Source organism: Lepidochelys kempii, chromosome 5 (assembly GCF_965140265.1).
Source record: "Lepidochelys kempii isolate rLepKem1 chromosome 5, rLepKem1.hap2, whole genome shotgun sequence".
NCBI lineage: Eukaryota > Metazoa > Chordata > Testudines > Cheloniidae > Lepidochelys > Lepidochelys kempii.
This window is the reverse complement of record NC_133260.1, coordinates 92593946-93170661: the sequence shown is the minus strand read 5'-3', so window position 1 is coordinate 93170661 and position 576716 is coordinate 92593946. Positions and strand designations below refer to the sequence as shown.

The 576716-nt window shown below is 41.1% G+C and overlaps 5 protein-coding genes and 1 long non-coding RNA gene across 10 annotated transcripts; 2 read left to right on the top strand and 4 right to left on the bottom strand.

Moving 5' to 3' along the window:
- Window positions 1-148835: 148835 nt before the first annotated feature.
- On the bottom strand, window positions 148836-200566 carry RASEF (RAS and EF-hand domain containing). The gene is made up of 17 exons (XM_073345073.1): window positions 200055-200566; window positions 184374-184520; window positions 181633-181723; window positions 177658-177753; window positions 176308-176385; window positions 175511-175626; window positions 173649-173717; window positions 170870-170954; window positions 168577-168668; window positions 165562-165793; window positions 164423-164560; window positions 164171-164318; window positions 162277-162358; window positions 161012-161126; window positions 159198-159317; window positions 157786-157862; window positions 148836-155061 (listed from the first exon to the last, which is right to left on the bottom strand). The coding sequence occupies exons 1-17, from the start codon at window positions 200384-200386 to the stop codon at window positions 154956-154958; spliced, it is 2124 nt and encodes a 707-aa protein (XP_073201174.1). The 5' UTR covers window positions 200387-200566; the 3' UTR covers window positions 148836-154955.
- Window positions 200567-205100: 4534 nt separating this feature from the next.
- LOC140911634 (uncharacterized) lies at window positions 205101-322990 on the bottom strand. 2 transcript variants are annotated; one of them, XM_073345074.1, is made up of 15 exons: window positions 322599-322990; window positions 311039-313409; window positions 310273-310387; window positions 303877-303956; window positions 296783-296908; window positions 293953-294014; window positions 292493-292643; window positions 272825-272994; window positions 248120-248274; window positions 247440-247517; window positions 237883-238072; window positions 235231-235358; window positions 232600-232716; window positions 222000-222110; window positions 205101-205545 (listed from the first exon to the last, which is right to left on the bottom strand). In XM_073345074.1, exons 2-15 carry the CDS (start codon window positions 313407-313409, stop codon window positions 205428-205430), a joined length of 3972 nt encoding a protein of 1323 aa, XP_073201175.1. In that variant the 5' UTR covers window positions 322599-322990; the 3' UTR covers window positions 205101-205427. The 2 variants fall into 2 exon arrangements, with proteins under 2 accessions (XP_073201175.1, XP_073201176.1); XM_073345075.1 differs by lacking the exons at window positions 292493-292643; window positions 293953-294014.
- On the top strand, window positions 211593-213409 carry LOC140912088 (myb/SANT-like DNA-binding domain-containing protein 2). The gene is made up of 2 exons (XM_073346239.1): window positions 211593-212164; window positions 212746-213409. The coding sequence occupies exons 1-2, from the start codon at window positions 211609-211611 to the stop codon at window positions 212895-212897; spliced, it is 708 nt and encodes a 235-aa protein (XP_073202340.1). The 5' UTR covers window positions 211593-211608; the 3' UTR covers window positions 212898-213409.
- LOC140911637 (uncharacterized) lies at window positions 322247-351644 on the top strand. The gene is made up of 4 exons (XR_012159061.1): window positions 322247-322460; window positions 332138-332336; window positions 350237-350322; window positions 351334-351644. It is a non-coding gene; the product is annotated as an uncharacterized lncRNA (long non-coding RNA).
- FRMD3 (FERM domain containing 3) lies at window positions 336363-558631 on the bottom strand. 4 transcript variants are annotated; one of them, XM_073345076.1, is made up of 14 exons: window positions 558152-558631; window positions 468720-468824; window positions 452296-452338; window positions 434841-434919; window positions 414859-414956; window positions 411772-411895; window positions 386369-386456; window positions 384171-384259; window positions 380730-380793; window positions 377741-377829; window positions 370368-370442; window positions 369486-369554; window positions 362899-363020; window positions 336363-339901 (listed from the first exon to the last, which is right to left on the bottom strand). In XM_073345076.1, exons 1-14 carry the CDS (start codon window positions 558299-558301, stop codon window positions 339303-339305), a joined length of 1794 nt encoding a protein of 597 aa, XP_073201177.1. In that variant the 5' UTR covers window positions 558302-558631; the 3' UTR covers window positions 336363-339302. The 4 variants fall into 4 exon arrangements, with proteins under 4 accessions (XP_073201177.1, XP_073201178.1, XP_073201180.1 ...); XM_073345077.1 differs by lacking the exon at window positions 468720-468824; XM_073345079.1 differs by lacking the exons at window positions 411772-411895; window positions 414859-414956.
- LOC140911726 (uncharacterized) lies at window positions 542959-545020 on the bottom strand. Its single transcript, XM_073345342.1, has 2 exons — window positions 544110-545020; window positions 542959-543521 (listed from the first exon to the last, which is right to left on the bottom strand). Exons 1-2 carry the CDS (start codon window positions 544684-544686, stop codon window positions 542959-542961), a joined length of 1140 nt encoding a protein of 379 aa, XP_073201443.1. The 5' UTR covers window positions 544687-545020.
- Window positions 558632-576716: the final 18085 nt, after the last annotated feature.

The following is a 576716-nucleotide window of genomic DNA, read 5'->3' as shown; positions in this document are numbered from 1 at the left end:
CAAAGCACAGGCCCCTACTATGAAGGTATCATGTCCATTATTTATAAATGTTAGCAGTATGACATTTATGGCATGGAGTAGAGGAGTTCTGATTCCAGCTGACAAAGGGTATTAGTATACCCAACAAAATCAGTAGATTGCCTCTCTTCTGTTTATGCAGTTATTTTGCTCACTCTTGCCTTTGGACTGCTGCAGTATGATTCTGTAACTTTTGCCCCACAGCTGCCGAAGTAAATATAGAATCACTGCGATCTTAGGCACATGTTCATTTTGCTTACATATTCTTACATTTTTATCTTTAAATTAATGAATTTGCTAAGGAAACTTAAAACCTGGTTTTACTGAGGAAACGGCTGCCCGGAATAGATAGGATAGATAGTTTGGCAAGCCAGGTTTCTGTCCAAGCCAAAGCAATAGCAAAGTGCTCTGAGTGGTATGTTCCATAGCAATTAAATGATTACCCAGGATCAACAACCCTTAGCTGGTGTGTGACATTCTAATCCAATATCCAGTCCAGGTGAGGTTGAAATTGTACACAGAACACATGGAAGATGGCATGCGATATGAAGATAATGCTGAATTGCTTAACGTTGCTTCAAGGGGATCAGTTTTATTTTTCAGCTAGATTGATGCTTGTTTCTCTGTCTTATTCTCATCTCCACACAAGAAAAAGAAATATATCCTTTAGAAGACAGACTATTTGTCCAACAGCCAATGATCTTTAAAAACTCTGAAGTCTATTCTTATCTCAAGGCATTAGAGATTTACACATGTAACTCCCATTAGTCTGAATGGGAGCGACACACATCTCCTACATCCAGCCACATGAGAACAGACCTCTGTATCTTTAGAATCACTGATTTATTTCACAACTGACACACAAGTCTCTTTACTGACACTGTAGATTTATTGCAATCCCACACAGTACAAATTAACATTGCTCCGAATGTATATCATGTTGATAGAGTCTTTTCATCCATTTTCAGCATAATAATATACTGAAGCTCTGGATGCACAGGAAGTGAGGGAAAATGATAGAGAAAATAATGAGGATGGTTATGTTCTGAGTTTTAAAAGAAACTAGCCAACTCACATATTGACTGTGTTTGGTTCCATTCCTGAGAAATACTGTTTTCTCATTATGCCTGATATTTGTTATAAAGGCTTAGCCTTGATCAGTCATACATTCTTCTCAAAATCAGGTCAAAACCCACCAACTTCAGTTCACCTGGATTTCAGTCATTTTTCATCAAGATGCACATTTATGAGGAGTCTAGAAATCAGAGCAAAATTTGAACTGAAATCAGTGCGTATGGGCAAGTTTCATCTGTTTCATACTGATCCCCTCCTCCTCATCCCTCGACCTTATCCAGCTTTGTTTATGATTTAATAGCGGATAAACTACGCTTCTCCTGACATCTTCATGAGACAGCTGGGTGCCTTCAGGGAAGCTGGCTGACTGTGACTTGAATCTTTTGTCTTCAAAGGGTCCAATAGAGGTAGGTCCGTTTCCCCGACAAAGTCTCCCGAGTCCTATTGCTTCCTATACACTGCTCTGCAGCCTGAAACACCTCAAAAGTACATTTCACATAGGGGCTAAAGTAAGCAGTAAGTAAAGTGAGTAAGTACAGCCCCACCTCCATTCAGTGGCTTCGGAGTGCAGCACTACTCCACATCTCCCATCCACTCCTTGGTCAATGAGGTGGGAGCTCCGCCTACTGCTCCCCTTCAATCTAGTTGATCACAAGGCAACTAGGAAAAAATCTTTAGTTTAGTCCATTATGGGCATCTCAGGTCCCAGAAATGCAGTCAGCGGCTGTGTGTAGGCACCAACAAGGCCTGATGGAGGCTTCTGCATGGACCTTTGTCACCTAACAACGCCTCTGCCCCAAAGAAAGCAGATGGGGATAGCAGGTCAGGTAACTACCCTTTGAAGATTCCAGAAGGGGATCAGGCAGCTGCATGCTCCTCAAAGTCATAAAGAAAGAGGTTACTTGCCACAGTCCTTCACACAAGGATTGGGTGTGGGAGTCAGGTCTTTTGGTGGGTGGCATGTCCCAAATGCTGTAAAATATTAATTTTTTTAAGCTTTAATCTTGAAAAGATTGGCTGACATGAAACCAGGCAACACTTGCATAGTGCCAGAGTCACTGTTATTCACATTTCACGTTTAGATGTGGAAGTTTTGTATATTACTGTTCTTCTTCCCTGCTTCAGCCCACAGTTACATCAGCGGAAGACACAGGGGGGCCTGAGTTCACTAAAGAGCAGAAGCAGTACCTATAAGCTCTCCCACTTAGCTGCAGATAACGTCTATATTTTTGGCATCTGGCTAAAAGCTGGTGAAAGGCATGGCCTGGGCAAATAAGATCCATTGATTCAGCCCATCCCTGCAGCAGCCTCCAAATATGTGGTTTCTGTGAAGCCCACAACAAAATTTAAAGCTACCCGAATAGGGGGCAATCTCAGAGAAATACTGCCTGTCCTCCAGTGGGGATCAGTCCCCTAGCACACAAAAAAGGTATTTCACAAAATAGCGAGGGTAAAATTTGCACCATCCGCTTGAGCAGGGGCAAAGTTGGTGCCATGTATTTGTATGATTTAAGAGAGAGTTTGTGAAGCTCCTTGTAGTGCTGTTAAAATGAGTGGACGTACATGCTTGGGGTGAGCAAGAAGGGCTCAGATAGGGAAGTTACTTACTTTGTTGCAAGTGAAGTTCTTCAAGATGTGTGGTCTATATGTGTATTTCACTGTGGGCATGCATGCACCCTATGCTTCTGAGACCAGAGAATTCTTGCAAGCAGTTCCTGTTAGTCCTTACCTGAGGCCTTGCTCTCCTCGCATTTTACACCAAGGATATAAAGAGTAGAGTGGACCAACCACCTCTCCAGGTCTTTCTCTGCCACGAATCTAGTCATGATTCGAAGCAGAGGGGAAGAAGGGTGGGTAGTCGACTCAACATTTTTAGTCACAAATTAAAATTCCAAATGCTTACACTGGCATCAATAATACTATTGCTGAAAAGAACACCTGGTTCACAGCTATCTATATGAAAGATGTATACTTTCATGTGGACATTCACCCAACCTGCAAAAGATTCCTCAGGTTTATGGGGACTCCAACCACTATCAATGCTGCCATTCAATCTAGCAACCATAACCAGGGTCTTCACCAAAGTGTTTCTAGTTGTAACAGCACAGTTCAGACAGGTGGCTTCACCATCTTCCCATATTAAATGACTGGTTTCTTGTTGGCAGGATGCACCTAGAAACCCTCGCATCAACCTTGTCACTGCTTCAGTTGGTCCACCCTGACCTGCTCTGCATACCCATGGTGTGGGACACAAGGAGAGTAGGCACACCGGTGTGGACCAATGGATATTGTTTACATAGAGAGTAGAAGTACTCACAGTGACCTACTCAAATACCCACACTCAAATAACACCTTCTCTTTGGAATCAGTTAAAATAATTTAAGATCTGAACACTGTGAAAATCTCCCAGCATTTATGAGGGACTTGCCAGGTCTGTGTATAAGGGTTCTTGTCCTCTATCACATTTTTCAAAGCCAATGAAATTTCAGTGCATCTTTTAAAATATGTATGTTATTTCAGTGCATATTTAGCTTTTCTATTTGTGTTTAATTTGTTGCATATAACTTTCTAATAAATATCATGTTACTCTTTAGTTAATATTTTCACAACAATGGAAGTAATTCCAAATAGGTGCAACGTCAGAAGGAAAAGAGGGGTGTTCTTCACTTGGGTTAGCTAACGTGATAAAATCCTAATGAAAACAAGGCGGTTTGTCGTTTCACACAAATTATTAAATCAAAGTAAACTCTAGCCTCCCCCTTGACCCTTACCTTGACCTGCTAACTTGTGAGGCAACTACAAACTGACTTATCTTCACTAGGGTTTTGCCTCATGCATTAGCTAATACGAGTTAAGAACACACTTTTTTCCCTAGTGAAGATAAGACCAAACTTGAATCCTTGAGAGTCAGGAAACCATTTGGACTATCATGGCTGATTGATAGCAGGGTTGGATGAACCAGACTGGATAACAAAACTATTAATCCATCCCTTCAGCCAAACCTGAATTGAACCTTTCTGGATAACATTTGTGCCCTCTCCCCCGCCCACACACACTATTTTTTGATGTGGTCCAAGCCTCTACCTTCTCTTGTTCTGATTAGAAATGGAAACAGAAGTGACAACATATAATGAGAAAACCTGTTCACATGAAACTTCCTGCCCCATTTTGCAAATCTGATGAGTCAGATACTTCAGATAAGCATCCAGGCTTTTCAGGGTTGAACAGAAGTTTCAAACTTTTTTGAGGTTTGCAATCACTGTTATATATCCAATACAATAAATTCCTAAATTCACCAGTATGCATTTGAAGAGACACTGGGCTAAAATTAATAGCTGCAGTCGTCTTTCACAGCTCTGAGTCCATATATAGTGCTGATATGGCATTTAAATGATTTAGCTGATAAGATCTAAGGAAAGGGATATTGCATCTTATATAAGAGATAGCTACCTATTTTATCTGCTCTCCTTGTGTCACTGCTATGACTGGTCTCAATATTAAATGAAGTTGGGAACTCTCAGATCACAGCTAATAAGCCATCACCAAGAGCTACAAATTAGAGCTGGTCAGTGACAGTTCAACAGACCACGTTCCTCTGGAATATAGCGCTCCATCAAAAATGAAACACTTTATGAAATAAACCTGATTTCACCAAAGTTTGGTTTCAGAAGAAGACAGGGAAAAGAGTTGAGACAATACCAAAACATCCCATGATGACATTATTTGAATTAATTGTTTTGATTGTTCATTTCAAAGTGACATTTCAAGTGTCTTTCATTTTGTGTTATAATACAATCAGTTGTTTCAAAAAGTGGATGCAGATTCTGAATGTTTTGATTTTGTCAAAACAAGAAAACATTCCACCTGACCCAGTCTGAGCTTTTCTTTTTTAATTTTGATTTTGTTCGCTCTCCTAGTGAGGCCAAATTTCAAAATTCCTTGTGAAACAGAACTTCTGACCTCCACAAACCTCTATTACAAGTATTACTTCAGTGCTGGCAATTAACTGTTCACTATCTACCCGACGTATTCATTATAAAAGAAGGCTACCTTGTAGCTGGATTATTGTCTAAAACGGCTAAGTAAAGAACAAAATATAGAAGCCACAAATTGAAGGTGCTGATTTTTCCCCTCTAGTTCAGAAAAGAGATTCTGGAATCCCTCATGGTTACAGAAAATCCTAGTGTGAAACGGTTAATAGCATTTTTAAGTAATCATTACTCACTATAATCCCAAATGATTTTTGTGGGCATCTGGTAGTCATTAACAGGATTAAATTTATCAGACAAGTCATTTTGCTTAATTAGGTGGCTAACTGGCAAGACCATCCTCCTGAATAGCATTAAAACCATCAGCAATTGCATCAAAAGGACCTTGTGTGGACAGGCAGCGCTATTTTGTCTCTGTCTTACTGAGCATTACTAAACATCACCCCGCATGTAGTCGGTTCAGTTTGAGGTACCAGACCCAGTCTAAAATAGCTTAGAGACCTTTTATCAAGTGAAGGCCGCTGCATATTTCTTCTTTGCCTTGAACTGAAAGTAACAAGGCCAATCCGTGTTTGTAATATTATATTCATGCAGGCTCTTTGTTTTAACTTCACCTCCAGTGGATTAAGTCTTCCAAGGGGTAAGGCTGCACTAGGAGCTAGGCCGTGACCCCCCCAGCTCACAGACACACATTCGTGCTAGTGCTCATTTGAGCTAGCATACGTATAAATTGTAGCGTAGCTGCAGTAGCCCAGGCAGAAGCAGCAGAGACATGGCTTAGCCATGCCAAGCGTGTCCCCACAGGGCTCAGGCCGGTTTGCACTCAACGTGGCTAAGCCGCACTTCTGCCGCTGCTACCTGTGCTAGAATGGCTCCACTACTCGTTATACTCACACCAGCTCTTCCTGAGCTAGCATGAGCACGCGTACGTGAGCTGAGAATCACGCCCCTCGCTCACACCACAGATCTAGCCAAACGCAGACCTTAAAAATCTTAACTCGGATTCATATAATTTATGGGCCAGGCTCTATCATGGATGCGCACCATAAGCAAACTGCTGCTTTTAAAACCAAGGCGCTTTCTGAACAGATTTTGATTTAAAGATTCCAAAATTTCAAACCAGCTAGGTTATAAGGGCCCCTTTAAAAAGATCCGTTGGCCACATGGGACTGTATTTGGTATTTGAATTCGTCACCCAGGGCCCTGTTCTGAGATTTTTCTCAGGGACATCTCACCCAGTGACGGGTTTGTTTCTCCTAATGTAAATGGAGAAGTGGCAGAATGCAGCTCTCTTATTTAATTAACATGGAATCAATACAATAAGAGGAAAGGCTGGAGCCAGCGGAAACAAGCAGGATAAACCAAAGAAAGAAAAGCAAATGTAAATGTATGTTTGCTTGGGGTTTTTTTAAGTGTCAGGGATACCAAGTAAACCCTCCCTGATGTTGCTGCAACTTGTCAGAAAAGGCATCTATAAAAGGCAGCAGATAGCCCAAGGTCTCACAATATCCTTTGACTGTTCTCATTCTATCCAGAGCAATGAACAATATCACTAAAATATAGGGAGTAAGGAATGTTTTCTTCAACATCAGCCCTGAGCAAATACTTGATACCTCTCTTCTTAAACAAAAATGCAATTCATTCTGTAAATCAGATGTATCATTCCAATTGATCCAGTAATCCTATACTCACTGAGGGCTTATGATATTATCTCAGTGTAGACCTATACCCATCAACTTTTTTGTTTCTTGTTTCATTGGGAGGCTTGTTGAGTTTCTCACTCTAGTACATCCCTTTGGGATGTCCAGTAGGCATGAGCTCATTTGGGGGGTGAGGGAAGAGATGGTTTAATTCATACCTAGGGCTCTATTTAGGTCTGTGCTGGTGCTGAGACCAGCAAAGGAACCAAAAGGAGAGGTAGTGCTCCTCCACAATACCAGGGCTGCTTGTGGATCAGATCAGCCCCCAGTGTAGGTTAGAGCAGCCTGAGGGCTGTTCGAAGTTGTCTTCCACAAACTCCATTATGGCAACTGAAAATATCCAGGGCCCCTTTCTTAAGAAAAGTACATCTCCTGCCTGAGGGGTTGTTGGAGAAGTGATATAGGGTGAGCTAAGCTGATTCTATGCCTGCAGAACAGGCTGCCATTTCAAAAGTATTCTGGGGGTTGGTCTTTACATAGCTTTACCACTGGATTATGCTGGTATTTCCAGTACGCTGAACCTCAGACATTGTGTGTGTCAGGTTATTGAAAGGAATTTAAATCCAGTCACTAAGACTCAATATGGAGGTACATAACTCTGAGCTTCTGCATTGCATGAGTAGCCACAAAGTACAGTCCCAACATGGACACATTCTAGAGTGTTGCCTGTGAGGGACTGTCTGGGAACAGTACCGTTAGCTGTTTAGTCAGGGACCTAGAGGAGATGTCATCAGGACATTACTCCATGCAAAGTGCTACCGATCTGGTAGTATTTAGTGATCACAATAGTACTAGTTGCATTTCTTGGGGACTCAGACTTATTGCCCTCATTATTTCATTTGAAAAGAGTGAAGCTGAATGCAGGTCAAGTTGAACAAGTGCAATTTTATTAAACTCTAGGGATTGCTTTGTCCATGTGTCTGGTTGCTTCCAGCATAACTCTACCAGTTCTATTTCCCTGGTGTCCCTTCAATAACTGTCCCTCCATGGAAAAAGTAAGAAGTTCCTCCATGTGCATATTTTATATAGATATATATATATAGGGCCTGGAAAGACCACTAGATATTGGCTCATGGGCATGTATTTTTATGTTTGAATGTTCCTTTTTAAAAATTCAAAAGTCTGACCTAGGACTGCAGATTAGGAACTCCTGAATTTAGTCACTTAATTTCTCTGGACTAAATACAGCTTGAGAGTCAATGGGCAGCACTCTCACTGAAGGCAGAAGGAGTTGCACATGCTTACTTCAATGGCTGAAGTTGGCTTTGAGTCACAGGGCCAAATTCAGCCATTGTCAATTTTCCCTCTCAACTAAATGGAGATATTTTCCTCACTTCACACAGGGGATTGTAGAAATTAATGAATGTTTCTATATCATTTTGAAGATGTAAAGTACTACAAAGCCCCAAAATACATTATTGGTAGTATACTGTACAGCCAAACCACTCTTCACACACAGCAGACAATCTATCGCTGGAAAAGAACATATGGATTTTCTGAGTTTGAATGGAATAAGGTCCCTACAATTTGGAAAGAACCAACATACACCATACAAATGCTGCTGTTCTTTGCTTTACATTTTACTAACGAACAAGAAAGCCCCATGTTAAGAGTTTGTAACTTGACGTCATGGGGTATGCGAGTGGCACCTCCTCCTGGCTGCTCTGGGGAATAGCTGAATACTGTCAGTGGCTAGTAGGGGAACCCAGAACTGCCCACTCCTCTGGGTTCCAGCCCAGGAACCCTACAATGTGCAGACAAGATCTATTCAGTCATCAACCTTGCTACTTTCCCCCTGAGCTGCTTCTTACTTCTCCTCCACCCTTCTCTCTTTTGAATATGCTCTTCCCTCAAGGCCAGGCTCCCACTCTTTCCCTGGGTTCCGTCTTTCCCTCTCTAATGCACAGAGGATGGCTGCAGACTGCCTCACTGCAGTCATTTCCGGTGCCAGTTTCCTACTCAGTTGAGTTTCATATTCCAAACATCAGCTACTTCTGCAGCCTAAATCCTTCATGTGTGGCCTGTCTCACTAATTGACCCCTTTCTCAGCTTCCTTTATCATTTTGGGGTTGATGTGGGGTGAACACCCCACCACAATTGGCATCATTAAAACACAATGCAAAAAGCACTGCTTCGTAACTTAAACAGCACCAACTTACGCGCTATTAATGCATCGTTCATTCCCAGGTTATTTCTTAAGAACTAAGGACAAATCCAGTGATTTCAATGCCAAAAGGCAAAAGTCTTATTTTGCATTAATCAGTTTAAATTGGCTTTTACTGGAAAGGAGAGAAGAAGCATGTCTAGAAGTAAGCATATAATATTTCAAGTGGGAATACCATGCCCTCTTTTTTATTTAAAGTGTTGCATTTAAAAAATGCTGCCTGCAAGACATAGAGCTATAGTGACAGAAGCACACAGTATAAAATTTATTACAGAACAGCTGCTTTTTTGTAAACTCCATACTTTTTTGGTGGTTTATATCCAGAAAACTCATTTGTATTCAGTTATGTGCAAGCCCAAAGTATGTAAATTACACAGAGTGTGTTATGAAACAAGTAATCTAAAATTAAACTTCTACATTTTTTCAATTTATTTTTCTTTTCATGGAACAATGCAATTTTAATTCATCACCAAGACATAGGTCTACATTACGAGCTGGGGGGTGTGATTCCCAGCTATAGTGTGAGTGGCCATGTTAGCATGGGCAGTGGCAGTACAGTTTAGCAGTGCAGAGTATAAACCCACCTGAAATAGGTGAGTACTGGTGAAGACTCCCTGTGAGATGCAATGAATCAGCTCATCCCTATCTGGTTTGGCCATGTCCCTCTCCTACTTCCAAGGCGGTGGTTCCAGGCCCAGACAAAAGGAAGGTTGCAGGCATCTAGTTCCACTTCAATCACCTTCTGAGTGGAATTCCCAGCCCTAGGAGTTTTCCACCAAGAGATCGGATGCTGGCAAAACTCTACAGTGAATCAATCCCAATATTTATAAATTGGTTTGAACTCCTTGGATGTATGTTACTATAAATGCAAAGCACATTACAGTATAATCATCATCAAGTCATCATTAATTTATCATCATAAACAGTCTAATCTATGTAATCGTGAACAGTCTGACTTCAACAGTCAAAACAGCAGAGACTTTGTCCTTTACTTTGTTCTTTTACCCAGGTTTTGCAAAACCATCTCCAATTGGTGGGTGATCTTGCATGTCTTATGTACTCACAGTATTTTCACAAATAATAAAATAGAGGTATAGTAAGGAGGAAGTTTCATAGAACCTTTCATCTCTAGGTTCCTGGTCCACGTCTGGCCCACACCAATAATAAACAAAGCAGCTGTTTGGCAGCCCATGTGAAATGAGTTGGTGTTCTCAGTTCAGTTCCCAGAAGGCAGTTATCCACATCATAACTGGCACTCTTATTGTACATGTCCACAGAAGGGACGAGGTATGAATGATCATAGGGATAGTTGTCTTCATTAGTAGAAGTGGTCTAGGGCAGGAAAACAAATAAGAACGGTCATACTGGGTCAGACCAAAGGTCATCTAGCCCAGTATCCTATCTTCCAACAGTGGCCAATGCCAGGTGCTTCAGAGGGAATGAACAGAACAGTGATCCATCCCTTGTCACCATTCCCATGGGACACATGGGTGTGGTGTACGGCACTTCTGCTACCTGTGCTGTAACTATTGTGTCAATGATAAGAGGTCTTCAGTCTCCATTAGTATCTTACACCTTCCACAAGAACTAAATTTTTTAAAATTGGAGTTTAAAGCCTAGTTTAATACTCTTGATCCATGTCAGCCTGACACTCCAGAGATTGAACAACAGGTTCAAATAGGCCGCAGCAAATATATTTCCTAATTCTGCTTCAGAAATAGGCCTATACTTAACCAGGGTAAGAGGGCAATTTAGTTTTCCAGGCCTATTCAGCTATTGGTTTCCCAGATAAGACTGTCAACAAAGTGTCAATTAATGTCAATTGTGGTAGTACTGGCTGATTTTGTGGAGTCCTGTCCACCAAACTGAACTGAATTTACCAAACTCAATTTACATAGGCCAAGGAACATCAGATGGTTCAAAAATAAAACACATTTGAAAGGATGTGATTATAATCCTTTCCATGAATATATAGGGTGTTAGTGACATTTTGGACTACATACATACCACAAGTGTGTTGTAATTTCTATTTTGTAACTGTATATTGTTAGGGTATTTTATATTTTGCTTTAGCTTTTTTCTCATTTTCTTCATATTGATACTCTGTAAAATCCAATTAAGTACTTCAAAAAGTTTTAAAATAAAACATTTACTTAATACATAGACCAACAAGTCCTAAAACATCCAATCCGATTTTTCAGCTTTGAAACATAAGTAGATCAAAGTGCCCTCTAGGGAACTGTTAGTGTACAGGCCATACTTGGTAGGCCAATGAGAGGTAGATTTATATGCCAAGAACTAAGGATTTGTGTAGATAGTAAGCTCTTTAGAATAGTTTTCATCTCTTAGCCACAAGTTTGTTTAATGGGCCCCGCCTTCTAGGCATAACCATTATAAAATAATAATAATGATAATTTTAATGCAGCCATTCTTTTTAGTCAATTATCTTGATCATTCTTATTTCTAAATGCCCTGAAATTTAAAATTTCACACTACTATTGATCTCTTGCAAAGTCAGATTCTGCTGATGAATTCTTGATCCTGTAATTGGCCCCACTCAAAACTTCTACTGCACTGTTTTAATTTATGTTTTTTAAATACTTACTTCCAGGCCGCAGAACAGTGTTACATCTGAGCTGAGGATTCATTTTTTAACAGACAGATTAGAAACCAGTGCAGAGAGAGACTGACAGTAGAAATGCTAACAAATGCTTAAATACAGTATAGTGATGCTACCAGGCACTGCTGAGATAAACAAGTGACATTTTCATTTGCAAGTATTCATATTTCATTCTAGATCATGTTTGCCCTATTTGCTTCTTTGGCATTAATGCATCAAATCTCCTGCAATGTAATCCTTCTCTCAGCAATTACCAATGAACTATGAAATGGTATTAAATAGAATTAATTAGAAGTTTTAATGAATCATGTCTGTCCTCATTTATTATACAATGTAATTTTCAAGGAGTGATTAATTATGATCTACAGATGAGTGAATGGTTAATGTAGTTTGTTAACCTTACTAAGGAGTTACAGTATGCAGTGTGAGTTAGTTCTCCTCTATTATTGGCACATGCTTATATGCCCACCATCAGTTTAAGTGAATGGAAAGGTTTTAGTGACTTTGACATTAAGATGCAGAGTCAGCTAGTTATGCATTTTTCCCTATATTATACTGATGTAACAAAAGAAAATGGCATATTTTCAAAGCAGCACATTGGAAATCATATGCCAAAATCTTGTTACTTCGCAATATTTGTATGTATAATTTCTCAGGCATCACTTACCTTTAGGTAAAACACAGATTATCTGAAATTACTGGTGTTTGCTTAGTTTTTAGCATGTAATATTGCTGTCATTATAGCTTTATGATCATATGCTTTTTCCAAATGTTAAATATGACCTGGTCTTTGCTAATCATTTGTGAAACATATATTCCTAATTTTTCAAAGCATTCCATGGGATTTAGCCATGCAAGTTTCATTGGAAGCTGTGTGACTGAATCTTGGGAGTTGTGTATAGGGATGAGTGCATTGGTTCAGGTAAAGTAAGAATTTTCTCAAAACTAAATCCAAGCCTTTCAAAAAGCATTGAAAAAGTTTGAATAAGTCCCCCTCGGTCCCTTCCTTCTCTCCCCTACACACTCGCCAAACATTATTTTCACTTTGCTTTCTTGGTCTAGCTGGGACAGGAAACTAACAGTGCCAATAAATAACCTGTAAGGCTTGTTGTAGTGACCAGGCAAGGTACTAACAAACTTCAACAGGACTTTATTTTCTAAAGTGGAAACCTCTTTTCCAAGCTGCTGCTGCACCCTCAGTAGCTCTCCCTCAGCCTCTTCAACTCCTCCCTTGTCCTTCCTGTTTCCTGTCCTTTCAGACTCCCAACAGCCAGTGCTCCCAATTCTAATAATTACAAGCAACATCTAAACACCAAAAGGGTGCAGCTAATGTCACAGCACTTCTGAACTAAGGAGTAGAGTAGGAAGTACAGGAAATACAAGGCTCATAGGACTGGTACTCCCGTTTTACAGATCCAAGGGGTTCAGATAAGCCTGTTCAGATGCAGCTGTTTGAGTTTATGCAACACAGTGCTTGCAGTTCACACAAGACATTTAATTGAGGTCCCTTTTTACCCTCTGGCCTCTGAGGTCTGTCCTCATGGAAGTTAAACATCCAATCGCATTTTTAAAAAAGAATTGAGGATAATACTAACACCCTGCCCAGCACTATCCATCTCAATAAATAGGTTCCTGTTCTGTGTGAGGTATTGATCAGCACATGATTTTGGCTCCATTTGTCTACAGAAGTTACTGAATTACTATTCTTAGACTCATAGAGCTTCAGAGCTCTTGTGAATTAGAATTTATTTTTATCTCTCTCTCTATTATACTTTAACATTAGACCTATATTGCCACCAAAAGCCAGACTTCCCACAAAGACCTTAAGTTGTGGTAGATACTGGTATTCTGCTCTATGGTACCATACTATGATTTTGTAATGAACCTGCTGACTTAGTGGGTACATCTTCTCTCTCCCCGCTGCCCCCTAATGAAACGGAGGGAGAATAAACAGAAGATCAGGCCACAGGACATTCTGGGAAGAGCAGAGATCCAGTTCAACATCTAGCCTGTAGAAGGCTCCATGGTGCCTGGTGAACAGGACAAGGAAATTGTATCTGGCATCAGAGGATCAGGTACAGTGAGAATGAGGGGGGCTTTGTGTGAAGGCAAGCAGCAAGGCTGCCTAGCGACATGCATCTCACAGGATACTCATTTGACAACCTTATCATGCATACCTAAGGCCCACTTGATGTAATGCATCCAGAGTTCACTGCAATACCTATTCTGTAGGTAGCAGCCAGGTGGTGCCTGTGGCTTCCCTTCACTGGATCACAAAGGAGCAGCAGACAGTGGCAGCAGCAACTATTAGGGAGAAAAGATGAGGGGCCCAGTGCTGATTTTAGATTGCCCCATCTTAAACCAAACCAGCCATCGAAAAGGTCTTTCAAGAATGTGGCAGACAACTGACATATCTGTCACATGTAACCCCAAGTGTTAAAAAATCACCACAGGTCAGGAGTCAAAAGTCATGAAGTTATTACAAACACAGACAAACCATGATTTAAGCCAGTAATTATAGGGTAGTTTTATTTGCTTTTTGATGTCTCAGCCTTTACATTACACTCGGTTGACATTTTCAAGCTTTTCTCCACAACCATGTGAGCTAGAAATTTACTTTAACAAAACCAAAACAAAACAAAAAAACCACCCACCATCACCCCCCTGAGATTATCATGCAGGAAACCAACAAATATCATGATATCCATGATAAAAATCATGAGTTAGCAACACTGTACATAACTGTTCTTTACTAGATGGATGGATTAAAAGAGGTAAACAACATTACCTTTGTCCCACTCCATTGAATTGCCCCTATGATGCAAGGTATTGTGTAACAGACCAACCAGATTGTGTATTGTGTAACAGATCCAAGGTAACAGACCAACCAGTTAAATAATCAAATTAAATTAATTTCCAGGAATAAAACCAGACCAGACATTTCTTTTTTTTTTCCTGACTAGTCATACATAAAACAACAAACTATAAAACACAAAAGGGAAAATTACAATGAAAAAGGGCTTTGGGGAGGGAGCCGCAGTTTATATTTCTTCACTAGCCTTTCTTCTGCTCTTACTCACTCTGATACTCAGGAAATAAAGCACTTATTCATGCTCAGTCCACATTTCCCCTCTCTCCTCTGATTTCCTCCTCTGCCCAAGGGGGAAAAAAAATCCCTTAAGTGTTCTTTCTATGCTCACTCCATTCTCTCCAAATCTCTTCGACACTCAGAGACCAACAAAAATGAGTGAGATGTCCACATATATCCTATTCAGAACAAGATTATGATGCATTGATTGAATTCAAAACATTACATTGTAGTTTCAGCTCATGGTAGTTGCTCCAGCGCTTGTAGCAGTCAGATGTTATGGCTCACTAAGCAGCTTGACTTTCAATAGAACCTCTCTACTATGCATATCTTAGATTATGTATCCACTATTCACCTGTTTTTACTATTGAGAAATGGAAGTCTCTCAATGTGTATTAAATTCCTTCTCCTTTTGTCAGCTGTTGAAGGAATCAAGCAATGAAACGATGTATGGTTTGGATTTAACATGCACATGATTAGTGAGTATTATTTATGTGTTTTTAAAGGGCAAGATTGTCACTTTCCCAATGCATTCTTGAGGATGGGCACTATTCCCTTTACTGTGGAGTGGGTAGAGTCTTGGCATTAATATAGGCCAGTAGCACATTCTTGATTCCTGGGGAGGGAGTTGGGGATGACGGGAAGGGAAGTATTTTCTCAAGGTCACAGGAGGTCTGGAGCACAGCCAAGGACAGAACCCTGATCTCCTGACACCAAGTACTGTGCCTCCAATATACAGTACATCCCACATGCGGATGCACATATTGTGAAACTGGCATTTATATACCTAAATGCCTATCTGAAACACTAGATTTCAGGGATTGGGCATGATCTACAGGTGCCCATGTTTGAAAATTGGGGTCTGACTCTTTCATTCATTACTTGACTTTAACTTGTTTTTTTTCCCCCTAAAGGAAAGATGGATGGATACAGGTACAGTATATATTTCTTCAAGAAAGAGATAATTCTGGCACTGATATCAAAACATCAGCAAATCAGCCATGGTTTATTATTGTGCAGAAATGTCGCTCCCAAAAGTACTGCTTTTGAGGGGTTGATAATTCTTAAAGTGATATAATTCAGCATTGGGGCACCTGGCCATTCATAGAAAGGATGAGTATTTTTAATTCCCAACCTACTCTCGAGCCTCCTCAATTCCCAGTGTTTGGAAAATCAGTAGGAAGCACGGAGGCTCCTTGCAAGGCCTATATGGGTAGCTTACGTATAACACATACATTTGCCTGATTTTAATACTGCAAGGCAACCATATGCTAAAGAAATTTCTAAATAAAAATCTTCAATAAAAGTAAATTGTAGTCTTTGAGTACTAAGTCTCAGATTTTATCTGTTTAAGACAACTTTAAATGCGGTCACTTACTATAGGTGATCATTTCCCAGTGTAAATCAAAACTATCATCAGAATGATCCTCTGGAGAGTAGGCATTTCTTAATCACCATAAACAGCGAAGCATCACCAGAATGAGCACTCAGGCAGCAGAGTTTAAGATGGCAGGAGTGCATTTGTATGCCAGAAACATAGTAGAGGGTATAGGGGAAGGCCATCCTCAATAACTTCCTGAAACAATTCCATTGTGGGTGAAGTATCTTTTATTGGTCCAACTCCAGTTGGTGAGAGACAAGCTTTCGAGCCACACAGAGCTTTCTTCAGGTCTGGAAAAAGTTACTCCCAGCATCACAGCAAAATGCAAGGTGGAACAGATTGTTTAACATAAGTAGTTAGCACATATTGTAAAAAGAAAAGGAGGACTTGTGGCACCTTAGAGACCAATTGGTTAGTCTCTAAGGTGCCACAAGTCCTCCTTTTCTTTTTGCGAATACAGACTAACACGGCTGTTCCTCTGAAACCTGTCACATATTGTAAGTGACCATTCAAGATAGTGGCCCATTAACACCTCTGAAGTCATAGGACAAAAGGAGGAAGTTAGTGAGTATACAGATTGTTGTAATAAGCCATAAATCAAATGTCTGTTCAATTCCTGATTTTTAGTGTCTAGCAGACTTGTCTTTTTAAAGTGTTGTGCAGGTTTCCTTTGAAGTAGAGGACTGATAGGTCAGATGCAGAGTGATTGCTCTGTAAAAAAGTGTTCACTCACATGTGGTAGGGTGTATTTGTCTTATTTTCCTGTGTGAGTTCATTTGAGAGCATAGTAATTGTCTGATTTCACCCACATAGTTGTTATTGAAGCATTTAGTGCACTGGATGAGGTACACCACATATTGTGATAGGTAAGTGTAGGATCCATGAATCTTGAAAGGTGTGTTATGGGGGGTGTTGATCATTGTAGAAGTTGAGATACGTCTGCAAGTTTTCCATCTGTTGTTCTGTCAGGGTCTGGTGCTACTTTGAGTTGTGTGTCCTGGTCTGTGGGGAGCTTGCTTCTGATGAACTTGGAGAGGTTGGGGGGGTTGTTTGAAGGCCAGAACAGATTCAGGACAGATTTTTCAGGATGGGGTCCCTGTCAAGTATGGGTTGTAGTTGTTTGATAATACTCCATGTGGGTTCCAGTGTGTGGTGATAGGTGACAACTAGGTGTGTGGTTGGAGGGGTTTTATTTCTGTATTGAAGCATGTTCTCTCAGGGTATTTGGGTGGTCTGTTCCATGATGCAATCTACTTCTCTGGTGGAGTTTCCTTTTTTGGTGAGGGTTGTTTTAAGTGTGCTAAGGCATATATCCCGGACTTTCTCCTTGAAGCATATCCTGTAGTACGGTCTGGCTGTAGATAACCAATTTCTTGGTGTGTTTGGGATGGTTACTGGATCTGTGAGGGTAGGTGTGGTGATCCGTGGGTTTCTTGTATGTGGTTGTCTGCAAGGTTCCATTGTTGAATCTGATTGTGGTGTCCTTGAATGATTGCTTACAATATGTGCTAATTACTTATGCTAAACAATCTGTTCGGCCTTGCATTTTGCTGTGATTCTGGGAGAAGCTTTCCCAGACCTGCAGAGCAGCTCTGAGTGACTAGAAGGCCTGAAAAGTCTCTCTCACCAACAGAAGTTGATTCAAATAAAAGATATGACCTCATCCACCTTGTCTCTCTGATATCCTGGCACCAACACAGCTACACTACGTAAAACAGCTCCAATCATTTCCAGCATTCAGTTGGTTTGTCTTCTGTTCTCAGCATTCCAAAGGACTGGTTCAGTATTTATTACAGAGAGGATTACAGTGTTGGATCACCACCACTACAAATAGGAGAACTAGGTTAGGTAAAATAAGAACACACCAGAACCTTTACCCAAAAATGGAAGGAAACAGTTTTTTAAAACTACCCATTACCTCATTTTTTATTTTTAAAATGTCTCTTACTTCCTGGCTCCAGGTAGTACCAGCAGTGGAATTGCCCAAGTAAAAGAAACGGTGGTATTTGGGACACTGCTGTTTCAGGTACATTTGTATGTTAACTGTTGACAGCTCACACACACAAGATGTTATTTGTGGTTATTAACCCCCTTATAAAAATAAAATGTGTACAATAATACCTTAAAACACTGCAGTGCTGAAACTACAAAATAGTGTTTGAAACTGCCATGGCTTGAACGATCACAGTACATTGTTCCAGTATACTTAAAAATAACCTTTTAAAATAAACACAAATAGATTTAGAAGTGGAGATTCTGTTGGCCTCCATAGATCAGATATGATGAGAATTCAAAGGACTGCTATGGTCTATATGGCTTGAAGAGGACTGTTCTCACAGTAACTATTTGCATTGGGCCTTATTCTGAGCACACTTATGTACATGCATTTTTAGAACAAAATGCATTAGAAACTGCATTATCATTTCACTGTGTCATAAATATAAAGGGAAGGGTAAACCCCTTTGAAATCCCTCCTGGCCAGAGAAAAAAATCCTCTCACCTGTAAAGGGTTAAGAAGCAAAAGGTAACCTCGCTGGCACCTGACCAAAATGACCAATGAGGAGACAAGATACTTTCAAAAGCTGGGAGGAGGGAGAGAAACAAAGGGTCTGTGTGTCTGTCTATATGCTGGTTTCTGCCGGGGATAGACCAGGAATGGAGTCTTAGAACTTTTAGTAAGTAATCTAGCTAGGTATGTGTTAGATTATGATTTCTTTAAATGGCTGAGAAAAGAATTGTGCTGAATAGAATAACTATTTCTGTCTGTGTATCTTTTTTGTAACTTAAGGTTTTGCCTAGAGGGGTTCTCTATGTTTTGAATATAATTACCCTGTAAGGTATCTACCATCCTGATTGTACAGGGGGGATTTCTTTATTTCTATTTACTTCTATTTCTATTAAAAGTCTTCTTGTAAGAAAACTGAATGCTTTTTCATTGTTCTCAGATCCAAGGGTTTGGGTCTGTGGTCACCTATGCAAATTGGTGAGGCTTTTTATCCAACATTTCCCTGGAAAGGGAGGGTGCAAGTGTTGGGAGGATTGTTCATTGTTCTTAAGATCCAAGGATCTCCTCTCGTATGCATTACAGCAGATCCTTGCACAGCAGCTCTCTCCATGCCACAATGCTGTAGAGCGGTGAGGAGAAGTGGAAGGCTGGAGGTGTAGCCATTGAGTTCCAGCACAGCATGAAAACACAAGGGTTCCTAATCAATGTATGGATAGAAGGGAACAGCAGATCTTGTTTACTACTATTCCCACTCAATACCCAGCAACAGCTGGCCTTAGTCCAGCCACACATGACTCTGCAGCTCCTGCTGGGATTTGGGATTCCTTCATTCAGTCACACAATGCTTCAGCACATGTATGCTGGAACAAAAAGACCCTTTATTTGGGCTTTACTCAGTTTTGCAGGAGTAGGCCAAGCGATTAGACAAAGTTTAAATAAAGCCAGCAGTAGAGTCAGAATTTAAACCCTTTTTAAACTGATGACAGGAAGTGATTTTTGATACTTTTATAGTTGACTACAAATAGTTATACCATGGCTCACATCAATACCCAGCACTTTAAGCTTTATCAGGATAAACATGCACCTGACTAAAATACTTTCTTTTGCTTAGAATGGCTAAAAGTACAGCAAGTTTTGATTCAATATTTATAATTCTGTACTCAGAACAGTAGACAGGAAAAGTTATTTTTCCTTAAACTGCATGGATAATTTTTTTTATAATAGCTTATATATTCAAAGATGTCATAGGCAGATGGGGTTAGCCAAGCATTGAAGTATCTTTGCCCAAGTTGAATGATTTGAGCAGGACTTGAATTAGATGGGAATCCTCAACAGCTGATTAGGTGATTTCCACTGAACTCAAAACATACGTACACACACACATACAGTTAAAAGGAAAAGGGGTTCTATCAGAAAATATATCCCAGATACTTGCCACATTGCCTTCTTATCCTATTAATATCAAGGCAGCATAGCAAGCAACAGTCCTTTCACAGATTCATAATTGACGTCTCTGCTAAAGGGGTATCTGATCAAATGAGCTATACATATTTCACTCTGTGTTTGCTAACACTGTCAGTTTACAGAGTCACCAAAATAAAACTGTAATTCATTTCTTCTCAGCATTGGGGAGTTAAGAAAACACTGCTGCTTGAAAAATGAGGTTCTGAAAATGCCCCCAGTGGCCATGAAAGATCAATTTGAACTGAACTGTGTGGCTGTATGTCACCATTTATTGCCCAGTCATGTTAATGTTTAGTGTGCTCCAGCCATACAGTAGTATATCTCAGGTGTTAGCATGGCAGCAGTCTGTAAACATACTTCTAAGCTTCAGGAGAGGCCATTTGAAAATATATTTCAATAATTAAGAAACAACCCCAGAATAATGTCTATGGCACAAACAGACTATATCAATCAGAAAAACCTTAAGACAGAAGCATTACATTAAAGCGAGGGAAATAATATCTGCAGCAAGAATCAATTTGTGAAGAGCTGGAGTCACAGGACTCCTGTTAAAGGAAAGCTGCTGCTGAGACACATCAAAAGATCATCCTTATTGCTGAAGAATTGCATGACCTAGTTTCCTGGTCAGCAACAAGCTTTTGTAGAAACTTCAGGAGCTGATAAAAAGCTCTGAAAAGTTAGCATGCATACTTTTATCTGTGACTCTAGTAAGGACGGGGGGATTTGAAAAGTTTCATGGCACTTTTACCTTAGATTTAGTTGTACAAGTCATGTAAACTTAGGGCTAATAAGGTAAGAGTATTTGCTAATGGATGTCAAACTAATTGGACCCTGTGTCAATATTGTTTTGCCTACCACAGACTTATAGTGCAATAAAATGTAGTGGAAAACCTATTTGACCAAATAATAAAGATTTACTCCATACATCTATGGAGCTATTCCACTCCTCAGTTCTATGTCTCCTTCAGCTGCAGATCTTAGTATATAGGCACCTAAATAGTGCACAGTTCAGAATTCTGATGTGCATCATAAAACGAGTGTAAAAATCAACAAAGTAGGTTTAAATGATATTGAAAGGGAGAAAGACAATTCTCTGAAATGGATCTATGAAATGCGATCTGGTGACAAAATGAAAGCAGGCAGACAAAACTGACAGCCAGATAGATGTATGCTCAGAGCCAATATACAGGAGAGGAGAAAGCTTATGCTGGATCTAGCTCAAAGCAGATCTTTATTTTCATTGTCCACATAGCTTATTAGAAGGCAGAAATCTTTCCTATGGAGACCAAAAATCAAAGTTGTACTTAAGTCGTAAAAAAATGTTTTCTACTGTTCACCAACCCAGCATTTGGTTGTTTTGCTACTTCTTGGGCCAGTCTCAATTTTGACAGGACTAACCCACACCTTACAACTTAGGCTTCCAAGACAAGAAAATTGTTCTGCCTAGAGGTGGCTGAAATAGTCTTCCATTGATGCCTGCTATAGGGTTCCCTTAATTAGGAGGAAATATCACCAAAATTGAAAATATTGTCAATTTTTTTTACTATACTTGTAGGAGGACATTACTACTCATTTTTCTAATCCAAGACTGGATAAGCTGGTTCTGATTGTGCATTGCATTTGGTCTGGTTCCCTTCACGAGTGATCGACTCTATGTGCTAAAATAGAGTTAGGCAATTTTTTCAGCAACACTAAATTTGCCCCACAATACATTTTTCAAGGCATTGAAACTATTTGTGAATTCAGGTCAAATATGGTGAAGAATTTCAGCCAAAACATTATTTTCTCCCAAAAAGTTGGAACAGTTCATTTAAACCAGGTCAAAACAAAATATTTCAACTATTCATTTTGCAACATTTTGTTTTGAAATTGAGCTTTATTTGTTTTTAAAAAAGTAAGACAAAACCAAAAAAGGGTGAACACACCCTGAAACAAAATGAAACTAACAACATTAAAAAAATGTTTTGGGGTCAAATGAAACGTTTAGTTCAAACAGAAATTTGTATCTTTTTCATTGCAGGGAGGGGGGAAAAATGAAAAATTGCAGTTTGAATCAGTTCAGACCGCCACCCAAAATATCAGTGGTTCACTCAGCTCTGTGCAGGCAGAGCAATAGTATTGAGGTGGGATCACTTCTCATACCCCAAAGGTCCATCAAGGTATTGCCTGGCAGCTCCATAGAAACAGACATGGAAAGGGAGAGCAGACAATATAGACATGCAGGGATGGATTAAGGTTATGAGGGGCCTAAGGCTAATGGGAGAGAAGGGCCAAAGTATGAATTACAGATTGCAAAAAAAATTATGAAGTCATCAAACATTTATCTACATACATATTTATTTATGTAAAATTAAAAAGTTTATTCTATTCTCGCAACACTCAATTCTTCAAAAAAACTTTTTTTCCCTAGGTTAGCTGTGGCAAAGTCATTAATGATGTCATTGTAATTCAAAAACCTGACAATTTCATTCTCAAGAGGGACAAAGCACTGAGATGCTCTTGAGTCATGGTGGATCGGAGGACATTTTTGACCCTTGTTGGAAGACAGATGGAACGTTCTCCATTACAGTTAGTGATTATTAGTGACAAATACAGCTGTAATGCAGTTTCAACATTTGGGAAACATTCTATCACATTGGCTTGAATGATAACTCGGTACATCCAAATAGATTTGGTTTTGTCATCTTTTCTCTACATATCTGAGAGCGATGTGAGTTCAACTAATTGAATAAATTCTTTATTAAAATCTACCGGGAGATTGTCTGGGTACTTCTGACACAAACATTTGATACCTTCACTGACTTTGGAACTTGAAATGTTAGGCGAAAAATTTGTCAGTACACTAAAAGTTGTCAACATTTTTGTAAGCCTTGATCCGATGTTCTAATGAACTCTTCAGTTTGTCGATGATTGTTATGAAGATATTAACTCTGAAGGCCTCCTTGTCACTAAATGAGTGGGCAGTTGCATTGTCTCATGTCTTCTGTCTTTTGGGATATTTGGCTGACTTATACTCATGGTTAGCAGTCCTTGCAGTCCCCTGAACTTCATACTCATCAAAACTACCCCACATTTGTTGAAGAACAGTTCCAAGACTCCTCATTAGGTTTACGGCAGTGGAAAGGTCAATTTGAGCAATCTGCAAGCTTAGACTGCACCTGCTGAATGGCTGAAGTATATCATTCCAGAGCTTACACAAAATACCAGTTTCCGAAGTGTGCATTACATCACTCAGGATCTTCACATCTTTGCTTGTAGTTGATTTTTGAGATTCATCATCCTTGAGGCTCTCTGGCACTTCAAAGATGTTGGTGGTATCCCAGAACAACTGCATTCACAGCTTGAGCGTTGGCACTCCACCATGTCCCTAACAGTGATTTGGGTACTGGACATCCCTTTGGTAGTGAAACTCTAAGAATTATCCAATGACTGGTTAATGTGGAGAAAAAAATTGTACAATTCTTGGACAAATCCAAAAAAAGAAACTGCTTCAACACAACAATCCATGGCAGACTGGCCAACAAGGTTGAGTGAGTGCAGCACAGGGTATGTAATCAACCAAAGCATTGCGCTTTTTTATTTTTGCTTGCATCCCTGAATATTTGCCACTCATAATACTTGACCAAGTGTGATGTCAATCCCACTTTTGGGGAGGAAATTGAGTAGGTACAAGGCAAGTTTCTCCCATGTGGCTGGGGATGTTTATGAAGGTCATGAAATGCTCAACTGGTCTGCTGGGTAGCACTTAACGCAAGATGACAGTCAGATGATCTACATGTAACACCTCCGGTGTTGTCAATGGACACTGAAAAATATCCCACAAGTTTGATGTCATCTACAATGGCTAATAGTGTCTTCTTTGCCAGCAGTGCAATGAAATCATCACAAATAGTCTTTGGATATGATGTATGGCCTTTTCCACAATTAACATGTTAATTGATGTGCTGAGCTAGGAAAGGGTCGAATTTAACAATAAGCTCTAGAACGCCAAAGTAATTGCCATTGTGTTTCGACCCAACAGTCTCATCTGGGCCATGGAATAGCAGACCACGTTCAGCAAGAAAAACTATTGTTTCAGCTACATGTCTGAGAATGTTCTTCCAATAAGCACGAGCTTCCAAAAACTGGTTTTCTATTTGGTTATCAATTCTGCCACTGACTTTCTTTCGGGCATGGTAGCTGCTAATTGGCAATGCATGCTGCTCACTCATTGCATGATTGGTAATGTATGCAGTATTCTTCCAATAATTGAAGCCTTCGCAGAATATTCCCCACTCTTTGGTATCAGAAAACAGATGGCAATAAAAACAGTACACTTTCTTAGAAGGCGAATAGATGAACCATTCTCACTTGCCAATCTGTTTGTTAGGCTTCACATATTCAAACACTGATTTGGTCAGAATGATTCTGATTGATGTACTTTCACTTAGTCAATGAAAAGTCAGCATCTAGATTCTGGCATTTCTGTGGGCCCTTCTCAGTCCAGTATGCAATGAGATCTTGAGAAGTCATGTCCTGCTCGCCTGGATTGTTGGAGGAGATATTTTTGTATTACTAATCACTGGGAAAGTCTTCATAGGAGTGGGGTGAGGCTGCAGCTAGAGAAGTCACAGGAGGCTGCTCCTTTTCATCAGGTGCAGGAGCAGCAGGTTCACTTGGGCTGATATTCACCTGGACTTCCTCACCACCAGAGTTAGTAGGAGGAAAAAACTTTAGGAGAGAGGGAGTACCTTTCAGCACAACACCTTTTCTTTGCCTTGTTCCTTTGGCCTCCTTCAATATCTGCCATCCTCTTTTCTTCTACATGGTTTCTATTGTCCAGTGTACTTCTGTGTACAAAGTTCAATATTACTTGGGCCCACAAACACTTACTTAGCCCATAAAAGCAAAATCACAACCACCATAAATTGACTTCACAATCTTGATGGATTAATTTGTACAAAGTAAGATCTGAGACACAAAATTTCTGATGGCTCCACTCCATCACTCAGCTGTTACTTCAGTATGGAATGGAGGTCCTACAGTAGGGCCTAAAAATAGGAGGGCCTAAGGCTATAGCCTTATTAGCCTATGGGTTAATTCGTCCCTCTAGACATGCCAACTGTGGACCAGCAGTCCTCTCCAATGAAAGGAGAGCAGCAGGTAAGAGTTAAAAGGTAAGGTGTTGGGTTTTCTGTTCCTCCTTCCCCATCCTATTCACTTCTCACCATAGCCAACAGTCAGCTTCTCTCCATTGCTGCTGCCTCACAGCAGTTCTGCTCACAGCAGAAGAGGTGGAAACACCCACTTAGTTCCTTGCGGGTGAGGGACTGAAGAAGAGAGGATGAAGGTCCCCAGTTAGATAGATAGGGGCCTCCACCCTCATTGGTCTATCTGTCCTGCATAGTTATAGGGTGCCAATCACCATAATTTCTACTTTTAGCTATCTGGGGTGGGACGGGTGGGAGAAGCAAAAGAAGAGAGCTGAAGTGGAGGCCCATTGACAAGGGGGAGATGAGAACTAGTGTGGAAAGAGGAGAGAGTGTGTTATTTCCCCACCCCCTCTCCTAACCCCTTGAGGGAGAGGTATAGTGGAAAAACTAGACTAGACCCCAGGGGAAGAAGAGAGGGAGGGTGGATGCCTACATCCCAAAATTTAAGCAGGGTGAGAAGATAGAGGCATCAGGAAAGAAAGGAGGAGAAAACTAGGAAAGGCATCTTAACACAGCAGGGGAAAGGTGACCAAACAAGAAAAATAAGAAGAGAGATGTAAAAATCATCCTGCGAGAAAGACCCTCCCTTGTCCATGAAACAGAAGGTGCTGACTTAAAAAGCATTGACTCAGGCCATAGGTGCTGTAACTAGGGGTCCTGGGAATGCTGCTGCACCCCCTGGCTTGAAGTGGTTTCCATCATACACAGGGTTTATAGTTTGGTTCAATGGCTCTCAGCACCCCTACAATACACATTGTTCCAGCAATCTGACTCAGGCATCACCAGACCTAATGAAAACAAACATAAAATGATCCCTCAGCTCCCATTGATCTTAATAAGTAGGCCTAGAATTCCAGCTAACCACTGCCTCTACCTACCAATCAGCCATTATTACCTCCCCAGCCTGTGTTGGCATACAGCACCCCACATCTGCCAGCCTGTGCAGCAGATTATCACCTGTGCTGGCCAGCCCACTTCTCCAGTTCACCACAGTTCAACTTCAGATGCACTTCACTTACTTCCTACAACCTTCCTCTACAGCTGCTGTATTTCTCCCCTACTCCCCACCCTTGATATTTCTACCCAATGTGACTGAAAATATTTGTAATTTCTAGGAGGCAGTTTCCCAGAACTGTTGTTATCTACCCCACCTTCCTACCATTCACTTGCTGACTGGACTTTTCCTCACTCAGAAAGATATGGTAGATGTTGCCCCTCCCTGCTACCCCTTGAAGTTTTGGAACCTCAGTTAGGCCCTGTGCACTAGCCAGAAGACAGAAGGATATGGGACAGATTTCAAAGCCACTTTTCTGTGTGAAATGTTTGTAGTTGTTTTCACTCACACATGACTTGAAATGTTTTGGGGGGTGAGGGAGGGAGAGAGAGCGAGCACACACACATACAAATATAAAAATGTCTGTGATCATGTGCCAATCTCTATTCACCACAAGCCAAAATTCACATAAACACAGTTACTTCCAAATCAATAGGTTTTGAATTTCCAGTCCAATCGGTGAAAAGATTTAGACTCTCAACATTTCACAAACAACAATATTTTTGAGGGCTAGAAAACCACAGAAAAACAAAAAGATGCAAACTTTTTACAACCACATTCAGCCATTTCACCCATACCAGCACCAGGATATTTTAGGGTGACCTATGCCATGTTGTGATGCCCTGAAGTAGAGAATTTTCACTATTTACGCTATGAAATGCAAGGATGAGTTAATACAGTACACTGCCAGAGTATCCAGTCACACTTTGAAGCTTTATGTACTGCGTGACTATTTCTTTGAGAAGAGAAAAACTGGTTCCTAAAGCTTCAAGTAACTCACATTTCATCATTTTGATTGTTCACTCAGAAATAAAGACTCTTTCAAGAGTCATATTAGCTTCCTTAACCATAAAAAAAGTTTGTTTGTTTTTTTGTTTTGTTTTGTTTTCTTACTTACTGTTTGTTTCTCTCTGTCCTCACACAGCTCTGTCTAGCCATCCAAAGAACTGTCAAGGAGTCAATATCAATCCAGATGGTCTACCATTTAAATCAGCATATCCCCAGGCTCTGCTGCTTACTTAAGTTTCAGTGCTGCCATGCTTCACTGCACACGTGCTTTCCCTCCCCTTGTGAACATAGTTTTATGAGGCATGTCTTTCATACTGGAAGTACTACAGAGTAGAGGATGCCTGAACTCCAGAAATAGGCAGAAAACTAGAACACTCACTACCCAGGGTAAAGGCACCTGGCTTAAGGCACCTGTCTTCAGGTGGGCTAGAGATTCTGCCAGGACAATTGCCCAGTTCACAGTCATGCATGAGGAGTAAGGCACAGGAGAAATGTTGGGCAGCAATTCTTTGGCCTGTACTGAAGATGGATAGCTGGGGCTGAGTGAGTGGGAGTTTTGAAGGATCAAGTCAGGGAACTTTTGTTTATGGATATGAAAGGACCAAGCTCTCTCTGGAGATTTGCTAACTTTTTCCGTGTTCATCCAGCAGGCGCTGGTTGAGAATTCTTTGAGCAGCAGTGGGACTTGTGCTCCCTAGGGAGATGAGCACAACATCTCTGTAGAACTCCTTCAGTCTCTCACACTGGGGTAGAACTATTGATTTCAGAATCCAGGCTCATCTGCCTATAAGCACTACTCATTTGTTTGATGCTTCTTAAAGGAGGCTGGAATGAAGTGAAATGGATGACAGAGTTAGTTGAAAAGCCAAGTTGATGCAACCCTTAAATAGCGGAGTGGGAGAAAGTCATAGTAAGATATGGAAAAGCTTTTTAAAATTAGAACTTTTTTCTAAAATATTTTTGTCAGATCCCTTAGTTTTACATGCACCATTCTCTCTCCTTTGTGTTAACTGGGCTTTTCAAGTGTGTGCTTCATCATCTCCACAATTCTCTTCTATTGGAGCAGTTCAAAGGCTTTTTGCTGCTCCAACTGGACTTTTTTCCCTGGTACTCAAGGCACAACCTACATCACAGTAGTACTTCCAGACACTTATCTAGGGAAAACTATTGGATCTTCAGATAAATTCTTATTATTAGCTATAGAGTTAGCAAGAGTGCTACCTTTGGACATAGATCAAATAAGCATTGTGCTTATTTCTTATGGGAGTTTAAAGAAAACACTTGACAAGAGATAGCTATAGTCTGTGAAAGGTCACAGGAGGGAAAGAGGCTGCTGTTTGCATGTTTTGTATTTTATAGTGAAATCCTGATTCTCATTTCCCTTCTCTAGATATTTATTATTAAGAGGCGTGTTCAATAACAAAACCAGACCAATACACTAATTTGCAATAGATATTGAGTTTTAATGCGCGTTTAGGCCAAATTATACCCCAGGTTTGAACATTCAGCCCTTACTCCCATGAGTTAACCCACTGTAGTCATTGTTGGCACAATCACAGCTACAGCAGCAAAGGTGGCACAATGCCACTTTTACACTTCCCCTGCTCCTAGGCTAGCTGGAGAGGCACACTGGCTCCCAGCACAAGTTTAGAGTAATCTGAGGACTACTCTAATTTACTAGACCAGCTAAAATGGACCCTAAAGAGTTCTGGGTATCAGAGGAGCACTTTGCACTCTGGCTCACACCCTTTGGCCCTCTTTTCCCCGCTGCACAATACCAGCTATGCTGGAAGGGGCTTGGAGCCTAGCATAAGGCCCACTGATTTCAGTAGTGTTACTCATATGAGCAAGTGTTGTAGAATCAACCTATCTGTGGCTCACTGCTGCCTTAATGCGTTTGCAGGGGTGGCTAAACCCAGATGGTGGGCAGCAGTGAACACCTCTCTCTTCACAATCACAACCTTCTAAGATCAGGGACGACCAGGATTAGCATTGAAAGGGTCAATAGATAATCTCCCATGTTTGTTCTGGGAGGGGGTAATACTTTTCAGTACTAAGCAGTTAACTTGTAACAGCTCTTATTAACGTTTTACATTTGCATTACAAATGTAACGAAAAAACATGTTTTCTTCTGTTAGGAACACATCATCAAATATTTGCATTTGGGAAAGGGTAAAATCAGCTATTTCCATCATTAGTTTGATACCACGGTATCAAGGATATAGCAATGTTTACTATCGTTAAATTTCATATAAAAAAACCTAAGGATTAGAATACATTCACTATTCCCTTTGTACAACTTTACCAATTAAACCAAGACATGTATGTTTTTAACAGTAGCCTTCTGTTAATCAATATGGCATAAATATGTCAACAAAATACATAAAATAAAAAGCATTCTTTTCATAATAGAGATTGTGGAGGGGAACTACTGGATATTTCAGGGTGGTGTATCAAGTGGAGGTTTAGAACAGATGACTTTAATAGAACTGGAAACCAAGGACAGGTAACCGACAACACATTGTTTAATGTTAGCAACAAAACACTGATTTTTTAAAAATCGGTAACTTGGTCTTATGTCAGATAGTTTAGAGTGAGGATGCTCCTCATTCTGTGGCCAAAGCATAGATATTGAAAGAAAATCACCTACTTCCCTAAATGGTTTGCTATCCAGAGTAGAGGTCTCCCACACAGAGATTGCTCTTGACAGCAGCCTCCTCCAGTTTAAATTCCAGCTCAAGCACTTCTGCTGGTTTCAACAGTAGCAGTATGTAGGGTGACCAGACAGCAAACGTGAAAAATCGGGATGGGGTGGGGGGTAATAGGAGTCTATATAAGAAAAAGACCCACAAATCAGGACTGTCCCTATAAAATCGGGACATCTGGTCACCCTGGCAGTATGCCATGGAAAAAGAGGAGATTCTTCAGGTGAGACCCCAAATCATTTAGGGCTTTATAGCTAAAACCGATACTTTGAATTTCAGAAACACACTGGAAGCCAGTGGAGATCCCAAAGCATTTGTACCATATGATCTGGACATGGAAACCTACTTAAGTGAGGATCTGCATTGTGGACTAGCATCAGTTTCTGACAGGTGTCAGCCCCATGAAGAGCTCACTACAGTAATCCAGTCTCAAAAGACATTGATCACCATGGCAAGGTCTGCATCAGATACAAGTGTTTATATTGGGGTCAGCTCTGGTTCCTTTCCTAGAAGATGCAGAGGGGTGTGTCTGCAGAATAGTTGTGGCTCTCCTTCTGCTGGGGTGTGAACAGCAATTGTTTATCCTGTTCTGAGGATAGCTTTTTGGGAGCTTGTGATGGAGGAATCGATCCGCCCTTGTGAAGCACAGCAAAATCAGCCACATGGGCTACCAGAGCCATGGTATGGTATGAAGATGACAGGGAGGAGAATCATTTCCCTGTATCCCTGCAGATCTCACAAGAGTGCAGTCCTGTTGTGACAGCTTTAAGATAGGCCTGCTCCTAACTCAAATATGCTAGTGTTCTCTTAAAACTGAATCATTCTAAGGATTAACTGCAAACTTACTTAGCCAGTTTAAAGGAAATCCATTTACTTTTACACGCAGAAGAGTTCACTTCATTCCTTGCCCACCTCTGACCATGGCAAATGGTCTTACTATCTCCCCAGTTCAAGTTTCCCAAAGCAGCAGTGTGATCCTGAGGTGTGCCACCCCCAGCTGCTTAAAACAACCTGTTGTCCATAAAGTGGCAGGCTATACATTGTACCCAGCCTCCAGAGAGACTGGACACCAAGAGGGTTCTCAGCCTCATGTTTAAATCTGCCATAAAGTAGGACTCAACAGCAAAACAGCAAGACAGATGGATATGGCCAAGAATGCAGCCAAAAAGTGAGACATCTAACACAACAAGAGGGTTGGAATACACAGGGTGGAAGGGGGATTAAAAACAGTTGCAAAAGCTCAACAAAATCAGTTTTAGCTGGCATTTTGGCTGTAGATAATGTGTTTCTGAACCCAAGCCACCCCCTATACAATATTTCAGTTACAGTTTATTATATACAATAGTATATTGGATTAATCAGATTATAACAGCATGATGGCAAATTAGTGACCAAATCAAGTTATGATGTCCAAATATTCTATGCCATTATCCGGGTTTACAAGTAGATATGAAGAATCACTGAGAAAAGTAAACACCACAGTATAAATTGCACAAGTTCATTTCTTCCGAATCATGGTACAGAGAAAACACCTTGTTTTTTGATTAAATGTAGAACTTATTTATTTCTCGCTATCCATTTGCATCAAATGACAATAGCCAGTTATCACCAACCGTTGATTGATACAAATACAAAACAATGCTGTTAATCTGCATTATAAACCCAGCAATACTGAGATATTACTGCATCACCCCAGGGAATTCTGTGGTTGAGATTTATAAAATGAAATATCTGCAGTATGTATGTATCATGAATCCTGACAAGCAGGGACTGAAGCGTGTTGTGGATCAAGCAAAAACCATGCTGCTAGTCCTGCTGGAACTGTACCTTTACAAAACCTTGTTCATTCCCTGCACTTGCACACAAACTAAAGCCACTAGCATGCAGCATCGGTGCCCACTTTATAAAGGTAGCGGGGCTGATTCAACAACTGGACACCAAAACAATATGAAATTAGAGAGGGGGAATTAAATCAATAGTAGGTCCAGGAGCAGACAGTATGTTCTATCCTTTGAGCTGTTAGCAGGTGTGCTGGGTGCATACAGATAAGCCGATAAAAGCTGATTCAATAGACTGGTAGCAAACACATGCTTTGCTAGAGATGACTTTTTAAGTCACCATACATCAAACAGACAGTGTCAGCCTTTGAGGATAAACCTGTGATGGCTTGTTGTGCTCTTTGAACTGCCTCTGAGGTCTAGAAACTAAAAAAGTACCTGAATGTTCCTCTGAATCCACTGGGAGGATTGAAAGCTTCAAAGAGGAACACTATCACATCCAAGCGGAAATGCATTGATTGAGGGAACCAGTGTGAAATAGTCTTTAATAATTACCAGAAAGCTGGAATCGACTGGTGTTTTGCTCAGCTATATTTTATCTTTATTGGATTAACTGTGACACAGTAGGTTATGTCAAAGGAAATCTGCATGAATATTAAAAGTAAATGTGGTGTGAATAATAGATAACTTACATTAGATGCACCAGCATGCAGTAATTTTTATTCACCTACATAATTAGATTAAAACAAATCTCCTGAATAAAATACATTGTTTTATAATACAGATTCAAAAACACACCCACAAAATTAGGACTATATGGATGATTGCTGGTATTTAAAGTGTAAGAGTGTGTGTGTACACACAAACATGACACCTAAGAAATAATTTTCAAAGGATTTCTGGAAATAAGAAACAGCAATAAAAGTGAATATTTACCTAGTTTAGACCAAAGTCAATAAAAAGTACTCTTAAGATCTACTGAGGACTTTGATAAAGTACGTGATGGCTATTTTACTGTGGCTATTTTACTGTGATATTAAGATCAATGTCAAATTTGAAAGGGAGTGGGGAAGACAGAAGGTAGATAAGTTTATTACTTATTTAATTCCTGAAATGCATCTAGACGCACTTCTGTAGATGTCCAGAGCTGGGGCATTCCAATTACTCAGATTCTAGTTTGTATGTTCCTGTAAATAGTGGGTTTGCCCTTACGGGAATGGCACTCAAGAAACACAGTTGTGCTGAATACAGTTGTGGTGTATGGTTGTGTTTTGTTTTTTAATGTAAAGAGGCCATATTTTTCAATCCTCAGCACCTGAAGTTATGCTCCTAAAATCAAAGGCACTTGAATGAAAGTGGCCTGATTTTCAAGCATGTTGAACCATGAAAGCTTTTATTGACGTCAGAGGTATTTCTGGGCTTCTGATACTTCTGAGAATCAGGCCAGTTACACACTGTCAGAGTGTAGTTTGAGGAGTATCTTTACTGGCCTTGCTCCTCAAGACCCAATGTTCATCAAACATTTTAGGTTTTAAGCAGAGTTGGACAAACAGCAAATTTTATTCCAGCCATCTATTACTCACAAGGACAATAAAAGAAATAGGAATTATTCCCTATTCTCTCCAAATTCAGTAAGTCTGAACAGAGAACAAAGGACAGGGACTTATATCACTCTCCATGGTCCTTGCCCTTGTTATAGTAATGTTCTATTTTAATAAGTTTGACTGGAATTTATTCAATTGACATATTCAGTTCTACATTGAACAAACAGAATACTTGAGGCAGAGAGAGAGAAAAAGAGGCAGTCAGTGGAGCTGTATCTAGCAATTCAGAAAGAATACATAAGATAACCTTTCCTGATCACGTCTCTTGGAAGAGTTTCCAAACAAGCTGTCAAGTTTCCTTTCCCACTCTGAACTCTAGGGTACAGATGTGGGGACCTGCATGAAAGACCCCCTAAGCTTATTCTTACCTGCTTAGGTTAAAAACTTCCCCAAGGTACAAACTTTGCCTTGTCCTTGAACTGTACGCTGCCACCACCAAGCGTTTTAAACAAAAGAACAGGGAAAGAGACCACTTGGAGACGTCTTCCCCCAAAATATCCCCCAAGCCCTAAACCCCCTTTCCTGGGGAAGGCTTCATAAGAATCCTCACCAATTGGTACAGGTGAACACAGACCCAAACCCTTGGATCTTAAGAACAATGAAAAATCCACCAGGTTCTTAAAAGAAGAATTTTAATTAAAGTAAAAGAATCACCTCTGTAAAATCAGGATGGCAAATACCTTACAGGGTAATCAGATTAAAAACATAAAGAATCCCTCTAGGCAAAACCTTAAGTTACAAAAAGACACAAAAACAGGAATACACATTCCCTCCAGCACAGCTTATTTTACAAGCCATTAAACAAAAGAAAATCTAATGCATTTTCTAGCTAGATTACTAACTAACTTTACAGGAGTTGTAAGGCTTGCATTCCTGATCTGTTCCCAGAAAAAGCATCACACAGACAGCCCAAACCCTTTGCCCCTCCCCCCCTCCAGATTTGAAAGAATCTGGTCCCCTCATTGGCCATTTTGGGTCAGGTGCCAGCGGGGTTACCTTAGCTTCTTAACCCTTTACTGGTGAAAGGATTTTGCCTCTGGCCACGAGGGATTTTATAGCAGTGTATATAGAAAGGAGGTTATCCTTTCCTTTATATTTGTGACACAAGCCATCCTCGGAACTTCACAAAACAGTAAATAAAAGTCTTTGCTTCCCCAAAGGATTTTAGTGTTCAAGTGAATTTCAAAGGAAGCTAGAGTTTTCTGTTTAGCCATAGCATGGCTATAGTGGTCAACATTAGTACTTTAATAGATACCAAAAGTTTTCTTCCCTACATATAGGCGGTGAAATAGCTGTGGTTACCAGGTGCTATTTGTTGGCAAATACTGAAGCTAAGATTTTCCAAAGTGACCATTGTGGGCCTCAAGTTTTGGGGTAATCAGAAAAGCCCTGAGCAACGCACCTTGGAAAAATCAGGCCCCTTTTAGATTTCTCAGGTTGGTCTCTCCATAATTGAGGTCCATAGTATCACTAGCCACTTTGGAAAAATCTTGGCCTGACTTTTCAAATGGTGATCATGGTGTAGCACCCACGGGCTTCAGTCCCCACATGGAGGAATTAGCAAGTGAGAGAGTAGTTCACTTCCTAGTCTATCTTTGTTAGAACCCCATAACCATGCTATCGGAGCGCCTTTAATGTAGTCATCTTCACAACATTCCCGAGAGGTAGGGAAGGTCCATTATCTCCATTTTATAGACAGGGAACTCAGGCATAGACACGAGTTCCTTGCCCATGCTCACATAGGAAGACTGTGGCCAAGCAGGGAACTGAAGATGGATGTTGCAGCCTGGCACCCTAACCACTGGACCTCCGTGCCTCACTGAGAGCACAAACAGGATGCCTATGTAGTTTGAGAGATGTGAAGTCCTGATCACTAAATACTGAACAAGGCCATCAAATGATTTCAAATAGGACAGTGAACATCTGTCAAGATAACTTTTGATCACTGCCAACATGGACTAAACTTGAACCAATAATTTTTGAGTGAAAAGCATTATCTGCTTTTACTACTCTCTGGAGACATCTCATTTTTCATTTGTTAGAAGATTCTTGTCTTATTATAAGTTTTCGGTTTCAGCTCCAATTTTTAAGTGTAATATGCACAACATACTTTTAACCTTATTTTACAAATTTCAGGCCTCTGTACTGAGACCAATTTTCATTTACATCAAAGGTCCAATTACACCACTCTGGCAGTGTAAATGGGCCTTAAAACTGAATGTAAATGTAATTTATGCACATGTTAATTCCCCTTTAAACTGCCAGAACAGCATACAGGGGCCTTAATATAAGTGAGAATCAGGCATAATTAGCTTTATCTTTTTATTCTAATGATGCAAATGTACAGATATTAAACAAATAGAAGAATGACCCAATAATCAGTGATTAAAACAATGTGTAAGAGCTGAAGGATATTTTATGGTTAATGTTTGAAATAGTGAATTAAAGCAAACATTTTCCTATCAGACCTATATTCTAATTTCTCTACAAGGGAGAAAAATAACCTTGACATGGAATTTTGCTACACATATTAGAAGAAAAGACTATCAAACTCAAGATTCCTTGGTCTCCTAAAGACATTGTTCCCAAGAAGGACATAAGTTGACAAGTTCAAAAGCTGATTTTACTGATTGGGAGCACTCTTGTAGATCTGGTTTTTAAAGTTCCTGTTATTCCTGAAAGCTGACATTTATTGAGATAAAAGCAGAGAGGAGCTTAGTAAAGATGTTGGCATTGTAGTAGCTGATCAGAATTTCCTGTCAAGAGTTGCAAGAGAAATTATTTGAACATGAAGAAGGAAAACATTTTTTAACTCATGCCACTTACGAAAAGGTGTGAAGGTTCAACATAAGGAAGGAGAGTCAGCCATGAGTAACCGGATGGTGTTAGTTGCTATCACCCCAACAACCTTAGAGAGCCACGTCATACTCAGAGAAACATTCTAGCATGAAGCTCATTGTGATGCCACTTACTTTTATCTTTATTATTGTAATCCTTGCTGATTATGGAGAATATTTATGTATAAAAGTGCTTGCTTTCTAATGGTCTTTCTCCCTTCTGCCTCATTCATTCAATGGTGGCAATAATCCAGTGACATGTACTGAAATTGTGACATCAGAATCACTTCCATAGTTATTAACTACTTTGAGTTACATGAGCACTCAAACCATGTACAGTCAGCAGTATGAGCCATATTAGCAAAAGGGTTCAGCATCAAACCAGCTGGGCTCTTTGGAAAATCTGGCCACTTATTTAGGAGCTGAGCTCTCTTGAAAAAAATATCTATATGCAAGGTGCTCTCCTCTCCCACCAACTATAGTAGGAACTGAGGGTACTTGGTATCTCACAGGAAGTGCTCAGCATCTTGTGGGATATTTGCATGTGTGTGATTGTAAACTGATTGGACCAGATCTTCAGCTAGAGCAAATCAGCATAACTCCAGTGATGTTAAATGGAGCTACAGCAGTACTCAACACCCCGCACTGCCCAACACACACACAAAAATATTCTCATGGGTTAGGACTTTCTATACAAATTGTCAGCTCAGGGCACATTTTTACATCTAAGTTAGAAACTCTTGAAAGTACTGGGTTTATAATGGAAATGCTGACACAACTTTAACTTTAGCGTTGTGAATGGCGATTCTATAATTAAGCTTCGATCTTTTGGAAAAAAAAGAGGGAGGTTATTGCTCAATGAACTGCTCTGTCATTTGGTGCAGCGATTCTTAATTGTGTCTCATTACAGCAAGATGATCATTACTCTACTTGTCTATCTGATTTAGAGACCACTAAAAGTGTCTTGTAACGAGCAGTCGTCTCCTATGCAACCGTCCTTTGGCTCTCACCCTCATTACTCAGAATCTGTTCAATTATTTGTCATTAAAGTAATAAAAAGGACCGCAGTAGAAAATGTAGGAGGTAATTGTTGGAGGCCTGCCGAGGAAAAAATGAAAACTGTTTTCAAGGCACTAGGAAGGTGACATCGTTAATTAAGTGTTAGAGAATATGCAAATCAGTCAGAATCTCAAGAGACTGTAATAAAATAGAGAAAACATTATTACCACTTGAGGTAAAGGAAGGCAGAGTTACCCAGTCACTGTAAGGTTTCATCACTTTCTAATGACTGGCAAAACATGTATGCTAAAAGAAAAATGAGCTGACAGATGCATTTTGGGCACTTAAGCCCTCTAATGTTTTGTAGCTTATGATAAGAGTATAGATGTTAAATGCTTCCAAATTTTTAATGAGAGATGTTTGTCTAATCACTGGATTTGCACATTCAGTTTCCTTCAGAAAATGACTGCACAAGCAGATAACTGAACAAGCAAATTTTCATGTTTATTTTTAAGGGTTTGGTTTTTGTTCCCCTGCCTCCCCCACCCCCCAAGAAATTGTAGTTCGCATCTCATCTTCATGGGCCCATAGCCTCAGGCAAAAAAACTAAGCATGAAGGACTGTGAAGAATAGAAGTGAAACTGGGTGAGTATTTTAAAAGTTAAAGTTATGATTTAAAATAAACACTATACACTGCTATGGGGGCCACCTATTACAAATCTCATGCCCCTGCAGGAGCAGAGATCTCTGGGAGATGATAGTACGAGGTGATTTCTAGTTCTTACTATGTAGGGTGAGGAAGAAGCATGATCCTCAGACACAGAGTGTAGGATTTCTACACCCCTACTTGCAATATAACACCTCCCTGTGGGATCTCTACACCCCAGCATGCAAAAGGAACATGGATGTGAAGTGAGGCCATTGAAGCTACGTGAAGAGGCATTGCACCACATACAAATAACATGGTTCCCAGCCTTGACGGAGGATTCCTCCTCCTACACATAGCCTCTGAAGAGAAGTCCTTCATTAATACTGTGTACTTGGCACATGGTACATAACTAAACGGTTAAACAGTTACAAGCAATTATTACAACTATTGCCATCATTATTAAGATACTATTCTATATGGTAAAGTGATCATGTACCCTGTTTTATTGGGACAGTACGGTTTTTCATATGAAGTCTTTGTGTCTCAGGCACTTCTTTTAGCACACCTGAAATGTTTCCATTTTTCATCTTTTTCTTTCTAAAACAACAAACCCTGTGTCCAAAATGGCTACACTGAGAAAAATTGGCTCTGTACTTACCAGGAGCACACGGTTCAGGGGAACAAGTGTTCAATCTGACAAACAGCATTTCAAGCAAAGAGAGCACACAAATAAGTGACCCGCTGAGCTGTTCTTTTGGCCAGACTAAACGTTTAACCCCTGTTCTGTGTTTCACGATAAATTCATTCAGAGCATGAAGTCACTGGGGACAAACTCAGCCAGGAACTGCATGTGGCACGGTGGAGTCAGAAGCTGACAGTGGCAGCTGCAACAGATTGGTTTTTAAAATGGTGTATTTTTGTCTTTTTTAGGAGACGTCTGTGACTACAAGAAGTGCCTCCACAAAAGTAAGCCAGTTTTGAAAAATATGGTCACCCAATATATTGGCAAGGTTCGAGCAGTTAACAAGCAGAATCCCCCATTCTCTTTGTCCATCTGCCCGTGCTAATTGCACTTACAGATATGCCAAACTTGACAGTTTATGGTCCCAAAGCAGGTCTTCTAAGCAACAATTCTTGTGTGTTTTGATTCACATCCCTAAAACTTTGCTTTGAGTTGGGGATGCAATCCCCCAAACACCAATTCCATAGAAAGCAACAAGTTTAAACTTTCAATGACTAGAAACACTAAATCAGTTTTTGAGATCAACAGTCCCCTTAGGCCATAAAGCTCTATATGCTAAACAAAAGCAAATGGCAACTTAAACTTTTAATATGGTCATTATTGCTTCAGGGAAATGAAGCAAAACAATCAAAATAAAATCTCCTTGATATAAAAGTGTCCTGGATATATCTATAATAATGGCAGATGGCCATCTGTGAGACAGTAACACATTAAGGTATAATCCATTACTACAACCCAATCAAACCCATAGAATGAATACTTTTGGTACTAGCCTTTAGGCAGGAGGACAAGTCAGGGAAAGCCCAAACTTGGATGACCAATACCTAAATAAAAGGGAAAAAAGATAGTTTCTTATTTCTCTATTAATCTGACCTCACTGCAACACAGAAGTTTCTGTATGTCAGTTTAGTTTACTAAAACTGAAGTATCAGATTAGGGAATGGACTTCCGGATGAAGGACTGAATGTTGTAAAGAGAATGAGGTTGTAAGCAGGGCTTGGTTTTATTTAACTAATGAGCAACCATAGTCAGCCGTGGTGAACAGACCAATCTAATTATTTTCAAGTAATCAGAATTCACATAGGAGTATTGAATTATAAATAATTGAAATAGGTAATCTGATTTCTTAATGTGACATACAAAGTCATGCCTTCCAGCATTTGAGTGTGTCCAATCAATCACATGTGATGTCTGGGCCATTAAACAACAAAACCACTGTTTACATGAGGAGAATGGTTCTTCTCAGAAAACAAGAAATTTGATTGACTGAGCAGCTGATCATCCACCAGCCTTTCATGTTCTGGTCACTTCTCTTTGAAGCCAGCTTTGAGCTGATTAAACAACTATAATGCTCTTCAGAGAAATAATGCTGGTGATCTCAGTGAAGCTTATATAGAGATTATAAATGAGAAATAAATTTTATGTCTTTGCTCAGAAGACAACTAGAATGCTTCTAGAGTAATTTAAGGAAATCTGGCCATTTTTCCATACAGGTAATGCACATTCATAAATGGATTATATCCAACCATTGATCTGAATCCAAAGCTTCCATTGACTTAATAAGCAAATATACTTATAAAATTTAGGGATCACAGATCTGGATGACTTATTTTAAAATAATGGAATATGAATTTGTGCAGACTGTATTGTCCATGTGAGGCAGAATTGTAAATAGATCAAAAATTATAAGTCAATCTACACATATACCACATTCCCACTAATGGTCACCATGTTGTATTAGGGTCCTACAGAGGGCCTACGGAAGGCATTATGGATGTACAAGCACATCTAACACATACATATATCCAAACATGATATTCCCAGGAGTCACTAGTTTAGTCTCTCTCATAGCTAGGTCAACAATTCAAGGGTGACACAGACCAGTAATGGCCAAAAGTTGAACTATCTGATGGCTTTTCAGTGACATAATATGAAATGAGTGGATAGTGTCAGTGAAAATGAATGAGCGTTTACAACCCAAAAGAGACTTTCGGGTGGCTCCTTTTTTGGCATCCTCAGAAGAGTACTAAATACTGAGGCCAAAGATGCAAACCTGCCATGTCCCATCCATTCATGACACTTATTCTACTCCCTCCCCTACAAAGCTGCATTCCTAGGCTTAGGAGATATTGATGCTGCTCTTTTTATCAGATTGCATGAAAATAGACAAACACTATAACAAAAGCAAAAGCCTATAACAAGGTTTGTTACAAAATTATTTATTTTTAAGGTACCAATGTGTTATATTAAAACCTCATGAAATTTAACTATTTATTTACTCCATCTCCCAATTTCTGGAGTGAGAGTTTATGAACCCAGATAAAAGATTCACTCACCGTAACTACATCTCACTTTACTGCAATATTCACTTCTTTCATCCACCATTTCTCTTCCTCTCCCATCTGTTCTCACCAATCCCTCTTATTTTCACCGGTGTATTAGAATGAGCCACTTTAAAAAAAAATACCCCCTTCCAACCATTAGAGTTTTGAAAGATCTTTTCCAGAGTTAAAATGGATAGCAGCCCAGGGTTAGCTCTAATTCACATTTGCAGATTGATTTTTTTTCCTGGTGCCTAGAAACCTCAGAGAGCTGGCAGTTTTATCAAGCCTATGGATTCTAGCAGGCCTGGAAATAAGACTCTCCTCATCCTCTGTTCTAAGCTTTTCATTAGCACCGAATCCCTGGCTTCCTCCTGAAAATTAAATGAAGACTGGAAACACTGATATCCAATTGCACCTTGCAAAATAAAAGTGCAAATTTTGTGTGCTCAGAGTCTTATAATTTAACTTGGCCAAGAAGTTGGGGGAGAGAATTCATTCAACCCTTGTCATAATATTTGATACATTGAACAAAAAATTGAAACTATGGAAGCAAATTTGTTTTAAGGTAACACACTGCAAACATTTTTTACTATTTGTTGCCCTTTCCTTTTTTCAAATTAAGTATATAATTAGTTTGACTATATTCTTTCCTTAAAGACAGACAGGGAAATCTATGACTTCTGAAGTTAGAAAACAGAGAAATCAATAGGTGCCTGCCTCAGTGCAGACTTGAAGGGAGTTGTAAGTGTGTCAGCTGGAGTTGCCTGGAGTAGTATCTCAGGCGTTTTCACATTCTCTCAAATTAAGTAAGGAAGAATTTGGCACACTATCTGTTGATTCTGTAGAAATAATTATTACAAAATGGAATAGGACAAAGTCTACATCTACCTTCAGCAAAAGGAGGGGGACATTAGAAATAAAAAGCAATCATTTCTACTCAATAAATGGACTGGAATTCAGAGATATTTAAAAAATAATCCCATGTATATTAGTTAACGTTTGTACAGCAGTCTGAAAGTGCTAAATATTATTCAAGTGCTACATACATGCTAAATATTATTGAAAGTTTGGGAATTGATATACAAAAATGATAGGGAAGGGTACAATGAACTCTATAGTTTCTTTAACGCTTTATGCACACGACTAACTGCCCTATAAATACTCTATTAAGTGTTGGAGGGTATATGCTATGATGCGCTCTTGAATGCATATTTCCTTAATTTTCTTGCTTTCTCTTATAGTTTGGGGTAGGAAAATATTAGTTATTTGACATGCAGGGTATCATTTGCTGTACACAGAGATCCTCAAGATGAAAATACCGCCTTTCTGTAGGTATAAATTTTCTCAATGAAACAATACTTTCCTATAAACCAGTAGCCTGGAGCCAGCAGAGGAAATAAACAAAATCATTTATTTCAGTTTCTTTGATTTACTGTACTAAAGAACCAACATTGTTTTGTTTCAAATAAAAGCTCGGTTATTTGCTTCTATAGGAAAATACTATGAATGAATGACAGGCTAGCACTATTTGCCTACTTTCAAACGCAATTTTATACATTTCATACCAGTTTATACTGGACTGGGGTTTGGCCCCATCTGTAAGTTCTGAAAGCCTCAGAAGTACATGAATCCAGTTCTGAATTCCATCTGGGCCTTCATGCTATTCCTGTTACTTACTTTCCAAGCATTGTGACTTGGGACTACCTATAATTAATGTAGTAGAAATTTAACCTAGAATAGTCATCTGGGTTCTTGTTCAGCTGCAAGATGAAGGTGTTGGTTTTTTGTTTTTTTTTGTGCGGGTGGCGGGAGGGTTATCACTATATAGCCAAGTGGCATGACCTTAAGTGTAGCACAGGGCACTTTTCAATTCATTTTAGCTACGAATGCATTTTATAATCATTCCACTTTGGGGTGTGAGCTTGTAAAAGTACTTGGACTGAAGACCTCCACAGACAAGCCAAGTGAATCATAACATTTTAAGGGGAAAAGAAAGACAAGCTGTGGGACAGTAACATTTGGCAGCTTGTCTATTTTCATAAGAGGATTCCTGCTGTATCTGGACCCTGCAGAGAAGGAGACAGACACACACAGAGGGAGCTAATAGAAACACAGCTCTTTGCTGTGGTGGTAGCTTTATTGTTCATGCTGCAAAACTGAAACCAACATGAAAGTAAGGCTTTGCGAGGAAGAGGAAGTGCTCAAATCTTTAAAGGGACAGGACATCACAATTCCCGCAGCAGAGTCTGGGGGAAATAGTTTGTGTATTGGAGGCAGGCTGAGCAAACATTGCCCTTTAATTAACAGATTCAGAGATTATAAAACCAGAAGGAACCACCATTATTATAAATCTGACCTCCTGCATAACATAGGCCATGGAACTTCCCTAAATTAATTTGTTTGAACTAGGGCATGTCATTTAGAAAAGCATCTAATCTTGATTTAAAGACTTCCAGCTCTGGAGAATCCATCACAGAACTTGATAAATTCTTCCAGTTGTCAACTACCTTTGCTCTTCAAAATGTGTGTCTTATTTCTAGTCTAAATTTGTCTAGCTTCAATGTCCAGCCATTGGATCTTGTTATATTTTTGTCTGCCAGGTTGAAGAGAAATCATCAAATTTCTGTTTCTCATGTAAGCACTTCTAGATTTATTAAATCACTCCTTAATCTTCACTTTGATAAGATGAATTGATTGAGCTCCTTGAGTCTTTTGCCTAAAAGGCCAGTTTTCCAATTTTTTAATCATTCTTTATTTCTCAACAACATCCTTCTCGAATTGTTTACATCAGAACTGGATTCAGTATTCCAATAGCAGTTCCACTGATGCCAAATACAAAAGATAATGCAACCTCTACTCCTACTCGAGATTCCTGTTTCTACATCCAAGGATCATGTTAGCCCTGTTTGCCACAAGGTCACCATGGTGATGCACCAAGGTGATGCACAAGGTCACCATGTTCAGCTGATTATCCTCCATGACCCTCAAAGGCTTCTTCAGAGTCACTATTTTATAAATATTTCATAAACCAGTCGGAGAACACTTCAATCTCTCTGGTCACGCAATCACAGACATGAAGGTCGCTATCTTAAAACAAAAAAACTTCAAATCCAGACTCCAGCGAGAAACTGCTGAATTGGAATTCATTTGCAAATTGGATACTATTAATTTAGGCTTAAATAGAGACTGGGAGTGGCTAAGTCATTATGCAAGGTAGCCTGTTTCCTCTTGTTTTTTCCTACCCCCCCACCCAAGATGTTCTGGTTTAACTTGCATTTAAACCTGGAGAATGGTCAGTTTAGATGAGCTATTACCAGCAGGAGAGTGAGTTTGTGTGTGTATGGGGGTGGGGGGGATGTGAGAAAACCTTGATCTATGCAGGAAATAGCCCGACTTGATTATGTAAAGAGTTGTCACTTTGGATGGGCTAGCACCAGCAGGAGAGTGAATTTGTGTGGGGGGGTGGAGGGTGAGAAAACCTGGATTTGTGCTGGAAATGGCCCACCTGTTGATCACTTTAGATAAGCTATTACCAGCAGGACAGTGGGGTGGGAGGAGGTATTGTTTCATGATTTCTGTGTGTATATAAAGTCTGCTGCAGTTTCCACGGTAAACATCTGATGAAGTGAGCTGTAGCTCACGAAAGCTCATGCTCAAATAAATTGGTTAGTCTCTAAGGTGCCACAAGTACTCCTTTTCTTTTTGCGAATACAGACTAACACGGCTGTTCCTCTGAAACCTATTTTCCACAAGAAAGAGTTCCCCAGCTTGTAAGCATAGCTAGAATTCTTGGTTCTTAGATGTAAAACACTGCATTTGGCCATATGGAAACACATATTGCCTGCCTGAGCCCACTGGATTGCTGGGTATCAATGATCCCTATCCTCTCCACTACCTACCACTCCAAGCTTTATATCATCCACAGATTTGATGAGTAATGATTTCATATTTTCTTCCAGGTCAGTGATAAAAATATTAAATAGCATAAAGCCAAGAACCAATCCCTGTGGGACACTACTAAAAACACACCTGCTTGATGATGATTCTCCATTTACAATTATATTTTGAGACTTGTCAGCCAGGTTTTATTCCTTTTAAATGTGTCCCATCCTGAGTTTATATCATTTTAGTTTTGTGATACCATGTGATATGTGGTACCAAGTCAGGTGCCTTTTAGAAGTCTAAATATATTACCTCAGCACTTTCACCTTTATCAACCAAATTTGTAATCACATCAAAAAAAGGTATCAAGTTAGTCTATTTTCTGGAACCCCATGTTGATTTACAGTAATTATATTACCCTCCTTTAATTCTTTCTTCATCAATTGAGTTCTATATTAGCTGCTTCATTATTTTGTTTGGGATCGATATCAGGCTGACAGGCTTATAATTACCCAGGTCATCCCATTTACCCCTTTAAAATATTGGCACAATAATAGTTTTATTTTTATTCTTCATTAAAAATGAAAAGCTGTCACAAGCAGGGTATTGTTCAGGGTACTTGACAATCCACAGATACATTGGAATTAGAGAGTGTTCCCAAAAAAGGCACATTTATAGCTCTACTCTCATTGAGCATGGAGGTGCCTGCTCGAAGGACCTTTTTATCCAATTACTTTTTATATCAATGGGACTATAGAAAAAGTGTCAGCAACAGAGAATGGAAGCTAGAATGAAGGAACAGATTGAGCAGGGAAAAGGCTAGCTGGACTATAAGGGAAGTCAGAGAGACTGAATGAAATAGGTCCATGGAGAATATTAAAAACCAAGAAGGCCATGACAACTTGGCTTGTGGAAGGGACATGAAACCAGTAGAGGTGACAGGGATTATCTTGCATTCTGGAATAGTTGTGCTGAAATTGTCCTCTTACTATAATTTCCCACAGCTCACACAATTGGGGAAAAGGGGAAGTTGGCTATCATAAATGACTTTTACATAAAAACTAGATAAATTAATAGAGAATTGGTCCATCAATGGCTATTAGCCAGGATGGGCAGGCATGGTGTCCCTAGCCTCTGTTTGCCAGAAGCTGGAAATGAGCAACAGGGGATTGATCACCTGATGATTACCTATTCTGTTCATTCCCTCTGAGGCACCTGGCACTGGCCACTGTTGGAAGACAGGATACTGGGCTAGACAGACCTTTGGTCAGACTCAGTAGGGCCATTCTTTGTTCTTATGTACATGACTATATTGGCACACGGACAGTTTTTAAGCGTGCTCTCTGGATGGCAATTTTATGCTAGCTGTTGTCCTTGTGTTCTGTCTCAAAACTATCTAAAACCCTAATTCACTACAAATGTTCTTCCCAGACACTATAGGATCTGTGAGGGAGAAGTTGTGTTGATACCACCAACCTATTTTCTTCCTTTTAAACCAGTGGTAGAGCACAAAGCCTTCAAAATGTGGTACCAATGAATGCATGTGCACTGGAGCTATCCATTACCACACTAAAATCTCACCAAGGTATAGAGACATGTAATAGTAATAAGAGTACCCACAAACCACATCTATGCCCAGCTTCTACATACAGATGTCCCTGCTATTGCTCAAGCTCCATATCCCCATCATTTGATTTTTTTCTTATAATTCAACTTTTTGGTAACCTTTAAAAAAAGTTAGCAATAAGCCTTCAGCTAGAGAGCCTGTATTGTAGCCTGCTACTGTAATGTCAGTAGACGGTACCAGCTGTGACAGGCTGAATCCTCAGGGTGTGCCAACAGGTTTCAGTGGATGAACATCCAAGAAGAGTAGTTGGACTCTTGAAGGAGGAAATGCCATTGAAAGGCAGAAGAGTTAAACTATGATTTAACCAATAGCTGACCCAAACCAGAGGGAAAGCAGCAGGAAACCACCCTCTCTATTTTCTCCCATGAGAACTATGATGACAGAACAAAGGCAACGTGATCTACATGTGGCACGAGATGATTAGATTCCCAGTCGAGAAGGCACAATACATTGTACTGGGGAGAGAGTTCCAGCCATTAAGAGTACTGTGCATCATTAAGGTTATGATGTTAGTGTACCAAATCCTTCAGTAAGCATAGTGCCTGATGTTTACACCAAGGAAAAAAATGACCTGAACCTTCATAAATGAGACATCACAGTAGCAATGTGTAAAGTCAGGAGTATTACTAAGGGAAGCTACCCATTGTGACCATAGAATTGGAAAGATGCGATGGAATGGTAGGGGACATTTCATGATGATGCATGGGTATGAGGCATACTACCCAGGGTCTGGAAAAGTGACAGAAAATTGGGTTGCATTTATCTGATCCAAGGAGACAAAGTGTGTGCTTCAGTATAATCCAATCAATCCAAGGTGTTTCAGTTAGCAAAAAATCAACACAGAGTGAAAGAGCGACTTGGAGGTTGAAGAACATAGAAAAGAATACAAGGAACTGAGCAGGCAGATTCAAAGGCAGATGAGACACGACAAGAGAAAATACATCAATACAAAATGTGAGGAACTTGAGAATTATAAAGAGAATAATAATACAAAAGGCATGTTCACAGTGGTCAAACTTCTTACTAAAAAGTTTTCCCATGGACCCAGCGTAATAAAAGATCATGATAGTAAAGTCTTAACTGAAGGTGATGATATCAAACACAGGTAGAGAGACTACAGTGCCAGTCTGAATGCCTCATCAGAGCCACTTACAACTCAGGAAGACAAAAAGGGGAGCGTGGAGCCAGAGCACTCAGTCCTATAAGAGGAAGTGGTGCGTACTATTATGAAGGCTAGGAAAGCATCTGGGTAGATAATACACCAGTAGAATTGCTTAAAGCAATTGGTGACCACAGAATTAATCTTGTGGAAAATTGGCAGTGATGAATGGACAACTAGCAATTGACCGAACGATTGGATGATAGGACTCTTTCTGCCCTTACCAAAGAAAGGGAATATAACAGGATGGAGTAACTATCAGACCATCTCCCAGATATTGAAGACTTTGAGATGTGCTGCTGGCAAAGATTCTTGCATATATCCTATATGGAAAAGACTATGAACACTTTTGTTAGTACTATTATTGGAGAGAATCAAACTCTTGTTGGAAATTAACAGACAAGCTTAGTGCTTTCGTCACATCAGGCGGAGAGATGGAAATAACATCAAGAAAATTTTCATGGAAGGCATGGTGGCAGGTCATCATAGTAGGGAATGTTCAGTGAGGAGATCGATAGATAGTGGGAGGTCAGCTGCTGAGTGCTTGAAGCTGGCAATGAATCAAGAACAAAGCAGAATTTTTAGAAGTGATGTCACCGGAATTCAGACATGAATCAATGGACTTTACTTACATATAAAGACTGAGGTATGTAACTCATTTGAAACTATATAGAAGGAGAAATTTGATAAAATGCCTTCTCTGTCTTCCCCCATCCTCCCTCCCAATCAAAATTCAAAATGAATAGAGCTGGTGAGAAAAAACTAGCTGGAACCATTTTCCATTGAATTACGCAGTTCTATCAAAAATGTTTCATGAAATTATGTTGATTTTGATATTTCATTTAGGAGAAAAATCTAGGGATAAGGTTCTCACAGTATTGAAATGTCCCATTTTGACATTTTTAGACTGAAACACTTCACTCTATTTTTAAAAAATCTTTTATGAATAATTTCAAAATGAATGCGTTTATGTCCTATTTGAACCAATACAAGATTTCCAAATCTCAAAATTTTTCATGACACCAAATTTATGTCCTCTGAACAACTCTAAAAATTAAATCTGCTAGTAAATGCCAGGCTTTTTAACAAAGTGAGCTGCCTTTGGAGATTTAGGTTAATTTTATTTGTATCACAACTTTGGATGATTCATTAAGCATTGTAAGATTTAGTAATTCCCATGGCTAAAAATAGGTGTAAGTTTTCCCTGTGAGCAACAGCATCTCTAAAATATTTAAAATAGAAATGCCTCCAAGCTGCAAAGCACCTATATAAACTTACCATAGGTTCATGGGGGGCAGAAGCAAGGGAGTAGAAGGATTTTTATCTGGTTAGGCTCAGCCCATTACTAGGGAAAATTAATCAGGAAGTTATAGGATCATAGAAGTTTGTAACCAGGTGAGAACTTTGGTAAAATGTCCAAGTTGTTTTTTTTAAATTCAAAACTCTTGCTCAGAACCTCATTACCTTACTCACAAAATCCATTCATGTGAGTAAGATTAGCTGGAATTGTCCTATTGTGGGGGTTTTTTTGTTTTTGTTTTGGTGGTGGTGCTGCCCTTCACATTCAAGACCATTTCAATTTAAAAAAAAACACTCAAAAACAATAACAACCAACCTTCATAAAAATCTTTATATTAAAATGGAAAATAAATAACCACCTCTCCAACTGAAAATTCAAAATGTAAGGTCGTCTATCCATGTGTTTATACCTCCCATTGTTTCTATAAGTATGAAGTTAAATAGCTCAACCTGGTGACTCTAACAGCTTGTTAGAACAACTCTGATGCCCTCATGTGGGAAAACAATATTTTAGCACCTGCCAAATAGGTTGCATGGTTTGTTTTTGAAATCAATGAACAAAATCTAGGTCATATTGAAATAAATGGGAGGTTTGTCTCCAAGTCAATTGGAGGAGGAGTAGGCCTCCAGTACACACAGAAAACCTACTAACAATATTTTATACATACAAACACACATACACACCCACAAAATAACTTTAAGAAAGCATAATGATTTTCAGGTTGCATAAACAGTAAAATATGCTAGACTAAGGAAAGAGCTTATCTGCTTTCTATGATTTCTTTACTAGATATTGGTTAAAAAGGTCTTAAACAAGAGCTGAACTTTAACTTAGAAGATGGAGAAACTACCTCCAATGGTGAAAGAGTGGTAAACCCAATACGGTTTACCTGAGCCATTAGCTATTATAAATATGGTCCCTTTTTGGCAGTAAGGATTATATTCTAAGGGACTCATTACACTTTTTGTTTTGTTAAATTAAGAGAGACAAACACATTTTTTATCATAGTACATTACTAATTTCACCACATAGACAAGTTTTTGACTTAAATGTGTGACTATCTTTTGTGGATGAAAAAACTTTTTTTTTTAAGTTTGTAAACGTACTGCCACTTCCCCTTGTGGATTGCTCTTACTAGAACCCACAAAAGAACTGAATGGAAAGTGTGTAAACCATACAAATGTAACCAAATCAAGTCATGTTAAATTCTATGAACAGACCTATTGAAACCATTCAGAACAAAATCACTGTTCCTGCAGTGTCTGGATTTGGGGAGCATACTATTATTTATATGGCACAACCCCATTGTGCTAGGTGCTGTGCAAACCCAGAACAAAAAGATAGTCTCTGCCCAAAATTTACTACTTAAGTGAACTCTGTCTGATACCTTCAGATATAAGGAAGGAGAGATGTAGAGATTTTATTTTGTCTAGGTAAATCTGATTATATTAATATGTAAAAGTAAATGTATGGTTTCTATTTCTTTAAGGGTTTGGCTCTAAATTTAAATGAAGGAAAAATAATATGAATAAATAAACCAACCAAATTCATACACATAATATAATCAGCATGCTCCTACCAAAAAATGCTAGAGAGCTTCATACGCTTACTTTTTACTGGAGCTGGGCAAAACATTTGTAGTGAACAGTTTACTTGCAGAATTTAGTCCTTTTCTGTTAACTTATCTGTGAACAGGCTACTGTATGAGTTTATTCATTGTTTCATCATGAGTACCTTATGTCAGGCTTGGGGCTGATTGCAAACTATTCACTTTAATTACTGTATTTTTCTTATTTACTATTCATTATTTGCATGATCAATCACATAAGTCATGTTATTGTTTCTGCTGCACAATTAGATGACTAAAAAAAAATCTTTGTAAAATAGGTGGCAAAGTCTTCCATTGTGAATAGCGTAAACTTGTGCAAATACCCCTGTTTGCATGTTTATATGGCTGCACTGGGGGAAAGCAACTCTGCAGGACAATATCCCACAGCACAATTCCTGTGAGAGTTAATGCAGACCCTATCATAATTTAACTCCTACAGAGCTGTGCTCCATGGACCTCTGCTACGCTTGACAGGTAAGAACGGTGCGGAGGACAGAGGCAAAAAAACCATGACTCCTGAACAGTGCTGCTATTTTGAACATGGACTATGAAAATAGCATTGAAGGGTACCAGAAACTCTGAATAGCCCACAACTTTAAATTCACAGGTTTTCCCCTCCACATGGGCATGATTTTGCCCCCCAAACATCAAACCATCTCAAAATATTATGATGCTAGATTTTTCTCTCCCAGATCTACCAGTGGCAGGATCTTTCTCTCACACACACACCTACCATCCCCGAGGAAGGGGAGTTCAGTCACCTCCATGTCTCCATCCACCCTTTGCCTGGACAGTCCTTGCCATTCAAAGGTAGGTGCTGGCTAGGAGAGGCGTGTAGGTGTGATAGTAGGGGAAGAGAAAACATAGCTCTCCAGCTCTACACAATTCACCTGGAAAACATAAAACAACTTTTTCGAGTGCCTCACTTCCCACCCCTGCTCTCCCCAGCTGGGATCCTGGTGACCACCATAGCCAGTGGAATCCTTGTTAGCATGGGCGCCAAAGAAACTACACTGCCAGTGAGCCAAAATGAGGAGGGAAGCCGAGTGCACTGAGGGGGCTGGGCAGGCGGTTTTCAAAGGCACAAAGGTGAGTTAGACACCCAGTTCCCCTTACCTTGGGAATGGGGTTTAGGCACATCACTCTCCTTGGTGCTTTTGAAAATCTCCCCTGGCAGAGACACAAGTCCCACTGAAGTCAATAAGGCCAGGACTTCACCCAGGATCTGTGTGTGTGAATTTACCTTCCTTACATCCCTCTGGTTCCGCCAGGCATTGGGGTGAGCCTGTTCCCCTAGCAAGATGACTGGCCAGGGACCACAAAGACAATCCCGAGAGATTTCTTCCCACGGTTTTTAATGTGAAAGGAGACAATTAGGTCCTTCATGACAGAGAAAGTAGAATCCGTGATTAGCACAAGACCACCACCGCCAAACACAGCAAACTAGAAAGGAAACCAATGAAGTATGTGGGCAGCTGTGAAAGTAATCCGTATTTCTGGAGCCCTGTCCACTCTGCCTGCTACAGCACTGCTTCTGCATTGTGTTCAGCCTGTTTCCACTCTACACCCAGAAAGAAGATTTGGTATTTGATACAGCTCCACAAGGACATTCTCATAAGGAAACAACAAAATTATATTAATAGAGCCAACCAGATAGTAAGCACTTTTGGGGCAGGGACTTGCCTTTTCATATGTCTAAAGTTCTGTTCACTTTTGGCTGCCATATAAATAATTAACTACAAAAACCAAATAAGGTTATATTAGAAGGTAGTGTTGAGGGGAGTTACACTGGATTCACAACTCAATATTTTCATTAATAATGGGGTAGGTTGTGTGAGCAGCTACTAATCGCATCTGTGGATGATATAGTCTGAAGCTGGGAGGGACAGCAAATACTTTCGAGGCGAGTATTAAATTAAAGTGTAATACAATGGAGAATGTAGTAAGATCAATAAAATAAGATTTGATACAGACAAATGTAAAATGATCCATGTAGGTAGGAATAATCGAATGCACAGACATAAAATGGAAATGCAGGCTAGGCAATAGTCTCTCAGAGAAGGTGTTATAATGGACTAAATATTAAATGAGTGCAAACAATGCAATGTTTTTGCAAAAATGGTAAATGGGATAAAGCTCTAGGAAGATCATGTGTAAAACAAATGAGCAAATTATTGAACTCTGTGCTGGTTAGACCTCAGATGGAGCACTGCATTCAACGTTGGGCAGTTCATCCTTTTAAACAAAAATGCAGAGAGAAAAATTGGAGACTTCAGAGGAAAGCAACAAATACAATAAGAGATTTAGAAAATAAGATCTATGAGGAATGAGCTCCTTACATCCACAGAAGAAAACGTATGGAAGATGTGATATCTACAACTACAGAAAGGGATGTTCTAAAAAGGAGCAGGATCATTTATTCTCATTAGTCAATGCCGACAGAACACCAGGTTAAATACTGTATAAAAAGTGCAACACTATCACTACATGGAAATAATTAGGTACTGGAACCAGCTCCTAAGAGAGGCTGTGAAATTGTCACCAATGGAAATAGACAGGGATGGTGTATAAATAATTAAATCAAGCTTGATCAAATGCAAGATGATGTTAGACTAGAAGCCCTGAACTAGATGTTGATTCCAATCCAAATAGTTCTGACACTCCCAGAATATTAATCCATGCTCAATAAAGATTATTATAACAGTCTTCAATAAACTAGGATTGACTCAGTCAGGGAGGAACAGTATCAGAGCAATAGATTTAGATACGTGGTGGCTATTCTCTAATATACATTGCTTCATTAGGAACACAAGCTTCCTCGTTTAAAATTAAATGCTGACAAATATTCTTGCCACTTGGGAGAGATGAAGAAAGATCAACGAGCTAGTGTATTTTACCCTTAGAATGCATAGTAACCCAGCACTGAAATGGCTTCTCAATTTCCTAAGGAATTAGTGACAGAAGAATACATTTCAATATGGTGCATGAGAATTAGGCACACAGCCCCTTTTATTATTAATAGAAGGTAGTAGCTACATGCCTAATTCCCTGTGCTGAAAATTTACTCCATTGCTTACACAGAATTCAGCATCCAGTAGAACAAAAAATGAATCAGTTTTGGTTTGAATACCACCAAAACAGAAGTGTTGTGTGTGATGGGTTCAGTCACAGAGACACCCCTTGGGACTGTCACCTGACGTGCTGAAACTACCTCTGAGCCCATTTTCCCTGTCAGCTTGGAAATCCAGAACCCTGTCTTATTGAGCCAGACATGCAAGCCTGCTGCAACACAGACCCAGGGTCTGAACCATGTCCTCAAAGCTGCAGGCTTTAACTGAAAATCATTCAGCAGGCTACCAATCTCCAGCAGCTGGACACCCAGCTCCCAATGGGATCCAAACCCCAAATAAATCCATTACACTCAGTATAAAGCTTATACAGGATAAACTCAAATTGTCTGCCCTCTATAACACTGATAGAGAGATATGCACAGCTGTTTGCTCCCTCAAGTATTACTCACTTACTCTGGGTTAATTAATAAACAAAAGTGATTTTATTAAGTATAAAAATAGAATGTAAATGGTTTTAAGTAATAACAGACAGAACAAAATAAGTAACCAAGCAAAATAAAGCAAAAACACACAAGTCAAAGCCTAATACATTAAGGAACTGATTACAGGTAAAATCTCACCCTCAGAGATGTTCCAATAAGCTTCTTTCACAGACTAGACTACTCCTTAGTCTGGGCCCAATCCTTTCCCCAGTACAGTCCTTGTTCCAGCTCAGGTGGTAACTAGGGGATTTCTTATGACTGCAGCCCCCTTTGTTCTGTTCCTCCCCACTTTATAGCTTTGGCATAAGGTGGGAATCCTTTGTCTCTCTCTCTGGGTTCCCAACCTTCCTTCTAAATGGGAAAGCGCCAGGTTTAAGATGGATTCCAATACCAGATGACATGATCACATGTCACTGTAAGACTTCATTCTCCATTCTTTTAGGGTTGGCCTGCACATATCTAGGAAGGTTTGCAAGTAAACAGAGCCATTTACAACCAATTGTTCTGGTTAATGGAAGCCATCAAGATTCCAAGCCATTATTAATGGCCCACACTTTGCATAATTACAATAGGACCTCAAAGTTAACTTCATATTTCTAGTTTCAGATACAAGAATGATACACACATACAAACAGGATGAACACACTCAGTAAATCATAAGCTTTGTAATGATACCTTACAAGAGACCTTTTGCATAAAGCATATTCTAGTTACATTATATTTACACTCATAAGCATATTTCCATAAACATATGGAGTGCAATGTCACATGGTGATCTGAAATAACCCTTTATAGGACCCCCTAGCAGAGCTGTGAGCTCATTCTGCCAACAAGCTGCCTTTTTCCAAAACATGGGATTATTTTTGCATTTCACTTTTTAAAAATAAAGCAGTTTCCTAAAACTCCCATGAATAGTCTTATAACCGCACACCTGCAAGAAATTGTAGTTCATTGTTAGCTCATGAAGGAGGAAACAAATATTACATTGGGTTTGCTTCAACCTCTGTTTTATTATCCTCTCAGAGTAAAATCATACAAAGATCCACATACCATGAAAGCTTAATAAACTTTCCCAGCTGTCAATTAAAAGGCAATAAGATTGGGGTTGGTTTTTTGTGGGTGGTTGTTGTTTGGTTGTCTCCCCCTCCCCACACCCCAAAAAGACCACCACAGAAATGCAGTTTCAGAATAATGCCAACAGTTATATTAAAATGCAAGATCTGAAGACCTGGTGTGTTGACTGATACACTCTAATATCCTTCTGGTAAGGTCAAGACTCAGAATCCAAAAAAAAGTTTGTATGATAGAGTCTCGGGAAATTCCTGCTCTCACATATCAAACAAAGAAAACGGACGATAATTCTAACAAGTCCCATTTGAAACATTTAATTTAGTACGTCACTGATAGGTATTTGAGATCTTGGTATGCCTTCAGCTAACAACTTTGTACCTATGAAGAATGCTTTGATTGATCAACACTCTGAGCTGAGACATGTAAGCTATAAGTACCGTCTCTCATTTTAACATATTTAGGCTATGTCTTCACAGTGCAGACTATGGGAGGTGAATTACAGAATGTACTAAAACACTGCTTTCTAACTGCACTGGCATGAACCAAAAGGTACCTAGTTTACATTAACACAATCCTGTTTGAAAGAGAACTATGCTAACACAAACTGGTAACTTTTAGGTCATGCCAGCAGCATCCACAGAGGGTGTTAGAGCACAACACTTTGGTGCGCTCTGCAATCCACATATCCATAGTCTGCACTGTGGCACAGTGTGGACAAGTCCTTAGACTGAGACTAAGCCCTCGATGTGCATTGTGTGTGTCTCACAGCTGTAGCCCCCACTCCCCAGTCACTTGCCACTGTCAATACCATGAGGCTTTATGGTCCCTTCCCCTGCCACAACCTGTCAGTCTGGGGAAGCAGTTAGAACTACCCATGGCCTTTCCATGGAAACTGAAGCAAAAGAGTAAATGTGCCCCACTCAGCAGTTTTTACCCTCCCTCATACTCTGTCTCTGGTGAGAGTATTAATTATTTTATTATGTATGCAGGGCTGTTAGCACTTCGTTTTATAAGGCTCTGTTTTCTGTTGCTTATAACTTTGCCAAACTTTGACCATTGGGCTGTCTGCCTGATCATATAAGTAAATTTCAGCCAAGTCAGTTCAGCCATTTCTGAGAACGAGGCTAGAGAAAAATACAGTGTATGTCCCTTGTTAAAGGACAATGGCAAACTTTTCTTTGAACTGCTCTAGTGTCCCCAAGCTTTGGAGCAGCATCTTAAAATTTGGCAGAGTAGCCTTTGTGCTGGGGGTGTGCCTTTTGCGATCCCTGTGAAAACCCATGCACATTTGGCCAGGTTATAAGACTCTGAAAACCTGAAGTTCACACATGCTCAGTAGAGACTTCTTAGATTTTAGCATCTAAATTCCCTAAATATTCCATCTGCACTGAGCATGATGCAGCCCGGGGCTGTGCAGGTCTGGGCTTCTGTGGGTCATACTCAGTGTTGAGCTGAAGCCGGTTCGCACCGGTTCGCGCAAACCGGTTGTTAAATTTTGAAGCAGTTTTAGAACCACTTGTTAACCCGCTTCCCTGCAGGGAGTGCTGAGGCTTTGATGGGCTCCGGCCAGGAAGTGATGCAATTCCTCCTCCGGCCGCCGGGGGCGCTGCGCTGCGGGAGCCATGTGGGCTGCCGCCTGGCTCTGGGCACAAGCCCTGTTACTGCTGCTGCTCCCCCGACCCCTGGCCCTGGGGCTCCCGCTGCTGCCTGGTGGGTCCCCGTCTGCTCTGCTGGGCCTGGGCTGCGTCCTGCTGCTCTCCCCGTGAGTACCCACCACCCTGCCCGCAGCCAGCCCCCGTCTCCAGCCACCCGCGCACCCCCTGCCTGCAGCCAGCCCCCATCTCCAGCCACCCCCTGCCCTGCCTCCAGCCACCCCCGCATCCCCTGCCTGCAGCCAGCCCCTGCCGCACCCCCTGCCCTACCCAGAGCCAGCCCCTGTCTCCAGCCACCCCCGCACCCCCTGCCCTGCTTGCACCAGCCCCTGCCGCACTCCCTGCCCTGCCTGCAGCCAGCCCCTACCTCCAGTCAGCCCCTGCCCTGTCTCCAGCCAGCCTCATACCCCCTTGCCTTCAGCCAACCCCACACCCTCCTGTCTCCAGCCAGCTCCGCACCCCCTTCCCTGCCCGCAGCCAGCCCTGCACCCCTTGCCTCCAGCTAGCCCTGCCCCATACCCCGTCTGCAGCTGGCTCCATGTCCACTGGTGCCCTTCAGTTCCCAGGGCAGTAACCCTGCACACCTGCTTCAATGAGGGGGGCAGGGAGCAGCTGAGACCCACACATGTGCACACCCTAGGGTGACCAGACAGCAAGTGTGAAAAATCAGGACAGGGAGTGGGGGGTAATAGGAGCCTATATAAGAAAAAGACCCCAAAATCGGGACCGTCCCTATAAAATCGGGACATCTGGTCACCCTAGCACACCCCCAGGGAGTGGCGGGGACCCACGCATGTGAAATGAAGCTCATTTCTAGTTCAGGCCCATCTTTTTAAAAAAGAACTTTAGGCAGGGTTAACATACATCTGATTTTCCCGGACAGGTCAGGCTTTTTGGTTCTTAAATCGCCGTCTGGGAGGAATTTTTAAAATGTATGGACGTATGGTAAAATATGGAAAATATTTATGGAAAATATGGACATATGGTAACCCTGTTGGTACAAAAAATACATACTGGGGCACATCCCTTAAATCAGAACTTTTTATAGGGACCCAGTTGTTAATATTTTAGCAGCTCATCACTTGTCATACTGTGTTCACGTCAAAGCACCTGCCCTGAGAGCATGTCTCTCCCGTACTCTGTGTCCTCCCCCCGTTGGGCCCAGGAAGTGGAGAGCAACTCACCTTAATAACTGACAGTGCTACCAACCCCAATTATAATTCATATAAAAGGTGATGAAGTGAAAACATTTGTGGCTCATTCTATTTTTAGTAAATCCTAACATGAACACCAAGACAACCACTGTGACCCTGTAAATAGAGCTACAGACTGGGACTCAGGAAACCTGGGTTTTGCTCCTGCTTTGGCCACTGGCTGAGGGCAAATCACTTCTCTATGTGCATCAGTTTCCCCATTTGTAAAATGAGTCCAATGAGGCCTACCTCCTTTGTAAAGCACTATGTTCGAGGTAAGTATTACTTCCATAATGTAAAACTTTTCAAAAAGTTCTGCAACACAAAATAATGACAGGTTTCAGAGTAACAGCCGTGTTAGTCTGTATTCGCAAAAAGAAAAGGAGTACTTGTGGCACCTTAGAGACTAACACATTTATTTGAGCATAAGCTTTCGTGAGCTACAACTCACTTCATCAGATGCTGTAGCTCACGAAAGCTTATGCTCAAATAAATTTGTAAGTAAGTAAGTGAGCTATAGCTCACGAAAGCTTATGCTCAAATAAATTTGTTAGTCTCTAAGGTGCCACAAGTACTCCTTTTCTTAACACAAAATAAGTTACTGGAATATTAATAGAAGCTACTTGGCACTAAGTTCTAGATCTTCTATTATTACAACACTTACCTGATAAAGCAATTGCTAATATCCTTACATAAACTGAATACATTTATAATGTTATGAATCATAAAGCAAATTTTAAAATACCTGTAATAGTGACTCCAAGATGCTGAACTTGTGGGATGGTGACTGCCTCACAAGATACAATAGTGATAAGCTAAGAAGTTGCACTGATACAATATGTTAGACATCATAACGTATCAGAGAGCAACACTCAAATCTCTGTCAGGAGAAAGTACTACTGGTATGAACACCAGAAATTAGATTACAAATAAAATTAAAAAAAACCTATGAGTTAAAGTCAGGGGGAAGGTCCTCAAATACCCAATAAACCATCAATTTTGGATACCAGACTTTGTAAACTTAGGGTTTGATTTTTAGTGATACTGGATTCTCCCAACTCCAGTGGAAGTCAATGGATGAAACACCAAGCCTCAAGGTGAGCACCCAAAACTAGTGACCACTATTCAACATTTGAGCCAATGATAGTAAAAAAACCTGGAATCAGATGTGATAGGCACTTAAAGTTAACTACAGGGTTTACCCACACTTCATACAACACCACCACACATACTGGAACATATATTTGTAAAACGCCCTCAACCATTCGTTTTAAAGTGAACAAACTTTAAAGTTTTACATTCACCCACTGTAGCTCAATTTTTTGAATAGCGCTCTCCTTTAAAGGATTGTTCCTACTTCAAAACACTGTCCCTGCAAATATTCATCTAGAAATAACTGATGAAATCAAAAGGAGTACTTGTGGCACCTTAGAGACTAACCAATTTATTTGAGCATAAGCTTTCGTGAGCTACAGCTCACTTCATCGGATGCATACTGTGGAAAACACAGATGTTTTTATACACACAGACCATGAAAAAATGGGTGTTTATCACTACAAAAGGTTTTCTCTCCCCCCACCCCAGTCTCCTGCTGGTAATAGCTTATCTAAAGTGATCACTCTCCTTACAATGTGTATGATAATCAAGGTGGGCCATTTCCAGCACAAATCCAGGTTGGGGAGGGGGGTGAGGAGAAAACCTGGATGTATTAACCCCTGATAGAAAAGGAGTACTTGTGGCACCTTAGAGACTAACCAATTTATTTGAGCATAAGCTTTCGTGAGCTACAGCGGATGCATTCTGTGGAAAGTGTAGAAGATCTTTTTATACACACAAAGCATGAAAAAATACCTCCCTCCACCCCACTCTCCTGCTGGTAATAGCTTATCTAAAGTGATCAGTCTCCTTACAATGTGTATGATAATCAAGGTGGGCCATTTCCAGCACAAATCCAGGGTTTAACAAGAACGTCTGGGGGTGGGGAGTAGGAAAAAACAAGGGGAAATAGGTTACCTTGCATAATGACTTCCGATGAAGTAAGCTGTAGCTCACGAAAGCTTATGCTCAAATAAACTGGTGAGTCTCTAAGGTGCCACAAGTACTCCTTTTCTTTTTGCGAATACAGACTAACACAGCTGTTACTCTGAAACCTGATGAAATCAGCAGCTCTTATTTTTATACATTTAACAGTTTGGGAACAACTCTGGTAAATGTATAAAGTACCCAAATATGCCACATTTCAAACTGATGAACAAGAACAATCATAGAGCCAGGCACTGCACTTATCCACATAAGTAACTTAACCCATGAGAGGAGCCCCACTGAAATCAATGGAGCAGCAGTGCCATCCATCAGTAGAATTAGTCAGGTGCATAAGCATTTGTAGTTTCAGGCCCACAATTGTTGAAGCTTCATACTATGGAATAGCCAATTTATTTTTTTTACTAAACTTTAAATAAAATCCTGAGAAGTATGTTTATTACTTTTCTAAACAGAGGATGGAGTTTCCATTAATATTCTGTTCATTTCTGTCCTGAACGCAAAAATATCAATACAACCCCAGCCACACAGTATGCAAAATGAAAAAAAATAGGATCAGTAATATATAAATATTCTTCAGATTGAATAATCATTCAGTTGTAATAAAATACTTCTTCAAAGTCACTTCAACAACCCTGTAAATGGTGTGACTGGCACTCAAACACAAGTAACAATTTGAGGATACTAGGAAACTAGAAATCAGAACATCTAGAAGTTGATAAAATCAATTACTGATCACATTTCAATATTTTGTACAAGCTCCAGCCAGTAACACAGATTCACATCTTCTTGGTGATTATTTCAGAGAAAGCTTTTAGGGACTTTATAAGGTTCGTTGCTCATAACTCACAAAATAAAGTAGGAAAGGAGGTTTGTGTGTTTTTTTTAAACTATTTTAATTTCATCTCAAGGCTTTTGGATTATTCATCCCTGTGAGTTATCCAGCCTCATTAGATACAGTCACTTTCTCTGAATGCTTGGCTAGAATCCAAAACAGTTATTGTTCAACTCAATAATCTAACTTCATTGCCTTAAATAAATCATACCTGACAACTCATGTTTGAGAAAGATCTCTGAAAGCTGGGTTAAAATGATCCTGTGCTACTGGTTTAACCAAACTGCAGATATCTTTCCCCTTAAACACATTTCTAAATTAGCACTACACTTGTGCAAACTACAGTTTGAAATTTGATGCTACTGCTAACAGTGCATTCCCATGTTCCTATTTAAATAAAATTCCCATGTGGGGGGGGGGGAAGCTGCTCAGAAATATGGTATAAAATTATTTAGATGCATTAGTCTTTTCAGGATCTGATTTTTCCTTATCTAGTCATGACCTTGTTCTGCTGCACAAAAAACAAATCAAGTGCATAAACTCGTTTCTTTCATTGATGTGTGCAAGTAACAGCCATTAACACTGTGCAAGTATAAACTGCGATCATTTAACAGAGAACAAAACTTTGTGTTTATGTTGCAACTTTTGGTAAAAAAGTAGAGCAGACTGTCCTAGGTATTAAAAAAACCACAACTTTATTCTAATTAGAAATAGATGTTATAGACTTCTTAGTGAAATGATGAAATACAAAAATGGCAACAAAATAAGTGATTTGATCTGCGCAACATTTTACTAACTCAAATATACTGTGTTAAAAAGGCTAACTTTGAACTGTAAAAGTATTTTAGTAGCGTATGAAAAAAATACAGATTCCACTCACAGGATAAAATTGAGGTTAAAAATCTAATATGGGTATTTTAGCCAGTAACGAAATTGGCCTAACTTTACTTGTATTATTCATTGTTCAATATCCAAGTTAAGAATCTTCTCAGACCACATTATACACTTTTACCCAACAAGTACTTTAATAATCAATTTGTAGTGTTAAACACACCCTATGACTCTCTTTTTCAAGAATAAAAAAAAAATCAAGTAAAGAACACCCCACATAATTTTGGACAGATTTTCATTTATTCTATATATGAGATTACAGGATTGTGTGTATTAGTTGAACAATGCACCCAAATGTCACTCATGACAAAGGGTCACAGGATTTCTATTCCAGTTCTTATACCGTACCTATCACTAAGGTACTGAGCACCTTCCAGAAGTTCATTAAGAGACTTAAAGTATCAGGAGCCAATGGTCAATATCCATTGGAAAAAAGCAGGCCTTTGCTATTCAGTGCAATTAATGGCACTGTTTGCTTGGGAGAGTAACAAGTCACCACTGTACTATTTGTGTCTCTATATCATCATGTATGACTAGAACCATTTCGGAGGCTTAGAAATATTTTACATGTCTTTACATACGATACACAACCAAAAACCTGCTTAAAGATACATCACCTTATAGGTTAGATAGCAAACATTTGCATTCAGAGAGCAATTAGTATTCCCAAAACTTTGTCATGCTGGAGTACAAAAGCAACTGAGATCTCTTCATTTTTTATTAGGCCTAGTTCTAGGAACTCTTTTGCCCATCAGTCCCCATCAAGCCTCTTTAGTTTTGTTACATACAAAATCTAAAATCCCATTAAACTGTTCAAATCTTCCTCCTGTTTTTTTGTTTTGTTTTGTTTTTTTTAGCACTGTTTGACAATCCTTGCTATATTCTCTACTGGATTTGGATGAATGTCATCATTATTTGATAGTCATTAGGTATGGCCTCTATAGGGGAATATTCAACACAGGGAAAGGACACTATTGGGAGAATTCCTAAACAGACCAATCCGGAGGTCTGGTGACCACTGATAGTGCGCCTCAATTTACTCAGCAGGATTGGTTCAAAAATACAATCAAATGTCCAAACAAATCCCTATTTACAGCATTCGTGTGTCATCATCTGGTTGTATTTCTACACAGGTCAGTAGCAAGTTGAAAACAACAATCTTCAGGTTACATAGGAAATCCCTGATCTAATAAACATGGAACAAGTCACCACGCTCAGGTTGAAACAGCCAATTGATATTGTTACCTTTACAACAGCAATAATAAATAGGTCATTTTATTTCCACACGAAGTGGAACATTCCAAAAATTCCTACTGTAACCTTTCATCTTTTCCTTTTGGACTCCTTTTAGTTGATTTTTTTTTTTTGCTTCCAAATCTTTCTATTCATAACCTATAATCTTTTACTAATAGCTCAAACTGTTTTTGTTTGAATTAAACAATCATACTGCTGCTCAGTTAATTGCTCTGAGATCTGAAAAGCTTTTGGGTCTACTAGATATTCCCAGGAAGCAAGGATGCAGTTCCTAATCTTAAAATACATTCATACACCATTGTTGAGTTCATGCAATCTATCCACAGACTCAAAGATCCGGATTAGCTTGGTGTCTATGGGATTACCCCTCTAGACATTAAACATTTTAGCGCATTAAAAAGCATTAATATTTACTTCCTTGGCTGGATGCCGACAGAGCTCAGACTTTTCTCTGCTCTCGTACACTAGAGTGGATTTTTAATTTGCAGTAGTGGATCTGAGCTGTGTCTGATTTAGGCTCTTCATCCATGCCTCTTACTAAATTTGACCCTCCCCTATTGCTATCTTCACATAGAATACCAGTGAAGTGTAACCTTGGAAAGGCTTGTGGAAAGAGACAGATAGCTAAGGGTTCCCCCCCTCACCCCTTGTTCAAACTAAAAATAAAAAGCTCAAAGGCACACACGCAAGACAAGGTGACTGTGTGTTACCCACATATTCCACGACCATGGAGTCTGAAGCAGAATTTTATTCCAGGATCTCAGCTTTTATTAAAAACAGAATTAAGTTTCTAGCCCAAGCAAATATGAACTGAGTGTAAACCTGTGTACATCTGAGTCTGTAAGAGCCTGCAAACTGCCTCCATCATCTCACTCAGGACTACAACATTGTGTGTCAGTGGAATCTGATATAGTTCCAAGATTTTCAGAGTGTAGCATTTTTGCTACAGAATTCCATATTTTGCTGCAACCAGGCATCTGGCATTTTGCTTTTCATCTTCCTGCTCACTGGGGCCTGCCTCTGGCTCTGCATTTTTGCCCACAAGTGAATTAAATGGCATGATCCTTTCACTGTTCTAGAGAACTAGGCAGGAGGGGAGTTAGGGAGCTAGAGTCCAGGTCACAGCCACAGAGCGGAGGGAGGGAGAAGTGCATGTTGTGCAGCTAGGGTGCCTAGAGGACAGAATAGCAGCCTAGGCCTGTGGAACTGAGATGATGAACCTCTGAGCTGACCACAAGTTTCCTCCTTTCGTGGCATGAATGTGACAGGGAAACTCTATTCTAACTAGGGTTGCCAATTTTGATTGGACATATTCCTGGAGGTTTCATCACATGACAATCTTGAAGTAAAAAGACTAATCTTTAATTCCTGGAGACTCCAGGACAATCCTGGAGGCTTGGCAACTCTAATTCTAACACCTCTTCAGACACCATTGTAACTACTGAGGCCCATGGAGCTGCGCTATCTGGAGAATGCAAGTGGTGTGGGCAGCAGGGGAGAAATCAAAAATAATCATTACTGAAAATAGTAATGGATTAATTATATAGCAGTGAGTATTTTCAACTATGAGCCAAAGTCATGTGTATGTTTAGGGATGGGAATGAAGGGTACATTGTAGAGATACACTACATTAATATTTCTGCAGAGTTTAGTGGGGTTTGCTGCAGAATTTGTTGCCCCTATTCTACAGTCCCACTGTGGGGTATGAAAGATTGTGCTTGACCCATTGACCAACAAAAACAACAATTGCCCATTTCAGATGATTTCTTGATTTTCTCTCTGGCTGCACTTATTTAAACGTAGAAAGTAGCTACTTCATACATATGATTAAGTCTTTATATGCCTGATTCTGACCCTACCTCTAAAAATCTTTAAAAGGCATGAAGATATGAAACTCAGACAATAGGTGAGTTTCTTCTAATGCTTTTTCTCAGTGTCTCCCCTACGAAACGGGTTGTCTTAGACATTCTGAATGAGGTGTTGTGATGCTGTATGATTGAAGACCATTTTTATTGTTGTTACCTCTAATAAAATTGCAACAAATCTTATACAAAATATAGCATGTAAGGTGTCAATGGAAAAGTTGCAATTTGTCAAGTATGATTATCCTGGTTAAATCCATGAATATTACTGTACCTGAAGTTATGAATATCGGCTATGTATTTGTATCTCAAATGTGTTTGTTCTTGGGGTGACCCCCACAAGGTAGTTTAGTCTCAATAGTCCATTGTGAATGGACTATTCAAGCTGGATGGCCCATTTAGAAGAATCAACTCTCTGGACAGCTCTTCCTAAGGTCGCCTCAGACAACAAGGAGCCAATGGCCGCCCCTGTGATTCAGCAAAACGTGTAAGGGCATGTGATATGGACATGTGCCCTCAGATGCCATCTTTGTTATACCTTCCCCTATACAGGGGCTGTGGGCTTTGTTTAGGACAGTAAATTTCCATGCACATGGCAGATGATATAAAAGACACCTGAGACATCTCCAATTCTCTGGACTGTGGATTTACAACTAAGAGGAATATTTTGAACTATGGACTGAGGACCTTCCAATCTTTTGGAAGTTACCAGAGAGACTTCTGCAAGCCAGCAGTCTATTCCATCACTGCTATGATCCTGATCTATGAACACTGAAAATCAGGTGTATGTATTATTCCTTAAATATTCCATAACTCTTCTTTTCTTTAATGAAGAAAATCTTCAGTTAGTTTACTAAGGATTGGCTGACAGTGTGATATTTGGATAAGATATGAAATATGTATATTGACCTGGGGCATACGTGTCTGATCCTTTGGGAGTGGTAGAACCTTAAGTATGATGAATTGGGTTTCCAGTAACCTCTCGCTATATTAGACCTGTTTGTCTGGAAGGGAACCAAAGGCTGGAATGCCTAAAGAGGACTGCTTCTGGTTAACCAATGTGGTGCTACAGAAGTTTCTTTATTACTGTTTTGGCAAATCTAATTACAGAATAAATCACCAATTTTGGGAATTGCTCGTCCTGACTGTGGCATTCTCAGTGTGGTCCATTCAAGGCACCCGGTCACAGGTGTATTAAAAGGTTTGGCAAGATATAGTGCTCAGGACCAATTTCGAGAGAAGGAAGTACATTTGGGAAGTTATTCACTAGTGAGTTAGAAGTGTCAGAATGGTCCTTGGGGACTCTCCACAGTTTGTGTCAACTCTCACATGCTTCATCCTAGGTTTAGTTAGCACTGTTCCAGAGGAACAGAGTGGTTCTGGAGGGTCTTGGATAAGGATGTGGTCACTGATGTACCTAAGTCCTGGCACTGATGGCTTTAAGAAACAAGAATAAGGACCTGAAGTTGCAACAAAAGTGGACTGAGAGCCATAGGAAGGTTCTGAGCATGGAATGATAGCCTCACAGCAACTGTCCATCCTGAAGAAAAGGCAGATACAAGAATGGCCACACTGAGTCAGAGGCACTGGTCCATCTGACCCAGAATCCTGTCTGACAGTGGACAGTTCCAGATGCTTCAGAATAAGCTTCTGTCTCAGCATTGCTTCAGCACAGAGTTGGTAAGAAAACTCGATTTTTTTTGTGCAAAATTTCAACAGAAACCCCCACCCAACTGTCATTGAAACTTGCAGTGGAAAATTATGACTTTTCATCAAAAAAAGTCAAAGTTCCCAAACTGATTCTTTTATTAAAAAAATGCATAGTGTTCAGGTTTTTGGTTCAGATACTAAAAAATCAGAACCTTTCAAGGAAAGCAAATTATTTCTGGGGACGAAAATGCCAACATAAAAGTTGAACAGAAAATTATTGACCAGCCCTACTCCCATCTTAATCCCCCAACACTGAGTTACAGTCTAGACTGGATCACTAGGGCCACTTCTCTTTCTCAGATGGTGAAGTCTCCCAGCTTGCTGAAGGTGTTCAGGCATTCTTGCCATTGTCCCTAGTGGTTATATATAGTTATTGAGAAGTCCAGCAGAACCTTGTGGCTTCACAGCACTTTGGCGTGTGGTTGGTATAAGGAGGGCAGATGCTTTTGATGGGAAGGGAGATCAGTGTTACAGCTAGTTCAAGTTGTTCCCTCTCCTGACTATCACTTTAATCTTACCCAGCTTTAGCTTGACATTTACACTACAAGTTAGAGGTGTGATTCCCCTGCTCATGTTCACATACATGGGCTAGCTCTCATCAAGCTAATGCAAATATAAATAGGAGTGTAGTCACAGTAGCATGTGTAGCAGAAGCAGAGGTACAGCTAACCCATGATGAGTATATACGCACTGGTTCAGGTGGTAGATATGTACTGAATGAGAACTAGTGTATGTATGTGTACATGAGCAGGGGAATCACACCCCTAGCTCATCATGTAGACATAGCCTTAGTTTATTAACTTCACATTATGTTGGAAACAAAAATGTGTGTTAAACATATTTGGAGGTCTGATTAATTAAGAAAGCTTTATCAGATCAATAACGTTGCAGTGATCAAATGACCTCCAAGCATATCTTGTGTAGGTGGTCAGAACCATTAAATTTGGGAATCAGCAAGTTTTCTACCAGATTGCACAGCATAGCACACAGATACTACAGGGATAGGGACCAATAGAAATACATCAACCTGTAGGGACAGGACCCATGTCTGGACATGAGATAATTCAGCAGGTTCCAAGACCAATGAGAGAAGTTGAAGCATTTTAAAGTGGACAACTATCTTATTTTTAATGTTTAACCTTACTCCAGAAGGAGTGCTATGTGTTCAAAGTTACCAAGCCAAGTTTTAAAAATCTCCCCACTCTGAAGATCTATAAATATCAAAGGGTTGTTTTAAGTTTTGTTTTTTGTTTTTTTAATTAAAGAAACCTCTCCTATGCTGCCATTTTGCACCTACAAATAATTGTGTGCAGTATTTCCACACAACTGAATGCAGGTGCTAATTGTGTCATTTAATGTCTGACTTATGAGTGGAATTAAGATCAGGCCTGGAATTTTAGTTCACAATCAATTGTGCTTACAAAATTTGCACCCTCAGTTATTTGCAAGTGCAAAATGGGAGACCACTTTTTAAAAATCTTTATCAATATGGAAAGTAAGTATGTTGCAAATACTACAATGCTAAATCTGTTGGCAGTCAAGAGGTCTTCCCTTAAAAGTCAGCTACAACAAACATTTTATTCCCAGAAAATTCCAGACCCTCCTTCAGAGATTTTCAAGAGGCACCAAAAACCAAATCAAAGCTAAATATAAAGTTGTCCTGAGCTGCTAATCATCATCATTTTTCCCTATAATCAAAGAAAAATGAACCCTTTGTTCAGTCTGTAGAAATGTTCAACAGCTTTTTATAGTCTCACTCAAAGGCTAAAATGATTACTGTTCTGTTTCAATTCAGCAGTATGTCTGATATACACATTGATCCAATTTTTGTCTATTTTTATAGACAAGAATATTTTTAAAAGATATGAGTAAAGAATACCAACATTTTCTAGGTGTTAGATAGAAAATTGTTATTTGCAATTAATTACTTTATTGCCTGGTCTCTTTATGTGAAAGAGACAAAGACTACCAGTTCTTTAGAGAGTGCACAGTTTTATGCCTGCATACACATGGTTATCAATGAAATGCGACCTGCAGTAACTTGGTGCAACGCAATGGGTATGTTTTAAAGAAATATTTCTAAGCAAAGAACAGTCAAGAAACAGCACTTAGGCTGCTCACAGATCAGTAAGTATCCATTATTCACTACAGCTCTAATGAACCTTTTTATACAGCAGTTCCTGATAAGTTACTGTAACACATACAGGAATATTCATGACAACAGTGAAAGATCCAGACTGACTGGCACCCAGGGGTTGGATATAGCAAACCTTTACATTTTATTGTACAAATTAGAGATGAACTATTATCTATTTTGAAAAATAAGGCTCCCTGTTCCCATCCAAGGAACTTTTATTGATATGTTCATGCAAAGTGAACATAATTTTGACTGTGAAAGTTTTTTTATATTAACATGAAAAGAGTGTGACAAATAAGAGCCCTTTGAGATATCAAGCTACCAAAATGATGGAGTTGCCCAAATATTTTTCAAACTTTTTCTCCTATATTCTTAGTCTCCCTTTCCACCTTTCTTTAAATAGTCTTCTAGTGGGGTTGTGTGTACCTAACATCTCCAAGGGGATTTCTGGCCTCATCCCCAGTGGAATGGAGAACCCCGATCTTCTCCACTTCTTGTTCTCTTACAGGACTTGATAGGAGATACGTTCCCCAAAACCCTATATCCTCACCTTCTGGGGGGAGGCTTGTTACCTGCCCCCTCCCCCCAATCCTGTAGCAGTCTGGGCCAGAATGGGCTCCATCCCTTCCTGCTCTTTCTACAACTTGTTAAATACACTCTGGAACCAAGACAATTTTGAATTCACCCCTGATAGTGCTGAAGGGCTGGCATCTGCAGCAACAGAAAGGACTGCAATAACCTTTCCAGCGTTTCATGTGCTAGAAGACAAGCCAGCAGATCAGTATTCCCCCTGCAATTGAGGGCATCCTAAATTGAGAAACAAAGAATCTACCAAACACCCCTTATAAGGTGGAGAGGTGGTCAACTAGCCACATCATGAAGATGCAGCAGGGAAGCAGAAGGCCATCAGACTTCTCCGTACTCCATAAGACAAGGCAAAGTAATGTGAGGGAAAGTCTATTTGTAGAGAGGCATAAGAAAGAGAAGATTGTTTAGGTGGGAGGAACAAAAGCCAGTTCTGGGGAAGGGGACCATACTTGTGATGCTAGACTGCAAACTTCAGATAATTCAGAGAAATTTACATAATTATTCAGACTTTTGGATTCTTAATTAGCCAGACTAAACCTGAACTGTTTGGTCTTCATCTTGATATCGCAAATACCCTCTTAATTCAAGACAGCTTAGCTGTAGCTATTTCAATTTACCAGTTGATGGGTCACTGGTAAAATTTGTTAGATGGCCCCAAAGGTAAAACAATTGTCTTTCCAGGGGTCCTTCTTAGGCCTCAGCAGGATGGTGAATATTTGACCATCATATATAAGTATAGTCGAAGACAGGAAGCAGTTATAAAGTGTCATTGCATGTTTGTTACATGCTTATTATAGGACTGTGCTTTCAAGAATTCCCTGTATAAGGCCAAACCACAGTAGCCTGGACATAGTTCCATGAAAAAACATCACTCATCTTTTGTTAAGCATTGATTCAGGATTACAGCTGGGAAAATATTTTCAGCTCAAACTCACCACCAGCACCACCACCAAAAAAAAAATGCAGATTCATATTGAACAAAATGTTTCATGAATTTGTTGATTTTGCCTAATTATTTCACTCAGGGGGAGGAGGGAGAAGGGAGAAAAAAAAAACCAATGGAAATGTCTAAATAAACCATTTTACCCATTTTCAAAATGAAACATTTCAATTTTTCAAGCTAGATTCACAAGGGGAGTTAAGAATCATTCACAAAACAGAAAGAGGAACTACTGTGCCCCCATATTTGGTAGTCCAGTGGTTACAGCAGTGGTTCTCAACCAGGGGTATGTGTACCCCTGGGGGGTACTCAGAGGTCTTCCGGGGGGTACATCAACTCATCTAGATATTTGCCTAGTTTTAAAACAGGCTACATAAAAAGCACTAGCCAAGTCAATACAAACTAAAATTTCAGACAATTAGTTTATGCTGCTCTGTACAATATACACTGAAATACAAGTACAATATTTATATTCCGTTGATATTATATAGTAAAAATGAGAAAGTAAACAATTTTTACTTTTACTTACTTTGATAGTGTGCTGTGACACTTGTATTATGTCTGATTTTGTAAGTTTTAAAGTGAGGTGAAACTTGGGTGTACACAAGACAAATCAGACTCTTGAAAGGGGTACACTAGTCTGGAAAGGTTGAGAGCCCCTGTGTTAGAGCAATCACATTACACTGTGGAAGACCTGGGCTCAAGTCCTACTCCAGAGCAGGGATTCCAACCTGGGTGTCCCACATCCCAGAGGAGCGTCCTAACCATCAGGCTATTGAACATAAGGGGACAGGAGCACCACCACGTTTTTAATCACCGATGCCGAAATTGCCTTAAGAATCAAGCCCTGAGTTTCCAAATTTCCTTTACTTTTAAAATAAAAGGTTAAAGATGTCTGATTTTTTTTAAAGTGTTTCATTTTGGATCAAATGAAGCTGGAGGTCTCCCAACTTCTCAATTTGCTGAAAATTCCAAAATGTTTAGGTTTCATGGTGACTGAAAATTATTTCCCCCACCCCCAAACACTCCAGGTTTTATTTGGGAACTGTCTACTAACCAATAGCTTTGCTTAGGGTGCCTATTATACTGAGATCCAGAGTGGAATTTTATACCCTTGATCATGGAAGCCTGATTAAGCTTTCAGTCACTCATATTGCCTTTATTGCTGTGCCTATAGATATGTTTGAATTTTAGTGGCAGGAAATGCATCGTTCTCTTGCTCCAGGAGCCTCTGTCCACCGCAACTTCGTAATTCTTAACCCATGTAATTTAGGGTCTCTATATTATTTCTTGGACAGGGGATACTTTGGCATCCTATAGAGAGGATATGCAGCAGCATTATATAACTCTCAGTACAGCAGCACTTCAGCACACTCAGTGCTGCAAGCCTACCTGATTCAGTAAGTACTTGGAATGAGAGAGAGACCATTTAGTTAGTTTCCTCACAGTCTCCCAGGAGAGCTACATCTAATTGCTTCTAAAATGACCCCTGTGTCCTTGCATCAGCAACTTTGACCTGTAGGCCATCCCAAACATTCATCATTCTCTGAGTGAATAAGCGCTTTCTTAGAACAGATGTGATTAATTTTTCTTCCCTGCTTAACTTCCATTTTTTTGCCTCTTGGTCCTCCCCCATCTAGGTTTTGTTGAAAGTACATTTATTGATTTTATCTACAGCTTTAATATTTTTATGCTTCAACTAAATCCACTCTTGTGTATGTTTATATCTATGGTATTATTAGGATTCTCTCTCTCAATAGCAGCACCAACTTCTTGATCTTGAGGTCAGCAGTGTTACCGTTTTTCCTACTTTATATAACATCACCTGTTTGGTTCAGCATTTAGTTGGTTTTTGGTTCAGAAAATTTAATTTCTCACAATATTATCTGTAATTCTGGCACTTCCATATTAAAAAAGGATATTTTAACATGTAATGGCCTTAATTTCAAAAAGGTACTGAGCAACTGCAGCTCTCCAAATCAAGCCATACTTCTTGTATCCTATTATTTTAGCTATATATCCTATTTTCTCTTTATAGTCTAGAAATCTTAAAGGAAATTTAAATAATCCCCACTCCTTATTTTTGCTCATTTTGTTCTTACTTATGCCACGTGCTTTGTTTTTGGCGGGAAAAACCTATTCACTTCTTTAAAAAAAAATCCTCTTGCCTATGAAACCACTGATCAGAATCCTCTTTGCAGATACTCTCTGTTTTTTACAGTATGATCTAAAGCTGCTTTGTCTTTTTCTGCCATTGAAGGTGTATTGGAGCAACATATGGTAAGAACCGTTTGTACTTATTTCCAGAAACAATGACAAAAATGGTATTTGAACATCACCAAGTACTTTCAGATTGTTTCTCTCTGCTCCTGCACACAGTGAAGCTGGTCAGTAAGGACACCTTGCACTACCCCATGTAATTTTGCTACAAGTGAACAATGAAGAGGGCCAGTCCATTTTTACTTTAAGATCAGTAAGGGGGGCTGTCATAAATATAAAGGGAAGGGTAAACCCCTTTGAAATCCCTCCTGGCCAGAGGAAAGCTCCTCTCACCTGTAAAGGGTTAAGAAGCTAAAGGTAACCTCGCTGGCACCTGACCAAAATGACCAATGAGGAGACAAGATGCTTTCAAAAGCTGGGAGGAGGGAGAGAAACAAAGGGTCTCAGTCTGTCTATGTGCTGTTTCTGCCGGGGATAGACCAGGAATGGAGTATTAGAACTTTTAGTAAGTAATCTAGCTAGGTACGTGTTAGATTATGATTTCTTTAAATGGCTGAGAAAAGAATTCTGCTGAATAGAATAACTATTTCTGTCTGTGTATCTTTTTTGTAACTTAAGGTTTTGCCTAGAGGGATTCTCTATATTTTGAATCTAATTACCCTGTAAGGTATCTACCATCCTGATTTTACAGAGGTGATTTCTTTACTTCTATTTCTATTAAAAGTCTTCTTGTAAGAAAACTGAATGCTTTTTCATTGTTCTCAGATCCAAGGGTTTGGGTCTGTGGTCACCTATGCAAATTGGTGAGGCTTTTTATCCAACATTTCCCAGGAAAGGGGGGGGGTGCAAGTGTTGGGAGGATTGTTCATTGTTCTTAGGATCCAAGGGTCTGGATCTGTAGTCACATAGGCAAATTGGTGAGGCTTTTTACTAAACCTTGTCCAGGAAGTGGAGTTCAAGGTTTTGGGAAGTATTCTGGGGGGAAAGAGGTTTCCAAACAGCTCTTCCCCAGTAACCAGTATTTGTTTGGTGGTGGTAGCGGCCAATCCAAGGACAAAGGGTGGAATATTTTGTACCTTGGGGAAGTTTTGACTTAAGCTGGTAAAGATAAGCTTAGGAGGTTTTTCATGCAGGTCCCCACATCTGTACCCTAGCCTTCAGAGTGGGGAAGGAACCTTGACAGAGGCTTATCTAATAAGCCCCAAGTAAATGTACAAAAATTAAACTAAAACCAATTCTCAGTATCTGAACTGAAATGGACACACGTCCAAAAATAGCTTAAGGCCATGGTTACCCCCCCCCACATGCAGTAGTCTTCCGGGAAAACTCATTCCGATGTGGATTGGCCCACACAATAGTCACTTAAACCTATAAGTGGGCTACCTCAAGTAAATCATATGTATGTTGACTCATAGGACATGGCAGGGGGAAGGACCACAGGGTACATGTCCCATGGCACTGAGCCTCTGTATATGTGGAGTACAGGGTAGCTGTACTGTTGCCCTGTGCCCTAACACTAAGTTGGAAGCTGGATTCCACCTCCCCAACCCTGCCACACTGCCCATACATAAAGTCAGACTACTCCTGCTTTATGCAACTGAAAGTAATTTTACCCTAAATGACTAGATTGGCCTTACTCCGCACCCAACAATACGTTCTGAGTCTACAACAACAAGAACTTTATTATTCAACAATCATAGGTACTTTGTTTTTCAAAACTATTGAAGTCCCTACAACTTGAATTTTACAGTATGTTTTAACATGTTGCATTAATAATAAATGAACAATAGCCTACTACAGAGATTTAAGATTAATTTTAAGTACAATACTCTCCTATAAATTTATGGAAATTTTATCAACACCAGCAGTATCACAAAGGAAAAACCTAAAGTTCATTTTCTACAAGTATCCTCTTTAATACTAATTACAATTCACTGAGATTAGTAGTGGTAGCAGGCAAACTAGCCAATCAGCCCATTTGTTCTTTTCAGACACAACTCTGTATGCAAACTCTGTACAAAAAAGTCAATTTCCAATTGGTAGACCATTTTTAAAAGGCATTGTATGGGAGGTACTCTATGTGCAGATTGAGTGGGTATCCTATATGTCCCACAATGTCTGAAAGAGCAGGTAAGAAGGCTCAGGAAGCCCCACAAGGTTCACCTTGCAACATTTCCAGTAAATTCTCTCATAAAGGGAAAGGATTATGTGGCATCATGGCAGTGGCAAAACTCTAAGGACTCTAAAAACTGCACAGCATAAAAAAAACAAAGAAAAAGAAGCTCAGAACCCACAGGTCCCAGACTAGCCACAGACTGAGGGCCTGACCCTCTATGTTGCTGTCTAGACTTAACCGTCTCATATGGCATGATGGCCTGAGACTACTGCTTATTGTATGAGACAAGGTAGGTGAGGTAATATTTTTATGGGACCAAAAGATATTACTTCACCCACCTTGTCTCTACAATATCCTAGGACCAACACAGCTACAACAACACTGCTCATTATGTGCTCATTTTAACGTTATTATGACACCCTGTTAACACCTTGCCATGAACCTAGAACTATATTTATTACTCGTCATGTAATTTCTAGGGGGCTGTCATCCTTGAAGCCCATGGCACTACTGTAATCCAAACAACAATAAAGAGAAATTCATGATGAAATTTTGTTTGCTCTCAATCCTTTCTGTAGGAAACATACAGAGCAGAATGAAAACTAATGCTGATCCTAAAAGTAGAATACATGGAAAATTTAAAAAAAAAAAAAAACAAAAACCCACAAACGCATGCTTCTCCAGTGGAGATGCTACCAAGACTGAATAGTCTCTAGCCTTGCACTTCACTCACCAAAGAGCCCCATCTGCATGGCACATATTAAGGCAAAGAGCTTCTATGAACGTTGTGGAGTTACTACTCCCCCTTCTTATCTTGTGTGGGCTTTTCTACCTCCTCCTAATCCATGTTACTCCCCACAATACCAGAGTAAAGGGAAACATACAGCCCTGTATTATTCAATAGTAACATTTGTGTATGCAGTACCAACATAGCACTGCTATTAAAATTCAGCAATGTAGTTTTCCCATTTTGAACTTTGCTTTTAAAACAAGACAGAGACAAATATGTGAAATACCATCTCTCTGGGGTCAACACTGTGGTTGCATTCACTACAGATAGTAAAACATTTTCTAAAGTGGAAGTTGGGCGTCAGAGGTAGGGCTCTCCAAATATTCCTATACTTTCTTCAGTTTACTTTTATGTACTTAATGGACTGCACTGCTTACTGTATGTCATTTCTACAGATCAACAAACCTCTGAAGCAGAAAAGAGCACCTGATAGAAACTTCCCATTTTCAATTTTATGTGAACTCACAGAGATCGGTAGGACTTGTAGGGTGCTCAGGAGTTTTGAAAGGATCAGGCAGGTACCTAAACACATGTCTAGCAGCTTTTAAGAAAATTATTTATAGTGTATGTGACAGGGTGCACCACTCACCGCTAGTTTGGTGCCTCCTCCAGGCCACTCTAGGGATTAGCTAATCAGGACAACACCCATTCCCACAGTTGCACACTATCACTCTATCATGCTCTCTGGTTTGCAGCCCCTTTCTCACTCAGGGACTGCAACATTCTCTACATGACTCAGTCCTCTGGCCAGGTCACTCAGCATTCTTCCCTACTGGAGTACATCAAAGTTTTTCCTTCAACAGTCCTATGCAGTCTTTCCATTCACCACCTCAGGTACCACCCCTTCAGTGACTGGTAGGGGAGTGCAAGCACACCAGCAAACCCTCTATTCTGGATTCTGGTCTAGGGACCCTCAACCTAGCAGTTCTGGGCTTTACTCTCCCAGCCCTCTCTACTACTTCCCTGGACTGCTTCCTGGTTCCCCTCCTTGCTCTGGATGTACCAGATCTAAACCCTCCTTCCAGCAACTGCCTAAAGCCTACACATCTCTGTAGCCTCTAAGCACTACTCTCTCTTTCCAGGGAGTGACTGCCCTTTTCCAGCTTTCTGATTTTATAGGCCCCCATCAGTTCCTGCACAGCTGCACCTGCTTGCAGTCAATTCCCTGCACCCTGGTTCTTCCTCCAGGTGAAGCCTGTGGAGTTAATAGGCCTATCTTGCCACCTTAGCCCCTTCCAATCCTGTGTGGGGCTGATACCTCATCACAGATATAAGACCAGAAGGGACCATTGTGATCTAGTCTGACCTCCCACATAACACAGGCCAGAGGACTTCCATTAATTAATTCCAGTTTGATCTACAACATATCTTTTAGAAGAATATCCAACCTTGATTTTAAAATTGCCTGCGATGTAGAATCCATCACAATTCTTGGTAAATTGTTCCAATAGTTAATTACCCTCTCTGTTACAAATCTGCATCTTGAGTCTGCATTTGCCTAGCTTCAGCTTCCATCCATTGGATCTTGTTATACCTTTGTCTGCTAGATTGAAAAGCCCTCTGATCAAATTTCTGTTCCACTTAAAGGCATATAAAGACTCACACTTTAATCTTTTTGATAAACTAAATAGATTGAGCTCCTTGAGTCTATCACTATGATTTCCAATCCTTTAATCACTCTCTGGGCTCTTCTCTGAGCTCTCTCCAATTTTTCAGCACCAGAACTGGACAGAGTTTTCCAATAGCAGTACTGGCCACATGAGACCTCCAGCATATGTCACTCAGCTTGAAGTCCCCCATGATAATGCAGCTTTTATTTTCTTTACACGTTATGGACAGTTGCTTAAGGAACCGGTAATCCTATTAGCTAGTGTGATTTAGTGGTCTGTAGTAGACCGCAATTGATCCCCCATTAATGTGCTTTCCATTAATTACAATGGACAGAAACTCCTAGTTATAACTAATATTTTCAGCGATTCGTAGTATTTTAAAAAGGGAAATGAAAGAGCATGAATGCCTAAGGACACTTGGTGGCATCGCATTGAAGTGATAGAAGTGTACACAGCTTGTACCTTTACAATTATTCAGAAAATGCATGTCCAGGAATACATAAATTCATGGTGCAAGACAGAGTATCCTTCAGTTTGCTCTAATTTGGGCCAGCTACCCTTGGGACCGATAAGGCAGCAAAGTATTACAAGCATGAAGGGATACCTCAGCCATGCCCCCTCTCTAGCCACACAGTCTGCACCATGGGCCAATAAAGAGGCTGCCAGAGAAGCCAATACCACAGCTTCACACCACCCAAAGATTTGTCCGCGGTAGGAGGCCAGGTCCACCAGTTTTATAGCAGTTGCTGGGTGGCCCAATTATTTTATATATTCCAGGGGACATCTCATGGAGTAACAATCACCACTTGTGTTCTTGCTACTCAGTAGTCATGGCCATAAACAAGCAGATTTGTGTTTTAGTGAAACTCACTCAGCCATTCCTGTACTGATATAACTCCTTGGGAATAGTTTCATGCGACTTGGAAACAAAATGCATCTGAATAATCATTGGTTTCAGAGTAGCAGCTGTGATGAATTGAGCTGTAGCTCACGAAAGCTTATGCTCAAATAAATTTGTTAGTCTCTAAGGTGCCACAAGTACTCCTTTTCTTTTTTTGAATAATCATTGTAAGAGAAAATGGGATTACCAAGCAATTCTGTGGATTTCACTTGTGTGCCCACCATCAGATGTGTACATTCCGGCAGAGGGCACATTTTTCTCTAATATTATCGATGTTCTTTCTGAATGTTATCTTTTGTGCATTTTATTCTGCTTGGTGTGCACTGACAGTTCTGCTTGAATGCAGTAAAAGGATATTAAGCTGTTTTTTTTTTCTGAACAATATAGTAGTAGAATCCTAGTCAGAGTTGGTTCACAGCAAGATATTCCTGAGTTTCTTCCACTGATAAATTTTGAGATTCAGGATCCACATCTTCACTCACCTAGAATAGAATTCAAGGGTTATAGTGGTATGTGTCATGGAGTACACTATTGTGGCAAAGTGTTATGCTACCGGGCAAATGGAAGAGTCCCACTTCTATCAATTTCCATTTGTATGCAGATGCTTAGATGAGTGTGATTTCAAAGAGCAGTCAGATCTATGCAAAAAAGTAGCATGAATATAACAAGAAATCAAGCACTCAAAAAGCCTGACTCAAAGTCCAGAGAAGTCAATGGATATATCCCCTTTGGTTTCAATAGGCTTTCGAACAAGCCTTAAGTCAGAAAATTCCAGAAGCAAATCACTCAAACAGAAGTTTCACAAGGACAACGTTGCTTTCCTGCCCTGGCATGAGCGGAGGACAATTAAGTTGGGGTGACAGAAATTTCAGAGTCACTGCTAAGCAACCCCATGGTAGGGATCCAACAAAGCCCAGAAAGGGCTGCAAAGTTTTTATTCTCTATCCCACCTGAGCCATTGCAGATTCTGATCCCTCCTTCTCCCCCTTACCAGGAGCAAGGAAGCTAATTCTACCCCAAGGCATGGTTTGGGAAGCTGTTGGCATCCTCATTGTCTCCCCACTTGTCACTGAACCAAGGAAAGAGGGCAGTGCCACCCCAACATGTGACTCCACTGTTATTAAAGTTGGCTAAGTCAAGCACTCAAATTAAGCACTCAAAGTCAAAAAGCAATGGGCTAGAACATACCTAGATCTAAGAGCACAACTCGCATTGCTTATGTGGGCAAAAAAACGTAAGAATTAAGTGCTTACATTTTTAGAGATCTTGTGTTTGTGTCTTTCCATCTCTCCCTTCGCTGCAACCCTGCATCTACCAGCTTCTAATATCATAATACCCACTTCTGTGTTAATTCTTGCCATTTATACTCTTCAGTCACTTTGAAGTGTTCATTACTATATTAGTCATGGGGTCATATGTTGTGTTGACACAGGAATGATAGTATATGTTCAAGTGCAGTAGTTTGGACTCTAATGGGTGGCTAAATGCTAGTAGCTATGTACGATATTTCATGATAACCCTTTCCCCTTCTAGAACTACAATCTTCAGTTTTCCAATTTCCTTTCATGTACCTCATAGTACTTCCATAGCTATCTACCTGCCTAGCTACTTACATGGCCCTCACCATCTGAGGTAACAGAATGCCTCACAATCATATGAGTACTGTCAGGATAAAGTATTATGCCCATTTTACAGATCAGGAACTGAGACACAGAGAGATTAAGTGAGTGCTCAAGATAATATAGGAAGTCTGTGGCTGAACCCCAATGTCCTCATGCTGCACCCACTAGTTCTTTGGTATCTGGCTTTCTTAATATAATCCACAATCTGAACAAGGTTGCATATCTATAAGCTCTTCTTCCTATAGAGGTATTAGCTGTGTTTGTCTTCCATCTTCATTTAAGTCTTAATTTTCAGTAATACCATATTTCTCAATACCACTGCTCTGTATCAAATGTTTTCCACAATATCAGAAGCACTATCAAAGCAATCTAGTATTTGTGTGAACAGCAAGAGGATAAATTTGTAATGGTGTTCAAGACAATTATTAACTCCATGTAGTCTCACACCTATAGAAAGCTGTATTTATAAGGTTGCATATTTTATATATATTACATGCACAGAGTGAAGTCTTCTTTGCAGTGAATTCTGATATGGTGAAATGCCACTTATACTACTGACTGAATGAAAGACCAGTTATTTTAAATGCATCAGAACACGTAAAATGCAATTTTAATAATAATGAACCCCTAATTAGAGAAGAAGTGCTGTGGGATGGGATGGAGGGGAAGGACTGTTCAAGATGACCATGTATTATGCCCACACACTATTGTAGTTGATTGCAATCTTCAGGAATATTACTTTGAAAATGGTCCCTCATTTTCACAAATTAGAGAGCCCTCAAAAAATACTAGCTGTTAAATAACAACCATTTTAATGCACAGGTAGCATATTAGTTCCGGGGTATTGCACATCAAAAGAGAAATGAATATTTGATTCAAACAAAGTTTCTCATAACCCTGTATCTTGTTCATCTTTTATTCAGAATAATTGGTCTTTACAAAGCTATCACTTTGCTTGTTAGACTTTGCAAATCTGTTTTCCTATTTATACTCTTCCAGGGCATAGAGAGTATTTTTCTTCCCAGAAGAGATGTCATTTTACCTTTTAGTAGTTCCAATTTACACCTATAAGGACTTAATAAAAGCCTATGCATACTGGAATAGTTCAACTAGAAGAAACAGAACCTGACTGAATTTGGCTTAAACTGTCTTTCCAACATCCTGGGGAGACTCTAAGAGACTTGAAATACTTTTATTGACCTGGAAAGAGTATGGACATACTTTTACTAATCTAGGAAGACTCAGTGGGACTTAGACTAGATACTCACTGACCTGGAAAGATTGCTACTTCAGCCTTGGTAGAATGATTGTAAAAGTCTTTTAGCAGCTTTGATTTGCTAACATTTATTCTGTTTTACTGAGCGATTTAGATATTACCCACAAGGCTTTGCTTTCCAATGGGATATAAGGGGAATTAGAAAAGTACTCTCCTAGAAAGAGTCAGGGGTCCTGTTCCAGCAACACAATCCCATTATGGATCTTTTGTCAGTGCTAATGCTGAGCTGGCATCCATATGGGTGAACGGGTCTGGGCTAGCAAATTGCATTGTGAGATCAGGGCCTTGAACAATACTGTAATTCCAAACCAGGAAAAAATTTGCCACAGTTTTTCCTGATTTAATATTACAGTACTGCTCAAGGCCCTTATCCCACAATGCAATCGGCTACGCAGATCCCTTCACCCATACAGACCCCAGCTCACCATTAGCAGGGGCAAAGGCTCCACAGTAGTGGACTGCATTGCAAGAACAAGACCCATGACTGGTTTTATATCCAAAATTCCTTTCTTGCATTTTCATTAGCTTGGTGAATTTAAAGTGATTTAGAGAGAATTAGAGATGAGCCCAAGCTGCAAACTTCAGACACAAACTTCCCCAGTTCTCAAGGGTATTAGGATCCAGGTTTTAGTTTGACCAGCTAAAGAAATAAGGGGCAGCCACTGAGTCCAGTTCTGGTTGAGAATGCTTGACAGTAATATTTGAGAATGCTTGATCAGGTGCTCAGTAAGCTCTGGGGACTCCTTCAGCACCAAAGAATTTTGTTCCCCTAGAACAATCCAGGGCTGAAATGACTTTTAATATGAGCTCCTCAGCCCACTTTCCTGGATGTTTTACTGCTCACTAGACAACCACAAACAAGAATATGCAGAGGTAACCTTGAAGAAGATAAAGGTTACTTAACATAGTAACTGTGGTTCTTTGAGAACGTTGCCTCCATGTATGCATGCTCTCCACCTGCCTTCCCTTATTTTTTAAGGATCCACTCTCATATAACTCTTAGGTTTAAGAAACAGGATTGAAGTGGTTGGGCCCACAATGCCTTTCTCTAACCTTAGCTTCGAATGCTTAGTGCCTGAAGATGTTGTCAAGTGGTTCCGACAGGTAGTGCATTCCAGAAAGTTCCCAGCACTTGGGGGAGGGGGGGGGGGGTAATACCTCACATGTGTGAATATGCAGAGACAAGAGTCCTGAGGAGCCACATTTACCATGGTAAGTATTTTTTTTTAAATGCTAGGACTATCCATTTTTAACCTGCATGGCCACTAACTTCATTTTAATTTTCTTTTAAATTAAAAATGGAGTCCCTTATCAAAAATAAATGTAAGAGGAAGAAAACAGAACTGGAATTATCTATTAATCACCGGCCCTTTTATTTTCTCCACAAGAGCTGGTTTTGATTACTTTCTTCACTGAAAGGGAAAAAGTCTTTCTATTAAAAAGGAAAAAAATATGGGTATAATATATAGCATATAGTTAAAATAATTGACAGTGCTATACAAGGTAATTGCTTGGTATCCAGCATGATCACGATCAAACTATTTATAAAGAAAAATAGTACTCCCTAGGGAGAATTCTATTCTTGAACAGTTTTATGGGAACCTCATTGTATTTGTTGGTAAAAACTAAAGCAGCTTATCTGAAGAAGTTAATGGGCTCTCCTGATTTGAACTAACCTAGCTACAGTGGGCCAGAGCTTTAGCTGGTGTATAACCATGCAAACTCCATTCAAGTGGAGCTACACCGATATACTCCCAGCTGAATGACATGCATTTGAACCATATCTCTCTCTCTCAAGAGAAACAAGCAATAGAACCATCTACATTATTGATAGGCCCTGAGAACAGTTGGCTTTCTTATTGGACTAGTAGGCGTTGGGTCAGTTTCGTAAGTCCAGGGGTTTATTATTTCTATTTTACTAGTATGGAAAATAAGGCATAGAGATTAAGTTGCTTGCCTACAGGCACCAGTCAGATACAAGAAATGAACCTAGGAATTCTGACTCCATTCCTGTGTCCACCCATTGCACAATCTTCTCTTCACTTATTCCCCAAACACTTAGTGTCATACATTTGGGCAACTTGTATGTGGAAATTAAAATTCATTGACAGTATTATACTCACCAGACATATGAAATCCCAAAGAAAATTAGAGGCAAATGTGTAATTTATAATGAATAAACTGATTAATTTTGCTTTTGTCCCCTGGTTTGAATTGTCTTTAAACAGACCATTATTTTTTTACAGTTCAAAAGTGAATATTCACTATTCAAAATTTATTAATTTCTTCAAATATTTATTACCCTGCAGATCATTCATAAATTACAATTATTTGCAATTTGAAATCTCTCTGTGTTAGTTAGTTCTGTAAGTCATGTCATCATGTTTCTGTTCCCTGTATGGAATATTTATGTAACTAACCAACATAACATGTACTGCACATTTTCAAATCTGAAGTTTCTTTTGGTGACTATTCAGACATTTCAGCTAAAATTTTCTCTTATCGGAGAGAATCTCAAGTTGTTATGGAAGATAACAATGGAAGGACAGAAAGTGTTGTTAAAAGAAAGTTTACTTTTGAACTCAAATGAATATGCATGGAAATGGCTCCAAACTTGGCTCCAAAGAGAATCATTTACTGAAATGACAAGCTCATCATTGCTTGAAACTGTGAAAGACTGGTGCTGGACAAAAAGCACCTTTTAGTAAAGGATCATAGAAAAATGACCAGAAAATGATAACTGGATTTATCATCAAAAATATGGCAGGTCTCAAAAGCCCATATGGGAAACAAAGTATCCTCTGATGAGTAATCCCCTTTCACTTGAACATCCGTTGCCAGAACATTATGAGTATGATAGAGTCAGCAGCCATGGAGACTGTTGGTCAGGCATGTGAAACTATTTTTCTTCTAACCAGCATCTCTTCTGCCCCTTCCTGCTGATCTCAGTCATAAAATAGTCAGGGAAGAGACAATGCTGGGAAAAGACTGGTACAAATAAAAGCAGTGACTTCTGCTTTTGCCAAGAGCTAAAAAGTGGTCTTTTTTAATTTCCCCGGGAATCCACATGTGTGCTTGTCTAAGTCCATCCGTCCATTTGAAGTCAACCATCAAATATTTGACATTACAAGAAATCTGAGAAGTTTGGGAAACCCAGACAAGAAGATTGGAACTAGATTCTAACTCTGAATAAATTCTATTTTCAATCTGGTAAACAGCCCAGTGTTCTGTTTAATTTTTCACTTGCTCCAAGTTTTTAAATTAGGGATAGATTATTTCCCACTGATTTTTTTCACATCCTGGAAAAAAGAAAAGAAATCTCAGCCACCCATTTCCAAAAAAGAGAGTCATTTTTCTCTTGATTCTGAAGTCCCTACTGAACAAATACAGAAAATCAGACTCCCCAACAAATTCAAAAGATGTGCAGAAGTTTACAAAAAACAAACAAACAAAAAACATCCCCAGCTAACAGTGGATCATCATGGTTTTTTTTAGCACCACTAAAGATAGGAGTTTGTGGTGTTTAGAAGTTGCATTTGAACAAATATCCCCGAAATCAGATACTTATCTGAAGCTCATCCAAGTTTCCAAACATTTCATGGAGCATTGTTTGATCAACCACATTTCCTGCTCCTATATTTGTGAACAATCTTTTCCCACCCACCACCTGAACACAGGACTCATTGAAAGGATCTTTGATTCAGCAGGTATATGTCGCTGAAAGCCTCTATTCTAGCTTTAATGTACAGCTGGAGAAAGAAGGGCAGTAAAAGTCATTTCTGCAGGTACTTCAAGTTGCCTCTCTTCTTTACTTATTCAGGACCTCTTCCATCTCTGCTGTGATTCTTGAGAACTGGAACTCTGCTCGATCACTGGCCATACTAGCAAGGCTATTTCCAACACATAAGGTTCTCTCACGTGTCTAGCTGTTGTTGTTAGGAGTGTGTTGGGTATCGATTGGCCCTCTTTTGGTTTAACTCCAGTACTAACAATACTCTGCTAGTCACAGAGCAATAATATGGTACATTGCCCAGTTAAAACAATAAGAGAAAACACTACCATTTTCTGTAATTGTACTCTATCTAAATAATCTTCATGTCATTCTTTTCTTCCCCTTATTGATGCACATTATAAAAACACTACCCCGGTTTAGTCAGAATTTTTTTCTGCTTCATTACATTAGCTTTTTCCCTCCCCATCAGTTCTGCAATGAACACACACACACACACACCCTCTCAGTCTCTCTGCTTTTAGCAATAATTTGCACATAATGGAACAGCCAGAGGGGGGTTTGATCAATGACCTCTGTCTCAGAGATGCTGTTCCAAGGGAAACACATCTGCCAACATAAAGTATTGAAGCAATCATAGCTCAGTGAGCGCCGTAATAAGCAACTGTTACACTAGAGCCATCAGTCATGTTCAGTTACAGACCTGAAAGGATACGGCACCTCGGGGAGCAATGTCCTTCCATAAATTTGGGCAGCAATGAAGAATGATTTGCAATCAAATAATAAAAGGCCTAAAAAAGGTCCACCATGCATACTAACATCCAGTACAGCTGACAAAGGAAATAAAAAACCTTGGCATTGTTTGCTCGTTATGTAAACTACACAGCTGTCCAAGCAATTAAGATATGATTTTGGGAATTCTCTCGTAAAAATTTGCTAACAGTTCTTCCACTTGTGAAAGTGACATTCTTCTTTATCAGTAAAGTGCATTTCATTAAGGTAATGCAATTTCATCTAGCTTAATAGTAGGAATTGCTTAACCTTATGGCAAGAGTACGTAAACAACATAAAATTAATGTCACTCTGTGCATTGTGGGAATAGATTTGCATTAGTGACAGCATTGATCAAGTAATAGAGAATCTAACATGTCCTTTCAATTTTCGGTGCTCCAGAGATTCCTGTTCACTATCACCAATGTCATCTTTTGGTCTGCTGGCTGTGAAACAGTTAAAATCCACAATGAATGTTGCAATTTTTCAGCAGCAAAGCTAAAGAAATAAGCCTGATAAAATGGACCTGGGTCTGATGTGATGCAATTTCAGCATCAGACTAAGGAGGCAAGAACCTCCAGGGGAAGGAGCCAAAAGTGGCCTCAGGATAGATTTGGGAAGCGGTAGCTCACATAGACTCTTCACAATCAATATTGCCCAAGAGGAGAGGAAAGGTCCCCTCAGATAAGGGGACTGGAAGTGTTGCTGCTACCACTTCATGCTGCGATTATCCGATGGCCCAGATGCTTCAGTGCTTGGCCTACCTCATGTGCTGCCCTCCTGCCATTAACACAGCATTATGGGGGTTTTCCTAAGGAATAAACCCAGTAATATGTTAAAAGCAAAAGGCAGAGGGTAGCCCCTATTCTCCTGGGATCCTCACCTCCTGGACCCCTTCTTCTCCAGTCGTGAGGCCTCCCGCATGGACCTCTATATAAATTATATTGGGTGCTGTGGCCCCCTGCTTGCCAGCACCTGATTCCAGAGATCAAAAGGATCTGCCACTGCTTGTAGAGAATTCATGGGAAGTTTCTCTGTAGGCCAGTATAAGCCTGTACAGCCTTAGGATGTTTTATGAAATTTACAATCAATCATTATCTTGAGCATATGCATTCAATAGTGCATGAGTTGCAGAGAGAGTAAGGGACATTCAACAGATGGAAAGTGATCTAAGGGACATATGACACTTTTGGGTATTCTCTGAAAACTGGAGGAATGAAGGTGAGCCATCAAAACAGGGTTAACTTAGACAGCTAAATTAGAAATGGCACGTGGGATGTAACAAAGCAAGGACTTGGCAGTACGAAGAGTGTTTTTGTTTTGTTTTTTTAAGGTAAAGATTTCCAAACAAGCCAGCGCAGAATAGTTGACAGTTAATCAATCAAATACCTGCCCACTTCCTTCTTGGATTTTGATGAGGATCATTGCAGAGTGGAAAATACTTTTGCTATCAGAGCCAAAGAGGTGTCTATCAACAGCACTCAACATTTTTGCTTCCTTATTAATGGTCACTGATACACTGCAAGCCAAAAGTGACTACATCTACCATTGATTCCCAAATTAATACAATGCATTCTAACATTGTTTAAAATTACTACTATTTATATACACAATACTATACTTGCACTTTCAGCACCGAGTGATTTCCTCCAAAAGAATCATTAAATAAAACTCTTCTGCAACAATCTCACTTTACAGGAAGTTCTTCTAACCAACACCTCTATGTCAGAACATTTGTATATTGTTGCCATTTGCATTTCTCTGCCTCCTCATTTTTTATTCCAGAACTGTTATACTCAGTTGATAGTAACTGTGACAAAAATGAATCCCATCTATTTCCACCAAAAGGAGGATGTAAAAAAGAAGGATTCAGCAGAAAACCCCATTTGCTGATATAACTTCATGCTGGATGTGGTTTTGCTAAGGCAGATTACACACAGTGAACAAGATGAGAAAAAGCAATATATTTGTCTGTATTCGCTTTAAGCTGTATCAATATGAGGTGTTACCTGGAACAATAATGGGTAAGAGACTTTCAGACAGAAGTCTGGCTTGACTTTAAGTTGAAAGTGCCCCTTTCATGTCAAAGTCATTCCCAACAGGAAACAGACTCAAAGTTGGCAGAACAAGACCCTGTGAGATGCTTCTAAGTAGAAGATTTCAAATGCTTGATTGCACAGCGCTGCAGCCAAAAAAAAAAAAAAAAATCAGTAAGTGAAGACACTGTGAAACTCAGATGAAGGGCAAATGTGCCAAAAGGTCAGTCCAGATGGCAGGACAGCTCAACTGCTCGATTAATGATAACAGGGTAGAGTGAGTATCAGGTCCAGATTAACCACTGTGCACGTGGTACACTTTCCCTGGGCACCCATCTCAACCACCAGGAGGAAAACAAAACTGAGTGGTGCTGCAACCCTGCATGCCAGGTCACAGCACCATTCATTCAAATTTGGCCTGGTCGTCCCCCTCACACATATCACATGTGTCATGATGAAGGGGCAGCCAGGCCAAATCCAGGTGAGTGACTCTGCGACTTGATTCTTAACTCCCCACTTCTAGCATAACCACTGAACCACCAGGAGATTTGCCACCCCTCCTCCCAAAAAAATGGGATCCCCCAATTTGCATAGTGCACAGGGTTCCAAAATTCTTTAATCCAGCCCTGTGGGTATTACAAATTTCAGGAATTAACAGAGTTCAGCCTAAACCACCAAAGTTCACTCACCTGGGGTACTCAGATCTCCTAGGACAAGTTCTAAGAACAGAACAAGATAATAGCAAGTCCCTAAGTGAGTCACCCCAAAGCCAACCAAGAAGGAGATTAAAAGGATGCAACATGTAGATCCTAAGAAGCCCTTCAGCCCTAACTGACTTGCTGTATCTAAAACCAAGACTACAGGATGCTAGAAGAGATTCACAGAGTTTACTTACCATCATAGAAGGCTGATTCTGAAAGATTCTGTACTCTCTAAGCTCCCAGTGACTTAAACTGGAGTTCAGGTGACTCAGCCCCACACAGGATCCAGCCCTCACAGGCTAATAGAGTCAAACTTACGAAGTATGCCTTTGCGCAATCCCCCAAAGAGATGTTCTCTTCCCCACTGTCAGCCAGACTCTAGTGACTGTAGGAAGGCTAAAGCTTTGAGTTTAAAATGGTTACAATTCCCATAATCAGTCCTATAATGCATTCCAGCCGGGAAAATTACACTTCAGCTTTAATCTAGGACAAGCGACTATCTGCCCCCTTCACAAACAAATCCAGACAAATATCCCATGGCTTTAGAGGGTTGAAAGAAGTCAGAGCAGATTTTAGAGGCAGTGCCAATCACACTCTCAGAGGGAAGAGATACTCAGTATGTGCTGTCATGTAGTCCACTAAAGGATACTGCCCTTTTATAAATATAAAACCCTGTTTCTCGGTACTTTTTCAAGAATAGCTTCACAGGCTTACAAATAGGATCAATTTACAAAATCACATTATCTGCCAAAAAGTGGATCTAAACAAAAGCACTGCTCACCATTTCCATGCCTCGAGACTATAAGAAATTCTTAAGGTTTTCTTGAGACTATTACTACACCAGTGAGGTTCACCATAGTATAGGTCCTCTAATGTTGGAGATCCCACTTCCTGATCTCATGGACCCCTCACTTCTCTCAGTGGTACTCTTTGGGCCCACCTGACTCTCCTTTTAACTTGGAGTCCCCTGGCCTCCATGGGACCCACCTGTTTTCTGTTCTTCCCTGGATGGTAGAGAGTCTTTTTTGGGGCAGGGGAGAGGTGAAGTTTTGTCCACACTTACCTCATTAATAGCCAGATACAAATGGCTACTGCAACTAAACAAGACATGCTTTATTTAAGAAAGAGAGAAAAACAGTGGTTTAACTGCTTTGCTTTTCTATCTCTTCTAAAAGATAAAATTGTATAGCACTACTGTAGTTCTCCCCCCAAGGCACAGCTCAAGCCTCTTCCCTCTTGCATGCAAATCAAAGTGCTACTCCCCTCTCCTTGTATGGGTTGGCTTTGGTTCTCTGTTGTGATGCCTGCTGCCTCCATCCAAGTTGACACTTCCTTGTGCCTGGGACACAGTGGGTGCTGACCCTTGGTAAAGGACTAATACTACTACTCTTAACAAGGAGTACAACGTAGTATCCAAACAACAAAATACAGTAATACAACCCCCAACAAATGAAATGCCACACCCAAAAATAATGACTTTATTGGAGATGGAAAAAAGTGGCTCTAGGAAAGGAAAGCGTTAGAACTAACTAAATACTAAATCACCACCACTATAAAAAGTTATCCACCTCCCAACAATCACAACTGCAACACAAACCCCAGCTCCCTCCCTAGCATCTTCCTATGCTGGTGGAATGCCTAGGACAAGTCCGGAAATGGGAACAGCAGCACTGCAATTGATTGCCCTTTTAAAGAGAACAAAGGGGGCCTTCTTGCCATGGTTTTCACCCCTGGGTGAGGAAGGGTCTTCTCCTTTCCCTCATATATGTCATCATGTGTTCATTCTGTATTATAAAGTACTCCTTTTGGTTTTGTTAGTAAAGGAAGTTGCACTTATATCTTTCCCACCTCTCATTTTTTCTTTACTGTATTTTCTATCCCACTTCCACAAATATTTGTGTCATTATTGAACATTTATATTAAAGTACGCCCCTGAAACATGAATCAGGATCAGAGACCCATCATCTCAGGTACTATAGAAACACATAAGACGACACTGTCCTTGTCCAAAAAAGCTTACAGTCTAGGAATACAAGTGACATATAAAGGGTGGATGAAGAGGAATAAAACCAAGTGTATCTACTTGCAATACTCTACACACTGGGGGAAGTAAATGCGAACGTTCCCTTCTTACCTCAAGACCAAAGAAAAACTCAAAGGAGATTTGAAGGAGAGGTCATTCTATGCAGAAGCAGCACCAGAGACATTCTTGTGAGAAGCCGACAAGTGAAAGCCAATAAAGGAGATCCACAGACACCAATTCTTCACACATTGTACATCTCAGCACTTCTCGGTAGGAGTCAATTTTACTTCTGACCTTTGCTGAATAGCCTTTTAGGAGCAGGAACTGATGCCTTGACAGCCAGGAGAGGCTCCTCTGAAGTCCAGCAGCACTATGGAACATAGGCGAGCACGTGGATTATAAACCACCCTGGATTATACTGAAACTGAGATCCTTCCTTTCAATATATTCATCCAGGACCTCAGAACAGAGTTCCAATGAACCAGAACTTCTGGTCACCTTGGACAGGTAGAACACATCTAGACCTTAGCAAAGCATTGGAGATAGTGGCTGAGGAATCATCACTAGAAAAATTAATTTAAATGGATTTAGAAAAGAGCAGGAATCTGAAGCTGGCTGAAGGGCCTGCAACTATGGAATCGTCTCAGAAGAGAAGTGTGGAAGCACACATGCTTGTGCAGAAGCCCAGCGCAAGTCCCACTTAAGTCAGTACAGCCCTCGCCATAAATAAGTTACAATGGTGGAAAAAATAAAGGCTGAGATTTTTAAACAGGACAAGGGATTTATCCAAACATCTTCCATTAAAATTAAACAAAGGCATTTATATCTAGTTTGAAGCCTCCTACATTATATAGAAAACTTGCATCTGGATGTGATTCACATTCAGGACGAAATACAAATAAACTCCATATCAACTTTATACATTTATTCAACAAACTAAATAAAAGGGGTAGGAGCTACTATATTCACTAAGTACAAACAATTGCTTACCATCCCCACAGTCCAGCCTTAAAGAAACAGTACATTGAACCTCACCTTACATAGTTCAAATAATAGCTCATACCGGACTCCTATAAAAGAAAGATTTCCCTCCCTCCATTTTCTTTCCCTCTCCCCCTCCCTAAATCTAACATTTTCTGAAAGCTTAATTCATGACGCAAAATGTATATCACAGCTCAAGGATACGTAAAAAGCACACACAAGAAACTATCACTATATATAGTCCAATATAAGTCACATTAAACTAAACTTTTCTTATAAAACTAAGGGGACCTGACATGTCATGGAAGGTGTGAAGGGAAGGGGGAAAAGATCAACAACATCTTTTTAGCTGTACTTGCTCACTCACTGTGTAGAACGATACTGTGAAAGTATCTTTTTAAAAAAAAAGAATTAAGGTTAATTGATGTCAATAGGAGTTTTCCCATCAACTTCAGTGGGGCAGGATTTTATCCCAAGAATTTAAATTAATCTTAACCTCTTGGGGCTGACCTCAAGAACCCACAACCTCTGCTGATATGAAGAGCCAGTTCTCCCGATTTTATTTTTGGTCTACTTATTCAAATGTTAGTTAAAGGAACGAATATACTAGGGGTCTAGCCTATACAACTGGGATCCTTTGACTTAGTTACAACACTGTTACAGTGTTCCCAACCCCCAATCCCAACCACAAACCCCCACAAACCCCATGTCTGTTTTCTTTAAAATATATTATTAGACTGCTTTTAAATGAGAGGAGATAAAACTAGTAATTTTATTACATAGTGAGACTTGTTCATTTCAAGCTGCTGTACAACTAGATATGCAATCGACAAATCCAGTCATATCAGCTCTTTACTAAGCACACACACTATAATTAGGATCACACTGTAATTAAAATCTTGATATTTTTTCCTTTAACAACTGCAGTTGCTGTATAAAAATACCAGATTCATAAGAACTTAAAAGTTTCAGTGAAAAGAACAAAGTGTTACATTTTGGGCTTACTTTTTGGCTTTCAAATAGCAAGGTTGAAAGAAAAAAAAACAATTAATACATCAGAAATCTCTGCCAGGCTTTTATAGCATTACAGGATTTTCCAGCTATGAAGAAACATATTGAATCTTTAGAGCACAACCCATTCTTCACTGCTTCAGTTGTCTCCTTTTGTTTACAAGTCCCTGCCATCCTTCTTTGTGAATTGAATGCTAAACTATCTCTGGAGAGACGTTATATTGCTTACAGAATGCCTCAGCAGATGGTGCTTCCTGTTGCAACAGAAGGCTGTGATTACACCTGAACTCTTCAAGAACTCTAACTTAAACAGAAGAACAAGATAAATGAAAGTTCTCTCCCTTCTATCCTCAGTTTCCACAGCAGGGGGAGGGTCCTAGGTTTTAGAAATTACTAACAGATCCTTGTCAGCAGACCTTGTTCAGGTATTATTGACAGGACCGGCATTTCTGATGATTGGTCACTGTGCATTCTGCCATAGGACGATCCATTATAAATAGTAAGGAAATGGAATAGACCTTCATCAGGAAACGTGTATAAATGCCACCTGATTTCAGAAATTCTGTGTTATACAGAATATATGTGATGGAACTTTTTTCAAAACATTTATGAAGTCTTAGCAGCATTCACACTGTTCCACTGAGCATTAAATCTCAGTGAAACTTAAGAAAGCTTTTACTTAGACATAACATTGGGGCAAACCTGGAACATGAGTTACATGGCCTTAAAGGATGCACAAGACACCAAAACCTACATAGTTTGCTGAGCACTTGCTGCCCTCAGGTCAGTCTACAGGAATTCAACACGTGTAGAAGCGTGCAGACCCACAACTACTACACACTTGGAACACTGATATAGTTGGAATGAACAACTCACATAAATGACAGGTTTCAGAGGAGCAGCCATGTTAGTCTGTTTGTTAGTCTCTAAGGTGCCACAAGTCCTCCTTTTCTTTTCTCATAAATGATTTCCATGCCTCTTTCACCTCCCGAACAGCTATACACTGATCCAAACACTCTGCCCTCTTGAGACTGCTGAGTTCACTGCAGCCCTACAGCTGTAATAACCCTTATGCAGCTCCTGCAGGGTGCAGAGAGAGGGTCAATACTATGTCCTGACCTGCAGGTATTTTCTACAACAAAAGAGTGTACATTGCCAGGTAGAAGGTGGATGGACGGCTGCTTCCTTCAACCCCCTGTCCCCACCCAATTTTCAATTCTTTATAGGGTAAGGTGGTTGTTTAGTTGGGGGGAAGTTATTTAGCCTGATGGATCCATCAGCTAGATAGGGGCTTAAAACTGAGCTTGTCTGCTCTGCAGAGATCAAGGAGGCTCTAGAACTTTTGAGGTCTCTGTTGCCACGGCAGCAGACAGGGACAGGTCTAGGCCTTTTATCTTAATTTGTTTTTCACAATTTTCTCCTATCTAAATGGCTATTACATATTTTCTAACATATTTCTTCTTTTCCATGACTATTCAAACAAAGAGAACGTAACTACCTTGTTTTATTAAAGCTGAAGGAAGACTGCATGGCTTAGGTGCCACCTGGCTGGTTTTCATACGGCCTTGCTGGCTAAAAGGTTCAATGTGCTGGGTTGTCTGGTTTTTTGTATTCATTTGGCACATGTTAGAGTGCTCTGAAATTCACACTCCCCAATAATCCAGACTGCATCGTCATGTTAGGATAGGTAAGAAAAATAATAAAACAAAAAGTGCACATACTGTGGGGGGTTTGTGTGTATAAAATGATTGTCTAAAACATAACCCTAATAATTGCTACAGTCTTCACTAGGACACTTTTTATTGGTTGGGAGGGTGGCCAGTTGCTGAGTTTTCTGCATCTCGTAGGTGGCAACTGTCAAGGTTCCTTCCCCACTCTGAACTCTAGGGTACAGATGTGGGGACCTGCATGAAAGACCCCCTAAGCTTATTCTTACCTGCTTGGGTTAAAAACTTCCCCAAGGTACAAACTTTGCCTTGTCCTTGAATTGTATGCTGCCACCACCAAGCGTTTTAAACAAAGAACAGGGAAAGAGACCACTTGAAGACATCTTCCCCCAAAATATCCCCCCAAGCCCTACACCTCCTTTCCTGAGGAAGGCTTCAAAAGAATCCTCACCAATTGGTACAGGTGAACACAGACCCAAACTCCTGGATCTTAAGAACAATGAAAAATCCATCAGGTTCTTAAAAGAAGAATTTTAATTAAAGAAAAAGTAAAAGAATCACCTCTGTAAAATCAGGATGGTAAATACCTTACAGGGTAATCAGATTCAAAACATAGAGAATCCCTCTAGGCAAAACCTCAAGTTACAAAAGACACAAAAACAGGAATACACATTCCATTCAGCATATCTTATTTTACCAGCCATTAAACAAAAGGAAATCTAATGCATTTTTAGCTAGATTACTTACTAACTTAACAGGAATTGTAAGGCTGCATTCCTAATCAGTTCCCGGCAAAAGCATCACACAGACAGACAAACCCTTTGTTCTCCCCTCCCCCTCCAGATATGAAAGTATCTTGTCCCCTCATTAGTCATTTTGGGTCAGGTGCCAGCGAGGTTATCTTAGCTTCTTAACCCTTTACAGGTGAAAAGGTTTTGCCTCTAGCCAGGAGGAATATTATAGTACTGTATACAGAAAGTTGGTTATCCTTCCCTTTATATTTATGACAGCAACTCTATAGGATTATGTGTCACTGTTTCAAATTAAGTCCAAATCACTACCTCATAGCTATTCGATGATTCACATGAAGTGATTTGGTTGCCTTGGTTCAATTCCTTTATTCACAGCACAAAAGAGCGACCACAAATGGCACTGTCTCTCTGCAGAGACACCTGGATTGAATGGGAATTGTAAATTAAATTACTGTCCATGGGCCACCTTTGAGTTATGCTGTAAGGAAAGTGATAGCAAGTTTGTACCTCCACTGCACCTTTGTGTGGATAGGTAAAGGGATTGGTCTTCAAGGCTCTCATCGTTATACAATATCATTGTTATACAATATCACAGAACTAAATTACTTTAACATTTTTAAACAGGAAAAATCTCTGCATGTGTCATTAAAATACAATTGTGTCATGTCTAAGAATATTATAGGATGAATAGGTATGAGGAAGAATTAGAATTTGAGGGGAAAGTCCTGCTAACCCTGTGCAGTATTTCTATTTTGAGACAGAGACTATTTAAGAATACCCAAAAGGTGAACAAGTTCCTATTTATTGTCCCAATTTTTGCTCTCTCTGTGACAGTTTGCTGCACACTATGAGAGACTGGAACATTTATTCTTACAGAACTGCACTAAGAGGCATATTTAGATATTCAAGCTTTATCTGGCTAAGTTGTACAAACCATCCTCATCTTTCAGACTGTATTTGTAACACACTAAAAGGCTCCTATCCAATACTGAAAATTCTTCCTCCTCTCCACAACATTTAAAATCATGCTACAGAAAAGTTCTATAGGATTTCATACATAGAAATAACCTCCCAAACCTACAGAATTCTATAGCAGAAATATAATTCCCTATCAAATTCTATAGGTTTTAGAGAATTTCTACAGAACCCCATTGGTTTCAATTGGTTCAACAGGTTTTCCCATGCAGATAATCTTTATGTGTCTTCTACTTTTGTTCCCTTCCTCGCCTCTCTCTATATGCTATCTTTGAGTGACCAAGTCTGCTCGGTGGGCTTAATAGCTGAACTCTCAAATCTGGATCTATCTTCTCTAGTTCACCCTTGCATATATCACTGTACCACAAATATTTGATCTTGGTTGGCTCATTGTCTCATATAGGTCACCAAACTCACTATGCTCATTGTTAACTACATTATTGTGGTGCCTGCCCACAATATGCTGCTCACTTACCAAACATCTAAAACACCACAAAGAGCTCACAATCTAAGGAGGGTTAAAACATAGAATCAAAGGGACTTGTTTGTTTCATAGGTTGTTTTCAACCAACAAAATAAATATCTATTAGTCGCAACCAGTTTTCAACCAAAACATATTCAGTAAGATAGTTTGTTGAAGGTGTCACTGTAGAAGTAGTAGTAGTAGATATGAAGAAAGAGCATAATGGCCTTATAGGCTAATTCAGTGAAGGTGCAACAGGAGAGAGTGCAAATACAGGTGTGGGATGATGCTAGCATCATTGGCGGAGCAGGGAGGACAAGAAGTTAACTCATTACTAATGGCTAGGTCAAGGGCCACTTAAACAATAGTAGTTATTTAATTTTTTTTAAAATCATACCATCTTAAGTACAATTGACAATACCATCATACTTGCAATCACCCAGGCCCATAATCTGATGGCTTCCTTGGACGACTCTGTTGTCTTCCAAACCTTGTCACATTTCTTCTATGACATTTTTCAAATCCATTCTCCCTTTTTGTTCCAAAAGCCAAATGGCTCAGCTATTCCCTAAACCTCTCTTTTTCTCTCCCTGAGTACTGAAACCTCTCAGGTCTTTTTTAATATTCACCTGGACTCCTCCAGTCGATCCAAGTGTTCTCAGAAGTCATGTGTCTTCCCTGTTACTTTGACAATATCCTCCTGGATCCCTACTGTGCTACACATCAAATTAAAATGTCTTGTCCTTATCTTTAAGGCCCCACATAATGCTGCCCTTACCTACTTTTCTGAGCTGATGTTCTTTTTGTATTTCCCCTCTTCCCCCTCTGCCAGTTTATAGATCCCTTCATCGTTTCCTCCTAAAGGAGTCTCTGTGCTCTTTTCCATGCTCCCCTAGTGCTCAGACCACTCTCCTCACCCCAGTTCATTCCAGTCATCTCACTCGCTATATTCAAATCCTCCCTAAAGACATCCTTCTGTCATCTCATCTATGAGGCGAGAGCAGGAAGGAACAGAACAAAGGTGATTGCCAAATCATATCATTGTCTCCCTTGTCTTTCCCTTCCTTGTTTGTTTATGACTATGGCAGGCCCACCAGCTATCCCTAGGGTTTGGAGTTACAGCCCCTTTAAGCCAGACTCTTAAAAAGGAAAACAAAAAAAACTTCCTCCTTCTGAACCAGGAGGAAATAATATCATCACAGAGTGGCTTCCTTTGACCACAACTACAGAGCAAACACAGAGCAGCTTCTTTTGCCTAGTCTCAGTTCTCCCAAACCACACAGGGCTGCTCTTCCTTCAGACAAGGATCCACCCAAGGAGAAAAACAAACGAAACAGTTCCTACTATGGTGACAGTCTCTGGTTAGTCATGTACTCTCCCTGATTATTAGGCAAGCCGTTAATTCCCCATTTCCTTCTTTTCCCTGGCCTGCATGTAGATGAGCAGTCACCTGGATTAGGAAGAGACCAGAAAGCAGCTCCTCACACTTCTCTCTCTGTAGCCCTGTGGAAGCCACTGCTTCTGTTCATGGCTTCCTCCACTTAGGAGGCACAGCTATCAGCTCCTTCTCCCAGCAACCTGACAAGCTGCTGCTGTTGACTCTTCTCTCCAGGTCTGACAGTTCAGGAAGTCGTTTTTAAGAGATAGTTTCCTGCTTTCTCCCCAGTGAATGAGTTTTATTCTTCCTGGTTCACACAGCACAAGACTATGACTCCCTATTTGTTTGTCTCCAGGCTAAGCACCATGTGAGGCACTTAATCATTTTTTGAAGAGCCAGAAATATGCTAAAAGCCAGTCAAAATTTTCCAAAGTTCAGTTTTTCAATGAAAAACATGGAATGAGTTTTTGGGGATTTTTTTAAGTATTTTTTTAAATATCAGATATAAGTAGTAATAATGAAACAGAACCTAACTGAGTGCATGCTGACGGTGTACTGTGCTTGTCTGCTGAGGTTTTTTTTAGGAGAAGACAAGGACTGTAGCACATGGTAGTTATCTTGGCACCTGGAAAGTTATCTTGCTGAATACATTGTAAGATAAGTTTAGTGGAAATAATTCTTCCTAGGGACACAGATTAAAGAGCATCCTTTCATCTTAAATCTAGGTTAAACGGGGTCTGGCACCAGCATATTTCAAATGCATGTCATTCCATTTTTCATTGTATCTTTTAATTCAGCTTTTAGGAACCTAACATTAAGGTGTGACTTTCTATGTGCCCTGGAGTCTTTGATGTATTTATCCTCACCACACCCCTGGGCGGTAAGGAAGTATTATTATTCCCAGCTATGAAATGGGAAATTGAGGCATAGCGAAGTTAAGTGACTTACCCAAGGTCACACAGGAAGTCTGAGGAGGAACAGGGAATTGAACTTGGGTCTCACAAGGCCAAGGCTAGTGGCCTAATCACTAGATCAGCCTTCCCTTTTCCAGGGGGAGAGCTACCACTCATTCTCTGACTTCATTAACACACTGTACATAGTCATCAGGAAGGAGATGGGAGGGGAAAGTCCCAAGCTTGTACAGTTTAAAGGAGTTATATCTTCCTAGGCTGCAAAATTCATTGCAAGGTTCTCTCTGAGACACACTGCTGAACCACTCTGGTAAGCGCTCAGCAGAATGAAGAAACCTGTATCTAAGGTTGCTGCTTTTGTTCTGGAAAAGCTGATGTAGAAAATTTCTAGAGTCAATACTTGGTATGACTTAAAACGGAACCAGTTTCAGTGGGTTACAGTGTGGTGATTTGTATGAACCCCACATATAGTCTATCTCCAAGAGGTAGGAGCCAGCTTGAACCACTTTTCAAGATGCTCCCTGAATTTCATAGCAACTTTCAAGGCTCAGATTACAAATGATTATACTAATGGGCCAAATAGCCATCTCATACCAAACCAGCATCCAAAAGTTTGTGTGTACGTTTTGTGTAAGTACAGCCCATTTATATATATCTACACATGCATTAGATAGATATAGACAGACATATAGATCACACACACAAGATCAAGTTGGTAGGTAACTATTCAAGTCCTGTGTACAAATGTGGAGTTTGTGTTCATGAACAATTTGTGTGGAGTTTGTGTTCATGAGCAAAACTGAAGGTGAAATTTTAGAGGCCGGCTTTGGAAATTTGCCTAAATAGATTTTGTGGGTAAATATCTGCATGAAAAAATTAAACAAATGAAAGAGGTTACGGTTAGATCTAGGTCTAAATTTACCACATACATAATCCGGCTTGCTAACTTTGATATGGGTTACAACGATATTTAAATTTAATCAGGTTTTAAAGAGCCTCATCACAGGAACCTGCAACCTCAGCAGAAGAGCTTGTGACTTACACTGACCTGTTGCAAAAGCTCTGTGCATCTGAATAAGCTTTGAGAACCTAACCTTTTATCCCGTCAAATGAATGTCTTCTATTATTTGTTTAAGAGTATTACTTTGTTTGAACAGCCTGCTATGCAAAGTGTAAACAATGGATCCAGAGAAAAATGGAGCTCTTAGGACTGTTCTCTAAGCACAGATGAACCAACAAGATCTGTAAGGTCATGTCTGGATATTCAGGGACTTTGGGGATTGGGGCTGTAGGAGCTATGGAATAATCTATATTGTTTATTTGAAAATATTTGGCTGATTTTTTATCTGTCTTGGTGACCCACTCTTGCTTAGTTTCTCATACACTAACTATTGTATCAACAAGTTATTTTGAGTAGGAATTTCTTCTGTATATTCTGGCTGATCTGAGTCCCTGTATAAGATATACAGTACATTTGCAATTGTTCCAGAAACAGCAAGACACTTATTGTGTGTAGGCCTTCATTAGGAACTGGAAACCATGCACATTAATACCACCATATTATACTTTATACGCTTTATTGTTATATATTATTAGATAGTATGGTTAAAGTTAAATAATAACTTTAACAACAGTACACATTGTGTTATGTACATAAATAAGACAGGGAATTTAGGACAAGGTATTAAAAACAAAATAATTGTTATTAAAAAGTCCTACTAATATGAATTAGGAGGCCAAGGTTTTCCAAAGTTGGTGATTAATAGATTTAGGTTTCTAAATTCTTATTTAAGCACCTGACAAGCTGGGAGCAATGTAGACAATCTGGCTGACAGAGTCACTCTACTTTGGCTTGAGCTAGCAAACTAAAAACAGCAGTGGATGTGGCAGCTTAAGTGGCACCTCAACCACTTTGGTCTGAGTTTCGGGGGCTAGCCTGAGCCTTCACTAATGCTGCGACATCCACACTTCTATTCCTAGCATGTTAGCTCAAGCCGAGCTAGTGCAAATATGTCTACCAGGGCTAGGAAGCACGCTCACAGCTGTAGTGTAGACATATCGTAAGCAGCTAACATGGTTTTGTTGCAAACAAACCAAAATCTAGCTGAACTTTTCCTACTGTTCCAATTTAATATCAAAGAATATGAAACCAGACTGGGAAAGAAGACATGAAAAAGACCACAATAAGCACTTGGGGGGGGGTATTTTGTATTTTATTTTATATCCAAGGAGATTGGAGTAATAGGTAGGTATGAGAATGTTTTAACATTTCTTAAACTTCTCAGTATCTAGTTCCATAAATTAAAAAGTGAAATGTTCAAGACAGCACTAATATCATGGCAAGCCCCATTAGTCACTGTGGAAAGAGCACAGAGCTCTGCTTTGTCTCAAACTATCAAAAAAGACAAACCATGAGGAACTAGTTGAAGGAAGAATTAAGATTACTTCCCTCAGTAATGATATTACATGTTTTGTCTCTGGACCAGCCTTCCCCCTTCAACCAACCCATGCCCTAACCCAATCTCACAGCGAAGAATTATGGACCAATCACATTGATCAGCTGGTTCTTTTCTTCCATTCCAAACTAAGTGACTAGGTCAGCAGCACTATGCACACAATGCATGTTAGTTACAGGTTTAGATGCTGAAGTGCTTTAAAAAGGATCTATATCAACTTGGTTGCTTATTCCACTTACAGGACTGCAACAGCTTCAGATTTAGTCCCTGGTTTGCTAAATAGGACCTCAGTGGCAGAACAGGCAGATGAAGCAGGATCACCTCTCAATGGCTGCCCCAGTTGCCTTGGACCTCCTTGCCACTGGACACAGCTGCCTCTTCTGCCAAGATTTGCATGGCTGCTGGTGTGCAACAGCTCTAGCACATTAAACTACTCATGTGCAGGCTCCTTTCACAGGAAGAACTTTTTCCCCACCCTTACCCATAAAAACCCTGTGGCAATGGGCGAATGGCGATGGGGATATGTGAAGTGATCACCAGGAGTCCCTAATCACAGACGCACATGCAGGTGGTGACTGCAAGATGGTCGTCACATGCCCCTGGACTGGGATGGGGGCATTTTTGGCAACTGCGTCATGACTGAGCAGGCCTTTTTAGGAACCCCTCTGCTCACCCCATATGGGGAAGGGGCTAGAAAAGGTGCCCCAAACATAGGCTATCCCACCCAGTGGTGCAAGTAGAAATTAGGTCTTGCCGGTACTTCACTCATGGGAGGGACACAAGGGGGGGGGGCATGTGACCCTCCATGTGACTCCTCCCCGCCCCACCCCCCAGCTCGGTGCTGCCACACTCTCCTCATCACCTCAGACACCCTCCTTACCTGTCTAAAATTTTACAACAGATGCAGATGTTTAACAGATGGAGTTGTAAAATGATGCTTTGGGCCCCTGGTGCCACCTGTATTTCCAGGTGTCACTGAGGATCCAGCAGCACCCCAAATTGAAAACTTCTTAAATGAAAGAAGGATAGGAAGGACAATCACTCCACTTTCCCTTAATACACTATCAGTGCCTCCCTTATGTCCAAACTAAGCTTCTGCCAGCTTGCCTGTATCTAAGTATTGCTTTCCGCCAGGCACTAGGAAAGCAAAGATGCTGCGCCATATGGGTTTGATGGGAAAGAGGCATAGAACTGTGTGTGCCATGTACGTCTTGATAGAACTACAGCCCAAACTGTTTTGTTGTTTCCCCTCAGCATGATATACAGGAGGGGCAATCAAAATCAGCCTGGCAGAACATGCATGAGAACTGTCTCTGGACAGATAAGCAATTGATCAAAATCACATTCTCTGATCTCTTGGGGCCAAATCTTGTTCCCATGGAGATCAAAAGGAGTTTTGCTATTGAGTTCAATGGGAACAGACTTTCACATTTGGAGAGGAAAGAACAAAACCACTCAAGCAAGGGCTCTTCCTGTCTCTACAATGTACCTACTTGTGAATGCCACACCACAGCCTTAAATGGACCCTGGATTAAGCAGATTGTCTAATTTTTCCTCTTCTACACTCTCGCCTTTCACCAAGGACAACTCCAGTCCCTTCCCCATCACTCAGACTCAGGCTTAGCTTTGACTCCTCCCTTTCTTTCTCCCGATCCAGGATCTTGCCAAATTCTGCCTGATATCACTTCTAAAACCTGCCCCTTCCTCTCCAGTCCCTCTGTAAGAACCATGGTTCTCTTTAACCTGCACCAACAGAACTGCCTTCTTTCTAAACCCCCAGCTTTCCACCTCTCCCCCTTCAAATCGACTGAATGTTCAGCAGCAAACTTGATCTGCTTTCCAGCCTATCTAAGTCCCTTCACTGGCTCCCTTTCTCTTCCCACAGAGTGGAAGCTGTTCATGCTCATTTCTAAGGCTTTGCTCATAACTACATCCCATCTTCCCAAGGGAAGCCAAGACTCAAATGCCTTAGCCATGTTCTGCTCCTTTCCCCACTGCAGCAGCAGGGAAAGGAACAGATTGCAGCCCCACTCCCCCAGCCTTGTCCTCCGGCAGGGCTATGCAGTTCTGTGGGGGCGGAGCAGCCAGTGTGGGGCCGTCCAGTGGCCCCACGTCTTTCCAGAACCCCGTACTGGCTAGAAATGTATTGCAGGTACTGGGTACCGGTGGATACTGCCATACTTGCACTCCTGATTCCACCATGCCTGACTGGATAACCATGTCCAGAGGGATCACTCCCAATGCGGTCCAAAAACAAAAATGTTTCTTGCAACTTGGAATGTCTGTACCCTACTGGACGAATCAAAAGAGAAAGACCCAAACACAGAGCAGCAATTGTTGCCTGAAAACTCTTGAGGTACAACATTGACATCACTGCTCTCAGCAAAACAAGACATGCAGCTGAAGGCCACTTGAGGGAAGAGGGCAGTGCTTACACTTTCTTCTGGAAAGGAAAACCAGCAAGCAACAGGTGAATACACAGTGTTGGCTTTGCAATCAAAAACCTTCTAGTCAACTGCCTGACTTAGCTCCCCATCGGCATCAATGAGCGCTTTATGACCCTCCACATCCAATTGGTCAATAAGTCATTTGGCACTATCATCAATGCATATGCACCAATCTTGACACTGAAGAACAGAAAGAATCCTCCTACACTGACCTTGATAAAATGTTGTCATCCATTCCAAAAACAGATAAGATAATCCTTTTAAGGGGCTTAAACACAAGAGTTGGAAGGGAGGAGTGGGCAAGATCAATTCCAATGGCATCCTTCTACTCAGCAAATGTGTAGAGCATGACCTAGTGATCAAAAACACATTCTTCAGTCAAAGCAACAAGTATAGAACAACTTGGCAACACTCCCGCTCAAAACAGTGGGACCTCCTAAACTATATCATTATAAGAACACAGGATCTAAGAGCTGTGCAAGTCACTTGTGTCGTTAGAGGAGCCTATGATTGCTGGATTGACCACCTCCTGGAGTAAGCTTGGCCTGGTTCTGCCCACTCAGGCTGAGGGCGTGGCTCCTCACCCTCTAGTTTAGAGGGAAACCACACTGGCTCCCTACACAGACCAAGGTCATGTGGCATCACATCTCTGAGATCTGAAGATGGTAGTACCCTTCTTAAAGATAATGAATCCATCAAAGAGCACTGGAAGGAATACTACCAAAAGCTTCTAAATTGAGAATCGACTGACTGATGACACCATCAATTCCATTCTCAGCACCCAATCTGGGAAACTCTTGCCAACCCACCAACACCTGAGGAGGTCTGCAAAGCAATTAAACAAATGAAGAAAAATAAAGTACCAGATCCTGATGGCATACCAGCTGAAGTACTGAAAGTAGGGGGCAAAACACTGACTAACAAGCTTCACTTGCTGCTGCTCAAAATCTGATGCACCGAAGAAATCCCTGCTAACATCGTCACCATTTTCAAAATGGAACACAGAGCCGACTGTGGCAACTATCGAGGCATTGCCCTCCTCTTCATCGCTGGGAAGATCCTTGCTAGAATTTTTCTGAATCACCTGCTCCCTGTTGCAGAGGAAGTACTTCCAGAGTCCCAATGTAGCTTCAGACCATCACAAGGCACAACCAACATGATTTTTGCAGCCAGGCAGATCCAGGAAAAATGTCAAGAACACCAGGAGCTGTATATGGCCTTTCAACATCTGACCAAAGCCTTCAACTCTGTCAACCATGAGGCTCTGTGGAAAATCATGTCAAAGTTTGGCTGCCCAAGCAAATTTATCACCATTGTAAGACTCCTCCACGATCAGATGACTGCCTCCATCCTGTGCAGTGGCTCCACCTCTGAGCCCTTTGTCATACGAACTGGCGTACAACAAGGTGGTGTACTGACACGCACCCTTTTCTCCATTTTCTTAGCAGCTATTAAAACATTAACCCAAGACCGTTTACCATAGGGCATAGGCATCCAACATCGGATTGACAGCAACCTCTTCAACCTTCCTCGTCTCCATGCCAGAACTATAGTAATATCGGCAACAATAACTGAACTCCAGTGTGCAGATGATTGTGCTGTAGTTGCACACTCAAAGGAGGATCTACAAACAGCCCTTAATTGCTTCTCTGAAACTTACAAAAGCCTATGACTAACTCTGAACATCAGCAAAACAAAAGTTCTCCACCAGCCAGTTCCCAATCAATCACCAGACCCAGCAAGGAAGATCTACATCCACAAAGAAGAACTGGAAAATATAGAATACTTTGCCTATCTTGGCAGCCATCTCTGACAGAGAGCAGACATAGACGTTGAGATTCAGCACAGAATTCACTGTGCCAGCCTTGACTTTGGCAGACTGTTTCACCGGGTGTTCAACAATCACAACATCAGAACACATACTAGACTGTTAGTTTATAAAGCAGTGGTAATCCCAATTCTCCTCTATGGCTGTGAGACTTGGGTGACCTACAGAAAACACCTGAAAAACCTGGAACGCCAGCACCAGCACTTTCTTCAGAAGATCCTCAACATAAAGTGGGAGGATCATCGCACTAATGTCAGTGTCCTCACAGAGGCCAACGTATTCAGTGTTGAAGCCCTGATTATCCAGCACCAGCTGAGGTGGAGCAGGCACTGTGTGCACATGCCTGATGTACGCTTACTCAAACAACTGCTGTACGCCCAACTCACCAAAGGAGAAAGAAAACGAGGAGGCCAGAAGAAACACTTTAAAGACACCCTCAAGATAAACATCAAGAGATATGGCATCGACACCACACACTGGGAGGCAGCAGCCCAGGATAGGGATAACTGGCAAAGACTTGTCTGAGTCTTTTGAGGAAAATCACCTTGCCCTGGTCTCAGAAAAATGCCAGAAAAGAAAGAAAAGACAACTGTCACACAGCAGGTGTGGCCCAACCCTGTCTTCAACCACCACCTGAGGATTGGGCTCCTCAGTCACCAAAGGACCCATGAAAAATAAAATCTGTGAAAGAGATCATCCTCGACCTTGAGGAATCGCCAACAACTGCAACAGCTTCACATTTAGTCCCTGTTTTGCTAACAATTTTAAAGTAGATTCAAGGTCCAAATTTTCAGTCAGGTGCTTGAATCATATCAACAGCACTCGCAGATGCAAATCCTGGCTTTTGCATATGCAGTTACCTGAAATGAGCACACAAACAAGATTATTGTAGGTGCAATGGCTGCATGAAGATTTTTGCAGGCTTCCCTGTTGTGCCCAAGTTTTAATATTTGACTTCACCCTGATGGATAAAATCCTATTGAATTTAACAGGAACAAAACAAATGAAGACTCCATTCAAATTACAACAGGCTAGAGAATGTAATAGAGTATGGCAGCCTCTCTGTAGTCTCTTTTTCACCATCATATAGAATTCAGTCATGTATAAATTTTTCCAGTGAATAATTCACATTTTAGTAGTAGTCTGATTTACAACCACACCCACAGAGCACAGCAAAGTGAAGAATGTTCATAAATACACATCAGTCAGAAGACGGGCGTAATCATTACTATGCCTGATAAAAAGTGCCTTTTTTATTGAAAAGCAGAGATGAGCTAGGTTCAAATCCTCTGACCTAATTTCCTCCAAATTTAGGGCAATTACAAATCTGAATCCAGAGACAAATTTTGTGGTATGACATCACCATCCGTGCTGGAAAACTAATGACTGAACCTGAAACAACTGATTTTTAATTATTACGTAGCCATGCAAAAATCAAGGACTGTCCAGAACATTATTTAGCACACCTAATAATCAATTGAAGCACCATCATGTAAGCAGCCAAGGTGCATGTTAGCTGAGGTACATCACATTTTTTGTCCTCCAAGATTATTTATGTAGACAAGGGGTAATATTTTCAATAGCATCTAATTGATGTTGGGGCTTAAGTCCCATTTTATAAAGCAGCTAAGTTACTTTTGAAAATGTGACTTACGAACTTTGGAAGATTTACTCCAAGGCCTAATTCATATTGGCTGGCACTTAAACATTGTCATTTGGGAAGATTTTCTTTTCACAGCAATTCTAACAAATCAGAGAAAGCATTTGGGAAAGGCGTCAGTATATCTGCAGGCATGTTATTCATTTTGCATTTAACATATGTATATATTCAAAAACAGTGCGGTTTGCTGACACTCAAGAAATACCGGGATGCTGTGAAGTACAAAAACATAGAAGATTTGAAAGGTGTCTCTTTTCTCCTTCCCGCATTACACTATGGAGCATAATACCAGCTCATACAGTGACACCTAGTGCAAGTGATGGGGGTATAACACTATTGCAAGTCAAGACACGCTTCCTTGTTAATATTACTTTGATTTCCAATAAAATGAGCTAATTCAATCGTGCTGAAAGGCTCCCATTTCTTTTAGACCCCAATTTGCATGCATATTCTAATTCTCATTTGAATCTATTAAAAAAGTAGCAAGCTTATGGACCATGATCTCTGCTCAGTTCATCACTTAACAGTCAGGATTGTTGGGTCATTAATATCAATAATGAGCTAGAACTGCAATTAGGGTCTAAATGAAATATGCCATGAATTATTGATTTATTATTATGTTTGTCAGTACAAATATACCATGGCACAGCAGACATGACTCCAGAACTGGTATTATTGCAGAGGTATTTCAGATTTGCCCATCTTTCTAAAAGGCATCCAGGAAAAATATTCAAGGAGGCTAATATTTTATTAGAAGATCAGTTGTGTGGAAGACATGAAACAGAATAAAATAGTAGAACCTGGCTAATTTGTATCAGTGCTGGAAGATCTATTGCAAATTACTGAATATTGTCAATTAGCAAGTAATTATTTTGCTTTCCTGTTCATCTGTGACTCTCCTCTTTAAACCCTTTTCACTGGCTCCCCCTTACACAATTCGTCCAGTTTAAACTCCTTGTTTTTAAGGCTCTATGTTATCCCATCCCAGAGTGTTTTTCTTACCATATTTCCCCAGGCAAACATTCCATCAGTAAGACCAGCCTCACTACCCCCATTTGTTGTCTTCTCCTACTCCTGCTCCTGCTCCGTGCCTTTTCCACGAGGAAGCCCTAGCACAAGAAGCCTGTAGGAGAGCCAGGCACCAAACCTACATCTCCTGGGCCAGATTCTCCATTGCCCTGCACTTTATGTCGTCATTTACACCTGTGCAAAGTGTGTGTAAAACATTACTTAATGATGTATAAGTAAACTTATGAAACATTACTTCACGGTACAGAAGTACCTTGATAGATGCTGTCCCTTGTGATCCCAATTTACCAATGCTTCACCCTTCTCATTCAAAGCCTCACAAAAATTCAATTCCATAATACCCAAAAGAACTAAGTTAATCAGACAATTTAAAAAAAAACAACAACACTACAGATTACTTCAAACTGGGTTTCTCAGTGAATTCTTTCTTCCATGGATTTCTCTCAGATTGTATTCTCTTTCGGACAGACTGTATATTTGGGTCTTGTACAGTCCCAAACAGAGTTCACTCTTAACAAATAATTATTATGTATGATATATATGAAGTCAAAACACTATAAACCATGGGTAATGAATCAAAAAAAGTACTTAACTCAGTTAGCTTCAACTTACTGTAATATTTCAAAGTATATTTATAAATAAACAGATATGAAGTTTTAGCAATAGTAGATATCACACACCATTCTGCTATTAAATCTTTCAGAAGCAGAGAGACTTTCATATTTGCTTGTGAACTGATGAAATGTGAATTATCTCAAGTTCTGTAACTTTCTTTTATGATTAATTACAAACTATCTCAATTTGAATCTAAAGTATATGTACAAAGCCTTTAAAAAATGGGACTCCAGGAAATTTAACTTACAGAAGAGAACTAGTTTACCGCAAATTATCTTCCACTCAGTTTGATTCTTTCTAGGCTTGTCTACAAGAGCTGCAAGTCACACTACAGGTTTGTGATTTGTAAAGCACACCATTCATGTGGACCCTGCTGGCATGAACTAAGAATTCCCTGGTGCATTTTAACATAGTCAGCACTATCTTAAAGTGCACAAGCGAACTTTTAACTTGTGCCAGCAGGGTCTATACAGACCAGTTAGTGAGGAACACATTAGTGTGCTTTAGAAATCACACCCCCATAGAGCACATTGCTGCTTTGTGTAGACAAGCCCTCTGGTGTTGCCTTTGCAGATTTCCAAGCAGTACAGTACTTTGAAGAAATATATGTAGCATTTTATGTATTCTATCAGGCAGAGAAGAAAGCACAGTTTGCCTGTTCTAATAAATTTGACACTCATTAAACATGAGCAATGAAAGAAAAGCTAATTTTGTGTGCGCACACATACCGTTCAATCTAGCGAAAAGTTTATTTGTGTTTAGATTTAAACACGGCATGCAATACACCCATGCAAATTTTAAACACACGAAGTATCAGTTTTATATATTTGAAAAGCAACCTATGTCTCTCAAAAGAAAATCACGCACTCCAGATCCAAAGCATAACCTTCCACGGCAGAATGAGCTTAAGAAAATTGATTAGGCTTGCAGCATGTCTCAAAGGGTACATCTACCCTGCCCCAAAAAAAAAAAAAAACACCCACCTGCAACAGCAAGTCTTAGCTCTCAGATAAACAGATCTGGGCTCACCCCATGGCACAAAAAAGAGCTGCATAGACTTTCCCACTCGGGCTGGAGCTCAGGCTCTGAAACCTGGTGAGGGGGATGGGTCTCAGAGGCCAAGCAGGAACATCTACACTGCTATTTTTAGCACTGAAGCACAAGCCTAAGGGGCCCATACTGTTCAGAGGGGTAGAAAGGGATTAGGAGACAGTTTACGAGTGTGTCTTGCATCTTAGAAGCAGAGACAAGGGTTTAGTTATTTCCCTACTACCAACGTGGAGATCCTATCTGCCTGGTGTCCCTGTCTTCTCAGTATACAGGAGTTCCTTCAGGAGACTATCTCCCTGCAAGACTCCCTTCACACTGACCCCATCTGTTGAGCTGGAAAGGTGGGAAGTAGACATGGTTCATGGACTAGTGCAGCAAAGTGCTTGTCTGATACAGTGGCATTTCTGAGGGAGCTGCTAACAGCAAGAATAAGGATCTGAAGGGAGTTCACATTGCGTGGAGATGTGTCCCTGTCCCACCATTTCCTGTGGACTATGTAGGGGGTGATTTGAAGCAAGCATTTAAGAAAGGGCTCTGATGATGGCTCGTGATTGTGAGTTACACTTAAACTTACATTTACAAGGGGTGGTGTTGGTGATGTTTTGTTTTTTGGGGGGAGGGTTTAAATAATCTTGAATAATTGATGTTTTTAAGGGAAAAAGTCACATGACAGACTTATAACTTCATAAGCATAATAACTGGTTTACATTTTGAAGACTCTCTTTATGATAAGAAGGTCTACCAAGGAGGAGTGGGTTAAGCTTGTTTACTTTAATTTTACAATAATTTTTTGTTTGTTTTTTAAAAGAAGTGCATAATCAGAGATTACAACAACATTTGCCAAGCCTCTTGTGGAAGTTACAAATCATGCAGACATAAAACAAAATCTCTGCACTCATGTGTGGTTAAAATTTATATCCTAATGCACTTGTTCTCATTGAGAATTAGCGAATAAAAGCAGATTGAAGTTTTTACAGTGAGTTGAGAGTGAACAAGAATTGTTTTAAAAAATGAACACACATAGCGCTCTTTCAAAATGACACAGCTCAAAGATGACTTTTGTAATTAACCTCTTTAACTTTAAAAAACATCTGCTCTGGGCAGGGACCACAAATTAGGAGCAAAGTTTGTGTTCAATGTGAGGTTATCAGCATTAGTCTTGTAATGGAAAATGTTTTCTTACAGTTACTATGGAGCTGCCCCTAAGCATACTTCTGGCCCTAGGTCCTCCTCCTAACCTTTACAGTACAATTATTGGGCTTAAAGTGCATTCTAGTCTTTAGCAATTCCACTTTCAATTCTCCTGTGCTGAGAGATTGGGATCCAAGAAACCACTGCATCCCAGATCATGCAAAAATTCAAAAGGATAGAACACAGATTCAATCTGGCCCTCTATCTAATCTGTAGAAGTAAAGGTTATGGAGAGGAAGAGATGACAGTCTGGATATACAGCAGTAGCTTCCCCGAAGATTCTGCTGCCAGTCAAGGTAAGAAGGCATCGGTCAGGGATCTGGGACAAAGAGTGCATCCTTTCATGAAGGTATAACTTCAAGGTTCAGGACTTTAACTCTACCAACATGGCCACTACCATGGCAGCCTATGTTCCAAACTAGGTTCCTGAGGTATAATCCAGAAGGAAGACAAATAGCAATCCTATGTGGATAGAGGGAAATCTTGGACTGGAACGAGAATGCCTATTCTTACCTAAAGGAAGGTAATGTGAAGAAAGATTACTAAGTTATTTTTACATGAATGACATGCCTGCCCTTTGCCATACTGCCATTTACCTCTAGACATCTTCTAGTCAGAAAGGTCAAAACTTCTATAGTTCCACTTAATTGCCATGGGATGATTCATGCTCAGGGGCTTCCTTTTATCTGGTTTCTTATCTTCAGCATTTATCATCATATACCACCCTTCATCACTGTCAATGTCATAGGAGCTACATCAGCATTAGCAATGGGCAAGTCACAAAAGGTTTGGCAGTACAATTCAAATAAGCATCCAAAAGTTCAGCTGTTTAACAAAGTCATTTTTATTTAGAAATCAGGCTCTGAATCATGTAAGAATAGACTCTTCCATTGTATTTTAAGTATCTTCACTTCTGGCTGAATTTGGCCAAGACAGGTAGAGAACCATGAAAAGGAGAAATAAATTAACCAAATTATTTTCAATAGCCCAAGAAGATGCAGAGCAATTTTTTTTTTTCTGGCAAAGATGGGGCAAGCTGTTATTTTGTCCATTTCCACTCAGTGTCCCTGGTAGTCATAGCAGCATCTTCGACCGGTTTACTTTTTAGAGAACAGCAGGAGAAAGGTCAGGACAAAACTAAAAGCTTGGATCGAAACACCACTGAATTTTGATCATCTTCAGCTCAAATCTTGCAAAAAAATGACTCTGCAAAATCATCCCCATGGAGTTCCCTTTGAATTTTTCTATTGCAGGAAAAGATCCATTGGACACTGGATTAGAATCATAGAATATCAGGGATGGAAGGGGCCTCAGGAGGTCATCTAGTCCAACCCCCTGCTCAAAGCAGGACCAATCCCCAACTAAATCCCAACCCCCTACTCAAACCAGGACCAATCCCCAACTAAATCCCTAGATTGTTGTGGCTGCTTCTCCTCCCACTACCTCAATCACCAGACAGCCATCTCCTCGCTCCACCTACTCTGGGGAGGTTATGGAGCGGTCAGAATACAGATTAGTTCTGGCAAAAATATGGGGAGGCTGACAAAAATAGGAGGGGGGGGAGGAAACTTTAAGGAATATTTTTTTAAGTTAGTCGGATGCAGGCTAAGTGCTAGCAGAGCATTTTACATGCATTCTGCTGAACATTTTCTCTCTCACCCTCTTATGAAGAAATTAATCTAAAACTCACCAGAATTTACACACAACCCTGCATCTTATTAAAAGAATTGTCCCTGGCAACATTTTTTACTCGTTGGCAACTATGTAGTGGAAAATTTATTTTTTTCCACCCTCTCATAACTCCAAATGTCTGAAGGGATTTGGCTCAAACATCTCCCCCCAAAAAACGTACCTTCAGGGAAATTCTCAGTGCAATTCTCTCTGCGTGGAAAATTTCAGTGTAATTGAGGAATGTTTCGGATTGTGGTTGTAAACAGAAACTATTTGGCAACCTTTCCAGTGTTTAAAGGGCATGGGGTGAGAGGGTAGTCACTAAGATTATACTACCTGTTACAGGTTTGATTTAAAAAGTGTGTAGAACAAGACTTGGGTAGGTAACAGACTCATTATAATGAAATTTTACACACAGGCGTGAGAGAGAAAATTAGGGGTACATAAGCACATAGCCAGACTTTGCTCTTGGATGATGGGGACTATGGATCTTTGAAGAGAGACATGTTTGGGTTTTTTTGCACAAGAATCTTGAAGTCTTTTTTTTTTTTGAGCAAGTCAGCAGCAGCATCGTGTTCACAACGTAAATCTTACTACATTAGCCAACTAGTGAGCGTCAATCTGCTGCTAAATGGGAAAACTCTCCGGTTGTGGAACTTCATTCTGACTCAGAGCTAGCAAAACAGTGGCCTCTTCCCCCTCCCCACTTTCTCAGAGAAGCTGCCAAGCATGTCAGATTATTCATGTTAAATTATGCTTGATAGCTTTGAGATGTGCACTACTGTCATCTAAAGGCTGAGCTGCAGCTGTCAAGTCCTTTTTACTCAGAATCTTGTGTAAGAATCCAATCATGGTCCAAGCAGGTGAACAGGCCTTTATCAGCCTATTTACCCACTAAAACTGAATAGCTAAATCCTGACACATTGAACAAAACACATAACAATCAGAGGTTTGAAAAGGAAAATTAATCCCATCCTCCAATTATCAACTGTTTAATACCTTCTGTTGACCGGTAGATGAACTATTCCATTAAAATCCGAGGGTCAGGTTCAGTGCTGGCATAAGCAGCCACAATCTTGATGATTTAGCCAGCAATGAATATCTCCCTAGATTTTAAACCCTGCTGCCAGCAGACAAGAAAGGGGAAACAAGCTAGAATGTCAAATAAAGGTGGTGTGCACATATTTATACCTCAAACTTTGCTGTGGCATTCTTAACATTTCTTCTAATGTCACAGTTTGAATCTCTAGAACAATTAGACCTTTCCCTTTTACAATGTTACCGCCCTTAGTAAAGACTATATTTATCTTGTAAGCTCAGTTTTCCTTTAGTCTTGCCACAGTTCAATCCATGCTAGAACACCACCAATCTCTCCCAGGTTTTCATTTTCTCACTTCCCATACACCCATCCTTTGACCTGCAGGCAAATGAAGCCATTCAAATATTTGCTTATCTTGTCATCTGTTGCCATCAGACCTTGCAATTCCTGTCATGCCCCACATGTCAGTTTAAAGCATAACGTCATTAATACCTCCAGTTCACTAATGGATGCTTCACACATGAATGCATTAATGAAATGTGTTATTGTTTTCCCCTCACAGGACATTAACAATCTCGCTCACGCTGAGCCCCTGAAGCCCTGCAGTGCTGCTGAAAACCACTAGCTATCAAATGAACCCTCAGTTACGCCTCAGTAACTTTAAGTTCAAGTTTATCACTGAAGCGTCACTCATGTGAAGAGAAGATACAAGCCTCTAAGGTCTTTTGGGCCCAGCTTCAATTACCATAAAGAGTAACAGGAGGCAATAGCTGCAAAGGAAAAAGCACCATCGTATAAATGAAACCCTGTCAAGATAAAATAGGAAAGATCTGGGTGTTGCTGTAGTGATTTGTTTCTTGTTTTTCCCCTTTGTCTATGGGCTGATGGTTTGAATAATGAAGACAGGATTGGTTTTTTCCCTAGAATATACAAACATGTGTGGTCTAGTTTCCAGATAGTGCCACTGACATATTAAGAGGGATTGAAGATTCTGTACACAAGCTAGATTTAAATTAGATTTTTTAAACCTAAAAGAAATAGTTCCAGAAGATTTGTAAGATGAGTCACAGCAAGTTATGCAGCCATCATGTGCAGGTTACCTAAATAAGGCCAATTTTCTTCTATTTAGGTTGCTGTTTCAAAAGGATATGCTACAGGAAGGGGACGGTAATGCCAGAATCTTTTTCTGTAATTAAAAGGAGGATCCTAGCTAAAACAAGCTTTTTAAGGGGAATCATATTTGCCTGTCCCTGTATAATTTAGTACACAGTAGACATTTTTAACCCTTATTGTACACAGGCAACGGGATAAAGGAGTCCTGACCTCAGCATGGGGATGCATTCCAGTTCATCTCCCTTAGCTGTCATGTTACTGTTCTGAATTCCTTATATCCTTCTTTCCACTAAGTGCCAGCGTCATTTGCATTAATCCCTATAGTTCTGGAAAGTTTTTACGCATAAGGAAAAACAACAATCAGTAAGTGTCATTGCAGCTAGTGCCCACTCTCACAGTGCTATCGTTCTTTGGTTGATCTCTTATTCGGTTTTAAGAGGACTTCTCCCTGAAGGCCTGTGCTCTATGTAAAGGCCCCACAGCATATGGCATACACTAGGTCTAATACGTCTCATAGAACAAGTCGTGTGCTCTGAGCATAAGCTTGCAATCATAATTAGCCAACTTGTCCAGGAAATCAGGAGCTTCCTGTGACATTAACACTGTTGTTATCTGTCAGATAGAAACCAGATTTAACTCTTTCCATGCTATCTCAGAACAGTCACTACTTTTCATTCCCAGCAATGTAAAGGAAAGAGGACTATATTTCTCAGCTTTGCCATACAGAATCATTTCTCAAACTCATCTGCTCCCATGGTCCCAGGCAGCAGCCTCGTTCAGTGGCACTTGCTTTTTTCTGGTATTCATTACCAGGTGGGGCGAGAGGGGGGTGGGAGCAGTGTGTGAGGGAAAGGGGGTAAAACAAGTGCCAGCAGAGGAGAGCTTTTTGCTTCCCTATAGATTTATCAGTCAGCCCTGTATCCTCCTCAGGATCTTGAAAATTAGTGATTGATTGCAAATTCTTTGGCTCAGTATCAGTCTTTGTCGACAACATCCTAATCTTTTCCTTTTATTGCTATTAGCTAATCAATACACCCCATAAACCTATGGCTGCCTACTGCTGTTACACGTGTTACTGGACTTCATTTCTTAACATTTCCAACCAAGCATTTTTCATTACCTATCCATTTCTTTCCCTTATTTGCTAATGGGATGGCCTATGCAGAGTGGAGTGTTCTTAACCTATTCACTGCCAAGTGACAGAGAGGAACAAAAACACCACACTTAGCAAGTGCCTCCTGGTGTATCCTTAACGGATTCTAAAAATATAAATTCGCATGACAGTGGTGTCCGTCCTGCTGGAGTTGAATTCTACTTGCTGTACAGACATTGATTATTTTATATCCAGTATCTTCATTTCTTAAAAACAAATAGTTCCTGTCTTAAGTATGCTGAATATAAAATGCTTGCTTATGTTTTTGCAAGGTAATTAAGTAATCCTAAAGGTGTGTTTTTGGAAAAATAACCCCTGCATGTGTCATCAGTGGTTGCTTAATGGAGAAGAAGGATGCTCCAGTGGTTAGGGCACTAGCCTAGGACTTGAAAGACCCATGTTCAGATCTGCCACAGACTCTCTGTGTGAAATAGGGCAAGTTACTTAATCTGGTTATGGTGCAACTCTTGTTCCCCTGAACACTGCTTATTTATGGAAGATCCTCACTGACATCTGTGAGACTCCTTACATGAGCAAGAAGTACTCATCATACGAATAGAAACTATTAGTTTGGGCCCTTAATCTATAATAAAGGCTTTCTATTCAACCAGGTGTTCAGTCATGTCGTCCTAGTCTCTTCAACAAGTACATTTTCCACCTCAAGCTAGGATGGAAACAGCTATTTTTGTGCACAATATTCTTGGGGTGTACAAACCCCACACTGGCCCCAAAGGGTTAAAGGACAATATTGGGCTCAGGTAGCCCCACCCCTCCAGACCTGCAAAGCATGCTCCTACTGGAGAGAAAGCTTGAAAGAGAGCAACCCAGCTCAGTCAGAGGGAGGCTGTGGAGGAAGACAGACCCACCCTAAGGGCTCTTGAACAAGGGTACCAAAGAAGCCTCCCTGCGGGGAGTAGGGCTGCACACTGAGCCCAGTTGTGGCTGAAGGTTTAGTTGTCTTTTCTTTTTCTTTTGTTACCTTATACTGGACTTGTAGCCATAGGGGAGGGACAGATGGTAGGAAGTGACCCAGGGAGGGTACCTCTGAGGGAATTCCAAGGTGCCGGACTTCGTTGAATCTCACAGGGCCATCGGTTGGAGCCCAGTGGAGTGGGAGAACTCTGGCTCCCCTACACACTGTCCCTGCTAGCCATAAGCCACATTCCAATGTTACTTCCCCCACCTCTGATAAGAAGAGGGCAAGGACATTGCAATCCGGGAGAAGCAAAACCTATCCTCAGGTGAGAAACTGGATGGAAAAGCCTTCCTGCTGAGAGGCAATACTGAGTGCATTATCCATTTGACCACCTGCCCCCACAAGGACTCTTTTACAATTCTTTTAACACACACACACAAATATCCAGCACAACCCCAATATTAGAATTTGCTCTCCAGAAACTATCTAGAATTACTGTTTCATTAGTGAGTACTTGCATCAAAATTGTTTACCTCTACTTTTGTTTAACATTTTCCTTTTAAAAAATCCATGACCAATTGTTGTTTACGCTCTTTACTATTCAAACATGCAGTACAGCAACTCGGGCAGGGAAGGGGTTCTCTTTAGCTGGCATTGCCTGCTGAAGCTATTTAATTCTCAATATTTTGAGCCAGGGCAGCATCTAGCCAACATTTTCATTGGAACAATGCCCAGATGTGCTACATTAATTCAGGAAACTACCTTTTGTTGAAGAGTATTAGAGATTATTACCCACAAACCCTGCAGCGTAATACATATTTCTAGAAATATATCCAACTTTCTGCTGAATGTTACTAAGGCCAGATTTGTACAGGTATTCAGACTTGTAAAGATACAATGAGAGTTAGGTGCTTATGTACCTTGTGGGATTTTCAAAAGGCATCTATCTGCATCTTTCGGAGCCCAAATATCTTTAAAAATCTGACCCATCTCCTCAGATCCAAATACTAGGAGTGAAGTCCTGGCACACTGAACTCAATAGCAGTTTTGCCATTGATTTTAATGAGGTCAGAATTTCACCCTAGGTCTTTATATTACCGGTGGCAAAAAAAAATTAAGGTGAGCAAATACTAAAATATTTCCACATATATTAGCTTCAGTAATAAAATTCAGCAGCTGCATTCGGGGTGGGGGGGAGACGATAGTGTTATGATGTGGTTCTCCCTGGGAAAGACAAGGCTAAGAAAAGGAAGGACGTATGGCTATAGTGAGGCTGCAGCTATGCGGCCAAACACCTGGGTGGGATAGGTGATCCAAAAAACCTCTTAATGCCAATTGACAAGGAAGTGCAGAGGGGTTACAGAAATCTCCTGAGTCTGGTGTGTATGTTCTAGTTCACCAAAAAAATATCATGCGAGGTCTCAAATGAAAGCTTGTGTCACACTGGTCGTCTATATCATTGTGAAATGTATGTACCGGTGTTGTGTAAGAGACTGGTCACAAGCAAAGGTGAAAAATGGGTTTGCTGTCCAACAAGAAATATTTATCTAGCTGCCTATTTATACGTATCTTAAGAACTGCATGTTTCACACGGAGTCTCCTTCTACCAGTCTGAACCGAATGCAAATGAAGGATTGTGAAAAAACGTAGAGAGACAAAAGAAGAAAGAAAAAAAAAGAACCGGGGGGCGGGGAGGGGGAGAAGGATGCCAAGGTTTTTTTCTACAATATATGGGGGACAAAGACGATGCCCTGTCATCCCTCACCTAGGAGTTAAGTGGACAGTGAATTTACTTCACAAACGTGGGATCTCAACCAGGCTTGAAACTCTGGCAAGAACTTTAGGTAAGATAAGCTTCTTTAAACAAGAGGATAACTTGTTAGTTAAGTATAGTCTCAAAAAAGCATATTATGATTTTGTTTCCAATATTCTTAGTCACTGTCACTTGAATATCTGTTTTTCAATAATAAACTTATTCCTGTTTTCACTATAGACATATCTAAGTGCTGTGGTGTTAAGCAAAGTGCTGGTCCTGAATTGAATCTTACAATCTGGTGTATACTGTTCCTTTGGGAGCAGCAAACCTGGTAAGTCTGGTAGTTCAGTGGATAAGGTGCGGAACACGGAAGGGAATGCTCCAAGAACTTGGGGGTTGGTGTGGGCATATCACTATCTGTACAGAGACAGTAAGATCTGCTGAGGTCTGGAAGGTAGTACTGCCAGAGGAGGGTGATTTCAGGGAGATAATCCACAGCAGGCACAGACAAGACTAGTTCATGTTAAGGGCAGGTAGCGGTAAGGTGCCTCACAGCTCTCCCTCTCCCCAGTCTTCATTCAGGTTCCATAAACAAACTTCATTTACTCAGGCTTTCTACAAAAGTCCAAAATTCCTTCCCACACCATGTCAAAACGCAGGGAACTTCCATAGAAACTGGGATCGTGAACGGAATTTCACTCCCAGAGGGCCTACATAGCCAGTGGATCTCCGTTGTTAGACTGATTGCTTTTCAATAGGGAAAAAAGTTTTGTAATAAAAACAGTATTTTTTTAAAAAGTGCCTGTTTTCCACAGAGCATTTCAACTTTTCACCCAAAAACTGAAAAGTTTCAATTTGAATATACCACCATGGTGCCTCATGCTTCCATTCCCAGCTGGACTACATTTCCCATGATGCCTCAGTGAGAGGGAGCCATAGTTTAGTCAGGGAGCCCAGTCCATAGAGGAGAATGAGGTCATGAAGCATCTCAACTACAACTCCCATGAGACACCTAACCAGCATTTCCCAATTGATATGTTTGGTTATTTAGCTAAATCATCTCATGGTAAGCAAGTACTATTTATAACATCTAAATATATAGCTTTCCCTATTCTCAGGACACACATAAAAAAGTCCATTTAAGAACATGGGTTACCCACAACCAGTTTTCCATTTCTAGCCCTAACTAGAATTTTTTGTTGCTTGTAAGAGCTCTTCTAGCCCATCCCTACTTGCCAATATAGACAAATTATTTGTCTCTCTGTGTATTAAAAATAAAGATAGCTGAGACTAGTGAAGTCACAGAGTAAAGCTGTCTTGATCAAAGGTTGACATATTATTTTTTAAATCTGTTTGGAGTTATACGCACATGCAGACTCTAGAGATACCAAATGCTGTATCCAAACAGAATCTAGTTGGAGCCTTTTAGTATTTTTTTCTGGCAAGGTGGTGTAAGATTTATAGAGCATCCTGACCATTGGCTGTTGGTGCAACAATCCAGGGGTAATCATCTATTATAATATATATTCAGAATTCTTGACAATTTCTCAACTCTTGATAGGCATTTTGCTGCAAATCCCCTTATGAAATGTAGCATCAGTCATTCAACAAGTTGTCAAAATTATATTAAAAGCTATGCAAATAGATATTTCACTGATCAGTTATGCATGTATAAATTAAATAGTGGTTCTTTAACAGAACTAGAAACTGTTGTTTAGTGTACAAATTGCACTGTCTAATCCATCTTCAAAAGAAGAGGAGTTTGGGGAGTTAAATGAATCTAGAGTAAGAGCACAGAAAAAATATTAAACATCTGTCCCAACAGAAGACACAGATTTGCTTCAATTGCATTCATAACCCTGTTTGTACTAGGGGCTTTTTGTTCAAGAATACATAAAGAAAAGGGGTTCAATAGGCACGTGACTATATATTGGTAAAAGTATTCAAATCAGAATAATTCACACAGCCATCTTGAGATCTCTTTGTAGGTTTGGGAATCAACAAATGAGGGAACGGACATCATAACATGGGACTCAGTTCAGCAAACACACAGGGCAAATTACAAATATTGAATACTCAAGTAAATAGCTGTGGTGAATAGGTCTCAAGAAATTCTTAGGCTCATATATATTTGAATAAACTGTTCATTAAATTTCAAGTTAACAAATTCATAAAAATCAAAGTCTGTTCTCAGAGATGTATGTGGGGGTAGACAGCACACTCAAGCAACCTTAACCAGTTAAAAGTAATGTTTTTGTCTGTATAGGGGGATTGAACTATATTTCTTCATGCTAGTGAAATAAGGAGTGAATATAGGCACAGCAAACTACAACAATTATAATGATGAGTTTAATAAAATGCCTCATGATTTTTCACAAATTATTCGTCATTCCAGATCATGCTAATGGACGCTGAATCAGAGGTCAACTGACCATATTACTAATACCCTTGTCATATTAACATTTAATCACATCCGAGAAAGACACTAAATTAATCAGAGAAAAAAGAGACTAGACCACTGAATATATTACTGATAATTCTTTTGATAAATATTCTCGGGTAAGGACAAGCTATTTTATTTGTCTGGAAACTATTCATTGAAAAAAATATTTAGTGGTCTTCAAAAAGGAACAATGGGAGGAAAAGCAGTTTAGGACAATATTATCCTTATTACATGCACTTAACTTACAAGATCCCTTTCACTGTGATATCTATATGAACAACATGAAAATGAGGTTAAAATCTATAATAACAATGCAGAATATGAGTAAGAAAAGCTATTATTTCTATCAGTTTCCTTAATAATACACTAGATATTAAAATCATAGACTATGAAGGTAGTATAACACCAAGAGGCTGCTGTACTCATGTTTCTTCCATTGATATACAGCCGATTGGCCCCAAACCAGTTCAACCCTAGACTCTTATAGTAAAACAAAATAAGTGATGTTAATTAACAGTTCCTTAGTGATAAGGCACAAATGAACACTCCTTCATTGCATTTAATTTAAATCAGAAATATTGCTAATCACTAAGTATATCCAAGCAGCACAATTACCTGCTGTATCACTTTATATATTTTGTATTATATTTGCATCCACCAGTTCCTTTCAGTACAGACATTTTCCCCAGTCCAACTGTACTTTATACAAAGCACACTCTTATTTGTATTTTACACCAGGGAAAATGACTCCTCTATAATCCTCAATTCCAGTGTCTAAAATAGTTCAATCTTTTCCTATATCAGCGGTTCCCAAACCATGGGTCATGACCCCATATGGGATCATACTATCAACAGATGGGGTCATGGTGATCCCTAGTGTGCGGAAGATGCCATTTTGATCTGCACAGTGTGACCTCGCATGTACAGTGCGTGCAAGGTCACAATGCATGGATGACGCCATTTTGCTCTACAAAATGGCATCCTCTGCACAGCGTGACCCCATGCACACCATACATACATACTGGGAGGAAGATGCTATTTTGTGGAGCAAAATGTCATGCCACATGGAGGATGCTCTCATACGTATAGTGCGTTCAAGATCACCCTGTGTGGGGTGCACCATTTTTCTCTTCAAAATGTCAAATACCATGCTGTCTAGGTCCTGGCAGGAAATACTTCATTAAAACAGGGTCATGTCGGCAAAATGTTTGGAAATCCCTGTCCTATGTCATGATTCATCTCTAGGATCAGTGTTATTTAGTCCAAGTCTTCTATCATCTTAGAGGAACAGCAAATATTACTAAAAGCTGGATCTTAATTATAAACAGCTAGGGGAAATCAATCACAAGGAAATGAGAGAATCTTCTTCAGGTGGAAAAATCAATAATCAATTATGACAAACATAGAAGGTGTGGGTGTATACTACTAAGCTTTCCTTTTTATTACAAAGATAATAAGGAATGACACTGCTTAATTATTCACAAAGGTTCTTCATAAATTGTAAAAGACCACACTGATTGGAGTATGCCAAGAGCTCTCCAACAACAGTGTCCACACTGTCTAGAACAGGATTGTATGACTGCTGGACTATGAATATTTCTGTGACCCACAAACACTCATCAATATACAACTGTACTTTGATGATAAGGAGATTCAGAAATGGAATGATGAACACTTATGTTTATTAAAAAGGCAAGATGAGAGGCAGCCTACATATAGGAGAAATAGTAGCAGGTAGTTGGGACAATAGCCATATAATAAAACAGTGCAACTTCTCTTAAACATTTGTTCTTGTGATATATTAAATTGCCTGTTTAGCTCAATACTTGACAAAGTTCAGAGAGTTGGGGTAGCAGTACAGCTGATTTTTATATTACAAATAATTCTTAAAACTGACAGCTTTGTAACAGGGATGTTGAATTTATATTAAAAAGGGATACGTCTGGCTTTTCACCCCTTAAGACCAGAGTGAATGTTCTTTCTTAGATCATTGGGGGGGAAAATCAGTTTGGTGGTCTCAGACTAGTCCTTAATCTAGCATAATGCCGTTATACCATGATGAGGTGCAACCCAGACCAGCGAGGAGCTGTGTCACCACCTGGCCTGCAACCCAGGCTACCTCACAATGTTTTGCTGCTATGGCTCCCAGCCTAGGCTTCTCACAAAACAGCATGCATGTCATACTCCGAGCATCTGGTCCAGCAGCTCAGACTCCAGCAGCCTGGTAGCAAACATCAGCCACACACTGGCTTCCAGCAGCCTTGGTTACTACTTGCAGGGTGAACCTAACACACTCCCAGTCCTGAATTTCCCCCCCAAAAATGTGTTCTGCACTGTCCAGCCCTCTCCTGGACTGTCCAGCTATAATAAATAGGTCCATTGCCCATGTAAGGGAACAATATACAACAACTTGCTCCTTTTAAATAGCGTTACCACACAGCCCAGTTTAACCACAACAGTGGATTCATTTTGATTAAAGAATGAAATAAGTTTATTTAACAAAAGAAGATAGGATTTTGAGCACACGCATAGGCATTCGAGTCAGAAATGGTTACAAGAGAAATAAAGATAAAAAGCTGCCTGATACTAAAACTTCACAAACTAGGTTTGTTTCAAAGTAAAATTCTTACCACATGCATCCCAACTGACAAATCTTCAGGTCAGGATCCCTCTCAAAGTCAAAGAGCTAGATTCTTTTGTTTGTCTTCTTAGGTTCAAGAGAGATGGATTGGGAGAGAGAAACTGGGTTATTTTGCCCTTCACTTTTATAGTCCATTCCCCCTTGGAGATGCATTTTCCAAAAGGTTATCCCTCAAAGCAAAGTTTATTGAAACTGTAAAGAAGGTGACATGATGTTGGATGGTGAAAGAAGTTACATTCTGTTTATTTTTACCTCTGTTTGCTGAAATGCAGATTTTCCTGGTCTCCTGCCTTCCCCCTCAGTGACTCAGGACTCTGTTTACAATTAAACACACATTCCTTTGTTTAAGGCCTACTTGCCCAGTTTTGCCTAATCGAGGCTACGTGGGTTTGAACATGTGCCACCAGCATCATATGATATTGCTACATACATTCCACCATGATATTATTGACCAGAGAGTTATTTGTTTTCAAAATGATACTGTACAAGGCATATTTTGTACAGAGGGAGAGGGAAGTTGATTGGCTCTTTGTTCCCCACTATCATAAATAATTGTCCTATGTTGCTCAAGCCTCTTGCCCCATTTTATCTGAAAACACCCTCAGTTCCTATACTAACTACTGGGACAGTGCTTTTAGGATTCGGTGGGTGTAACCTATTTTAGGGTCAGGAAGGAATGTTTCCCTTTAGGGCCAAATTGGCTGAGGCCTGGTAGGTTTTTTCACCTTCTCAAAAACACGGTTAGGTTAACTAGGAATAGGATTTAGAAATTTAATACCAGGAATGTGTATGAATGTTTAGTTTATCTCAACTTGTGTCCAGTGCAGATAAAAGGTCAGAAGGGCCAGTGCCCAGAAATAAGAGATTCCTGGGCTTTTGTTAGTGGACCTCAGGATATGGGAAAAGTGGAGAACTGAAATCTTCATGGATCAAGGTCCCGCTTTGGTACCTTCTGTCCTCTTCACTGGAGAAGGGTGAGAGGATTCAGCAGAGTGGGCAGAGGAGAGCAGGCAGAGGAGGGCTATTGGCTATATGATAGGAACCTTGTAAATCCTGCACTGAACCCACTTAAATGCCTGGTAAAGGGAGATGGAGCAGATAACACTAGGAAGGGGGGGCTAAGTTTAATAAAATTGTGGCCTGCTGCTTAAATCCATCCCTGTGTCTGTCTTCATTCACCTGCATGTCCTGATCAATGAACAGTCCCTGCTGACAAGAGGTTCAAGTCAGGAATAACTGTCGTGTCACAGGCCAAGTCTATAGTGCACTGGCAGAGGAGTAAGGCCAGAAGGCCAATTTCAACAGTACGGTGTTTCATGAAAACTGTTTTTGCTACAGGGGAAAGCTCAACAGCCCTGTATTTGTTACAAAGAAAAAATGTTTGGATACTTATTCCAATAAACTACTGTACCAGAAGTTTGTTAAAAAGAGTCAAAGGCTACAGAATAAATTAAAGAAAACCAGAAAAATTAACTCGGTATATACTGTATTTGCAAAGCCGGTCAGTTATTTCTCATCACTAACACAAATGTTGGAGACCCCAGGGCATGGCCACTAGTTAAGTCGAGGGGATGGAAGGCCATAAGGGTCGAGGAGGTCTCCCTGCTGAAGGCCTAAGGGCTTCTTCTTAACCCCCCTTAATAGAATTCAGGCCTGGCTGGTTTGAGTAAACTCTTTTGCTCTTAAAATAATGTTGCAGCCGCAGATGCCTTATAGTGTAAGGTTTGCTGTCGCCAAGTTAAAGATAATAGGAGATAGTTACAAGGCCAGACAGAATGTGCTGGTTGTTTAAGTTGCTAGGAATGCTTGTTAGAGGTTGCAGGAAATAAACATTGTTGTAACCCATATAAGGAAGGCAGAGTATTTGCGCAAAGTTTTAATTGGCTGATGTGTAGTGCAGTAGCATTAAGGAATATAAAAGTCTGTGTAATGACCTGCTCTGGTGTGCAGGATTTGAGATTCTATTCTCCCTGTACCTTGTTTGCAGCTGCAAATAAACTTTCCTGTTTCTCCACCCCGTTGTGATTATTGAGTGAAACACACCGGGTAACGAACCCCTGCGGTTGTTTTGCCTCTCGGCATTGGGTGCCGGCAACACAAACAATATTCAGACACTAACACTTAATAAGGTAAAGGAAAGATAATAGAGCTATCTTAATCTAGATTTATGTAAATACAGCTCATCTGGAATAACAAAATATTTGACCTTAAAGATCAGTTAAGTAATTGTCTCTAATCACTGAGAAATCAATGCTAAATTCAACTTTAGCATAAGCAGATAGAACTCCCTTAAAGTTAATGAAGTTGGACTTGCCCACACCTTTGCTGACTTTGTCCTTCATTGTCCAAATGTAATGTTCTGCAAATTCTCAGGATAAATTCAGGAATCATTCTCAGTAATGTTTATTGTTTTTGACACAGAATTTCAGTCAATCATTTAGTCAAGGCTTGTTAATTTGAGTACTTTGGCCAGATTTTATTATAGCTGGCACACATATCAACATTCATAGTAAGGTTCTCTGAGCATTTCCATTTTGAAGGGCATTTTCTATTGCTTATAACTTTGTCAAAATTTGACATTTCAGGCTGAATTTTTCCAGATTCAGTCTCTGCCTGAGAGTGACTTTTTTTCTTTTCTTTTTAAGTTTGAGCAAAACCAATGTAGCCATTTTTGATGATCAAGACACTAGGGAAGGTAGTACACTTTTTCCATTAGATTTTTAAAAAACCAAACAAATGAAGCACCTTGTTTCCTGAACAGTTCCAGTGCCTCAGTGGGAAACTGTCGAAATTTTAGATTTGGCACAAATTTGAAATTTGGCACAGAGCTAGTGCCTAGGTCAAAAGTGTCTTTGGGTGGCCTGGTGAATGTTCATTTTGATTTGGCAGCCTTATGGTTTTCAAAAGCATACTTTGGACATGTACACTTTTTAAAAATATGATTTTCCATCTTTCTGTTGGCACTGCCCATACAAAAGTAAAGCGAGTGAGATTTTCAGTCTCAAAAGGTAATGTTTGGAATGAAGCATTGTGCTCTCACTATCCATTACGACCAGGGCACAGATTAAAAAGGGATGTGGGTTTTCAACAGTACAGCCTACCACCATTTCTCCCAAGCGGCTATCTTATGTTTCAGAATTTATCAGTTCATTTTAAAAAGAAAGCCTCTTGCCTTCTGTGCACATATAACGAAATGCATTTGAAAAATTCTTTGTATTTAAGAGTTTATAAGAGAACAGTACAATTTATGGGGCAATTTGTACTCCCCTTTACACAAGTGTAAATCCACAATCACACCAGGCTTCCAAAAAAGTAACGGAAAACAGGATCTGGCCCTTCAACAAAGAATCCTCTTGTGTGTCCAAAAAAACAGAGAAATTGTTAAACAAACAACCAAGACACCGACAAGGTCAATTACCCAGTAGAGGGGCATCTTTAACTAGAGGTCAAACAAAACTGTACTGGAAATCTTAGGCACATAGTTGCTAAAGACACGGGATGAAATCCTGGCCCCTCTAAAGTCAATGGCGAAATTACCAATGATTCAAATCAGGCTAGAATGTCATCCATCCATATAGTTTATGTTGAAGAGCCTTGCATAGAACCCAGGATCATATAACCAAAGAAACAAAAACAAAACAAAAGAAAGAAAGCCTTTACATTTATAATGAAAAAAGGGGAAGAGCTTATAAAAGAGAAATATCTACCAAATTTTATTGGTATATTATTTGAGATGGAATAATCCTTTAGGAAAAGACTATCATTTAAATATCTCAGGGATTGATCATAGTATCAGTGTTTTAAAATTTTCTAATACCCTGAAGAATAAAACCTCACATACTAACATTGGCACTGTGGCATCAGCAGAACATGTGCTCATATAGCTAACGTAAGCTAAAACCAGGAAATACTTCCATATGAAACTCCACAGAATTAATAGTTTATTTTAGGAAGAGGCCCATTTTAAATACATAATAAAGACAGAATCCCATGACTACTTTATTTTAAAAGTGTAAGTTTTGTACACATGAAAGAGAATACTTACAAATCCAGATGTAAGCTTAAAGTTAAACTTTTACAGTATCTTTAGATTCTCTAGTATTTCAAAAAACTCAAATAAAATTGCCACTTTATAAAACAAATATTTAGGACGTACCAGTAAATCTAGCCTTCTTCCAGCAAATCTGTTTTAAAAGAGCCATTCTAATAATTATAAATATGTAGTCTTCAAAACAGTTCCAGAGAATTTTTAATTGAAACCAAAATATTTTCTGCAAAGGTTTCAGAATTGCTACACCAAATTAGGTAATTCTTCACACTCAGGAGGAGACTAGGTGAAACTAATTGAGAACATTTCAAAATATCTGTCGAAACTAAAACGCCTATATTTGGATGACTACCAAATAGAAACCCTAAACAGAGAAAGAATACAGAAAAATTTAAAGTTCTCTATGAACTTTAAATGGAGGAAAATCCCCAGAATCTACTCTCGGTCTTACAACAGATTATTCTAAAATGTTCAAAAGACTTAAATATTCACACATGGGGAACCCTTAAAATGAGTCTAAGTGATGGAGCGCAGCTCTGAATGCCGCATTGCGGTTACACCAATTAAGAGCTGCATGTATGGGAGGTACACATAAGAAGCCATTTACAGTGCACAGGGAAAAGTTTATTTTTTCTTCATTCTCTAGCAGCACTCAGAACACCGCAGGGTATTCTTAAGAGCCATCTTTTGGCACCTTTTCTGTTTATTTACATGCAAACATGTTTTTGTAGCACCCGGGAAACAATACCTAAACCTGGTGTGACCCTGAAAAGACTTTTGGGAAACTGGAAGTTTATTACATCACTGTCACAAACTATGACTCACCTATGCATATATTTTACCTGCTTTAACCTCTCAATAACTCTTATTTCCTTTTCTTAGCTAATAAACCATTAGTTAGTTTAATATAGAATTGGCTGCCAGTATTGTCTTTGGTGTAAGCTCTAGAGTACCAATTGATCTGGGGTAAGTGACTGGTTTTTTGGGACTGGAAACAACCTAAATGTGATGTGATTTTTGGTTTAAGTGACCTTTTATCGCAAAGTCCAGTCTGTCTGGGTGGCAAGATAGGCTGAAGAGTCTAAGGGGACTGTCTGTGACTCCATGGAAAGACTGGTATAGTGATCCCGGAATCCATAGTTGTTACTGGCTTGATGAAATCTAATTATAGAACACACCACCTGCTTGGGGTGTCTGCCAGTCTGTTTCTGCCAGTCTGCCCTGAGGTAGGCACTCACAGTTGTGAGCCACTCCAGACAGCATGACACCTTGAAAAGGGCGTCTATTACACACTTCCTATAGACTCATTTCACTGTTTAATACAGGTGTCAAGATAATTGCAAAGACTATGGCAAACAGATTTGGTCAGAATATTTCCACACATGGAAGTACACCAAATCCATAGCAAGTCAAGCCACTGGAAAAATTAAGACCATTCTTAGTCAGTTATTCAGAATATCAACACCAACCAACAATACTGATGGGTGCTTAAAAGCATTCAATCAATTACAAATGATCATGACAGCCCTAAGATTAGCCAGCCAAATGAATAAGAATCAGAAAGGTATATAAAATTGTGCTGTATACAGATGACTTTCTTATTTTCATCACATCAACAGAAAAAATAAAAAACCTGAAGCTGATATGGAGTCCAATAACTTTGGTACCTAATCAGGCAAACCCTTGCAAAGAAATGGAATCTTTGCAAGGATCATTTGATAGAGATCTCTGTTCGGACATGGAATATGATCTGCGCAGAAAAAGACATGGATCCTGCCTCCAAACCTAGAGGTCTACAGGGCTATCCTGTACCTCAGGTCTATTTGAGCTATGCTGCCAGGGACTCCCCTGGACACAGCTACCACAAAGTCCCTGTGGACATCTTCACATAAGATAACACAACCCCATGACCCACTATTTGGGCCTCTGATGTTCATATGAAACTCATGTTTTATTGCATCTTAAACTGAGTTAATTCTACTCCTCTGTAATGTCCCAAATAATTAAAAGTTACATTTACAGTGCAAATGGTAAACTTGACAATGGCTTATTAATACTTGACTTCACACTGACTAGTTGTAAATTTCTGAGGTTCTTTTAATTTTTTTTTTAACAGGGCTGAAGTTAGTATTATCTATTTATGTACTTTGTTTATTTAATAAGAATATTTATGTCTGGTAAACTCTCAGTAGATCAGTAGTGCTAACCCCAGTACCCATATAAAATGTTTCATATAAATTTATGGTCAATTTGCTTGAATCCGATGCATAGTCAAATGCAGTAAATTACATGTTATAAAGGTTTATGACTCACTCTGTGATAAGTGTGTGTTTAAAACGGTTATATTTTGGGGGGGAGAGAGGGTCACATGCTGATCATAAATAATCACTAAATGAAGCTTATGGAATGAGCAGTGAGGATAGATTGTCAGTGGAAAATTAGAGGATGGTAGGAGCTGATGATAATGGGTGGAAAGGTGGATGCAGATAATGAGACTGGGGGAGGAAAGCAGGTGTCTTGAGGATTAATTAGTTAACGATTGTAAAGTGCTTTGAAACATGAAAAGTGCTTTATAAGTGCTAACTACTATTATTAATCAATTTCAAGTTGGTAATCTATTTTTCTTATAACTCACTGCAATAAGCAGTTTCCCCCACACCCATATGAGCAGCCATGCCTTTAAGACCATTCAAAGTTGAACATGTCATCAGCTTCTTGATTGCTATGCAAGACGAAGTCAAAATGTAGACAATCACTAGAGAACCGAAGGTACTGCAAAGATTCTTTGAAGATAAAAGAACTCAGACAATAATGCTAGCAACTGAGCAATTAAGAAAGGTAGGACAGTCCGCAGAGAGCTAGAGGTTATTTCAAAATCTTTGCAAAGTAACCTTCTGGGTAGAGATGTCCCTATGCAGATAGGTACAACAGCAATTTGCAAGAAACAAAGAAGCCAGATCAGTCAGAAAAGACAGCTGTTATTCACATCTGTGCTGTTGCGTTACACAACTCTAGTTACTACAGAGTCAAACATTTTTGTCATAGAGTAATTGCCCAGGTTTTAATTGCGTAAGTGGTTTTCATATACATCTTTTAAGATTTGGGGGTTATTGGTTCTCAGTGTTGTAGTTTTACACATGAGAACAACAACCAGCATTTCCTAAATTGTGGGCTATTGACCAATTAGCAGAGCATTTGCTGGAAGGCTGCAAGTAGCTGGCAAGTTACCTATTGCTCATTCCTGCTCCTTGTTGTCAGCTGCTTTCACAAGTGTCTAAATTCCTCGTGACAAAAAAAAGGAGTCTAGAGTCTCAGAGAAGCAGCTGGAATAAGAAGGAACCAGATAATCAGTGCATAACTAATTGCTGCAGCTGGAAGGGGGATTTTGCGCAATTGGAAATGGAATCTTGTTTGAGTGGTGAGTTGATCCACAGGACCATAACTCTGTTAATACATACATTTGTGCAATGGTGGCTAAATACTGTTCTTGTTTTTGTCTTGTTGAGATCTGGGTATCATTTTTAATGATAAAGATATAGGATATGGCTGCAGTTAATCTATACTTGATATGCAATATGGCAATCTGCCAAAAACAGTCAAACTAGCAACTTGGGGGCATCTTTTCTTTTTATTCTCCTCTCTTTCAGGTTTGAAGTAGGTTCTCCATGAGCGTGGAGTTTCTGCTCCAATGAGCTGCCTCAGCATGGATTCTGTTGATGATGTTTGTAAAACCATTGAATGTTGCTAGAGCATGAAGAGAATGAAATAAATCCTTTTCTTCAGCAAATCTAAATGCTTTTTTCTTTAATTTTTGCTTTTTGTCATTTAAGACAGACCCAGAACTGCCGAATGTTGAAAATGACGTTCCTATAAGTTAAAGGTTTGATACTTCTGATCAAAGTTATCATATCTTAATGTTCAGAAAGAATAATGCTTAAGTTGGAGCCAGACTGCTAAATGCTCTGAGCTCAGCCACCAGATCTGAGATAAACAGTAGAAATGAAGGATTATCTCAGCTGCAATACATCATTGTTCTTCCAGCTGCCCCAACAGAGATGTGCCAAGGCAAACAGCTCTCCAAAAGGGATGTGGCAACCTAAAGACACCTTCAGTTTCCTCCTTTCCTAATATTGGCTGAAATAAGAGCCAGCTCAGACACAAAAGTCTTCCACCCCATGGTGGAAAAAACAAACAAACAGATGCACATTAGGCTTTGCAATTTGAGAGATCGGTCAGTCAGAAAACAAGTGAGATGGTCTACACATTTCACAAAAAAACTGCACTGTGTTTTTGAACACTGGTATCTTGATGACCAAACAAGATTTGATGGTGGGTCCACCAAAGGAGTTACATATTTACCTAAATGTATATATTTTTAAGTATTGTGTAAGGTGATGCTATGAAAGAGCCATTCAGATTAACTCATGTAACCATACTTTTTCAGCAAAAGACAAATATTTTGTTTCATGGTCTGATCATTCTAGCCTAAAGGATCTTCTGTATATACTTGGTTGTGGATGTGGGGGTGGGAAAGAATGCAAACCTTTTATGTAAGTAGCAACTGAAATACTGCACCTTGTTAGCCCTGTTCGCTCTTTTATTCCATCTCCTCCTCATTACATAGTTATACCTGCTGTATATTTACTAGTGCTCTATCTAGCCTAGCTCTGACTGTGTGAAAGGACTGGACTGGCCTTCCACATTTTTATTGGGAGATTATTCCATGATCAAATAGATCCCACTGACAGGAATTTTTTCCTAAAATCAATTTTGAATTTCCTTTTATATTCCATCCCAACATTCTTAGTTATGCCCCTTTACAACCTAAATAATTCCTCCTTTTACTGATGTTCTTACGCTATTTTATGAATATTTGAAGGGTATCTCCACCCATAACTATACTTTTCATCAATGTCCAAGCAAGCTATATATATCAGTAGTTTGAATCTTTCCTCACATAAGTCAGTACAGGGGAGTACAGAGAGGGACCATTACCTTCTAGCTCCATGCTCTGATGATACATCTGGGTAGTCAGTCCAAACTTGTTAGCTGTTGCTTAATTTGCCCTCCACTATTTACTCTAGGTCTCTTTCAGTATTAGTGCTTACTATTATGTACATCCCTCCCATTGAATACCCATATTTTTCCTCTACCTTGGACTTTTTGTGTGTCACATTTTGGACTTTGAATCTTTTTTTTTTCCTATCCATACTTCTCACTTCCCCAGATCTGTATAGTATTTCTCAATTGTCCCAGATATTCACAACTCTCCCTATTTTAGTAGGGATGATGTATTCCAACCAGGTCATTAATGATACACTGAGACTTTACACCAGTCCCTGTTGCATTGACTAAACCTCTCCCCCAATTCAATACATTGCTGAGCATCATAACCTCCCTTTAACTAATCAATCAGTCCCATTAATAGTCCCTGCATCCAAGATAAATTTGAATTAATTGAGTACTGTATAAAATTTCATGCAACGCTATCAAATGCTTCCCTCAGATTTATATTTTATAGAGTTTCTATTGAATATTGACATACAGTAGGATTGTAAACATATATGATTACATAACTAATTTTTTAAATGTGTACAAGGTATGGATTTTTTAAATAAAAATATATTTTAGTTCATGTGTATTATACGCACGCACAGGCACAAACCCAACAACATACCCACACAGAACCTTATTTAAGGTTGCCTCAGTATGTGCTTCACTGATAATTAAGATTATCTAACTACTTCCCATTATAATCCTGCTTTCTGATGCTTATAACTTTGGCAAATTTTAACAGTTAAGACTGAAAGTTTCATGCTTGATCTCTGCCTATTCAATTTTAAATGTTTCAGCACAAACAGTTCAGCCTGCTCCCAGAGAGGTCAGGAGAATATATATATATTTTAAAATTAGAATACTTTTAACGAGTTCTACCACCTACATGATCTGGGAATTTGGCTGCCAAATAGTCTAGAGGTCAGTCAGGTAGGTTTTGGCTCAGCTTCTGAAAATCATCATTTCCACAAATTCAAGACTGGTCCCTTAATTCTCTGAATAATCCAGCCTTAGAATGTTCCCAAACCTCACTGAGCGGTCTCAACTAGCCAGCCACCTCGCTTGCCAAAATACCCTTCGGCCTAGTGGAAGATACACTGGGTTGGAGACTGGAGACTTGTCTTCCTCCGTTGACTAGTGAGAATTCTATACACTTCACAATGTCAGCGCTGGTACAGCAGGAATGGAACACAGGTCTCTAATATGGTAGACCCAAATCTTATACACTTAACCATGTTGCCTTTCAGAAAAAATGTGCCAACTCTATGTGCTTAGCTATTCTTTCTGTAACCACAAGACCACACTGCTCTCCCAAAGTCACGACTAGAAGCCAGGATTTGTGATGTCAGCAACGGCCCATGAGGAATACATTGGTTTAGTCCCTTTTTAATCTTCCTGGCCTCTCAGGGTGAGAGTAATAAAGAAGAGAAAGCATACATCAGATAGTCTGACAATTAGCTAAGCCATTCTACTAGGAACAATACCAAGGTCATTATCCTCGTCATCCAAATGGCTTAATGTTTATGCTACAATTTTTTGAGGCATTCAACCAGGTGGCAGAATACAGAGATGACTGTGGAGACAACTTTCTCTGGGATACCTCTCAGCCTTGAAATTTGCTCCCTCCTTGGTCCAAAATGGCCCTAATTTATTGGTCTGATTTGCTGTAAGCAAATGGGAAGTAAAAGTAAGGCAGTCACTAACGTAATTTGAATTCATTCAGTGTTGCGTAAGTATTGGGTTAACTGAGAAACACAGTCTTAAATTATATTCAGCTAGTGGATTAACTTTTACCTAATGGTATCTTAGTCACTTGCCAGAAGAGCCTTTTCTATAAGCCAATTCAGCTGAGCCTGAATAATTTTGGTGGGGGCAATTAGAGGATTCTATGGTCCTGATCCTCCAGCATCATCCAGTTGTAACCTCCAGCATCCTCTAATCCTTGCCCCCATGGTCCCCACATGAGGAAGCTCTGTTGCAGTAATCCAGAGATCTGCCTGCCTGGCTTGGCTTGGCTTGCAGGATCAGGTCCTGGAACTGTCCTACTTAGGATGTTTTTAGGCACACTAGGAGATAAAAATCTCTGCATTTGTACCAATTTTGCCAATAATTCACATTTCAAATACAGGGCAATAAATTACAGCATTTACATGTATTATAAACAAGTTGTTCACAGTCATATAATTTAATATGTTAAAGCCTAATTAACCTTTTAAGTCAAACGGATTGTTTTTTAAAAATGTTTGCTTTCCTTGTTTGCTATAAATATTAATTTAAATACATAAAATATACTAAGCAGCATTTCATCTGAATCTTATCACACAAAGTTATTGAAGCATGAGCACTATATAAGCAGTGAAGCAGAAGACCATGCTATTACATGGATAAATGCTCTAGAGTTACTGAAGCAACACAAAAACAATCACAGGAACATGGCTTTCTGAAGCCTCCTAAGCAACTCATTTTGGTGAAAAAATATAAATAGGAAGAAGCCATTTGCCAGAAAACAGCTCTTAATATATACCAGGCTATGCAGTGCATACTAATGCCCTGAAATATTAAAAGCAATGATTAATTGCTTTGGATAAAATGCAGGTGTTGGAAATTCCAGTTTATTGGCTATTAAAACCAGTTCTGCTATTCTGATATCTGACACAATCACAAGCAACCCAAGAGTTAAAGATAGTTAACTATTGTGTAGGTGCACCTGAATGCTTGTAGAAAACAATTATTTTTATATGGTCAAACAAAAGGGAAATAATAGTTCCTGACTCATTCTACCAACAAAACAACTGTTACCTGAAGGTGAGTTAAATATCCAATAGCCTACAAAGCAATCTGGGAAATGAATAATTACTGGACATTATATAACCAAGTATTTTCTGTTCAGCTTCGCTAGCCAATAAACTGGACTTTCCAGCACCTGCATTTTATCCAAAGCAATTAACAGTTGCTTTTTTAATTTCAGGGTATTAGTATGTACCGCATAGCCTGGTACCGTATGTCACTGGTATATATATTTTACATGAAAAGAAAAGGAGGACTTGTGGCACCTTAGAGACTAACCAATTTATTTGAGCATAAGCTTTCGTGAGCTACAGCTCACTTCATCGGATGCATACTGTGGAAAACATCGGATGCATACTGTGGAAACAGTTTCCACAGTATGCATCCGATGAAGTGAGCTGTAGCTCACGAAAGCTTATGCTCAAATAAATTGGTTAGTCTCTAAGGTGCCACAAGTCCTCCTTTTCTTTTTGCGAATACAGACTAACACGGCTGTTACTCTGAAACCTGTCAATATTTTACATGGACTATCAATCTGTCAGACAGTTACAGGATGTTGGTCTGCCTAAACTGGAGTTTTTGACTGACTCAAGTTACAACACAGTTGATTGCGAATTAACTCAAATTAGCTAATATGCCAGTAACTGTTGGTCTAACCACTTCACAAACCTTTGGTAGCCCTGGCTTCACATCTCCTTGGCAGCCAGGCTTCCCAGAGTACATCTACACTACAGCTATGAGTGAACCATAGGCACCTTCCGCTGCAACCCACAAAGCCAACACACTAGATGGGGAACTACCAACCAGAAGGCATGTTGTAAACCGTGTCCCTCTCATGGAAACAGGCACATAAGTCCAGGCTGCAGGGAGGTGCCTTACTCTGCTTACAATCCACAAACTGGGGGGAAGATAGAAAGGTGGTTAAACACCTAAGTAGCATGTAGGGCCTGAAACTAAAGGGCCGGGGAGGGGGGACACTGAGGAGAAGGACTTCCCTTATAACCTTTGACTTAGTGGGCAAACCGTAGTTCAAGTTACCCCTCCTCCTGAAGGTGAGAAGGGATTTGAACAGGAAATGGCCACCTCTCAGGTGAACCACCCAACCATAAGTTACTTTAGAAAATGGGACTTTGTCATCCAAGTCACCTGGACCTTGCAGTGCTGAGCACAGAAATACCCACAAAACTTTAAAAGCTGGGCATGTCCGTGCCCGTGCTCAGGCCCACAGTGGTGTTACACTCACCTGTCCATGTCACTAGGACTTCTGGGATCATATCCCATGAGTCATAGCACTGCACTAAAGCTGAGCTGCTGTATGATTCTTTCCCAATCAATTGTGGTAAAACTTGTCCCTCCTGGGCACAATGGGGGAATTGTGGGAAGGCACTGGAGGACTATCAGCACTCAGGTGGCTTAACCTATATCCACAATGCATGGGGGGCGGGGGGATGGTGTTACCAGCCCAAGTGAAAGTCTTACTCAGGCTTTAGCCTATAGGGGCAACACCTGAGTAAGAGCCAAGTTAACAAGCCCCATGCTATATCTATCTTAGACATTTTTTACCTAAAGTTAATGGATTGGCAGTTAACTAGAGACACTTAACCTGTTTGTAAAAGCTATTGTGGAACACCCAGCTACAAGTGGTTTTTGTTTTTTTCCATTATGCTAGGCTGATCACTGGGATAAAGAACAAACATTTGCAGCATTGATCAAATGGGCAAAAGTACCAACAAACATCTGGGGAGTGATCAGATTGGCATTTACAATCGTGTTAATTCACTTAAATTAACTGTCAGTCAAGTCATAACACAACCAAAAACTAATTTAGACAAGACCCAGTATTGTTTAAGGACATTTTGTTTCTTCCAGACTTTTTGTATTCACTCAACCTTAACAAATTCAGCCTATCAGTATCTGCATGAAAAAGGACTCTTTAACAGAGTAATCTCTCCGACCCATAAGACACTCCAAAATACAAAAATGTGGTGTCCAATCCCAATACTATACAATATATTTGGATAGTGTAATTCAGACAAAGAAGAGTTAGAGTCCATTTTTCTAACCTTTCCTCCAAATACCGCATTGAACTTTCTTCTCATTAGGGGCAACTGACCTGTAGTAATTCATTTTCACAATCATAAAAACCCCAACCCAAACATTTTTTGCATTTTAGGACAACAGCTAAGTCTCTGCAACCACAAAAAATATCTACTACTTCCCACACTGTAACTTAAAAGGAGCCAAGCCAACTGAAATAAAATACGGCAAAAAGAAATCTGCTCCAGGGTTGAGACTTGGTATGTCAGGCTTTGCCTAGAGCAAATTTTCACAGCTGAGTGATAAACCCTTCGAAAAAGGGGGCTTACAGGGGAAATGCTGACAGACTTAACTAGCGCAGCCTGAACGTGCCGCTATAATAACCTACTTTTTTTGATTGCATATATTTTTAATGATGATTTTTTTCTGCATGCCAATCTAACCTGAGGTACTAAAATAGTTAGAAAACATTTGTTATCTAGGACGTTGCTGTCCTCTAGTGGCTACAAATAACTAGTAATTATGTACTATATTTGCTCTTAAAGGTTTTTCACCCAGGTTGCAGTGACCAATTGTGTACTGCAAAAATTGCTAAGCCTAATATCTGAATGAAGTTTCTTAAATGAGGGGTTTGAATAAACAAAGGAGGAATGCTTCAGTATGCAAACTTAACAGAAATTATCACTACTTTCTGTTGTATGATTATGGAATCATAGATTATCAGGGTTGGAAGGGACCTCAGGAGGTCATCTAGTCCAAACCATGCTCAAAGCAGGACCAATCCCCAATTTTTGCCCCCAGATCCCTAAATGTCCCCCTCAAGGATTGAACTCACAACCCTAGGTTTAGCAGGCCAATGCTCAAACCACTATTTCAGCAAACCTGTAATATAGTCTATAGATTAAAAAAAACAACAACAACAACAACAAAATACCAGCAGCTCCTCAGAGATAGCTAACTATCATTCTCTCTGCAGAGTTATTTCCATTACAAAGGCTGCAAGGTTAGATTTGATTTTCAGCCTGAATTTCAGAGATAGAAAATCATTTGGAATTGATTGCTACAAAAGGCTGAACAACTCCATATGGTCTGAGGTTTCATTTTATTGTAAAAATGAAAAAAAAAATTCACAACTGCTGTAGTACTGGTTAGATATGTACAGATTTGTGAAACTCACGTGAGAAAAAAAAATCAAATCTCATGAAAATGTGTAATTTCTAGAATTTTACAAAGGGCAAAAAATGACAGGATAAATTGGTAACTACTGTATTTGTATTAATGGAAATGATAGTACTATTAATGGCCATAATTTACCAAGAAGAGGAAATAATGATTAAACTCTGATCATGCAAATCCAGTTATGTGTGTGTGTTTGCAGCATGGGAGGCATTGGTAAGGCCCTCAGTATCAGATATGTTAATAAAAGGTTTATATATATTTGTTAAATGAAAGACTATTGCCTTAACTCTGAAGATTCTCCATGTGCAGCATTCCAACTGGTTTCAATGGGAGTCCAATTGGGCCTGATATTTTGTATGATAAAAGATAAATAAGTGATGAACATGTAGTGACATTTGATACCTAATGATGTATCTGATACCGAGACTAGAAGATTTTTTTAAAAAAATATGCAGAATTTTTAATGAAAAACCATGATCCAGCCGTAGGGTTTCTTTAAATATATACATATACACACATATTAAAAAAATTTCCAGAGTCTATATTTTGCAATAGAAAAGCTGTTTGAGTGATCTTACCTCTGCATTTCCATACTTTCCTCTGTTTCTGAGGGAAAAGGGTAGGTGGGGGGGGTATTTTTAGGTTTCATTTATTTACTTAAATTTAACCTTTTACTTAGGATCTGTCAATAGTGGGCAAGGTTTACAAATTTACTACATTAATGTACTTACTTTGATGAAAAACCCTAATTCAGACACATTGCTGCTCAAATCTCATTAAGATTGTAATTTACGCTGGTTAATCACCATAGGAAACCACACCAGTGTGAGCCCTGCTTTACACCAGTATGGGGCATCTATATTAGGAATTTGCAAGACCATGACTACAGTAGTACAAGCATTGCTAATGTAGACAGATACTAGCTTTCTAGTTTTCTTAAGGTGTTTAACAAATATTCTTTTAAGGGTTAGAAGGTTTTCCCCTTTAAATTACTGCTAATTCTTCAATCTTTATTTCACTGAACTGGAGATGTCTCCAAATAATTATTATTTAAGCAAAGTACCAAGTTTCCATAGTGTTCTCTGATGGGATAAGCTTTTCAGGTACAACCACTCTCTCTCAAAAAAAACCAAACACTGTACACCTTTTATACACGAGCTCAGTGCCGAGACCTGTCCAAAGGAAAAACAATCTTCTTCCCATAAGCAACCTTTCATATCTTGTGTCTCCAGCAATAGGTAGACCCAGGTGCAGCAGTATGGTGCAGCCAGGGGCGTAGCTAAAATCAAAGAGCCAGGGATGTGCAAGAACACTTTGTGTCAATGTTTTTACAAGTGAAGGTAAAGAGCTTCTTTCTTCCTCAGCCTTTAGTGACTTTTCATGTCTGTGCTGCATTTGGCATAATGGAGCCTTGATCAGGGACACTAGGCTCTACTGGAATCACTCAAATACTATCAACATGCTTCAGCCCTGAAGCGCGCACACACACACACACACACACCCCTATCACTTCCTGTATTTCTCTTTTTCTGCTCACTCCTATCTAAAGGGAAAGAGTAGTAATAATGGCTACCACCTCCCACTATTTTCAATTAGACTGAAGCCAAACTGCCAACTCACGCAGGCAAAATGGCCACCTCCTAGATGCTATGTTTAATGGGCTGGACAAAAACCATGAGGAGACAGAAGTATGTGGGAAGTGGTTTCCCCTTGAAGAAGAGAAGGAGATATGGCTGAGGGAGGTGCAGGGAGGACACTGAAGAGGAATGAGAGAAAATTGAGAGGTGCAAGGGAATAGGTGACAGCAAAGGGAACATTACTGTGAAGGGGAAAACAGGAACAATGTGAAGGCAGGTGGGCTGGGGACAGGAGACTATGGGAAAATGCGAGTGAAAGAGGAGAGAGGTTGTACTGGGAGAGAGATGGGCAGTAGAGGAGACAGGCTAACAACAATCACTGCAGGCTGTGTCAGAAATAAATCAATGGGAACACAGCATGTCCAGCTGATGAAAGAGTGATTTAAGGAAGTATGCTCTTATCTAAAACTACTATTAATTACATTTAAGCACACACGAACATAAGGAATAGGTTTAGAACATCCCAAATAATTACCTAAAATCTGAGATAGTATTGAGTAATTAGCAGCAGGTCAGCGATGGCCGGTTGCTTCGCTGCTGGGGATCAGGAAAAAAATCTCTCAGGATAGCTTCAGAGAACCGCTCCAAAAGTACACTCTATTAGCTAGTCTTTTTATAACTCATTTTTACAAAACACATAGCTCATGGTGACCCCTACTAGGTCATCACTTCCAACTTCAATCAACTACTTATCAACAAAACAATCCTAACAATCTTGGCCATAATAGGCTTCTATCTCAAAGGTGCCCAAACTCAAGGTCTCCGTCCACTTATTTTCAAGCAGTCTCAAAATTTGTTGACACTTTTCTCCCCTCCTCTCATTCAGATTAGCAGAAACTGCAAGCCTGCAGCAAGTATTTGACTTTGCTTCCAAAAGCCCTGCTTGTCCAACCCGTAACTACGTGGTGTTCTATTTTATTAATTCATGGTGGCTGACTGCACACAATATGGCTGCAATTAGCTTGATCAAATTCTGGGGTAGCATACCCCTCAATTACATGGTAACAGGGGAAGGGGAGGTTAAGATTAGGTAAGGGAAGTTCCCCTTTACGCAGCCAGCAGTGAGGCCTGCGTTTTTGCATGTGAATTTTAGATTGAATTTTGATCCTGAAATTCTCACTGTTTGCAGACAGGCAGTTTCCCCTTACAGGCTAAAAAAAAAAAAAAAAAAAAAAAAAAAAAGCAAACAGAAGGCAAATTTAAAATAATATATATGTATTAATTTTTAAGACAATCCTGGACCTCACTTTTGGGGTTTTATTGTTTTTTTTAATACTGAGAAAGAGCAGTTTCTTATTTAATAAAATTGTTATACCTTAGCAGAATAATTACTGAAGTTGTCCTTTAAGAAAAGGCCCCAGGATAGCAAAGTGCTTAAACCCATGTATAACTGTGTATATGAATAGTTCCACTGAATTCAGTGGAAATACAGTCTTAGAATTACACACATGCTTAACAGCTTTGCTGGATTGGGATCTTAGAGCATCCCCACCTTAAGATCTATGGTTTGGAAAAATAAAAGAATTGAACCACATTACTTTCAGCAAAATACTCTCCAAAGCGAATCTCCAAAAATATTTTACACTCAACACCATCTATACACTGAAAATGTAATACTCCATACAGAACAATTTCAAAGCTTTATTTGCCATCATGCTCTCTGGGGAGCCTGTATAGACATGCCGCAGAAACCCCAACAGTCCACCCCAATAGTCACTTGTAAATACACTAAAGAAAGACTTGTATCATTTTTAAGAGGCAGAAAAATGTCACACTCACAGTTACACACACACACCAAATGATCCACGTGCATTCCCCTTTCAATGGGAACAGATTTCATGCCCATCAAAGCACTTCACTGTTCAAATTATTCATGTACCTCTTTAAGGAGCACATTTATTCTGAAAGAACTGTAGTGCTCAAATGATCCATGAAATCTTTAGGAAGACACTATTTATTCCTTAGGACCACCTTGCAGCTTAAATCAGCCATGCCAACCTCAGAAGAGGATCATCTCGAGGCGTTTCTGTACTCAAATGGTGACTCACATTCCCAAGTAATTATGGAATAGAATGTGAATTTTTTATAGCGGCTTTTATATTCAAGGTAGCCCAAAGAATTTTACAGTAAAATACTACTAATGCTCTGTGGGCAAATGTGGTAGCCATTATGTGTTCAGCAAGATCTTTCCTACAGCTTTGGACTCAGAACTGGCTATTACTGAGAGAAAAAGTTGACAAGAATACTCCTACTCTTTTTGAAAACTGCTGGGGAAAAGTTACTATCTCCCTGCATTTTTTTTTAAAAAAAGAAATCAACTAGAGTTTATTATTTACCCCCCGACCTAGTCCTTTGGTCTCAGGATGTCTCTGAATGGTCTCCTGGTGCTGGGAGGAACACACTCCCCTCCATTAAACTGACATCTCTTAAACAAGCACTCAAGAGACTTGACAACGGTTGCTTAACAGAGAGGAGCAACAGCCTACTGAGTATATTTGCGGCCGCCTCTCAGAACTAGAGGTTGCTTAACAAGAGCGGTCTTGCACAGATTTCTCCGTACTCTTTTTGGTTCCACAATGGATTAGGGTGAAAAGGGTTACACCTCTGTCAAGGATCACATTTAGGCTTCAGTTAATTTAAATTTAGGCTCTCTCCAGGATAGGACTCTGACTAGGGATGACTTTACCATTAATGCTCTTATTAAGGTCAGAACACAGGCATTGTTTTTTGGCTAAAATTGAAAATAAGCACGAGCGGTAACATTTCTGAAAAAAAAAACCAAGGAGTCCTTGTGGCACCTTAGAGACTAAAAATTTATTTGAGCATATGCTTTCATGGGCTAAAACCCACTTCATCAGATGCATGGAGTGGAAAATATAGTAGCAGGTATATTTATACATAGTACATGAAAAGATGGGAGTTACCTTACCAGGTGGGGGGTCAGTCTAATGAGACAATTTACTTATCAGTAGAATACCAAGGGAGGAAAAACACGTACTACTTCAACTACAAATGTTTCAAGTTCTCCATTATTTGATTTATTTATTATGCATCCCCTATGCAAGCAGTTGTAAACACAGCACCCTCTGTTCTGAGAGATTTGGCTTTGAGAAGGCACCATACAGTACAAAGTGATTTGTAACCATCCTTTCCATGGCAGGCCTGATCTGCTGTAGGCAGCCTTGGCATCACGAGTCCAGAGATTCTTCATGAAAGTATGTCTCCCACCCAGCTTTGAGCCTGTATAATGTGGATGTTTGTTAATTTATAAACAGTGATAAAACATTTCTTGTAAAAATGAGAGGCAATTGTATGTCACGTTAATGCGCCATCACAGAATGTGAAAGCCACGCAGGTATGTTTTAAAACATGGGATCGCTATTGCCCTTGCTTAGACCAAAAGCCTAATTCTGAGAAGAGGGAAGTCTCTGAGATTCATAAAAAATTTATTTGTGGAGATGGATGATAGTGCCTTGCAAGAACATCTTGATCACAAAAATAATGATAAAATTGTGAGCTACAGCTCTATAATATGGACAGAGTCTGTTTGGTAAAGAACATACATGTATGTGAGTGGTATCAGAAATCTAGATAGTGGTGGGCAGAAAGCTAAGTACACATTTTTATATTGTACTGCATATTGTAATTCTATTTTTAAGAAAGAAAAATTAACAAATACATTTTTTGAAATCCGATATTGATGGGGACCATGTTCAAAATCTGGCATTTTAATTTGTTACATTTATCAATATATTGTACTTTGTTTTAGATTGGACTGGACAGTATATTGAAACTGAGTGAACTTCTTTAATTAAAATAAAAGTCAAACCCAACCCCAGCCTCTACCAGCTACTCAATTTAAAGAGTTTTAGATTAGATGGCCTCTTCCCACCAGTTCCTCCAAAACAGGTCTTAACTGTCTATCTGGCAATTCCAATAAGGATCCCTAAGGAGATACACCTGTGTGACAGAATCAAATAGTCCCACAAAGGCTACACAAGGAAATAGAATCTACTTACCAAAAAGTAGTGGATGTTGGTCTGTTGGGAAGTCAACTGGGAGCGGGGCTGCTAGCAGCAGAGGGGATGTCATAGGCATTGTTACTACCATACAATTTAGCAGCTTTGATTTTTCTTTTAACTGAAATATTCCTGCTGCTCTTCCTTACCAGAATATGTTATGGGGAGGAGGAGCTCAGGGAGGAGCAAACAGTCCACCTTGCTCCCCTTCACCAAAATAATATTTTTGTTTTTTATTATTATTTTTAAGAGAGAGACCCTCATTTACAAGGAAGCGATTATCTTTTTAGGGAAAAATATAGCAAAGCTGGTGGGAACTGCACCCAGAGGCAGCCAAGTGTACAAGGAGAGAGACCTATTTTTAAAGGGCAAGTTAACATTTCCTGCTGCACGTGCCCAGTTGGGTCTGCCATTGTTTCTAAAGGGCGATAGGCAGATATATAGTAAAAGTAAAACTTTCCATCTATAGAAGGATCTCCAAGCACTTTCCTAAAGGCAATAGCTATTGCTATCTCTATTTTACAGAATGGAAAAGTGAGGCTCAAAGGTTTATTGATTTGCCCAAGTTCATCCAGTGACAGTGTTAGGAATAGATCTGCTTGCTTCTTTTTTCTTTACAATAGTGACTTCTGCCTTTGTTTGAAATGCAAGCCAGCTAAAAGGGACCCTTCAGGAGACCTGCAGGATTATCATAAGGGGCCATTAGACCAATATAAAATACACAAAAATGCTACATTGAGAGCCTTTCAGGTGAATGGAGCTGGGGTCTGTATTTATGCAAATGTCCAAAGGGTCTATAGACTGTAGCGCTATTTCATTTTGGGGTTTTTGTTGTTTGTTTTTGAGCCTTGCATCTCATGCTTTCAGCACAATTTAGCACTTTGTGGGATAAGGATAATTACATCCTGTACTCTCTCAGGGTTTGTTTTTCATATAACTAATAGATTATGAACCAGCATACCCCATAAAATCAATAACATGATATTGTCCCTTATTTAGGACAATAACACTTGCTCCTACTGCATGATGAATGTATTGGTTATTAAATATTAACTGTGGTTAAAAAGTATCATCCCCAAAATGGTGTTTAAGACCATTTAAATTATCCTAAGAGGAACAGAAACTAAACATTTATGTTGCAAAGGGGGACAAAACAATTTTCCATTCTATAGTTCTTACAGTTTTAAAGCCACAGGCAGAATGGATTGTAGGAACAGGGGAGAAAGCGGTCTAAAAGTAAAGATGGATGTTAAAGGAAATATTAAATCTCCTGTTTTAACTTTTCACCTTGGGTCCTGGAAGTAGGGTGAATAAGATTAATTTATTCCTTGATTAAAATAGTTATTCCTCTACCCCTGCTCCCTGTCACCCAATTGCCTCCTCTAGTTATAACCCTAAGCATATTGTTCCCATTGTTTACATGGGAACAGAATGTGGCTGAATGTTAGTGTAAGTGAGAGAACCAATTTAAGCATCTCTTGCTTAAATTCCCAGTCATTGCATTGTACAATGTATTCTGGGGCAGAATTTGGCTCTAAGCCTCGGAAAAAAAATCTACTGTATTGCCAGTCAATGTTACTCCACTCTCTAGCCTATCCCAACTGACTCAGAGAATAGCAGAGCAAATCTGGAGACCATTTGTAACACCCAGAACATCACTCCTCTGATGGTTAGAAACCTTTGTCTAATTTCAAGTCTAAACTTCCCCATGGCCAGTTTATATCCATTTGTTCTTGTGTCCACATTGATACTGAGTTTAAATAATTCCTCTCCCTCCCTGTTATTTATCCCTCTGATATATTTACAGAGAGCAATCATATCTCCCCTCAGCCTTCTTTTGGTTAGGCTAAACAAGCCAAGCTCCTTGAGTCTCCTTTCATAAAACAGGTATTCCATTCCTCGGATCATCCTAGTAGCCCTTCTCTGTACCTGTTCAAGTTTGAATTCATCCTTCTTAAACATGGGAGACCAAAACTGCACACAATATTCCAGATGAGGTCTCACCAGTGCCTTGTATAACAGTACTAACGCCTCCTTATCTCTACTAGAAATACCTCGCTTGATGCATCCCAAGACCGCATTAGTTTTTTTCACCGCCATATCACATTGGTAGCTCATAGTCATCCTGTGATCAACCAATATTCCGAGGTCCTTCTCCTCTTCTGTTAGTTCCAAATAATGTGTCCCCAGTTTATAACAAAAATTCTTGTTATTAATCCCTAAAAGCATGACCTTGCACTTTTCACTATTAAATTTCATCCTATTACTATTACTCCAGTTTACAAGATCATCCAGATCCTCCTGTATGATATCCTGGTCCTTCTCTGTATTGGCAATACCTTCCAGCTTTGTGTAATCCGCAAACTTTATTAGTACATTCCCACTTTTTGTGCCAAGGTCAGTAATAAAAAAATTAAATAAGATTGGTCCCCAAACCGATCCCTGAGGAATTCCACTAGTAACCTCCTTCCAGCCTGACAGTTCACCTTTCAGTGTGACCCGTTGTAGTCTCCCCTTTAACCAGCTGCTTATCCACCTTTCAATGTTCATATTGATCCCCATCTTTTCCAATTTAGCTAATAATTACCGTATCAAATGCCTTACTGAAGTCGAGGTAAATTAGATCCACTGCGTTTCCTTTGTCTAAAAAATCTGTTAACTTCTCAAAGGAGATCAGGTTGGTTTGGCATGATCTAGCTTTTGTAAAACCATTTTGTATTTTGTCCCAATTACCATTGACCCCAATGTCCTTAACTACTTTCTCCTTCAAAAATTTTTCCAAGACCTTGCATACTACAGATGTCAAACTAACAGGCCTATAGTTACCCGGATCACATTTTTTCCCTTTCTTAAATATAGGAACTATGTTAGCAATTCTCCAGTCATATGGTACAACCCCTAAGTTTACAGATTTATTAAAAATTCTTGCTAATGGACTTGCAATTTCATGTGCCAATTCCTTTAATATTCCTGGATGAAGAATATTTGGGCCCCCCGATTTAGTCCCATTAAGCTGTTCGAGTTTGGCTTCTACCTCGGATGTGGTAATATCTACCTTCATTTCCTCATTCCCATTTGTCATCCTACCATCAAGGCTTTAGAGTGTCAACTAGCCTAGGTAGTACTCTATCAGTCTTTGTTCTGAAAAGTGTGCATGTATGGAGCTATAAATAATTACCTAGGTTTACGATGTGCAATACCTACATTACTGCAAATACTGAGGTCAAGTTATCTGAGGCAAGTGGCAGAGTCACACCATGAGGATGTGTATTTTTTTCTTTAAAACTATAGCAGGAAGCCAATCAGTAAAGATCTTTTGTGCCCACTCGAGCAGGACAGAAACTGGCATTACCATTTTGTGGGAAAGTCCGACTTTTTTTTAAAAGTGTTCTGCAACTAAATTTTAAATTTAAACATTCGCAACTGAATTGGAATTTCAAATATTTCATTTAAACTTTCAAGGTTTTAAGGTCCCAGAGTGACCCAGAAACCTGGGAGACCACGAGGCCATGAGCCAGCCAGCTTGGACAGCCTGGGAGTTGGGGCTCCCAGAGCTTCCAGGCTGCTAAGAAGCCACAAGGCCTGGAAGTTTGGGCTCCTAAGATATGTCTACACTGCAATTAGACTCCCATGACTGGCCTATGCAGCTAATTTAGGCTTATGGAGCTTGGGCTAAGGGGCTGTTTAATTATGGTGTAACTGTCCGGGTTCAGGCTGCAGACCAAGCACTGGGACCCTCCCACCTCACAGGGAGCTAGAGCTAAGCCTGAAAGCCTACAGTGCAGTTCAACAGCCCCTGAGCCTGTGCCCCACCAGCCCAGGTCAACTGCATGGGCCAGGCGGGGAGTGTTTACTTGCAGTGTAAATATATCCGCCAGAGACCTGCCAGGCAGTCTGCCAAGTAACAGGGATGCTGTGAGCTGTGAGCAGTTTCCTGATGGGCAATTGAAATTTTTCCACAGAAAACTGATTTTGTAGAAAATGAATTTTCCATCAGAAGATCATTGTTATGAAAATTTCCTACAAGCTCCAGTGACAACTTCTAAAGGCAAAATTAGCAGACTATTCTATCCCTGTGATGTACTTACATGCCCCGCCCTCCATTATCACATCACCCCATTAGGAGGGAAGCATTGTTAAGCCCCTGTCACAGATGGGAACCGAAGGAGAGAGACTGGTCAGCCCAAGGTGACACAGGAAGTCTGTGGTAGAGAAGGAACTCTGCCTGATTCAGAACAGGGAGTTGAACTGCTGTCTTCTACAGTTTCGGTATGTACCCTATCTACTGGGCTATTCAAAATGCTGGTGCACTCGTCCCTCTGTCTCTCCTGTTGAAGCTGTTCCACTCTGTATAAAATATTTATTTGAGCAGGATCTAGAACCTCGGTCCGTGCCCTAACTCCAACAGTCTCACTCTCTGGCCCAGTGAATATTTAAGTAGGTCATAAAAAGTGGAACAGCTTCAACAGGAGAGATTGAGAGCCCACCTCAGAGTACCCTATTGCCTGGTGGTTAGGGCACTCTCCTTGGTTGTGGAAGATCCAAGTTCAAGTTTCTCCTGAAGAGCAGGGATTTAAATCTGTTTCTCCCACATCCTAGGTAAGTGCCTTAAATGCTATTGGACATAAGGGAGGTGACAGGAGCTCTTCTATTTTGTGAAGGGTGCTTAAGTCTCCTTGTGGATCTAGCCTGGAAGAAATTTGTGGCTGAAAGTATTCAGCAAATGCAACACAAATTCAGGAATAGTTTTGGGTCAACCAAATTGCATTTTTAGGTGAAAATATTAATCTGAAAAAGTCACCCACTCTAGTTGGTATACTAATTGTTAGTGCACTGCTGTCCAGAGTCTGCCATTCAGTTGCTTTGGGGAAATAAAGTTACTCACTTGTACTGTATTTCATTAAACAACATATTTATGGGTGCAGCTTAGTGGCAAACTGGAAAAAAATAAACCCTATTGAATAGCCACTAATGCACACTTTATTGTACAGCAATATGTAATAGACAACACGTGGTTCTTTTTAAACATATGTAGAAAATCACACAGTGGTTGGAATGATCTGTAGTTTTGAGGAGAAACAACAAGCACAAACACCACAGTTCTTGCAGTCATATTTGTAAACAGAATAAATCAAAGTTTCAAAACAACTGTTTCACACTATAGGGCCTGTTTATTTTATTGCACACTTTTTTAACACATAGTCCGTAATTAAACTTGGCACATAAAACTAAAGTTCACTGAATCTGCTCGCTATACAAGTATGAAAATAAATCTCTATTTTAAATACTTTGCTTCATATTCATTTAGAAGTCTGCACAGCATGGTTTATGCAAATGTTATTTGTTAGCCAATCATTTAACTACTAACTTCACATATATGCAGCGAGTGGGAAGTTAATTATAATCTGTATCTCTAAGGGCTGAAAATGTGAGTGACAGCGCACTCTTTACAACCTTCTGTGGCACAAATTGAACCTAAAATACAAGTGGTTTGGGTTTAAAAAAAATGAAATGCCAGGTAATAGTTAAACAAAAACAAAAACCTTCAGGCTATGATGTCAGATCTAAGCTAAGCAGCATTATGCCTGTCCGTGCATGGATGGGACATCTTTACTCAAATACCGAGTGCTGCAGGAAGTGATGTTGATAGATTAGTAGTTAGAGGAAACTATCACCTACTGTCTCAACACCTTGGGACATGGTGGTAGGGGACACTGAAATTGCAGGAGAAATGAGGTCTTAATCACTAGTGATGATCATAAGAATCATGTTTTTTTGTGGGACAGAATAAGAGATATTAACCCTGTTGTCCTCATCAAATTCCAATGTGGATAAATACATTGTACCTACCTCAACATCCATCTGCTATCTGTCAGAGTTGATATTCTTCACTTCCTGTACTACAATGTTTAGTATTGCTGTGAGTGTTAAACAGGAACCATGTTTAACCCCAGAGGTGGCTACACTTCAGAATATATAGGCTGCATAGCCCCAGCCTGTCAAAAAGCTTTGTACAAGGATCTTCTTGTGAACAGACCTCTATGCTGGCACAGAAGCCCACTGATGGAGTTCTCCACATGGGTGCAGGGGTCTGTCCACATGATGTTCCTTGCAGGATTGCCAAATTAGTTTTGTAATGTGCTTTGGGATCTTTTTGGATAAAGCGTGCTCTATGATCACAACAGTATTTGCTAAAATAAGAGGGAATTGTTCAATGAATATGAGAGAAGATATGTTTTAAATATGGTTTCAAGCAGTTAGATCATAACTACACTCTTGAGTAAGGGAAATAATACAGTAAATTTTAATAAGCAAGCAACTAAATAGTGCTAAATACATGAGAGATCCCTAGAAAAAAATCATTTGATCACCTGGATATTTAACAGCATCCCACAAAAACTGCTGCCTCAAAATACGTTTAACATGTGACCATTAAAAAAGGGAAAGACAATAAAGGACGAAAATAATACTTGTGTGTCAAGTGCATAAAAAAAATCTTATTTACAGATTCTGTTGGAAAAAAAACGTGAAAAGACGTTCCTTTAAAAATAAATATAGGCATTAAGATAACATAGCCACTGACTAACAAAACGACTTTGTGCAATAAATGAACAGCTTTAAGTACTGAACAAAATCATAGAGAAACACAAACACACACAATAGTACAGACATGCCAGAACATAAATCTGCTGTTTGCTGCCATATGTTTTAGGCAGTAGGCAAGACAACTTTTCAAAGCAAAACAAAAGAAAGACCTTATATAAATATTAGCTTTGATTTTTTTTTAAAGGCAGATATTTTAGCTTCTAAAATTAATAATTTCATTCCAAGCCCTCTTATTTTACCATGAATGCCATCTCATATTATGCCAATTGTCAGACTTAACGGGGGCCATCATTGCAGGATTTCTAAATAAGGCCTTGATCCTGCAAAGTGATTCATGGGAGCAGACTTTTACGCCTGCACACAGCCCCCACTGAAGTCAATGGAGCTCTGTATAGAAGCAGTCTCTGAATATGCATCATATTGCAGGAGCAGGGCCTGAACCGATGTGTTTCTAATAAATTGTGCATGCATACACACACTCTCTCTAATATTTAGGCCCAAATCCTACAATTGATTACAGTAGCACAGACCCTTATGCCTGTGTGGACAACCACTGAGTCAGAATGATCCCATCAGGGCTTTAAAAAACTGCTCTAGTGAATCTAATTGCAAAAGGGTGTTATAAAATGTAACTATGACAAGAGCTCTTCACACTGCTATGGCCAGTGAGCAAAATTCTGTCCAGAGCTGCACTCTCTGCAACTCCATTGCCTAGAATGAGTACAGAATTTGGCTCAGTGACACCAGATTTTCATTTCAAAGCCCTTTTTCTAAGAATTTATAAAAGTTGACCATAAAACACATTCCAGGATGAAATCTGGCTGACACTATTTTGACCATCACACTTTTTTAAAATTTTTAAAACAATTGTTTCAAGGTGTGTTTGCTTAGCTATAGCTCACACGAATGCAAAATAAAAAAGTCACATTGTTAAAAAAAATAGATTCAATTTATAAATTTTGGCAAAATACCTAGACACACACGTCCGGTCATTAAAATCAACAAGAACTGCCCAAGACACCAGTCCCACAGAGAGAACTGGGTGATCAGGCAACTGACATTACTGACTTCAGCTGTACTCTGTACAGGCACAGGACTCCATTCGCATGGTTTTCTTTCCAGGATTCGGGCATATCACATTAAATACATTTGGAAAAGCATTTACTGCACATGCACACAAACTACTTTCCATATGGATTTCGAATCTACTTTTTAAAAAAAGTACATCCCACAAATGCCTGTTTACAGGACCCAGATCTACAATGCCAAGAAGAAAATTTCTATGGAGTACGTAATGTCCTATTTTAAAACTGCCAAAATACTGTACATTTTGTACTTAATTGTACAACCCCAGGTTATTAAATCAGTAACACACTGGAATTTTAGATGTCTCAATAATCAATAAAATATACAAACTACATTTAAATAATATTAAGATGGTGAGTCATGCTAATAAGAAAAGCTAATAAATTCAAAAGTTCGATGCGACTTGGTCCTTTCCTATCTTTGGGGAGAAAATATTAGCCATATGCCAACCTTAGATTCCTAGCTCTGGGGCCCTGTCTTATATTTCTGTACGCCTAAATCTCTCACTGAGGTCAATAGCATTCTTGGGTGCACACAAAGTGTCCCGTTCAGGGTTGTGCTGAACACCTTCAGCTTTCAAGCTCAGCATCTTCCAAAATCAGGCCCAACATATGAAAGGAGCCTCAGCTCAGGTTGAGTTACAGTCCTGTGGATCCATATTATTTCCCACAGAAGATGTGTGGAAAAGGCTCTACAGGACTGGGCCCTTAATATTAAATTGTAACTATTTAATATAGATGAAGACACTGTCTTCAAGACAGCTTCACCGCTGATGGGATTTCTCTTTTGAATACTAACATGACACAGTTTCATTACTTTAAAAAGTTCCTGCAGAATTTTCAAGGATAGCTTCTATTTCTCCTTCATTGTCAATGAAATCAAAGATAACCTGTGATTGTTCTGACTTTTCTCTCGCCTATTTTTTAAACAGGAAAGACAGCTATTATTGGGAAAAATTCTGGAGTGGCAGTAAGAGTGAGCAGAAGTTAAACACTGAATGAGCAATAACTTGAATTGAAATAAAGAGTTAATATGTTTCTAGCTTTCTTACTGGGAAGGTCAATTTCAAACAGATTAATGATTTGAAAGCCTATATATTGTCAGCATAGGCTTTAAGAAGCCAAAAGCTGGATTATGTTCCCTCTTGATCAAAGGAGCAGGCTTTGGAGGAGGAAATCTCCATGAAACCCTTGCAGAGCTCCACTCAACTCACTCCTTTGGAGGGGGGAGGCAGAATTAAGCCCTCCCTCCCTTCCCACTCATTTAAGAAACCCTGGATTCCCAATGATCCGCATGGAGCTCTTCCCCTTGACAGCAAAGCCAAGCTCCCGCTGGCCATGGCTGCCTCTGTAGAAAAATGGCTGCATTATCTTTTCTGCTTATATTCCATGGCCATATGCCTAGCTCGCCCACTCTTCTCCCAGCCTCTGTCATCTCCCCCACAACAGACTCAAGACCCACAGAGAGATTTCTGCCAGGTGGGGTAGGGTGGTGCTGCAGAAGTAGGTTACTCCTTACCTCTTCCATGTGTGATAAGGTAGATCTGTGTCCAAAGGTTCCCCTCAGCTCATGGATACTGTGGGGCATGATCCGGTCCCAAGTACATTTTCTTTTATGAGGCCAAAATATATGGAAATAATGGATGTGTCCATTTTATTTGGCATTATAGTCTCTTTGCCTTGCTGGAATAGCTCAGGATTAGTCACTTGAGGACAAAATCTCTGAGAAAACATAGCTTTAAAAGAATACCTAAAAACACAGATCTTTTTACCTGAAAAGGCATTTTTTTAAAAAACCCAGGTGATAAACTACCCTACTCTAGGGAAGTCCATATTTGATAAAATTAATATCAGTCACTGGCTATACTCTGTTGAAATGTAGTGGCTCAGAAAATATCTAATGTTGCTACAGCTAGTATCCACTTTTTCACGGGTTTGAGGTAAGATCATAAAACTTCACTTAAGTCTGACACTAGGCAGACTGGTTGCAGCTTGAAACCTTTTTTAATATACACAAAAAAAAGGCTGAAATAGTTTGCTCAGCCACTAAGGGTCCTAATAGTACTCCCATTGAAGTCAGTGGGAGCTGTGCCATTTACTTTAACAGGAGGAGGACTGGGCCCCAAGGTTCTGATCCTGCAAATATCTAAACATGAACTGGTTTTAATGGGACTACCTGCAGGAAAAGTGTCACTCACATGCCTAAATATTTGCAGGACTGGCCTTAAGTAAGGGAACAAAAGACTAAACAAAGTCACTAGGGTGTGATGCTTTTTTTGTACTCCTATTTTAATAATTATACTATAATAGTGTCATTTTTACATTAATGATTTTAGGCTTTGCGTTTAAAATATGTACTAAACTATGAGATTTTTAGAAAACTCAATAAAACCAATGTCTTGAATTTCAGAGAGAGATTGAGCAGCTCCCACTGACTTCAAGGGGAGTTATGAGTCCTCAGCCTTACCTTAATGAGAACAGTATTGCCTGATTTTTGGAAAGTGGCTCATAGTCAAGCCAACTGATTCCTTTAATAAAAATTTAATATGGAGTCCTGTGCATGTAGAGCAGCTAACAAATGGCTTAAGGCCTAAAGATTCACTAAGAAAACAGATGACGACAGACTCTTCTGTACTATTAGAGTCCATCACTTTAGCTGTCTGAATTGTCATATGTATCAATGGCAAACATTTGAAGAAACAAGAGGGAAGGGACAATTCACATTCCCCTATATTAAAGTAACAGTAACTGTCTCGTTTATAAACGAGCAGGAATTGCATCATTAATTCATCCCAGTGTTCCTAAATCCTGCAGATACTGTGACCTCTCTTGAGGTTGGAGCAGTATATAATTGGTCTTTTTGCTTTGCAGGATTCATGCAAGTATTTCCTCCATGTGGGATCAGACTTGAGTTTTGCTTTTCAGATGGACCACCATATATTTGCCGAGGTTTACTCAAAACTCACTAATTCACTTGAAAAAGTTCAAAAATTTGACAAGCCTTTTTGACAAACCTTGCAGGTTTGTAATGAAACTAGGTAAGTTTCAAGTGGCAGGGTGGTTTGTTGTGAATATTTCATACAGACATAATTGGACCTGCATTTCCTGTCCTAGGCAAAATTAGATGAAGTAATGATGGAATTTCCCCCTGGGTTCTGAATATCCTGGGTTTAACATAAAATTATTACAGTGTCTTCCGTTTGTGAAGCCTCTTTCACTTTATAAGGAAATATCTAGATGAATGAAATGAAAATACAGTACCGTATGTACTATCATCAATTCCTGGCAAAAGTAAAAGCCTTGATTCTGATCTCAGACCATCTTTAAACCAATGTAACTTCTTTGATTTTACTGACATACACTGATATAAGTGAGATCAAACCACAGCCTGCGAGGCTAGGCAAGTGCACCAGTGCAGAGCAGCAGAAAGTAGGAACTGAATTTCTCAAGTTTTGCAACTACTATATACATATAAATCCATATTAAGGAGAACACATTATGTAAATCCTTCATTTTTCATTTAAAAAAGACATAAAAATACAAAAGTAAAATTATTTAGGGCAGAAAGGGCGTTTGATATTTATATATTACAGCAGTTCTTCATTAGCATCGATTTTTTGACAGTTGGCTCAGCCAGGTTGGTTACGGACCCCGTGTCTTCATTGTCACTTCTTTTTCGCACTTCACTGTAAGACAGCAATGAAATAAATTACCAAGATACAGCCTGGGGAATGTATTTCTACTCAAAATATGTTACACAGAGCACTAAAAAGGAATGCACTGCCCACTGTCAGCCACTGCTTTGTAACGTAAATTCACAAACTGTCTAATAGGATAATTGTTTTTAGTTTATGAAATCAATGAAAGTATTGGGACTGAGTGAAATTCTCTACAGTTTCTGCTTTGGAATGGCAGCAATAATTCCATACAAAGTACAAAATTAGCACAAGGAAATAAGTATAGTTATGTGAAAACTATTAATTATATAACTCCAATTTGAGGTCTAAACAATGTTACGTTTTCCATTCCTTTTTAGCCCATTTTTTCTTTTATTTGTACCCCTCCTCATTTCACAGCAGAGGAAAGCATTAGGCCCTAGATATTCATATATTAAAAGTAAGAAACTATTATACAAATATAAATCTATTCTGAGAAATACAGCATATCGTTAGCCACTTTATTACAAAGATGCTTGTAATTGGTTTATCTGTACATATGATTTTCAATTTTGTACCAGTATTATTGTGTCTTGTAAAGCCTCAATTCTGCCACTCACTACTCAGACCAAGTAGTTCCATTGAAATCAGTTACTGACATCAATATGGTACTACTTAAAATGAGTAACTGTGGCAAATCAAACCCTAAGTACAGGTAACATGGGTCTGGAAGTCTAACTTTCCCATTGAAATGTTAAGTTAGAGATGATTACTTCCAGAAAATGAGAAATATTAATCCCTGAGTAGAACCATCCTTCTCAGACCAAACTGTTAGACAGCATCTGGTGCATCTGCCATTGCTTTCAATTACAGCAAATATTAACAGATCCCTCAGAAATGAACTTTCACTAAGCCAGTGAACAGACTGGTTAAAATCATATATTCAAGGTACTGGAAAGCAGATAGGCAAGATGGGAAGAGCAGTTTGTCCCCTCACAAAATTGAACTATTGTAATCAAATGTTGCCTGAAACATGTTTTTTCACCTGTGATTTAACATTATGTAACTGTGCTGTATGGCTTCACTAGAAATTTCTAACAGCACAATGCACTGTTGCATTCATAGCCAGGTTCCTGGAAACGAGTCATACAAGTTAACAATTAACTTTGTATTGACATTTGAATATAAATGAATGACTATACCTCTGCTACACCTGTTCTCACTGGACGTATAGGTATTTTTCCATTTTCTGACTGAACAGACAGCATTACTTCTTTCCAACAATCCAATTTTTTATTCAAGCTATTACCATTAAAAATACTGTAGCATGGAATAGACAAATATTGACCTTTCAAGTCAAAAGATTTGATTTTCCTATCAAGCTACAGAATAAAAACAAATAAATATGGTGAGCAATTGACTCCAGTTTGGAGCTCCATGTATTAAATGTAATACATATTGCTGATCCTTTAAAAATTATATATAATCATAATTAATACTAGTTTGGAAACTGTAGGAAAATTGCAATGTTTTAGTTAGAATTTATCAAGTATGTGCAAGCTTTGCTAGATGGGATTGTTTTATTTAATCCAGATTTTTGCAATTTAAGTGTCTTCGGAAAAAATTTACATTCAGTAGACATCAAGGAAAATGTATGTGATTAAAATTGTCTGTAGCAAAATCATGTATAATGATACAAAACCAAACGTGTCTTCAGTGTATGAAAAGATTAAAAGAATAAATGCATGTATCTCATTAGAAAGTATCATTTATCAACCAGAGACATTTTTAAAAGAATGGGATCCATATTTGAGCTCCACTTTAACATAATTTTGTCTGTAAATATGTTAATATTGTTTTCTTGTTTGTGGTGCAGATTTTTTAAAGTCTTTCTGGCCACTCAGTAGAAGACTTAAGAGAGGCAATTCTGCAACAGAAAGCTTCAAAAACAGACTCCAATGAGAAACTGCTGAGCTTGAATTAATATGCAAACGAGATACCATTAACCTGGGTTTGAATAGAGACTGGGAGTAGCTGAGTCATTACACATATTGAATCTATTTCCCCATGTTAAGTATCCTCACACCTTCTTGTCAACTATCTAAATGGGCCATCTTGATTATCACTACAAAAGTTTTTTTTTCCTCCTGCTGATAATAGCTCATCTTAATTAATTAGCCTCTTACAGTCTGTACAGCAAATTCCACCTTCTCTGTATGTGTGTATATTTATATATTTTCTTACTATATGTTCCATTCAATGCATCCGATGAAGTGGGCTGTAGCCCACAAAAGCTTATGCTCTAATAAATTTGTTAGACTCTAAGGTGCCACAAGTACTCCTGTTCTTTTTGCGGATACAGACTAACACGGCTGCGACTCAAACTTATTCAAGTATGAATCCTGTTTTACATTTATTTTTAAAGGTTTTACAAGGCACACATTTTATTTAAAGTCTCGTTTTGATCTTAGTTGATTCCAGTAGAACAATTTTCAATGTCAAATATCTATATTCTATAGAGATATATTTATATACAGATACACACATAATATAAGTGTTTAGAATATAGATATTTAACACTGAAAATTGTTCTACTGGAATCAACTAAGATCAAAATGGACTCTATAAATAAAATAAAATACATGCCATGTAAAACCTTAAGAATGAATCTTGTTTTACATTTATTTATAAAGTTACTGTAATACATATTAACCAACAAAGCTAATATTTGATATTAGAAACGTGACTACATACCGAGCAAGATGAAGAACTGCTTCTACAATATTAGATCCATCTTTAGCACTTGTTTCACAAAATAGTGCATTGTAAGTCTGCCAGAAGAAAATAAAAGGATCAGATACATTGTCTATTGGACAATTAGGTCTAAATGTTTACTGCAAATTATTTCCTCGGAAAATTTAAGAACTACTGAAGAGCAGATTTAACAAATTAAAGTGAACAGGATTTCTTGGTCCTTTTTATACTTTGTAGATGTTAGTTTTAATACTACAGTAACAACATTTATTTTTGGTTTTATAGCTTTTTAAACTTAAGAACTTTTAAGATATGTAACTGATTCAGGAACAAATCCTGGTCCCAAGGTCCAGCCTGAATAATCTTGTCTGCGAGGCTACAAACCAGCAACAGAAGCTTCGAAGCTGTTACTGGAGCTTACATTCTACCTATCATATTTCCAGAACCCCTAAAACCTTGGTATTTAACTAGTACTAGCTACATCATCATCCACAGCTCTAGGCCCACACACCTTTGCACAGAGAATGGCCAAGGATTCTGCACTGTCACAGATCTAACAACTGAGCAAACTCTTGCTCCACTGCTGGCTAGCCATAAAACCCTGCCCGCGGTGGTGTGGGGAATCCCATAAAGCACAGCTCCACAGCAACCAGCATGTTCAGATCCCCTGTACAAGTGCCCAGAATCTCTCTTTTGTTTTTCTATGCAACAAATAATGCCAAAACTGCTGCAGTCATGGCTAGAGAGTGGTGCAGAATTACTCTTAGGCCCAGATCCTCAAAGGTATTTAGATGTCCACATTCTACTGATTTCAAAGGGAGGCAGGCAGCTAAAACCTTACATAATCTGGAAACCAAAATACTTCAACTTCAGAACATCTATGTACAAGAGAAGCAGAAGCTAGTTTCCTCACATCCTCTCACTAATGTGCCTCACACTTGTAGTAGAGTACAAAGATGAACTCATGCTGAGTGGGCAAGATCAGTCTCATACTTAGGGTAACCAGATGTCTAGATTTTACAGGGACAGTCTCGATATTCGGGACTTTGTTTTATGTAGGTACCTATTGCCCCCCACCCCGTCCTGATTTTTCATACTTGCTATCTGGTCACCCTACTCAGACTCATGAATTTCTTGACCAATTTTCTCAGAATGTCAACCATGTGCCAGTTTGTGATGACGACACTGGACTGAGACAACTAACTCATTTCACAAAGACTAGCAAATTGCCATTATCTGGTGACATTTTTCAACCTCAGCAAGTATGCACTAACCATTCAAGGCCAAATTCCATCTTGGTGACCATAAAATGAAAGACTCTTTGCCTCACAATTATTTTTGTGAATTATCCAGACCTCATCTTAAAGTTTTTAAGGGCAGTTAAATTTGAAACAATTAGATATACGTCTTACCATGGCCAATTTTTCTCCATAGTTGATTGGTACACATTTTTGTCCTTGTTCTGAAACTGTTTGGCGAAGATCTGCCTTGTTACCCACCATCATGATTGGAATATTCTCGTGAGTTGCATCCTGTAATAAATATATAGTTTATTTACCTTTGAAAAATTCTGAATACAAAAAAAGGTCAAATATATCAGCAGGTTATTGGAGCACACATCATATTAATTACTTCACCACCAAAACACCTAAAAATAATGTAATGCTAACACAAGAAATGGTAGATAGTTAAAATATGCTGAACACCAGTCATGCTGAACACTTTGCAGATAAAACAACCTACACTATGTCTTAAAATAGCCATCTTAATAGTGAGTCTATCAAGGAGTGAATGCATTTCCAACAAGAATTGTATTTGCTAGATAACTCTTATGGAAATTAACACTATGCCCATTATGGCTCAAAAAAGACACATTTGACTTGAAAAAGGTATAGATAAGGGCAACAAAAATGATTAGGAATACAGAACTGCTTCGATTGGAGGAGAGATTAAAAAGACGGGGACTGTTCAGTTTAGAAAAGAGATGATAAGTGGGGGATATGATAGAGGTCTATAAAATCATGAATGGTATGGAAAAAATAAATAAGGAAGTGTTATTTACCCTTTTGCATAACATCAGAACTAGGAGTCAACTGATAAAATTAATTGGCAGTGGACTTAAAACAAACATAAGGAAATATTTCTTCACATAGCGCAGAGTCTGCCTGTGGAACTCATTGCTATGGGATGTTGTGAAGGCCAAAAGTTTAACTGGGTTTAAAAAAATAGGTAAGTACATAGAGGACAGGTCCATCAATGGCTGTTAGCCAGGATGGTCAGGACTGTAACCCCAGGCTCCAAGGGTCCCTAAATCTCCAACTTCCAGAAGCTGGGACTGCACAACAGGACGGATCACTAGAAATTGCCCTGTTCTGTTCATTACCTCTGAAGCATCAGGCACTGGCAATTGTCAGAAGACAGGACACTGGGCTAGATAGGTAACTGGTCTGAACCAGTATGACCATTCTTATGTTATTTTATATGACACAATTACCCCTAGAAACAGGGGCTAATTCAATTTCCATGATAAAAAAAAAAAAGCATTCTTTCTAAGAGGGAAATGAAATTTAATTCTAATCACCTTCCTTTCTATTAAACACCTTTGGGCGAAGGGGGGAAGCCCTTTTTATTAAATGCAAATTAGTATTCAGGTAACACAAAAGGGTAATAATAAGATAAAGCTAGAGGGGAAAACACTGCTGTGGATTATTGGAAAGATGTTGGTTGTACAGAAAGAAACACACTGTACTGTGGCAGAGACCACAAGGAAAATTGAGCTTGCTCCTGTAAAGTATTTGAAATGGGTGAGTATTGCATTTTCAGATCAAAGGGAATTGAGATAGTCAGACAAGATGGGGGGGATAAGATGAGGGGAACAATATGAAATGGTTGATTACATGGTATTTTGTGATACCAAACACCACATTTCATCACATTTAATGGGAGCCCAGAAGCTTGTGTCAGGATTTAGTTTACTCTCTTTTGTCCTGAGAGCTGTGCATTTAACTTGCATTACTAGTGGAAACTGCATGTTGGCCAATTCTGCAACACAACCACCTTAATGTAGATTTAAAAACAAATAAAACAAGTATCCCTAAAAGGATTCCATGGTTCTGACCCATACCAGAGTTCTCCCAATGGAAATGCCCATTTCCTAATTAAAAAAGTATTAAAAATGACTACATAGTAAGTGTACTTTGCAAATTTCATACAGTTAAGTTCTTACCTCAATCATATCCACCCATTCTCGTACATTAAGAAAACTCTTTTCACATGTCACATCATACAACAGTAACACGCCATCTGCTCTTCTGAAGTATGACTTGGCAATACTTCGAAATCTTTTAGAAAAAATGATGTTTGAAACATTTTAAACACAGTTTTAGTATTACTATAATAATGAATCATTATTGTATTAGCTTAGTCTGATAATTACATGTCTCCCTCACAGCCTTCTTAAGAAAAATGTGACAAACTTGCATGCATTACTGAATTCATATAAAGGTTTCTCCAAATTATTTATGCACTTCTATAAACACTCCATTAAAACTTGCAGTATCCTATACTGCAATCAGACAACACTTCACAGTAAACAGCTATGTACATGAAGGACACCTTCTTTACACTGGAGTTTCAATGATATGGTAGCATGTTTATGTTCCTGCACGAGAGGCAAAGTTCATAAACACAGTGGGCCAAATTCATTTCTCGTATAACATCTCTGAAGTCAATAAAATGGGTGTGGAATATGAAACCAATGGATTTACAACAGGGATGACTCCCTCAATTATAGACTCCCTCCTCCCTCTTTTCTGTAAACGTACAGCGGCCTGCTCCAAAACTAAGATTACTGACAAGGCTTTACATTGCACATTTGAGATTCTTCACATAATGATGAAGAATGAGTGGGCCAAATATATCTTTTAACTTCCTATTCCACAAAATACACTAACTTTACTCAATGCAGAAATAGATAGCATGCTCAATACAAATTCTACTGAAGTGAATGGAAAGATTATAACTGACTTCAGTGGAATTAGACCAGGCACCTTAATATACACACAACTGTGTCAGCTAAAATGTATTGGCTCTTTGCAGTCCAGGATCTCATGAGATTTTATAGGGTTTATAGAACTACACAGATAGTTTAAAAATTCATTTATGTGAGTTCAGCAATTTGTGCAAGTTTATCATGCTTCTCTTAAAAAGACTTTGGATACTACAGAAGAGACAACTGACTGTGCTCAACGGGAATCAAGGTCAAGGACCCTAATAGGAATTTAGGTCATTGAACACCTCATAAGACTGAGCCCTTACAAATAGCAAAAGTAAGGAAGGGACTGAAAGTAAAAATAGGAGAAATAATGTGGACAAGAAACTGTTACAATTTTTCTTACAACTAGGAAAAAAGCCAGATGCTAATACAAATTCTTCACTAAGAAACAAGTCAATTCACATCGACATCCTAATAATCTGTTGAGCATTACTAACCTCTCCTGTCCTGCTGTGTCCCATAGCTGGAGCACTGTAGGTTCTCCATCAACAACCAGCCTTTTCATTTGAAAATCAACTCCTTTAAAAAGAAAAAAAAAGTGTACAAAACTAGTCAGTGGACATAATATTGGCTTTGATTTAAGAACTACATTCATACTATTACCAACATAATTACAAATGAATAGTAGTGTAAAATATTTCAAATAATAGGCTTTAACAGCCGTTTCAAATTAGATGCCATTTAGTACATTGTAAGAGAGCTCAAAAAGTTCAGGCACCCCAAAAAAATGCTGTAACTCCTCCCCCCCCATGTATTACGGTGCATAATCAATTGGTTCTTTTCGCCGGGGGGGGGGGGAAGAGGGGGAATTAAAATATGCTCTCATGAATTTACTCAGGAGTATTGATGCAAATTTCACATCATAAACAAAAAGCTCCACATATGTTACACTATAAAAGCCTTTTACAGAAAGACAGAAAATATTTTGTATAGTAGACCTTATTCCAGACAAGGAGCAAACAAAAACAAAACAAAAAATCAGAACACACAAACATACAAGTGATTTGATGGGCAGACAAAAAAGTCAAGCTTTGAACTTAATAGAACTACAGTAGTTCATGGATGCGATGATATAGATTGGACTGTTGAGACCTCCAAGCTTGTTAAAATCCCTCCAACTGCATTTGAATTAGAGCTATTCCAGGCTTCAAGAACACTTTGAAGACGAAGGGATGAAGACAAAATGATATGAAAAAGGATAGACACGAGGGTTAGGATCCTTAAGTGTCCCCCTTCTGCCTGTCTACTCATAAGGCTGTTTCGGATTCTGGGAGGGTTTGATACATGCAAAGACCTAGATAATAAGAGGTATTGGTAGAGAGGAAGCAGTTCCGAGTATAAGTATTCTTTGGAGAAAATAAGTTACTGTTTGGAGAAAGTAAGTAAGAGTGGGTGTGGCAAGGCTCCCCTCTCACCTGACTAATTGGAGATGAGCTGGGAGAAGGGGACTAGCATATGTGTTGCCTCCCCTGAAGGATGACACCAGAAGGAGAAAGTTTGCCTGCTGAACCCTCCTAGCATGAGGATCAAAGGACTAATTAGGGGAAGAGAGTCAGTTGGAGGAGAATCCGGCTGAGGCACCACTGGTGACCTAAATGAGGATGTACTCCAGATGAGGGACTCCTGGCTTAAGGAGATAATCAATAACTTCTGAATTATCCAGCTCTAGGGAGAAGGCTGGGGATCCTACTTTAAGGAGAGACAGAGTGATTTCTTGAAGTACACCCCGCTCCAGGAGGAGAGCTGGGGGTTCCACTCTTAAGCAGAGAGACCTGTAATTGCCTAAATTATAACCCTGCTCTAAGGCGGGAAGCTGAAGACTCCTGATTTGAGGAGGGACAGAAAGTGACAATTTAAAGTCCAGTTCCAGAAAGGGGGCTGGGAGAGCTCCTGAAGAGGAGCAAGAGACTCTTATATAGATTCAGAGTGGGCATAAACTGGAGCAACTAACAAAGGGAGTTAAACTTTGTAGAAAAAGTCTTAATAAAAATCAGACTCCAGGACGAGGGTACGTGGTTTTGAACCAACCTAATTGACTGAAAGAATCCCAGGGGCCCTGAGTGCACTGCAACTGCAGGGCCATGAGGAGCCACATGGGGGTTAGCAATCATAGCAGGAAAGAGAAAAGATAATGGAAAACTGAAAGAGAATTTTTTTGTAAAGTCAGTTCCAGGATCCTGATACTGCAGCGCCTCCACACCGATTTTAACAGGGGAGGTCTTTGTGCAGTGTGTGTTCAGGACATGTTTTATAGAGATAACTAAATGGTCCTGTTTCCCCCAACCTAATACATATTTAGGCACCCATATGCTTTAGATCTCAAATCCTTACCCAGAGTTGCACTGGTGTTTCCTCGAAATTCATTCTTGCAAAGTCTCATAAGGAAACTGGATTTCCCTACTGCTGCATCCCCAGCAAGAACTATCTTGTAAGCCTTCTCTGAATTAGGGTATTTCAGGTTACAGTCTATTGTGTCTGTCTAAAAGCAAAAAGAGCCCACCAAATCCATATTAAAAATGAAAACAAATTGCAATATCGTTATGTATATCAAACTAAAATATAAAATTGCTCTGGACTGGTTACCTGTGGAGAGAGAGCAGGGAGACACCTCCTTGTTGAAGCACTAGAGCTGCTTCGACTGACTGGTTGTGAGGGTTTCCAATCTTCTGCTGTACTGCTGTTGTCAGGACTATGAGCCTCTTCATCCCTGATCTCTGGAACCTGCAAGTACCAGCAAATGTTATGTTACTATTTTTGTAATATCTCAATTCAGAAAAAGAATAGTGCTTTGAAGTGTTAGGTATCTTGGATTTTTTTCCCCAAAACAAATATCTTTCTCTACTCTAGTGTTCTCAAGAACAATCATTGCCAAATGCCCAGTACTCATAAACAACCCTACAACATCAATCTGGTTTCCAGATGTAATAGGAGTAAAAGATTTCAGTAAGGAAATATTCAGATTCAAAGGGATTACAAGAAACAGTGCAAAAAAATTACTTCAAAAGTTATGAAATACTTCAACTAGTTTGAGCCACCAACTCCTCAATTAAACAAAGTCACAGCAGTTGACTTTAATTGGTACCCTTAGTAGCATTCTCAACACAAAGACCAGGGACTGAAGAGTCAGGGAGACTGAGCTACTTGGGAGTCAGGAGGCCAGTATTCTATACCCAGCTCTGTCACTGCCTCACAGTAAGTCACAACATCTATCTCCATTTCAGTTTCCTCTTTAGTTAAATTAAGACAACAATGCTTTCCTATGTTGTAAAGTTTTTTGAGATCTCTGCATGTAAAATGTTGTAAGCTTTAATCTATTATTATTATTCTCCTCTTTCCACATCACTGCCAAGGCACATTGGCAGGATGTATTCCCTCTATTGTATCTGTTTTGTTGATAAGAGGAGGACTTTAATCTTCAGGGCTAACAATTTATCAACTTTCACAAATATTAAATTCACTTTTACAAACTTACAAAAAGATATAGGGTCATTAATGAGCCTATACAACCAGTTAAAATAGGACTGTTTTTAAATCACAGAGTGTTCCCTTAAGCATCCCACAAAAATATCCTATTAATTCTGTTTTAATGCTTATAGCCCAGGTAAAGACAATTTAGGTTCCCTGACTCATATGAAAAGATCAATTTCACTTTACAAACAGGGGGCTAATTTTGCCTCCAAACAAAAGGTATCTCTTAGAAATGCAGTAAGACTGGAGCTTACATCTGTATCAGAAGCATCACCAACAGAACTGTCCTGCATACAGTGTGGCTTTTGAAAACTTCTTTGATGTCGCCATTCCATTTCTGAATCATATTCATTTGAGTCTCTCAAGGTAGACAAACCACTGTCAAAGCAGCTTTCAGACAAGCTATCAGCATCACAGTTTATCCTTTGCAGAGGGTCACAAAGGGCTAAACACTCATCTTCATCCACATAGGAAGAACGAGATGATCTGGTGACAAAAGTGGGGGGAAATATGCTTTTTACAGGACCCAACAAAAGAAGACATTTCAGCTACACATTTTATTGCCCTTTACTGAAAGAAGGATCTCTATTTTTTTAATCTCCAATAAATGAGTTCCTTAATTTAGGCCCTTAGAAGTGAGCACCCAAACAGTTCATCTAACATGCCATGGTGAGGATGTTGTAGTTATTCAAAGCCTGGCATAATGAGTTATTCTTAAATCCAAAAGGAAATGGTTGTTTAAAAAATTGAACATTGTACCAGGAACATATTAAAAATAGGGCAGTAGAGATGTTAGTGCATCCCAGGACCTGGAAGATGGTCTCGATATACTGAACCTGAATGTAAATGGATGTATCCAGGTTTTAGCTCATAATTTATTGGCCTGCAAATATCTGTGAATATGAAAAAGGAGGCAACAGAAATCACAAGCTCAGCAACAGTAGAAGAAGCAGTGCAGAAATGTGTTCAGTTCCAGTTTTGGTTGTCCTACACATAATCTTTAGCGTAACAGCAGAAACAACTGGTTTCTCCTAAGTATGGGCTTGACTCTCCCCTCCTTTCCAAGCCAATGTTCCCCTTTGATTCTCTTTCCTTTTCCAAGGCCATCTTTGTTTTGCTTTGGGTGCCATGACAGACAATAGGATACTCAAATGGCAATAGTGCTTGAAGTAAAAGTGACTCACTGTCTTTGCTTTTTAAGTTAATTTGTACAAAAAGGGGAAAGGAAACTAGAGAGAGAAATGGAGGGAGGGAGGACAACCTTCAAAAAAGGTATTACGGTCTCCAGCCCCTATCTGCATCAAGCAGGGACAGGAGCAAATAAAAGTAAAGTGGGGTAGAAAATGCCTGAAAGTAGTGTTCTATCTTATAGGAGTGGAGATGCAGGACATCTCAGTTGCAGCTAATATAGCCAATGGCAGCATTGTTCCTTGTAGAGTTTTGTTGCCAGGTGATCTGAGCACTAGTGTGCAGCATGGAGATGCAGCCTTCTGTGGGGCTGGAGTTTCTATTCATTGGGATTCACAGGGTTGCCAACTCCCATATAATTCCTAGCCACTACTGGCCAGCAAGGGCCATTACAGGGACTATTTTCTGTTGCAACAACTTCAGAACTATCTATTTCCATGCTCCCAGGGTAATGAGTTTTCATTCAAATACTCATGATCTTGGTTTTGGAATACCACAGTAGTACAGTAGTACTATTTGTATTTATGCACATAGCCTATAGAAAATCACTGATATACCTGTATGAACAAAGGGTGCAAACTGTAGCAAAGTTAAGAGCATTAAGCATAAATAACCTCAGGCAGAGGACTACATTAGTCAAATTTTCAAAATCAGTAAATCACGTATTCAGTGTTGGGAATCCATACATGCTTAAGGCAACTTAATTTGAGAGACGTTATATGACCAGAGAAAAGAAAAATATATTTACTATTGCAAATGTCTTAAAAGCAACGTTAGAATCCAAACGAGCACCCAGATTTCTTAACACTGATCTAATGTTTCTTGTATGATACGAAGTGTTGAAAATGGACAAGCATTTTGGGAACAGAAGTTCATCTCTCTCTAAATACTGCTAAACCATACCTGCCAGGAATGAGTTTTACCCCTGGCACATGTACTTTCGAAGAAGTCAATTTTTCCACTTTAGATTGGAATACACTAGATTGCACAGAATAGCAGGTTTGTTTAATGCTCTCAGAGAAGGACATCTCTCAGGCCTGCTAAATAGACTTCTTCCTTCCTTCCTTCACCTCAGAAAATTACTCCATTTAATGTGCAACTTAGTAAGGGACATCTCCTTTCAAATATACAGAGGATCCAACAAGAGGGAACCTATTTTTTCTGCGTTCAGCAGAAGGATAGTTTGTTGCAATCAGAATTTTATAGCCTGCAAACAAGTCTCCAACATGAAGACAGCAGATTCAATAACAGTATTGAATTAATGATATATTTGGATATCATTAGTGTAAAATGAAAGCCAATTTAATGTTTACAAAGGATTATCAACTCACTGCCAAAATATATATTTAACCATATAAAGGCCCTAATATAGATCTATATGCAGTTTGAGTACCAAAGGGGGGGGGAGGGGAAGCAAAAAATCTGTCATTTAAGAAAGAAAACACATTTTTCACTGCAGTTCTGGCTAACTCCAAAGGGAATGCATCAGGCCAGTAAAATGGTATGACCTACAGCCTGATCCAAAGCCCAGTGAGGTCAATGGGAGTATTTCCATTGATTTCAGTGGGTTTTGGATCTAGAACTTACAGCCAATAAAACAAAGTAGACAGTTAGTTGCTTTGACCATTTAATAGGTTAGCCCAAGAATTTTTGAAGCTGAAAATTAATTAAATGGTCTTATCCTCTCTAGACATCCCATTCTGCAAAGTGCTGAGCAAAAGTGCTGAGCACACTCACTTAACTGGGATTTCATTGAGAGATGAGGATTTTTAACCCCTTGAAGAACTAGGCCCTCATACACTGATAGAAGTTATTACACAGGGGACACCAGCTATACAGGTTAAAGATTTGGAAAAAACAGTGCTGTCTCTTTTAAGTACTGAAGGGACCATTTAAGAATGGTCCATATTAGAATCATGTTTTGTAAGGCTTGGTCTTGCTGAGTTTCTTGAGTTGGAACTGAGAAAAGACAGAACAGGCTGTTTAACTCTGTCATTTTGTATTAAGTATTTGGCTGTTTGAAGACATGTATAATTGTCCATCCTTATGCTATAATTTAAGTAAAAATGTACCAGGCCTACCTGTCATATCGTGGATTTTGAGGAGACTGGCCACCATTACATTTGGGGCTGTTTCTAGTAATTGTATTCCCCGGAGAGATGTTTGTTAGACGCTGTAATAGATGAGCAGAAAGGTCTATAAATATCTTGTTGTACATGTGTGTTTGTCTTTTTGTACATGTGGGACTACAGCCATCACAACTAACCCTGCTGTATGTTATGATGTAAATCCAACCTTTTCTTTTCCTTATCCTTTAGAACAGGACTGGATGTCAACATGTATATATGTCCAACATATTACATTCAAATATGTAATGTTTGGGGTCCATAATGTCATCCTACTTCTGGAGTTATTGCTGCCTACTCAACTATCAAGCAGCAATGGGATTTCTGAGAGAGTGAAGTGGCTGGTATGTATAACAGTGTCATTTGAGCAAGTGACCTAATTCCATGAACTATAAGACAGTCTTCTAGAAAAGCAGTATTCTGGGGAATGACCAACGATTTCGCTCTCATTTTGGAAGAGCCACCAGTTAGAATATGTAGGTGGTCAAGATGGAGAGAGTGAAATCTCCAGTGTGATTCAAATACCCTCAGGTCATAGACATTCAGGCCCCTGGAAGACATAATACCAAATTTTAAAGGCTCAATATCTATTTTACCAAAACATGCTCACCTTTCCAGCCAGGGTCCAGCTGTGATGGGGCTAGAAGCAGTGGGCTGGAGGGAGAGAATGGAGTTCCCGGCTAGAAGCAGCTGAGACAGTATTTCACATACCCCCTCTCCTTTCCTCTCTTACCCTTCCCCCTTTGCTTTCAGCATGTAAGGGCTGCTTTTCTCTTCCTTGTGTCGCAGGGTGTATGGGGGAGAGGGAGGGAGTCACATGGTACATTTGAGCCTGGACTCAGGGGGCCTGGCCCACCCACCACTGCTGTCACGGGTGGTGGGAATGATGCTGGATCCAGGTGATTGGCTCCCATTTGGTAGGGGAGAAGGGAGGAGGGTTAATACAGTTTGCTATCTAGGCAGGGGAACCATTGTGGGCTTCCTGTTTCAGCCTCACCCTTCCTAACCCATCTAGTTGCTGGATCTCTGGTGAAGCCAGGGGCTTGTCTGACAACCAGTTTTAGGGTCTGGAAGTTTTAGAGTCTTTTCCTATATGGCAAAACTGGCAAACTGCTGGGTGTTTTTTTCACCTAGAATCAGAATGTTTGATTGAGGGGAGGCGGAGGGTTATGTTACAACTATTGCAATGTTGGATGGTACCAGTGCAGTTGATGGGTTAGAAGGAGTCCAGTGCAGGTCCCTGTAGCTCAGTGGACTGCTTAGGCGCATATCTCCTCAGCACACAGTGAGGGAGTTGCCTCTATATCTCAGCATGTAGCTCCTCTCATCTTATCTCACCTACCTCCAATGTTGAGGAGGGGAGCTGTTTGGGACTCTAGCTTCCGATCAAGATCCCTCGGCAGGCCAGACGGTATAGAGGGGGCCTGGCCTTCACAACCATCCTCAAATTTATAGTCCATTGGGACTATTGGGGCCAGTTGACATTCCCATAAGAAAAACCCTGCAGGGTGGTTTGGGGGAGCTACTCCAGCTAGGTAAGAGTTTTAAATGAATAACATTGTGTCCACTACATTTAACCACACTGTGTCTTGCTGTTTCCCTGTCCTCATCAAACCAGACTCCTCTCAGGGGTTGTTTACACTTTGAGCTGGAGGTGCAATTCCCAGCTTGAGGAGACATGCCCACAGTAGCTTGATCAGAGCTAGCATGTTAAAACTAGAGTAGCTGCAGCGGCACAAGCAGCGTGAGAGGCTAGCCACCTCAAGCACATCCGAAGCATCTTGGACAGGTACATACTTGAGGCAGCTAACTCCTCACACTGCTACAGCTACACTCTATTTCTAACACACTGGTTCACTCAGAGCTCACACGACTATTTCTCCTTAAGCTGGAATTTACACCTTGCAGCTCAAAGTGTAGACATACCTTCCTTCAAATTACAGCAAACAGGGAGAATCCAGAGCACAGGAACTATGAGTGGCCTCATAGAGGTGGGGCAGTGGTATATGATATATGTGTGTATAACCCCAATATTTAATAGGAATTACCTACACACACAGAGACAGTAGACAACTTCAAAATGTAGTAACACTGCACCAAAATCTGCTCTCAGTTACATGAATGTAAACCCAGAATGACCCTACTGAAGTCAATGGAGTTTTCTCCGCTTACCCTGATGTAAGAGAGAGCAGAATACGGCCCATTATATAAAACATATTAGTATAACTTATAATTTTATATTACATACCAGTGATCTGTTGCATTTGCTTAAACTGTTTTCTAGTGCACTCCTTAAACCATCATTGCTGTCATGTAGTTTTCTGTTAGCTGATCTAAGATGAAACAGGTAACAAAATTAAAGTTTTCTTGCACTCTACTGAAAAGTGTGGGTCCAGAGCCACTATTGTACTCAAAGAATAACGTGAGCATTTTCTGATGAACAACTGTCAACTGCGGATGTTTACTCTCAAGGAAACTGTGAGCTAAGACTGGGCTCATCACTGCAACTGTAGACAGGGGGTCCTTAGTTGACTGGCCAGAAGACAAGGAGTTATTACTGCTTTAAGGGCTCTCTCTGCTGAAGAAGGGAAAGTTTACCTGGACAGAACGTGAAAGAGCAGGTGGTCACTGGACCAGGTCAGGAGGGGCACTGCCCTTCCAACTGATCTGCAATGGGGGGGAAGGAAGGACTTGACACCCTGACTAATGTGTCAACAAACCAATTAAGAAACAGCAAGGAGAGTCATACCTCTACAAGAGTGTGACGAGAACGGAATTTGCCCAAACAAAGCCGTACAGATTTTTTAGTGTAGGTGCCTCTCTTTCTTTAGAGGGAAGGGAGTTAGGGGTTCACCCATCCAACTGGGGAGTGGATATATTTTTGTCCAATATTAAGGAAGGAATTGGTAAATATCTGAGAACCCAGAGGTAGAGAGAGGCAGCCAAGCTAATTGCTGGCACCTCCATGTGGCAGATGTCCACTGTAGGTACTCATTATGAAAGGGATACAGTTATCACATCAAATGAACTGTTGCAGGGTGATTTAAGGGGATTTAGAAGGAAGCATCCCTTAAAGGAGCTGTGAAAGGAAGGCTTGGGGCTCCTATATCTGGTACAGAGGGGAACCAACCGTCTCCTTTTCCTAGCCCCTTAGCCCTCATACAAGGGTAGAGTGGCAGGGTCTCAGCAAAAGGATGGCTGGGACTAGGTTGGGGGATTATGTGGAAATGATTAAGGGAAGAATTATGACCTGAACTGTGGAATTTAATGTTAGAAACTCCCAGTTATTTTAGATGAATAAATGTGTGGCCGAATTAAACCATATCCATTGCCTCGCGACTTTCTTCAAACGTGGCTGGACAATGTAAAAAACAGAATAGGTTATTTTAATCCTCCTGCTGGGAATTTGACTGCTTTGCAATCTTTACGGCACACTTCATTGTATTTCTTCTCTTTTGACTATTTTGTTTATCTTTATATGCAAACATATGGCTAGCCTTTGATGTACAAAGTTTTATGGTGGGAGGAATTCAGGAGGAAAAGCCCAATAACTTGGTCCACTGTGAAATCATTAAAATATTATATATATTACATTCTAAAAAAACCTACACTGAAATAATATGACTACTCGTGGTAGTAAAGTTGACCACATGTATGTTTCCAAGATCAGGGCCGAAGGATGTAAAGTCAAGACCATTAAATAGGGGCATACCTGCAAAGTTAGAAAGTTACATATAAAGAACGTTATCTTGAATTCACAAAAGGAAGATCATAAATGCTATACTTTTTTAAAAAATGAGTGCCTCTGAGTGCCACTGGGATAACTTTAAGGAGAGATTTGGTTCAATTACTTGGAAGAAAAACCATGAGTATAATGAGGAAACTTGCTGAGGATATAAAACTATTTAGATTGGTTTCAGAGTAGCAGCCGTGTTAGTCTGTAGCCGCAAAAAGAAAAGGAGTACTTGTGGCACCTTAGAGACTAACATATTTATTTGAGCACAAGCTTTCGTGAGCTACAGCATCCGATGAAGTGAGCTGTAGCTCACGAAAGCTTATGCTCAAATGAATTTGTTAGTCTCTAAGGTGCAACAAGTACTCCTTTTCTTTTTATTTACATTGGGTGATTCTTGAAGGCAGCGGTGTTTGTACATCATACAGCACTGGACACATTGTTGGTGCTTTAAAGATAATGATAAAAGAGGGAGTTACTGCAGAGGCAAAGTCAATAAAAACGGAGCCAAGTGATAATATTTAGAATAACATGGATAGACAAGGATCTTATTCAGCTTATTATAGAGAAATGAAAGACAGTGAGGCTAAGAACAAAAATCCCACAAAGTATTAGAGACTCAGCAGTTTCACACACTACCAAATATTGAACTGAAGAAGCTGGCAGTTGTGGTGGTTAAATCTTTAATATTTTTGGCCCCTTTAAGTAAATAGGGAGCTCTGCTTATAAATCAGTGGCATGATATGGTCCAGTATCCCTCTGCTCAACAGCATTACAGAAAAAAATGCAGACAGAACTGTAGGATGCATAAATAGAGACATCAGGGATAGGCTCTCAAAAACCATTCTAGTGCTATATATAAAGGTAATAATGTTTGCAGTTATTCTGTGGTAAAATAAAAATGACGTAGTCAACCAGTACCAGTCCAAACATATCTGAGCCATTACAACTTAAATTTTTGAGGAGTTGAGACAGAATATGCTTTCATCTTTTGTGAAAGGACAAGATTATATAGGGATCACATGGAGGGATACAAAATTCAGATAGTATTTTTACACAGTGTTCCCAGGTTGCTGCATGTGATACTAAAACTATGCTTAAATAGTCCAGGTAGTAGAGTGAAGTCTACTACAACAGAAACAGTTTAAATTGCAGCTAAAAAAACATTTTCCCTTGATAATATTTTCTTCTCCAATTCCATCAAGATATCCCTACAACTAGAGAAATGTGTTTAGCTGTGCACACTTCAGAATAAAGTTTGTAAATATAGAACAGTGAACTATTAAAAACTTACTGAAGTATTTCAATTTGTCTTTCCAGGCTCTCTCTGTCTTCAGTGTATTCTCGGACCATTTCCAGGTCTCTGCAAAATATGAAGTTATACTTCTCTACATACCCTGCTCCATTGTCTAGAGTATTAACTCTTGCAGAAAACAAAATTCAACTGTAACAGATTTTGAATAAGTTAATTAGAAACCTAAGAAATAATTTAGAGGGGTGCAAATTTATGGGGGGGGGAAGCAATTGGTTTGAGTGTTTAAGTTACACCAGGTTTTGATTGTTTTGTTTGTTTATATTAAAAAAGAAATTTGTGCTAAAATATTTTAGCAGTTTGATAACAGACCAGGAGTTCTCAAACATTCATCATGTCTCAAAAGAGATTGTTTTGCAAATGCTTCCCATCCAATTCACAATCACATGGACCACTTCCTCTCCCAATCGTGGTCAACTTTGACAGCTGTGATAATTACTGATATGAAAAAAAACAGTATTAGTAAAGATTTTAATGCATCATTAACTTGTTCTAAATGTAATTCAGCAGCTGGAAACAAGAAGCCAGCACCTTGTGAACAGCCAGGGTTCCACCCACAAGGAAATTCCAAAAGGTACGGAAGTTTCAAAACTGGCTAGTGTGCATGGACATAGACAACCAGGGACTTGGGTGGCTTTTGCCAGTTCCCTCCTGATCCTCTTACAACCCAGGGATTTCATTAATAATGGAAACACTGCGTTTGGAACAGAAGCTCATTTATCTCACTTTATTAAAAGTGGACAAATTTAGTCATGACACCAAACTACGCATTTAAGCAATAGCCAACAGCTATTATTTTATAATTTTGTAACTCTAGCTTCCCCAAAGATTAAAAATTGTCGATATCCCTGCTATGTGTACAAAATACTTTGAATTCAACAAGTATTTTACAGGGGGATTTAGCACAAGAAATTAATGCCAATTTGACTCCGATGTTCTGTAAAGGTTAAAGGACCAATCCTACAATTGATAGCATATGGGTATATTCCTGCTCCCAAGAAGAGCCCCACTGCCTTTCATGGGGCTTTGACCATACATAAGAGTGTGCCACGGCAGAGCCATTTGAAGGATTTGGGCTTAAATTGCTACTCCTCTATTTTAAACATGCTGTGTCTGGTGAAGGACAGAAGGGAGTCCCTATTCTCCCACCAGCAGCCAGCCATAATTTAGCTGCAGGTGCTTAGGAAAACAGGAAGTGGTGTTGATAGTCCAATGGGTACATCTCTGAGTGACATGCAAATGGATTTATGGATCTTCCTCTTCCGTACTGGCTAACCCTGCTGGATAGGTGTAGCAAGACATGCTCACCACCCACTAGCCATTGTGCCTTTCAAATGCGTAACGCCTCTAGCACCATCACGGGAGCAATATGACTCCTTCCATCTCCAGTGTTGCTCAGCCTCATGAGAGGCATAATAGCTCTAACTTTTATTTCTTGTGAAAGGTCTCAAAATAGCCAGACTAGCTTTTGTTTTCACAGGTTCACCCTTGATTTGGAAGGCTTCCATGGCCTTATTTACCATGACAGACAAGGGTATTTCACTGAAATAGAGTTATAAAGAAAGGGCCCAACCCTGTAGTTCTTACTCACTACTGAGGTCCCAGTGAAGTCAGTGAACCTACTTGCACGAATAAGGGATTCCAAATCAGGCCCAAAATTCGCTCTATCAGAGCCATTCTAGCCAACTAAGTAAACACTAGATATGTGGCAATAGATCAGTTTTAACCTATGTACTTGCCAATTATGATCTATTACAAATAATTGTTACTGACTAGTTATACAATATATACAAAACAACTTATTTTCCCCCCAAATAAAAATTTTATAATGTGAAGTATCTTACCTTTCTGAGCTCAAACTTTGATCTGCATAATCACTTTTCAAAGAATCTAATTCACTCTGAAGAAAAGCTATACTTGTCTGTGCTTCTAAAAGATCTTTTTTAAGTTTCTGATTTTCCTAAAGAAAAACAGAAAATGAAGTTTATGCAACAGAGTTGCCTTTACAAATTATGAAGTGCTGTAGTACTAAAATATAAAAGAACATCAAAATCAAATCAAAAACAGTAACAATATAAAATCTCAATAGAGTTAAGAATATAACTGTTAAAAGTGCCAGTTATGAAAAGCTAATTTACAAAGGTAAACCTTTAAGACTGACACTCAAAAACTCTGATGTAGGCAAAAGCACTTAACTACGCACTTAACTTTAGAAATGTTGATTAGCTAACCCAATGGGACTGCTCACATGTTTAAAGTTTAGCACATTCCATAGATATCTGAGTGCAGATGGTCTCCATACCATGAGCCATATTGGAGTCATAGTTCTAACACTCAAAAACTCAATTTAATTTCAGATTTTTCAGTTTGTCATACACAAACACTGACACTGTTCTATTTCAAATGATTAATAAATGGTAGATCTAGAATTCATATCTAAACAGAATTATTTCTTCTTTATACAAGAATAAGCAATCGCACCACCTTAAATATTTTTACAAAAACAAAACAAAACCCACCATCTCTTAGCCTCATAATTCTAATACCAGTTCTGAAGTGGGAAAACAAATCGCTATTGAAGAAAGTACAAAGTGCAGGTTGAATCTATATCTTCTGTATGTAAATTATAATCAGCTCTTACCAACGACAATTCATGTATCCTTTTTTTTAATGCAGCCAAATCTTCTCTGTGATTTATGTTCTTTGATTGTTCTTCCAGCTGAAAGAGCAAATAAAATGTGCAAATTTTAAAAACACATTCTTGACTGATCCAAAGCCCACTTAAGTCAATGAAAGTCATTTGGATCAAGGGCTATACTGAAAGACACCTAGGTGCATTTTCCAGCGATGAAAGATCTAACTATATATGAGTTCGCCGGGTGTAGGCATAAGAAACCGCCTCTTCCAAATGATCCCATTTATTTCATTTCATTTTTAGAAAAAATATTTTGAAAGTTTCTCAAAGTGTGTTCTACAGAATTTCGTATTGCTAGAAATGTTAACAGTCATTTTGCAACACAAGAAACCAACCAAGGGTCAGATCCTCTGCTGGTAACAAGAGCGGTAGCGTCCCTGATTTCAGTGGAGCTGTGCATATCTACCCAGCTCATCTAGCCCCAATTCTCCATAGAGCAAAAACGCAGTAGTTCTCTTATTTTTCATGAGAAACTTCCACTAATATCAGTGGAATTGTAACTGTGATTTAATGATAATAAAGAGGAAAATGGAGTGCAATTCACAGCCAGGATTCATATTGCTTAAAGACACATATAATGTTACTAACAGCTATAGAAAAGGCCAGCAACAAAAGCCCAAATCTGAATTTCAAACACTCAAAGTGAGCATTCAGTTCTGGGGTTCTGGTTTACCCCATCACAGAAATACGTATCAACTGCAAAATTCAGATTCTGGTCCATGCACGGGGAGTTCAGATTTGGGGTTCTCTGCAGTATTAGGAATGTTAATCGTAGAGATAGGAATATTAATAGTAGAGATAAACCGAATACTGCAGAGAACAGTTCCTGCAGTGCCAAGAGGACAGATATGACAACTTATGATACTAGGTCCTTTTCACCTTCCTATGATTCTGTTCATTACAAATACTTATAAATGATAAATTGGATTCTTTCCAATGTATAAAATTCCAGACTGCTACTGGGTAATCAAAATGCCAGCTTCTTGATAATCATAAGCAATCATTTGGTAATATTATTTGGCTAGCAGTTAGGTCCCTTGGCAAAGTATTTCGGTAAACTATACTAAATGGATTCAAGGACAACGACAATGGGTATTTTAGTCAACACAATTTTAAAAACTATTTTTAAGTTGCCATTTAGTGATGCACATTATCTGGAAAATTTTCACAGCAAAAGCCAGAGCACCCTTACCTCCCATTAGCTACCTCAGAAGAAGCACTCAGCATCTCCCCAGGTCAGGCCCTCTTATATCATCCACAGAATTCTGTCCAATTCAACAAGTCCAAACTACCCACCTTTTTAAGTTTTTTTATGGTCACCTGAAGTTCACCAACTTCATTCTCATACTGACACTTGAGATCATTTAGTGCCTCTTCAGCTTTCCGCTTCTCCTATAACATTTGGAATTTTAACAACAGTCAAAACACAGATTTAAACATTTTCTTTAAAACCTTGGTCACCAAGGTATTAAACATTTCATTATTGTAAAGCCAAACAATTTCCTTTAAACCTGAAGTATGTATCTTTAGCTCTCCATTAAGGTTTTACCCAACACTCAAAGTCAATAGGTGCCTTTCAATTGACTAAAATGGGCATTGAAGCCATTACAGACCCATTTATGAAGTATTTGTAGAAGAGAGGGGTTTAACAGATTGGAGTAAAACTTCAGGTCAGTTCACCAATGTTACTTAATTCAAACGTAACCCAATCGTGTGGACTCAGCTAGATTTCACAGAAGACACACACGGTCCCAAAGTAAATAATCTTTCTCCCCCCCTTCTCCCTTCAGAAAACATCACACGTCATACTTCCTTGTTTCAATGTTGCCAGTGTCCACAATGAAACTGAAAAGGAGAGCTCACCTGTTTTGTTTTGGTTTTTTTTTAATATCACATATTCTGGGAAGAGATTATGCTTTTCAAATCAGCCTTCTACTACAAATGCACACTTCAGTACATAATGTTGTAGTATAGCATTGTTGTATAATAACTGGATATAAATATATATTTATATAGTTATAAAAATGCATCTATCCCAAGTGTCTCTAGATACAAGTAAAACAATACTATTATTATCCCATTTTGGAGGGGAGGAAAGTGGAGGTATGAGTATAAGAAAGGATGATGACAGTATCTTAATTTGTAGGGGACTCAGGAAGGTATTGAACATTGGTCCAAGTGGATTACGGGCGGGGGGGGGGGGAAAGGGTTGTTTGTTTAAATCAATAAGGTTTACACAGGCTCCCAGAGCTGTAGATGGGAGTGTTAAGGCCTCCTCTCTGACTTGAGCACTACAAACCAGAAGGAGTCACAAAAATCAGCATTAGCAAATGAAGATTTTGAGAGAGCTGCCAGATTTGTGGAAAGAAACAAAGACTGAAACTTTACTCAAGTGCAATTCTTTTCATAAAAGAGCCTTTGGTATGCGTGTGTTTTAATTATAGCAACATAGGTAATCACCTGTCCAGCTAGTTCAGGATTTTCCTACTGTTGACACCTGTACAGATTCCTAAAGTATGACTTGTACAGTAATTGCTTGCTTGCCTGGTGGAAACATGAAGGCAGGGAACACTAAAAATACAGATATCACATGGAGGAAGGTGTCACACTGGTGTGAGTCAGCACACTGTCTGAAACAATAGTGTGCTCACTGCAGCCATTAAGATTTTATGGCTTAGAACAATCCCATAAAATAAGTATCTCGACAGGTTACATTTGCTCTCAGGGCGTTTTACTTTTTGAAAATATGTGGAGCTATGAACTGAAAGAAACATGTAAAAGAAACTTAATTTAAAGAATGATAGGAGAAATAAGTTACAGCCCATCCTTGATATTGGTACATCGGTATCAAGGGTAAAATTCTGGCTCCATTGTGTATGCCTACACCCGCAACTGGCCTGTGTCACCTGACTCAGGTTTGTGGGACTCAAGTTAGGGGGTTCTTTAATTGCAGTGTGGACATTTGGGCTCAGGCAGGAGCCCAAGCTCTTGGACCCTGCCCCCTTGCAGGATCCCTGAGCACAAATGTCTGCACCACTGTTAAACAGCCCCTTACCTTGAGCCAAAGCCAGCTGACACAGGCCAGCCGCAAGTTTTTAACTGAAATGTAGACATTCCCATTGACCTCAGTGGGAGCTTTGCCATTAAGTTTGATGTTGCCAGGATTTCACCCTAGTGGTCCCAAAAGACTGTCATTTCTCCGATTTTTAGTCCATCCATTCATATTTGTTAGAACTCTTTAGCCTGTGGTACAGACTGATTTGTATTAGGACAAAGATTGCAATCTACATTTGGAAATATGTAGCAGACAGAACAAGTGCACAACTGCAATGGCTTGTTGTGCCTGGCCTTTGATAACACAGATACATGTTTCCTGTTCATCTGTTGATCACATAATGGTTGTTGAGTGTTACATTTTATTACTGCGATTTATTGCTGTGTGCAAAGAGGAAATTCTTCCAGAAGTAACGTATTTGTTTCCTACGTATACATATTCCATAATTTCCCAGCAGGAAATATAGTTGTGCCCATCTTCCACTTATTTTCCTGTGATTTACACTGTCATTTGCCAAACATATTATGACACACCATTTTACTGAATTCACACCTGAGACCTTTATGTCATCATGTGTGTTCTATCTACTCTAGGAAACTGATACATAAATCACTGATTATTATATTACAAAATGAGTATTTACTGTAAACATATTACAGTACAATGACATACGCATATTTACCTGAATACCATTTACCATCTCACCTACTAACCAATCAAATAACCATTAATGATGTAAGTGGTAATGCGTGTTTGGCAGTTTATTATAATAATGTACTCTTAGGTGAAAGGGGCCGTGTCTTCCAGTATGCAGACTGGTCCTAGTATATTGTGTAGGCTACACAAATTAAATAAATAAATAAATAAAACTATTTGATGTATTTATTGGGCATGTGTTAGACCATCTTAACTTTATTTTTGTTCTTATATTATATTATACACTGAAATAGGTTTGCATTTGAATTTAATAATGATTTAACATAACATTATGTTATATAGACAAAGATGAATATGTAGTTTATTGTATTTTCTACCTTTTATTACATAGTTCATTTAGAATTTAATATATATTCACATAAATAATGAAGAGAAAAGGATTGTTCCAACAGTCAATCAAGGCTGCAACTGGATTAAGATAATGGGTGAAACCTGACATCTCTGAAGACAATGGCAAAATTCCCATTAACTACAATAAGGACAGGATTTCTCTCCCTCTTCTGGAAATCTCTAAAAATTAATTGTGGGACCAGTATGCATGAACAGGGGAAGGAAAGTCTTAGCAGATTAAACAGCCCAAATAGTAATCAGTACATAACTTTGTAAAGATAGAAAAATTTAGGGCTCCGGTACTACTGATTAGACCCTTTCCCCAGGGGATGTCATTCTTCCATTCTGTGTCACCTTCAGTGGCCAATCCCTTCCACTCCCCACCCAACAACACAGAAGCACAGTATCTTGCAATTTGCTACTTCCACATAAGCAGCCAATCTGCTTTGTGAGGAAAATGAAAGAATGTCCTTTGGGAAGTTTTATCCTCTTCCTGGGCCCAATTCAAAGCCCACTAAAGTCAATGGGAGTCTTTCCATTGACTTCAGTGTGCTTTGCATCAGGCCTATGCAAGTCCAGAGAATCATTTAGCCCTCAATCCTTCCTTAAACTCAATGGGAGTTTTATCCAAGTATTTTTGTTAGGCCCAGCAAATGTAAATGGAGATGCAAACCCCCTACTTCTACAGAGGAAATGGATGGCTTTTAGAACATTCATGGTGCAAATCATTCCTTAAGAATTATATTCCTCATTAGCATCAAATGTACACTTTTAAAAGAAAAGGATAAGGAAGGATAATTTAATTCAGTACAGGGGCTGGACTAGATGACCTTTTGGGGTCCCCGGCAGTACTACATTTCTATGATATTCAGGCATTTGGTAACCTTAAGTTAGTCCTAAATTCTACAGCCCACACTCAAGCAAATGCCTTCAATGGAAATATTGCTCAGTTACAGCCTGTAGACCTTGACCCACCCATCAAAACCAAACAATAATACTTCCCTATAAGATGATTTGGAAAATGTGATACCATAAACTTTTAGACATTTGTAAATCAAGGTGAGAAACATTCTGTACTTGGGGCTTGAAGCCTGCACCTTCAATATTGACTTCAATAGGGGCAGGAGTAACCTGATAATTATGAAATGCTGGTAATATCTAGTACTCACTTCCTTCTTGACCTGGTGTTCTGCAGCCTGTATCCGCTGATCCATCTCGTCCTCCATTTCACTGAGCTGTATTGCTGCTTTATCCTGAGCTCTAAGATTTAAACATGAATACACTCTAATGAGTCCTCCATTGACTTCAAAGAAAATTTGAGAAAAAAATACATGACCTATCCAGTTCAAACATACACACGCAAAAGTTGAAACCTGGGCCAAACATGAGAAGCAATTATGTGACAGTTTCATTAGTGGCTGAAAGACAGATACGGCAGTACTGACAGAAGGCTATGATGTTTATGCTCTGTTTAGAAGAAAGTTGGTTTCATATTTTTCCCTTTAAAATAAATCTTTAAAGTGAAATTCTCCTCTGAAAAATGATATGTAAGAAATACACCATCTTCTCAACAGATCTAAGCCCTATATACATTTAGTCATATTGACTTACTTAATGAATATTATCACGCCAGTACTGATAAGGCTTATTCAATTCCTTCTCACATATCAATACGTTAATTTAATTTAAAGTTTAAGGTTCAGTGGTGGGACAAAATTCTGCCTTCATTTACTGCTGTGCCATCCCATTGACAATCTGAGGGCTTGTCTACACTTGCTGGAGGATCGATGCTGCGGCGATCGACCGCCGATAGCTCTCCCGTCAACTCCTGTACTCCACCGGATCGAGAAGAGTAAGGGGAGTCAACGGGAGAGCGTCTCCCATCGATGTCACGTAGTGTGGACCCTGCAGTAAGTAGATCTAAGCTACGTTGATTTGAGTTACGCTATTCACGTAACTCAAATTGCGTAGCTTAGATCGACTTTTCCCTTTAGTATAGGCAAGGCCTGAGATTACATAGCCAAAGAAGTCATTTGAAGATGACCATTCATACATACATTTGGACTGATATGTAGACTTGACTTGTAACACCTTTATTGGAGCCTTTACTGGAGAAAGTCCAGAGAAGAACAACAAAAATTATTAAAGGTCTAGGAAACATAACCTATGAGGGAAGATTGAATAAACTGGGTTTGTTTCAGCTGGAGAAGAGAAGACTGAGAAGGGACACGATCACAGTTTTCAAGTACATAAAAGATTGTTACATTGAGGAGGGAGAAAAATTGTTCTCCTTAACCTCTGAAGCTAGGACAAGAAGCAAGGGGCTTAAATTGCAGCAAGGGTGGTTTAAGTTGGACATTAGGAAAAAATTCCTGTCAGCGTGGATAAATGTAACACACACCTCCTGGGTGCGGTGTTCTATCCCATGTAGTGGGGCACTGAGACCACTTAGCTAAGGCTGTAGCAAATTCATTAATCTCTAACAGTCATGTGGCTTTTAGCTCATGCAGTAGAGGCTCATGCATTAAACTTCCGGAGGTCCCAAGTTCGATCCTGCCTGCCGACGACCGGGGGTCTGTCGGTGTTACATAAACACTGGAATCAGGGCCATGCCTACGGGGGTGTGGGGCCCGGAATAAATCAGCCCCCGTCGGCTTGGGGGCCCAGCTCTGCATTAGCGGCAGGGCAGTCAGGACCCTGGGCATGGGGTGGAGGCCAGGGGTGCTTCAGCACCCCCCCGCACTACTAGTTCCTGCGCCTATATCTTCTGGGACCGACAGTGCCAGCAAATTGCACTGGCCTGCAGCGGCCCCCAAAATGCAGGGCCCAGAGCAGTTGCCCTATTCGCGCTACCCAAGAGACAGCTCTGACTGGAATAAATTGCCCAGGGAGGTTGTTGAATCTCCATCATTGGAGATTTTTAAGGGCAGGTTAGAAAAACACCTGTCCGGTATGGTCTAGATAATATTTAGCCCTGCCATGAGTGCAGGGGACTGGACTAGATGACCTCTCAAGGTCCCTTCCAATCCTAAGTTTCTATGATATTACTGGAGATGATGTACAAGAAGGAAAGAAATCAGCTTGACTCTCAAAGCCAAGGCTGAGTTTGCAAGACTGGCAATTAAAAGTTTCTGACTTGTAAACTGAGCAAATTTAGACTGGATAGATTGAGACACAATGAACTGGGAACATCATGATGACATTTGCACAGTCACCTTTTAGAACGGAATCATTTTTATTTCCCTCTACATATGGGAATTTTAATATGTAGTATAAAAATATGCCAATATGATATAGTTACAAAACAGGCAGTCCTCGGACTTATGACACAATTGGTTCCTGAAAATTGTATCGTAAGTCAAAACGTCATAACTCGGAACTGCAATCCACTCCATTGCGGGACAGAGTGTCGTAAAGTTGAAACCAAGTGTTGTAAGTCGAATTAGGGTGTCAATTCAGAAACATTGTGAGTGTCGTTCATCATAAGTCGAACGTCGTAAAGTAGAAGCCTGCCTATGCTACCTAAATACTCTCTTTGAAGCTGGAGATACAAAAATAATATTTGTAAAAGCAAATGACAGTCATGTGTATTCAAAGTCATAGTTACAACCAAAAAAAGAAAGATCGTTAAAATCTGGGATCTTAGCCTGCCTTTGGATCCAAGACTGGCCCCAGAATTTATCCAAAGTGTAAATAATTACATACAGAGTCATTTGCAAATTGTCTGGTTTGTATAAAAAAAACGCTTGGATTCTTTCAACTTGTCAGTTTAATATCTAAAAATGAAAATATTCTGTTCAGCATGTTTTGCCAATAGTACCAGGTAACTTTAACCAACACACTGTTCTACAGGCGTAAGTGGTGAAGTTTATAACTGCACACGTGTGACATTCAGAACTATCCACTGTACCTTTTTACAGCTATGGCCAAGTTTTCCATCTCTGTGCTTTGAAGTTTGATCTCTTGGATGAAGTTCTTAATAACATGTTCATAAGGCTGAATTAATCTTGGTTCCACTAAGCTGATGTTCGCATACAGAACACTGGCCTGCTCTTGTCTGGAAAAAAACAAAACCAAAAACACAATGAAGCATATTTCCTTACACAAAAACACTACATTTGGCTTCCAAAATTTATTCAAAATGTAAACAACCTGTGTCTCAGATTTTAAAATTTAACAAGGCAAATATATATTTGAAACATGCAGCACAGCATTTGCCCTTTTCTCCAGTACCTAAATCCTTCCGGTCTCTTTACTGCACTATTCTTCTCCCAGAAAAAACCTTCTAGAAGTATTACTTGAATCATTTCATATTACTTATGTTAGTTGTGTAAAGTGCAGGGTAAAACTGGAGTATCACAATGGTAAATCGGTCGCACTGAGTGCTCTACTGCTAATCATACTATATAAGGAGATGATCACTGTTGGAGGCTGCTGCATAGAGTAAAAGAAGACACCACCTCAAGCACAAAGAAAAGGAGTACTTGTGGCACCTTAAAAACTAACCGATTTATTTGAGCATAAGCTTTCATGAGCTACAGCTCACTTCATCGGATGCATAAAGTGGAAAATACAGTGAGGAGATTTATATACACACATAGCCCATGAAAAAATACACATTGTAAGGAGAGTGATCACTTAAGATGAGCTATTACCAGCAGGAGAGTGGGGTGGGGGGAGAGAAAACCTTTTGAAGCGATAATCAAGGTGGGCCATTTCCAGGAGTTAACAAGAACGTCTGAGGAACAGTGGGGGCGGAGAGTTTGGAATGGTTTAGATTTTGCCCTGCAAAAACAAATTGAGGGCCGGATCCTGCCAACGTTTACACAAGTAGGTATCAATTAATTAATGTAGTATTATTATTAGCTGTCACTTTTAACTCAACAATACTACTCAGATGAGTAAGGACTACTTATTTAAGTCAGGATTGGGCCCTAAATAAAAGAAAATGTGTTCTTTGTATATCAAAATCCATCATAGTCAAATGAATCCTTCATCCCTCTAAGGTAGATACATTCAACATGATATGGATCAGCACTTTTGGGTCTTTGGGATGTGAACGTAAAATCTAAAGCTGAGCAAACAATTTGTAGTGACTACATTATTCAATGAGTTTTCTGTTTTTCTTTTTGTTAATTGTCAATAAGACATATCAATAAGACACGTGGGAATGGGCGACAGGGGATGGATTACTTGATAATTACCTGTTCTGTTCATTCCCTCTGGGGCACCTGGCATCGGCCACTATCGGAAGACAGGATACTGGGCTAGATGGACGTTTGGTCTGACCCAGTAGGGCCATTCTTATTCATTAGTAGGTATTATTCACCCCCACAAAAATGAAAAATTCTTGGTCCATAGATGGTTTGTGATCAATTTATTGAGAGCATTTGATATTCAAAACTCTAATTGCATTGGTTAGTTTTGACAGGATACACAGGTCACATGGCATGTTTCTGCCTCCTGAGATGGATGAGCACAACTCTTTAGAATCAGGATTTTGGTGTGCACCTACATCTGAGTTCAAAGTTTGCATTTTGCAAATATTTTATATCTGTTCTAAATTTGCTGCTTCCATGAACATTCCTGACAATAAAACTCTAAAAAAATATTACTACTAAAGCATCTCTAGTTCACTGTCCAGTAGGTTCTTCCTTAGGGTACAGCATATGCAGCTACAATGCCTCATGCTGAGAAACTGAAAATTAACCAAGTACATTGGTCTCTCCCTACAACAAGCTCCTTGCGCCAATAGCTTCAGGAGCCTGTGGAGGAGCTTTGTTCTGTATTTTTACAATTTTGCATTTTTGTTCCTGTTCCAAGAACACTCCTCTCTCAGTTTTCTATTTTGACATCAAAGATTAAACAAATGAACAAACACAAAGAATGGATGTTGAAAGCAATGCTTCACTACCACTGTGTCTGTCTGCGCACTGATGTGGGTAAGCTTTGTATTAAGAGGTTGATGTCAGAAACATAAGGTAGCTGGTATGGTACTTTACGCCAGCTATGTGATCCAAAAACCTCTCTATGCTCATTATTCCTCATTGGCTCAATTACAGCAGTCAGAGCTAGATTCAGAACATCCTAGTGACATGCTTTTATGCAGAGCCAGTTAGGTCTAAGAGGTAAAACAAAATCCACACAACCACAGTAGTGCAACACCCAACAGAAGCTGCAATAGCCACTGGGAGGTATTTTTTAAAAAATGAAACTGACAGTTGGGGATGTTGATGGCACTTATCTGAGCGTGTTAGAGACAGCTTAGCATGAAATCTTAATTAAAAACATAGCCCACAGAAGCAACAGGAAAACACAGAAGATATTAAACATTTGTAACAAATTTGCTATAATTCCACTTGACCACTGGCATCTTGAGCAAGAAGTAAAACATTTTCATCAATTATCAGTAGAGCCATTGACTTAATCACCTCAAGTATCTGAAAACTATATTTTGTAAATTGCAAGCTCACTGTAATACTTTATAAATTCACAGAATTTTAGAAGGATGTGCCCTTGTGGAGTGAGTGTTTGACTGTTATGAAAATAATTTTTCTGAACTGCTCATTTGCATATTTTTCAACCACTGTTCTGCTTTCACATAGTTTGGGACACTTAACTGGCATAATTACAGCAAGACAGAGTCATTGTACAGTACTGAATAATCTAACTGATTAATGCGGTCTATTTTTTCCAACTCTCTATGAAGAGATCACTTTTCAAAAATGTGCTAGTTATTCAAAATTATTTGCTGAATAAACTTTGAAAATAGGTTGTGGTCTGCAGCTTATTCCAGAGCAGTGCATTGTGAATATCTAATATTTGAAACTCAGATTGTTTTGATGGGACACAGAGGGAGACTAACAAGTTTGTATTTCAATGTCAGAAATTTCAGAAAATTCAGAACTTTCAATTTAAAAATTAGCCCAGTTTGAATTCTTTAAGACTGTTCAATGGTTTTTTTGGCCTCCTTCACTTCCAAGTGCAAAGTTTTTAACTCTTAAAAATGTGTACACCCAGAGATGCACATAAATATTAATGCATGGGATGGATGTTTTAAAAATAATGTGAAAGAAATCATTGCTATTCATTGTCACTAGGGACTGAATCCCTCTTGTGCAATCTGCCAGCTGTTGTTCCCAAAAGGTATGTTCCCAAAGTAGAGCTTTGCAATAAATGTAGAATAGAAAAGCATTCTGGGTATTGATGTATACCTGCCCTGAATACACCTTGCTTCATCTTAAGGTCATGCCTGGACAGGTATTTACAACAGTGTTTAAGATAGAGATTGGCCTAAATCAAAACCCCAAATCCAAACACTCCAAATTTCAGATTCGTATCAGCTCAAACCCATCTCCATTTTATGCAGTTGTAGGGAAAGCATGCTCTACCACAGTTTGGCTAGCCACCATCGATGGAGCTAAAGCGCATTAGAGCGAGGCCAGGTACAGATGACCTAAGGTAGAGTTCTTGTTTTTGTTTTGTTTTTTAAAAATGACTCTGCGGTGTGACTCCATGCACACTGACAAATCAAGGCACCTTGGAACCCAGTTCAACCACAAACAAGTTTAAACTGTGTTTATGTACAATTGTCAAGTTCATTTGTAAAACCTGTATAAATAGGGCCTAGAAATTTTTAATCCTTACGGACATGGGAATTCTGAAGCCAGTTAGGATGCTTGGAGTACTCATTTTCATATTACTATGCGACAGGCCTGATTCTGATCTCATGCTTCCTTCTAACTTTATCTTTCAGTTTTACATCTGTGTAACTGTGGAGTTACTCCTGATTTACATTGGTATTAGTGCAATCAGAATCAGGCCCAGAATGTTTTTCAGGCACACAGTTGTCTCATAATAGTGCTAGTGATTGAAGGTCTGGGAACAAATTGGAAGGTCGAGACAGTACCTGTTTATCTGTCTCAAGTGCTTTGAATGAGTGCACAGTGGAAGGTTTTGCCCTCTTTTAGCTATCACTGCTTTCTTGAGGGTTATCCTGAAATGCAGCTTTTTATGCAGTAGACACCGATACACATTTTTCAGTCTTGATTATTTTGTAGATTTTGCTGGTTTGGTAGCTTTGTGCACTCCAGTGTTATGCTGAGTTTATTACATTTTAAAGATCTACTGATATTTTATGGAAAATGAGTTACTTGTATAGTTCTATATAAGAATTATTATGAACAAAATTATTAGCTCCAACTTTATAGAGATGAAATAAAATTAAACTCTTGTCCTGAAGAGATGGTAGCCTACAATCAGGTAAACACAGGCAGCAGAATGAAGTAGGGCACAAAGAAAGGAACAGATAACAGAAGTGGAGCTTTGTGGTGAAAAGCAAGGAAAAAATGGTGGGATTTTCAGAGAGAGAATATTTATAACCTGACATTTAATGACCTTTCTACTTACGTAGCACCCACTTCCTTCCATTTTTAAAAGTTTGTATTTACTTGGGTATATTTCAGACTGAACCTCAGAGTCCTGTAAGATAGGTGGGGAAAGAAATCAAATTTTTCCAGGTAGTGGGATTCAGGAGCTGGCCCTGAAAAGCTCTCTCTTCCCTACCCCTATCCCCTCCTTCCCCCACCCCACCAACTTCTTGTTAGGGGCATGAAATCCCTGTCTGGGGGAGACAAAATCCAAAAGAAGCCACTATCCACAGTTCAGGTTTGGTGTCCACCATTTGCAGACATCAATAACTGCTGGCACATTTAATGGTTCCATGATTTGCAAGCACTAGTTTTCTCGAGGTGTCAGTGGGCGTTGGATCATACCTTATTCTAATTTCAGGGAGGAAAAAGCTGCTGTCCTTTTTATACAGACTTAAAAAATACTCTGCTGTTTTCTTTTAATGTTGGCAATTGAAATTTCAATAGGTGTGAGGGTAACTGAATACTCAGATAAAGTCAAATAGATTTTAGTTGTATAATCTGATGTGTGCCTCAGTTCTCAATAAAGGAGAACTCCTAAGGCTCATGCAACTATGCTCCAATAGGTAGTTCACTGCATATAAAATGAAATTACTGTATTTTTGTGCTTAATTACTCACTGCATTTGATTTAATATAATAAAGGAAGAATGGTTATTTCTTGAATGAAAAGAAAGCAAAAAAAAGATTCAGTTAAAATCAGATGTCTTGCATTATACTAGGTTACTAGTCTGGAAACACTTTCCACTTTTTGTGCTACTGGCACAATTGCTCACTGAGTATAAAGACTAACTGGCAAACAACACTTTGGCTCACAGTGAATGCCACACATAAGAACCTGACTAAACTAATCCCTGGAAATTTGTGGGAAGAAAATCTTTCTTTGGAGGAAAAAAAAGATAAATTTAGTTCTCTCATCTAATTTCAAAAGATAACAGAGGCAGCTATAACACATGCTTTGAAGGCACCCTGACAGCAAGCTAAATTAAATGAATTGGACAATCAATAAATCAAACTGCAGACAGGCAAGACACATCCCATAACATTTATCTAAAAAATTAAGCTAGTTTCAAAATATGCATTATACAGCACACAGAAACAGAGTACTGCTCACAGATACTGTATATCTAACATCTACCACTATACTGAATGCAGATTTGATTGGGAGATGAATCATTAACAGCGAAAACAATTAAGGCTTATTTTGTGCCTTTTAGGGTTACATTTACTGAAATAATTCCTGAGCCTTGCTTATTGAAATCTCTCTGATTTTTGGGCACTGAATATGAGCCATAATCACCCTGAGAACACAGCAAATTATGACACAGTCTAGAAAATATTAATACCACCTGGTAATTAACCTTAAACTGTTTGAAGCAGGAGGCATGTCTTAAACCCCAATCCTGCAATTACCTACACATGTAACTTTACATGTGATCAGCCCTGCTGAACTCCTATATAACATTGGAGATATCAAAAACTTTCCTTACACCTTATCAACAGTTTGATAAGGCAGCAGTAAACAATATAACTTATTGGAGACCACAGCTGTTCAGCAAGGATTTCTCCTTCAGCTGGTGTGATAGGATTTGTCATGACTAAGATTTAAAGGTGTATCATTAGACAGATGTTGTAAGTAGGCTTCATCTTGGCCAGCTGGCATGTGTTAATAGTCTACATGGGCTTGTCTATGCTAGAGTGTTAGAATGTGCTAGTAAGAGTATGCTAGCTAACCTTCTAGCAACACACCTTTTATTTTAATCAAGACAAAACCCATAAGGCAATTTTAGAAAGTCAAAAGTAAGTACACAGAAAAATGTTAACTAGCTGGAATTTCTGATACCACAGGAATTGTGTATTGTCTCTACTAAAGTCAGTATTTAACTCTAGAAAATTATTTTTAAAACCTATATAATACTTTTGCTCCTGCATTATAGCTTTCTAAAAGAGTAACTGATTTTAGCATCTTTTGCATTAACCCTACATAAAGACAACATGACTGGAATTCTGTTAAAAACACAAGTTTTGATTTAAAAAAGTGAATATGCCCAAATAAACGTTAGTCTTTGGGGTGCCACTGGACTCCTTGTTGTGATAAATTCCTGGAATATTTTAAACAAAATAAAAACTGAAAATGAAGGGCCTTAGCCACACTGATGCATTACAAACCTTATATAATTTAAATGTTAATAGCTAAGCAGCAGGGCTTAGTGGATAGGATGCTGGACTGGGACAGGAGAACAGGGCTCAATCCCTGGCTCTGCCATTACATTGCTGGGTGTTCTTGGGCAAGTCATGTCCCTTTCTGTGCCTAAGTTTTCTCATCTGTAAAATGGGGATAATGATATTGATCTCCTTTGAGATACAAAAATACTTTGAGATCTGTGGATGAAAAGCACTACATAAGACCCAGGCATTCATCATTATTAAAACACAAGAGAAATTTCTAATCCAAGATTCAGATTTTTTAATGGTTTCATTCTATTTGTATCATATGGTGAAATTTTCTATCATTTCTTGTTTGTAGAATAAAAGGCAAATTGTTCCCTTTGATGCAAGTGCAAATCCCAATGGCAATACAAACAGAGAAAAGTTGTCCTTTCTATCTTACAGGGAAACAGGTCCCATTTCTGTCTTGTTACTCTGATCTTCTAGGGCTCACTCCTCCAAGCTGCTATGCATTTTTATGAGCAATCCAGCAAGGCACTTAATAAGCACATGCTCAAATGCTATGCTGGATTGGGGCCAATTACCAAGTACTCAACACCTTCCAGGACCGAATGCTGAATTATTCCAGTTTACCTGTATAACTGAGGTCAGAATCCAGGCAGAGTCAAATTAGCATCTCTATTGATGGTTCATATTTTAACTAATTACACATCTGAGATGGCCAGGGTTTGTTTGCTTGTTTTAAATTATTTTGCTTGTGGGTCTCAGTGCAAATATATATCAGGAAATACTGTATCAGAGAAATAAAGAACAATGCATGTGCGGGGACACAAAATGCCATTTTGAGAACAACAGTTACAAACTATTATGTCAAATTTCAGGTGCTAGTGAACTGCATACCTTAAAAACAGTTCTGTAATTATTATGGTGAGAAGTTTGCCATTTTAAGATTTTTTTTCCAGTTTTGATTTCAGAAGTATTTCAGCAGTCCTGCTTAACTTTTCCTTTAAGAAAAGTTTAGCAAATGTGGATTTATAAAAAAGTTAAATGTAAAACAATGTAATATTATAAAGTCATCTCAAACTTTACATTTTTTTTGTCCAAGGCCCATATCCTTCAAACACTTAAGTATCTGCATAACTTTGCTCATATAAGTAATCCTATTGATTTCAATAGGACTACCCAGAGGAGCAAAGATAAACACCTGCTAAAACATTTGCCAGATCTGGGACCAGCATGGAGAAATTGAACTATAGCATATCTCGGCCTCCAGTGCTTGAAAACTGTAAACAGAAAGGAAAAATGAAAGAAAACAAAGGATGCCCTGAATTTGAATTGATACATGCCTAACAAATGAAGCGAAGGATTATACATTAGAGAGCTTCAAAGTTATTTAGAAACCTAAAAAGGAAGAGGACTGGTTTGCATGAAGAAACAGTACAGAATTATTCATTTGATATGAGTACACATGCACTTCAATCACCACCATTTCCTTTTGAATGCCTTTCAGTTGGTAATTTGATGTATGAGAATTGCAACTCAATATAATCAGACCACATCATTTATACCAAACAAAGCTATCCCCATTCCCTCCTACTACCCTCTTAGACAAGCAATGGGACAGCATTCAAATTGCTACTGCAAACACAGTAACGAAGACACTGGGATACGTTTGTTAGTGAAAGGAGATGGATGCTTTCACAAAGCACCATGGCGCACAAGTAATATTTTTTGATCTCCTACCGAATGACTCCTACATCAGTAATCATGGTAGGCCCAAAGTGCATGAAAGAGATCCTTTTTATTGAGTGATGCCAGTTCCCAGCTGCCTCTGCATTACGTAAGGTGGGCTTCTGCAGTTCCCTCTCCTCAGACTTCCTGTCTGGGAAGCGAAACCACTTAAAAGCACAATACCAATACCAGCCTTCCTTCCTCTGCCAGCCAAAACTTAAAAATAACATCTCTTAAATGTTTACATAACACAAAATTCCAAACACTTATAGCCAACCTGATTAAATTTACTAACAGTGTTCTATCAATCTCTGAGGAGCCTTCAACTGTCACTTGGACTTGCAGGTTTCCCTTGAACATGAGTAATGCTGTTGTCAGGAGGCAGTGAGTCTATTTTTTCTGGAAGTAGTATATCCTGGGGCTGGTTGTCTGGATCTGTTGTGGCTGTTACCAAACTGAGACCTTCTCAGGCAAGACAGCAAACTCGGTGCCCCTTACCCCTTTCCTTTCTCAAAGCTGGAGAAAGTGCCATTGTTTCCTCCTCAGTATATGTCCATTTCGAGTGACACCCTCCTAAGACAACATTGCTGTTTACAACCGTTGGTTTCCATCAGAGACATTCACTGTGCCATATTCATAAAGTAGTGATAGTTCCCAGAACCCCAAAACATATCCAGTTTTTTATATAGCTTTATCTGCTTCTTTAAATTTCTGCAAATCTCCAGTTCCTCTGACATCAGCATTTTCATGACAGGCATTCTAGTTCTCAGTTTTCTATTAAATAAAATGCCTACAGGTAACCAACCATGTTTCATTGGTGCCATTCTGTAATGTAAAGGTAAAGGTCTGTACTAAGGTATTGTTAAATTACAGACCACCACCAATGATGCCGCAGCATTTTTCAATAGGCACTTTCTTATTTTAACATCATTTTCCACCAACCCATTGAATTGGGGTAATGGGGTCTAGAGGTTACATTCCTAAACCCAAACTTCACTGCAAACTTCTTAAACTCATATCCACTGAACTGCGGCCCAGTGTCAGATGTAACCACATTAGGAATACTCACATCAGGTATACCATGGCTAGCAAAAACAGACTTGATAAGCACAATCACCTGTTTAGTTGTAGTATCTTCTAGTAAAGCTATCTCAGGGATGTGAGAATAACAGTCTTTAACAAATGCATAGTTCCCCCCACCCCCCTGTCATCATAAACAAATCTATGCCTACGCTGCTCCAAGCAGAAAGTCTTTCCTGTGCCACCAACATGGGCTCTTTTGCTTGACTTAGCTAGTACTTCTGGCATATGAAACAAGCCTTGGCAGCTTCCTTAATGTCGCTGTTCTTTTGAGGCCAATATAAAATGTCTCTAGCTCTCCACTTAGATTTTTCAATCCCCACATGAGCATCATTTATCCCTTTTAACATATTTTTCTATTACAATTTAGGGATCTTCATTCTGATATCTTCAAACAAAATGCCACCTAGAACTCAGAGCTCCCCTCTTAATTGGTCACAGAAGCTGGGAACATGCTGTTCTGACTACCCTATGGAAATAGCCTTATTCACTTTCTGCAGCTTCTCATCCTGATCTGTTGCTCTGGCAATCACAGTCCATATTTTGTCTAAGACCAGAAAGGTTATTTTACCAAACTGACCTGCACAAAAATCTAGCTCTGGAATTTGCTCCCCCAGACAAATATTCTAGAAAGCGTGTCTGCAACTACCAAATCACCAGCAGCTCCCCACCCCGTGCCCGGCCCCAGTTCATCTCCGCTCCACCTCCTCCCCTGAACACGCCGCCCCGCTCTGCTTCTCCGCGCCCTCCCCCACCAGCTTCCCACAAATCAGCTGTTCAGTGGGAAGCCAGGGAGGGCGGCGGCTTCCTGCTCAGGCTGAGGGTGGCAGAGGTGAGCTGAGGTGGGGAGCGGTTCCCCTGCACCCCCCCTCTCCCAGGGTTACCTGCTACGGCGCGGGTGGCCCTCCCCCAGCTCACCTCTGCCACCCTGGGCCTGAGCCGGAAGCCGCCGCTTGCTTCTCAGCCTGCCCCAGCTTCCCGCACAAACAGCTGATTCACGGGAAGCCTGGTGGGGGGAGGGGGTGGAGAAGCAGAGCAGGGCGGTGTGTTCAGGGGAGGAGGCGGAGTGGAGGTGAGGTGAGCTGGGGCCAGGGAACTGCCGGTGGGTACTCTGCACCCACCAAATTTTCCCCTTGGGTGCTCCAGGGCTGGAGCACCCGCGGAGTCGGCACCTAAGGCACCACTTTTGGCCGGTTAAATTTAGAAGTCCTTTCAGAATCGGTTGTCCCTCCAGGAACAATCGGTTCTAAAAGGGCTTCTAAATTTAACAACTGGTTCTAGCGAACCGGTGCCAACCAGCTCCTGCTCACCACTGCAGATATGTACAATGTTTTCTAGAGATAGGTACCAGACTATGACACATCCAGCATGGAAAAATATCTGGCATCAGCCATATCCCTCAAAATTTCTCCCCTGGCAAGTAGTGGAAAATATTCTCTATTTATGCATTTATATATATATATTTTTTAGGTCTATACATAAGTGAAGGAGTCCATCTTTTTTTCCCCTTCAGTAATCAACAAGTGTACTCACTCTTTTGGTTTATCTTGTCATTCTGATAACCACAGCAATAAGCCTGTGCCTCTCTGCTTTAGGCCAAAGGAACTTTCCTAGGTGTGTGAACAGTGGGGCAATTAGGCTCTTTCAGCTATACTCTGTACTCATTTGAGAGCCTCCCTATCCCCTGGAAGATGTCCTCAAACTCTCATCATAGATTCATAGATACTAAGGTCAGAGGGACCATTATGATCATCTAGTCCGACCTCTTGCACAACGCAGGCCACAGAATCTCACCCACCCACCCCTGCGAAAAACCTCTCACCTATGTCTGAGCTATTGAAGTCCTCAAATCATGGTTTAAAGACTTCAAGGAGCAGAGAATCATTTGTTCTGGTTCTCTGCCCCATCAAAGAGTGTACCTCTTGATGAGACCAAGAGTTTAACACTTTTAACCCAACGGCAGGTGTTCTTTTCCCTGGCACTACTACAAATTTTATCTTTCCAATTTGTTATTTACCCACATATCTAGTTAATATTCTCCTTTAGTGGGATAAACTCACTACTGTAAGCCCTGGGTTCTACCATTTACCTTCACCACCCACGGCTTTTCTTTTAGTGCTAACGACACTGTTTCTGGCAACTCACTGGCTTGTGCATCAGTGTCCAAATGAAAATTAATAAATTACCAATTTGCTTTCTGGCAGTCAGCCCATTCATCTTCTGCTGCAATGTTGTCCATTGCTTCTATGAAAAATTCCACTGAGCTAGCAGTGATGTTGTCATCCTCTTTGTCCACAATATGCACAAGTTTTCTTAAGCAGGGTGCCCAAAACTCTCTCACACAAAATTAGTCTCCAAGCCTAGAAGATAAGCTACATGGATGGACCCTTGTGAACGCACAGAGCCCTACTGAAGTCAGGATCTCTGCATGAGCACAAGGGTCAATCTAGGCAAGCTAACATGCAACACTAAAGCCTAAATGTACACTTCTGAAAGTGTGGCTACAAGACAAAGACTCTGAACAAAGGTTTTGGCAGGTAAAAAACAGCTTTTATTCTTAATAATCCAAAATATTAAGACTACATCTCTTGAATGCTTTTTGGGGGGATACTATGTAGATTTAAAAAAAGCATTTAAAGTAACTTTCTGGCCTCATTCCTACAAAGACTTACATACATATTTAATTTTATACACAAGTAATCCCACTGAATTACATGGAATGATTCACATATTTCAAATATTTCAAAGCACGTGCACAGGTTTTTGCAGAATCAGGGCCTTAAATAGAAGTTGTTAAACTTTAACTAAGGTATAACATTTAGATGTTTATTAAAACACTACAGATTATTCTATTTTATTAATATACAGACCTTTAAATCAAGTTAAATAGTTGGACATCTTGATTTAAAATTATAACCCAATGAGTTGAGATTCATCATATCTGACTTGATTTTTTTTTTTCATTTCTTTAATATTAAGTCCTGAGCCATTTACAATTGTTTCAATAAAATAGATCAAAGTATGATCTGGACTAAACGTTTAACAAAATGAAAAACTTGATGGTCCGGAAACATGCTGACATTTTCAACTATCTTTAACAGGTTCACTTGCACCAGAGGTTTTGCCTATTTGTTCTTCTGCAAAATCTCTTCCTTGTTTCTTTCTCAACGTTTCCAACTACAGTTTTAGTCTAGGAATGCTTATGCCGTGCTTCGCTTTTTACATAAAAGTTGTCTGTTTTAATTAGATTGCTTGTGATTGCCTGTGCATATGTGTTTGCAGGATCGGGACCTTAACAAGCAAGCCAGGTTGTTACCTTTGCTGTCTAACATGAAGCTTTACTCAGGATGGCTGGGCAAAATTTTTTGCATAAAAAGTATTTCACCAAAAAATGGTCTTTTAAAAACTCTTCACAAAAAAACTGTCAACGTCAACATTTTCTGATTTTATAGAATGTATCAGTTTTAATGAAATTTTCTGCTAAAAATGATAAAAAGTCAAAAAATAGACAATGGATCCATTTTGAACCCTTCAAAATGGAAACAACTTTACAATTATAAAAGGGTTTGTTTTTTGTTTTTTTGTTTGTTTTTTTTTAACAGTTTTCATTGTGAAGCAGGCTGCTGCCAGTCAATTTTCCCCATTATGGGACTGAATATATTCTCATTAACTTAAGTGGGAGCAGGATTGGGGCCCACACAGAAGGCTCAGAGCATGAAGAGAGAAGTGGGAGAATTCTTGCAATGTAGTGAAGTTTCAGTTGAGATCACAGCACAGGAAGTATTGTCCAGAATGAGTTAATTACAGCCTCCTGGCTTATTTAAGGGGATTCAGTCAACTTAAAAATCTCTTCTGTCTGAAAGTGTATCTTCTATTCTAATGACAGGTAACAACAGATTACTATACCTGAAAGAGATTAGAGCGGACTTTCCCCCCCTCATTTGTTAAATTGTGCATTTGACAATACTTTGCATATAGTCTGTTTCACTTGCACAGTCAGTCATTTCCCTGTTTGGGTCTTTTGCAGTCGCGGAGGAGAGGGAAAGCATTTTAAAAAGTCAAAAAATGTGATTGTAAGGACCACAAAAACTGGCAGGGAGACTCAGGGGCAAAGTAGCACCTAAACCTACTTTTAACTCATAAGTGTCAAGATTTCAAGTTGGCAGTGTCCCATTAGTGTGATTTTCTTTTACATCTGTTGCTTTGTTTGGTACTGAATCATTTGTCTCTTGTTCAAATTAAGTGTGGGTACTCAGCAGCTGAGGGACAGGATATTCACAACTGCCTTTGTAAGGGGAATGATGCAGGACTGGAGAGATGAAATACAGTCCATAAGCATCGGCAACTCCAGAATATAGGGCCTGATCTAAAGCTGCCATTGATTTCAATGAGCTTTGGAGCAGGCCCATAGGCTGGAAAAGGGGGTGCTGGCATTCCAAGCCTCTCTCACATACATAGGTTTTGAGTCAACGCACCTACGTTACTGGCCCCTGTCCAGAACACACTATGCACAGCCTCTTCCTAGCAAACTGGGATCCCACCCTCTGTGTGGCCCATGGGAGGCTCATCTCCCTCTGAGTCCAAGCAGGTACTGTGCCCACTGGATAGCCTAAGTGGTTAGAAGTCCTTGCAGTCCTCTACTCCACAGGTACATTTTAACTTACGTACAGAAGAGTGGGTGCAAGATCATGTCCTGCCCCACCGAAACAATGCAGAACTCCTCACCCTTTCCAGCAAACATTGAAACTCTTTAAGCTGTGCTTCCATTGATGGGTCCCTGAGAATTAATCAGGTGGTGTCTCCTGAGCTCACAACATGCACAGGTGCCTACTCTGGCTAACCAGGATGCACCTTGGGATGGTTTCACCAGCATGGAAAACCCAAAAAACTAATTCTCATATAAGACCAGCATAAAAGGCAACAGTGTGTCCTTGTTGCCAAGAAGGCCAATGGCATTTTGGGATGTATAAGTAGGGGCATTGCCAGCAGATCCAGGGACATGATCGTTCCCCTCTATTTGACACTAGTGAGGCCTCATCTGGACTACTGTGTCCAGTTTTGGGCCCCACACTACAAGAAGGATGTGGATAAATTGGAAAAACGTCCAGCGGAGAGCAACAAAAATGATTAGGGGACTGGAATACATGACTTATGAGGAGAGGCTGAGGGAACTGGGATTGTTTAGTCTGCGGAAGAGAAGAATGAGGGGGGATTTGATAGCTGCTTTCCACTACCTGAAAGGGGGTTCCAAAGAGGATGGATCTAGACTGTTCTCAGCGGTAGCAGATGACAGAACAAGGAGTAATGGTCTCAAGTTGCAGTGGGGGAGATTTAGGTTGGATATTAGGAAAAACCTTTTTAGTAGCTGATGATAGCTCAGTGGTTTGAGCATTAGCCTGCTATGCCCAGGGTTGTGAGTTCAATCCTTGAGGGGGCTATTTAAGGATCTGAGGCAAAAATTGGGGATTGGCTCTGCTTTGAGCAGAGGGTTGGACTAGATGACCTCCTGAGGTCCCTTCCAACCCTGATATTCTATGGTGGTGAAACACTGGAATGCGTTACCTAGGGAGGTGGTGGAATCTCCTTCCTTAGAAGTTTTTAAGGTCAGGCTTGACAAAGCCCTGGCTGGGATGATTTAATTGGGGATTGGTCCTGCTTTGAGCAGAGGATCGGACTAGATGACCTCCTGAAGTCCCTTCCAACCCTGATATTCTATGAAAAGGGGGCAAGGGGGCAGATTGAGAAGGAAAGGAAAAGTGACCTTCCCCTATTTCACACAAACGACTATTATCCTGATTTTACAGCCGGGACCATGCTCGCCAGCACGCACTGCTGTGCTTCCCAGGCGTGTTGTGACTGTGGCTTTTCATCCTGAGCCCTACTGTTCCCTTGTGACACCCCCCTCCTCTGGTCCCTGCTTCTGGTCGTGCGGTCCCTGGGCCATCACTTGGCGCAGCGCCTGGCACAGCTGACCCGACAGCGATGCAAACAGCGCCAAGGCCGCCTTGTGCGCACGGAGGGCCCCCTAGAGCAGGCAGCAACCCCGTGCGGCTCCCGTGCGGGGCGGGCAGGCGCGGAGACAGGGGTGGGTTAACTGCTGCGGCCACACACCCGGCCCGCTCTCTCCGCAGTGCCAGCGGCGGCCGGGCGGGGGCGCAGCCTCGCCGCCAGCGCGGCTCTTACCTGGGGATGTATCTGGCCTCGCCCCCGAGCCGCAGCTCGAAATCCCGCCAGGGCTGGGTCGGCCCCGCCGCGCCCCACGCCTCCTCCTCGTCCTGCCCCAGCGGCCGCTGGCTGGCCCCGCGGAAGCCCCGGGCGAACTCCTGGAAGGTGATGGCCCCGTCGCGGTCCGTGTCGAGCCGCCGGAAGATCGCCTCGGCCTCGGCCGGCCGCACCCGCAGCTCGGCGCACAGCGAGCCGAACTCCGCCCGCTCGATGCGCCCGGAGCCCCTCACGTCGCAGGCCACGAAGAGGGAGCGGAGCCGGGCCAGCTCGTCGCCCTCCTCGAGCTCCATCGCCAGCGGCCCGGAAAGCGCCCTCCTGCCGGCCACTCCGGGCCGGGGCGCGGGCTCCGCTCCCGTTCCGCCTGCTGCCAGCGCAGCGAACCGGCCGGCCGCGCAGCTTTCCCTGCCGCCGCCGCCGGCGGCGCCGCCCCTCCCTCCGCCCCGAGACGCGCCCCGCCGCCCCAGCCGCTCACTGGGCGGAGGAGCCCGAGCGAGGCGGGGGCCCGGGGGCCCGGCGGGCGGGGCGCAGGAACGTGCTGCTGCGGGAGGTGCAGCGGTCGGCGCGCCCGTGGGTGCAAGCCACTCTGACAAACTTGCCGGGTTCACCTTAGACAGCTGATGCGCTTACCTGCGGCGCTCCCTTCTATTCGCTGGAGGAAACCCCCGCAGGAAGTAATGCAAACAGTGGGGTAAAGTTACTCACTCCGTTATGGAAGCTATCCAGGAAGCTTTTAAGAGTGGACCCTTTTTGCATATGTTTGCATTATATTTTCTTTGGAAAAAACCGTTAAACGGTCTGTTAGAAATGTTTGCTTGCCAAGTGTTCAGGCCACGGGAACCCTGCCTACACACCTTATTTTATGACCAGTGGTCCAATTGAATCTGGGATTCTCTTTAGGCTGTTAGTAAGCTGACACCATAGAAGTTGTTTATTCATTCTCTGCTTAGTCCCCATACCACAGTCCTCTTCTCTGCTGCAGCAGAAACTTTCCAGGTAACTGAAATTTCCCCATCCATTTTTAAGGCTCAGTATTTGAAGAAGGAAAAGGGGCATTAAGGAACGGGTCCAAAGTCCATTGAAGTCCATGGAAGTATGTTTCTTATTAAAAGTGCTTCCTGTATTAATAAATAGTTGTCTTTAGAATATGTTAATTAAGAATGTCATAGTCCAGCGTCTTGTGATCCAGGTACAATGATAGGAATGTAAGAGGATCCTATTAAAATGTCAAATCAACAGAAAATGACATCAGTGAAAGTTTATGGGGACCCTGTTGTAATATAAGATATTGTTGTTCCACAGCCTGACTTCTGAAGAGACTAACAGATCCAGGAACCATATTTCCCCACCCCCCACCCCCAATCATCTTGTTTAATGTAGACCAGAAATGGCCAATCTCACTGAAGTGTAAACTCTATTAACTTCACTGAGGGTAAGTTACCCTTAAACATAGATGGACATAGTGCTCAGTGGTGTGAAAAATCCTAACCCCTAGTGTAGATGCAGTTAGGTCAACAGATGAATGCTTCTGTCAACCTAGCTGCCATCCCTTGGGGAGGTAGTGTTGCTACAGTTCTGAACTAAAACTTTAACTCTGCAGCACAGGAAGTGCTATGTTCTTGGAATGATCTATAACTATGGGATCTGTCAGAATTTGTGCTTTATCATAAATCTCATTTGGGAAGCCACTGTAGAGTGATCCAAAACACTATTATAGGTTGACTGATTTATTGTAGTATTATGCTCTGTAAAAGGATTTAGGGTACCAATTTCAGTCTCTTCAGAAGAAACTGACATGACCTCAGAAGTAGGTTGGAGGAACAAGTTGTGTGTTGTTTTTTTTTCTCTGTCTCTACACAGGGTCAAGCCAGCATAGCTATGCTGCTGTAGTCCACATAATGTAGACATAGCTAAGAATTAACCTTTTGTACTCCAGCAAAATCTTCCTAACTAGAACAAAAGAAATCCTGCTTCCTCCATGCTCTTATATGAAAGGTGGCCCACTAAGTATTGACCTGATGAGTAAACAGACCATATAAATAAAAAACACCCATGCTGACTAACATAGGAGAGCTTTAAAGAGACTGCAGTTGTTCCCTCATCAAAATGAAACAAATTTATCTTGCTTATGCCTGCCAGCCCTTTGATAACAGGAATTTTTAGGCACTGGCTTTTGATGTTGACAACCTGTTGAGCTGAAGTACTTTTATTTGTGGGTTGAGTTTGCCTCACCAGACCGTGGTATCTCAAACTCATAATCAACATGTACACCCTATCTTGTTTGTCTTTGTTGCCATATGCTGTTCACTAGATTATACTTCTTGGTAATCTTGTATCTTGGGCATAGTCAGATTCACTCTTTCATTATTACATGTCTCCAGAGGCATAGTCTACCATGGATATGCTATCACATAGAGTATAGCTGGACATTACTTTGGTCCTTTATTAGTCCTGATTTTACACCCTGTTCTCAATCCTTCCATGTGTTGTCTTTTCCTATTCTCATCTTCCTTAGGTTTTAAACTTTTTAGACTAGGGCTTCCTACTTTCTTTGTTTTGTAAAGCACCCTGAACATCTAAGATGATATAAGTAATAAATAGCAATACAAGACATTCCCACCTCACTCCGCAATGTGTCTGATCCAAAGCCTTGTGCAGTCAATGGAAGTCTTTCTACTGACTTCAGGAGGCTTTGGAGCAGGCCCTATAAAAGCAATATTTGCAAGAGCCATATGTAACTGTTACATTTTCTCCAAGTTCTGCCTTTAGTTATATGACTGCAACCCCCTCTGTAGTCAGTGGTTATAACTGAGTGCAGAATATGATGTTTGTGCCTTTCTTTCCTCCATTGCTACAGAAGTTTTAATTTGGCAGATTAAACTCAAGCAATAAGATGAAGTATGCAGTCATTTAGCACTGTCATGGAAGAGGTATATCCTCCAAAACAGATGGTACCTACAGTATTATACAATCAGCCAATTTCAACCTATCCTGCTTGGCATCCATGTTTCTAATCAGAGAGTTCAAACATTCCATTCAAACAAACTGACACAGATACAACAAAACAAAAGATGATTCATTTTATGAGTCCTAACTGTGGATATTGAGGGCAGGATTCCCAGCAGGAAATGGCAAAACAAGGCTTTGTTCTGAAATTATGCCCCTATTGTTAGACAGATGTGCTGCCTGAGTCCAGCGCTAGCCTAATTTAATATTCAAAAACAAAATATCACTTCTACAGCCCTGAAAGTGTAGCTTTTACCCCGGAGACAGAAAGAAGCAGTCATATGAATTCAATAGGTAGATACCAAGGTTACAACCATCTTAGAAATACCAGAGAGATAATTTTCAGTCCCTTTTTGTCTCACTATAAACAGGGGTGAAAATAGCATTCAACACTTGCTGGTACGGGGCCCAGCTCTGCCCCTCAGAAGGGGTGGGGCCTCAGGCAGAAGCAGCGGGGCTGGGGATAGCATCCCCCAGCCAGCCCATCTGCGCTGCCTGGCCTGCACCGCCTGGGGCTCCAGCAGCGATTTAAAGGGCCCAGGGCTCCAGCCACTGCTGCAGTCACAGCAGCTGGAGCCCCAGGCCCTTTTAAATCGCCAGCCCCAGGTCGGCAGCGCATGGGGGGCAAAAGGGGCAGCAACATTAAAGTGCTGCCACAGCAAAAGACCCTGCTTAAAGCATTACCACGGCAGCATTTTAACGTCGGCTGCATACGGGCCGGTACCGGCGGCCACTTTTTACTGGTATGCCGTACCAGCCCCTCCTGGCTTACTTTCACCCCTGACTACAAAATATAACTCCAACCACACTTCAAAACCAGTTTCAGCACCAGATAATGTATGGTTGAATAAGACACTAGCATGGTATGAAATCATGAGCCTGTGTGTGAATACAGAATACCTAACATAATATCACAACCTAAAATATTCTGTTTGAACAGAACTTGAAGTGTACATATGATATAAAATCAGTTTCACTGGTGCTATGTTGGTCACAGTCTAAACTCAGTATAAAACAATATCACTCTGAAATGTTAAATTGTGCATTTTGCCACTACATATCAAATAAGTTAATCAGTTATATTATGGGGAGAAACAAGGATCCTACTAATTTTGGCTACAGTTATGATGATATCTGGTGTCATATTACATTGTCTAACAGGAATGAGAAAGAGGAGAAGAGATGTATTTAAACAGAGTTCTTGGGGCTAAATTCTCTTCTCAGTGGCATGCACAAGGGCATCCTAATTAAGGTTACCAGTCCCAGTCTTCCCCCAGCTTCCAGACCCAGTCTCTTTAACTAGCCAGTCTCCCAGATCCAAGTCTTAGCCTCCCCTACTACCCCAGCATCCCGTCCCAGTTTCCCTTTCCACCCCACTGCCAGCCTCTGTTCCCGGCCCCTTGTTCCTCTCCCCCACCACTGATCCAACTTTTGTGGTCTCTACCTTCAAATCAGGCAGCTTTCTCCTCCCCACTGCCTGGCCACAGCAGCACGGTCATTTACAGCACAGAAGAGAGAATCTCCCTGATCTTGCCAGGTACTGGACTCAGCATAGCCCAGAGCAGCCAGGAACAGTGATAATTATTAATTGCACAGGCAACCTTAATTCTGGCATTTCCTAACTTTTGAGTCCTTAGCTTTGCAATCTTAATCATGTTCTTTTAGTGTAGTTTTGTGTGTAAATATATATTCTGCCGTTAAAACTTTGTATGATCAGCATGTGACCAGTCACTACATGGCCACATTACCTGTTTGTTGTTCCCTATTTGTTTTGTCTTTTGACAGTTTAAGCTCTTTAGGCCAGAGCTGTGCCATTTGTTTGCAAAGCACCAAGCAGATTGCAGGTACAAGAGGAAACAGTAACACATACACAAAAAATCGTGTTGTGAAACGATTAAAATGTTTGTGCACACATAACATAGCCATCACAACTCCACAAAAACAAAGAAGTTAAAAGTTGAGCAGCAGTACATACCCTGTACTCCTTTTTTCATTGTTGATTTTGACTCACGTTTTTATTCTTTCCAATCAAATAGCAAGGATAATACATTTAGTAATATTTAGCATGTGGATTGTATTTCTCATCTTAAAAATGTATCACATGCATTATCTTCACAACACCCCTGTGGGGAAGGTAAGTGACTTGTGCAAAACTAGAAACTGAGTCAGTGTCAGGCTTACAGTTCAGGAGTTCATGGTTCCCAGTCCTGTGCTGAGATTACAGGTAAAAATATGTACAAGATTAACTGACATAGCATCTCTTTGCTGAAGCACTGTCATATTTACAAGCCCAGGTGTCCATAGCAATAGGCAGAGTTCCTCATTCAACTAAATGTTAGCAGGTGGGGGACAGAGGTTGTGATACACTTGCACTGTTTTATTGATTTCTTTAATGGACTCCAGATCAGGAGTGAAGCGGCAGCCATAGAGATGAAGCAACTTCAACCTGAAAGAGAGAAAGCAAACCGTTAGGAACAGAATTAAACACAGATGGAAAAAGAATACTTGGCAGCAAAAGCAGAATGAGTCCCTGACACTGTACTGATCTCTTTTAAAGCCGCTCGACTATCTGATCAATCAGGAGTTTGTGAGCCTCTGGAATGACCAATAAAAGTTCATGGTCCTAACTAGGGAGCTCTTCTAGTCTTCCTCACGCCACTCAACCAAAAATATTCGAATGCCAGGAGGTGACAGGAGAAGGATATATTAAGGAGATGCTCTCAAGTAGTTTATTCCCAACATTTACATTACGTTTTGTTAATGTAAAAACTGGGTGGGAGGGCAGGGTTGCAAGCCCTTATATTAAAAGGCTCCCAATAAAATTTTCAGAATTTTATTTTAACATAACATTTTTATATTTTAAACAATAGAATCATAGAATATCAGAGTTGGAAGGGGCCTCAGGAGGTCATCTAGTCCAACCCCCTGCCCAAAGCAGGACCAATCCCCAAGTTTTGCCCCAGATCCCAAATGGCCCCCTCAAGGATTGAACTCACAACCCTGGGTTTAGCAGGCCAATGCTCAAACCACTGAGCTATCCCTCCCCCCCAAACGTTTTAAAAAGAATAATTCTCCCTCTCCCGTGCAGTATTAGAAACCTAAACAAACACAAATTTGCAGTGTACAAGAATCAGAAAATGAAATTGACCAGCCTGGGTTTATAAAATTACCAGTCAAGCTATATAAAATACAAAAAGTAAACATCAAGGCCTCAATTCTGCTCTCAGTTACACAAGTGCATCTCCCTAGGTAACTGAGGGCAGAGTGGGACCTATAATGATAAAAGTAAATTAGATTTAATTCTTTTCATTTTTAATAATGTAAGGAGTTAGTGGCAAAAGTCAAGATTGGATGTTTTCTAAAAGACATGCTCTAGTTCCCACAGGAATTAATTCCAGGCTGTCCTATGGCCTGTATTATACAGGAGGTCTGACTAGATGATCACAGCAATCCCGTCCGGCTTTATAATTATGAATATGAAAAAAGCAAATGTTTTGTGTATTAACATACAATAGTGGGTACCATATATATCACAGGGCTCCATTAAACAAGAGTAAAAAGGTTCATAGATTCATAAATATTAAGGTCAGAAGGGACCATTATGATCATCTAGTCTGACCTCCTGCACAATGCAGGCCATCCACTCCTGCAATAAACCTCTCACCTATGTCTCAGCTATTGAAGTCCTCAAATCATGGCTTAAAGACTTCCATGGTCAAGACTAGACGCGATAAATCGATCCCCGCTGGACTGATTGCTGCCCGCTGATCCGGTGGGTAGTGAAGACATACCCTTTAAGGTGCCACCGGCCTCCTTGTTGTTTTTGTGGATACAGACTAATACGGCTACCCCTCTGATACTTGGCTCCAAAATTTAGAGAGAATTAAAAAAAAAAAGAACAGGAAAGTACTGAGAGATATTTTATTAAATGCTTTTTAGATATAAAGGATACAAATTATATTCTCACTTTTCTGAATTTACAATGGTCTGAGAGAAGAATTTGTCGCAGAATGACAACAATTCTCAATTAAAAGGAATACCCTGTGAAGGGGCTTGGAAATTCCAAGCTTCCACATGGGGCATTTCCTTTGAATTTTTCCATCAGTAATGAGTGTGTGCCCTTTTACCCCATTGAAGAACATAAGAATGGCCATACTGGGTCAGACAAATGGTCCATCTAGCTCAGTATCCTGTCTTCCGACAGTGGCCAATGCTGGATGCTTCAGAAGGAATGAACAGAAGAGGTAATCATCAAGTGATCCATCCCCTGTCACCCCTCCCAGCTTCTGCCAAACAGAGGCTAGGGACACTTCAGAGAATGGTTTTGCATTCCTGCTTATCCTGGCTAATAGCTAATAGCTATTGATGGACCTACCCTCCATGAACTTATCTTGCTCTTTTTGAACACTGTTATAGTCTTGGTCTTCACAACATCCTCTGGCAAAGAGTTCCACAGGTTGACTGTGCATTGTGGAAAGTATTTATTTTAACTACGTTCATTTTGTTTAAACCTGCAGCCTATTAATTTCATTTGGTGACCCCTAGTTCTTGTATTATGAGGAGTAAATAATACTTCCTTATTTACTTTCTCCATACCAGTCATGTTTTTATAGACTGCTAGCATATCCCACCTTAGTCGTCTCTTTTCCAAGCTGAAAAGTCTTAGTCTTATTAATCTCTCCTCATATGGAAGCTGTTCCATGCCCTTAATCATTTTTGTTGCCCCTTTTCTGTACCTTTTCCAGTGCCAATATATCTTTTTGAGATGAAGTAACCAGACCTGCAAGCAGTATTCAATATGTGGGTGTACCATGGATTTATATAGAGGCAATATGATATTTTCTGTCTTATCATCATTCCCTTTCCTATTGATTCCCAACATTGTTAGCTTTTTTGACTGCCGCTGCATATTGACAAGGATAATGACTCCAAGATGTCTTTCTTGAGTTGTAACAGCTAATTTAGACCATCATTTTATATGTATAGTTGGGATTATGTTTTCCCATGTGCATTACTTTGTATTTATCAACATTGAATTTAATCTGCCCTTTTGTTAACCAGGCACCCAGTTTAGTGAGATCCCTTTGTAACTCTTCACAGTCTGCTTTGGACTTAACTATCTTGAGTAATTTTGTATCATCTGCAGATTTTACCACCTCACTCTTTACCTCTTTTTCCAGATCATTTATGTATACATTGAACAGCACTGGTCCCAGTTCAGACCCCTGGGCGACACCACTGTTTACCTCTCTCCATTCTGAAAACTGAATTTTTTACCTACTTTGTTTCCTACCAGTTATCGATCCATGAGAGGACCTTCCCTATTATCCCATAATAGCTCACTTTGCTTAAGAGCCTTTTGTGAGGGACCTCGTCAAAGCCTTTCTGAAAATCTAAGTACGCTATATCCACTGGATCACCCTTGTCCATATGTTTGTTGACCCCCTCAAGGAATTCTAGTAGATTGGTAAGGCATGATTTCCCTTTACAAAAACCATTGACTCTTCCCCAACAAATCGTGTTCATCTATAGATCTGATAATTCTGTTCTTTAGTTTAAACCAATTTGCCCGGTACTGAAGTCAGGCTTACTGGCCTGTAATTGCTGGGATCACCTCTGGAGCTTTTTTAACAACTGGCGTCACCTTAGCTATCCCCCAGTCATCATCTGGTACAGAAGCAGATTTAAATGATAGGTTACATTCCAGAGTTAGAAGTTCTGAAGGAATTCAAATGTGAAATTGCAGAACTCTTGGGTGAATACCATCTGGTCCTGGTGACTTATTGCTGTTTAATTTATCATTTTGTTCCAAAACCTCCTCTAATGACACCTCAATCTGGGACAGATCCTCAGATTTGTCACCTAAAAAGAATGGCTCAGGTTTGAGAATCCCCCTCACATCCTCAGCCATGAAGACCGATTCAAATAATTCATTTAGTTTCTCCGCAATGGCCTTATCTTCCTTGAGTGCTCCCTTAGCATCTTGATCATCCAGTGGCCCCACTGGTTGTTTAGTAGGCTTCCTGCTTCTGATGTACTTAAAAAAAATGCTGTTAATTTTTGAGTCTTTGGCTAGCAGTTCTTCAAATTCTTTTCTGGCCTTTCTAAATATATTTTTAGACTTCACTTGCCAGAGTTTACGCTCCTTTCTATTTTCCTCAATATGATTTAACTTCCACTTTTTAAAGTGTATGCCTCTAACTACTTTTTATCTTGTTGTTTAGCCATGCTGGCACTTTTTCGGCCCTCTTACTGTGGTTTTTTTTTTATTTGGGTATATCTGTAGCTTTCACCCTCAAACTTGCAGAATTCAGAAAGATCTGCAGGAAATATATGCTTTTGCGAAGAGATCCTTTGTCTTTCCACTGTCATCTGGCCTGGCTAGCTTCTGGAAAACACACATCTAGGATTCATCCTGCCAAGACCTCTTATGGACCATACTGTGGAGGTCATTGGATTGCCTCTCAAGAGAGTTCTGATCTGTGGAGAGAAAACTGAAAATAGGAGGACATTGCCTATTGACTTACCACCTACTATTTCCTCCTCCACAGGCAAAAATGAAACCTAAATTAAACCAAAATTCTCCTCTCCAATCTGAAGCATGAATCTCCTCCATGTTGTACACACATTCTTTCTGCAACCAAACCAAACTGCTACCAAACTCAGCAAAAGAACTACAAACAGAATGACTGCATAAAATACCAGGGAAAATAACTTAAGTTTGTCCTTTAGTGCACTTCCTTCTCTGTTACTAGCAAACACTTCTTCCTCATGACCTCAAAACCACACTGGAACGAAAACCAGCTGTACTGTGTTGTACTGGACTAACATACCTATGTAATTTAATCAGAATGATTAAGAACTGCATTTGAAACTGCTTCCGTATACAGCATTTGAAACTTACTGTACCTTAAAATAAGAGCAGAATGAGGATCTAGGTAAAATTCTTGCTGAGATTTTTACACTGAACATATACTATACTGAAAAAAGGACAGTTCCTTCTCAACAGGGCCGTACTTTTGTTCTATATTAAAATGTACCCTAACAATTTCTACTGTGTCCATATGCCTGGTTACATCTAAATGCTGCAAAATGTAGAATACCTGCAACTTGAGTACTCTAGGCCTAAACAATTCTTTGGCACTCCCAATTCAGGACAGAAAAAGTTCCCTTCAAAACAGCAAATAATTATTTCCTTGTGTTTACAAGGAAACAGTGTTGGTACAATATGGGGAGAAAAGGAAAGAACAGGAATGTGATTATGGTATCTCTCAAGAATCTTCTCAATGAGGAAGTGTTAAAGGAGTTTCATCTGTTCTTTTACACCAAAGAAGATTAAAAGGTTACAAGACTCAGAACAGCAAAGTAAGACAAACCAAATAAGATTTCCAAAGCTGTAAAACTACACTAATTCTTCTGGAATGTAATATAGAACCACATACTCATGGCATGTAAATTAAGGCGTGAGATGCTCACATAGTTCTTTAACAAATGAGCTGGAAAAATCTTTCAGTATTTCTACCATTTTAAGAGATCCTCCTTTCCCATCAAGGCCCATAAAGGCCTTTTATATTTTTACACTATAAATGTTTTATAAATGGTAGAATAAAGAATGCATGTCATTGATAAAGGATTGGATAGAAAAAATAAAAATGTGAACTCTGTTGGGGGTGCCATTTCTTTTTAACAGACAGGTTTTATCTCAAAATGCAGTGAATTTCTTACTACTAGGTTCTTCCTGTACTCCCCGCCAATAATAACTATGAAATAAAGCTGGTGTTCTTGTGCCCCCCCGCCCCCCCGCCATTCCATGAATGAAGTGAATATTCCCTCTAAAGTTTATACATTAACCTGGCAGATATAGGTGTTAAGCATAATGTTCTAGAACTGGAGAACACTTAACTATTTTCAACAAATATTAGTTCAAATATTTACATATATTTGCTTAGACTTTGCACACACCCTGTTACCACAAATATTCTGGCAAAGATGATACTGATACTCATGTTTGCTTAAACAGTGAATTTTAAGTGAATACTGAACAATTTACACAGAAAGCAAATTTAGACTCTGTACACAGGAGTAGTTGGAATGGAAATATGATCCTATTCTACAAAAACAACTGAGCCCTGGTCTACACTAGGACTTTAGGTCGAATTTAGCAGCGTTAAATCGATGTAAACCTGCACCCGTCCACACAATGAAGCCCTTTATTTCGACTTAAAGGGCTCTTAAAATCGATTTCCTTACTCCACCCCTGACAAGTGGATTAGCGCTTAAATCGACGTTGCCGGCTCGAATTTGCGGTACTGTGGACACAATTCGATGGTATTGGCCTCCGGGAGCTATCCCAGAGTGCTCCATTATGACCGCTCTGGACAGCACTCTCAACTCAGATGCACTGGCCAGGTAGACAGGAAAAGAACCGTGAACTTTTGAATCTCATTTCCTGTTTGGCCAGCGTGGCAAGCTGCAGGTGACCATGCAAAGCTCATCAGCACAGGTGACCATGATGGAGTCCCAGAATCGCAAAAGAGCTCCAGCATGGACCGAACGGGAGGTACGGGATCTGATCGCTGTTTGGGGAGAGGAATCCGTGCTATCAGAACTCCGTTCCAGTTTTCGAAATGCCAAAACCTTTGTCAAAATCTCCCAGGGCATGAAGGACAGAGGCCATAACAGGGACCCGAAGCAGTGCCGCGTGAAACTGAAGGAGCTGAGGAAAGCCTACCAGAAAACCAGAGAGGCGAACAGCCGCTCTGGGTCAGAGCCCCAAACATGCCGCTTCTATGATGAGCTGCATGCCATTTTAGGGGGTTCAGCCACCACTACCCCAGCCGTGTTGTTTGACTCCTTCAATGGAGATGGAGGCAATACGGAAGCAGGTTTTGGGGACGAAGAAGATGATGAGGAGGAGGAGTTTGTAGATAGCTCACAGCAAGCAAGCGGAGAAACCGGTTTTCCCGACAGCCAGGAACTGTTTCTCACCCTAGACCTGGAGCCAGTACCCCCCGAACCCACCCAAGGCTGCCTCCTGGACCCAGCAGGCGGAGAAGGGACCTCTGGTGAGTGTACCGTTTAAAATACTATACATGGTTTAAAAGCAAGCATGTGAAAGGATTACTTTGCCCTGGCATTTGCGGTTCTCCTAGATGTAGTCCTTTGCAAAAGGTTTCTGGGGAGGGCAGCCTTATTGCGTCCTTCATGGTAGGACACTTTACCACTCCAGGCCAGTAACACATACTTGGGAATCATTGTAGAACAAAGCATTGCAGTGTATGTTTGCTGGCATTCAAACAACATCCGTTCTTTATCTCTCTGTGTTATCCTCAGGAGAGTGAGATATAATTCATGGTCACCTGGTTGAAATAGAGTGCTTTTCTTCAGGGGACACTCAGAGGAGCCCATTCCTGCTGGGCTGTTTGCCTGTGGCTAAACAGAAATGTTCCCCGCTGTTAGCCACAGGGAGGGGGGAAGGTTGAGGGGGTAGTCACGCGGTGGGAGGAGGCAAAATGCGACCTTGTAACGAAAGCACATGTGCTATGTATGTAATGTTAACAGCAAGGTTTACCCTGAAAGAGTGTAGCGACTGTTTTATAAAATGTGTCTTTTTAAATACCGCTGTCCCTTTTTTTTTCTCCACCAGCTGCATGTGTTTCAATGATCACAGGATCTTCTCCTTCCCAGAGGCTAGTGAAGCTTAGAAAGAAAAAAAACGCACTCGCGATGAAATGTTCTCCGAGCTCATGCTGTCCTCCCACACTGACAGAGCACAGACGAATGCGTGGAGGCAAATAATGTCAGAGTGCAGGAAAGCACAAAATGACCGGGAGGAGAGGTGGCGGGCTGAAGAGAGTAAGTGGCGGGCTGAAGAGAGTAAGTGGCGGGCTGAAGACAGGGCTGAAGCTCAAATGTGGCGGCAGCGTGATGAGAGGAGGCAGGATTCAATGCTGAGGCTGCTGCAGGACCAAACCAGTATGCTCCAGTGTATGGTTGAGCTGCAGCAAAGGCAGCTGGAGCACAGACTGCCACTGCAGCCCCTCTGTAACCAACCGCCCTCCTCCCCAAGTTCCATAGCCTCCACACCCAGACGCCCAAGAACGCGGTGGGGGGGCCTCCGGCCAACCAGCCACTCCACCACAGAGGATTGCCCCAAAAAAAGAAGGCTGTCATTCAATAAATTTTAAAGTTGTAAACTTTTAAAGTGCTGTGCTTAAAGTGCTGTGTGGCATTTTCCTTCCCTCCTCCACCACCCCTCCTGGGCTACCTTGGTAGTCATCCCCCTATTTGTGTGATGAATGAATAAAGAATGCATGAATGTGAAGCAACAATGACTTTATTGCCTCTGCAAGCGGTGATTGAAGGGAGGAGGGGCGGGTGGTTAGCTTACAGGGAAGTACAGTGAACCAAGGGGCGGGGGGTTTCATCAAGGAGAAACAAACAGAACTTTCACACCGTAGCCTGGCCAGTCATGAAACTGGTTTTCAAAGCTTCTCTGATGCGTACCGCGCCCTCCTGTGCTCTTCTAACCGCCCTGGTGTCTGGCTGCGCATAACCAGCAGCCACGCGATTTGCCTCAACCTCCCACCCCGCCATAAACGTCTCCCCCTTACTCTCACAGATATTGTGGAGCACACAGCAAGCAGTAATAACAGTGGGAATATTGGTTTCGCTGAGGTCTAAGCGAGTCAGTAAACTGCGCCAGCGCGCCTTTAAACGTCCAAATGCACATTCTACCACCATTCTGCACTTGCTCAGCCTGTAGTTGAACAGCTCCTGACTACTGTCCAGGCTGCCTGTGTACGGCTTCATGAGCCATGGCATTAAGGGGTAGGCTGGGTCCCCAAGGATACATATTGGCATTTCAACATCCCCAACAGTTATTTTCTGGTCTGGGAAGAAAGTCCCTTCCTGCAGCTTTTGAAACAGACCAGAGTTCCTGAAGATGCGAGCATCATGCACCTTTCCTGGCCATCCCACGTTGATGTTGGTGAAACGTCCCTTGTGATCCACCAGAGCTTGCAGCACTATCGAAAAGTACCCCTTGCGGTTTATGTACTCGGCAGCTTGGTTCTCCGGTGCCAAGATAGGGATATGGGTTCCGTCTATAGCCCCACCACAGTTAGGGAAACCCATTGCAGCAAAGCCATCCACTATGACCTGCACATTTCCCAGGGTCACTACCCTTGATATCAGCAGATCTTTGATTGCGTGGGCTACTTGCATCACAGCAGCCCCCACAGTAGATTTGCCCACTCCAAATTGATTCCCAACTGACCGGTAGCTGTCTGGCGTTGCAAGCTTCCACAGGGCTATCGCCACTCGCTTCTCAACTGTGAGGGCTGCTCTCATCTTGGTATTCATGTGCCTCAGGGCAGGGGAAAGCAAGTCACAAAGTTCCATGAAAGTGCCCTTACGCATGCGAAAGTTTCGCAGCCACTGGGAATCGTCCCAGACCTGCAACACTATGCGGTCCCACCAGTCTGTGCTTGTTTCCCGAGCCCAGAATCGGCGTTCCACAGCATGAACCTGCCCCATTAGCACCATGATGCATGCATTGGCAGGGCCCATGCTTTCAGAGAAATCTGTGTCCATGTCCTGATCACTCACGTGACCGCGCTGACGTCGCCTCCTCGCCCGGTATCGCTTTGCCAGGTTCTGGTGCTGCATATACTGCTGGATAATGCGTGTGGTGTTTAATGTGCTCCTAATTGCCAAAGTGAGCTGAGCGGCCTCCATGCTTGCCTTGGTATGGCGTCCGCACAGAAAAAAGGCGCGGAACGATTGTCTGCCGTTGCTCTGACAGAGGGAGGGGCGACTGACGACACGGCTTACAGGGTTGGCTTCAGGGAGCTAAAATCAACAAAGGGGGTGTCTTTACATCAAGGAGTATTTCAGGCAGGACTTCACGGAGGGTTCCAATAAGAAATGGTGCACCTAAGTTATCGTTCTTATTGGAACAAGGAGGTTAGCCTGGCCTCTGATTGATACATGGCTAGATTTACCTCACTGCACCTTCTCTGTGAGTGACTGCAGTGTGACCTAGAGGAATGAGTCCCCTAGACAGGGGAGGAGGCAAATGAGTACAAAACAAATCTGGTCTATTTCTTGTTTTGACCCACTCCATCTATCTTTTACATCTTTGGCTGGCAGCAGACGGTGCAGAAGGACTGCATGCCATCCACATCTCATGGCTGCTCGGCAGAAGATGGTACAGTACGACTGCTAGCCATCCTCATCTCTTGCCTGCCTGGCATAAGATGGTACAATACGACTACTAGCAATCCTCATCTCTTGCCTGCCTGGCAGAAGATGGTACAGTACGACTGCTAGCAGTCCGTATCGCCTGCCCGCTCACCATAAGACGGTTCAATAGGACTGACTGCAGAACTAAAGAGAATGACCTGGTCAAGTCACTCCAAATTTAGTCCTTGCGCCCATGTCTGCCCAGGCGCTCCCAGCCGACGTGGCCAGGAGCACCTCGGACATGACGATGACGACTACCAATCGTATTGCACCGTCTGCTGCCAGAAGGCAATGGGTTGCTGCTACTGTGCAGCAAAGCCGTACCGCGTCTGCCAGCACCCAGGAGACATAGGGTTACCTGAGCGGGCTCCATGCTTGCCGTGGTATGGCGTCTGCACAGGTAACTCAGGAAAAAAGGCGCGAAACGATTGTCTGCCCTTGCTTTCACGGAGGGAGGGAGGGAGGGAACGGGGGCCTGACGATATGTACCCAGAACCACCCGCGACAATGTTTTAGCCCCATCAGGCATTGGGATCTCAACCCAGAATTCCAATGGGCAGCGGAGACTGCGGGAACTGTGGGATAGCTACCCACAGTGCAACGCTCCGGAAGTCGACTCTAGCCTCGGTACTGTGGAAGCGCTCCACCGAGTTAATGCACTTAATGCACTTAGAGCATTTTCTGTGGGGACACACACACTCGAATATATAAAACCGATTTCTAAAAAACCGGCTTCTATAAATTCGACCTTATTCCGTAGTGTAGACATACCCTGAGTTTCAAGACCCATATATAACAGTTCTCCACTGACTTGGTTACTATACAGTTAGAATTTTAACACAGACAGGAGCAGAGCCTAACCCAGTGTTTTAACGGGGTTGTGAAACTGTGCTAAGGCTTTTGGACATGTTCATATTGTAACCTCTGTTGTATTCTAACTACATGAAATTTAACAAGTTATAGCCAGCTCTGCTTGTCCAGTTATTTTTGTAGTATAGACTGGCCATCATAATTACTCAGTCACAGAACTGAATCATAACAGGTTATATGATTATATATGTCCAATCAAAACTAAGACAGCTCAAATTTCAAAAACTCACAATGGTCTCGTTTATATACACACTACAAACCAATTATTATTTGCAGTGACAACATAGCAAATAATTCTGAATAATAATAAATTTAAGAACAATGAAAGTTCTTTGCAGACAATCCAAAAACAAAAGCAGCTACATTTGTTAATTAAACAATACACTATGAAGCAATCACAGAGCTGAGTTTGGTTTTTGTTTTTAATAAACCTTTTCTTTTAAACTTTGGCTATAATAAGAAAAGTGACGGTAAATGAGACTTGGAGACACATTTATTCTGTTCTCTATGGCTTCCACAGCAAAGCAACGGAGTTTTCAAGTCCAGGTTTTGTAAACGCCAGCTCCGAAAACTCACCACAGCATCTAAAGATCAACCTGTGTCCCTTTTCCTACCTCTTACATCAAAGATTTTGCAATCAAAGTGCCACCCACCCACATCAACAGGTGGGGGACATTGATGGGGCAGGCGCTGAAAAGGGGACAGTCCTAATAGCAAGGGAGGGAGGCATTTGCCAAGGGACAATAGGTAACTCCTCTCCCTGGGACTTTCTGGCACCCATTGGCCAGCTGGGAGAGAGGGGTGTTGTTTGGCCAGCATTCCTCACTCCCAGGATTTGGCACAGTTCAGGGGCCATGTGGAGCCTGAGATCCTTGCAGGCACAAGTGCCTACCTGCGTATAACTCACTGCAGGATCAGGATCATGTTTTGATCATGGTTAGTAACTCAGGAAAGGTACAGGTTTTTAAGACAGAAGTCACTTAAAACTGCAGCCCCACTTTAAAGATATACTAAAATTCTGAAGTGACTATCACCTCAGTTTCACCTCTCCAGGTGTGACACTTTCATTATACACTATAAACACAACATCAGAGCTTGCTTTCTTTCTTTCACCAGCGATGTAAAGATTAGTATCACTTTGTTCTGTATTTCCATGGTTAATTATATCAGCTCATATCTATAGTGAGAAAGCTGGGTCACTTGCACCTATTCTGAGGCCTGGTCTACACTATGAGTTTATATTGAATTTAGCAGCGTTAAATCAAATTAACCCTGCACCCGTCCACACAACGAAGCCATTTTTTCCAACATAAAGGGCTCTTAAAATCGATTTCTGTACTCCTCCCCGACGAGGGGATTAGCACTGAAATCGACATCACCGTTTTGAATTAGGGTTAGTGTGGATACAATTCAACAGTATTGGCCTCCGGGAGCTATTTAAAAGGTAAAAGTGCACCATTGTGACCGCTCTGGACAGCACTCTGAACTTGGATGCACTGGTCAGGTGTACAGGAAAAGACCCGGGAACTTCTGAATCTCATTTCCTGTTTGGCCAGGCGAGCTCATCAGCACATGTGACCATGCAGTCCCAGAATCGAAAAAGAGCTGCAGCATGGACCGAACGGGAGGTACTGGATCTGATCGCTATATGGGGAGACGAATCCGTGCTATCAGAACTACATTCCAAAAGACGATATGCCAAAACATTTCAAAAAATTTCCAAGGCCATGATAGACAGAGGCTACAGCAGGGACGCAACACAGTGCCGCGTGAAACATAAGGAGCTCAGACAAGTGTACCAGAAAACCAAAGAATCAAACGGACGCTCCAGGACAGAGCCCCAGACATGCCGCTTCTATGCTGAGCTGCATGCAATTCTGGGGAGGGGCCGCCACCACTACCCCACCCCTGTCTGTGGACTCCGATGATGGGGTACTCTCCGCCATTCCTGAGGATTTTGCGGATGGGGAAGATGAGGAGGAGGAGGACGAGCTTGAGGAGAACACAGCACACACTTCTTTCTGACAACCAGGATCTTTTTATCACCCTGACTGGAATACCCTCCCAACCCAACCAAGCCGGAGAAGGGACCTCTGGTGAGTGTACCTTTTAAAATATAATACGTGTTTTAAAATATAATACATGTTTTAAAAGCAAGCCTTTTTTAATGATTAATTTGCCCTGAGGATTTGGGATGCATTCGTGGCCAGTACAGCTACTGGAAAAGTCTGTTAACGTGTCTGGGGATGGAGCAGAAATCCTCCAGGAACATCTCCATGAAGCTCTCCTGGAGGTACTCTAAAAGCCTTTGTAGAAGGTTTCTGGGGAGAGCAGCCTTATTCTGTCCTCCATGGTAGAACACTTTACCACACCATGCTAGTAGCAAGTAATCTGGTATCATTGCATGACAAAGCCTGGCAGCGTATGGTCCTGGTATTTTCTGGCATTCAAGCAACATCCGTTCTTTATCTCTCTGTGTTATCCTCAGGAGAGTGATATCGTTCATGGTAACCTGGTTGAAATACGGGAATTTAATTAAGGGGACATTCAGAGGTGGCCGTTCCTACTGGGCTGTTTGCCTGTGGCTGAAAATAAATCCTCCCCACAGTTAACCAAGCAGTGGGGGGGGGGGCATTGGCGCTGAGCTGTTTGCGTTTGGCTAGCAGTGATCCTCCCTGATACCAGCAACACGGTGGGGGAAGGGGTAAAGCGATCATCCCAGAGAATTGGATGGGGGGGTTAATTTGGTTTCTGCTGCTGCACGTTAACACGAAAACCGTAGCACTAAATGGCCAACTCAACGGGCTTTGCTTGGTATGGGAAAGGAGGGCGCTGCTGTTATGAAGGTCGCAGAAGCCGAAAGACTATGGCTTACCATGGCTGCCTGCAAGCTGAATTCTGTTGCCCAGCACTGCGTGTGTGCTCTCTAACACCAAAGCTGCAGGCACTCAATATAAGATGCAAAATGCGACCTTGTACCAAAATCACATGTGCTATGTAACGTGAATAGTGTTGTTCACCGTGAAAGAGTATAGCCATTGTTCTGTAAAATGTATCTTTTTAAATACTTCACTCACTTTTTTCTCCTCCTGCAGCTGCAAATGTTTCAAGCCTCCCTCCTCCGTCCCAAAGGCTATCTCAGATAAGGCGGCAAAAAAAAAAACGCATGCGCGGTGAAATGTTCTCTGAGCTCATGCAGTCGTCCAGCACTGACAGAGCTCAGCAGAATGTGTGGAGGGACACAGTAGCACAGTACAGGAAAGCGGACAACCAACATGAGGACAGGAGGGACAATCAAGATGAGAGGTGGCGGCAGGAAGATCAGAGGAGGCAGGATGCAATGTTAGGGCTACTGCGGGATCAAACGGACATGCTCCGGCGTCTGGTGGAAGTTCAGGAATGGCAGCAGGATCACAGACTGCCGCCTCCTCACCCAGACACCCAAGAACGCAGTGGGGGGAGGCTCCGGGAATCCAACCACTCCACCCCAGTGGACAGCCTAAGCAACAGAAGCCTGTCATTCAACAAGTTTTGAAGTGGCCTTTTCCTTCCCTCCTACCTCCTCCCATACCCCACCCAAGCTACCTTGTGAGTTATCTCCCTATTTTTATAATCAATTAATAAAGAATACATGGTTTTTAAATGATAGTGACTTTATTTCCTTTGCAGGCAAGCTGTGATTGAAGAGGGGAGGGCGGGTGGCTTACAGGGAATTTAGAGGCAACCAAGGGGGTGGGTTTTCATCAAGGAGAAACAAACAGAAGTGTCACACAGTACCCTGGCCAGTCATGAAACTGGTTTTCAAAGCTTCTCTGATGTGCAGCGCTTCCTGCTGAGCTCTTCTAATTGCCCTAGTGTCTGGCTGCGCGTATTCAGTGGCCAGACGATTTGCCTCAACCTCCCAACCTGACATAAACACCTCCCCTTACTCTCACAGCGATTGTGGAGCACACAGCAAGTAGCAATAATAATGGGAATATTGGTTTCGCTGAGGTCTGAGCGAGTCAGTAAACTGCGCCAGCGACCCTTTAAATGTCCAAATGCACACTCTACCACCATTCTGCACTTGCTCAGCCTATAGTTGAACAGCTCCTTACTACTGTCCAGGGTGCCTGTGTACAGTTTCATGAGCCAGGGCATTAAGGGGTAGGCTGGGTCCCCAAGGATAACTATAGGCATTTCAACATCCCCAGCAGTTATTTTCTGGTCTGGAAAGTAAATCCCCTCCTGCAGCCGTTTAAACAGACCAGAGTTTCTGAAGGCGCAAGCGTCATGAACCTTTCCCGGCCATCCCACGTTGATGTTGATGAAACGTCCCTTGTGATCCACCAGTGCTTGTAGCACCACTGAAAAATACCCCTTGCGGTTTATGTACTGGCTGCCCTGGTGGTCCGGTCCCAAGATCGGGATATGCGTTCTGTCCATAGCCCCACCACAGTTAGGGAATCCCACTGCAGCAAAGCCATCTACTATGACTTGCACATTTCCCAGCATCACTACCTTTGATAGCAGCAGCTCAATGATTGCGTTGGCTACTTGCATCACAGCAACCCCCACAGTAGATTTGCCCACTCCAAATTGATTACCGACTGACCGGTAGTGGTCTGGCATTGCAAGCTTCCACAGGGCTATTGCCAATTGCTGCTCTCATCTTGGTATTCTCGTGCTTCAGGGCAGGAGAAAGCATCACAAAGTTCCATGGAAGTGCCCTTACGCAAGCGAAAGTTTTGGAGCCACTGGGAGTCATCCCAAACCTGCAACACTATGCGGTCCCACCAGTCTGTGCTTGTTTCCCGGGCCCAGAATCGGCACTCCACGGCATGAGCCTGCCCCATTAACACCATGATCTCCAAATTGCCAGGGACCACAGTTTTAGAGAAATCTGTGTTCATGTCCTCATCACTCTCATCACAGTGCTGCTGTCGTCTCCTCGCCTGGTTTTTCAGGTTCTGGTTCTGCATAAACTGCACGATAATGCGCAAGGTGTTTACAATAGTCATAACTGCTGCGGTGAGCTGAACAGGCTCCATGCTTGCCGTGCTATGGCGTCTGCTCAGGCAATCCAGGGAAAAGGGCGCAAAATGATTGTCTGCCGTTGCTTTCACAGAGGGAAGGTTGACTGATGACATTTACCCATAACCACCCACAACAAATTTTTGGCCCCATCAGGCATTGGGAGCTCAGCCCAGAATTCCAGTGGGCAGCGGGGACTGCAGGATAGTGACCCACAGTGCACCACTCAGAAAGTTGACACTTGCCACGGTACTGTGGACGCACACCGCCAAATTAACGTGCTTAGTGTGGAGGCACGCACTCGACTTTGTACAATCTGTTCCCAAAAATCAACTTCTGTAAAATTGGAGTAATTTTGTAATGTAGACAAGGCCTGAGTGTTTTCAGATGTAACAATGTTGATTTAAAAAAATACAATACAGGCTTATGTTCTGCAGATTACATTTCTCTTATTAGTGTTAAAAACACGGTAAATGGAAATAGACACCTGAAGTACTGTATGAAAAGTCACTGAGAGTTGCATCAGCCTCTGCAGTTTTTAAAAGCTATTTAAAAGGGCATGTAAAACATTTGAATACAGATATCTTAACAGCACCTATTATGAATGGAAAACATATATAAAAAAAAACTTACTGTTGGCTGTAGATTCCCCATTAATTTATCAGGATCAAAGTCTATGTCTGATAGAATAGCTTAGTATTTCAGCCAAGCACTGACAGGATAAAGAAATAAATAAATAACCCCTCAGCTGTGTAAAGCCGAAGCTCTTACCTTTTACAGTTTTTGCAGAGTTTTTTAACTGCCTCCAGAGTAACATCCTTGCAGAAACTGAGCTTCACAGATTCCAAGCTGATATGGCAGAAGCTGGCCAACAAGCAGACCCTTAAACCCAAGAGTAAAAAAAGAGATTAACTTCAAGTTCTGCGCAGGCTCTTGAAAAACACCTCTTTGTTCTCCACACAGAGACCTATAAATAAATTCTCAGAAAAATGTGGTCTCACTGCTAGAAAAATATAAGTATATATTGCATAAAGAAATATAAAAACATACATTCAGATTTATATTTTATTTTCCCTGGTTTAGAAAAATAAAAGGAAGAAACATCCATACCGATAAAGCTGATGGAGCTTAAAAGCTCTGTCAGGGAAGTTGACAGAGTTCTAACCTCCTTGAAGCCAAACTTCTGATTATAGCTCTCAGTATTAGCAAAGGATACTACTCCATACTCCCAGTTTAAACAACTTAGTTGTAGGTCTTTAAAAAAATAATAATAATAAAAAAAAAGCATAGAGAGACTTCTGAGAGCATCCACCAACATGAACATTTCAAATTGTAAAGTGCAGTCATTTATGAGTTTAAAATTTTACTCATGATTCACTCATTTTCTGAAAGATGCCCTGAACCCTGCTCTGCCAGGGGACCTGCAGCTGGCCACTGTAACCTGAAAAGTGGGCTGCAATGACCAGGGGGGGTGGGGGGGAGAGAGAGTACTAGGGTACTTGGGATACACACAGATGGAGCCTGCTCTGTATTACACTAGTCAAAATTGTCTCACTTTTATCTTGTGCTCCCCCAGTCAGTTTGCTCTATATGCCTGCTGTGTCTCCTCTAATATTTGGGCCCAAAACCTCCCTGCATCCACATGGTTTTCAGTGCAGGATGGGGTCTTACACTGCAAGATCTTCAGGGCACATGCCATTTTTCATTGCATGTGTTTGTAACTGCATAGCATATCTGGTCCCCAAGTCCTAACTGTGGCCTCTAGGCGCTACAGCTATAAAAATAATAAATCCCTTAGCAGCATCCATCATCAGATTCCAATTGCAAATTAATGCTGCCCTCCGTTGGACGAGCCCTTGGAGAAGGCTGGCTGCACAAACACTGCCCTCCTCCACATTGGGCTGCAGATATCCTTTCTGATACAGATGGGTGCCATTTGATCTACATATGCACAAAATGCTGAAAAAGGATTGTTAAATGGCACATTCCTGGTGAAGAGCTGTTATGCATTCTAGAGATGTATAAATATACTAATCCCTGGGTGAAGATCAAGAACTCACTCTTCCTTCCAAAACTCCCCCTAAAAATAGATTGAAACCTCAGGAGAATAAAAGTTTTGGGTGCTCTTAGCATCTCTACTCTCAGTAGCATTTAGTAACTGAGATTGTGCCCGTGTGTATGACTAGTGGAAGCATGGGGTAAAATCCTAGCCCACAGAAATCAATGGCAGTTTTGCCATTGAATTCAATGGAGCCAGGATTCCACCCCAGAGACTAAACTTCACAATCTTGAGTAAAAGGATATTTTCCTCTTAGGAGACAAAAAATCGTCCATTAGATTCCACTAATTGATCTAAAAAGAGGCATTTCTGCTGCAGTTTTGAGCAACTTGTTAATTTATGACATCTACTTGTTCATTATTTTCCAAATGTAAGCATGAGAAGATTAAAATCTTGCATACTATACATTTAGGTTTGAAAGGAATAGGTTGGGGTTTTTTTGTTTTTTTTTTAAATTGGTAAATGTTGGTAAGATTTCACATTATACTAACAAACCAATGAAAAATATTTCCATCAATAACCAAAATTATCAAAAGATAGACAATGTAAAAAAAATACTGCTTTATTAAACTTAAGAGTTTGATTTAAGGATATTTACTTTGTATATTTTGACTTGTGATGACAATTTGTTCTATGCAAGATCTCACTCTTCACAGGCAACTTCTTGTCATAAGAGATCACTCTAAATATCACTAAACGAAGGCAAGATCATCATCTGTCCTTTGCATTTGTGCAGAAGAGTAAAGGAGCTGGTCACAGCAAAGGAAGAGATCAACCTCTGCAGGCCCACTACTCACACTAAATGAGTGGGCTGGCACAAATAGGGAAAAAGTGGAGTGGTGACTCAGTCTCTTCCCTTATGCACCAGCAAGTACAGCTAAGCTCGTTTGGAGGACAATGCCTGGTAAACAGACAGCATGGAATACTTCCCTCTGGAACAAAGTGGAAACCAGGGAATGAACTGTAACTTCGAAAGTCTTGGGAAGATTGTCACTGGTCTACTGCTAGACTACATGCCCCCTCTAACTCAGTCAGGGCAGATTGTGTCAAAAGCTAGTCCACAGACAGTACAATTCCATGTCACCTATATTAGGAGACTACTATCAAGCAAATGTGTTTTTTTGTAAGTCTCGAATGGTTACTTAAAACAGGTTTCACTGTAGGATAAAATATTGGAACGGCAACTTAATCCTATTTATAAATAACTAATGTTTTCTTTCATCCTCATTCAATATTAAAATAGCACAGACTAATATGATAAAACAAACTCTGTTAGTAATTAAAGGGTTGGGAATGTTCCGTCCATATAATTGATTGATGAGGCATAGCTAACTAACATGTACTGTTTGGGTCTGACGCTACTAGGTGTTGAGCTCTTCCTCAGAGTCAATGGACAGCAGGAGGACGACAACAGACAGTGGAGGGAACCCAGTGCTATGAAGTTGCATCAAAATTACTGCTATAATTTATACAACAGTAGCAAGCTACATATAATTACTAAAAGGCCAGCAACAAGGACAAAGGCACTGTAATCCTCTTGGATCACAGAAGAAAGAATACTAAAAATCTGAATCAACTGGACATTTTATTTAAAATATCAGAGTAGTATATAAATGGACAGAAACAAACTAGATATTCCTGTAGAACTGAACTATATTAAAGAAACATAAAAGCCAACAAAATGGAGACATTGCTAGAAAACACAATGCAGAATCTTAATGCATTGAATCTATGATTCAGGACTGGAAATTGAAAATGTACTTAAAACGCTCTTCAGTTCTTTAGCCTATTCTCCTCTCTGTTTTAATTAGCAGGCTTTTAACCTCTGAAAACATGGAGATGTGATGAAAAGAGAGCACCCACATTACACCTGCTGGCAAAATATCTGTTATCATGGAGCTTTGTAGTCTCTGACGCACATCAACTCCATCAGTGAGGCCATCTTCTTTTTAAATGTAGATATTTTTCTAATTGAAAAACAGACCTGATTTGTTACAATCATATGAAAGTCTACGTCTATAATACAGGAAATATGACCATAATGAGTCAGATGCCGCTCCTTGTTTCACTATAAATGTATAAACAAAAACAGAAATTTTTATAATTGAATCATACAAACCTAGTATTCATGTATGAGTTACATATTCTCAGTTGTTACAAAATGTAACCCCCCACCCCATCACACAGAGACACACTTCATTTAAATTATTGTTCCTGGGTTTTCTAGCCACAGAATAACACAAAGATGTGTAATGGAAACATGGAAAGCCAGCCGGAGAAAATAAATGTAACAACAAAAAGATGCCTTGTTTAAAGTGTGCTATGTAAGTAAATTGTACTGTTATGTACGCTTATGTATGATTGGACCAGATCCTTTTCCTATGGTAAAGCATAAGGGAATGGGCTGAGGGAAGAAAAAATCCACAGGAATCCCCTCACGAAGATTCCCCCATATCATACTATCAGGGAAGCTGGGTTTATTCCTCCTCTTCCTCCTTGTGTAAGGAGACATATGACCCACACAGTTAACCCTGTGGATCACCCCTGTTGAGGCTCTGTGCTTTTGTGGATTTACGGCTCCCAACAACCTGGTCTCTGCCCTTGGTCTCTGCTAACCCAGTTATGCTCTGGAAGGGGAAATTCTGTCAATGGGTCTGGGGCCCAATCTCCTCCCTTATTATTTAACATAGATTTGATGATTTGCACCCTCAGGTCTAGAATCAAGGGAATCAATTTGCCATGACTTCCCACCCCATAACACAAACTGTGGAAAATCTTACAACATGGGCTGCCTTGCCAGGGTCAACTAGTTAGCCGAAAGGGTTTGTATATAGCTGTGATCAATGAAGCCAGCCAGCCAGCTATAAAGTCCCTCTTGGTGGCTGCTTGCTTTACCTGTAAAGGGTTAAAAAGTCCCCCAAGTAAAGAAAAGGGAGTGGGCACCTGACCAAAAGAGCCAATGGGAAGGCTAGAACTTTTTAAAATGGGAGAAAAGCTTTCCCTTTGTCTCTGTTGTTCTCTCTGGGCTGAAGAGACGGAGGCAGCTGGAATGCCGCGTAAAGTTTGGACCAGGTATGAAAATTCATCGTCCATAAGAATTCATTTACCTTTTTTAAGAACAGGATTGGATTTTGTGTCCTTAAGAGGTTTGTGCATATGTTTAATTACTTGGTGGCAACAGCTGATTTCCTTTTTTTTTTTTTCCCCCTCAGCTCTTCCTAGGAAGCGGGGTGAAAGGGCTTGAAGGTACTCCACAGGAAGGAATTCCCAAGTGTTCCTTCCTGGGTTCTCAAAAGGGCGGTGGTTTTTTTGCACTTGGGTGGTGGCAGCATCTACATCCAAGGTCAGAGAGAAGCTGTGACCTTGGGAGTTTAATACCAGCCTGGAGTGGCCAGGCCAGTATTAATTTTTTTAGAATCCTTGCAAGCCGCCATCTTCTGCGCTCAAAGTGCCAGAGTGGGGAATCAAACTTGACAATAGCAGAACCCATTAATAACAAAAGCCAAAAAAGCCCTTTTGTTTTAGGCAGTACAAAGACAGAGAAAGTTGAAGAGGGGAGCTGAAAAGTCCATATCCTACAACACCCAATTCTCTGGCATTTTCAAAATCCTGTGTATGGCTGTGCAGTAGATTTAATAAGCATTAGAAAAAATTCCCTCTGCAACTGTGTATGAGGGAATGGCTCAGAGATCCAATTCCTGACAAACCTAAAGACTATGTATATAAATATTTTTTAACATACTTGTTCGTCCTGTTGGGGGCATCTCCTTTCTACCAGAATTAGGGGGCTTCATACTTTTTCAGTGACTTTTTTTCTATGCCCCTCTTTTCTCAGGATATGTCTAGACTTCAAATTGGAGGTGTAACTTCCAATTTGAGAGGACACACCTACACTAGCTCTCATAGCCCCCATGGCCTAAGCAACAGGTGGAGCTAGATGTCCCAAGTACGTATCCATCGGAGATGCAAGGCACATACCTGGGACCATTAGCCACTCATGTGGCCGTGGCTACTCTCTGTTTTTACCACTAACACGTTTGGAGCTTGCATGGGTATGTCTCCTTGAGCTGGAATTTACACCTCCAGCTCAAAGTCTAGAGGTACCCTCAGAGATAGCTGGATTAAATCGCACAAAGAATAAAGATTAAGCCATTTGGGCTTAAAGTATAACTTGAATTTTTAACATTCTCTTTTTTAAATGGATCTTAGAGGTCATAGGTTATTCAGTTTTTGCACATTTCCCCATATACTGAACTTCTCACTGAATTTAAAACAATGTAGTTTAAAAGAAAGAACAAAAGAAAGAAAAAACCCAAAGGTGGTGGATTCAAATCAGGACATTTCTTAGACTGTAAGTTACATGAAGTAAGATAGCCATACAGCCAGTGGCCAAATTCATTTCATGAAGAGCCCAAAGAGCCTAGAGTTGGAAGGCTCTGTATCCCATTACCACTTCCCTATGGCATCCAGGTCCTCTACCCGGGGATTCCCAAACAATGGCTCACAGACTATGTAGCGAGGCGATGACTCACCGGTGCAGCGCCTCCTGCTGGTCGTCTCAGGAATTAGCTCTTTCCAGCCTCCGGAGCGCCCTCTGCAGGCCGGTGTCTCACCAGCCGCTGGCCCCATGTCCCTCCCAGACCCTGGTGCCTCCTCACCCTGGGGTGCTGCCCCCTGGCAGTGTCCTCACACTCTGGGTCTCCCGTCCCAGGGGAACCCCCAACCCTCTAAAACCACCTTGCCTCAGTGGCTACTGCCAGTCATCATCTAGCCACTGCTTACTGGGGCAGACTGAAGTCTGTAATGGCCACTCATCACAGTCAAGGGGTTAGGACCTGCTGCCTTTGCCTATCTCTGGGCTGCCCCTCTGCAACCCCAGTACCTGTGTAGGCCTTCACCAAGGCCTCCAGCCTGGGGTTTTACCAGGCGGGAGCTCCCCTTGCCTTTGCCCTTGCCCTTCCCCCGCCCCGCCCTGCTCTGCTCTGCTCAGGCACCTTCAGCTCCCAGGCAGCCGGCCCTTCTCCCTCTAGGGCTAGAGTAAAACTCCTCCATCTTCTGGCCCACAGCCCTCTTATAAGGGCCAGCTGTGGCCTGATTGGGGCATGGCCCCAGCTGTGGCAGCTTCCCCCAAGCAGCTTAGCTGTTCCCAGACACAGCCCTCTTCAGGGCTGCTTTTAACCCCTTCAGGGCCGGAGCGGGGTAGCCACCCCGCTACAGACTAGTCTGTGAAGAAGGGATTGGTCATATGATTCTTTCTTCCCTCCTTGTTTCTGGCTGGAACATTACATTAAAAGAAACTAAACATACATAATCAATATCCTAATGTTTTCCATATAAGCAGTTGCTGTAATTGCCACAAGGAAGTTGTGATTGTGACGAGGAGGGAAGAGGATTCTGCACAGTTGGGAATGGCACACTCTCTATTAAAATCTGTTCCACACTCTGCCTTTTAACAACATCAAAATAGATTAACATTAGCAATTTATAGTAGAGAGAAATTCTTCAGCTATTGACAGCTTAGGAAAATGAAATCGCCTACTCTAACACAATAATGAAATCCTTGACACTCTGGGACAAATGTTTAAAGAGTGCAGTTCAACCACTGTGTTGAAGCAAGAACATGTTTGCTCCTTTATAAAAAAAAATGTCCTCTGTATGTAATCGTATCTCTCGTTCTCCTCACACACTACTCCCTGAAACAATATTTACCTGTCCCTAAAGTGATGACATTGAAAACCAGAGAAGGGAGCAGCAAAGAATTTCAAACCTTCACAGGAAATTAAAATGGGAGGGTACTTGTAATGAATGGCTGCAATAATTATCAAATGTCTCGTTTTGCTTAGGTGTTTAATCAACAGCAGCAAAACTGGAGCAGACTTATGTTGAAGTGCTCTTGTTCCACTGGAATATCAGTACTTCAAAAGATGATATACGCAACACAAGCAGTAACACTGGAGTGTTTTTTTTGACTGATGTACTAGATAGATAAGGCAGCAAAGAAGAGGTTAAATTTCAATTAGAAGAAACAAATACAAATCTAAGTGGGTCACAGGTTACAATTAATATCTAGCTTGTTCTAGCCATCTGTAATTAACTGTTGGTTATGCCTAAGTCAGGGTTCTATGCGCAAGGCAACTTAGGGTGACCGGACAGCAAATGTGAAAAATCGGGACAAGGGGTGGGGGGTAATAGGAGCCTATGTAAGAAAGACCCAAACTAGGGACTGTCCCTATAAAATTGGGACATCTGGTCACCCTCAGATAACTGTATAATGCAGTATCATTTAGCTCTGTTCTGATTTTCTCTCCTCAACAGGATACTAATACATACTCACATATATGGTAATTATGTGCCATTTGTCATACTTCTATCTAATCTATACATATTTACATAGTACTTATTATAATAGTACTTAGACAACAGAGAAAAATATATTATACAAAAATATACCACTTTTCAAACCACACTCATTTCTTTTTAGTCCCCCACCCCCCAATTTATAGAAACCACAGACCCCTGATCTCCTGAGTCCCATGTGTGTACTGCAAAGCCAACACATGCACATGCCTATATACTGCAAGGCAACAACTGAAGGATGAAAACATATTGCTTTTATGGAATTCATGGTTTGCCCCTCTGTTTTTCAATAAGTCACTAAAATTTGGCATTTTGTTAATGAAAAGAGTTGTAGGGAGACTTAATAATTCCAACACTTCCCATATGCAAAAGCTTTAAGTTGTCACAGCGTCTCTGTGCTGTGAGGATGTGCTTTAAAACCTCATCCAAGAACAGATTCAGAGTTAACCATACAATACACATTTTTTTAAAAATAAAAAAGATAGATGGTTGAGACAATGTTATTAATAGTTTTCCAGGAACATAATGATGCTGCTGGTAAACATTAAGGCAGTGGTTCTCAAACTTTTGTACTGGTGACCCCTTTCACATAGCAATCCTCTGAGTAACCCCCCTTATAAAATTAAAAACACTTTTAAATATATTTAACACTATTATAAATGCTGGAGGCAAAGCGGGGCTTGGGGTGGAGGCTGACAGCTCGCGACACCCCCATGTAATAACCTCGCGACCCCCGGAGCAGTCCTGACCTCGTTTGAGAACCCCTGCACTAAGGGGTTTATTCTGCTATCAATATCCAGATAGATCCCAGCAATAAGAAAATAAATATGGGACTTATGCCATCTGTATTTCAAGAGGCTATACTTCAATGTGTCTGACTACCACAAGACTTTTACAGTGGTGTCACTGCACTGTGTGAAAAGTCTGCTGCAGAATTTATACCAAAACCAAATCTACCAACCCTATGTTCAGAGTCTCTTGCCCTTCACGCGAGTCCTACAGGACAGGGTCCAGGCACAGTGTGTTCTTTCCCAGGAGCAAGTGCTCCTGCCAGGGCCCAAACTTTTTCTTTTAAACAGCCTAGATCCTTAAAAAGACATCACTGCCAGCCACTCTTGCCAAAAGTAACAGTTTGTCTGAAGTGTGGCAGATACTTCTCCTTCTCAAGGAAACTTATTAACCCTTTCCTCTCTGCTGGAGTGGCATATTTTCACCCTTTCACAGACTGCCACACACTCAATGAGGAAATCTCTCACATTGACGGAAGTCTTTGCAAATAGAAGATACTGGAACAACATACCAGCACATGCAAAGATACACACAAGCATGTCACCCTTCCTCCTATATATCTGACACATATGTACAAACAGAGCAAACATATTTCTAAGAGTGACTGCCAAATTTATGTGTCTAGAAAGGAATCTCCAATGTGGGTTTGTATGTGGGCAATTTGTATATACAGATCTTTATCTGCCCTATAAAAAGAATATAAAACATATATACACATAAATGAATATAAAAATATTTTGATTAATCTTAAAACCATTTGATACATGAAGAATTTCAGCAAGATGTTATAAAGCAGCTGGGGTTTTAATTCCAATTTTGAAACAAAAAATGTGGCTATCAATTTAATCAAGGCAATCACTTTAAACAATAAATTTTAAAATGTTCCCTATGCATCTGTAGTACTTAATACTTTGTTACCAACATAAGTAATGATGGGCATAAAATAGTTGAATGCCTGTACATCTCTGCACTGCAAATGCCATTACAATCTTAATGTTTGCAGCACCATGATATAGTATTTATCTCACACGTGGATTTGTGGTATTCCCTGCAATTACAGTGAAGAATATAACAAACACTGTGATAATTGCAAAGTGTGATTAGCATATGTCACTATTTTAGTGATGCCCAGTTATATATTCTTTACACAGAAGGGACTATACAGGTAACTAGCATGTTTGTTTTGATGATTAATGAATGATCATACTGACTATTGCAAATCCTACAAAAGAAGCAAAACGAGGTTGTTACACAGAAGACAGGGGGGGGGGGGAAAGAGAGAGAATACCAAGTATTAAGTGATATCTGCTGAAGTTATATCTTACTGTTAGGATATAGATATTCAGGCCTGTCTGCAAAGGCCTGTACTTTAAGAATTTAGGGGTATTCTTATCAGTTGGCTAGTTCTAGAGGTATAAAAGAAAGAATCAAAATCACTGTCTGCTGGTGTAAGGGCCCTCTCTTACTGTGACAGTTTGAGGCCCTGTTCTTAGGCTAAGGCCTTTGACTAAGCAGCAGAGGCAGCCATAAGCTAGGAAGCAAACAGTCACATCCTCACATTCCAAACTAGTCACATTGAAATAAGGTGCTATTGGGCTGTCAGGCACTATCAGGACAGGATTGTATTCCTATCACCTCCAGAGAAAGGGAAGTGCCTAGAAAATGTAAAGGGAAACTTAGTTTGATAGCATCCTGTCTGGCAAGAACTCACTTATCAATAGCTGGGATGTGAAATCCTCACTTCTGTATTGTTTTGTCATTATAGTTCCCACTTTGCTATTTTTTGTCTGTATAATCTCTGTCTGGTTCTGTGATTGTTTCTGTCTGCTGTATAATTAATTTTTCTGGGTGTAAACTAATTAAGGTGGTGGGATATAATTGGTTAGCTAATCATGTTACAATATGTTAGGATTGGTTAGTTTAATTTCAGTAGAATGATTGGTTAAGGTATAGCTAAGAATAATACTATATAAATTAGGGGCAAACAGGAAGTAAGTTGGGATTCGAAAATAAGGAAAAAGGAACTTGTATTTAAGCTTGCTGGAAGTTCACCCCAATAAACATCGAATTGTTTGCACCTTCGGACTTCGGGTATTGTTGCTCTCTGTTCATGCGAGAAGGACCAGGGAAGTGGGAGAGTGAAGGAATAAGCTCTCTAACACTTACCCTCTCTTGCTTGTTCCTGTAGAGCTCAGATCGAGGTAATAAAGTTGGCGGCAGCTCCCTGCCAAAGCTTGAATTCCTGTGTCAGTCACCCTTTTACAGCCACTGACATCAAGATACCTGTAGGTTTCAGAACAGATTACTACCAAGGAATATCTAACATTGGCACAGTAGTGTAAAGTGGTGAACAAGTTTCATTTTCAGGGATGATTTATAGAGCTTTACCCATTTATACTATTTTTAATAAATATACAGGTAACTCCAGAAAGCATAACAAAAAAACAGCTTGATTATTCAAAAAACTGCCCTTTCTAAATTCACTAATATTTCATTCCTTTTACTCCCAGGAAGCTCAAATTAAAAGAAAAGTGTTGTTACCTAAACGGTTTTCTTTATTCCACCATGGCAGTTTTCCTCTGGATTCAAAAAAGTATCACGTATTAATGTAATCTCCTCTCCCTACCCTCAACCTTTTTTTTAATATATAAACACTTTTAGAAACACAAATGTAATGATTTCTAGAATATGAAATGACTTAGGTCTCATTGAGAGTTATATCTAACAAGCTATAAGCATGTTGCCTCATTTGCATTCTAAGTGCAAGAACCACTCAGCTTGCTTGTGAGCTTCACGCCTAGATGGCCCATGAATGTCAATCTTATACCATAAGACCAAAACCTGATGGTGCGTATTCATTTATGAAATCTCACCAAGGATACATAATAAAACTGGGGGAGCTTTCAACTATGTCTCAGCTGAATGGGATTTTAGGCTACTAATTGACCAATTAGGAGGTAAAACTGTGGAATAATTACCAAGGCATGTCTTTATTAGAATATATATGCTATGTCAGAATTAATTTAATACCAAATCACTATATCAAATAGTACCATGAAATCTTGTTGTTTGTAAAAAGATTGTAGGAATATATTATCCTTGTAGTTCAATCAACTGTCATTAACCATTTGGAGACTACAGACATATGTAGTATCTACATGTCCTACGATTTCATTTGGCCAACAGCCTGGAATATGTTAGTGTTATAAGAGATTAATATAAAAGTAACGTTTCCTTTCATCTTTGATGTCCACATTTATCAGTGATTTGTGTGTTCAGCCAACCCATTGAACAGCACGGTCAACAGGTCTGCAGAAGCAGTGCTTAGATACTTCATCAGTGAGCAGAATAGAGATACCCAAGATAGATGGATAGAAGCCACTTCCATTGTTTCATCTCTTTCATGGACCTAGCCTATACTTGAGCCACTCAGAAGATTAAAGAGACCAGAGGCGAAATCCTGGCCTGACTGAAGTGAGGATTTCATGCCAGGGATGGAAGATCTAATTCTGCAATCCACAATAATTCATTTTCTGGTATTACATTCACTCAATCAGGCCCTAAATAAATTCTATAAAATCCTTATCGAGGTTTGCACTTGTATTCATTTATTTAAGTTCTTTTCTGAAGTGTTAGAACAAGAATAAATGGACACAAATCAGACGTCAAGAATTATAACATTCAAAAACCAGTCGAAGAACACTTCAATCTCCCTGGTCACTCGATTACAGACCTAAAAGTCGCAATATTATAACAAAAAAACTTCAAAAACAGGCTCCAACAAGAAACTGCTGAATTGGAATTAATTTGCAAACTGGACACCATTAAATTAGGCTTGAATAAAGAGTGGGAGTGGATGTGTCATTACAAAAAGTAAAACTATTTCCCCAGGTTTATTTTTCCCCCTACCGTTCCTCACATGTTCTTGTCAACTGCTGGAAATGGCCCATCTTGATTATCACTACAAAAGGTTTTTTGTTTTTTTCCCCCTCTCCTGCTGGTAATAGCTCACCTTAACTGATCACTCTCATTATAGTGTGTATGATAACACCCATTGTTTCATGTTCTCTGTGTATATATATATCTTCCTACTGTATTTTCCACTGCATGCATCCAATGAAGTGGGTTTTAGCCCACAAAAGCTTATGCTCAAATAAATGTTAGTCTCTAAGTTGCCGCAAGTACTCCTGTTCTTTTTTTTGAGAACAAGATGAGTATTCGGAGATATACAATATATAATTAAGATAAATTTCAAATTAACTGAATAACTTTCTAGCAATTCCACATTCACATACATTTTTTCTCTTATTGTAGAGTATTCCAGAATTCTACAGTATTGGTTCAAATGCTGCATATCTTGCCATAGGGGTACTACAGCACTATGATTGGTTACCGCAGAAAAGTGTACTCTCTTTTTAGTAGAAGAGGTTACTCTTATTCTGACTCATGAGTTTTATACATTTGAAAAGCAAGTGACAACATCCTTCTGTAAATCAAAATCACGTAACATGTGTATGTAGAAGTAATAGGTTTTTATTAAGCAATCTACTCTCAAAAGGCCACATATTTGCTTTGATCCACACCTGTAACATCCAATGGGAGCTGCACTTTGGATCCAGGGCAATTACAGTGTGGCTTACACAGCACCATTGCAATACTTTCTGTGAGCAAACCAAAGCTTCTGTTAGCTGGAATATCAATGAACCCAAAATCATCCTTTCTAAATGATAGAAATGCTTTAACTTTCAAATGCTAATTCATTTGCAAAAAGTTTCCTTTTAGTTTTCAAACTTGTACCTGATTGTTTGTAGGTAGGTGCTAATTTCCACTAGGCTTATATCAGTCACTTGTGAGCAGGAGCTGAGAACCAGACTCTCCAGTTTAGGACATTGGGTCACAATAAAGTGGACAACACGGTCTCTTACCTAGGACGCATCACACAAAGGGAAAAGAAATGCAAAAATTTCTTTCAGATATGAGCAACTGTCTGTCAAAAGCCCACAGAGATATTCGGTGGTAGCTAAAGAAATAAAATTAATTCTTTCAGTCATGTTATCAAACATTAGCTGTAAGCTAACAGAATTGGTGATATTATTTACATTATTCTCCAAAATGTGCTAGGCACTGCAGACACTTAGGAAGACATAGTCTCTGCTCCTTGGAGAACTTGCATGTCAAAAGAGGATACAATAATACAGGCACAGTGTTTGAGTCTGACGTTAAGCACATGTCTTGTTAGTTCCATTATATATATAGTTTGAGTTTATAGAGATGATGTGCCTGTATAATGTATCTCCTTCTCACAACCTTTGTCTGTTGTAGCTGTCTGGTGGTTCTGTATATTGACATAACCCTCAACTGCTTCCTTCACTCTTCCCATTTATCTTTGTGCCCTAACCTGGCCCACTCTCTCCCTTGCTCCTCCATTGCCCCTAATAAATACAGTAAGCTGCCCTCCCCTTCCACCAAACCCATCCTAGAACAGAGACATGGCCAAGCGAGAGAGACAAATAAACAACAGCCAATCAGAAGATGCCCACTTTAGTCTAAGTTTCAAGGGTGAGAGGGATCCTAGGCCTAGAGGCCCCAATAGCCAACTCCTGTCCCTGGAATCTGGGCTGGCTCTTAGTGCTCTCTCTCAGCCATGTGGAGGAAGGAGACTGGAAACTCCTGTGGGGCATGGCCCTGATAGAACAAAGGAAATTAATAGTAAAACAACAGAAATAATAATAATAATAATAATAATAATAATGAAAATTTGTACAGATTCATGGGTTCTCCATCACACAGCTGGATCCATTTAACCACGTACATCTATGAAACCCATGGTATGATAACTTTACAAGATTGGGGGAGGTTCATTTAGTAGTAGTAGTAATTTATTTGTCATTTGTGTTGTGGTAGCACCTAGTGGCCTCAGTCTGACCGGCTTCCCTTAGGGCAGCTAGGCACTGTATATACATAGAGCAAATTACAGTCCCTGCTCAAGAGCATTTCTTTCCAAGCCGAAAGGTTCCAAGTGGGATTGAAGGGCTCTATCAATGTGAATGACCTAACTCCTCCAATGCTGAATGAGAAGATACAGAAAGTCTTGGATCTCAGCACTACAGCAGCTTTGGCCCACTTATGCAGGATGTTGTTAAATACTTTATTTATTTGGGGATCCAAGGAGCAAATAAAGGAAATGGGTGTTCTACATGGCCAGACACCATATTTCTTAATGAAAGTTTTTCCAACTCTAATTTCAGCTTGGGTTATTTACTTTATGATTTTTCTAATTTTGGTTTTCTTCAGTTTACTGCACTTGAATTTAACAGCTGCTCACTGAGCTCTGTCCTTCCTCCATCTTCTCACCATCTTGGTCATTGTTTAAAAATCTCTGTATGTATTGATCTGGAATGGTTCTGTGGACTCTCAATAAGAGTTGCCCATTTTAGTGCCTCTCCTCAGCACCAATGTGATCCTGCTGACACGCCTTGTGACAAATTAAGTGTTATGGTTCTTAGCATAGGAATGTAGAAGATGTTGGACACTTTCCCAATACTTTTAAGGTTAGCTCTGTTATTAAGAAAAAAACTGAGTCAAATCCTGCTCAGTTTTGTGTAGTCATGTAAAGCCAAACAGCAGCAGGCACCCACCATGTGCCACAGAGAGGAAATTGGGGACAGCGAACAACATCAGCTACACAGAACAATGTCAGCTACCCATCAGTTACACAGAGCCTAAACATGGGAAAGGAGGGTCATTGTAAGTGCAGACACTGCTGTAGCCTAAAGGCTATGGTAGTTGCTGTGGGTATTTTGAAAACAGACATGAGTTTTAGCTAGTGCAGTGTTCCCTTCTATGATTTTTTATTCCAGGCCAGGACGTAAGGAGACCTCTGGGACACTACTAGAGGGAGGATCTGTCCCTTCTAAACTCCAGTTAAGTTACCTGTGCAAAGCCCAGCTACTCAGACTTTGTACAGGGGACAAGTGTGAGAAGCTACTGTCTCTCTTACTGTTTAACTCATTTTGAATTTGTATTATATTTGATAATGGGGGGAGGGATAGTTCAGTGATTTGAGCACTGGCCTGCTAAACCCAGGGTTGTGAGTTCAATCCTGGAGGGGGCCATTTAGGGATCTGGGGCAAACATTGGGGACTGGTCCTGCTTTGAGCAGGGGGTTGGACTAGATGACCTCCTGAGGTCCCTTCCAACTCTGATATTCTATGATTCTTTAACCAAAATAATTGGCTATTTGCATGTCTCACAACTAGGTGAAATGACCATAACATGTATATAAAAATGCTGTTTTCCTTCAATTACTTCACTTTGTCTAGAAAAGAAGAGAGAATCTCACACATGCCAGTGTGCATTTATTGATACAAATACCATAGACATCAATCAATCTGCTTCTAGTCGATTTAAAACCAATGAGAAAACAGTGAGAAATCAAAGTGTTCTTACCACATTGAGCCCAGATATATTGAGTATAGTTAGCTTTTTCAGACAATTCACTATCTTTGCCAAGCAGACATCAGTAACCTTGGGGACTCTGCCAATGTTCAGTGTCTGCAGATTTGGACACTCTCTAGCCATGAAACTCAGGCACTTGGTGGTAAGAGCATGGCAGCCAAATATTTCTAGTTTACTGAGACTGGGGGAAGACAGATGAGATTAATGAAAAAGTTAGTCCAATATCAACAGTGCAACACATACAAAAACCACAGCTTTGCATAAACTTGCTTATAAGATGTTTCAGTTTTCTTTCTCCTAAAGATAGTGGGCCTGATTCTGATCTCATTCCTGTGTAAATATTGGATAACTCTATTGAAGTAATTGGAATTAGACTTGTGTAAAAGTGAGATCTGAATCAAGTCCTGTTATATTTGAAAACTTTAAGAAGCAACTAGGAATGGCTATCACATAAATTGATAAATAAAATCACTGATAAAATGCTTAAAAAAACCTAATAACAATGTTCATTTTCCCTACAAAATTGAGCAACAGATTGAAAATAATTCAGATAATCATATATTACCCTAAAAGTAACCCACTTTCAACATTTAAACCTATAGCATTCACTCTGACTTTTCTAACTCCAGCTGAGCACACAGCATCCATTCAACAAAGTAGTGTAATACACAGGAATAACACAGGTGATCATGTCTCCCTCTTGTGGCTGATCCCAGCAAGGATAGGAGCCTGCTAATTAGCAAAAGCTAATTAAGAGAGATCCCTACTTTGTCAAGCACCATTAAACACAAGAGCCTTTCATTTTCTTATTGTTGATGATGACATGCCCTAAAAACCAGGAAACTCCAATCTTCAGACATTTCAACCAATAACATAGAGGGACTGTTGACTCCCCATAATACAGTTCTGGTATAATTTGGGTAGAGACAAGCAAAACAGGAACCTCAAATCTAAACCTAGATAAGGAATTGAATGTGAATCCCTTGATCTGAACCTACTTCTCTTTTGTTCAGCCCCCAGTGATGAAAATGTCATGAGAACAACTATCTCATCAGATTTTCATCATTCTCAGCCATAATCTCAGAAATAAAGATCGCAAGATTTTGGTGGATGCAAATTTCAACTGAAAATCCTAGCCTAAATCTAATCCAGAACATCATTTCCTCAGTCCACCTCCATTTTGTATTTGATTCTCCACTAAGAACTAGGCAGAAACTGTCAGAGTAGAGATAGGGAACAGCTGAGGTCTGCAGCTCAGTGAGGGCACTAGATAAGAGGAGGAGTGAAGATTTAAGAACACAAAAATCCTGCAGCGCCAAAGCATAAAATGAGAAATTCAAGAGGGAATGTCTTAGAAGAGGCTAATTACTGGAAAAGACCAAATTGCTTGAGACGCATTTCACTCTTTGAAAGTAGTAGAAAAATAATTTATTTTCTGCTGTAGTAAATTTCAGAAGGTTCATATTCTGGTTTTGCTATTATCAATATTACATATTGTTCCTACCAGGTTTATAAATGTTACTGTATGTTTATGTATTATAAACAGATTATTTTGCAGGTTATTTTGCAATCATCATTATTCTGTATGCTGGTATATAAATTCACTCTTTTATGTTATTTTATTACATACGGTTAAAGGTTATAAAAGAGAATAAGTAGTCTACAAATCATACCATGTGTAAACAGAAGCACCAGAGGGACATGGTGCTCATCTGTACTCTGATAATGTATAAATGAGAAAAATGTTATCAAGAAATTATAATTATTACAAAAACCTTCTGAACAACACCTAATTACAGATTGATTAGGCACCTGAAGAAAAGTATCTATGTAACAAATGCTACTGACAGATTCAAATCCATGAAAAGGGAAAGAAGCCTGGGGTCTCTTCTGCTCTCACTTAAATCAGTATACATCAGAAGTAAAAACCTCTGAAGGTTTACAGAGTTACTCCAGTATGTCAGTGTAGGTGAGATCAGAATTAGACTTCCTGAATCCACTGCAAATTTGGATCAAGGGTGCAACTCAACTGAAGTTAACTGAATAAACTAGGGTTATTTTTCATCCATTAACTGCAATAAACACTGTATCAGGAAAGATAAGTACCAACATTCAAGGCATACATTTTTTTAAAAAAGGAAGAGGAGGAACCATTTTAATTAACTTAAGGAAACAAAGTCTTCTTTTTTAAGTATTAAATGTAAGAAATTAGTACATTGAAAACTGCATTAGGAAGGGCCTTTCATTTAAAGAAAAAAAACTATTTTTCCACCCCAGCACACATTATTCAAGTACTACGAAGCAAAATGCTGAAGTCCCATTTGGATGACAGCACTGAGTTAATCAATACAAATTAGACAAGGAGTGCTACAGCAATTCCCAGAGTACTAGCTCCATTCATATGTGAAGCTCCTAAAATGAAGTGCACTGAACATTCAGTCCTACCTAATAAAAAGAAATAAACAACAGAAGAGCCACTTTCATCTAAATGCTTTGTCTATGGTAGCTACAATGCAACAGATAATCAATGTTCCTCTTAACGGAACAGAGATGAGTTGACTTGCTAAGAACACAAATATACGTGGTATGAGATCATTCCGAACAACTGGAGAAAACAGACATTACGCAGAGAGGTTTTATTACTCCAAAGGTGGAAAAAAATACCTTTCACTCTACTCCAAATTTCTTTCACCTTGACAAGCTGAAATGTATTCCCTAGATTTTTAAAAAAGAAAGTAGTAATGGGCTTAAATTGCAGCAAGGGAGATTAAGGTTAGACATTAGAAAAACCTTCCTAACTGTAAAGGGAGTTAAGCACTGGAACAAATTACCTAAGGAGGTTGTGGAATCTCCATCATTGGAAGTTTTTAAGAACAGGTTAGACAAACAGTTGCCAGGGATTGTCTAGATAACTCTTAGCCCTGTCTGAGTGCAAGGGACTGGACTAGATGACCTACTGAGGTCCCTTTTAGTCCTATATTTCTATTATTCTATGAGGAGGGTGTGGAACCCTTGTGGGCCAGTCTGTATTCCACTCTGGTTCCACAGCTCACCAGGAATGTTAGCTGGTGGCTCCTCCATGGATCTGTAAGCATGGGCGTGTACTTGGTGTGGTTCACGAATTCCCCCGACACCTCTTCTTTTTGTGGTATGAGGAGACCCTGCCACACATCTGTGTAGAGTGCATCAGGTTGCAGCCCTTCTTCAACTCTTCCAGAACCTCATCCTGAAATTCCACCTGAACTTGCCCCCTCACTTGTTTATCCTAGCACAGCCTATCCACTGCCCCACAGAGTTGGCACAGCTCCTGCTTAACCTCCTCCTGGTGCTGGCCAACATGGCCATCCATCACACCAGAAGGAGGAGGCTGCACAGTGGGGGTGCTCTGCAACTGTGAGGCCTATTTCCGGCTTCTTGTCCACTCACGTCTCTGGACAGAGTTCCTCTGGGTGTTGTACACTGACTGCTTGTACACCTTTGAGTCGTGGGTGCTGTTGGGGTGGGAGGTCTCTGCTCAGTGTCCCACTCTGGATTCCTGATTTTTAACCTTTAACCATCAACTCACACCCCTGCTTTTTCATTTATTTTCTTTAGTATTTACTTGTGACCGAGGCTTTCTCTCCCTCATTTGAATGGGTGGGCCTTTAGCTTTAGGCAGGCCTAGGCCTGCCATCTCCCCGCAACCACAGTAGATGCACACCTTCCAACTTCTGCAACTGCACAGAGATCCTACAGAAAACCACCTCATTCACTAGACGACCTGCTTCAGTCTCTGTGTACTGAATGGGGCTTGGGTCTCATGGAAACAATTATATGTGGTCTTAATTAATGGGGACTGTGGGTGCACAGCCTCCCTAAAAAGCAGGCTCCAAAAATATGACTGTTTGAAACCTGCTGATGAGATTTTTGGCCACAGCATGGTGCCTATTTCATTCCTAAAGAAACTGCAGCATGCAGTCATTCTTCATAAAATCCACAGGGGCCATGTAGACTGGATCAGGCATTTCATACTGTATAGGTACATTCACACAATAAAGTAATAGCTGGATTCTCTCAGTATGGGTCTGGGATACTGTAAAATGCTAAGCACCTTGTGAGATGTTCAGCTGCTCAAGTCATTTGGGAATTCAGCTCCTCACTTGATCAGGCCCTATTCTTTTTCCCGTAGTATTCTTTTTTTCACTTTATTTTTTGTTCCTACTTTCAGTTTCATTCAGCATCTTTCCTTCTCTCTGGTACTGTTGAAATGTATTTTTGAGCTTCCTTTTGTACTACATTAATCCTCATTTCTGTTTTTTCTTGTCATGATATTTTTTGGGGGAGAGCGGTATCTTATTCTTTCTCTGCCTCTGATCCTGACCCTATAGGTTCATCCATAGGGTTCATCAAAATACATTCATCAAAATTCCCCCTCCTCTCTCTGTATGTTATACAACATGTTCCATCAGTTCTAAATGTCCAAAGAGACTGACATGTCTCCGATCAGTATTAAAATACAAATGTGTGTGGTTTGGATGAGATGGGGTTAACACTGAGAGGAGGGTTTATTGCGTGTTCTTTGGAAAGTGGTGAAGCAGCAGAGGGTGTGAGTAGGAGGGATTGCAAAGAAACTTTAATTACAGGATATAGATCCTGGCTGGCTTATAACTAAACATTTTGTTGCCCTAGGCAACCACCTGTTCGCAGTGTCTAAGACATCCAGCCTTAGATGTACAGGCACTGCACCTAGAATGCTGTAGACAAATACTCAGTGAGACAACTCCTGCTATGACTGTGAAAACTAGTTTGTTCTGTGAAATCAATGGGACCTGCAGAACTCTAGGCACTTACAAAAAGGGGTTTGGTTTTCAATGTGGATTTTAGGTGCAAAACTTTAGGCACCCAAATTCAAACATTTTGGACAAGGATCCTCTTAAAACTATTATTAAAGATACTGCTGTCACTCTGCAAGTCTGAAAGAGACTATTATTGGGATTGTATGTTTACTCTTATTACAAATATTTGCCTTTAGCATCTCCACCAACAGTTGGGCTAGAGGCTTTTGAAACTACATCAAAAAATGTCTCTTAGCAGCTGAATTACACCTATTTCTTTAAAAACCCCAAAATTCTATATACCATGAGCTCAGTTCTTCCCTCAGAAATAGTCTGTAGAGCCAGAGCCTCATCATTGTAAATCAGGATAGTTCCACTGATTTCAATCCACACAAGCTAAGGATATGGTCCATTATGCACAACTCTGATTGACTGCACTTATGTCCTGTGTTTTAATATGTGCTGTTTTAGTCTAATTGACAGGACTGTGAGATACCAAGAAAGAAAGGGTACATGAAGGCTTAGCAATTTATTGTTTAAAGGCATTTTATATGTCATTCTAAGTATGAATGCAGTCAGGCAGACTAAAATAACAGACAACATTTAGGCTTCCTGCTAGCTTTGAGACTGCATGATTTATTCATTGAAGGAAATCAAATAGATGGGCAAGGTTTTTTGTGTTTCCATAATTCTAATTCATGCTCATATACTTTGCAGAGCATGTTGAAGATCTCCTCTGTGGCCAATGTGGCAGACAATCACCACCATCTTTTGCTCTCAAAGAAAGCACTTTTTGAAGTCATCTCTCTGAAGACATGCAACATGGAGCACAATTCGTGAATAATGAAAAAAAAAATCAGTATGCATTGAAAATAGAAGCAGCACTGGCATTATGTCTCATCCAATGCTATTTCTTCAGAGTGTCATTTAGGTCATCCTTACTAATAAATAACCCATATGCTGTATTCTCACATGCCCAGTTAACACTGGGCTTCAAATTGCTGAAAACTGACGCAATGTGACCATTGCTGGCAATTCTTAGAAAAAGTCTCTACTCTGAGTGCAAATTGCCATAAACTTTTAAGAAATCATCTTTTGTGAGCTAAGGATCTTGTGCAATAGAAGATACTTTTACAGCCCTGCAAATCTGCAGGTATCTGCTTTATACCCACAGATATCCGTGGACCATGTTTGCGGATCATTGATTGGATGGAGATACAAATTTTGTGTCTGCACAGTGCTTTAGATATCTCTTTTCTGGGTATGATTTTATATCATTTCCTTAAATTTAATGAGATTTACGAGGATCCACACAAAAAAAAACCAAAAAACCCAGTACCAGCAGATCTGTGTCAACTGGTTTTTGCATACTTGAAGCTATCTAAACCAACACTGATTTCATTATGCGGTTTCTTTTGCAAGCAAGCTCAGTGGTAAAGAATTGCAGAGCTGCACTCATTGTGGCCAAACTGTACAGTAGTTTTAGAGCTAAACTTGACTTTAGTGGGACTATATACATTCTGAAAGATAGGCATTTGCTTAATTAACTTCGAATACTCTCTTCATGTATTCGCAAAAAGAAAAGGAGTACTTGTGGCACCTTAGAAACTAACAAATTTATTTGAGCATAAGCTTTCGTGAGCTACAGCTCACTTCATGCATCCGATGAAAGCTTATGCGCAAATAAATTTGTTAGTCTCTAAGGTGCCACAAGTACTCCTTCTCTTTTTGCGAATACAGACTAACACGGCTGCTACTCTGAACCTTCCTGTATTCTGATTTCTTTTGACGAATGAACATGCCAAAGGCTTGATGTATAGGCCACCTTATAGTTACCCCCCCTTATACTGTTCCACAGTAATAATACTGCTAGAAGTGTGCTCAGCACACAAAATGAAAACAGTCCTTGTCAATAAGAACTGACTATCTGAAAGACAAACACAGAAAAGATGGGATATTATGGGATGCTTGGAGGAAGGATCCGTTTTGACTTATTATACTGTAATAAGGCTGATCTTCTCCCCAGTTCCCAAAGGACACATTGCCACTTCCAGAGCTCATTGACTATTTCCTCTCTGGTAAACAGGGTATGTCTCTGGGAGATGTCCATGACAAACCCTCTCCCTAAAGATTTTCAACTCCATCTGAATTCTTTGGGTCAAAAATTAAAACATAGGTGCTTAGAACTCGACTTCTAAAATCACATTTAGAGTCCTAAATACTGTAAGTGACCTGACTTTCAGGGGCAATGAGTACCCACAATTCCCACTAATTTTAATGAGACTCTGCACTCAGTATTTCTGGAGCTCAGGACAATAAATTCCGGTGCCTCAACATGCCCAGATTTAGGCAGCTACATTTGAAAAGTTTGGCCTTTATTTCCACAGCTTCTCTCCTGCTGGTCCAACATGCTTCAATTCTATAACTGAGAAAAGCTTGATTGTGCCTTTTTCCTATGCAGCTAAACAGTGGAGTAAGGCTCCCCCTTCATGCCTGCATAGTACTCTCCCAGGTTGCCCTTTCAAGTGTGAGGGGATAGTAGAGGCTGTGAACCCAAATTCACAGAGGAGCCATGACTCTGTGCCCAAATTCTAGTCATTGTTGCATGAGGGAGCAAGTATGTTGCACCTCAGAAAGGAGTGAAGTAAATTACTCCCTGCCTGCAGGTGCAAGAGAGGAGTCTAGGGAGCCACTGAATCACAATTTCTTCAGGAAAGCGGCAAAGAGTCCTGTGGCACCTTATAGACTAACAGACGTATTGGAGCATAAGCTTTCATGGGCGAATACCCACTTCATCGGATGCAATACGTCTGTTAGTCTATAAGGTGCCACAGGACTCTTTGCCGCTTTTACAGATCCAGACTAATACGGCTACCCCTCTGATACTTAATTTCTTCATGGCGTTTTTCCTGGACACGGTGCTGCTATGCAATGCCCCAAATTTAGGACAGAGGTTCAGCATAGCTTTTAGGTGGAAAACAATATCCACTTGACTTGCCATTTAATTTCTTTATGCAAATTCATACTCTAAAGAGCTAGGACTCAGTCTCAGGCCCCAGATCCAGTGGCTTTGCAAAAAATCAGTCCATCAGATTTTCAGCCACTGCAGTTGATGGTTACAGGTGGCATAGCTTAAGGCAGCACTGAGACTGCTCTAAGTTATGCCAGGGCCATTTGAGTGCCCAGGATCGGTGAGAAGAAAGTGACCATGGGGCTACCTTTCCACTCTTTCCTTCATCAAACTGCACATACTGTAAACTCACTTTTCACAGTTCAGGACTGAGCCCTTAGACTTCACCCAAAAAAATCTGAGTGGCTGCCTGAGTTATTATGTTGTCTGCCTCCTGATTAGTCAAACCAAGTTTCTACCTAAAAATCAGTTCCAACACAATTCAGCAGAAACCTACATAAACATCTCGGTTGACTTCATTCACCATGTTGTTTTCATTTCTTCCCTGAGCAAAACATCGGAGGAATTAGAACTACCCACAGATTGCAAATAAAACCATAGGTATCAGCTGGTTGGGTTTATTCATCCTCTGAGTCATGCTTATTAGCAATAACAAATGGAATGTCAGAAACACAATAAAACTAGATTTTCATGTTCATCATAAAACATGAAAACAATTGGATGTATTAGAAGGACATCCAATAACAAGCGAGCAAGACCGTCTCAGAGTACCTCTTTGTCTGGGTAGGGAAAAAACTATCACAATTCATGCCCCGGATCTTTTTTATTTATTGCTTGCACAGCCAAGATATGCTTTTATCGCTCGGTGGCACATGTCTTATTATACCTTATTGCTGAAATAGGTAATGTAAAAAAATGATTTTTCATTAGCTGCAATGGGTTCCCAACAGATTTATTATCTATTCCTAACCTTTATTTTTAATTACAAATTTTTAGCAAAGAGTCTGTATTCAGAAAGTTATTTACAGAATTATCCCATTACCTCTCACTCCTTCACAAAATGATGTGCTACCTCCTACATACTTCATGTTCACTCCGATGCTTACTTAAAGCTTACTATGAAATCTCCTCTTATTTCCTTTCAATCTACTGCTATCAAAGGGCTTGAGCATGATGCCCAATACATATTCTCACACAACAAAACTTTGTTAGCTTTGAGTTAAGGTTGTTAGACTGCGTATAAACCAACACAAATTCTGTAAAGCACACAAAGAAGCAATTCCGTCATTCAGTCTCTCTTCCATGCTCCATTCATCAGCTCCCCTTCTCAACCCTGTTATTTCCCTTACATTCCTTACAGCCCATAAATTTCCACCCTCATCCTGAACAAAAACCCCAAGTAGACCTATGTCTTAAATCTAAGAGTATGATTATTGGTTATATGTTCAGGTATTTTTACATATGTTGTAACTGGTATTGTGTTGGTGCATTGTTTTCAGGTGGTTTGAACATATACCATATAAATATGGTCAGAGTTAAGGTTGCATTTTGATTTTTCAGGATGAGCATAGCAGGAAGTGCAAGGAGGGTAGGTGAGCCACTGTAGTGAATGGATACAAGGGAAATAACCATTCTTAACTCTGACCCATGTCAGGTGACTAGGACCAGTCTCTTTACTAGCACTCCTGTGTGTTGCATCTTTATTAAAACTATGTTGCCAGAAGAGAAACAACTCTGAGCTATTAACAAACCAAAGAATAATAGCATAACTACCACAAAATGCTAATATCTCAATGCAGGATTATTGTGTGAATATAAATTACCTTTTCCCATGCTTTTCAACCACGGCATTTATAGCATCATCTGTCAGCTGGCATCCATTAGCAGAAAGGCCCTGGAGGCTGAAATGTAAAATGATAGTTATTTCTCTATATTTAAAAAAATCATCCCTAGTTTAAATCCATCAGCTTCAAAGAAGTTACACCACACTTGTATTTGTCCTGTTGCCCTTCTGACACTTAGGAGACATAAAGGGGCTGGAAACTGGCTGCATCTGTCCAGCAGAAAAATTCCATCTCAGAGGAACTCCCAAATTATACAAGTGTGTTGGCTCCAGTCCCTGTGCCTACTGTCTCCTCCTTCGCCCCCAATGCAGGGAGCAGTCAGGGACTTTTTGGAGCCAGGCAGGGAGGGGTCCATGGCAGAGCTCTGTTCTGTTACACCTATAGTGCCTGCATCAGTGGCACACGTTAGAGCTGCTAGGAAGAATCTCTAACTCTACCAAGGTTGTGGCTTGACCTGGGAACCAGAGCTGGAACCCACTCCTGGCCCCCTTCAGTTCCTCCCCACTGAGCAGAGCTTTGGCACAGAAGTGAATCATGCCCAATGAATACAATTGATCTTTTTCATTACTTTGCACAGATAAGCAGATCCACAGGAGAAATGTATACCTATTGCTGTAAAACAAGCAGGTGGAAAAGTGGGGAGGTGTTAAGTGTTTTACCTTAAAGAAGCTTCTGCTAGAGCAATGACCCCTAAATCAGTAGCCCCTGTCCAGCTTATATCCACGGATATCAGCTGGCTGCAAAAGGTGCTTGCATGGAGAAGAATTGTGTCCCCTCGCAATCTAGGACCACTGCAGCTTGTTATGTTCAATTCCTGGGTGAACAAAGAATAAAATAACTGCAGTGCAGAACAACTTTAAATAATGACTACAGCTTGTAGAAGTTTGCCTTCCAAATGACGAACTGGGTACAGTCTCTGTCTTCTTTCATTGTTATTTTTCCATATACCTTCTCATTTTCATATATTCTTACACATACACACACACACACAGACTATTATATTGAGGGCCAGGTTTTTAATGGGCCTCTAACAGAGCCCCTGCAATATACAAGGAGCATGCATTTGCAAACATAACTGTGGACTTTTGCAGGTGGGAATGGATGCCCCCAACATACTGTTGGTAAGTCTTTAGGGTCCACCTTGGCTACTCAGGGTTCAACTCCATAAGGTATGGAGCACCCAAAATTTTAACTGACAGTGGCTTGCTTTCACTTTACTAACTTCATTGTGAGTTGAAGATATTTAGCATGTTATAGCATACACTCAGTACTTTGCAGGGTTGGTCTCTTAGTGGCCGAGGTCCATACCACTCATTTTTGATTGGCCTGATTTTTTTTAAACAGTGTCTTAAAGAAAAACTATTCCTTTTAAATTACATGCAGAAAAGATCAATTTTTTCTTTAAGTCACCATTATTTAAGAAAAACGATAATGTTGCAGCCTCACAAGGCATAGGTTTATGGATTTTGCTACATACCTTGAGTACTGTCAACCTCAAGTATTCAAAAATCAAGAATCAGGTCCCAAAATAACATGACTGGCTTTAAAATAATGAAATTTTAAAAATAATAAAGTTGGGATTCTTTATATTTGCTTTCTGAGCCTTTAGTGTTCCCATTTTCAAGATTTTCTCAGCAACGAAGATAAACTTACTTTCTTTTTTACATTAGAGCTGACATCTCATTTTTAGCAGGGGCACTCTCTCACTGTCTCAAACAAGAAGACAATACTGGGTAAGAGAAGGAAGAGAGGAGGATCCTGGGACCCTGAAAAAAAGGACCAAAACAAAAAGGGTCCTGGAGTTGTGAAGACACTGGAAGCAGGAATTTCCATGCAGGTGTTTGTTATTTTTCCATAGACCTGTATATCTCTTTTGCTTTGTCTATGAGTAAAGTGTTTAGGAATTGTTTTGTGATAGCTGTCTCTCCCTTGTTTAACTGTCCCATACTCTCTGAAGGATGAAACAGTAATCCAGAGAGTCCACAGTTTCAGTGGAACTCTGAGAAGCGTGCAATTGCTAATGAGAAGGCTTGGGAGGGCAATATTAATTTTAGGACCTGTGCTGTTGGCCTGCAGAGTCCCATATGTGAGGAAGGAGTGTTAGACAGAGGATCTGCATCCCACAAATGTGTCTAGAACTACAGAGTTTATGATAGTGACTGGACTCTGTCCCAAACTAGCCAGCCTAAACTCAGGCGAAATCCAAGGTTTGGGTCTAATATAGTGGTATAGTGGTGAGCATCCGCAAGGGAGAGCTCTATTAGGATTGTAACAATTGTAACATATTCTAACCTAACATTTCTTTTTCTGAGTTTAAGTACTGCTCCAGATTAAACAAATAATTTCAACACATGCTTAAAATTAAGTATGTGCTTAAGTGCTCTGCTGCACTGGGGCCTGGATTCTGCAAGGCTTACATGCATTGATCTCCCATTGACTTCAATGGGAGTGCAAAATCAGGTGTTAAATCTTTCTTTACTGTCATTACATCTCTGTAATCCTTACCAAGAGATATGAACTACATGAAGTTACTAAAGTTCCTGCAATTATCTTTTGAGCTGTAATATGTGTAGTTGTCCTGGAAAATAACATGGTTTTGCCTCTGTTTTATACAACATAAATTTTTTCCATCAACTAACAAATATTATTTAGATTTCCCATTGCAGTTGTTCTCCCCTTCACATTCTGTTCCCTTCATAATTTATTTTTAGGCAGTCAACTTTGAAGTACAGTCACAGTAATAACTGAAAAATAATTGTAAATGCCAAGAGCTTCATGACAGTGGATCCATTGACTGAGTGCCACAAGTAATTCCTGTAGAACCTTCTGAAGTGAAAAGGAAAATCCACTTCTTGTCATGGGACCCCTGATTGTCATTTAGTTGCCCCTTTTTCGAACCAAGTGGCTTGTCAAATTTTGGGAGCTTTGTCTTCCAGTAGGGGGTAGAAACTGATGATCAAGTCTGGTATTTTCTTTGATGCAATTTTGTTTATTTACAAGGAATGTGCCAGTCTTTGCTTCTCTGAACATAGGAGGAACCAGAAACAAAAGACTATTATTTTAGCTTATAGCTCCAACTCTCTTTAGTCAACCCCAGACCCCAAATACACACTCTCTCTCTAGTGTTTTCCAGGGTCATACACCGTGCTCACAGACAGCTGCTTGGCTTTCTTGCATTTTGGCTATCTCTCTCAGTTTTTGTGTTTTCACCCCAGTTAGTATTTTTCACACATAGACAAACATGGAATGGTAGGAATAGAGAGGTCATGGAAGGAGCACCCCTTAAGGCCACAACAACAGCAGCTGATAAAAACAGATAGATGTATCATTTTATCGTTCCAGTCACAGAGGAAAGGGAAAGACAAGTTTCAAAACTCCCTTCCCTTTGTCCCATAAAAATATTTAACAACACATGTTTATTGGCATTCATCTTTGCAACACCTCAGCACAACACCGCCCTCCAGCCCAGCCACAGTGAATATGGCCCACCACGGGCAAGGGGTGGAAGGAATTTCAATTTCATGAAGCAATACAATTTTGGTCCCTGGTCCACAAATACCAGTAGAGGGCAATGAATATTGGCACTGTTTTCCACAGGCAGTGGTGCTTTTGGCAGATAACTCACTCCTGAGGGTAACAAAAGCACAGAGAGCTGCTACTGACATCCTGAAGCTGCCCAGGCCCATATGCTGCTAGCCTGTTTACTGCAATGGTACCTGCTGAACTCATGGAGTGGCACAGGAAAGTGTCCCACATGGAGGAAAACATAAGGCAGCCAACCCCAGAAACTGTTGGAAGAAAACTGCAGAGTATCTTCACAAAAGTTGAGTAAAATAATGATAAGTTAATACCTGTGTCTTGTTAACTTGGGGATGGGCTGAAGGCATCTTTAAATTTGAACATTGTAAGGAAAAATTGCATGCACACACTTACCCGAGTTTCCTTTCCTGTCATTGGGCTGGTCCAGGCTTGGCTGCTGGAACTGGCTGCACTGTGGTGGAGTCTCAAACAGGTCGTGGCTTCTGACATGGCTAGTGCCCCCCACCCTCCCAATCTTCTCCCTGTTCACTACAGGAATCTCTGTCTTGAGCTCCTCCAAGGTATCCATGGTGATCTGCAGGGTGTTGGTGGGGGGTCTCCAAGTATGGCAAGCAGTAGTAAAAGCAGCAGGTCTGCGGCTCAACACCAGATAGTTTTTTGGCCTTCCTGACCTCGTCTTATGCCTAGCACATCCTTAGTCTGAGTGGCACTACTACTGATCACAGTTGCCAACTTTCATGCGGTAAATAGGCACCCAGACTTTCACAATATGCCAAAAATCAAGCTAATCTCATTTCAAAACAAGGCCAAAACAAGCCAATCCCTTAGGACCCCATCACTGTATGTGACTAGATCCCGCCGGCGTGCTGTCTGGGACTGTGGTGGGCCACTGTGCACCCCTGACTCTTTCCGCCCCGTTGCCCCTGCTTGCCCTCATTTGCTGGGAGCCAATCAAAAAAAAAGCAGCAACAAGCTACAACAAGCAACAAGCCAAACAAGCAACAAGCTACATGCCAAAAACTAGCCAATGAGCAACTCACAAGCCAATTAAGCCAAAAACAAGCCCAATTTCTGCATTTTTTCCACAGGTTTGGCATGTCTGCTGCTGATCTTTATCATACCCCTTTGCCTGCATTTCCCATTCAATGTTTTCATAGATGTCCATGTTTCTCCGGCTAGTCTGTAGCTGTGCTTGCACAACCTCTTCTCCTCACAGTCCCTGGAGAGCCCATAATTCATGTCTACTCCAGGCCGGAGCATGTCTAGTGCATGGAGCTGGCATGGTTGGTTGGGCAGTTGCACATAGCAAGGGAGAATTGCTAGATGTGCAAGTGGGCAATCAGCAAAAGGAATTTCAAAAATACACAGGAAGTTTTAACATGGGGAGAGACTTCCAGTCTCCATGACCCCAGGGCAGTTTAGTTTCCAACTGTGACCCAAGCAGTCACTGTTGCAGGGAATGAGGCATTGTGGGACAACTGCTGAAGGACCGTTAGAGTCAACATAGGTCATGCAGTGTCTACACTTGCACCTTATTGACCTCAGGAGATGAGCCATGGCTTCACGCCATTCCAGGAGGTGGTTTTACTACTTTGCTGTAACAAAGCCATTATGTTAGCCGGTGATAAATTTGAGCATAGATAAACACACAAGTAGGTCGATGCAAGGCAACCTATGTTCACCTATCTGTAGTATACTCCAGGCCTAAGGGACAATCCATCTCCCCCTGAAGTCAATAGGAGCCTTTCCATTCACTTCTCTAGGAGCTGGATTGGGTCCTAAATGCAATTACATTAAATTGACAAAAAGCAGAAGTTTCAGAAAACTAAAAAAAAATCATAGCCTAATTTCACAAAATATAGATTTCTCAACAAAATGGCAATATTACTTATTATTGCCATTTTCTTGTACTTTAAAATAAATCAAAACCTTCTGAATGCAAATAAATATGTTCAGTGACTTGCTTTAGAAGAGTAGACTTGGTTCTGTTAATTAATCTTAAACTCGTGGGAAAGGGTATGTAATTAAATAACTATTACACAAAAGGTGAATTACTACAGAAATTAACTGAATTATTTCCAGCAGTCTCATCGAATGGCATAAAATATCAGAACACAATGTTTTCATTATGCAATACATGGCAGCAGTCCGGCAATACTTCTGTCTCTGAAGAAGACTATTCATTTCATATCAGCTGACCTTTTATTTACTAGTCGCTATTTTGGGAGAATAGTTTTAGTTGTTTATATGTTTGTTTCTGAAGGATTTATTTATATTATTGAGATGATGCATGGTACAGTGTATCTATTTTATGGATCCAAATTTTCCTGATTTTATATATATATATATATATATATATATATATATATATATATATATATATATATATATATATATATATATAATTGAAATGATTGAGGAAATGTGTTCCTTCAGAATATATAGTATTATTGATAAACTGAAGTGGGAAGAATAAGTTGTATAGATCACTCTGAAACCATATCCTTAAGGGCCAAAATTTCAAAACTCAGAAGCTTGACACAAACATATATTCAAGTTTTTCATGTGAGTATATAAACACTTGCCCATGTAGATATTCTGTATTCCCATTGGCATCAGGGCCAGGATTTCACGCCCTTTCCAAGTGCAAATGCCCTATCTGTACAAGAAAATATGGTACAAGGAAAGTGTACACTTTTGCAGGTTAAATCAGAGCTTATATTAGAAAGTCTGGCATGTGAGACAGCAATCCATACAAAAAGCAAAAATACATTCTGTGCACAGGCAAGTGACAGTTATTCATTCACAGATCCATAGAAAATGCCAGAAGGGACAATTGTGATCATCTAGTCCGACTTCCTGCATAACAGAGGCCATAGGACTTCTCTGAATCAACTTCTGTTTGACGGAGTAGTCTCTTTTAGAAAAGCATCCAGCCTTATCTGAAAATGTCCAGTGATGGAGAATCCACCACCATCCTGGGTAAATTGTTCCAGTGGCTAAGACCCTCACTGTTAAAAATATGCATCTTATTTCCAGTCTGAATTTGTCTAGCTTCACCTTTCAGCCATTGGATCTTGTTATATCTGTGTCTGCTAAATTGAAGAGCCCATTAGCAAAGTTTTATTCCCCAGGTAGACCCTTATAGGATATGTCTACTCAGCATTTTGCAGCCGACGGGAGTGAGCCTCCCAGCCTGGATCAATAGATTTGAGCTCGGGGGGGCTCGCACTAGCACTCGAAAAACAGCTGTACCAGGCAGCACTTGAAAGTTGTAGCTCAGGCTAGAGCTCAGGCTCTAAAGCCGAAGGAGTGGGGTGGACTTCAGAGCCCAACTCCAGCCCAAACCACAACTTCCAAGTGCTGTCTACACAGCTATTTTTAGAGCACCAGTGTGAGCCCCACTAACTCGAGTTTGTCAACCTGGGCTGGAAGGTTCGCTCCCATGGGCTTCAAAATGTTGTGTAGGTATCCACATAGACTGTGATCAAGTAATCCTTTAACCTTCTCTTTGTAAGCTTATCTGTAAAGTTATCAGTAACAATTTCAGGGTTTCTTCCAGGTCATTGACAAATATGTTAACTAGAGTAGGGCCAAGAATCAATCCCTACAGGACCCCATTAAAACCACACCATTTGATGATTCTCCATTTAGAATTACATTTTGAGACCTGTCAGTTAGCCAGTTTTTAATCCAATCTTTTTAATCTAATGTGTGTCAAGTTCCAAGACTTATTGAAAAATCAACATTAACAGTCCAGATAGCTCCTCAGCCAGTGCTTTTAAAACTCTCAGATGCAAATTATTCAGAGCTGCTAGTTTAAAAATGTCTAATTTTAGTAGATGCTGTTTAACATCTTCCTGAGTTGGAAAGGAATGTTTCATTATCATCTTATGATATGAATATATTTTCTGTCTTCTTCCCAAATACAGAATAGCATTGTTTATTGAACACTTCTGCCTCTTCCCTATTATTACTGACAATTTTACCATTTTCATCTTGTAAGGGACCAATACAATACCATGGTTAGAATGTTTTTTGTTTCTTTAGAACCACAGAACAGACCATTTATAACCAAGTGAAGGACTTTCCTCAGGTCTCCCTACACAAAAAATTGCTGTTTATGGTACAAAATATTTACATATTGTTATGTTTCATGGCATACAAACAGAGTAGTAAAATAAAAAACAAATTCTCTTGCTGGAAGGTTACAACATAACACTACTTTACTTCTGAGAATTCAGAACAATAACACACAAACCCCAAAACAGAGAAAAACAGGCTGCACCCTCAGGCAGAGAGGTGCAGCTCATGCCACCCAGCTTTAAGCTGGCTGTCTGCAAACTTCCTCTGCTTGTACGCTTTGCTCTAGAACCCTTTCGTCTGCAAGCAGGTCCAGGGAACATTTCCCTTCCCCCCTGCTCTTAAAGCAATAGCTTGCAATTCCAACATAGTCCTCAACACATCACACGTATAAACACTAAAATAAATCATGATGTATTAACAACTATGAGCCACAGTACATTACAATGCATGGCGGGGGGGGGGGGGGGGGACAACCATCCCCATATTAAGACTTTTGATGCATCAGAACCAACGTGCCTAATATCTACCAGATCACACATTGGTGAATGTATTAAAATAATTATATGGATTGCTATGTGGATGTGAATACATTGTTACTACAAAAATAAGACACTGCCCAGTAATGCGTTAGGTGTCCCAAAACATGGTTCTCTGTTCCCCCCTGCCCTTTTTTTTTTTTTTTTTTAAAGGAATGAGCTTTTTGTGCCATAGTAAAACAGATCACCACAAAAATTAAGGCCCCTGTTCAACAGTTAGGTGCACGCTGAACTTCAAGCTCACCGTTCATTAAGTTCAACAGAACAGCAAAGACTACATGGCAGTCAGTCTTCTTTCTTACTAGTCTGATGAATCCGTAGCAGCTAGGATAGCGGTATATTCTTCAAGAAATGGATAAGTTTCCTATGTGGAGATGAGCACTGAAATCTTTCAGTTGTGTCAATGGCAGCATTGGTGTAGTGCAGCACACAGTTTTGACGATCATCGGGTGTGACAAATTCTACCTTTTAGCCATGCTGGTCACACAGAGTCGTGGGTTTTGAGATCTTCTTGTGGCCCAGGGAATTTGAAGCAACATAAGTGAGAAGTTAAGGAGAGGCAGCGGGATGCTGCTAGCTTCAGGATCCCTGGGCCAGGACCTGGAGTAATGGGTGGGCCTGCTCCCCCGCCCCACTCACCTTTGGGGAAGTGGCTAGACTCTAGAACTAAGATCTTCCCACCACCCCTCCCTCCCCCTGGAAGAAGGAAAATATGGACAGTGACATGGCCAGAGGGCTAAGTGAAGGCGAAGATACTGCAATACTGAGACTGAGTCAGGTTTGCAGGCGACAGGTGACAGGTTAGGCACCACCAGGAGGTAGGGTTGGCAACCCTTTAGGATTGTCCTGGAGTCTCCACGAATTAAAGATGAATCTTTAATTAAAGACTATGTCATGTGATGAAACCTTCAGAAATACATCCAACCCAACTTGCCAACCTTACCTGGAAGGCACACCAGCTAGCAGAGCGAAGCCCTGTGATGGCCAGCAGGAGGTGCCGCATTGGTGAGTGAACCCCATGACAGTGGCATAGTAACTATTATATTCAAAATGTTTCTCTGTTATCAAACATAGCCTCTATGTTAAAAAGCATAACAAGAACATACAACACTTGCATACACAATGCAAACCACTTCCATGACACTGAGGTGTGATACTCATTCACACTAAGGCCCCTTTACATTGCTCTGGTCCCCTTTACACTGCGAAGTAATGAATGAGAATCAAGTCCTCATTTTTTTAATCCACACTTGCATTTTTTCCTCTGGTTACCATGACTACCCTGAGACTTTAACTGGAAATTGTCATTCTATAAGAGCCCTGAGGATGATGATTGTCTAAACCATCAGTTTTATCAGTAATTTAGGATGGCCAAAGTATTGGCATTAGACACATTGGCCCTGATTATCCTCCCATTTACATTTGTGCAAAGCAAGAGTAATCCCATGAGATATTTAAAAAAAACAAATATATCACTCCATTCTCTACCTTATGCAATATCTTGCTACTCAGACAGCAGACCTAACTAGATTTTTGGTTTCCAAAAATATATTTATCTTTGACTTAAACTCATTTAACTATCTGCTTCCACATCACCATATGATAGAAAGTTCAAATCTAACAACTCCCTCAAAGAAGCAGCTTGCCCCTCATCTCTAGCCTGCACCTTTCCTTCTGGAAATACTAGTTGTTACACTTTTTTCTTGTAGGTACCATATAGGTCTCCACTCTTTGTGTGACCCTTGCAGATTCCTGAAAACCACAAAAAGTTCACATCGTCACCTTCTTTGTTAACTCCTGAAAACTTTTAAAAAATATTCAAGGCAAAAATTATACATTTTGTAGCCTGGTGGATAAAATGATTTCCTTGAATTTAAGACACTGAGAGTAAAATCCTGGTTCCTCTGAAGCTGATGGCAAAATTTCCACAGACTTCATTGGAGATAGGATTTTACACTGTCCCAAACCTACTAGGGTTGCATTTTTATTCAATAAGTGTCTTCTCTTTGCTATGAGCATTCAAAAATATACTGCATCTGATTAAAAGTTTTCACTAGCTCTTTGAAGAAAATTAAAATACATGGAATTATTAGGAATAATTTTCAAGAAGACCACATACGTTTGCATCTTGAAATAAAGATGGAATATCCTCTGCTATGCTTGTATAAAAAATATTATGTCATATTTATGGGGTAATATGGGCTCCCTCTGGTGGTTATTTTTCACTTGCATTTTTCATTTTCCCTCACAAAAATACTGAGCATCCTTTAGGAATAAGTGGACTCCCTTGGTAAAGACAATTATAGAATCAAATCCTAGCAAGATAGTGTTTTTTATTATAAAATATATTATTCAGATCTATTTTTCCTTTATCTTTTATTTTTAAAAAATCATCATCAGAGCATTAATAATTAACAGGTGCAAAAACAGCCCATCTATATAAAGTTGTACTATATGATTTTTATATATAATCAGACATGTTAGAAAAACTTGACTCATTTAAACTAAAGTCAATAGGGTATATTAAATCTGTAAGTATAAGGCAGCTCCAAAAAAAGCTGTTTGATACTATTTTTCCTGCTTCATTCAATGCACAAGATGCATAGTCAATATTTTGTTTTGTCCTTGTTCAATGTGTGACTCCCAAGCCTTATTCACTGCACACTATCCAAACCCTGTTCTGAAGACAGAATTCATTTCCTTATGAACTTCTCTTTGGTTCTCATCACTATAATATGAGTGCTTCACAAACATTAATTTATTTATTTTCACAACATCCCTATGAGGTGAGAAGTGATGTCAGGCGCTGCCTCCCAGTAATCAGGCCTAGTGGTTGGTGTGGCTGTTGAAGCTGGGTGTAGGGTCAGGACTAGGCCAACAATGACATTGGAAGTGAGATCCAGGGACAGGCCAGGGTCAAAACTGAGATCAGAGTCCGTCGTCAAACCAGAATCAGTATCATAGCCAGAGTCCACATGCAAACCAGTGGTCGAAGCTGGGTGTTCAAAGTACAGGAACAAGCCAAGTCAATAGAAAGACAATGCAGAGACCATTGAGATTGAGATGGAAATAGGAGACAGACTTTGTTGAAAGTCTCGAGTTAAGGATAAAAGAGGTAAAAAAACAAGGGTAATGTCATAATAGGGGTCTACTACAGACCACCTAACTAACCAGGGAGAAGAGGTGGACGAGGCTTTTTTTTTTTTAAACAACTAACAATCATCCAAAGTACAGGACTTAGTGGTGATGGGGGACAACTATCCAGACATCTCTTGGAAAAATAACACAGCAGAGCACAGATTATCCAACAAGTTATTGGATGGTATTGGAGACCATTTTTTTCATTTCAGAAGGTGGAGAAAGCTACTTGGGAAAAGCCTGTTCTAGATTTGATTTTGACAAATAGGGAGGAACTAGTTGAGAATTTGAAAATAGAAGGCAGCTTGGGTGAAAGTGATTAGGAAATGGTAGAGTTCATAATTCTAAGGAATGATAGGAGGTAAAAGAGGAAAATAAAGATAATGGATTTCAAGAAGGCAGTCTTTAGCAAACTCAGTGAGTCAACAGGCCAGATCCAATGGGAAGCAAGTCTAAGGGGCAAAAACAGTTCAAGAGAGTTGGCGGTTTTTCAAAGAGACATTATTAAGGCCACAAGAGCAAACTATCCCACTGCATAAGAAAGATAAGAAACATGGCAAGAGACCATCCTGGCTTAAGCAGGAGATCTTCAATGATCTGAAACTCAAAAAAAAAGTCCTACAAAAAGTGGAAATTGGTCAAATTACAAAGGATGACTATGAACAAATAACACAAGTATGTAGGGACAAAATTAGAAAGACCAAGCCACAAAATGAGATTAAACTAGCCAGAGACATAAAAGGTAACAAGAAAACGCTCTACAAACACATTAGAAGCAACAGGAAGACCAAAGACAGGGCAGGCCCATTACTCAGTAATGGCGGTGGTGGTGGGGAAACAATAACAGAAAATGTGGAAATCAAACAAGTGCTAAATGATGTTTTTGTTTCAGTTTTCACCAAAAAGGTTAGTAGCGATTGGACACCTAACATAGTGAATGCCAGTGAAAATGAGGTAGGAGCAGAAGCTTAAATAGGGAAAGAACCAGTTAAAATTACTTAGACACGTTAGATGGCTTCAAGTCACCAGGGCCTGATGAAATGCATCCCAGAATACTCAAAGAGCTGACTGAGGAGATATCTGAGCCATTAGCGATTATCTTTTAAAAGTCATGGAAGACGGGAGAGATTCCAGAGAACTAGAAAATGGCAAATATAGTGTCCATCTACACAAAAGGGAAATAAGGACAACCTAGGGAATTATAGATCAGTCAGCTTAACTTCAGGACCCAGAAAGATAATGGAGCAAATAACTAAGCAATCAATTTGCAAACACCTAGAAGATAATAAGGTGATAAGTAACAGTCAGCATGGATTTGTCAAGAACAAATCATGCCAAACAAACCTAATAGCCTTCTTTGACAGGGTAACAAGCCTTGTGGATAGGGGGGACGCGGTAGATGTGATATATCTTGACATTAGCTTTTTATACTGTCTCGCATAACCTTCTCATAAACAAACTAGGGAAATACAACCTAGATGGAGCTACTATAGGTGGGTACATAACTGGTTGGAAAACCATTCCGGAGAGAAGTATCAGTGGTTCACAGTCAAGCTAGAAAGGCATAACGAGTGGGGTCCCACAGGGATCAGGTCTGGGTCTGGTTCTGTTCAATATCTTCATCAATGATTTATATAATGGCACCGAGAGTACACTTATAACATTTGCAGATGATACCAAGCTGGAAGGGGTTGCAAGTGCTTTGGAAGATAGGAGTAAAATTCAAAATGATCTGGACAAACTGGTCTAAAGTAATGGTCTAAAGTAAACAGGATGAAATTCAATAAGGACAAATGCAAAGTACTCCACTTAAGAAGGAACAATCAGTTGCACTGCATAGGAAGAAGTACTGCAGAAAGGGATCTGGGGGTCATAGTGGATCATAAGCAGGAGCATTGTAAGCAAGACACAAGAAGTAGTTCTTCCACTCTACTCCGTGCTGATTAGGCCTCAACTGGAGTATTGTGGCCAGCTCTAGGTGCCACATTTCAGGAAAGATGTGGACAAACTGGAAAAAGTCCAGAGAAGAGCAACAAAAATGATTAAAGGTCTAGAAAACATGACCTATGAGGAAAGATTGGCAGAAGCTATAAAAGGCCCTGGAAGGTCCTCCATTTTGCCTCTTCCCTGGACTATGGACTTATACTAATGGAAGCATTCTAACCAAGGGACTGAGGACCTTCCAATGATTTGGAAGCAACCAGAGACTTGACATAAACCAGCAGTTTATTCCATCACTGCTACAAGCCTGAACCAAGAACTTTGCAATTGTTGTATGTATTTGATTCCTTTAACCAATTTTAACTCTCACCTTTCTTTCTTTCTTTTTAGAACTAAACCTTTAGATATTAGATATTAAAGGATTGGCAACAGCATGATTATTGGGTAAGATATGAGTTATATATTGACCCCGGTATGTAGCTGGTTCTTTAGGATCAGAAGAACCTTTTGTTTGATGAAACTGGTTTGAAATAACCACTCATCATTAAGTCTAGTGTCTGGGTACTGAATCCAGGACTGGAATCTTGAAGGAGGCTGCATGTCTGACTTCTTGTTAGCCAGTGTGATGAGACAGAAGTTTACTTCTGTTGCTGGTGTGGTTTATCTCATGAAAGAATAACCATCAGTTTTGGGTGTGTCTGCCCTATTTCTCAGCAGTTTGTCATGAATTTGGTATTCTCAGTTTTGACCCACAGAGGCATGGTGACACCTTGCCAAGCATAGTTCCAGGATGTGGGTTTTTTTCGAATTGCGTTGTTAAACATATCACTGTACGGAAACTTCAATAGAGGTATGTATTTTGTATTCTTTGATAACAACTGCAAAGTGACCTAGGCAGTACCTTAATACCAACATATTGAATAATTTGTAAATTGATGGACCAAAGTTTAAAAGGGGCTTCAATCCTGACACTAATTTTGTGAGAGTAATCAATTGCAAGTACTAATTATGGCATTCAAATGTGAAGTTATCTGACTGCACCAGCAAATCATGCAATTAGATGCCTAAAAGCCATAATTTGCACTCTCAATTATTTGCATTATCAACTGATTGCACTTGCAACATGGGAGATGGGTTTTTAAACTTTGGACCCAAAGTTTTATTAATCTTCAGTGCAAATTATGGCATTTAGACATTAATTCCTGTAGATACCCATTTTTATTAGTCCCACTTCCAAGCATTTGGGACTTCGATGGGTCTTCAGACTAGGAGCCAAGTGAACCAGTGAACTCAGTGAGGGGGGTTTGGTTGCTAGCTCCCAATACCAAAAGAAAGGGGAAGGATCGATGGGAAATCGGGAACCGCAGACTGACTGTCCCCAGGAACAATGGGGAGAGCCTAATCCTGGCTCTGCCACTCATTCTTTGAGCTTGATTCTCCTACCACTTACAGTGGTGTAAATTAGGAGTAACTCCACTGAAGTTGGTAGAGTTACACTCCACACTAAAGTCAGTATAATTACAATTGTGAGATGAATCAGGACCACTGTTTGGCCTCATACAAGTCATTTTACCTCTATGTCTCCACTATAAAACTGAGATAATACTTTACAAGGACATTGTGTAGATTAATTGATGTTTGTAGACTGCTTTTACAATGTAAAGCACTATACAAATACTAAAAACGATCATTATTCCAATGTGGTAAAGATGGAGTATTACTAAACCAACAGAACAGAAATCTAACCAACTAGGACGTCAAACATTCCCACCTGAGGAAAGTAGATTTCAGATTCTTACTTTACAGAATGAATACAAATACTATAAGCCTATTACAGCTTCCTAGTATTTGAAGTAGTCGTCCCCTTTTAAAAGCCTATGTGGCTCCTTTTGTACTACCACACATGGCTGTGGTAAATGTCAGCGAGGGAATGGTCCTGCTATTGTGGGGAACTTTCCTGGCTTCTGCACTACCCCGGTGAAATGGGCTAGCAGAAGGATCTGAGTCCTCGCTCCCACTTCTTTACCCAGAGGCCTGCCTGCCCTCGAGGACTCCCCTTCCACTCTCCTGTCTGGCAGAGTCCTCGTAACGCCAGCAAGGCTGGGCCCAGGATTCCTGGGGGGCTCAACCCCCAACCTTGCTGTGGTCACCTAGGACAGGGGCTAGGGTGTCCCCACTCTGGGGTACTCTCTCTGCACTGGACACTTCCCTGACCCACTGATCATTTTGTACAATTTAAAGCAAATACAATTTATTTAATCAGCAATTAATTTAAAAAAGAATAAGGAAAAATGGGAAAGGTTAAAGGAAAACACATCACCCCGCTCTGTGGCAGGGAACATTACAAACAGTGTCTCTGGAACGACAGGGCAGTTCACAGTTTGTTTCTTGTAGGTCCCAGGCCTCCTTCTCAGGCCCTGGCTGTGCTGCAGGGATGCTGTGGGTTGGACACTTGCTCTGGTGGTGGCCACATACCTCCAGGCTTTGGGTGGTGGGACCCTTCTTCCCAGCATCAGACCCCTGTCGGGTTAAGAACCCCCTCCCGGTCTGCCCTACAAGGACCCTTGGCTGGGGGTGTCTTTCTGCACTGGGCCCTTTGCCCAGGGTCTCCCCTTGGCTGGCCCCAGTTGCTCACCGCACCTGGCTCCAGACTGCTCCAGCTCCACTGTTCTAGCTTCGGCTCCACTCTGCCTCAGCAGTGATGCTGCTGCTGCTCTGCCTCCAGCCCCCTGGGCTGCTTCTTTGACCCCTCTGGCTCTGCGGCTCCAGCCCTCCTCTCAGCGCAGGATCTGCTCTCCCTGGGCTATGTCTCTGGCTCTGTGGCTGCAGCTCTGCTCCCAGCACAGGATCTGCTCCTCAGCTCAGCTTGGGCCCCTTCTTTCTCCTTAGTTCAGCCCCACTCTGTCTGACTCAGGCAATTCCAGCTTACACGGAGGACAGGACCCATGCTGGCCTTCTGATTAGCCTGCCCGCCCTGTCAATCAGGCTGACCTGGAGCATTGGCCTCTCCCCATTGTTCCTGGGGACAGTCAGTCTGAGGTTCCTGATTTCCCATGGACCCTTCCCCTTTCTTTTGGTACTGGGAGCTAGCAACCAAACCCCCCTCACTGAGTTTTAGTAAGGGGACAACAGTCCCCTTACATAAAGCTGCTGTAATCTTTGCCATAAACCATTATGAATTAGAATTTAACTATTTATTGGCAAATCAAAATCTAATAAACATTTTCTTACTAACACTGATCTTATTGTCATTGATGAATATCAGAACCAGTATGTTCTAGACTATGCAATTATGGTTTAATTTACAGGGCACAAAAGTAATGTAAAACTATCAGTATGGCAACTGTTGACCATTTGAGTCACATTCTTGTTTACAGGTTGGATACATACATACTTGATGTTTACAGGTTAAGTACTGTTAATTACATTGTAAATACATTTTATTTTGTGGTTCAAAGGTGAACTACAAAATAAAACAAACAAACAAACAAACAAACACAAAGTTTGTACTCTCTACTTCTCCTTTTTTTCTCCTTTATAATGCATAAGGTCAATCTTAGGCTGGAATTTTCAAAGGAACCTAAGAAAGTTAGCTGCTAAACTGCCATTGAATTCTAGTGGGATTTCAGCACCAAATACCCTTAAACTCCTTTGAAAATTCAAGTCTCAGGGCTTGTCTACACACACATTTAGTCTGCTGCAAGCAAGAGTGTAAATCCACCCCACACTAGCCTGCTGCAGACTAGCTGTCATGTAAATCATGCCGATATGCATTAACAATTCGTTAATGTGCAGTGATCTAGCCTGTTTCAAAGAGGACTAGATCAAAGAGCTTTCAACTAGATCAAAGAGCGTTAATGCATATCAGAGGGATCCATATGGAGAGTTAGTCCTCCTCAGGCTAGTGAGGGTATATTCACATCTCAACTTGTCATGAACTAACTGTTCATGTAGACAAGCCGTTAGTGTTTTTCCAAACAAAAGGATTTTGTTCAGGGATTTGTTACAGCTTGTTTGTATAAACAGAAACATCAGACCTTGATTTTCCTGTTTTTCTGAAGGACCCTTTGTTCTTGAAGAACTGGAAAAGAACTGTGACATCACATTAGGTTGAAACCTGAGCTGCAGCTTTCCCATGACTTAGATGAGGGAAGGAGGGGACATTGAGTCAGACTTCTCTTAAAGTTTTGTTTTAATTAAAACTTCTTTAATTCTAGCTCCTAACATTAAACAGCTGGGATACAAGCTGTCTCTGTGAGAACCCCAATCTCCCCTAAACTGAGGGTTGGGAAAGTTTCAACACATCTGGTGATATCACTATCCCACTTAATTCCCTAGTCTTCTAGAAGGTCCTTTAGCAAAACAAGTGACTCCAACACATGATATTTCTAATATAAAAAACAAGCAGGAAAAAACCCAATAACTTTCCTACAGAGTTCATCTTTAAACAAGGGCACACATTAAATGGCAATTAAATACAATTACCAGGTAATCTGTAGGGATATGCACTGTATTTACTCCATATTCCACAGATATTCCTGAGAATACATAAGTTTATCCATGCAGCTTATTCCATGGGGGGGCACAACGCTTCCCATCCACACTGCACAGAACTGGATCACCAAGAATGCATCTTTGCAGAGGTTTCCTCCCCCTGTCCAGTGAATACTGCTATGGGAAGAGATTACTTGGCCTAGGAAAACTCATTTGTACTGAAGGCACTGATAGATAGTGTTTACATAAGTGGGAAAAAATCAATGTAATGCTTTGGTTATTCTGGATTTGATATTGGTCACATGAATAAAAGCTGTTTCCCCCTCACCCCCAGTGTACTACACTTCCCCCTCTGTCATGTACCAGACAAATATTCTGTTGTCCAGCCAAAAACCCGTAACATCTAGGGGTTATTTAAATGGTAATGTCACATATGGTCTAATCCTTGAAGATGCTCGAAGTTGAGAGTGAGCTCAGAGTTACATAAGGAGCCATAATATTAGTGCCCTAAAAGGTAAGATGATTCCAATATAGTTAAGGGAAGTTGCACTTTAGGGCATGATTCACCACTGCAGCTCTTGAGAAAGTTAATGGACTAAACAATGAAACCTGCAACTTGTTTGTTAAATAAGTTGCTATGGATAAGTGGTAGACTTTCTATTCAGAATATTTTAAATGCGTAGTTAAAATGTTTTGAATTGAAAGGCTTTTATTCAGTTTGAATAGCTAGGCATGTGATACAGAACTGCGCAATTACATGCCATGATAGAAGGATATCCCAAAGTGAGTTTTGCAAACAAAAGGCAGTCAAATAATCTGAAGTATTCAACAGATATCCAACTAATCTACTTATTTCCTGAATACTGTGACCTCGATGACTATTACAAGTTGCTCTTACAGGTGCTGGGAGAGGAAAGAGGGAAAGTTCAAAATAATGGGTCAAATTCTACTCAGTTACACTGCTGCAAAGCCATCAGTAGAGCGCCTAGGGATTTAGACTGGTGTAACTGAAAGCAGAATTTGATTCATTATGCTTAGGAGAACAGTACATATGTTTATGAACTACAATAAGGATCAACAGGATGTGAAAGCACTGCACCTGGGGCTTTTTAATACCTTGATGATAACATTTGTTTTATTTTTTTTTTATTTCCACAGGCCTAGTATTCTATTTTTAAAATGAAAGTTCTCAAATACATTTCTGACAAAATTTGAAATCCACTATTTAACTGAATCTGTATACCAATACACACTGAACAATTAGATCACTAATGATAGCTAGAATGAGAGAAAACAACGAGGAGTCCTTGTGGCACCGAAGAGACTAACACATTTATTTGGGCATAAGCTTTCGTGGGCTAGAACCCACTTCATCAGATGCATGGAGTGGAAAATACAGGCCATTTTTATGGCTGACTTAGAACAATGCTTCCTCAGCTCTCGTCCCCTAATGCCCCTACTCTACTTGCGCTACATTGATGACATCTTCATCATCTGGACCCATGGAAAAGAAGCCCTTGAGGAATTCCACCATGATTTCAACAATTTCCATCCCACCATCAACCTCAGCCTGGTCCAGTCCACACAAGACATCCACTTCCTGGACACTACAGTGCTAATAAGCGATGGTCACATAAACACCATCCTATACCGGAAACCTACTGACCACTATTCCTACCTACATGCCTCCAGCTTTCATCCAGACCCACACCACACGATCCACTGTCTACAGCCAAGCTCTACGATACAACCGCATTTGCTCCAACTCCTCAGACAGAGACAAACACCTACAAGATCTATATCAAGCGTTCTTACAACTACAATACCCACCTGATGAAGTGAAGAAACAGATTGACAGAGCCAGAAGAGTACCCAGAAGTCACCTACTACAGGACAGGCCCAACAAAGAAAATAACAGAACGTCACTAGCCGTCACCTTCAGCCCCCAACTAAAACCTCTCCAACGCATCATCAAGGATCTACAACCTATCCTGAAGGACGACCCATCACTCTCACAGATCTTGGGAGACAGGCGAGTCCTTGCTTACAGACAGCCCCCCAACCTGAAGCAAATACTCACCAGCAACCACACACCACACAACAGAACCACTAACCCAGGAACCTATCCTTGCAACAAAGCCTGTTGCCAACTGTGTCCACATATCTATTCAGGGGACACCATCATAGCGCCTAATCACATCAGCCACACTATCAGAGGCTCGTTCACCTGCACATCTACCAATGTGATATAAGCCATCATGTGCCAGCAATGCCCCTCTGCCATGTACATTGGTCAAACTGGACAGTCTGTACGTAAAAGAATAAATGGACACAAATCAGACGTCAAGAATTATAACATTCAAAAACCAGTTGGAGAACACTTCAGTCTCTTTGGTCACTCCATTACAGACCTAAAAGTTGCAATTCTTCAACAAAAAAACTTCAAAAACAGATTCCAATGAGAGACTGCTGAATTGGAATTAATTTGCAAACTGGATACAATTAATTTAGGCTTGAACAGAGACTGGAAGTGGATGGGTCATTACACAAAGTAAAACTATTTCCCCATGTTTATTCCCCCCCTCCACCCTACACTGTTCCTCAGACGTTCTTGTCAACTGCTGGAAATGGCCCACCTTGATTATCACTACAAAAGGTTCCCACCCCACACACTCTCCTGCTGGTAATAGCTCACCTTACCTGATCACTCTCTTGTTGCAGTGTGTATGGTAACACCCATTGTTTCATGTTCTCTATGTATATAAATCTCCCACTTTATTTTCCACTGAATGCATCCGATGAAGTGAGCTATAGCTCACGAAAGCTTATGCTCAAATAAATTTGTTAGTTTCTCAGGTGCCACAAGTACTCCTTTTCTTTTTATGAATACAGACTAACATGGCTGCTAATCTGAAACTCCAGTTAGTGAGGTGCGTGCAAGGAGCTGAGAGTGAGAGGGCGTGCTGCTGGAGGACTGAGGAGTACAAATGCTATCTGGCATCATGAGGAAGGTCCTGTGGTGAGGATACAGAAGGTGTTGGGAGGAGGCCATGGGGAAGTAGCCCAGGGAGTTGTAGCTGTCACACAGGTGTTACACAGAATACTATAGACAGCTGTGATCCACAGGGCCCTGGGCTGGAACCCAGAGTAGAGGGCGGGTCCAGGTTCCCCCCATCCCCACAACTCCCTGTTGGATACCGAAGGAGTTGACTTGGACTGTGGGTCCCACCAGAGGGGAAGGTCCCTGGCCTGTCCCCCGACCCACTAGGTGGGCCAACAGAGACTGTGGGGATTGTTCTCCTTCCTTTTCCCCATGCTGGCCAGTGATGAGGTTATCTGAGTGAACGGCAGATTTGAGCCACAAAAGTGGCGAAACTGAGGGCTACTGTGAATCTCTGAGGCAAACAAAATCCGCCAATAAGCACAGGACCCACCAAGGTAGCGGAGGAACTTTGTCACAGTAAAAAAAGAAGAAATGAAATAAACTTGCTAATGTTTGTTTCCATTCACCACTTCTCACTTTGTTTACAGTGGTGAATGGAAACAAACATTAAAAGAAGGGATTACAGGAATTAATTTGAAAGAAGACAGAGAAAAACAGCAAACAAAAAAATTGAGCGAAATGACAAAATTAAGTACTAGGCAGCAAGCAGAGCAGTATCCTAAAACATTCTATGAAAGTGAAGAAAAGTTGTTTTCTACATCATGCAATGTACATGTTGATTTTATAAGTAACACTAGCTGTGATAAGCATCTTGAAAGTGCAACTCATAAGCACAAATGAAAGGCATTAAAAATGAATGCAGATAGAAATTTTAAAAAGCAGAAAACAGTTACAGAGTGGTTTAATACCAACACAGAGGAGCAGCTTTACAGGAGAAATAAAGTGTTCAAATTAACACTCTGCTGTAAATATACCCCTGCATACCCTTGACAATCCAAAACTGAGATGGTTTTTAGAGACCAAGGTAGGTGTTATACCGAGTGCAGATCACTTAAAAAATGTTACCTTCCAAAGTGTTTGACTGTTATATTGAAGAATTAAAGGAAAAGTTACAGTCCTGTGAAGGAATTAGCATTGTGGCAGATGAAACTACCAATGCTGAAGACAAGGTATGTGCTTAACATTCTTGCCACCGCCGCCCCACCCCAACAAGCAGTGACAATGCAGGCACTTCTGATGCAAATGAAACACAAGCTGGGGGTTTTTTTTGTAACACTGTGAAGTTTTGGAAGCTGTCAATTTTAAAACTGTCCACAAAGCTATATGGGAAACAGTTGAAAAATCTGCCCTACCATTTGACCGTAACACTGCATTTGTGACCAATAATGCCATGTACATGAGGAAAGCTTGGGATCGAGGTTTGAAAACTTTGTTTTTAAATGCTGCACACCTTACATGCATGGCACATTTGCTTAACTTTGAGGGCAGTCTGTAGAGGAAGATACTTTTGAAAGTAAATGAATTCGTTGTGGCTGTAAAACGTGATTTCGCTGCCTGCCCTGTATTTTTCTAACAGAAAGAGGGAACAGTCCTTCGATCCCAACAACAGTTCCCGTAATAACCAGATGGAACACCTAGTTCAATGCAGCTCTTTATCACACTGAACACGCTGAGGATTACGTTTCATTTTTTACAAAAGAGAATGGTCATAGTAGTCAAGTGTTCAAGAGATAGTTGATCTTTGCCAATATGAAGCAGCTATTGAACTCCAGGCTCTAAAAGAGTTTGCACCCTGAATCGTGAACATATCCCCCCTTAGTCTCCTCTTTTCCAAGCTTAAAAGTCCTAGCCTCTTTAATCTCTCCACATATGGGACCCGTTCCAAACCCCTAATAATTTTAGTTGCCCTTCTCTGATCCTTTTCTAATGCCAGTGTATCTTTTTTGAGATAAGGAGGCCACATCTGTACGCAGTAATCAAGATGTGGGCGTACCATGGATTTATATAAGGGCAATAAGATATTCTCCAACTTATTCTCTATCCCTTTTTTAATGATTCCTAACATCCTGTTTGCTTTTTTGACTGCTGCTGCACACTGCATGAACGACTTCAGAGAACGATCCACGATGACTTCAAGATCTCTTTCCAGATTAGTTGTAGCTAAATTAGCCCCCCATCGTATTGTATGTATAATTGGGGTTATTTTTTCCAATGTGTATTACTTTACATTTATCCACATTACATTTCATTTGCCATTTTGTTGCTCAATCACTCAGTTTTGTGAGATCTTTTGAAGTTCTTCACAGTCTGCTTTGGTCTTAACTATCTTGAGCAGTTTTGTATAATCTGCAAACTTTGCCACCTCACTGTTTACCCCTTTCTCCAGATCATGAATAAGTTGAATAGGATTGATCCTAGGACTGATCCTTGCGGCACACCGATAGTTACCCCTCTCCATTCTGAAAATTTGACATTTATTCCTACCCTTTGTTCCCTGTCTTTTAACCAGTTCTCAATCCATGAAAGGATCTTCCCTCTTATCCCATGACAACTTAATTTACATAAGAGCCTTTGGTGAGGGACCTTGTCAAAGGCTTTCTGGAAATCTAAGTACACTATGTCCACTGGATTCCCCTTGTCCACATGTTTGTTGACCCCTTAAAAGAACTCTAATACATTAGTAAGACATGATTTCCCTTTATAGAAACCATGTTGACTTTTGCCCAACAATTTATGTTCTTCTATGTGTCTGACAATTTTATTCTTTACTATTGTTTCAACTAATTTGCCCAGTACTGACGTTAGACTTACCGGTCTGTAATTGCCGGGATCACCACTAGAGCCCTTCTTAAATATTGGCGTGACATTAGCTATCATCCAGTCATTGGGTACAGAAGCTGATTTATGTGGACAGGTTACAAACCATAGTTAATAGTTCCGCAATTTCACATTTGAGTTCTTTCAGAACTCTTGGGTGAATGCCATCTGGTCCCGGTGACTTGTTACTGTTAAGTTTCTCAATTAATTCCAAAACCTCCTCCAGAATTCTTTGTTTCAATCTGTGACAATTCCTCAGATTTGTCATCTACAAAAGATGGCTCAGGTTTGGGAATCTCCCTAACATCCTCAGCCGTGAAGACTGAAGCAAAGAATTCATTTAGTTTCTCCGCAATGACTTTATCGTCTTTAAGTGCTCCTTTTGTATCTTGATCGTCCAGGGGCCCCACTGGTTGTTTAGCAGGATTCAGGCTTCTTATGTATTTAAAAAACATTTTATCATTACCTTTTGAGTTTTTGGCTAGCTGTTCTTCAAACTCCTTTTTGGCTTTTCTTATTACAGTTTTATACTTAATTTGGCAGCGTTTATGCTCCTTTCTATTTACCTCGCTAGGATTTGACTTCCACTTTTTAAAAGATGCCTTTTTATCTCTCACTGCTTTTTTACATGGTTGTTAAGCCACGGTGGCTCTTTTTTAGTTCTTTTACTGTGTTTTTTAATTTAATTTAAGTTGGGCCGCTATTATGGTGTCTTTTAAAAGTGTCCATGCAGCTTGCAGGGATTTCACTCTAGTCACTCTACCATTTTAGCAAAAGGGACTTTACTAAAAAGAATCAGTTACTTTTGTAGTTTTTCATTATTTTTGTTTGAAAAATTATTGCACAATATGCATATATAATTTTGAAACAGTTTACTTTGACAAGGAATTGAAAAATATTGCATTAATGTTGTTTGTTTTTGTGTAAATGTTACACTGTAATATTTTATTATTAAACTGTTACATATTTTTGTTGTCATGACCATTTTGTACATTTTTACCATGACTGTTCCATAAATTTTGCCTAAGTTTACCATGACAAAACTGTATCCATACTTATTATCTAACACTTTACTAATGATTTTTAACATTGTTAGCTTATTTAACTGCTGCAGCACATCGAGTGGACGTTTTCAGAGAACTGTCCATGGTGACTCCAATCTCTTTCTTGAGTAGTAACATCTAATTTAGACCCGATCATTTTGTATGTATAGTTGGGATTATGGTTTCCAATGTGCACTACTTTCATCTGCCATTTTGTAACCCAGTCTCCCAGTTTTGTGAGATCCCTTAATTAAGTCCAAAATTGACTGCAAAGAGTTACAAACCTGAATAATTTTGTGTCAGCTGCAAATTTAGCCACCTCACTGTTTATCCCTTTTTCCAGAGCATTTAATGAATATGTTGAACAGAACTGGTTCCGGTACAGATCCTTGTCCACTGAAAACTGACCTTTTATTCCTACCCTTTGTTTCTTGACTTTTAACCAGTTACTTATCCATGAGAGGACCTTCCCTCTTATCCCATGACTGCTTTCTTTGCTGAAGAGCCTTTGGTGAGAGACCTTACAAATGAAGAATAAGATGAGAAATGAATAGTACAACAGACAGATGGGGGAAGCACAGGGAATCAAGGACACGCTACTGGTCATCGTGATAAGCATGACATTTTAAAAATACTATGAAAAGTTGGTAAGAAAAGCAGACAGTTGAATGAAATACTTCTTTACTGGGATGCTACTTTTATAGTTTTTGTGCATATGACAGAGCACATGTTTAGAAATCTGTGGACACGTTTAGAAATCTGAAATATATTAGTATTGCTTCATACTACATGTCTCAGAAAGTAAAGCTGTAAGGATGACCTTACCTTAAGAGAGTCTCTGCAGTGCTGAAAGAACTTCATTAACCCCTTATGAGTAATGCTCTGTGTTTCATCATGGCAATGGTAAAGAGTGAAACACTGGGGATGATGTAGTCCCAGCTGGATCAGCCACTCATCGTTCAAGCAATGGCAGTCTACAATCTGAATCTCCCTCCCTGGAAAAAGAGAGCCAGATTACCGAAATGATCAAACACAAAATACAAGCCCATATTCATTGTCTATTGTTTTGATTAACATGGTAGAATATAAATTATTGATTGATCTCATTTGGATAATTCAATTTCAGGGTATGTTTGCATAATGTTTTCACTAATGTATCCATCGTGAAAGTGCAGCTTTCAAAAAGCCATGATATGAACTGAAAATGCAAAATGTATTTTTATATCAAGTGATTACAAAGCCAGTGCTCTTCCAAATAAAGGAGATTCTATCATATATGCTTCCTGAATATTTTCTAGTAAAGAAAAAAAATCTGAAAACATTGCACTGACACTTAACATGGATTGTTTTGAAATATTCCTAGAAAAGCTTACTGTGGAGGTGTCAACATGTTTTTCCCTTGTGTGTATTTTCTATAAAAGCATTTAAATGTTACTAGAACTTTCAGAGATTTATTTTGTCAGCATGAGATGTGGGAGCATTAGTAAATACTAGCATAACCGTGATATTGACATAGCCCACACTTTCAGGTAGCTATGTAGTCAAAGAATAATCATTGCTAGCCTGGAGCCTTTTGTTTTTAAAATTTTAAAATTAAAAAATTTTGTTTTTAAAATGGCATAATTGGCTTTTAAAATGCAGAGAAATAGGCCCAAATCCTGAAGTCACTGATAGTTTTGCCTGAGTAAAGACTGAGGCACAGATTCTCAGCTGATGTAAACTGGCATAGTTTTGTTGATGTCACTGGCTTCATTATACTCAATAGACGTAGGGCAGGTTTTACAGCAACTGAGGATCTGCTCCTAAAAACGAAATCCTGGTCGTACCAGGTTTCCGCCCTAAATCTTCCTGGATTTGGTATAGAAGGGCTGATTCTGCAAGGTACTGAGCATCTTGTCTGGGGTGCTAAGGGCACTCAGCACCTTGCAAGATATATCCAGTAATTAGTGCAGTTCACTAGCTATGAGCTATGTGATTATTAGACCACAACTGCATGAGCTGTAACTTTCAGTTACTCTGCCAGGGCTATCCATTTTCTTATTTGAATTAACATACCTATATTGCTTTAATCTATTCCAGTTTTCCAGGCTTTTTTCCCCAACTCTAGTTAAAATCTAAAGATTTCTAAGCACCCAGTGCTAGTGACAGCAGCAGATACTGCAAAACTTAACCAGAACTTCTTAAAATCTGTGCTAGATATAAAGAATTCTCATTATCCTCTCTTAGAGGATCTGATGTAATCGACTAATGGTCGCGTGCAGAGTACATATCCCAGTGGCACCCACAGCACAGATATAAGTAGCTGGGTTGCCGGTGAATCATGCCCTGCAGGGTGTGGGTATGTATGCAAGAATATACCCTTCACTCTCGACACTCACTCAAACTATGCCTCCAGTCTACAGTGCTTAGCAGTGTAGTATCCTCTGCAGGAAACGACTTCCCCAGCAAGGGAATGGTCCAGTCGGTGGGAGGCAGCAGAGAAAGGCTCTGCCAGCTGCTCACTGATGGACCCCTGCCCTACTGCAGGGAGAGGTTCTGGCAGTTGGGTAGGCAGCCAGGACAAGCTCCGTCAGCTCCCAACTACTGGAGCTTTTCCCCTCCACACCCTCCCCCGGCCTCCGCCCGAGCCTTTCCTCAAGCCAGGGAAAAGCTCCAGCAGCAAGGAGCCGTTGAAGCTTTTCCGTGCTTTCTCGCCACTGCCATAGAGCTATACACCACAGTGTGGACACAGCAGGCTTTTCAATAGGCCTCATAGCCTAAGAGGGAAAACTGTCATGTTACAGACCATCACATCAAGCCAAAGGATGAGTTACCCTTTAAGCACTTATCTGTAAATGTGTGGGAAAAAATTGTGTTGTTATCGGAGACTTCAATTTGGGAGATGTATGATGGAGGACTCATGCAGCTACCAGTAAATACTCATTAGATGTTCTAAAATTTATAGATAATTTTCTAACGCAGAAGGAGTGCACTTGACATGAGGTAACTATCTTGGACCTCATTATGACAGATAAACATGAATTAATGACTGGACTAGACATTGGTTGTTGCCTTGGGACAAGTAATCATGACCTGTGCAAACAGAAGACATGCCCAACCAGTCATTCATATATACTTTATGCTTCAAAAGGACTAATTTCCCAAAACTGAGAAAAATTATGAGCAAAATTGATTGGGAGGAAAGATTTAGACAGACAGAGCAATGTGAATAAAAATTTAGAGTTATTTAAGAAGAGTTTATCAGATGGCCAGAAAGCCACAATCCCTCAGTCAAGAAAGAGGCCACTTTGACTAAAAGCCCATCCTGATTCAGTAGCAAAGGCAGCAATTAGAAATAAAAAAGTAATATATAACAAATGGAAAAAGGAAGATATAAATAGCAACTGATATACATTGGAAGTTATGAGGTGCAGAAAGTTGCCAAGGGAAGCCAAAGACAACAGAGAAAAACCTATGGCTAGCAGCACTAAGGACATTAAGAAGTTTAACTTGGGTGCACCCAAGTTAAACATTAGGGACATGTGATGCTTTCTCAGGGCATCGAGAACTGCAAGTCACCTTGTTACCCTCTGCCTTAGCAAAAGCAAGATTTGCTGGTGCCAAACTGAGTGACAACTCCCTGCCACGCCAGTTTATTAGTCAGCCAAACAAACTCCTTAGACTCTGCCAGCCCTTACTCTGCTTTTCTTGGTGCAAACCAGTTCCCAAACCACCCAGAAGAGTGTTCTGCAGTATCCAGTGTCACTGGACACTCACAGAAATTACCAAGTCCACTATCTCCAAAGAGAGAGTATACACACTAGCCTGTTAGCGCAGGCAAGGAGTCCCATTGTAATATAACAGCAATGAGATGAACTTCTAGTAAAACCAAGAATAGGCTTATTACAAGTGAACAGATTTAAGTGATACTAAGTAAAGACAACAGAAACAGAAAATAGTTACAAATAAAACAGAAGTATAATATGCTTTCTAGTGACTAAAACTTAATAGGCTGCAATCCTTGCCTAAGGCATTTTCTCACCTAAAGCCACCTCTCAACATTACCAACCCACATGGCTGGAGATCCACCATTCATGGATACAAAAGGCACTGACCTCTTTGTTACCTCAGTGATGGATAACAAAACGTCTTTTTGCTTCACCTTATATTTCCCCAAAACTCATTGTTTTGTCCCCCCACAGACAAGCCAACCCCCTGTAGCTTTAATCTCTGTCTTTCCATGCTGATTTCACATTCTTCAGTCAACCTGGCTTTTCCTGTTGACTTGCATGCCAATGCATCTTCCTTTGTGTTGGTTTCCCAATACTTAATTTACATGAGAAGCAGGGAGATAACTACCTTCCTTCCTGTCTTGAAAACCTGTTTCTCTCTTTGTTTGGCTACAGATTTTAAAACATAACACCGGTAAGTATCCATAATTCCTCAGGTAGTGTTAATATATAGGTTTCACAATGATACTAATGACCCAAGTTTTCCCAGCTTCCATTTGATACTTTACAAGAAACTCTTCATAAAAAAAATTCTATGACAGCAACATGTTAAGTGTAGTGAGTTTGACAGGTCAGACAGGAGATAGGAGTTGCTGACATAGTGTAGTCTACTATGAATGAGTCCCTGTGTCATGAGAAATTCTAGCAATGGGATAGGCCCATTTCTAGATGGAGATGGTAAAACTATTATGATGATGCAGAAAAGAGATGTGTTCAATAAATATTTCTGTTTTGTATTTGGAAAAATAAAAGGTTAATTTACCAATATCATATGAGGATTACAAAATACTTTCCAGACCATTTGTAATGGAGAAGTATGTTAGACAATAGCTACTGGAAATAAACATTTTTAAATCAGCAGGACTGAATAACTTGTATCCAACAGTCCTATAACAGCTGGCTAAGGAGATCTCTGGCCCACTGATTTAAATTTTAAAAAACATCTTGGAATACCAGGGAAAGTCCAGAAGACTAGAAAAGTGTTAATTTTCAAAAAGGGCAAGTGGGATGCCCAAGCAAGTAAGGCTGGTTACGATGACATCAATCCCATGCAGAATAATGAAAGAATTAAGGGAAAGGAATATAATTAATACCAGTCAATATGGAAAACAGGTCTTGACTTCCTTCTTCGATGAGAGTATACGTTTGGTTGATAAAGGTAAATGCGTAGATGTAGTAGATTTTTGTAAGACTTTTCAGTTAGTACCACATGGCATTCTGATTTAAAAAACAGTACTACAGTGTCAATAGAGCACACATTCACTGGATAAAGAATTGGCTAAGTGACAGATCGCAAAAACTAGTTGTCAGTGGGGACTCATCATCCAATGGGGAGGTTTCTAGTGCGTTCTGAAGGGGTCAGTAATAGGCCTGATGCTATTCAACACTTTCATCAATGATCTGGAAATAAATATAGAATAACTGCGGATAACATTTGTGGATGACACAGAGTGGTGAGCTATCCTGTGTTGCTACACTGCAGTGTAAGAAGGATTAAGAAACCTTTCCTTGCTCCCCTGCTGCAGACTAATAGGGAGAACAGGGATTGTGCTTTCAATACTTCCTGCCCCCTCCCTTGTCCAGGTAGATGGGGGTGGAGAATGGGCAAAACTTTCCAACATGCCAACCAGATTTTAAAAATATGTACTAGCTACTTATGCTAAACAATCTGTTCCATATTGTATTGAGCTGAGATTTTTTTGGAATATCTTTCCCAGACCCAAAGAGCTCTGTGTGACTCAAAAGCATGTCTCTCTCACTAACAGAAGTAGGTACTATAAAAGATATTACCTCACCCACCCTGTCTCTCTAATATCCTGGGGCTGACATGGCTACAACTACACTGCATATAACACAGTATAGAGCAGTGGTTCTCAAACTTTTTTTTCGCCGACCACCTGAAAATTGCTGAGGGTCTCAGCGGACCACTTAATGATCTTTCCAGATGTTGTTTGTACCATTAGCTAACAATTGTAAAGTGCTTTGGATAAAAGCACTATATAAAAAAACCTTAATAATTAACATTTTTTGTTCTACAAATAAAAGCACACAACTCATATTTTAATATCAGTAGTTTTATCTTTCTAATTCGATGGATGTGCCCTCTCTCCCCCGCTACGGTAGCGCCCGAGCTGGGGTTGGGAAGGAGTGGGGGAGTCTCTCCCCTGCTGCGGCAGCCCCCAAGCTGGGGTAGGAAGGAGGGGGGTCTCTCCCTGGCAGCCACAGCCCTGGAGCTGGGGAAAGTCACCTCTTTCTCTGGCCGCCGCAGCCCTGCACATCCCAAATTCCCCCCGCCCTCTCTTTTCACCCCACTACCCCCTCCCACCTACCTCCTCTTCCCCCCGCAAGGCCACCACCTCACCTTACATGCGTCTTTTCCAGGGTCCAGGCACTTAATTAGTGGAGTCACGCCTGCGCAGCTCTACTAATTAGGTGGGTGGCCCTTCGTTCTCTCGTGTGCGACTGCCCAGGCACACACCTTAGAGGGAAGTATCTGCAGACCACCTGAATGGAGCTCGCGGACCACGGACTACATTTTGAGAACTTCTGATATAGAGAGAGAAGGTAGGAGAAGTAATATATTTTATTGGACCAACTTCTTTTAATATCGCCCACCTGGTCTCTATAATACCCTGGGACCAACATGGCTACAACAACACTGCATATAATATAATATACAGAATCGTGGCTGCTTTTTGTCACTTTGCCGGAGTATCAGCACTTTTTCTCTTGTGTTGGGTACATATATATTATACCATCTCTATTTTGTAGGAAGCGGGGACATCTAAATTGTACTTATTCACAGAAATGGTGCACATAAATCACCCAGGGACTCACTTTGAGATTGTCCTGCCAGGGAAATCAATAGGTGTTGAGAGCATTTAGTATCTTGCATAATGTAAGCATTTAATGTAAAACTAGTGGGAATGTCAATGATTTAACAATTTGTGGCTTAATCTGACCTCACCCCCATTTTACATCATTATAACTCCTTTTATTCAGTAGACTTACTCCTGATTTGCAACAGTGTAAGTAAGAGAAGAATTAGACCCTTTTGGTTGACAGGAGGACAAACTTCTTTGTAGATAAAACTCTATGCATAAAAAACATAGCTATATTTGCTATTGTTATTGTTGTAAAGTTTCTAAGAACACTATGATAAAAGTAAGTCCAGCTAAAGCTTAAGGTAAATTAGCAATTTCCTCTCGGATATGTCAGGCTTTGCGTAAAGAACAGTTCACCCTCAGTCATGCTCTGTTTAGTGCCCAGAATTAGATCATAATGTTCAGGTAGCTCATGTCATCTTTATCCACTACCAAAGCAATGTCTTTGATGTCAGCTAATTAGTACTGTACTGCTTGAGCCTGTTCAACAAGACACAGTTTATCTGGACTAATACAAAAGAGTGTATTAAAATCCCAATAATAAACTCATGATTTTAAATGTATTTTTTCTCAGATTATACCTGTAACCTTGTTCAAATAGATTCCAACTTCTCTCCTGAACACGGCCTTGATAGAATCAAAGAATTTTATATGAGCAGGGCCTTTCCTTGCTAAAAAGCTTTTAATACTTGTCTTAAAAAACTCCTGTTTCCCATGGTTTCACTTTATTTCTTTCCTTCCAGCTGAGACCCTTTCTTTTTCCTTGATCTCTTCTTTGTGTTTCAGGATGCTGCTTAAACTGGTTCCATCAGGATATGTAGGATTTGAGTGATTGATCTGTGACCTGTGCATGTGACTTGACCAAGGGAACATCTGAATAGAAAGCAAACCTTAGAGAACCTGAGCTGATTTTAGCATTCTAAACATGAAATAAAATCACCACCACCACCAGTAAGGCATTTTAAAATGAAATTGCTTTATTACAATGAAGAGTAATTTGACTTCCACTGTCAGAAAAATTAGACTTACACAGGTTCAGGACTCTTTAAATAACTGAGACTTATTTCCAAGAATGGGCCTCAAGGTTTAGCCCTTATTTGTGTTTGATATACCATTACATAGCAATGCCCATAGCAATGCAACAATGGAACTGAGCTGCTGAGTAAACTTTTATATAGCCCTAGCCACACAGCAGTGGGTGTGGCAAGAGAACAATATAGGTCACAGCAATTCCTTTCCCTTTTCACCGACTTTAAAAAACTGTTATTTTGGGTGTCACCTCAACAGTGAGAAGTTCTCTGCTGTAAACAGACATTTCAAATCCTAATCTAATTGGCTACTTTAACCTCAACTGTCCATAGATATATAAGCACTGTTTAGCACTTCTAAAATAAAAGAGAACTCAAACCCATGACCCCTTTGACATGTTCTGTATGCTGAGATGATCAATACATTATAGTCTGACTGATTACATATGACTTGACTCAAAGTGCACCAAAGAATCCAGAGGAAACTGGACACAAAGGATCAAGATAAAGCCTTTTTTTTCTTTTTGTATGAGGGATAAGAGAAGATACAACTTTAAGTAAATAACATAGTTATTTAAATCTTTTGCAGACAGTGGCTTTAGCTGGTAAGACTGGCTCACTTGTCAAAGCTGAATGACATTCTGCTACAGAATCCAAAGAAATGGGATACAGGATAACAGTTGGATTACATTACTGAATCAGGTGTTTTCTTCATCTCTTTGTCCCTACATAATCCTTTCATGAACACAGGTCTATTTTTCCTTATGATTTTTATGCAAAAGCATTCTTAAATCCTACCTGTATTACTAACGAGATTTCTTTTGAGCTGTCTTGGGGCAGCAGGTATGTCCCTTGCTTTTTCTTTTCTTTAGTAGTAGGCGGGGTTTTATGACAGAAATGCTGGCAGTCTGGACTTTTTTTTTTTTTTTTTTTTTTTTACAGTCATCTGATATATGCCAAGCAAAGTCTTACTGATTTAACCCTTTGGCATTAAGATTCATTGATATAGTTTCCAATGCTTTTTCTAGTTGTTGTGCACTTAAATAACCACAGCTCAGGTTTATTAATAATTTCACAAAACCTCATTAGATTCTGAAGTCAACAGGAGCTGAGGGTGCCCAGTATTTCATGGGAGCGAGCCAAAAATGGGCATCTATTGTACTTTTTCCATCGTTATTGATTACACAGAAATAGAGATGTAAATAGCTGTCCTTAACAGTTAGCCTTTTTCTTTTAGTAGTTATAACTCAGTGTTTGTGACATCACATTAGAAACACCTGCGATGTCACAAATCCTCAACTGTGTCATTAGTTAATGATGCAGGTAGGAGGAACTGACTGTTTACAAAATGTAGAGCTTCTACTATGCACTTAAACAATTTTGTGACCACAGCATCAGCAGTGCAAGAATACAGAAAGTTTCTAAGCTTGATAGGAAAATATTTAGGGCCAAATCCTGGAGTCCTTATTTTGTTTGTACTCAACCCAAACTCTGACATAACTCAATTGCCTAAACAGATCAAATGCAGAGACCTCCAGATTTGACATAATATATTTTAATGTATGCTTGAATGTTGAAGTAACTTTTGATAATTCTAACTGAACTACTGATGTGCATAAATTCAGCTGTCCACATTCATTCCCTGAAAACCCTTTGATTAATATATGATTCCAATGAGACTGAAAAGATATCCTAGCAGGGTCTTCCCCATTACCCCCCACTTGTCTATAAAGTATGATGCACATCTCTGGTGCTGTAGAAATAACAATCACAACCCCAACAAACAATTTAGAACATACACTTCAAGAGTTAGTTCACAAAGGGTCAAGAACCTTCCATTTCAGACTAGGAATGCCAAGTTGCTTTCAGTGAAATAGCTCAGAATCTTTCTCTGTGTGCCAAAAGCCATCATTTAACTATCAAACTCCCCTAATCTATAGAGTCTGACTGAGATGACAGCAACACAACACTGAACCAAAATCTTTCACCTTTTTAAAATTAAACAGTGGTTGTTAAAACAAGAAAGGAAAGTCCAAATGGGATCCTATGTTAAGTATCAGAAGAGCCTTCATAGGATCGTTAGATTGATTTACTCCCTTTCATGCCTTGCGATACATGATGTACCTCATTCAAAACTGCACTAATATAAATGCCCTTTGACATATACAGTAGCTTCTCTAGCCTCTCTATCTGAGTCATACTTGTGAATATAGGGTCTGATCTCTCTCAGCACCAATTGCTTTCCTTGGAAGCTGGTGGAGCTCAGCACATTTGGCCCTGAGCGCTCCAATACAAGTAAAGGGGATACAAATATTATACAAATGAAATGTTCATCGTGAAAGATAATATTAATCCTGAGCAAATGCAAATCATGATACATCAATGCTAACTGAAAGATTCACTTACCAGTCCGCTAAGTCAAGGAAATATGCAACTGTTTTAATGTAATCAGAGGATGTGTAAGTATTATTATTACTTAACTCTTTATTTTCAGACATTTCTAACTCACAGATAAAGATTTATTCCTCATGAAATTTTACCCTCAGTATAAACAACGAGGAGTCCTTGTGGCACCTTAGAGACTAACAAATTTATTTGGGCATAAGCTTTCATGGGCTAAAATCCACTTCATCAGACGCATGGAAAAATACAGTAAGCAGTATATATATTACAGCACATGAAAAGATGGGAGTTGCCTTACCAAGTGGGGGGGTCAGTGCTAATGAGGCCAATTCAATTAAGGTGGAAGTGGCCTATTCTCAACAGTTGACAAGAAGGGGTGAGTATCAACAGAGGGAAGATTACTTTTTGTAGTGACCCATCCAGCCTCAGTATGTGCACATTGCAATTAGACACCTGCGGTTAGCCTGTGCTAGCTGGCTCGTGGGGCTCAGGCTAAGAGGCTGTTTAATTGTGAGGTAGACTTTCAGGCTCAAGCTGCAGCCCAAACTCTTGGACCCTCCAAACTCGCAGGGCTGCAGGGCCAGCCGCAGGTTTTTAACTGCAGGGTAGAAATACCCTAAGAGCTCATGTGAAGCACTTTATAAAAAAAATAAACAAAGTTTTCAAAGCTTTGTATCCAGTCATTTTTCAACTAGTTCTAAAAAGAATCCAAGGGAAAAGATACAAGCACACTAAATGAATCTGCTATTTTAAATATTCAGTCAACAATTTATCAAATTCAGGCACTCCAAGCAGCATCCTATCCCTCAGTAAAGTTGCTTAAATACACCAAAACTGACCTGTGTACACACAAACATAATCCAAACTACACACCATATTGGCAGAACAAATACTCCACAGAGTGATATCCAAGACGACTATTACAGATAAAAATATGAAGATGGCACTGAGAACTGAAGCTAAGAGCAGGGCAGAATTTACAACTTGCAGGGACCTAAGCTGTAGGGTTGGGAAGAAAAATTGGCTGGAGGGATGCTTCCCACTCTTGCTGCCAAAGGGAGACTGAGTCAGCCCATGAATTGTGAAGTCCATAGAAAGCTACACATAGTTGTTTGTGCTTAGCACTAAATGACTTCATTACTTCTGATGAGCCTGATTAGAAGGTATAACTATTCTTTTTAGGATATTGGATGAAAAACTCCTTATATTAGGCTTTTCTTATTTCTATACTGAATAAGTCCTTAAATACAAGATGTTTGTTAGTAAAAGCAAGCAATCCCTTAGGCCGCACTAACGTATAGCAGCCTTACCTATAGGCTGTGGAGCAGCTCAGAATCTCCATAGCACTGTGCTATAAGGGTACTACTCCTCTGATCCACAGTATGCCCTTCCCTCCACCCCCGATTGGGATGGGGGACTGAAGAAGGCCACCTCCCATGTTACTGTAAAACTGTTCTATCAATATCAACTTGGCACTTGTGAAAACTTACAAACAATTCTCTTAGGGCTGGTCTATGTACAGTTTTTGTTCTGCTATAACTGTGTTGGTTTAGAAACCGATAAAGTGGTACAATCCCCTTGTGTGAATGCAGTTACACCAGTGTAAAGGTGTTTATAGCCATACAGTTTATTTCTGTAAATGTATGGAAATAAGCATCTTTATGCAGGTATAATTGCATCTACAGTAGGGGGTTCTACCATGATATGATATCATTTTCTAAACCCATATAGTTAAGACTAGTGTAGACTAGGCCTCAAAAAGAAAATGCTTCTGCCTCGGAAAAACAACCTAATTCCTCTTGCTAAAGTCCCCAAAACAGACTGATAAAGGCCTACACTGCTTTAATATTTGTAACACCATATGCTAGAGTATAGCTGAAATACATGGGCGTATGGAAATATACTATACATCCTCTAAAACACTTTCTCACTTGTAAAAAGAAAAGAAGTACTTGTGGCACCTTAGAGACTAACCAATTTATTTGAGCAAAAGCTTTCATGAGTTACAGCTCACTTCATCGGATGCATTCAGTGGAAAATACAGTGGGGAGATTTATATACATAGAGAACATGAAACAATGGGTGTTACCATACACTCTATAACAAGAGAGTGATCACTTAAAGTGAGCTATTACCAGCAGGAGAGTGTGTGGGGTGGGAACCTTTTGTAGTGATAATCAAGGTGGGCCATTTCCAGCAGTTGACAAGAACTTCTGAGGAACAGTGGAGGGTGGAGGGGGGAAATAAACATGGGGAAATAGTTTTACTTTGTGTAATGACCCATCCACTCCCAGTCTCTGTTCAAGCCTAAGTTAATTGTATCCAGTTTGCAAATTAATTCCAATTCAGCAGTCTCTCGCTGGAGTCTGTTTCTGAAGTTTTTTTGTTGAAGAATTGCAACTTTTAGGTCTGTAATGGAGTGACCAAAGAGATTGAAGTGTTCTCCAACTGGTTTTTGAATGTTATAATTCTTGACGTCTGATTTGTGTCCATTTATTCTTTTACGTACAGACTGTCCAGTTTGACCAATGTACATGGCAGAGGGGCATTGCTGGCACATGATGGCATATATCACATTGGTATAGTGTGGCTGATGTGATTAGGCCCTTTGATGATGTCCCCTGAATAGATATGTGGACACAGTTGGCAATGGGCTTTGTTGCAAGGATAGGTTCCTGGGTTAGTGGTTCTGTTGTGTGGTGTGTGTTTGCTGGTGAGTATTTGCTTCAGGTTGGGGGGCTGTCTGTAAGCAAGGACTCGCCTGTCTCCCAAGATCTGTGAGAGTGATGGGTCGTCCTTCAGGATAGATTGTAGATCCTTGATGATGCGTTGGAGAGGTTTTAGTTGGGGGCTGAAGGTGACGGCTAGTGGCGTTCTGTTATTTTCTTTGTTGGGCCTGTCCTGTAGTAGGTGACTTCTGGGTACTCTTCTGGCTCTGTCAATCTGTTTCTTCACTTCACCAGGTGGGTATTGTAGTTGTAAGAATGCTTGATATAGATCTTGTAGGTGTTTGTCTCTGTCTGAGGGGTTGAAGCAAATGCAGTTGTATCGTAGAGCTTGGCTGTAGACAGTGGATCGTGTGGTGTGGGTCTGGATGAAAGCTGGAGGCATGTAGGTAGGAATAGAGGTCAGTAGGTGTAAGGGACTGCGGAAGACTTTGTTACGGCCTAGCTAGGGAACTTCCGCTTTCTTGAGGCCACCCGGTTACTGTAGAACATGGAGAACCAACTTAAACTGGTTTTAGGCCGACTTTGTCTGCCTTGCATGGTCCGTTGCCAGGTAGCAGAAAGCCCCTTTGGGGAAGTACCTAATTATATATTCATGAGCTGTTTCTGTGTACTGCTTATTAGGGCTCGCTGTTTACCCCTTCGTTGGACTCCGTCCCAGGCAAAGATCCGGTGTGCTGTGTTCTCCGCCTCCGTGACAGCAACGCTTGGAGTCCCCGTTGCGGGTGTGTCACTAACCTTCAATAAAGCCAATAACTCGCTGCTTAGCTGCGTGTGGGTCTTGTTTTCTCAGAGTACCTCTGCCAGCCTGTGGTGCTCCAAACACCTTGGCCCAGAACAGTAGGTTTCCGGTATAGGGTGGTGTTTATGTGACCATCGCTCATTAGCACCGTAGTGTCCAGGAAGTGGATCTCTTGTTTGGACTGGTCCAGGCTGAGGTTGATGGTGGGATGCAAACTGTTGAAATCATGGTGGAATTCCTCAAGGGCTTCTTTTCCATGGGTCCAGATGATGAAGATGTCATCAATGTAGTGTAAGTAGAGTAGGGGCATTAGGGGATGAGAGCTGAACTTGTGTTTGCCATGTGGAGTTGAAAAATCTTCCTAATAGGTTTTCCAACTTTCCTTTCTAGAGTTTAGTTCCTGATGCTATACACCATATGCACAGCAGAGATAAGATAAAACAAACACACGAAGAAAAACCCTGAGTAGAAACTAAGCTGATTCATGGCTAGTTGGTTAGTTCAGTTACCTCATACATGAAATCCTACAATACAATTCAAAGATTTTACAGATAGTACTGATGGCTTCATCTGGAAATGCAAGCCCCTATGGCTACACAACAGTTATAAACATCACAGCTTCTCCATCAAGTTGCAAAGACCATTCATGACAGCTGTTGCTTCTTTAAAAGAACAATACACTTAGTTCCTAGAACATTTGTTCAGCATCACTGAAATGCAACACTCAACTACGTCTAATGGCCCACCTTTGTTTGTTCAAGGTGTAAGTATTTGCCTTGGAGTTCACCGTGGGAATGTGACATAAGCCGAGAAACAGGCGTCTACAGCAGGTGACCTACAGCTTTGTTTGCCTCCCCAGTCACAGCCTTGAGTTTGTTCTTTTTTTAGAAGTCTCTTTCTTTGTTAAATGTCTGGCATTTAGTTCATTCAGTGCTTTTTGTTGTTGTTGTTTTAACTATGTATCTATCTTTATGGTTAGCTTTTGGATAAAAGTATGCTGGATCAGTTATTTTACCCGAAGGAAATTCTGAGTGTGACTGGGATTCCTTTGTTTAAAGGATATAAAAATCCAGATATGAACTACTACTACTGATAACAGGATACAGAATTTTCCATGGCTATCCAGGTCACTGGTTCAAATTAGGCCCTAGTCAGCAGTGAATGAAAAGTAATCATATTTCTGTGGAGCACTTCTTTACAAAGATTAACTAATTAATGCACAAAACACCTTTGGAAGTGACACCTACATATTATCCTCTTTACTCAGATGGAAAAACAAAAACATGATGGATGGGATCCACAAAAGGATTTAGGCATTGCAATGCTGAGCTTCATGGTGCTTAACTTTTAGGCAACCAAAAAAATCACAAGAACAACACTGTGATCCACAAAGCCAAGTTAGGTGCCTAGGCTCCCTATACAATGAACAGGGAGATATAGGCATCTAAGAATGCAATCCACAAAAGCCAGTGCATTAGGCGGGGAGCCTGTACCCAAAGGGAGGTGCTGAGGAGATGGGTGTGCGCACTAAGCCCTGCCTCTCTTTCAGAGATAGGCCCCTAAGTCTGGGCTGCAGGGAGGCACCTAGCTCTTCTTAATGATCCACAAATGGGAACCCATTTGGAGTCAGGCCGCTCAAGTGCTTAAGGTGTTTTTTTGGGACTGAATTAGGCACTCCACCACACAAAATGGTTGGAGAAGGTGGTGGTGCTACCCACCTGATTACTTTTAGCCCAGTGGTTATACCTCACCAGGGAGGTTAAAGACCCTGCCCAGACCCCCTGTTTTAACCACTCATTCATTATTTATCCACAGGTCAATAGCTTCAGCAGGAAAGACTGAGGGAGCCCCATATCAGAACATGCCATAGCCCAGTAGTTAAAGCACTCTCTTGAGAGATAGGAGACCCCAGGTCAAATCATTTCTCCCCCTCTGGCAGAGAGCGAAACTGAACCTGGGTCTCCCACATTGAAGATGAGCGCACTAACCACAGAGCTAAACGTTTTAAGGTGCATACCACTATCACCTTCTCGATTTTGAAAGGGACATAATACTGCTACTCCTCCTAGAGTTTGAAATGAGACCCAATCCAGTAGGCATGCTCAGAGGCAGCCTACCAGATCAAGCCCCCAGGGCATGTGACTTTGGTGGCCAACTACCTGTCTTTCCCTGGTTTATGGCACTTAGGCAGCAGATAGTAATCCAGCTGCCTAGAGGGAGGCAGCACTGCGAATGCCTAGAGGCAGGAACTTACGCTCCTAGGGAAAACTGAATTCTAAAAACTTAGGTGCCAAGTGCATTTAGGCTCCTACAGGGTTCAGTGAGAGTTTTGTGGCTCACAATGGAGTTAAAACGGGGACCTTCATAGATCCCAACCAAAGGAATTTCCCTAAAGTCACAAAAAGCTCATTTCACTCTGCAATCATACAGGGTCAAATTCTACACTGAGGAAACGGGTGCAGCTCAACAGGCTTTAAAGGTACTGCACTCATTCGCCCATACCATTTATGGAGTAAGGGCCGTAGCAATTAGCCCAGAGATAGTATAATCTTACAAAATATATTGGTACTTAACTACCAGTATCTTCTTGTTTTCAGTGTGATCAGGTAATCAGAATCAGTAAGGCCACTTGGATACAAATATCCATTATTAATGACATTTTGCTCAGGCTGTCTGTTCTTTTGAAACAATAGATGCCATTTTATCAATTTTTGTTCACACTGTTGTGTGAGCATAAACTCAACCACAATTTGCTTGGATCACTGAATGTAGGAATAATGATGGTATCTGGAGCAAGTACATGGACAGCATATCAAGGTGAACTTAGAAATAGAGAGGGCACCTTGCAGGAACTAAGTTATCAAAGATAAGCATGACAGAATTTTCCTTTACAGAAACACTTCTTGAGCACTTACCCTATTGAAAAATTCCAAGCAGGGTAATTTATAACCCAGACATGGACAAAGCACAAATAAAAGGCAATTATAATCCCAAAATTAAAAACATGTCATTTTTAAGTCAGAGAATTAAAATAAATTACAAAGATGCTGACATCAGGCATAATAATATGGTTTTGGAAAATCTTTGCCTTTTTTTTTCTTTTTTGTTATAACTTTTCAAAACATTTTAAAAACGTTTTTAAAATACAACAGTAATATATTTTAAAACAGCGACAAAAAGTATCATACAAAGTTTCCATCACAAGTTATCATTGACTTGACCTACAATATTTTGTGAAACTGAAAAATTTCCCCCAGTGTTTTTATTGAGCAGCTTGTCTTGTAACATTATAGTTACCCCTCTGCTTGGAGAAATTCCAAATGGAATTATGGAATGATATTGTCTTTTTCACAGTGGTTAAGAACATCTGACAGGCCAAGGCTGAATTTAAATGTCCAAAATCAAAGCAGAGCATGTCAAAAGTCTCTTTTGTGTGTGATATATGGTTTACTCTGCACACAAACTACTGAAATAAAAGGGATAACTGGTGCAAACAGGTAGGGCCACAATTACACATCACAAATGAAATCATTACACTTTAACTACAAATTGCAAGTAAGGGTATAGAATCATAGAAGATAAGGGTTGGAAGAGACCTCAGGAAGTCATCTAGTCCAACCCTCTGCTCAAAGCAGGACCAACCCCAACTAAATCATCCCAGCCACGGTTTTGTCAAGCTAGACCTTAAAACCCGCTATGGATGGAGATTCTATCACCTCCCTAGGTAACCCATTCCAGTGCTTTACCACCCTCCTAGTGAAATAGTTTTTCCTAATATCCAATCTAGACCTCCCCCTCTGCAACTTGACACCATTGCTCCTTGTTCTGTCATCTACGACCACTGAGAACAGCCTAGCTCCATCCTCTTTGGAACCCCCCTTCAGGTAGTTGAAGGCTGCTATCAAATCCCCCCTCACTCTTCTCTTCTGCAGAATAATTAAGCCCAGTTCCCTCAGCCTCTCCTCGTAAGTCATGTGCCCCAGCCCCCTAATCATTTCCACTGCCCTCTGCTGGACTCTCTCCAATTTGTCCACATCATTTCTGTAGTGGGGGCCCCAAAACTGGATGCAATACTCCAGATATGGCCTCACCAGCGTCGAATAAAGGGGAATAATCACTTCCCTCGATCTGCTGGCAGTGCTCCTACTAATACAGCCCAATATGCCGTTGGCCTTCTTGGCAACAAGGGCACACTGTTAACTCATATCCAGCTTCTCGTCCGCTGTAATCCCCAGGTCCTTTTCTGAAGAACTGCCACTTAGCCCGTCGGTCCCCAGCCTGTAGCAGTGCATGGGATTCTTTCGTCCTAAGTGCAGGACTCTGCACTTGTCCTTGTTGAACCTCATCAGATTTCTTTTGGCCAAATCCTCCAATTTATCTAGGTCACTCTGGACCCTATCCCTACCCTCCAGTGTATCTATCTCTCCCCTCAGCTTAGTGTCATCCGCAAACTTGCACAGGGTACAATCCATCCCATCATCCAGATCATTAATGAAGATGTTGAAGAAAACCGGCACCAGGACGGACCCCTGGGACACTCCACTTGATACCGACTGCCAACTAGATATCAAGCCGTTGATCACTACCCGTTGAGCCCGACAATCTAGCCAGCTTTCTATCCACCTTATAGTCCATTCATCCAATCCATACTTCTTTAACTTGCTGGCAAGAATTCTGTGGGAGACCGTACCAAAAGCTTTGCTAAAGTCAAGGTATACCACATCCACCACTTTCCCCATATCCACAGAGCCAGTATCTCATCATAGAAGTCAATCAGGTTGGTCAGGCATGACTTGCCCTTGGTGAATCCATGTTAACTGTTCCTGATCACCTTCCTCTCCTCCAAGTGCTTCAAAATGGATTCCTTGAGGACCTGCTCCATGATTTTTCAAGGGACTGAGGTGAAACTGACCTGTCTGTAGTTCCCCGGATTCTCCTTCTTTTTTTAAAGATGGGTACTATATTTGCCTTGGAAAAAGGGGTCTTTTCCCTTCTCCTCTCCCCAATGTACATTATGGGATAAATTTTGTTTTGGCCTCCATACATGCAGACATCAGTAAAGAGAAGAAAATTGCTTGAAAAGTAGTACATCTCTACAAACAAGGGCCAGAGTTCCTATTTACATTAGTTTGGGAAACAGCTGAAACCCATCTGCATCTGTTCCTTACCATTGCTGAGCAGCAGAGAGAGAAAGGGAAAGTCTTGGCAAAAATAGATATATTACCTCCGCCAGGCTCCTTCAGCACAAACCCTGCACAACTTATTCCATCTAGAAGATTGAATATGTCCATCCAGAAAACTAAGCCTGCTTCTTTTCCCCTCCAACCTCACTACCAACTAGTAAGGTCCTGGCTGGTTTGGAGCAGTTCATTGGACTAAACATCTCATCATGATAGGGGCTGATGCAGCTCTCCTTGAAGTCTATGGAAAGACAATGAGAGTTGGATCTTACCTTTAAATCATGCTACAAGAATGTGAAATGCTTCCAGGAATTAACATTTTGTACCTTAAAACTTAATGGTATTTCTGTGGTATTTGTATGAGGGAGAATATGCAAATGTTCACCATTTTGTCACTTTAGTACTAGTTTTTTTTAATATACCAGAACAGATACTAAACATTAAGGGCTAGTTACATGCCAAACTCAATGTGTAAGATTCAGCTGTTTTGAGTTATTTCACACACATACAAGTTATTTCAAACACATAGAGGAAACGTATTTTCTTTTCTCCTTTTCATAACTGAAAGGTCAAACGTCTTTTTGCTCAAACTTGCCAAAATATTCACCTCTGTACAAAGATCAAAACATGGAAAATGTATGTCCCTAAGGTGAATATTTTAATTAGTTATGGGCTTTGAAAATGCTGAGCTAGCAAGGAAACAGTTTGCAACCTAAACTTTGACACTTACTTCCTTTCGTATTTAAAAAAAGTATATGCACCACAGTTCTTAGGAACACTTATAGCTGTTTCTCTTTAGCAATGGGTTTGGGCCACAAAGTTTAGATCCGGCTCAGAACTTGTTTGGGTTCTTCCAATTCAGGGTTTTGGGTCAGTATCCATCTCTAATTTCAGTATACATATTCAGTGAATTAGTCTGTTCTCTTTCAGGAGGAGATGCCATTTTGATGACACTTCAAAGCAAGGATTCAGTTTAATTCAAAGTACAGTAGGTTTGAGAGACAGCAGCCCCATTAGAAAGCAATTTGACTCTATTCTAAATTATCAAGTTTTTTAAACAATTTGTTTAATTTAGCATTTGATTTAATCATTGTTAAATCAACTATTTTCTTTTCAATCATAGATCTTAATTTATAATTCCAAAGCTTCATAATTTCCAGTGCCTTCACAGTTTTCTTTACACTGGTAAATGTATACTGTTTGCAAGGTAGCATGATGACCATCAGCTAACATTTTCAAATGCTGAAGGCAATTCTTTCAATTCAACTTTGTAGGAAACAGACATCTTCCAAACTGATTGGTAATTATCATTTTTATTTTATTTTAGACATTTTTATAAACAATTTTAGTGATTTACTCCTCTGTGTAGTTCAACACAGAAATCTCTGTTCCTGCTGCTATTGCCTGTATCCTGGACCCTAGGATATTTTTGATATAACACTAGAGATTTCCTTTATACTGGCATTCTTAGTTACCTTGGAGGACCTTCCTTTCTTTCTGCTTACTGACCATTACTAGCTAGGTATTTTAAAGTACTTACAAAACGACTCATCCCTCACAAGCTGGTGGAAATGGTGGCAGACTTGGGCAACCTGAGAAAGCTCTTTATGGGAAAACAATGAGAAGATGCATAGCCACAGTTCATCAGGAAGAAGCAGCCACAGTGAGAGGTCACTCTCACGTTTACTATCCTAAAAACAAATCAAAGTAACATGCTATTACAAGGAACAGCGAACAAATACAATGCATTTTCTTGCTGACAGCTAACTCCCGTCCATGCCAAACAGTAAAATAAACAAATCAGATTCAGGTACCGAAGAGAAGAACATTTTCTTCTGTTTCACTGGCAAGCAAAGTGAGAGGAGACTTTAATGCAAGGTGACAGTCTATTTCTCCTCTTCCATTTCCAATCTGAGGCATCAGAACCATGTATTTTTTAATTTTACCCACCTGGATTTTGGGTTAGCTGGCCACAAAATCTGGGGCTTAGCCTGCTGGTCAGAAGGAATGGGGATCTAGCATTCTGATCAGCCACACCCTTATTAGCCAGCTCAGTTTATCAATACAACTTTCTGAATAATAATAATGATAACAATAATTCCAGATCTGGAATCTGTTGGTTCTGCTTAGCTCTCCCAAGTTCGAAACACAGCCTGGAACACACTTACGCCACTTTGAGGACACATGAAGAAAATGACCAACCACCTCTCATTTTTTTAAGTGCTTCCTATGGTTTGCAGACATAGGGCCAGATTGGCCTCTACACAGGAAAAGTACAGGAGACAGGAAAACTCAATGTATAAAAATCTTATAACATTTACACAGCATTGACCTGTATGGGCAGAGATTTGACTCCATACGCCCACAAATCCCCTGAACAACAGTGCTTTCTGGTACCACACCCTCCATGATGACAGAGCTTCTGAAGAACAATGTTTTCCCTTAGGAATGTACTAAACTTCACCATGTTACTTTTATTTTATAAAACTTCACCAGAGTTGTCATTCAAGGTAGCCGTAGATGGGCTTCAATCCCCATCTCTTCTACAAAATTCTCCATCTGAATGCCAATAAGACTTTTTGTCTGCAGAATAGAGAGTCTTTTTATTACCTAACAACTCAATTTTAAGACAAGTCTCATAAAAGCTCTCCAGTTCTCTCTTTTTCAAAATATAGTTATAAAATTACCATTTTGCTGTTCTTACAGCAGATACATCATTAATAGAAATTTGTTCACATTAGAAAACAGATTCAAATGACCAGATTAAATAAAGTACTACAAACTTTTCTAAAAAAGGTAAATAAATACATAAAGAAGTTACTGCTTTGATGAATTTGGCTCTGGGTTATTAAGGCCTGATCCAGAAGGTGGAATATTTTGGGCAGACAAGATCCTTTATTTGTAAAGACCGGATTTGTGGTTAGTATAAAAAATAGATTTCAAAATTCTGAAACACCAGCATGTTTCATATACAGCTAAGGAGCTGATGCAGACACTTACCCAATTTACTGTTTCCTCAAAACCTTGAAATGTACTTTTGCAAGGTTGCTTGGAGTCAGTGCCTGGGTGAAAGAGAAATTATTCTGGAATCCCAGAGCTACATGAAAGTCTGTTTGTTTGGTAATAGAGAGCAACATATGAGGAAAAGATGAAGCAATATTTCCATTTGGCCATACTATAAATAATCAGAATGACAGAAATTAGAGATGAAAAAGACCTGGTAAGGTATTTAGTTTACCTCCTGTTAGGGCAGGATTCTTCCCACCTGCCTTTAATGTAAAACAAACAAACAAACACAGCAGCCACATATAGAAAAATATATTTGGTGGTTCTACGTATCAGTATCTTGGCAGTAGCACCAGATTTTCAAAAGCTGGCCTCCCTTTTTATGACTGCAAATTATGGGGGCAAGTAGTTGCACGCATAATTTTGTGCCATAATTATGTGTGTGTGTAATTATTTGGGCACAAACATTGTCATATGTACGTCTGAGGAGCAATTCGATCATTAGACATCCATGTAACCTTAACGTAACTATGCTGACAATTTTACAGGTGAAAAAAAAGAGGCTGATGAAGGCAGGAAGCAAATGCTGGTACTTAATCTCTAAAACTAACCTAAACACAGAACTAGATAACGATATTCCCATATTAGTAGGAGGATAGATTTCGTGGCTTTAACAGCTCTTTTCCATCTCTAATATATCAGGCATTCCAACGGAATAATGTGTTTTTGGCAAATATTCAAATCAAACTTTTTTCTGTCTTGGTGAGTGGTACAATTATTAATTGAATTACATTAATTTTTTCTGTCACTACAGCTGCTAACAGACCAGTTGCCTTATACTCACTATACATTAAAAAAATAATCAAACATTTGTCAGTACAAAGGCCACTCACTAGAAAGCCTTTTAATCTATGCAATGTCATACACTATTCTAAATACATTATTAGCATCTTTTAGAAAAGCAAAAATGGTTGAATGCCAAAACTGTAATGCCACTGCTGACACACTAATTGTCTTTGTACGTGGAACACCATATCATCAGATAGAGATTCAAATGAACCATAGCTGCAAGTATTCATTTCAAGAGACTATTAAGAGTGCAAATGTCTGCTATATTTCTATTTTAGACACAAGTTATGTAAATAGTTATGCAATCAACCAACACATAAATAGCTGCCTATCCTGATTACTAGGGAGCACCTTAATACTAGGCACTGATGCTCAACAGTGAGTTACAAGACAAAGCTTTATGGATCACATCTACACTAAATGAGCATTCACATAGCATTGAATAAATTCCCAAACTCTTGTCCCATCATTCAATGTACCACTTCGGATAGATTTTTTGAAGGCAGACTCTTCTTTGGCTGGTCAGGAACTGGAAGAAGCAACCCCCAGCGCATTATGAGTAGACAAAACAGATTTGATTTATTCAGATGTCCTCAACTGGCTAAAAATCAAATAAAAATACTTCACAAAAAGCACTCCTTATACCATAATCATCTGCACAGATTAGTGCTGTGTTTGTTAAATAATGTTCACACTAGAAAGAACATTCACCAAAACATGCAATTTTCTCTGCTACTTTGGATGAGCACAGGAAACTCCCTTACTCTCAATTTTGCAGTTATAAATCTGTGGAGCCATAAATATCCCCAGGATATTTCTGTTCTGCTTGCATGTAACATACCCTTGTTCAGTTTTATGGATCTCTTGACTGGCCTATTTACATTTCACTTGCCTTTAATTGAGGTCCACGCTGTTAGGCTCAGAAAAGCCTTTTAATACTCCAAAGAAATGCTCTTTATGCAGCCAGTAAATTCATTCTCTTGTTTATTTTTAACATTTTAAAGGGTGTTTATTAAAGCCATTGTCATGGAATGGGTCTCTGAAGAGTGACCACTTATTTTTAAAGGAAGGTGATCTGTTTATCCTCTGGAAGACATTGATTTCTACCTTGAATTTCCGAAATCATTTTGTTCATTTAGGATGTAATGTAACCATGTTATATCAGGCTGTGATGTTGTTAGAATTTCCATGGCAGAGTCAGGCCTGACGATATTTACTGGAGGTCTCCAAGGAAAGCCAAAGGTGCTGCAGGAAGTGGTACTGGCAATTTACAAGAAGCCATTTCCCTTCTAAATCAGGACTGTCCCAATGTCCAAACACACTGTAAAGAAGCATTGTGATGATAGCACTGATGTCTTGCAGATGAGATACAAACCCATGGTCCTGACTATTTCTGGTTATTAAAGATCTCAGCATTTTCACAAGAGAGGGACTGCAATGAGAGTCAAGGGCTCTCAGTACCTCTCCAAAAGGTGTTTGTTACCTTCCAGAATCAGTGCTCACACTAGATCTGATCAGAGAACATACACATATTACATAAGACAAAAGAAACTGGGGAAGTAATGATCTTACAAATTACAGTTGGGGAGTTAATTTTTTTAAAATATTTGTTTTTATCTTGCTGTTCTTCCCTACTGTTTAAATTATCCCTAATGTAAATTATTTTCAAATTCTCTAATCTGCATTGTTCCAGTTTATTGACACTTCGAGCTACAGTTTCTTTTTAATTTTCAGGTCAGCATCTGTTGATTATCACTCAGCTTTAGTTCCCTGGATAGAGTAAGCACCTGGAGAATGCAAAAGGAAGGTAGGTAAATGGGAACGAAGGTCAAAAGTGATTAAAAGGAACATAGTGAATACACATGAACACAAAAATTACATGAAACAATTTACACATCGTTCCTGTGCATATCCTAATAAAAGCTTTATGGCCTGTTAACATGCTTAACAAATATGTGCATACATTTTTACTTACAAGCATTAGCAGTCTTCACAAAAGCTACTGATGTGGTTTGATAATTAGGTGGTTTCTGCTGAGCTTTTGTAGATGTGGTAGGTTTTGGGAGAGGATATGCCTTCATCTGTCTGGAATTGACACAACCTACAGAAAGGAGGAAAGTTTTGATAATACTATAGAAGTAAGAGGTAGAAATTAATTATTAGATTATGAAATCTCCAATCCTAGTGCTCTACATGCCACAGGGATGCTACAGCTACAGGGCAAAATTCTCTGGTGTAACTGCCTGTGACAGATATGGCAATTTCCTGCAATATCCTTGAAAACCTTATTTAATTAAGTTTAAGTATCTTTGGCGTCCATTGTATTAAATGCAAAGGTTATATATTATTGTGGACCTAGATGATCAAAGGACTATACTGAACAATGTGGCAGACAAGATGTGGGACAATACAGATGAAGTCGATTTCCTGGAAAATATTTAAGAGGTGATGCATGCAAATTCTCCACCCCAGGTTATGCAAACACCCAGCCTTTCTAAGCTATGCTCTGAGGAGTGGGCTTTTGTCTGCTGATTACCTGTCACATGAGGTCAAGATCAAGGCCCCAAGCTGTATAAAGGAGAGTGATCTATTCCTGCAGGTGCTTGTTCTGAGCTAAGGCTGTTATGAACCACAAAAGAAACCCTATATGGAGTTTGAATGACTGACTCCTACCAGAGCCTTTGTGATCTCTGGTAAACTGTAGATTCTTTATTGTTTCAATATGTTTTCTCTGTAATGCTTTCACCTGAAGAATAAATGTGCTTGCTTATAACAAGCTGTGTGGTAACTCATAACTATTGGCAATTACATTGCTCATAGCCTTTTGAAGAGAAAGCAAAGTGCAGAACTTGCCTGTTTAGGCAGTCAGACTCGCTAAGAATATCAAAGTGTAGGCAGAGATCTGTGCCTGGAAAACCCTGGTTAGAAGGGAGAGAGATGTGGGTCTCTGCCCAAGAGAAGTGACATCTGAGGAGCTGGGAATCTAGAGTGGAATGAGTCCTTGCCTCAAATACATTAGACCTTGATTAAGCAAAGTACTTGAACACATGCCTAATTTTAAGGAAACAAGTAGTCCTACTGAATTGACCCATGCTGCCTCAGGACCTTACATGACAATGCAAAGCACACCTCTTTGCACAGGCCATCCCCCTATAAAATAGCCTCAACATGGCCTATCTGGCTTTCTTGGCTTCACTGGCTTTCTTTGCCCAAAGATGTCTTCCCTAAAGCATCCAAAAAGATGCAAACTAATGGAAGGAAAAAGGACAAATAATCAGCTACTCTTTATCTCTCCATCTAGATTCTCAGTTGCACCCATCTTCATAGCATCTGAGTGGATGGCTAGGGAGTAACTATCTCTAGTCTTTGCCCAGATACTTCTGCAGATTAAAAATATCTAGTTGATAGGCAAAGTAGAAATATATAGCTAGATAGCTACTCAAAATAGAATGTGGAGGAATGGCAAACAAGAATGAGGGAACATAGACCTTTTGATCCCAAACCCGACAGCTTACTCCTCTATCACCTTAACTAAATCAGATAGGTATTAGTATCTTGTACGTTAGGTTATGATTTGCTAGGAAAGGAAGAAGCCAAATTTAAATATCAGTCACGAGAAATATAGATGAAGAGAAGCACCATATGAAACCAGATACTACAGCCAAAAAACAACAGAGGGACTAGGAGAAATACTACTGTACTTCTTTATGAAACTGCTATTACTGAATCACTGTATGATGAGCTAAGAAAGGCACGCTGGCAACTGATTGCACTTCTTGAGCATTCATCCCCTCATGACCCTGAAACATTTCCAGTTAATATGGGATGGATTTCTAGCACCATACCAGCTTATGTAACAGATCTAAATTGAAAGTCTAATTTGTGCGCTTATCATGAGGCTATGTACTCTTACGTACCAAAGCAAATTTTATGCAGATATCTACTGATAGGATCATGTCTCATAAATCAGTTTTCCTGCAGACCAAAAGTCAAGCAAGCAGAACAACAAGAAAGAAGTTTAACAACATATAAATCTGAGTATTATTTTCTCAGTGAGTCTTTCACTGAGCTATTGAGATAACAAGAAATGATGCAAGACTATCATTCTGCAGAAGGCTTGTGATCACCTACAACAGAAAATCAAATAATGTAAAAAGAGATTATTTCATGACAAAAACTCTTATTTTCAGAGTGCACTGCCTCTACAGAGGTGGGGCCTCCTCGACTAAGAGAGAAGGGTTAACCCCTGCTGTACCAGTGCATGGCTGATACACCCCATCACAGTCCTGTATCAGCCATTCCATTATCTTGCTTGGATTGATGTCAGACTGACAGGCCTATAACTGCCCATGTCAGCCCATTTGCCCTTTTTAAATATTGGCACTTTAGCTTTCTTCCAGTCTTCTGGAACTTCCCATTGTTGTAAGACTTAATGAAAATCAGCAGTAATGGTCCAGTGAGCTCCCCAGCCAGCTCTTTTAAAACTCTTGGGTGAAAGTTATCCAGACCTCCTGATTTTAAAATGTCTAACTTTAGTAGCTGATGTTTAACATTCTCCTGAGATACAAGTGGTATTAAAAAAGTGTTATCACATGATATTACTGCATCATTTTTTCCTCCCAAATACAGAACAGAAATATTTATGAACACTTCTTCCCAGTTACATCCCTGTAAACTTTCCCTCTCCTACCCTCTGTCTCCTTTGTAGGGTGGGCCCTTAAAGGGGCAATAACCCCTTTTTCTTCTGGACCCACTCACTGTGGTGAAAGCATTTTATGAAAATTTGAGAGTGTAGATTAGATTAGTCCCTGCATTGATCAGACTGATTCACTTAAAACAGGGGTCGGCAACCTTTCAGAAGTGGTGTGCCGAGTCTTCATTTATTCACTTTAATTTAAGGTTTCGCGTGCCAGTAATACATTTTAACGTTTTTTAGAAGGTCTCTCTCTATAAGTCTATACGTTATATAGCTAAACTATTGTCGTATGTAAAGTAAACAAGGTTTTCAAAATGTTTAAGAAGCTTCATTTAAAATTAAATTAAAATGCTGATCTTACGCCGCCGGCCCGATTAGCCCGCTGCCAGCCTGGGGTTCCATTCACCTAGGCTGGCAGCAGGCTGAGCGGGGCCTGTGGCCGGGACCCTGGCTGGCAAGGGGCGGGCTGGCAGCCAGAACCCCAGACTGGCAGTGGGCTGAGCGGGGCCAGCAGCCGGGACCGAAGACTGGCAGTGGGCTGAGCGTCTCAGCCCGCTGCCACTTAGCCTGCTGCCGGTCTGGGGTTCAGTCCGCCGGCTCCTGCCAGCCAGGGTTCCAGCTGCCAGCCCCGCTCAGCCCGCCGCTAGTCTGGGATCCCGGCCCTGCCCACATAGAGTGGGTACCTTCTCCCTGGTTCTAGCCCATTGTCTTCCTCTCTCTCTGCACTGACAGAGGGTGGGAGTGCACTGAGCACAGGGCTGGGGGTGAAGGAGCGGGCTTGAGGTTGGGGTGTAGGGTCTGGCCAGGAGCTAGAATGAGGGAGGGGGCTCAGAGTTGGGGTTTGGGTGTGGGGTGTGGAGTGCTTACCTGGGCAGCTCCCATCTGGTGCAAGGGGTGTAGGTGGGAATGTAGGGGGTGAGAGGGGATGCAGGAGCTCCTGTTTGGTGCTCAGGGTGGGGGTGGGAATGTGGGGGATGCAAGAGTCAGGACATGGGGTATGAGGGGGCTGGGTACGTGTGGGAGGTGCAGAAGTCAGGGCAGGGGGCATGTGAGGGGGGTGTAGGAGTCAGGGTATGGGGGGCTGGGTATGTGTGGGGGGTACTGGAGTCAGGGTTGGGGTCGTGGGGGGTGCAGGGGTCAGGGCAGGAGGCTGGGGGAGTGTGAGGGGGGTGCAGGGCTCAGGGCAGGGGGCTGGGGTGTGTGTGAGGGATGCAGGGCTCAGGGCAGGGGGCTGAGGTGTGTGGGGGGGGCGTAAGAGTAAGGGCAGAGGGCTGGGCGTGTGAGCTAGGGTCTTGGGGGTGTTCCCAGCCCCCGCCCAGAGTGGCTCAAGACAAGGGGCTGGAAGGGATATGCCCCCCTTCCCCAGGCCCCATCCCCACCTCTTCTCCACCTCCTCCCCGGAGCAGCGAGTGCGCTGTGGCTCCACTTCTCCCTCTCCCTCGCAAGGGCCATCAGCTGATCGGCGGCGGGGAGGGAGAGGAGGAGAGGCAGAAACCCAGCATGCTGGGAGAAGAGGCAGGGGAGGGGGAGAGCTTGCTTGCTCTGCAGCAGCAGCCGGCAGAACCGAGCTTCTTCATCCTGCCCCCCCCGGGGGGGGGGCAGCGCGAAAAAGAGGGACTGGGGCAGGCAGGATTTTTAATGACACACTGCTGCTGCCGGGGTCCCGGCCTGGGTTCAGCAGCGGGCTGAGCGGGGCTGGTGGCTGGGACTCGGCAGGCAGCAGTGTGCCATTAAAAATCAGCTTGCGTGCCATCTTTGGCATGTGTGCCATAGGTTGCCGACCCCTGCTCTAAGGTGCCACAAGGACTCCTCATTATTTGTACTGGAAATGTTTCAGGGTCATGAAGGGATGAATGCTCAAGAAGTGCAATCAGTTGCCTGCTTGCCTTTCTTAGCTCATCATACAATGATTCAGTAATAGCAGTTTCATAAAGAAGATGGAGTAAAAAGGTTATTTTACCTCTGTACTTGGCACTGGTGCAACCACTGATGGAATACTATGTCTAGTTCTGGTGTCCACAGTTCAAGAAGGCTCTTGATATATAGGAAAGGATTCAGAGAAGAGCCACAAGAAGGATTAAATGATTAGAACACATGCCTTATAGTGACAGACTCAAGGAGCTCAATCTATTTATCTTAACAAAGAGATGGTTAAGGGGGTAACTTGATTACAGTTTATAAATACCTACATAGGGAACAAACATTTAATAACGGGCTCTTCAATCTAGCAAAGAAAGCTGTAACACAATCAACTGGCTGCCCACCGGAGCTAGACAAATTTCGACTGGAAACAAGGTATAAATTTATAAAACAGAGTAATTAACTATTGGAACAATTTACCAAAGGTGTGGAGGATTCTCCATCACTGACCATTTTTAGATACAGATCTGATATTTTTCTAAAAGATCTGCTCTAGGAATTATTTTGGAGAACTTCTATGGCTTGTGTTATATGGCAGGTCAGACTAGATGATCACAATGGTCCCTCTTATGACCTTGGAATCTATGAACCTAAGAAAGAGCAAGAAGCAGCTGGATGAGGTCAGCGGAAGAGGAACACTGCCCTTCTTGCTCACCAGAACTTATATATTTATATATTTATATATATATATTTATAACTCACCAACCAGGCCCAGAGATTGGGCTGGCACCACGCACCCATACACCCACCCATGAAATTTGCAAAAGGACCAGTTTTCCTCATGACCCACTCTGGGCTTTATGCTAGTCGCCCTTTTTTCCTTAGGGATTGCAGGGGAGTCGGCTTCCTCACAGTAAGTCTGGGACTCGGGGGTTAGGTTCTAACATTGTAACTTAGTACATAAAACCCATGGCAAATGTCCAATGCAGGTACTCCTTAGGAAGGTATAAAGGGTTATCAGAGAAAATGGACTGGAAAAGGGTTTGAAAGAAAGCATCCCTTAAGGAGCTGAGGAACAGGAGGTTGGGACTTCTACATTTGGTACAGCAGGGAGCCAACTCCCTCCTTTTAGAGCCCCCTTTTAGCTCAGACAATGGGTGAGCAGTGGGGTATCAGCACTGGGATGGCTGGGTCCAGGTTGCAGATCATGTAGAAATGATTAAGGAATGATGATGTCCTGCACTGTAAAATTCATTGCCAGGTATTGCCAGATATTTTAAGAGAATAAACTTGCAGCCTAATTAAACTATATCCATTGCCTCCTGTCCTTCTTGCAGCAGTAGACAAGGCTCTACTTCGTATTCTTTGTTCATTTGTGCTCATCTCAGTGATGTACAGGATCCTTACGTTGAGTGATCTCGCCAATAAATGGGATAACAACAATTTGTTTTTAATGTGAAATCTACAAACTGAAAAGCACAAATAAATCAGCTCAATGTGGATAGGGCCTTCAGCAAGAGCAAATGCTTATACCAATGAAGGTGTCTCCAAGAAGATGGACAATGTGGGGGAGGGCAGAGAATCACTGGATAGATGACATGCAAGGTATTACAGTAAGATATCCACATTTTTATTTGCCTTCTAAATTATTCTTCTCAGGTGAAACTCACAATACCTAATACGGGGCCATGAAAAGCCCTGTGTGTGTGATTCCAAAAGAAAGAATAAGCAAGGAGGCTCTAGATATGGTCATGGATATATCAAAACTACCAAAAATATCACAAAGTCTGCTGCTGCCTCTGCACACCCTGGAGTCAAGATTCATGGGGCTCTCCCTATAGAAGTGCAGAGGGTAAAGTTTAGTAGGTGGTTGGGTAAGTGGTAGTGGTCAATGGACCCATTAACTGTGCAGATCCAACGTGCACAGATCCTGCACAGTAAGGTTGTAGCAAGCTATGTCTGCTATTAGACCACAAAATACACTAATGGACACAGGCTGGCTGAGCAAGTGCTCCAAGTCTAGCCTCCTGGCTAGGAGAAGGGAAGATTCCATCTTTCTCAGTCTCCATATTCGTCCTCCCTGTGCAAAGCCTGTTTACTTGGGCTTTGGTGAGAGGTGTGATGGCTACCCAAATTTCAGCCCTAGTGACTATTATCCATTTAACACATCACTTTTCTCACAAGGAAGAGAAGAGGAAAGATAAAAGATATGGCAGAGGGGCTCTTTAAATCCCCATAGCAGCAGATCATTTCTCCCTTTTTTCATCTGTGCTTTTAATTAAAATATTAAAAATTAGAAATAGATTTGATCCCTTAGAATACAGTTACATGTGCTATTTCAAAAGAAAGTTCAGATTCTGGAGTCTAGCCAAACTCCCCCTCCCTCTCCACTATCAAAAGTTACATGCTATACATGCATCAAACCAGATACATATTTTCATGATATTTAAAATATTAATTTTCTTTGGCATATCATAGATCTGGTCATGTTTACTGGTTATTGATTCACATACCTGAAGGCTGAATATTTTGAGATATATAGACCATCTTCTTGCCCACATCAGCTGAGACTGGTCTCTGTACACACTGTGATCTAGATCAGGCAAACAAAAAATTGTTGGAATAGTATATTTATTTATTTCCACTTGCCCATCATCAGAGGCTAATAATATATTTAATACTATGGATTGACAAACATAGTGCATAGCTTTGGCACTATAGCACCCGGTAAATGGAAGACAAACATGTAACTGAAATCATACCATTGCTATTTTATTAAACTTACTAGACATTTATTTAAATATATAATGTAAAACATATGTGGAGAGAATAAACATTTGATAAGATGCAGAGCTGAATCAAAGAACATGGAACCATGGTGACAGCCATATGATAAATGCTATGAACCAATTAAATAGTTTGCAGAACCTATTACATATATCCAAGGAAGGTTCTACAAAAATTCTCTGTTAACTTGTCTGGGTTTAGAAATTTTTTAGTGGCTCTTAAAAAGAATTGTATGCTGATTCCTCCCACTAAAGTATTATTAGGAGAATATCTGAATCTTGTCGTGTGTGAATTCATCCCTTTCATTATCAGACACTTCCATCACAAATTATTAATCAGATCACTTCTAATAACAACAGCTTTCCTTTGGCTAATCTGGCAAATGAAGGCAGTGAGCTTGAGTCAGATGTTCACACCTCTCATGTGTGTGCACATGAACTCTGGTAACATTAACTTTATTTCAAGAGGAGACTTTGTTTAATTTTTCCTCATTAAGTTACTGTAGAGCAAATTACTCACATATATGGAATTATACTACAAGTGCTTATTGACTCATTATTCCTTCAGTGTTAGTATAAATTGTTGCTCCTTGCCCTTGTTAAATAACTGGGAAAAATACAAGAGCCACAGTGTATAAATAGAGTTGTTTTAAAACATTAATGTTCATTTAGAAGTCAATTAGGAAATACACACATACATATTAAAATGCAGATTTTAATAAAGCATTTGATGTACTCTCTCATGACAGATTATACATAAAGTCCATTCAAATTTGTTTGGGTTTAGAGGAAAGTCACATGGAATGAAAACTGACTGAAGGAACAAAAACAAAGGGTAAAGATAAACAGCAAATTACTGAATGGAGGGAGGCATCAAGTGGGATACAACAGGGATCCAGTATTTTGTCCTGTCATATTTAAAATACTCTCTAATGATCCAGAAAAGGGAGTAAACTGAAATTAGTAAAATTCTTTCATTCAAGGAATTTGAATTTCTACAGGAACATGTAGGCACTTTGGGTGAAAAGAATTATGAACTTTATCATTTCATGATCACAGCGCATGATTCTGTGGAACGGTAGTAGGGAAAACAACAGAATAAAGACAATGGACTTCAAGAAGACAGACTTTAGCAAAATCAGAGAATTGTAGCTAAGATTTGGGGGGGGAGGGATAGCTCAGTGGTTTGAGCATTGGCCTGCTAAACCCAGGGTTGTGAGTTCAATCCTTGAGGGGGCCATTTAGGGATCTGGGGCAAAGATTGAGGATTGGTCCTGCTTTGAGCAGGGGGTTGGACAAGATGATCTCCTGAGGTCCCTTCCAACCCTGATATTCTATGATTCTATGATCCCATGGGAAGCAAGTCTGAGGGCTTGTCTACACTGGCGAAAGTTGCAGTGCTGCAACGTTCTTGCTTAGGGGCATGAAAGAACACCCCCCTGAGCGCAGCAAGTTTCAGCACTGTAAAGCACCAGTGTAGACAGTGCACCACCGTTGGGAGCCGCGTTGCAGTGATTAGACAACTAACATAGTGAACATCAGTATAAATGGGGTAGGATTTGAGGCTCAAACAGGAACGAACAAGTTAAGAATTACTCACACAAGTTAGATGTCTTACTAGGCAGGGCCTGATTAAATATATCCTAGAATACTTAAGGAACTGGCTGAAGAGATACCTGAGCCATTAGTGATTATTTTGAGAATTTGTGGAGGACAGGGGAGATCCCAAAGGACTGGAAAGGGGTAAAATATAGCACCTATCTATAAAAAGGAGAATAAAGACAACCCAGGGAATTACAGACTAGTCAACTTAACCTCGCTACCTGGAAGCATAATGCAGCAAATAATCAATCAATTTGTAAGCACCTAGAAGATAAGAGTGATAAGTAACAGTCAACATGGATTTGTAAAGACCCAATCATTTCAAACCAACCTAATATCCTTCTTTGACAGGATAACAAGCCTTGCGGGTAATGGGGAATCAGTAGATTATATATATCTCAACTTTAGTAAGGATTTTGGTACTGTCTGACATGACCTTCTCCTAAGCAAACTAGGGAAATATAGCCTAGAGACAAACCTACTTAAGATGGGTGTACAACAGATTGGAAAACCGCACTCAGGGAGTAGTTCTCAATGGTTCACAGTCAAGCTGGAAGGGCATATTGAGTGGGGTCCTGCCAGGATCTATCCTGGGTCTGGTTATATTCAATATTTTCATAAATGATTTGGATAATGGCATAGAGAGAACACTTATAAAGTTGGTGGATGACGCCAAGCTTAGTGGGGTTGCAAGCACTTTGGAGGACAGGATTCATTATGAGCTTGACAAACTGCAGAAATGGTCTGAAGTAAACAGGATGAAATTCAATAAGAACAAATGCAAAGTACTACACTTGGGAAGGAATACTAAACTGCACACATGCAAAATGGAAAATGACTGCTTAGGACAGAGTACTGCTGAAAAAGATCTGGGGGCTACTGTGGATCACAGATTAAATATGAGTCAACAATGTAAAAGTGTTGCTAAAACAGCAAACATCATTCTGGGCGGTATTAAAAGGAGTGTTGTAAGCAAGACACAAGAAGTAATTCTTTCACTCTACTCAGCACTGATAAGACTTCAACTGGAGTACTGTGTCCACTTCTGGGCACCATACTTTGGGAAAGATGTGGACAAATTGGAGAACGTCCAGATGAGAGAAACAAAAATGATTAAAGGTCTAGAAAACAGGACATACCAGGAAAGACTGAAAAAAATAGCTTTGGTTAGTCTGGGAAAGAGAAGACGTGGGGGGAGGGGAGGAAACATGATTGATAACAATCACTGAATACATAAAAGGATGTTACAACAAGGAGAGTGATCAGTTTTTTTCCTTAATCATTGAGGACAGGACAAGAAGTAATGGGCTTAAATTGTAGCAAGGGAGATTTAAGATAGACATTAGGACAAACTTTCTAACAGTAAGTGCTGTTCCAAGCACTGGAACAAATTACCTAGGGAGATTGTGGAATCTCCATCACTGGAGGTTTTTAAGAACATGTTAGACAAACACCTTTCAGGGATGGTCTAGATAACACTTAGTGCTGCCTCAGTGCAGGGGACTGAACTAGATGACCTATCAAGGTCCCTTCCAGTCCTACTTTTCTATGATTCACAGCTTGGGGTGAACTCTCTTTAAATACTCTCTCATACACAATGGCTTGTTCATGATCCACCCGAGGACAGCACCAGCAATAGCAGCTGCCACCTGCTCCGTTACGCTCATGAATGAGCTACTTTGAAGAAACGTTTTAGAACTCCATTGGCCAACAAAGATTCACTGACAAAAGTGTGTGTGTGTGTGGGGGGGGGGGTTTGAAGAAGAATGCATCATACTGGCCCTGTTTTAAACAGTCAGTTAGGGTCCAGTCCTTCTCCCATTGAAATCAATGGCTAAAGAAACAATGGGGCACATACTTCACCTCTGTTCAGATGCAGTGGAGTGGGGCCACTGCAGAATATTAGTTGCAGCTCCCTGATACTCAGCCATCCACCACCACCGCAAGTTAGAGCTTCACAGTAAGCGCCTCTACCTTTCACTACTGGTGTAGGGTCTACCAGGGACCACAAGCCAATGGAGAATAGGGCACAGCAGAACTCCACTCTACCATACCCCATCTCCATCCCACCAATCTCCCTGAATCTCTCCAATACACCCTCTGTTTCCCCTTAGAGCTGTGTGGCACAGGGGCGGCAGGCACAGGAGGTGGTGGAGAGTTCCTGTGTGTAAGGGGAGTTCTCTACTGTCCATTTCCAGCAACTTTAAGATTCCTTTGTGCAAAGTGGCTTTAGTAGACCACAGAATCCATCCCAATGGCTTCACAGGAAGCAGGGTCAGGGCCTTAACAAGGACAGAAATGAGGCAAAACATGACAGAGGACGTGGGCAAGAGCACATGCACAGATTCTTACCGCCAAAGAACAAATCAATTGAAAACAAGAAAAGAGGCCCAATAGTAACTGAATCTAGATTAAAACAATTCTCTTCTTTATTGGTCCCTAGTGCTAAGAAGTTTATTAATTATGGAGAAAGCACACTTGGATTTTTACAAATAAAAAATGCCGTCCTACACAAACCAACCCAGAGCATCTGAATATTAACACAAAAACTTTTTCAGCTCTCTGCCATGAAATTATAAGAATTTAGCCCTCTTGAGTGTTTGGCCTGAATTCTCCCCAATTCTAAGTACACTTTGACTTTTTCCACTGTTTAGATGTATGCTTTTTATAATATGCTCACACCAATTCTGATAAGCTGTGAGTACTTGGTGAACGCTTTCTTCAGATAATTAAACTAGATGTTTTATAAATCTTATTTTATTTCTCTAAAAAGAAAATAAATACAAAAATAAATTAATAAAAATAAACTTTCAAAATAAATGATGCTTACTATAAGCTGGACTCCAAAAATGGGCCCAATCCTTTCAGGTACCCCACATGAATACAGAGGTTCACCCATGTGAAACCATGTCCAGGGTCAGGGAATATGAGATGTTAATGAGATTTTCCCAAGCTACGATTTATCTAGTTACTACTGGTACTATCCATTGCAGGAAGCAATAAATCAGGTTAATGGTGTAATGAGTAAGAAACAGAATTTGTTAAAACTGGAAATTTCACAGAAATGGTAGGACAACTTTTTCAAACATAGGTGCCTAAATTTGGGTCCCTAAATTGGTACAATTATCATCTTTTAGACATACACAGTACAACTAAGAATTTGACTGACAAGATTGTAAATATGTAAATTTATCATCTTTTTGTTGCTGCTCTGATTTCTTTGTTATTAGCTCTATAACAGACAATGGTGCAAATCCAGTCCTGTGTTATTCTATTGAAGTCAATGCATTTACACCAGGGTGAATTTAGCGTAATAACAATAATGAAACAGTTTTGCATTTCTATAGTGCCTTTCAACCAGCAATTTAAAAGCGCTTTGCTAATTCTAATGAATTAATCCTCGTTTCTCCTGTGATGTAGGGAAATATTATTATCTCCAACTTAATTATGGGGAAAATATCGAGCCTCATGAACTTGGCCCTTTTCCACTGGGCTCCAAATCCAGGAAGCAATGTCATTGGAGTGAGCTGCATCAAAGCAGCTCCCACAGCAAACCAGCATCGCCTCCTGCGCTTGACCCTTGCTCCTGCCACTCTCTACCTGGCTTCTAGAAATTAAAATTGCTGGGCAGTCAGAGAGAGGATCCTCAAGCTCATTCCACTTGATATGGATGGTGCCACAATAAGAGCCAACCCCGCCCTCTCCCCCTACTCAATTCTCTGTTCTTGTCAGATGCCATCTGAAGGCTGCTGCCACCAGACTCCGCCTATCTGCTATATAGATATCTTTTATGTGCCCCTTTTCCCCACTGCCTCTACTTATTCTTTTCTATTCAAAAGTATTCTGTAGTGTGTCCCCAGCACAGAGTCTGATTCTCACTTATGCTAAGGCTCCTTACCTTAAAGCAGGCGTAAATGTCATTTACACTGATTTTAAGCCCCTTTACACTGCTAAACTGGTTTAAAGGGGCCTAAGTATAAGGGATAATCAGACCATAATAAATAATGTTCTGCTTAAGAGACAATAAAAATATTATTTCCCATAACAGTTTTGTATTTTCCAACCCCTTTCTTTAACCATTTGCCATCTAATAGCTGACCTGAAGGAAGAGGGGAGCACTATAAACAAATGTCTTGCCACAGACCTTATTGTGACTCCAGGGGATACTAACCATGTGAGGAGTAGACTTGTTCTTTTCCACTCAGCTGCCTTGAGAATCCCCACTGCTTGATTTGTTTCAGAAGCAATTAGAGTTGTATAATAAAAATCTTGACTTTAATTCTTTGCCAGTCTAGTGTCTCAATTCTGACTAACGTAGTTTGGCTAATTTGAGTTAAAATTAGAATGTTTCAAATTAAATTGTAACTTTAGAACAACATACCGCAGAGCTAGAAAAAAATTGGCAAGGTTGATAAGATTAAGGATGTTGATGTCAGTATTAAAGCCCTAACTGGAGCATTTATTACAGATAATTTTTAGTGGATTATAAATTCAAAAAATTTAAAAAAAAGATAAGCAAACCTTGGCTTCAGTTCTCCATGTGTGTAAGATGACCATGCAATGCTGGATTTCTCCCAATACCTCTTAGAACCAGTCAGTTTTGTCCGAATGCTTTTGGTTTTTGAGAGTTTCCTATCTAAAAATATGTAACAACACTAAATGTTACCAAACATTTACATATAATGAATTTATGATTTTTTTAAAATCATACGGAGTGATCTTACTTCATTATGAGTAAATTCTGACAATAAAGTATAGTACAGTAGTTCCACATTCTACTGTATTCCACAAGAAACATTTCCTAGAAAACATATATCATCTTTACTCATTGAGTCCCAAGAACAGCCTAATCAGAGCTGTTTATTTACACGCAAGTGATAAAAAGGGGCTAATAAAAGCAGTGAATTTCACAAACAGTTGTTATGTGTCATTACTTGACAGCTCTTTTTTAATGCAAAAACTAAGCATCTCAGAGCACATGAATCAATTTCAGTTAACAATGAATTAGGAACTGGAGAGATGGATGCTACTTTATCAGTGCTGAGCCATTATTATTATTATTTTTATCTCAAAGGTCATAAAATTTTAGATTTACTTATAAACACCCAAAATAAATTATGATAGAGAAGAATAATTATGACAGTCAGAGAAGAATAAACAACAGGATCATGCATATATTCAACAACAGAGGATTACCACATTTCTCCTTAAAGTAATAGTTAGAAATGGTTATATATTTTACATAATTAAAAATGAACAACTTAGCAAATGTGAAAAAATTCTTTACCTATTGAAACGTGGCTTTTTTTCTGCTCTGTTTTACTGTTCAACTCAAGATTATCCAAAAGTTTCATAAAAGTAGATTCTCCTTCAGATGTGTCCTGTTCTTCAAGATGGCTATTCTCTTGTTTTATGGCATCAGGATTTATATCACTAACAGAGCTTAGTTCAGTTGCTCCACAGTCACTGTGAGTTTCTTCAGTCTCCTCTTGCTCAATCACCATACCCTCAAGATGTTTGGCGATCTTTTCCTCTTTAGAGTATCCAAGGTATTCTTGGAAAGAATATGGCTGGTTTCTCTCTTTGGGATGAAGACATCTGGCCTTATTTAACTGATCCAAAACACTAATATCACAGTCTGAATATAACAGTGGCTTATCATCCCAGCATATCTTTTGGCAAACATCACTTCTTTCTCTGAGTTTGGGGAATTCCTCTGAGTTGCTTTCTGAAACATGTGAAGATTTAATGACTTGACTGAAAACATTCTTCTGCTTCTCAGTCGCATCTCCTAGGAATACTTTGGATTTATGTTCCATATTGTCTTTAGTAGACTGTGTTAATATACCTAATAAAACACAACCACATCCACTGCACCAAGTCATATCTGGATAACTGAGGCATGCACAGTCAGGGCAAACTTTAAAAGTGTGTTCCGGAGGGTTCACTAATGAATTCAGCAAAGGATTGCTACTTTGCATGGCTGGATCTTTCTTAGAGCATTTTAGCTCTATTTCTTTTTGAGCTCTCTTGTAGTTATTTCCTTTACCCATACTCTTGTCAAAACTTGTGCTACTGAAGATACTGTCTGTTTGCTTTTCTCCAATCCATTTTCTCACTTCAACAGCGTAATCTGAGTCTTCCATATCCTTGAATCTTGATTCATTTCTCTGATCTGTATCTCTCTTCAGAGGTGTAAAATCTACCACCAGATCTTCTAATTCATCATTTTCTACCTCAGATTCACCAGCGAAGGGGATACATCTGTTTTCAGCCTCTCCCTTGATTCTACCTGCAATAACCTTGCCTTCACTGCAGCCATGAGCCTTTAAGGCCAAATTGAAATCTTTGTGTTTATAATTTTCTTTGTTCTCTAATATGTGCTTTTCTCCCACAGACCGTTTTCCATTTTTGTACGTCTTCTTCATGGAGGCAATACTACCTCCCAACACACCAGAACTCAAATATTTTATATTTTTTTCTTTAAATGAAAATATGCTGTGTGAAGATTTTTTGTGCTCCTTAATCTCAGCACCAGACCTATTTGATCTTTTTGTCTTCACAATTCTGTCTGTGAATTCCTCATCTGAACTATCAACTAGGGGAGCCCAAAAATAAGTACTAGGATCCTCACATGGAACCTCTGCCATTTTACTTGAATAATTGCCAGTTTTACACACAACTTGAGGTTCTGGCTGGACACTATGTATCTCTGACCACATATCTTTTTCACCTATATTTTGAAAATTTGATTTTTCTTTGCTGTTCCAGGTTTCATCAGCAAGTGCAAGTTGGCTCAAAATACCCAGGGAGATCTCAGGGTCCCTTCTTTCTCTCTTGATCCTAATTATTGTCTTTCTCTTATTATTATTATTAGCCTGAATGTTATAAAAACATTTGATTTCAGGGGATAATGTTTTATCTCTTAAAGGGTCAAGAGAAATGCACCTTTCTGTATGCTCTGAGTTAACTTCAGAGACTGAAGAAAAGCTGGAACTCTTGCAAATATTAGCATGTGCATTGAGGTTAAAACCATCTGTTGATTGTGACAAAGAACGATATGAGCTTCTGGTTTCCCTACTTAGTGCTATTTCACTTTCATTGTCTTGAGACAAAGTAAGTCCTTGAGATAACTGTGAATATTTCGGCATATGAGCTGCTTGCTGAGATTTACTAAGGAACAATTGTGCCCAACTCATAACATGCTGGAGTTTTTGTGTCTCGGGAACAGTCAGATCCTCAAGTAGTCTATGATCTAATTCTGAAATACAGGTCTGGCTCATACACTTGCTATGCGTTTCTGGATTTCTGATAATTGTTTCTTGTTCTTTTCCTTGATGGTTTACTCCAGATGATCTCTGAATTAAAAGTTTTCTTCTATTTGTTGCATCATTAGGTTGCTGAGAGCCACTTAATGTGGAAGTCTGATTTTCTTCTTCTTTTGTGCTCACTGCAGAATGTAAAACTGCTCCTCTGGAAGCTGATGAACTTAGTTTATTATCTGTACCACAAGAGCAAATCTTTGTCCTTCCCCTCCTTCCATAGTAAGCTAAACGCTTGGCCCGTAAGAGCTTGAGGTCGCGGGTGCGAGGTGTATCTGTTTCATTCATGATTTCAGCATGGAGCTGTTCAGCTGCTTTTTCGGATAAATGCTCCATCTGCAAAAAAATATATGTACACAAAAATGACATTTTTCAGCAAGGGTAGAACTACAAATATAACTCTTACAGATAAACTGAGGCATTCCATGAACATATTCAATGCAGCATTACAGAACTGAAGCAACTAATTATAGGCAAAAAGGTAAAAAAAATGCATATTAGTTTAGATTAAGTAATTAAAACAAGATGCAATTTTACTTTTCCATTCTGAGGCTAAAAACTTGATCCTGCATCGAATGACGTCAATGGAAAAATTCCCATTAATTTACATGGGTCCAGAATCAGCTGTAGGAGCACTAGCTCCAGCTATGGGACCACTAGCTCCAGCTCAGCGAAGTACTTAGGCATGTCTAACTTTAAACATGTGAGTAGATCCATTAACTTCAATAGAATGGCTCATGAGTTTAAAAATTAGGCACAACCTTAAGTATCTTGCTGAATCAGGGCCTCAGTTCAGACTTTTTAAAGCTGCATGAGCTTATTGGCTTTAAGGCCAAACAGCTGCTTTAAGCACACAATTATCTTCTAAAGCAACAACATCAAAATACTCATCACATTACAAAGCTTCTTGCTAGAGTTTAGGGCAGGGGTGGCCAACCTGTGGCTCTGGAGCCACATGAGGCTCTTCAGAAACTAAAATGCAGCTCCTTGCATAGGACCAACTCTGGGGCTGGAGCTACAGGCACCAACTTTCCAATGTGCCAGGGGGTGGTCACTGCTCAACCCTTAGCTCTGCCACAAGCCCTGGCCCCACTCCACTCCTTCCCGCCCCCTCCCCTGAGCCTATCGTGCCCTCGCTCCTCCTTCCCCTCCCCCTCAAACCTCCTGTATGCCACGAAACTGCTGAATGGGAGGTGCGGGGAGGGAGGAGGAGGCACTGATTGGCGGGGCTGCCAGTGGGTGGGAGGTGCTGGGAGCAGAGTGGAGGAGCTGATGGTGGGGGCTGCTGACGTATTACTGTGGCTCTTTGGCAATGTACATTGGTAAATTCTGGCTCCTTCTCAGGCTCAGGTTGGCCATCCCTGGTTTAGGGGAAGGAATATGTGACAATAAATGGTACATAAGAATGGCCATACTGGGTCAGACCAATGGTCCATCTAGCCCAGCATCCTGTCTTCCACAAGTGGGCAATGCCAGGTGCCCTAGAGGGAATGAACAGAACAGGAAATCATCAAGTGATCCATCCCATCACCCATTCCCAGCTTCTGGCAAACAGAAGCTAGGGACACTTCAAAGCATGGTTTCGCATCCCTAACCATCGTGGCTAGTAGCTACTGATGGATCTATCCTCCATGAACTTGTCTAGGTCTTTTTTGAACCCAGTTATATCTTGGCCTTCACCACATCCTCTGACAGAGTTCCACTGATTGACTGTGCATTGTGTGAAATACTTGGTTTTGTTTGTTTTAAACCTGCTGCCTATTAATTTCATTTGGTGACCCCTATTTCTTGTGTTATGAGAAAGAGTAAATAACACGTCCTTATTTATTTTCTCCACACCAGCCATGATTTTACAGGCCTCAATCATATCCCCCTTTAGTCATCTCTTTTCCAAGCTGAAAAGTCCCAGTCTTATTAACCTCTCCTCATATGGAAGCTGTTCTATACCCCTAATCATTTTTGTTGCCCTTTTCTGAACCTTTTCCAATTCTAATATAGCTTTTTTCAGGTGAGGCAACCAGATCTGCACGCAGTATTCAAGATGTGGGTGTACCATGGATTTATATAGAGGCAATATGATATTTTCTGTCTTATTATTTATCCCTTTCCTCATGATGCCCAACATTCTGCTCGCTTTTTTGAAAGCCCCTACACATTGAGTGGATGATTTCAGAAAACCATCCAACAATGCCTCCAAGATCTCTTTCTTGAGAGGTAACAGCTAATTTAGACTCCATCATTTTGTATGTATAGTTGACATTATGTTTTCCAATGTGCATTACTTTGCATTTATCAACATTGAATTTCATCTGCCATTTTGTTGCCCAGTTACCCAGTTTTGTGACTTCCCTTTGTAACTCTTCACAGTCTGCTTTGCACTTAACTATCTTGAGTAATTTTGTATCACCTGCAAATTTTGCCACCTTTGTTTATCTCTTTTTCCAGATTATTTATGAATATGTTGAACAGCACTGGTTCCAGTACAGAGCCCTGGGGGACACCATTATTTACCCCCTACATTCTAAAAACTGACCATTTATACCTATCCTTTGTTTCCTATATTTTAATCAGCTACTGATCCATGGGAGGACCTTCCCTCCTATCCCAGGACAGCTTACTTTGTTTAAGAGCCTTTGTTGAGGGACCTTGTCAAAGGCTTTCTGAACATCTAAATACACTATATCCATTGGATCACCCTTGTCCACATGCTTCTTGGATACTTTGTCGGATACTTTGAGAATACTCAAAGTAGATTGGTGCGGTATGATTTCCCTTTACAAAAATCATTTTGACTCTTCCCCAACAAATCGTGTTCATCTATGTGTCTGATAATTCTTTTCTTTCCTATAATTTCAACCAATTTGCCTGGTACTGAAGTTAGGCTTACCGAACTGTAATTGCCAGGATCGCCTCTGGGGTCCTTTTTAAAAATTAGCGTCACATTAGCTATCCTCCAGTCACCTGGTACAGAAGCTGATTTCAATGATAGGTTACATATCACAATTACTAGTTCTGCAATTTCACATTTGAGGAACTTTTCGGTGAATACCATCTGGTCCTGGTGACTTATTGCTGTTAAATTTATCAGTTTGTTCCAAAACCTCCTCTTATGACACCTCAATCTGGGACAGTTCCTCAGATTTGTCATCTAAAGAGAACGGCTTTGGGATTGGAGAGGATAGGGAATCTCCCTCACGTCCTCAGCCATGGAGATTGATGCAAAAAATTCATTTAGTTTCTCTGCAATGGCCTTATCTTCCTTGAGTGCTCTTTTGCATCTCGTTGGGCCAGGGACCCTACTGGTTGTTTAGCAGGCTTCCTGCTTCCAATGTACTTACAATATATTGTATTTTGATACCAAAAGGAGTGTACAGGTTAAGGATGTAAATACTGTTTAGAAAGTTAACTGTTTAAACTAAATATTTGTAATTGTTTAAATGGGTAACTTTTAAGTGGCTGGGGCCCAACCCGCCGGGGTGGCTGGGTGGCAGCTTGGCCTGCTCCAGCTGCCCGGCACTGCTCCGGCCGGGCTCTGCAGCTGGGCCCACTCCATCCAGACAGTGCTGCTCCATCTGGGCACTGTGACTAGGCCTGCTCCGGCTGGCCGGCACTGCTGGGCCCACTCCAGCTGGCATGGGGCCGCAGAAGCCGGCTGGCTAGCCAGCCCAGGCGTTAACGGTTAAAGCAGTTAACCGGTAAGACATCTTTAGTACAGGTGTGATGAAATGGACAATCAGTCCACTTTAATTATACCTGTAATACACCTCAGTTTCATTTGAGATAACAGTAATTATACTCAAGAAGGAAAGAATCCAGATCCAGGTTTCTGCATTTGACAGATAAAAAAAATTGATCAAATTTCATACGAAATAACTGAAAGACAAACATGGATCCCACAATGTTATTTCTGTAGAGTCACTTTCTGGATGACACAAAACATAAACAGTAGCGAAGGTTTAACCAAGATCAAAACAAAACAAGCGATCCTTCTACTAGAGAGTGATCAGGTTGAGTGTGTTGTACCAATAAAATAAAAACCAGCAGGATCTTATTAAAGGGAAAAAGGCAAAATACCACATTTATTGTGAATACAGAAAGAATCATAGTAAGCAGTTAGTTATAGCTATAACATTCCATTCAATCTCATATTTATTCACACATTCATTCATACAAACACACACACACACATACACACCCACACACACAGGTTCTGCAAGGTTGTTATCATAGTTACCAGCCTTAGAGTTGCTCATGCCAAGCCACTGGCCAGGTGGCCTGGACATGAGGAGGGAGCAGGGCCTTGTCAGATGCTCATCTGATGCTCCTGGAAGTTGGTTTGCAGAATCAGACCCCAAAGTTCTCACTTTTTAGAGTCTATTTTTATAGGAATTTCTTCCTATGCCAGTCTATGGGAATTGCTTCATCATGCTGTTGCTGAATCAATCAGCAGATAGCACATTCCTGACGGCTCCAAGATGTTATCTTGTTCTTTGGTTCGCCCATTCTTGAGGCTGTTGGGTGGATTCCAGTCTGCCCTCCGGGTGGGGTCCTCTGGTTATTTCCACTTGACACCTTCTTCAGCCGATGGACACTGGATTCTTAGGCTGGCACCTCCCTGATCATTCAGTTATTATCCACACCAAGCATCCATCCACATACATCCTCTATCTCTATTTTAATCACAATGGTTAATACAACAAAAGGGTGGGGAGTCTCTGGGTGCTGTTTCTGTTGTTAGAGTATTGCTTTGAGTCTCTCTCTCTGTGAATTGCTTTGAGAACAGACTCTGTCTTAGAATGTACTAACACAATTAGCAGCTTGCAAGTTTCATACATAGAGGGAGAGAAACAGTACCAAAAACCAAGAGACCTCTTAATTAGTAATACCCTGGAATTTAAACTCTGGGGAATCAAACTCATTTGTGATTTTAATACAGAACTTCTTTAATATGATCCAACAAGTGTTACTGAAGCTATGTGGAGTCCCCAAGTACTGGGAGTGAAATCCTGGCACAACTCAAGTGAATAATAAAACTCCCATTGACTTTCATGGGGACAGTATTTCACCCAAAAGCAGTCAGTTGTTTTGTTTGTTCTTAAGGCCAGCTCTGGAAACTGCTCAAGAACTGCAAGAAATGCACACTATCTCAATCTATCAGAAGCATTATCTCAGGGCTCATAAGGGCTAGTGGGGCAGGACAGACTGGGGCAGGGGCTGAATGGGAGTGGAGGCACAGGGACACGGGTGGAGGGAGGTGCAGAGACCCATGGGGACAGGGGGAGGGGGGCAGAGCTACATAGGGACAGGGAGTGGCTGAATGAGGGCACAGAGACACATGGGGACGGGGTACAGGGCGACATAGGGACAGGGGATTGGCTGGTGAGGGCACAGAGACACATGGGGATGGGCAGATGTGCCTACCTGAATGGGAGAGGCTAGGGGTCACCCAGAGTCTGCATGGGGGAAGCTCCCTAATAATCCCTCCCTGCCCACCCCCCCCCAAAAACTGTTCCATATGTTACGGGTTCGGTCACAGACACACCCTTGACACTGTCACCTTACGTACTGGAATTACCTTTGAGCCCGTTTTCCCTGCCAGCTTGGGACTTCCAGAACCCTGCCTTGTTGAGCCAGGCATGCTAGCCTGCTGCAACACAGACCCAGGTCTGGTCCACACCCCCAAAGCTGCAGGCTTTAAGTGAAAACAGCTCAGCAGGTTACTTACCTCCAGCACCCAGACACCCAGCTCCCAATGGGATCCAAACCCCAAATAAATCCGTTTTACTCAGTATAAAGCTTGTACAGGATAAACTCATAAATTGTCTGCCCTCTATAACACTGATAAAGAGATATGCACAGCTGTTTGCTCCCCTATATATTAATCACTTACTCTGGGTTAATTAATAAACAAAAGTGATTTTATTAAGTATAAAAATAGAATTTAAGTGGTTTTAAGTAATAACAGACATAACAAAGTCAGTCACCAAGCAAAATGAAGCAAAAACACACAAGTCTAAGCCTAATACATTAAGAAACTGATTACAGGTAAAATCTCACCCTCAGAGATGTTCCAATAAGCTTCTTTCACAGACTAGACTCCTTCCTAGTCTGGGCCCAATCCTTTTCCTGGTACTGTCCTTGTTAGTTCCAGCAGACATCTTAGGTGGAAACTAGGAGTTTTCTCATGACTGGCAGCCTTAGGTGGTAACCCAGGGTGTTCTCATGACTGGCAGCCTCCTTTGTACTGTTTCACCCCCTTTTATAGCTTTGGCACAAGGCAGGAAACTTTTGTCTCTCTGGGTCCCCACCCCTCCTTCTAAATGTAAAAGTACCAGATTTAAGATGGATTCCAGTCTCAGGTGACATGTCACTGTAAGACCTCATTCTTCATTACCCATGGGCTGGCCCACACGTACACAGAAAGGCTTACGGATAAATAAACCCATTCACAACCAATTCAATGGAAGCCATCAAGATTCCAAGCCATTATTAATGGCCCACAGTTTGCATAATTACATTAGGACCTCAGAGTTATACTTCATATTTCTAGCTTGAGATACAAGCATGATACATACATACAAATAGGATGAACACACGCAGTAGATTATAAGCTTTGTAATGATACCTTACAAGAGACCTTTTGCATAAATCAGATTCCAGTTATATCATATTCACATTCATAAGCATATTTTCATAAAGCACATGGAATGCAATGTCATACCATACTTTTCCCACCCATACCCAACAGCCCTCCAAATTCACACCCAGGCTCCTTCCCAGCAATTTACTTCCCTCTCCCTCAACTCCTCCCTTACCTCTGACTCCCCCAAGCCTTTGCTCTGCTTCTGAGGGGTGCGGGAAACACGGTTCTGTATTGTAGTTTAAATGAATTATTACTCAGAGTTCTGTATTAATATGCCTAGTAAGGAAGCTAGTTGTCAAAAAACCTTTCCTGAATCTTTTTTGTTGTCTGTATTGTTACAGATATACTTGCTGACAGGTATTTTGAAATAAATGACCAAAAATAATTGAAACTGGTGTGATTATATTGTTATTTTGACAAATAAAATATGCAGAATTTTAAAATATTGTGTGCAGAATTTTTTGTTGCAGAATTTTTAATTTTTTAGCACAGAATTCCAACAGGAGTAATCATTGTTCCATAGCAAACTGGATGGCACCAGATTAAACCCTTGAGAAAACAATGTGTTATCATATGATTCTCTAAAACAAATTACAGTCTGCAATTGCCACCTAGAGGTATAAATAAATTATACTTGTGTTTTAATAGTACAGTGTGAGAGACAGAATATTAGTTTATTTCAGTGACAATGCTGCAAATACAAGCTATGTCAAGTGGGGCAATTCAGCAGGGAAATAACTTGGTAAACAACATGATGGGGAGGGGAGACTGAAAATTAGGAGGAGGCTGATGGATGGTAAGACTGGCAACAGAAGGAGGAGAGGAGAGAAAATGCAGAGAAAGGGTTTTTCTTGTTTCCCAGTAGAGACGGGTGATATTTGAATATGGTTAGGCAAAACTAAAAGAAATGTTCATTGGTAATTTACAACATGAGTAACAATCATATTGAATGTAACTTAATAAAGTAGGCAAAGCCTACCCTGATTTGTCCAGCCTGGCCTAGAGTTCCCATTCACAGATAGCCTATTTTACCCCCATTTTGTCTCACCCCACAAGAAAATTATACAATAACAGCCCTCCTTTGGTTCAACAATATGACAATTCTGGATGCAGAAGAAGGGTTAAACATCCAAGTTTTCAAGAGATTGAGTTTTCTTTTGTTGATTTTACCAACACTTATCTCTGATCTCTCCCCTGAGTTCTCTTCTATACAACTTTCTTTAATGTAGACCAGATTAATAATTAAAAATAATACTTTTCACTTCTACAGTACTTTCCCTTAAAGAACCTCAAAAGATTTTACAAACATTACTAGGTAAATATTATCCCAGTTGCCTCAGAGGAAGAAAAAGAAGAACAGGGTGATTGACTTGCCCAAAGGCGCACAGATAGGAATACAGCCCAGATCTTATCAACTTTTGCTAGAAAGCAACACAAATGAAGCAACATAAAACAAATAATATTTCTAAATGATTTCCAAATGATAAAAGGACAAATAATGTTTACTAGATACACAGAAGTCCATTTCAACTGAACACAATACTATCTAAAGTCAGAAGAGAATTCTTTAACACATTAGCTCTCCAACAACTTTTGGTACATCCCTATATACTCAATAACCTGGCCCTTCCAGTAATTAGTCTCTGGCCCTTAAACCAGGCTTCCTCAATCTTCATGTACGCAGGTGGGTCTCTACAGGAGTAGATCTCAAATACTGCTGCTTTAGTGCTCTCTTTAACATGAAGGTCAAACAAACGTCTCTGGCTCAGGTCAACCTCTCACTTAATTTTTAATAGTTTATCCTAACTCCAGCCCACTTTACCCTTTTTAGAAATCCGCTTTCCAAAAGAAATGACCCCAGGGAGCTACCATAGTAACTCAGATATCTTTAGGACTTTAGAGATAAGTTATATCACACCAACAAACAATGCTGTTTTTTCACTGGAGTAGTCAGAATGTCCTTTCCCCCCTGCACAGAACTGGCACTGCAATGCTGCTGGCCCTCGCAAGGAGTCCAGCTCACAAACAAAAGACATTGTCAGGGAAGGGAGTAGGAGCTGGTGAGTTCCTGGCACCTCCTGAAGGAAGGAGGTGGCTTGAAGGAAACTCCATACAAGCCCGGGACCCAGCATCAGGTTGTTTCTCCCCCTTCATTCATGGGCTCTAAGTGGGGAAGTGAGCAGTTGTATGGGCAGCTGGACGCCTCCTTGAACGGGTGCATGGAGAGGTAGATGACTGAGTGAGCAGGCGGGTGGCTGAGTGGGAAAATGAGTGGCTGACCTAGTGGGTGGGTATGTGGATAGCTGTATGGATGAGTAGGCAGATAGATGGTTGGGCGGTCATATGGCTGGGTGAGTGAACGGCTAGAGGGGTGGTTGGAAGGCTCGGTGGCTAGCATCTGTATGGCTGGGAGGGTGGCTGAGTAACTGGAAGGCAGAACAGGTGGCTGTGTGGGTGCATGGTTGGATGGGTGGCTAGGCAATTGGAAGGCTGGGTGAGTGACTGCCTGACTATGCAGGTGATAGGAAGGCTGCACAGCTGCATGGTTGGGCACCTGGCTGGCTGGTTGGAAGGCTGGGTGATTGTACAGGTGCATGGCCAGGTGGCTACGTGCCTGGCTGCACAGTTGAACCTGCAGCAGTTGCATGGTGGGACAGGCGCATGGGCGATTGCGTGGGCAGTTGAATGGGCAGCTGTAGAGCTGGAGAAGTGGCTGGCTGCCTAGTTAAACGCGCAGGACTGGGGTGAGTGGGGGCAGTTCCATGACTGTTTGGCGGGAGGGGCGGCTGCCTGGCGGGAGGCTGGCGGGTGAAACGTTCAGCCCTGCGCCGCGCCGCGCCCAGCCCAGCCCAGCCCGGCCCGGCCCGGGACTCCCCACCCACCTTGCCTGCAGTGCCCACGGCGCCGACCGGCTGACTCCCCGGGGCTTCGGGTTCTGCCTGCGGCGCGGCCCCTGCGCCGGGGCGCACGGGGGTTATTTATGCCGGAGCCGGAGGGTCCGGTCGGGCTGGGCGAGTCACCCCTGCCCACAGCCCAGCAGAGCGCCGGACGAGAGCCCGGGAAGGGCCCCGGGAGTGGGTCTGGGGCCGAGGCGAGCCAGGCTGGGGCTGGCGGCTGCCCGGCGCGGCTCCAGGCACTTGCACCCCGCTGTCCCCGTGGAAACCGTCGCCAGGGCAGGGGGAGGAGCAAGCGGCCGCCCGCGCCCCGGAGCTGAGGCAGGGGCCGGTCCCCGCCCCGGCCTGCCCGGCTCCTCCCTCCCCCCCGCCTCGTAGCAATGTACAAGCTCCAAAGCCAGGGGCCGGCCTGTTCCCGGCCTTCCCGCCTCCGCTGGCCCCGAGCCCGCCAGGCCCCGGCCTGCGCAGCGCTGCCCCCTCCGCCTCCACTGCCATTCCCGCCCTGCGCCCCCGGCCGGGCGCCCCCGCGCGCACAGGCTCCGTCCTTGGCCCCCCCGGGCTCGGAGAGCAGCGGGCCGGGCCTGGCCACGGCTTCAGCCGCCGGGGGCCAGACGCGCGCCCCTCCTGCGCCCGGCCCGGGCTGACGCCAGCGCTTTGCTGGGCTTCGTGCTGCTGCCACCGTGGGGCAGAAGAGGACTATGGCATGAAGTTGACCAAACCCGGCCGCGTATCTTCCAGGTTGACCCCAAGGGGCCTTAGCGTACCGTTCAGATTTCGGGCTGTCCTACAAAAACCAACCACCGTGCTATTCCGTTAGGAGCTGAACATGAGAAGGCCCTGAGCTCCTTAGCCGGGGAAAATACAACACTGTCCCAAAGAACATACAAGCTGCATTGGCGTAGCTAGGTGGAGCGAACAGGGGGAGCGGCTAACCAAGAGCGACAGAGCCAATAGGATGCACTGAGAAGCCCGGCAGAGGGAATAGCCAACACAAACATCCTAGTTTTCTCCTTAGATGAAGGTGCAGATCGCAATTACCCCAGCCTGCTTCTGTGAGCAGGTAAAATACGAAGGGTTACTTTTAGGAGAATCCTGCACAGATAGTTCTTCTGCTCTCCTATCTGTTCACGAGAGTAAGGCAAGCATGTCTAGCGCCTGAAGTCCGATATGTTCACCAAGGAAGGGTTTGTCTATAGAGATTTCTAACAAGGACAAAAGATTTTGATGATTTTCACTCTCTCTCCAAACATTAAAACTGCAAGGCAGGGAAATAGTGAACACTACTACACACACCCAGCACAGAGGTGGTGTTGTGACACCAAACTACTTGAAGTTTTAATGTAATAATAGTGCCATTTAGCTTCTACTCTGATTCATGGTAATCACTATCACCACTTGTACTGGAGTGCAATGATAATATGCACCCTAATTATCAGGGGGATAAATGGTTTCTCATCTTACTTCAATGAGCCACAGGCCTCTGTAGGACACATTATATTATGCAGCCAATGGGAGCTGCGGGGGTGGTGGCCTGTGTGGAGGAAGCATGCGGAGCTGCCCAGCCATGCCTCTACCTAGCAGCTAAGCAAGGGGGATGTTGCTGTTTCCAGGGAGCCGCCCAGTTGAGCGCCACCCAGAGCCCACCTCACCCTGTCCTGTGCCCCTGCCCACACCCAAACTTTTCTGCTGAGGGTGTGGGGGCTAAAAGAATGGTGCCTCATGTGAAGATTTATGGGGGAGGGAAGAGAAGGCTGTCAACTTACCTGGAACCTTTTTATCCCCATTCTTTTCCCCCTTGATATCCTTTTCTTCAAGGGAAATTAACAGCTCACACACTGATTTCAATTTGATCAGACCAGACCTGTGGAAAAACTTAACACAGACAGCACACCCAATCACACAGATTTGGCATGTTGTGTCTGAAAAGCACCACAGCTATAGATGAGTTTTGTATCTGCTATTTTAGAGACCTGAGTTCTATTCTTAGCTCCATTAGAAATGACCATGTGCAATCTCTCAGCTCCTCCAGCAATGCAGGGAATGATACTTGCCTGTCTCCCAAGGTAGGAGGGTTGAAGTACACCGAATTAACAACACAAGTCAGTAGAAAAGCTAAAACTTGAAGATTATTTTCAGGTTCCCAATCGTGCACACCTTCCTCTAAGTCATACAATATTCTGCTGCTGATTGTGCTACTATGTCCCACCAAGTCTTTAGCTCTGTACCTACTGTGACGGGTTGGTTCACAGACCCCCCCCCCTTGGGACTGTCACCTGATGTGCTGAGGCTACCTCTGAGCCCTTTTTTGCCTCCAGAACCCTTTCTTGTTGAGCCAGATATGCTAATCTGCTGCAACATAGACCCAGGGTCTGACCCATGCCCCCAAAGCTGCAGACTTAACTGAAAATGGCTTAGGAAGCGCTCCTGTCTCTAGCACCCAGACACCCAGCTCCCAATGGGATCCAAACCCCAAATAAATTCATTTTACTCTGTATAAAGCTTATACAGGGTAAACTCATAAATTGTGCACCCTCTATAACACTGATAGAGAGATATGCCCACCTCTTTGCTCCCCCAGGTATTAATTACTTATCTGGGTTCAATAATAAACAAAAGTGATATTATTAAGTATAAAAAGTAGGATTTAAGTGGTTCCAAGTAATAACAGACAGAACAAAGTAAGTTACCAAGCAAAATAAAACACGCAAATCTAAGCCTAATATAGTAGGAAACTGAATACAGGTAAATCTCACCCTCTGAGATGTTCCAATAAGCTTCTTTCACAGACTAGACTCCTTCCTAGTCTGGGACCAATCCTTTTCAGACCAACATTGTGGCTTATGGCCTGGGTCCAGCAATCACTCACACGCCCATAGTTACGGTCCTTTGTCTCAGTTTCTTTCAGGCATCTCTTTGGGGTGGAGAGGCCACTTCTTGAGCCAGCTGAAGACAAAATGGAGAGGCTTCCAGGCCCTTTTATATTCTCTCTCTCTTGTGGGCGGAAACCCCTTTGTTCTTCTGTGCAAAGTCTCAGCAACAAGATGGAATTTGTAGCCTCCTGGGCAAGTCACATGTCCATGAATGATTCAGCTTTTTGCAGGCCGATGCCATTGTTTACATGTTAGTTTGAACATTCCCTGGAGAGCTCAGATGTAGATTGGCATCTCCCAAAGTCCATTGTCAGTTAAATATTTCTTGATTGGGTGCTTACAGAGAATGGTCCTTTCTCAAGAAGCTGGCCAAATGCTTCACTGAGGCTACTTAGAATCAAACACATTGAGATACAAGTACATAGCCCAGAGGTGGGCAAACTACAGCCTGCGGGCCACATCAGGCCTGTGGGACCCTCCTGCCCGGCCCCTGAGCTCTTGACCTGGAAGGCTAGCCCCCCTGCTGTTTCCCCCACCCCCCTGCAGCCTCAGCTCACTGTGCCGCTGGTGCAATGCTCTGGGCGGTGAGGCTGTGAGCTCCTGGGGCAGCGCAGCTGCAGAGCCCGGCCTGTCCTGGTGCTCTATGCTGTGTTGCGCGGTTGCCTGTCCTGGTGCAGCTGTCAGTGCTCCAGGCAGCGTGGTAAGGGGGCAGGGAGCAGGGGGGGTTGGATAGAGGGCAGGGGAGTTCGGGGTGGCGGTTAGGGGCTGGGGGGTGGATAGCGGTCGGGGTAGTCAGAGGGCGGGGAACAGGGGGGTTGAATGAGGGCAGGGGTCCCGGGTGGGCAGTCAGGAATGAGAGGAGGGGTTGGATGGGACAGCGGGGGGCAGTCAGGGGTGGGGGTTCCAGGGGCGGTCAGGGGACAGGGAGAAGAGGTGGTTGCATGGGGCAGGGGTCCTGGGGGGGAGGGGCAGTCAGGAAGGAGAGGGGTTGGATGGGGCAGTGGGGGGCAGTTAGGGGTGGGGGGTCTGTAGGTGGTCAGGGAGAAGGAGTGGTTGGATGGGGTAGGGGTCCTGGTGGGGGCTGTCAGGAATGAGAGGAGGGATTGGATGGGGCGGCGGGGCACAGTTAGGGGCAGAGAGTCCAGGGATGGTCAGGGGACAGAGAGCGGGGGCGGGGGTGGATGGGGCAGGGGTCCCGGGGGCCCATCAGGGAACAGGGGGTTTGGATGGGGCAGGAGTCCCGGGAAAGGGCCGGGGGGGGGGAGGGGCATGAGAAGCAGGGGGGTCGGATGGGGGCGGGGGCCATGCCACACCTGGCTGTTTGTGGAGGCACGGCCTCCCCTAACCGGCCCTCCATACAATTTTGGAAACCCAATACGGCCTTCAGGCCAAAAAGTTTGCCCGCCCCTGACATAGCCAATATTCATAACTTCAAATACAAAAATGATACACTCATACAGACCGCATAATCATAACCAGCAAATTACAACCTTTCTACAACCTTGACTTCCTTTGTACAAGATTTGGTGCACCTATAGGACCTTGGTTGCAACAACAATCTGTATGGTCACAGTTCATGTCAATAACTTCACACCTACCATGCAGGAAGCTCCTTGGAGCCTGAGGGCATGTTCCATGGAGATGGAATGTTTAAAGATTTTAGCAGCAAGCCTCTAACAAACTCCAGTGAATATGTAGAAATGGTGATTTTCAGTGTCCGATGACTTGGCCAAATCTGTGTAAATTATTCACAGGGGCAGCAGAAGACATCTCTCTTGCCCCAAGACTGTTCCCCTGCCAAATTTCCAAGTTCCTGTTCCAAAGTCTGAAGGTGCTAAAACACAGAAATAAAGGTTTTGGTTTAACATTGGGAAAACTACATTTCCCCCCAATCCCATTCTCAGAAACAACTGAACCATTTTTTATTTTTATTTTTTAAGTTTAGCAAAATCAGGCTGTGGCAGGGAAGCAGGATGGAAAATTTCAGCCCAAGTTGTTACAGTTTGGAATAATTATAAGCAACTAGGAACGGGCCTTAAAATGGAAAATATTATGTACTATAGATTTTGCTGTCATCTCAGTCCATAATTAATGTAGTATAGATTTAAGACCTACCTGGATTACAGAAATGGGACAGGACCCTTGAGTCTGTGTGCTTTTTGTGCTCAAACTCAGTTTAAGCAATTTAAAGCAACCTCAGGGCTATTCTAAATTGTGCCGTCTATCCACAGCCCCCAGGAGATGTTCTAACAGCTAAGAATGACCAATGTGTAGGAAAATCCCAGTCATACCTCCTTTTCATCAACCTTGTCCACTACCCAGAGGTGAAAGTGAGCCGGTCTGGTACACCATGCCAGACCGGACCAGCTTCCCCAGCAGTGATTTAAAGGCCCGGGGCTCCAGCCACTGTGGGGAGCCCTAGCCCTTTAAATCACTGCCAGAGCCCAGCTGCTAAAGCCCCGGAGCTCCGGCAGCCGGGCTTGGGAGGGGATTTAAAGGTCCTGGTGCACCGGGCACTGCGGGGAGCCCCGGGCCCTTTAAATCACTACCGGAGCCCTGCCACCGCTAACCCGAGCAGCCACAGGGCTCTGGCGGAGCCCCGGGGTAGCGATGGCAAGACTTGTGCAGTGATTTAAGGGCCCTGAGCTCCCAGCCACTTCTGCAGCTGTTAGCTCCAGGGTGATTTAAAGGCCCTGGGGCTCCCAGCCACAGCTGGAGCCCGGGGGCCTTTAAATCTTGATTTAAAGCCCCCACCTCTTCCGGTTGAGGCCACACCCCCACTCAAGACTCTGGCATACCAGTAAGTCCTTTAAGTTACTTTTACCCCCGCCACTACTCCAAGGGCGAGGAGGAGGCGGCGGAGGTGGCTCTACACTAGTTAGAATTTCCTAACATAGGGAGAATCATCTACTGGCTGGCTATGCCAGCTTGAAAACAGCTTTTCACCAGCAGAGGATCACAGTGTTGCCACATGGCAGGGAAGAATCTAAGTCATTGGCTTAGAGTAAAATAACATGACAGAGATCCTTCCATTCACAGATGTATTATTTAATTTCACAGTAAGAGACTGGGAGATGTGCTCCAACAGGAAAGATGAAATACAATCAATTAATAAAACCTTCAAAATATTAAAATTTGATTTATTTCTATACTTGTTTTTAGAACTGCCAAGCAGTTAAAATAGTGTTGCCAGCACCCAGTGCCCAGAGGCAAAACAACAGCAGGGGTTTGTTGCCCGATGTGCATTACTTATTAAACACAATGGGATGGAGAAGCATAAAAGTTCATTTGGAATTTTAAAGAAAGGTACAGGGAGAGAAATCTCAAATCCTGCACACCAGAGCAGGTTATTATATACACTTTTATATTTTTCAATGCTACTGCACTACATATTAGTTAATTAAAGCTTTGCACAAATACTTTGGTTTTTTTTATATGGGTTACAACAATGTTTATTTTTTGCAATTTTTAATAAACATTTTTAGCAACTTAAACAACTAGCACATTTTGTCTGGCTTTGTAGCAGTTTTTTTAATTATTTTTAACTTGGCATTAGCAAACTTTATATTATGAGGCATTATTTACAACTGCAACATTGTTTTAAGAGCAAAAGAGCTTACTTAAACCAGCCAGGCCTGAGTTTTATTAAGGGGGGTTGAAAAGAAGCTCTTAGGCCTACAGCAGGGAGACTTTTTTTTTTTTTTTTTTTTACTTTTATGGCCTTTTATTTTTTTGACTTAACTAGTGGCTATGCCCTGGGGTTTTTAACAATTTTTTTTTTTTTTGAGAATACTTATTTTTGTTGCTTGAGTTTTTTTATTTTTATTTGCTTACTAGCGGGCTATGCATAAAATTAAAATTTTTAAAGCTATGTAAAATAGGCATTTTTATATAGGACTACATATAATACTGTAAACATAGCATGATTAATGCAGGGAAAAAAACTTAAATAATAGGCTAAACAACCCACTTAGCCACAGGGAAAGGCCCCAACCAGAAAATAGAGAGCCTGGCCAATCCTCTCCAGTTTGTTGATGAATGCTTTTTGCCAGCTGCTGTAGGCTTCGTAAATTAGCTTTTTCGGATGGCCCTGCTAATAAACTGTGGAACATATCATTAGAAGATGAGATATATCTACCAGCTAAGCTTTGTGACTTGTGGGCAGAAATATACTCACCCTAAAAAGTGGCATTGTGTTGGGTCTGTAGCAGTAAAAGGCCGATGAACAAATATTATACAGGTGTAACAGGTTTCGAGGGGAACCCAGAAGAAAAGCAATTCTAAGCCCCTTCTCCCAAGAAACAACAGAAAAACCACCATCAGGAATTCTTACCATGGAGAAGACTCATAAGTATTATTGACTGCCCTCAGTTTATGGCTTGCTTGTTTACCTGGAGCCACAGAAGACAAAATCTAATTTGATTCCAGGGAATTTCAAAGAATTATGAGTAAACCTATACATTTCTGGTTCAACCATGTTCCCAAGTCTTTTGTTACTTTTGAGGAAGATTTTCAAAATGTCTTAATCCAAAAAAAAAAAAAAAAAAATCCAACCCTGGCAGATTTGAAATAACTTGGTCCTTGTTAAGGAGTAGACCAACCTCTGAAAGATTACTGTCAGGTGTCACTAGAGGGCAGTCTTTCACTGTTTGCTTGCTTTATGAACAAATTTTATGTGTAATTTCTTTCATAGCATTAGTGCAAGAGATGAGGACAAAGTTCTTCAGACTGACCAAGAGAAAAGGTCAGAGTTCAAATGGTAACTATTTAATAAAAAGTATTTACCATTTTGGCTTCTGCTTATATACCTGTTGAGCTAATTATTTTAGCTGCTAGAACTGTGACCCCAGTCCAAGTGAGAACTGGAAACTGTCCTTCAGTTCAAATTCTGAGTCAGATTCAGCTCTTCTTTCCTGACACACTTATTTATATACTGCCGTAACTCCTGCCTCCAAGTGTTTTTCCTCAAACTGTTAGGTTAGTTTCCTTGAGTAGGTTTTTCTTTTTTAGTTCAATTGAGTAATTCAATCTCAATTAATAATTACTTTTAGACATTTAGGGCAAAATTTGCTAGCAGGATACAAACAAGAAATTCACAGACATACTTTTTGAGTATGTGCTTTAGTTATTTGAATTAATATAACCCAGTGTGACAGAACAGAAATACAAACATAAGAAAAGGTCTTCTTACTTTACAATGAAAGCTGATGAAGAGGTGGATGCTTTCAATTATTTTCAACCATTTGTAATGGCTTCCCTGGCCTAGTCTAGACAGGAAAAATGCTGCCTTTCAAAATCAAGTTACTAAATGGGATATGAAAAACCATTTTGCATCTAATGTAGATACAGTTTAACTACCTTAAAATCATGTTAGTTGGTCCTGGTGTACTGTAGACTATCCCTTCAGATAGCTGGCCATGGTAATTTTATTTGGAATAAACTATTTTAATAAATTTTAAAATGAAATTAAGCAAAAATCACAAAATAGATAAATGGGACAGTCCTCAGAGCCTCAGTCATTATTCTTGGCTGGTTGTTAGATCTCCCACCTCACCCCACTTCACATCCTTATTCACCCATACCACATTCCCAAATTGTTTGACTTGGTAGTAGTCAAGTGGATGTAGATAAGGGCAGTCCCCCTCAGCTTGACTGCTGTGGACAGCTCTGATGTCTTTCTGCCAAACTCATTTAGATAATTGCATAGTTTTACAACAGGCTACATAAAAAACACTAGCAAAGTCAGTACAAACTAAAATTGCATTTAATGACTTGTTTATACTGCTATATATACACACTATACTCTGAAATTTAAGTACAATATTTATATTCCAATTTTATAATTATATGGTAAAAAGGAGAAAGTAAGCCATTTTTCAGTAATAGTGTGCTCTGATACTTTTGTATTCTTATGTCTGATTTTGAAAGCAGGTAGTTTAAGTGAGGTGAAACTTGGGGGCATGCAAGACAAATCAGAGTCCTGAAAGGGATACAGTAGTCTGGAAAGGTTGAGAGCTACTGCACTAGGCTAGCTCTGATCCATTGTCAGCATTCCACTAGTTTGGCTTCAACTCATCACAGCTGGCTCCAAACAGATGCTGGAGTTAAAGACTCTGGATTGGAACCTCTCCCCAGAACAAAGTGAGACCTCAGAGTTCTCACTCTTACTTTATCTTTCCACATACACGCATTCACACAAAATAAGTTTAACACAGTTCCTACCAGACAACAAAGAAATACAAAATCAAACAACCGGATGCACCATAAAAAAATAAATAAAAAAGCACCACTTTAGCAGATGTAAATTATACCCTGCATCAGTAGGAACCCCCCTCAATTTTACCATTTTACCTCTCAGATGAGCCAAAGAGCTGAATATACAAATTCACCTGGCAGCTGCTCGGAACACACCCAGAATTTTCCCTTTTCATTTTGTGGGAGCCAAAAAAGCCATGCACTCCCAGCCTGGCTTCCATTTGTAATGTGATTTATTTCTGTGAAAGGTGCTATGTAAATGCTGAGTAATTATTATTAAATTTCAAATTTGTAAACTTTTTATACCCTTTTTTTAATCTCATTAGCCATGATTAGCTCTCATGTTTTGAGAACTGTCTTTTGAAGTTTCTTATGATTGATTTTGTTGATCATTCTACTCAGATGGTGAGGCCAGAGGGGGTCTGATGACTCTGCAATGACACATTTCTATGCAGAGCAACATAACCACCAAAAATTCAGCCGCGTAAAGTAATCCAGTCATTATTGAGAAGCAGGAAAGAAGCCAAATCAGCGGACACAAATCTTTGAAGCAGATGTTCCTAGTCTTTCTGCCAACCCTGGTGGGTGCTGGATGGGCAAGGTAAGTTAAATCTTCTCAATTATCTAGCCATATGTACAAACTTCAAAAATGAGCCTATTATTATCTATAAAATCATGTTTGCTATAATTGGGCATTTTTAGGGTGTTCATAGGAATGGTGAGTATAAATGTAAGTAGATTTATAGAAAACAACATTTTATATCCTACCAATGACACACAGGAAATGATTGAACATGTTTTACTAACCTGGGTGACTTACTGGTTCAGTCACAGTAGTTCAGAGAAAAGGGTTTAGAGGAACAGTTAATTTTAATGCAAGCAGTATGCTTTCAAAATTGGCTGTTTCAATGTAAGGGCTGCTTTTCAGAATGTGACCAAAGAGGTAAAAAAGATATTTCACTGTGTATGAATTATCAAGCATTTAACCTGCCTCTGCCAGGGAGCTGCAATAATGCAGCTGAACAAAACTATGTATCCATGGCTCTTTAAAAGGACCATTTCAAAAGATGAAGATAATTATGAGCTCATAATTATGATGATTGGGAATTGTTTAAGAACACTTTATTAGATAACAAAAAAAGGCATAATTTGACAGTCATGAAAGAAAGTGACCACCATTAAAAACCATCCTGGTGAAGAGGGGAAAAGAAACCAGCACCAAAAATAATTATAAACTTTTATTATAGACAGAGCTGTTAGTGTCACCTATAGTTAAGGTTTCCATCATAAGACACTGTTTTCAGTTACTTAGAATTTTGTCTCTCTTTAGCAGTTTGGGCTGGAATTTTCTATCCTGGGTGACTGTCTCAGGCTGTATTTTTTGGGAAGTTTAAGATAAAATGGTTCTGCCATTTCTGAAAAAGGGATTTGGGAAAATTATGTGTTTAAAAAATTCTTAAAATTGTTTAACTGAAAGCTGTAGCACACCTTTGCTTTGGAGCAATGAATTGAAATTTGCCAGAGGGATCAGTCTGGTGTCAGGCATGTGCCTTTTGCTGTCACTGTGAAAATTCACTCACATTTGACCAAGTTATGAGCCATGAAAAATCAAATTGCACATGCTCAGTTAAGATTTGTGGGTGGCTAAGTTCTCCAAAGCGTTCATCTGCACTAAGAATGCTCCAATCTATGAAGCTCCTATGTGCCAACTAGACTAAGTTTTTGTCCTCCGCACAGTCATTGAATCTTCTCCATCCCAAGACTACAGGTGCTGAGCAGCATTTACCGTTATTGCTGTTCCAGATTGCTATGGGCCTGGGCACCAGAACTGAGAGCAGAAAGACTGTCTCCTATGCTCTCAATGTACCCCTCTGCTGGCACTGAGACAGCCTGGAGGAGGAATCCTCATGACTTGAATGCAGAGAGGGTGAGGAACTGGGGCAGGAGGAAGAGATTGCAGGGGGAAGAGGACAGCAGAGAGTGAGGGGTATAGGATTAGAGGGGTTTGAAAGCCACTAGGAAAATGTGTCTCTCATTCTTTTCTGATGTTTTGGTCCACATAGAGGATAACAACCTACTACTGCTACCAATGACTGCATTACTTCAAGTGGCAGAGGTCAGTGCTACTTTAGTGCTTAGGAGCCCTAGCCCTAATCTCCCCACCCCCAGCCCCGCACTAGGCACTGTACAAACACAGAACATATTCACTGTTTCATCAACAAGTTATTGGACTCAAAATTCATTTATATAGTAGAGAATAATAATTTTTTCCACTGTAGAAATGTCTAGTGAAACTATATGGCCTGTGTTATGCAGGAAATCAGATAAGATTATCATAATGGCCTTAAAATCTATGAATTTCCAATAGGTCACTGAATAACTTACTAGCCAGCAAAAAAAACGAGGAGTCTTTGTGGCACCTTAGAGACTAACAAATTTATTTGGGCATAAGCTTTCGTGGGCAAGACCCCACTTCATCAGATGTATGAAGTAAACGATACAGGAGCAGGTATAAATACATGAAAGAGGATGTGGGTTGCTTTACCAAGTTTTAGGTCAGTCTAGAGAGATTAATCAGTTAACAGCAGGATACCAAGAGAGGATAAATAACTTTTGAAGTGGTAAGAGAGTGGCCTATTACAGACAGTTGACAAGAAGGTGTGAGTAACAGTAAGGAGAAATTACTATTGGGGAAATTAAGTTTAGGTTTTGTCATGACCCAACTACTCCCAGCCTTTTTTCAGGCCTAATCTGATGGTATCTAGTTTGCACTTGGTAAAGCAACCAAGTTTTCTTAGGTCACTGTTTACTTCCTTTCTGCATTGTATTATCTGCTGTATAGAGATAACAGATAAAGGACCTCTCTCTACATAGAAAATGAAAGCTAAAGTGAGAAAGAGATCAGAATGCCACAAATATACAATGTGTCTTATTCATGTTTTATTTTGGAGTATTTTCATTAGCCCATAAATTATGGACAGTGTTTTCATCCCTTCTCCCTGTCCTCTCCCCCCGAGTGAAAACAGAGATCCCTTGTTCTCCTTTATTATGATGCAGTAGTATTGACAGGATTGATTATGACAAGCTGACTGTATGTTACAAAAAAAAAGACTTTTATTGTTAAAAATTACACCATAGTTTTAAATTCAGGTCATTCTACGTCTCTATGCATCATTTGAAAGGACAAAAAGCAGCATAGTTCTCCATGAGGGAGCTCTGCAGCATTTAGGACAGATTGTGGCCCCTTACAGTGGTATACAATGGAATAATCCCACTGACTTTATCTGGCCAAGATGATTGCCATTAAGCTATCTTGAAAAAAATCAAACACAAAGGAGACTGCTTCAAAGACTAAGATGGGGTTCCTATAAGGATCTGCAGGAGAGGGGTAAATCCCGCTGAGGAATGACTGGACCAGTCACTGGCCTTTGTAGAGCTAAGGAATGAAAAATTGCTAAACACAATGTGGACCATTGTCTCTGCTGTCAACAGGGCCATTAACAGTTGCAATGGCTGAAGTAGACACAGGGAGATCACTCAGACATTTCTTGAAAGCTGACATGAGAAAGTCCAAATACGCTGGTGCAAACAGGACAGGCAGTGACGTTCTTGGAGTCACACAAAGCTGATGAGATCCTCCAAATCCTACTGCAGTTTCCCATACTTTTGGGAGCAGAGACTCGCTTTACCAATCCTACCATGTGTCTTTAAAGGTCTACACATCTTAGTTTATACAGAGTTTGTGCTATTTCCGCCCCCCAGTTAGTCCTTTACACACATTTATTTTGGGAAATGGTCACGCAGAACGTCATAATACAATACTTTATCCCCTTCATGCTTTGATGAGTAGTAAACAATTTTGAAATTTAAAGTACTGTATCCTCATTCTCATTGGCATCTGAGTTAGCTCCTATTACCAGGAATGGGGCAATTCACAACTTAGAATTATTGTTTCAGACTCTCTGCAAACTCATTTTTAACTGGAACTAATAAAACATATTTGTTAACTTCCCAAAATTATTGCTTTTACTCTGAATGCTGAACAAATTTTCTGGGAGGATACACGGTATTCTTCATATGTTACAAAAAAGTTGAGTCCCTGCTTAAGTGCATAACTCAACACTACCTTAGCTGCAGAGTTGCAACTAGCAGCTCCATAACTGGGTACGTAGTGGCTTTCTATACAGAATACAAACATACATATGTAGAAATACGGTATAAGTCAACCGAACCTGGTTGGGTTTAGTGTGTGGATGCTGGGTGTTGTATGTGGCTCAAACTAGATGATGTGGTGTTCCCTTCCTGCCCTAAACTGCGTGTCTTTATAACACTCTTCGAATGTTCAGAAATACAACAAAAAGTCCAAACTAAATATGAAAATTGTTTTACATCAAAAATATCTTCTTTTAAAGACTGAGACATACTGTATACAACAGTTACTAAAACATAGATAGAAAACATCAATTTCAAACAGTCCCACATTCTGTACCATTTCATAGGACAGCACAGTCCTGAAAAAGTACATTGTGAACACTACATTTTGTTTGTACAGGATTAATATGAATTTAGGTTGATATCCAACACTAAGAAACATTCCTTTATCATAAGAAGTGCCATCATTGCAGAGTGCTTTTTTTCCCAGTGTATTTTTATTAGGGATTCCTGCCATCATATCAACATACAAAACAATCAGGATATTGACAGAGAAATGTGAAATGCACTGTACAAAGATAAGGCTTGAGTTACAGGTACATTTTTCCCCCCAGGTCTTTTGTATTTCAATGAAATAAACCCATTTTTAATTCTTCCCAGAGTAGCATTTATAAATATTAGACAAACCACAAAATAGATTTCAAGTACATAACATTTTACCATATATCCAAGCACAGACAAATACACAATACTGTACCTACAAATTCTTCATAATCCAACTCTGTCATAGTCAGCACTAAATACAAGATTGTTTCTACATGTGCGGATATGTATATGCCATACTGTGTGTTTGTGTATTACACACAGTGTGTGTATATTATACAAAGTTCCAGCCCTTTAAAGTCCCAAGTCTTATGTCGTAAAATGGTATGTTACAAGAACTCTATGTTTCTCAGTGGAATTCAGTTTATAGACCAGAAAAGCTCCTGCATGGTGGGAGGAACTTTAAAGGCCAGGGCTGTATACGCATACAGTAAAATATACACACACAGTCTCTCTCTTGCATTCAATCTACATATCTCCTTATTGCACTATCAGTTCTCTGAGGTAATCTTTTCCTCATGCAACTTAACCATTTTCTGATAGAGTTAAATCAAACAAAACAACTGCTCCTGTTTCTGGAGCTCTATGAATTTACATAGACAAAACTACACTTTAGAACACAGCGCCTAACTTTTTATAATAAAAGGACTTAATAGGATCCAGCATGGAACCCTGCCCCTGTATTCTAGCAGACTGCCAGCTTTCATAACTATCACCACCTAGAATCCCTCAGCTGACATCTTTGTGTAGGAAATCATTTGTATGAATAATATCCTGTAAAGGACAAGTGTCTACTTTAGTTCACTCTCAAAAGTTCTATTAGGCTGGATAATTCTTGTTTAAGGGGAACAGATCGTTTAGCTGGATGTTACGCAAGATGAAATACACACAAGACGACTAATCAATAGTGATGGTCATTGGGACCAAGCTAGTGACGAAAGAGTTAGAAGAGAGGGGACTAAATGGTTCTACGTAGTCTTTGTTCATTGGGAAATGGGGAAACAACCCAAATGGTCACAATGGAGAAGAACAATTCCTAAGAGCTATGATTGTTTTATCCTTTTAGAGGTGTCAAATAAGAAAAAGGAGAAAAATTCCCCTGTTGGAAATTTCATACTGATCATTTGCAAAGATTTAGAGGAAACAGCGTTGCAATTCCCATTGTCAAGCATAAATGATTCTGAAGTATATGAATTACCGTTACAATATGTATGTACAATATGACAGACTCAAATATCTCTCTTATTGAAAAAAATCTCTTTATAAAGTACACAGACATTATGAGGTGAAGCTGCAGCCAGTACATAGGCAAAACTTCCACTGGCTTTAATGGGAGTATTATGGCTGAAGGATCACGCCTAATGATTTTGATTTAAAAAACAATCCTCTAAGATGATGTTCCAGTTTACAAAATACAATTTCCTATTTTCTGTAGCATTTGGATTGGGATGGGGGTATCCTACTGATCTTTCTAAATGCTTATGAGGTTTTATGTATATTCTCTACACAATATTGGGAGCAAATCCTTAGCACATTAAAGTAACAATGAACCTCATTGACTGGAGTCCTATCAATAGGGAAATAGTACGAGTACAATGCCACACATACATGGTAAAACAATCAGCATGCACAGGAAGTAAAAACACATTAAATGATGATTCTCCGGGATGCGTTTCACAGAATAGTGACAAAAGAAATAAAGAACCAACATATTTCTCTTAAAAATATTTTGACCTTTTATTATGATTCAGTAGAATATCTGCATCTCAACTGTACAATCTAATGCCTTGATTTTTAAAGTATTGTATACTGTTTATTCTCTAGCCATTTAAAAAAGTAGGTTACTTATCTACCAATATAGCTAGACATTTCTGATACTTACTATCTCTTCATCTTTCCATGTTATGTACAATAATCTACATTTAGTCCAAAGATCCATCACCTTCTGGCAAAACTTACACTGTCTTGTAAAAATTTACCACTGATTGAAGTGTAAGATGACAACACACAGATGAAGGTGGACTATCATTGTCTCAATGATATTCACCACCTTTAGCTTTAGAACTGTGCCATTAAAAACTTACTTGAGGATTTTGTGTCATTTCATCTCCCCTCACCAGTCCCCCCGCACTTGAATAAACTTTCTGTGTTCTACAAACTGCAGGCCATCTTTTATAGAGTTATAATAAACGCATTGTCCATCCAAAATATTTTAAAAACAAACCATTGGTAAAACATTAAAAAATCCCCTACAGGCCCTTGTGCATTAATTTTACCAACCTGTACACTTAAATGACTTCAGAAGTCATCTTTTGCTAAAAATTTACCAAAATATTTTCAACACATAAAAATATTTAAAAAAACAAAAACAAAAAACAAACCAAGAAACAAAAACCGAGCATAATAAACATTGCTTGTATAGGCATTGGTTAGAAAAGATTTTTACACCACTAAGGAGTATATTCAAAAACATTTCCCTCTCGATTTTACTATCATTGAGATTCAGAATGTCATGGCTTGTAATGTTACAGATAATGAACCCTAGTACTATCCAGTCTTGTCTGATGCAAGAGATGATCAGGAACTCAACACTGAAATAAAAATAAGACCTCTTCTTGGTTATTTAAAGGCCACCAGATAAGCCTATAACTAAAGCAACTGTTTATGAAAAGTAAATGTTAGATCTTGAACAGTCTGTAATGGATTGAAAATGAAGATAGCTACCTGCTGATGGCCTCATGGGCATTATGAGAAGCTAATGCTAACTAAAATTTTGAATATAGCCCTTAGTTGTATCATATTTCTTTAACATTTAAGAGTTTCCCAGCATGTCACGAATGAAGTTTATTTTACAAGCTATCCACTGCCTAAGAGGACAGTAATATTCAATGTGAAATTGCTGAAACTCTGGCGTCTGACGGATTTCATGAAGAAAGGAGATATCAAGGTCCGACTCCAAGAGGACAAGGAGGAGTGGAAACACAAACAACAACAGTCCAAGACCTACAAAAAGAAGCCTGGAGAAACTCTTCACGAAGGCATTTACCTGCATGTTGCCCATTACAAAGTCATAACTGCACCTAAGTGCTCTACGGGCTTCTTTCAGCTCCTCTTCCTCAGCAACCAAAAATGCATTTTCATCCGCTTCCAGTTCCTCAAATGAATCTGTATCTTCTCTCTCATTCTCTGCTCTTGATGGGGTGTCAAAGAGCATGTCAATCTCATCATCATCAACTGGGGTGGGCAGCAAGCTGGCACTTGGGTTGTACACCAGTTCTGAGATGGTTAGAGGTTCCTCTTTGATCTTCTCTTCCTCTTCAATGGTGAGATCTACACTCTCCCCAACATCCTTAGCAGGGGAATTAGATACCACAGGTACGGAGATTTCATCTTCCTTAGGCAGCTGGATACCTAAAGAAGGGAGATAAAAAGGACTCAATTTCTGATGTCGGACAAATTCATCCTTTCAGTAGGATCTTGTATAAGAAATTGTACAAACGAAATGTTCTGTCAGAACACAGGGGTGGCAGGAGGATTCCACAATCACTTGCTTATAACTTGATTACTGAAATTGGTAAAGTTTTAGTACTGTATAGTTGTGGCTGGCTTAGATTAAATAGGACATTCCCTTTTTAAATTCCACCTATTCTGCAGAAGAGGAGGAGTGTCTTTTACAGGAACTCAATCCTCCGAAACTTGAGGCCCGATTACCTTTTAATCTTAGCATACAATTAAGGCCATTAATATTTGTGGTTAACTGCAGCATATGGCAAGCAAAAGAGATAATTTTCTACTAGAAGGCAGACTTCCAAACATCCAACTCCTGTTTTTACTATACAAACAGGTGTTACTAGGATGCAGCTAGGAAAATGTAGCTTCACCCTTCATTTGAAATGAGAGAGACAGGAAAGTGATAGGATAACACCTAGAGGTTGGGAAATTTAATCCCTACCATTCAACCACAGGTATCATGACATCAAGACAGGTTATTACAAATTCTTGTCAAGAGGAGACCATGTGAAAGGAGAAGAGGGACTACACAATAGGAGATATGGATGGAAGTGAATGGATACCCTGGGTCCTGATAGGAATCTCTCTCTCCCATGTCTGTCTCCTTCCTTTGTCGTCCCTCTCTCGTCTACACTCCCTCCTTGTTATTGGTCTCATTTCCCACTCCTTGATGCTTCTCTCTTTTCCAGTCCTCCTCCCTCACACTAAATCTTCCTTATTCTCACCACTCTGTGCCTTTTTCTTCCTTTCTTTTGTTCTCGAGTTTTCCATCTCCCCAATGCCCTGAAGTCTCTCCCTTCACTTTCTTCTCTGCTCCTAACCCACTAGGTTTCCTCCAATATGACACTATATTCTCTTTAGTTGGCACTGACAAGGATTCCTGCTTCTGATGTACTTAAAACATTTTTTGCTGTTAGTTTTTGTGTCTTTTGCTAGTTGATATTCGTATTCTTTTTTGGCCTGCCTAATTATACTTTTACACTTGGCTTACCAGAGTTTATGCTCCTTTCTATTTTCCTTACAAGGATTAGACTTACAATTTTTAAAGGATGTCTTTTGGCCTCTCATTGCCCCTTTTACTCGGTTTAGCCATGGTGGCTTTTTTATTTTTGTGGTCCTCTATTTTTTTTTAAATTTTAATTTTGAGTACACATTTAGTTTGAGCCTGTATTATGGTCTTCTTAAATAGTTTCCAAGCAGTTTGCAGGCACTTCACTCTTATGAGTGTTCCTTTTAATTTCTGTTTAACTAGCTTCCTAATTTTTGTGTAGTTCCTGTTTGAAGTTAAATGCTACTGTTTTGGGTTTGTTTGGTTCCCCCACACTCCAGTGATGTTAAATTTAACTACATTATGTTGCTAATACCGAGCAGTTCAGGTACATTCTCCTGTTGTACAATATCCTGTGGTCCACTTTGGACTAAATCAAGAATTACCTCTCCCTTTTTGGGTTCCAGGACTAGCTGCTCCAAGAAGCAGTCATTTATGGTGGCTATAAATTTTATTTCTGCATCCCATCCTGAAGTGTCATGTACCCAATCAATATGGGGGTACCTGAAATCCCCCCATTACTGGGTTTTCTGTTTCTGTAGTCTCTCTAACCTTCCTGAGCATTTCACAATCACCATCTCCATCCTACTCATAAATACTTATATTGTCAATGGGTGAAAAACATTGATTCCCCCATGCAAGTTAGACAGCTGAATGTCCATCTTTCCCTGGTTTGTGAATCGCTCTGGGGCTTAGGTGGGAAATACGTGTCCAGATGCCTAGAGTGAGATGGCAGTGCACATGCCCTGAGGCCGGAATTTAGGCACCTACAGGGTTCAGTGGGGGTTTTGTGCTTTGCAGTGGTCCTGGAACTGAAACAGGGACTTAGACACTCAACTCCTTTTGTGCATCCAGGCCTTAAAGCTTTACAAATGATTAATAAAGCCTTGCAACAACCCTGGGAGGTACACAGGTGCATCCATCTTCGGAGGACAAAACCAAACACAAAGAGATTAAGTGACTTGCCCAAAGTAACCCCAGAACCTCATGTCAGAGCTGTAATTAGAATCCAGATCAGCTGACTCCCAGTACTTTGCTTAAAGCAAAAGCCTAGGTACCAGTAGAAACAAAGGCCCTAAGCCACCATTACAGTTTTAATATAAAATGAGAGTAATGCCATGGAGGACCACAGCCAGATGCTACATGACAAAAGTGAGGTATAAAATAATAAGATGCATGGCCATTAATTACTGGATAATGAGAAATAAAATGAAAGCTGTTTCTCCAGTGCCACGTGTACTAGACCTGCAAAGTCTTTCAGTGTTAACAAAAGTGGCGATCAAAGTAGAGCTCCGTCATAGGACAACAGATATAAAACCAAATGTAAAATCAATACACACGAGCCCTTGCTTAACCTCTCCAGGAAAGATGTGAAACTCTGGGTTCTGCCACAGAGATGCGTGACTACTTTGTAACCATATAAAACAGGGCAGGGACTGAAAAACAATAATGCTAGTTAAAAAGACAGCCACAGTACAGCCAGTTGTGCAGACGAGATCATTCTGAATAGGTGTTCACTACTTCAGTTTTAAAATGTAGCTGCATTATTGCTCAAATGACCAATTATATTAAAAATTATTCGACTCAGAAATCAGGGGCCTTCTCACTTTTTTTGAGGGTGGGGGGGACGTCAGTATACATTTTTCTTGTAGTTACACTGTAAAGCATTACTAAACCAGTTTATGGAGACTGCTGGTGTTTCTGTATATATTATGTTTTCTCTAGTTGACTAGCTAGCTAAAGAAGACCACTATCATTCCATTTGTCTATGATCATTAAGACACCACCCAACATGCACAGTCTATCAAGGACTGTTGCACCAGCCAGAGTGGCCATGGCTGATGGCTTCACACCAGGCTTCGTGTAGTGAAGTTCCTAGATTCAGTCAATCCTAGGTCATGAGCCTTGTAATTGATTTTTGACCATCTCAGCACAGATGTCCTTACACTGGTATGAGAACACTAATACCTTCTTAACATAATTCCTATAACACAGGGGACAACTGCAACTGCTCCAAAGCAAGGTCACCCTCATTTGTGCCTCTGAGCCATCTCCCCCTCCCCATGGTGAATTCCAGTGTGCATAATATGCATAGAGAACACATACAAGGAAGATCATATTAGTATGATTAACATTGTTCTCATCTCAGACATCTAGCAAACTTCATTTGGCTTGCTGGTAACATGCCGGAAGAAGGCAGCAGAGTAAATTCCTTCAGCTCATGATTTTCTGAGAGGTAGCATGAAGCGTTAAGACATGAGAATGGAATGGCAGGTCCCAGTTACACAGCGCTATTATTTAGTTTGAGCTAATTATTTAGGAGAAAGGCTATCAAGGGGACCACTCATGAAAAAGCCAAACCAATTAGGGCTATCAATTTACGTTATCCACAGTCATTCACTAATATGGTACTTAAGATATTATACATTATCCTCAACTTCAGCAAAAGAAAAATAGGGCATTCGCATGTTGGCAGTGGGCAGAAGATTTTTCTGAACGTCAAACAGGAATTCTGAATAAAACAGCTACAGCATAATCCAATGCTGCATGTCATGAGTAAATGTCCTATGTTGAGTTCTCACCATAAATATACACTTCAGCAGTTATCCCCTGTAAATGTGGGATTATGGCTAGAAAAGTGATCTTGTAAACATGTCAGTGTTCTACATTTATTCTCTGTATCAAGTGCCCTTAGTTTGCAAGTCAAAAGGGGGCTATTTTTTCCACTACCTTGCATATCATGTTGTCCTTTATAGTGGTGCAAAAGCCTATCAAATCAGAACGGTAGTGCTATACACCTGCTTGGGACAAGTGTAAATTACTGCAGGTGGTGTCTGGCAATGAAGAATACAGGCCAGTGTTTCTAACTGCCAGGTCGATCTGAAAAATAAAAAACTAAATCTCTTCTCTTCTTTCCTTCACACTCAGCACTTACAAGAACATTTGTGGAATCAAGGATTCTGGAAACTTGCATTGTCCACTTATTTCAAGTTAAATTTCCAGTCCTAGTAAAGTAGAGTAGTATATATTTTGGGGTTCATTACAGTTTGATAGAGTCGTGTCATGACATGGCATCATATCATAAGTGCCATGCCATTATGGCAGAACATGATTCAAAATGTTGAGATTTTATAAAATTATATGAGAACACACTGTCAAGATACAGCAATGCAAACTTTTTGACATTATGCCACAACAAATTTTCCAGCAGAGTTTACATCATCTTAGAAGTTGGCCCCTTTGTTAGTGTTTGGATATATTTCAAGAGCATTTGAATTGAAGGTTAACTAAAATGATGAGCCCATGTTAAAAGAAAATCCCTAAGAATTTGAGATCCTGGTGAAAGAGAGATGAAAAACCCGAAAGTAATCTTGGAGACTATTTAATTTAGTCTGTCACACCTGGGAATCTTTTGCACTTACTCGTGTCTGAACCCTATTTTCTCTTCAACCCTATTCAGTCAGGGAGGATACATTATTTAATAAAGTTTTCTGGGAGTTTACAGTCGACTGTTTTTTCAATACTAGTTAAGGTGGGTTTTTTTGTTTTTTTTTTTTACTGTGCGTATTTGGACTAAAAAAAGAATCTCTGGGTTGAATATTAAATTACATTCTGAAAGCACTGCTTCTTTCATTCATGCTTTGTGTACTTTATAGGCACTTACAGTCCATAGATAAAGATCCTTTCGTACATATTATTTGCATCAGATCACTTTAGAATGGCATCTCTTTTATCTTCTATATTGTATCTCTATACCAAAGGTTTGCAACAGTTTGGGGCAATTGTACCAGTTTCACAGAATAAAATCTTACTGAACCAGTCAGGACCCAATTCCTCCCTTCAGCTATGTACTCTATACTCCAAAACAAGTTGGGATGGCTCTAAACCTCATTTCCACAACTGCAGATTAAAACATGAACAGTTGCATAAGAAAAGGAGTACTTGTGGCACCTTAGAGACTAACCAATTTATTAGAGCATAAGCTTTCGTGAGCTACAGCTCACTTCATCAGATGCATATCGTGGAAACTGCAGCAGACTTTATATATACACAGAGAATATGAACCAATACCTCCTCCCACCCCACTGTCCTGCTGGTAATAGCTTATCTAAAGTGATCATCAGGTGGGCCATTTCCAGCACAAATCCAGGTTTTCTCACCCTCCACCCCCGCACACAAATTCACTCTCCTGCTGGTGATAGCATAAGAGGCAAACAAACACTACAGCAGGAGTACACTGTGCACCAGGACCGAGCTGGTCCCCTGGTATAACTTTCACCAGCTATTAATGGCCCAAAACCATCAGCTGAAGATTAAGTAGGATCTAGAGGAGCCCCAGCTCCATTATATTTCCAGTTAATATAGATTCTTTATAGTGACCTAGAAAAATGTAGTGCATCTTAGTGAAACTTCTGCTTTAGGTGACTGGATATATTGTACAGCTTTACATACCAACTGGGGGGAAAAATGGTGGGTAGGTGGGTGGTTTTTGTCTGTAGTAAAAAAATTACATGAGGAGGGATGTTAGTTCTGACAATACGCTCAAAAGTAAAACTAAATCACGCAGAAATTTCAAAACGACACAAAGTAAAACAATTAAACCTGAGATAAGGCAGGTTCTTCCCCCCATCTCCTTTCTTCATCCTGCAAGTTTTTAGATAGGAAAGGAGATACTTCCTTGTGCATACATTATTAGTGCAGAGGAGTTATCAGCTACAAGTAATAACATCCACTCTACTATTGACTAACGTAGAAATACAGGGCATTTGCATGTTGTTTTCAGTAAGAATGAAATTCACCTGTGCAAGCCCACCACAGCACTTAAGCCTCAGAGCAATACTGTGTTGAGATAGTGAATACAATTATCATGGAGTGGGGGCCTTCACAATCCCGTGTGGCTGAGGAGTTGTCTGGCTTGCTTAGACCATAGTGAAGCATGGCAGTATGGGTGAGTTGGGCGATTACTGGGATCCCTTATCTCAAACTTCCTTTACAATTGGTTGGAGTAGCATAGGAGCCGCATGGGAACTCCACCGCTGCCCCTGTGTTGTGGTCTCAGGGTTGAAAGTGAGTGGACTTCATCTCAAGCCTGCATTAATTTTGTACTTGGGGTTTATGTGCACTCTGGCTTTATCCAAGTGAAATGAATTTCACTCTGAAGAAGAGCTCAAGCTTTCATATCTACCTTGCATAATTAGCCAGCTGCCTGCTTTCCTGCTGGTAATTCCAATTTGTTTTGGTTGTACTGTAAAGCTAACTAAAATACCATTGCAATTGCCAACTTTCACAGCAATAATAAAACTAGCCTCTGACAAGAAGTGCAGGCAGGCAGGGATTTCTGCCTGACTATAACTGATGCTGCAGTTCTCACTGCAGCCACCGGAGGCTGCTGCAGGCTTTGGACAGAGGCCCAGGGCTCTGCTTTCTGTGTCCTGCAGAGACACCCTTTTGCTCCACTGAGAGTGCTGCTGCCTGTGCCCAGGAGGAAACCAAAGAAGCAGGGAGTTGTGTTTGGGTCAGCAGAGGCCGTTCTCACCCATCCTCCCCGTCTGTCCAGCATTAAGTGGGGTGAGGGAAGCAAAGCAGAGCAAGCCATAGAAAAGGGATCCCAGGAGTATGTTTCTCCCCTCCCTCCAGCCTCTCGGAATTCAGCTCCTGCCTAGCTGCCGTGTCCCAGAATTGGGCATAGGCTGGGGAAGGAAGAGCTGGGCAGGAGAGCCAGGGGCAGTGTCCTGGGAGGAGGTACATAGCATAGGATAGAGTGTGCGCTTGGCAGGGCCAGCATCCAGGAGTTGGGATGACTAGAGCAGGGGGCTGTCTCCAGCATTAAAAGCTGGACAGGAGCCCTGCCCTGCAGAAGTAGAAAGAGCAAGACAGGAGGCTGCAAAAAGCAGGGCACAGAGGTGACAGCAAAGATCAGTGCCTGGGGAAGGGACATGTGGGACACCATCTATCAGAAGTAAAAGGGAGGAAGGTCCCCAATTTCTGTGTGGCTTTTTTGATAATTTTAGGATGAAATTCCTGAAACACACTCAAAACAAGACACTTTCCTCCAAAGTGTTCAAAAACCAGAAAGCACACCCAAAAGCATCAAGTTTGTCTTTTTTAAACATGATTTTTAAGTCAATCCAAGCATTTTGGGAGATTTCTCTCAAGATGTTTGTGAAGTTGCAATGCTGTAGCCTGAATATGAATAGGTTCCCTATCCAAGGCCATTTTCACATGGGTTCACTTGCATCCACAGAAATCATGACAGCAAGGGTGCAAAACCAGGCAAACATACATTTCTCCTGGCCTTGTGTGGAGTGGAGGTCCCACAGCAGCAGCTCCTGCCCTGCAGGGCTAGGCCCAGCTCATCACTCCAGATGTTGCAACCTGGTACACGGGGTCATAGCACCACTCAGTTTTGGCCCAGCCAGTCCAAACCTGAGTGGTGTTGTGACCCCATGCATTAGGCTGCAACACCACCCATTTATATTTGGCCCAGCTGCCTCCTGTCATGACAGAAGGGTAGCCTGGCCAAACATGAGTTATGCTGTGATCCTGTGCACTAGGTTGCAATGCCCAAGTGAAGAACTAGGCACAGGGCTGCAGGACCGGAGCCACCGTACAGGGCTGGCTCATTCGCCAGCCCCCCCGAACCTCCACTCTGCACTGACCAGGATTAGGTTTGCAGTGCTGGAGCAGAGGGTGCTGCTGCAGGTGGTCAGTGCCCCCTTGGCAGTTTAATGTAATGCAGCCATTGCATCAGGAGGCCACATCCACCCCTGTTCCCACTTTTCTATTTTAATTGATATAGGGATTTGGTATAAATTTACCAGTAAGGATGAAAGCCATACAAGTAGCATTGTTTTCAATCCACATTATCAGAAACTAATTTATGTCCCAACGTCCAGATTAATCACTGCACTGGCTGTAGGTCCAGCAGGAGAGGTGATTTGCATGTACTCAGAGAATGCGTTTGGGCCACTGCAGGGATGCTGAATTTCTGGAGTGTAACAACACCCAGGCCATTCTCTCCCCGTGCCATCCGCCCTGGAATGCCCCCAATGCTGGGGCATCCTGTTGGGAAAGGTGGAGGTGGGGGCACATCTCAAAAGCCCTGCTGCACTGGGGGTCTTATGATACCTTTGTAACCCCTTTGTACCCACTACAGCAGCACCAAGGCATGGGGTGATACAGTGAATTCTCTTGGAAATTTAGGTTTTGGTCAAAGAGAGAAGGGGTTAAAAACTTAATATTAATAGAGATGTAGTTTAAAAGAAAATTAGACAAAAAACACATTGTTCTAAGTGCATGGAAACCAAAAAATTAAACTGACTGAAAAGAAAGTTAAACTGACCAGTCAATTTACATAGCCCTGGCTGACTGAAGTGCAATAAGTAACCAAACAGTATCACAAAAAGAGATATTATATAAAACTGGACTTGAGTCTGACTACATCTATTTTACGGTTAAAGTTTTTTACTTCCATGGAATTCGTCCTGATGTACATCAATATCAAGCCCATTATTTTTCAACCGCACCCCATTAATTAATACATTGAATAAACCTTCAATTATTGCAAAATAAAGAAATCCAAAAAAACACTGGGGTTCAATTACATGAAAAAAATGGCATGGATTGGCAGTTCAACCCGGTCAGCTGTAATTAGTGAAATATCAGAGATAAGCTAAGAATAGTCATTATTGTATTTCAGCTATCATTCAAAAGGTCCCTAACTACTCTTTCTAGGGCTGTTTTGTTGTGTCTAAACTTATCATAGGTTTATATCTTTTTTTCTTTCCTGAAAGACTGCAGGAGTAAAATTCCACTTGCTAGCAAAAATGAATAATTCACACTTAAATATACAGCATGTTAAATAATTTATCCAGTGGATCTCATTCATCTTTTGATCTGATCCTTTTTCCAGCTCTCAGTAGTTCCTCTTTCTCTCCACCCCATTAAAGTAGTATTCTGTTAACAACAATATATTCTGCTTCCATCAGAATGATCTATTTTTAGTATGACAAACTACAAAGAAAACTGGACACCAGACTTCTCTGAAAAGAGTCCAACAAGCAGCTGAGTATATTAGAATGAAACTTACCAGCACTTCTAGCTATGATCCTTGACCCATGCCTCAGCAAGCGAATACACACATCTTTGCTACAGTGGTTAACCATATGCAAATGAATACTTTTCCTGGTTTGGATTTTTACCAGACATTTCACCATACTGACTATTATATTTTCTATCACAGCCTTGTTAAACTACCACCCATACCGGCTCTGACCTTTCACTAAGTTTCCACTGTGTTTAAAGGACTAAAGCCAGTTGCTCAGAACGAATCAAATGACAGGCTTCTAACATGGCCAATAAAAATATCCCACTAGGGAACAGAAGAGGAGGTTATTTTTAAATATTTCCAACTGTCTCATAATGTATAATGCAATATCTTCAATACCATCTTTCTCACTTAGCAGTTGCTAATAAAACAGTTGAATTACACACAAATATAAAAATATGTAATACATTACAACATAGCAAGGTGAAACAACAGGCCATAAAAAAGACACACAAAGTATCTGGACAAAATGACACTATGATCCTTATTTTAAAAAAAAAATAAATTCAGCCATCAGAGTTGCACAACCAATGTTATCTGTGGGTGCATTTGTAATTATCTAGGGCTAGATCCCTAGCCCATGCATGGGACTTAAAGCTGCTCTCACCAGGAAGCTGAGTATTCCTCCTGCATGGGGAGGAAGGTTATAAAGGTATTCTACATTTCAAGGTTTGGGACTTAGATTCCTCAGCTAAGGTCAAAGTCTGACCTGTCCTGTGCCCTGGAATAGGTGGGAGAAGAACAGAAAAGTGCAACTGGGAAAGTGCATCTCCCTTTAGAGATGTGCTCCAGTTCTCGATGGTGGACAAAACCAGAGGATGTTCACATCCATCAGAAAGGTGTTGCTCTAGAAAGCACATTGCATTCACCGGTTTGCAAAAGATATGCTGGGTCACTAAACAGACTTAACCCATATGTGCTTATAATTCATAACTAGTTCAACTGGAAAATGGAATAAAACCGCATACATAGTGCCATCCTGACAGTTGTACTGGCAGTCCTTGCTGGTGCCAATGAAGCGACATATCTCTTTCCACTCTAAATACACAAGAGCAAACCTTTTGTCTTTATTCATAAACAGGACAGCATCCCAAACTGACAGCATGCTTATCTCATGAAAGGAGAGTCCCAGGCCAGCCTGGCTGTAAAGTGCTTCAAGGATGTTGGGTGAGCAATACACTACAAGATATGAGAGTATCCTGTTAATTAAGTCTAGGCTCTAGAATGCATGTCATGATTTTATTTTATATGTATACATTTGTTTCCAGTACTTCTACTTGCTATTACTTGAATTCTGTGCTTTGTTAAATAAATTTATACTGGATTTCACTGTAAACATATGTAAGTGCTGTGTGTTAAGCGGAACAGTGATCTGAGGTGAAACTGGTAAGCTGAGATGTACTGTTTCTTTAGAAGCAGAGGATCTGTGAATACTGCGAATTTTCAGTGGACCAGGGCCTGGACACTCCAGGAGATGCTCAGAAGGTTCACGGGTTGGCATGTGCCAATTGCTACCTGTAGAGTGGCAGCAGGGCCTGCGAGGCTAGAGGGGAGCGCTTGTGTAGCCCGTGACCAGTGCAGCTGGGGAGCTGACCCAAAGCAGGCACAAAGTTTCCTCACACGAAGGGCAGGTGGTAGCAAGGTGCCTCACAACCCTGGGTATCCCGGGAAACATAACAATATGATGTTCAAAACAAATGCAGAGAATATCTTAAAGGTCAGAATTCACAACTGTGTTCTGAGGGAATCCTGGCACAGCTGCTAATTGCCTCTAAAGGACATTAATCAGTATATTTTTGTAGGTTTTTCAGAGGGAATGTGGAGGAACATTTGTTATTTTTGCATTGACAGAACAATTTATGCTTGCAGAACTGGATGTTTCTGTCATGGGTGATTAAACCTCCAGTTTTGTTTGATTTGAAGTTAGAGGACTGTAAATTTGAAAAGCTCATGAAAAACAAATTATGCATTCTATTACATGTAGATCCACTAGGGGACTTCAGAAAGAAATGTTTAAGATTCAGTACCAAGATAAGTAAAGGCAGACACTTCAAGTCACACACTATGGACTTGGCTCCACAAATGAGAGAAATATCTCAACATTCAAAAATAACTGAGCAATTAGCAAGAAATTAAATCACAGGTAAATTGAGTAAAAGATGCCTATTATGTTTACAGGAATTCGCAAGACAACTAGAAAACCTGCCTCCAATCTGTAGCAATCTCAAAATGGAATTATTTAATTTTAAAAAGCCACAGAGCCTTGATGCCCTGCTGCCTGCTCAACCCTGTTTTGTACAGCAAGTATAATCAGCACTCAGAAGTACTATTCTGCTAATTTTAAGATCAAAGGCAGTTTGTTTCTACAGTGCAAGATATTTAACGTTTTTCTCACCATCTGATAAACAGAAATCTGTGTTGTATTTTATATTCAACTGGAATGATTTTAAGAATACAAATGCATAATTGTACATATGTTTAATAGGTGATGTGCAGTTCTAACCTGAAGTAATGATTTAACAATAAAAATATCTTTTAAAAATAAAATTGTGTGATATAACTCTGTTCCGTGCACTGAAAAAAAGAAAAGTGGATTAGGTCAGAAGTAGTACAGAATCCTTACTGCACGAAGGATCTTTCTGAACTTTAAAGATTGCATTAAACCCCCATACTAAAGGCCACGGACTGTTATTTTGTGTTTTTATTAACCTGTTTCAAAACATCAAAATTGTTATGCAAAAGTGGCCAAATATTTAAAGTTGTGTGCCTAAGATATATGCATAAGATTTCCATGTGTACCTGCTGCATGCAGGAAGTTCATATTTTGACATACAAACTTGGATTGGCAAATGTAAAATGGGTAACAACTGTAAGCACTTGAGTGTGTGTATAGTTACATATATGGGTGTGCAGGTGCAGGTTTCAAGTGAAATATCAAGAAAGAAAGAATTACAGGTAAAGCATACCATCTGTACAGGTTTCTCACTCAAAGACTGAGCTGCTTGAGGGATTTGTCAAAATAAAGTAAAGCAACAACAACACACAAATCTAGGCCAATGCCCAACATTACTAAGCATTACTAGGAGAGGTAGCCGTGTTAGTCTGCATCCACAAAAACAATGAGGAGTCTGGGGACACCTTAAAGACTAAAAAAAATGTATTTGGGCATAAGCTTTCTAAGCTATTATTAAGTAAAAATGTATATCCAATTGTATACTCACTATATATCTATCTTTTAATTAGATAGGTAAAGGTACGTACAGAGAGCAGGATAAGATATCTCCAAACACAAAAAGAGGCACATACACAGACCCAGTCAGTCCCAGAGGATATATTCTCAGAAAAAATATGTCCCAAATGTGGCCAACACAAATAGAACAAAGGTAAAAAAGTACAGAACTCTCTGTGGAGGAAGTGCTTGGGAAGCTGACTTTGGGAATTAGTTCTGCAGTGCCAAGAATCAGAAGGGCTCTTTCCTGGAGCCAACTCTCAATACTAAGGCATAGTAAAAGTGTGCAGAGATTCATGCATAAATCTTCAATTGAAAAGGACTTGAAGCTAACAATTAAAGCTACTCTGCTTCAGACTGTTTGACATATGATCCGCAGCCCTCCATAGGTCAAAGCAGTAATAAATACAATGTCTTAAAATAGTTCCTCAGTCATTTAGACGTGGATTTTAAAACAGTGCCGACTGAATTAGTGTCAATTAAAACAAAAAGTTGGGTGGACTTCCTAAAGTCTTAGTCTACTCCAAATAAGGTATGACGGACCTTTGGCTGTCGAGCTGGTGGAAAAGGACCTCAAGGGGATGGGCATGAGAGCAAGAAAATGTTCAGAAGTGGCAGACTGAAGTGGAGATCCATCCCAACTTTAGAAGTTCCGGGTGAGACAAGAGCACCATCCTTTTTTGTTGTAAAACTTGACATAAGGCAGAAAGTCACTAAAAAGACTCAAGGTTGCTCACTCAATTGGCGAACTTAAGTCACTGCTACCAGCAGAATAACCTTCCATGTAAGAAACTTGAGCTCACATGTATCAAGTGGCTTAAATGGCACTTTCATCAGTTTGTCAGAACCACATTCATATCCCATGACTCAGGGGGCTTTCAAATGCGTCAAGCCCTACTTAACCGGGTGACTAAGGGATCCAGAGACACTGGTCTACTTTTGCTAGTTCCCGACAGGCAAAATAACAGCTGAATAAACAAAGAGAATTAGGTTTTATTACAGACACAGAAAAAGAGAGCAACCTAGCAGGTTTTGTGGGGGTACTGTGCTGGTGTTCACTTGGGTCCAGCAGGCCTAGAGAGCAGGACATGGCTTAACAGTCTCATAACGTTAGGATGGCCCTGCCAGGCAATCTGAGGGGCTGGCGGCCTCCACCGTCCCCTGGTACTTCCTGGGATCCTCCAGTGTCCGGGGGCATAGAGACGAGTAGGGGGAACTGGGCCCTCCCTTTCCACCAGTCCCAACCCAGGGCCAAATGGGGAACAGGTTAAGATAGTCTCAGTTCCCGCTTGCTGGTACAAAAGACCAGCCTCCGCGGGGCCACTGCCTAACTCCCCTGTTCTCTCTTCATGTTTGTGGCATGTCCCAGCACTCATTTTCCCTCCCAGTTTCAGTAATTCAGACAGTCAGTTGTCCAGCTCAGTGCCCAGTTGCTCTCTCATCAGGAAGAACAGGGGTAGAAAGAGGACCCAGGCCCTTGGCGTCCCAGCTGGGTCTTACCCACAGTCCAGATCCTTCCGTTCCAGAAGCTAAAGCCTGGCTGCCTTCCTGCAGACAGTCTCAGAGTCCCCTTTTAAGCAGGTCCTCCATTTGGAGCATGCTCTGCTGCTGCTGAGGGGAAAGGCCTTCTTGGCCTAATAGTGCTCCACAATTCCCTTAGCCTCAGTATGGGTCTGTAAACCCCATCACAGGCACCTAAAGAGATCCACATGGGCCCATTTGCCCCACACTGAAAATCTTTTTCCTGGTCCATAATACAGGGACTCAACTTAGGCTTCTGCTTCAAGGATCAATTGTTTGAAGTACTCCAAATCAGCTTATTGTATGGACAGGTGTTTCTGAGGAGTGCCTCTAGAAATGTCCTTGAGCACTCCTCTCAGAGTTTCATGGCTCTGGATGACATCTCCAAGCATATCTGACACTCACGCCTGTAATGCTCATCTTCATAGAGAGGTCACGCTCACCTACGAGGGACATCTTGTACTTATAGTCACACTTTTTGAAATTACTGTGCTCCCTTCCTCCTTCTGCCTCATAGCCAGGGAGAACAACATTGCTGTATGTTTCATTTCTAGAAAGCAAGACTCCGGATCCACGCTGAGAACCGTACAAAGCTAAGAGCGCTTTAGGCAGAGTCAATATGGATCGGGGGATTAATCGATCTGGAAAGCCTGGAACATGACAAGTACTAATTATTTTTCTTCAGAAAAATACACCAAAGCTGGCACTGAATTTTTTTTTCCAGAGTTCCTAACACACTGGAGTCTTGAGAACGCTGATCGCTAAGGCTTTGTCTACACTACCACTTTTGTTGGTAAAACTTCTGACGGCCAGAGGTGTGAGGAGAAAAAAAAAACACTCCTGAGGACACAAGTTTCATTGGCAAAAGCACCGGTGTGGACAGTGCTATGTTGGCAGGAGAGGCTCTTGTGCCAACATAGCTAATGCTGCTTGTTGGGGGTGGTTTCATTATTCCGGCAAGAGAGCTTTCTCCTGCCGGCAAAGAGCGGCTACACAGGACACGTTACTGCAGCACAGCTGTAGCGGTACAGCTGTGCAGTTCGTAGGGTAGCCATAGCCTAAGAAATGCACCAAAGTGCCACATAACTTGTGACAGACTAAAAGTGTTAAGGCTACGATGCTAAAGCATTAAAAAAGGTGCTCTGAGGATACCAATGAAGCATACCAGATCAGCCCAGAGGCAGTAGGAGGTCATGGATTCTGAAAAGGATTCTACTTCTGTGATCACCAAGCCAATAGTGCAGAAGAACAGACAGGCCAGTAAAAACTGAACATTTATTCAAGCAAAGATACCTGAGATGCTGTCACTGGATGAGCCGGACACCTGCAGAGATCTCCTTCCCTGACCAGGGTTGAGAAAGAACCTGCTAGGAGGTTCCAGGAACTGAGACAGCGGAAGCTGGAGTGTGACTGGGAGGGTGTGAAAGGTTTAATTGTCTCACGTTTAACTCCCATGGCCTCAGAGAATAAAAACTGTGAGTTAGGGGAGTTCTGCCCTATCGTGCACTGGGAGTTGGAGACTCAACATTGAGACTCCTGAGAGGACAGTATCTTTAAAGAAAAATATTTTCCATTAACTGTAAATAGAAAGACATTAACCTTCATTTCTATCATATCACCAGGGAAACTGTCCTGATAATAACCAAAATTGGTTAGTCTCTAAGGTGCCACAAGTACTCCTTTTCTTTTTGCGAATACAGACTAACACGGCTGTTACTCTGAAACCTGACCTGATAATTAGTGCCATCTCCCAGCACATTTCTTAAACAAATCTACTCGTTTCTCTAGGGGTTTGCATTCCTCTCTCTCTCTCATCTTGTCAGACTTTTCAAAGTCTCAGGTTGCTCAGCAATATAAACAGGCACCTGTTCCTAGTCTGAAAAATGCAGGAGTACTGTCATTTTAAAAACTTTCAGGGATGCGTGGGAAGGGACATAATTAAGGTATAATGTTGAAATGAGATTGTGGCCTGCCCAGGACACATTGGGACAGGCTGGGTGGGAGAGGTGCTGACAACGTGCCTCTCAAGGCAGTGCTCCTGTGAAGACTAGGCCAGATTTTAAAGCTGTCCTCCCTAAACTGTGAATGTGACCTAGTAGTTTTGTTAAAATGTTTTAATGGTATGAAGACAAAGATGTAGAGCTTCAGAAAAAGGGTGTTTCCCACTCTCCCTCTTAGCAGAACCATTGCTTTTAATTATAGCTGTTGACCACTTAGACTGTGTCTGTATGAATCAGCACTCTGTCCAGTGGTTCTCACGCACATGTTGTTACAATGCATTGATTGAGAATGATCTTTTGAATGCTCAAGACACATGGGAGTGCAAAATCTGACACCTGGAACAGGAAGGGGCAAGGAGGTCCTTGCCAACTTAAAAAAAAATTAAACAAAGTATTAGAGATACATTTCCATCTCAATTCTGTTACTCATAGGCAGAGTTTTATCATTTTCCCTGAAGACATTCTAGTCAGTGTGACTAAGTACGAAGAATATTATCCTTATACTTGTAGCTCTTCCAGCACTGATCTGGTAAACCATCCACAAGAAAAAATGGTTACCTACCTTACATAACTGTTGTTCTTCGAGATGTGTTGCTCATGTCCATTCCATTCCAGGTGTGCTCGTGCCCATGTGCACGGCCGGAGATTTTTGCCTTAGCGGTATCTGTAGGGTCAGCTGTGGTGCCCTCTTAAGTGCCGCGCTCATGCATCCGTATATCAGGGGCGCTGGCCCTACACCCTCTCAGTTCCTTCTTGCTGGCAACTCCGACAGGGCAGGAGGGCAGGTAATGGAATGGACATGAGCAACACATCTCAAAGAACAACAGTTACTAAAGGTAGGTAACTGTTTTTTCTTCTTTGAGTGCTTGCTCGTGTCATTTCCATTCTAGGTGACTCACAAGCAGTATCCCTGGAGGTTGGCTCAGAGTTCACGGTAGTGCGGCTTGCAACACTGCTCTACTGAAGCGAGCATTGTCTTGGGCTTGCTGGGTAAGTGCATAATGAGACGTAAACATGTGGACAGATGACCAGGTAGCGGCCCTGCAGATATCCTGAATCGACACCTGGGCCAGGTAGGCTGCCAACAAAGCCTGATCGCTAGTCAAGTGGGCGGTCACGGTTGCTGGTGGAGGCACTTGTGATGAGACCCCCCTGGGGTGCCACCTGCAACTGGGGTACCACTGAGCCCCCTGACCCACCAGCCTCGGCTCCCTCTCACACTGTGCTGCTGTGGAAAGCTTCAAAGCCCTCCAGCCTGTACTTTTACCAGAATTCATACAGGTAGGGACACACCCAGCTGCAGTTACACGCAGGCTCTCTACCAGCTTCCCAGCCTGGGACCCCAGAGCAGTACCATCCTGCCCTGGTCAAATCTGGTCAGTATATGGGTTTAATACCTAGTCCGCCTCTCCCTCAATGTGAAGAAAACAACGCACACGTGAGTGAACCAAGCAGAGATATTCCGCAAGCACTCCGGTCAAAGCTCACTAGTTTAGATTAAAACATAAAATAACTAACTACTGTAAAACTATTTACAAGGCCTTAAGGCTTGAAGACTGAAGTAGAAGAACTGCTAACCCTTGGAAGGAAAGAGAAAGGCGCTCCGACTACCCACCATGGGCAGTAAGAAGGAACTGAGAGGGCGTAGAGCTGGCAGTGCCTAATATACCAATGGATGAGCGCGGCACTCAAGAGGGTGCCAGAACCAACCCTACAGATACCGCTTAGGCAAAGATATACGATGGCCCCGCACGTGGGCACGCACCTCTACAATGGAATCGACATGAGCAAGCACTCGAAGAAGAATATAATTTTGAAACTTTGGGGCTTAAGATAGAGCAACCAGTTCTGCATCTGGGTGTTCAAACTGGCATCAAGTCATCTCAACCTGATATTTGAGTGATTATTTGCAAATTTAAGTGCCCACATGACGAACCGGGCACCAAACTTTGAAAATTCGGATCTGCTTGTTTGTTCTAAACGGAACTGCTTTATTATTTACTTTTAAAACTTCTCTAACTGACAGAACAGTAATTTTTTATGGCATCATCAAAGTCTATTGGCTTTTGCCTGCACTGCAATGGACTGCCATGACCTCTTGTCCAGTCAGAACACCCTTCCTTCTGTATTATTCATGCTTTGGCCTTGGAGAAAACTAGCAATACCACACAGCATTACTGAACAACTTGTGTATTTATGGAAGAGAATTTCATTTTACAAGCAAGTCTACACAATGTGCTTAGATTTTTAGGAATGACATTAGATAGGTTAGAATGATGGGGATTTATTTTTAGTCCCTACATTCTGTTTGTTTTCTCTTCTGAAACAATTCTCCTACGCACAAACAAATAGGATATTTTGAACAACTTCAGACCTACACAAAGTTTCTTGTGCTGGAGTTCACTCTGATGTCTTTGTTACCTAGCAACTTTCAAATAATTGGCATGAAATCTACCTCATTGCCTGGCAGTTTCTGTCAAGTAATTTAGTTTCATACTTCTCATAGACTTGACCAACTTGTGAATTAATCTCTCGGGCAATTTTTGGAAGCAAAGGGATATTTTCAAGGAGCTCATTAAAATGGCAACACAAGAAACCACCAAGTCACCGCATATTGGGCAACTCATTCAGCTACCATGTATAAGGTTGATTGAAATTCAGGGACAAGCAAGAGGTGCTAGGCTAACAGGTGAAATATTGACAGTGCTAACACTGGTCTGGGAGTCAAGAAACCTGGTTTTTACTGCTGGCTCTGCTACCAATCAACCATGTGAACACAGACAAGTCATGTAACTGCTCTGGGACTCTGTTTCCCCATCTGTGTAAAGAAACTACTAATGCTTACCCCTGTTCATAAGACTGACACAAGCACCTCTGTAGTCACACCCTACACACTATTGTAATAATCTTTGTACAAAATATGCCTTGTGAGGTATCATCTGAAAACTAATAACTCACTACTAATTAATATTTTTGCATGATGTAAGCACACAGTGGGTATTAAGAGTTATGAATATACGCTAAAATTATGACTAAAGTGTGTTTAAAGTAGGCATGCAGGGAGAGTTGGTAAATAGGTTTGCCTTAGAAAAAGAAATGTGTATTTGATTCTCTGACCACCCCAGTCTTCAGACAAAGACAATGAAGGTCCATTTTTACATATTAAGTAAACAAACCTATTAAGCTAACAAGTGGAGGAAGAAAGAGCACAGAGCTTCCTTCTCCACCGGAGAACATAGGAATGGCCATCCTGGATCAGACCAAAAGTTCATCTAGCTCAGTATCCTGTCTTTCGACAGTGGCCAATGCCAGGTGCTCCAGGGGGAATGAACAGAATAGGTAATCAAGTGATCCATCCGCTATTGCCCATTCCCAGCTTCTGGCAAACAGAGGCTAGGGACACCATCCCTGCTCATCCTGGCTATCCTCCATGAATTTATCCCGTTCTTTTGAACCCTGTTATAGTCTTGGCTTTCACAACATCCTCTGGCAAAGAGTTCCACCCGTTAACTGTGCATTGTGTGAAGAAATACTTCCTTTTGTTTGTTTTAAATCTGCTGCCTAGTAATTTCATTCACTGACCCCTAGTTCTTGTGTTATAAGGAGTAAATAATACTTCCTTATTTACTTTCTTCACACCAGTCACGATTTTAGAGACCTGCGGTTCTCAAACTGTGGGTCAGGACCCCAAAGTGGGCCGCAACCCCATTTTAATGGGGTTTCCAGGGCCAGCATTAGACTTGCTGGGACCCAGGGCTGAAGCTGAAGCCCAAACTCTACCCACACCTGGGCTGGCGGGGCTTAGACTGCAGCCCCCTGTCCCTCCACCTGAGGCAGCGGGACTTAGTCTCCACCTCCCTCCTGGGGTCATGTAGTAACTTTGTTGTCAGAAGGGGGTTGCAGTGCAATGAAGATTGCGAACTCCTGTTATAGACCTCTGTCATATCCCCCTTTAGTCACCTCTTTTCCAAGTTGAAAAATCCCAGTCTTATTAATCTCTCCTCATGAGGTTGCCTTCCTCACAGCTTAAATGAACTTTACTTTGAGGGGTAACTCTCAGAAGAATCCATATAAAGATGGGAGGGCTGACCCTTAAGTGAATTGAATTACCTGAATATATACAATATTAAATGAAATGTTTATATACAATATTACTGTATTATAAAAAAGTGTACTGAATGAGATCTTTTCTGAAAGCTGATAGCATACTGTTAATATAATTGTGAAATGCCTGTATTAACACTATATGAGGATATATGGATACTTAATGATACTATTTATTAAAGTATGTGGCCAAACAGGGAGAAATGGGTTCCCTGCCAGACAGGAGAGAAGGCAGCTATTTACCTGTCTCCTGTGTAAAGTAAGCATGGTGGAAGCAAAACAATAGAAGCCCCATTTACACAGAAATGAGCAAAGGACTGGGAAGTTCACAAGAAGAGAAGAAAAGCATGAGGTCATCCTGACTCTTGAAAAGAAGTCACTGAACGTTGGAAGATATAAGAAAAGACAGAAGCCATCTTTGGCCTCCATCACGAGGCAGAAACAAGGGAGTGGAGTTTGTACAAGCTGAGAAAGATGGGTCCTTCAATTTGGGGTGTGGGGTGAGGGTCTAAAATCTCTGGAAACTGAATATGGTTGAGAAATCTGTCTAGGTAAAGATCTTTCACCTAGGAAGACAAGGAAAGACAGCACCTTGTACTTCTGTGGAAGGTCCTGACTGAGGGAAAGTCAGCCATGGCTGGGAAGAAGGAAGATTCGTGAGAGAAACCATCTTGAATAGTCCATACCTTGCCAGATTAAGGTTTAGACTTTTAAATGCATGTTTTCACTTTTATTTGCTTGCAACCCTTTCTACCTTTATTCCTTTTACTTGGCATCACTTAACTTATGTCCTATTCATAAATTTGTTTTATTTTAACTATAAGCTAATTCAGTGTGGGTTTACCAGGAAGAATGTAGTTACCCCAGTTAATAAGCTGTGATGTGCTTGTGTGTCTTCAGAGGAACAAACGAACCTTATTATTTCTCTGAGTGGTCCACAAGAGGGCTGGACATTACAGAGCATATGGTTTTGGGAAAATTCAGGACTGGGAGTGTGGTGGGATCACCTTGCTGGACGTAACCAAGGCTGGTGGAGTAAGCCAGAGCGGAGCTGTAGACAGGCTGCTGGGGTCACAGCCACTGAACTAGGGCTGTCTAGCACACAGAAACTTCAGAGTGTGACCTGTATGCTTGCAGGCTAGTTGTGAATATCTCAGGCTGGGAGCTACAACAGCAAAGCATTGAGAGGCGTCCAGGGTTGCAGAGGAAGTGGTGACACAGCCCCTCTCTTGGCTGGATTGCACCCCAAACCCCATAACAAAGTCACTTTAAGATCTATGGAGGAAAATATTATACAAGTGCTAAGTATTACTACTAGCAGTCATAGTAATTTAATTATGCATATGGTACCTCCTAGGAGACAATCCATAGACAAACATTCGCATTAGGTCTTACAACTTTACCTCTAAAGTAACTATATCAATATCTATTTGAAAGTCAAGGTGGCTACTGAACTGTACATGTTATTTATTTGAAGTGTATCAACATTATTCAGTGAGCACTACCCTTGACAGTTTTCAAAATTGGATTTCACTACTGCACACTTTTCATCATAACCAACAGTAAATTCAGCTGCTCCAGCTATATATACTTCTGCAGCTAGGAAACCCTAGATGGGACATTAGCTGATTTTGCAAAAATACTGTTTTTTTACAAGTAACAAGGTGGATTATTCTGTAATTGTGGTAATTCTGTCTTCTAGTAACACAGTATTTGGTGGTTATCTGGGAACCAGATAAAGAAGTCACCATAAATACACCTTTCAAAGTCGTAGCTAACAAGTAATTTATTGTAAATTAACACTAATTACATAGTTATCTACAGTAATGGGTGAATGACCAGATGTTTAGCTAAGTACCCAAACATTCAAATGCTTAGCCAAACATCATCCAACCCCTTTGGATGAAATCCTGACCCCACTGAAATAACAGGCAATATTCCCATTGACATCGATACAGCCAAGATTTCACTTTTGGGGTCTGTTAAAGGAAGGTAGAACTCTTATGAAAAAACAGACACACTTGTGAGATTTCTAGTACTTCCTGCTGCAGCAATGCGAAACCACAAATTATTTGATCTCCAGCCCAATGAAATCTAATTCTCTGGTGAAATACCATTGGCTTTCCATATTTCTATTGAATCTACAGGGGGGGGGAATTTTTAGGTAGAAATAATGTATTTATGTATGTTGAAATTAAGCCAAGATGTTAAGATTCATACCCTTACTTTTAAAAACCATGCTATGGGATCTTTAATGAACACTTCATCTGAGAGTTAGGTGCAGAAAAAGCAGTGAATAAGCAAACATGTAGACATCCTCTTTACATAAAGAATATACTCAAATGTTCAGAGTCTCCTCAGAATAATGTCCACAGGAGTCAATGGAGTTACATTAGCAGAGAATTTGGGCTGGTATTCTTCACTATGTCCTTAAATTCTATGTAGTTTTGCAGTGCAATCTCAAACAGCTGTCACATTCCATCACAGAGTTCGTTGCATGTCATTATTTAGTGGAATGATCCCCATACTTCTTACCTATTTTGCAGGTATGTTGTGAGGCTGTGTGTGTGTGTGTGTTTTGAGTGCCTTTCACCTGAGGATCTCCAAACTGTTATCCCCATTAATTCCTCACCAAGACAATTATTCTTAAGTCATGCTACTTGCATGGAGCTTTCATACCACACAGCTCTCAGAATTAGTAATAATTTTTCAATACGGTGCACTGAGGAGTTAATGGTGTAATTCCTAGTGGTAACTGTACAGCTATTTCCACACTTACTAAGTTGATATTCCACCTTTAATTAATCTTTCCATGTGCACAGGAATGTTTTAATAACAGTTTATAACAGTTATGATTTCGAGCATGAACCAGTGAGGTAATTGACTCACCTTCATCTAAAGGAACCTCTTCTTCCTCACTTGGAGAAGGGAGGAGGGGCTGCAGTGGTTCCATATTGATTATGAGTTGTTTATTCAAGGAATGAGAGCTACAACTCTGAGGAATGCTGGTTCTAAAAGCAAAGATAAACAGCATCAGTTTGTTCACAAGAAATCATTACAAAATAAATACAACTGCCTTTACCCTTGCCTCAAAATAATTTTGAATAAGTTATAATGGGCCTCCAAGGAGAACATTCCACTTACAGTGAATATGCTTTGACTCCTCCCCTATCTATTAGGTCACACCCTTGGCTGAATAGTGGCTCTGCATCTGAAGTGCTGCAGAGGGGCCAGTAGTGGCTCTGCAGTAGGGGGGCTTTCTGCTTCATTTAGCCTCACATCTTCTCATTTTATACTGCATTTCAGCTTTACTGCTCCATTCTACGCTGCACAGCAGTGAGGAGAATACGGCCCCTTAGAGAGAGAATGCTAATCATATTGCTGAAGAACCATGCTCCACTGTCTTTGGGACTGGGTCAAGGATCTTCTATGGTTTTGGATGTGTAGACTTAAGAATAAACCATGAGTGTTTTCTGCCACTCTCATCACTACATGAGGAACAGCTCTCACTCCAGACACGGTCTCTACAACGTGCCTTCAATCGGTTTTTATTAGTTGTTTATTATTAGCTCTTTGGTACAGCCTTCCCTGTTAGCAAGTGTTGATCTTGTTAGGGAAGGTAAAGAAGGTTCTAACTGACTCACTCAGCCACTTGGCTCACTATCTTAGTCATGTGTTAAGAAGACAAGGACGTTAACTCACCTGTGCAGTAACTGACATTCTTCGAGATGCGCGTCCTTGTGGGTGCTCCACTCCAAGCGTTGATGCATCCCTGCCCCTTCGTTCAGAGATTTTTACAGCAGTACCCGCAAGGGCCGCACATGTGCGGTGCCTACCTCACATGCTGACAGTGCCTTGATATCGCACGCGCGGCCCAAGCTCCTCAGTTCCTTCTCTACAATGGCGACCACTCCACACTCCGAAGTGGAGGGGAGGAGGGTGGGTAGTGGAGCACCCACAGTGCTCAAAGAACGTCAGTTACTGCATAGGCAAGTAACCTCCTCCTCCTCCTTCTTCTTCTTCAAGAGATGTCCCTGTGGATGCTCCACTCCAGGTGACTGAAAAGCAGTCTCTCTTAAGGAGGTAGGGACTTCAGATCTGGTAAGAAAGCTGTAGACAGCACACCTCGGCCCATTCAAGTGTCGGTCAGGGGTTTCTGAGTAAGACCATAATGTTTAGTAAAGGTATGCGCTGAAGCCCAGGTGGCAGCTTTGCAAATATCTGTGAGGTGAATGTTATGTAAGAATGCCACAGATGTTGACACAGATCTGATGGAGTGTGCCCTAAAAGAAGTTGGAGAATTCATCTTCTTTAGTTGGTAGCATAGGCGGATGCAGTCTGTTATCCAGTTGGATAGTCTCCGGGTAGAGGTGGTATTTGCCTCTGGATCATTCTGCGATTGAAATAAAAAGTTTTGGGGAAGCCCTAAACAGCTTAGCCCTGTCCAAGTAAAAAAACAATGCTCTACGCACGTCAAGTGTGTGCATTGTTGATTCAAAAGAATTTGTGTGCAGTTTAGGGAAAAAGGTTGGTAAGTGGATAGCTTCGTTGATGTGGAAGGACGAGTGGACCTTGGGAATAAATAAGGGATGCATTTGGAGCATGACTTTGTCCTTAAAAAAATATATAGTGTATGGTGGGTCAGCCATAAGTGCTCCAACACGTCTGGTGGATGTAATCACAACTAAAAACTAAGTTCTCATGGATAGATGTAGGAGGAAACATGTTGCTAGCGGCTCAAATGGTTGGTGCATCAAGCATGTGAGAACCAAGAACAGGTCCCAGGGTTGAGCGAGCGGTCTAATGTCCATTGCAGATTGCTCCTGTCCGTCCGCTGCAAAAGTGTGCACAGGTTCAGAAGCAGATCTTCGTGGGCTGTGTTGGTTACTGTGGTCCCTGCTGTAGAAAACCCAAGGGCTCCAGTAATGCCATTGTCTGGGGAAGGTTGCCATCCATGGGTGTCCATACCAGGGTGGTAAGTCCCTGGAATATGAGGACGTTGATCTCCTTGGTCCCATGCTAGCAGGAGTCAGAAGTGGGGATGAATGGTGTGGTGAAAAAACTCCCTCCACTTCATCGTCCTCATCACTAGAAAAGTGAGAGGGAATAGGGGATAGTTGTCAGTGCCATGCAGACAGTTCCAGTGAGAGACCGGTACCAAGTAATGGGGGATGGTGAGACTAGCAAATCGCTCGAATGAATAAACTGCAGTGCCGAGGTAGAAGGAGCCAGAATATACTGCGCTGGGTGCAGCGGCAGTGCCGTAGGGTCAGCCAGCGCAGACTGGTGCGGCACCGTATGCGTCTGCATAGGTGGTTCAGGTGTGGGTGCCACAACAGCAACCGTAGTTGTGTGGCCTGGGCAGACTCAGCTGAGTTGGCACCGAGTCCTTTGCAGTGCTGAGCAGTGGCGTATTAGAAGAGGCAGGCAACTTTAAGCCTGTAGCCTAGACACTGGAGCAGTGCATACTGGCAGCAGCTGTAGTATGCATGGTACCGGAGGTGCCCAGAGCGTCATATGTGGTGAGCCGGAGACTTGCTCGGAGACCATTTGGAGGCTGACTGGTTTCTGTGAGGTGATGAAGCTGGCCATTTTTAATCCTTCGGGGACTTAGGCGGGCTTTGTCTTGAGTAGAACTCCTGACCTGGATCAGAGACAGGTCTGAGGGACTTCTCCTTTAAAATTAACTTGAGCCTCAGGTCTCCATCCTTTCATGCCCTAGGCTTCAGCTTACTGCAGTGGGCAAACTTTTGGGGGATGTGGGAATCCCCCAAACAATGAACACATTGAGAATGGCCATCAGAGATAGGGATGGCCTCTCTGCATGTAGTGCATCTCTTAAAACCTGGCAAGCCAGGCATAATATAAACTGTCTAAGTGAGTCACAGAAAAAAACTGGGAAGGGGCGGGGGGGGGTGGTTAAGAGAAAAAGGGGAGAGAGGAAATAAAACTTTTTTTTCATAGATATTTAGGTCAGACTGGATGATCATAATGGTCCCTTCTGACCTCCTGCACAACACAGGCCACAGAACTTCACCCACCACTCCTGCAAAAAACCTCTCACCTATGTCTGTGCTATTGAAGTCCTCAAATCGTGGTTTAAAGACTTCAAGGAGCAGCAACTGACCCGTGCCCCATGCTACAGAGGAAGGCGAAAAACCTCCAGGGCCTCATCCAATCTGCCCCGGAGGAAAAAGTCCTTCCCGACCCCAAATATGGAGATCAGCTAAACCCTGAGCATATGGGCAAGATTCATCAGCCAGATACTACAGAAAATTCTTTCCAACTTATTGGATTAAAATACTAGATAAACTGTATAAACAACTGGCTGTCTAAAAGTGAAAATCCTTGAGTGAGACTGCTGAGCTCCGTCTCAGGCTGGGGACAGTAGAGAAGGAACTGAGGAGCCTGGGCCACGAGCACACAATATTGAGGCACCATCGGCGCATGAGGCAGGCACCATGCATGGGCAGCCTGCACAGGTACTGCTGTAAAAATCTCTGAGCAAAGGCACACACCAACACCTGGAGTGGGCACCCACAGGGACATCTCTCAAAGAAGAATGGAGTGGTTCTTTCAAGAGGATATTTTGGGTTGTTGTGATAATTGGGCCCACATATTTACTGTAGTTGTGAGTTAACTATAAGAAGTGAGTGAAAGTTCGTAAGATGTCACAGTAACTTAGAACAACAAATGTTGATGGGAAAAAGTACGAAAGGGAATCAGACAGACCGAATTAGTCCAAACAAAAAGGCCTACTGATATAAATCAAGGACTCTGTTCAGATCATGCTTGATAAACAAGAAAAGCATTGAACCAGAAATCAGTGAACCAAAATTGGTGTGTCAAAAACTACGTCTTATGGGTGGACAAAATAATGAGGGGATAGGCTCTTCCACCAATCACTCCCTTTGTGGGTCCTTAAACAAAAGGACTTTCAGAAACAAAACTGGCTAGTGGAGGACGCTTCACCACCCAAGCTGCTATCCCCACTATCTCCTCTGACCCCGGACCTTCTTTGTCCTAATCCTGAGAGATGTCCTGACCAGAGACACACACACACACACACCCCCCATCACCACCTCAAATGTTTCCAGATGAATCCCAACCACCACCTGGGATGAAACAGGATCAGACATAGGCACTGGTTTCCTATGGACCCACAGGATGCTCAACCCCCACCCCGCTCCTTCCCTCATGCCCCCACCCCTGTCCCACCTCTTCCTGCCCTGCCCCAGGCCATGCCCCCACCCCACTTCCCAAGTCCCCCGCCCGCCTCTTCCAGCCCTGCCTCTTCCCACCCAGTTCCGCCCCTCCCCTAAGCATGCCCCATCCCGGCTTTGCCCCCTTCCCCCCAGCGCCTCCTGCATACTGTGAAACAGCTGATTGCGGTGGGCAGGAGGCACTGGGAGGGAGGGGGAGCAGTTGATCGGCAGGGCTGCCAGCGGGCAGGAGGCGCTGGGAGGGGGGTTGGGGGGGGAGAGGGAGCTGGCTGCCAGTGGATGCTAAGCACCCACTAATTTTTTTCCTGGAGCACCCACACAGTCGGTGCCATGGGATTAGACCTTAACAGCAACAGTAGCAGCTCCAAGCCGTCTCAACTAGCTTCTCTTTTCCCCCAAAGGACAGTCATTACCATCTCATCTACCATACTATCTAAGAGACTGTCAAACAAGGTGGTTTTTCCTTCTAAAAATTCACTCCAGCTAAAGGGAAATGGAAAGCGAAAAGGGATGTTGTTAAAATGAAGGCCTCACTTAATACTTTACAGTTCAAGTGCTTCAACATTTTTTCCTTCTTTTCTTCATCTTTAATAAAAGGGTAAAATAATTTTTGTTAATGATGTGTTTGCCATGGTGCTAAGCAGGCTGAGGTCTCCGTATACCAAACCCCGAACCTTGTTTAAACACTGGACAGTGAGTGGGTTATACTAACACCTTTGGGCTATATATTCTATTTAAATTAATAGAACAGGTTGTAGGCAGGAGCCCCAGTAGTATGCTGTAAAGGTTTTTGTTAAAAGAGCCAAACACTCGAATGAGGGCAAGTTTCTGATTCCACATAGTGTGTGGACCTTGTTTCAGTATAGGCTGAGAAAGGTACTTGCCCACATTCTACTAAAGCAATATTCTTCTCATCACAAAATTACACACTACTTAAAATAGTTATCAAAAGAAAAGGCAGTTAAGTTCATGCAGCAATTTTGTGCCATGTAGAGTAAACCCTCAGCGTAGGCAACAGAAGTTATGTATTTTGTCACCGTTCACTTATATTATTTTTGCAATGCTTTAAAACACAGAAAAGCCAAATGCAAAAGAAATCTTTAACAAAAAAATCAAAATCATATTTATCCCTCAGAATGGACTGATAGAAAATGGACAGCAAAGAATAAATCAAGACAACTTGGACAATCATATGGATCTCCTATGTTAATGTCCACTTGCACACTTAAATAGTGCATTCAATCTCAATGGAAGACCTGCCCACTTATTTTTGTATACTCTTATTTAGACACCTAATTTTTAGACCCTCCGTTTGGCGCATCATTTAAATGTAACTTGGTTAATGTTATTCAATAACCATGTATACCCATGTTAAGGGCAACACAACTGAATCTTTATGAAGATTACCTTTTAGACATTATTAAGAGCCTAACTTAGGGCAATGCTCCACGCTTCACCAAGGGATAGCTGGTATTTCAGGACACAATGAAAAAAAGTCACACAAACTCCACACACAAAAGTAATGGAAAATTAACTTTACACTGGCTGTGGCTGCAAATATGCAAAAAATTAAGCAATCACTCTGGTCTCTGACACAATAAATATGTTTTTCAAGCTTTCTGAAGTGTTTCTTTTCCTCGTGGCATTTCTTTCCTTTCTTCTGCTTAGTCTCTAATCATGGAGTTTGTGCAAGTTTTCCATTTCCATTTGTTTTGATCAGGGTCTGATCAACTCCTGCTGGCTGTACAATGAGTGACATGTCTCAGGAAGACACCTGTCTATTTTCAAGGGTACAACAGTATAGCTTTAGAAAAAGCAAACCAGAGAACTTTTTCCCAGATGAGAAGAACTATTCTCCTCTCTCTTTAAACTGGTTTTTAAGTCAGTGGATAAGTTGCTACATAAATCCCTCCTCCTAAAAAATTAAAAACAGGTCAATGACTGGGGCTGAAATGCAGGTGATTTTTTTCCCAGGATCATACTTCCTACCTGGTGATACAGAGGCCAGTGAACTATTTTACTGATTGATTAAAAGGAATTTCAGGTCAATACTGATTCAACTCCCTTACCTAGGACAGAAAAAGTGATAGAGACACTTGTATTATACTAACTTAGCATCTTCCATTAGGATTGATTGTCTCAAATGGCTGCTCAGAATGATGGTCCCTTTGTCCCATAGTAACCAAAGTGACTTTTTCTGTGTAAAGCAGACTCATCTTCTTTGGTCCTTAAAGTTAAAGTATCAAAACATACCTGTGCACTTCAGGAGGCTCTCTCTGGATTTTAGAGCTTGCTTCAACAACCTCTTTGGCGACCTTTCCACTGTAAGGAAACATGAATTTGAATGGTTTCAGAGTAACAGCCGTGTTAGTCTGTATTCGCAAAAAGAAAAGGAGTACTTGTGACACCTTAGAGACTAACCAATTTATTTGAGCATGAGCTTTTGTGAGCTACAGCTCACTATGCAGCCGATGAAGTGAGCTGTAGCTCACGAAAGCTTATGCTCAAATAAATTGGTTAGTCTCTAAGGTGCCACAAGTACTCCTTTTCTTTTTATGAATTCGAATACTCAAGCAACTTTTGAGGGATTTTTTAAATTTATGTTAACATTAATATGTAGCTGTAACATGAACTATTAAAATGGCCACAAAGAAAAGCAACACATTTTTAGAAGACAGGATACCAGAGTACTTTTATTTTTTAATTTATCAGAAATCAATGTAGTGCTCCCCCTGAAAATACAGGAGATCATTTATCTGCAGAACAAGTACAGAAGAGCTGTGTCAGCATGAGTTTCACCCCGCTGTCTCACCAAGGTATGTCTACCCTGATTCTAGAAGCATCTGGTGAGAGTAGTTCAATCTCTATGCTATCCAAGTTTTGTCTTGTCTTGAGACTGCAACAAAGGATATTGTGGCTTTTTTTCTTATGTGAAACACTGTTCACTACGATCTAAATGAAACCACCAACTAATTTCATAAAAGACAGTGAAGAGCAATCAGGCTTTGAATCCCTACTGACCTGCATTGGGAACCCTAGAGGTAAAGGCTCAATTTCCCATTAAAAATTTTCCAAGCTCTCCACCCTCGGAATGGTTAATCTTAAAAAAAAACATAAGGACAAGAAAGTGCATACCTATATCGAAATCTACTGCCTTTAAAAAATATTTTGCTGCTGGACATCGTCTTGATCTGACTTGATTTTGCATACCTTCCAGAAAAAGAAGAGTACATGGTTGTCACATTTTCAAAAAGTGTAAAAAGCAACTTAATATACAGACATGAGCAAGACAAATGACCAATTGTGTTATTCTTCTACTATACCAGAATATTCTGTAATTGGCAGTTTAAAACTTTTATAGTGGTATGTGTAATAATTTCAACATAAAATTACATGTGAAACATAACAGAGTTATCTCACAATTTAGATAGTATGGAAAGACTGCATACCAATGAGTGATTATCCGGATAACAGAGCAAGAAAGTAAAACACGTGCCTACAGGGCCCGAAGAAGTTTATATATACACCATGTGAACCAACCACCATAGAACCCAGCAAGGGTTCTTACAATATCCTGTATATGGGAGGATTAGGACAGAGATGTGGTTACCTCCACACTGCCTAGCCATGCCAGAAGGACAGGAGGTAATGGATGTGGTTTAATAAGGCCACATCTTTATTCACCTAAAAATCTGGAAGAACCTGGCAATAAATGGTACAGTGCAGATCATCATAATTTGCTTAATCATTTCCATATAATCCTCACCTGGTCCCAACCAGTCCATTACTGGAATCCTGCCAGGCTCCCCCTGTTGGAAGTGAACAGGGGCTATAAAAAGAGGAGGGGGAACCGTCTCCCTGCTGTGAGACACAGTAGCCCCAAAATCCCCCTCCCTCAGCTTCCTTAAGGGATGCTTTCCTTCAAATCCTTTTCCAGTCCATTTTATCTGATAACTGTATCCCTTCCATTATGGACATCTGCCATAAGTTTTATGTACTACATTGTGACATTATAGCCTAATCACCCCTCACACACAAATACACACCCGTCCCACCAGGTTCCAGACCTGCTATGGGGAAGACAAGTACCCTGCACAACCTCGGCCATTTGGTGGTGAGGGAAAAACTATTTCCCAGCCCCCAAAGAAAAGGGCAACTAGCACAGTGAGTAATGAGGAAACCTGGCCCTTTTACAAATTCATGGGTGCGAATGCCAGCCTGATCTGGGTAAGAGAAGGCTTTTTTGGGACTGCCTGGGATATAAATACCCAGCCCTCACTCTCTCAGTCAGCAGGAAGGGCAGTGCCCTCCCCAGACCTGTCCCAACCGCTTCTTGCTCCTCTCCCCTTTCCTGTTCCATGTTGGTAAACTTTCCCTCCCTCCCCTTCTACTACCCATTGTAAGGGGAGGGCCCCTTAAAGTGGCACAAACCCTTTTTCCTCCAGCAAGCCACACAAGGACTCCCCACATGGATGCTGCAGTAAGCATGCTGGTATTACTGAAACAAATATGAAACAAAAGAACAGGAGTTCCTCACTCAGAAAACAGCCAGAAAACATTTTCTGTGTCTTCACACAGTCTATGTACATGTAGAGTCTACCTAGTCCAGTCACTTTGAATCAGCATGCAACAGCCTTTGGCTACATTAATCAGAGCTTGAGGGAGGGAGGGGGTCTGGCTTATGAACATCAAGGAACAATATGGCTCCAGATATGCCAACCTCTCTGCTATTTTGTAGTTTTGAAATGTCAGGTGGATTTCATATTTCTTCCCCAACCTTGAAGAAACTCTTATTTATAGCTGTGTGCAATTAATCACACAAATATTTTAATACAAGGCATGATTAAGGCATAGGGATGTCTAGGTCCCCAGCTCCTAGAGTCACATGAAGAGAACAGAATCTCAGCCTTCATTTTTAAAAGAGTGAAGTTTCTACTTATTATGGTTGAAAAGAAAGCTTGAAACCATGATTCAAATTTAACCAAGGGAATGTCTCACCAGCAGGAATTGCATGCAAGTCTGTTTGGTTTTTTTTTAAATGAAAATATTTTTTGGGTAGCAAATTGATTGTAAGTAATTTTGTGTAGCCAGTCTACAGGGTTTGTACTGTATGTAATGTTCCAAAGTAGAACTATTCATAGAGTCCAATTTTATCTTGGTTAGACTTTCAGCAGGGCTGCACAAATATTATGCTGTTGTATCACTTAGAATCATAGAATATCAGAGTTGGAAGGGACCTCAGGAGGTCATCTAGTCCAACCCCCTGCTCAAAGCAGGACCAAGCCTGACCTTAAAAACCTCTAAGGAAGGAGATTCCACCACCTCCCTAGGGTAAGTTTATGCACTTACAGTGCAGTTTATGTACTGTTTGGCAAGGTGGTCCGGTGCCAAGATAGGGATATGGGTTCTGTCTATCGTCCCACCACAGTTAGGGAACCCCATTGCAGCAAAGCTATCCACTATGAGCTGTACATTTCCAAAAGTCACTACCTTTGTTAACAGGTTATTGATTGCCCTGGCTACTTGGATCCAGCAGCCCCCACTGTAGATTTTCCCACTCCGAATTGATTCCTGACTGACCGGTAGCAGTCAGGTGTTGCAAACTTCCACAGGGCTATTGCCACTCAGGGCAGGTCTCATCTCGGTATTCCTGTGCTTCAGGGCGGGGGAAAGCAACTCACAAAGTTCCATGAAAGTGGCCTTACACATATGAAAGTTTTGCAGCCACTGGGAATCATCCCATACCTGCAACACTATGCAGTCCCACCAGTCTGTGCTTGTTTGCCAGGCCCAGAATTGGCGTTCCACTACTTAATTGGCAACGTCCAATTTCATAAAGAACTTTATGTTCAGAAACACCAGCAATTTTTTAAAATTCCCCAATTCTGGGTGAAAAGGTGGGAGGTTTCTCTGAATCCCAAATCTGTCTTTGCTGGTTCTATACTATTATCCTAGGCTTTGGTTCACAGTTTTCTTTGGTCCCTCCAGGCTTCTTTTTGACTCTTTCCTATGAGCCATTGGGCCAGCTTTCTTTACTGTCTATGGCCCCCTTGTGCTCCTCTCATCTCCCTGACTTTGCAGTCTTCTGGCTCTACTGGCCCTTTTCTGGTCTCCTCAGCTCTGTTATCAATTTTATAATGTCTTCATAAATCTTCACATTCTCCCACATTACTCATTAATCATAGAATCATAGAATCATAGAATATCAGGGTTGGAAGGGACCCCAGAAGGTCATCTAGTCCAACCCCCCGCTCAAAGCAGGACCAATTCCCAGTTAAATCATCCCAGCCAGGGCTTTGTCAAGCCTGACCTTAAAAACCTCTAAGGAAGGAGATTCTACCACCTCCCTAGGTAACGCATTCCAGTGTTTCACCACCCTCTTAGTGAAAAAGTTTTTCCTAATATCCAATCTAAACCTCCCCCACTGCAACTTGAGACCATTACTCCTCGTTCTGTCATCTGCTACCATTGAGAACAGTCTAGAGCCATCCTCTTTGGAACCCCCTTTCAGGTAGTTGAAAGCAGCTATCAAATCCCCCCTCATTCTTCTCTTCTGCAGGCTAAACAATCCCAGCTCCCTCAGCCTCTCCTCATAACTCATGTGTTCCAGTCCCCTAATCATTTTTGTTGCCCTTCGCTGGACTCTCTCCAATTTATCCACATCCTTCTTGAAGTGTGGGGCCCAAAACTGGACACAGTACTCCAGATGAGGCCTCACCAATGTCGAATAGAGGGGAACGATCACGTCCCTCGATCTGCTCGCTATGCCCCTACTTATACATCCCAAAATGCCATTGGCCTTCTTGGCAACAAGGGCACACTGCTGACTCATATCCAGCTTCTCGTCCACTGTCACCCCTAGGTCCTTTTCTGCAGAACTGCTGCCTAGCCATTCGGTCCCTAGTCTGTAGCTGTGCATTGGGTTCTTCCGTCCTAAGTGCAGGACCCTGCACTTATCCTTATTGAACCTCATCAGATTCCTTTTGGCCCAATCTTCCAATTGGTCTAGGTCCTTCTGTATCCTATCCCTCCCCTCCAGCGTATCTACCACTCCTCCCAGTTTAGTATCATCCGCAAATTTGCTGAGAGTGCAATCCACACCATCCTCCAGATCATTTATGAAGATATTGAATAAAACCGGCCCCAGGACCGACCCTTGGGGCACTCCACTTGATACCGGCTGCCAACTAGACATGGAGCCATTGATCACTACCCGTTGAGCCCGACAATTTAGCCAGCTTTCTACCCACCTTATAGTGCATTCATCCAGCCCATACTTCCTTACCTTGCTGACAAGAATACTATGGGAGACCGTGTCAAAAGCTTTGCTAAAGTCAAGAAACAATACATCCACTGCTTTCCCTTCATCCACAGAACCAGTAATCTCATCATAAAAGGCGATTAGATTAGTCAGGCATGACCTTCCCTTGGTGAATCCATGCTGGCTGTTCCTGATCACTTTCCTCTCATGCAAGTGCTTCAGGATTGATTCTTTGAGGACCTGCTCCATGATTTTTCCAGGGACTGAGGTGAGGCTGACTGGCCTGTAGTTCCCAGGATCTTCCTTCTTCCCTTTTTTAAAGATTGGCACTACATTAGCCTTTTTCCAGTCATCCGGGACTTCCCCGGTTCGCCACGAGTTTTCAAAGATAATGGCCAGTGGCTCTGCAATCACAGCCGCCAATTCCTTCAGCACTCTCGGATGCAACTCGTCCGGCCCCATGGACTTGTGCACGTCCAGCTTTTCTAAATAGTCCCTAACCGCCTCTATCTCCACAGAGGGCTGGCCATCTCTTCCGCATTTTGTGATGCCCAGCGCAGCAGTCTGGGAGCTGACCTTGTTAGTGAAAACAGAGGCAAAAAAAGCATTGAGTACATTAGCTTTTTCCACATCCTCTGTCACTAGGTTGCCTCCCTCATTCAGTAAGGGGCCCACACATTCCTTGGCTTTCTTCTTGTTGCCAACATACCTGAAGAAACCCTTCTTGTTACTCTTGACATCTCTGGCTAGCTGCAGCTCCAGGTGCGATTTGGCCCTCCTGATAACATTCCTACATGCCCGAGCAATATTTTTATACTCTTCCCTGGTCATATGTCCAACCTTCCACTTCTTGTAAGCTTCTTTTTTATGTTTAAGATCCGCTAGGATTTCACCATTAAGCCAAGTTGGTCGCCTGCCATATTTACTATTCTTTCGACTCATCGGGATGGTTTGTCCCTGTAACCTCAACAGGGATTCCTTGAAATACAGCCAGCTCTCCTGGACTCCTTTCCCCTTCAAGTTAGTCCCCCAGGGGATCCTGGCCATCCGTTCCCTGAGGGAGTCGAAGTCTGCTTTCCTGAAGTCCAGGGTCCGTATCCTGCTGCTTACCTTTCTTCCCTGCATCAGGATCCTGAACTCAACCAACTCATGGTCACTGCCTCCCATCCACTTTTGCTTCCCCCACTAATTCTACCCGGTTTGTGAGCAGCAGGTCAAGAAAAGCACCCCCCCTAGTTGGCTCCTCTAGCACTTGCGCCAGGAAATTGTCCCCTACGCTTTCCAAAAACTTCCTGGATTGTCTATGCACCGCTGTATTGCTCTCCCAGCAGATATCAGGAAAATTAAAGTCACCCATGAGAATCAGGGCATGCGATCTAGTAGCTTCCGTGAGCTGCCGGAAGAAAGCCTCATCCACCTCATCCCCCTGGTCCGGTGGTCTATAGCAGACTCCCACCACTACATCACTCTTGTTGCACACACTTCTAAACTTAATCCAGAGACACTCAGGTTTTTCTGCAGTTTCGTACCGGAGCTCTGAGCAGTCATACTGCTCCCTTACATACAGTGCTACTCCCCCACCTTTTCTGCCAGAACAGCCAGAAAAATCCCTCAACTTCCTCCAGCAGGCTAAGGAAATACTTCCTTCTTTCTTGTAGCACATTAGTAGGTTTTGAGTGTAGATGGTTTGCAATGCTATGCAACCTATCTTCATTTCATTTTAACTCTGTAGACTGTTTATTTATAGCAACCACTAATCTAATCTACCAGTGTACTCCTGTCCATGGAATGCTACTTCCAATCCTCACCTTCTCAATTAGTAACATACTTCCACTCGGTCTACAGACACTGAAATGAAACAGGAGAGTATATTTTCAAAAACTTGACGAAACAACCTCACAGGGTTGTATGGAAGCCACAAGGAGAGTGTGGCAAGGAAAAGAGTAGATGGGGTAATGATGCCTGAGACCCACATTATGAATATTGCTACTTGGACAGCAAAATGTCAGATGATATTTTATACCAGTCCACATTGGACATTCATACTTTGACAGCTCCTACTGTCTAAAGGTGAAGAATGTTCTTAAGTAGAACCTCTGTAATGATTCAGCTTCAAACATAGTTTTCAAATGGAATATAACTAAATTAATGGCTGTATTGTAACAGGCCTATATTTTATGCCTTTCATTCAATACACTGTTGCATCCGTGTTAAACTGAAAGAAAGAATCTGCTTCAACATAAAACAGATAATTAACAACCTTGTTAAGACACAAATTCTATCTCCCCAGTCACAAGTCATTCCCCCTCCCCTCAGTGTTGGCTACTTTGCAAGCACCAAAGACACAGCATTTTTACAAAACAAAGTATGCCAGATGCTGTAAAGAAACTCAAAGTAGCAGGAATAAAAAGAACATGTCCAAAGGGAAATGTTAGTATACAAGGCGAAAGATCTAATTAAGTAAACTGGGGAAAGGAAAAAAATGAATGAGTACCTTTGATGATTTATCTGCATGGTATCTTTTGAGGTGTAAGAGAGGGGATAGTTTCTGGACTTCTTCCTTCTCTTGCAACTGATTTATAGCCATTTACTTTTTGAACTAGATGAGTGGCGACTTTCCCAAATGCATCCAACAGGAGGTCCACCTTTTTGAAGTCTATTAACCCATGCTGTGGAATTCCTAGTCACCAGTTACCAGCCCTTGTGGCTTCACTGGAAAATAATGTTTATTCAAAAATGCCCGTAAGAATAATACTTACGGCTCAGCACTCTCCTAGCATAGATCTCAAAGCACTTAACAGAGGTAGGTAGAATTATTCTCACCATGTTACTCAGAGGAGAAACAGTTAAGTGCCTTGCTCAAGTTTGCAGAGGTGGTCAACAGCTGAACCAAGAGTAATATCCATGTTCCCTGACTCCTGGTCTGTCATCCTGTTCACTTAGCTACACATTGCTGCTACAATCTTAGCTATTTGGAAGAAAGTTCTTGATCCTCCACCCTAAAAAGCACCAAATGCCTCCTCAACTATTATCCTCGTTTGTAATGAAGTACTACCTCACCTCCTAGTATACCAATTTGCATATTTATCCAAATATGCTTTTTTGGCATCTACATTTAATGATGCAGCAATACTGGTTTTGTCTTCCATCCTGTTAAAGACACATAGAAAATTTCACATGGAACCATCTTCTACCCTAGTTCACACGCTTTCCTTTTACAATGATGAACTGATGTAGATTTACTTACTTATAAAAAGCCTGGTTCTCCACCCCACACTTCCAAAGATGCTTGCAGGCTGCTGGTGTAGAGGTATGAAATGACAACATAGCCTTTTTCTAAGTGTAGAAAAAAATAAGAAAAAACATAAAAGTTGAATTCTTTGAGACTGTGGAACGGATAGAAACTCTGTCCACTAGAAACATTTAGGACCAAATTTTCCTAAGTGACATCAATCCACACTTCATTGCAACCCATTTGCACTTGATTTTCCCCTCTATCTGTGAAAATGGATTTTTCACATAACCAAGCTACTTTTGTGGGGGAGAAGGAGATGGTTGAGTGATTTGTTAAGAGAGAAATGGACTCAAGGTCATACCCATTTTAGCTGTAGGTAGAGAAAGCTGAGTTTTACGCAACTGAAGCAACATCCCAATTTTCATATTTAATGAATATGCATTACCTCAACTCCCCTGTCAAATCCTTGAATTCTTTGCTTCTTCTGCATATAAAGATAATAAATTCTCTCCCTCAAAGCCATCACTTCCTTCTTGAGTTCCCCCCACCCTCTGACCTGGCTCCCCCTTGACTTTCCACTATGTTCTCCTCTCTTGTTCTTGTTCTCCACATAGGCCCTCCCCCCCGTCCTCCTTCCGTCTCTCTGGCTACCCATTCTCCCTGCTGACCGGCTCTCTTCCTCACTACTATGTCCATCCCTATCTTTGACTCTTTATCCACTACTTCAAGCTTCCCCCACCCCCAACCAGCTTTCCTCATTTAAATCTCCCTATTTCCCTGGACTGACTCCCCCCATACCATGGTTCATTCTATATTCCCCCTCTAGTTTCTGGTTCCCTGTGTCTAGCTTCTTTCTTCCATCCTCCTTCCCCCGTCTAGATTGTGGTCCTCAACATGGCCATAGCCTTAGAGACAGCGATGCCCAACATCACTCTGACCTGCATTACTCTACCAGCCTGAAGGTCATGGGCAGGTTAAGAGGTATGCTCTAGGCAGAGCCTCTGTGGTCAGAACACTGGAGAATGAACAAATACTAGAAGAAACTAACTATACAGACACTAGATAGTGAGCTTTTCCCACAAGTCTGCAGTTCTCCCACTCAGCTGCTTGGGAGTCCAGCAGGATGCACCTCAAATCAGAAGGCTCCCAAACAATCAAGAGACTTTAAAATTCAAGTCTGATTTAAGGCCCATGTAACAGGGTCAGCTGCCTCCTGAGTGCTTCTTGTGTCTGGGGTGACTCTATAGCACCCAGCTTCAGTTTGCCTTTCTGGACTCAACTCCCAGAAGGTTTCACAAGTCAAACAGCAGCAGCCTTTCTTGGGTTCTGGCTTATTAACATAAAAGTCAAAATAATTCAAACTGTCCTCAAAATCCCAACATAATTCAAGCAATCACACCAAGGCTCCTCTTAAGTCTTCCACTGATCCATGTCTGCTTTGTCCAACTCGCTCTGGCTCTGAGGGTATATCTATACAGCAGTTAAACACCCACGGCTGGCCCCAGTCAGCTGACTCAGGCTCACAGGGCTTCAGCTGTGAGACTGTAAAACTGCTGTGTAGACATCTGGATTCAGGCTGGAGCCCGAGCTCTGGGACCCAAAGAGGGGGTAGGATCCCAGAGCCTGGGCTCCAGCCCAAGACTGAGCATCTATACAGCTATCTTTAAGCCCACAGCCTGAGCCCAGCAAGCCCCAGTCAGTGGATCCTGAGCCAGCTATGGCTGGGCCACGGGTTTTTTATTCTAGTGTAGACATCAGCAGGCAAACCCCCTTTGCTGGTCCCCTGGTTTCTCAGAGTCACTGCAGGAGCCTTCTGCTCACTGCAGCTCTTTTACAGTAACAACCACAGCATCCTCTCCCTGGTTCCCCCTCTCTCTAGAAACCAGTTGCCCTCTGTCAGGCCCCATAGTTAGACTGTTAATAAGGCTCAAGTGGCCTGCCAGTTCCCTCCTAAAAATCCCAGTCCACCCTGTAACCGCTGTAGCAAGGTGAGCACCCACTCCAGCCCTGAAAGGATTGGAAAAGCCCCGCAGAGGGCTGGGGCAGGAAGTAAAACCCTGGCTGATTGGGGTAAATGGTGGCAGCTGAGGGCCATGCCCCAATCAGCGCCCAGCTGGCTCTACAAAGGCTTTGAGCCGGAAGTTTCAGCAGAGTCTCCCTCTATAGGCACAGGGAGAAGGGCATGGCTACAAGCTGCTGAGCAGGATGCGCAGGGCTGGGGAAGGGCCAGAGGAGCTGGGAGCTCCAGCCTGGAAAGCCCTATTAGGTATGGGGGCTGTAGAGGCAGCAGGTCCAAACCCCCTCGCCTCTAATGAGTGGCTTATACTGCAGTCTGCCCCAGGGAGCAGAGGGGCTAGTTGGTGACTGGCAGTAGCCTAAGATGGAGGTGAGGTGGAGATAGTGGGTGGAGGTTCACATGGGAGGGGGAGACCCAGAACTGTGGAGGTACTGCCAGGGGGCAGCACCCAAAACAAGGGCACCAGGGTCCAGGAGGGACATGGGGGCCAGGGGCGGCGAGACACTGGCCTGAAGGAGGCGCTCTGGAGGCTGGATGCTAATTTCCTGATGATGACCAGCAGGAGGTGCTGCTGGGTGAGTCTGCACCCTGTGACATAGCCCACTTGAAAATTTAACCATAGGGGTCAGGGGCTCCTATTTTATGCTGGTGCAATTCCCACATTTAGGTAATTTGACCCTTAAAATTAGACTAGGTAAACACTAGGGAACAAATTATACGGAAAAATCCCTGCACTGCATGGTTGGATTAGATTAACCTAATAGGTGTTGTCAGATCTAATCCCTTTGTCAAGTTAGATACCTTTTTCCCAAACAATAAACAATCACAAGTTTATTTTTATTTTACATGTAATCTACAATATATGAAATACAATTTGTCAAACCATCTGTTAAAAAACCTGTTTTAAAATTAAAATACACTAGTGACTTTTTAAAACTAAATCTAAATCACTCATACAAATTTAGTATAAAACTAATATCCAACCTCTTTCTGAGTTCCAAGCACATAAAATGTCTTCCCTTCAAATTTCAATTTACAGACATCAGCCCTAAAAAGAAAACAACTTTTAAGTAAAGGAAAAAATTGCAGTGAACAAAAGTGATGTGCATTTTCATGCAAATTTAACTGATTCACAAATGTAGAGCAGGCTGTTATTATCTCATCAACAGTGCACTCTTGGTAAATAATGTAAAATCCATAGTGCTAGAGCAAATAATATACTAATTTTCCTCAGAGTAGAGAATATAGACTTGGGGTGTTATGCTTTCCACATTGTTGTGAGCCTTTAAAGAGTTCCTTTGGACCAGGGAGGAAAGAGAAACTTACATTTATTTGAGCGTGGGCGTGCACCTGGCGCGGTTCACCCCTACACCTGAGGCCTGCCCCTTTTGCAGCGTGAGGGAGAACCTGGCGCATGCCTATCTCGAATGCGCCAGGTTGCAGCCCCTATTCCAGCTCCTCCAGAACCTCTTGTTGAGGTTCTGGCTACACCTTTCCCCACACTTGTTCCTCTTTGCACACCCTATCCGTGGCCCCACGAAGTCGCGAGACCTCCTCGTCAACCTCCTCCTAGCTCTGGCCAAAGTCTCTGTCTACAATACCAGGAGGAGGATGTTGGATGAGGGGGTGCTCTGCGACTGCGGGGCCTATTCTGTTCCTCCCTAGTTTCACGCATCCGGACAGAGTTCCACTGGGCAGCGTCCGCTGGCTTCCTCAACAGCTATGAGGAGCAATGGGTTCTCTGCTCGGTATCCTCATTTTGAACCTCTGACCCTCACTCCAGTCCTTGTTTTTCATTAGTTGTCCCCCATAATCAGTTGGTCCCTGGGTCCAGTGGTCCCTCCCGCTAGGCTGGGGGAGGGGCCTTTAGCAGTGGGTGGGCTTGCGCCCACCCACTTCCTGGGTTTTCCAATAAGAACTTATATTTATGCTTCAGAATTTTTCTTATCTTTAAAATCTTGGAACCCATTTGGTACTTAAAATGAAGAACAGGTAAAACCTTTAGGAGCCAGATGCTGCACAGAAAGGTCTGGAAGTTTCCATACAGAATGCTGCAAATGCATCTTATTTCTCACCAGCAATATCCCATCTATTCGCATATCTGCTTATTTATGCATTGATGTCACTCATCATTGTATCTGAACACTTACAAATAGCTCATAATATGCCAAAATGCATGGGTTTTTATGATGCTTAGTATCTCTAATATTGGGTACAATGAGATAAAACATATATTTTACTGTGTGTCCTAATCAAGATTTAAACCACTAAAAGAGGACATATCAGTAGTGCAATAACCTCCTTCCCCTCCTAGTTTATGTATTTTCATTTAATTGCATGATAAATTATTAAATGAATAAAACTATTAAAATTACTGTAGTTTCTCAAACATTTCTAAGACTTTAGCAAGCAAATGGTTGGCGCTGAAGAGATTCTAGATGCAAAGAGGAATGTGCTACAAAGAAAAAACTTTCTAACAGGTACTGCATTTTAATCATAAATGTACCGTATCAATGAAAGGACGGAGGATTACTCAGACATTTTAATTGAGCCTCTGTGATAAGCCTAATATTTTGCTGCTTTTTTCTTTTTTGACTGACCCATTTATTTGAGATGAGCATGTTTTGCCAGTACACAATGAAAGGTTTGAACACAAGGGAAGATGCCTAAAGGTTGCAGATCACCATGTGCTCCAACCACATCTCAACCAGACCCCTAGCCCCATCCCCAAGAATGCTTTCATTTGACTGCAGTTTAGAGAAATAGATAGAGGTGGCTACTCTGACTTTAGGCAAGCGGGGGATTCCAGACTGGCCAACTTTATGGGTTTTTAGATGTTTCTGTACATCTGTAGGAAAAAAAACAGTCTACAGAGAAATCCCCATCTGTACGGCTTCTCTTCCCTATTCCCCCACCTCTTGGGGAATGGCAATCAATGACAGCTCTGTTCCATCCCCTTCTAAGATGATGCTCTGGGAATATTTTGTGTGAAGAGCCATCTAGGAGGCAGTTGCTCCTGTCATCGGTTCAGCAATTTCTCTGATTACTTGAACTTCCCACTTAAACCTTTGGAGTTAAAATGGGGAGGATGGCTGAGGCGTCAATGAAAACTCTCCCAGTGCTCCCCACAATACTTTCAGTATGTGTGTGGGGATGTTTTGCAATTAAATTGGCATGGAGTGTTGGTTTTTGGAGCGGCGTTTGGTTTTATCTTGCAATGAAGGTGGTTATTTTGAATGGAGCTGCTTTTATTAGCAATTAGCAAAATTAAACTGATTTGGAAGAAGGGGTTATTTTGCAATGTAGATGATTGGGGAGCTGGAACTAAATCCTGGTAATAGGATGAGACGAATAAAACAATTTTCCAGGAAACAAATGGCAAAGAATATGAAATTCTGAAGACTTTTGCATTTCTTCTTTCCTCTATCCTTCTTTCTCTTAGTCTTGGTATGTATCTACAGAATTATTCAAAATTGTACACATTTATGAAGACTTGAAAGTACTAGGGTTTGCTCCAAGAATGTTGGAAGGTATGGGATTAGGCTATGACAAGAGAATCCCCCTCTGGGGCAGCAGTAATTCTCTTGTACCAATGGAGTGATATAAAGGGAAATTAGCCTGTGCCAAAGACCTGGCTGTATGCCACACCAAATACAACTATAACTGCCAATAATTCTAATCAAAGTAGTGGCCTATTCTAGAACTTGACCATTGACCTTCTGCATAATCCATTTTGCTCATCATAGCTATTTAAAATGAAAATAAGTGGAGTACACCATAATTTCTAAGTTATTCCATCAACCTCCGAAAAGCCGAAGATGTTATGAAAGACTGGAAATGCTGGCAAGGGAGCTTCAATCTGCCTTCACTAATGTTGTCATAGCTTCAGATGTGCCCTATAACAGTGAAATCCTTGAGATATGAAGCAAGTTGCCTTAAGAAAGAAAAAACATTAGGACCAAATCTACTTATATTTAGAAATCTGAAAGGGAATGATCATTTATAAACATATAAAATCCCACCTCCTCTCCCACCTTAAGTCCTTCTTTAAAAAATCCTATTTTTATTCATATTTGAATGAGAAATTGACAGCACATTCAAGAGCCAAGCATAATGTAGTAGGAATTGTGAAACCTTCCTATGCACCCCTGCCATTATACCTCCAACGTCATAGCTATTCAATTTTTGAGCATCTCTGTCAATTAGTTTGACTTATTCAAGTTTGTCATGTAGACTAATTTCCAGTAAGAAGTAGAATGAGACCAATTTCTTTTTCATATGTGATCTAAAAATCCTTGGAAAAATAAAATGCGAAAGGGAGAAGAAGTGAATCTTCAATATTCCACCTCTAGTTTCCTTAAAGGAATTAGGGGGGAAAACACAAATAAAAGAATATTTAATAATCTAATTAGTTGATATGCTTACCATTTTAACAAATGAATTCTTTTATTTCCCTGGAAAACTACAAAGCCTGTTGCTGTGAATCCTAAAAAGGTAGTGGTCCCGGTTGAATCCTTAAAATAAGAGAAAAAAACACAAATTAAAGCTATTTGTTTGTTTGGTTCCCCCCTCTCCGCCCCCCAATATATAACATTCATGGTTGATGGTGTAAAGTCTTAGTCCATTGCAGTCACAGACATGGTATCTGTGTTTTTCTTAGGACTAAGCCTTAACAGTCAACTAATTTTTTTTCTCAACATCTAAGTTCAATCACCAGCTATAAAAAGTCTTGTTTGTTTCTTACTATTTGACTGGATAAAACAGTCTTATGCTTTTTCTTCACATGTAGATTTTGGCACAATGGTAGCACTTAAAGGCTTATTCTTTTCTACGAATACATACACAAATAGTCCCATTTCATAACAGAATGCTCACCAATACAAGCAAGGGATTCAGTTTTGCCCAGACGTGGTATTCTCATCTTATGTCCTTCAGCCTTGAAATTCGTAGGAAAAAACTCTCTCATGTGATTTCCAATACTTCACAATATCGTCTGTGCTGGAAATACTGACACAAGACAGTCTTTCTTGCTGTATTTAGATATTTCCAATTTTGGTGGAAACCAGAAGTGCAAATATAAGTGGTTTTCTTTTAAATTAGTACACCAAACTTTTTTTTGAATTCCACAAAGGAAAGGTGGGATTCAATTTTTTTGAGCAAAAGTTTAAGTCCGTTTGTTTTACACTAACCAGCTTTCCTATGCCTATTTCCAAACTCTCATTTGCCTGGCATAATCTGCCTCACTGTTCTAGAAGCTTTATTTCAAATTATTATGCAGTCAAAGAATATTAGGGTTTTTTTAAGCTTCCTGTGGAAGGTAAAAGCAAAAACACAGAGGGACACAGTTTCAAATGTAAGTACCCTATTGTGATTACTATTAAAAAGTCTATAATACCCATACGATGACATCTAAAATAATGCAGAATGGTTGTCATCCAAAGCTCACTGAGGTAAAGGGAAGTCTTTTCATTGACTTCAGTGGGCTTTGGATCGGGCCCCATACCTAATTTAGAATAGAAATACCTGCAATAATGCAGATACCGCTTTGGATAAGGGTTGACCGTTTAATGGTGAGCACTGTAAACTGCTACATGTGTGCGTGGGATCTATAGGTCACTTAGTTTGCCCCATAAACCATGTTGGAATGCAGTTTTGTTGAAATATAACAATGCAAAGTAACAATTAGAGCATCATAAAAACGGGCAACCTTAAAAGCAAATTATACAGGCAATGCACCATCACTCAAAAACGCAGATGTATGGTGGCTTCATTTGTACATGAGACAACTAGTGGTTATAACCAAAGACACCTTTGTAAAAGAAACACAGAATAGTAGTGGACTGTGAAGTTGAATACATAAGTACATGTCCAATTCACCCTTTTGTATATGCAATTTCCTGTTTGTGTTATGGTTTGTATATGTGGCTGCTGCAACTGAAACACTTGTGTTTGAAATGTCAGCCTAGAAGTCCTAGCAATTGGTGGCGGCTTCTGGACAACAGTAACACTGTTACTGAAATTCTTGGAAAATGTCAAGTATTTCCCATCTAGAGTATTTGTTTAACTCTAATATACTGTTTCTCAAGAATTGCATGCGCCATATAAGATTGAAAACTTAGTAAACCCCTCCATAAGATGGCATTAAGAGTGTTTGGAATGGCAAAGAAATTATCAGTTATCAAAACTTTTCCCACAGTACACCTGGCAAAATATACTCTACTTAATATGTTTAATTAGGCTATTTTCTGTTGACTAGAAACAGTTTGAGTAATAACTGTTGTAAGAGGACAGCACAGAACTACAAGTTGTTCACATGGTTGGGATGGAATTACAGTACTTGTGACCTGCCAGGACCCCTCAAAAATCTCCTCATACTGACAGAGCACGCTAGAGTGTCATACTATGAAATACTGCCTATGCAAGACACATAGGTCTTCTGGGACTGACACATAGGTGTTTGTCAACCAACATTTTACAAAGCTGCAACATCTCTCACTTTCTGGGGAGGCTCTTTTAGAAATGTTTTAGTACACATGGCTGGATAAAAATGGGACTAATTCATTGAATCTGATGGTTTTATTAACCTGTAAGATAATTTAGGTTTAAAAACCCTGAACTATTACCTTGCAAGGATGGGGATCAACACCATAGGTTTCCAAAGAATGTGCTTTCAGTAGTAAATTAAATTCAGCAACAGCTGGGCTCCGTCCTCTGAAATTACACAATGCAAATGTATCAGTTTAACAAAAACAAGGAAAAATGTATAATTCGGTTCAGTTCAGTAGGCCACAGTCATCAAAACCAGACAAAGAAAGAAAAGACCTACCAACACGTACACAATTTCAACCATATAACATTTCAAAGAGGGAACTCTGAGATCTTTCATGTGACTTCTGCTGGTGCTCTGCCCTAATGCCTAGTCTTTTCAGATTAAGTTTTGATGGTTTTTGCATACTGCCAGGACTCCAGTGATCTGTGCAGTTAATCAGGGTTATCAAGTATCCATGAAATGTTCTTGTGTACGCACAAGTCGAGTCTTACCATGAAATAAACCTCAGCAGCTGTTTTTTCCACACACAACCTCCCAAACTAATTTAAAAGGATTGTCCAGATTAAGATACATTCCTTCCAGCTCAGGATATTGACAAGGCAATCATATTACACAGACTACTGAGACGCATGCCTAATTATAGCAAACCCCACTACCACCACCGTAGTTTAAAATCTGTCAGCATTTCTATTATGACAGGTTTCAGAGTAACAGCCGTGTTAGTCTGTATTTGCAAAAAGAAAAGGAGTACTTGTGGCACCTTAGAGACTAACCAATTTATTTGAGCATAAGCTTTCGTGAGCTACAGCTCACTTCATCGGATGCATACTGTGGAAAGTGTAGAAGATCTTTTTATATACACACAAAGCATGAAAAAATACCTCCTCCCACCCCACTATCCTGCTGGTAATAGCTTATCTAAAGTGATCACTCTCCTTACAATGTGTATGATAATGAAGTTGGGCCATTTCCAGCACTAATCCAGGTTCTCTCACCCGCCCCCCACAAACCCACTCTCCTGCTGGTAATAGCTTATCTAAAGTGACCACTCTCCTTACAATGTGTATGATGATCAAGGTGGGCCATTTCCAGCAAAAATCCAGGGTTTAACAAGAACGTCGGGGCGGGGGGGGGGGAACCAAGGGGAAATAGGTTACCTTGCATAATGACTCTGTCATTCCCAGTCTCTATTCAAGCCTAAGTTAATTGTATCCAATTTGCAAATGAATTCCAATTCAACAGTTTCTATTATGATTATTTTCTATTATATGGCCTTATTTTTAGGAAGCGCTCCATAATCAACCACAAATATTCACTAAAGCCTAAAACCTGGAATGCAAAGTCAACCCCGAAGCAAATTTTACTGGTTTTAATTTCTTCATTGCCAGCTTCCATTATAAACCAGTGCAAGATGATTTTTTTAAGATGCTGTGGAATGCCGATATTTTCAAAGAGAGGTATTGGTGATTTGAGAGACAACTCTTTGTGGTATCCTAATATCTAGTTTGCTTTGACCACAGCTGCACACTGAAGCAAGGACTTCACTGAGCTGCCCAGGTCCCTGTCCTGAGGTGATACAATCAGTTAAGTACCCTGTAAGCCGTCAGAGTAGTTCAAATGCTTTCTTCCAATGTGCATGATTTTGCATTTACAAAACATTGAACTACATCTGTGTGCTGCTTGCAGTGTTATCCTTGCTTGCTTCGTTCCTCTCTGGCATTCCTCAGTCTCCCTGGGGGTGACTAACCTAAGCACCTTTGTCATCTACAAATTTGGCTATGTCACAGCTCACCCCTCTTTTCAAATAATTAGTAAATATATTAATCAACATCAGATCTAGTACACAATCTTGCAGCACCCCGCTGTAGTTCTCTTGCCATAAAGAAAATTCACATTCGTTTCTATGCTTTAACTTCTGTCTCTTTGCCAGTTTTTTATTCAGGAAAGTCTAAGTTATGTTCGTTCTCTACTAAAAGACCATAGATGAGAGATCCAGGAACAAAGCCCAAGTCTCCTGAGTCCCAGTCTAGTGCTCTCTATCTCCTGAAGAACAGTGCCTCACTGACTCACTATTTACTTTGGCATGTCTGTTCCTTATAATCTACATCAGAGCATTGTAAAACATTAACTCTGAGAATAAGAGAAGAGCTAGTCAACAATTTTTCATTGAATTTTTTCATGATAAAAAGTTTTTTGGAAAGAAATGAGTTTTCACAAATTTTGGTTTCCTTCCAAACAGATTATTATTATTAAACTGAAAAAAAATTCATTTTCTTTCAAATCAAAATTTTCATTTCACTTCAAGGTGAGGGTTTTTGGGAGGTAGAGATTGGGAAGAACAAGGCATTTCTTCACTTTTCCTCAACTTTTTCCAGTAGGAAACAAAAGGGTAAAGTATGAAAACAAAGCCATCTGAAATGAACATATTTAGCCACACTGAAAAAATTCCATGAAAAATTTTAAAACTAAAAATGTTCATTTTGTTCAGAAATTTTTGCAGAAGAGGAAACCCACGTACCTCTTTTTGACCAACCCTACTGAAGTGTAGTGTAAATCAAGTAGAAATAATGAGCCAGACCAATATAAATGAATATTATAAATTCTACAAGATTTTGCCTCATACTTGTAGATTACAGAGCACAAATTGACTGAAATAACTTCAGTTGTTTAAGCCACACAAATGGGGGGAAACTAGAGAGGTTCTGGTTGCTCATTCAGAACTGGTCCTTTTAGTAGAGCCCGACCTCAGAAAATCCATGGATTTTCTGTCTCCCTTTGCTGGAAGGAAAGTATGCACTTTTATGGAGTAGCAGAAATTTTGGAAGCTAGCTTTTAAAATTTCTAAAAGACAGGTTATATTTAAAAAATTGTATCAAAAAATACAATTAATGTCCTTCATGCCCAACATAATGGGAAGAGCTCTCCAAATTCAATGATCTTTGTGCATGTCACATCGCATGCTGTACTCAAAACACAGCAGGGTGGGAGGTTGGGTCTTAATTACAGACATAACTCAAAATAGCTATTGCACAAAGTATTAAAATAAGAAAACAAAAGTGCAAAATACAGAGATGTTTTTAAAGTCAAGCGCAGTATCAAAATTTTAAAAACAATATGCCCTCTATCAGGGGAATTATAGCCAACCATTGGTAATCAACTGCGTTTGCAAGCAACCTAACGCACAACTGTGATAAATGAAGTGGGTGGGGGTAGCTTCCTTTGATGGACAGCCAGCCAGTTAGCTGTAAAATTCCTCTTGGTAGCTGTTCTTTACTTGCTTTACCTGTAAAGGGTTAAAGTCCACCAGATAAAGGGGAAAAAAAGTGAGCACCTGAACAAAAGAACCAATGGGAAGGACAGAACTTTTAAAATTGGGAAAGAAACTTGCCCTTTGTCTGTTGCTCTCTCTGGGCTGAAGAGATGGGCAGCAGGAATGCTGTGTGAAGTTTGAACTGGATATGAAAATGATCAGATCATATCCAGAACTACTTTTAAAAACCCAAATATGTAAGTAAATTAGAAATGTTTAGGAAGACACGATTAGGTTTATTTCTGGTTGTTTTTTTTTAAGGCTTGTGAACTCCTCTGTGCTAACCTCAGATGCTTTTGGTTGCCTGTAACCTTTAAGCTAACCCACAAGAAAGCTATTTTGGGTTCTTAATTTTTGGAATTGCTCTTTTAAAATCTAGCAAAAGCTTAAGTTCCAGATGTATTTTTTCCTTTTTGTTTTTAATAAAATTTACCTTTTTTAAGAACAGGATTGGATTTTTGGTGTTTGATTAGCTGGTTTTCTTTCTCAGGTCTTTCTTTGTTTTCCTTCTCAAGTCTTCCCCAGAGGGGGTGGGTGGGTGTGTGTGGGTGTGAGAGAGAGAGAGGAGAGAGAGAGAGAGAGAAAGGGCTTGAGGGTACCCCACAGGGAGGAATTCCCAAGTGCTCCTTCCTGGGTCCAAGAATTTTTTTGCATTTGGGTGGTGGCAGCGTTTACCAAGCCAAGGTCAGAGAAAAGCTGTAACCTTGGGGGTTTAATACAAGCCTGGAGTGGCAAGTATTTTTTTAAAAATCCTTGCAGGCCCCCACCTTCTGTATTCAAAAGTGACAGCCTTGACATGGTGTCAGAGCGGTGGGATTATTTTAAACCAGAAGGACAGACCTCAGGATTTTAAAAGGACACATTTTTCATTTTGGTTGCTTGAAAGGCAAGGAGTTCTTTTTCTTTTCTTTGCTGCCTGAGTGGGAACAAGCACCAAAGGATTAGATTGCAAAGCCAGGGAGTACAAGAAGCATTTTTTGTTTTGTTTTCCCTAGCTTTGTGGCAACGAAATAGGCTAGAGAAGGGGATGAGGTTGAGGTCAGGCAGCATTACTCTTCTATCCATCCAGAGGAAAGTTTTTGCTTCTGTCTTATTGGCCTGACCCTCAGATATCTTTAGAAAAAAGACCATAAATTGGCTTCACTCCCAGCCATTCCACAACAGAGCAAATCTTCAGTGTGCCAGCTTATGGAGAAGGCATGAAAATTCGAGCATCCCATTCACACTGCATCTGTTATTTCACGACCGCTTTTCACTATTAACAGGGAATTGCTTTGACTGATTTTGAAACTTGCAGGCTTCCGTGACAAACTCTGTAGAATGTTCCATCTCTTATATGATGGCTCCTCAAGCTGCATTCTTGTAAATGGGAAAATAACTGCCTTCTTCCGAATTACATCAGGTGTTCGACAAGGATGCATTGCATCCCCAGAACTCTTCAATGCAGTCAAAGACTAAGTGCTTGACCAGACACTAAGTAAATGTATTTTAGGCATACCCTTTGATAAGAACCTTACCAACATCGATTTTCCCAATGGCATAGTGCTAGTTATTGAACTAGTGGATGAGCTGGCTGTGGCACTGAAAGCCCTGGAAAGCTGAGCCTGAAAATTAATTGGAGAAAAACCAAAAAAGTCTTCCAGTTGGTGGTTTTGGACATGCTGTGGGCTCTAGAATCTTAGTGGGCAACCATCCAGTCAAGATTGTCAGTGATTTCATCTACCTTTTCTCCATCAATAACATGGTCAGCAACAAGAAAGCACTTGAAGCCCACATTGCAAAATTGTTATAAATAAGAGGGTACCTCATCGAGAACGTCTTTCACAAATCAAAGACCTTGATAAGCAGAGAGATGAAGCTAAGGATATATGCTGCTTTGGTCAATATGTGACTTGTGGCTGATCACTATAAAGAGGTTGGACACCACTCAGATGAAGTATCTACAAATGATCAAAAACATCAAACAGTATGAATTCAAGTTGAATGAAGAGAGCTTCTTCCTAACTAGACAGATCATGCTCTCTCAAATGGATGTCCAGCACTCTCTAAGGTAGTACGGTCATCTATTCTGCCTGAGCTTTCCTGTGAGAAATATCTTTGACTTTGACCCAATGAAAGCAGGATGGAAAAGACCCCACAGAAGTCCTAAAACATGATGGCTGGATGGCATCAACAGACATGTCCCTCACAGCCATCCTACTGCATAACATGGCAAAATTGTCTCAGGACAGATCATCATGGAGGCACAGAACATGTTTGACCTCTATGCTGTACAAGCATCATCATGAGAATGAACCAAACCTTACCTTAATAATCTAATTGGCCCTTTTCATGGTGAGGAGATCATTTCCTTTTCTAAATAAATGTACCTGTGTCAAATCCTAACATCAGGGCGAGCTGCAAATTGATCACTGTCTTAACATTAGATGCTACTTTTGATCAAAGACTTAAAAAGCATGCATGTAATCTAATATTCGTAAGTGTTCAGCATCCTCACTTTCCACTGAAACCAATGTAAGCTGTGAGCCCTCCACTCCTCTAAGGTTATACAGGTTTAAACAACATAGAACAAAGTCCCTTTTGAGATTCCACTCAGGGTTGTTGATGCTGATCATCCTGTACTGCAAGATAGATCACAGGGACTTTCTATGAAGGCCCTCCATCTCTGAAATGGTCTCCACCTCATTATATGAGATCACGTGTGGCATCTTTTAGAAGAACTCAAGACATTCAAGTTTTCTTAAGTTTATGTAGATTTGCCTGTGTCCTATAAAGGATTTTCTGGGTGATTCATTTCTTACTTCTCAGGGGCAGCTACCAGATTGTGTGGGGTTGCTGATTTTTTTAATCTTTTTTTATCCATGCTAGTTGAGAATTCTACAAAGCCATGTGTCTAGTATGCTGACGTCCTTACATAGTTTTTAGTTTGCCCTTATTCAGACAAACTTCCTATGTGCTCAAGAACAGTTTTGATTGCAGGCTACATTAAAACCCAAGTAAAGACTTCAGGACTTGGCATTAGGTTTTTAGAGCGGAGACGAGGAGGATTAAGCACTAAAACTATCAGAATGAGGCACCATTTAAATACAAATATATTAAAATTACTAACAGTGCCTTTTTTACTTCTGGGCTAAACTCAGTTAGTATACCATTTTTGACTACATTGCTTTGCAGTAGTTACAATGAAATTACCATGCAGATAACTTTATAGAGAAGTGCAGAATGAAAAATCTTCTAAACTACTTTCTAACCCTGTTCCGTAGTTTGTCACCGAGTCTTTTAAATTGAAAATAGCAAGACAAAACATTGCAAATTATCTAAGCAATGGCACTGCTGCTCTTGGAATTCCCCTGGCAACGGGGATCACAACAGAGCAAAAGCTTTAAATTATTCTGTATGTGAAAAAGAAGAAACACCAGCAACTAGTTAACAGCCTAACTGCTGAAATCCTAGTGGAAAATTTGAAAGCCAGGAAAACACACAAACATCAAGTCCATCCAGGTATCAGAATCCTTTGTGTTCTTTACGTAAATTTCCCATTCCTGATCATAAAATTTTGAAGATCATTCATTTAAAACAAATATTTACAGTATTTGATTTAATACCACAACAGTAATAACACAACTTTAGTTCCTTATCAGATTTCAAAGCACTTAACTAAGATTTCTGAAGTCACACTATCTCAAACTGTGTTTAAGCAAACCACCTTTTAGATATTTGTATCTCAACATAATGACATTCCATCATAACAAAGCAGTGATGAAAACCACTTTGTGCTCCAGGAGCTTATCCTAGGAGACAGACAGCAGTGAGACTGGCCTGTGCCCAAATTGAAAGCCCTAGTAAACCTACTTCCTAGGACACAGTTCTCAATGTGAAGGAGAAGGGGAAGGAAAAAGCTGGCCACTTCCCCTTTATTGGATAACCCAAAAAAACCTCTGCACTCAAGAAACCCTTAACTGGAATGCAGAGAGGCATCTGGATTCATTCAGCTTTGTGATGAACAGCAGAACCCAATCCCCAAAGTCTATATCAGCTAGAGGATGATAAACATGGAGAAGACAACAAATGCCTTCTACATTCATGGTTCCAACTACCTTTTCTAGAAGAGAACTTTGCTGGGAAAGCAGCAGTCTCTGGGCAGCTCTAACAAATGGCACAGCATAAGATGACCATATTTTTCCACTTTAGCAAGTCATTCCTACTACTGAACAGCATGTGCTCCTGACTCACATGAGATTCCTAGTAAAATCATGCAAACCAATCTAAATTTTGTTCCTTGTTATTCACAATAGAAGTATGGGGTGGATTTTTTTGTGTTTTGTTTTTTTTAAAGACACAGAGGATTTCTCCAGACGTTCCACTGCTGCTCTAGTCACCATTTCTGAGACACATCAGCTGGTTTCATATGGAGATTGCTCCTTAACTCAATGCCTCCAAAAATTCTCTCCAGGCTTGCTGTGTAAATGTTAGTTCTGGTCTGATTCACTCTCTCCACCCTCCATTATTCACACACAATTACAGATTGAACTTGTTTTTAAAAATTTCTTTGAAATGTTTTTTCCTATGAAAAACTGCTTGTTTTCCCCCCATGGAAGTTTCCGTTTTTTCTGAATATGTTTTGGGGAGTTTACATCAAAAATCCAAACCCAAAACTTTTCTTTCATTTTTGGCAACCAAAATCTGCAAAATTTCAACCTATCTTTTTTGCCAAAATGAGTGAAATGTTTCAGCTTTTGTTGCTGAAATATTCCATTTTCTGGTTGTCAGTATAAAATATTGCAGAAAAAAATACGACAATGTATATAATTTTTGTCAAAAGAAACACTTTCTGACCAACTAGTTACAGGGCTTACAAAGCTTGAAAGGGTGCAGATATTTTGTGCTGGCCTGGGTCCTTATTCTGCTTAATCTCTATTCCCATCCTACAATGTGTCTCCTCTGATGTTAACCCACATTGGCTCCTTAGCTGTAGAGAAGGCGTTCAAAGAAGGCAGACTAAAGAAGTAATGCTAGTGGACAAATGACTGCCTCCTTTAAAATTGGACAAGGCAAAGCCATTAGACTGAGGTTCGTCTGCTGAAGGGATCTGCTCACAACCTCTTGACAGGAAAAATCTCTCACTTCAAATAGACTCATCTGCCTACGTACTGAGACCAACGCAGCTCCCACAGCACAGCAAACAAACAATCTGCCTATGTCAGTCAAGACTGAAATGGAAGCCCATTAATCCAGACCGGTGGTTATGTTTGTTTTTTAAAAATATTCCATAGATTTACAATAGCCATTTAAATACATGCTGAAGATATTGAGGGTTTTACTGACTTCTGAAAAGTGCAAAGTGAATTGTGGTTGATGCTTGTTCCCCCAAACGCAGTTTATACTAGAATGGGCATGTTGAGTACAATGATCATAAGAATGTAAATTCATTCTCTATCAGACATTTCTGATAACTGTCTGGTATTACTATGGCAACACAGGCTGGGCAGTAGCTATACAGCTTGGATACCTCTAATGCCAGCAATAGAAAGAATTTTCACCGTTAAAGGGCAAGATCTTTACTTTGATGTAGTTATTTTCATCCCCAATGATACGAACATGCTTTACAAACTAAATGATAAACTAAATATTAAGATCACTTCATTCACCACTGAAATGCAGCCATCTCTAAATATGAGCCACTTGTTTCAACAGCTTTCAGATTTAATTCAGTGTCCCCACATAAAACAAAACAAACCACTATCAAAATAGCTGCTTTTATAAGACATGCCAACATTAAGCATAGAAATGTCTGGGACTCCTGGAGTTAGGGGTATCTGCCCTGCAAAATCAGGATGAATGTACACGATAATATTTAGTAGTAAAGTAACAGCCAGTTGAAATTGCAGGAATAAGTCAGACAGACAGAATGCAATTTTGGTAATGAATACATTTTATTTAAATTATGGAAACAAAAGATATATGAATATATTTAAACTGACTGTACTTAAATATTTTCCATATTAAGATGGTCCTTCTAACGCTTCGATGTCATTTTCTTCTCAAAAGAAAGATACCCCACAATGATCACTGATTTCTTATTTGTCTGCAACCAGATTGAAAAGTCTTTTTTTAACTGTAATACATCATCTTAAAAGGTACAACAATGCATATATCAGTCTAAACAGAGGTGTGATATAGTTGAAAGTTTATTATAATAATTACCTAGTTTCCCCTAAACAATAACCAGAAAGTAAAACCAAAACTAAAAGGTCAACCAATTATTTGTTTTTTCTATAAAATGAAATGGCCTATTCAATCTACATCCTCAAAATCTAAAAGGTAAGGTGTTTCTACAGTAGCTGAGAACTGAATTAGATTCACAGCCTTTTCAAGCATTTGCTTTTGATGTCTTTTAAGGACATTCAGTCTTCTCTACCAAATGCAGCTCTACCTTTGCTGGGAGATTAAGTTATTGAAGAGAAAACTGGAGAAAAGCAAATGTTCTTTTTATACCTAGAGAGGTATACGTTTCCTTAAGAATTTCAGTTCCCATCAGAACAGTCTCTCAAAGACCATTAAGATGATGTTGGAGCATTTCACTGCAAATTCTCTCACCTCTAAAACATACAATGGCACAATTATGTTAATTATTTGTTCTCTGTAAGTCATCAGGCAGTTATTGATCAGTGTTGAAGAAAAAGCCTCAAAACATTTGTGCGAAAACTTACATCCAGCACAGACAGTTATTTAAAAGTCTTTTTTTTCCCCAGGAAGATACTTTAGTAAAGTATTTTTGACTTTTCCACTAAAGTATCATTTGAAAAGAATGTCTTTACTTGAGACTGCCATTTACTAATGGAAAGGGATCATTTCCAGCCTTTCCACTTGCTGCATCAAAAATATTTGCTGTCATGTTAAGATGAATTATCCTCCTGCAAAACCTCCTTAAAACTCTCCTCTGCCATATTGCCTAGAAAAAACGTAAGTTATGTTGCTAGCATGCTGATACTTCTGCTATCATGCTGACCAACATTGTCTCATTGTTTCCTTGTACTTCCCCATCTGCATCCATCTGTTGTCTCTTGTCTTACACTTTGACTGCAAGCTTTTGGGGCTAGGAGCAGTCATTTTCTTCTGTTTATATAGCACCTAGCACTATGGTCCATGAATAGATGCTCTAGTAATATAAATAAATAATAACAAGATGATATTTATTTTCAGTGTGAGAAATATAAAAACAGATTATTAATCAACGCTTGGTGTAACAGAGCCTTCGTTTTCAGTTGTTGACATTCATGCTAGTGTACTTTCCAGTCAAACTGGCAAAAAATATGCCAGACCACTACAGTCTTGAAAAGGAAATTTGAGTATCACAACCCTAGCAGTCTTAGTTCTTCTCATATGTCTCATCTCAGGGAATCCTGGCTGTCAACAGCTGTTGCACTGTTATCAAAATGGTAAATCCTCCATTAGAAAGTCATATGATTCCTTGTAAACCATACAGTGTATTTGTGTCTTTGAACAAAGAGCAATCATTTTGATTCCAGTAATAACATTTGTGATGTTCAGCATTATTGTTCTGTCCTTTAAAGTGAATGCAGGTATTGTATCAGCAATAGGGAAACCATTTGGAAATGGCATATTTTCTTTCCTCTGTAAAAGGAGTTGCATAAAGTCATACACTAAGAGCTGCATCTCTAGTTGGACCAATAATTATTATGAACGTAGTAGCCCAAGGAAGCAGAGTCAGTTATGTAATAGAAAACATACAGTCTGGTGAAGGAACTACAGTAATAGAGACTAATTACTGTGGATGTTTTTCTACATTTTCAAATATATTTTAATTACAACACAGAATACAGTGAACAGTGCTCACTTTATATTTTTATTACAAATATTTGCATTGTAAAAATAATAAAAACTATTTTAATTCAGCTCATACAAGTACTGTAGTGCAATCTCTATCACTGAAGTGCAACTTACAAATGTAGATTTTTTGTTGCGTAACTGCACTCAAATACAATGTAAAACTTTAGAGCCTACAAGTCCACTCAGTCGTATTTCTTGTTTAGCCAATTGCTAAGACAAACAAGTTTGTTTACATTTATGGGAGATAATGCTGCCCGCTTCTTATTTACGTCATCTGACAGTGAGACTAGGCAGTTGCAGGGCACTTTTGTAGTCAGCATTGCAAGGTACTGAGTGCCTTTCTTAAAAAGACAGTGCACAGCTTCTGAGATTTGCCCATCAGCCAGCTCACACTGTCTGTCTGTCTCTCTCCCCCTCCCCATCTCCACAGAGCAGGTGAGAGAAGACAACAGGACTCATGACAGAGCAGGAGAACTTTCATTGAGTGCTTTAAAGAGACAACGAACGGCGTCTTAAACTTCCCCAGCACATACACAGTCTCTGTGTCACACACACAGTCTGTTTCACAGTCACCTCACAACACATACTTGTATCATCATTGTTGTTGTTACTTTCTTGGTACTTCCTAAAATGCACGCACATTCTTCAATTTTATTTTTTCAAAGTGTGTTATTTTAGTGTTTTGATCAATCTATGCATTTCATAATTTGTATTTCTCGTACACTTGAATTTAATTCTTTGAGCAGTGAGTTCTAAAATGCCTAACCTGCCCTGGCTGGAGTAATTATCCCTATTGTAACTTCTTAAATATATATATAGATAGATAGATAGGTCTTTTGTTTCTACTGGTGGTGCACATCCACACTTACCTTAGTGCACATAAAATTTATTCCACACATGCATGGAAAATACTAGAGGGAACATTGCATGCCGGATATGCTAAACATTCATATGCCCCTTCATGCTTCAGCCACCATTCCAGAGGACATGCTTCTATGCTGCCAATGCTCATTAAAAAAATAATGCATTAATTAAATTTGTGACTGAACTTCTCGGGCGGAGAATTATAGGTCTCCTGCTCTGTTTTACCGACATTCTGTCATACTTCTTGCCATCCTATACTTCATGTTATATCAGTCTTGGATGATGACCGAGCACATGTTGTTCGTTTTAAGAACACTTTCACTGCAGATTTCACAAAACACAAAAGATATCAATGTGAGATTTCTAAAGATAGCTACAGCACTTAACCCAAGGTTTAAAAATCTGAAGTGCCTTCCAAAATCTGAGAGGGATGAGGTGTGGAGCATGCTTTCAGAAGTCTTTAAAAGAGCAACACCCCAATGCAGAAACTACAGGACCTGAGCCACCAAAAAAGAAAATCAACCTTCTGCTGGTGGCATCTGACTCAGAAGACGGAAAATGAACATGCGTTGGTCCGCACAGCTTTGGATAGTTATCGAGCAGAACCTGTCATATGGTGGTTGAAGCATGAAGGGACATATTTACGGTATCTGGCACATAACTATCTTGTGACACCAGCTACAACAGTGCCATGCAAATGCCTGTTCTCACTTTCAGGTGACTGTAAACAAGAAGAGGGCAACATTATCTCCTGCAAATGTAAGCAAACTTTTGTCTGAGCAATTGGCTGAACAAGAAGTAGGACTGAGTGGACTTGTAGGCTCTAAAATTTAACATTGTTTTTGAGTGCAGTTATGTAACACAATCTACATTTGTAAGTTGCACTTTCATGATAGAGATTGCACTACAGTACTTGTATGAGCTGAATTGAAAAATTTCTTTTTTACAGTGCAAATATTTATAATAAAAAATAAATATAAAGTGAGTGCTATACACTTTGTATTCTGTGTAACTGAAATCAATATATTTGAAAATGTAGAAAACATCCCAAATATTTAAATAAAAGATATTATTGTTAATGGCGTGATTAATCGTGATTAATATTTTTTAATTGCTTGACAGCCCTAATTAAAATGTTACTAGACTTTTTTAACCTGGGCAGAACCAATGTTCTTTTCCCTCCTAGCCTTATTCTCTCAAGTGGCTGGGCCAGTTTGGCTGAAGTTCTCCAAAAGAAATGCAGTCTTAGGCAGACACTCAGCATGGAAAATTTGAGCCCAAATGGTTAAAGTCTGGCACAGATATAAGATTCTGTTTTCAGTTGCTCTAACAGGAATTTGTCAAGCAACAGTGCTACAAGGCCTGCTTATGAGATATAGATAAATATTAACTAAGGGCTTGTCTTCACTGGCAATTTACAGCATTGCAACTTGCTGTACTCAGGGGGTGTGTTTTTTCACACCCCTGAGCGAGAAAGTTTCAGCGCTGTAAAGCACCAGTGTAGACAGTGCTTCCAGCGCTGGTAGCTATGCCCCTCATGGAGGTGTGGGTTTTTTTTGTTGTGTTTTTTTTTTTTTAAAAGAGTGCTGGGTTTTTTTAGTGTGCCACGACCACACAAGGCACGTTAAAGCACTGCCCGCTTTAGCGTTGCCAGTGTAGACTAGCCCAAAGTCAGGGATGCCTTATGTTTCAGCAAGGAAATACATCTGTTTCTCCCTTATAACATCTGGCATATTGTATTGTCTTAAATGCCAGGGCTGCTTGATGAAGGTAATATTGAAATTATAAACCATGTTGCTATTTGTACATAAAAATAATGAAAGTAATAAAAAATATTAAATGACACCTTGATGAGTCATAATACAGAATTTGTGACCTTCAACTGTTATCCACATACCATATCTGAGCTGAGAGAAATGGCTTGATCTTGCAAGCCTCATGAGTAGCCCTTGCTTCATGCATAAGCAATGCCAGCTAGCTTGAGTAAGGATTTGCAGAATCAAGTCCTTAGAATTATCTCCAAGTTTACATCCTATCACATTGTACAAGTACAGCATTTTAATTAAAAAATAATCTTTCCATAGTTATTTTTATTCCTTTTCAACAGCATATATAATAGAACTTTACAAAGGTACATTAAATTATTCAATTGTGTTTAACAAAAAAATAATCACGGGTTGAAAATAGAGCCCTGCAATTATGCTTCATTAAAATATTGTTAGATTTATAAACATGATACTATTTCTTCTTTCAGGCCCTGATTCAAGAGGATATCCCTATTCAGGACAGCACTTAAACATGTACTCAGAGTTAAGCATTTCCTTACATATTGTACTGAACAGGGGGTGGACTTAAGCACATTTAAGTGCTTTCCTGAATCAGAAATGTCTATATGCATTTATTGGCCCTGCTGCTCCTGCTATATTCCTTCACTGTGCAGTGCAGTGCAGCGCAGCCAGCCCCACAAGTTGTCCTTTTGCTTTATTGGTTTATTAGTCATAATTTGCTCCCAAGGGCATAGACCTCATCTTCCAGTTGTCAATTTGTATATTTCTACTACTGGCAAGAGAGTGTGTGTCTCTATGGTGCTATATAATTAATAAATAGCTGTAGCTGAGCTCTGGTAAAAATTGACTGCAGTGATTCCAAACCCTAATGGTATAGCCATTTTAATTACAAAAAGCTATGTTAAAGCTAGGTTTTAGTTGCACAAAAATAGGCAATTTCTTAGCTGAGTTTCTCTCTGCAACCTTAAATCTGCCCCTTTTGTGAATGCGATTAAAAGACCCCACTGTAATAATCATGTACAATCAGCAAAATTTTACTCATGTACTGGGGCAAGGTTTTTGGGTTTTGGTTTTTTTTATTGTTACTGGTATAAAAATATTCATGTTTTCACTTACAATCATCATTGTATCACTGTAAAGGCAAAAACAAGCTCTGGAGAAGGAGAAGCCAGAAATCCCAAAGGCTTTGAAACAAAAAGCAAGGGGGGTGGGAGGTTTGTTTTTAAAAAACGATGTGCAACTGTTAGCCTGACATTAATGGTAGGAGCTCCAGTTTTAATAGGGATAGAAAGACGTTGTTTCTATGCAAAATGTTCACCCTCTTCAGATTCGTTTTCAAGCAGCAGCAAATTATACGCTGGAGCATGTCCCCAGGCTCACCAAGCCCAGTTGGTACAAGTCCAGGAGGACCAGAAGTCACATTTATCAGTATCTCTGCTCCCCCTCACTCTGCCAGTCAGGGCAAAATTTAAAGTTCAGGCTCAACCCTCCAAAAAGCTGAGCACCCTCAATTCCCATATACTTCAGCAGGAATTGAGGATACTGAACACCTTGCATGGGTGCTCAGAATCCTACAGAATCAAACCCTAAGAGGCAGTCCTGAGTCCTTTAAGTCACAAGGCTCCTAAGGGTTATCCCTGTTTGCTTCTCCTCGGCCATGTAAGGTGCATACGCAGAAATATGACAGGGCTCCATATTCAAGTCAGACAGCTAGAGATCGAACAGCTTTGATTTATTTAAAGAACCATTCACAAAGTCCTATTAAATGCATCCTAAATCTTCCAACATCTACTTTGCTTTTAGTATCCAGTTACAAAAAATGCTTCTTCTCATAGGTAAGCTGCATTTCTAAAGAGCCTTTATTTGTGATGACATGAAAACCAGAATATCTGTTATGAGGACAGGCCTTCATTTAGCCTCTGGTAAGGTTTGATTCGATTGTTACAGTACCCCTCCCCTACTTTACTGAGGTGGACAACCATTAATTAAAATTCACAAGACAATTAATCACAGCTCTATAAAGCTGTCATGTGTCTCTGCCTGTCACAACCTCTGTATCAGATTAAATTTGTTCAGTCAGGTTCAAAGAATGGTCACATGAAAGGTCACAATTTGATAAAAACCTAACAAAGTATTCACTACCACATAAAGAGAGAGAGAAGCAGCACATTGTACATCTGTTTAATTAATTAGAACAAGCCTTCTCATTGAGTCACCAAGTCATTTGTAGCTGTCACTGTGCACTATCAGCTACTTTCCAGGCATTTCCTTCACTGTTTTCATGTTGCCATCAGGAGACAAATACTTCCATCATGCACTGGGATAGAAGAAAAGATGTGCCCAGTTAATGGGCCATGAGAATAATGAGATAGGATTCAGTGAGGAAGCCGATTATTCCAAGCTACAGGGGCCTGGATGATGGAACAACATTCTGCAAAAGTGAGAAATCCTGATTTGTATTAACTCATTTAGCCCTGGTCTACACTAGGAGTTGAGGTCGAATTTAGCAGCGTTAAATCTATTTAACCCTGCACCCATCCACACAACGAAGACTTTTTTTTCGACTTAAAGGGCTCTTAAAATTGATTTCCTTACTCCACCCCCGACAAGGGGATTAGTGCTGAAATCGACCTTGCCGGGTCAAATTTGGGGTACTGTGGATGCAATTAGATGGTTTTGGCCTCCAGGAGCTATCCCAGAGTGCTCCCTTGTGACCGCTCTGGACAGCGCTCTCAACTCAGATGCACTGGCCAGGTAGACAGGAAAAGGCCCGTGAACTTTTGAATTTCATTTCCTGTTTGGTCAGCATGGCAAGCTGCAGGTGAGTGCAGAGCTCATCAGCAGAAGGGACCATGATGGAGTCCCAGAATTGCAAAACAGCTCCAGCATGGACTGAACAGGAGGTACGGGATCAGATCGCTGTATGGGGAGAGGAATCCGTGCTATCAGAACTCCTTTCCAGTTTTCGAAATGCCAAAACCTTTGTCAAAATCTCCCAGGGCATGAAGGACAGAGGCCATAACAGGGACCCGAAGCAGTACTGCATGAAACTTAAGGAACTGAGGCAAGCCTACCAGAAAACCAGAGAGGTAAACGGTCGCTCCGAGTCAGAGCCCCAAACATGCCGCTTCTATGATGAGCTGCATGCCATTTTAGGGGGTTCAGCCACCATGTTGTTTGACTCCTTCAGTGGAGATGGAGGCAACACGGAAGCAGGTTTTGGGGACAAGGAAGATAGCTCAAAGCAAGCAAGCGGAGAAACCGGTTTTCCCAACAGCCAGGAACTGTTTCTCACCCTGGACCTCGAGTCAGTACCCCCCAAACCCACCCAAGGCTGCCTCCTGGACCCGCCAGGTGGAGAAGAGACCTCTGGTGAGTGTACCTTTTAAAATAGCATACGTGGTTTAAAAGCAAGCGTGTTAAATGATTAATTTGCCCTGGCATTCGCGGCCAATACGGCTACTGGAAAAGTCTGTTAACGTGTCTGGGGATGGAGCGGAAATCCTCCAGGGACATCTCCATAAAGCTCTCCTGGATGTACTCCCAAAGCCTTTGCAAAAGGTTTCTGGGGAGGGCAACCTTATTCTGTCCACCATGGTAGGACACTTTACCACTCCAGGCCAGTAGCACGTAGTCGGGAATCATTGTAGAACAAAGCATTGCAGTGTATGTTTGCTGGCGTTCAAACAACATCTGTTCTTTATCTCTCTGTGTTATCCTCAGGAGAGTGATATCATTCATGGGCACTTGGTTGAAATAGGGTGCTTTTCTTAAGGGGACATTCAGAGGTGCCCATTCCTGCTGGGCTGTTTGCCTGTGGCTGAACAGAAATGTTCCCCGCTGTTAGCCAAGGGGAGGGGGGAGAGGTTAGCCACGTTGTGGTGGTGGGGGGGAAGCAAAATGCGACCTTGTAACGAAAGCGCATGTGCTATGTATGTAATGTTAACAGCAACGTTTACTGTGAAAGAGTGTACTCATTGTATAAAATGTGTCTTTTTAAATACCGCTGTCCCCTTTTTTCTCCACCAGCTGCATGTGTTTCAAGGATCACAGGATCTTCTCCTTACCAGAGGCTAGCGAAGATTAGCAGGTGAAAAAAATGCACTCGTGATGAAATGTTCTCTGAACTCATGCTGTCCTCCCACACGGAGGGAGCACAGACAAATGCATGGAGGCAGACAATGTCAGAATGCAGGAAAGCACAAAATGACCAGGAGGAGAGGTGGTGGGCTGAAGCATGATGAGAGGAGGCAGGAATAATGCTGAGGCTGCTGGAGGATCAAACTAATATGCTCCAGCGTATGGTTGAGCTGCAGGAAAGGCAGCAGGAGCACAGACCGCCGCTACAGCCACTGTGTAATAAACCGCCCTCCTCCCCAAGTTCCATAGCCTCCCTCACCCAGACACCCAAGAATGGGGTGGGGAGGCCTCTGGCTACCCAGCCACTCCACTCCAGAGGATTGCCCAAGCAACAGAAGGCTGGCATTCAATAAGTGTTAAAGTTTTAAACTTTTAAAGTGCTGTGTGACCTTGTCCTTCCCTCCTCCACCACCCCTCCCAGGCTACTTTGGCAGTTATCCCCCTATTTGTGTGATGAATTAAAAAAGAATGCATGAATGTGAAGCAACAATGACTTTATTGCCTCTGCAAGCGGTGATCAAAGGGAGGAGGGGCGGGTGGTTAGCTTACAGGGAAGTAGAGTGAACCAAGGGGCGGGGGGTTTCATCAAGGAGAAACAAACAGAACTTTCACACCATAGCCTGGCCAGTCATGAAACTGGTTTTCAAAGCTTCTCTGATGCGTACCGCGCCCTCCTGTGCTCTTCTAACCGCCCTGGTGTCTGGCTGCGCGTAACCAGCAGCCAGGCGATTTGCCTCAACCTCCCACCCCGCCATAAACGTCTCCCCCTTACTCTCACAGATATTGTGGAGTACACAGCAAGCAGTAATAACAGTGGAAATATTGGTTTCACTGAGGTCTAAGAGTAACAGCCGTGTTAGTCTGTATTCGCAAAAAGAAAAGGAGGACTTGTGGCACCTTAGAGACTAACCAATTTATTAGAGCATAAGCTTTCGTGAGCTACAGCTCACTTCCTCAGATGCATATCGTGGAAACTGCAGCAGGCTTTATATATACACAGAGAATATGAAACAATACCTATTCCCACCCCACTGTCTTGCTGGTAATAGCTTATCTAAAGTGATTTCCAGCACAAATCCAGGTTTTCTCACCCTCCACCCAGGAAATAGCCCAGCTTGATTGTCATGCACATTGTGTAAAGAGTTGTCACTTTGGATGGGCTATCACCAGCAGGAGAGTGAATTTGTGTGGGGGGGTGGAGGGTGAGAAAACCTGGATTTGTGCTGGAAATCACTTTAGATAAGCTATTACCAGCAGGACAGTGGGGTGGGAATAGGTATTGTTTCATATTCTCTGTGTATATATAAAGCCTGCTGCAGTTTCCACGATATGCATCTGAGGAAGTGAGCTGTAGCTCACGAAAGCTTATGCTCTAATAAATTGGTTAGTCTCTAAGGTGCCACAAGTCCTCCTTTTCTTTTTACTGAGGTCTAAGCGAGTCAGTAAACTGCGCCAGCGCGCTTTTGAACATCCAAATGCACATTCTACCACCATTCGCAACTTGTTCAGCCTGTAGTTGAACAGCTCCTGACTACTGTCCAGGCTGCCTGTGTATGGCTTCATAAGCCATGGCATTAAGGAGTAGGCTGGGTCCCCAAGGATAACTGTAGGCATTTCAACATCCCCAATGGTTATTTTCTGGTCTGGAAAGTAAGTCCCTTGCTATAGCTGTTCATACAGACCAGAATTCCTGAAGATGTGAGTGTCATGTACCTTTCCCTGCCATCCCATGTTGATGTTGGTGAAACGTCCCTTGTGATCCACCAGTACTTGCAGCACTATTGAAAAGTACCCCTTGCAGTTTATGTACTCGCCGGCTTGGTGCTCCGGTGCCAAGATAGGGATATGGATTCCGTCTATGGCCCCACCACAGTTAGGGAATCCCATTGCAACAAAGCCATCCACTATGACCTGCACATTTCCCAGGGTCACTACCCTTGATATCAGCAGATCTTTGATTGTGTTGGCTACTTGCATTACAGCAGCCCCCATCGTAGATTTCCCCACTCCAAATTGATTCCCGACTGACCGGTAGCTGTCTGGCGTTGCAAGCTTCCACAGGGCTATTGCCACTCGCTTCTCACTGTGAGGGCTGCTCTCATCTTGGTATTCTTGCGCTTCAGGGCAGGGGAAAGCAAGTCACAAAGTTCCATGAAAGTGCCCTTACGCATGCGAAAGTTTCGCAGCCACTGGGAATCTTCCCAGACCTGCAACACTATGCGGTCCCACCAGTCTGTGCTGGTTTCCTGGGCCCAGAATCGGCGTTCCACCGCATGAACCTGCCCCATTAGCACCATGATGCCCACATTGCCAGGGCTCGTGCTTTGAGAGAAGTCTGTGTCCATGTCCTCATTGCTGACATCGCTTACTCACCCGGTTTCGCTTTGCCAGGTTCTGGTGCTGCATATGCTGCTGGATAATGCGCATGGTGTTTAATGTGCTCCTAATTGCCAAAGTGATCTGAGCGGACTCCTTGCTTGCCGTGATATGGCGTCTGCACAGAAAAAAGGCGCGGAACAATTGTCTGCCGTTGCTCTGACAGAGGGAGGGGCGACTGACGACATGGCTTACAGGGTTGGCTTACATGGAATTAAAATCAACAAAGGGGATGGCTTTACATCAAGGAGAAACAGAAACAACTGTCACAGAGAATGGCCCCCTCAAGGATTGAACTCAAAACCCTGGGTTTAGCAGGCCAATGCTCAACCCACTGAGGGAAAAAATTAGCATGGGGAAATAGTTTTTAGTTTGTGTAATGACTCATCCACTCCCAGAATTCAAGCTTAATTTAATGGTGTCCAGTTTGCAAATTAATTCCAGTTCTGCAGTTTCTCGTTGGAGTCTGTTTTTGAAGTTTTTTTTTTTTAAGAACTGCAACATTTAGGTCTGTAATTGAGTTTCCAGCGAGGTTGAAGTGTTCTCCGACTGGTTTTTGAATGTTATAATTCTTGACGTCCGATTTGTGTCCATTTATTCTTTTACGTAGAGACTGTCCGGTTTGGCCAATGTACATGGCAGAGGGGCATTGCTGGCACATGATGGCATATCTCACATTGGTAGATGTGCAGGTGAACGAGCCTCTGATAGTGTGGCTGATGTGATTAATTACATTGATCATAGGACCTAACCACATTAGCCACAGTATCAAAGGGTCGTTCTAATTTTTCCCCTACTGTTACTCACACCTTCTTGTCAACTGTTTGAAATGAGGCATCCTGATTATCACTACAAAAATGTTCAGTTTTTTTGTTTTTTTTTCTCCTGCTGCTAACAGCCCACCTTAATCTACGAGTCTCCTTAGAGTTGATATGGCAACACCCATTTGTTCATGTTTTCTGTATATATATATCTTCCTACTGTATTTTCCACTGAATGCATCTGATGAAGTAAGCTGTAGCTCACAAAGGTTATGCTCAAATAAATTTGTTAGTCTCTAAGGTGCCACAAGTACTCCTCATTCTTTTTGCTGATACAGACTAACACGGCTGTTACTCTGAAACCTCTGAAGTCAGTAGAACAACACAGGTTAAAATCAGTGAGAACAGAATCAGGGCCAATCACCTGCCCTTTACATCAACAAATACATCACTCAAATGCCTTTGTTACAAAACCTTGGTAACCTATTCTCAGAATTTTTTTACGCATTGGCTGACTGACAAACTCTTGATTCACAGGTTATCTGCCTATTTTTCTTATTGGAGGAAAAAATCAGGAATCTGAATTTTATAGCACCTATCAAGTGAAAGACATGCTAATAAAATACATCAACAACATATAAAAACTGGTAAGATTAATGCCTTTTCTGATTATTTGTCATAGTATACAAGTTTTTATTCTACCATTACTGAAAATGTGATATCACAAAAATAGAATGCTGCACTTTCCCAATTACAATCAAGTTTCAACATATTCTCAACGTCCACTCGCGCAACAAAAGTAAGAACTTGTTTTCTTGACCTTAGCCTCCACTTGTGCACATACGCACGTCTGTGCATTTATTTTTCCAGCACTGGAACTTGAATGGAATAGGTTAGATCAGACAGACAAACATGCCAGTGACGTGATTCAAGAATCTGTGCACACACATGATGGAATCTATCACCTCTGTGTGCAGGCATTAGTGCTGAGAAAATGCATGCACGCATTTTGTGTACGTGCACACAAGATTGTACATGTATAAATGGAGGCCAAGCTGAGGTCCCAGTGGAAGTCAGGGCCTAAAACAAACGTAAAACAATTTTGATAAACAAGTTTACAGAAGAATGTTTGAGTACAAGATGTATTGAATAAATAAATCCTCCTTCCCTCATTATTTTTCTGCAATCTGTTTAAGGGAGTAGTCTGTTATTGCACAAGAGTTTTGACTAAATTCTTTTCTCTAACACACACACTTTGTCATTGAAATCAATGAAAGTCCTGTGCCTTTGGGAATCTAGAAGACATCGTTTGGAAGAGAGGTTTTAAAATCAAAATAATATTTATTGAAAAATAGAGTGTGTTTTTGGCTTCTCTTTGGAAATTGTTTGTTTTAGTTTAAAAGTTTAACGTGGTTCTAGAATACTTCACTCATGAGATATTATCTTTATGTCACTTAAGGTATGATCCTGGCAAAAGAGATACAAAACAAATACATAGGCTTTGGGAAAAAGGGAAAAAAGGCAGGGAAACAGGATAATGCTGGCACAGTTCCTTGCACTGAAGTATAATAGTTTTTTACTAGATGTCCTGAACATGCCAACTACTGCTGTGACTGTCACGGAGGTTGTGTTCAAGTGTATAAAAAACACTTGATACACTTTAGCTGTTTATCACACAGGCAATATTTAAAGCTTTAACTATATAAAATCTGAAAACTGTCAGTTTCAAAGTTGTTCGGGTTTTTGTTTTTTCCATTCCCCACCCCTTTATGGTAAAAGTGATACTTCTGCATAGAAAGAGACCATCTACCTACCCAGCTAAATACAGTCATTATTTAATATAAGAAATACGATACAAAAGCAAGTAGAGCTAGTTGAAGTATTAATTCATGAATCCTTAAATAACAATCAATCAATCATTGTCCCTCCTCTGCGTAAACAAAGAGTTACGGTGAAAATTACAGAGATAGTATGCAGATCACGTTCTGTTCAGGTCACTACACTGTCTTTCACTGCAGTTTGTAGAAACAACTTTTTTTAAAGTTATGAAATTTCACCTGTACACCTCACTGTTACTGTCATGTCATGTCACATCAGCTTGAACAAATCCCTATTAGTTCCTGACAACTTCAAGCACATACAATGCACTGTGGATTATAAACATTTTGTAATGCAATCAATCTATTTTTCTTTACTTTTTTCCATGTCACATTCATCTTCCACTTCTCCAACAACTGCTCCTTTCCTCTAAGCAGGCTGACAAGAGCGCAGTTGCCTTTATTACTACTGTCCATGTTATTCTTATATGCGATGTTGCTGTAGCTGTGTTGGTCCCAGGAGATTAGGAAGACTAGGTGGATGAGGTAATATCTTTCATTGGACCAACTTCTGTTGGTGACAGAGAGACATGCTTTTGAGCCACACAGTTCTTCTTCAGCTCGAAAACATCTCTCTGTCACCAACAGAAGCTGGTCCAATAAAATATATTGCCCCACCCACCTTGTGTCTGGTTATTCTTAGGCAGTCCTGAAGGGAGTATACATGCACAAAGCAGTGACTGTTCTCCATAGAAACAGGGTGCTTCATCTCAGGATCATGGTTAGCTTCTATTAGACTAAGAAGTATTTTAATTTTTGTCTACTCTGGTCCCATATTTAAAGATCAGAGAAGAAGAGGGAAAGGGTCCTGAATCTAATCCCCCTCAGCTTTCCAAAAAGCTTTATACAGAAATCACCATCCTGGCTATTGCTGTTTTTGTGTGTGCATGCATGCACACCTATCCATAAATGCAACACACACACACACAAAGTCATAGCATTACAGCAAGTGAATAGTTCCTGCTAAAGATACAAACAAGATGACAATATGTGCAATTTAATACACAATGCAAGTGATCAAGTATCATAAATCTCACTGTAAAAATCTCTGCATGGCTACCAAGTTTTCATTTGAAAATCAGATTCACGTGAAAGACAACTAGGGTGACCAGATGTCTCGATTTTATAGGGACAGTCCCGATTTTTGGGTCTTTTTCTTATATAGGCTCCTATTACCCCCACCTGCTGTCCCGATTTTTCACATTTGCTGTCTGGTCACCCTAGACTCTGTACATAAACAGCAGCAGCCCTCATAGTGTAAGCCATGCCCACTTGTGAGAGCCATACATTTCATGCTCACCACATACCATGGTAACAGTTGGCAGCACACACGCAGCGGTCAGTTGTGATTTATAGTGGGTTTTGCATTCCTGTTAATATTTTTAAGCTGACATTGCATTGTCAAATAATGCACCTTTGACAGCATGGATGTATAGAATGCGTGTGGGAGAGAACCTGTATCTTTATGTATATTTAGGGCTCTTCATTTTCGGTTTTTACTGAAAACCCCTTAAAAATTCCCATGTTTTGAAAAACCCAGTATTTGGATTTTTCTAATTTCTACCCAGATTTTGTACCTGCTTGAACTTCCCGGACCCGGTGCCGTGGCCACTCTTAGATTCCCCGCTGGCCTCCTCAGCATGACTGTGCCAGGGAGGGTAAATGCTGGTTAGTGGCTGCTGCCACAGCTGTCCAGTGAAGGAGCAAAACAGGCAGGGACACTGCTGAGACCACCAAACACTGTAGTGACAGGCTGCAGGGAGAGGAAGGCTGTACCCTGTAAGTCCTGGCCCTCTTCTGGCCCCGGCCTTACCCCTGTTCAGCACCCCCTTCTACGCCACCCACTGCCATTGTATCAGGCACCCCCTTGCTCTCACTGGGTGCCCCCATGAGTTCCAGGAGCATCCTCCCCACCACACGTGCTGCCACCGTGAGTACTGGACATGCCCCTCCTCCCCATCCCCTGATAGCCACTGCGAGCAGCTGGGTCCAGAGATCTGTCACTGCCTGGCGAGGAAACCCAGGGCACAGAATCCCCTCCTGCTCCCAGGATGGGAACAATGAAGAGGGTGGAGCTGAGGAGCACCAAGACACACTGGAAAAACTGTTGCAAGCCTGTACCTTCAGGCTTTCAGAATTCACACACTGAAGATCCTTATATCAAGTGTAACTGCTCAAGTCACCAACAGTGAACTGACTTAGTTTTAAATGCAGTTTTATTTTTGTACTGGGAATTAGATATACACACAATAAATTTTTACCGTTCTCTATTTGTTGTTTTTGTTCTGATCTCCCATCCCCAGTATTAAACCTGATATTCACCTAGAAAACTGCTAAATTAATTTTCTGTAGTTATTTTCACCCATTTTTTCATTTTTGAAATAACTATCAACACATTCCTCAGAATTTAAAAAGAAATAACCAGAAACCAAAAGGCTTATGCATATTGTATAGAAACAGACACACAATAATTTACAACTGCCTCTTTCACAAGCAGCCCTTTAAATTACCTGAATTCATTTTGATGTATTTCAGCAATTTTCCTTTCCAGCTTCTGTGATTGTTTGGGAAAAATCTTGAAGTCGCTAATGTAATTGTCTGGGTGTTCATCAGGATCATAATCACCGAGCTCAGCTGGACAAGTTAAAAAACAAAACAAAGCAGCAGAATGAGTTAAATTAAAGAGTAAGTTAATGATGGAAAACAGAGATAGTGAATGAACGTGTCCTCCTGTAGATCAACCTCCATGTGTCATTCAGAAAGTTGCCAATTTTAGTAAGAGTTCAATAAACTGTATTTCCAAAGGAAAGCACGCTTGTTGCATTCATAAGGCTACAAAATATCTGGAGAGATACCTAGTCTTTGAGGAATGTGCATCACCACTGTGGGAGCACAAACTCCTCCCCATCCAATAAATGAATTTCAAAGTACAGTTTGCAGGTAATTGATTATAAAAGGTAATTGAAAACCATCATTTGGTGATAACATGCTCTGAAAAATATATATAGTTAAACCAAACATCTGCCCTTCATCACTCGGTAGACAAGCAATTTAATAAAACAGACCAAAACACTCTGAACTAGATTTTCCTCTCACCTATCCCAGTGTAACAACACTGAAGAAAATAAGTTTAATCTTACCCTAGTATATAAGCACAAAAGCTGTGCTCACTAACATTAGTCAATTTGCACCAGTTTATGCCAACGGTGAATTTGGTCAACTGACTTCGATGGGAGCTCTTGGGTGTTCAGCTCTTTAGAAAATCAGGCCACTTATTTAAGTGCCTAAATATGGATTTAGAAGCCTAGTATTAGGCACATATTTTTAGCCTTGTTGGCCTTTGCTATCCAGCTCTGGGCCTCAGTCTGGCTTTGGATATACTGTACATGAGGGACAATGCTCCCTAATGCAGCAAAAGTTGCATGTACGAATCTGGAAGCAGAATATACAGCCTCTTTTTCCAAACCTTTATACACTCCTGCTGATCATGCTAATAAGGTTGCCAACCCTCCCAGTTTGGCCAGGAGTCTCCCGGTATCAAGCTCTAGCTCCTAGAGGCGACCGAAGCCAAACCAGGAGATTTTAGGATGCTAAAAGTCCGGCGGCACAGTGGGACTAAGGCGGGCTCCCTACCTGCCCTGGCTCTGCACCACTCCCGGAAGTGGCAACATGTCCGGCAGCAGCTCCTAGGAGGAGGCATGGCCAGGGAGTCTCTGTGCACTGCCCCCGCCCCGAGCACTGACTCTGCAGCTCCCATTGGCCGGGAACAGGGAACCGTGGCCAATGGGAACTGGGGGGGGGGGGGTGCTTGCAGGCAGGGGCAGCGCAAAGAGCCACCTGGGAGCCTAGGAATCGCTGCTGGACATTACTCCACTTCCAGGAGCCACCGGAGGTAAGTGCCGCCCAGTCAGAGCCTGCCCCTAGAACCTCCTCCCACACCCCAACTCCATGCCCCCTCCTGCACCCAAACTCCCTCCTACAGCCCGCACCCTCTGCGACACCCCAACCCCCTGCCCCAGGCTCAGCCCAAAGCCCCCTCCCCCACACTCCAAACCTCTCGGCCCCACTGCCCTTACCAGAGCCCACCCGCATCCCCCTGTCCCAGCCCAGTGAAAGTGAGTGAGCGACAGAGGAAGGGGGGCTGGAGTGAGCAGGTGCGGGGCCTTGGAGAAGAGGCAGGTCAGGGGCATGGCCTTGGGGAAAGGGTGGAGCAAGTGTGTTTGGGTTTGTGAAATTAGACCGTTGGCAACCCTATATGCTAATCACTTAGAAATTATTGTGAAGGACATTATTAAAATCACTAAGATAAATAATAAACAAAACTGTAAATAAATTGAGGTATTTACTAGGAACAACATAAAGGATAAGAGAAAGAAATGTCACTTCTAAAAATATTACGAAGATTTTAAAAAGATTATTTCAAAAGAGAAATCAACTGAGCTCCTTTTCCTCATACACTATTTCACCACTCATTCACGTGGGCAAAAAATTGGCATTTACATCACAGTACTACCCCTCTTTCTATACAGGCCTATCCCCTTCCAGGGGTTTGGTCACTTCTTGGCATTTGCAACAGGCACTAGGGCAAGTGTAATTATCAGAGTCTCCCAATCTGATGGTAGAATTTGGTGATGTACTTCCAACACATCATTGCTGCCAAATTACTACAGCACAATGTATGCCTACACATTGGGTATCTGTGCACACAAATTTCCAGATAGATATCTAACTAGCAATCTGTGTGTGCAATCATAGAATTGTCTGCACCAATATAAGGATCCAATTACGTATCCAAGTTTTGCATGTGCACCTCCAGTTTTTCCTCAAAATTTAGCCCTAAAAGTCAGGCCAGTACAGAACAGCCAGGGAGAACCTATTCCCACATTTTTAAGTTGGTGTCAGGAATCTCCAGCATCTCCAATATTTCCGGAATGTCACTGCATACTCTGTTATCCTCATGCCCAGTCCTCAGTTAACACAGACACAAACAGGCTACATCTTATAGTGCTCATTAGCTTTTCTAAAACTGACTTAGTACAGCCTTTGATTGGCCACCAAACAGTAAAGGAAATGAGGATGGTACTCCAATCACCTAGAGACTGAGACCCCATAACCATGGTAATCTACTTGTCTCCCTCTGCCCTGGGGTCCAACTATCATTCAGATCTCCTTTGTTTCAAAGTGGAAAAATGCAATCTGAACCACTGCCTCTGAATCAATTAACTTTTATCTTTTGTTTAGTTCGTACGGAATTGCATATGTTTATATTCAGAAATATAAAGGTACAGAACCTTGATTTCTTTTATAGCTAGAGCTGAGTACCATACACAAAATACTGTATATTCTCATATAAAAACCTAACAGAATTAGTTTGTTTTTTTCAATGTCCTAATTTGTTCCTGGTTTCTTACACTTCTGAACCCCCTCCATTTTTGAAGCACATGTTCAAGTTTAGAGAGAGGATGGCATAAGGACAAAGGGCTCACTATTTCTTTTCACCTTATTCTGAAATACACTTCTAAACCCTTTGCTGTTTATATTGAATACCACTCTCAAGGTGCTGAAATAATTCACAATGTGCTGTGGGTTGTACTTACCTTGGACAATACAGGCACCGAGGTAGGCAGCATCAGAAAAAGAGCACAGCAAACGACCATGGAAAATGTCCCTTTTTATTTGTAGATACAAAAGATATCTGCAATATAGTTTAAAAAAAGCACTTTAGAGTAAGAGTGAGGCCCTGTTGTGAGAGCTTTTCATGTTGTATTTACTTTACCACCAAGACCATCATTGTGGTCAACTATTCTGGGTCTTTCACTTGCTGCATGAAAGGCAGTGAAGGGGAATGTGAAGGAGGGTATGACCTGCAAAAAAACTAGACTACTGACAAGAAGAGAGTTGTTGATTTCCCTCTGGAAAAATATAATTGGGAAAACAAGAGTGACAGTACTTTACTGAGAGAATGACGAAGAGCACAACATAAGGTGAACCCTATTGTAAATTTAATGTCAAAAATCTATGTTAGCTCAGAGAAAGGGTGTTTGGGGGTATGTCATCCCCTTTCAGAATGTTCATCTGAGCAAACTCAAACTTCTGAAAACAAGGAAATGAAATGTAAAAATTGCCCATGTAACCTTAACTCTGCCCTTTTTCAGCAATGCCCCAATATGCCCAGTTTATTAAAAAATACCTTTATTCTGGCAACCCCACAGTTACTGAAATATACATGCTCTTCACCTCCTTTTACAAGCCATTCACTTTCACCCACAGGATTCTAACTAACACTATTTAAAGGACAAAGCAGGGGGAGGGAGATTGCCCAGGCCATGTTCACCAGAAGATCTGCTAGGTCACCACCTCTTAAGTCACCAGTTAGACGCTGCAAAGTGGGCAAAACATGATGCCAATGCAGGCCACCCCAAATCAGTCTGTAGTCAGCAATCCCTATGTAGTCAGTTTACTCCTTGCTCTTCTGCAAACTACTGCAACCTCCTGGTCCAAGAATCACCCAGTATCCACACACTGGCAACTCCGGCAGCATACACATTTATTTTCCATCAGCGGTCAAGCTACTGCGTGCTGTCGATTCCAAATATCCACACTGTGCATCTTGGGAAACACCGCATTAATCTGCCCCGAGATCAGGAAGTAGCCACTTGGGTCCACTCCCAAGGCTAGTAAAATACAGATTTTCTCAAACCACCGATCTAAGGTTTGTCTACCACCCATCCTCATGTCCCATCCCCTCCACAGCCAGAACTCCTCTCCCTGTTCCTGTCCCCACCCCCACTCCGTCCTCACCACCTGACACAATATCAGTCTCCAGCTCCTCTCCCAATATAAGAAAAATTTTCATTAGACCACCTACTGATTATTCTGCTGTGTTCACAGTAAACCTCCCCATAAAATAAATATATTATAACAGACACCACTTGTAGCAAGCAACATGAATTATTAGATCTTCATTCACAGGGTTACAAAAGTTCCAACTAGAAACATCAGTGATGGGGTATTCACAAGGGGAAATGGCGTTGGCACATTCCCTCAAACTACCCAGGTAACCAAAAAGCAGCTGCCTAAAAACCTTTTTTTTTTTTAAATTGGTGCAAGCACAATTACAATCCTTCCACACTACACATCTACCCAAGTGAACATGTTCTTAAATACTGATCTCAGTTTTCATTCCCCCAGGGATTTAGTGAGTTCCAAGCACTACCTTGGATAACGCTTGACAGATTGAGACCATTTTGACCCATATCACATCAATAGTTTGATCTCTAGCTCTGCACAAAAAATCCCCACCTAGAAACTTTTTGAAAAATGATTTTTTTTTCCAGGGCTTACATCTCCACAACCCCTACCTCAAACGACTCCAAGTTTGGCTTACTAACCTTATCCTCCAACCTCCTGAGGCACACCAAATTTCAAAGGAATCTAACAAAGCATCTATATTTTAGAGGACTTGAAAAAGTTGACTGTGACGGGATAGACTACCCTTCTGGGATGCCACCTGATGTACTGGGATTTCACTGAGCCTGCTTGCTCCATTAGCCTGGGCTCCCTCTCCCTGTTTTGCTGAATTATGCTATCCGGCCTCTGGCAGCACACATACACACTGGTAGGAACGCAACAGCCGTAGAATCACACACAGTCTGCAAAACAGTTCTCTCTGAGAAGACTCAGCTAGGAAATCACCCAGCACTCAAGTACAGCTCCCCTCTGGAAAGTACACCCAAAATAATATTGTTTTGTGCTGTAGAGAAATCTATACAATGTAAGCTCATAAATTTGCCCCGTACCTCAATGTGGAGGAAGATACACACAAGTTCTTGCCCCCCCAGTTAGTAATTGCACAAACTGGGTTTAATAATAAACAAAAAAGTTTATTAACTATAAAAGGCAGATTTTAAGTGATTATAAGGGATAGCAAACAGAACAAAGCAGATTATATGAAGCAAATAAAACAAAACAAAACATGCATACTAAGTTTAAGATTTTAAAGAGACTGGCTTCAACAAGTAATTTCTCACACTCAGTGTTGTTTTGGGCAGGATGCAGAGTTTCTGTAGCTTAGAGTTCCAGTTATTTCTCTTTACAGACTAGACTCCTCTGTCTCAGTCTGGATTCAGCCCTTACCTTTCTCACTGCTCAGTTCCTTTGTCTCTTCAGGTACTTTCAGCAGTCTTTCTTCTTGGGCAGGAAGGCAATGGAGAAGAGTCCTGATTGCCTAACTTCCCAGCCTTAAATAAGATTTACAGAAGGTGGGAATCTTTTGTTTCCCAGACTTGACTTCCCCCTCCTTTCAGTGGTAAATTACTAGAAGTCCAAGGTGGTGTTTAGTACCAGGTGACAGGACCACCTGACCTAGTAGTGTCACAGCTACATCCCAGGACACCTCTCAGGAAGGAGAGAGATCAGTATCTTTAAAGTCTTATTGTTTCTTCCTAATGGCCCATCAAAGCCAATGGCCTGTTTGGTGGGTGTCTCCCAAATACACCCCCAGTTATAATTGTTACATAGTCAATATTCCTAACTTTAGATACAGAAATGATACATGCATACAAATTGGATAATCTCATTCAGTAAATCATAACCTTTCCAATGATACCTTACAAGACTCATCTTACATAAAATATATCTTAGGCCATATTCATATTATAACCATATTTCTATGAAGAACATGAGGTGTAATCTGACATTGACCTTTAAACAGAAGTTGTGATACAACCTTAACAGCACCACTACACTATACACTGGTTAGAATACTCACTTGTTATCTGAAATGCCATAGTAAATTGTTAGTTTGTGTGGACCAACCCACTCATTTAAACACTGGCTGCACTATGGAATCTCTCTCTCATAATACTACAGATAGTAGAAACAATATCCATGATGAACGCACTGGCTCCTGCTGAAATTCTCTCCTTTAGCTCTATAGGATCTGAGACAAGCTTCCAAACAAAGCTGAGAGGCCTTGGGGCAGAAGTGGGCACTGGGGCACAGGACACCTGGCTGGGAGAGTCCCACCCCACCAGAGCTGCTCACATTAGAACAGAACTGATGAAAAGGAAACAGTCACCTTCTGTTGGCTACACCACAGAGCAGCATTGAACACCAGAAGCAAGAAGAGAGGCATTTCTTTAGGGATATTTCTCTAAGGGACAGCTGCCCAGGAACTCAAGTACAGTACCACCAACAGCAACAGATCATCTTGGAGCTCAGGTGCCAGCACTGAGCTCCCTTGTGAGCCAGCTGGCTCCTTGCAGCTCCACCATGCAGCTTCCTAACCCCTTGTGGGAAAACAAGCCATTTGAGCACAGCTGCAGGAAGGAAATCAGCCGGGAGGGATTTTTGGAAGGTCTGTGTACTCCTGGAATCCTTCAAGATTTGCATTCACCATGCTCGGTCCACTCTCACCTTCACCTGCATGGACAGCTTATGGAAATGAACCTCCTGGGCCCCTAAGGCAGCATTGTCAACAGACATCCCGGCAGGGGTCTCAGTTTATATGTCTAGGTTATCTGGCTATGTATTTACCCCATACATCCTGTGCCAAGCAATCTTGCCTGTAAATCTGTAACGAACTCCAGAATGGAGCATGACTCAAAAGTGTTAAGTCTTCCACCAGTGTACCTGCCCCTTCCCCCAGAACAGACTATTGCTAAATATTAAATCAACAGAACATTATATCCCTCTTCAAGCAAGTAAAAAGGTCACTTTTCAGGAATTCCCTTTAGTGTCTTACAGCGTTGGATGTTTCCGTAAGAATCTTGTCCCTGAGAGGCTTCATTTACTCTCACACTGCTCTCTACTATTTATTTTTTTCTGTCTGACTAATGTAATCTTTGTCCAGTCACAGTTCACTAATCCATTTTAAACTTGACATTATTGGAGCACAGGTGGTCCCCAAGAGGAAAAAATGTGCTCCACCTTAGTAAACTGAAGGCCTTGGTGATACGAAAAATCCTTAATCTGCAATGACAATGTGCCAAAAGAGGTTGCAGTGGCACTGCATCGGGGCAAACCAGCAGCCTCAAAGCTTGTTTTAATCATCCTCTCCAGGATTTAAATCAGTCTGCACAGCCCTGGGAAAAACCAAAACTCTGGGAGCAAACTTGGGAAAGCATGTTCGCTGTCTAGTGAGTAACAAAACAAATCCTGTGAAAAGGCAGCTCATGGGTTCATCGCAGCACTTCCTAGCCAATTCTGAGGCAAACAGGTCTGCTCTAACACTGCAGGTTGATGGTTTCCGAGTCTGAAGGTGGGGTAAAGTGAGAGATAATACTGGAACCAGCAAATGGTGAGCAGAACTGAGGAGAAGTGACATTAATCATTTAGTCCTGGCCTGCACTAGGCATACTTCTGATTGAGAACAAAAGGTACACACACTTTCAGAATACAGCATAGGAACAGAGATCATTAAAACAACCATCTTCTCTTGTAGAATCAACTGCAGTTGACACACTGACAGCAGTTGACCCCATTAAATTACATTACTGCACACGACGGTCAATAATATGTGCTATACACAGAAATCATCCAAAACTGCAAATTCCTTAGCCAACCACTTACACCTAATGGCGTCCTGTAGCATTTCTCAGGCAAATAACAAAGAAATGGTAGAAGTGTTATGTTTAAGAAAGTTAATATACACCGGATTATTTGGTATTGACTTAGAATTGTATTAATGGAACCAAATGTTATTAAAATAGCAACGTTTTTGCAAATTACATCACTTTTAATGCAAATGGGAAGAGGGAAAAGGCTTGCACTGTAAAGGAAAGAAAAACACAGTATTTTCTGCCTTTACTGCTCCATTATGGGGTGCAAAACACTGACTGTCTAGGCTCTTCCGTGTTGTTAGGCACCCTCATCCAGAAAAACAACCCCAAACACATACATGTACATTTTTAGCACCCAAAAATAGACCTACAAATGAGTGAGAACTATTTTGCCACATCAGTGACAACATTCTGCACCTAGTGGATAAGATATTACTGTGCCACTTTAGGTCAGCAGCAGCATTTCTAGGGCAGCTGGAAAGTTAACCTAATTTTTCATATGCATTCCTGTAGATCTACATAGAGGGAAAGGGAGTGGACGAGTGCAGTATTTCTAAGCAAACAGTCTGGGCAATTTTAATCTCATGAATAGCACTGTCTTTATTCTACTTGTTTGCCTACAACAAATTAAAAACAAAAACAAGCATGTGCTCTCTACTTTCCCAAAATAAAATCCAGACAGTTTTAAAATCATGTCATTCATTTAGGTCTTAAGTGTGGAAGACTGTGATCAGTAACTCCAATGAACTCTGTATTCAAAGATTTCCTGTTAGAAAATTATAGCTGTATAGCCAGCATTAATCAACAACTCTGGTCTCTAGTCCTATTTAAGGTTCGGGGGGGGGCAATCTTCAGAGCATCCGTGACAGCAAATGTCTGATTTTCTGTTAACATTACCAAAAACAAATAATGAACTATACAATAAGACAGAACCCTTATTTTAATGAATTAATAGGGTATTGAGGAGTTCATAAAATTGAACATTTCAAAATTACAAGAGGTATGGTGCATAAATTGCACTATGGCGCACTTCATCGCTTTCTTCTTGTGCTTTAAAACTCTGCAATTGCGATGCATTGAAGGCACTGGAATACGAAGAGATGTCAACTTGTTCTTATCGCTGTTATGATGCGGGGTTTTTTTCCACGTTAGGAAAAAATGGTTCATATGATGTGCTGCTCATAAGATTGGTGTTCATAAAAATCGAGGTTCTACTGTACCCCCATTTTATTACTATAACCCTACTTGCAATAAAAAATACTAATATTAATTGAAATCTTTTCTGGCTCCAAATTAAGTCATTACCATGACTCCTATAAACATAAGATGTTGGAGAAGTGTGGGGCTTTTTGTCTGCTTGTTGCTTTTTTGTTGATTTGTTTGTTTGGTTTGGTTTTTTACTTTTTCTGTAGTAAAACAATGTTAATTTAGTTTATAATGATCATAAAAGAAAACAGAGCAAATATTTGAAAACTTCTGAAAGGGCAAAAGTTGTACATAAAGACCAAATAAGTATCTCTAACAACTAGTGTGTGTCTATTTCTTTCTGTTTCATTTAAGTCTTGCGCGTTGTTGGCCCTAACATGGGCTGTTTTAAAATATAAGTTTTATTGAAGCACCTAATGAGTAAAAGCTTTTGTCAAGCCACTTTACAGAATGTACACTGCCTCAGATGCAAAAATAATTACTGGATGGGGTGCGCTGAATATAAGATCACAAGAACATACAACAATTGATATTTATCAAATCTAGCATTTGCATCTCAAGATCTGCGCAGTATTTTTCCTGATGTATATATTACAGATACTGAGGTAACAAGAAGCAACATCTAAGGTCAGTAGCACAGTCGACTGTTTCTCTCTACTAACAGATTTCCCCTAATCTCAGTCTCTCCAAACATCTCTCTCTATGCATATAAAGTACAGTGTGTTACAGTTCCCATGAGCAGATAGCTTTTAGATTCCTCTTAAAAATCTGAAGTTTTGATATCTTGGGAGCCAGTTTGTAAATTGCCCCTCCTTTATGCTTTCTATCTGAATGATGAGTAAGTACATTATTTTGTCTGATACAGAATTGGTAAAAAAATTGTCAACATTTTGTAAGACAGTTGAAAAATAGCAAAACCAATTTTTTGAAATTTTGAAAAACCATCTTTGCAAAAAATTTCTAAAAATTTCCACCAGTTTTATTTTCATAGCACATCTTCCCTTTTCTTCTCATCTGCTTACAAAACCAGACCAATTTCTTCTTCTTTTGGAACTTCAACAAAAAAACCAAAACATTAGTATTAGGGTTTTGTTTTTTTTTAATCTAAAAGTAGTTAATTTCCTCCCTCCCCCAGTCCCGGGTATACATAACCTGAACTCATTATAGTACGTCATAATTTTGCAGATCTCTAAATCTCCCCCTGTTGTAGGAGAGAGACTAATTAATCTAAATGTTTGCTTTTTAATGCAGAGAAGCGTTTCTTTTAATTGAAGCAAACAACAAATACCATGCTCTATCATCAATTTTGGAATGAATGATCATTTGTACTAAATTTCATTAAACTTTCAGGAACTTTCACAAATAAACCAGTAGTCATCACAATACTCTCAGTTACCACGATTACTCATAAAAATATTCATAAGGGGTCCAGCCTACACAGCGACTTGAGGGAATAGGGCCCCGTCTGCCTCCCAGCTCCCTCATGGCATCCTTGGACCTTGGTCTGGGGGGCTCAGAAGCATTGTTTGCCCACTATTCCTCACCTACTCCAAAGCAAGTGAGGTGGGTGTAGATAGAACCTTGGCTCTGGCCCGCCGCCCCCACACTCCCCCCAAAGCACCAGCCAACATAGCTGAGCTACTATGGGGTGGAGGGTTACTACCCTTCGGAGCAAGGGGGAGCAGGACAGGAATCATACCTGAGAGCTATGATTCTCTTTGTGTTGGACTTTGAACGACACAGTCCTTACACGGAGTCGATCACATCCGTGCACTCTAGCCATTCGTATGTTATTTGATTAGCTCTACTTTTAACTATTTATATCAGCAGCAGCATTTTAAATTCTCAGCAGGCAATTCTATTTGTTCCCCCTCCCCCTTAGACTTAGAGGAATTTTCTTATTTTATTCCAACTTTTGAAGTGCTCTCTTAGTAATTTAGAAGCCCTCTTTTGTCTTCACTGAGGTTTTACTCAACCTCACAAATTTGCTGGATTTGTTTGACTGCAAGATCCCATTCTTGAAATCAGGATTGGTTCACAGACTCAAGAATTACAAGGCCAAAAGGGATCACTGTGATCATCTAGTCTGACCTCTTGTACACCACAGGCCATAGAACACCCCCAAAATAATTCCTCGAGCATTTCTAAAGAAAAACATCCAATCTTGATTTTAAAATTGTCACTGATGGAGAATCCACCACACACTTGGTAAATTGTTCCAGTGGCTAATTACACTCTTAAAAAATTACATCTTATTGCCAGCCTAAATTTGTCTAGCTTCAATTTCAGCCATTGGATCATGTTATACCTTTCCCTGCTAAATTGAAGAGCCTATTTTTAAACATTTGTTCCCCAGATAGGTACTTATAGAAGGTCATCAAGTCACCCCTTAACCTTCTCTTTGTTAAACTGCATAGCAACATGCTCAAAGAGCTCAATCTACAAGACATGTTTTCTAATCTTTCAGTCATTCTAGTGGTTGTTCTCTGAACCCTCTACAATTCATCAACATCCGTCTTGAATTGTGAATGCCAGAACTGGACACAGGATTCCAGAAGCAGTCGCAGCAGTGCCAAATACAGAGGTAAAATAATCTTCATACTCCTACTTGGGATTCCTTTGTTTATGCATAAGCCCTTTTGGTCACAGTGTTGCACTGGGAGCTCATGTTCAAATGATTATCCACTGCAACCCCTACATCTTTCTTAGGGCTTGTCTACACTACCAAGTTTTGTTGACAAAACTTATGTTGACACCCGAAAGTCGACAAAACAAAAATTGCCAAAGGGTGTTCACACTTGCTCCCTCTGTGGACAAATCATGCCCACATTGGGGACACCATCATCGACAGGGTGAGCAATGCTCTGTGGGTATGTATCCCACTGTGCAGTGTTGTGGGAAGGAAGAGCTGATCTCTCCGCATCTTGGGATTCTCTCTGAGTTCTCCCACAGCCCCCTCAGCTGCCCAGAGCAGCATCATGAGTAGCTCTGTGAGCTCTAGGTGCTGAGGAATGGCAAAGCAGCACAGCAGTCTGTCCCCCTCCCGCTGTGGCTGTGTTCTTAGGGCAGAACAGGAGCATTCCAAAGATTTGCTCTTTGTTTGTTCCCCAAAGGGAGCAGCACACAGATACTTCCCAGCGCTTTGAAAGGGGAGGGGCGCATGCCTGCAGAGATCAAAACACTCAGCAGAGCAATCAGGGCAGGCATTGTGGGATACTGGCGGGAGCCAGTTCTGTTGACAAAACAATCAGCAGTGTCTACACTGGCTCTTTGTCGACAATAAAGGGAGGGGAAAAGAAAAGTATCTCCTAGGGGTGGAAGTTTTTTTGTTGCCAAAACAGGACGTTTTTCATGACAAAAGTCCCATTGTAGTGTGTCCACTCTTGCTGTTTTGTCACCAAAAGGCAGTTTTTGGTGACAAAACTTGGTAGTGTAGACACGGCCTCAGAGTCACTAATTCCCGGGATGGAGTCTTCCATCTTGTAAGTAGGGCCTACAGTCTTTGTTCCTAGATGTACACATTTACATTTAGTTGTATTAAAACTCACAGTGCTTGCTTGCACTCAGTTTATCAAGCGAACCTGCCCTCTGTAGTGACCTGCCCTCTTCATTATTTACCACTCTCCTAGGTTGTGTGTCATCAAACTTTAACAGGGATGATTTCATGTTTTCTTCCAGGTCATTAATAAAAATGTTAAATAGCATAGGATCAAAACCACACCCATTTGATGATGATTCTCTATTTACAATTAGATTTTAGATCTACCAGTTAGCCAGCTTTTAATCCAATATATAATGTTAATTTTACATCTTTCTAGTTATTTTTTTAATCAAAATGCTATGCAGTCCCAAGTTCAATGCCTTCCATAAGTTTAAGTATATTACATCAGCACTATTACCTTTATCCAGCAAACTTCTAGTCTCATCAAAAAAAGTTATCAAGCTACTTTGACATGATCTATTTTCCATAAACCCATGTTGATTATCATTAATTATATTACCCTCCCATAATTCTTTATTAATCAAGCCCCATATCAGTTGCTCCATTTTCTTGACGTCAGACTGACAGGCCTATAACATCCTGTTTACCCTTTTTAAATGTTGAAACATTAGCTTGCTTCTAGTCTACTGAACCTCCCTGGTATTCCATGACTTATTGAAAAAATCAACATTAATTGTTAGTGAGCTCCTCAGCCAGCTCTTTCAAAATTCTTGGGTGCAAGTTATCCAGACCTGCTGATTCAAAAATGGATGTGCAACTTTAGTATCTGCTGTTTTGTATCTTCCTGAGGAATCAGTGGAATGGAAAGTGTGTTATCATATGATACAACCACATCATCTGGTTGCTTTTAACTCCCTAACACAGGGGTATGCAAACTTTTTGGCCTGAGGGCCACATCTGGGTATAGAAATTGTAGGCGGGCCATGAATGCTCAGAAAATTGGGGTTGGGGTACAGGAGAGGGTGAGGGCTCTGGCTAGGGGTGCACCTCCAGGGTGGGGCCAGAAATGAGGAGTTCAGGATGCAGAAGGGGACTCCGGGCTGGGGGGAGGTGTTGCAGTGGGGGGGGGGGTGAGGGCTCTCGTGTGGGGCTGAGGATGAGGAGTTTGGGTGTAGGAGGGTGCTCCGGGATGGACTGAGGGCTTCAGAGGGTGGGAGGGGGATCAGGGCTGGGGCAGGGGGTTGGGGCACGGGGAGAGGCGCCAGGCGGTGCTTACCTCAAGCAGCTCCCGGAAGCAGCGGCATGTTCCCCTCTCCGGCTCCTATGTGAACGCATGGCCAGGCAGCTCTGCTGCACGCTGCCCTGTACGCAGGCGCCGTCCCTTCAGCTCCCATTGGCTATGGTTCCTGGCCAATGGGAGCGGCAGGGGCAGCGCTAGGGGCAGGAGCAGCATGTGGAGCCCCCAGGCTTCCCCTACACATAGGAGCAGGAGGGGGGAGATGCCGCTGCTTCCAGGAGCCGCGCAGAGCGGCCCCCAACCCTGCTCCCCAAGCTGGAATGCTGGAGCGGGGCAAGTCCCAGACCCCACTCCCCAGTGGCAGCTCAAGGTCTGGATTAAAACGGCTGGCGGGCCGGATCCAGCCCACAGGCCGTAGTTTGCCCACCTCTGACCTAGTACAATAGGGCCCTCAACCGGTTGAGGCCTTTGGGAACTAACTCATTATAAATGTTAGATAATACCACCACCACCACCGGAACATTTCAATTAAGGGCAAAACTCACCTATATGATCACATCTTTAATGCATATACTGCAGCTATTTTGGCACACAGAGCCCCCACTGAGATCAGTAGATGCCCATGCACAGAATATATAAGAGACTATCTTCATTGTGGCTGCAGATCACAAGGAAGATTTTAATCTCAACAACCATTTCTTCTATTTTATGTCCAACTAAGCAAATAAAATAATTTTCTAGTAAACCTTGTGCTGTTTTACACTTAATGGATTTTTGTAACTTAGTCTGCAAAATAATTCGTCTGCTTCTTTAGACTACCGATCACATCTCCCTGTAAAATTTCAAGTAATCTTGTCACAAATATCATACCTGATCCTACAAGTGGCTCCCCATGGGTGGGCCCCACATGAAGTTCACCACAGAACTGGGTTCTACATTCACAAAATTGCTGGGAAAAATACAGCTGACCACTTCAACCTTCTTTTATATAGGTTCTTCGTCCACGCTGTCAAACTCCCAGGGGCAATTTGGGTTTATTGTCCAAAGCGCATGGAATAGTGCATGGGAGTATACATTTACTAAATCAGCCATGAAGTGGAAAGGAGAGCATGAAAAGCAGTGAAAATGCTACAGTCCTCTGCAGATGTCCTGAGGCCCACGGGATCTCCCATATACACATATATCAAGATGTGTGAGTATTTGGAGGATCATACCCCCTGCTCACTCTGCAAGCAGCAAAACACCCCTTATCCCCCACAGAAATCTCATAAGTTGGAACAGAGTTTCTGGCTCTTACCCAAACTTTTCCTGCTATGGAGATTTGGCTCTCAATTTTTCATTGAAAATATGGAAGGTCAGGGAAAAATGGCTGAATATCCAGCAACTACTATTTATATTGGCCAAGATGTTTCAATCTGAGTGCCTAAAATTAGGCTCTTAAATCCAGATTTGTGTACCAAATCAACTGGCCTTATTTTTCAAAAGTACTAAAGACTAATCACCAAATACTGACCTGCTGAGTACTCCGCATGTTTGAAAATCAGACCACTAAATGTTAGCCCTTATATGATATTTACAAAATTAAATGCTAATCTGACCATAAATAATGTTTTTATTTTATCTACTTTGCTTGCACAGAAATATTTTATAGTGCTTTTTTTTACAACAACCAAATGATTCAAGATCTGTTTCTAAAACATGATTTAGAAAATAACACGAAGGTTTGCTGAAAGAATCCACCTTTAACATTGGTGTGTTTTATTTCCCCTGTAGGGATATTGGTTTCAGCTGCAGATAATCATGGATTATGGCTGATTCAATATTATCTTTTAGACCTTAAAGGGACTTCGGATGCTCTAATTTTAACAACACAATTATAGACAAGACACACTTCTAGTCTTTTAATAGGACTATGTAGGGATTAAGAGTTAGGAGTGCATGAGGCCCTTGGGTTTGAATTAATGGCACAAAAATAAGTAACACTTTTTTTTTTTTAACCAAAGCAAGAAGAGTGAAATGAACTGACATTTTAAAAAAAATAAATGTTTGTGCCAAAGTAGATCTGAGAAACCTACAGATCTATTTGCCTTGCTCCTGTCACGGATCCATTCTTCCCATGCACAATCCTACATACTTCCATAGAGCAAGCTGATGCACAGCCCATCTCTAGGACAAACAGGGGTTTTGGAGACCCTCTCTAAGGCTTCTCTACAGGCTGCTCTGAGCCCCTTGCTTTTTCTCTCCACACAATACAGTTACAGCAGTTTAAGCATCCCTAAATTTCAAACTAAATAAATAAAATAAATCACCACTAGGACAGCTGATTAAAGTGGATGTTACTCTCCCCAAGCAAACTAGATTAGATGTTTATGTAACATGCTGGCTAAGTGCATTGTTTCCCTTTCTAGTGTCTGGTCTATCAAGAGATTAAAAGCCTGCTTATACTAATAACCAACAGTTGCACTGTTCGCTCCAGTGGTAAAAATGCTTTGGAGCAGAAGATACTGAATTCTATCCCTGTGGATGACCGAGGTGATGGGGTTGTTACACTTGTATCTCTCTGCGCATACACACCCACACTGCTAACCCTGTCAAGTCTGTGATGCTTATGTGACACAGGTTTGTGGAGGATTAGTCAGCTGAAATGTGACAAAATAAGGCAAGATGGTTTCAAAAAGAAACTTGGAAGAACACTGAAAATATGTATGCTTTCAAGCTCTCTATCACAGTCCTGCAGAGTCTCTGCCCTGAAATCTGGCTGCAAGAAGGGGGTCTGAGTCAATGAAAAGAGAAAGTAAACTGTGTTTGTACAGGGACAAACAAGCAGATGAAAAACACAGGATATTTTTTTCCCCCCTCAGGATGTTGACTACTTAATTAGTGTAGGTTAAAAATTAGTAGTTACTGTTGTGGTCTGGGATGTTCAATAAGGTCAGACACTTTTTACAAGCAGAGTTCATTACTCTATTAGAGACAGGCTGCTGCCAACATCAGACCTCCAGATATCTTGTATTTCCTGTATCAGGCTATGTCATACAGAGACACACACACACTACGGACATAGTATCTGAGGCCAAAATCACACAGACTACAGACACTCCTAGTGAAATTATAATGCCTGCTCTACAAATACCAGCTCCTTTCCCCACAGTTCCTCCCCATGGCTGCTTCATCAGGTGAGGGGGTGGGGGAGGGGGTACGGCTCACAGGTCCCCTTCCCTCTATTGCTCCCTGATCAGCTGAAAGAACTAAGAACTCCTGAATTAATCTGTAAGGGTAGAGTGCTAGTTTGTGCATTATGGGTAAGGCTGCAAGTTTGTCACAGAGGTCATGGATTCTATGACTTCTGCAGCAGCTGGTGCACCTGGCGCTCCTGGCTCAGGGGCAGCTCGGGCAGCCCCTGCACCAGGCGCACTGACTGCTGCTGGGGCAGTCTCGGGCCACCGTGCCCCACCCCCCAGCAGCATAGTTTGGACGTGGGAGGGGGCAGGGGCACAGGATGGGGTGAGACAGGCTCTGGGCGGCGCTTACCTAGGGTGCTCCCCAGAAGCAGCGACATCCCCCTTGCTCAGCTGCCAGGTGGAGGTGTGGCCAGTCAGCTCTGCGGGCTGCTTCCGCCCAGAGCTCTGGCTTCGCAGCTCCTATTGGCCGGGAACCGCGGGCAGTAGTAAGGTAGTGTTGCATTTCCTGATTTTCAGACATTAAAGTTTGTATTTCCTTACCTCTACCTTTCCTGGTTTTCAGAAGTCTGAGTGTAGCTGAACTAAATGTTCTGGAAGGGCATCAGGCATCACTGGGCGATCTTAACTTTGCCTTAAGAAGTTTTTGTGCAGTTAATTACAATGTGTTTATCCTTCAGTCTATATAGACACCAGGTTCTCTCAGGCCTCTGTTTAAAATTTGATTTCTCTGTTATCTAGTCTAATCCTAAGAGAACATAAAATAACCTAATAATAAGAATTAAATGGAAAAAAAATCAATATTTTGTTTGTTTTAGTTTGGTTTTGGCTGCAGCTGTTAGCCCTGAGGTCACTTTCTACATTGATTTGCTCTAACACAAGCATTACTTGGCTAAAACCAAAAAGATCCCACGATATCTTTCACAAGTCAACAGCTGAAGTGGAATTCCACATGAAAAGTTTCCAACTGGATCCTTCTGCTTCTAGTTTGCTCTGTTTCAAAACCTAATGCCAAAGGTGTGTTAGGCTGCTGAATCCTGAAGCTACCTGGTCCCACAGTACAAAAAAAACAACAGATTAGCTAAAGGAGTCTAGTGGAGTCTACTGGAATTGCCATTAAGGAGCAGGGGCTGACCTTAAATAATCTAGCATCCAGATCTGTCAACTTCTAAAAGGGCAAATCTGTAATATGTTGGGTCTGACGACCCAGCTACCCCTTCCCACCACTGTGCTAATTTATTGGTCCCTGAGCACTGTGGTTTTCAACAAGGGGTACGTGTACCCCTCAGGGTACACAGAGGTCTTCCGCGGGATACATCAACTCATCTAGATATTTGTCTAGTTTTACAACAAGCTACATAAAAAGAACTCGCAAAGTCAGTAGAAACTAAAAATTTCATACTACTTGTTTACATTGCTCTATATACTACTATACACTGAAATGTAAGTACAATATTTATATTCCCTTTGATTTATTTTAGAATTATATGGTAAAAATGAGGAAGTAAGCAACTCTTCAGTAATAGCATGCTGTTTTATATTTTTATGTCTGATTTTGTAAGCAAGTAATTTTTAAGTGAGGTGAAACTTGGGGTATACAAGACAAATCAGACTCCTGAAAGGGGTACAATATGGAAAGGTTGAGAGCCACTGCATTAGCAATTTGAAACACTTTACATAATTAAAGCCACCTGCAGCTTCACAGTTAAATTTATACACAGGTCCTTTATCATTTCAACATGTGTAGCCACCGTTTAAACGGACATCTAACAAGAGACCCATTAGCTTCACTGTTGGTGGCACACACCAGGCCTTTTAACTCCTACTTAAATTCTACACCTGTTACCACTTGTCTCATTTTTTTCAATAAGAAAAAAAAGTCAGCAATCTGATACGACTTTTTTAAACACTGGCATTGAAAAGCAAAGGAAATGAGACCACCTCTTGTGAAAGATCTTCCCCTTTCCATCTATCTATCCATCTCTCTTTGACGATTGTATTCCATTAAAAGTTATTTCTATAAAGCTCTGTAAAGACTACAATGTACAGTAGTTCATATTGTATATTTAGAGAGGGTCAGCATATGTCAGATTTAGCCTTGTGTATCAAACAATGCAAGAGATGTGATACAATAAATACCACTCTATATACAGCATAGGGAGTACAAAGCTAAGTACGGTCAAAGAGAAATGCTCAGAGAACTATAGCTAGGATTCGTAATTTGTGCACTACAGCAGTGGTGGATTAGCCACTGGGCCAATGAGGCCTGTGCCCAGGGGTCCCGGCCAATTGGAGCTCCCCCGCATCCCAACCCGCCCAGCACTCCTGCCAGGGAGCGGGGTCAGGGCATGGGGGTTTGCCGCACTCCTGCAGGGAAGCCCCTGCACCCTGACCCTGCCCCCCCCCCAGCAGGAGTGCCGGGCAGGCGGGGCAGGGCAAGACTCTGCTCTGCAGCAGGAGCACTGGGGGACTGCAGGCAGAAGGGGTGAGGAAGGGCCCCCACTTGCTCTGGCTCAGGGCCCCACAAACCCCTAATCCGCCTCTGCACTATGGGACCTCACCCATTTTTTCCTTGTCATATAGCTGTAATCTATGCCTATAAACTGGCTTGCTTTTGGGCCTAGCAATTAGAACAGGAGATTAGGAGAACAGAGACCAGATTTTATTCCTGAGTCTTCCACTGACTTCATGTATGGCCTTGGGCAAGCTACGTCACCTTGCTGTGTCTCTGTTTCCATATTTAAGGAAGATACATTTATCTTGCTTGAATATGCGTGAGAATAACTTCAGTGAAGTGCTTTGATCTTTGCAGACTCCAGGTGCAATCAGGAGTGCAGCATACTATCATGCTGACTCCACCACTTTTCAGGAGAGAGGTACACTCCTATGGAGCACAACTGGTGCAGAGGTCAAGGTCCCAGAATGTCCTTAATTTTTTTCCCAGTGAAGTATCTGAAAACATGCAGGGCAGGAGATGTAACTCATCAGCGAGGAAAGGTACAATGTGTGTGTGGAGGTGTCCTACTGAAAAAGGAAGCCAGGGCCAAGAGGAAATAACCGTTTGCACACTGCTAAATACTGACACCTTTTATATCTTTTTAAATCCATGGTCATTTTGATAGAAGAAAATGAATTAACTTAATTTAGTTTATAGAGGGGGTTTTACCTCCCATTTGTAATCCCACACACTGCCTCCTGTTTTAGCTGCTGCAGCAAACTCTCAGAGCCTATGTGATTATACAGTTACATTTTCCTTTTTTTAGAAATGTTTCCTATTCCCTGTCTCTACGTGAAAGACCCATACAAGCAACAAAAAAACCTGCCAAAATGACAATATAGGGGAACGAGTGAAACGGACTGTACATAAAATGCTGTCAAATGAAAAAGTTAAAATGAAAAAGAAAATTAATTTTCCTATAGTATTGCTTCTTAGCTTTGTGGCTAAAATTAGAGTATGTTGCCTTTAGCGTCTTTCAATTTATAGTTATATTAATTGATACTTATAAAAATGGTAGTTAAAAAAAATTTGGACAGCAATGTGATTTTAAAATGACAACTTTTTTTAAATTAATCCAGAATCCCTCCCAAAAAGCCTACAGCTATGCTATTTTGCCTCTCTAGGCCCTGTACAGTGCATAGTTCCTAAAAGAAAGCAACATAAAAACAAGAGAAGGCTTTGATCAATTCAAAAGTTTTATAAATAGCAAAATAAATCGAGTAGCATTACTTATATACCATAGCTGTTTTATACCTATAATACACGTTAAAAGAATGCATTCTGTGTAATAATTTATACGGATAACATAAGAATGGCCATACTGGGTCAGACCAAAAGTCTCAAGCCAGTATCCTGTCCTCTGACAGTGGCCAAAGGCCGGTGCCCTTAAGGGAATGAACAGACAGGTTTCCATCAAGTGATCCATGCCCTGTCACCCAATCCCAGCTTCTGGCAAACAGAGGCTAGGGACACTTTTCCTGCCCATTCTGGCTAATAGCCACTGATGGACTTATCTTCCATGAATCTATCTAGCTCCCTTTTGAACCCCGTTATAGTATTGGCCTTCACAACACCCTCTGGCAAGGAGTTCCAGAGGTTGACAGTATGTTGCGTGAAAAAAAACTTTGTTTGTTTTAAACCTGCTACCCATTATTTTCATTTGGTGCCCCCTTGTTCTTGTATTATGAGAAGTAGTAAATAACACTTCCTTATTTACTTTCTCTATACCACTCATGATACCATCGTATCTCCCCCTTAGCCATCTCTTTTCCAAGCTGAAAAGTCCCAGTCTTATTACTCTCTCCTCATACGGAAGCCGTTCTATACCCCTAATCAATTTTGTTGCCCTTTTCTGAACCTTTTCCAATTCCAATATCTTTTTTGAGGTGGGGCAACCACATCGGCATGCAGTATTCAAGCTGTGGGTGTACCATAGATTTATAGAGGCAACATGATATTTTCTGTCTTATTATCGATCCCTTTCTTAAAAATCTTTAAAAAAAAATCATCCTTTTCTTGATGATTCCCAACATTCTGTTCGCTTTTTTGACTGCCGCTGCACATTGAGGGGATGATTTCAGAGAACTATCCACAATGACTTTGCACGTATACAAAAACTTTCATTATATGACCTCAAAATATTTTACAAAGATTAATTAAAGAAGCCTTGCAGCAAGTTTGTTGCATGGCCCGGGGTTACACCAAGTTTACACAGACACACACACACAGAGATTTGTCCAAGGAAAGATACTGATGATTATCCCAAATATCCTAACTCACAGGCCTGTTCCCTATCCAGTAAACCACTTAGTTCTAATATTTATCAAAGGAAAATAAATGTAATATGAACACCATTCTAATGTCGGTTGTATAAATACATACATATACAGAAAAACAGCATTTAGCAGAATGCAAGCTCCATCTTTCAGTACAATATTCAGTAGTACTGGGACCATTCCGACACATCAAGATAGTCACTTGTATAAGAATCTGCAGGATTGGGGACAATGCTATTGAAGTGCTTTGAGAATTTCCACAACATAGGACTTATTTCATTGCACTCCCAGTTGTGAGGCATACACGCACTCCTGAAAAACAAAACTGGTGCAGAGGTCAAGAGGGCCACTACCAGACTCAATTTTTTTCCAGTACATTTTTTGAAAATATCCATGGCAACAGAACACATGTGTTAAACAAGTGAGGGCTACTTTAAATAAATAAAATAAATAAAAGATAGATAGCAAGCCTTATCCCCCATCCATCGAACATGACTGTTCTGCTGCCACAGGCATCTTCAAAAAATTTACTGGAAAAAAATTCAGCCCTCGACCTCCATACCTGCTGTGCTCTACAGGAGTGCATGCATGCTTCACAACTGAAAGTATAATCAGCTGAGTAATAATAATAAAAGTATGCAGCAATTCTATAGCACCTTCCTAAGGAAGGTCTCCAAGTTCTTTACAAAAACAATGTACCTAGTCCTGCAAACATGTACACGTCAGTAAATTCAGTGGGACTACTCATGTTTATATTTGAAGCATCAGGGTCATTACTGAATTAAGCTTTTCTACCACAGTGGTATTATCCTTCTTATTTTAAGATGAGGAATCTGAGGCAAACTTACCCAAGGCCACACTGCTAGTCAGTGGCAGAGCCAAGAATAAATCCTAATTCCAAGTCTCCTATTCTAACCACTGCCTCAATCTATGGTGCATTCCGTTGGAACCCACACTCTGTCACCGCTCGTTTATGTTAATCAGTTAAGCTCCCAAAGAGTGCTTGGAAAAGTGAAAGATAAATATATGTTAAATAAATGCTAGCAACAGCTCAAATGTTTAGCACAGCATATGTGACTTTACATTTTGTTGTGAACCAAGGGAGACCAATCCTGCAACTAAATGTATGATTTCTTGACTTGGTAAAGATTTACATTAAATGCACAGACAGAAAAAATACCTGGTGAGCTCTTCTTTAATCTTCAAGGGTTCATGTGGGTAGAATTTCACTCTAAAGCACATGGTATATGGTGGATGAGCTGAAACATTATTAAAAAAAAAAAAAAGCATGAGAACAGCAGCAAAGAACATCACCTCAATCACACTCCAGGAGAAGCTTTCAACAGTCTTACCAAATAGCCTGTGAGATGATTTGCTCTGCAACATCAGGCAGCACACCAAACAAAAACAAAAAATAAAAATATTCTATGGAACATATTACAGGAAAGTCCAAAGCATATGCAGGATCCAGCCAAACTACGCAAATCAATTACATAGTTTTGCGCCTCACAGTATTTATTGCTCAACACATGCAGTGGAAAAAAATGTAGTTGTTTTTCATGTCAATTAACATAGTAAATCAGAAGCTTTAAACTCCTCTCTTGTTGCAGTGAAGTGCAAATACATCCTGTATAACTGTTTTTCCTGGTGATGGTAATGCCTAGATTACAAAATGGAACAAGCCATTCACTGAATTTCATTTGTGTCTGCAAACAACTTACCTGTATCTGAACCAACAGTTTTGTAATTAGAGATCATCATCACTTTCAGATAATCAGATCTCAAACTGAAGTACTGTATCAGCAGTGGGGTTTGATTAAGTTTAATGTTTTAACCTTTCCAAAGAGGATATATGCAGTGCTTAATTACTCCAGTAAAATTACAGTAACATAATCTATATCTATTTCACTGATCTGATATTTCAGCTGTCATTTTAGTGTTTGCCTATTATACACACACACATTTTTGAGAGGAAGACAGCACACGAGAGAGAGAGCGCGCGTATATTAATGAACACAGCATTACACTTTCTTACTTCATGCCTTAACATGGCAGCAGGGAGATTCTGTAGTTCTATTCCAATAATGTAGTTTCCAGTGAGCACTTAAGTGTAACTGCAGCCCCGGGAGCCCTAATATATAGTAATCATGCTAGGGTGAGAGAACCATGAGCGCAGAGCAGTACTAATGTGAAAGTAAGAGACCATGATCTATTCAGTTAGGAGGAATCACCACAGATTAATTTTTTAATTGTTTGACAGCCTATATATAATAGATAAAAAAGTAATCATGCTGTTAAACAATAATAGAATACCATTTAAATATTTTGGGATGTTTCCTACATTTTCAAATATATTGATTTCAATTACAACACACAATACAGAGGGTACAGTGCTTACTTTATATTTATTTTTGATTTAATATTTGCACTGTAAAATACAAAAGAAATAGTATTTTTCAATTCACCTAATACAAGTACTATAGTGCAATCTCTTTATCATGAAAGTGCAACTTACAAATATAGAATTATGTACAAAAAACCAGCATTCAAAAATAAAACAAATGTAAAACTTTAGAGCCTACAAGTCCACTCAGTCCTACTTCTTGTTCAGCCAATCGCTCAGACAAAGAAGTTTGTTTACATTTGCAGAAGATAATGCTGCCTGCTTCTCATTTACAATGTCATCTGAAAGTGAGAACAGGAGTTTGCATGTCGCAAGATATTAAGATGCCAGATGCACTAAAGATTCATATGTCCCTTGATGCTTCAACCACCATTACAGAGGACATGCATCCATGCTGATGACTGGTTCGGCTCAATAACGATCCAAAGCAGTGCAGACCACCACATGTTCATTTTCATCATCTGAATCAGATGCCACGAGCAGAAGGTTGATTTTCTTTTTTGGTGGTTTGGGTTCTGTAGTTTCCACATCAGTGTTGCTCTTTTAAGACTTCTGAAAGCATGTGCCACACCTTATTCCTCTCAGATTTTGGAAGGCACTCCAGATTCTTTAGCTGGGGTTGAATGCTGTAGCTATCTATAGACATTTCACATTGGTATCTTCTTTGCATTTTGTCAAATTTGCAGTGAAAGCGTTCTTCAAACAAACATGTTCTCGGTCATCATCCGAGACTGCTATAACATGAAATATATGGCAGAATGCAGGTAAAACAGAGCAGGAGACACATAATTCTCCCCCAAGGAGTTCAGTCACAAGTTTAATTAATGCATTTTTTTAAATGAGTGTCATCAGCATGGAAACATGTCTTCTGGAATGACAGCCGAAGCATGAAGAGGTATACAAATCTTTAGTGCATCTGGCACGTAAATATCTTGCAATGCCAGCTAGAACACTGCCATGCGAACGCCTGTTCTCACTTTCAGTTGACACTGGAATTAAGAAGTGGGCAGCATTATCTCCCGTAAATGTAAACAAATTTGTTTCTCTTAGAGATTGGCTGAACACGAAGTAGGACTGAGTGCAGTTGTAGGCTCTAAAGTTTTACATTGTTTTGTTTTTGAGTGCAGTTATGTAACAAAAAAACTACATTTGTAAGTTGCACTTTCATGATAAAGAGCTTGTACTTCAGTACTTGTATGAGGTGAATTGAAAAATACTATTTCTTTTGTTTATCATTTTTACAGTGCAAATATTTGCAAAATATAGAGTGAGCACTGTACAATTTGCATTCTGTGTTGTAATTGAAATAGATATATTTGAAAATGTAGAAAAACATCCAAAAATATTTTACAAACAATAGAATACCAATTGAAATTTAACAGTGTGATTAATTGCGATAAATTTTTTTTAATCGAGATTAATCTATTTGAGTTAATCACGTGACTTAACTGCAATTAATCGACAGCCCTAATACATTTCAGTTTTTAGATTTAAATAAAAATTAACCTTATTTTATAAGAAAATACTGTTTATTAGGAAAGCGGACATTTGTGGACAAATGTCAATATTCTATAAACCACCACCACAGCTTTGCCAGAAGAGAGACAAGTGATGGAATGAGCACAGAGACTGCACTTTCCTCTCAACAACTCAATTCTTTGTACACTTACCAATATGAACACCTTTTTTTTTTCCATGGCTACCACAGGCCTTTAATTTTAATGAATATTCATGCTGGCACGTATCAACACTAACCTCCCTAATATGCCTGGGAGCATTGCTTTTTCTGAATGCCTAATCAGCTTGGGAAAGAGAAGAGTTTTAAAAGAAATAAGAGAAAACAGACAAAACAGGCAAAGAGAAATTACCAAGGAGGAAAAAAAAAAGTTGGAATGGATGTAAGACATATAGACATTTGAGTGAATATGATCCCATAAATCAGAACATAAGAATGCCCATACTGGGTCAGACCAAAGGTCCATCTAGCCCAGTATCCTGTCTTCTGACAGTGGCCAATGCCAGGTGCCCCAGAGGGAATGAACGGAACAGGTAATCGAGTGATCCATCCCGTCGCCCATTTAAACCTGTTGCCTATTAATTTCATTTGGTGGCCCCTAGTTCTTGTCTTATGAGAAGGAGTAAACGCTTATTTACTTTCTCCACACCAGTCACAATTTTATAGACCGCTATCATAGCCCTCCTTAGTCGTCTCTTTTCCACGCTCAAAAAGTCCCAGTTTTATTACTCTCTCCTCATATGGCAGCCGTTCCATACCCCTAATCATGTTTTCTCAACTCCAATTCCAATTGTATTCCAATTCCAATACATCGTTTTTGAGATGGGGCGACCGCATCTGCAGCAATATTCAAGATGTGGGCGCACCATGGATTTATAGACGCAATATGATATTTTATGTCTTATTATCTATTCCTTTCTTAATGATTACCATTCTGATTACCATTCAGATTACATTCTGTTTGCTTTTTTGACTGCTGCTGCACATTGAGTGTATGTTTTCAGAGATCTGTCTACATTGATGCCAAGATCTCTTTCTTGAGCGGTAACCGCTAATTTAGACCTCAACATTTTACATGTATAGTTGATATTATGTTTTCCAATGAGCATTACTTTGCATTTATCAACACTGAATTTCATCTGCCATTTTGTTGCCCAGTCACCCAGTTTTGAGAGATCCTTCTGTAGCACTTCACAGTCTGCTGGGACTTAACTATCTTGAGTAGTTTTATATCATCTGCAAATTTTGCCACCTCAATGTTTACCCCTTTTTCCAGATCATTTATGAATATGTTGAATCGGACTGGGCCCAGTACAGACCTCTGGGGGACACCACTATTTATGTCTCCTCGTTCTGAAAACTGACTATTTATTCCTACCCTTTGTTTCCTATCTTTTAACGTTACCAGTCCATGAGAGAACCTTCCACTTATCCCATCACTGCTTACTTTGCTTAAGAGCCTTTGGTTAGGGACCTTGTCAAAGGCTTTCTGAACATCTAAGAACACTATATCCACTGGATCCCCTTGGCCCACATGCTTGTTGACCCCCTCAACAATTTCTAGTAGATTGGCGAGGCATGATTTCCCTTTACAAAGATCATGTTGACTATTCCCCAACAAATTATTTTCATCTATGTATTTGACAATTTTGTTCTTTATTATAGTTTCAACCAGTTTGCCCGGTACTGAAGTCAGGTTTACCAGCCTGTAATTGCCAGGGTCACCTCTGGAGCCCTTTTTAAAAATTGGTGTCACATTCGCCCAGTCATTTGGTACAGAATCGGATTTAAATGATAGGTTACAGACTACAGTTAGTAGTCCTGCAATTTCACATTTGAGTTCCTTCAGAACTCTTGGACGAATACCATCTGATCCTGGTGACTTATTACTGTTTAATTTATTAATTTGTTCCAAAACCTCCTCTAACACCACCTTAATCTGGGACAGTTCCTCAGATTTGTCATCTAAAAAAAGAATGGCTCGGGTTTGGAAATCCCCCTCACAACCTCAGCCGTGAAGACCAATACAAAGAATTCATTTAGTTTCTCCACAATGGCCTTATCATCCTTGAGTGCTTGTTTAGCATCTCGATCATCCAGTGGCCCCACTGGTTGTTTAGCAGGCTTCCTGCTTCTGATATACTTTAAAAAAATTGCTATTACTTTTGGAGTCTTTGGCTAGCTGTTCTTCAAGTTCTTTTTTGGCCTTCCTAATTATATTTTTACACTTCATTTGCCAGAGTTTATGCTCCTTTCTATTTTCCTCACTAGGATTTAACTTCCACTTTCTAAAGGATGCTTTTTTGCCTCTCACTGCTTCTTTTACTGTTTAGCTATGGTGGCTCTTTTTTGGTTCTCTTACTATGTTTTTTAATTTGGTGTATACATTTAAGTTGAGCCTCTATTATGGTGTCTTTAAAAAGTTCCCATGCAGCTTGCAGGGATTTTACTTTTGATGCTGTACCTTTTGATTTCTGTTTAACTAACCACCTCATTTTTGTGTCGTTCCCCTTTCTGAAATTGAATGCTACAGCGTTGGGCCACTGGGGTGTTTTCACCACCACCACAGGGATGTTGAATTTAATTATATTATGGTCACTATTACCAAGCGGTCCAGCTATATTCAACCTCTTGGACCTGATCCTGTGCTCCACGTAGGACTAAATCAAGAATTGCCTCTCCTCTTGTTGGTTCCAGGACTACCTGCTCCAAGAAGCTCTCTCTGCATCCCTTGCTGAGGTGATATATACCCAGTCAATATGGGGATAGTTGAAATTCCCCATTATTACTGAGTTTTTTTACTTTAATAGCCTCTCTGATCTCCCTGAGCATTTCACAGTCACTATCGCTATCCTGGTCAGGTGGTCGGTAGTATATCCCTACTGCTATATTCTTATTATTTGAGCATGGAAATACTGTCCATAGAGATTCTATGGTACAGTTTGGTTCATTTAAGATTTTTACTTCATTTGATTTATGCTTTCTTTCACATATAGTGCCATTCTCCCACCAGCACGACTGTTCTGTCCTACAATATATTTTGTATCCTGGTATTACTGTGTTCCATTGATTATTCTCATTCCACCAAGTTTCTGTGATGCTTATTAGATCAATAACCTCATTCAATACAAGTCACTCTAGTTCACCCATCTTATTATTTAGACGTCTAGAATTGGTATATAAGCAGTTTAAAAACTTGTCACTTTTTAGCGGTCTCCCATTACATGATGTAATTGAATAAGACATTTTTCATTTGACTGTTTCTCATCAGATCCTACCTGTATTTTATCTTCCATCCTCTCCTCCTTACTAGGTCATGGAGAATCTCCATTACTAGATCCTCCCCTAAGGGATGCCTCTGTCCAAACCACGTACTCCTCCGCACCTGTCCGCTTTCCCCCAGCTCTTAGTTTTAAAACTGCTCTACAACCTTTTTAATGTTAAGTGCCAGCAATCTGTTTCCATTTTGGTTTAGGTGGAGCCCATCCTTCCTGAATAGGCTCCCCCTTTCTCAAAAATTCCCCCAGTTCCTAATAAATCTAAACCCCTCCTCCGTACACCATCGTCTCATCCATGCATTGAGACCCTGCAGTTCTGCCTGTGTAACTGGCCCTGCACGTGGAACTGGGAGCATCTCAGAGAATGCTACCATGGAGGTCCTGGATTTCAATCTCTTACCTAGCAGCCTAAATTTGGCCTCCAGGACCTCTCTCCTATCCTTCCCTCTGTCATTGGTACCTGCATGTACCATGACCACTGGCTGCTCCCCAGCACTACACGTAAGTCTATCTAGAGGTCTCGAGAGATCCGCAACCTTCGCACCAGGCAGGCAAGTCACCATGTGGTTCTCCCGGTCATCACAAACCCAGCAATCTATGTTTCTAATGATCAAATCACCCATTACTAATACCTGTCTCTTCCTATGGAGTTCCCTCCCCCAGAGAGATATCCTCAGTGCGAGAGGATACCACATCATCATCTAGGAGGAGGGTCCAATCTATGGGATCGTTTCCCTCTGCTCCAGATGGATGTTCTCCTTCCCTGAGACTTTCATCCTCCTCAACAGCACAGAGGCTGTCAGACCAGGGATGGGATTGTTCTACTGTGTCCCGGAAAGTCTCATCTGTGTACTTCTCTGTCTCCCTTAGCTCCTCCAGCTCAGGCACCCTGGTCTCCAAAGCCTGTACTTGGTCTCTGAGGGCCAGGAGCTCCTTGCACCGAATGCACACATATGCCACCTGCCCACAGGGCAGGTAATCATAAATGCTGCATTGGGTGTAATAAACTGGGTCACCCCCACTTTGTTGCTGGACATCTGCGTGCATTCTCTTTTTACTCCTGCAGCTGGTTCCTTTGTTGCTGTTTTTATCAGGTGGTGTTTCTTGGCTTAAGTTTAAAGAAGTTTAAGGAATGTTAAGTGTATGTAGCCCCTCCTCACACTCCCATTGTAAACTCCCTCACAAAACTCCCGTTAGCCGCTCCTGTCCCCTAGCTCCTCTGGTTGCTTAGCGGCGGGCTTTTTAAAGCCCCGGTCTTCCTGAGTAGCCCCGCCCTCTAGTTAAAGGTTGCTGGGTGCTAAAGGGCTTAGGGATCAAAGCCTCGTTAAGAAGCTCTCAGCCTTGCCTAGCAGGCCGCTAGGCTCAGCACCCACACAGTCCCCCAAACAAACAGACCACACAGTATATTTCAGTCCAGCAGCAAGCACACCACAACACAAACACACACAACAGACAACAAACTTACCCCAAGGGTCACATAACCGCTTCTCCTTCACCTGGAGAAGTCCCTCACAAAGCTCCCGTTAGACTTATTCGATATCTGGATACATATATATAGCAGCTTCCCAGACTTATTAACTCATGTGCTAGTTATAATGCCTTGTGAATTGTGAAGTCACTTTCATATCATGTACGGAAGTGATAGGAAACAAACATTTGTTTCCTTCTTTGTTATGGTTGGATTTTTAGGTTTATTTGTTTTTTGTTTGTTTGTATTTTTTTAAGGTGGTGGTTGTTATACTTGTTTTTAGGAGGAATATGTTTTACAAGATTTCATATTTGTATATATGGCTAACCACTACAGAATGTATATTGCACTTTTAAAAATAAAAATAAAAATAAATAAATAGTCAAAAGAAACATTGGGAGGAGTGCAAAAAAAAGAAAAATATGAGTGCAATAAAAGACAAAAAGAAAGAAAGGGAAAAGACACAAGTAGAAGGTGTTAGTGGAGAAGAGAATAAATAAGTAAATGGAGACAAAGCAATGAGTTTGGTTCAACTCACAATGGCACAGAGTTTTCTATCTTTTCTCTGTATATTTCTGTTTCTGCACAATGTACAATACAGTGACTATGCCATGGTCAGTGTTTGAATACTGAAGCTAATTGATCATAGGCCTGACCCAAAGCCAATTGAAGTCTAAAGAAAGACTCACATTGGCTTTGCCTTCTGTGGACTTTGGATCTGGTTCCTTGTTATCAAACACAATGCCAACATCTTTCAAATACAATTGCAATCCAGCAGTAAAACAGAGAAGGGAGTAAACTTCTGGAGGTTTACTGTATACTCATCAGGTGCGCTGTGAGGGGGCAAAGTGGAAGGTCAAGTGAAACCCCTCCCCCCCAGAAATGAAAAGAGCTGCTGTCAGATTCAGAGCTAGCCATGTATGAAATCACCACATAAAGAGCTAGTACATGCTATAGGCTAGTGCAGGGCCCTAACGCATAGTGGGCCTGATCCAAAGACCACTGAAGTCAATGAAAAGACTCCCATGGGTTTCAGTGGGGGCTTTGGTTCAAGCCATTGTTTTTCACACAGGGAAAAACACACCTAAAGAGATAAAGAAAGGTCAAATTCTGGCCCCCATTCTGGCGATGTGCGGCGACATAAAAGAGCCATAACAGCCCCAGGGAGAATTCCCCAGGAGCAAGAACAGCATTGGGCCAGCATTGGGTCTTGGATGAAGAGTAACCATAGGTATAGTGCCTTGTGCTGTGGCTATTTTGGGCTGCAGAGTAGCCCATAGGCAGACGTGGATCATGAATCTAGCCCAAAATCTTCAATATTTTTCCCCTTAGCATGTGACATTTCATGGACATTTTGAAAAGAAAGATGACAACATCACTAACAAGTTCTGTCCTATGATCCTAATTACAGTGTTGTTCAGAACAAATGTGGCCCTGTCATAAAAATAAAGGGAAGGGTAACCACCTTTCTGTATACAGTGCTATAAAATCCCTCCTGGCCAGAGGCAAAACCCTTTCACCTGTAAAGGGTTAAGAAGCTAAGATAACCTCGCTAGCACATGACCAAAATGACCAATGAGGAGACAAGGTACTTTCAAATCTGGAGGGGGGGGGAGAAAACAAAGGGTTTGTCTGTCTGTGGGATGCTTTTACCGGGAACAGATCAGGAATGCAGTCTCAGAACTTCTGTTAGTTAGTAAGTAATCTAGTTAGAAATGTGTTAGATTTCCTTTTGTTTAATGGCTAGTAAAATACTCTGTGCTGGATGGAATGTATATTCCTGTTTTTGTGTCTTTTTGTAACTTAAGGTTTTGCCTAGAGGGATTCTCTATGTTTTGAATCTGATTACCCTGTAAGGTATTTACCATCCTGATTTTACAGAGGTGATTCTTTTATCTTTTCTTTAATTAAAATTCTTCTTTTAAGAACCCGATTGATTTTTCATTGTTCTTAAGATCCAAGGGTTTGGGTCTGTGTTCCCCTGTACAAATTGGTGAGGATTTTTATCAAGCCTTCCCCAGGAAAGGGGGTGTGGAGCTTGGCGGGATATTTTGGGGGAAGACGTCTCCAAGTGGGCTCTTTCCCTGTTCTTTATTTAACATGCTTGGTGGTGGCAGCATACAGTTCAAGGACAAGGCAAAGTTTGTACCTTGGGAAAGTTTTTAACCTAAGCTTGTAAAAATAAGCTTAGGGGGGTCTTTCATGCAGGTCCCCACATCTGTACCCTAGAGTTCAGAGTGGGGAAGGAACCTTGACAGACCCTATCTATCCAAACCCAGGAAAGTGACTACAAGATATCCTATATTTCTTTTGAATTGAAGGTTATTAGGTACAGTACTCTCCTTTCCCCCCCCCACCATTGATAAATGAGGTAGATCAACCAACATGGGGGTGGGGGAACTCATACGAGTTCTTTCCCCCATTTTACTTTTAAAATAATCATAAGCCTAATGGAATCCTAGTAAACAATCTTTTCATCGTAAGTGAACAGCAAGTAAAGTCCTCATTTTGTGCATATTACAGCACTGAAATCAACAGCAAGAAAAAATAATCATCTCTCTCACACATTCCTATACATTTGATGACAGCAGGCATGACCACAAGAACAGCAACGAACACTACTGGTTCAGGGGAAACATGATTATCAAGCTTGCCAGTCACTTTCCTAAAACAAAATTACGTTCAACCAATCACTCAGACATTAAAAGTGGAAACGGTGACAAATAAAACAGAACTTCATTTTCAAAAGAAAATTTCTCCACCAAAAAAACAAACAAAAATAAAACCCCAAGGAGAATATAATTGGGTTTATAATAGCTATAAGGCTTTTCTGTCAGAGAAGTCCTTTATCTGTCAGATAAGAACCAGCTGCTATAGAAAAAATGCCCTAAGGCTTCGTCATGATTTCCTCCTGTGAGGCTTTGCCATATTGCTTAAATATATTCATAACTATAATTATTTCAAAGGATTGTAGGAAAGAGAATTGCATTGGCTGCAACTTCCTCACAATTAGGTTATTAATTCACCAGTTTATATACTAACAGAACTCGGGAGGTGAAGGAAGTAAATGGAATAAAACCCACTTGAATTATATCCTACATTGAAACGGTCAGCTGCAGTAAATCAAGACAAATTCCATGTGAAGGAACTTTACACATTACATGGCATGTTTCCAGGCAATTAATTGTAATGTTTGTATTGATACCCAGTTGCAGAAAGCAACACTTAATTGTAAGAAGTTCTTAGTTGAAACTAGGCATCAACAATGATTTCTAGACTAATGAGGGCCTTGTGTCCTTTCACTACACACACTGGTGTACGAGTATCTGTCTCATAAATGTTTCAAAGCAAACCCACCTGAACAGCTCTGCTCTTCAAATACAAGGCAAAGAGTTGACTAGACAATTTCAGGAGAATGATATGCCTAAGAAAAACTATACACTCACTTCTTCCGTCACTTTGTTCACAGAGTCATCATCATCAAAAGCAACCCTATTCTGGAGAACAGCTATTTATATCAGAAAAATCTTCTTGAAACAAAAACTCGTGAAAAGCAGGTGTAAAAAATAATCCAGAAACTTCAGATGGATGGGTGGCAAGTAGAGAGGTATGCCAACTGGTAGGATTTCTTAAACAAACTGCCTTTGCATGAGGACAGAGCGACAGGGCTCCATATATATCCCCAATAACACTGTTACTTTCAACCAACAACATGGAAGAGAGGCAGTCACTGAAGTCCAAAAGCAGATGTTTAAGCTATTTCTGTATTTCTGAGAGTGCAAGTATGCAGAAAACTTTCTGCCTACCTCAGTGATGTTCCATGTTGCCTGGGCAGTGTTAACCTTAAAAGTTATCAGGCTTTTAAAAAAAAAAATCTAGTATCTAAATATTTTCTATTGTTCATCAGCTCTGCAGAAAAATCTCTGGAGAGCCCTGAGGATATGCCACTATTCTGCTTCCCCTCTTGGCAAGTACATCAAATGTTTATGCAATCCACTTCCTGAACACCTGTAAGTGAGCCTGAGAGGATGCTAGTCTGTATGTGGTGGGGATTTTTGGTTTTTGTTTTGGGGGAGGGGGAGAGAGGGATACCAAATGCACCATAAATTCCATATCACAGGTTCTTCCTCAATTACTGTACAACACAGGTAGGAAGAGAGCACAGCCTGTTGACAAACCTAATGATTCAAAGTATTTTAACAAGACTTTGTTAAAGGGAAGGGATCATATGGGAAGGAATATAGGATTTAACAAAACTACTTAAACAGGGATTCATGCAAACCCTTTCTACCCACTTTGCTTTGCATGGAGTCACATATAGTGAATTTTTCTCTCAGTGTCTGTTTCTAATAGGCTGCAGAAAAGTCAGAACCAAACTCAATTAAAATCAAGTTTCAGACAGTTTTTAAAACTCAGAACACTTAGGGTATGTCTACACTTTATTTAGACACCCATAGCTGGCCCATGCCAGCTGACTTGGGTTCATGGGGCTCAGGCTAAGGGGCTGTTTAATTGTGGCGTACATGTTTGGGCTCAGGCTGCAGCCCGAGCTCGTGGACCCCCAACCCTGCAGGGTCATAGAGCCCAGGCTCCAGCCTGAGCCCAAACATCTACACTGCAATTAAACAGCCCCTTCCAGCCCAAGCCCCATTCGGGTGGCATAGGCCAGCTGCGGGGTTTAATTGCAATGTAAATGTACCCTTAGACCAGTGGTTCCCAAACTGGGGTTCGTGAACCCCTCTTGGTTCATGAAATGTTACAGGGGGTTCTCAGGAAAAAATTCCCTAATGGCAGACAGTTGTCCATAGGGACCCTGGGCAGCATGGTGCCAGGAGCCTGGAGCCCCTGGACTTCCAAGAGCTAAGCAGATCAAAGCAAGCATATCTATCACACTGACGAGCTTTAAACTTCAAGACTCCTTATAAGAAATGGAAAGGGAGGTGGATATTTTTTGCTGTTTTTAAAATTAAATAGGAAGCTAGTATTGTTTTTAAAATTATTATGAAGAACAAGTTTAAGCTTTGTTGTAACGCGTGGTGTTTGCTCAAGACTTGAATGCTTGTGCAGGAGGAACTCTGAGTTGGCTTCTTAAATACCTTCACGCTGTTTCACATCTGATAATCCTTGATGAAACACAGGAGCCTCGTCTTAGAACAGGATTATTCAAAGTGATACAAGCTATGAAAGTGAGATCTTGGAAGAGTGTTGCTGTTTTCATAATGCAGTAAAAATACTGTAATGATAAATAATAATTAATAATAGTGTGTAATAAGCATGGCATCAAAACAAATTTTGTATTTCCAAGATCACTGCTTTTATAATTTATACTCGGGTAAAGGAGAAAATCCCTGGAAATATTCATTTTTAGGATGGGGTTCACAAGACTTGACATTTTAGTGAAAGGGATTCACTGGTTGTTAAAGTTTGGGAACCACTGCCTTAGACAAACCTGGCCTTTGGTTTAGGTTTCACTGCAACAATGAAAGTCAGGTGAGCTTTGCTTGATTTAATATTTTGTTATGAAGTTCTGAACAGGTCTAATTTCTGCATCTCTCTTCATTCTGGACTACCTAACTTCACCTCTTCTCGGGAGCATCAGGTGCGGATGTTCGGAGGACGCTGCTGCCTGAACCCTTTTGGCTAGCATAGCAAACAAATTACACTACTCCCAGATAGCAATGTCATTAGGAGTGGAGGTGGTGAGAGATTAACAAATTGCAATGGCCTCGTGCCAAGAATATCATCCCAGCTCATCCTAGGAGCCAGGCTGCTGAAGCTTATACGAACTCTGATTTTGTGCATCGTAGAGCAATGTGTTACCAATCAAGCCACAGAACTGATCTTCACAGATTTTATTCCTTTTATCATATCATTTCCTTCCATAACAATTATAAAGGCCAGTCGGGAACTAGACCCCATTGGACTGAATGTTTCTCCCCAATGAGCCAAGTTTACAGAATGGCTACAGTACGTAGTATACACACAATTTACTTTTTTTAAAAAAAGGGGTGGACAAATTGCACCCTTGAATACACTCAGCACTGCTGTTGAGGGAACCATTCTGGCATAACCAAGGGCAGAATTTGCCTCAAGAATCTTGAGGGTGATGGAGGGAGAAGGAAACTTTATAGATCAACATTTTGGGAGGAGAGAGGAGGGAGTGTTGCTTTGTCTTTATGACTCTTAATATAGCAAATTCACCCCAAGGACAGATGTGTACAGAAGAGAAAAAAATGTAATTCCTAGTTCTACAAAGACATCTACCCTACTTACCAAAAGGGCACCTTTGTGAATTTTCTAATAATACATTAGTGCAAGTTGATCCCACTGACAAGAAGTCTGAAGTGTGCAGGACAAATCTATTGATTGCTAGCCCTGGACAGATTTTTGACCAGTAAAAAGTGAAACTGGCAGTAGTTCAACAAATGGGAGACCCTTGAGAGCCTAATACAGTATGTTTCCTTTCACAGGCAGAACTAAGGGCAGTAAAAATGGCCAGGGGGTATACTTAGAACTTGTGCACCAAATGTTCTGATGCACTGAACTTACTAATGAAGGTAGAAAACTAAAAGTAAAGTGCTCGGAGAAAGACTGGATGCTGTGGCAGCACTCATACTGTGCTGTCCCAAAGCAGGCTAATGTATTACTACATGACAAAATAGAGCAGAGATTCCTCTCCACTTCCAGGTATTCTTACTAAATATAAACAACACTCTTACCATAGTTAAAGAGGAGGAAATTGCAGAGCATCATATATAAAAAAATCAATATAACTTATCCAGTGTACCTTAAAACTTTCTTACAAGAATTATTATGACCTATTGAATGTATGGCTGCTGAAATACGATAGCTTTGTAACATGACTAAATATAGGGATTATGTTTGAATTGTTTTATGTATTATTCAACACCAAGAAATCTAGTCCCTGATAAAATATGCATAAGAAAACTATTCCCATCCATTCCTGTCTGCTCGTCAATGCTGCACTCTCTGTGAATACAATATATAGAAAGCTTGGTACTGTGCTGGAGGAAAATTAAATCTCCGCATATGCCAGCTGAGATCAAGTAAACAGTCTGGTTACAGACACAAATGGGTTTTTTCCATGCTTTTCTCTACTTTTGCTCTATCTAACCAAGAGCTTCGTAATCCTGTCTAAATCTCACTGGTCAATTACGTTTAGAACATTTTAAATCATTAGTAGTAAGAACAGCCTATTTTTGCACCGTAAGGGAACCAATGTCCCCCATGACAGCGTATCACTGTTTTCTGAATTCTCTGCATTATGCTTACTATTATTCCTAACCTTTTACATAAAGTCCCTATCTAATACACTCCATGTAAAATACTCTCTACCATCCCTCTCCTACCCCTTCTCCAGTCCCCCACACAGAAGTTTTTAACTGAAGGCTGAACTATTTGGTCTGTTTACCAATCACTTCCTCGTTCTTGTTTTCATACTCCTCATCCTCTACTGATCTCAGGTTTTCCTTTGGCCCACCTGGAATCATGATTTTATTTTTTAATGTATTTATTTATTAGTGAATACTCTTAAGTTATAAAAACGGCTTTTGAATCTGAACCTCTGAGATATATTAGATATTTTTGCTTTTTGCTGGATAAAATGAACATTCATTTTGGGTATTTTTTAAAAGTGCCTATTAGTTATCATTGGTACGATGACTTAGGTGTGTATGGCCTTTGACAAATAAACTTGCAGGTCCCTGCTGTGAGAACAGAGCAATTTTGAGTGATCCATTCCCTGTCGTCCAGCCCCAACTTCTGGCAGCTGGAGGTTCTTGAAGGATGCTCTATCTTCCAATCAATACATTTGTTTACGAATTACCCTTTTTTTTTTTTTGCATAGTAGATAAAAGCAAACATTAAATTTCACCTCTTCAGTCTCACCACATTTTAAAATAATGAAATGGCCTCATATATAAGTAATGTGAACTCTGCCACCCAGTGGAATCAAACTCTATACTGAAGCATTCATGTTTTTTTCAAAAAGATTATGCCATAAAAAAGATTATGTGGGCAAAATTCTCCCTCCAGTCATAAATAAAGCAGGTTGACAACACTCTTTAGTAAATCAAGCAGCAGACCCCAATGACTGATTTCAAGTCTCCATAGACTATGAAGCAAACACTCTCCTAGGCTCCTGGAAGGAAATCATTGACAATCAAAGTAGTTTTGCTTCTGAACAAGACTTTGTTATTGGTCCATTTATGAAAAAATAATCCAGGCCATAACATTTCCAAAGCAACTTGGCTGACCTGACCGCTTAGGAGCGGGCAAGATTTTGGAAAACAGGAACCTCAGACAAATGTGAAAAGATTTAGTCTAACTTTTTAGAAATCTTTGATTAATTCCTAGTGAATAGAAACCAAAACGTCCAGTTAAATATGAGTGAGCAGTGTAACGCCATTGCAAAAAAAAGCAAGCATCATTCTGGGATGTATTATCGCCAGGATTGTTGTAAGCAAGACATGAGAAGTAAGTTTTCTGCTCTACTCTGCACAGATTAGGCTTCTATCTGGAGTACTGTGTCCAATTCTGGGCGCCATATTTCAGGCAAGATATGGACAAATTGGAGAAAGTCCAGAGAAGAGCAACAAAAATGATTAAAAGTCTAGAAAACATGATCTATGAGAGAAGATTGAAAAAATTGGGTTTGTTTTGATTGTAGAAGAGAAGATTGAGAGGGGACAGAATAGTTTTCAAGTACATAAAAGGTTGTTATGAGGAAGAGGGAGAAAAAATATTCTCCTTAACCTCTGAGGGTAGGACAAGAAGCAATAGGCTTAAATTGCAGCAAGGGAGGTTTAGATTGGACATTAGGAAGAACTTCCTGTCAGGGTGGTTAAGCACTGGAATAAATTGCCTAGGAAGGTTGCGGAATTTCCATCATTGGAGATTTTAAAGAACAGGCTAGACAAACACCTGTCAGGAATGGTCTAGATAATAGTTAGTCCTGCCACAATTGCAGGGGACTGGACTAGATGACCTCTCAAGGCCCCTTCCAGTCCTACGATTCTATGTCACTCTCCTTTTCTCTCCCACCTCACTCCTTCTCTCTCCCTTCTGGGGTGGGGAAGGAAGGGGGGACAGGGGAGGGGAGGGAGAAAAATAAAAAAATAAAAATTTAAAATAAGACTACCCTTAAATTAATTGATAGCCAAATGTCATGTGTTGTAATTTTCTGCTTGACTGTTCCTGGTATTTAGCAGCCCACTGAAACGATCTAGCATTTGAGATTAGTGGACTGAACCGATGGTACAGGGCTGTGTCTACACATAAAACACTAAAGCAGTACAGATGCAGCAATGCAGCTGCACCGCTGTAGAATTTCGGTGTAGACACTTACTTACAGCAATGGGAGGGAGTACTCCCGTCACTGCAGGTAATCCACCTCCCCGAGAGGTGGTAGCTAGGTCGATGGAATAATTCTTTTGCTGACCTAGTGATGTTTACACAAGGGGTTAGTTCAATTTTAACTAAGTCTCTTGTGGGGAGGAGGTGGATTTTTCATATCCGAGAGACATCCTATGCTTACGTAACTTTTCAGGGTGAACCAGCCTTCACACTCTGCATTGCCACAAGGCAGAAGACTCCAGTTTGATTGCCACTGTGTCTTGTTTCTATAGTCTGAAAAGGACTGGGTGCACAACAGAGCCAGAGCACTCAGTTCTTTTCATGAGGGAAGGATGCACTGAATCACTCCAGAGATGTTGCCAGGCATCTGGTTTTAGTCTTAACCCAGAAAGTCTGTAGTCATAATGAAGGGCCTTGATGGTAAGTGCTGTACAATATCAGAAGTAGTGAGGAGAGTATAGAGTTCACAGGGCTTCAGCAAGAGCACCAGGAAACAAACAAAACACACTGTATATGACTGCAGAGAAACACAACACAACTCATGGGCATTTCAAAACAGGGTACCAAGACATAAAGTGGGCTGTTAGCACTTACATTTCATTTGCTTGGAGATGGACTTGTTGGGCTCAAGCCAGTGCTGAAAAGGAAAAGCAGAGGTCAGCAGTTAACGTGATGTACAGTACAGCACATACTTAAAATTAAGAGGCTGTGATAAATTGACACACAATATTTTCATTTTCCAGTAAAAGCTAGTTTATAGGGGGCACCTCAAAGGTAGAAAAAACAACTCCATTGTGTTACAGTATAACCATAGTATATAGAGAGAGTACGGCACAATTATATACACAAATGGTGTTCTAATAATAGAGTAAGAATTGCTATTTATTGTCTCTATTTGGCATGATACAAGCAGCATTCCAAAGAGATCCATTCAAGCAAAATAGCGCCACTGATCAGTCCCCAGCAGTGATTTAGACCTTATTTTTTTCCTCCTCTATTCCAAAGGAGATGTTCATGTTTGTGAAATAAGGAGAGAGACCATTCAGAATCTAAAACCTATATTTGCTAATCCCATTAATGAACTGGATACGTAGTATAGTCTTTACAGCTGCTGCATATACTAAATTTTACAATCTCAACCCATATCAGCATAAAAGTTCCTATCCTTTTCCAGCAAGAACTGGAAACCTGATCAAAAACAAAAATGGGAAAGGACAAAGAATACAATTGAATGGTGTCGCTATTAGGATCATACAATGCACAATGGGTGATTATGGACATGTTTTGGTCTCTTCACAGCCCACGGGGGACAGGGTAATAATAGCTAACTTTAGTAAATTATTGTCTTCTTTGGAAGAACAAACAGTATGAGGTTGGGAGAGATTTTCAGTCCTGCAAGATGGACTCATACCTATACAAATATCTTGGACTCGGATCTCAGCAGTAGATGGACCAGGGCACTTAACTAGTAATTGCAACAACATTGAGCTGAGCCACTGAGGCAGCTGTTTTAACCGATGTATGGATGGGTTGATACTCATTTGTCACTTTTGAAGCAGCCTTTCCACTGAGATTTTTCATGTACGTGAAAAATCTCCACATTAAAATGAGATTTGTTCTGCAGCAACAGTTGGTCAGCAAGTGCACTGTTCAACTTCACAAAGCATGATCAACCCTGTGGGGCCTCGTACATGCTAGCTCAAAATCAACCTTTAAAAGTTGTATAGGGGCGCTAAGCAATGTAAAAAAATACCAAGAGAAAGGGGCTTTTTCACTGCCTACAATGTCTGTAGTATTGTCTGTCATAGCTATTGTAATGGTACCAACATGCAGAACAAGCTCAAGGTAATTTACAGTACTTGTTAATGGGGTGGTACGGTAATTTAATTTAGAAACAAACTGGTGACTGCCTGAAGAAACAGCTAAATTCAGCTGTAATTAGTGGTGCAGTGGGTTGCTTATGTACAATTGAGAATGAAAGACAAATGCCTCTAAAAAACACATTTCTGAATGTGTGCAACTCACAATTTAGGGCTGTTAAGCATCAGTATTAATGGCAGTATTCTGGGTGGCAAGCACTGCTCCATAGTTATGTTAAGCTGATTTTAAAGCCCATCCCTAACTGCCTCAAAAAGAAACCCATTCCTCCTCCCTGACATATCCCACACCACATTTCATCCTAGGGCAGAGAAAGTTGGAGAAAAAAATTAAGACTGGAATAAATTTAAAAACCAGAAAAGCAGTTTTTAACTAGGGTGTTTAAAAAGAATGACCGTCACAAACTTACTGGAAAATGTACTAGCACTTATTTAATCCCCCCCCCCCCGCCAAATCTACAAAACAGCTTGGATTACACGCGATAAAATGTTGTTCACCTTGCACTGGAATAATGCATTTTAGAGAATTTCTTGGTGGGAAGTAGGCGATTATTGAGGAAACTACAGATATATATTCTAAAGAGTTTGCAGTAGGATCTACATAACCCATGCTAAGTGAGTAGGGAAGGGATTAACAAGGAGCTCATTAGAGTAGGGATATAAGGAATCATAGAATAGCAGGGTTGGAAGGGACCTCAGGAGGTCATCTAGTCCAACCCCCTGCTCAAAGCAGGACCAATTCCCAGTTAAATCATCCCAGCCAGGGCTTTGTCCAGCCTGACCTTAAAAACCTCTAAGGAAGGAGATTCTACCACCTCCCTAGGTAACGCATTCCAGTGTTTCACCACCCTCCTAGTGAAAAAGCTTTTCCTAATATCCAATCTAAACCTCCCCCACTGCAACTTGAGACCATTACTCCTTGTCCTGTCCTCTTCTACCACTGAGAATAGTCTAGAACCATCCTCTCTGGAATCACCTCTCAGGTAGTTGAAAGCAGCTATCAAATCCCCCCTCATTCTTCTCTTCTGCAGACTAAACAATCCCAGTTCCCTCAGCCTCTCCTCATAAGTCATGTGTTCCAGACCCCTAATCATTTTTGTTGCCCTTCGCTGGACTCTCTCCAATTTATCCACATCCTTCTTGTAGTGTGGGGCCCAAAACTGGACACAGTACTCCAGATGAGGCCTCACCAATGTCGAATAGAGGGGGACGATCACGTCCCTTGATCTGCTCGCTATGCCCCTACTTATGCATCCCAAAATGCCATTGGCCTTCTTGGCAACAAGGGTACACTGCTGACTCATATCCAGCTTCTCGTCCACTGTCACCCCTAGGTCCTTTTCCGCAGAACTGCTGCCTAGCCATTCGGTCCCTAGTCTGTAGCTGTGCATTGGGTTCTTCCGTCCTAAGTGCAGGACCCTGCACTTATCCTCATCGAACCCCATCAGATTTCTTTTGGCCCAATCCTCCAATTTGTCTAGGTCCCTCTGTATCCTATCCCTGCCCTCTAGCGTATCTACCACTCCTCCCAGTTTAGTATCATCCGCAAATTTGCTGAGAGTGCAATCCACACCATCCTCCAGATCATTTATGAAGATATTGAACAAAACCGGCCTCAGGACCGACCCCTGGGGCACTCCACTTGACACCGGCTGCCAACTAGACATGGAGCCATTGAGCACTACCCGTTGAGCCCGACAATCTAGCCAGCTTTCTACCCACCTTATAGTGCATTCATCCAGCCCATATTACTTTAACTGGCTGACAAGAATACTGTGGGAGACCGTGTCAAAAGCTTTGCTAAAGTCAAGAAACAATACATCCACTGCTTTCCCTTCATCCACAGAACCAGTAATCTCATCATAGAAGGCGATTAGATTGGTCAGGCATGACCTTCCCTTGGTGAATCCATGCTGACTGGAGGAACTTGCACTCTCTCCCATCTCCACTCAGGCAGGGTCAGGAAGCTCCTGGGCCCAGATTCAGGCAGGAAGGAGACACTTGGAAAGTGACGACCCTGCTGACTTGGTATGCAGGAGAATTTGAGAGTTAAGAAATGTTCCTTTTATCCCTGACTGAAGCAAGCTGTTTTTGTTTGCCATTTTCTTTTTAAAAGGCCAGGCTGAAGTAAGTGTCTCTGCTGTTTCCCATACACTATGCCAGGACTGAAAAACACCGTACATAGCTGCGTGTGCCTTAAAATGCTAGGATGCAGATTTATTTCATGTGTCACAAACACCAAAAGAAAAAAATTGTTTTGCTCAGAGTTGAATTTCAGTTAAACATTGCAGCTTCTATTATTTACCAAGCAAAATTCAGGCTAATTCATCAGATTAGATTTTTTGCTTCAAGGTTAAAGAGGGATCAAAACAGTGCTTAAAAGATCAAATTTCTGTGATGACCTTCCATCAGTGGGGATCAGGGGAATTTAAGGATAGCTTGTTTGAGTACACACGCAGAAGAAGCATTCAGCTGGGTATTTGAGACATCTGAGCAGTTACATCAGCTTTTTCCTGTAATGTATTGGTGGAGATTGTCAAAGACACAGACAACTTAACTGTTGTTTGTGCCTTTGAAAGTCTCCACCATTGTACATTTTTTTAATGTTCTATGTAGAGTTTTGAAAGATTCTCTCTTAATATCTCTCTTCTACCTTTGCAGAAATAGATATTAACCTAGACTACACCTCACAGAGTATTAATGTTATATTTAGTCTCAGACTATGAAATAGCGTTTATATTTAGGACCAAATTAAGGCTTCTACATGTGAGGAAGGGGAGATGTATTTCTCAGCAAAGGGTCCCTGCAGACTACAGCTGTTTGGGAATTCTCACAATGGTTTTTGCTACAGAAAGTCTTTATGCAAAATCAAAATCTTCTTTGGGAAATCTGCAAATTGTACTGACATTTTTCAAATTTCTCCTGGAAAACTGAAACAAAATGTTTTATTTAAAATGTGTGTGGGGGGGGGTAAGCCAAATTAAACAATGTTTTCAGGTCAGTTTGACATTAAACTCTGCTCACCTGTGTTGCTGCACTCCCTCATGAAAGACAGTTTGGGTGTCTCATGTCCCTATTTTTCTCTATGGACTGGACTCCCTGGCTGGACTGCATCTCCTTTGTTACACTGTGGTCTCCCCTCTGGCTGACCCACCATGATGCAACATGGGTAAGGTTAAGATTTTTTATCACGGGTATTTTTAGTAAAAGTCACCGACAGATCATGGGCATTAAACAAAAATTCACAGAAACCCATGACCTGTCCCTGACTTTTACTAAAAATACCTGGGGTGGGGTGGGGACACAACACGGGACGACTAACAATTGGACCCCTGCCACAGGCTGACCACCAGCCACTGCTCCAGTCCCGCCGCTCCTTCTGCAGCGTTGACTCAGACCGGCCGCTGCTCCAGCCCCAGCCCCAGCTGCTGCTCCTGCAGCGGGGGCTAACCACCAGCCCAACCAGCTACTGTTCTGGCCCCAGGCCACTACTCCAACCCCCACCACTGCTCCTGGGTGGGGGCTGACAGCTGCTCCAGCCCCACCATCGTGGCTGGCTAAAGACGAAGAAGTCACGGAGGGTCTGTTGAAATCATGGAATCCGTGACAGAATCAGATCCTTAATCATGGGAAACCCATTGCCATAGTGCAATACAGGAGATGGACTCCTACCAGGGAGCCTGGCCCACAGAAAAGAATGGGAGTATGGGGCATCTAAATTATAACTCTCGTGTGGCAACTCAGCCACTCTCGTGGTCAGCAGCTGAGGCAGACAATTTAATATCAACCCTAACCAACATTAAATATTTTGATTCAGTTTGATACCTAGTTTGATACCTAGTTTCTAGCAAAAACGTTGATATGGGATATTCTGACATTTATAAATTGAATTTTTTCCTAAACTTTCCATAAAAAACAAACAAACAGTATTTTGACCTTTTGTCCCAATTTGGGGCAAAAACAAAAGGTCAAAATATCAGAATTTCATGTACAATAGAAATTCCAATTTTTAAACAGCATTACTGGAGACATTCAGAGGCCACTGATGGTCCCTGTGACACTTACAGAACAATTAGAATGATCTAATCTTATTCAGACCAACTCCTTTCATTCACTCTAGTTGTCAGGCAAGTATAATAACTGAACAAGTTAGTAACTACAGGATCTCTGAATGTTAAAGCAATTTGACTCCTATTTCCCTCCCCTAGGATGCACCTGTAACTGCAGTGCTTCTCATTATGTGCTGCATTTTTAACTAAATGGGGCTTTACTTTGTAATGGCTTGTTGACACTTAAAAGGCTGCAAAAGTGCAGCTGCACCAAGGCAGCTGCGCAGCTTGAGCGCTTCCGTGAAGACACTATCTACACCAATGGGAGAGCTTGTCCTGTTGGCGTAGGTAATCCATCTTTCTGAGAGACAGTAGCTATGTTGACAGGAGAAGCCCTCCCGTCAACGTTAACGCTGTTGCTGTCTACACCGCGAGTCAGATCAGCACAAGTGCGTCACTCAGGGGTGTGGATTTTCCACAGCCCTGAGCGATGCAGTTATACTGACATAAATTGCTAGTGTAGACTAAGCCTAAAAGTATTCACCTCTGATCAGCAGAAAAGTGACACTGAGTAGCTATTTACGATGCCAGGTGTCCTCTTATTGACCCACAATGCTGATGTGTTATGCATGCTTCCACAGCAAAAATTTACAGTTAGAAAGGACACCACAGGGGTAAAAACAATTTAAAAATACATAATATTTAACCCAGAAAGCACCAGAGCTTTTCCACATAAGTATATTTAACAAACTGATTATTTCATTTAACGTAATTAACTGACATACAGGGCCAGATTATGCGTAGGATTTATTTATACATCTGAGAAATTGAGGACAGTGGGGTAAGGAGAGTGCAAGGAGCCTCCCAACCCTCCTCTCAGGGACAGTGTAAGGGTCAGGTATACTTGCAGGCCCCATAGCTCCCAGCACCACCTCACACTGCTCCAAGACCATGGCCCAGCAACACTCCACAGCAGCCCACAGAATAGGAAAACAGCGTAGAGTCCAATGTTGCAATCCCCTGCTACTCTCCCTGGAAACTCCACACAATACAGAGATTATTACCTTAAAAAGCTAAATTAAACCCATGAAGATTTATTGATGAACAAATCATGGACCAACAATGGGAACCTGGGGCCTGACCATAGGGAAGCCTCCCATTGACTGCAGTACACTTTGGATCAGGCCCCTGTTTGGCAAGGATGTGGGAAGGGGAAAGTTTGCCAAATAGCATGAATATTGGTCATATTCAGAAAACAGTGTTCAATCACATACTCAGGAGTGCATGTGGCTGAATGGGATTACAAGGAGAATGCCAGATTTCATAAGTGCATTTCAACCAACCTGTATTTAGCGCTAAAGATGCCCATTCACGCAACAGTCATTTTACTATAATTTTGTATGCTATAGGGAAGCAGTTTCCTGGACTTTTCAAAGTGGAAGCTGTTTGCTTCTGTTCATGGAAAAGGTAACAAGAATTATCTGAAGCAGGAACAGTGAAACAAAAACAAAAAAACCCAAAAGCCTCTGTTATAAATTAGAGCCTCATAGGGAGTTTTGGGATAGAAGCAGAAACTGAGAGATTGTTATAAAGATGTGACAAAGAGAAGTACAGTAAGACCCTGAGTTTTATTTCCTGATCCCAGTTATATGATTTGAGTCAGGAATGCAAAAGTTTGGGTCTGTCACACAACAGAGGTCAGTATTCACTGTACAGTTGTATCATCTTGTTGTGTGCCTAAGAAACCAAGTTTGTCCATTTTAAACAGGACAACCAGATGCAAAGAGCACAAGAACACATAGAAGATACATTGCAATATTTCTGAAACTACTGGAGATGGAACAAAATTAAAGTCTTTTATCCAAACTTCAATCCAAAGCTAAACTTTAAGATAAATACCATCCTGCACCCCTTCTTTGAAAAAACAAAACAATAAACAAACAACCCCTTTTTAGCCACAATGCAGTTCCTTTCTTCTGGTCATTGCCAAGAACAGACACAGAGAAGGACAAACAACAGTAACAGCAGCTATAGCTAGTACAGGGCATCCAGGCACAGACGGGGGAATTCATGGGTGACCACTTCATGCTGGTAGAGCTGATGCAAAGTCATCAACACCAGCTCCAAGTGTCCCACAAGCAATATCCACAGTGTAAGGGGACTACTGAGCAGGTCTGGAGCCTTGCCACTAGCTCTGCATCCCCAGCAGGAGCTCCTAATATAGGAAGCATGACAGGGGCTTTCCACAGCAGGAACGAGCTGTAGGGAGAGAGGAGTGTGCTGTTACAACCTAGCTATTCTGCATTGATATAATAGCCCACAGGGCATCCTACAGGGACACTCATTTGGGCAGCACCCAGGACACCCCAGAATAGGGGTGGCACAAGCGAACACCTCTCAGTCCCTGCATTGGTTTCTTCACCAGTACAGGGATGAATCTGTTCTAGAAGAACAGCTACGAGAACAGGACCACCAGTGTTGGTGACCTTCAGCTGCGTTGTTGTGGGCTGAAAACCAGTAGCGTGGCCTGGCAGATATTTCAGCTTCGTACAACAAATATCACACACGCAGTAATGTGACCTGGGAGAAACCCACAGTCACTGCAGTTGAATCCTCTCCCAAACCACATACTCCTATTTAATTCATGATGAGCACCACTTGGTGCAGCAAAAGAAGCCGCTTGTGTGGCCCAAGCCTAGTCCCCTGCTGCCTATTTCCCTACGCCAGCACATATTCTGAATCACTTCCAGAGGAAAGCAACATTGTGACACAATCTCTCTTCCCCTCTCCTACTCCTCCATGTCATCCAGTTTGCATACTGCAGGCATTCCCACCTCTAGGATTGCAGACTGCTGGTATTTTTCTTCAAGAGGAAGAACGCTGAATGATCCATAGCCATCAAGCAGACCACATAGTTAACCTATGGAATCATGTGTTCTTATTCCTACTTCCCTCATCCTTCCTCCCCCAGGCCCTCCTACGATTTGACAAACCCACTTGTGGTTGCCTTGTCTTAAATTAGGCTAAGTTCTTTGGGCAAGGGACTGTCTCTTCCAAGGAGTATGATCAGCATCTAGAATAATGAGTCCTGACTTCACTCCTGGGTGCTACTATAATTATAGAGGTGCTGTTCGCATTACCATATGTAAGGTCGTAGTAAGAGAGGAGCAGCTGTGACCTTGGCTATATTAGTGCCCCTCAGTAGAAATGACAGTCTGGCAGTACCAGTAGCAGCACCATCCATGAATGGACAGAGGTTCAGCGTTTCACAGATTGATGTATAGTTGGCAAGGACTGAGACGCACTTTCAGCTGAAGATTTATTTCAGATTTACACTGATGAGGCCATCCAGCCTCATCCAGCCAACCCTCTGGGCTATGAGCTCAAAGGCAACACTCAGAGTCACAGAGTTTAAGGCCAGAATAGACCACTCGATCATCTGGTCTGACCTCCTGTGCATCACAGGCCACCACCACCACCCAGCACCTGCACACTAAGCCCAACAGTGGAAAGGAGACCAAAATAAATGAGTCCCACCAAAGACTAGACTATGCCACAGGCAGAGAATAGGAGGGAGTGAGGTACACCAGTGCCTGAAGCCCCTGCAATGGCAGGGAAATTATTTAATGTGATATACCCACATAATCCTGACTAGTGACCCTCACCCACATGCTGCAGAGGAACGGGGGGAAAAAAAAAAACAACCAAGGTCACTGCCAAAGTGACTTGGGAGAAAACTCCTTCCCAATACGACATATGGCGACCAGTTAGATCTGTGCAGGTGAGCGTTAAGCGCCTGAGAAGGTTCACTGCCCCCTCAAAGCACTGACTCTCCCCTGTCCAGTGACCCATCTCCAGCCCTGGCCATCCCTGATACTTCAGAGGACGGAGATTTTTTAAAAGCCCAGAATATACTGGGGGAGGAAAACAATGCCTTCCTGATCCCTGCAGGTGGCCAGCTGAAACCCTGAAGCATGAGCCTTAGAAATACAAGACCGAAACAGGAAGTGAGCCCCAGGGCAGTTGACCCCTTCTTCCCACAGTCACAAGCAACTGAGTCAGACAGTTGCACTCATAAATTTGGTCAGCTCTCTCTTAAAACTAATTGTTTGGCCCCACAATTCTGTGATCGAATGTACCCCTGTATTCACACCCTACACACTACTGTAATAATAATGTATAAAGTAAGCCTTGTGAGGTATCATTTTAAAATTCATAATTTGCTGATCAGTATTGTCCTGATAAAATGTGTGTCATGTGTAAGGTCATGTCATGTGTAAAATGTGAAGTTACAAGATAACACTATATGGTGTTTTTAATGCATGTTTCTAATGGAGGTCTGTCTTAAGCAAAGAAAAGTGTTCTATGCTTAATTTGCATTAAAGCAGTAAACAGAGTCATCAAGCAGGAAGGGAAAGAAAGGAAGCTCAAATAGGTGAGTAAAAAGCAGCAGGGGACATCCTTCCCCATAGACTTGTCATCTCCTGGTATCCAGCTGGAAATGTATTTTTCTTGTAACCACTGCTGACTTTTATGCCTCATTACTTGTACTCACTTAAAATCTCTTTGTGGTTAATAAGCTTGTTTTATTGTTGTGTCTAATCCAGTGTGTTGCAATTGAAGTGTCTAAGTGGAAACTCCACTTGGGGTGGTAAATTTGTGCATATTGTTTCTATTAAAGAAATAATAGACTTTATATAATTTGTATTGTCCAGGAGAAGACCCAAGGCTGCAGGACAAGGGTGCCACAGCTGCTCATTAGTCTAGATTGTTCCCTGGTATGTCACGAACTCTGACTAGGAGGCTGTTCCAGAACCTCATCCCTCTGGTGGTTAAAAACCTTCTTCTAATTTCCAGCCTGAATTTGTTCATAGCTGTTTAGAGCCATTTGTTCTTGTGCCAGCTTTATCCTTTAAATTTAAACAGTCTTTACTCTTCCTGGTATTTACCCCCCTAATGTATTTATAGAGAGCAATCATCTCCCCTCTCAGCTTTCTTTTGCTAGACAAAACAAGTCAATCTCTTCCAGTCTCCTCTCATAAAAGAGGCCCTCCATCATCATAGTAGCTCTTTCCTGCACCTGTTCCAGTTTAAGTTGATCTTTCTTGAACATAGGTGACCAGAATTGTAAACAGTATTTAAAGTGAGTTCTTACCAGTGCCTTGTACAATGGCATTAATACTTCTCAATCTCTACTGGAAATTCCTTGCCTAATACATCCTAGGATTGCAGTTGCCTTTTCCCCAGTCATATCACATTGGTGGCTCAGTCATCATCCTGTGATTGACCCATGCACCCAGGTGTCTCTCCTCCTCTGTCACTTCCATCTGATGAGCCCCCAGCTTGAAGCAGAAATTTTTATTAGACCCTACATGCATGACCTGCTGTGCACTGTCCACCCTGTACCACCTACGTCAGTCTTCAACTGCTGCCAGGACTATTGCATAAGGTCAGAAAAATACCCAGAGTGCTTCTCTCCAGGCTATTTTGATACTGCCATAGCCCTCACTCTGCTGCTTATCATACTTTATACTTTACCCCTCTTAGTTGGAAACCCAGCTATTCCAAAATAACGTCTAAACAGGACTTCTGAATCCGAACATCAGTTCCTTTCCAAAATCTGATTTCAATATTAAAGTAACATTCAGAGAACCAGACCCACTACTGAAATAAATCAGCACAATTCTACTGAAGGCAATAGAGCTACAGTGATTTATACCACTTAAGGCCCTAATCTGCATTCATCAGCATACAGCCAGTAGGCCACACTTTTAAGTAGACAGTGATGTACGTGTGCTATTGATGGAAACTAGCTGATTTGTTTTAGTTTTGTTTGCATTCATATTAAATTGTTTAGCCATCTGTTTGGTTTGTAAAATCATTTAACAGATACTAATTTTCACAAATTATTTCAATTGGTGATTCTATTGCAGAATATTGTGTTTAAAATTTTGTAATACACTACTGATTTTGATTATTTAACTGTAGTTATTAGAGGAGTACTGGAGAGCTTCCCACCACACATACACACAAACTATCATCTAACCCTAATCTACAGGTCTAAGACACAATCTCTTCCTGGCGCTATACATCAATCCCTTCTACGAGGCTGTGGCCTAAAAACCACAATCTAGCCCTCACATATAACTGAGCTTTATAACATGCTACATGTAGGTGTAGTAAACAACTCTTCTACCACAGCTGGCAATTGTCTAATTTCTCTCCCTTCCTTCTATTTTAAACCATAACCATCACCTGGGACCTAGTGCAGATTCTAGAGAGCAAGTGTAATATGTTCTCCTTGGCCAGCATGGCTCCGTAAGACAGCAGCTGCACCCTGCACTTGCTGAAGCTGCCAAAAGGTCTTAGTGATGCAGGATGTTGTTTTGGATACTCTGTGTTAAACATTGTGTGGCTTCACAAAACTACCTGGGGGTTTTCCTCCTGAAATAAACCTACCTGCCAGTAATACAAATAAGTCTGCGCACTTCTTAAAGACTCTACAATTAAGCTGTATCAACTGACAGAATGAGTCTCTATTATCCTTAGCTCAGAATACGCTCAGTGCAGTATTTGAGTAATATCAGCTGATGCATGAAAACCAGCTAGCTGAAGCTGAACCCCGGCAAGCCAAAAGCTGGTGGGCAGAAAAAAGCATTTTCAAGAGTTTGCAGCCACAATGCAGCTTTCTTTGGTTGAAAGTCCACACCCACAACTGTCAATTCAGCCAGTAGTTCAGGAGCATTCTTTGATTCCTAGCTTGTGCTAAGTTCTTGAATAGCAACAGCCACAAGTAATGCCTTCCATCATATCCAGCTGGCAACGAGACTCCATCCCATCTTGGAGAACAATGACCTGGCTTCAGTTATTCGTGCCTTTGTCATTTTACAACAATGCAATATACCTGAGCATGAAGCCTTCAGCACTTACGAAACTCCAGTGCTACAGAATACTGCAGCACATCTCTTCAGCAACACAAACTACCATGAGAGCACATCTATCATCTGCCCTCTAAACTCTGAGGGGCCAGTCTGTGTCTGTGCAATGAACGCCCCCAGGACTCAAGGACCAACACAAACCTCATCACATTCCATTCTAAGAGCAAGGCATTTCTTTGACCATGCCTTCTCTAATATATACACACATAGCAACAGGTATATTTAAAGAAACAAAAACAAAAAAATACCAAAACAAGATACTGCTCTGCACATACTTCTCCCCCTATGGAGAGCATGAGACGACAAACACATGACAGATATTAGTCAGATACTACAGTAATGACTGCAGTGTAAAAATCTATACAGAAGTGTTCTCCTATGGAAGTGATGGATGCATTCTCAATGTCAGTCACCCTCAGTGCTACTCTTGAATTCTGTCTGGAAGGATTGCTGGGTTTCATACTTCTTACAGAGAGTTTGGGAATTTGTCCAAATCCTATTTAGAAGAAAGTCTCTAGACACTGCATCACTGCTAACTTGAGAGTCTGCAGACTCTCCCTTCACTCATTCTTTTCCCTTGCCTACACTGTGATAGGACAGTAGATTCCAACTTCCTCCAAGTGTCTCTAACAGTTAACTGGCTGAACCTGCAGAATTCCGCTGTCCCTCACTCATTTGTGCCCATATGTAATGCAAACTAATCTTGGGACTGCAAGACAGGATATGGCAGCAACCCAAGATCCACTGTGGGAAAAACTATGCACAACTGAATGGGAAGCAAGTAGCAGCAGCACTCTCGAGACCAGCTCAGAGGCTCATCATTAAAGGACTTGGGAAGGATTTTTAGGGGAATCCTACAGCAACTGTTAAAATACTGGTACCTGAAGTACCCAGTGTTGGTACATGTACTGGACCAGTAACTGGGATCAACTCTGTCAGAAGTAGGCAAACAGCAAAAAGCACCAACCTTTAATCTCAAATATTTACAGCCCCATGGTTGGGGAAGATTGTTTATTAAGTCTACAGTTTATTCTTAGGCATGCTGAATCATATCCAGATTGAAGCAATTGTCACATTTACAGAGAAAGTAACTATGCAGTTGGGCATATGTGAAACTCTAGCAGCAGAATTCACAACTCCAGAGAAACAATTCTATAGCAGCAAGAACTTTACTTTTTAGGTATCAGATTTTTCTGATTCAAATTCAGATTTTTCAGATTCAAAAAATGTTCTGTGCATTATTTGCTACCCACCTCAACAACACTGTTTTCATATGGGATCTGTGCTTGTTTTGGCTTTGCTACTAGAATAAAATGCAATGTTAAGGTTGAACAAATGTAAATGGTAAGGCTTTGCTATGGCAATTGTGCAAGTTAGTCTTCATTTATTGTTTACCACTTTGTTGGCATATGGGACACTGAAGCATCTTGTCAAACATAATGCTAAATAATTTATACACTGCAATGGTTTATCATAAATCAAGTTCTGAAGAGCTCTTAGTCAAACCACCAGACTCCACAGCTTTAAAAAGAAGAAAATCTTATTTTAATAATGCAAGAACACCACCTTAATTTCACATAATGGACCTGATGCACTCTGTTTATGGACTTTGTTTGAATTCATTCATTCCTGTTTTATTATAAGCAAGATCAAATTAATCAGTCAGCAGGTATTATGAAAAATAGGGACTTTCTTCTTCCTTGCAGAGGCTGTGAGAACAGTGTGACACTTGGGAAGCCTCTTCCAAAGATTACAGTTGCTTGCCGGTGGCAGTCTCTGAGCAGTACTTGTGCTGAGGACCAACTGTGATTTCATGCTTTCCACAACCTCTCTGTATCTCTACAGCTTCATCTCTCACAATTCACCTTATCTGCTGGGAGCTCACTTTTTATTAGCACAAGTGACTAACCTCAGGAAGCGGAATCATACAAATGAAAGTATGGAAAACGGTATGTGTAAAGCTATGACTCCGACATCACTTCAAATTTACTGTTCCAGCTATTTTTTGTTGAGCTGCATATTTCTGAACTTCATCCAGTATTTTCAAGACAAGTTTACAATGTTTGGGCCCCAGCAGGTTACGTGATATGTGGCCGACCATTTCACAGTAGTAGGAACCCAGGGGGAAGAATGTGCATCAGGATCTGGAGAGTCTCCTATTCGCTCATTTACAATGGACAGTGAAATTGCACAGATTTTCCTCACAAGCTCCAGCTACATGTGACACTTATGCCTGTGTCTGAGGTACAGGTAAAACTCAGATAAGTGAACTCAATCAAGATCATGAGTAAGGGGAAGACAGAATAAACAACGTTGCTTCCTTGGAACAAAGGTATTATATTTTTAATCCATATTCATCACTCGATATGCATTGTCTGAAGTCAAGACAGTAAGGGACTCAAACATTTGTTTAAAACCATAAGCAGCAGTACCCAATATTTGTATTATGGTATTGTCCAAAGGCCCTCATCTGGACTGGGGCTCAGCTGTGCTGTGTGCAGTACACACGAGATAGTATCCCTGCCCTGAAGGGATATACAGTATAGTCCCTCAAAGAACACAGTCAAGGTATGTGCCACTAGCTTCCATGAATTCAGCGTCCAGGCAGCAATCCTGCAACTCCTAAGAAAGGCCAACACAGAATCTACAACTAGCATAAAAAGGACATATTCCTGACAGCGAGTAGTCAGTGACTGCATTGGTGTATTGACTGCACCTTTTGGACTTCTCACTTCTTGAACAATAATTATATAATAATTTTGTGTGCTTGCTTAAGACTAGGCACTGCTTAAGGGAGGGTGGCCCTTAATTTCCCATATAATTCCACAGCATTAACATATTTACCCATGAGAGGTTTAGGATCACACAAAAAAGCCAGAACTGTTGTCTAATTAGAAACAGATATCCCTCTGTTTATGCTGGTGTTTAAAAATTAAAATATATAATTGTTTCTGCTCATTCTAATTTGGGGTAAATATCTTCAGTTTTACTGCTTATGAAGGATTAACTACATTGATCTGAGCTATTGCTAACTGAGACTCTTCTAATAAGGCAGGTGACGTGCAAGTGGCCCAAACATAGCTTAGCAATGCAACTTCTACAGTATTCCAATTCTATAGGTCTGAGCAGAGGGTGCTAATCATCCTGATTTTTGCCAAATTTATTTTATTTGTGGTGCTGACAAGTATCCAATGGGAGCTACACTGAGATGATCAAACTCGTTTACATTTTTGACCCATATCCAGTTTCAGCCTATTGTAGGTCTCCAGAGACAAAAGGCTTGTGTGCTTGCCACTGTGCCATTTAATTCCCCAGCTAAACCTGATCTGTGCAACAGAACTACATGGCGCTGAAGCGGTTCTCAATTCACTGTCCAAAGGCTTCAGTTTCTAATGCTGATTATCGCTTACCACTCACAACCAACAATATTCATTCAAAACCACACAGAGAGAAAATAAGGATACACAGGCATACAAAAAACTGACAGAGGACAAAGTGCAAAGCCACCTTCCCCTAGAGGAAAATGTGCTCATTGCTGTGCAAATGACTGCACACAACATTGGCCCTAATACACTTTGCAAAGTATATTACCTGGAAATAATGCAAAGATGCTAATGGTGAATGCTAATTGGAAAATTTCATCTGACAAGCTGTTTTCTGTATTTACAGCTCTCCAAGCTCATGCACCCTGTAAAAAGTGAACTGGGATAGCGGACTGCCTTTTGCTGTTAAACTCAATGTTCTTTCTGCGAGCAACTTCAGAGAAGCAGTCCCTGCATAAAATGTACTACTACAGGATCCACTGCACTGTCAGAGCCTGGAGCTAGAACCCTTTAGCATAGCCGCTGCTCCTCATGAGTCATGACTCAATCTTGCCCCCCCTTCACTAGCAACTAAGACAATGGCAAGGTGCAGTGCGCAATTTAAAATACACCAATTATCCTCATGTCTGTAGACCTACGTTTATTGGTTCATTTGAATCATATGAAGTGAGGGAAATGAAATTAATAAGCGAATGTAGAATGAATTATGGATTAGGGTCTGAGAGCACTTCAACAGTAATACTGTAGCTTTGCATTAGAGCTTGCCTGCTTGGTACCCATATCAATACAATGTTACTTAGAAATAAATTTAGTGAGTGTTCTTCTACATACCCGCTGTTTCTCAGGGTCGACATATCGAATGCCAAAATAGTCTTTTTCCAGTAAGCTGTAATAGTTGCAGATATGATCTATGAGAAACTGACCTTTGGTCTCCTTCTGGAAAAGAAAAAAAAATAGTAACCTTATCTTGTATTATTCTAAATATACTCAGCACACATGCTAAACCCATTATTTATGAACTCTTAGAAGTCTAATAAAGACAGTTACAGAAGGCGGGAATAAGAGCTTTTATGGCAATCAAAGGAGGACAAAAGCAATGAATAACCACTTCCCTTGAAGCGATACAAAAAATAAAATGTGTTCTAAAAATGCTCTTGTATTCATCTCGGTCTCTTCACAGATTGCTACATCAGAACAAAGGGTGGCATTTCCTCAGGTATACTCCTGATTACTTCTAAAATCGCACATTTAGAAAATCCAATTACAGCTCTCCAAGCTCATGCACCCTGTAAAAAGTGAACTGGGATAGCGGACTGCCTTTTGCTGTTAAACTCAATGTTCTTTCTGCGAGCAACTTCAGAGAAGCAGTCCCTGCATAAAATGCACTACTACAGAATCCACTGCACTGTCAGAGCCTGGAGCTAGAACCCTTTAGCATAGCCGCTGCTCCTCATATATATACTTTTAACCACGTTTCTATGGGATGTTAGTCTGTCCACACCTTATCCATCCTTCTCTGCAGACATAAGCATTTTGCATAATGGCACTATGGCCATTTATTTAGCCACAGAATTTCAAACCATTCACGTGTTTTTTGCAGTCATCAGACTTATGTGTTGGACCTGATTTTGCACTTCTAAGATCTGTTTGCAGAGGCACACCCACTCTGGGTGCACCACTCCAGATGCACTCATTTGTTCTACCCATCCACTCATATGTGCATGCAATTTATGGATTTGAGTGCTCACACAGATGTGGATAAATCAGTTATAGAGATGCCCAGGTATTTTGGGGCTGAAGATCAAATTCCTTACTATGCACCAACACCCTAAAGACTTATCAGGGATTTCTCATTTAAAAAAAACAAAAACAAAACAAAAAACTAGCCACAGACAAATCACTTGAGAATTTTCATCTCTAGTCGGACAATTCTGGAGATGTATGAAATATCCCTGATATTAAAGATAGAAGTAGTATTTATAGCATTTATTATATACCATATCTACCAATAGTTTAAAGCTACAAATACCAAAGGGACATTTGTGGATAAAGGTATGAATATACTTTTTAGCACTACTGAGATACATAGGATTAGGATAGTTTTGTGAGTTTTTAAAAGTGACATGGGAGCAGGGAATATTAAACAATTTACTTGAAAAATAAATGTAATTGATAGATATGCAGTACTTCTCATTGCTGCGCACAGTGACCCTCAGTGGAAAGAACTCCTCACCTGCTAAGGAAAACCGTGAAAGTCAGAGAGCCAGGGAATAAGAGCCTATGCTAAAGGTCTAGCACTAAGTATCACCTGTCTTTCTTGGGACCTTTTTGTGGATAAGGGATTCCCAGTGCCTCTATCCTCACAGCACAGGTTGTAGGGGGGACTTAACTGCCATATCCATACAGATCATTTAGTCCAGTATCCCCTTTGATAATTGCCAATACCAGTAATTCCAGGGGAAACTCTGGGGAACCCCATCTAGAAAGATACGGAGAAACTACTCATGAGGTTAAAAGATTACTTACTCTCTGAAGCATGAGGGTATTTAACCCCACCCAACTACATACATTTTGTTTTAATTTAGCCAAGGTAAACTAATCCTTTCCTGAATCCTGTAAATTTTGGCTTCAATGGTATTTTCTAGCAATAAGTTCCACTCGTTAATTAGGTGTTGCATAAAAAACACCCAGAATATAAACTACCTAAGGAAACCTTTTTAATTTTTCATTCTGAAAGGAGTAAGATCATTTATACAAGACTTAACACTGATTTACTCCAGCAGGTTTTTAAAAAAAACAAACAAACAAACAAACAAAAAAACAACCACAATTAAGCAGGTTTTGAGAATGTCACAATAAATTTAGCCACCCTGAAAAGCTTTCATCACACAGAGGGCACATTCAATTGTTCGAAATTAAACCTACGTCTTGCACAACAATGCTGGTATCCAGCCAGGCATAAGAGGCCTTTGGTACAGAACACATCATACTGAATAAGTTATTCCTTTGTTTCCTTGTTATCAGCATGAATCTAATGATGATCAAGCTATAAGGGAATATGAGATTCAGAGCAAGCAATACTTTCCAAGTGAAACACACACATCACCACACCTCCAAAATGCGCAGGTCAAATGTGTTTACAAATTAAGAAAGCAGAGCATGCTTTTTTCCCCCAAAGCGTATGTTGAACTGCAGAAGTTTACTTTCAGAACACATTTCAATCCTTCTATGACAACTGGAGTTCCAAGCTGCTTGTTGTTGCACTGTTTCTCATGATAGTCATACACGAAAATTTCACTTGTATTGCAAATACTGAGATTTCAGATTACTTATTCCAAGAATTGTATTCTCAGTACTATGCACCCTGATACTATGGGTGCACAGAAATATCTGTTGGTCTCATCCCCTGCATCTTGTTGGTACCTAGACTGTGAGCATTTTGGGGCAGGGACAGTCTTTTTCCTGTATGCCTGTGCAGTCCTCACCACAATAGGGCCCTGATTCTTGATTGGTGCTCCTAGGCACTATTGCTACACAAATTATAAAACAAACAAACAAATAAATAAAATAGACTGGGATTAGACAGACAAAGTACATAAAAATAGCTCCCTTTCACCACTCAGACAACAATGTCCTTAAGAGACTTTAATTAAACTGCACTACACTTGCTGTAGTTACCAACAAGATCCAATATCTGGAAGTTGAAGTAGACAAATTCAGACTGGAATTAAGGTGTAAATTTTTAACACTGAGAACGATATACCCACTGGAACAGAGGTTCTCAATCTGAGGGTTGTGATGCAGGGGGTCACGAGGTGTCAGCCCCAGGCCTGGTGTGGGGCTCCAGCTGACAGCCCAATCCCCACCAGGTGCAGGGTTGACAGCCCAAGCCCCTGTTCAATTAAATTAACACACACACGTTTTTAATTCATGGGGCAGTGTCACACTCAGGGGCTTGCTGTATGAAAGGAGTCGCCTGTAAAAAAAAGTTTGAGAACCACTGGACTAGATGATCACAATGTTCCCTCGGCCTTGGAACCTATAAATCTATGAACTTCCTTCCTTCCTCCTGCTGCCCGTAGCCTCAATGCAGCCTTCAATATTGTGTATCGTCACCCACTCTTCCTGGACACTCTCTCTCACACTCTCTCCCTCTCTCCCCTGCATAAAGACGCTTCTTCTGTGGAACCCAGAGGTATCACACTTCTTGAGCCTCTGTCCTTTTCTATTTTCCCTCTTTTGACCATCTCTTTCTCACAGTCTCTGCCTTCAAACCCAGCTACCACTTACGCACTGATAGTCCTCACTTGAATCTGCCTTTTGTTTAAAATCATGTTCCCTTTGCATCTTCTGTTTCTCCACAATGCATGTATTTAAACCACTCCATTTTTTCTCCTAGTCCACTCCCTGAAAACTAACATCCTATATTTCAATTTTTAAATGGATTGTTAAATTACAAGCTGTATGAGTAGGCAAAAAACTAACAATTAGCTCTCCCGCCATGCTTGCTATAAATAGATCGCATAGCACTTTACAAATGAGGGTGAGTATTATCATCAGCGTTTTATACAAGAGGTAGCTGAGGCTCAGAGAGAGATGAAGCGACTTGCCCAAGGTCATACACTAAGTCACTGCAGAGGCCAGGTCTTCTGACTCATCAATAGTCCAGTGTACCTGACTGCTTTCCACAGGTAAAAATTTTGTACATCATGATTATGCAAAGTGTTACACAGATAACTATGTAAGCACTAACTATTGCAGAGCTTTGTTATTTGTATAATTACCATTTTACAGGCAAGTTTTGGTACATGCATACAGTTTTGGTATGGATACAGTTGCTTTTCCCTGAATCCTCTTCATTGTTCAAAAACTTTTCAGATTCTCTCTAGGATACCAATCCAGAGTGGTGCTGAACAGCTTTTACATGGAGTTGTGACTCCTTAGCCCCTTCCAGGATTGCTCTCTCCCTCCCTTCTGCATTACAATGATATACTGAATCTTCTCTCTTCCTCTCAGCCCATCTCTAGCTCATACTCTAGTTATTCAGACTTTTGTCTCTGTGTTGTTAATTCATCTCTAGATTTCTTTTTTGCTGTACATGGGAGCATCTGCCATTTCCACCCTCCCCCCAACACAAGCTTCTCCTGTTGTGTTCTCCCTTCCTCTCATTCCTCTCTCTCTACCTCCCATTTCCTATGTATTTAGTCTTCACTGTATGTCCCCTACTCTTCCAATCAAAACCCTGCTTCTTCATGCCCAGGAGATACTACTGCCTTCATTGATCTGCCCTTTATTTCCCAGGCATTACTAACTTTCTGCACTTCCAAATGATGGTAAGCCAGTTTGTCTTTTGTCTCCTTGTATGTCATCCTCCTAGTGACAGAGGATCTGGAAAAAGCTAATGTACTCAATGCTTTTTTTGCCTCTGTCTTCACGAACAAGGTCAGCTCCCAGACTGCTGCACTGGGCAGCACAGCATGGGGAGGAGGTGACCAGCCCTCTGTGGAGAAAGAAATGGTTCGGGACTATTTAAAAAAGCTGGACGAGCACAAGTCCATGGGGCCGGATGCGCTGCATCCAAGAGTGCTAAAGGAGTTGGTGGATGTGATTGCAGAGCCATTGGCCATGATCTTTGAAAACTCATGGTGATCGGGGGAAGTCCCGGACAACTGGAAAAAGGCTAATGTAGTGCCCATCTTTAAAAAAGGGAAGAAGGAGGATCCTGGGAACTACAGGCCAGTCAGCCTTACCTCAGTCCCTGGAAAAATCATGGAGCAGGTCCTCAAAGAATCAATTCTGAAGCACTCAGAGGAGAGGAAAGTGATCAGGCACAGTCAGCATGGATTCACGAAGGGCAAGTCATGCCTGACTAATCTAATTGCCTTCTATGACGAGATAACTGGCTCTGTGGATGAGGGGAAAGCGGTGGATGTGTTGTTCCTTGACTTTAGCAAAGCTTTTGATACGGTCTCCCACAGTATTCTTGCTAGCAAGTTAAAGAAGTATGGGCTGGATGAATGGAATATAAGGTGGATAGAAAGTTGGCTAGATTGTCAGGCTCAACAGGTAGTGATCAATGACTCCATGTCTAGTTTGCAGCCAGTATCAAGTGGAGTGCCCCAAGGGTCGGTCCTCGGGCTGGTTTTGTTCAATATCTTCATAAATGATCTGGAGGATGGTATGGATTGCACCCTCAGCAAGTTTGTGGATGACACTAAACTGGGAGGAGTGGTAGATATGCTGGAGGGTAGGGATAGGATACAGAGGGCCCTAGACAAATTGGAATATTGGGCCAAAAGAAATCTGATGAGGTTCAACAAGGACAAGTGCAGAGTCCTGTACTTTGGACAGAAGAATCCCATGCACCGCTACAGACTAGGGACCGAATGGCTCCGCAGCAGTTCTGCAGAAAAGGACCTAGCGGTTACAGCAGACAAGAAGCTGGATATGAGTCAACAGCGTGCCCTTGTTGCCAAGAAGGCCAATGGCATTTTGGGATGTATATGTAGGGGCATTGCCAGCAGATCGAGGGACGTGATCGTTCCCCTCTATTCGACATTGGTGAGGCCTCATCTGGAGTACTGTGTCCAGTTTTGGACCCCACGCTACAAGAAGGATGAGGAAAAATTGGAAAGAGTCCAGCAGAGGGCAACAAAAGTGATTAGGGGACTGGAACACGACTTATGAGAGGCTGAGGGAACTGGGATTGTTTAGTCTGCGGAAGAAAAGGATGAGGGGGGATTTGATAGCTGCTTTCAACTACCTGAAAGGGGGTTCCAAAGAGGATGGATCTAGACTGTTCTCAGTGGTAGCTGATGACAGAACAAAGGAGGAATGGTCTCAAGTTGCAGTGGGGGAGGTTTAGGTTGTATATTAGGAAAAACTTTTTCACTAGGAGGGTGGTGAAACACTGGAATGCATTACCTAGGGAGCTGGTGGAATCTCCTTCCTTAGAGGTTTTTAAGGTCAGGCTTGACAAAGCCCTGGCCAGGATGATTTATTTGGGGATTAGTCCTGCTTTGAGCAGGGGGTTGGACTAGATGACCTCCTGAGGTCCCTTCCATCCCTGATATTCTATGATTCTATATGCTTACTCCCTGACTCTCTCTCTCTCTCCACCCCTCTCCCACTAAGAGTGCTACAAAATATCTGCTTCTATAATTAGCTCTGTATAGCCTCCAGGCATTTACAGAATGACTTGGTACTGGAATAGTTTACACGGTGGCTTGTTAAACTCTATATTTATCACTATGGACACACTAATGAAGGCAGAGTGAAGTGTTGGCTCAGAAGGAAGGAGGTCTGTACCAAAAACACAAAATGTGAAAAGGGAAGATGTCTACTGGATGTCTCTCTGATTGACCAAGAGAAGTGGTGTACTCATCAGATTTAGCTCTGTGACAGCAAAATCTAAAAGAAACATCTCTCTGATGCAAATTTTAGGGGTCACTGCTACATATGCACTTCATGTTGGTAAATATGCTACAGAAAGAAAAGCAAAGAGACTAAAACAAGAACAGTGATCCCTTATTACACAGGCAATCAACAAATCTAAAACACAAATTGTTGAAATTCAAGATGTATTTAGTTATAAAATAAGCATGCAATAATCAGATTAACTAGATTTTAGGAATAAAAGCCATTTTGGTGAATCACAAAAGGAAGCAACAAGACATGGATTTTTGTAACAAAATACATAAAGGAATTCCATTTTTAAACTAACAGTTAAAAAAAAACAGACCTAAAATGACATTTTCATTTGACAAAAGTTATACAGAGGCAGGAAGAACAGTCAATGAATGCACTCACTTTTATAGATGTACTTTCTAAACCATTCATTTTAATGAGTCTCTTGCATCACCCAAATCACCACACGTGGTATTTGAGCTCATTAGTGTGTTATCATCAAAGGCTGGAGCAATCATCCTGTTTTTCAAAACAACAAAGCTCTCTTTCTGAAATCAACTGCTGCACTAACTCTATTGCATGGAAGATTGGTGGATCAAAAAAACCTGAATTGAGTAGAATGGAATTTTGTTTTATATAATGACTTTCATATTCCAGGTATACTTAAACTCTTTATAAAGGAGAATGCAAAGATAACCATGTAGGTAAATACAACATTTCTTATACACTCAACAATAGCTCACATATAACCTCAAGATTGGATCCTGCAAAGATTTAACACATACTTAGTGAGCAGTCCTACTAAAGTTAATGGGTTTTAAATTCCACCTTGACTCTGATCAGGTTTAAGAAAAAATTCTACATTAATAAACACACAAAAAGTTACATTTCTCAAAGTTGCAAAATTTTGCCCCTTCCCACAAACACTGTTTTAAACTAGAAAAAAGTAAGGAAAGTCTCAGTTATGGATTTTTTTCCTCATTAGCTTATAATGAAATCAGAGGTTTGAAATCTGGGGGCTGGTCCCCCAGAGAGGGGTATGGAATGTATTCTGGGGGAGGGAGCAAGAGAAGCTTTAGGGGAAAAAACTCGGGGAGAGGAGGGGGTGGATAGGGGTCGGGGCAGTCAGGGGACAGGGAGCGGGGGGAGGGGGGGGTGATGGGCTGGGGGCCAGGCTGTTTGGGGAGGCACAGCCTTCCCTACCCGGACCTCCGTACATTTTTGCAACCCCGATGTGGCCCTCGGGCCAAAAAAAGAGGGTGTCCATCCCTGCATTAGGGGATAAGTTGGTCCTTAATCTTTCATGACAGACCGTTTGCTTCAGTGTTACAAGGCAGTGGGTGGGTCTTAAAAATCATCAAAATATGTGCTGTGTAACTTATGGACAGCTCCTAAGCATGAGTAGTTTTATTTGTGTGACTAGTCCCTTTGACTTCTATTGGGCTACTTATATTATACAGTGACATGCACTGCTTAAATATTCAGGAGATTAGGCCCTACAGCTGCATACTTTTAGTCCCATTTTAAAACAGGTTTTAATTGAATTTGCTTGTGTTCAGAAAATACCATTTGAATGAAAACAAACAAGGTTATTCTGTGTAATATTGTAGCAGAGAGAGATTACAATATTAATGGGACACCATTAGTTTGAAATCTAGCCAAAGTTAAAGTGAGTTTGAAATAGAAGCACCTGCTTCTCTGAGTCCCCCTGTCAATTTTGGTGGTTTTGCAATGCTTTTCCCTCTCCTGTGAAATATGCAGAAGGCCCACAAAAGCAGCAGGGGAAACTGACTGAACTGATTATATGCAAGTGATCTCAAATGCACAAATTAAATAAACTGGAAAGAGAGGCAATTTCCTTTTCCTCTCATTTTTTTAAATTATAGTTAATGCTAGGTGTTCCTTGTAACAATGGTAGAAACTAGGAAATTTTAGTAGGTAACAGTTTTTCAGACAAAGAAGCAATATTTCAGTATTAAGAATTTATGTGTCATAAAGGATTTATATATGGAAAGAAATACCTGAAGCAGCACATGATGCCACTGAAGCCTGAGATCATAATGAATGATTTAACAAAACAGAGTGGTGTAATGCTTAGTCCATCCATGCACTGCAGAAACCATAAACAGCTGCTTTCATGATTATTGTAACATTGCTGAAAACCCTCTTGAGCTTTGACAACTTAGTGATATCAGTCTTTTCTTAACTATATGTTTGGTACACTTGTCACGTATGGTAAAAAAATGGATATGTTAAATACAGTTCAAAAACTATTCTTATTTGCAAAGGAATATGGACAAATTCAGTGAAAAACTGCCAATCACACACAACGGAGCATGGGAATCAATCTGGATCTTAGAATAATGAATATCAAATCCATCCTGAAACTCAACAAGCACCCAATAATAAAGCCAGCTTTCAAATTAAACACAATCCTTCCCTAAAATGCCATATGAAGAAGCATGTCAATGCATGAAAATAATGTACATGTTGGAGTGTAACATTCTTGTAAGAAGATGACAAAAAGGCTTTACCAAAGTACATTACTTGAAACTTGACACACACACGAAAGTGTCAAAGCCAGGCTGGGTCAATACAGAAATTGAAACAGCTGCAGGGGCATGAGGACAGCACTCAAGCCAGATTTCTAAAACCTACTAGCTAGAAATCTCAGAGAATAAATGTTAAGATCTAGCCTGGTGACCATCAAATGTTTCTCAAGCAGATGATGCAAGACAGCTGGAGAGGAACACAGCAAAAGTCACAAAAGCATACAAAATGGAAGAGCTGAAATATTCTGGAATGTTAATCAAAGTGTCCTTGAAATACTGAATAAGAATGCCAAACAATTAAACCATTTAAATTTTTTTAAAAAGCAGTACCACGTAATTCAAATCTAACATGTGACCTACATCAAAGCTGATGTGGAGTATCTAAAGGGAAATGTCATCCATATCGAGGAAATCTTCAAAATGGCCTTAAATCAAATCCCAAAACAGCACAAGCTGTGCACAAAGAGAGGCATTTGCACTTACAAGTTGAGTAGTCAGAGGCAGCATTATCTGACTTAAAAACAATGAGGAGTCCTTGTGGCACCATAGAGACTAACAAATTTATTTGGGCATAAGCTTTCATGGGCTAGAACCCACTTCATCAGATGCATGGAGTGGAAAATACAGGAACAGGTATAAATACATGAAAAGATGTGAGTTGCCTTACCAAGCGTGAGCTCAGTCTAACGAGACAAATCAATTAACAGCAGGACACCAAGGGGGGAAAAAAATAACTTTTGAAGTAGTAATGAGAGTGGCCCATTTCAGACAGTTGACAAGGTGTGAGTAACAGTAGGGGGAAATTAGAATTGGGTAAATTAGGTTTAGGTTTTGTAATGACCCAACCACTCCCAGTCTTTATTCAGGCCTAATCTGATGGTATCCAGTTTGCAAATTAATTCCAGTTCTACAGTTTCGAATTGGAGTCTGTTTTTGAAGTTTTTTTTGTTGAGGAATTGCCTCTTTTAGGTTTGTTATTGAGTGACCAGGCAGATTGAAGTGTTCTCCTACTGGTTTTTGAATGTTATGATTCCTGATGTCAGATTTGTGTCCACTTATTCTTTTGCGTAGAGACTGTCTGGTATGGCCAATGTACATGGCGGAGGGGCATTGCTGGCACATGATGGCATATATCACATTGGTAGATGTGCCACTGATGTGGTTAGGTCCTATGATGGTGTCACCTGAATAGATATGTGGACAGAGTTGGCACTGGGGTTTGTTGCAGGGGTTGGTTCCTGGGTTGGTGTTTTTGTTGTGTGGTGTGTAGTTGCTGGCAAGTATTTGCTTCAGGTTGGGGAGCTGTCTGTAAGTGAGGACTGGCCCCCCAACCTGAAGTATAACAAGGTCAACCTTTTTGTTGCAAACATCTGTTAAAATCCACTTTACCAGTAGGATCAGAGTTTTGTTTTCTATTCACTGCTGAAGCTTCAAGTATGCATCAAATAGATGAGAAGAGTAACAAAGAAGAAAAAAAATGTAAAAGCAAAAACAATGGACACCTCTCAAACCCAGGGCCTGATTTTGTAAAGTCCTCCAACTTCTCACAAAAGGCACTCAGCAACTCTGAGGATCAGACCCTTTTTTCCTGATTGTTGTTGTTTTCAGATTTGGCTATAACACAGCACAGATATGACACTTAGTACATACAAGCCACTGAATGCAATTATAGTGAAGTTTTACATAACGGCAACCTGGCAAATTTACAGGTGCATATCTGTACCTATTAGGCCATATCCTTCAAGACTGGCACTTAGTCAATAAAAAGATCATGCTGACTATTGTGCATTTAAATCTCATACCATAATAATGCAGCAATATAGCTTTCTTCTTCTTGGCATTTAATTTACCTAGTTTCTCTATTTACGAGAGATAGAGAAAAAACTAATTGTTCTCACATTCAGAGAGAGAGACAGTGAGTCTGATTCTCCTCCCACGTAGAGAAGATTTACACTGACAGAGTTGCACCTAGTTTACATTTATGTGAGAGGAGAATCAGGACTACTATATGCATTTATTGGAGTCCCTAATTTTATATTAAAATTAAGTGGCTAGTCTACGTGTATTTATTTGAATGTGAAATGTGAGAATCAAATAAGCGATCCGAGCCTATTTATTTGAATGCTGCCGCAGATATAAGGCATCAACACAAGCAGAGACAATATATGCATGTGCCCTGATCCTGCAAATGTTTTTACACATGTGAGAAGTCTTCACAGCTGTAATTGTGCTTGCAAAAGATGTTTGCAAGAGACTAACTTGCAGAATAATCCATCAACTGCCTAAGAGAGAGTTAACAATTCAAAATTGTCCGGAGACCTAGGATTAGAGGACATTTTTTGGACAATTTTTTTTTTTAAATGAAGATTTCAGTCAATCAAAACATTTCATGAATTCATGTCAAATTTGCCGAATTTTGTTCAAAAATCCAAAATAGTTTTTAAAGAGAATTCAAAAATCTCATTTTTACATTTTTAAAAATGAAACATTTCATATTTTATTTTAAAAAAAGATAAACTAGAAAATTAAATATTTCTTTTTGGGTCGAACAAAACATTTAGTTCCAACTAACAAAAAAAATTTAATCTTTTTGGTTCAGCCAGCAAACCAAAAAATCAATTATTTACACAAGTCTGCTGGGGATACTCCCTGACCATCACCTCCTTCATTCCCCAGCTCTTATATCACCATGTCCAGTCATTCATTTCAAGCAGCAAGAGCCTTTTCTTTCTATATCTTTGTATAATGAACTTTGTATAATGAACTAGCAAGAATAGAAAGTCCGTGCTATTGACATTTAGTCTGCAGCCAAAGACAGAGGACTTGCACTTTTACCCAGAAATGTAGCTTTAAAAGGACATCTGGGAACAATCCTCTGTTCATTTGCGTTTTGGAACAGTCAACATTATGTGTGTTTTCATTTGCACTGGTGTAGCAATGAAGCTCACTGAGTAGCACTGCCAGATAGGGCCACGTGCTGTGAGAATTGGACAGATTTTAAAACAACATTGTAGAGATGTCTTTTGCTGCTTTTGTGGGGGATGGGAGGGAGGAAAGGGGAAAGAGAACATGAGTGAGTGAGAGCGCACGCCTGCATTTTGCAATAAGGAAAAGCTTTTTAAAAACTAAATTCTGAAAGTTCAAGTCCTACACTAGCAAACAAGATCCAGCCAGTGACAGGATGGCAATAACTGGTGGTAGCAAGGGGTAGCAAGCTCATGTGTTGAAGCTGAATCCCAACCCCACCCTTGCCACCCACTCACTGAGAGGCTCTGGGCAAGTGTTTCATGACTTGGTGAGCTCAATGGGATTACTCCTGGGAGTAACTGCTCATCAGTGTGAATAAACCGGCCCTCAACCTCTCTGCCTCTATTTCTCTCATCCGTAAAAAAAAAAAAAAAAAAGAGGCAGTGCTAGCCTGTTAGGTGCCCTGCACAGGAATACTGAGGGGCGCTTAACCTTCAGAAAATACTAATTGCATTATTTACACAGATCCAAAAATATACCAATACAGATGTTAAAAAGTCCATGTTAAATAAGGTGAATGGTATTTTGGAAATACTACTAAATCAGGGGCCCTGTAAAGGTTCGGACCCTGCGGCGCCTCCTGCTGGTAGTCGTTGGGAATTAGCTCGTCCAGCCCCGGAGCGCCCTCTGCAGGCCGATGATCCGCCTTACCGCTGGCCCCAGTGTCCCTCCCAGGACCCGGTGCCCGTTTCTCTGGGGTGCTTCCCCCCTGGCAGTACCCCACACCTTTGGGTTCTGGGTCTCCCCACCCAGGGGAACCCCCACCCTCTAACCCCACCTCGCCTCAGTTTGGCTACTGCCAGTCCCCACTTCTTATTCAGGGGAAGACTGCAGTGTATACGCCACTCATCACCAGCAAGGGGGTTTTGGACCTGCTGCCTCTGCCTACCCGTGGGCTGCCCCTCTGCAACCCTGTACCTATTCAGCCTGTAGTCAGGCCTGCAGCCTGAGGCTTTCCAAGCTGGAGCTCCCAGCTCCTCTGGCCCTTCCCCAGCCCTGCTCCACTCTAGGTGTCCTGCTCAGCACCTTGCAGCCAGGCCCTTCTCCCTCTACAGGCAGCGGGAGACTGACTGGACTCCTGACTCATAGCCTCTTACAGGGGCAGCTGGGCCTCACTGAGCTGGCCACAGCTGCGGCTGCTCCCTTAATCCGGCTGGGCTTTTCCCCAGAGCCCCAGCCCTCTCCCCAGGCTGGCCTCAGCCCTGTCAGGGCCGGAGAGGGTAACCACCCCGCTACAGGCCCCTTGAGTTGCTTCTGGCCCTAAGCAATTGCTATGCTATTGCTTCTGGCCCTAAGCAATTGCCTGGGCTATACTGGGCGGGGTTCGAACTAAGATACGCAACTTCAGCTACGAAGTTTGCTAGTTTGATTTACCTGGCTAGCCTCACGGGAGCGAGTCGATCGCGTTGGCTCCCCCGTCAACTCCGTCAACTTACTCCTGCTGACGAGGTGGAGTACAGGTGTCGATTTGGGGATCAATCTGCCGGGTGGTGAAGATGTACCCTAAAGTCTGCTTATGCCTAGCCCCACCACTGTGTATAATGGAGATAGTAATAATCACCCTACATCATAGGAGTTTTGTGAAACTAGATGTTTAGATTAAGAGTGCTTTGAAAATACAAAGCACAGTAGAAACGCTGTGACCTATCAATGACATTCTCCTTTTCCTCTCACAACTAGCTCCCTCCAATACGTTGCAAGAAACGAGTTATTATTATTCACTTCTAAGTTGCAAAATTTGTGGAATACCAGGAAGACCCAAATGTTATTTTCAAGTTAAACAAACAAAACGAAAAACAATGTTAAAGAGGCATTTGGAGCTGAGTAAAGCCCAGCTTGGAACTGGAACATTTTATGCCAGTAACAAAACAATTATGCAAAAAACTTTGCTATGGAAAAGTTCACACAGTAAACATCTACACGTCTGAATCATCATCAATATCAACCCCTCTAGGATAGCTCAAAAGCAAATACTGCAAACAAGCACATTTCCCAGCTGGTCAGTCAATTAGAAAAGCCCTCTCCCCTAGACTATCTTCTCATGAATAAGGTCTTGCACATGGTATACTTTACTGTGTATATTCAAACATCTAAGTATGTTTTGTATAACCATTTCCAACATTAAAACATGCAGGTTGTTAGAAGTTTTTTTTACTAGTGGTTAGTAATGCATTTTGTAACAAATAAAGTTCACTCATTATGCTGTGCTCTAAATTTAGATTTTGTAGAAACTAGGTATTTTCCAAACCCCATTCATCTGTGCTTCCATAGCAATTCCATCACTGTATATAGGCATATCTAACAAACAAATTAATAAACATCCATTTTTTAATAAATGATTTTTTAAAATTTATTTTATTTTAGAAACATTCCTCTGCAACGTTGGAAACACAACCACATCATCGCCACACACCTGTAAACCAGAAAGTGAAACTATATATAATCTGAAAGTCAACTAACTGATTGGTCTTGATTCACAGGCCACATTGATTGAGTGAAGTGAGGGGAAACAAACAAAGCAATTACATGAATATAGAAAAGTACTGTCAAAGGTCGGGAAGTGACAATCTAATCCAAAACAATATCACTTATTAGAAAAAGTAACTACTTGCGAAATGCATACACAAACACACAGAGAGAACGAAGCTCAGAGAAGATATAGTTTTATTTACAGTAAAGCTCCTAAGGACATGCAATTAGATTACATGCTTAATTCACTCACCGTCCTTTCATAACATTATACAAACCTCAGTGAAGGTCTTTTCTCATTGTTTTAGTGAAGGGGTGAAGAATGGTATAAATCATAGGGTGGTGTCAACGAATGACCCAAAACTGAGAGGTTAATCATCAAAAGTAAAGCTTTCTCTCTTTATTGATCCATTATCTTAGACCAATTTAAAGTGGTAGAGGCTTTCAGACAAAGGAATGTGTGACTACACAAAACAAAAGCACAGTGGAGCTACAAGGACATGAGCCCGTTTAATTAGGAGTGTGGCAGTCTCTAGTGATGACTTGGCATGCAAAAATACATCACATTTAGTACCAGTGTGAGCTTTGAACTATATAAAACAAGCACCTCTGGCTGAAGAAGGCAAGAGTATACAGAACTGTAGGTATTATAATTATACTGTACAAGAGTCTTCTATCTTGAACATGCAGAGCTGATCTTTATTTATAGAATATGTAAGCCTATGTTTTGTTAAGCCAAAGTCTCAGACTTCAAATTCCATGGTTCTCTCTCAATGCCACCTGGTGACTATGCTTTCTGTACATGAACAATACATGGCTGCACAGTGCATTACATAAAAAAATATGTATTTCCAAACATCTTTAATAATTTTCCTTTCCCTGAGAAAAAACAACATCATCATCATCAAACTGCAAAAGCATCTGAATTGCCTTTGTCAATGCCTACATCTTACCCAGGATTATGTGATCAAGTCTTATTTCTCCCACAGGCAATGGAAAGGATTAGTTTAAAAAGGAGAAAACACACTGCAATCTCCAATGTGCCATAACTCAGGAGACGAATTCAAGAACTGTATGAAAGACTATAAAGATACACCACAGAGTAGTTTTCTTACATAAAATTTATTAACTGATGGATTTACTTCTGTAGAAGGGTCGGGATTGAACAACATGTCTCCCATATGGGCAGTGGTACTACAATGCTATTTGCAAACCTGATTCATGGATTTGCAAATGGGATCTGAAAACATTTTTAGAATGACATTGCTATCTCCAGGGCCAGGTTTCTGAGCCCTTAATTATTACTCAAGCCCCAAGTGTTAATTAATAATTACTGAAGTGGAATAAAATCCTTTCCCTCTATTCCCTTTGGACCGTGAGGAACAAATGACTAAGGCTTTGCCTACACTGGATTTTCGTCAGTAAAACTTTTGTTGTTCAGGGGTATGAGAAAAACACACACACCCCAAACGACAAAAGTTTTACCAATGAAAAGCACCGGTGTGAACACCGCTTTGTTGGCGGGAGAGCTCTCCTGCCAACAAAGCTATCACCTCTTGTTGTGGGAGGAATTTTTTTTTTTTCTTTTTTGTCAGCGGGAAAGCTCTTGCCCATCAATAAAGAGCAGCTATACTGCACACCCTTTAGCGGCATGGCTGTAGGGGCACAGCTGTGTCGCTAAAACGTGCATAGTAGAGACATAGCCTAAGAAAAAGGAGACATAGTCCAAAGACAAAAGGGAGGCAAGAGAAAAACTTTTTTAAAAAATTCCATGCATGTTAAAGAGTGTAAAATTTCAGGGTTGCATATGTACATTTAGCTGTGTAAGTCCCATCACTGTTAAATGGAACCCTACACCTAAACCCCAGCCCACTAAAAATTTAGTCTGTTAAAGCATATACTGAAGTGAGCTCAGAAAGAGATAGCTTTTTAAAAAGTTCAATTTCATCTGTGCCATCTATTACCTCAGATGTTACATGAGAAGGGTAAATTGGAGTTACCTATTTTTCTTTACTTTCAGATTCTGAGTTTGCAAACAGCTGATAATGCTGTCCAAATAACCAAATTTAATGAGGTATTTTCATCCTCTAGCAAATAAGAATAATTATAGGGCAATATTGGTCAAATAATAGATTATGGAAGAGAAACTAAAGGATACAATTATACAATAAAAATAAAATGAACAATATGCCATTTGCCAACCCACACTATCTTTGCAAAGCCATCATCAATCCATAATTATACAGGAAGATGGGGGTTGTATATTGCTGATTGTACAACAAAAAGGGATAGCAGGAGTAGATTATAAAAATAGTGGGTAAAGAGATTTCCCCAGATAATTTGCTTTCTATTGATCAGCTATTGACCTGACTTCTATCCAGCCAGTAAATTAGCCTGACCTGGGAGTAAATTACATACTGAGGCTCTCAAAGCCCCCATCAACACACAGAACAGCCAAATGTACTGCACACTGAATGCTCAGCTGGAGAGTTCATTATCATTACTATCAAGTCATGTTCCTCTCAGTATGGGCAACACTTGGCCATTTAGGTTTCAATGGCCCTGAAGTGCTAGCCTTACAGAATGCCCTCCAGCACTAATTGCTTGGTTCTGCTAGTTGTTTCCATTAGTGCAGTAGTCACAATGCTATCTGAAGGCGCAACTGATTTTCTTAAAAGGAACAACGTGCTTCCATCAGGAAATCTTCATGACATTTTCTTCAGTTTTCAACTTCATTCAACAAAGGTATCTGAAATAATCCCTTCCTGCTCTCCTGTAACGTATTCTGAGTTAAATCTAACTTGCAGAAGACTGACAGTATATAGAACCACAGTAGACCAACACACCAGAATTGACACAGCAGATGAAGTCGACATTAATTGGGTATGACACTGATGCGAGGGCAAGGATATAGTCTTCGGACCTGCTCACTGTGACAAAGTGGGAATGTTCTTAATGTTCTCTCTGAATACTGTGTGGGTGCCTCAGTTTCCCCATGGCATTTCTTAAGTATCTAGGTGGTGGGATAAGGGTGTGAGATTGTTGCAGAGCACTAGAGGGCCAGTGTGATGGTGTCTGCACAGAGAATGGCCGACACCCTATCTCCTGGCAACTGATGGCCCGGGGCCCTCCTCTGCAAAGGTGCCAACTGAAGGTGTTGGAAAACAAAGATCAGGTGCTCTCCTGGCCCAGGAAAGAGACAAAAGCCAGAGGAGGGGCGGGAGAGTTTCAGTTTGGAGCTGGCTGGGGAAATGAAGGGAGGCCCATATGCGGCTCTGGGTTCCCTGGCCCCCAAGATGGACCTGACTGAAGGGTCCTGTTTCCTGTACCTACAAGCTCTGTTTTAGACCATGTTCCTGTCATCTAATAAACCTTCTGTTTTACTGGCTGGTTGGGAGTCATATCTGACTGAGGAACTGGGGTGCAGGGCCCTCTGGCTTCCCCAGGAGCCCTGCCTGTGCAGACTTGCTGGGGGAAGCACACGGTGTGAGAAAGGGATGCTGAATGCCCCAAGGTCAGACCCAGGAAGGTGGAAGTTGTGTAAGCTTCTTGCCCTGGAGACAGTCTGCTCAGGGGTCAGAGTCCTGACTGGCTTTGTATGGAGCAGTGCCAGAGCATTGCCCGCTGACTCCGTGACATCCACAAACTGAGATGCCAAACTGTACATTTGTATTTCAGCATAATTGATCAGGGCAGCCAATTTTACATGCAAGAAAATATTTGTACTGTAATTATGAAGTTAAATGATCAGAAATTATTAAGAAAATGATACTTCAGTTGAGACTTAAAAGTTAGATGCACTCTAATGCAAACTAAACCAACTAGAAGTAATAGTGATTATAGTAGGGCATAGTTAAGGTTGCACCAGGATTTCCATTTTAACAGAAATGGAAATAAGAAGTCTGTGTTTTGATCTAAAAGATCAATTCCAAATACATATTGCAGTGTTTGAACTTTCTTGAACATTGCAGTTTATGAACTTTCTATAACAGTTTGTGGAGAAAAAAGTTAGTTATGACTGTTTTTTAAAATGCTATGTAACGAATTATTCTCATGTCCGGTGTTTTCTTCTGATCCCTTATTTCCTACAGCAGTCTGAAGTAGGAAATTAAATGTATGTGATTGTTTGCTATTAGTGTAATGAAAATTTTTTAACCTTGCAACATGTTTTGAATAGTTAAGTTTTAAAAAAAATATCAGTGTTAGGATTGATAGAAGGTTACTGCTCAGGGTTGATATTTTTCTACATTCAGCTATTTTTTTTTTTTTTAAAAGGAACCTTGGAACAGCTATTGATTTTGAACTAAAATGCTTCATACAGAGTTTCCACTGAAGTAAAAAACGACTATACTCAATGGCAGAATTTGGTCTATTGTTTATAACGTCTGCTGGGAAGAGGGAGCTGTCAGATTTTACATATAGAACATTAAGTATACCCATATATGTTCAAACATGTCCAAAATCAAATGTTTATATCTATATACACATCACACATACAGAAGTGATTCATATAATAAATTTATCATGAACTGTTGAACACCTTGCCTACATTCTACCCTATGTTGTGATGAGAACCAGACAAGCACCTGGATAGAAAAAAAATCCATTTCCCCTAGGACTTATCCTAACATTCCAACTCCAAGAGCAACTTCAAAAGAGCCAGCATTTTATTTTTCCATTTGACCTACCAGAAATGTTTCTTTCTCCTCCCACCTTGCATAGAATTTCCTTCACAAATTAACCCCTCCCAAAGCCCAGGATGAATAAGATTCAATCTGGGACCAGCAAAAATGTTTCTGTATATAAAAATGCTATGATTTTCAGCCTGTTATTTTTGCGTTTCCACTGGGAGAGCCCAACACTCTCCTAATAGCTGTCCCTGAATCAGCCTCTTGGTTAATAGAGTACTCTAAGGGTGCAGCAGTGTCTTTGGATCAAGACTGGACAGAGTGATGACATAAGGCTGTTCACAGAGTAGATCCTGTCTTTAAAGGGGAAAGCAGTCTTATAAAGCTTACCAAGCTTACCCGGGTCCAGTATTTCACATAGTTTTTGGAAAGAAGAGGAGCTTATGAGAAGCTAGTATTTACAGTATTTTGTAATTCAAAATAGTATTTTGAAATAAAAATTAATATCCAAGCCTAATTCTGATATTTTCATATTGTGTGCCTCATCCCCCTGCTTTTCCCAAAAACAGTGTTCATAAACTGTACACTTTTTTAAAATGTGAAAGTTCCAAAAACAGTGGAAGAACAGATATGCAGCACTCAACACACCCTTTGCTCTTAGGAATAGGATTCTTGCAAGTATTTGAGAAAAGAATGGATGAGCAGCCAGTCTTGTGTCTGAGTACAGCATTAATTAGCTGCAGCATAGGAAAAACCAATCAGCTAATAAAATATTCAACAATCCACCCCCTCTTCCCATCCATTTCACAAATAATTTCAAAAGCGTGCACTCAGATGTGCTTGTTGTTTTCCTTATATCTCCACTGAAGTCAAAAGCAATTATGTCTAAGAAACTTACTCTATGTAGCTGAGTAGACAACCATCAGCAGTAAATAGTATACTATCATTTTCATATGACACACAGTCAGATTCATCACTGAGTGTTGTGTGGGTTTGATTCAGAAGCTGAGACTCAACCTTGTAATCAGTGTGATGGTAATAGCAAGTTTGAAACAAAATCTCTTGGAGTGCTATAAACTAGAGGCAGGTTCTGCTATGGCAAGGACAACAGCTGCAAGTAACTTGGCTAAGAGTGTAACAAATACAAGTGTAATAAAGACCCAGATAAACTCTTAGGGATGGACAATAGGGAGGCCTTCCCTACCATGTATTAGTTGGAATAACTGAAATCTGTACATTATTACATGGAATGGAAGATGGTAAAGAAGCCCAGCTAGCTCCACTACCTCATGATGAATTAGCAAGATTAACAAATAGTTTTTCTTCCACATACACCTCCTCGGCACTGCTGACAAGTAGAAACCACATTTTATTTTAGCTACGGCCAGAACACAAAGTGAAAACAGTCCTTTTTGTGTTAACATTACATTGTCCTCAAAAGACATCAAATAGTATTTCCAACAATCAATTAGATTTAATCCAGATTAAATAAATTCAAAGACTTATTTCAAAATACAGAAGCAAACACAAAATAAAGACTTTAGACAAATGTCCGGCAGGAAAACTACAAGAAGATTCTGCAACCTGTTTTCAAATAAGTTATTTAGTTACAAAGCAAAGATTGTAAAAGTAATAAACTTTACAACTCTCGTAAGAGATAAATTGTTGCTTCTCCAAAGATAAGAAATGTTTAATTAAAATGGGTATCAAGACTGCAATCAGAGGAAAAGGTGATCCTCAGAAAGCCACTTTGGGACTGGTAAGCCATCAAGTGCTTCTTGGGCACATATCATAAATCACGTATCATGTCTCAAGACATCAACGGGAGTTGCATCTACTTACACCAGAACTGAATTTCACCCATCCATTATCCCTAATGGAACAAACTCTGAAGTTGCGCAGATGCTACGCGTTCAGACAGAAGGCACTTTCAGGCATTTTCACTGCCAATGGAAAGTTGCTGTGAATGTACAAAAGACTAGTCTGCATATAATCTAGCATCACAAGAAATATCACTGAACTATGGAAAAGAAAAGTCACTTATTCTCCCAGGGCAATCAGAGTCTCTTACACAGTGTGCAGCATTTGAAAAACCTAGAACATATTCAGAACAGATTCACATAAAAAGTACTGGACTCGTGTCATTTACAAATGAATGCTGTCTGAGATTCCAAACTCTTGAAGTCCTACCAGTACCAAATGACAGTGATATGGCTCACACTCAGGTGACTCCATTCTGGACTGGTTTCAATCACTAGCTTGCAATAAAGAAAAGCACATGCACAGCAATTGCATATGTACCTATTATGGATGCCACACCAGCTGACATGGCCACAGGCTGTATTACAACGTTGAAATGTAAGGAAACGTCAACAGCTCTGGGACAGCAGCAGGCCATTCAGACCATGGATCAGCAGCTGTATGTTATTGCTCAGCAACCGAAATACTCTCTCTCAAATGAGCCCTGGTACCGATGTGATTTGTCTGCGTGGTTTTCACACCCGGTGCTATTTTACTGCATGTATTAGGAAATTTTGGGGAGGTGCAGGATTGCCTGACCTTCTAGTGGATTCTGATGTGTACGCGGCATGTACTGCAGATCAAAGGTTTGCTGTTTATCAATTCAGTCATGCTATATGGGGCTTGACTCTAGCATTTGAGGCCCTGAGTGCTCTGAAATTTTATTCATATGTTAAATGGTGTGAGCAGGGAGGAGATACTCATGTTGTTCCAGCATTTGTCTGGCAGATGTTGGCGGATACACAAAAGGTGTAAGGATTCAGTGTGTTCGGACTCAAACATGTCATTAAAGAGCTTGATGATACTGTAATTCAGCATATGTTACCACCACTGGAGGAATTTCAGACATGGGAGTATGCTGAGTCTCCTAGATTAAAGTTATGGGATCATTTTCTCCAGATTATGCAGATACTACTTCTAAATGTCCATGCAGAGTAAGACTGTGGTTGGAAACTTCACCTGCATGCATGTGCGTGCACACACACACCACACACACCCCATGCCATGCTTCCATACTTCTTTACAGCAAACAGGCTCAGTTATAGGCCTGGTGGATATTTTCAAAGTGGATATTTCAAAGTGGTCATTTTAAATGTATTGATGGTGTCATTGTTTATCTCTGTTTCTATGGCTCGACAGCACCACATCATATCTCACGTTGAAATACACATAAGCAGCTTTCAAATGATGTATTGTGTGTGTGTGTGTGTGTGTGTGCGCGCACACGCGTGCACAGAGAGGGTGCATGAAGTTGACCAAATCAATCGTGTTTGCCTCTCACCTACAAGAATAGTGGGAGGTGATCAGGCAATTTCACTCAGGTTGAAATACCCCAGAGAAGGACTACCATCTGGACAGGCTCCATGCACCCGTTCACACTGGATTCTCCAGAGACCAACAGACAAAGAAGGAAGTTTTGGATAAATAGACTGAATTTAAACTGAGTCAGGACCTTCTTTCTGATCCAGCAAACGGACAGGACCTTCAGTCCTGGGGAGCCCCCAATCAATCTTGGGAGGGGTTGGAAGGACTTTGGCTCACTGAGGCCCCAAAATACTGATGGGTGACCTCTGGTAAGCTTTTAGCATGTGTATAAGAACATTATTTATTATTAAGGTGAAAGCATTACAGAGAAGACATGTTGAAAATAATTATTCTTGCTTATAAAAAGCTGTGTGGTAATGCGTAACAGCTAGCAATTACTCTATTCATAGCCTCTGGAGAGGAAGCAAAGCACAGATGCTGGCCTGTTTAGGCAGCCTGATTTGCTAGGAATATCATAGTCTAGGCAGGAAACTGTGCAGCCTGGAAAATCCCCATAAGGAAGGAGACAGAGACATTGGTCTCTTCCCAAGAGAAGTAACAGCTGAGGAGCCAAGAGCCTAGAGTGGAGGACTTCAAGGGAACATGGGGGAGAGTGGGAAGAAGGAATAAAAGGGGAGTTGCCCTTAACTGTGACACTTTTTTAATACATTAAAACTACCGCTACTACTTTGTTCTAGAACGAAGATATAAACGCTATTCACTTCTCTGAGTGGAATGCAAAATCTCATTAAAAAAATAAAAAATACAGGGTCAAGGCCTGCATTCTGTCTTCCACAGAAAAAGTACTCCAGAAACCTTTCAGCATTTGGTCCTTATGGCAGGATGGGTTTGCCACAAGACTAGGGGATACCTGGAGGCTTTCAAGAAGCACAGAGCCTAAGGATCCACAAACAAGTCTAGGCCCATCCTTCTGGATCTCAGAGCCTCCAGGCCCCTCAATGAGACCTTTTGTCCCCTGGCACAAAAACTCCTTCAGGAGTTATACTGACAATGTTTTCCCAGCATAGCTGTACACTAACACCTCTGAGGGCAACTGTCACAGGGGCCTTTTCAAGGGGGTTCTGGGTCCAAGCTGTAATTGGTTTCTGCTTTCCACCCAGAACAGAGTGATTCTGAGACCCAAGACCAGAGGGAACATAGCAGTTGGAGGCTGTCAAGGGTTACTGGCAAGGGGGCTGGCAATCTATATGCTCCTTTCCCCCAGCACAGGTTTGGAGAGGGAACCATTTGTGGGGCTCTCCTGTTCTTGAATAACCAAGCTGTGGATCTCTCCAGTGAGAGGGATCTTGGGTGGCTGTTGGATGAGCGAGAAAGAGTCAGATGGAGAGAGAAAGAAAACCAGGAGAGGAAAGTTTATATTTTGAAACAACTTACGGAAGGGCACCCCAGAGAAGGCAGAACGCTGGCAGCAAGCAGAGAAAATGGCCCCTGGGGGCACCAGACACTTGCTTCCTCTTCTCAGCTCTTCTACAGAGCTGAAGCTCCCTCCCCTCCACGCTATTGGACTAAGGGGAAGAAAGCACATCAAAGGAGGGAAGGACTGGATTTTCATTGGACTTGCTGTCCCATTTATTTCTGAACATTTGTTACTCTGCCAGGGCCAGAGTTTTCATTTTAGCCATGTTCTAAACTACCCAGCCAGCAAGAGGCTGCATTTGTACAGCAGACCAGCCAACAGTTGCACTGCACAGGGACCAAAGCCAATAAGCAGGAGTTAATGCCACGTGGGCTTTCCTTGGAGAGAAGCCAGGCTTCCTAGCCTAGTTGTTCTTCCCTCCAAATACTCCCCTCTGAGCCACATATTGTAACATGCTACCCAGGCTGTTTCTCCTCTTTCAACGCTCTTTTTCCTCTGCTTGGCTCCTCACTGTATGTCATAGCAGAGGAGAGAACAAGAACTGACAAAGGAAGCTAAACCTGGGGTCTCTCGCATTTGCATCCTTAGTGCAGGAAGCAGAAACAATTCTGGTCCATATGCACCTAGAGCACGAGGATCCAGAGAGCTTTAGCACTGCCAGAGAGGCTAGCTTGCAGACTGAAATCAGATAGGGAAGTGACAGTCACATGCTATACCTCCAAGATGTAGGTATAGAAGCCACCTCTGAGTTCCCCCCACTCCCAATGCCCCAGAAGCATGCACCTGCCTGTAGGCTTGAGAAGTCAAATGCCTTAGATGGCTGGGCTATTGCACTGAGCCTTGGAACACCCAGGTCTCATTGTAGCTGAGCTATGAAAAAGCCCTGAAAAACACTAAAGGAACAAAATAGAAACAATGGAGGGAAAAGGAATGCAAGACAAAAGCAAGATCAATGAGTCACATCTTGTGAGCTCCAAAAAGTTGTTGTTTTTTAAAAGCAGTATTTGTAATGCAGGCTGAATTATGAGGCAAGGCATGAAAGCAGGGGGTGTTAGTAGTAGAAAACTACCAGAAAGAAGTGAGTTTCTGAAGGACTTAAGGGAAGAAAACAAGTTTCCTTGGGCCTAGTCTACACTAGAAAAGGGTTGCTGATATAGTTATACTGGTGTACCGGCAATCCTCCATATAGATGTCACTTATACCGCAAAAGAGTGCTTTTGCTGGTATAGCATATTCAGGCTCCCCGAGTGAATTAAGCTATACCAGTAAAGGCACTTTTATGCTGGAATATAACTGCATCTACACTAGAGTTTCTGTTGGTATAGGAATGTCAAAAAAAAAAAAAATCGCACCCCTAACCAACCTGACTACACCAACAAAAATTGCTTGTATAGACCTGGCTGTGGTATGGTAGAGAAGGGAGGTTTCATTAATTACATGTGAAAATAGATACTTGCATCAGTACAGTTACCTATTTGTGCATACCCTGTACAACTACAGGTGCACAACTGCACATGAATTTTGGGGTTTGGTAGATCTTTATTTTTGATAATTTGGCTTCTAAGTCCTCTAGCACATATCAAAAATATGTATAAGGCTGATCAATATACCCATTTCTAAAAGTTCCACTTACAACTGATAAAATACATTTGCATGCCTGGCTTATTAGGATGCATTTTTGGTATCACTTCTTTATGCATTTTTGCTTGGTTTTATGTATCTATTCACTATACATGTGAGTGTGTGTTATAGAAAGAAAGAATTAATGAATTCACAGATTTAAAGACCAGAAGGGACCATTAGATCATCTAGTCCGACCTTGTTTATAACAAAAGCCATAAAATTTCAGGCAGTTACTTCTCTATTGAGCCCTATAAACTTGTGTTTGATTAAAGTATCCCCCAGAAAGGCATTCATTCTTGATCTGAAGGCTTCAAGAGATGGAGAATCTACCCTCCCTTGGTAGTTTGTTTTACTGCATGAGGTTAGAGCTTTTTTAAAAAAAGCCTGAAAAATCTATTTTACTAACTGGTGGCACAGTATTCAGTGAACATCAGAGTAAGATTCAAACTTCTGAGATTTTTTTTTTCTAAAGATTGATCCATCCAGCACGTACTCCTGCAATCAAATGGGTTTTATGAAGGAAAAGAATCTATTTGACAACATTCAAGAGTTGTTGGGTTTTTTTTTTTAATACATGCTGTCACATTTAATATCATCCACTTGGGGAGCTATTTTGGTAAAACAGAAACCTTGAGTATAAGTATTCATATAAAAATTCTGAAAAATACCCTCATCTTTTACAGAGTTCTCAAGATAGCTATGAACAGCCCAGCACTACACTTCATGAAATAATCATTTTTTCCCCAAGCCAAACAAACTCTATATCTACATACATACTAAATTTCACATTTCCCATGTTGGTCATCAACATCATAATTTAAAGAGTTGATGTAATTTTTTGTTTTTCACAAAAAATCATGAAATTGTGAATAATTCTGAAGATTAAATATTCCTCCCCAAAAGTGTAAATTGAACAAAATGTTCTAACATATCCAAAGAAAAAACATATAACTACTAGTCATTTCAATTGCTAATTTTATGTTAAAAATAATTCCACAGGGAGTTTGTGGTAACATTTAGTAAATGATGTGTAATTTCTAACAATTTCTCTCAAAATGGCTGCATCCCTTGCACACAAGGCAAAACTCTCTCCTGGTATAAACGGACACAACTCCATTGACTTGCAGTTTTGCTTGTTTTCTCCATTAGAGAATTTGGCCCCTTATATGTAAGGGGTTTTGCCCACTGGATCCTCAGCCACAGAGCAGTTGCCATGCTAACACTCCTCCCCAAGATTGGAGGAAGAAAGGAAAGCAGCAGAATACGGACCCTGGACTTCAGAAAAGCAGACTTCGACTCCCTCAGGGAACTGATGGGCAAGATCCCCTGGGAGAATAACATGAGGGGGAAAGGAGTCCAGGAGAGTTGGCTGTATTTTAAAGAATCCTTATTGAGGTTACAGGGACAAACCATCCTGATGTGTAGAAAGAATAGTAAATATGGCAGGCGACCAGTTTGGCTTAACAGTGAAATCCTTGCTGATCTTAAGCACAAAAAAGAGGCTTACAAGAAGTGGAAGATTGGACAAATGTCCAGGGATGAGTATATAAATATTGCTCGGGCATGTAGGAATGGAATCAGGAAGGCTAAATCACATTTGGAGTTGCAGCTAGCGAGAGATGTTAAGAGTAACAAGAAGGATTTTTTCAGGTATGTTGGCAATAAGAAGAAAGCCAACGAAAGCGTGGGCCCCTTACTAAATGAGGGAGGCAACCTAGTGACAGAGGATGTGGAAAAAGCTAACGTACTCAATGCTTTTTTTGCCTCTGTCTTCACGAACAAGGTCAGCTCCCAGACTACTGCACTGGGCAGCACAGCATGGGGAGGAGGTGGCCAGCCCTCTGTGAAGGAAGAAGTGGTTCGGGACTATTAGAAAAACTGGACGTGCACAAGTCCATGGGGCCAGATGTGTTGCATCCGAGAGTGCTAAAGGAATTGGCGGCTGTGATTGCAGAGCCATTGGCCATTATCTTTGAAAACTCATGGCGATCGGGGGAAGTCCCGGAAGATTGGAAAAAGGCTAATGTAGTGCCCATCTTTAAAAAAGGGAAGGAGGATGATCCTGGGAACTACAGGCCAGTCAGCCTCACCTCAGTCCCCAGAAAAATCATGGAGCATGTCCTCAAGGAATCAATTCTGAAGCACTTAGACGAGAGGAAAGTGATCAGGAACAGTCAGCATGGATTCACCAAGGGAAAGTCATGCCTGACCAATCTAATTGCCTTCTATGATGAGATAACTGGCTCTGTGGATGAAGGGAAAGCAGTGGACGTGTTATTCCTCGAATTTAGCAAAGCTTTTGATGTGGTCTCCCACAGTATTCTTGTCAACAAGTTAAAGAAGTATGGTCTGGATGGATGCACTACAAGGTGGGTAGAAAGTTGGCTAGATTGTCGGGCTTAACGGGTAGTGATCAATGGCTCCATGTCTAGTTGGCAGCCGGTATCTAGCAGAGTGCCCCAAGGGTCGGTCCTGGGGCCGGTTTTGTTCAATATCTTCATAAATGATCTGGAGGATGGTGTGGATTGCACCCTCAGCAAGTTTGCAGATGACACTAAACTGGGAGGAGAGGTAGATATGCTGGAGGGTAGGGATAGGATACAGAGGGCCCTAGACAAATTGGAATATTGGGCCAAAAGAAATCTGATGAGGTTCAACAAGGACAAGTGCAGGAGTCCTGCACTTTGGACGGAAGAATCCAATGCACCGCTACAGACTAGGGGCCGAATGGCTAGGCAGCAGTTCTGCAGAGAAGGACCTAGGGGTGACAGTGGACAAGAAGCTGGATACGAGTCAACAGTGTGCCCTTGTTGCCAAGAAGGCCAATGGCATTTTGGGGTGTATAAGTAGGGGCATTGCCAGCAGATTGAGGGACGTGATCGTTCCCCTCTCTTCGACATTGGTGAGGCCTCATCTGGAGTACTGTGTCCAGTTTTGGGCCCCACACTACAAGAAGGATGTGGAGAAATTGGAGAGAGTCCAGCGAAGGGCAACAAAAATTATTAGGGGACAGGAACACACGAGTTATGAGGAAAGGCTGAGGGAACTGGGATTGTTTAGTCTATGGAAGAGAAGAATGAGGGGGGATTTGATAGCTGCTTTTAACTACCTGAAAGGTGGATCCAAAGAGGATGGATCTAGACTATTCTCAGTTATAGCAGATGACAGGACAAGGAGTAATGGTCTCAAGTTGCAGTGGGGGAGGTTTAGGTTGGATATTAGGAAAAACTTTTTCACTAGGAGGGTGGTGAAACACTGGAATGCGTTACCTAGGGAGGTGGTGGAATCCCCTTCCTTAGAAGTTTTTAAAGTCAGGCTTGACAAAGCCCTGGCTGGGATGATTTAGTTGGGATTGGTCCTGCTCTGGGCAGGGGGCTGGACTAGATGGCCTCCAGAGGTCCCTTCCAACTCTGTTATTCTATGATTCTATGATTCCCTTCATGTTGGCCTACATGGAGCTGGCACAAAGCCCAGGTCTACTGCCCCACAGAGCCATGCAGTCTCCTCCAGCCTGCATCCACTCTGCAACCATTCACCCAGACATAGTGAAAATGCAGTTCTGCTGGGTCAGAGCAGTTGAATCTCACTCAAGGGACGTTATGAATAATTGATATAAAGGCTTAGTAAAAATATGTTGTGCATACTTATTCTTGTTATTTCTGAGATGAAAACTTCTTTGTTTTTTCAAAACAGTTTATGATAGGTTAGCAGAGAGATGGCTACTCTAGCAATTCCCATAATAAGGTAGGAAGTGTCTTCTCTTGACCCACCCTGCCGGTACATCTTGGAACTGTGACTGGGGATACGGTTTCCTGCTGACTTATTGTGGCAATACACGTTATTAACTCCACCCTACACATAATGAAATGAGTGTGGCTCTTCAAGCACGGAAGTCTTCGGAACAGTGCACAGAAAACTTAGGCTGAAGTTTACATCTGATGAGTTGCCAACAAAGTTAAACTCCAGGACAGGGTGACCAGATGTCCCAATTTTATAGGGGCAGTCCTGATTTTTGGGTCTTTTTCTTATATAGGCTCCTATAACCACCCACCCCCTGTTCTGATTTTTCACACTTGCTGTCTGGTCACCCTAGACAGGGGTAAAATTTTGGACTAAATACAGAGAGTAGATTCTGTTTAGGGCAGGATGAAAATTCCACCCACTTATGCATCTTTACTATAATATAGCCTTTTTAGACTCTTTTGCTTTACTCCAATTGGAATATATCCCCAATTCATTTCAACTATGATCACATGCTACCTAGTGACTAGGGCTCTGTCTTCAACAAAATTAGGAAAGCCTCAAAATATGAAGTTAATGCATTTAATTACAGTTTTACCAAAAAAAGTCAGATTTCACCCACATGTAAAACCCTGACATTTTAAGGGATTTTTGCTCAGAAACTGTTCTCATTTTAAAATGAAAACTTGAATGCTTTCAATATTTAAAATTATTAATTTTGAATTACAAAATATCTGGCTCAAGAACAATTTTTGCATCAAAATGTATGTTAAATCTGAAATTCACATTCTGATGTGAAAAAAATCTCATTTTGCATATTTTGATAGTAAAAATAAATTTGGGGCCAGGGGTTCAAAGATGCTCAAAATAATTATCAACATTTTTTGCATATGCCTATTGATTATCTAGTAATTAGATTATTAAAGGACACCATAAATAATAAGAAGCACAACATTTTAACTCATTTTAAATTTCATATTGTAATTTTATTTTAACCTCCTAATACTGAGAAAATGCACCTGCTCTCCGAAACAAGGGCTGCAACAAGGGTTGCAATTTCTCAGCTTCTTCATTGAGCAACCAGTCAATATCCATCCCACCTCTCCATAACAGGGGACATCTACTGCATTCCAGAACACTGCCCTCTCTCAAGGAAGCAACAGACAGGCAGAGTAAACACTGTTGTTAACTCTTAGGATTCTATTGCAAAATGATGTGATATTTGCTGTTTTTCTGAAAGCCCCAGCTCCTAGGGTCATGCAATTAGGTGAGAATCTCAGATTTAATTTTAAAAAAGTAAGTTGTAGAGAAAATATGAAACAAATTTTCAAAAATTAGAAGGGAAATACAACAAATTATTTTTAAAATTAATATTTTAATACAATTTCATAATTTTGGGGGGCTGACTCCATTTTTTTATTCTTGTGATTGGCACACTTGTGGTGTGCAGAACAGCCTGCACACTAGTATCACATGCAGCAGGCATACTAGTAAAACCAAAACACAGCCATTAGACCTGTTAGTCTCGACATTGTCCCTTTAAGACTGTGCAAGTTAGACAAAACAGATCTCTGCCTTAGAGCTGAAAGATAATTAATCCATATCAAAGACTAACTGCAAGATTCTGCTTTCCTAAAACTGTGTTTTTCTGTCTTATATAGTGGAAAAGATAAAACTCTTAACACCTGCAGATTTCACGTTTTAAAAAGGAAAAAAAAATATTCTATATATAACACATGTTTTTTGAATTAGAAACCATCATTTCATTTAGCTCAATGACTTGAAATAACTGCACTGTAAACACCTGAAAACTGGCATAATAATGGAAATATTGACAGTGCTTTAACTAGAGTGGCACTGACCAAGTCTAGTAAAATAACTTGTGTTAAGACACTATACCAAGTGCATATATATTTTTTACATTTATAACATCTGGTTTTTTCTTCACCTCATGAACTCTAAGTTCAGCCAAGAGTTCAGTATGGAATTTTCTAGCTTTAATTGGCATATTTTATAGCTTCCTGCTTTAATCCCCTGTGAATTTTTTTTTTTTTGTTGGGGAGGGAGAGGGGGTTATGTACAAAACTGTTTCTGCATTCCCTGATATTTCACAGCCTGCTTAAACCAAGGGACAAGAGACTATGGGTCTCCAAATCCTTTTCTACTATATTTTTCTTGCACTGGAAACAGAGACACACTCACAATGTGAAAAGAGCACAACTGTCAAAATTCTGGTTTCATGAAGACAATATACTGAATATCCAATCCATTCCATCCTTTGGTGCAGTAACATTTCTGCCAGTGTTTCAGTTAAGAGAGAAGTCTTAACCCCAAAGTTAAGCGCAATAACTGAATCAGCCTCCACAATAAGACATAGCAAGTAAATTCAAATGGCTTTTTAATTAATAGCATCACAGTGGTCTCATCATGGGCGTCTAGACCGTTAGTAACTAATGTATTTATACAACCTAATTTCTGCACTGCACTGGTGGAGGCCCAGGAATATGGTCCAGCATAGTAATGTCACAGACTATTTTGTATATAGAATATGACTAGCCAATTTATTTAAAGTTACATATTTTTCTCTGCAAAGCAGTGTTTCTTTTACAGATCTTTAAAAATCATTCTGTAATAAGGTGCTTGAGTGCACGAATACGAAATGATGTAGAGCGTCTCCTCAGCAACCAGGACTACGGAGACCATATCAGACCTGTCCTCTGCTCTCTACACTGACTTGCCATAGAACATCGGGTCAAGTTCAAGGATTCAGTCCTTATCCTCAAAGAGCTCAATGGCCTGGGCTCAGGATATCTTAGGGTAGCTCTACACTGAAGTAAAAGCCCTGCAGCAATGAGTCTCAGAGCCTGAGTCCATTGACTCGGGCGCGCAGTATGGGGCTAAAAGTAGCAGCACAGACATGCCTGCTTGGGCTGAAGCCCTGGCTCCGAGACCTCCTCTCTCACCGGGTCTCAGACGCTGGGCTCTAGCTTGAGCAGTAATATCTGTGCTGCTGCTTTTATTCCCATAGCACAAGCCTGAGTCAGTTGACTGGGACTCTGGAGTTATTTTTGCAGGTAGACATACCCAAAAAGATCATCTGAAGCTCTGGAATAAGGACAATGCTCCTCAGGCACAACGAACCTGTCCACCACAAGGGTAAAGCTAATCTGAGCAAGGTAGAGCGCTTTCTCACACAGGAATGAAGGACCATCACAAACCTCATCACTTTCTGCTCCGAGTGCAAGATGCACTTCTTCCATCTCGCCTTCTTTGGCGAACACATCGCAGCATGCGCATATAAAAAGAACCTACCAAAACAAAGTACAACACTGCACACACAATTTTCCCCCTACTGAGAAGATGAGAGTAAAAACCAACCATACATATCCTATATTAGTCACAGCGCTTAATGCACTACTAAAAGGCATTTGAATATTATGGTGGTGAGGGACATATAAGAACTTGAATAGAATAATATTCCTACATCACTGATATTAGCAATCTTTAAAAGGAAGGGGTAAATGAATGCTGTCTGCCACTGACTGCAGTCCACAACCATACATACATACATTCCTTTGACTATAAACACATTCTCAGACGACAGGTCACTTTTGTAAAGTTTCAACAAAATGTATTAAACAATTTTAATCAGAGTGTGTTTTTAAATATGAAATATTTTAATAAAATATTTCAAAGGGTAACTTTTTAGGTCCTGCATACTTATAAGCAGTGTGTTTTAAATAATATATTATTTATTTTTATACACCAACTATGCCTCCTTGCGCAAGTTGCTGGGATACTAGTCAACAGAATAAAACTAAAAATAAACATCCATAAAAATTAATGAATAGAATCCAATTTAGAAGAAAAAAAAAGAACGAACCACGTGTGCACAGACTCCTCTTAAATATATATATTTTTAAAATTCAATAATCATCCCCAAGCAGTCAAGTACTCTCATCTTTCACTGGTTTATGGAGTTTGAGTACATTCAGAATTTTGCAGTCTGAGTTATTAGCATTCTGAATAAGTACTGAGTGGTTCCCCATCTGGATACAAGTGTGTGCCATTCCCAGAGGGAGGAACCTGACTTTCAGCGTTTCCAATGCAGAGTCGCATGCCAAAAATTTGCCAGGTGAGCAAGCTATTTGTGTATCACAGAAGGACTTCTGTGCTATATTTTATTTGCAGAAGCTTTCATACAGTAGTTAAATCTGCACAACGCACTTCAGGGCTTCAAGTTCTCAACACTGAAAGAGTTCAGTTCCGTGGCTAGTTCTTTGTGGTATATGACACATACCGACTCTCCCCCAAGCTCACCTCTGCTTTGTCCTCTGTGTTTATCTCACTCTTACGCTCCTTATCTACTTTCTGTTCTCTCAAATTAAAATTTCATTCAATATTTTCAGTGTGTTGACATCATGAAATGCAAATTTGTAAACCATACACACCTTTGAGGATTTGAAATGTACACAAGTATATGTACATTGCCATAAGCATTACAGCATGTATTTTGGTGCATTCCCAGTATGTAGGTCAGGGTTCAATTATATCAGCCAGAAGCTGGTGGTGAGGGAAGGCTGCAGGGAGTGTCTTCCCCACAAAAGGACTGAAGCAGAATGTTCGGCCTCGCATCGCCTTAGTGCAGGATGGGGATGGCTAGCAAAGCCAGCAGCCTCAAGAGGCCACAGCAATGGCCCACAGAGATCTGTCTGCAGGAGCAAGAGCACGTGCCACACCTTTCACCAGCAGGTGAATAAAAATGGCAACTCAGCACCCTTCCCTGCCTCAAACTTTCCAGGATGCATTCTGCCTGCCTCGGTCCTCCACAGATGGAATACTTCCAGCCATCTCCTCTTGTCCGTTACTGCTCTTCAGAGGTGAGCAAGGGCCCAACATGCCCTTTGTTAGGCTGCCAGTTTCTCGTTAGAGCTCCTGCTGCTCTTCTAGGGGCAGTTTTCTCACTCAGTGACCAGCGGAAGTTGGCGCTTCTAGAAGTTCCAACTTACTGCGGCAAGGAAAAGAAATATTTTAAGATGACCAGGAAGCCTACAGGTAATATACAGATGTTTCATTACTTCCTGAGTGGGAGGTGTACACACTCAGTCTAAATGTGTTGTGTCCCCCTCTAATACCTGGCCCACAAGAAGAATAACAGCCTACTACTGCCACTAGCTAAGGGAATAATTCCTTTAGCTCAAGTAACAGGAGTTTATGTTTCTTGTTGAATGAAGGTAAGTAAGCAACTAAGACACCTAATATCCTAACATTAAACAAGTTCTTCTCACAGGTTCACCAAACCACTGAAAAGCAAGTTTTGCTTTCACTGAGATTTCTAGGTTGCTGGTTGACTTTTTTTTTTTTTTTTTTAGCGTGATGTGATGTATAGCATGGCCATTTTCCACGTCTTCATGCTTTATTATTGTAAAGACATGGACTAATGAATTGACAATCCTGATGCTTGTAAAAGCAGAAGATGAGGAGTATGATAAATTCTGAGTCTATTATTCCCTTGATGTGTACTTGCAGGTCCCACTGATGCGAATAGAAGAAGGAGGAGACATCAGTGAAAGTTTGGAACAAAGACTGAAGGCAGATTATAGCCCAAAAATGATCAAAATGAATAATGGCTGACTTGCCTGAATTTTTAAAATCAAGTCTGTCCAAGGAATATTACTTTGGATTAACATAATAGTAATGTTAAGCAGAGAGTCAAAAATAATGTGAAATGTATTCTTGAGAGATTAAAAAAAGAAGGCATCTATAAAGCTTCCTGCAAACTGTGCATTAGTTTTCCCATTATGGTAATCTTATTTAATTCAGTATTTCCCTTTGTCCTCTCAAAAGGTGAGTTTGGGAGTAATTTTCTTTAAGCAGTGAGTATTTTCAATTTTATTAAGCTCTCACGCCTCCTCATTCACCCACATCCAGCAAGACGTGGAATTAAATCCAGCATTTGGTTCACTGTGGATCAAGTGACCAGGCATAGGAAATACCTTGGGCCCTGATCTTCCAAAGTAACCTATGGGAGCAAACGCTTATGCCAGCATGGAATTCCACTGGCTGCAGAGGAATCCACATGGCATAATGATCTGCTTCTGTAGATCCTTTGCAGGATCATATTTGGTGTGCACTTCAGCTTCATGTCCAAATTTTGTAGCGTAAGCCCATCTCCATGTACAGTTTGGAAGTTTACAGCATAGATTTAAAGTACTTTTTAAGTGCCCAGTCCAACTCCAGTTGAAGTTGATGAGAGACTTTCAAGCCCAAAAAGGAGTACTAGTATTCACAACTGCTGGTAAAAGTTAAGAGATTACATTTAATGCTCTAGTTTACTTTGTAGTTTCCTTTAACTCAACTTGTGAACCAAAACAGTTAAACTTAAAAAAGAAAGAGACCTAATATTCTCTCTCTCCAGTCTGCACTGTTTCAACAAAGCTTACCTGAATTAAATCCCTTATTAGTAATTAAGAACGGTTAATTTTCTGAATCATCCACTATGCTTAAAGAGAAATTCAGACCGAGTTGCCTCAGGCAGGAGAACTAGGATAGTTCTGCTGCCCAAGGTGGGAGATGCTAGGAATTCGGAACAAGGACACAGGAGAAGATGGGCACCCCCTGTCCAGTGTGGTGATCTGCTCTGAAAGGGGGTCCTCCCGCACAGCGGTGCGTAGCAAAGGGAGGTGTCAGAGCATAACAGAACTAAGGGAATCTGCTGCTGCACAGATCCTCCAGTCTTCCATCCTACAGGGAACCATAGAGCCTAGGCCTATTCCAGGCATTTAACTCCATAGAGCAACTCTGCAGCTGCTCCACAGCCTAAGTATGAGGGTTCTTCTCCTTCTCACCCAGTGCATCACGGTGATAATTAATGTGGAAGCCTTATACTGGGAGCTGGGGAGGGGCAGGCTTCATATTACAATTTTATTCCTCCTGCTTCCTAAAATTGAATTCAAAGATTATTTAATAGTGTAACAAATTTTTTTTAAGTTTACGGGAGATACTGCTGCCTGCTTCTTATTTACAAGATCACCTGAAAGTGAGAACAGTTGTTTGCATGGCACTTTTGTAGCCAGTGTTGCAAGGTATTTACATGCCAGATGCGCTAAAGATTTGTATGCCCCTTCATCCTTCGGCCACCATTCCAGAGGACGTGCTTCCATGCTGATGATGTTCGTTTAAAAAAAAAAAGTGTTAATTAATTTTGTCACTGACTCCTTGGGGGAGAATTGTAGGTCTCCTACTCAGCTTTACCCTCCTTCTGCTATATATTTCACGTTATAGCAGTCTTGGATGATGATCCAGCACATGTTCGTTTTAAGAACACTTTCACAGCAGATTTGACAAAACGCAAAGAAGGTACCAATGTGAGATTTCTAAAAATAGCTACAGCACTTGACTCAACATTTAAGAATCTGGAGTGCCGTCCAAAATCTGAGAGGTGTGGAGCATGCTTTTCGAAGTCTTAAAAGAGCAACACTCATATGTGGAAACTACAGAACCTGAATCACAAAAAAGAAAATCAGCCGTCTGCTGGTGGTATCTTACTCAGATGATGAAAAGGAACATGCATCGGTCTGCTCTGCTTTGGATTGTTATTGAGCAGAACCCACCATAAGCATGAACGCATGTCCTCTGGAATGGTGGTTGAAGCATGAATGGACATATGAATCTTTAGTGCATCTGGCACATAAATATCTGGTGACGCTGGCTACAACAGTGCCAAGTGAATGCCTGTTCTCACTTTCAGGTGACATTGTAAACAAGAAGCGGGCAGCATTATCTCCTGCAAATTGTAACTAAAACTTGTTTATCTGAGCGATTGGCTGAAATAGGCTGAGTGGACTTGTTGGCTCTAAAGTTTTACATGGTTTTATTTTTGAATGCAGTTATTTTTTGTCCATAATTCTACATTTTTAACAGTCATGATAAAGAGACTGTATTAGGTGAATTGAAAAATACTATTTATTTTGTATTTTATAGTGCAAATAGTTGTAATAAAAATATAAAGTGAGCACTGTACCCCTTGCATTCTGTGTTGTAAATGAAATCAATATATTTGAAAATGTAGAAAAACATCCAAGAATACCATTTATTTAAATATTTTATTATTGTATAGCAGCACGATTAATCACGATTAATCTTTTTAATTGCTTGACAGCCCTAATTCAAACTTAACAGAAATAGCAGGGATATTTATAACTCAGGTCCTCCTGATCCAAAAGCCAAGGCCCTTACCATATGAGCTAACAGGGAACCTCCTTTAACTGTAAACATTACAGGGTCAGTGACAGGCAATTAACCATTCTGATTGTATCCAAAAGAGGTAAAAGGGTGCATGCTAGCCAGTCCATTACAAAGTATGGGTTTCATAACACTATCATCTTCTTCCATTAGGGCTCCAGATAAGGACCAACAAGTGATGCCAGTCCAATTTTACAGATGACTTCTTAAGTCTATTTTCAGTCTTTTTAGAGAATAAAATGCAATATTTGGGGATTTTAGTAAGGCTAAAAGAAAATGCACGGCAGCCACTCAGGCTCTTGAAGGGAAATATTATCAAGTTCATGGACAGCTAGGGTTGTCAAGTAATGAGTTTATTTAGATCCAAACGTTAAGGTTTTTCTTGCAGTTTCTCATTATTTAACCAAATACAGTTGTTGTTTTTAACATTTGAAAAAGGCTAAGGGCTAAAAAAAATTCAAACTTTCCTTAATAGAAATGCAATGTTTTGGGCATATTTTCAATATCATGTGTAGATTAGACCCAACAACAGGGGAAGATAGGCTGCAAATTGTGTGTGTTTTAGCCTACTCATTAAAGAGCTGTCTCCTGGGTACAGAAATAATTCTCTCCACTCAATTAGTCTCTACATCAGTTTTTTCAGCCTCATAACAGGGATGTATCAATGGGAATATTGTGGTACTGAATATGAAGGAAATGCTGGCATGACTCACTACGCTCTGGGCCAATGCTCAAAAAAGTTGCAGTTGTCATGGGAATGGAGCAAAAGCTTGAAGCAACACAAATGAAAGGAAAGGGGAAAACCTTCTGTGACTACTCCCTTAGATGAACAGGGGGGAAATCAAATGAAGTGCCTTGCTGATTTGCTCAAGATAATGAGATTTAAAAGCTTCTGTACTAGAAAATGTTTTTCCCCCCACCCCTTTTACTTCTCAAGATTCAATTCCTTAAACTTTTATCCCCAACAATGAGAATTAATACTATTTTCTGCAATAAAAGGTAAAATTAACAATTGATTTCCTAGCTACAAACTACTGTATGCAAGGTCCCTGAAGTTCTGCTCTACAGCTGAAGGGTGTACAGGTGAATGAAAGCAGGTAATGTTGGCTGAGTGAACAATCATTGCTGCCAATTGCTGGAACAGCCACATGTCTCCAAAGTAAAGGCAAAGGGGAATGGAATTTAGCTTTCCTATATAAGGATTTTTTTCTATAGATAGTAGTTATGAACGTGCAGTGACTTATATTCACAAACATTAAAAATATGTATTCTACATGAGTCTGAAAAGAAAGGGGTTGCTTCACCAACAATGAATTTGGTTCCATATCCCTTTTCTGTTGGAAAGGCAATGGAGTATGTATTCAGTTTCAGTTGATCACAATGAGAACTTCCTGAGAAAACTTGATCCATATATAAGGCTCCAAACTACAGCCCTTATTCAGGAAAAACTCCCACTGAAGGATTTGCCTGAGTAAGAACTGCAGGATCTGGCCCTAAGTGAAGCACTTTGCAATTACAGCTTTTAATCCCTTTTAAAAACCCTTCTATGATGCTCTAAAGTTCGACATGGCAGTTCTAAACCCAATAATGTATCCCTGAATTAAAAATAACTCTCAAAAATGGTTATAAAAAAGTGAGGTGTTCAACTATTTTAAGACCACCTCTACAGTAGCTAGAGAGCAGATTTAAAAGCAGAGATGTTGCTTCCATTTCGACCTTCATTTGGGCAGATGCTTGTAAGTTTTCTTTTGAATGTAAATTGATAAGTTTTATTAAGTCACTGTCTGATGGGTGTTCACCCCACACACAATGGGAAAGGGTTAATATTGGCCTGGAGAGCCAGGCCTAATTAGAGAAGCTCCAAATAGGAAAGAGCAGGACTTTTTTCCCTGAAGAGCTGGTGAAGGGAGGCCAGAGGAGAGGAGGTCAATATTTCCCTCTCTCTGGGAAGCAGCCTGAAAGACGGCTGAGAACCAGAACCAGAGCCACAGCCAGCCAGGGATGTTGGAGCAGCAACTTTGCCATACACTTATTTGAAATATAGCTGATGTAAACGACTGTACTAATAACATTAGCTAGTGTGTGAATGGCAACAACTAAAAAGTTCGTAAATGATAATGACTGTATTCCAACCCAACAGGGATGCCATCGGAACATGAAGAGATATGGAACATGCAAGACCTGATGCAATTATAAAGGAAGCGTCTCAGAGACTGCAGACGGGGAAAATTAGTATCTTCACCATTGTATATAGACATCTTTAGGATCTCAAAGGAAGAACTGTAATGGGGCTAAAGAAGCCTCAGATCCAAAACAAAGACAACAGGAAAAGTTTGCTTCCAAAGGGCCTGACACTGAAGCGCAGAGCATCACCTGGGAAGTGAACAGTACCCTCAACTCACCAGACTTGGGAGCTGATGCACAACCTGCTAAGTGCTTCTCAGGATCAGACCCAAGGTGTGGTGCCTACACCAGTTGCCACAGTGGGATATAGGTTTGCTGACGGGCTGAAGAACTCCAGAAGAAGCACATTTAGTCTTGCAATGCACAGAATTCCTTGTGTCACTGTGCAGTGACAGTTCTAGTTATCTTCCTAATGAGTTGCAGAGGGAAGTGACTCAGGAAAATAAAAAGAAAAGGAGTACTTGTGGCACAATTGGTTAGTCTAAGGTGCCACAAGTACTCATTTTCTTTTTGCAAATACAGACTAACACAGCTGCTACTCTAAAACAGGAAAATAAAAGGAATTCCCAAGTCTTCAAAGATCCTAGCTCTGGAACAAAAGAAAAAGGAAGTTAAACAAAAAACCAACAGAAATATAACATTATAGTTGAGATAAACTGGAAGTTTTCAGAAATTCATGACGTGCCTTAGTACTGCATGTGTCTGAAGCTAATGTGCACCATCACCACATTTCCTACACACAATGCTGGTGAGAGTCAAGGGAAAAAGACGAGGTTTAATGTCCCTGTTTTCTGTGTTTGTTTTCTCCTGACTTCAAGACCCAGATTTTCAAAACTGACAGCCAATGGTCACACACAAAAATGCATGTGTAATTGAATGCCTAAATTTTATAAATACAGTCACCAGGTTTGCACACACAAATTGTTAGTTAGGTGCCTAACTAGATGTCTGCATGCGCCATCACCCAATTGGCCATATACACTATCACTGCAAAATGTTTGCAGAAAGTCTGTCTGTTTGTATAGATACGAATACAGGACCCCAACCCAGCACTTCATAGATTTTATAATCAGAAGGGACCATCATGATTATCTAGTCTGACCTCCTGCACATTGCAGGCCAGAGAACCTCACCCTCCCACTCTGTAATAGACCCCTAACCTCTGATTGAGTTACTGAAGTCCTCAAATCATTGTTTAAAGACTTCAAGTTACAGAGAATTCACCATTTACACCAGTTTAAACCTGCAAGCATCCCAGGCCCCATGCTGCAGAGGAAAGCCAAAAAAAACCCCAGGGTCTCTGCCAGTCTGACCAAGAAGAAAATTCCTTCCTGCCTCCAAATATGGTGATGAGTTAGACCCTAACCATGTGGACAAGACCCACCAGGCAGCTACCTGGGAAAGAATTATCTGTAGTAACTTAGAGCACTCCCCATCCAGTGTCCTGTCTCTGGCCATTGGGGATTTTTTCTAGTAGCAGTCGCTGATGGGCCAAATGCCATTGTAAGCAGTCCCATCATACCCCCCCTCCATAAATTAATGGATTTATCCTTGCAGCATCCTTGATGTAAATTAGCAATGTTACACCCATTTTACAAATGGGAAACCGAGATGCAGAACATTAAATGATTGGTCCTAGGTCACATAGGACATCTGTGGCAGTCATGTGAAGAAAAACCAGATCTCCCAAGTCCAAATCCATTGGCTTTCATCTAGATCTCAGGGCCTCCAGTTTTAAGAGCCAGAGCTAAAATGTAAATTTTTTTGTACTTTTCCAATGTTGAATTTAGATTTACTTCATTAGTCAGAATCCGCCCCTTTACCCAGAATCATTCCTTCCTACCCTCCACCACTACCACCACAGACGAGGACCAATAGAACTACACAGACTTCAGGCAACTTGCAAGGAAACTAGTACATGCATACGCAGACTTTTCTCACTTGGCACTATGATGTTATATTTACTATCTGTAAACTGCACCACTTTTTCCTCAATCTCCTACCATTTTTGGGACCCCTTGTGATGGCTGCATCTGGCTAGTACAGGACTCAATCCCCACCCTGGAATAACATTTTCCCCAGTTGATGTGTTCTCTGGATTCACAGCTGGCTTGTCTGGCAGCTACATAACAGGGCTGGTGCAGGGTCAGCTGCACTTGATTCATCTGTGTGTCATTCTTCATGAGCTTGGATGAACAGAGTCTACTCCCTGTTGAAAATATGGCAGAGGTTAAGACCTATGGAAATGCAACATGAGCATAATGACCTTGTAGAGCGGTAAGAACGGAATGTGTCCCCACGCACTTTTACAAGTTCTGCCAAACATCTGTGGGGGCCTCACATTCTACTGAACATCCCACTTGCATACCAAAATGTGTTTGAATCACAAGTTAACCCTGGAGCCTCTGCTGTGCAGTGAAGCCATTCAATGAAAAAAAAAAAAAAAAAAAAACCAAACAATTCCTTCTCAAAGCATCTGTAAATTTTCTATTCAGCTTTTTAATTTTAAGCATGTGTTGTTACATTACTATATTTTAATGTTATACTTAACGCACCAAGCGCCACAGCACAAAGAGAATTTGCTTTATAAATAAAAGTGCTTATTAAAAATTAGAAATTAATTTTTCCCTAAAATTTTAATTAAAAAAAATCAGAAAGCATGGGGAATGTGACAGTATATTAATGCTCTAGAGGGAAAATTATACTTAAGTCCATAACTCCCATTGATTTTTAATGGGAGTTAGGGCACCAACTGCCATTTATGCCGATGAATCTCTCTCTGCTTGCCCTCCATCTATGCCATGGAGACTTGGGCTTAAATTCACATGGTCACAAGCGAAAACATATCTGGTGATCTCAAACTATGGTCTATTGGACACAAATCCACATCATAAAGGGGCCAATTCTATCACTGTTTTTCATGTTGAGTAGCACCTTACTCAGTAAATAATCCTGGTGATTTCAATGAGACTATTCAGAGAGTAAGGAACTAGTCTACAGGAGTAAGGGTGGCACAATGGGCCCAAATTTGGTAACTTTAGTAGTATCTACACAGGAGCATGGCCAAAAGGTAAATGAGCAGCAAACCTGTGCCCAAAAAAGTACAAATAATCTCTCTCCTTACCCACATGATTTTAAAGATTTTTACGGAATATACATTAGGAATTCTTGAAAGACAGAGCAACAGCATTTGCCCCAACACACACACTTCTAAAAAGACATCACCAAGACAGGAACTCTGTGAGGGTCTCTATTGGGATTAAGATGCACCGAGCTGTGTTGGGGAGTGTACACAAAACTAATCCACATTATGCCTGGCTGAAGCCAGATCAGTTTTAACAGAGAACAGATTCCTTCAAAAATGAGAAGAAAAAAAGAAAAAAAAAAGCCCAAAAAACCTGATACTCCCTGCTTCTTGAGGAAAGTTTGTTTTCAGGTAGAAATACAAGAAAGCAGCCCTCCAGAATACTGAAAACAAAACTGCCTGTAATTATTGCCAGAGCTTCGCCAACAAGAGGGTGTCACCACCACCAAACAACTTTTCGCAAAAGTTTTTATAAACAGTAGGTGTTCCAAGATTCCATTTTACTGGTTAATGTCACTCTAAACGCAGGGGCGGGCAAACTTTTTGGCTTGAAGGCCGCGTCAGGTTTTGACAATTGTATGGAGGGCTAATTAGGGGAGGCTGTGCCTCCCCAAACAGCCAGGCGTGGCCTGGCCCCTGTCTCTCCCTGCTTCTCGCCCCCTGATGGCCCCCCCAGGACTCCTGCCCCATCCAACCCCCTCTGTTCCCTGACGGTCCCCCCAGGACCTCTGCCCCATCCAACCACTGACCGCCCCCAGAGCTCCCACCCTGACTGCCCCCCGCCACCTGATCCAACCCCCCTCCTTCATGACTGCCCCCCAGGACCCCTGCCCCCATTCCCCGCCCTCTGATTGCCCCGACCCCATCCACACCCCTGGCCCCTGACCACCACCCCTGAACTCCCCTGCCCTCTATCCAACTCCCCCTGCTCCCTGCCCCGTTACTGCGCTGCCTGGAGCACCGGTGGCTGGCGGCACTACAGCCGAGCCCCCCGGCTGGAGCCAGCCATGCACCGCGCTGCACAGAGCAACGGGTCAGGCCGGGCTCTGCAGCTGCGCTGCCCCAGGAGCTCGCAGCCCCGCCGCCCAGAGTATTGCACCGGTGGCACAGTGAGCTAAGGGGGAGGCGGAGGGGGAACAGCAGGGGAGGGGCCGGGGGCTAGCCTCCCAAGCCAGGAGCTCAGGGGCCGGGAAGGAGGGTCCCGTGGGCCAGATGAGGCCCGCGGGCCATAGTTTGCCCACCTCTCCTCTAATGGAACCCATCAGAACAGTCCTACATGAAAATCCACACTGAAAAATGAAAAGAAGGACTTGTGGCACCTTAGAGAGACTAACAAATGTATTTGAGCATAAGCTTTCGTGAGCTACAGCTCACTTCATCGGATGCATTCAGTGGAAAATACAGTGGGGAGATTTATGTACACAGAGAACATGAAACAATGGGTGTTACCATACGCACTGTAACAAGAGAGTGATCACTTAAAGTGAGCTATTACCAGCAGGAGAGCGGGGGGCGGGGGCGCGGAGACGACCTTTTGTAGTGATAATCAAGGTGGGCCATTTCCAGAAGTTGACAAGAACGTCTGAGGAATGGTGGGGGAGTGGGGAAATAGTTTTACTTTGTGTAATGACCCATCCACTCCCAGCCTCTATTCAAGCCTAAAGTTAATTGTATCCAGTTTGCAAATTAATTCCAATTCAGCAGTCTCTCGTTGGAGTCTGTTTTTGAAGTTTTGTTGAAGAATTGCAACTTTTAGTCTGTAATCGAGTGACCAAAGAGATAGAAGTGTTCTCCAAACTGGTTTTTGAATGTTATAATTCTTGACATCTGATTTGTGTCCATTTAATTCTTTTACGTAGAAACTGTCCAGTTTGACCAATGTACATGGCAGAGGCGCATTGCTAGCACACGATGGCATATATCACATTGGTAGATGTGCAGATGAACGAGCCTCTGATAGTGTGGCTGATGTGATTAGGCCCTATGATGGTATCCCCTGAATAGATATGTGGACACAGTTGGCAACAGGCTTTGTTGCCAGGATAGGTTCCTGGGTTAGTGGTTCTGTTGTGTGGTGTGTGGTTGCTGGTATTTGCTTCAGGTTGGGGGGCTGTCTGTAAGCAAGGACTCGCCTGTCTCCCAAAATCTGTGAGAGTGATGGGTCGTCCTTCAGCATAGGTTGTAGATCCTTGATGATGCGTTGGAGAGGTTTCAGTTGGGGGCTGAAGGTGACAGCTAGTGGCGTTCTGTTATTTTCTTTGTTGGGCCTGTCCTGTAGTAGGTAATTTCTGGGTACTCTTCTGGCTCTGTCAATCGGTTTCTTCACTTCAGCAGGTGGGTATTGTAGTTGTAAGAATGCTTGATAGAGATCTTTAGGTGTTTGTCTCTGTCTGAGGGGTTGGAGCAAATGTGGTTGTATCGTAGAGCTTGGCTGTAGACAATGGATCGTGTGGTGTGGTTTGGATGAAAGCTGGAGGCATGTAGGTAGGGATAGTGGTCAGTAGGTTTCCGGTATAGGGTGGTCTTTATGTGACCATCGCTTATTAGCACCGTAGTGTCCAGGAAGTGGATCTCTTGTGTGGACTGGTCCAGGCTGAGGTTGATGGTGGGATGGAAACTGTTGAAATCATGGTGGAATTCCTCAAGGGCTTCTTTTCCAAAGTAAAACTATTTCCCCATGTTTATTCCCCCCCCGCCCCCACCTTCACTGTTCCTCAGACGTTCTTGTCAACTGCTGGAAATGGCCCACCTTGATTATTACTACAAAAGGTTTTTTCCCCCACCCCGCTCTCCTGCTGGTAATAGCTCACCTTAAGTGATCACTCTCGTTACATGTGTATGGTAACACCCATTGTTTCATGTTCTCTATGTATATAAATCTCCCCACTCTATTTTCCATTGAATGCATCTGATGAAGTGAGCTGTAGCTCACGAAAGCTTATGCTCAAATAAATTTGTTCGTCTGTAAGGTGCCACAAGTACTCCTTTTCTTTTTGCTGAAAAGAGGTTTCACTTCTGTTTATTCCCAAGACCGAGTTATACCTCCCACGCATTGGCTGTTCAGCAGCTACATGCAGATTTCTGTAGGAGGCATAATGTGACAGTAGTACAGTCTAAAAATGTCTGGTAAATTATTACTACTAAGCACACGACAGTAGAGGCTTGACTAGAGGAAGCATTTTCTTGTGTTTTCCTCATGGAGAATGAGGGAGAAAAACACAATATAGTGTTTTTACTCATTTAGGAGTAACAAAGAAGAGGGAACTAAATACTGTAAAGTAACTGCAACTGTTGAAGTAATGAACATGGTACAAAGCTTAATAGAAACTCTATAATTGTTTACTGAAAATATTTCTAATCAGATATGTCCTTCCTCAAGGTTCTCAACTCCACTAATAATCAGAGCTTTTTTCTAATAAATAATACTTGAGCAAATTTGGGACAAAATTTACATTGGGCCAGATGCTTAGCTGGTAAAAATCAGCATAGCTCCACTGAAGTCAATCTGGGGATTTGGCCCATTGTCTGTAAAAATCTTCATTAGATTAATACATTTTACTCTGAATAAGGGACAGGATTAAGGCCTCCTGCCTTGTAAATCATGTATTAAAAATAATATGCATTGTGCCTTTCAATCCCAAATATTCCACATGGTTTGTAAACTACATATATAGATTACCACTGAAGAGCAGGCACACAGCAAGCCACACAACTGGGAAGAGAAGGCAGGAGGGAAAATTTTCCACTAGGCCTCCAGAGTAAACTCTTTTTCTTACTAAAAGTGCATAGGAATCCTTGAGAGCCTCTCTGCTTTGTGTAGCTATTAAGTTTGAGACCTTTTGGGTGATCTTATACAAGCTGCTCAGGACTCTATTTTTCTACCTCAGAAAGATAAAGGGCCAAGAGCAACCCATTTCAATTAATTCAATATACAAGTTCAGTACATTACATTACAAAGAAAAGACTAAAAATGAAACCTGACTGCTTCAAGCTGAGCAGCATTAATGCAGAAAGCAAGTTGGACAAAATAAAAGCCTTTGTTGAGTTGGACCCCAGCAGAGAAATACAGAATGGAAGAATTTGGGACAACAGCCCTGATAAGCAACAGTATGTGCACATTCTTCCTTTAAAAAACTGTAATTGACCAGAAAATGTATGAGTTTGTTATTCAAGTGGAAAAATGCATTACTGAAGAACATCACATGCACAAGCAGGACATTTCTTTTTTCTCCTTTGTGCAAACACATACTGGAAGAGAATCATTGCCCTAGGGAACTTGCAGGCTAGATGGATAAAGAGAGAGAGAGAGGGAGGACGAGAGAGACCTGCACAGCATCACACAGTAGGCAGTGGCAGAGGTGGGTAGCTTGGTGTCCAGACTCCCAATTCAGTGCCCTGTTCACTAAGCCACACTGCCTGTTTTGTGCTGGTTGCTCTATACACCTGCATTAAGACAGTCAGTCACTCTCCTGAAGATCTTACAGTTTGCTGCATAATGTCCTAGTGACTGTTCTGTGGCATGTTTAGTTTAAGAGGCACATGAGGTATTGGTATGGAGAGATTTTGCCCAACTGTTGCCTATCCTGTTAAAATCATTACAGAGAAGAAGGGAGAGGTAGCTGCTTGTGTGTCTGTAGATTAGCATGATTCTCTTATAATACATAGCACTTGCATGTTCACCTTCAAAGGAGCTGAAAGGAGTTAGGTGTCCAATGGGGCTTGACACCTATTTCTAGACTCCTTTGAAAACTTCTAGTCTTAGATGGCAACAAAGTCATCCATTCTCCATATTTACCGACTGGGGATGGGGGAGGACATGAGACACATGACAACGTACCCAAGAGGTCAGTAGCAGAGCCAGAATTATACCTCAGACTTCCTATTTCCCAGCCCTGCATTCTGATTGCTACACCTTGCCTCTTTGAACACTTCAATGCCACAATCTCTATAACCATGGAGAGGATGGAAATGTATTTAAATCAGAGCTAGTGTTAAAAAGGTTACTTGGGAACAAGATCTTATTTTAAGATTAATGCAAGAAAAGGTTGAGATAATTTGATCACCTCCTTCAAGTACCTAAATCAGAAAGTGATTTCTGACAAACACCTCTTTAATCTAGCAGAAGAGAGTTGAATCAGATCCAATGGTTGCAAGCTAAAGATAGACAGATTCAGTCTGGAAACGAAGGTGCACATTTTTAATAGTGAAAGTGATCAATCATTGGAACAACTTACCTAAGGACATCGGGCTTCTTCCATCAATTGAAGTTCTTAAATCAAGAGCCAATATTTTTCCAAAAGTATGATCTAGCTGACCCAGATGTTAAGGGTTTAATGCAGATATTGGTCAGTGAGGTTTTTTGGCCTGTGTTATACAGTAGATCAGGCCAGATGATCATAATGGTCCCTGCTGCCCTTAAAATGTAGGAATCCATGAAATGCATTAATTGGGGATCAGTTGCAGTTTTTCTCCAAGGCAGGCAGTCCATGCTGCAAACTACACCAAGGAATATTTGCTAATGGAAAGAGACATATTTCCTCCCTAGTATTCAGGCTGAATGTAATTGGCATGTAGCCTTTGTTCACTAATGCTGGGAGAATCGATCAGTAATAACTCAATACTGGACCACCCCCTTATTAACAACATGCTTTTTCCCATACATCCTGGATGAAACAAGGGTTGTAATGGGTCCCTTTATGGGGTCAATTACATTTAAATACTTTAAGAAAATGTTCTGGATACAGATTTTATTGTTCCATCTTTTTGGAGAAAGGATTACATACTCTGAGAAATAGACTGATTGGTTTTTACAGAAGCTACATTGAAATTAGACAACCTATGTATCCTATTCTTTTTGTAACTTCATACAGAAGTATTCCTTAATAAATCATAAGATCTATCCATACATCTACTCTACCTATAAGACTCATGGAACTACATTTTTTCTTCTCCAGTAGTAGAATACATCTTAGATCAAAAAATTGTGCCAAATCAGGACAGTGGTCATTCCTGCACTGTCTCTAGTAGGTCCTATTCTTAGATTCATACTGTGACAAAGCTCTCTCCTTGTCTCTGTGGGTCCCACGTTTCCTGGCGGATTTCGCTAGTCTCAGAGGCTCCCTGTGACCCTCCATGTAACCCTTCTCTCTCTCTAGAGAGAAGGGTCACAGTCTACTGAGCCATTTTCACCATAAGACAGTGAGGGAGGTGAGGAGAAGCTATCCTCCCTTGCACAGTCTCTGTTGTCTCCCAGTCTCAGTGATTAATCAGGGGGGAGGGGCAAAAAGGGGAGCCCAGGCCTGCCCTCTACTCCGGGCTCCAGCCAGGGACCTTAATAGTATCAGCTATGGTAGCTGACCTTTTAGAAACATGACACATACAATTCCCTGGGCTACTTCCCCACAGCAGCCCCCACTTCCTCAGGCTCTATTTCACCCTTACTTCAGGGCCTCCTTCCTCGTGTCTGATATGGTGTGTACTACTCAGCCTCTCCAACAGCGCAACTTCCTCCCTCAGCTCCTGACATCTGCACTCACCTGCCTAACTGGAAGGCTTTTAACTAGTTTCAGCCAGTCCCTGATTGGCTTCAGGTGTCCCAATCAACATAGCAGTCTCCCTGCCTTCTGAAAAGTTCTTAATTGGCCCCAGGTGTCTTAATTGACCTGGAGCAGCTGCCATTTCATTTATCCTGGTACCAGAGATTTGTTTAGCCTGGAGCTAATATATCTATCTCCCACTACTTTCCTGTAGCCATCTGGCCTTGCCCCATCACAATACCTAAAACAGAAATGGACTTGATCTCATTAGAGATACTGATAGAACAGTAGCAGAAAAACTGATTGGAGCCACACTTGGCCAATAAATTGCTAATGTATAATTAAGCATGTTATATGAACACTACACATAGTAGCAATGAGTTTAAGATTCAAAGGATTAAAACACTGTCCCTCAACAAGACTATCAGCTGAAAAAGAAGAAAAATCCACACAGGAGAAGTTACAGTTCAGTCATAAGGCTGAATATTTGTCACCTGCTAGCAATATCAAGAGTTTCAATGAGGTGTACAATTAGGTTAAAGGCAATTGAATGTCAAAAGTCTCAATCTATTAAAATAAACTTTAAAGTTCAATTTGATGTCAATTTGTGCTTTTATCCTGCTTGCTCTCTCTACACAGAGCATCAACAGAAGGAATTTATTTTAATTTGGTATTTTTAAGAAACTATAGTCTATCTGCTCAGATCAAGATGGAGTATTGCTTACTGGGACCATTGCTGTCCTGAAATACACCTCTGAACTGAAGACAAATGCAACTGCAAATCTGCTGCATTGTTACACAAGCCCAGCCTGAGAAGCTCTTTTAGCCAAGCAAAGTTTTCACACCCTTAAAATAGAATGAACTGGATATGACAATTCATGATAAATATCTCAACACTATCAAACTTTTCAAAAAAGTAAATAAAACCTATGACACTCAAAACACCAGCTGATTGAGAAAACATAACATAACAAGTCTTTAAAGACACAAAGGAGCGTAAACAAATGAGAGACTATTTTTAATACATTAAACTGATTACATTAAATTTAAAAAAGTTTCCATCCTTCACAGACTGCAGCTCCAGCTTCACTGCCAGGAAATCCTCTGCAATAAGCACAACTGTGTTAACCAATCTGAAGCCAACTACCACTAATACTATAAGAAGCTGTTGCCCTCAATTTAATGTTTGATTTACATTGTTTGTTTTTCCAGCAGATGTTTGACCAGTAGCAGAATCCACACAAGCAGCCTTCTTTACCAGGTTTTCCAAACAACTCTATTAAACAAAGAATTTAATCCTGTTACTGGATTCTTTGAGGAAAGAAATGTGTTTTATAAGATAATACCTTATGCTCAATTGTTTGTGTGCGCCTGCCTGAATTGATCTGTACAGTAACTCCTCACTTAATGTCGTCCTGGTTAACGTTGTTTCGTTGTTACATTGTTATGTCGCTGATCTATTGGAGAACATACTAATTTAACGTTGCACAATGTTTGCTTATAACGTTGTTTCGTCACGGGGGCTTGAAACTAGGGTGGGCCAGCAGCCCCCCACCTGACCAGCACCTCCCGCTTGCCAGCAGCCCCACAGATTAGCAACTCCCCCCTACCTCCCCGCGCCTCCCGCCCACAGCAATCAGCTGTTTCGCAGTATTCAGGAGGCTCTGGGGGCGCAAGGGAGACTGGGGAGAGCGACGATGCAGCGTGCAGCTTCCCACCTCCCTCCCTGTGCCTCCCACCCACAGCAATCACCTGTTTCTTGGTATTCAGGAGGCTGGGAGAAGCAAGGATGTGGCACATTCAGGGGAGAGGGGGAGCGTGGGCAGGAAGAGGCAGGGCGGGGGAAGGGGTGGAGTGAGGGCAGGGACAGAGCCAAGGGTTGAGCAATCCCCAGCACTTTGGAAAGAACAGCAAGAGGGCAGCCAGACGATCCACCCTCTTTCACCCTCTGACTCCACCACCTCAACCAAGCTTCATCATCATCATCAATCATCATCAAGTACAGTATTACACTGCTTAAAATTGTTTAAAACTTATACTGTATATGTATACGATGCCTTTTGTCTGGTGGAAAAAAATTCCCTGGAACCTAACTCTATTTACATTAATTCTTATGGGGAAATTGGATTCACTTAAGCGAACATCGTTTCGCTTAAAGTTGCATTTTTTCAAGAACATAACTACAATGTTAAGCGAGGAGTTACTGTATGTCTCTATTGCTCCATCATACCAGGGTGATAATGTGTTTAATATAAGATGTGTTTGAATCTATCCCAGGACAGGAAGAAACACATTGTAAACAAGCTGTCCAACTTCACTGGGTTCATCTGTGGAAATATCTTTGAAGAAATATATCGTAAGTGTCAAAACTAGAATTCCAGATCAACTGATAAAATTAAAAATACATCAAAACAGAAGTTCAAAATGTAATTAGATCAAAGAGGCATCTTCTTGTTTTCATTTATATTCACAGAGGGTGTTCCAAATGAGTATAATGTAAAGAGCCCTGTATAAGTATGAAGGTAATAAATATTTATTTCTTGCGAACATGAAAATGAACGTGGTATATATATAAGCCCTAAGGCATAAACAAAACCTCTAAGAAGCACAGTCACTTCAGAGTTCCCCTGATGTGCACATTTAACAGACTCACAGAGAAGCAGGAATATATATTACTATAGCACACATTCTGCAACACTAAAAATACAACTTCCAGAGGACTGGATGAGGTCTAGCCATGAAAAGCAACAACATTACTCTCCATGAAAAACTGGAGTGCGGTATCTTATTTAAGTTGGAAAGAAGTCAACCTTTATCATTGGTGATTCTTAATAAAAAAATTTACCACAAAATAGAGAATTATCAAACTGCTTCTTGCTCTTGCACTGTTGCTGATAAAAGCCAGGCACAGTGAACTGTGCAAGTTTGCAGATGACACTAAACTGGGAGGAGTTGTAGATACGCTGGAGGGTAGGGATAGGATACAGAGGGACCTAGACAAATTGGAGGATTGGGCCAAAAGAAATCTGATGAGGTTCAACAAAGACAAGTGCAGAGTCCTGCACTTAGGATGGAAGAATCCCATGCACCGCTACAGACTAGGGAACGAATGGCTGAGCAGCAATTTTGCAGAAAAGGACCTACGGGTTACAGTGGATGAAACGCTGGATATGAGTCAACAGTGTATCCTTGTTGCCAAGACGGCTAACGGCATTTTGGGCTGTATAAGAAGGGGTATTACCAGCAGACCAAGGGACATGATCGTTCCCCTCTATTCGATATTGGTGAGGCCTCATCTGGAGTACTGTGTCCAGTTTTGGGCCCCACACTACAAGAAGGATGTGGAGAAATTGGAAAGAGTCCAGCGGAGGGCAACAAAAATTATTAGGAGTCTGGAACACACGACTTATGAGGAGAGGAACTGGGATTGTTTAGTCTGCACAGAAGAGAAGAATAAGGGGGGGATTTGATAGCTGCTTTCCACTACCTGAAAGGGGGTTCCAAAGAGGATGGATCTAGACTGTTCTCAGTAGCAGATGACAGAACAAGGAGTAATGGTCTCAAGTTGCAGTGGGGGAGGTTTAGGTTGGATATTAGGAAAAACTTTTTCACTAGGAGGATGGTGAAGCACTGGAATGCGTTACCTAGGGAGGTGGTGGAATCTCCTTCCTTAGAAGTTTTTAAGGTCAGGCTTGACAAAGCCCTGTCTGGGATGATTTAGTTGGGGATTGGTCCTGCTTTGAGCAGGGGGTTGGACTAGATGGCCTCCTAAGGTCCCTTCCAACCCTGATATTCTATGATTCCTATCTGTGATATCATGCTAGAATAGTGAGATTTTAATGAATTGTTTTATATGGAGTCAATCAGACCTAATAATAAAGCCGGGTGCCTACTCTTAAAATAATAACACATTTCAATAATGGGTTTGATACTTTTCTTCTAGCCTACAACATGGGCAAGACTCTAGCCTCCTACAATTCTGTTTTTTGGTTTGCTTTTGTAGAATGCTACCTGTTGCCCAAAGAAATCTCTTTGCCTAATGCCAGTTTTTCCTTTCGGAACACTTTCAAAGATAACTATTGCCAAAGCATGTACATAGCACACATAAGAAACAAATACAAATAAGACTGCCACATTTTTGTGAGCTTTGTGCAGTGAAGAAAAACTGCATTTTAAAAACCATTCGAGTAGAAATCATAATACTACTCAGGACCTTTTACTTTTTCTTCCTTTCAAAGGGCTGTAAAAGTTGTATAATCTAATAAATCCTCATAATTTACCTGTGAATTGGTCATTCGCTCCATTTTACAAAGAGGGACAAAGATGCATAGAGGGGTAAAAGGACTTGCCCAAGACCATGCAGTGAGTCAATGGTAGAGCTGGATAAGAATTTAGGAGTTCCCACCTCCCGGCCTTGTGTTCAATCCACTAGATTGCATTGCTTTATAAAATGGAGTCACATGTAAGAGTGAGGTCCTGTTTCTCACAATGAGCTATCAGACAGAGCAGCTAATTGTCTCTATGAAACAAAAATAAGATTTGTGGGAGAAGATCTTTCGAATGCCTCTCGAACAGAAAATAATCTGTAGTCTTGCCTTGCAGGCCAGCAAAACAAAAACCCTCACTTTAACAAAGATAGAGGATAAAAATCTGGCCTCAACTCACACCTCATGCAACCATCATGAAGTGCATAGTTTCTCAGGAGGGCAGAATTTTGCCCACAATATAACTGTTAAGGTGCTATTAAGAACTGTGCAACATTTTTTCCATCAAAACATTTTTGGACAAAATGGATTTTCAACAAAAATTTTAATTGGAGTAAAAATATTCTAGTTTTTCAATGAAAAACTGGACACTGAAAAAAATGGTAAAAAATAAAAACCATTCTGGGTCTGGTTTTCAGTAAAAATGGTCAGAGCTTGGTTTTATTTAACCCAAAAAATGTAACCAAAACCCAAATATTTTCACCAAATGTTTTTTTGAAAATCGAGACTTTTCAAGCTTTGTTTTATTTTTAATGGAAATTTTATTTAAAATGTTTTCCATAAAAAAGACAAAGGCATTTTTCAACCTCCTTTTAGTACTGATACTGCAGTGCCAAAGTAAGGTCTGAATTTCAACGGCTCAATGACAGCCACTGTTTCAGGTTGTTTGTATAAAAATAATTTTTAAAAGGCGGAGGAGTTTAAGAGATACTCATTTTCTCACACCTACTTATTTGTAGACATGAATAAACGTTATACAAGAGTAATCTAAACGAGACAATGAGAGTGATTAAGTAAGCAAGCACGCACGCACTGTGGCCAGAAAATAGTGCAAAATATGAATTCTCAGCTTGCTATGATGCCTGTACAGCTTATTATTCTCCCCTTTTGCTTCACAACTCAGACATTGGAGCCAGAGTCAAAAAGCATCACCTACAGTTTCCTATAATCATTATCTGTGTGGATCAGGTATAAGGCAGTTTTGCTGTAGCTCACAAAGAAGAGAATCTCAGTTTCCTGACAGAGCTTTTGAAGAAGATCCTACCTTTGGATAAACTCTGCAGCATGTCACAGAGCCACATGATCTCCAGCTTTTAAACAGTCTCTTGAAGGAACCCCTTCAATATTGCAAACCCCAAAGCAACGCCAGTCTTCCTTCATGGGAGGTCCTGGAGCCTCACTGCCTCCTAGACTGTAGCATCTGGGTTTCAGCACTCCTGTTTCACATTGTGAGCTCTGCCAGCAAGTCCAACTGAAATTGACTCCTGTTAGAAAACTGTACACTCTTCAGAGACTAATGAACCTCAGCAAATATTTGCTGTGATGTTTCACTCCATATGTTTTATGGAAACATGCTAATGAGTGTGAATATGACATAACTGGAATATGCTTCACGCAAAAGTTCTCTTGTAAGGTATCATTACAAAGCTTATAATCTACTAAGTGTGTTCATCCTATTTGTATGTATGTATCATTTTTGTATCTGAAGCTAAAAATATTAAGTATAGCTCCAAGGTCCTATTGTAATTATGGAAAGTGTGGACCATTGATGGTGGTTTAGAATCTTGATGGCTCCCATTGACTTGGAAAATTGGTTTTAAATGGCTCTGTTTACTTGCAAGCCTTCCTGTGAGCCAGCCCTGGTAGAATGGAAGATGGGGGCTCACAGGACATGGTACTTTTCTATTTAGGAGGGGTGAGGACCTAGAGAGACAAAAGATTCGTGCCTTGTGCCAAAGACAGAAAAGGGGGTGGAACAGAACAAAAGGGGCTGCCAGTCATGAGAAATCCCCGAGTTACCACCTGTGCTGGAACTAACAAGGACTGTACCGGGGAAAGGATTGGGCCCAGACTAGGAAGGAGTCTAGTCTGTGAAAGAAGCTTATTGGAACATTTCTGAAGGTGAGACATCATCTGTAATCAGTTTCTTAATGTATTAGGCTTAGACTTGCATGGTTTTTGCTTTATTTTGCTTGGTAACTTACTTTGTTCTGTCTGTTATTACTTGAAACCACTTGAATCCTACTTTTTATACTTAATAAAATCACTTTTGTTTATTAACAGACCCAGAGAAGTGATCAATACCTGTGGGAGCAAACAGCTGTGCATCTCTCTCTCTCTCTATCAGTGTTATAGAGGCCGGACAATTCATGAGTTTACCCTGTGTAAGCTTTATACAGAGTAAAATGGATTTATTTGGAGTTTGGATCCCAATGGGAACTCGTTGTCTGGGTGCTGGAGATAGGTGACATGCTGAACAGTTTTTGGTTAAAAAGTCTGCAGCTTTGGGGGCATGGTTCAGACCTGGGTCTGTGTTGCAGCAGGCTAGCATGTCTGGCTCAACAAGGCAGGGTTCTGGACTCCCAAACCATTAGGGAAAATGGGCTCAGAGGTAATTTCAGCAGCCCCAGGTGACAGTCCCAAGGGGGTCTCTATGACCGAACCCGTCACATTTGCACTGAGACCTCAACACAAAGTAGGATTTATTAGGAAACTAGAACACAGCATTGGAAGTCCTTGGGTTAACATAGAGAAATAAAGGTTAAAGCTTAGTCCATTCTCGTCAAGCCAGAGCAATTCAACTACAAGCTGTAGTGAACTCCATTGTCAGACTCTGTCTCTCTCTGACCTCCTTACACTTAACAGTGCTGCAGCAGCACAGCGGCACCAGTGCAGCTGCATCACTGTAGTGCTTCAGTGACTATGCTATTTATGCCAATGGGAGAGCTTCTCCCTTCGGCAGAGATACTCCACCTCACCAAGAGGCGGTAACTATGGTGGTGAGAGAAGCCTTCCTGTCAACATAGTGATGTCTACATCAAAGGTTAGGTTGATATAAGTGCATTGCTCAGAAGGGTAGAGTTTCCACCCCCCTTAAGTGATGTAGTTATACCGACATAAGATCCTAATATTACTCCCGAGGGAATTCTACACCACTGCGCATGTGTGGAATTCATGTCTCCCACAGATTTCTTTGATTCCCTGCAGAAAAAGGACTTTCTGAAGGGGAAGCAAAGGGACGTCACAAGAGATGTCCTGCAATCCTCCCCAGCAGTACGTTTTGGGTGCCCAGGGAGATAAATCACTGTGGGGCAGGAGGCGGGACTAGGGAGGACCCGGCTGGTGGTCCCTACACTGCGCCGAGCTTAGCTGCTAATCCGGGCGGGCTGGCTAGACAGGACTTTCTCTTCCCCTGCATGGCATCTGGGGCCAGGTCAGACACCCCCCAAAATCTCCCCCCCGGCTGCAGGAAGCTTTGCAAACTCTCCCTCCTGCCTGCTTCCTGCACCCATCACTCCTCAGCTGCAGGAGGAGGGATCCCTGTGCAAGGAGCTGCTCCCCCATCTGCCCAACCCCCCCTCATACCCAGACCTTGCTGCCAAGCCTCACCCCCTCGCCTCACCCAGAAACCCTCCCCAATGAGCCCCACTCCCCATGGACCACCCCAACAAGCCACCCCCACCCAGATCCTCACCCCACCGAGCCCAACCTGTTGCACCTGGATCCCCACCACACTAAGCCCCGCACCCCCAGACCTCCCTGCTGAGCTCTATCCCCTCACACCCAGAGCCCCAACCACCTTCACTTAGACCCCCTGCAGATACCCATTGCACCCAGAATTCCCCCAACAAGCCCCTGTGCATCCAGATCCCCTCCACACCCAGATCCCCCACTGAGCCACCTGCACCCAGATTGCCCCACACAACCCTCTCAACCCACACCTGGATCCCCCACACTAAGCCCCTCCACACTTGGCTCCTGCCTTGATGAGCCTGCCTACCACACTTCATGCATCTGGCATGGAGGGCCGTGGGGTGTTCCTGGGGCAAGGCCAGTCCTTGCACAGTGTCAGGGTTAGGTGCAGCCTCACTGCTGAGTGTGTCCCGGGGGCTGGGGGGAGCTGCACAGTGATCTCCCATCTTTGTGCAGCCAGTGGCCTGTGCTACCCAATGCCATACTGGAGCCTTCACATTTCTTTGATAAATATTTGCAGAATTTTAAAATATTGTGCACAGAATTTTAATTTTTTGGCACAGAATGCCCTCAGGAGTACAGTATAGACCAAACCTGAGACCTGGTCTACATTAGAGTTAGGTTGACATAAGGCAGCTTACATCAACTTAATTATGGAAGTCTCTAACCTACAGCCTTGCTCCCACCCATGTAAGTGCCCTACTACACCGACATAATAACTCCACCTCCACAAGAAGTGCGAAAAGTGTAGGGCTTACATCTGTGTAGTCAGGGTGAGTGTCCATGTAGACACTGCATTACTTACATTGGCTGTTGCCTGTCATTCTTGTCAATTTACCAGCTCCCTGCTGGAGCCAGGAAATTGACAAGAAAGGTTGGTAGGCTCCCTGCTGTGAATCCTGTGCCCAGCTCAGAGCTCGGGCTGTCACCCTGGTGAGGGGCTCCCCACTCCAAGCCAGGCAGCTGCCCAGGCTCCTGGCTCCCTGTTCCCAGTCAGGTGGCCACCCAAGGTTGGGGTTGGGAGCCCAGCCAGCAGCAGGACTCCCTGCAGGGAGCCCCCGGAAGCTGCCCAGCTGAGAGCAGGGAGCTAGGAGCTGAAAGCCTGTGCTCTCAGCCCCCAAAACTGCCCCTCTTAAGTCAGTGCAAGTGCTCCTGGTGAGGATGCGCTCCACCGACAGAAAAAGGAAGATACTGCAGTTTTTCATGTCCACACTCATTATTATAGTGGCTGTATATCAACTTAACTTAAAGTTGGCTTAAGTTTGTAGTGTAGACATGCCCTGAATCAGTCCAAAGTGAGAGTTGCAAGGTTCTTCCAGAGCCAACAATTAATGTCCTGGTAATTGGGGCATCCCATCATCTTCTTGGATTATCCATTGTTATGGGTCAGTCTCAGCCAGGTCTTTTTAAGTGACCTGTTCAGTCCACACACACACACACACACACACACACACCTCTTCTTTGAGAGCAAAATTCCTCCTTTCCCAGGTAGCAATTCAAAGTATGGGGGAAACTGAGGTACATACAATTCATAAAAATTTCCCACTTCATCACATCATGTCTCAGATAATATATTTAGTCTGACTGTACATCCACATATACTTGTAGAAAATTAAATTTCAGAGTTGATCGAGACACTCAAAGGATTTCTGCATCATGAAGCAAGGTATGCTCAAACTCTTAGGAAAACTATGTGGGCAGTGATAGCAGTGTTTGTTAAATCTGTAAATACCATTCTTGTCTATGCTCTAGAACATTATGAAGACAGGGATGTCTACAGTAACAGGACTGGACAGAATATTCCAAGCTTCCAAAATGTAGTTGTGTGTGTTAACTGTACAGCAAAAGCTTAGAAGCAATTTGTAGAATATTTTAAAAAGAAAATATAAAGAAGTTTCTACAAGAATAGATAACTGCCTAAGTTTTAACTTTGACAAATTACAATGGAAAACAAAGCAAGCAAACACTGGTTTGTTGTTTTGTTTGTTTGTTACAGCCTCTCCCCTTATGTATGTGTGATTTTGAGATTAAGTCAAGTAAAATTTAAGACAAAAAGTGAGACCATTACCTATAATCAACATGTCTTTTATATATTCTGAACCACATTGACTTCTGCAATCACGGAGAAAGAGGTTGTATTTTCATTTCTGTGAGGATCTCATTGGTTTTGAGGGGCTTTGGATCAGGCCCTGAGAAAAGCAGTGATTTCTCCAGGATACCTGTAAATTAATATAAAGTATCCTTGGGCTTCTCAAACATTTAACACCTTGATACCGGTTCCCCTCCTGCTGCTGAAATATTTTGCATTGCAGATTCATTTTAGGAAATCTCAAATGCCATCAACTAATAAGTTAGAGAGACAAAGTAGGTGAGGAGAGAGACATTATACACCCCCCTCCCCAAAACTTGTCTTTCTAATATCCTGGGACTGACACAGCTACAACAACACTGCATATCACTAACAGATTGACACTGCACACATCTGAATCTAAATGAAACTCATTTGTGTCAGCTTTTTCCTATTATTTATTGTCTGGCCCCCAAGGCGGATCCAGCTTATGCTCTGCCTCCTATTACCTCTAGGAAGCAGAGATAAGCTTTAGAGCAGTGCACTTTGGCCAAACCTACCTCCAAACCTACCCCACTGGGAGCAGAAACAGTATGGAGCCATTACACCAGTTCTACACCAATCAGGGACTATTCTTTAGGGATTGTTTTCACTAACTTTAAAGCCTTAGCACATCTGAAAATCAAGCTCACTATATTTATTTGGGCATTATTTTATATTATGCATTCTGACCGGACCACATCCTCTCATACAACCTACAGACACATGAAAATATACTGAAATAATTTTAAAAATGAAATGTAACTGAAGATATGTTGACTTACATTTTCTGAAGTCTGGTACTCAAGGATAGCACTAAAAAGAATAGTTATATACACCTTATATTCATTTCTGACATGATCAGTCTTCGCATAATATCACAGAATAATTTATGAATAATAGAATAAGCATGCAACCAATTCTTTTTACATCTTTGGTCTCCAGGAATTCAGAATCCTTTCAGTCTAGTAACGTTCTCCTCCTTTCCACAGTCCTTAAGCACACTAAACAACCCTTTAAAAACCAACTGTGAAAAATTCATTAAAAAGTATTTAAGCTCTTCAGCTCATTAAGTTTCTAACAACAGACTCTTTCCAAATTACACCAAAAGTATTAGTTTCTCTTGTAGATCCCAGACTGTCACTAGTTCCCTCACTCCCGGAATGTGTTACCTGGTCTAATTTTGGAAATTAGTTTTATTTTACAAAAAAGTTTTCCACGTGTATTGTGATTTTTCTTATTCTTTCCTCACACTCACGCGTGTGCACACACACACACACACACACACACCCCTCAAGACACATCTGTAGACTGTTCAACGGTAACATTCATCAGCATTGACATCCTTCTGCAATGTTCCCTACTGGAGAGTTCAAATCAACCGCTAAGCCAGGGGAGACCAACGTGTGGCTCCAGAGCCACATGCTGCTCCTTGCATAGGCACCGACTCCGGGGCTGGAGCTACAGGCGCCAACTTTCTAATGTGCCGGGGGGTGCTCACTGCTCAACCCCTGGCTCTGCCACAGGCCCTGCCCCCACTCCACTCCTCCTCCCCCCCCTTCCCCTGAGCCTGCCATGCCCTCGCTCCTCCCCCTCCTCCTGCACACCATGGTCGGGAGGTGTGGGGAGGGGAGGGACGGGCAGGTGCTGATGGGTGGAGCTGCCGGTGGGCGGGAGGCGCTTGGAGCCGGGGGGACGGTGGGGCTGATGGGGGGCTGCTGGCGTATTACCGTGGCTCTTTGGCAACGTACATTGGTAAGTTCTGGCTCTCTCTCGGGCTCCGGTTGGCCACCCCTGCACTAATCCAACAAGCTAAGTAGCAGCCAATCATCATGTGTTCATTTTTCCCCCAGAAGCAAATATGCTCAGTTTTCTTGCCCTAGGCATTCATAAATGTGAACACTGTCCAATACAAACATTAAGAATCACATTGTGACCTTTACAAGCAAGATATCTGAGAAAGCGGCAGAGTCCTGTGGCACCTTATAGACTAACAGATGTATTGGAGCATGAGCTTTCATGGGTGAATACCAGCTCTCCCTCTTCCTACAGTTCAATCAGAACTTTAACAACAAAAGCATTAGTAGTGTTCCTATAGCTGAGTTATTTAAAGAGTATAGCTAGAATTATATTTTTTCAGTTCAAGCAGGTTTCAAAATCCCTTTAAGCATGAAAAACCATCTATCATATTAAGTTACACTACTCACTCACAGACTACTGTCTATTTTCTGGAAAATTACAAATAAGTCCACTTAGTAGCTGAAAATAACTAAAAACAGGTCCTTTATTAAATGTTATAGCTAGGATCCAACTTGATCAGATTCCTCTAAGATACAAGTGGCTTTGTTTAAACATTTCTAAATTCAGGCAGATTTAGATCTCAAAAAGTAAACACAGACAGAGGCTGGTTTAAAAAAAAAAAAAAGTGTTTGGGGTATTTTTTTAAAATGGGGAATGCAAAGAAGATACAGATTTTGCCACATACCAAAGAGTGTGTCTACACTGCAACCGAAAGTATGACTGTAGCACGGGCTTGCATAAAAGTGCTAGTTTTAATCTAGCTAGAACTGCTGAAAATAGCAAGGAAGACAGTGGCAACAGGGGCTTCAGTGTGGTGTGGGCTGTACAAACAAGAGACCTATGTACCTAGTCACAACATTAGCCCTCACTGAAGCCTGTCATCATGGCTTCACTGTTGGTTTTAGCTATGCTAGCTAGATTAAAGCTAGCACCGTTATGCCAGCCTGTGCTGTCAATCACACCTCCGACTGCGTAGACATACCTGAAGTGTAATAGTGTACACATCCAAACTACAGAATATAAAGTTTTAGATGCCAGCACTTTTGAGAGAAACAAAACATGACTATCCAGTGGAGCTTAAGCTCAGTGGAAGCAGGGAGCTTTTGAGGCTCTGCTAAGTAGGTAGCTTCCAGAGCGTACAAGGGAGGGAGAAGCAGCGGTGGTGGAGCAGAGGCAAGCTGGGGCAGGGAGCGGTTCCTCTACCCCCCTTACTTTCTGCACTCCCCCCCCCCCCCAATCGCTCACCTCCGCTCCGCCTGCTCCCCTGAATGAGCTGCCTCTCCCTTGCCTGAGAAGGAGGGGGGAGAAGTGGAGCAGCGGCATGTTCAGGGGAGCAGGCAGAGCAGAGGTGAGCTAGGGTGGGGAGTTGCGGTATGCCTGGGGGAGCAGGCGGGGCCGGGGATTTGGGGAAAGGGTTGGGAAGGGGCGGGAGAGACATGAAAAAAAGCAGGGGCAGCCAAAAACTTTTTTGCTTGTTGCAGCAAAAATCCGAGAGCCGGCCCTGACAGTAGATGCGTTGCCTTGTTGTGGTCCCTAGGAGATGGGCATGCAGTAGCAGAGTCTCCTACTAAAAACATTTTAGGACACCTCTGGCACTGCAGCTCCTTTCCTAACACGTCTCCACACCTTAGGTGGTGCATAGGAAGGCACAGCCAGCAACGATTGAATATTAGGCCATCTGCCCAAAATTCAGAACAGAAAGGTATGGAAGGTCCCACACCTTCCTGGGGGTTTCCAGTAGTACACAGCATACCCAACCCCTCTCTTGGTGGGATTTTTAAAGCTCCCGCCTCATCAAATCAACATTTTTAAATATATCAGACCTGATATTCCTTTAAACATATGTTGTATCCTGTGCAGTAAGGATATGATTTTAAAAAAAACAATAGCTTTTATGTTGCAATTCCCACAAAGTAAACAAAAAGTGTTAAAAAGTACCAAGACATTAATACATCTATGGAAATAAATTAATCCGTATGTTCAGTTCTCTGTGTAGTTTCAATTTACATTTTGCCCTAAGCTGGTTATTTTAATTTGATACACCTAAATGGTTGGAGCAACCGAGATATTTAAAATAGAAATGAAATTGTGTACATTGGACTGCACAGCTGAAGAAAAAATAATTTTGTCTTCAAAACTCAGAAATATAGTCTATCATTTAAAATAGCAAATCAGGTAAAATAAAAAATATAGTATGACAAAGGAAAGCAGAAAAACTCATAGCACTGCAGAACATTTAATAGTAAAGTCCCACTGAGCAGATCTAGACAACATGGGAGGAATCCAGTGTGAAGAGAAACGTTAGCATAGCTAAAGCCATTGAAAGGCAATGGCTTTGAGTAACCCAGAGAAAACTCAAAAGCTCATAATTTGGTCAAGTTCACGAAGTCATGCACTAAATATCTGCCGTAGATTGTTGTGCAAAACAAAAACGAAAAGTGCACAGCTCAGGAGGGATTCAATGCACATGCACGCATGGTTAACTTGTGAGGAGCAGAGTCAAATATGTTGCTATGCACTGGTAGGAGTACCTGAGGCTGAGGGGAAAAGACCTGCTGTGGCATAAGCCCTTGCCTCAGCTCCTGTTTCGCGCAGGGCAAGCCTGGGAGGGAGGGGGGAGAGAAGTGGAGCGGCAGCAGCGGCAGCATGCTCAGGGGAGCGGGCGGAGGCGGAGTGGAGGGAGCGGAGGCGAGCTGGGGTGGTGGGGGTACATTTCTAGGGGAGGCATGGTGGAACACCACCCCTAGAAATGTGCTGCCCCAAGCACCTGCTTGTTTTGCTGGTGCCTAGAGCTGGCCCTGTCTACTGTGGACAACCTAAAGTCATCAGGGGAGGAACTCCCATCTTGTACACTAAAAACAACACGGAGTCCTTGTGGCACCTTAGAGATGAAAAATTTGAAAGCATAAGCTTTCATGGTCTATAACCCACTTCGTCAGATGCATGGAGTGAAAAGAAAGTAGGCAGGTATAAATATACAGCACATGGAATGATGGGAGTTGCCTTACTAAGTGCTAACAAGGCCAACTCCCTTCTTTTCATGTGCTGTATATTTAACCTGCACACTTTTTTTCACTCCCTGCATCTGATGAAGTGGGTTCTAGCCCATGAAAGCTTATGCCCAAATAAATGTGTTCGTCTCTAAGGTGCCACAAGGACTCCTGGTTGTTTTTGCTGATACAGACCAACATGGCTACCCCTCTGAAATATCTCCTAAGGTTCTCAGAAAACAAACTCTCTTATCGACCTCCAAAAGGTGAACATGACGGAGCACTCCAGTATCAGACCAAATAGTTCCACCTGATGGAATTTACAGATCTATTGCCAAATTTTTGCAGGCCAGCAGAACTTCAAAGTTCTGGACAGTGCAGTCCCTTCCTTGAATGCCTGCCCTGTCACTATGCATCTTTAACCCCCTCCCTACCACATATAGGAAACCCTGTAGAGAACACTGGAAATAGACCTGTAAGTATCAACAGTTAAACACAAGAAAATAGTCATGGAACATATGAGGGCAGAGTTAGTGTTTTGTTTGCATGAACTATTTATTCCCTGGAAAGATTAGGACTTCAAAGTCACAAAAGCCAGCTCTACTCTTTGTATGTGATTCTGACTGTGACTGGGTTTTCTATACCCTACACTTCTTTCAAAATCTGGTGGTCACTGTATACATAAGTCCAGCACAGGATCACTACTGGAATGTTTTGGTCTCACATTTAATTATATTTAGCTAAAACGAGACATGATTCTTGGTCACTCTTTACCATTTATAAATAACTGGCCACAATAAATGACATTATGTTACAAATAGAAAATCTTTGGCCAAAACTGCAGATCCCAATCTGTTTAGTCAATGCTCAGAATGCAATGTAAATAGACTGCCTGATGTTTGCCACCACCATTTTTCATATTCTCTTTGGAACAGCTGCAGTCACGAACGGCATACTGCTCAACAAAATAATACATCTTACCAGTAGATGTTGCAACATTGTGTGACTTGCCTCTTCATGGGAAAGGCATTTCAGAATCTGGCTTGCCAGATTCCACCTTAGTTGTGGAATACCCCAATGGACAAACTGGATTGTAAAATATATTTCTCTTCACGGAGAAACATGTTACATGTTAATATTGAAATCTCCCTCCCCCACATTTTTATAAACAATTTCTATCCATTTGTGCTCTTCCTACATAAAGACGATAACTAACGTTACTAATGTGCTGAATTATTTTTGGATGATTAAATGAAGATAGTTATCAGTATTACAGCAGATCTTTCACCAATTAAAGAGCATCTACATATATGGAAGAGTAATCATGCTTCATGGACTCACTTTTTCTCCGGAATGTCACAAATCCCCAAAATGCCCTTAGTGCTGGCATTTGTTTTTGATCTCCGATTAGCTGAAAGATGTGTAAAACCAGGCACAGCAAACTCCATTGAGTAGGCTTCTGAGGCAACCCGCAGGGTGTTATTTTTTCTAGAGAGTGCATGAAATATCTTGCAATTGTAGGTCACAGACTAGTGATACTTGTTTTAAACAGGAGGGTACAATTCATTGGTTCATAAAACAGAAACCTTTCACTTTGGGCAAGCCACATCTTTTATTCTGAGATATTTTTGCACAGAAATCCTCAGATATCAACACAGGTAACCGAATCACACAATCTTTTACTTTAAGTGCCTTTTTGAGCAAATGTTTAGCTGTTTGACTTTGGTAGTGTGCAAAGGTGCCAACTTTTGTCAGCGCCGGTGGGTGCTTGCGCCCCTCCTGCCCTCGGCCCTGCCCCAACTCCACCCCTCCCTGCCCCTACTGGATCCCTCCCCAAATACCCACTTCTGCCCCGCCTCCTCCCCCAAGCATGCCGCGTTCCCCCTCCTCCTTTCCAGGCTTGCCGTGCAAAACAGCTGGGAGGAAGGAGAAGCAGGACCCAGCAGTGTGCTCAGGAGAGGAGGTAGAGCAGAGGCAGAGGCGAGCTGGGGCGGGGGGAGAAGCTGCTGGTGGGTACAGAGCATCCACCAATTTTTCCCTGTGAGTGCTCCAGCCCTGGAGCACCCATGGAGTCAGTGCCTATGGTAGTGTGATAGGTTGAGCCACAGAAACCCTCTTGGTAACTGCCACCTGATGTGCTGAGACTACCTCTGAGCCAGTTTTCCCTGGCAGCTTGAGACTTCAGTGCCCTGCCTGGTTGTGCCCGACACGCCAGCCTGCTACAAACACAGACCCAGGTCTGAACCACATCCTCCAAAAGCTGCAGGCTTAACTGAAAAACAGCTTAAGAAGTGCTCCTGTTTCCAACACCCAGATACCCAGTTCCCAATGGGATCCAATCCCCAAATAAATCAGTTTTACTCTGTACAAAGCTTATACAGGGTAAACACTGATAGATATGCACAGCTGTTTTGCTCCCCCAGGAATTCATTACTTGCTCTGGGTTAATTAACAAGTAAAAAGTAATTTTATTAAATATAAAAAGTAGGATTTAAGTGGTTCCAAGTAATAACAGAGAGAACAACGTGAATTACCAAGCAAAATAAAATAAAACACACAAGTCCAAGCCTAATACAGTAGGCAACTAAATGTAGGTACATCTCACCCTCAGAGAGGTTTCAATAAGCTTCTTTGACAGACTAGACTTCCTCCTAGTATGGGTCCAGCAATCACTCACACCCCTGTAGTTACTGTCCTTTGTTCCAGTTTCTTTCAGGCATCAGTTTGGGGTGGAGAGGCTCTTTTGTGCCAGCTGAAGATAAAATGGTGGGATTTCCAGGGGCTTATATAGCCTCTCTCTTGTGGGTGGAAACCCCGCTCTCCCCCTGTGTAGAATCACAGCTACAAGATGGAGTTCTGGAGTCACATAGGCAAGTCACATGTCCATGCATGACTCAGTTCTCTACAAGCCGAGCCATTGCCCATGTTAGCCCAAACATTCCCAGGAAAGCTCAGATGTGGATTGGTATCTATCAAGGTCCATTATAAGCCAAGTACTTCCATTTACCTGAATAACCCCTTTCCACTATGTTGACCAAATCTGCCTTAGGTGCTATCTACAGCAAACACTTTAAATACAAGCATAGAGCCAACGCTCATAACTTCAGATATAAAAATGATACATGCACATGAATAGGATGAATACATTCAGTAGAACATAACCTTTGCAAAGATATGTTACATGGCATATTAGCATAAAACATATTCCAGTTTGTCATACTTACAATCATAAGCATATTTCTATAAAGCATTATGGGGTACAACGTCACAGGTAATATGTGGGGAAAGGGAGGTGGTGTGGCTATCCCGGTCAAAAGAAAGGAAGAGTATTTTGTAAGGGCTGATTGAATTTTCATAACAAAGAAACATAAGATCTGTATGAAAACAACATGAAAAAAGAATTCATGAGATTCTTATTTTCCCTGGATTCATAACCTCTCTCCATCATACAACCAGAGGGGATAAAGCATTCTGAGAACCTTCTCCTTGTAAATATTTCGTGTTCTGCATGAGTAATAAATCCTCAAGAAGCAGAACGAGTTAGGAAATGCAATGCCTTCGGTACCTCACATGGAAAGAGGCCAAAAACGTGATTTAAGGCACAAACCTGCTTTGCAGGTTTGTGATGATCAAGGTTCTTCTTACTGTCTGTTGGCACTGTCAAGTCATCAAATTAGTAGTTTAAATTATTGTTTACACCCTGCCATGCCTGATGATCACAGTACGAAAACAGAGCAGGAAAAAGAAAAAACTTTTGACCCAGTGAACAGAAGCAAGGTATTTTATTTACCCCTACCGAGGGGGAGTCGATTGCATTGCCAATTTTAGATTTGATGGGGGTTGAGGGGAATAACTCCACAACAGACCACAGTTATTTCTATGGTTATGGGGAAGCAGGAAAGTCTTCCAATAATATTATTTCACATCTCAAATGCTTTCCAGAGCGATCAGCTGAAAAGATGTCATATGTAACAAAACCCTCCTATCCTCAACATATTGGTTAATTGGGGAGTGTGGGGTGGGGGGGGGAGAAGGAGGAAGAGGAAATCCAATTTCCTGACCATTCTTTTGGATATCCATTTGAAAAAGAAAATTCTAATCAGAGAGCAAAAAGCATAAAAAGCTTCCACTCCAGAGAACAGGCATTGGGGCTGCAAATCCAAGATTAAGTTTGTATTTATTTTTGCATACCACAATTTATCAACTGAACACTGGTTAGAAATTTTAATGTATGAGAGAGTCCATAAATGAAGGCCAGAGGCCCTGGGCACCTTAACCAAAAAATGAAATACATATCTAAATTTCCTATAAACAAGGAAACATGTCCAGACAAATCCCAGCATATAAGCAAAGAATGGAAAGTCTAACATGCACACAGAACACAAGTCTAAAAATTTTTTAAAAAGTGTTTAGACAGATTTAACAGTAAATTTCCTTGAACACAAATCATTTTTAAAATGTAATTATTAAATGAAAACACATCTAGGTCTCTTAAAAAAATTGTAAAGTTTTTGAAGGTCACAGAAACTTTTCTAGTATCTTTGATCCCTTCCCCAGTATTTAACATATCATTCAATTTTAATGTAATGATGCAAATGTTAAACAATTAACATAACCTGCACTAGAAAGAATGTTCAGGACGCTAAATTACGGTGACCAGACATCCTGTTTTTAAAGGGAGAGTCCCACATTTAAGGCCTTCTGCAGGTATCCCGACCTTTTTTTTTTTAAAAAAAAAACAGGCAAATTGTCCCATATTTTCTGTCTCTGTCCCCCTCCCATCAGTACTAGCAGGACCTGTTGCTGGCTGGATCCCTGCTCCCCAGCCACCTGTCCACTAGCGATGAGTTGGGGGGGGTCCAGTGGCTGACGATGGGGGTAGGTGTGCAAGGCTGGTTGTAGGGTGGAGCTGCAGCACACAGATATATCTGCAGCACACAGGGCCTGGACATTCCCCCTGTCAGTCCATCATCATCAATCCCATTTCCAGCTGGCATTGGCTGCGTGATGCAGTGGCTGGTGTGCGGGGGCAGGTGCCAAGCAGCGGCTGGTTACATGTCACCTCTGCTGCTCTCCCATCGGCCCTTTACGTGCTCTCCCTCTCACTGTCCTCTCCTTGCTTTGCCCCTTCCCCCCAACCTCGCTGCTCCTCCATGGGAAGCAATACGCATATTCAATCTGAGTAGCTCATAAGGAAAATTGTTATAAACTACTGCATAGATGGCATTTGACTCCAGTTAAGATCCATCATGTTTTTGCTACTAGGAAGGCCCTCTGTTAGAGGATGTGCAGGGAAGGGGGGGGAACATATTTGCACAAGGTAGTTGTGTCCAGGAATTAGATAGTTTTAGGAGGAAATTATTAAAGAGATTCGTTTTATGACAAAATGCTGGCTTCTTAGAGATCCCTTGACCTGCTTACTGAATGTTCCAGTAAATAATCTACATTTTAAACAATGCGTTTTTTATTGTTAGCACTTTGTATTGCATATTAACAGAAAAATGTGACTTCTCACCCAAGGGATAATGGCACTGGATAATAAAATATAGACTATCCTTATAATGAAAAAGCTTTCAAATCAAGTACATACACAAGAGAAGCACCAAAAAGATAAGTACTTAGAAATTTGGTCACCCTTCTTAGCATATTCAGCCAGCCAGCCAGCCAGAATCTTTAGCCAGGTTATTAGAATATTAACTCTATCCTGAGTAAGTAACATATTATGTAGCATGTTAAAAAGTTTTATTGTAACTTTGCCTTGGTAAAGTTTAAAAAAACCCTACAAACATCTAGAGAATAGCAGAAGCATAACTCATGATTAGCATAGGTTTATAAAAACCAAACCTGATCACTCTTTATATAAATAAAAAACCAGTGGACCAAGGGAATAAAATACATGCAATATTTGTAGACTTTTGTAAAAGCACTTTGCACAGTGTCTCACCATCATCATATCTGAACATTTCAGAATTGGCTTGTGCACATTGTATTGTCACAAGGACTGACAAAGGGCTGAACATCAGAAGACAAAAGGGTAACAAGAAACAGCGGCGTATTGAATCATATGACTGTCTCAGTGACATGTTGCAAGGATCTGTGTTAGGTCTGGTGTTAACATAGTCATCTAATATATGGAAATGAACATGTTAATAGAGACTGAAAAGCAATAGTGGAAAGCAAAGCAAACATATCTGCAATGCAGGATCATCATGCCATGGTCCAGGGAGAGGGGAGTCCCTCTATATGCAGCACTGACAAGATTCTACCTGAAATACCGAGTTCATTTTTTGACATGAAGATAAAAAAGATTATCAAGTTGGAAGGAATACAGGTTACAGTAACAGATGTCACTAAGTAGCTGATGGGACCGGGAAATATTAGAAGAATTATACTTCAATTAAAACAGTAGCTAAAGCGAAGAACAAGATAAACCAGCTATAGAAATTTGAAGGCATGAACACATGGCCTGTAACCTTGGAATCTCTCCCCCAATCTCACATAGGCTGCCTCCAAATCTTGCCTCTTCCTCCTCCACAGCATTTATTTTTCTCTGCCCACCCAGCCAGAATACTCTCCCAAGCCCTTAGCTTTGTCTCAGTTATCGTAACCCCCTTGTCTCTTCCCTTTTGATATCCACATTGCTCCTTTTCAGCCCATACAAAATGAAGCTGGCTAAGATCATCCTTTTCGTCTGCTGCTCTATGCACACACTCCCTCCCTCTCCCACCTTGAAATCCACTGATGCAGTGGAAATAGGGAGAATCAAGTTTAACCTTCCTGTCCTCACCTTCAGGACCTTTTACAACTGTGTCCCTCCCTACTCACGTTCTTTATCACATCGCCCAGAGGTAGATTAGGGGTTTGTGGGGCTCTGGGCCAGAGCAAGTGGGGGCACCTCCCTGCCCTTCCATCTGCAGTCTCCCTTGCCCCTCCCCCCAGCACTCCTACCAGGGAGCAGGATTGCAGTGCAGGGGCTTTCCCTGCCCCAACCTGCCTGGTGCTACTGTCAGGGATTGGGGTTGGGGCACAGGGGCTTCCCATGCTCCGGCAGGAGCACTGGGCGGGCAGAGTGGTTCTGGGCACCCATTTTTCCAGGGGCTCCCCAGTTGGCTGCGGACCCTGGCATGGCCCCATTGGCCCAGTACCTAGTAAGTCACTGATATCAACATCCTGCTCTACCAGTCTTAAGCCCTTTGTTTGCTTCTCCCACAATTATCTTCATTCTTTTTTACATTGCCCTTACACACAGAAAACCCACCCCAAAGGCTATTCCCCCTCTTCACAGTCCTCCCCTGCAAGCCTGCTATGTCCATATCTCCCTTTATATGCAAGGTGTAAACCAATTATTTCAAAGTGTGAAGCTCTGAGCTTGCATCCAATGAAGTGAGCTGTAGCTCACGAAAGCTTATGCTCAAATAAATCTGTTAGCCTGTAAGGTGCCACAAGTACTCCTTTTCTTTTTGTGGATACAGACTAACACAGCTGCTACTCTGAAACCTTTTCTTTTTGTGAATTATAAAAGTTTCCTAAGCAAAACAAACATTTTTTTTTAAAAAAAAAAAAAGGCCATTTTTGAAGTAACACCTACAGGAAATGCCAGCAAATGATAGCTAGGCTGAGCAGCAGTCTGAGACAGTAGATATTATTTATTTTTAAATTAGATTATGTGAAGCCACTGAATTGTGCACACAGGTAACCTAGGGTATGTCTACACTACGAAATTAGGTCGAATTTATAGAAGTCGGTTTTTTTGAAATCGGTTTTATATATTCGAGTGTGTGTGTCCCCACAGAAAATGCTCTAAGTGCATTAAGTGCATTAACTCGGCGGAGCGCTTCCACAGTACCGAGACAAGCGTCGACTTCCGGAGCGTTGCACTGTGGATAGCTATCCCACAGTTCCCGCAGTCTCCGCTGCCCATTGGAATTCTGGGTTGATATCCCAATGCCTGATGGGGCTAAAACATTGTCGCGGGTGGTTCTGGGTACATATCGTCAGGACCCCGTTCCCACCCTCCCTCCCCCCGTGAAAGCAAGGGCAGACAATCATTTCGCGCCTTTTTTGTCTGCTGCCAGCCAAAGATGTAAAGGATAGATGGAGTGGGTCAGAACAAGAAATAGACCAGATTTGTTTTGTACTCATTTTCCTCCTCCCCTGTCTAGATCACACTGCAGTCAGTCACAGAGAAGGCGCAGCGAGGTTAATCTAGCCATGTATCAATCAGAGGCCAGGCTAACCTCCTTGTTCCAATAACAACGATAACTTTGGTGCACCATTTCTTATTGGAACCCTCCGTGCAGTCCTGCCTGAAATACTCCTTGATGTACAGGCACACCCTTTGTTGATTTTAGCTCCCTGAAGCCAAACCTGTAAGCCGTGTCGTCAGTCGCCCCTCCCTCCGTCAGAGCAACGGCAGACAATCGTTCCGCGCCTTTTTTCTGTGCGGACGTCATACCAAGGCAAGCATGGAGGCCGCTGAGCTCATTTTGGCAATTAGGAGCACATCAACCACCACACGCATTATCCAGCAGTATATGCAGCACCAGAACATGGCAACGCGATACCGGGCGAGGAGGCGACGTCAGCGCGGTCCCGTGAGCGATCAGGACATGGACACAGATTTCTCTGAAAGCATGGGCCCTGCCAACGCATGCATCATGGTGCTAATGGGGCAGGTTCATGCTGTGGAACGCCGATTCTGGGCTCGGGAAACAAGCACAGACTGGTGGGACCGCATAGTGTTGCAGGTCTGGGACGATTCCCAGTGGCTGCGAAACTTTCGCATGCGTAAGGGCACTTTCATGGAACTTTGTGACTTGCTTTCCCCTGCCCTGAAGCGCATGAATACCAGGATGAGAGCAGCCCTCACAGTTGATAAGCGAGTGGCGATAGCCCTGTGGAAGCTTGCAACGCCAGACAGCTACCGGTCAGTTGGGAATCAATTTGGAGTGGGCAAATCTACTGTGGGGGCTGCTGTGATGCAAGTAGCTCACGCAATCAAAGATCTGCTGATATCAAGGGTAGTGACCCTGGGAAATGTGCAGGTCATAGTGGATGGCTTTGCTGCAATGGGATTCCCTAACTGTGGTGGGGCTATAGACGGAACCCATATCCCTATCTTGGCACCGGAGCACCAAGCCGCCGCGTACATAAACCGCAAGGGGTACTTTTCGATAGTGCTGCAAGCTCTGGTGGATCACAAGGGACGTTTCACCAACATCAACGTGGGATGGCCGGGAAAGGTGCATGACGCTCGCATCTTCAGGAACTCTGGTCTGTTTCAAAAGCTGCAGGAAGGGACTTTCTTCCCAGACCAGAAAATAACTGTTGGGGATGTTGAAATGCCTATATGTATCCTTGGGGACCCAGCCTACCCCTTAATGCCATGGCTCATGAAGCCGTACACAGGCAGCCTGGACAGTGGTCAGGAGCTGTTCAACTACAGGCTGAGCAAGTGCAGAATGGTGGTAGAATGTGCATTTGGACGTTTAAAGGCGCGCTGGCGCAGTTTACTGACTCGCTTAGACCTCAGCGAAACCAATATTCCCACTGTTATTACTGCTTGCTGTGTGCTCCACAATATCTGTGAGAGTAAGGGGGAGACGTTTATGGCGGGGTGGGAGGTTGAGGCAAATCGCCTAGCTGCTGGTTACGCGCAGCCAGACACCAGGGCGGTTAGAAGAGCTCAGGAGGGCGCGGTACGCATCAGAGAAGCTTTGAAAACCAGTTTCATGACTGGCCAGGCTACAGTGTGAAAGTTCTGTTTGTTTCTCCTTGATGAAACCCCCCGCCCCTTGGTTCACTCTACTTCCCTGTAAGCTAACCACCCTCCCCTCCTCCCTTTAATCACCGCTTGCAGAGGCAATAAAGTCATTGCTGGTTCACAGTCATGCATTCGTTATTCATTCATCACACAAATAGGGAGATGACTACCAAGGTAGCCCAGGAGGGGTGGTGGAGGAGGGAAGGAAAATGCCACACAGCACTTTAAGCACAGCACTTTAAAAGTTTACAACTTTAAAATTTATTGAATGACAGCCTTCTTGTTTTTGGGCAATCCTCTGTTGTGGAGTGGCTGGTTGGCTGGAGGCCCCCCCACCGCGTTCTTGGGCGTCTGGGTGTGGAGGCTATGGAACTTGGGGAGGAGGGCGGTTGGTTACAGAGGGGCAGCAGTGGCAGTCTGTGCTCCAGCTGCCTTTGCTGCAGCTCAACCATACACTGGAGCATTCTGGTTTGGTCCTGCAGCAGCCTCAGCATTGAATCCTGCCTCCTCTCATCACGCTGCCGCCACATTTGAGCTTCAGCCCTGTCTTCAGCCCGCCACTTACTCTCTTCAGCCCGCCACTTACTCTCTTCAGCCCGCCACTTACTCTCTTCAGCCCGCCACCTCTCCTCCCGGTCATTTTGTGCTTTCCTGCACTCTGACATTATTTGCCTCCACGCATTCGTCTGTGCTCTGTCAGTGTGGGAGGACAGCATGAGCTCGGAGAACATTTCATCGCGAGTGCGTTTTTTTTTCTTTCTAAGCTTCACTAGCCTCTGGGAAGGAGAAGATCCTGTGATCATTGAAACACATGCAGCTGGTGGAGAAAAAAAAAGGGACAGCGGTATTTAAAAAGACACATTTTATAAAACAGTCGCTACACTCTTTCAGGGTAAACCTTGCTGTTAACATTACATACATAGCACATGTGCTTTCGTTACAAGGTCGCATTTTGCCTCCTCCCACCGCGTGACTACCCCCTCAACCTTCCCCCCTCCCTGTGGCTAACAGCGGGGAACATTTCTGTTTAGCCACAGGCAAACAGCCCAGCAGGAATGGGCTCCTCTGAGTGTCCCCTGAAGAAAAGCACCCTATTTCAACCAGGTGACCATGAATTATATCTCACTCTCCTGAGGATAACACAGAGAGAGAAAAAACAGATTTTGGTTGAATGCCAGGAAACATACACTGCAATGCTTTGTTCTACAGTGATTCCCGAGTATGTGTTACTGGCCTGGAGTGGTAAAGTGTCCTACCATGAAGGACGAAATAAGGCTGCCCTCCCCAGAAACCTTTTGCAAAGGCTTTAGGACTACATCTAGGAGAACCGCAAATGCCAGGGCAAAGTAATCCTTTCACATGCTTGCTTTTAAACCATGTATAGCATTTTAAAAGGTACACTCACCAGAGGTCCCTTCTCCGCCTGCTGAGTCCAGGAGGCAGCCTTGGGTGGGTTCGGGGGGTACTGGCTCCAGGTCTAGGGTGAGAAACAGTTCCTGGCTGTCGGGAAAACCGGTTTCTCCGCTTGCTTGCTGTGAGCTATCTACAACCTCCTCCTCCTCTTCTTCGTCCCCAAAACCTGCTTCCGTATTGCCTCCATCTCCATTGAAGGAGTCAAACAACACGGCTGGGGTAGTGGTGGCTGAACCCCCTAAAATGGCATGCAGCTCATCATAGAAGCGGCATGTTTGGGGCTCTGACCCGGAGCGGCCGTTCGCCTCTCTGGTTTTCTGGTAGGCTTGCCTCAGCTCCTTCAGTTTCACGCGGCACTGCTTCGGGTCCCTGTTATGGCCTCTGTCCTTCATGCCCTGGGAGATTTTCACAAAGGTTTTGGCATTTCGAAAACTGGAACGGAGTTCTGATAGCACGGATTCCTCTCCCCAAACAGCGATCAGATCCCGTACCTCCCGTTCGGTCCATGCTGGAGCTCTTTTGCGATTCTGGGACTCCATCATGGTCACCTGTGCTGATGAGCTCTGCATGGTCACCTGCAGCTTGGCACGCTGGCCAAACAGGAAATGAGATTCAAAAGTTCGCGGTTCTTTTCCTGTCTACCTGGCCAGTGCATCTGAGTTGAGAGTGCTGTCCAGAGCGGTCAGAATGGAGCACTCTGGGATAGCTCCCGGAGGCCAATACCATCGAATTGTGTCCACAGTACCCCAAATTCGAGCTGGGAACGTCGATTTAAGCGCTAATCCACTTGTCAGGGGTGGAGTAAGGAAATCGATTTTAAGAGCCCTTTAAGTCGACATAAAGGGCTTCACTGTGTGGACGGGTGCAGGTTTAAATCGATTTAACGTTGCTAAATTCGACCTAAAGTCCTAGTGTAGACCAGGGCCTATATAGCCATGCAACCTTATTTCCCCCCCATCTTCCCTCCTGCCCTTGTCTCGTATATTCCCTTGTTATAGCTTGTTTCAAAATTAGATCATAGACACGGGAAGAGTTTACCTGTACAATTGTACAGTGAGAACTATTAGACAATAGCACAAACTTCCAAGTGAAATACTAAATTTCATCAGAGATTATTTTAGACTTGGACTAGGTAAGGCCCTGAAAAATATGCTGTAGGAACAAACCTGCATCTTCAGGTTAATGAGTTTAAGGACTATAAAGGATGAGTTATATCTTAGGGTTTTTTCGTCAGTCTCTGATTTCTACATTTCTCTGGTTAGCCAGCCAAACATAGAACTAGAGTGTCTTGAGACTGTGTAGATTACTGTTCACATTTCACTTAGCTGTGCCGTTATTATTAATGCTCGGTTGGAAGGATTTTGATTACATCCTTCCTTTAAACCTCCCCAGTTCCTATGGCTGTTTCTGAGGTACAAACTGTGAGACAACGTAGGAAAATGAATTCAAGAATCCTAGCAACGTGAGTGGATTCTCCAGTCAAAACAAAACAGGATTTCTCTAGTGACTGATTCAAGTATAGTTGGTTGTTTCATTAGCTTTATGTTAATGGACAAGTCTGCATAATGACTCACATCAAGCACTTTCTGTTCATTTTCCAGGATGAAGCTAAAGAAAATTCACACAGATGGAGTGAGCAAGAGAAACTGGCATCCGTACGTTTGATGGTGTACACCTATTGGCTCACTACGTTTTCCAGCGTAAGTCCCAGAGGTGGCTCATGTTCAGAATGGTACTATATAATTTAAGCTCTCATCCACAGCTCTGATTCACTCTCTCATTCTACATTCTAAGAACCAGTGAAGGATAAGATTCTCTGATGCATCTGTCAGTACAAAAACAATATACAAGTATAACAGTGAGAGTAAGAAATGTGTCATATTTGTAATACATGATCTCAGTGTAACTAAACATGGCAGGAAGCAGAAGTGCTGATCATTTCTCTATGTACAAAAGCAACATTTGAAGCTGCCATTTACTTCATTAAACAGAAACACAATGGTCAATTAAATTAATTTACACAGAAAAGCTTAAGGAAACAACTAGAACCTGGGTCTCCTCACATTTCCATGCACCTGCTGCATCAGTTAGAAAATAATTCTAAGTACGTATTTAGCTCTGTGAAAGAAAATAAGATTCCCGATGAGAGATGTATATAATCTAAGGTTATGTTTTCACTGACAGAGATGTGTTTTTACAGTGAGATATCTAATGCATGTTAGCTATCTCTCTGTAAAAACATAGTAGAGACAAGGCACTTTAGTTTTACTGTGAGGCAAACTATGCACTGTCATATCACAGGTGGGTAGGGTATAGTACCAACCTTGTGGGAAGCACTGCAAATGTCTTGTTTGGGATTTGCATTTTACAGCAAAATACGGTAACCTGTGAAGGATAGTTAACACTTGTTTTGTTAAAACAGAATACATGGGGTCAAAGAAGAATCCTACAGCCCTGTTCCTGTAAACTGATCCCATTGAAGTCAGTGTGGCTCCCCAAAAACACAGGTGTCTATTCACATAGAACCGGTTGCATAATCAACGTCTCAGTGTAAATTAAGGCCTGGATTCTATAAATACCTTGTGCATATAAGGACTCCCAATGAAGTCAGTACTTTCACTAGTTCAAACCAGCAGTAATGGTTTACAATATTACCTACACTCTTAAAATTTCCATTGACAAGGATAACAGTAATGTTATGCACATAAAGCTTTCACCATTTTATACTTCCTTCATTTTAGAGTGCCTCACATGTACGACAAGTCTTTCTTACGTGGCTATTAGGATTGCATCTTTGTACATATATACACTCTACAACCCCGATCTAAATCATATGTACTAGTTTTCCTAAAGAGTGATCATCAATTTGAAACTGCTTTTAATTATTTAACAAAAAAAACCTGCACACTGTATTGGAGGTACTACACCTCACCTGTAGGTTCTGCTGCTCATTTCTGTTTTATCATTTTCCTGTGTTGTTGGGGGGGCAGGGGCGTTTAGTTGGTTGGTTGCTTTTTGTTGTTTTTTTTTATATTACACATACACACACACGCCCACCCCTGTATGAAAGACCTACACAGATAAGTGTGCATACAGATTTTTTAAAGGAAATAGTGAAACTAGGTGCAAAATGTTGTCAAATGCACAAAGTAAATGAGCTGGGGGAAAACCTCGCGGGGGGGGAATCTATTCTTCCTCTAGTCTCTCATTGTATCGCCTATGGTTACTACAGCAGGCCAATAAAATTTCCAGATAAGAGCAGCTTTTTACCTTTGAAATGCATGGACTTCTCAAAACTAGATTGATTTCCTTAGCTTAAGCTAAGGAAATCAATAAACAAGGAACAAATATAAAAAGTCTCCACAACAAAAAGAAAGATACATGGAGTCATTTTAGCATGCTGCATCTTCAGTGAAACACAGAACAGCAGCCACTTCACAGCTGTTGCTACTGTCAGAGAATAGGCCTCTGTACTTAAAGGTGCACTACAAAAAACAAGGTGAAAACATTCCCTTCTGCCAGTTACATCGCTACATACACAACACTAAATGACATTGGGGGTTCCAGATTTATTCCTGCTATGTGACTTCCACATCAAATATACTTTGTTTATAAGAAAAAGGATAGAATTGCTTATTATCAATACTGCAAACTACTGAGCGCCCCGGTAATTCAACATCACTAGTAATAAGACTGAAGTCAGAATTTAAACAGTTCTGTGAAGGATGTTCAAGCCTCAATCCCCACTCCTGCATAGTGTAGGAAATCTCAAAGAAATAAAAAGCTAATAATTAACAAAATACTTTATGTAACACTTTCAATTCTAAGCTCTCAAAGAAATTTACAGAAGTATTGAGTATTATTTTTGCCCCTTTTTACAGGGGGAGAAACGGAGATGAAGTGAGATCAAGCAATTTACCCCAAGTCATAGAGCAAGTCAGTGGCACAGTTGACAACAGGAGTCAAAATACAGATTCCTCATGCTGTGCTTTCAACATTAGACCATGTGTCTCCTACTTTTACATTCTGATTGGTTAATAGGCTCCAATAGAATATACACATACAGTATTTTTATTATGTTAACAACAGTATTATGTAAAAGGATTAATTCCTTACTGGTTAAGAAGATTTTGAATAAACCACACAGTGCTAGAATTTATTTTACTATCCTGTCTGCAACAGTTTAAGTCTCTTTTAGAGTAATGCTAACAGATTTTCAGCACTGAAATATACGCAAAGAGAAGCAAAGGGGGAAATGAAGGTTTGGGGGGGTTTTTAAGCAAATGATCATTACCCTTTCTACAGGAATCATTCATTTTTGTTTTATGGTCATACTGCACTGTTTCCAAGGTAAGCAGAGAGTATAAAAAGACCCATTAAGTGTTCTGTTTTATCTCAAGTTTCCAGGGTCACTTTCAATGACATAGCGAGTTTTCCTTTTCCTCTAAAGTAAATGTTACCAGAATATGGATTTCCTTATAACAATAAAGTAATACTTTGTACTTCATGTTTTTCATCCCTCAACCTTTCTTAAGTAAGCTTCACAATACCCTGTGAGGTCAGTAACGATTATACATATTTGCAAGGATCATTTCACTCACTACTGAAGTGCAGCCAACTCTGGGGTTGGAATGCAACAGCTGTTTAACAGTATACACAAACACCAAGATTTTGTTATCAGCTGATGTTTATACAAAATAAAAATAAAGTTAAAAAGGAAACAAGATTTGCATGGGCAAAGAAAATGGAACAAGACTGGATATAATAATCAAAGGTGGGGATGTAGGAGAGATAGGTCATGTAAAGATTTGAAGAAAAGGACCACAATATTAAACTTGATTTAACAGGCATGGGATTGGAACAGGAGCAGAATGTGGTCTAATATGCAGGCATGGAAAATTATTTTAGCTGCTCAATTCCGGATGAACTGGAGAGAAGCAATGGAAAACAAGGAAGCCAGAGAGAAATAGGTTGTAGTATTTAAGACATCAGCTAAACAAAGCATAGACATGCAGTGTTGGGATTAGTAGGAAGTGATGTATTTTCACCATGTGATAGAGAAAGGAACAGCAGGGTTCATTTGGCGACAGCTTGGATGTGACAGGAAAGAGAGAGAGAGAGAGAAAGGAGTCCGAGATGACCGAGGTTATGAACCTTGGTAACAAAGGATGGCAATAATTGTCTGCACCAGGTGAGAAGAGAGGAAAGGGCTTAGAAGGCAATGGGAAGAGACAGAACTTATCTACAGTATGTTTAATTTGATAAACCAGGACACCCAAGAGATAGCAATGCCACAAAAGTGCAAGTATATTTCTACATCAACAGGAATCATAAATAAAAGAATATATCAGATACCAACTTTGCTCATTATCTGGCCTGAATGATTGAGCCGTCGTCAGCTATGTACAGCCTGTCAGATGGTGACAATCTAAATCTGTAGGGAGAAAACGCAGAGATCTTATTCCCCTCTTCTCAGAGGGATTCAAATCCCTTTTTTTTTTTTTGTGAAAGATAACTTACTTGGCCTCCATCAAATTATGGAAACATGATTTCAAAGAAATATAAAAGTTTGGATTCAAGTGAAAGCAACAAAAAATCCTAAATAGGATGTTTCCACACTGCTGATTTGTTCTGGCTCTAACCTTGAGTGCATTATTCCTGTTAAATGATCTCCCAGTTCATCAAGTGGTTGATTATATCTAGACAGAACTGAGCATCTCAGAATGCCAGAAGTCCCTATCTTGTGAGGTACACAGTACCTGCAGTTCTCTTGCAAGACAGGGGAATCCATGAAGTCACTAGGAGTGGGAGATGCTCTATACCTCACAGGAGTCACTCAGCACATAACAGGATCAAATCCATTATTTGAGGAAATTTCAGTTGTGCTGGACTGTCTTATTTATGTTGCTATTTTTTTTCCTCCACTGGCTTTGAGGGTTTTTTTATTTGTATTACAATAGTACCCATAACGTGCTAGGCTTTGTCCAAATATATAGGATGACACAGGCTGCACCTCTAAAAGCTTATGTTCTTGGAAGAGAAACAACTAATGGAGGATGGGTAGAAATCAAAACATGATTATACATATGATTATTTTAAATTAGTATCAGCTACTCCCAACTTCCCCTCTAACTAGTAATTATTAACTGGCTAATTTTGTGTAGTGAGAAGTGCATTTTTAGCTCTTTCCTTCTTCACATAATCCGTAACAATGATAAGTCAAAATTTTTGGTACATAAGTGTATTTCAACGTGACAGGCAATTTGGAAAAAAAAAAAAAGGACCCAAAAGGTTATTATGTGAGTCTAACGGCATAAACAGAGATCAATTTCTATTCAGGCAGGTACATTTACTTCTAAATTTCACACTAGAGAGAGAGGGAGAGAGAGACTGGTATTGAACAACAAGACAGCTTTGTGATATTAATAAATATCTTCAAACCCTATGAAGGTAAGAGTCAAGATTTTTTATAAATAGGAACTGCTAATATGTTTTTTGGTTTATATACCTAGCTAATAACAGTCACTGTTTTGTTTTTTTAATAATGGAATTATTCAGTTCTTAAAAGGGCACACAATACGTCTACAAGTGTACAAGAGTAGATCATTGTAAGCCTGTGCAATTGTATGAAAGAACAACAGAAATCTAGTTTAATACATACAGGCACAGTCTCAAATTGATCAATGGGGCTTTTGACATCCAGTTCTTGTCAAGTGCACTACTAATAATTGCACAGCTACTAATACAGACCACAGTATCACACCTTTAAATGTATCAATAAAATGTGACATGAAACACATAATTTGCATCCCCTACCTACATCTTCTATCTCCATTTCCTAATAGCTGAATTGTTACAGCACTATCAAGCAGCTCAAGGCATTTGCAGGTTATGGCTCTGACATCACTTACAGGATAAATATAAATTCACTAAGTCTCCTGCCTGCTGCCTATATAATCCCTTAACCTTTCCCTTTCCACAGCTAAGGTTCGTCATCTTCATCCCTGGCTTCTTAGCTCTCTGATTTCCCTTGTTCCCCTCTCCTTCCCATTTACTTTCCAAGTTGTCAACATCTCACACGTCTTCACAGTGGGCGTCATCTCCCAATGGACACTGGTCCTTCATCGCAAAAGCTTGCTTCAGCCGACTCTATTGTTCTTCACATTTCACCGAGCGATGAGAATTTTAAAGAGAACCCTTTGGTTAAAGTTTATTTTGTAAATTGATATATTTCTGTAAGACGCAACGAGAGAATATATTAAATTTATTCAAGAAGATGGGTCCACAATTATTAATAGAAAGATACAGGAGACTGCGAATATCACATTAAAAACCAACATGTTAATAGATTCCGTAAATTACAGCAGTGAACACGTGTGCTCAAGAGAAAAGGTAAAAAGAAAAAACCTGTTCATAAATAATTTATCAGTTTCACAATCTAAAATAAGTCAGAAATATTTTCTGCAAAGGTCTGTAGAAAATTGATATAGAAAAGTCAATGTAAAATTGATGGAGCATTCACAACAGATTGTAATGACCACTCTCAGATTTGGTCTTCCCCATTCTTTTTTTAAGTCATACACTAAGAGGTGTAAGACCTATGAGCAGATCATAACCAAAGCAGAAGAAAGTTTGTTTTCCTTTTTGAACTGAAAACAATTTTTTCCATACCCTTTCCCCCCCCCTAATTTGACAGCTGGACTCACCAAGATATGTTTTAATGATAATTAAATCATTTATGTACCAAAATAGTAATGTAATGAAACTATAAGCAAATATACACATTTCTATTCAGGAAAGATCAACTCAACTGCAGCATCTTTTGTTGAGAAGGTCCTGTTACTGGAGTTTTACAGCTCAGCTGACTGAAGCATAAGGAGATCAAGTAACTTGCCCCAGGTCATTCAATATTTTTACAAATAGTCACAAAGAAAGTAAAAAGAAAAGGAGGACTTGTGGCACCTTAGAGACTAACAAATTTATTTGAGCATTCGTGAGCTACAGCTCACTTCATCAGATACATTCACTACCAGCTTTAATGTCTCAATCATAAAGTATTATTTGGAGGTGGGGAGCTCTTTCACACCAACTTTACAGAGTCTCTTAAGAGGGTCAGAGCAGCTGGAGTTGAAAGACCTGAAATGCCAGAAGCTGTTAAAGGCTATCAGATTGCAGTGTAATTTAAATTAGAAACATGTTACATTTACTAGCCTTTCTGGAGATGAGGGTTAAAATTCTACCTTTGGTCATCTATGAAAATTTAATGGTTTCACAATGTTCATGACAGACATTTGTTCACATAAAAAACCCACTATACAATTTGATAGTCCAACATAACACTCTCTACTCAAGAAAGATCAGATACTGGAATTAGCACGTGTATATCAGGATTAAAAGTATATTGGAATAATTAAGGCTCCAATTCAACACAGTATACATAAACCCATACTTAATTTTAAGCATGTCAGTTAGTCCCATTGAACTCAATGTTTGTACAGAACCTAGCACAGTGGGGCCTTTGGGCACTATTGCAATATAAACAACCATAATAATAAATATTGAAGAACAGACCCACTAGCACTTAAAATACATAGTCTCTAAGAACATGTGAGTCATAAAGCATCCTATCATCTACTCATTAAGGTATTTAGGTTATGGTGACAAAGTTTAAATCAGGATACTTTGATATTTTAACAGAATATTGGCAAAACCAAGAACAGAATCCCTGTTTGCTTTGCACAACCCTCTGGGTTTCACGGTTCCTCAACAAATTCTTACTGTTCTGAATCTGATTACAGGAAAAGGTTCTAAATCCTATTTTACCATTATCCTCTCCTAAACCTTTACTGAAATCCCTTTAGTATTGTGCTCAGTCAGGCAGGTCAACTGCCTTTTGCAAATGGAAAAAGACAGTGACCACCGTACCTTTAGGTTATTTTCCATTCTGTCTACCTTTTAGCTATGCAACTACAGCTTTACCCTACCACTGCTGTAAGACTATCAAATGTGCAGGTCCCAGAACGGCTTAACCCATAAATTTAAAAAAGTGGGAAACAAATGTCATTGCAAGAATTAGTTAAACCTCAGTCCCCAACTATTTCCTGTGTCACTCCTCACTTTGTCTAATTTGCACTCATGAAGCTAAAGAAAGCAATATTTTGAATTCTGACCTTTGAGCTACATACCTAGCCCTAAGCTACTTGATGACCTACATGAAGACAGTTCTACAGCCTAGTTGGCTAGAATCTGCAAATGCATGATTCATATTAGTCTCTCCCCAACCCACTCCATAGTATTTCACAAAAAAAAATTATTTCCAGCAGTAGACACTATTAGCCTCTTGAGTGACCAAAGTGCCACTGGAAAGAACCTTAATGCTTAAACGCAAATGCTGTTCTTATTTTTCCTTGAATCCCATTACATTTACACAAAGAAAATTAAGCCACTTTTTTAAATCCAGTTAACCCCGAGTGCCCTTATGGTTTGGCTGAAGAATGTGCAATTCTGGTTGCACCTTTTGTTGGGCCAAATTCTGCAATGAAGCTGTGAACAGGTATACAAATGAGTATATTTGTTTAGCTTTATGTTGAAGTGCCTATTGTGAGCTCTAAAATAACTCCACACCTGTAACCTAGCTATGGTCAAGGGTATATATTCAAATAGGATTTGGCAGTGTAGAAGTTTTGAGCCAGCGCGTTACAAACTACATATAGCTGCATTTCTCACCCACACCCCCCAACAAAGCACAAACAGAACGTGGGCACCTCTCTATTTCTTACTACATCCATACCGCCAGTGCTCAGATTCTGTATTTGAGGAATTAGGCTCTACTGTTCTGTTAATGATCAAAACATTACCGTCCAGTGTTATCCAGCTGTCACAACTCTAGTGTTACTGCTGTTACCCCACAGCACACAACATGGGCTGCTCTCTCCCTTATGAATATGCAGCATTTGGATAACATAGCTAACATGCAAAAAATTTTTGTCCAAACAAGTTTTTCCTCAGTGATTCTGGGAAGGCATGCAGGAGTTTTGTGAAAGTGTGAGGATGTCTACTATGGTGCATGGAAATTTTAAAGTGTGTGCGTGGGTGCTCTGTTTGTGTGTACCACTGAAGAATCGGCTGAATTGGATTTTCCTTTTCACATGCCCTATTTTGGACAAAATACACTTCATTCTCCTGCTACAAACACATCTTTTTGCCCTCTGAAAGCAAGTGGCATTGCATCTGTTCTGCATATCCACTGAACGCCCTATTGGGAAAAGTCAGCTTACTTTGCTTTCTATACCTACCTTCTATTCATCTTGCATACAAAGATGAACTTAGAGTGTCAAGTAGGTTCCTGAAGAATTTTGTCCATTCAATTAAGTCCACACACATGACGCAGAAGCTGAAGCTTGGATTTTGTTCATTTGTTAGGCCTTTTTAACTTAACTCCATTATTGAACAAAAGGAAATGTGTTTTAGGCAAGGCCCTCTATGTTCCACAGTGAAGTACCTGGATTTTTGACAGGCTGGAAAAATTGTGTGGCAGATTCTATTTAAAATTTTAAATAGAGATATTTTAAATTTCAATATTAAAATACGATCAGTACAGTAGCTATAGTCTAACAATTCAAATTTTATATTGTCTCTGCATATTCAGTTTTTGATACACTAAAGATTTTTGCATTGACAAAGTATAATTGCACTGTATATGTTACTGGGGGGAAGGTGGAGGCTTTGCCAGCTAAGCAAGAAACAGTTTGGACTTTTGGCAGATGGGAGAGAATGGAAGGCAGTTTGGGATTGTGAAACATACATTGGCTGGACTTTTTGGCTAAAGTGCTCAGCAGTGAAATAAACAATGTTGACATTTACACAGTCATCCTTAGGTTTCAGAGTCCACAACCCATATAGGAAAATGAAGATCTTCACATCTCTTAGATCTATTGTTTTGGGCTGTTTGCAGACTCCAGAAGACATCATTTATAATCAGTTTATGTTTTCAGGGTTGTCTTCATAACTATGACAGTTAAAAAGACTTTAAAATGTTGTTGTTTTTCTACATATATCGTTTTAATACCACAAATGCAACATTTTTACAGGATAACCTGACTGGTTCCATTACCATAATAAGCTAATCACCTGGCACTCACTCTGCTAAGTCCCTAGAGGACTGCACCTTTTAGCCTTCTAGACCAGAGGCCAGATTCTCAGCTGGTGTAACTGTAGCTCCAGTAAGTATATTGAACTAGTCTGATTGCAGTAGCTGAGAATCTCAACCTAAGTTCTTTGTTATATAGAGATACTCTTTTTTTTCCCCCACTGATGTCGGAGATGTGCAGCTTTTTGCAGTATTAAGCTCACACAAGTGCCATTCTGAAGGACATCCAGGTTCATGCACTCATTAAAGCTATGATGTCATAACTACACTGTTCAATTACCAAATAATTTAGTACTGCATGTATACGATGTCAGTAATTCCCTGATACTTCTAGGCATTTTACAAGATCAAGAATTAAATTCTACACTGATTTACACCCTGAACAATCCCATTATGTGACAGTCAATGTAGCTGCCCAGGAAGTAAACCAGAACAGAATTTGGTTCAAGCAAAACAAAAAAAAGTTGAAAAATTCATGGGTCCTGATTTTCAGAGGTGATGTGCACTCACAAATCCTAATGACTGTAATTCAAGTTGTGGGTGCTCAGTATCTCTGGAAATCAAGCCTGTGGTGACCTATGGCCTAGCAAAGGAAAAGCACTCTCTTCTGACATGAAGGGCCAAATCAGTGAAGTCAGTATGGTTACCATGGTTACACAGGGAAGAATTTGGCCTCAAATGCTTACAGAATTCTCTGCATTCCTCACGAGAGGACCATATCCGAGTTTGGGTTTTATTAGGAATATTTCCATTTCACCCAAACCGGTCTGTCAAAATTACCACCACAGACAGACAACAAACTCTGCTCCATTAGAAATTTCACAGGCTTTTCTACATTGTGTGGTTCTCTCAAATGGGTCTGTCTTTTTTCAGGCTGGTAAGAGCAAGGAAAGGTGAGCACAATTAAATCACCCTGATTTTAACTGTTCAGCTGTGTTAAATTTGATTAAAAATCCTCATGTGAGGAACTATTCTCTACCTTAAATCATGGGAAAATACCAAGAAGTTCACTTCATTCCTTCAGATATGGTTCACTTTGAATGCTATGAACTTTCTCAATGCTCAGTATTGCCTAAGCGCAAACACTTTTGGATCCTGCTTTCAAAATAATGTTTTGCTGACAATGGTAATGAGGTCCATCCATCACACACCATCATAACGAGGAACAGGTCAAACACTTCATTGGTGCAATGCTGTTGTACTGGAGCTTCTTTTATCCTAGGAAACTTTAGGTACAAGGAATACTGCCCCCCCGGCTTTATACATATTAATAACATTTTTTGTCCAATAGATCCAACAACACTTGTAATTCATGAAGCTTCTCTGATAACTCTCAATAGGAAAATTGAGATTACTTCATGAGAATATTGAACAGAACCAGATTCCAGGCACTTCAAAATAAATGGAGGGGGGGGTTAATAAATTCTCACATGGTTATTGGTCACTTTGCCAGGACAGAGTGGAATTAAAAAAAAACAAAAAACAAAAAAAACGCAGCACATCAGTCCATAGTGTATTTCAGATGTAAATTAGCATATCTGCTCTTCTGTTAAAGACACCCTGAATATATTTCCTTCATTGTACACAGCAGGAGCAGCAGCAAGGCTGCCAGAGGGCGCAGCATCTGCTCATTCACATAGGAGGTGCTCTCCAGTCCTAGACAGCAAAAATAAAGGACAGGTGGAAAGGGCATCCCATAGGAACTGCCTACCACTTTGCCATTAACAAGTGATGTAGAGCCTAACGATAAGTAGGCCCTTTGGAGGTGAAAGGGGGTCTGGCTGTGACCGAATTACTTACACAGATCAAAGCACAAGGAAGTACTTATTTCCTGTGCAACAGGGCGGCAGCCCAGCTGTTCCCAACAGCAGGGTGAGGTCTGCTGCTGCCAAAAACCAACCAACACACCACACAAATCTTTCAGTGTGAAGAAGGAGATGGAATACATAAGAAAAACTCCAGGATCCACCACTATCAGAAAACAGAAATGCAATTTACATTCATAATCAATAGCTAATTGCTCTTGGCAGATTTAGCATTGCAGTACCAACTGTAAACTGTGTTATACTTTCTTTGTTTCTTTTTTCCAAGGAAATAAATATTTTCCAGTATGTCACCGAGACACAAACATTACACACACACACACCAGATTTGTCCCTGGCATCACTCCTGCTAAGTCAGAGTTACAACAGAACAAACTACTACAGCCAGCATTTCCGTTAGTCAGTTCCTAGATGCTGGAACTAGGTGTGATGCTGCACTCCCCTGGTTTGAAGGGGTTTCCATCATACACAGGGTTTACAGTTTGGTTCAATGGCTCTCAGCACTCCCACTATACAAATTGTTATACCAGTGAAGTTCGTTCATTTGCAGTACAGTACTGTCCTTTCACAGCAATTCTCTAACAGTTTTTCTTCTGGCAGTTTTCCCCAATCACACTCTCTCCCGTAACCACTCTGTTTATTTGGCCTTTGCTTTCCCTGTCTGCTTCTCTAGAGGCTCTCACTCCCTATGTATATAACTTCTCCATACACCCGTAGTGAACACACCAGGCAGTGTGCGTGTGAGAGAGAGAAGAGAATAGAACTGGATGGAATGACACACCTGGTGTAAATGTCAATGCACGATTATGTGCTGAAGAGCACATGGGCTAAAAGGAAAGAGCAGACGGGGGTATGTTACCAGGGAAGGGAAACTATATTAAGGGGGCCAGACCTGTAAGTGCCCCCAGCGTGGTTGATCTTACAGAGGGACCTGAGGGGCCAGAGGGTTGGAGTATTGTGTTTTACAGCCCTGGGGCTGCCTGTGATTTAGACCAGGGAAATCCTTCCCACTCGCCCATCTTAGGGCACTCCCCACCCCATACCCCCCCACCCAGCAGGCACCTGGATATGGCAGGAGATCTCAGAGTCGTCCAGCAGCCGGATGGTGCATTTCATCTCCTGGCTCAGGGACCTGATGCTCGAGCTCCGGAACCGGATCATTTTCATGGTCCTCCTGCCGCCTCTCCTCATGCACTCGCAGGGGGCGAACATGCACCAAAGCCCCCGTGGGGAGCGAGCCCAGCCGCCCGCCCGGGCACCTGGAGCCACCCACCCCGGGCCGCGCAGTGCAGCTAGAGCAGAGCTCGGCGGCCGCTCAGCCCCGAGGCGGCGGCTCCAGCCGCGGAGCCGACACCATCCTGCCGCCCTTGCCTCTGCCTGCGCCGCCCGAGCCCGGGCTCTTCCCCGCAGCCAGACCCCGGAGGGGGCGCGGGCGCGCGCCGGAACCACAAGCCCCGCCGGCGTGTGAAGAGAGTGGGAGCCCGGGGTCTGCGCCAGGGGCTGGGACCGCTGCTGCTGCTGCTGCGTCAGGCTCTGCTCGCCTGTCTCCAGCCCAGCCTCAGCATCCCTCCACCCCTCCCTGCCCCGCAGCCCGCCGTTGCCCCTCCCTACGCCTCCTCCCCCCTCTCTCTCTCTCCCCCTCTAGCTCACCTCTTTTCTCTCGCGCCCAGTCGCCACCTCTTGCCTGTCGCTCTCCTTTCCCCTCTCACATTCTCTTCCTCTCCTCCCTCCATTTCTTTCTTCTCTTCCCTGCCTGCCTTCCTCCTCCCATTTTTTCACCCCCGTGCCCCAGCAGACACTGAGTGCATGGGAACAAGTGGGATTAAACTAAGGGCTTGGTCTCAAAGCACCCCCAGGAGAAGGGGGTCCTTGCTGCAGATTTGGAAAAGGCAGCATCTTCCACCTTTGCAAGGAAAATTATGAAAGTGCTAAGGGTGCAACTGCTCTGCTTATTTTAGCATGGCATTTGGCACATAAACACAAGTTCCTTGACCTAAGGAGTTTATAGTACAAAGCCTCACCCGAACGTCCCCTGCACCTGAGTAACTCAATTTTGTGTTTCCAGGAGTTGGGCCCTGCTCAGAACAAAAACAGCGGGGGGTGGTGGTGGACATGGATGGAGTAAGAAGATGGAAAGGTATAGAATGCTATTATCACTATATCCTATTTAAGAATGTGCCTTGGAGCCACCTGACTCCAGTGAGAGCTAGTCCATTATATGGGATATCTTCTCGTCCCATTAGCTGGTCCCTACCTATCTACGATTCACAAGGAGAGAAAATGAAATCATCAGATCACCAGGAAGCCACTGTCTTGGCTACTGCACCATCAAGAGGGTGCAACTCAATGTGCCACCAAACTACAAACAGGGTTGCCAGGGATCCGGTTTTCAACTGGAATGCCCAGTCGAAAAGGGACCCTGGTGGCTCCAGTCAGCAGCACCAACGGGGCTGTTAAAAGTGCAGTTAGCAGCGCAGCAGGGGCCTAAGGCTAAGGCAGGCAGTGAATGAGAGTGGGGGATAGGGTGACCAGATGTCCCAGTTTTATAGGGAGAGTCCTGATATTTGGGGCTTTTTTTAATATAGGCTCCTATTACCCCCCCCCATCCTATTTGTCACACTTGCTATCTGGTCACCCTAGTGGGGGAGAGCAAGTGACATGAGGAGGGAGGATGGAGCAAGCAGGGGCAGAGCCTCAGATGAGGGTCGGGGCAGGGGTGTTTGGTTTTGTTCAGTTAGAAAGGTGGCAACCCTAGCTACAAAGGCTGTGGCATGTAGTATAAGCACTAAGAACAGGTATGGTATAGACAGCAGTGGTTCTCAACCTTTCCAGGCTATTGTACCCCTTTCAGGAGTCTGATTTGTCTTGCATACTCCCATGTTTCTCCTCACTTAAAAACTACTTGCTTACAAAATCAGACAAAAATATCACAACACACTATTACTGAAAAATTGCTTACTGTCTCATTTTTACTATCTAATTATAAAATAAATCAATTACAATATAACTATTCCACTTACATTTCAGTATATAGAGCAGTATAAACAAATCATTGGTTGGTATGTAAATTTTAGTTTGTATTGACTTCCCTACTGCTTTTTACATACCCTGTTGTAAGACTAGGCAAATATCTAGGTGAGTTAATGTACTCCCTGGAAGACCTCTGCGTACCTCCAGGGGTACATGTACCCTGGTTAAGAACCACTAGTATAGAGGCCTTAACAAGGCTTTTAAACAGTCCCACAACACATTCTCATAAACCAGCTAGGGAAATGTGATCAGATTAAAGTACAACTGGTTGAAAGACCATACTCAAAAGGGTAGTTATCAATATTTCACCATCAGATTGGCAAGGCGTATCTAGTGGGGACCTACCAGAGGTCATTTCTGGGTCAAGTTCTATTCAATATTTTCATTAATGACTTGGATAACTGAATGGAGAGTATGCCTCTAAAGTTTGCGGATGAAGAAGCTGGGAGGGGTTACAAGCACCTTTGAGGACAGGATTAGAATCAAAATAACCTCGACAAATTGGAGAATTGGTCTGAAATCAACAAGATGAAATTCAATAAAAACAAAGTACAAAGTACTTCACTTAGGAAGTCAAATGTGCAGCTACAAAATGGGGAATTACTGAGTAGATGATAGTGCTGTTAAAAAGAATCTAGGTGTTATAGTGGATCTCAAAATTGAATGAGTCAATAGTGTGATGCAGTTGTGAAAAAGGTTAACATTCTGGGGTGTACAACAGAATTGTATGTAAGACATAGAAGGTAATAGTTCCGTTCTATTTGGCCCTGGTGAGGCCTCAGTTGGAGTACTGCGTACAATTCCGGGCACTACCCTTTGGACTTGCTCCAATTTGTCCATACCTTTCCAAAAGTGGAGTGCCAAAAATGATAAAAGGTTTAGAAAATGTGACCTGTGAAGAAAAGATTAAGAAAAAAAAAGGCTGTTTTTTAACCTGAACATGGTTGGTGCATGAACAGCTGGCTGGGGAAGGCTAGTCCCCCAGAACCCCTTTCTGCCTGAGGCCCTGCCCCTTCCGTGACTTCCTGCCAGAACACCACCACCCCCCTGCCCCAGCCACTGGCCCCTGCCCTGGCTAGTGCCGCCAGCCCCAGAAGGGCGGGTGGCGTGGCCAGAGCTGGGGCCACCCCACAGGGAGACTGGAGCTGCATCTAGCAGGAAGGGCAAGCCTAGGGGCAGAGCATGGGTGGAGCTATGCCTGGCTGTTTGGGGAAGTATGGCCTCTTCCAGCCTACGATACCCACCACCCATAATCTTGAGAAAACAAGACAGAGGGGACCAAATAACAGTCCTCAGATATGTTAAGGGCTGTTTGAAGGAGGACTGATCAATTGTCCCCACTATCCACTGAAGGTAGGACAAGAAATAATAGGCTTAGTCTGCAAAGAGATTTAAGTTAGATATTAGGAAAACCTTTCTACAATGGTAGGTAAGCTCTAGAATAGGCTCACAAGAGAGGCTATGGGTATGTCTACATTACTTGCCAGATCAGTGGGCAGCGATCAATCCGGCAGGGGTTGACTTACCACATCTAGTTGAGATGTGGTAAGTCGACCCCCACATGCTCTCCCCATCAACTCACGTACTCCACTGCCACGAGAGGTGCAGGTGGAGTCAACAGGGAAGCAGCAGCAGTCGACTCACCACGTGAAGACACCATGGTAAGTAAGTCTACTTCAGCTAGATTATTCATGTAGCTGAAGTTGTGTAACTCAGATCCATCCCCCTAGTGCATACCAAGCCTATGAAATCCTTATCATTGGGGTTTAAGAACAGGTTACAGAAACTGTCAGGGATGGTCTATGTTTACCTGTATAAGGAATAGTGATAAACAAACCATTTTCATGTATCCTGAAATGGGAAAGAGTTCTCCCTCTCTCAGAGCTCCATCAGTATTTCAAATACGGTGTATGAAATATATATTTGTGAGCACTTTCATAGTACTTACCACTGCAGTAACTGAAAAAATCTCACAGGAGTAAAGATACATAATTTAATTCAAGTGGTAAAACTCCTATGGACTTCAACGAGAACAGAATTGGGCCAACACTGAGTGTTTTGAAATGTGCTTTTAGTCATATCCTGGAGCAGCTATAGGAAAGTTTGAGTTTTTGGAGTTTGATTTTTAATCTTTTATCTTTTATTAAAAAGTTATAGATTCATTGAATTTAAGGAGAATGCCATGAAGAATAAATAGAAGCTTATAAAGTATCATAACAATAATGCCACACACAACACAAAAAAAGTGAAACATGATTTCCATGTTTGTATTTAAGTGCAGATTTAGTGAGTCAAATACATTCTTGGTATAATTCCACTGAAGCCAAGGGAGTTACATCAGTGATATTTCTGTCCCACTCTTATCCTTATAGAGAGAGAGCGCGAGCTAGAGTCCTGGAATTAAATCCTATCACTGAGAGTTTTGCATAAAATGCATGCCCAAAATTTGTCCTCAGAAACTTTGTGTGCACACACACCTGGGATGTGAGCATGGAGGTACCTGTTACAATGCATCTGCTCTGTCTTTTTTTTTTTTTTTTTTTTTTTTTGGGACTGGCAGAATATTTGCCTGGTCACATAAGTGGAAGGTGGAGTAAAGTTAACGGCTTGGTGGTACATGCTTGCAACAAGAGCTCAAAGTCTGATAACAAAATGGATTTCTTTAATAAGACCCCTATTCAGGAAAACATGATTCAGGATCTTAAGGAGAGGAGAAAAAGGGACCTTTCCCTTGAGCAGCCTGTGTCATTTGAGTCCCACTCATGTCAAGTCAATGTCCACAAACCAAACAAGCCTACCACCTAGTGTGTGTTATCACAGTATAGTCAAACACAGAAGCTGGGCTTTTAAACACTCTTGCAGCCAACAATTTGTAGCTGACAGCTACGTTTGTGGCAGGAGATATTAAAGAATATATAAGAGGCATTTAGACTTGTAAACCTTGACAGTGTCTGATCTGTATCCAGAGAATTTTATAAGAGTTACTATCAGTTTGAATTTTTTTTAAAATACATTATAAACATAATTGTATGCTCCAATTGTATATTCTGATAATTTTTAAAAATTCATTTAAAAATTATAAGGGTTTTTCCTGCACTCATGTTGCTATTTATCATCAGGGTCTTTTATACAGCTAAAGGCCAGAAGGCACCATCATCTAGTCTGACCTCCTGTTTTCACAGTCAATTACATGTCACCCAGATACCCTATAATGAGCCCACTGACTTTAGTTGGACCAAAGTATTTCAGTCCTCAGAAAAGCTAAACTGTTGTGTGCAACAGGCAGACAACAGAAGACACCACATTTCTCTTGCTGAACTTTTTATGCATGTGCGTAACGCAAATGGAGTCAAAGTTAAGCATATGCAGAATCAGAGTCTGACTATGCAGGGAAAATAGGATGTGACCAGACACAAAATGCTATCAAATGCCTCAAGCTAGCAGACTGTAAACATAATTTTGCTAACTTTTCAGTAGTAATAATCTTAGATGTTACTTTCAGGTCTAACATTTTAAAATATAAATCTCCCCTCCCCATTGCTGGTCTCTACCACAGAGATAGCTAGATTTCACTAGGGCTTTGAGAGCCTGTGACAGGGAAAAGTCCTGCCCATCTTCTACTCGGTCTACACAGACTGTTTGAAGACCGTCATTTGTTAACCACCACCATGTAGTTTATATACATTGCCATTTCCACCATACATCTCATTTATAGCACCAGTTTCTCCTCTCAATAGAGAGAGGAGGAAAGATCTCTCCACTCAGAGATTCTTCTTGTTTCTGGCTCCACAAGTCTGCCTCTCCCCTAGCACTTCTTTCCTATGCCTTGTTTTACCCTCTGCATTAATGGGATAATCGGCTCTTTAGTCCTTACTAGCCCATTCTAATCCACTAATTGGAAAGAGTCAGGTATGGGGGAAGAATGGGGAATTAATTGGTGTTTAATTTATCAGAGTGCTGGCTCAGCTACTGGTTCCCAAGAGCCTTCAAAATGGGTGGTGTTATATCAATGTAAACTATTATTATACTAAGTAATGCTGAAATACATCATTGCATAAGTTCTCAGGCATGGCTGTTAGGAGGAAGACAAAAGAGAAAAGATTAAACAACAACTGTGTTGCAGAACCTGTATTACAGTTGGAGGAAGGAGACTTTTAAAAATGAAAAAGTAACCTCTTTGAGGCTGATCTCATGTATATTGTGATTACGTCAGTATAAAACCCCATTGGCCTCATCCTCAGCTGCACTCAGTATCTGCTGGATGCAGCTGAAGCATCACATTAGTTTGCAGCTCCCTGAGCTTAGGACCTGATTTAGCCCCTGCTATATATTTAAAGTAGCTTAGACATTGCTCTAAATTACACAACTGGCTGTGGCACCCCCAAAGGGCCAGCCACAAGTTGCCAGAGTGCAGCATATTCTAGGCATGTCTCCCTGTCCCCCCACCACAGCCCTTATACTGGCAGCTGCAGAGGACACAGGCCATACCAGGGGAATCCCCAAGTAGAGTGAGCTAGATGCTCACCAGCCCCTTTGCTGGACAGAAACAGCACAAGATCAGAGCTAGTCTGAGACTACCGACTTCAGAGTCACTTCTAATTGGCTGATTCAGCAGAGATCAAAATCATGCCCTTTATCACTATTCAGTTATTGTTCTCATGTTTCAATTTATTCTGTTAAAGATTGTGTTGTCTTTTTATCCCAGCACAGTGAGAAGCAGGAAATTATGTTACATGACCAGGAGCTCTGATAAAGATTTGTATTTTGTACAACTTCTGGTAGAAATAACTTATGAGGGTTCTTATACAAATGCCAGGTTTCAGAGTAGCAGCTGTGTTAGTCTGTATTCACAAAAAGAAAAGGAGTACTTGTGGCACCTTAAAGACTAACAAATTTGAGCATAAGCTTTTCTGAGCTTATGCTCAGACTAACAAATTTATTTAAGGTGCCACAAGTACTTCTTTTCTTTATACAAAAGGGTTTACTTTAATCAGTTCACATGGAGGAACTTTTCCTAGGCCGATACAAATTTTGATTTCTTATGTTAATCACTTTTGGCCAGATTCTGTTATTAGTAACATTGATCTATAACTAACTTGACTAACATATGCGTAAGATTACACTGCTCTATACAATTAAACTCAATTCTAAATATAAAAGCCACTTTATTTTTAAATTCTGAGCAAGATAGTTGATCAGGTATTGAGAGAGTGTAGATACATTCAGAATATTAGCTTTCCTGGACACTGAAAAACATCTAAGCTTTATGGGCCAGATTCTGCTATATTGCACTGGTGTAAATCCAGAGTAATTGCATAGATGCTAACATAGTTATCCAGATTTAAATCAATCTGGGATAGGCTCCGATTTGTGCTCCTCACCTTTAATGGGATTCAGTTACATAACTTATTTTCAGTTCTTAAACTTCAAGATCAAACTGATTATGCTTTATATCATCAGCAAGAAACAGCATTTATGGTTGTCACTCCTGTTTTTGTGACTAGTGGGCTGGAAAAAGAATAGCATAGGACTACAGGTGGCTAAGAGCTCATGTTTCAGTTTTTATTTGGATTGCCACATACAGTGTGCCCTGGAGGAATACACTACACTAAGAAAAATTGGATAAGGTAAAGAAAGATATCAAATCTGAATCTCACATCTATCCAAGCAGTTTTAAATTTGGTCTATTGGCACAAGGCTGCCCTAAGCCTAGCAGATCCAGCAGGGGGAGGGATTCCCTCTACAAAGGGAAATCCTCCACTGGGGTAGAGCTGCCATAAAGGGTCCTACATTGCCCTGCTTCTCCCACCCCCACCCCAGTGCTAGTATGGCCAAGGGAAAGAACTGTAGGCAGGGTATCCCTATGATCAGCAGTCCCTGAAGACTCTTAGAGTGGAGCACCCATGGGGAAAAATTAGAGTATTGAGTAAAAAGGGAAGAAAAGCTCCAATGAGGCTTTAGAAGAAAGTCAGTAAATAAACTGCTTGATTAATGTGAAATTCAGCCACTTTAGACAAGAATTGTGTGAAGTCAAAGAAAAACCTGGTCCCTAAAAAAAATGTATAGGGAAGCTCTGATACTAAAGCTTGCAGATCCCCTATTCTCCTGGCCAAGGTGACAACAACCATGAAAGCCACTTTCATAGAAGGTGTAACAGAGAACAAGGTGCTAGTGACTCAAAGGGGCAACTCATCAACTTTGCTAGAACTAAGTTTAAATCCACTGTGGAAGCAGGCTATGACCCTATGGGTATAATCCGAGCAGACCCTTTAGCAATCTGATGGGCATAGGGTTGGAAAAAATTGATTGGTTATCCACAGGAGGGTGGAAAGCAGCCAAATGGACTTTGATGGAACTAAGAGCAAACCCTTGTTGTTTCAGAAACAAAAGATAGTCCAAGATACAGCAAATTGGAGTTTGAGCTGGGGAGACCTCTTTATAATGGATCAAATGGAGAAGATCTTCCATTTAGCAAGGTAATTAGATCTACTTGAAGGCTTCCTACTTAGCAGCACTTCCTGCACTCCCTTAAAGCAAGCATTTTCCCAGGTTGTTGCCATGAAGCATCCATGCTGTCAGGTGGAGGTCCCGAGAGCTGGGATGAAGAAGGTGGCCATGGTCCTTGGATATCACTGCAACATCTCTTGGGAATAGCAGCAAAGGTCTGACTGATTGGTTTTTGACTCCACTAACCCCTGTGTGGATAGGGCCATGCTGGGGCTATTAGAATAAGGTGAGTGGAATCTTGTTTGACTTTGGGAAGGAGCAGAACTGGAGGGAAAGCATACCGCAAGCCTTTTGATCAGGCTAGGAGGAAAGCGTCTGTCTGGGAACCTAGGCGGTGATCTGCTTGGGAACAAAAAGGATGACATTTTTTGTTTGGTTTTGTTGCAAACAGGTTTATTTGGGGAGTCCCCCACTACTAGAAAATGGACCTGGACACATCTGTCTGAAGAGATTACTCATGGTGACCTGAAACGACCTGCTCAGGTGGTCTGCCAGAGCGTTTTGCACTCCTAGAAGGTAAGCAGTTTTCAGGTTGATGGAATTGGTGATGCAGAAATTCTAAAGGAGGATTGACTCCTGGCATAAGTGCCCCCGACCCCTGCACACACCCTTGTTTGCTTACCTAGAACATGGCTGCTGTGTTACCAGATTACCAAAAAATTCCACCCTTTGATATGTGGAAAGAACACCATTCAAGCTAAATGGATGGCCCAAAGCACCCTGACATTGATATGGAGACTTAGATCCTGAGAAGACCAAAGGCCCTGAGTCTGAAGGGGACCTGAGTGAGCTCTCCAACCTAGATCTGATGCATCTGTGACTAAAGTGAGTGATTGTTGTGGAGGGGCAAAGGGGGTGCCCTCAAACACGTCTGTAGGTTCCACCCCCCAGTCCAGGGAGGAGGAGACCTGAGCAGGTACTTGAACCACCAGGGCTGGCTCGAGCATTTTTGCTGCCCCAAACAAAACAAGGCCGCCCGGACTGCCGAAACAGGAAAAAAAAAAAAAAAAAAAAAAAAAAAGCAGATGGAGTATCACCGAAACACTGCCCCAAGAATGGACGAAACGCCACCCCTTCACAGGGGCCACGCCAGGCATGTGCTTCCTTAGCTGGTGCCTGGAGCCAGCCCTGTGAGCCACCATGTCCTTATGACGATGGGCTGGAGAGCACACTAAGGCTAGCCCACACTGTACTTCTGAGGTGTAGCCTGGCATGCTGCACCATATAAGTGCACACCGCTATGTGTTCTGGAAGTTTGAGGCAATTCCAAAACATAGTGACAGGGTGTGCCTTTAGATCTAGAGCAGTGACCCGCTCGTTTGAATCCTCAGGTCCAGCAGGAAAGCCATCGTCTTTGTAGAGTCCAGGACTAACCCCAATGAATTCTACTCTTTGGGCAGGCATCAGGACAAATTTTTCAGTATTAAGAGCCCCTGTGCATTGAAAGTGGACTGAATAGAGGCTATGCTGGAGAATACCTGAAACTTGGACCGGCCTCTCACTAGACAGTCATGCAGGTAAGGGAACAGACTTCTGATCTTTTGCAGGAATGCCACTACTACAACCATGCATTTCATGAATATGCAAGGGGCTGCCAACAGGCCAAAAGGCAGTACTGCAAATTGGTAAAGGGATCCATTGACTATGAATCTGAGAAATTTTCTGTGGTTCTGGTGAAAAGAAGACTTCTTCTTGTGCTGGTGGGTGCTTGGTCGTCCCCCCCCTCCCGACTCCACCCCTACTACCTCCTCCCCCATTCCAACCCCTTCCCTAAAGTCCCCACCCCAACTCCACCCCCTCCCTGCCCCCTATTAAACTCCTTCCCCAAATCCCCGCCTATTCCCTGCCTCCTCCCCTGAGCGTGCCACATTCCAGTTCCTCCCCACTACCTTCCAGAGCTTGCTACAGCTGTTTGGTGGCAACAAGCACTGGGGAGGGAGGGAAGAGTGGAGACATGGTGCGCTGGGAGGAGGCAGAGGTGAGGCAGGGGTAGCTTGGCTGCCGGTAGGTGCAGAGCAGCCACTAATTTTTCCCTGTAGTTGCTCCAGCCCCAGAGCACCCATGGAGTCGGTGCCTATGAATAAGCATCCTTTAAGTTGATAGCAGCATACCAGTCCCCAGGATCTGAGGAAAGGAGAGACAATATAGTAACCATCTGGCATTTTGTTTTCTTTAAGAACTTGTTTAAGATCTAAAATACGCCTGAGACCCCTCCCGGATCAGGAAGTAAAAGAAATAAAACCTTTTCCCTCTGAATGACATGGGAACTTCCTGTATGACCCCCACAAGGAGGAGCGACTTGATCTCCTGAAGTAGCACGCTCTCATGAGAGTAGTCCCTTAAGAGAGACAGGGAAGGGGGTGTAAATTGGGGATAGAAATAAATTGAAGGGGTATGCAAGTTCCACCATGCTTAAGACCCACTGATCCATGGTGATGTGGGTCCAAGTACTTAGAAAGTGGAACGGGTGTTTGGCAAAAATTGGGGTGGGGGAAAGATGGTATTCTGGTAAGTGGTAGACTGCTCTTGACCAACTGGTCAGAATGATAGTTTAGAGGACCCAGTTTGCCTAAAAGAACTGGTAGCTGCACAAGAGATAGGAGGAGGAAGATATTGCTTGTAACCCCTGCCCCTCTTTTTGGGCAAGTTCTGGGAACACAGCAAAAAAGGCTGAAACCATTGGGACTGCTGTGGGCAGAACAGCTTTCTTATTGCTTCTTGTGTATAAATCTCCAGAGATTTAACGATTCGAGGGTTATCCTTAAGACTATGAACCTGCTCATCTAGCTTATTAGAAAAGAGCGAGTGGCCTTCAGATGGGAGTCTTGAATGGTTTATTGCACATCGAGGGGAAGACCTGATGACTACAGCCAAGATGAACACCGCATAGTGATGGCAGAAGTCTTAACTTGAGCCACAGAGTCTGCTGCATCCAGGCATGCTTGCAATGCTGTTTTGGCAATTAATTTGCCCTCCTCCACCATAGCAGCAAATTCTTGTTTGCCTCAACAGGAAGCTTGTCTTTGAACTTCAGGATATTATCCCATAGGCTGAACTCGTATCGACCCACAGAGCCTGCTGCTTCATGATCCTCAGCTGTAAACCTCCTGTGGAATAAAGTTTCCTGCCAAACAAGTCTAGCTTTTTTGCTTCTCTTCTTTTGGGGTAGAGGCCTGATGTCTAAGTCCCTCTTTTTCATTAGCAGCAACAACTACCAGGGAGTCTGGAAGAAGGTGGTTATAGAAGTGCTCAAATCCCTGTGAAGCGACAGAATGTCTTCTCCCCATCCTTTTAGTAGTGGAGACTGACATATCAAGATACAATTCAGACTACTGAGGGGCCGTGTCACTCATGCTCTTCAACCTTGGGTGCCTTTCAATGCCTTGCTGAAGTAACTCCCACCTGGGCTCCTCAAACACCCTTCCAGCATGCAAGCCACTCCCTGAGTGTCTCTGTATAATAGAAGCCTGCCAGTTACACTCTGGCTCTCATCAGCCTTGGTTAACTGCAGAATGACCCCAATGCATTCCCAGTCCTGGATTTTCCCCTGGAAATGTATGTTCTGTACTACCCAGCCCTCTCCTTGAGAATACAAATATATTAAGTGTTATTCCTTAAAGAGAATATGCCATTTTATTACCTTTTAAGGTAATAACCCAGACATTCACTTAAGCACACTGGATTAAACAAGTTTATAACTACAAAAAGATAAATTTAAGAGAGTACAAGATTTTAAATGGGTACAAGTAATGAGTAATAAAAGTCAGGGATGGTTACAAGAAAAATTAAGATAAAATGTTTACTAGTGCCTAACAAACTATGTTAGAGTCAAGAAAAATTTCTCACCATATGCATCCAGCAACATTCCTGACCTGATGGGGACTACTGACCAAACTCTTCCCCCCCTCCCCCCAGTCCAATGGCTCTTTTCCTTTGTCTGCCTGTCTCCAGCGTCACACCTAAGAAGAGAGGAGATCCCTTGGGGGTGTTTGTCCCCTCTTTTTATAGTTTCAGTCCCCCTCTTGAAAAAGATTTCCAACTGAGAACCAGGAGACAGTATATGTGGAAGGATATTCCCTGCTGGGTTATTTTATCTGTTTGAACTTCCTTTGTTTTCCCTTCTTGCTCGATGACTGTTTACTGCTTAAATGATAATTAAGGAAAACATACACCCCTTTGTTCAAAGCAGACATGTCTTCTGCCTAGGCAAGGTTGTGGTATTTGGAACACGTGTTAAAATATCCTACAAGAATATCTTGTAACTTCACATACAGTGTTGCCACTCATTTTCTCAAGACAATACTGACAAGCAAATTATGAGTTTTCAAATGATACTTTACAAGATTATTACAGAAGTGTTCAGGGTATGAATACAGGGGTGTATTCAGTCAGAGGCAGTGAAGATAAAGTTTTCCATAACACTTTGACAGGTTCAAGGATAGCTCATTAATAGGGAGAGCTATCCTAGAGGATCCTGCAGGGGCTAGAATGTACACAAGCCTGTGTGACCTTTCCTGCATCTCTTCTGGGTTGGATATCCAGAGCTGCAGCCACCCTTCTCAACAAGTCTTGATGAGCTCTGAAATCATCAGGAGGGGGAAAAAAAAAAGTAGGCTCAGGCCTGGTCTACATGAGAAAATTAAGTTGGTTTAACTACATCACTCAGGGGAGTGAAATATCCAAACCCTTGAGAGTCATAGTAAAGCCTACCTAAGCCCCAGTGTTGACAGCGCTGCCTATTGGGGAGGTGGATTAATGCGCCAGTGGGAGCAGTGCAGCTGTAGCATTTTAAGTGTAGACAAGCTTTCAGTCACTACTGCATCATCAGGGGAAGAAGAGACTATGAATTGTAGAGGAGGACCCTCCTCTAGTTCCTCCACAGGAGAGTCCTGAGCTCGCAGTTTCCTCTGCACTGTAACAGTACTGGAGGAGAGAAGACTGACCTTGCTGTGGATGCTCCTGGTGTTGAGCTAATGTCAAAAAAGAGAGGGAAGGGAGCAGAGAGGTTCTAGAACATGGAGGGAAACCCCAAGGGGTCCAAAAGACCCATTGATATGGAGGCAGGACCCAGCTATGTGAAGGGCATTGGTCCTTAGAGTGCTGTGGCCATGGCCGTTATCGACAGTGGGCAGGCATCCCACTGGGGCTTCTGGGCAGGACTGGGTTGAGACACATATGGTCCTACCTCAGGATCTGATGAGGAATCTGCTTCCTCAGACCAGGGGGGGAGCTGACCCCCAACAATACCCTCCATTAAGTCTGGAGCTGGGTGCACCAGCGAGATCATCACTGGCTTCCCTCTAGATGGAGCTATAGAAGCCACTGGTACAGAACAGTGCTCTAGGGCTGGGGCCAGGACTCTGGGAGCATACACTTCCAATCCTGGTACCAGGCAAGATTCCTGAACAGCACAGGAAGCTGGCACTGACTGGTTAAGCAATTCTCTGGTTGCCTCAAAATCCTCAGGTGCAGACAGCACTGAAAAGGGCTCCTGAGTATGAGGTACCAACAGGTGTGCCAGTCCTTCAGTGATTGGTCTCAGACCCTTCTTGGGCTTCCGAATCACTCCTAGCTTACAGACTGTGTCTGAGGGTGTCTTTTGTTTGAGCACACTGAGTCCTGGCCTTTACTCAATGCTTTCACCGTAAACTTCAAAGGTCCCAGTACCGAGTCCTTGGGAGACTTATGTTGTCTCTTTTTAGGGACTGGCAACAAGGATCTGCCTCGGGACCCAGTCAGAACAGGGGGAATGTTCCTAACTTATTTGGACATGCTTGGTACCTGTTCTGAGTGGAAAGGGTCTAATGGCAGGGAAAGTGCAGACTCCATAAGCAGGTGCCCTGTCTTTTCAAATGGGGTTTGAACCTTCTGTGAAGGACATTTGTCACTCACATTTGCCTCTCCCAGGCACTTAAGGCAGCTGGGGTTTGGGTTGCTCACTGGCATAGTCTTCTTACACGAGTCCCAGGCCTTGAAGCCAGGAGAATTAGGCGTTAGTCCAGTAATGAGCCCAGTATCCCACCAGGACACAGAAACCCAATTCTAGAAAATTACTTATTCTTATATCTAAAGACACTACACTAGACTAAGAACTAACTCTACAGCTACTATACACACTAAACGAGGGAAAACTGGCAGATAAAGACCGGAGCTCTAACAGCTGCACTGGAAGTGAGGGGGGACGAGGGCAGTGCAGCCATTTATAGCTGGATACAGTGGTGTGAGGCACCAGAGGGCATTCACACTGTACTCTGTGGGAGAAAGTTTGACAACGTGCACTGGCCACACACACCCCTAACATGGGATGGACATGTGCAATCACTTGGAGGAGGAGAACTAGTAAGTCAAGTTAAGAAACTTGTTAGTGCCTCAGCTCATAGGAGCTGACTTCCTTATAGATGCTCGACACCCACTCCACCCCTTTCCACAAGCTTCCACCTTGCCTCTTCCCACTCCTGCTCATCCCCCTTTCCCCCCCAGCACCTCCTGCATGCCACTGAACAGCGGACTGCAATGCACAGGAACTGCTGGGAGGGAGCAGGGCCACTGGCATGCGGGAGGTGCTGGAGGGCAAGGGGGAGGCACTGATCCACAGGGCTGCTGAGCATCCACTATTTTTTCCCTGTGGGTGCTCCAGCCCCAGAGATCCCATGGAGTCAGTGCCTATGCCTCAGCTCATCTACCTTCTGCATGCTACCTATTTCTTTTCCGTCACATTCCTATAACAGAAGATTTCTCTGTCTAAGCAAAGGCTGTAGAGTAACTGCAACACGCTCCGTGGGCCTGCACTTTCAAAACACTTGGATATTGCAGCTAGTGCAGAATAAAGTGGCCAGCATATTAAGTAGTATATCTTGCAAAGAGCATATCATGGTAGTGCTCCATAATTTGGATTTGCTGTCAATAAATTTCCAGGCATTGGGTTTGACCTTTAAAGTGGTTTGGGACCTCTCTCTCCTTTTGAAACTGAAGCAGATCGGATTATCCAATGTGCTTGAACTATCAGCTCCCTAGTTTGTGTAAGAAGGAAGCAGATGGCAGCAGAGTATTATTGGTGAGGGGTCCTTTTTATTATTCATATTGTGGTGAGACCCAGTCAGGAATCAAAGCTCATAGTGCTAGGTACTGTACATTCTCTTCCTTTCTGGGCTTGCCAAAGCCCACATTTGGTGGCGCTTAGGGCACACTGTAAAACTCACCCCTTTTTCAGGCCTTTCTTAGTGTGTGGTGGGGAGGGAACAGATCTGGTGATGGTGAATATAAATGGAGGCCACTTCAGGTTTTGGTCAGGAGGTTTGCTTTAAAGTTTGATAGGATTATCTACAGAGTTATAGTGATGTGTAGCTTTCATATTCCTAGAGCTTAGGACAGATACCACTGGAAAGAAGGCAGTTTCTATACATCTAAAAAATGTGTATTACTTCCAAAGAACTCAGGTGAGTGAATTTGACTAGTTCATCCTTTTTGGTGTGTGAGAGCGCCACAGCATCACCAAACAAATACATGCTGCATGCTATTTTACACGATTATCTCACCTGCCCTTAGGGAGCATGCCCTTCTTCAGTAGAGTCATAGACAACTGGAAACCCTATGGTAACAATATAACTAAATTTGCATGCCTCAACATGGCAAAATCCTTATGCTAAAAATAGGATTTAAAAAAAAAAAAAAAAAAAAAAAAAGGACAACTGGTCCTTCGAAAACAGCTATCTAAAGAAATTATATAGCTGGCCTAACCTCTACTGGACATATTTTTACATTTAAAGCTTTGCGGGTAAAATATAACATTCCTAGTAGTCTGATTATCAGATATTGACAATTCAGGGAACGTATCCAACCCTCAGTCAATAATTTTAATACTAACCAGGCTCACATATATAAAATGATGTATACAATGCCACTTTGGGCACTTGACTCTTTTAATCACCTTTGAAAATCCCAGCCTTAATCAGCAGCCCTTCTCACACCCTCAATCCCCTAAAGAAGCAGTCGCTGTTGGTCATCATCAACAAAACTCAGTTAAACCATTTTAAGGGTAAAAAATGATTTGGGAAATGCTTGCTGTCATTTCCCCCCCCCCCCCAAAATCATCTAGTGGGCAGAGAAAAGTTTGGAAGAATATTCACAGTACATATACATCAGTGTCTGTCAGTCTTGTTATTGCTTGCTTCTCAAAGCAGCATAGACAGTAGTTAAAATACTGAAACAGGGCTATTGCTGATGTGTCAGGCAGCATAAGGAACATTTGCTAATACACATCTTAATTGCTCCATCACTTATTTATTATAAAATAAAGTTATAATCATTCCTCCAAACAAGTCTGTCATACAATTCACTCACCCATAGTGGCACCTCCTGCTGGCCATCCTCAAAATTAGCTCCACCAGGCTTGTACTTTCCCTGTGGTGGTGTCTTCCCCTATCTTGTCTCACTCTGCAGCCTTATTCACTCTCAGATCTACAATCTCTTCTTTGTGGCTTAGTCCTCTAGCCAGGTCACTAAGGTCCTCCCCTTCCAGTAACTTCAAAGTCCTTCCAGACCCACTGGCTAGCATTGCCAATACCTTTGCCATTTGCCAGTGGCTGGCAGGGGAACCCAGGCCTTCCCTCTATGCTGGGTAACAGGTTCTGGCCCAGGGATCCTATAACAAACAGCCATGGTCCCCGTGCAATCTTACCTCTTGCTGCTGTTTCCCTAGGCTTCTATACATCACTAGCTCCCACGCTCTCTGGGTTTGGGAGAGTCTAACTCCTTCCACTCAGGTAGCGACTGCAGCTTTTCCCAGCAGCAGCCCATGTCTACAGCCAGACAAGTCTGGCTTTATAAAGGCCCCACCTGCTCCTGCACTGCTGAACCTGTTTTTAATTATCTGCCTCCAGCGGCCCTGCTTGCAGCCTAATTAGCTGATTGGTCCCACCTGGCCTCATCCAGCTCTTGCTGGGCCAGTGTGGGGAGTCCATCCCATCACCAAGTCATAAAAACCGAAAACAAAATAATGATCCTTTTCCTTTAAGGCCCAAACATACTTACAACAGGGCTCCCCTGGGTTAAATTCCACAATAAGTATCTAAATTGGGGCTCTTTTCAGTCAAACCTCACAGGTGGACAGGAAAGCCCTGAGTCTCTTCTCATTTCCAGGTGTCTCTCTTGCAACACATTCCTTTTGGGTCTGTATGCCCCTACACATCAACTCAAAGCGGCACCAGACAAAGCAACCGGAGCAACAAATGCAAAACTTGCAGACATATCTCACTGTTACAATGATCAGCACCCTCCACAACACACATTTCAAGATCCATGAATCCTACCCTGCCTATCACAACTGGTGGTGTGCCTCATCCAGTGCCAATAACAACTATGTGGGTGAAGCCAGCCAATCACTATGCTCTCAAATGAACTCACACAGGAAAATGATGAAAGACAAAATCACCCTATCACCTGTGAGTGAACACTTTTCACAAAGTGGTCACCTCATATCTGACTTATCAGTCCTCGTCCTCAAAGGAAACCTGCATAACACTTTCAAAAGACAAGCCTTGGAGCTTAAATTCCTAACTTTGCTAGACACTAAAAATCACGGTCCTAATAAAGACACTCGATTTATGGTTTATTACAACAATCTGTAACCCCAACCCCCCTTTTTATCCTATGAGCCCCTTCATCTTGAATGATGCCTTAGAATATGTGCTTAGAATACTTATGGTAAACTATCTGTTCACCTTTGTATTTAGCTGTTTGTGACATTCTATCCCTTGGGGGAGTGTGCTGTAACCCCCATATTCCTCATTTTCATATAATCGTGATCTTACAGATAAAACATGCCTTGTAAGGTATCAGGAGAAAGGTTATGATCTGCTGAAAGTCATTTCTCTATCCATATAGAATCATAGAATCATAGAATATCAGGGTTGGAAGGGACCCCAGAAGGTCATCTAGTCCAACCCCCTGCTCGAAGCAGGACCAATTCCCAGTTAAATCATCCCAGCCAGGGCTTTGTCAAGCCTGACCTTAAAAACCTCTAAGGAAGGAGATTCTACCACCTCCCTAGGTAACACATTCCAGTGTTTCACCACCCTCCTAGTGAAAAAGT

Coding starts and splice junctions, on each gene's coding strand:
- LOC140911726 (XM_073345342.1), bottom strand. CDS start 544,686: ATGCAGAGCTCATCAGCACAGGTGACCATGATGGAGTCCCAGAATCGC. Junction 543,522..544,109: donor AGGCGGAGAAGGGACCTCTG/GTGAGTGTACCT, acceptor TTTCTCCACCAG/CTGCATGTGTTTCAATGATC.
- FRMD3 (XM_073345076.1), bottom strand. CDS start 558,301: ATGTTCGCCCCCTGCGAGTGCATGAGGAGAGGCGGCAGGAGGACCATG. Junction 370,443..377,740: donor GAGAACCAGGCTTTTTATAA/GTAAGTAAATCT, acceptor TTTTTCTGGAAG/GTATGCAAAATCAAGTCAGA. Junction 363,021..369,485: donor GAGCCTCCTGAAGTGCACAG/GTATGTTTTGAT, acceptor CTTTGCTTTTAG/AACCAGCATTCCTCAGAGTT.
- LOC140911634 (XM_073345074.1), bottom strand. CDS start 313,409: ATGGAGCATTTATCCGAAAAAGCAGCTGAACAGCTCCATGCTGAAATC. Junction 296,909..303,876: donor TCAAAATATTCAGCCTTCAG/GTATGTGAATCA, acceptor TCCTTTCTGTAG/GTTGTGTCAATTCCAGACAG. Junction 294,015..296,782: donor TGTGAAGACTGCTAATGCTT/GTAAGTAAAAAT, acceptor TCTTTCACCCAG/GCACTGACTCCAAGCAACCT.
- LOC140912088 (XM_073346239.1), top strand. CDS start 211,609: ATGATGGAGTCCCAGAATCGCAAAAGAGCTCCAGCATGGACCGAACGG. Junction 212,165..212,745: donor AGGCGGAGAAGGGACCTCTG/GTGAGTGTACCG, acceptor TTTCTCCACCAG/CTGCATGTGTTTCAATGATC.
- RASEF (XM_073345073.1), bottom strand. CDS start 200,386: ATGGAGCTCGAGGAGGGCGACGAGCTGGCCCGGCTCCGCTCCCTCTTC. Junction 177,754..181,632: donor AACACCAGGTCAAGAAGGAA/GTGAGTACTAGA, acceptor CAAATGTTATAG/GAGAAGCGGAAAGCTGAAGA. Junction 165,794..168,576: donor CAAAATCCACGATATGACAG/GTAGGCCTGGTA, acceptor TTTTGTCACCAG/ATCATCTCGTTCTTCCTATG.